Source organism: Neovison vison, chromosome 3 (assembly GCF_020171115.1).
Source record: "Neovison vison isolate M4711 chromosome 3, ASM_NN_V1, whole genome shotgun sequence".
Classification (NCBI taxonomy): domain Eukaryota; kingdom Metazoa; phylum Chordata; class Mammalia; order Carnivora; family Mustelidae; genus Neogale; species Neogale vison.
Window position 1 is genome coordinate 61,549,462 of NC_058093.1, and position 576,716 is coordinate 62,126,177.

A 576,716-nucleotide genomic window follows, 5' to 3' on the forward strand; every position below is an offset into this window, starting at 1 on the left:
TAATTAGCCCTCAGACCACTTATGCATCCAACACATGATTTCCAAAACACTTGTACAATTCTATACATAGTCTTTGCTAGAAAAGGAACCTTATTAGAAAAACAAAAGAACTACAACTAACTTAGAGGGTAAATGTATCCTGATCAAATTTTATTCTTACTTCTTGGCATTTAACCCGATTCCCTTTAATGTCTCCCTTCTTTCTTGGATGCTTTCAAGCTTGTTTTTTTATTAATTACACAAATCATTAGTATTAAAAGACAATATAATGGTTTCAAGAAGTAGCTTCACAGACTATCTGCATATTTAATCAACTGCCTCTAAATTTTTAATCATTTGAGTCCAGGTTCTTGTCTTGAAGCTTAACTTGATAACAAACCTACCAACTGGTAGAACTAATTGGTACAGAATCAGTCAATAATTTATAAGGAAAGGAAAAAAATATCGGATGTTACGAAGGTATAAGACCACCAGCCGCAGTTATTTCTGAGAGGTAACAGCAAAAACCAGACTTGATTCTACAAATCCATGGCGCACTGGTGACATCCACTGGCTATCCTTTGGCATTGTCCAGATTCTTTGGATTTTTAGTCTAAGATTGGAAAAAAAAAATCAGCAGGTTTTACGTAGTTATGTCTTTCTTTAATGTTAACATTAAATGTTACACTGTTATTTGGGCAAATCCACGTATCCATTACATTTACTGCATCATGTTTCTGATTTTTCAAAAGCTTGAAATTCAATAATCCATGAGAATCATGCTGTATATTCTGAGTTGAGAGTGACTGATGAAGCTTCTTCCCACCATGAGTTTGAAAGAAGACAAACTGAAACATAGTAAGAGGAGAAAATATTCCTGCTTCTCATATGATCAGCAAATATCATTTTATACTAAAGAGAATGTGGTAAATTGCCTTGCTGCTGTAATTTTGAAAATAGTGGAACATGTGACAAAGACTAGCACTGGGCAGGAATGGTCACTTGCATAAGTGACTTATGGTCCCTGACCATAAGTCAGTGGCTCTTGTGTTTAATAAGCATCAGAATCACCTGGATTGCTTATTTCAGATGCAGATTTCTGGGCTCCATTGCAGAGGTAACTTAGAATCTTGGAGACGTCTCTAGTGCAGCTTGTTCACAAGCCACACTTGGAGCAACCCTGCACTAAGAGATAGAATCTCTTATCTTGATGCTCCATGGAATTAATGTAATCCCATACAGAATGCAGAACATGAACTACTTTGGACATCCTCTTGGGGGCAACATGGCGAAGAGGCTCAACTTTATCAGTGGAACAAATCCTTTAAATAATTGTTTTCCATTATGTTACTTTCCAAATGCAGTCATCAAATCATCAAAAAATTATTTTCTTAATTTCTTCAAATCTTTAGGCAGTGCATATAAAACAGAAATAATTTATGATTACATATAAATAAAAGTCAGATGCCCAGAAAAAAGGAGTTTAAGTGGATGGAAGATAACTAGTATGAAACACTCAAAGACAACATGTAATTTATCCTCTACATATCAATGTGTTAGCACTATTGTATTGGTACTAACAATATTATAGACAATTTTTCTTTTTATCCCCTCCTACTTTTTTCTAATTTTTCCTCAAGAAAGACATGTTAGGGGCACCTGGGTGGCTCAGTGGGTTGGGTCTCTGCCTTCGGCTCAGGTCATGATCTCGGGGTCCTGGGATCGAGCCCCGCATCGGGCTCTCTGCTCGGCGGGGAGCCTGCTTCCCTTCCTCTCTCTCTGCCTGCCTCTCGGCCTACTTGTGATCTCTCTCTGTCAAATAAATAAATAAAATTTAAAAAAAAAAGAAAGACATGTTATTTATGTGATTTCTTTTAAGTTTAGGCACACATGCACTATAGTTTCTGGGGAAATCAGGAGTCAGGTGTGCTTTCAGCAGTCCCACGATATTTAATCAAGCATCATAATTATTTTCATCATCATTCCCCTAAATCTCACAACTAAGCCTTCAATCAACAGAAGCTTTGTGGATAATTTTAAGAACTGAGTTAGTGCAGGAAGAGTTTGGGTATTTCCTTGGGAGCTATGATTTAATAACTTTAAGTTAATAATTGTGACCTTGAGTAAAGAACAGTTTTGAGAAGACCCAAGAAGGTGAGAGATGTAAGCGCAAGAAAGGCTAAGACTAAGCTATTATCTATGGAGACCAAGGAAAAGGTATTATAGAGATGGGGTTATAAAGTGGTAAGAGCAGGAGAGACAGCATCTAGAACTTAAAGGGGGGAAAACTATTATTTTCCATTTAGGGAAAAGACTGAAAATTAACCCGGGAGCTTGCAATTCCAAGTAAGTTACTTCTCTTTACTGTAGTAAAATGTCACAATGTTAGATGTAACACAATAAAAAAGAAAAAGTAATGTCCTTTCCAAAAACCTGCTCAAACCACCTGCAGGCTCCCAAGGACCAGGGTGGGGTTGCTGCTGGAAGAGGACTAGGCTGTTTGATGCTGAAGCCAACTTGTGATCTTCACTTGTCCTTCAGGATAAAAGCTGAAAGCTAGCCTAGACTTGGAAGATTAAAAACAGGTCCCTTTCAATGAAAATTCTGTAGTACCTTTGAGTTACAAAGAGCACAGCCTGGTGAGAGAGCCTACATGTAGATTTCTCTTCTTTCCTTAAGGGAATGGCAGGCATCTGCCAAGATGTGTGTTTGTTGTCATTGAGAATGAATGGGAAATAACGAACCCACATGTTTGGCAGACAAGGAACATGCTCAGATGGAAACACTAGATAAGACAGACTAGCCCCCTCCCCATTATCCACACGTGTGTCCTACTGACAAGAATGCCAGTTCACATTAAGTGGTGACAAACTATTGAAGTAGGTGAACTTAAAAAAGTAGAGGGTATAAAATGATTTAAATGACTTTCCTCATGTAGAGAAAATTTTTTTTCTCTTAAGTACAAAGAGATTCAGTTTTGCTTTTATGAAAAGTACACCCACTCAATAAAAGCCATAAAGAAAAAAAAAAAAAAGACAAACATAAAGCCACCTAAAAATCTCACTTATTTCACATTCTAGGCAGAACAGGATCAACTACTTATACTATCATTTTGTGAACGTCCTTCCGGCTTGTGCACATGTGTACACACACACACACACACAAAAACACACACAAACACACACATGCATAAACACACACAAGCACGTGTGCTGTTTGTCAAAAACTGTGAAGGTTTGTTTGTTTGTTTTTTCCGGTATCAATAATTACAGATATATGATCATTCATTATGATGATTATGACCAATCCGCTAAGTATTTCTTCTTTACAATTTTTCACAATATAAATGATACTGCAGTAAACAGTTACTCTTTCCCACTTCCAATCCATTCTCCGCACACCCTTAGAACAAAATCCAAATTCCTTTCCTTGGCTTAGAAGGGCCTATGTAGTCTAAATGGTACCTGTCTCAGGGCACCTGTGTGGCTCAGTGGGTTAAGCCTCTGCCTTCAGCTTAGGTCATGATCTCAGAGTCCTGGGATCGAGCCCCATGCCGGGATCCCTGCTCAGCAGGGAGCCTGTTTCCCCCCACCCCCGCCTCTCTGCCTGCCTCTCTGCCTGCTTGTGATCTCTCTCTCTCTGTCAAATAAACAAATAAAAATCTTATAAATAAATAAATAAATGGTACCTGTCTCTCTGCTTTCTGCACTGCTCCCCCCTTACCCATCATGTTCAACCTTCGTGTTCCTTGAACACATCTTGTTATGTTTTGCCTCAGGCTTTCGCCCATTCTCTTTTCACTGCTTGGAAAGCCTTCATCCTCAAGATCCTCACATGGCTACTATTTATTTGTCTCTCTTTTTTTTTTTTTTTAAAGATTTTATTTATTATTTGGCAGAGAGAGATTACAAGTAGGCAGAGAGGCAGGCAGAGAGAGAGAGGAGGAGGAAGCAGGCTCCCTGCTGAGCAGAGAGCCCGATGCGGGGGGACTCGATCCCAGGACCCTGAGATCATGACCTGAGCCGAAGGCAGCGGTTTAACCCACTGAGCCACCCAGGTGCCCCTGTTTGTCTCTCTTTAAATGACACTTCCCTAAGGAGGTCTTCTCTGCCATCTTATCTAATGTACATTCTCTTGTTCTTGTGAATAGTTCCTTACAAGTAACGTGAAACTATTTTTTTTTTATTGGCTTTCTTGGATTTGAACCTAAGCACCTCGAGATCAGTGACCGCTTCTTTCATGTATACCAGTTCATAATCAAGCATATAGTGGGCACTAACAAAATATCTGTGGCGTGAATGAGTAAGTGAAAAGAGGTGCAAATGAATCGAAGTACATGTTGATGAGTTACATGATGAATTTTCTCCTCAGAATGTTTCTAGAAATAGAGTTTCTATAAACTGAGGGTTGCTGGAGGGGAAGGAGGTGGGGTAGCTGGGTGATGGACATTGGGGAGGGTGTGTGCTATGGGGAAGAAAAAAAAAGAAATACAGTTTCTAGCTAAAGGGGAATTCACATTTTTATATTTTCTATAAATATTGCCAAGTATTATTTATCCATAAAGAAGAAAGTATTCCTGACATTTGTCATAGCATGTGTGAACCTTGAGAGCATTATACTAAACAAAATAAGTCAGACAGAGAAAGACAAATATGTATGATCCCTCACTTATATGTAGAATCTTTAAAAAAAAAATGCAAAAATAGAAAAATGAACTCATAGATACAGAGAACAAATTGGTGGTAGCCACAGGTTGGGAGTGAGGGATGCGTGATATGGGTAAAGGTGACCAAAAAGGTACAAACTTTCAGTTATAAAATATATATAATATATAGAAGTACTGATAGTGTAATGTACAGAATGATGCCTGTAGTTAATTCAAAGAGTAGATCTTAAAAGTTCTCATTGTAAGAAAAAAAAAAGTGTAACATATAGTGATGAATGTTAACTAAATTTATCATGGAATTATTTCACAAAATATACATATAACAAATCATGATGCTGTTAGATGCTAACACCTAAAACTAACACAATGTTATATGTCAGTTATATCTCAATTATTTAACTGCAGATATATATAGATAGATATCTATCTATCTATATATATGGCCTAACTCTTCTACCAAAAGTATGGAGCACTTGAAATTCTCACCAGTAACATGATAGGGATGTTTAATTTTCCTCCTCACATCCTTGACAATACTTGATATCAATTAGGAAAAGAAATAACTGTTCAAAACTTAAATTTTAGTTGCTGAATGCTAATGAGCCTGGATGTCTTTTTATGTTTGCTGGCTTTTTAAAAAATTATCAGTTTATTTCTTTCCTTTTTTTTTCCCCCCCACTGGAAGGCGTATTTTGCTTATTGGTATATTAAGACATTTTGCATATTAGAAATAATCTTATTTCTTCTTAACACTGTTATCAATATTTTACCCAATTTTTTTTGTTACTAAGCCTTATTTATGGTGGTATCCTTTTATGTAGATTTTAATTTTGTACATGTCAGTGCTTCTTTTATTTCTGGCTTTAATAACATGATTAAATACAACCATAATTTTACAAAAATATTCCTCCATAATTTCTTGTTCTTTATGATTTCATGTTTTATATTTAGGTTTTTGAACTATCTGAAATTTATTATGGCATAAAGAGTGAAGTAGAGAGCTATGAAATGCTAGCTGTCCCATTAAACCTAAAAAAAATCAACTGTTCCCTCGTTGATTTCTAATTCCATGCACATTCTTGATTCTTTTTCTGGCTTTTCTCTCCTTTTTTCATTTTAAAGAAATATGGATTTGCTCAATCATATTTGAGTACAACAAACTTCATCTTTATAGAAACCCATGGCATGGTTCTAAGCAATGAGGGCCATATCTTGATCTTTCTTTAGTGATTAGTGCCATTTGAACCTTTAGTTAAAAATGTTGCTGTTAGAGGCACCGGGGTGGCTCAGTGGGTTAAACCTCTGTCTTTGGCTCAGGTCATGATCTCAGGGTTCTGGGATGGAGCCCCGCATTGGGCTCTCTGCTCGGCGGGGAGCCTGCTCCCCTCCCCCCAACTCTCTGCCTGCCTCTCTGCCTACTTGTGATCTCTGTCTGTCAAATAAATAAATAAAATCTTAAAAAAAAAAAAAAAAAGAATCTTACTGTCGAATGGATCTTCTGCCGTCGGAAGGCCTTTAGGGCTCCTGAAAGTCTATTTCCAAATACATGATCTGCCACAGAAGCCCTTATCTCTGCTCTCAGAGATAAAATCATTAAGAGTCTAGTGTCCCAGGCCTCCTCCATTCACCCACCCTTCTGTAGAGCTGTAGAGGAACACACATTTCTGCTCCTTGGGAAAACCCCATTCATCTACTTCTCAGTTTAGGTTAACCTCTATCTCTCTCTCCTTTGGTTAGAGCATTTCTACTTCTTGCAATATAGAAATTCCTTTTCTCCTCTTTGGATAATCTAGCTTTATTATCCTTCAATAGTCAAAATGTTAGCACCTTTTTTCCCCCCAGAATTGTAGGATAGAGTGTGTAATTGTAGGCTCAAATGTATACACTCACAATGCTGGTCTCTGCTTCCTGAACTAATAAGAGGAAAAGCAACAGCTTTATCCTTCTTCTCAACGACAAAAACAAGTTGAATTAACTCAATTACACAATGATCACATCCATCTATTTGAAAAATTATTTTAAACACTTTATGTTTTAATATCTGTTGTAATAAAAAAACTCACCATTTTCTAAGTGTTCTTACTATTCTTATATGTTTATACCTCCAGACTAATTTAGATTTTATATATATATATATATATATATATATATATATATATTTTATATCCAAAGGCCCAGAATCCTTTCCTCACAGTGTGTCATAGCAACTCTGGATTTAAAAGTTCCAAAACTGACATCATATTCAATTTCTTATCATGGTACTGATTCATTCAACAAATCTCTGCTGAGCACTTAATATTAGCCTTAGACACTTGGCTAAATTCCAAGGCTACAACCAGAAGGAAGAGAGTCCTTCCTTGCCTGGAAATTACACCAAATAGGAAAAAAAATAATAATAATTCGATAGAGACTGATGAGTATTATAACAGATAGGTTGAAGGAATATACTGTTGGGTAACCTAACCTAATCTATAGTCAAGAAATTGTCCTAAAGAAAGTAGCATTGTTACCTGACCTCTAAAAAGTGAAAATCATTATCTGAAATGGAGAGATGGGTACAAGAACTTGTTGAAGATAAAGGGGAAACCATTTACAAAATCCCAAGTTAAAGAGAACATTTCAGAATAGAGTTTATTCCAGGGGATAGCCTGGTTGGAAAACAGGATGCAAGGCAGAGTGGCTGAAGATTGTGCTAGAAATACAAAGGCAAAAAAGCCTCATCACCATGTTTGGATGCTTTATCCAAGGGCAATAGGAAGCCAATGAAACTTTTATGTAGTAGAGTGTTATGACCAGTAATTCTGAGAGAGCACTCTGACTGTAGGGTGTAGAGTGAACTTGGGGAAGGAGAGTGAGTGTGGAGAAAGATCAGGGGAAGAAAGGCAATTCAAGAGCCTGCTGTGGTAGTCTAGGAAAGAAAGTGGTCTTGATTTGTGTAATGGCAATGGGAATGGAAAGAGGCCCATGGATCCAAGTGACATTTACAACAGCTGGTGTTCTTTGGATCTGGAAAGTGTCAGTCTTCCAATACCTTTCCAGGTTACTGTTTTGGAAACTGAATGGTGATGCCATGTTTACTGAACTGTGAAGTTCTAGTAGGAACCAGGTCTCAGGGGAAGGTAAAGAAACCCATGGAAATGTGGAATTTGATGTAACTGTAAGATGTATAAATGGAGACTTTGAATGGGTAACTGAATACATGATCTAAAGTTCAGAAAGGAGGCACAGGTTTTTTTTTAATTTTATTTATTTATTTGATAGAGAAATCACAAGTAGGCAGAGAGGCAGGCAGAGAGAGAGGGGGAAGCAGGCTCCCTGCTGAGCAGAGAGCCCGATGTGGGACTCAATCCCAGGACCCTGAGATCATGACCTGAGCCGAAGGCAGAGCTTAACCCACTGAGCCACCCAGGTGCCCCAGGAGGCACAGTTTTTAAAGCCATCTAGACAAAGCCATGACATTAAAGGAAAGAGTCTATAGGGATGGGGTAGAGTAAGAAAGCAGGGGAATTAAACCTAGGACCTAGCTAAGCATAGCAACATTTAAGGGATGAAAAAAAGGGAAGTGAGTTGTAAAGAAGACCAAAAGAGGTACTCAGATGGCTAGGAAGAATATAAGGATTCTGCTGATGTGGAAACCAAAAAGAAGGGGAGTGCCTAGAGGAGAGAGTGGTTAACAGCACCAATGGCAGTGAAAGAGCAAGTGCGAAAGGCCTGAACAAATCCCTTTTAAGTGGCCTTCCTGTGTCTGTGAGGTGGGGGCAGGTCCGTGCTTTTGAGTCCCAGCAAGCCAAGAGATGGTGATGTGTGCGAAGGTGAGGCCAGTGAAAGAGTCAGGGTTCATGCTAAAGCAACCAAAGGGTGATTTAAGAAAATGTAATAGAATGTACAAATTGTTAACTGAGGGCAGCCTGCCTCTCGGTCTTTGTAAAACAAACTATGCACTCAAAAGGCCAATGCCCATCTCAAAGTTTCTGTCATGTGACCCTACCATTGGACTCTCCTGTTTCCACTAAGATTTTAGTGGTGGTCCGCCTTCATATGCCACCTGAACCCTGATGTGGAGCACGGTCCTTCCTCTGGACTCCCTAGAGCACTCTTCCAAAGCATGTGTATGTACAGAAACTTCACGTCAGGTTTGGGAAGATGAAAGTGGTTACACTGTAGAAACAGAGAGGAAAATCCTAAAAACTATGTGCTCCGTATCCATGTTCTTGGGTGTCTTTTTGCCACCTGGTCTCTGGACATTCTTGATGGCTGTTTTTCTCCTCAACTTCCAGACTTCCCACTGTCTTGTTGGGTCTCTTCATTGACGCTCTCCCCACCTCCTCTCCTGGCTTTCATGCCTAAATTCTTAACTTCTTACGTCAAACAGAGTGCTTAGTACTTACCTATTTCTTTCAGAATGAAATCTTCAGGCCTCACCATCCTATAAAAAAAATGTTCTAAATAAAGACAAATCTTTCTCTAAGAATTCCGATGCCGTCTATTCATATTGTAACTTTTTTAAAAAAGATTTTTAAATGTTTATTTATGAGAGAGAGGGGGAGAGAGAGAGAGAGAGAGTGTGTGTGTGTATGTGTGTACGAACGGGGAAAAGGGCTAGAGAAGAGAGAGCTGAGCAGAGAGCCTGATGTGGGGCTCGATCCCAGGACCCTGGGATCATGACCTGAGCCAAAGGACTCAATATCAGGACCCTGGGATCATGACTTGATCTTTTACATTCAGGAGTACCAGCTGACTCAGCTGGTAGAGCAGGTAACTCTTAATCTCAGGCTGTGAGTTCAAGCCCACATTAGGTGTAGAGATTACTTAACATCTTAAAACAAAACAAACCAACAAATCTTAAATTCAGTCTGTGCCCTTGTCAAGCTGCCTGGTGTTGCCATTCCCCCTTTGCTGGTTCCACATAGTTCTTGCTCACAGGTTTTGAAAATGTTAATTCCTACACGCCTCAGGCCCCACTGCACCCCTCCCACCTTCCAGAAAATTTAACTAGTGTCTCTCTTCCATTGTACTAACAATATAACACTTACCCAGCACGGCTTCTAAAACGGATACTTGTATATCTATACTCTATTCAATTTTGCATCTCAAAAGTGTCTTTCTTGTAATAGGCACTCAATACATGCTGAAGAGAACTTGAAGAGCACACAAGGTAAGAACACTGTTTTCAGCTCCTAATCAGATGGCTAACATGACAAGAGCTTCCGAGGACAGCAGAAACCTCGGGTATACAAGTAGGGATATGTTCATTCGGTGAAACTCTATTAATTCCTCGGGCATGCACCAGTCACCCAGGAGTCTTTTCATCTTCCTCTGCTCAGCTCTGCATTAGCCCATTTCCTGGGTTGTCCAGGCAGGGTCTCTAAAGAGGGTTTTCAATCTTTTCTATTTCCCATATTCCTGTTTTCTATTTCCCAATTCCTGTTATTTGGGAGGAAAGAGATGAAAAGTGCAAGAACCCCAAATCTCACTTTATATATTTTTTTAAGATTTTATTTATTTATTTGACAGATAGAGATCACAAGTAGGCAGAGAGGCAGGCAGAGAGAGTGGGGAGGCAGGCTCCCTGTCGAGCAGAGAGCCTGATGCGGGGCTCGATCCCAGGACCCTGGAATCATAACCTGAGCCAAAGGCAGAGGCTTTAACCCACAGAGCCACCCAGGCGCCCCTCACTTTCTATTTTTAATCAGCCAAGTTGCAGAAAGCATGGGAGTCGGTAAGTTCTGGTGCAGGTGGGGACAGTTGTTCACAGAGTGCCTATGAATGGGCTGGTCCCCTCCCCCCACCGCTGTACCATAACCATGGCTGCTTCCATTAGTGCAGTCTCATGAGGACTAAAGTCAGGGTAGGCATATACTGTGCATTGTATTCTTCTTCTTTTTTTTTTTTTTAAGATTTTATTTATTTAACAGACAGAGATCACAAGTAGGTGGAGAGGCAGACAGAGGGAGAGAGGAGGAAGCAGGTTCCATGATGAGCAGAAAGCCCGATGTGGGGCTCGATCCCAGGACCCTGGGATCATGACCTGAGCCGAAGGCAGAGGCTTTAGCCCAGTGAGCCACCCAGGCGCCCTGCATTGTATTATTCTTCACAAGAGGGACAAACGAGTGGTGGCAGAGCAAGGCACTCAGTAGTGGAAAGGACAATATTCCAGGGAGACAGAGTACCTAAAATTATAATCATTAATGTGATAAGAAATATATCAGTTAAGATTCTAGACAGAATCAGATAGCGATGCACCTACACAAATGATATAACTTAAGAAGTGATGACGATGACAATGATGATCCTTTCTATAAAAATGAAGAAACAAATTTGACCAAGGCTACAGAGCTACTATGTAATAGACTGGAATTCAAATCCAAAAAGTAGGATTTCATGGCTATGAACTTAACTCTAGTTTCTAATAATCTTTTGTATTATGTGGGATTGAATTAGGAAGTGGTGAATTTTTTATAATTACGAGGAAATTGACACAGCAAAGGGTTTGCCCCCTGGCCTTCCAACCCCAGAAAAAGACTAGTTAGAAATTCACCTGGATATTTTCTCAAGATGCCCAACAATGTAATGAACTGGCTGAGGATAGTTACATGCTCAGCCAAAAGTCTGGGTTTTCTCTGGTTCACATCTATAATTGGTGGCCTGTACTGTATGCAATTAGAGACAACACAGAGAGAGCCTGGGTTACAAGCATCATCCCAGACAGAAAAAATGTGGCAATGTGGCAGCCAGGGCAGGTAGGAGGTGGTCCATCCCACAAGAGGCAGGTGTGACCATTTGGCTAAATGTTCAGGTGTTACAAGAACCATGCATCTCAAGAAAACTATCTTGTACCCCACTTGTGCAGGTAACACAGTCTAAGAATCACCCACTGTGTTCTCTGGAGGATACAAAACAGAAAACTGGAGTCCTTCCATGAGAAGCTGTCACCAGAGCCGGGAGACACAGGAGGTCATAGCACAGCTGCATTTCCAACTGGGGTACAGATAACATTATCATTATATTTCTGTCATTAGTTTGCTTTGAAATTCTACTTATTCTATTCTATGCATTAAAAGGCATTCTGGGAAGGGGGTCCAGAAATCTCATCAGGCTGAGAAACAGATCCAAGGCACAGGAAACTTAACTATGTCTGGCTACAGAAAGGATAGCTTTCTAAACAGAGGAGCCAGCCCGAAGCCCTAAGTTGTAACCACCACTGAGACAAAAATTCCTTTTCAGAGAAGTCACAACCCACGGAATAGTCTAACGCCATTAACATAATACAATTCCCATGAAGAATTGGCGTTGCTGGTAATAAGAAGCTAGAGACCGTGTGGGACACTGATTAACTGACGCTGACCACCCTAAAACAAAGTTAACACAAAAATCTCTGTCTCTTGTGCTCAGATCAGTCAGAGATTACACCATTATACACGTGAAACAAATAATTACTCTGAATTGAAAGACTCCTCAAAATTTTATCTGGTTTGACTGGGTTTCCTGAAGGTTTTCAAAATAATTACTTAATTCTTCCACATAAGGAAAAAACAACATAGACCAGACAGTCTGCAGTTTCTTCCTAGGAGAGTGCAACATACTAATTCCAATATATGAAAAGAAAAAAGAGGGAACAAGATGGCAGAGGAGTAGAAGACTTAAATTTCATCTGGTCCCAGGAATTCAACTAGTTATCAAATGATCCTGAACACCTACAAACTCAACAGGAGATCAAAGAGAAGAAGAGCAGCAATTCTAGAAACAGAAAAACAACCACTGTCCGGACGGTAGGACAGGTGGAGAAGAGAATCCAAAGCAATATATGGGAAGAGAGACTGTGGGAGAAAGAGAGTCTCTGTCAGCCATTTACCAGCAAGTGAGAAAGCAGAGGAGCCCCAAATCAGTACTTTTAGAAGCCTACTTCACAGAGGGACGTCACTCCAGTGGCTAAGCAGGGCGTGGAATCCTCCCTGGGACAGTGTGATCTCAGGACCCTTTAGGTCACAGAAAGACCAGGGGTGCCTGAGTGAGGCAGAGATCCCAGGTATTGGAGGGGGAAACTGGCGGCAAAGATGGAGCCAACGAGGGGCTTGTAGCTTGAGGTTGCCTTAAACCATGATCTGAGGCACAGTCGGGCCACTATTCTTCAAGCAGGGACACCACAAGTGGCAGATCCAAGGAGACCCCCTCGTTCCTCCTTTGGGAGGAGTGGCATAGGAGAACACAGTAGGAATCAGCTGGGTTTGGAAACTCCAAATGGAGCCATACACCAGAGATAGAAATGTTTAGTCACAGGCTGGGTGAGCTTGGAGTGCAGCTATAGACCAGGAAGAGAGGAGAGATTGACAGCTTTTCTCTTAGGGTGCTCTGAGAAGTGGGGCCCTGAGCTCTCAGCTCCTCGGGCCAGAGACTGGGAGGCGCCATTTTCATTCCCATCCTCTAGAGCTCTACAGAAAGCATTCAGGGAAAAAAGCTCCCGAGAGTGAATCTGAGCAAATGACTTAGCCTGGCCCCTGGCAAGGGCAGTGCAATTCCACCTCGGGCAAAGACATTTAAGAGTCATGGCAGCAGGACCCTCCCCCAGAAGATCAGCAAGAACATCCACCCAAAACCAAATTCATCATCAATGAGAACTGTGGAACTCCAGAGCTAGGGGAAATCACATAGAATTCATGGCTTTTCCCCCACAATTCTTTAGTCTTTCAAAGTTAACTTTTTTTAATTTTATTTTTTTGTTCTAATTATTTTTAATTTTTCATATTTCCTATTTTAACCTTTTTTTTTTTAAGAGTTGATTTATTTGACAAAAAAGAGACACAGTGAGAGAGGCGAACACAAGAAGAGGGAGTGGGAGAGGGAGGAGCAGGCTTCCTGCCAAGCAGAGAGCTTAATGCAGGGCTTGATCCCAGTACTCTGGATCAGGACCTGAGCTGAAGGCAGATGCTTAATGACTGAGCCACCCAGGCTCCCCTATTTTAACCTTTTTTAAACTATTTTATCTTATCAAAGCCTTCCTAAAAATCTTTTTAAATTTTTATTGTTATAGTCATATTCTATCCCTTCAAGGCATTGAACCTTATTTTTGGTATACGTATAGGTTTTTCTTTCTTTAAAATTTTGGGATACAGTTTCTTCTAACAGATCAAAATATACCCTAATCTAGTAAACGGCTTTGTTCTAGTCTCCAGCCTGATCACATTCTTTCCTTTTTTTTTTCTTTATTCAACCAAATTCTTGTCTTAACAGTTCCTTTTTCAGGATCTTTTTGAATTTTCATCTTTATAGCCATATTCCATCCCTTCATGGTGTTCACCCTTATTTTGTATATATATAAGTTTTTCTTTCTTTAAAAATTTTGGGAGGCAGTTTCTTCTATACACACACACACACACACACACACACACACACATATATATATATATATATATATATATACTGTCTATGCCAGGAAAAAAAAATATATATATATATATATATATTTTCTCCTTTCTTTCTTTCTTTCTCTCTCTTTCTCCTTTCTTCTCTCCCACCAGTTTTGTGTCTCTTCTGATTTGGTTAGTGTATATTTTTCTGAGGTAGTTGCTACCCTTTTAGTATTTTGTTCTCTCATTAATTTATTCTTTTTTTTTTTTTTTCATTTTCTTTTCCCTTCTTTTCTTTTCTTTTTTTTTTTTTCTTATCTGGATAAAATGACAAGGCAGAAAAACTCACCTAAAAAAAAAAAAAAAAAAAAACACAACAACAAGAGGCAGCACCGATGGCTAGGGACCTAATCAATATGGACATTAGTAAGATATCAGAACTAGAGTTCAGAATGATGATTATCAAGGTGCTAGCTGGGCTCCAAAAAAGCATGGAAGATACTAGAGAATTCCTTTCTGGAGAAGTAAAATCTCTTTCTGGAGAAATTAAAGAACTAAATTCTAACCAAGTTGAAATCAAAAAAGCTATTAATGAGGGGCAATCAAAAATGGAGGGGCGCCTGGGTGGTTCAGTGGGTTAAAGCCTCTGCCTTCAGCTCAGGTCATGATCCCAGGGTCCTGGGATCGAGCCCTGCATTGGGATCTCTGCTCAGTGGGGAGCCTGCTTCCCCTTATTTCTCTGCCACCGACCTGCCTACTTGTGATCTCTGTCAAATAAATAAATAATAAAAATGGAGGCTCTTACTACTAGGATAAATGAGGCAGAAGAGAGAATTAGTGATATAGAAGACCAAATGATAGAGAATAAAAAAGCTGAGGGGAAAAATAAAAAAGATAAACAACTACTGGACCAGAGGGGAGAATTTGAGAGATAAGTGATATCATAAGATGAAGCAATATTAGAATAATTGGGATCCCAGAAGAAGAAGGAGTGAGAAGGGCAGAAGGTGTGTTGGAGCAAGTTATAGCAGGGAATTTCCCTTAATTTGGCAAAGGAACAAGCAGCAAAATCCAGGAGGCACAGAGAACCCCCATCAAAATCAATAAAAATAGGTCAACACTCTGTCATCTAATAGTAAAACTTACAAGTTTCAGTGACAGAGGAAAATCCTGAAAGCAGCTTGGGACAAGAGGTCTATAAACTACAATGGTAGAAATATTAGATTGGCAGCAGACCTATCTGCAGAAATGTGGCAGGCCACAAAGGACAGGCATGATATATTCAGAACACTAAATGAGAAGAATATGCAGCCAAGAATACTATAGCCAGCTAGGCTGTCATTGAAAATAGAAGCAAAGACAAAAAGCTTCCAGGACAAACAAAAATTAAAAGAAATTGCAAACACCAAACAGGCCTACAGGAAATATTGAAAGGAGTCATCTAAGCAAAGAGAGACCTAAAAGTAACAGACCAGAGAGGAACAGAGACAATCTACAGGAAGAGTCATCTTGTAGGCAATACAAGGGCACTACTTCAATATTTTTCAAGTTACCTAAAATGTAAATGGGCTAAATGCCCCAATCAATAGTTACAGGGTATCAGAATGGATTAAAAAAAAAAAAAAAAAACAAGAACCATCAATATGTCGTTCTGTAAGACACTCATTTTAGACCCAAAGACACCTCCAGATTTAAGTGAGGGGATGAGAAATAATTTTCCATGTAACGGATATCAAAAGAAAGCTGGGTGTCAATCCTTATATCAGATAAATTAGATTTTAAGCCAAAAACTATAGTAAGAGAGGAAAAGGACACTATATCACACTTAAAGGGTCTGTCCAAAAAGAAGAACTAACAATTTTAAATATCTATGCCCCAACATGGAAGCAGCCAATTATATAAACCAATTAATAACAAAATCAAAGAAACACATTGACAATAATACAATAATAGTAGGGGACTTTAACACCCCCCTCACTGAAAAGGACTGATAATCTAAGCAAAAGAGCAACAAGGAAATAAAAGCTTTAGATGACACACTGGAACAGATGGACATCACAGATATATTCAGAACATTCCACTCCAAAGCAATAGAATACACACTCTTCTCTAGTACACATGGAACATTCTCTAGAATAGATCACATCTTGGGTCACAAATCAGGTCTCAACCAGTATGAAAAGATTGGGATCATTACCTACATATTTTCAGACCATGATGCTTTGAAACTAGACTCAACCACAAGTGGAAAGTTGGAAAGAACTCAGATACATAGAGGCTAAAGAGCATCCTACTAAAGAATGAATGGGTCAACCAGGAAATTAAAGAATTCAAAAAATTCATGGAAACAAATGAAATGAAAACACAATTGTTCAAAATCTTTGGGACACAGCAAAGGCGGTCCTGAGAGAAAAGTAAATAGCAATACAAGCCTTTCTCAAGACACAAGAAAGCCTTCAAGTACATAACCTAATCCTACACCTAAAGGAGCTGGAAATAGAACAGCAAGGAAAACCTAAACCCAGCAGGAGAAGAGAAATAAAGATCAGAGCAGAAATCAATGAAACAGAAACCAAAAGACCAGTAGAACAAATCAACAAAACTAGGAGCTGATTCTTTGAAAGAATTAATAAGATTGATAAACTCCTGGCCAGACTTATCAAAAAGAAAAGAGAAAGGACCCAAATTAATAAAATCATGAATGAAAGAGGAGAGACCACAGCCAACACCAAAGAAATACAAAAAATTATAAGAACCTATTATGAGCAACTATGCACCAGCAGATTTGACAATCTGGGAAAAATGAATGCATTCCTAGAGACATATAAACTACCAAAACTGAACCAGGAAGAAATAGAAAACCTGAAGAGACCCCTAACCAGTAAGGAGATTGAAGCAATCATCAAAAATCTCCCAACAAACAAGAGCCCACGGCCAGACAGCTTCGCAGAGGAATTCTATCAAACATCTAAAGAGGAATTAATACCTATTCTCTTGAAACTGTTCCAAAAAATAGAAATGGAAGGAAAACTTCCAAATTCATTTTATGAGGCCAGCATCACCTTGATCCCAAAACCAGACAAAGACCCCACCAAAAAGGAGAATTACAGACCAATATCCTTGATGCACACAGATGCAAAAATTCTCACCAAAATACTAGCCAATAGGATCCAATAGTACATTAAAAGGATTATTCACCATGACCAAACGGGATCTACTCAGGGGCTGCAAGGTTGGTTCAACATCCACAAATCAATCAATGTGATATAATACATTAATAAAAGAAAGAACAAGAACCATATGATACTCTCAATAGATGTTGAAAAAGCATTTGACAAAGTACAGCATCCTTGCGTGATCAAAACTCTTCACAATGTAGGGATAGAGGATACATACCTCAATATCATAAAAGCCATCTATGAAAAACCCACAGCAAAATATTATTCTCAATGGGGGAAAAACTGAGAGCTTTTCCCTTAAGGTCAGGAACACAGCAGGGCTGTCCACTATCACCACTGCTATTCAACATAGTACTAGAAGTCCTAGCCTCTGCAATCAGACAACAACAACAACAAAAAATAAATAAAAGGCACCCAAATCAGCAAAGAAGTTCAACACTCACTCTTTCAGATGATGTGATGCATTATGTGTAAAACCCAAAGGGCTCCACTCCAAAACTGCTAGAACTCATACAGGAATTCAGTAAAGCATCAGAATATAAAATCAATGCACAGAAATCAGTTGTATTTCAATATACCAACAGCAAGAAAGAAGAAAGAGAAATTAAGGAGTCGATCCCATTTACAATTCCACCCAAAACCATAAGATACCTAGGAACAAACCTAACTAAAGCAGCAAAGAATCTTCACTCAGAAAACTATAAAGCTCTCGGGAAAGAAATTGAGGAAGACACAAAGAAATGGAAAAATGTTCCTTGCTCATGGATTGGAAGAACAAATACTGTAAAAATGTCTATGCTACCTAGAGCAATCGACAAATTTAATGCAATTCTCAGCAAAATACCATCAACTTTTTTTCCAAAGAAATGGAATAATCCTAAAAGTTATATGAAACCAGAAAAGAACCTGAATAGCCAGAGGAATGTTGAAAAAGAAAACCAAAGTTGGTGGCATCACAATTCCAGACATCAAACTCTACTACAAAGCTGTAATCATCAAGACAGTACGGTACTGGCACAAAAACAGACACACAGATCAAGGAAACAGAATAGAGAGCCCAGAAATCGACCATCAACTCTATGGTCAACTAATCTTTGACAAAGCAGGAAAGAATGTTCAATGAAAAAAAGACAGTCTTTTCAACAGATGGTTTTGGGAAAATTGGACAGCCACATGCACAAGAATGAAACTGGACCATTTCCTTATACCACATACAAAAATAGACTCAAAATGGATGAAAGGCCTCAATGTGAGACAGGAATCCATCAAAATCCTTGAGGAGAACACAGGCAGAAAACTCTTGGATATCAGGTGCAGCAACTTCTTCCTAGAAACATCACCAAAGGCAAGGGAAGCAAGGGCAAAAATGAACTACTGGGACTACATCAATATAAAAAGCTTTTGCACAGCAAAGGAAACAGTCAACAAAACCAAGACAGAATGTGAAAAGATATTTGCAAAAATGAATATCAGATAAAAGGTTAGTATCCAAAATCTATAAAGAACTTATCAAATTCAACTCCCAAAGAACAAATAATCCAACCAAGAAATGGGCAGAGGACATGAACAGATGTTTTTGTAAACAAGACATCCTAATGGCCAACAGACACACAAAAAAGTACTCAACATCACTCGGGAACAGGGAAATACAAATCAAAACCACAATGAGATACCACCTCATACCAGTCAGAATGGCTAAAATCAACAAGTCAGGAAACAACAGATGTTGGTGAGGATTCGGAGAAAGGAGAGCCCTCCTACGCTGTTGGTGGGAATGCAAGCTGGTGCAACCACTCTGGAAAACAGCATGGAGATTCCTCAAAAAACTGAAAATAGTTACCCTACAACCCAGCAATTGCACTACTAGATATACACTCAAAGGATACAAAAATACCAGTTCAAAGGGACACATGCACCCCGATGCCTATAGCAGCATTATCAACAGTAGCCAAATCATGCAAAAAGCCCGAGTGTCCATTGACTGATGAATAGATAAAGAAGATCCAGCAAGGGCATTACTGGGTATTTACCCTAAAGATTCAAATGTAGGGATCTGAAGTGGCAGTGCACCCAAATGTTTATAGCAGCAATGTCCACAATAGCCAAACTATGGAAAGAGCCTACATGTCCATCAACAGATGAATGGATAAAGAAGATGCAGTATATATATACAACGGACTCCTATGCAGCCATCAAAAGAACACAAAATCTTGCCATTTGCAAAACATGGATGGAATTAGAGGGCATTACGCTAAGTGAAATAAGTCAGTCAGAGAAAGACAATTATCATATGATCTCTCTGATATGAAGAATTTGAGAAGCAGAGTGAGGGGTCATGGGGGGAAGGGAGGGAAAAAAACAAGATGGGACCAAGGAGGGAGACAAACCATAAGAGACTCTTAATCTCAGGAAACAAACTGAGGTTTGCTGGAGAGCAGGGGAGGGACAGGGTGGCTGGGTTATGGACACTGGGGAGGGCATGTGGTATGGTGAATGCTGTGAATTATGTAAGACTGGTGATTAATAGACCTGTACCCCTGAAGCTAATAATACGTTATATGTTAATAAAAGGAAAGAAAGAAAAAAGAAGTAAAGAACTCAGATATCCTAATTCTTATCTGAAATGGTACAAGATAGTAGAACTTGACTGTATCAAATGAAAAAATAACCCAAAGATAATTCACATTTTTCTTGGAAATCCACTTTAATGCTGTACTAATGCTGAATATGTCTGATATTTTCAGATTTAATTTTATATCAGATTTACACACATGTACACACAAACACACATTCAAGACCCTATTTATCAGAAGGAATCATGAAGGATAAGGTCTACCTTTCCTCAGCAATTTTGCTTGACTCATGCTTTAAGATCAAAGTAAGCAACTACATACAACATCCAGGCTGCACAATAATAAATTTAGATTGTGAATGAAGCCAGAGACACAAATAACAAAGACAAGCACAGATTGGTCAATTTACAAGTCTAGTATTTAAAATATGACATCCTGTGATATTGTCAATTTAAACTGGGTGCAAAATGAGAAAATTCATTTCAGTTCAAAACACAAACTACTTTTATAAATTGGAAATAAGTCAGAAATACGCAGGGCTATTCTGAAAGGTTGAAAGGGCCAATGTTGTTTACCTCTCACCCTTCCATGTGGATGGAGGTTCTGTGTGTCTTCCGAGCCCTTGTGGACACCAGATGGATATTTTATAACATCAGAGTCATGTTCTAAGTTTCAGTGTTTTAAGAATTGGGTTTGCCTGGGCTGAAAGCAAACTGAATATTTTTTTTACATTCCACCAATATTTTTTCAGTAATAACTGATTTAGTAGCACTTCGTGAAGGTTTTCAGATGCTTTGTTGTCAAAAATGTAAAACCTTTATGTAAAACCAAAGAATGTATTTTTGAGATGTTTTCAAAAAATCATCCTAACTTTCCCACAATGTTGTTATAGGATCAATTAGAGGAGATGAGCATATTTTGAATGGTTTTAATTTGATGTTTTTCTTTTTTTTTTTTTGAACATTGAATAGTTGTCCCACAAAAAGTAGGAAAAAGAGTCACAGAATCCCAACAAAAACTTCCCACATGGTCTTAGAGAGGTGATAAGGGAGGTGAGTGTTTCGAGTTTTTTAAAACTTTTGGTTTCTGTACTGACGTTGCCAAGGTAAGAAATTGAAAAGGGGTTAGGCAGAAAGAATAGCACAAATTTGCCTATTAGGGACATCATAAACTTTGAATCTTTGATCTCACCAATTTTGATCAGGTTCATGATCAAGTAGTGAAAGGATATAAAGAGTTTTCTGAAAGTTACAGCAGGGGGCAAATGTGAAATATAAGGTGACAACTGTCATAGATTATAGGCCACAAGAAGTCATGTGCAAATTATGTAAGGCCCTTCTATATCTTGATCGTTTTCTTTGAAAAGAGAGTTCCGGTTAGTCTTTAAAAAGAGTGAAATAAAATGCAACCAATAATGTACCACTAATAGGTACAGTATAAATATTATAGTATAGTAATAATTTAAGAACCTACTAAAAGTTACCCTGAAAAAAAACCCCACTATATTTCAAAAATAATTTTAAACTGATACTTGAAAATACGATTCGATTTTAAGATTATAATAAACTCAGAAAATAAATAATATTCAAAAATACTTTTTAGTTTTATTAACAAATTGTGGGTAGCTTTTTCAATTGATAGCTTGAGATTTTATCATTCTTCCTAAGTTACAAACAAGCACTGTAATTGAAATCCAGTCTGCAAATAATTCATCCAGAACCTTCAAGTTTTCTTCATATTTTGTGTTTGAGAATTCAAATGCTACTCTAGTAAATGAGGACAGAGAGATGTTTTATATGCATATTTGATGAAAAATACTATAGTTATGTAAAATCACACAAGAACACACCAAATCATTTTTTCCAAGATTTAATTTTAACTAATGAATTTTAGATGATGAATGTAATGTCAATCCAAATCTTTGCTTATCTGCAATGCACAAGCTATTTTTTGTAACTTGTAGGTGAAATAGATTCTTTTCACCACAGCAATATTTTTCTCCCTTGGTTACGGTCTTTCTTTTTCTTTTCTTTCTTTCTTTCTTTTTTTTTCCCCCCCCGTCGTGAGTCCTTTTTCTTCAACAGTTTAACAAGTCACTTCTGGTTTGGCTAAAGAGCAATCCTAGCACAATAATGTTTCAACTTGCAAGGAAGAACGCCCTTATTGAGTTGATAGAACTCCACCAGCTGGATTAGATCCGTAAATCTCGTGTGGCCATCGTCCAGAGTGTGGAACAGGTCCCCATCATCCTCCACCTAGTGGAGGGAAAACAGCAAACTGGTAAGAAGGGTGAAAACCCACAAGGACAGCCATACTCTATTGCATACTGTGTCTTCAGACACTAAAATGAACAGGTGGATAAAACTAAAGATAGTGGGGAAAAAACCCTTATGACGGGTCCACTTTTTTTCTGTAACTTTACTTGTACACAGATGAAATATCATCTGACCCTAGGATGCACGGGGTGGCTCTACTTTCTCCACCTCAAATTCTCCCAACATTCTGTAGTTAGAATAGTGTGACTACTATAAATCAAGAAACGGTGAGAAATCTGCACTATTCAGTATAAAAGTAAACAGAAGATGTTAATGCTCCCACAGACATTAATCTCTGTATCTGAATGTTGTCTAACAGCCTCACTTAGTGTATTAGAAAGAAATAGCCATATAATTTCTATCCGTAAATTGATTCTGAAGCAACCAAACATTATGTTAAGAGGATGACAGCTGCTTCTTCTGCTGCTGCTTTTTTTCCTGGCAGTGAGGCCTGGTGACATTCAACAACTCATACTCACCCAGGGGCATTATTTACATACACAGTGAAGTTGGGAAGATACTTCATACGGACTTTGGATAATTTCAAAAAGAGGCCATTCAAAAGGAAACGCTAGCAAGGTAGCAATCATATGTAAAACTTCCCTGAAAGTAGATGGGATCTCTATTTCACACCACCAGGTTCCGACACACAGATCATGTGCATACACACATGCACACACACACGGAGAACATCAGCAGGAGAGAAGCAAAAATCCCAAAGCCAAGTTGTGCCACTGAGAAACAGAATTATAGATATTTTTGAAATGTGCTCAGAATGGTTTAAATGTTCTCCGGTTCTGCAGCACCTGTGTATCTATCCATCATGATTAAAAACAAAACTAGGAAAACAAAAAAACCTGTTTGAGATAAGAAAGGAGCAAGGGTTTGAAAATAATGGTTTTTAGAGAACCGCTAGTAGAATTCAGAAAGAATCTTTGGTGGCCTTTTAACAATAGGTGGCATGGGGTCTATACAATATTGGTAAATCATATTTCATGGAAAAAGGGAAATTTAATTTTTATAATTCCTGTATATCTTATATGAATTCAGGCTCATAAAATCATTTCTGCCAAACTTAAGTCTAGTCAAAACACAAGCTCCCCAGTTATATTTAATAAAAGATCCAAAGAAAACCAAAGTTTCCAAAAGCTGATGCATTAAGATCATCTCTAATATACGAATGTGAAATCACAAATTACTTACTGGTATAATTTGAAAATGCTTTATTTTTTGTCCGTGACTCATTGACAGTACGAAAGTTTTGGGGTTACTCTGACTATCCCGTACCAAGAAAACTCTAAAGAGAGAGAAGGAATTTTAATATGTTTCTATATTTACTCACATATTTCATAAATATATAGCGTGTAACAAACCCAGGAAATATATTTATAAATGTAGCCAGAGTTTTCCTTTTCTGTGTATTCAAAGATGAGACTATCCAACATGGTAAGCAATATGGTATAACATAATCTTATTCTATAAAACTGTCATCAGTGCTAATTTCATTTTAATAGGATAAATATACAGCCCATTTGTCAGATTGTTCACTCATAATAAGCAACATAATGCTATGCTGACATCAATAATTAGTGCTATGTTCTTCTTCCATTGGAGAATTGGGTATTTACATGTAACAAGTTTGTGCAGAGAATGGGGCATTAGCGTATTATTACTTGAACTACTGCATTATGTTAGTCCCTGAAAAGAGAAAATTGCTTAGAATGAAATCATTTTAAACCCTTCTTCAACACTGATCCCCCTTTTTCTTTTGACTCTGGTTCCTATATTACATATACAACAGAATATGAGAAATGAATATATTCTAAAAATATCAACCCTGAAATCATCTATTCAATGTTTGAGTACAATGTCTTAAGGAAAAGAAACACCCATGCAACATATATTTTAATCTAGAAGAATGCAGCAGAAAAGCCTCTATAACGTCAGGCTAGCAAAATATAACACATGACCTAATGACCTAAGAGGAAAAACGCTGCCAGGCGTGGATTCTAATTTACTGGCAATACGGGGCGAAACCCAGCTTTGTGTTAATTGTTGGCAAACAGATTGTGCAAACAATCCCTGCTGGTAACTCCAATGTTAATCTCACTGTGCCTGGGCACGGAATTTGAGCCATCACAGATGTCGGATGAGATTATCCATTTCATTTGTCCTGTGTGAGATTCCTACATTACATCACTGGGAGATGGGACAAAAGGGAGCTTCACTCATAAAGCACGCTGTAATTCCTTCTTCATCCCCCGAGTGGATCACCACTACCATCTAGTGGACTGCCTGGCATCATCATATCTTTCCAAAGGATTCTGCCCCCCCTCCTCCATTTTTTATTAAAAATAAAAAATAAAGATATTACCATTCTTTATGTAGTTATTTCATTCAACTTATAAAAACTAGGCTTGAAAGTAGGGAAATTATAATCCTCCAAAACATTTTAACAATTCCTTATGATTTATTTCTCTTCTTGGTCTCATCAGATTGTAATTCTGCTGATTGTTCAAATTTATATCTAAAAAGACTGCTCCACATAGAGAAGTATATTAAAATCTTCTCTTATATACAGTCTAGTGAAATGCTGACTTGCTATTAATAATCTCCCATGTGAAGATGCATTTTTATCCAAATGTCAGTATTAAATCACCTTGAAATCTTGTCATCATCTTAAGCCAACCCTTGAAGATAAAAGACCCCATCACCACTTGTTTAAATTGACGCTGGTTTCTCATCCAAACCTCAATACAGCCTCCTTGATTTGCACTGCATTTGAAAAGGGAATTTAGCCAGCATTACAGGAAGTAGTTGAAACACCAAGTCATTTGAGAAAAAGAAAACTCTTCAGATGGTAAATATTTCATAATACAATTTACATTTCTCTTCTATCTCCCATGGTACCCCACTAGAAGATGACATGAGAAACACTCAAGAAGTACTCTTTTCAAAGCTTTATACTACTTAAAGCTGTGAAAATTTAAAGAAAATGGGAATATAAACAGAGAGGAAAAAAATAAAACAAGCAGTCAAAATATATAAAACAGAGTTTTTAAACTGAATACAGTCTGCACCAAACTTAAACCTATATAGAACATGTAAGATTATGTCATGACACGAACCATACTTTGGAATCATATTATATGTTGTTGATACCTCAAAACAAGTTCAGTTTTTTTTTTAAAGATTTTATTTATTTATTTGACAGAGATCACAAGTAGGCAGAGAGGCAGGCAGAGAAAGAGGGGGAAGCAGGCTCCCTGCTGAGCAGAGAGCTGGATGGGGGGCTCGATCCCAGAACCTTGAGATCATGACCTAAGCCGAAGGCAGAAGCTTAACCCACTGAGCCGCCCAGGTGTCCCAACAAGTTCACTTTTAACTGAGATACTAATATTGGCACAGTAGTAGGAGTAGTTACTAGTTAACAGCGGAGGATCCTATTCCGTCATCTGTTCATTTATACACAAGTACTAAGCACACGCAATACAACAGGTATTATCTAGATACTACTAGGATATGATGGTAACCTCCAGAACAAAGTCACTTCTGTTTTATGATAACTTGAAGTCAAAACTGTGTGTATTAACTAAGTAATTACCGATTCTAAGAGAAATCAAAATCACGACCATTCAAAACCCAACTTACCCATCCACAAGTCCCTGCTGAATAATCAACCGCTGAGCTTCATCCCTAGAAATTTTGTGGTGAAACCATGGCTGGGACCGGTGAATGGCTGAAGAAATAAAATGGAAGAATACAGAGCTTTGAAATCCTCCCAGTTTAATTACATATTCTTCCCACCAGAGCTACCCAGTCACCTCCCCCATGTGCCCATCCATCCAGACAGTCCCCGCGAACAGGCACAGACATACCCATGTTTGTGGCAGAGCTCTGGGAAGAGGCAGTTGGGCTGCCGTGGGTGGCCAGGCGTAAACAACCTTTTTTCTGCACAATGAAAGGGGAAACAAATTTCAACTTTTAGGGTCAGACAAACTCAAACCATAAATATTTTCAAGAGTGTGAAGCTATTTGTACCCTCCAAGCAAGTCCTTCTTCAACAGCGACTGAAAGGGCTTCTGTGGGATTTTCTATAACTCTGCTTTTCTGTCCTGAGAAGTCCATTGCTACGAGAGAATTCTCTGATATACTTCTCTGGAGTAAAACAAAACAAAACAAAACAAAACGCACGTTTTTTACCACAAAAATAACTTTGAATGTTATCTCGCAGTGTTTTGCTGACAATATATTTCCCCTCTAGGATGTGATTGTAAAGGTGGCTGGCCGGAAATTTAAAAAGTCAAAAGTGAATATTTAAGATAAAAATAGTGCTATGAAATATTTTGGTTAAATAAGTTACATAGTTATTTGTTAAGGTCACTGAATTAAGTGGTTGAGAAAAGAGATTAAAGGCTTTCAGAGTTAGCTTGTCTTTCTCTTAAAAGAACCCTATCTCTTCATACTGTCTGGTAAAATAGGAAAATACCAGTTTAGAAAGGAGCAACTCTTTCTGTGGCTAAAAGCTGCACCTCTTCTGAACTAATCTCTATTATGATTTGAGATTCATCCTTTATCATTTAAATGTCAACCCTCTCTACCGACAAAGCAGCTGTTTTATAAATTTAGAATAGACAAAAGCTGTAACTTAGATTGACTTCCATCACTTCCTGAGAAAGAAATAGTACTCCTATTTTATAGCAGAACAAATTATACTACGTATTTTAAAACTGTATCACACCAATGTTCATCTTACTTAGAAAATAAAATTTGGTGATGCCTGGGTGGCTCAGTCTATTGAGAAATGACTCTTTTTTTTTTTTCTCCAATTTATTTATTTTCAGAAAAACAGTATTCATTATTTTTTCACTACACCCAGTGCTCCATGCAAGCCGTGCCCTCTATAATACCCACCACCTGGGAGAAATGACTCTTGATTTCAGCTCAGGTCATGATCTCAGGGTCTTGGGATCGAGGCGCATGATGAGCTCCACACTCAGTGGGGAGTCTGCCTGAGGATTCTCTCCCCCTCCCCCAGCTCATGCACACGCACCCATGCATGCTTCCTCTCTCTCCCTTTGTCTCAAATACATACATCTTCAAAGGAAGATAAGACAATTTAGTGAAATAATGACTCCGCTAATTCCATGGCATTAAAATTTTTATGATTTACTATGTGCATATTTTTTTCATCCAGTGAGGATGCCCATGGAAAACTGAGAGCTGCGAAGATAAATTTGACTGACAAAAAAAAGAACCGATACAGAAGGAAGACATCTCCAAACAAACATAATTTAAACAAATAATAGTCTTCCTTTGGCGTTACTTTTCATATTCTCTGATGGTGAATATTGGCGTTACTTTTTGTTTTCATATTCTCTGAAGGTGAATATATCCAAACCTGGACTTCATTTTTACTTTTTGTTTAGGGCTCTACTTTGCAACCATTTTTTTAAAAAGAGTGCCACTCCCAGTCATGCATCCTAAAAAAAAAAAAAGATACTTATCACATTTCCAGTCAAGAGCCTCAGTTTGTAAGAAGAAACATTCTCCCAAAGGGGGAAAAAATATTCAAAAACAGCATGGACAATGTTGAACACTTACTCCCTACCCGTTACTAGAGGAGTGAAACAAAGACTGGGAGTTCTATTGGTAAAGGGAGAGCAGTGTGCCTATGGAGACTCACTGGTCAAGACCATTTTCTATCTCTCCACATGCATTCAGCCCTTCCTAGCTTGGTCTGAGAGTCTGTAGTTAAATGTATGCTTGAAAGAACACCCTGTCCATGCAAGAAAAAAAAAAAAAAAAAAAAGAGGGGGTCACTTATCACTGCGTCATACATCCTACATCGTTAGCATTTGCGAGCTCCTCTTTAAACCCTGCTGTAGTGGCCCACAATCTTATTACGATTCATCTGTATTTCTAGACATCTGTCATGCAATCTTCCATTTGTTACAGGAGCCTTTGTAACTGACAGCTGCTCTTTGCAGACAGACGCTGTCTCTGCAATCTCTATCTGCTGTCACACCTTAGCTCGCCCTTCTTTCCCACACTCCACCCGTGATCTTCTGTGTGGGGCTGTAGACCAGTTGGATACCCTTCTGTTTTTGCCGACATTAATGAAAAGCCTTCACTTGCTCAAACCACAGAGTAACTAATTTCAATCATAATGATAGCTTTATCCTTAGAATATCTCTACTTCACATGCCAAGATGGGAGCCATAATCACAAGATCCTGATAACATAAAAACACTGTTAGGAAAGAAAAATAAACATAACCAGTTGTTTTTGCTTTTGTTTGCCTACAATACAACAGGATAGAATATAAAACAAGGTCCCATGTTCCATAATTACTTGACATTAGAGGGAGTCTACAACACAAATAAATATTTTCATTTGCTACATTAACGACACTAGGGAACACACAGGAATATAGCAAATGTTTCCTACTGAATAGCAGGTGGTGGATGAAAAATTAATAGTTTACCTTTGGTGGACAAAGAAATAGACGTGAAGCAGAATCTGACTTGAACTCAAAAGGTCATTTTCAGCTCAATTTCTTTCACATAAGAAAGCAATGTTGATAACATTCCAAATCAGTGTATTTCTCAAACATCGGTCCCTTTTTCTAGCTCTTTCTTCTGGTGGAATAAACAGGGCAAACCCTGGAAAAGGGTCCATGATTTTAAAGACATCCCTCTTTTTTCGAGAAAGAAAAGACCTGGGTAAACCCTGGATTATCCCAGCCACACCCTGAGCTCAGATCCAGCCACTCCTAGTGTGCTTTGGACATGAAATGTTTTTCAGGCAATCTAGGTCAGTGGCAACTAGTAGTCACACACTCTGCCACCCCGCTTGTAAGACGGAGATACACCTTCAGCACAGTCCTCAGCAAGAGGGCACAGAAGTTCCTGACACCGTTCTGTTTCAGACAGAGCCAGAGGACATCAGAGATGTAATCAATTCCCAAACTTAAGCACCTGTCCCCCTTATTATACACTGCAGGCTACCAGTGACTAAACCAGGGTCGCACAGGCAGCTTATGGTAAAAGCAGTGACAGATACAGACTCTTTCCAGTGTCTTTTATGGACCACAGAGGGGGAGGTACAGGGAGTGCAGTTTTCAACATCTAGCTCAGGGTCAAGAATGAGGAATATAAGGCCTTGAGTAGACCAGTTTTTCCCATCCCGGCTGTCCAGTCAGCACCCCACTAACAGATGCTCCTTTGTGCTGAAAAGGGCCAGATATTTGGCTTCCTGAAATATCTGCTGATGATTCTCATTTCAAAGGCAGATGGGGTGGCTGTGATGTGCTGTAGATAGCTAGGATGTTGCATTATAATATAAGACTTTTTTTTTTTCTTATTTTCCTTCTCAAAATGTATCCCTGGAGAAGTTAAGAATATTGTTCCTTTAAAAATATATAACTGAAGTATCCTCAGTTTTCTATGAGTCTCACTGAAGACAGTGTCTGGAAGAAAACCAGCAGTCGCAGGTTAGGAGCACTGGCACCCGTTATACAGGTCACTGATTCTTCTGTGATGAGCGAGAAATGTGGGATTCTGGACAGACATCAAAGTACATAAATACCTCCCCAAAATCTCAGTTTCCTTCACGTAAGTTAAGAAGAGTGGAGATATAATTCTCAAGTGCTATTCTGTTTGATCTTGACAACGGCCATATAGGACAGCCAGGTCCTCCTCCACAGGCCCCTACAGAATCCCTATCGCCAACTAGATTCATTCAAGACGTGTCCTTTCCTATATCTGGTGTTGATCAGGCAAAGTCACACTATCCAAACTGCCATGTATACAGTGATCAACAGTAGGACCACTTTCTGGGGAAAGTGGCAAGAATAATACCATGCTTATGAGCTAATGACAGTGATGAGACTAGACAGTACTTTGTTGATGACAATTTTCTCCTGTGATTAGGAGGACACTAGGCAACAGCCTCCAAATGTACCGCTGTTATTAACATGTTCATCCTAATACCTTTAGACTCTAAAAGAAATTTAGAAGGATTTAGAAAAGGATTAAGATAAAATCCATTATTCTTTATATACATGTGGATTGAAAGATAAAGATACTGACAAATTATACAAATACTCAACTAAGGCCACTGCTTTTATAAAAATTCATTCCAGTCTTTGGTTTCTTATTTTAGGGCTTAAAAGTAATATGATACAAAGATGAGAAGTTACTCTTCCATAACTTAAAGCAACGTAACTACAGAACTGGAGTTCTTTTTTCCCTATTAATCTATCAGACTTTGTAATCAACATTATTTCATGCCTCATTCCTAGAACTGAGCATTTCATCTGCCACATTACATGCAGGGAAATGCGCCTTCCTTGGTCACAGCCATGAGGGGCATATTTTTAACCCAAGTGGAAATGCAGCGTGTTAGCTGATTTCTAACACAGGCGCATATACCCACATTCCTAATATACTCAATATTAAGAAGCAAGGACAAAAATGGCCAAAAATAAGCTTTAAAGTTCAGAAACAAATCTCTTGTGTTAATGCACAATAAATTAAAATTAGATTCTAAAGAAGGGAAAAGATGTTCTGTGTGTGTCTGCAAATAAATATTCAAGTTGCAGGTAGTATAAATCTGAGAAGTAGCGTTAGACTTAATGTAATGCACAAGCTCTATTCTGGCTTGCAGTTTTTGGGTTTCCTGAAGAGCAGTCTGCTTTTCAAGGACTTAGACCTTAAAACATTTTATTGTTAGAAGCCCAAAATGCAAGAGCTTACCTGTGTTTAGTGCAGCTCTTAAAATCCAAGCCACTGGCATCTTTATATTAGGCTATTACAATTCCAAAATCAATATTAAACAAATAAACCCACAACAAAAATCAGTGGTTAAGGAAACATCCACAATCCCAAGGAAAATATTCTAGAAATTGTATTAAAATGAAATCCTCAAATGTTATAAGAGAATGATTCACATAACTCTTTCAAATATTTACAAATTTTCTTTTACATAGAACATTATCTATTCTAATGTAATATCACATAGGCTGAAATCATGTGAAATCCAAGAATAAATAATTCAGTAACGTTATGTTAGGATGGTGTCCCAAGAGTTACTTTGAAGGAAAGAACATAGATGTACCGTAATGTACGTTGATAATGCAATATTATTGCAAATTGATATAATGTAAATATAAAATACATAGGTTAATAAATAAAGTCCTTACCATGGGTGAGACACTCTGAGAACCGCAGCCACTTCTACCTTGATATGGATGCATGTAATTCTGGTACAGCTGCATGCCATACTGCGGAACAAATAAATAAAAACACATTCCCACCACTTTCACTACACAGGTAATTTGGGGAAAAAAACCAATACTTTAATTAGTTATATATCATAACATAAAAAATAAAAATGATAAGCTTTTCTTAAATCAAATTAGTAAGGCAATCATAATTTTGAAAGGTAAGCTTTTACTGCCCTACAACGATACATTTAAAAAGACAGTGTTTTTTTTTGGATACCTGGGTGGCTCAGTCAATTAAGTGGCTGCCTTTGGCTCAGGTCATGATTCCAGGGTCCTGGGAATGAGCCCCGTGTCAAGCTCCCTGCTCAGAGGGGAATCTGCTTCCCCCTCTGGCTACCACTCTTCCTGCCTGTGTTCTTTCTCTCTCTCTCTCTCTGATAGATAAATAAATAAATAAATAAATAAATAAATCTTAAATAAATAAATAATTAAAGGAAAGGAAGGAGTGAGGGAGAAAGAAAAAAAGAAAGAAAGAAATAAGTGTTTTTTACTTGAACCCACACTTAAGGTCTAGCTCACCAGTATAAAGATCCGTAACTGACATTCCTACTCATTATTCTTAGCACCAATGCCACTTGGAATGGTATATCACCTAATAAAAAAGAGAGCTTATTTGGGAAGGATGTCAGACTTTATGGAACAAAGACTCTGAAAACCTTACAGGCATCTTAAGCAAAACAGGGTAAAATTCACTGTAACTCTTCAATGACTGATTGACGAATTATAGTGTCTCTTCAGCAAATCCATCAACTTGGCCCTATGGTAAAGTGGATGGAACTAGAGCGTATCATGCTTAGCGAAATAAGTCAAGCGGAGAAAGACAACTATCATATGATCTCCCTGATATGAGGAAGTGGTGATGCAACATGGGGGCTTAAGTGGGTAGGAGAAGAATAAATGAAACAAGATGGGATTGGGAGGGAGACAAACCATAAGTGACTCTTAATCTTACAAAACAAACTGAGGGTTTCTGGGGGGAGGGGGGTTGGGAGAAGGGGGATGGGATTATGGACATTGGGGAGGGTATGTGCTTTGGTGAGTGCTGTGAAGTGTGTAAACCAGGCGATTCACAGACCTGTACCCCTGGGGATAAAAATATATTATATGTATATAAAAAATAAAAAATTAAAAAATTAAAAAAAAAGATTCTTGACACTGTAGCATGTTCTACTAACAATACTCTTACTGCATTGTTTAATTTTTAGCTTTAAATTCAGGGAATCAAAATGGTAGGGACCTCACACAAAGGGTCACAAAATACAATGTAAACTGCAGTAGGGAAAAAAAATGCAGCATCTTTATTTTCAGGAAGTAGCATCGCAAGACTCAGCTGCCAGGCTATGATTAGAAAGTGGGTCTGGACTGTGAGTGGATTACTGGGTTTGAGAAAACTAAGAATGCTAACTGCCATGACCAAACTTATTTTGGAAGGCTCACCATCTGAAGCTATAAGGTACTCCCCTTAGATTTGATCCACTTTATTGAAAGAAAGAAAAAAAGAAAGAAAGATAGAAAGAAAAAAAGAAAAAAAAAAAAGAAAACAAAGCAAACCCATAATGGGACAGAGAGGCCTTTACATTTCTTTTCTTTTCTTTTTTCTGGCTATCCTCAACAATTCTATTTCACAGAGCCACAATGAACTTAGAAGTAGGTCCTACATAAAAGAGACTAGGGAGACATCACGGAATCCAATCTCACTGGTAGGATGAATTCCATTTAAACATTCCAACAGAGCTGTTTCTTTACTGAAGACTATTTCCCTAAAAGCAATTCCAGCAAACTGGATCTATCTGGTAATTAGGTAGAAAAATCAGAGGGCGGCATGGAGAGTCTCTTCTTCCAAGATTTGGCTTTTAACACGAATACAAACCCACATTCATTTAAAATTCTTTATGTTGACTTCTTTATCCAATTATTTCCCGTTATAAAAATTGCATTTTTTAATTTACAGTTTGATTGACTTTAATGGGACCTAATGAAATTTACTTTAAAACAACTCTAAACCTACCACAACTATAAAAAGAAGACAGAAGAGTTTAATTCCCAGTCAGGTTCATTTTGGAGAATACACACTAACCTCTAACCAATACATTCACAAGGTGCACGCATGCCATTTGGTCGCCTTTTATTTATCTGCAGTGGAAACCCAGCTACCTGCTATCAAGACTGTTTCCTTCAAAGGTCTATTGTGCCTGGTACCTGCAGTGTTGGGTAGCTGCTTCTATGCTGTTGATGGTTGTTAGTAAGTACTTAACTCTGGTGGACGGGTAGGACATGAGTCAGCTTAACACGTCCCTGTCCTACAAAGGGGCAGGTAAGGGACCAAACTATATAAGAAGCTAGCAGAGTTCTAGTTGAAGGGATGGGGAGAAGACAACAGGGAACCAAGGCACTGTACATAAAAATTCTCAGATTTTCTATGTATCTCAATATAGCTGGAATGCCTCCAAAGAGAACCGGAGACTCTTCCTCTGCTACTACATGAACAGTTCACTTGTGTGTATGAAAAAAAAAAAAAGGAAATAAAAATTAAACAAGACGCCAAATTCTCGAGGCAGGATCTAGTAAGAAGCGTGTGAAGAAAATCCGATGCTCTTTCAGTCTAATCAACATAACAGCCCTCTCTGTCCCTGCACCTCCCACTAAGCTCAGTGATAAGCTGGAAATACAACAGACATCCAGAGTCGAAAATCAAAAGATACATCTAACACCACCTGAGTCCAGGTGCACTAGCCAAGGGGATGAAGCCAGTGCCCAGCTGACGACAAGCTGCAGGGGAACCACCTGCCTCCCCTATTAGAGTCCTTCAAATACGTCATGCTGGCAAGCCCTGGCTTCCCATATCTAGGTATTTTAAAGGGTAAAGCAGGTCATATCACTTTCCCATTTGAAACTGTTCGGTGGTTTATCATTGCCTTCAGGGTAAATGTTCTCCCTCTATGCCTCATCTGGAAAAGCTTTACCACAATTAATAAGGGGGGAGAAAAACAACACAGGGAACATAAACAGGGTAGGCAGAATAATGGACCCCAGAGATGTCCACATCCTAATTCCTGAAGCCTGTGAATATGTATAGATCCAATATAATCACAAGGGCCCTTAATAAGCAGAAGGGGGAGGCAGAGAAGAGAACCAAGTCACAGCATGAAAAGGTCTCAGCTCTTCAGTGCTGGTTTTGAGGGTAGAGAAAGAGACCATGAGCCAAGGAATCTGGGAAGCCTCTGAAGTCTGGAAAGGGCATGAGAAAATGGATTCTTTCCCCAGAGTCTCTAGAAGAGAACTGGGTCCTTGGACACCTTGCATTTATGGCAATAAGACCCATTTCAGACTTCCTGAAGACAACAGTGTAGGATAATAAATTTGCATTGTCTTAGGTCACTGAAGTGGTATAATTTGTTACAGAAGTCATAGAAATAAAACAGAGCATCTTTGAAGTGGACATTTGTGCCTTGGAAAAGGCTTCAAAAAGATCAAATGGAAAAAAAAAAAGTGAGAAGGGGACAATCTTCCAGGAAGCATTCTGGATATGGAAGGATCAAAAGAAAAAGAAAAAAAGAAAAAAAGAAAGCTTTTACTATATTTCATCAATTCTTGGACACGTGCTTCTTTTCAAATTTTAACATTCATAAATTTGCCTTAACTATAGCATCTTACATTCACTGTTGACCAAGTGACTTGTCACTGCCTGAAATGTTTAGTGAGATCAAAAAATCATTCCCATCAAACTTTGCAGAAGGGAGGCCACTGGCTAGAAAGACAAATCCAGAGACCATGGCAAAGCACCTGTCTGAGAAGTTCTGCCTCCTTGAAGCTCTTGACAGCACAGAGTAAGACAGTCTGTATGAAATATGGGTATCCATGGCTCTAAGATAAAAATGATTTCGGAAAGCCAGTCTTAGAATATGAAGTTTTAGAGATGCCTCACATAATTTATTTCGTGTGTGTATGTATGTGTGTACACAAAGCTGATAAATGATGAAAATCTACATCTACAGGCTTAAATAAATCTAAAATAACTAGATAAAAATAAAAATCATAGGGGATACGAAAGCATCATATCATAGTTTTATTGACATAATTCTTTTCTTTCTACTTATACAGAAAGTAATGGTGTATCCTCGTAAAATCAGTGGCACTAAAGGAAGCGTGCTCACCACCTATTTCAGAGTTGGGTGTCTGAACTTGAGATCAAACTAGAAGGGAGGAAGCCTTGACTAACCAGGTTGGAAAGCATCTCCTACCAGCCTCTCCTGATTTCCAGAGTTCTGATGGAAGGAAAGAGAGAACCAGAGACCTCAAGGTATTGTCTCTACTATAACTGTGATAGGTTAAAGTATTCCAAGGAGTGACAGCCTCTTCATCTGTAAACAGAGAGGACTGGATGAGGTCACTGGTTCTTAATCTGGAGTTCACTCACTAAATCAGGATCCCCAGTGATGGGGCTGGACACAAAGAACTTCAGAACATGCCTCAAGTGACTCCAGTGCACATCCCGAGTCAACTAACTATTACATCCCTGATTGGTTGGTTCCCAACACTCTCTAAAGTTCTTTTCTTTTTTTCTTTTTATTTTTTTTACATTTTATGACAATGAGGGCAACATAGAAGCAATTACTTACCATGAGGGTTTCAAAGAATCAAGACTTCTAAGCTTTGTTGAAACCGAAATCATGACAGTCATTTAACAGTAGACTATTTGAAAAACAAACCTCTTGTAAAAAGGTAACTATAGTGACTATCTGCCATGACAGCAAAAGGAAGCAAATTTCAGAGTTAATCCAAAAGCTTCCTTTAAGCCATTTAAAAAATTTTCTGCCAATACCACTTCCCATGCACTAGGAAAATTATTTTTTTAAAAAAGGAAAATAACAAGCATTAGTGAGGATATGGAGAAATTGGAATTCTCACACATTGTAGGTGGGAACATTAAACAGTTTAGCTATGTGGAAAAATTTTGGCAATTCTTCAAAAGGTTAAACACAATTACCATATGACCAGGAATTCTACTCCTAGGTATATACCCTCCAAATTGAAAACAGGTATCCAAATAAATACATGAACACATATGTTCATAGAAGCGCTACTCAGAATAGTCAAAAGATGTCAACAACCCAAATGTCCATTAATGGATAAATGAATAAACAAATTGTCTATCTTACACACACACACACACATATTATTCAGCCATAAAAAAGGAGCCAAGTACTAATATACACTATAAGGTAGATGAACCACAAAACAGTATGCCAAATAAAAGAAGTAAGACACAGAAAATCAGATATTGTATGATTCCATTTCTATGAAATGTCAAAGTAGGGAAATCCTATAGAGACAGACACAGATATGGTTGATTGCCAGGAGCTGGGAGTTTCCATTCGAGGTGATAAAAGTGTTTTGGAGCTAAAAGCTAGAGAGATGGGGGCGGGGCACAACACTCTGAACGAACTAACTGGCACTGTACTGTTCACACAGTTAAAACGAACACAGTTAATATGTTCCTCATATTAGCCCAGTTATTAAAATAGTTAATTCAGTTAATTTTATGATATGTGAATTTCACCTCAATTAAATAAATTAAAAGAAAAAAATAAAACTATCTTCCCAACATGGTATGAGGACTAATAATTCTGATTCTGATTATTCTGCCCTTCTTCAAAAGGAAATGGTTGATTAATTTTTAAAATTATGAAGTTGTGTTAAATTTATTAGAATAGAAGCTTTGAAATTAAATATGTGCTTTCTGTACATTCTGGAAGAAATCGTTCTATGTCTTTCTTCCCCAAATAACTTTTAAAACTCTTATTCCTCTCAAAATGCTTCCCAGTAAACTATGCTTATTTAAGTTGTAACTTCTACTTAACACAAAGGTTGATGTTTTAATAGTATATTATACTAAAATTTCCATTATAATTTGAAGTAAACTGGAAAGCAACTTATACAACACTTAAATGAAGTGTAAAACAATTGCACTAGACATACCTAGGTGGGCACGTTTTATAATACACGTCATGGAGGATTGATGACAATATTTTAAAAATACAGACTGAGTCATTTATAGGAGGTTTTTTAAAAATTTAATTTAATTTTTTTTCAGTGTTCCAAAATTCATTGTTTATGCAGCACCCCCAGTGCTCCATGCAATCCGTGCCCTCCTTAGTACCCACCACCAGGCTCACCCAACCTCCCACCCCCGCCCCTCCAAAACCCTCAGTCTGTTTCTCAGAGTCCACAGTCTCTCATGGTTTGTCTCCCCCTCCAATTTCCCACAACTCACTTCTCCTCTCCCATCAGTTATCCTAGCCGTATATGTAATACCCTTGAGAAAAAAAAAAAAAATCAGAGCATTTCTAAAAATGGAATACTTACTCCACACGTACAAGATAAATGCATTAGGCTATTCCACTCTACTAATGTTTATCTTTTAGATAAAAAAAAAAATACAAACATTTGGGTATACAGACTTATAGTGAGTCTTCGCATTTTGAAATACAGCTATTTTCAAACTTTGATGGCACTCACAGCATTAATAGAAATTCACGCCTGCAGTGAGATTACCTTAAGCAATCTAATCGCAGTCACCCAGCACGTCCTACTCTGCTCTTCTTCTGCACAGAGCATTTTCAGGTCTCGGGGCCCTCCCGCTTTGTTAGGCTAGAAGGCCACAGCACATTGTTTATCGTTAATGCATATCTTGAAGGTAACACCTGTTGAAATAAAAGCCACTAAAATTCTCCTATATATAAGAGAAAGCTGTCTCTTTTTCAAAAGAAATTAAAAGAAACCCAAGCTTACCTAAAAGGCTGAGGCTTGCTTTATTCATCTATCAAAATATTAAGCCTGTACCTTAAAGCAGAATCCATAGTTAGTCGGTGCTCCGTGTTTTTTTTTGCCTGCCAGGGACACATATATATCACTATTGCCAAATTCGCTGAAAAACTGCAAATGCCGTGGTTCCTTTAAAAAGATACAAATGTGAGAGTTGAAATGAATCCATACTTTTGCATGCTCTCTTTTGCATTTCTATTATATTACATAATTTACACCTTGGCAAAACAATTATTCTAAATAATGGCACAGAAATACAAAGGGAAGAAAAATGAAGTTACTGTATCCTTCAAGAACCAGGAACTTAATACAGTATTATTTGAGAAGTGGTGATTCGTTTATCATTTAACGGCCAATATATGCAAAAATCATCTTCCTATTTTAAAATTGTTCTCTTTAACCACCATTTCAGGAATCTCAGGGAGAGAAAGCAGCAAAAATGGCTTTTAAAAATGTTTTCCTTGTCCAGGTTTCAAATAGTGATAGTTCGACAAAGGCAAGAAGGGTGGTTTGAGCCTCCACAGCAGTTAGAGAAAAAAAAGGAAAGAGACAAAGATTCCTGCTTCATTTAGAAAAGATCTCCCTCCCCTCTGGGTACTACCTAGCACCCCATGGCAAGCAATGAGGCAGGGGGCATAACTACCTTCTGTATGAAAAAAAGGTAGCTGGTACAGATGAGGTCCGGGAAATTACCTGGCAGTTGAATGTTTCTGATTTTCAAGGTAAAGTGGAATCATGTACAGCTATTTCTTCTCTGGGAAATCCATGAGATTTAAAGCTGGTCAAGGGAAATCACTGGGTCATTTATGCTGTGACAGGTTAATAACTTGGAGAAGTGCTTAATTCTGGGGTTGGATGTATGATCAAAACTGACCAAAAATGCATTTATTCTTTAAAACCTTGCTACTAGTAGTGTGGTCCCAGACCAGGACCACAGGCATCACCTGGGAGCTTATTAGAAATGCAAAACTCTGTGGCCCCACCATAGACCTACTGAATCAAATTCTGCATTTTAACAAGATCCTGGGTGATTCATAGGCACTGAAAACTAAGAAGCAGTGCTCTAAAACAAAACCAAACCAAAAAGACAGAAAACCCAGAACATTAAGCAATTGGAGCAACCCATTCAAATCCATATCCAAAAAATTTTAGTCCTTTACCAGCAGGCTATTCCATCCCAGATGACTAGTAGAGCGACAGTTTCTGTGTATGTCACTGTCCTCTGTGTGTCACTGTTCTTAGGCATTTTGATCTAATGAATGGCTACAGTTCCCATCTCCATAGGAGAATAAGGCAGAAAAGAAAACTGTTAAAAGAGATCCAGCCTAGGGCCCTTGGAACAAGGGAAGAGGAAGGAGAAAGGTACTCTTACTGTCATGGCCTTTAAAACTATTTTTTGATAGAAACTGATTTGCTAGTAAAAATGTCTGATTCCTATGAAGAAAAGATAAAACCAGCCCTGTCCACTGATACTGTAGAAGTCTGTGAAGCTGAGTCTTCTGAATATAAGAGAAAGGCAGCTTGAGAAAATCTAGAAGGCTGCAGAGGCAGGATGAGGTTCATGTCTTGACTGATTTTTGCTCTATTAGTGCAGATATATCAAGACTTATGATACTGTATGATCAGAAGCCTGAGCTGGCATGGTGAGCAAAGTCTATGCACGCACATGTGTATATATGGCGAGAATTGGGAGAGAGGTGTGGTACTTAGACGTTTCTCTGTAAATAAAAGTCACAGGCACATCTCCAAGGCTTGTAGCAGTGGTTAACTAACTCCCAAGCAGCCCACATCTTCAGAAAGTATAATAAATCAAGACCTTCTCACAGAAAAAGGACAGGAAATGGTCTCTTTCCCAGGCAGAAATGTCATATTAAACATTAGATAACATGCATAATTTATGTCAAGGTCATAATCCTTGAGGTTACCTAATACCTTGTATTTCTTTTTTTTTTTTTTTTGAGGGGAAACTTAAAATCATTTTTATGTATAGATTGTGGAACATGACCTCATTAGACACAGGCTAGAGAGAAGAATATTATGTACTGAAAGTACAGCAAAGTCAGACACCACGTTGAAAAGAGCTAAAATATGGACTGAGAACAGAGGTTGGATGCCTGTAATTCTGCCTGGCCAGGGAGAAGACCAATGCAAGGATAAAAGCATGGATCCAGTAGATGGAATAAGGAGCTGCCTTTTGTGTAATGGGTGGGCAGGGAAAGGAGGTGAAGGCTGAAGTAAAAATATAATGGGCAGTTGATTTTAATGAGAAACCAGTTGAAGAAAAAAGAATTTAGGAATGAAAGAAACCTTATCATATCTTCCAGTGAAGTTTTACTGGAAAGAGTGCAATCAATATGATTACTGATTTAGAAGCCATTTTCTCTGATGTTAAAAATATAAAGATATGCATGTATTTGTTTAAAAAACACCTTCGTATGTAATTTCATACTCAGGAAACAGGGAAACGAATAACCTCATTAAAATTTAGACTAGGGAGACTCTAAAACCTTAATTACAGAAATAGGTAATTATTTATCCCAACATTATTCCTGATAGAAAAATTTGAAAACTAGTTTAAATGTTCAAGAAAAACTGGTTGAATACTAGTAGTCCAATGACGTATAGTTAAAAACAAAACATTTCTGTGAGGGAATGTGATACTAAATTAGTAGAGCCCTGTGCCAGCACTTACACTTCAAGGAGACACACATGTGACGTGCACACAAGTGAACAGCAAAGAAGGAAAACTGTGTATGAGGGAAAGCTGAGGAAAGTCTGGAGGAGTCAACTATCACTGCTTGTGCCTCCCTATCACCCGAAAATCTGGTCACTGTCATTAATTGTTTCCTGGGCATTTCCACTCGGATGCTTCACCCTTAACACAATATATCTAGAACTAAGATCATTATCCTACTTCTAAGATAATGTGATAGCAAACCTCCTTTTCCTGTTTACGCTATTAAATCACCACCTATTTCTTTACTTCTTTCTCTAAGAACATCTAAAACGCTTCCTCTCTTTTTGCATCCATCAGTCAACAAAACCTGACCAGCTACTTCTTAATCTTGTATCCATCCCTTTCTTCCCCCTCCACTGCTTGTCGGAGGTTAGATCTTGTCACCTCTACTCTGGATTACCGAATGACCATCTATTCAGCATCTGTGCCGCTAGTAAATCTCTCTCTCTCTCTGTCCCCCAGCTCCCTGCAACCTTTGATCCCTCCCCCTTGTTCTTTTTTTTTTTTCCCCCTTTCTCACTCTATCTACCAATTTTTAAGCTCCTTATGGCCATAGTAATCTTACAACTTGATCATCTCACTCTCTTGCTCAAAATTTTTCACTGGCTTTCTATAGTGAGTTGAGTGATTATCCCTGCTCCCAAAAGATATATCCATGCCCCATCCCAAGAAACTGTGAATACAGTTCATTTTCATTTGGAAAAAGGCTCTTTGCAGAAGTAATGAAGCTAAGGATCTCAAGATGAGACCATCTCAGGTAATCTATGTGGGTCCTAAACCCAATGACAAGTGTCCTTATAAGAGACAGAAAAGGCCACATAAAAACAGGGAGGCTGGAGGGAGGCTGCCACAAGCAAATGGGTGCCTGGAGCCATGACTACCCAAGACAGAAAAGCCTACAGAAATTTAAAGGATCACATAATGATAGTGACCAATAAATAATGGATGAACATTTCCAGCATAAATATAAACAGAAATTTGCAGATTGAATGCATATGTTGAGAATCGAGTAAGATTTATCAGAATACATTTGAGTGCACCTAGAAATATAGTCAGGGAAATTACTGAACAAATATCATGATTATCATGATATTTGAAAAACAGCCAGAGAAAAATGACAGATTACCCACAAGGAATTAACAATGTTGTCTGACAACAACAGATGCATGAAAACAGAATTAAAATACCACCATGAAAACTCTCAAAATCAGTTTTTTTTTCCAATTTATTTATTTTCAGAAAAACAGTATTCATTATTTTTTCACCACACCCAGTGCTCCATGCAAGCTGTGCCCTCTATAATACCCACCACCTGGTACCCCAACCTCCCACCCCTCAAAATCAGTTTTACTTGGGATGCCTGGGTGGCTCAGTCTGTTAAGCCTCTGCCTTTGGCTCAGGTCATGATCCCAGGGTCCTGGGATCAAGTCCTACATTGGGCTCCCTGCTCAGCAGGGAGCCTGCTTCTCCCTCTGCCTGCTGCTCCCCCTGCTTGTGCTTTGCTCATTCTCTCACAAATAAATAAATAAAGTTTTTAAAAAGTTTTATTTGAAAAGGATCGATGCGTTGCATAAAACGTCAGCACTTATAAAACACGGCGTAGTTGCCACTGACTAGACCACACAGACATAGAGACAACATGGTGCCGAGCATGGTGGGACTGACATGGGCGAGTGGTGGCGTGGGAGCATCTGCACGTGTGCTTGTGCGACTGCATGTACAGCTGTACGCACTCCAGCACACACACGAACACGTGCCTCCACCGCCAGTCATCACACAACCCCCTTTAGGGATCTATAATGTGGCTAAGGAGACAAAACTGTCACACGCGCAAAGGAAATAAAAACAATTACAATTCAGCGGAGCATTACTAACTGCATCAACAAAAACAGAAGTTCAGGAGGAGGCAAGATCAGGAGGGCAACCTGGGTGAAAAGAGGAGACATGGACTGTGCCGGACCTCATAGTCTGTAGCCAAGGGTAAAGAGGAAGGGGGTGAATTTGGTGAGAGAAATGAGCACGGTATGTGGTCACAAAATAAGAGCATCCAGATTCCATCACAGGATATATGTTGAAATTAGTGGGGAACTGAATAGTCCATTTTTAAACTGATTATGGCAAATGTTTGGGATCTAAAATCAATGTACCAACTCTTGATATCCAGTAATAAACTAATAAAAACAAAGGAAAACCCACTTTCACTTACAGTTCATAACACAACCTGGACATTTCAATTACCTTTGATGTCCCTTTAGTAGAAAAATATAAACCAGATCTTCTTAGAAGGAAGTAAATCTTTTTCCAGGACTTCTTTCCCTGCTCTTTTGCATGTAAGAAGCCATGGATTTCAGGGTATGTGCTTGAACTCAGAAACATCTGGAAGAAAAGTTAGACATCCTCATGTTGTTTCTGAATCGGTTACTGTGCCTTCTAGTAACCCAAGATTTCAAATATAAACATGCAAACTCTAACAGTGTCAATATCACTTAAATGTATCATTATAGGCATGGCAATATAAATACAATAGAAAATAAATCAGTCTTTTGATAACCTGAGGCAAATTCCAAATGAAAATCTGTTCACAAAATATACACTCTAAGTGGTCAGGACTTGTCAAACACTAGAATCATAAGTTTTTTCAATGTCTATTTGAAAAGCTAGATTTCATCTAAGAGTTAAGTCCTGATACTTTTCATCCTTTTCTATGATTTTCCCTGAGAACCTATCAGCTTCATTACAGTGCAAGTAAAAGAACACAATCTTGACTTCAATTATTGAATTGTTTAGAAAGTTGAGCCGTGTTCTCCTCCCTGATGAAGTAAAGCAAACAATCTTTTCTCTGTTCTCTATGGGGTTCAGTAGTGAGTGGCTAGAGTACATTGTGTTTTCCAAAGAGAACTGCAACACTATCTCCTGTCCCACATGCTCTTCTACAAAGGGATCTTGCCACCTAACCGAGCAGGGCTGGAGTCTGTGTCTCTACCCTCTGAATCTGGGCAAGGCTCTTATGACTGCTTTGAGCAATGGAATACAGCAGAAGTGACAGTCAGCTAGTTCTAGTTCTAGTTCTAGACCTTAGCTGGCCTGATGGCCTCCACTAGTTAAGTGGAAGCTAGCGGTCACATAAGAAATATGACTACACTGAGACAGCTCTGCTGTGAGAAGCCCTATGTGCTAGTAAAGCCCTTGAGGATGGAGACCCCATGTGCAGAGAAGAGAGGCCAGCGGGTAGAGGGGACACATCATGAAAAGCCATCTTAAGAAGGGGAACCTCAACCCCCAGGGAGACAACATACCTCAAAGATGACCCACCCAGCTAAACCCTCTCCGAATTCCTGACCCACAAAGTTGTTGGCAAAATGTGAGTGGGTACTTAAGCCATTAAGGTCTGGAATAGTTTGTTACAATGTAATAATGAACTGAGACAGTAGGCATGTGCTGGTCAGGGAAATGAGAATGAAAATGAATAGCTCTGTGTGAGTGGTTGTACTCAGCATCCTTAATAGGACGATGGAAATGCATTAGCATCTTATTAAAAGAAGAAAACAGAAATCCCTATGAATAAACAAATGCAAAATGGAAAAATGTAAAGTAAGAGAAATTACTCTCTAAAACGATGTGACATATTTTAAAAGGCTACTCAGGGAAACGCTGAGAACAGATATGTATGTTTTTAAGTAAATTATTAAAAATTTTTTTAATTTAATGAGCCACAGTTATTAATTAATTGACATGCAAAACAGGCGAGTAGGTTTTTTAGTTTGAGTGCTTTCCAAGTTATTAAACCAAACCAATTAAATTTTAAAAAGGGAGTCAGAGAGGTCATACTAGAAAGAGAAGAAACGTTTTAAAAAGTGGAAACATTGCCTCAGTGGAGAGAAAAGGTCAGAGGCACATGCAGGACTATCTGATTCCAAAGCTAAGATTTTTCTTGTTTTTGTAATTTCACATTAAAGTCACATAACTATATTAGAGGAGAATTGGGAAAAGGAGTTGGAATAAAAGCTCCAACGCACCACCCTGTCACAATCCAGTGGTGAAGCACAGAGAGGGCCTGGGAGCTGGGCCCTCGCCCTCGGGCACAGCTGTCAACGCCCCTGCCATTCAGCCTAGTATTCTGATGGGGTGTCTGTGAAACCCGTAGCATAGAAGAAGCTTTTAGGAAAATCTCTTGAGACTCAACATATGTCTAAAATATTATGAAGAGCAAAAATGAAATACAAACTATTAAAAAGCCCATAGAAAAACAGATCTGTAACACCCAATATATTTACCGATATACTTAACTACCAATATATTTCAAGTACTATCTCTATTAGAAATATTAAAAGCTGTCTTCTTTAAAGATCAGAGAATACTGAGTGGGTTTCACAATGCCCGTGGGCTTAGATCAAACAGTAACCATTATAAAGACATTACTGAACATTAACCTGTTAACAACTGCAGAGCTTCTGATGTGAAATCTACTGATCTACGAAAAATAAAATAATGAAAATCATTGTTTGATTGAAATGAAAATACCTTTTAAAAAATGATCACATAAAGCCACAGCCAGTTTGGAAGAAATGAGCCCCAAAGATGCAAAATTAAGGAGATTTTTAATTAAGTAACTAGTATTCTTAATTCAGCTAAGACATTTTAGAACTCTGCTCAAGAATGCAACATAGCTATGACACGTCAGTATACAAAATATATGTTTTTACATCTTTTTTTCTCCTTTCATGTAGTTGCTAAATATTTTGAGATAAATAGGATTGGGAGCATTTGCTATAAAAGTTAATACTAAATATCTGTTAGCAAAATGTCTACAATTTACTGGGGGTTTTGATTTAAAGACTAACATAGTCTTTAAACACATCACAGAACAAAATTCTGCCAAGTTTCCTTTCATGATACACATTTTTTGAACACATTTTTTAAACACTGAAAATCCTTTGACAATTGGCCAAAACTAGAAAGAATAATGGTGTTAGGAGCCTTTCCTGATTCAGGGACTTCTTTTTTCAGGTTTTGTTCTTTTCTTTCCTATTGTTTCTTTTCTTTTCAGGTTCACCTCCAGCAAAAATTCATCCATCAAGGTATAACATTTCAATCTGTGCATGTAAAAATATGGACCTTAAAGTTTCCCTTTATTACACTGTTTCTTACATACTTAATGGAAATATATCTTACCTGCAAAATCTGTGTGGGGGATATTTCACCATTGGTTTCAGTTGCAAAGGACACCATATGCTCTGGAAAAAAATACTGACGAAAAGATATAGGTTACATTATCTCAAAAGCCATGCTAGAAAAGATTTAATTATGACTCTATATTCAGGTATCTTAATGAAAAGGCAGGAGTACGGCCCAAAGATTAGCAGGCACCCTCAGATAATGCAGATAAAGAGAGAACCACCTTCATCAAGTTCAAAACAATGCCTTCAGGATGACAGTGTCTCTGCTCCCGTATCTCTTCTCTGAGTCCTGTGGCCACTCCAGCAGACACTAAAGGGCCATCAATTCCATGTCACAAAGTCAAGACTCATAGAATTAAAGGGTATATCTAAGGTCACAGTCACAGGACTTGTCTTGGAGCCAGGGAACTAGAAGAACCAGGACTTGTCGTAGGGCCAGGGAGCTGTAAGTCAGGTCCTTTCCAACCTTGTTCAATCATAAAATTCATCCAGGCAGTTGTTTAAAATAGGAATTCCCAGGCCTTGTTCCTGGAGTGTCTGATTCAGTAGGTCTGGGTACTCTCTTCTCCCCCTGGGTAATTTTTATGATCAGACACATTTTGAAAATATAGACTACTATAATTCCTCCAAGGACAGGGTTTTACAACTATTCTATTACTATCTGATCTAACTCTGTGGTCAGTATTAGTTACACCATTTCTGATCTCCACCCACTAGCAGCCCCGTCCCTCCACCCCCGAAATGACAAGCAAAAATGACTCCAGACATTGTCAAATCGCCCCCAGCTGATAACTACTGCTCTAGGTCTACAAAATGAGTGTAGAGCCTTGTTCAAATAATAGTAATAATAATAAAATATAACCAAAAGCAAGCACTATAACCATATGCCTTTAACTATACTTTTAAATTCTTGCATTTAATAAAGATTCACAAAAAGAAAATAGTTTCCCTTCAAATTCTATTTAATTTTTATTAGGATGCTTTTATTTTCTTTGTCAAAGATCATCCCATTATGTTTTTATTAATAAGTTCAAATAAAAGAGAACATAAGAGGTCTTCCAGGGTTTGAAAATATTCTATTATAGTGTGTATCATATATTTTTCATAAAGGATCATTTCAATCCAATTATCCAAAACTTCGTGTAGAAATATGTTACAACTGCAGAGACAAAAACAATTTAAAATAATGAGCCCAGAGGCTATTCTGACTTCTCCAGATCCCTAGTCTTCACTAGAATGTGACACACATTTTTTTTTTTTCATTTAAAGAGAACTACCATAAAAGTAGTATTTATTAGCTAATGCTCTGGTCTTTTACCTCATTTCTATTTAGCTCAGTCATTACTGCACTGAAAAAATATTTTGGAACAGCAAGATGCATGTCAATTTGAAATTTTTAGCTAAGCTATAGCATTCCCAACAATCATCTATCTGTTTTTAGGTTAGAAATTTTCTTACTTAAATTTCCAAAATTCGGTGAAAAGTGTTCAGCTATAATACTTTGGAGCTGCTTATGGATATCTAATTATTGATTCCCAAAATTAAATGTATAATACTTTTCTTAGAAAGAAAAAAAAAGAAATAGCTCCCAAAACAGTTCATTGGAACTTCTGTGATAATGTTGACTAATCGTTGTTAGAGTACGAAGAAACGTTAACTGTGATCTTCACAGAACAGAGTTTTTACTTACAATTTACCCAATGGGGAATTGCATTTGATTTATGATGACTCTTTTTTCTTCACATAAAATAAAATAACATTTAACAAATTCATTATTCCCCATAACTATTAATAAGGATTTCACTTACCATTGGGTTTTTAAAGAATTCATATTTGGCATAATTTTTTCTAAAGTACAGTTTATTCTCTTCTTCCATTCCCCAGTTAGATAGCACTTCAATCACCAGCTCATGGTCTTCCATTGTTCTTTCTGTAAGGAATGTTTCAGTGAGTATGTCAACAGATGGATGGATGGACGGATGGATGGACAAATGAATAGACAAACATGTAGGTAGAAAGAAATATATACGGACACACGTAACTGTATAAATTTACAGATTATATTATGTATGTATCTTTATTAAATATAGGAAATTTCAGCTCAATTCTAGAATAGCCAGATTGATACTATTTTAGCAATTTTGAATTAGTAATATTGATTTTTTTATACCAAAGCAGACTGTAACCTGAGGAGAAAAATGACAAGATATCACAATGCACTCTTTGTTAATTCTTAATTCCTTTTATTGCTATGTAAATGATAATTAAGTTTGATAATAAATCTGCATTAATAATGCAGAAGCTATTCTTTTTTCTCCAATTCGTCATGATGTCAAAATTAAAATATTTGCCTCAAGGTTGAACAATTCACTCCATTAGGAGAGAAAAATTTTGACAGGTTCAAAATACATTTAAGATACATAGTCTGGATAGTTGAGAAAAATTAAAGTAAAAGCTATAAAAGAAAAAATTTTAATGCAAGAACATACAATTTTTAAAACACCTAATTTCTTGTGAGACTTTATTATTTCAAAGCTAGTGTTCAAACATTAACATATATACCAAAATATACTTATATATTTATATATAAATACCTATATATAGGAATATATTAATATACCTAAATATATTTCAGGTACGGTGGGAAGGCACTTGGGAGGAAAGGTACTTAAATGAAATAAGCAAAAACAACTTTACAGAGGGGAACAAACCATGCACAATTCCTATTTTAATAAGAAACTTGATTATCATAGTAGTGTTATTCATAATAGCCCCAAACTGGAAACCACCGAAATGCCAATCAACATGAGAATGACTGAATAGTGTAAACAATGTAATAAATAGTGGAATACATATACTAAAACTGTATGGGGGAATTTCACAAACACAGTATTAAATGAAAGAAGTCAGGCACAAAGACTAGGTACTACATGATTACACTTAACATAAAGTTCAATACGGGTAAAATAAATATATAGTGTTAGAAATCAAGATAATGGGGCGAGTAGGTGATGGAGCAGGGGCATGAGGGGAACCTCCCACTGGGTGTGGGAGATACTGTTTTGTTCTGGGTGTTGGATATCCAAGTTGATGCGACATCTGAAGTTCACTGAGTTGTCCACATGTGGCTTATTCACTTTTCTTAAGGTGCATCATATTTCAATAAGAGGTTAAAGAAAAGTGTGAACTTACTAATGCAAAACAGGAAGTGAAGAACAGCCAACTAAAGCGTACAGAAACCCTCTGCTTTTTAGGTGCTTCTAGGACCTTTTTGGAAAGTATCTGTGTCTCAAACATTCAACACTCAGTAGTAATCTGTGATCTACAACACCCGAACCCTGGAAAGTAATGTCATACTTAAATAGAAGATTCTTCATCTGAAAGGAAGTTCTTGTAAGAGTTCTCGATGCAGGGGCGCCTGGGTGGCTCAGTGGGTTAAGCCGCTGCCTTTGGCTCAGGTCATGATCTCAGGGTCCTGGGATCGAGTCCCGCATCGGGCTCTCTGCTCAGCAGGGAGCCTGCTTCCTCCTCTCTCTCTCTGCCTGCCTCTCTGCCTACTTGTAATCTCTCTCTGTCAAATAAATAAATAAAATTTAAAAAAAAAAAAAAAAGAGTTCTCGATGCATATGGATGAGTTTGAGCTAAATGTGCATCAACACTTGGGTTCTGTTCTTAACTCCAATTACTCTTTTTCTGTCTCATTGATGAGCTCCCAGAGCTCCTCCTCCCTCCTAAAATGCAATCCTTGGCTAAAATCTTTTCTTTCGCTTTCTTAAGCTAATTCACTCTCCCTTCTTCAGCCATCCCATCTGTTGAGTTCCTTGAGATGAAATCTCTTGCTACAGTTGCTTTTACTCATGCTCTAGTCCCAACTGTGAGACTTTCCACCACCTCAAACACAGTGTGTCTAAATCCCAAATCAGTATGGTGGTTCCCCCCAAATACTAAAACATTCCAGCAATGCCAATCCTGAGCATCTAATCAAAAGACAGGAAAGCAGAGATTAGAACAGATGTTTGTACACCAATGTTCATAGTAGCATCATTCACTACATGTAGAAACACCCTAATGTTTATGAACAGATGAATGGACAAACAACATACAGGACACACGTACAATGGAATATTCAGCCTTAAAAAGGAATGAAATTCTGACACATGCTACAACATGGATGGACCTTAAAGATATTATATGTAAAGTAAGAAGACATAAGAACAGATACTGTATGACTCCATTTACAGGCGATACCTGGAATAGACAAACTTGTGGAGATGGAAAGTTGAATTGTGGTTGCCGGGACTGGGGAGCAAGGAATTATTGTTTAATGGGCTCAGAGTTTCACTGTGAGAAGATAAAGATGTTCTGGAGATGGATGGGTAAAAGTTGTACAACAGTATGAATGTACATACTGCCAATGAATTGTACCCTTAAAACTGGTAAATTTTATGTTATGTACCTTTTATCAAAATAAAAAATAAACTTGATAACAAAGTCATCTTCCTTTTTCTCTCTCAAACTGCTTTTTCCTAAATTCTCCTATCTCCATTGCATCTTTATATCCACCCCTTTATATTCCGTTTCTGCTATCTCCAAATACGAGAGATTTTCCCACCAAATGTCTCTAAACAACCCCTCACTCATTCCCATTGTCACAATCCCAATTTGGACCTTTGCTTTTTCTTAATGAATCTCCAAACTTCTACTTTCTCCTTCTTCCAGTCCAACCTGGACACTGATACCACAGCAAACCTCACAGAACATGTGTGTCAATGCGACCCTTGCTCAAAAAGCGTGTCTACTCCCTACTTGCTGTGGGATACGTCCATGGAGTCTGGCAGTTATACTATTCATTCATCCACTTGACAAATATTTACTGAAGGCCTACCACATGTCAGACATTCATCTGGGGACCTGGGATTTTGTAGTGCATAAAACAGTCAGAAATCACTGCCTCATGGAGCTTTCATTCTAATGGGAATAAACAGACTACAAATAAAATGTAAATCTTAATAGGCAGTGATACAGACTACAGAGAAAAATAGAGCAGGACATAGGAAGAGAGGAGGCCATAAGGGAAAACAATTCATTTTCAACAGCTTGCCAGGATAAGTCTCGCTGGGAAGGTAATGTTTGAATGAACCCGAAGGAGAAGGGGGCATGAGCCAAGCAGACACCAACAGGAAGAACAAGAACAAAGCCTCTGAGGCAAGAGCAAGGGTCTATGTTTGAAGTACCAGGAGGAGGTTAATGTGGCCGAAGCTGAGTGAGCAAAGGGGAAAGTCCTAGAAGAGGCTAGAGAAGCCGTGTTGATGAGCCAGGAGGACTGGAGAAAGGCCTGCAGTTCAGAGTGAGGTTCTGGCTTTTCCCTGGAGTCAGATGAGAAAACATTTTGAACAGAGAAATAACATGAACTGACTTATATTTTCACTGGATCGCACTGGCTGTGGAGGAGAACTAATTTTAAAGGGCATAAGGGTGGAGGGCACCTGGGTGGCTCCGTCAGTTGAGCAACCGCCCTCAGCTCGAGTCATGATCTCAGGGTCCTGGAATCAAGCCCCGAATGGGGCTCCCTGCTCAGCAAGGAGTCTTCTTCTCCTTCTCCCTTTGCCCTCCTCCCCCTGTTCATGTTATCTCTCCTTCTCTCTCTCTCTCTCTCTCAAATAAATAAATAAAATCTTAAAAAAAAAAAAAGGTATAAGGGTGGAAGCAGGAAGACCATTTGGTAGAATACTGCAATTAATGAGAAGAGAGATGATGTGGCTTGAATTAGAGCAGTAGCAATGGAAATGTAGGAAGCAGTCAGAATCTGGATATACTCTGAAGGTAAAGCCAACAGGATTTGCTTACCAATCAGAGACAAAGGGGAAGGGAGAGGGTAGTTAGGCGAGACACCAAGTTTTCCACCTAACCTGTTGGAAGGGTTGTGCTGCTACTGAGTTTGAAAACCTGTAAGAGAAGTGGTTTGCGGAGAGTCAATGGTTACTGAGATATTCAGTGGCAAGTCACATCCCTAACAATCTCTCTAAGCCCACTTCTGTCTAATTCTCACACAAACCAGGTAGTAAGCAAGATGTTTGCTTGTTTGTTTTACCAACCTGTGTTTCTTTGTACCCATTACTTTCTTTACCAGTAAAGAATCCTATGTTCTTCCCTCAAGATAAACTATGGAGAGAGAGGGAAAAAATATTACAGAAGTGCATTTTATTTACTTTTGAGCTTCACAATAGACCTTATCAATCTTTGACAAATATAAGTGCTTGGGATTGCTAGCCAATCCTTGATTGCCTCATACAGGGACCCACCTTCTGTCTTCTGAGAAAGGAGCTGCAGTTAAGAATAGAGACTGAGCTACACAAAAGTGGACAGTGTGGGTCCCAAGTGATCCTGTATCCTGTCCCCTTCCAGAATGAGAACGCTTTCAGGGTGACAAGTTGATGGTGATTAAACACCAGATAAGTTTAATGATGCTATGTGGCTCAAACCAGAGGGTAACCTTAGGAGACATCTAGCTTCCAACAGACACCCTACTTCTAGCGTGATAGGAAAGCCATAACTGAGGACAATGTCAGGGCAGATGAGTCCACAGCATCCCATTATGGAGAAAGAATGTGGCAACAGTACCACATTCCCCCATCAGGAACATGGAAGAGCTAAGGGAAGAGGAGGAATTTAAGTGGCTTTATGGTACAGTCCATAAACATGAGAGGAACAAGAGTTTCCAGAGCATGAAGAGCTGGACAAGGGTTAGGCAAACACCTGTCCTGGGACTTAAAGTCTCACCAGCATCTTGTGGAAGTGAAAGTAGGTCTGAACCTTCAATTAAGAATATTTAAACCTGTATGTAACTCACTTATAAAACCTGAATTTGTTATTTACTCCAATAAGACTGAGGACACGCCATAAAAAAACAAATAGAAGATCAAACTGCTGTTAAAGACAGGAGACTGAGAATCAAAAAATTATTCAAGTTATTGAAATAAAAGAAGTTACATCTCTGCAAGCCTCCATCTGAGATCTTTTCTCACTGCTATATTTGATTCTTACAATTTTTTAAAGATTTTATTTATTTATTTGAGAGAGAGCAGAGTGAGAGAGAGAGACAGAGAGAGAGCGCAGGCATGTGTGTACGAGCAGGGGAGGGGCAGAAGGAGAGGGAGAAGCAGACTCTCTGCTTAGCAGGGAGCCTGATGCAGGGCTCGATTCCAGGACCCCGAGATCATGACCTGAGCTAAAGGCAGACATTTAACCAACTGAGCCACCCAGGCACCCCTTTAATTCTTATAATATTTTCAGTAGGCTGAATAATACCCCCAAAGACACCTGGAACCTATTAAGTGTTGCCTTATATGGCAAAGTCTTTGCAGATGTCATTAACTTAAAGATACTGAGAGGAAAATATTATCCTGAATTATCCAGGTAGGCTCTGAATCCAATTACAAAGAACTTTACAAGACAGAGACAGAAACAGACGTGACCCAGACAGAAGAGGAAAAGGCAATGTGACCACAGAGGCAGACTCAAGTGATAGGGACATAAGCCAAGGAATGACGGCAACCCCTGGAAGCTGGAAGGAGCAAGCCTTCTTCTAAAGCCCCAGAAAGAGCCGGTCATCATCTTGAATCCAGCCCAGCGACCTTAATTTTGGACTTCTCATCTCCAGAACTGCTACAGACTACATTTCTGTTGTTTGAAGCCACCAGGTCTGTGGTTAAACAATAACATTGTCTACTGAGCAAGTAAGTTATAGTTCCATCCTACAGAAAAGGAACCTGAAGTTCAGAATAGCAACCATCTCAGGATTTGAACAGCAGCCGCATGCCAGATCCCAAGCCGAGGCTCTTCCCCTGCAAGCATTGTCTCTGCCTCCACCTACAGCCCCTGCTGGGGGGACATCCCCTGCTGCCTCTGCCAAGCCTATTTATAGCCTGTTCATTCTTTCCAAATCCACTAAAACCCTCTCTTGTGTGCCGACAGTTCTCATGCTCAACGGCCTCAAATTCTTTCATTTTGAATTGTGTTCAATAAATATTTGCTAATTAAGTGAAAATAAACCACCACATTTTGAGTATAAGGGGAATGAAAATAATGGGCAGTATTTCAAATGATATCAATCTTAATCTCAAATGAAAGTAACATAAGTCATTTGAATTTTGACTGTACCAAAAAAAGAAATAAAATAAAAAGGGCAGAAAAACCAAACTGCATTTGAACAGTTATGACAAATGTGTAACGAAAAGCACTTTGGGCAATATCCGTGATCCCCAACCAAGCAGTAACCGACATGCAAACAAAGCCCAGCATACCAACCTACAAAGGAAAGATAACATACGATGTTCACAGAAAATTTCACTGAACTATAATACCCAATGTCTAAATAACACATAACTAGCATAGGGAAAATATTCTGCTAATCTTAAGGAGAAAAATTTCTTCAAAGAAATCTATACTAACTAGAGTATGTGAGAAAGCAGAAGACATGTTTTTCATTCCTTCAAAGATGATCTCTGGATAGTCTATTGAAAATTCAGATAATGTAAAAGAAAGCAAATAAGTTCCAAAGGATCAGATGTGGTTACAGGTTTTCACCTCATATACTCCTCTGGCAATGGAGCTAAAACTTACTGATCACAGAAACTGGCTTTTCAAAATTACGTTATATTAATAATCTTTGTCACTGTTCACAGTCCTATCCCAATTTGGATGCACTGTCATATATCATCCCCCAATCAAGTCTCATTATATTAAAAGATCAATGTCACAATAATCCAAATAATCCTAAAAGGCATGATTGATTATCCGTTCATCACATCTTAAGAAACTTCGTGATTTCAGGGTGCCTGGGTGGCTCAGGGGGTTAAGCCGCTGCCTTCGGCTCAGGTCATGATCTCAGGGTCCTGGGATTGAGGCCCGCATCGGGCTCTCTGCTCAGCGGGGAGCCTGCTTCCCTCTCTCTCTCTGCCTGCCTCTCCATCTACTTGTGATTTCTCTCTGTCAAATAAATACATAAAATCTTAAAAAAAAAAAAAAGAAAGAAAGAAACTTTGTGATTTCTTTTTCTAAAGGCAGATATCTAACAAAACACAGACCCTTATATGGAGGAGTTCAACATGAAGATACAAGATGCCTAGACAGATAATTTGGAGAGGAAAAGAATGCGTAAAGGGAGATGAAAATTTGTTGAAGACCAGCTCTGTTTTACTTAGCCTAGGCCCTGGGACATCATCCTGGAGACCTGAGAACGGAGGTTGGGGGTTCGGGGGGACAAAACAAATACTGGTCAGATGGCTTCTAATTAACTTTCTAGTGACTCTTCCTCTTTAATGTCATTCTAAAACCAAGTGGACTTTAGCCAACTGAATCATCATACAGTAACTTATAATACATGTTTTAAATACCAAAAAGAGAAAATTAATTCTGTAACCAGGAGCTCTCTACTGCGAACCTCAAAAACAATGATGCTAAGAACTGTCAGCCAGAATGAACTGAGGCACTTTTTGGATTACCATATGATAAATGACCCTAAGTAACCTTCTCATAAATTCATCCTGATTCTTTTAAAGACTTTAATTTTAAAACTTCACAAATCCACCTAAAATACTATATTGAAATATACTATCAAAACTTTATAGATACAGGTCTACTTAGAAAATGTTCTGCAGTATTTGTCAGGCATTGGAAAGTGAATGACCATGACTGAACATCATTTCTATGTAGGTAGAAAAAGAGGAGAGAAGCCCTCCTAAATCACTTCAAAACAGTGTCCAAAAAGGAGAAAAAGGGGGAAAATTCTCTTACGGAGTAAAGAAAAGCTTTCTTAAAACCACGACAAAAGCTTCATGTCAATTTAAGTTTTATCTTTGTATCTGACAGACCAGATAATAACCACATGTAATAAATATAATAACTACATGTAATTATAACTACATGTAAATAACTACAAATAATAACTACATGTAATTCTGTTTTCTATTTAATTTCCAGAAGTCTTTCTTTAAAAAAAAAGAGAAAGAGAGAGAGACAGAAGAAGAAGAAGAAAGGAAAGAAGTTTCTTCTGAAACTGTTGATTTCACTTCAAAGACTTTTAAAAACCCTCAATCCTCCCAGAATGGAAAGTGTTCACCTGTGACCTTCTGCCTGGATTTCTTCGCTGAATCTACTGAAAGTACAGCGTGGGGCTCAAATAGAAACCTGAGTCCCTACTCTTCTCATCACTTGATAAGAGAAGAAACAAAAGTGGCTTTTACCTCTAATTCGCCCAGAAAACAATTCTTTGTACACCTTTGTTACAGGAAACTCCTGGAGACAAATGGTCCTTGTACTTCTCTGGGTGAGGCAGAAACTACATACATTTTGTCAATCTTATTTTCAGATAAAAATGAACAGCCTCTGACCAGGCAAAACAAAAACTGGAGAAGCAAAGAATAAAAATAGGGCTCAATTCTGAAAAAGCTCCCTTAACTTAAGAAAACGAGCTCACCTGGAAAAATTGCTAGCACCAATTCAGCTCCCCAAGTGCAATTAATAGGAAAATCTTGACACTTAAACTTGATGGATATAAAGGGCTTGCAGATCATTCTTCAACAAATTAAGTAATCTTCATATTAACTCACACTCACTAATCACAACTTGTATTCCTAGAAATCCTTAGTCTTCGGCAAAATATTTGCATACACATCACCTCAAGCTGACGGATAAACACCTGAAGAGTTTAGAAACCACTTCCATAAATTCTAAGTTACCTAATGCATCCTTTAAAGACTGAGAACAGGGGCACCTGGGTGGCTCAGTGGGTTAAAGCCTCTGTCTTCAGCTCAGGTCATGATCCCAGGGTCCTGGGATCAAGCCCCGCATCCATCCGGCTCTCTGTTCAGCAGGGAGCCTGCTTCCAGCTCTCTCTCTCTCTCTGCCTGCCTCTCTGCCTACTTGTGATCTCTGTCTGTCAAATAAATAAATAAAATTCAAAAAAAAAAAAAAAAGAGAGAGACTGAGAGCAAATTTCCATCTGGGCACGGCATGGCATGTCTCTGGCTTCTTTTTCCTGTCTCTTCCTTCCTTGTATATTTTTATCCATCCTTTGAACTGCTTGATATAAGTACCTTACAATTTAGTATAGTTCAATTCACAAACTATTTATTTGTCCTAGACCCTGGGTTACAAAGAAGTATACACAGAGTTCTAGCTCTCATGGAATTACTGTCTACTTTTAATAACATGATCAAAATTAAGATAAAGAAAATGTTAACGGCAGCTCAGAAGATGGGTACTTGGTGCAACTTGGAGCTTCAGGAAGATGTCTCAATCTTTAAAAATCTCTTAAGTTTTTGAAATTGTGTTTGTTTCCTTTTTTCTGATTTCTAAAATAGTATGTTTCCATTATTGGAAATTCAAAAACCATGGACAGTAGACAATCACAATCCATCTTTAAACTTATCAATTGGGAATTAGCACTTAACATTTCAGTATATTCCCTTCTTATTTTTTTCTCTGGGCCTATATGAATATATTTGTATATATTTTTCACAAAATTTACACTGAATATATGTTTATAAATATACATTCAATCGATCAATCGTCTTTATAATCTTATATCTGTCCACATCAGTCTACAAAGGAAGAACTCCAAAAACATAACCAAAAGCTACCTAACTTATATCCTATGAATGTACTGTAATTGATTACATCCTCCTATTATTATATCATTAGGGTTTTTCTGATTAATATTATAAACACTCCTGCTTGAAGAGCCTTGTATCTATTTCTTGGCCAAATCTGTTTATTTTCCACACCCCAGTCTAGCATGTACTTGCAGAAATATCCCCTCCCCGGACACAACTCATCACTCACTCCCAGTGCTTCTGTTATTTTCAGGATTTGCAGTTTCCTAAAGGATGTATGAGAAATGGTGGTGCCAGCAAGGATCCTAATTGTCATGAGAAGCAGCTGCTTGGGACGTAGAAGAGGCCGATCTGTCTCCCTACCTGCTCTCTGACGTAGGGGGTGACTCTTCCTCATAAGGCTGAGTGTGGGGTGCCTCCAGTTGCTTTTCTCTCTCTCTCCTCTTAGACTGTAGCCCTAGGTTAGCTGGCTGTCAGCTTCAACAGTTACGAGTTTTCATCTTACTTTGTTTCCATAATATTTTTAGGACATGGTGAGCAGTTATACCTTGCTATCATTTTTGACTAAAATTCCAAGTAAGCTTTGGAAAACGCACAGCCAGGTAAAGATGATGAGAAAGAACTCGCTGAGAATCCTAATGGGATGAGCAAGGAAACCAAGGCATAGACAGTACAGCATATGTGGGCAACTACAGGCACGTCTTTAATGTATAAACTAAGAGGAAAGAGAGGAGAGCATGAGGCTGGCGTGGAGGGGTAGGCAGGTCACAGGTACCTCAAGCACTCCAAGGAATCTTGGACCCTAATGCATGAAGAATCAGGTCTGCATTCCCATGGATAACCTTGGTACGACCAGAGGCGAGAGGACCAGTTACAAGGCTAAAATAATCCCCGAGGAGAGAAATGGTAAGACCTGAACTCAGGCTATGAGATACTGCAAAGGATAAACAAGTGGCACCAGGAGGCAGTTTTAGTTCTAAGCCCTCCTTACATGCTCCTATTTTCTGCCTCCACCTTAGTGTGCCACCAGGTCACGCTGCCTCCTCAAAGCTCAGGTCAGTTTAGGTAGCAAAGGAAGCCCAAGGCCACAGATCCAACAGGCTTCACAATTATTTGTGCTGTTGATAAGGGCGATGGCAACTCTGATGCTGACAGGTTACACACAGCACTGAAAGCACAACTACCTGTCAGCTCCAGACAACAGGAGAAAGACTTGTGCGTCTTTGCGGGGGGGCAGGGGGGCGGAGAGGGGGCAGTTGGACAGAAAAAGTGAAGGGAAGCAGCTTCAAAGCTGCAAAGAAGCCTTTCCTGGCCACAGCCGTACGTGGCTTCTGTCTTAAAGAGATCACGTGGGTATAGCTGCACACATAAAAATGGTTTCATTAAAAGCCTCCAGTCATTCATTTTGCTTATTAAAGCCACTCCACAATGATATTCACAATGGAACTCTCAGCTGTCCCCAGCAATGACACTAAAATACAATTAATTCCTCTTCCCGAGGAGTCTATAGGTATGCGCTTGAGGTATTGTGTTAATTGCCACTGCTTCATACCATGGCTTCAATTAGGAATCAAAATGGGAGCAAGACAAACATGGATCCCATTAAGTTCCAGAGGACTTAAAACTGAAGTTTCTGCCCCCACTCCACTCCCCCCTCAGTCCTCACACTGATTATGAATGCAGAGGGCTCCATCTGGGGAACGACAGTGACATCCAGTGGCCATGAACTAGAACATGCCAGTTATAAAACGTGATTATATGAGAAAAGGACAGGTATTTGTGGCTGTACTGATATTTTAAATTCAGTGTCCATAAAGGTGTGTGCAACTAGAACCTCATCATAACATGATCTCAAATCAGGAAAATCAGAGATTTATAACAAAGTCAGGATGTTTGGGGTTGCCTTTGATGATGTACTCTGCCTATTAAAATTCCCAGCATCATATTACTGATAATTATTTGCCAGAGGAGATGAAATACTGATATTGTATCCAGAGTTCCAAATATCATATACCATTTATGTTGTATACAAATTCAAGGATAAGTCTTTTTTTTTTTTTTAGATTTTATTTATTTATTTGACAGAGAAAGATCACAAGTAGGCAGAGAGGCAGTCACAGAGAGAGGGGAAAGCAGGCTCCCTGCTGAGCAGAGAGCCCGATGCGGGCCTCGATCCCAGGACCCTGAGATCATGACCTGAGCCAAAAGCAGAGGCTTAACCCACTGAGCAACCAGGTGCCCCCAGGATAAGTCACTTCTAACATGATCCCCTTGCTCAGCCAAAAGAAACAGCTGGTTTTGTTATAAAGTGAACTGGGTTCCATCAGTTGGTCCCCAGTAATTTCAATACTACTTTGGTAAGAAAAATTTATTTTTCTTTATTTAAGTTCCGTGGTTAGCTGTCTATAGAAGACCAACCCTGAAGGCCCTCGTTGGCAACCCTGTCAGGACCCCTCTCACTCTTGAGAGCTTTTTTCTGTATCTTTCCTTAACAAACTTCTATTGTTTTACTCATTTAAAAAAAAAAAAAAAAGTTGTCTGGAAATGTTTTTGAGGGCTCAAACTTTTAACTTGTTCTCACAACATGGATTAGAGCTAAAGACAGAGAATAAGAAAGAGACAAACCAACCACGGGATCCTGGGAACATGAGGAGAAACAAACTCACTTTAGTGGAAAATGCAGACTTTGAATTTCAGAATCTGAATTTCAGAATCTGAAAAGACCTACATTTCAGCAATGTTTGACTCTAGGCAAGGAATTTCGTCACTGAGTTTATGTTCCTGTATGTCAAAGGGAGATTAGGAAACACATCTTGCGGGGTTGCTATGAGGCTAAGTGATGAGCGTGTCTATCAAGATTAATGTTAAACCTCTCACTCCGTGCCTTGTACATGTCAGATGCATGGTAATAGTCACTATCACACGTATGCGTTCATGTTGAAACTACTACTAAGACTGAAGTTTCCTTTGCCACAGAAAATGACACTCTAAAAACAGACTTTCAATTCCATAAACCTACCATATTTTGAAAGTCAAGTGCTTCTCCATCTGACTTTAGTAAGTTTGTGATGTGTTTTAAGGGATCAAAAGCAACAATGATAGCACATTTATTAACAACATAAAATGTCTCTGACAGTTTCCTAAGGTTATCTTGGTCATTAAAGTGACCTCAAGTGCAGAAAACCCTTAACTGTCGTCTATCACACAAGTCACAACATTCTGTTGTGAAACCTGTAAGGCTTCAGGGTCTCACAAATACCGCACCTCATACCAGTGTAGACTATCCTGTGAAGTTAGTCCCACAGGGCATGTGCAACTAGGAGAAATGACAGAGAGGCCAGGATTGATCCAGGAAGCCATGCGTAGTGGGATGTAGAAGCAAAACAACGTCGCTCAGCCTCTAAAAGGTTGGATTCTGGCCTTCTAAGCAGTATACAGTTGGCTCTTGAATGATGGGCAGCACAGGGGTACGGACGGACCTCTCCTTGCCGCCAAAAATCTGGATGAAATGTTTGACACCCCCAAAACTTAACTACTGTCAGCTGGAAGGCTTACTGATGACATACACAGCCGACTGATACATATTGTGACATTTTAAGTGCTAGAGACTGTTTTCTTAGAAAAGTACACTAGAGAAAAGAAATGTTATTAGGAAAATCGTAATGAAAAGAAAATAAATTTATAGTACTGGACTGAATTTATCAGAAAAAGAAAAAACCCACATGGAAGTAGTTCAAACCCATGTTATTCAAGGGTGAACTGTACTTTCAAAGAAATCAGGATTATATTGCTCTCTGACTCAAAGACCTCCGTTCGCTTTTTCTCTCACTCAGGGTAAGAGTCAAGCCCTTCCATGACCCATGAGACCCTACACGAGCTGGCTCTGCAGAAGCCCTACTGAAGTCCACTCCATCACTCCCCAGCTTGCTCAGGGAGCGCTGGCCTTGGCTGAGCCCTGAACACCAGCACGCTGCCACCAAGGTTCTCCTGAACTTCGTCCTTCAGGGACACTTTCCCTGATCCCTCTAGTTAAAGGGCATCTCCCTCTCACCCCCAGCATGTTCTTCCCTTTTGCCCTGTCTTCCTTTCTCCCCAGCTCAGGCAACTCCAGCTTTTCGAAAGTTCACCTAATTCTTTGCTTTTACAAAAGATCCACATTCGTACCTGTTTTTGCCAACCAACAGAAATCCAAAGAGGATTTTTGCTTTTACAAAAAAGGTGAAACATGAAAATGCCATTAAGCATTTGCTTTGCAATGAGCCCTTATAAAGGCCGTGGGCACCACGGAGCCACACGAGATAGTCCCACCAAGCTCTCCTTCCAGGGAGCCACGTTCAGCATCTCAACATCAAGCCACCAGAGCTTTGAACTTTGTCTGTGAGCCTCTGCACTTTATCATGATTTATTTTGTGCATCTGTTGCTAAGATATGTCCTAAGATACCAGAAGATGCTGAGAGAGGTTATTTCTGGCATCTGGGAATGCTCAAATAATTTCCAATATAAATTAATGGTAAATGCTTCTTTGGCTTATACCATTTCGGCTTGCAAAAGTTTTCATAGTGTTCTACTTTCAGATAGCAGGAGAAATTCATGCTTATTGTCACCTAAAGGATTACAAGTTTTAGTCATGTGTCTCTTATCTTTCCACTTCCCAGAAGAATGCAAACTCGCAAGGGCAGTGTTTCTTGTCTATTATGTTCATACTTTACCCCTAAGACCCACACACAAAATAGGCATGGTATAAAACAATAAATATCTGTTAAACCATGTGAGGAAGTCAACAGGAATAGGCAGGGAGAGTTCCTAGAGTTTGTGGGATCTGTGAAGTGAAAAGAAAAAAAAAATGGGGTGCCTCGGTGGCTCAGTCATTATTAAGTGGCTGCCTTTGGCTCAGGTCATGATCCCGGTCCTCGAGCCTCACATAGGACTCCCTGCTCAGTGGGAGCCTGCGTCTCCCTCTCCCACTCCCCCTGCTTATGTTCTCTCTCTCATTGTGTCTCTGTAAAATAGATGTGTTTTTAGGTGCACACACACACACACACAGAAAGGTAGTTTATAAAAATAAAAACAGATTATGTTAAAACACAGAAATTAAATAAAAAATAAATGAAAAGAATAGAGGTATTTATTAGTTATCATCATCTAATGTGCTTTAGTATATGGGTAGCATTATGTCAGCAGTCTTCCTACTGTTTAAAGATAGCGTCTGAGGGGCACCTGGGTAGCTCAGTCAGCTAAGTGGCCCTGGGACTGAACGCCACATTGGGCTTCACTCTCAGTGCAGCCTGCTTGTCCCTCCCCTTCTCCTCCCCGCACCCCCACCCCCCGTCCCAAGTGTGCACAGGCTCATGCTCTCTCTCTCTCAAATAAATAAGTAAATAAACTCTCTTAAAAATACATATAATCTGAGTGAAAACAAAGAGAAAGAAAAAGAACACAAGAAAGTTGTGGATCTCAATTTCTTTCTCATAATCTTTGGTCTAATGCATGGCTGATAAAACCAGGAGACAATAGTCTCACATCTTTGGTTTTATTTCTGCATTTCCAGAAAATAGAGTAATGGAGAAATATATTTCTATTTGATGCTTAAAAGTTTAAATTTAGTATGTAACTCAAATTAATTCTCAATGTTCCATTTTAAGCCTCCACATTAAAAGAATCTGTGCATTTTATTCCTTAATATAATTTGCTGTGGTCTCAGTGAAAACTGGTGCTTGATTTACAGAGTAGATTTTTATTATTAAACTTTAAGCTATTTGTTAGAGATAAACTTAGTGACTGTAAAAAAAAAAAAAAAAAAAAAAAGGAAAAGAAAAAAAAGTAAAGTTGCTCCAAAAGAAAAAATTAAGGGTATAAAATACTGTAATTACATATTGTGTTAATTAAGAACTGTATTTTCGGGCTCCTGGGTGGCTCAGTTGGTTGAGCAACTGCCTTCGGCTCAGGTCATGATCCCGGACTTCCATGATCGAGTCCCGCATCCGGCTCCCAGCTCCTTGGGGAGTCTGCTTCTCCCTCTGACCTCCTCTCTCATGCTCTCTCTCCCTCATTCTCCCTCAAATAAGTAAATAAATAAAATCTTAAAAAAAAAAAACAACAAAACAAAACTGTATTTTCACAAGCATATGTAAAACTAGTTTAGAAGACGGCTTTTATCTATTGAGGAGTTAACACTTTACATTTAGGAGAATGGTCACAAATAGAAGTCAGATTGGTAACCAACAGCAATGCAGAAAATAAATGTTGAACTTTTTCTGCCCTAGGAAGGCGAGACAGCACGTCACACTGGCTGGCCTGGCATACCTTCAGAATTCAGGTTTTCTGTGAATGTTACTTGATATGAAGAGGGGGGTGGGGAAGGATTTTTGCAGATATGATTAAGGGATCTTGAAATGAAGAGATGATCCTAGATTACCCAGGTAAGCTCTAACTGGTACCATTTTTATGAAAGAGGCAGAGGGTGACTTGACACAGACAGAAGAAGGATATACAAGGTGACCATAGAGGTAGAGACTGAAGTAAAGCAGCCAGAGCCAAAGGAGGCCCCCGGCCACCAGAAGCTGGAACAGATAAGGAATAGGTTCTTTCCTCGAGCCTCCGGAGGAAGTACGTCCCTGATACCTTGATTTCAACCCAGTGATACTGATTTCAGACTTCTGACCTCCAGAACAGTAACAGAATCAATTCTGGCTGTTGTAAGCCCCCAGGTGTGTGGTCATTTGTTACAGCCTCCACAGGAAACTCATAGGATCAAATGGCATTACCATAACAAACTTCTTTTGTTTTCACTACTTATTATGGTAACATGTTTTTTAACACTAGCATCTGTAAAAATAAGGAAAGGTGAAATAAAATTGGTGCCAAATTCTCTTACTCTACTAGAAGAACGAAAATCACTTATACCTTATTTTAAAAATTTGCAGGAGAAAGCCCTCTACATTTTACAACACAGAGATGCATTTCCAATTTAAAAATATAAGTATTTTTAAAGATTACTCTTTATGGTTATGACTTTAAAATGTAGAAGAGTTACTTAATTCTTTAAGAAAATTTTATAAATTTTTATAAATTTTATATATATTATATATCATATATTTTTATATATTGTATAATATAGAATATCATATATGAATATATGATTTATATATGTTTATATATTATATAATATATGAATTATATATTTATATGTGATATTATATATTTATATATATAAAAATATATATATTTATATATTTTTTATAAAATAAAAAATAAATAAAGAGAACCAGTGTGGATACTTTCCATGTCTACATGACAATCAATTCAAAGATTAGTTCAAATAACAACTTATTGTATTAATTTCTCAAACACTGAGCTACCAAAGATTATTATGAAACTTATCTATCCATTCGGACTCTATGTTTTGGCTCCAAAATTCTCACAGAGCATTAGTTAAACAAAGAAGTGTGGGGAAAGTGCAATATTTGTACCCTTACTTTCATTTTGTGTTACATTCTTGGTCTCCCAAACACCAACACCAAAAATAAAGAAAAGGACTATTCATAATTCTCTTCTATTTTTCTGTCTGAAGAAAATCTTTGCCATATGATTGAAACTATAACAAACAGAAAAGCAATGATGTGGACTATAGTTCTGTATCCTTACCTAGACCTATGTGAGGCAGATGCTCAAAAAGGGTCCAGCTGTGGTCATCAATGTAATGATTCTTCAGGATCAACAGCTGGCAAACATCTCGGGCAGTTATGTCACTGGGTACCTCTAAAGCCCTGCTGGTTTCATCTTCACTGTATACTTTAATTACCTGTGTAGGTAGAAATAAGAAAATGAGCTAACATATCCTATGAGAAATATCATTCTAATAAGTCATACTTATCGGATGAGCTGATTATGAAGTCCTTATATGGATTCTTATACATTTGATTTTCTAAAACACTGAATAAATGTTGCCCATCCAAGACTTGTTTATCACCTGTCAAAATCGCTTTGTCCAATGGCTGCCACTCTCTTCTCTTCAGTGTCTAAACAAGAGGACATTCACTGACCACTCGACATCATTGCTCTACCATTCTGGTCTAGTAAAAAGCTACATATCTCTTAACAATATTTAAGGTGTTCCATTCCATATTTATATCCTGTAAATTATCCAAGTAATATGGTCAATTTATTCCCAGATATATACAGGTAATGAAAACAGTAAGTAGAATCTGCCTTTATGAAAAGATTTCTCTATTTCAGGTTATGGAAATTTTGGCAAAGATTAGTTAGATGTATAACAGATTCTTTTTCTTTTTTTCCTTTGTAATTAGTTGTGTCCGTGGAACTGAGTTTTAGTCAGTAGAATGTAAGCACATTCAATGTAAGCACTTTCAGGCCTAATCCATAAAAACCGCCCACATATTGTTCCCCATTCTCTAATGCCGCCCTCTCACTGAATGAAAATGACAAGGACCCAGAGGGGAGAAAAGCCTTGGGACAGAAGGAGCCTTCATCCCTTCAGGACCACATGAAAGCTGCCCAACTAAGAACACCCATGTGGAACTCTGACATGAGCAAGAAATAAACTTTTATTGTGTTCACTTACTGTGAATTTGTATTTATCTATTACCTCAGCTAATGTAGCTGATGTTACCCTAAATTACACAGAATTAGGGAGAATTTCATACATAGCACTCCCCTCAATATTTACCAAGTTGTATGTGCTAGAATTTTCACTATTAGTCATATAATTATTCCACTATTTAAGTTATATTAATTAATTATAAGAGGATAAATACCTATGATAATAGTATATTAAAAGCAACATATACACATAACACAAGTGGGAAATGGTAAGGAAATTCACTATAAAAAATACACTTGTTACAAAAACATAGATATTTCAACATTTTTAGTAATTCAAACAAATGCAAATTAAAATGACATATTAATTCTGTCCTACCAATTTTTTAATTATACTTAATAACAGGACAATGAAATACTTGCTCTCTTACAGTGATAAAAGTGATATAAATGGGTAAAACTAATTTGTACACCTACTGGAGAGTATTCAAAAACATTAAAGGTCCATTCCTTTGACTCAGTAATAGCACTTGGGTCAACTATCTCAGTAACTCTGTCCTAAATATGGAAAATGGCTTCAGGCATACACCTATCCAGCAAAGCATTACATGTAATTCAATCAATCTAAATACTCAACAATGAAAGAATGGTAAATGGCAGTATTTTCCTAGAAAGGAATATTATACAGTGCTTAGAAATGTTATTCAAGGAAATGACATAGGAACTTCCAAAAATTTATAGGTCACATAAAATCATAACATCAAACTATATTTCGCATGGTCCAGGACAAGTTTCCTCGTGGGACTGGCTACCAGGCGCCTACCTGTCTTCTTCTAACAACATTCTGATTGCCTTTTGGAGCACACTGCCTCCCTCACCATGAGTCTTTGTGATGCCAGCATCTCCCCCACCAGCTCAGCTATGGAGAGCCAGAGCTGTGGGGACCCGCTTGCAAGAGGCGGCTGTTAAACATTCAGGAATCGCAAGCCAGGGATCCATCTTGAAATCAGTCGCAGTAGGACCATGTAAACCAAAGAAATTGGCAAGTGCTACAAAGAGGCCTTTTTAAAAAAAGAAACATTATTTTTAGGGCCAGTTTTCCAGGGCACCACTGCCTCAGACCCAGTTATTATCCAGATTGATCAACCAGCTCCCGGGACCCCTCTGGTGACAACAGTTACTTCACGGAAGGGCACATGACCTAATCAGGGCCAGTCGGAGTCAATCTGGATATCTACTCACATAACCATAAAGTGGACCCTCTTTCCTACTAGGCAGATGGAGGATGAGCTGTTACTGTTCACAGAGAGAAAGACTGTGGGAAAAAGAGATCCATGTGGAATAAGCCACGTTAAGAGACAGTAAGAGTCCTGAGACTACCTCCAAGCTCCTGGATGAACTGAACTTGATTTCTTGTTTTTTTTTATTAACATATAATGTATTATTTGCCCCAGGGGTACAGGTCTGTGAATCATCAGGCTTACACATTTCACAGCACTCACCATAGAACATACCCTCCCCAATGTCCATAATCCAGCCACCCTATCCCTCTAACTCCATCCCCTTCCAGCAACCCTCAGTTTGTTTCCTGAGATTAAGAATATCTTGGGGAGCGCCTGGGTGGCTCAGTGGGTTAAGCCGCTGCCTTCAGCTCAGGTCATGATCTCGGGGTCCTGGGATCGAGTCCCGCATCAGGCTCCCTGCTTGGCGGGGAGCCTGCTTCCTCCTCTCTCTCTCTCTCTGCCTGTCTCTCTGCCTACTTGTGATCTCTGTCTGTCAAATAAATGAATAAAATCTTAAAAAAAAATAAATAAAAAAAAAAAAGAATATCTTGGGGTGCCTGTGTGGCTCAGTGGGTTGAGCCTCTGCCTTGGGCTCAGGTCATGATCTCAGCATCCTGGGATCCAGCCCCGCATCGGGCTCTCTGCTCAGCGGGGAGCCTGTTTCCTCCCCTCTCTCTGCCTGCCTCTCTGCCTACTTGTGATCAAATAAAACTCTGTCAAATAAACAAATAAAATCTTTAAAAAAAAAAAAAAGAATATCTTATGGTTTGACTCCCTCCCGATCCCATCTTGCTTCATTTTTTCCTCCCCTCCCCCAACTGAATTTGATTTGTGTTTTTATCATAGATGTGCTCTGAGGCTCTAAGTGTCTAGTGGTAACACCCACCTACTAATCTCGTGGGCTCTAGCAGTGGACTCCCTCTCCAATTTAGTCTCCATACTGCAGGCAGAATAAACTTGCTAATTGCCAATCCAATCAGGTCATTCTGCTCCTGAAGTTCCTCGACATTTCCTTGTTGTCCTAACTCACACAGCTTGTCATGTCTACTAAGACTGCTTACAAGGTGCCTATCCTTGGCTAAGTGTTTTAAGACAAGGCTGTCACAGAGATTGTTGTTTCCTTCCAAGAGCTTAAAGTCTAGTGGGGAAAGCAATATTTCAAAAATAATTATAACCTAGGGCATAAAAATGCAGCATATTACTAATCATAAAATGGGTTAAGAGAGACCTGGAAGATATCTGTGAAAAAGCAATATCTAAGGGCACCTGGGTGGCTCAGTGGGTTAAGTCTCTGCCTTCAGCTTGAGTCATGATCTCAGGGTCCTGGGATCGAGCCTTGCATCGGGCTCTCTGCTCAGCAGGGAGCCTCTTTCTCTCTCTCTCTCTCTCTCTCTCTCTGCCTGCCTCTCTGCCTACTTGTGATCTCTCTGTCAAATAAATAAATAAAATCATTAAAAAAAAAAAAAAAGTGGTATCTAAGCCAAGACCTGAAGTAGGAGTGGGCAATAGCTAGGCAATGAGAATGTGAAAGCACTTCAGGCTAAGGGAAGAGAAGTCCTTGGGTGCACTAGTAAAGAAGAAATTTGGCAGGTTCTAAGACTGGGAGGAGTCAGGGATGGCAGTTGCAGCAAACAGGGAGTCCAGTCCTAAGGAAACTGAAGTGGTGGGCAGGATGGGGGTAAGAGGGATGTACGGTCCTAAGTTCAGAACTGATTTAAGAACCATCGAGCTTTTAAGTCATAACAAATACATAAACATTGATCTATCTGGTGAGGAAAAAGAGAATCTAGGATGGAACCTTGAGAAATACCAATATTTAATGGTCACTTAGAGGCAATAATGTCTGAAAGATCAAGTGAGGTAAAAAGGGAACCAGGAAAATGGGGACCCATGGAATAAAGCCCAAACACTAGCGTGCATAGGGCATAAACACTCTCCAGGAAACCAGTCTGCCGAACAGGACATTCTGTGATCCTAGCCAAATATGACAGGTACTTGCAACCTGCTCTTTCTTCATTGCATGTGAGTTATCCTCAACTTGGAATCAATGCTTCAAGCTCCAACAACAGGCTTTATTTGGCAAATTCCTAGTTATCATTTGGCCCCAGTTTCCATGGCCCCGCCTTCAAAAAGTCTTCCCTGACTGCCCAAGGCTTTGTAATTTACAGTGCCCTTTTTCCATGCTCTTATTTTGTAACTTTCTATTTGCATGTCTTTCTCCTCAACTGTACTAATAATAAATTCCTTCAAGGAAAAATTTGTTTATTTATCATTCAAGATCGTGTTTCAGCTACCTAGCCCAAGGCAGTGTAAGGATCTTTGGAACAAATGATCTTCGTACCCCTGCAGTGCCAATCAAAGTGTTTTTGACATAAGAAGGACTCAATATATATTTGTAAACTTTAATTGAAAAATATTTTGTCACAAAGTGTGTAATTAAATTGTAATGCTTAGTAAATTAATATTCATTTCAACGATCAACAAATGCACAAGTTTTCTTACAAATATAGCTCTAGGTAAGGATTGACTCAATATTGCTGCTGTGGGCAGTTCTGAGTTGTGAAGTCACTGAGGTTGCTATATGAAGTCATATGAAAAAGGTCATGAAAATACACAGCCCAAATCAGGTCCAACTGTAAGCATTTGTCTTGAGGATGTGTATCTGTGGTAGACAACTGGTGGGCTTCTAAGGGATGCTGTCCTCTGTCTATCCATCTGCTGTGGCTAACACTGACTATATCAGGCCCCGGTGCAGGCTCCTAACCAAAGCAACGAGAAGAAGACCACTCCTGAGAGGAAAAGAGGATCCGAGCCTGTGGCTGTCCATTCAGGAGTCGCAATGATGAACCACTGTTTCACTTCCCTCAGAGGCCACCTGGCAAATCCCATGCCAGGAGATGGAAGGTATGTGGGAATGCCATGGGGGCCTCTGGGAAGGTTCCCAGGAATTCCCAACTACCTATGTTTTCTTCCAGTAAACTTTGATCAACTGGGCGAACAGAAGTATGTCTCTTACTTTTCATGCTCTATCATTTGCATCAGAGGAACTGAGAAATTTAAAAAATAAAACAAAACAAAACAAAATAAGACTTGGAGACATTCTGAAGCCCAAGCCAAATTCAAGAAGTGGACAAGAACTGAACAAGAGGTAAATTTGGGGAAAACGAACAAGGTATCTAACTGATTAGGAAATGCTGTTATTTTCTTCAGACTATGTTGCTGCAAATTTAAAAGACCACAAGTTGCCAAGAATTAAAACACATACATTAAGAAGGGGTAGGCCAACTCAAATGTTTGTACTAGGTGCATGTATTCATTTTAAATTAAATAGTTCGTGCTTGAAGGAAAGCTTGGTATTTTCTTTTGAGCTTCATTTCAAACTCGTATTCTCAAATTCTTACTTAATTCTGACATTTATCCCAAATACACAGCAGTAAATCCCTGTCATCTCTCAAATCTACTCAATAATTGTGAAAAATTCCTTATTCTACAAAGGGGTGCCTGGTTAAAAATCTCATTTATTACTATTTTTTCCTTAAAAATCTATGAAAAGGGGAAAGATCATCTAAGCCTTAACCCTCCAGTAGAGCTGAATATGCCTCTTGCCAAAAGTATTATACAAACTGTCTTATTTAAGAAAAGAAGTCAAGGGGTGCCTGGGTGGCTCAGTGGTTAAGCCTCTGCCCTTGTCTCGGGTCTTGATCTCAGGATCCTGGGATGGAGCCCCGCATCAGGCTTTCTCCTCAGCAGAGAGCCTGCTTCCTCCTCTCTCTCTGCCTGCCTCTCTGCCTACTTGTTATCTCTCTCTGTCGAATATATTAATAAAGTCTTAAAAAAAAAAAGTCAAGTCATCTGAAAAACCTCCATCACTAGTATGGATTAAAACTAAGTTAAAAACATTTGTGATTAGGTAAAACAAAAACAAAAACAAAAAAACAGCAGAGCTATTCTTAATCGTTAGAGCAAAATAGTGGTATCCTGTCTCCTCTACGTACTGAGTGGTAAAAAAGAGTTTTTAAAATCATATAATTATGGGGGTGCCTGGGTGGTTCAGTCATTAAGCGTCTGCCTTCGGCTCAGGTCATGATCCAAGGGTCCTGGGATTAAGTCCCACATCCAGCTCCCTGCTCAGCAGAAAGCCTGCTTCTCCCTCTACCAGTCTCCCTGCTTATGTTCCCCCACCCCGTCTCTGTCAAATAAATAAATAATTTTTTTAAAAATCATATAATTATGATACTTAATAAGGGGATATTTTAATTTCTAATTCAGTGGTCCCAATTCCCAGCTTGTTTTATAAAGTGAAAACAAGGGGGACGAAAATATTATTCCTACCCATTGATCATTTGAAATTATGTCAGTAGGAAGAAATCCTGCCTGACACTAAAGAAGAATAGGAACTTTCTTTGTTTCATCAATGACTAGATACTTGACCAGCAAGAGAGACATGCACTGATAACGGTCTGTCCATAACATCCCCGCAGCATAAACAGAGAGAGTGCCCAAGGACAGCCAGCCGTGTACACACAGGCTGTGTTTAGGCAACCGTTCCATGTCACTGTAATCCTGACAGTCAGGGCAACCTTGGCCTTTGGAGTGGTTTACAGCTGCGCGAACTGCGCGGGGAGGATATGGCATCGAGCAGTGCAAATGTGCTCCACAGACACAGTCCCCCTGCAGGGGATGTGCTTGCAAGCGGGTGGAAAAGATCTCTGTTTTGGCTGACACCCTTATCAAGGTAGGTTATACACTTTGGACTTCAATTCCCCTCGACTGCCCTCCATAAACGTGGAGGCAAGAGATTAAAAACCCATTTTCAAAGCAGTAGACACAACATCGTTCATATAGAGAGAGGTAGCAAGAAATGGTCAACTTTTTAGAAGAAAGCCTGAGGTCCTTAAAGCCTTGAGACTAAAAGAGAGAAAATATTTAAAACATAAGACAACAGCAAAAGCAAAATAAAGAGACTAAATCTGAAAGTCAATTCAATACATATCCCCATGCTCCCCAAAGTGCACATCATATTCATCTGCTACAATCACCAGAAACCCTGATTCACAGAACAGATTATTAAGAAAGCCTTCGAAAACCACTGGGCAAGGGCCAAACTGTCAGCATTCCTCCTCCCTGAAGCCCCCAGGAATGTGACCAGCAAGGGAGAGCGAGTTCCTTCCCAACATGGATTCATTCTGGAATATGCGAAACAAACTCCCGAGTTGTCGTCTGGCCATGGGTCAATGTCATAGAGCAGAAGCGGGCAGTGGACTCCTTGGCAAGTAATTAGCTATAGGGTAGCTTCCCCCCCACACACACTTACCCTTTGTTTTTTCAGAGATTGGAGGAGGGAAGAGGAATCATCATTCAGCAGGTAAAAAATGAGCATGGATTAAGCATATAGGACCAAGAATCCACAGAACTAAGTGAGAAAAATTAAAAGAAAAGAAGGAGGAGGAGTCGGAGTGAAAGAAAGGAAGAGGAAAACAAAAGAAAAAAGAGCACTGGGACATGGTTATCTCCTGTGTCAAGGTTTCTACTTTGGGAAAATTTAAATTTAATTTTTAAATTAACTACATTTAAATACTACACTTAATATTTAATTAAACATTTTTATTCATTACTATTTAATTTAAAATAATTTAAGCAGCACTGTTAAATACTAAGACCTTCCCATGATGAAAAGAATAACTTCTAAAAAGAAACATTAATTTACTTGTTGCATCTATTAATTTTATGTTGTTTATATATGGTTAATAGGAAGTAAGAAATAAGGCCCACAGGGGTGTGATGTCAGCCAAGTCCCAAAGTAAAGCTTATTTCTACAGGTCTTTAAAAGTTTGCCATCCGAGTGCAGTAGGATTATAAAGCAATCTTTAAATATTTCCAGGTCTTTTTCCCCCCTATTATTTTCAACAGATAAACAATGTACCTAAATCATGAGAAATATTTTTATATCAAGGTCAGAGTAGCCCTGGATTTTTACATTCTTCTAAATGAAGAATGCAGTGTCCTAAGATAAAAGAAGACATTCTTAGATATTTTGAATTAGGCGACTCACTGTGTTCCCTTGAAGGAAATGGAAAATAATACATTCATTATTCCTTATTCCAAATCTCTAACAAAATACATTGTTTAGAGATAGCCAGTTGTAGGGTGTCTTAAATTCTCCCCATTAAAAAATATTTCAAAAACACAGTTTACTTGCACATAAAGCATACATGTTCAATTAGTTATAAGATATTAACTCAAAATAGATATTGCCAGCAATTTCAGAACTACAGAAATTAACCAGCACAAACAGGTCTATTCCATACCTTGTGGCTCTTTTCAAATTTATGCCCTGTAATCTTTTCCTTATTCTCTAACTCCAAACATACTATTTTTCCTCAGTTTCTCGAAATAGTCATGCTCCCTTCCGATACAGAGCCTTCGCATACGCTGCTACAACTGCTCTGTATACTGTCTTCCCATCTTCTACTTTCCATCTGTCATATGAACCATTATTTCTGTGGGGAAATTTCAGTGACCCTCCCCGTGTAGTTGCAGGCCCTCTTTTCCCTGGGTGTGTGTCCACAACTATATGATTACTATCCATCAGCCTCCAATGCTCAGAATGCTGCATGACAGCAGGAACGATGTCAAAGTTTGCTTCCCACTGGGGCCCCAGCAGTTGCTACAGTGCCTGGCACACAGCTGATAACCAGAACTATTTTTTTAGTGACGAATGAACCCATCAGTCTCGGGCCTGAAGAACACAACATTAGGGATTCCTAAACAGTAGCTTGGAAACCTCACAGGGTTTGCAAACCCCCAGGGGAGGAAAAAATACATTGAAACCAAAGAGAAAACATAGGGCAAGATTTTAGGAAATCTGTGAACTGAACAAAGGTGGATAAGGTGATTGCTTTGGCCCATTTCAATTCTGGTATTCTGTGAGAAAAGAAAGGAAGGAAGGAAGGAAGGAAGGAAGGAAGGAAGGAAGGAAGGAAGGAAAGAGAGAGAATAGTCGGAGGACATCTGGGCAGGACAAAGACAGCAAGGACTGAAGAAGGAAAACACGTGCATGCAACAACAGACAGACCACTTTGCCAAGGTCAGAGGGACTCAGCTCTGAGGAGCAGATGAGGAAGCACAGGGTTCAGGAGGCCTGCAGAAGGAGGGTCCTCACCCAGCACTGCTGGACCCTGGTTTCCATCAACACAAACCAATGAGGAGGCCACCACAGACGGGATCTTTATTTAGATATGCAAATGACAGGATGCCTTTCTTCAATGGTTGGAAAGAGAATTAAGTTTTAAGTGATAATTCTATAAGAATATGATTACAAAGTGGTAAGAGAATAATGACAAATAACCACATGATGACCTAACCACTGAGGAGCAGGTTCTGTAAGGAACAGAAAGCATACCCTACCATGGCCTCTTGACCAAATGGAGGCTAATTTTTCTCTCACATTCAAAATCAGAGGCAGACAGCTCTGAGTTCGCTGAGGCAGGCCCATCACACCACCAATGACTGAGCCAGGCTCTTTCCATTAGTCTGCAGCCCTCAGGGTCACAAGCTGGGTCCTCCCCTCAGCACCTCTGTAAAAACTCTGACCATATCTACATTTGTATGTCATTTTACCTCAATAGGAAAACCATAGGGCATGCCTAGATACACAGATAAACGAATCCAGAGTTGAAGGACCTGTGTTACTGGAGGCCCATGTAGAACCTTCCAGGGGTCTGGATATAAATTCAAAATGTAAGGATGGAGATTTAAGATGTAGTAATTTGTTTCCCATCCAGCATCGAGCCAAAGGGCCCAAGGGTGGAAAAGCCCCACGGCTGGCATGGCAAGGGACTGAGAACTGTCACACCTGACAGCTTGGAAGAGTGACAATGCCAAGTCGTGGTCTGGCCAGGCTTCCACCCAAGAGAACAAAGCCAGTCTGCAGGCCAAGGGGGATGCAGAAAGTCTCTTTGATGTCCTTCTCCTTTACTTGAGCCTCCAATTCCATTACTGAGCCTTTCTGCTCTCCTTCTCAGGCCAAGAGCCCCCACAGGCTGTTCCTACCTTGGGTTGTCTTTCTTCCTCCAGGGTAGCAAGAAAGACTTAAGTGGGGGTTCAGTTTTGCAAAGGAGAAATTGGAAGCCCTTTCAGTATGCTCTGTTACATAGTAGGGGGGAAAGGGCAAAAGAAACAGCTCCAACTTCATTATAAAAGAAGGCAAACATTAAAAATGGAAGTCTAAACCTAAGCCATGCACACACACCTACGTATGGATACAGACGTGTTATTTTAGGACCTAAATCCAACATGAATAAAGAGGGTCAAATCCCAAACCCCATACTCATGTTTCCAATGACTTCATCAAAGGAGTGCTCTCTGAAGCCTCAGTGTTTTTAAAACTCATGTAATTCCTGTGAAGATAACAGTGCTCACTAATTCATCTTTGAAGTTAAAAAAAAAAAAAACAAGAAAAACTTCACAAGTGCTAATGTTTATTCATATTTAAAGCAGAAAACCCACCGGTTATGCTTATGCTGGACACAATGTTATTCCAGTATCTCATTTCAGGTTTTAAGCAATTGTTTCTCCCCAGAATACCCATAAGACATGTCTAAGTAAAAAAGTTAAAAACGGTGTCACACAGTGGGAAGGACAAGTTGGGGAGGGGTGGAGGAAGGGTTAAGAAGAGAGAGGGGTGAGAGAGGGGTGAACAGGAAGAAAGGAAAGAGAATTATTTATTACTGCCTGGGACACGTTGGACTTTTCAGTGCAATTCTTGGGCTGCTGGCATCAACTGAAGCACTTTCAGGAACTACCTTATTTTACTAATTTTTAAAGGCACACTTCCTCACATTTAACTTTTCTGAAACTTGGATGCAACTTGTCATCAGTGGTATGTCAGATATAATTGGAAACATATAAAATAATGACACTTCTTGTAATTCAAGGTGCCATAGGATCAATGAAATATGCTGTGTTCCATCTTTCTGGGACATCTGGGAGGTATTATAATAGTATATATATAGTATAAAGTTATAATTGCATACAAAATATCACTTTCTAGACCTATCATCCCCACGCTGTGACAGCAGTAGAAGCAAGTGATTTATAACCACTTTTGTCATTTCACCTTTCCTTCCTTTCTTAAAATATTTATTTTACATCAGTACAAAACACGTATAGAACACATTCATGAAAAAGAAATGTAGTCAATACTGTTCAAAACACAAAATAGTAAAGGCCAAAAGGACTCTTGGAGAACATCCACCAAAATCCTCTCATTTTACAAACAAAGAAGCCACTTCTGAGGAGGGTCTGATTAGCAAAGGATGCCCACCTATTCCGTGGCGGAGCCAGCCAGGGAGTCTGTCTCTGGTCTCTCCTATCTGACCCTGTTGTTGCCACTCTGCTCCTCCAACTTTCACGCTTCTGTAAGCTGCTGCTCCTATATGGCATCTCAGATAAAAGTATTAGATAACTAAAAACCACAACATAAAAATGCACATATGTCTCCAAACATCTAGCTTTTTGAACGTCAAGACAGGCTGTTCTTTGGTTTCACTTTTTTGCAGCATTAACTTGCCCGAAAAAGTGCATGATCTGAAACGGCCAGCAGAGGGAGTCTTCACTTCTCAGTGAGCACAAATAGAGAAACTAGGATGTTCTGAAAACTACAACTTTAACATTGTTAACCCTATGGAGGTCCTATTATAATTACAAGCTTTAACAAAAAATTTCAAGCCATTTAAAAATATTCTTAACAATTTGAATGTTTCAGATAAACCATGTGTACATCTTAACTTCAATAAGGATTTTTTTGGGAGATAGATAGATATATTACACATACACTGCATATAAAATCACCTCAGTAACAATCTTTCCTAGAACTCAAGATGGAGGTTTTCCCTAGCATTTTTGAAAGGTGATGTCAAAATATTTCTTTGAGGCGCCTGGGTGGCTCAGTGGGTTAGGCCGCTGCCTTCGGCTCGGGTCGTGATCTCAGAGTCCTGGGATGAAGGCCCGCATCAGGCTCTCTGCTCGGCAGGGAGCCTGCTTCCCTCTCTCTCTCTCTCTGCCTGCCTCTCTGTCTACTTGTGATCTCTCTCTGTCAGATAAATAAATGAAATCTTTAAAAAAAAAATATTTCTTTGAATCTTGATAGAACTACCCAAACGAATCTGACTTCTGAAACTATAAAATAAAATTCCTGATATTTTTACAAACACAACTGAATGTATATGTCCAAACACACACAGCCGATTAGGAAGCATTTATGCTCACTTTCCCACAATGGCATGTGTGCCAAAAATGATTTTCGAATTCTTTTTCAGGAACTGTCTTAAGAACAAGTATTTTTAATACCTCCAGGGGTAGAAAATCTTTACCCTTGCAGAGGGTTTAATACCTGAAATTACCAAAAGTCTTGTCTCTTTCTTCTGCCAAAAAGAAATTCTTATTTTCCAGATTTGACTTGGGTGCTGGCGCATGGCCAGGAGAGCCAGCCCTGACACTGCCCTCAAGCAAGAGTCTGAGACTGTTGATCAGCCTGAGGATTTTTAATCTGCCTTCATTGCCAAATGCAGACCAGGCATTGTGGTTTACAAAACAACATGAGCTGGGGCGCCTGGGCGGCTCAGTCAGTTAAGTGTTTGTTTGCCTTTGGTTCAGGTGGTGACTTCATGGTCCTGGGGTTGATGGAGATGGAGTCTGGAATCTGGCTCCTTGCTCAGCAGGGAGCCTGCATCTCCCTCCACCTGCTTCTCTCTTTCTCTGACAAAAAGTAATAAATAAATAAAATCTTTAAAGAAAACAAAACAACAACACAAGAACAAGAGTTACAGCCCCATTCCCACGGAGGTTCAGCCCAGGTGCTCATGGTGACGGTGGACTTTGAAGTCCGCTCTGTGATCAGATCCTAAACCACCAGGTCCCCAGCGATGAGTCCTAGATTCCTCATTCTATAGAACGGACAAACTCGTAGGACCCGATTACTCTAAGTGATCTTTACTACAAATTTTTGAAAGCAAATAAGGCATTTAGTAAGTCTCAAGAGACTCCTATAGCCCCACTGAGCTCTAAGGAACTCTGACATATGGTTTAGTCACTACATCTTTGAGGCAAGACTGAGTGCGCAGCAAGGAAAAATGACAAGAGGGATAAAGAGATGGAGGAAGGTGGGACCAGTCCCATGAGAGGACTAAGGAGCCGGCAGGGTTTGCTGAGTGGGAAAGGCAGAAGGCTCTGCCTCAGACACACCCATGAGGCTGGGAGAGGCGGCCTCCTGCAGGCACGCTGGCGCTGACCCGGAGCTCAGTCCTGCCTGGTCACCGACCAAACATGTGCCTTGGGCAGGACACTTAACCTACCCCACCATCCTCCTCCCTTCCCCGCCCCGCCGAGCTTCACATTCCTCATCCCAAATGGGGTTTGGGTTCTTATGAGAACTAAAGGGAATGTGTCATCAGTGCTGAACACATTAGAGCTGTTTTGATTTTATAGGTGTGTGTCGAGGACAGTGAGTATACCAAGTCGTCCCCAATGGCAAGCTGGAGCTGGATAAAGGTCATGAAAAGGGAAGGTGGGCAGCTGAGGTGGAACCTGAGTGCAAGGCTTTTCACCACAAGTGTGAGACCAGGGGAGAATGAAGTGAATGCGACAGGGAGACAAATGTATCAACTAACAGCAATTACATACCAACTCTGAAACTTCCCTATGTTGGGCACTTGAGTCCAGCGATGCTCAAATGACACAGCCCCTGCCATCATTAGTTAACATTCCGGTAATGTCACCTTTGTCTACTGAAACAATGCCTTTACATTAGGCACAGTTTTACCTCTTTCAAATACATAACTGTGCCTGATTCTTCCCAGGATGGTGAAAAGAGAAATTAGCTCACCTATCTTATTTTAGTTAAATCTATGTTCCCAGGTTTTTAAAAAAAATTCACCAGCATTTAATACTTGGATTAATGTTTTTAAATTCAGTTAGAGCCCCCCTAGAGTTACCAGCACGCAAAAAGCATACTTTCTCTCCCTGGCTGCATTATATCGAGGATACCTACTTTTTGTTTGATTCATTTGTTACAAGGGAATTTTTATATAATACCTTAATAGGATAGGGCACAAAAATATTTAAATTCGTAGTAGTAGGGAGTTTCAAACTGTTTATGAATCTAGTAAAACATGCCATTTCATAGACGAGGGGGTAGAAAATGAACTGGTGTTTGTTGAGCTCCTACCATATCAGTCAAGTACTTCTAAATACTCATCCTATTTAATCCTCACAAGTGTTCTGTGAGGAAGCATCATTATTCCCAGGCCAGAGAAACTGATTTTCAGAAAAACTTAAAAAAAGAAGGCACCCAAAGTCACACCACTGCTCAGTGACAAATCTGAGCTCAAACTCAGGGGTTCCTGGCTCTAAAACACACAATTTCTAAAGCATCACACTTCCTAAAAACTCACTTCTCAGGAAAAGACACATTTTGTGAAAACACAAAATTCATTTGTCTGTGTGGTACCTTTCCTAGATGGATATGTAGCAAAGTAACCCTGTAAACAAAGAAAAGGACAGAAGAAAGAACAAGGTTTAGCAAGAATGAGAACACCAAGTAAACAACAATAATCACACTCATTACCACATCACAACCAAGCCAGCCAGCCCTCTGTGGGTCTCCCTCCTCAGGATATCTATTCTTTCCCCCCTTACTATACCTTCTACTATCCCCATACAAGTGAAGAGAATACATTTGTCCATAAAGCATAATCATAACGTGTACCTGGAAACAGGATAACACAAATCCAAGGGACAAATATTTACTGAATGTCTAATATGTTGGAGGCACTTGTAATTGGACGGCAAGCTACCCACCAAGAGCCCCTGTTCCCCTCTCCCTTCCTGATGAGTCCAGACTCTGATGAGAAGGGCAGAGTGTGGTGCTCAAGGCCCACATTTCCTGGCTTCCCCGGTCACTAGGGTTGACCACATGACAGAATCCCAGCCAGTAAAATGTAAGCAAAAGTTCCTGGTTACTTCAGGGTGCCATGCTAACATCTGACAGAGCAAGCCAGCACACCCTTGGTGCTTCCCATTTTGTATGCCAGGAATGTGAACAGGAAGACTGGAGATTTGCATTTATCTTTCCATAAAAGGAAAAGAGACCCACACTAAGGAAGATACAACAGAAAGCAAGAAGGAACTTGGTCGCCTCAGGACATTGTCAGGCTGCTATATTAGCTTTGGATGGAGTCTTGTAAAGTGAAAGAAAGATAAATCTTCCTATTTAATGTGCTGTCATTTCAGTTTTCTGGGTACATGAAATAAAATTCAGCTCGTAACTGACAAAACACTTTAGTTAAGGAGTCTCTTCAATATTTAAATTCTGGATGTAAGACAAAAAAACACAGGTTTTTGAAAATGAAATAGTACAAGATTTATAAAAACAAAAACAAAAACAAAAACAAAACAAAACCAGACACACAGAAAAGCATAAAAGGCAAATCTGAGTCGTCAGAAAGCATAATTACGATCCTCAACTATGGAAGACTAGGGAAGCCTTCAGTATCATAAAAGGTAATCAAAGAACTGTTGTCACAAGGCAGTACCTACTGAATTGGGAAATCGGGAACAAAGGCACATCCACGGACACGGAATCAAGATACCACTAAGAAAGATGTGCTGCGAAAGTCTTGAAAGAAAAGCTTCAGAATGGAACCACAGCTTGAGCTGGGGCACAGACAATAGACAGCCTACAGGAAAAGCAGACCGAGTCCTGGAGCTGTCTACAGGCCCCGGAGCATAGAACCGGGGGCAGAAGTACAGAGGGACAAACATCAAACAGTGTTTCGAGCGCCAGGAAGAAAGCCAAGGACTGGGCAGAGGCTCCACGCGGGGCTGGGGAAGCCACGGGGTGCACAGGCCCTGAAGCAGAGGCAATACATCCATTTGGATGGATTTTGTATAAATTTAAAAGTTTCTGGGCAAAATAGTGATATGATAATCTGTATTCTTTCATTCTTTACAAAATTATTTTTAGAAAATCACAGCAATGATTCTAACTGTATGAGGAAGGAAATGAATATAACATAAACTATTCTCTTGTATAGACAGAGCATTGACTCTTCTGATAAATGGCATTGCTCCATATTACACTCATGAATTTCAGATTTTCAAAAGGATTTGAATCTTAAGGAAAATGTATTCAAGAAATTATCCTTTTTCCTCTCTGAGATTTCAGAAGATGCTTCAGGATCGTGTGTGTTCATGAATATCTCTCATAATTGTAGTTTGAATTAAAAAATGCAGAAATGCTTGTAAACATAATTTGCAAAACAATGTAAATCTGATAGAGGCATGAAACATACCTACTCATAGAGTCAGAATATGGACATCTGGCCTTCTGATCTTGAAGGCTTTCTATAAAAAGAATATGAATTTTATATTACATTTAATGTATACTTTACAATCTTTGAATCTTTTGTTAATTCTCTGGGACCTTAAAATAGTTTCTTGATGTAATGTACCAATCTAGACCGCTGGGTATAAATTCTATCTCTCTCTCTCTCTGTCTCTCTACACATACACACACACACACACACACTTTGCTGCTTACAATTGCTTTCTGAATAAAATGTTTTCTACACTAGAACATATGGGAGTTGGTGGAGGTGCAGAGGGAGATGAAAGGATTTGCCTAAGCTAATTCCAGACTAGAAGTTGAATGGCAATTATACACCCCATAAGGCAATTTCATTAACATATTAATTTCAGGAGGTAACACATATCTAGGAGAAACACACTGGAAGTCACAAGACCTAGATTCTATTTCTAGCTTTGCCAATGACCTTCTGGGTGACCTTGCATAAGTCACTCAACACCCAAGAGACTCAGACTTCGCTCATTTAAAAAAAAAAAAAGATCTAATCTAGTAGTTATCCGAGAAAAATGCTATGAGGTAAAAGATTCATTCAGAGCATTTGGTGAGGAAGTACCGTGTCTGAGACAGACGAAATCTTTGCTGGAACCATGATTAACCAGAATCAAGGAAATCAGATTCTAATAGAACTGGAGGAAACCAAAAATTTTTTTCTAAAACTTTACCCGATAGAGAATCTACCAAAAGTCTCTATTCCTCAAAGATCAAAGTGTATTTGATCTTCTACAAAAAAGACCCATACTGTGTTAAGGGGCCATGTTTAAAGTTAAAGTTCCTAGTCACTCTCAGGAGAATCTCATGGTCATTTAGATCAGATATACAAGCTGATAAGAAAATTACTCCCTAGTGCTATTAAGCATTTTTAGAAATGCCCTCAGCCTTTCAAATGATTAGGATTCCAACTGGCAAATTATTTTTCAAGAGCCACTCATTCAAGATGAGCAAACTTTATGCCAAGCTTAAGGAAAAGCACCTGCTGCCTTCTTGGGAAAAGGAGAAGCTGCCCCCAAAATACTCCCAAGAAATGCTTGTACTAATTTGTCAGATCATCTTAAATTATGGTGCGTATAGAAAATGACAAGTTAATTACAAGTATGGAATAATTTTCTATCTTGGAAAAAAAGAGCCATGGTGTGACCAGAGCAGATGGAAGTCTTTTAGTCAGAAACATGCCCAATTCCTAAAATAAGAGATATTAAGATTTTTCAGAATTGTCTCCTAGATAAGGTGTCCTTTGGAAGTTAAAATGCCAGAGAAAGAAACCATCTAAGTACTTTCAGCAAATGGTGATGCCCTAAATTATATGGAAATTTAATATATGTACTCACTGGAAGGCAATAGCATGGACCTGGGTGCAGGGGATTTTGACTTATTAACTATTATAATAAAAACCTGACAAATAGCTTATTATAAAAGACCAAGAGAAATCACAATGATGTGACCATCAGCAGCTCAGACTTAACATCAATTATAATCACAGCTTTCCAGAGTATTCTCATTCTGCTACTTATCAGTCAATGCTGGATTTTCTAGCTGAGTTTCACTCATGCCAGCTGCCCCTGCCCCAGTGCTCCAAGTCCTTGAAAATGATAGCATCTCTTTCTAATGTTTTATACTCTAATAAGAAATGGTCTAGATATCTTAACTATGAAAATACAAAATAAATTAGTTGAGTCACAGAATTGTAGACAATAATAATACTGCAGAAAGCATTTAATGAAAATCTGTCAGTTCTTGTGTTACAGGTAAGGAAGTAATGACTGCGAATTTAAGTTGACTTGCCCAAGGTCACACAGCTAGCAAACAGTCGAGTGCTATGCTTCCTACCAAACCGACATGTCATATCAAAGGACATAATGAAAGCTTCTTGGTTATTCTAAACTGCAATATTAATTGCATAAAGAAGAACTCAGTCCTAAGAACACACATTTGATCTAGATTAGTATACCTTTTCACGTTCCGGTGAGTCAGGGAATCTCTACGGCCATTATTAATGCTTAGTCTAAATCAAAATGAAGATTCAAGCTCAAAGCAAAATATCTGCAATTAAATTTGCCTAAGATGAGAAAAAGGCCTCGAGAAAGATAAAGAACAAATACTGGCAAAATTACCATATACAATTCCAATGCCAAGTAAAAATGTCCCCAGTGAATAAATGGTCAACTGTATAAGGAAATGAACTGAAAACCTAAAAATTAAACACAATAAAAAAAGATACTAATTAAAAAAAAAAAACTCCCTTATTGTTACATTTGTCATTCTCAAACAAATTACACCATGACCTTTGACTTACGGAATACACTAATAGTTAACTAACAGTTAACTATTAAAAGTCATTTACGGAAATAAACATTCCTGTCTCTAGTGTCACCAAAACCATTCAGAAAGCATATTGCCAAAGATGTGTTTTGGTGCCTTCCTTTTCTATACTAGAGAGCTGATTCTTTAAGGATTTCAAGACATTGTTCTTATTTGGAGTATTTATAAGAAAAGTTTAGCATATTCAGTTTTACTTAAATGCTACATTCCATGGTGTATTTATTACCTTATAAAATATGATACTGCAAGTAAGACATAGAAATAAACTTTACAAAAAAAAATAGATACAGTATTTTCATACACAGGATTGACTGCATTAATAATTAACAGAAAGCTCTTTCACAAGGGAATATAATGGAAAGTTTTTCTTAAGCAAATAGGCAGCAACTCAATAGAAATCGGTAGAAACCAGAGAATAAACTGGTGCCATATGTTTAAACAGAAAAACAATAATATAGTCCATTCAACAATGAAGATGGATGTATTATGAATTATAGTGAAACAAAGGAACTGCTTCTCAGTAAACAAATATAAAACATAATAGCTAGCAGATTTCCTATTGAACTGAAGGCAAAGAGGCCTGAAGTTACAGAAAGGAAAAAAAAAAAAAAGCAAAAGATTCAGTATACTCTCTAAATCACAATGCCCTGAAATCGAGACCGAGCTGCTTTTACATGGAGAATTTTTACCAGAGGTATTCTAGCGTGGCATTTCCCCCCTTTGTCTAATTTCACCTAATATACCCTTTAATTGCCTCTAGCCTCAATGAATGACAGCCTCTCTCAGGATATGTAACTAAAGTTTCCAGTGTATTAATAAACACACAGTAACAGGAAGAAAGAAAAACAGCAAGGAAAAGGAAAGAACAAGGCAAAAGAAGTCACATACCCTTTTCTGTAGGACTATTGGCGTTATTGTAGGCAGAGTGACTCTTCTCGCACTCAGACTCATGCCTGCTCTTCGTAGAAGGAACCCCTCTCATAGATCATGGGTGAAATGAAAGAAATCTTTTAGTTACTCCTTGGAAATCTCGGGGCTCAGCGCAAAGAAACTAGGAAAGTAATAAATGTCACTCTGCTTATGTGATTCCAATCTACCCAAAGCCAATTAAGGATGGCTGTGGGACAGGACAAGGCAGTGACCAATCAAAGCCGGGAAAACTCCGCCTTTGACCTTGGAAACACATTCTGATACTTTTGTTTATGATATTTAAAGAACCAGATTAACAGGCATCTAGTTCACTTAACTTTTTTTTTCCAAAACAGTGCAATTTAATGCCATCTTTGTTGACTAAGCAGCTATGTCTTTAGTTTACTAAAACATTTCAACATATGGCAGATAAGAAACTGTTTACATGGATCTATTTAAAGTACATAAATATGCAGATGAGCTAAATTTACTTATGCAACTCATAAATTCAATAAATGGGTCGATTAGAACATATTATATAAGGTGCAAAAAATAATCCTGAGGTTAGAATTGGTCTCAAAGTATTAATTTATGTGTTATAATAAAAGGTTTTTAATATTCACTGACGCATTTCATTTCTTAACCAGCTAAAATTTTTGTATTATGGACTTTTCAGCTATCCTTAAGGTTATACGCTTAAGTATTTCTGTTAATTATTTCCTTAACAGTCAACCTAAAAATAATAATGTTAAATATAAAGGGCGCATTAAAACACAATATGTGAATTTCAAATGTTTATCACTTTTAAAAAAGCACAGAATTCTTTAACTCAGCATCTTTCACTCAATTAAAAGCATTTAGACAATAATCACTGCTCAATGCAAACACAAAATTTTAACAACCATTTTGCCTTTATTCCTATACTAACTGAAAACTGCATTTTAAAAATGTGGGGGGTTTGGAGGAGAGTCACAACTTTTATCATTGATAGCTAACAAGAAAATTTTCAGAATTTCAGTGTTTCTAAATAAAGAATAAAAGAAATACTCAACATGACAAAAAGTATCGTAATATTAAAACTAATCTAAGATATTAGGATGGTAAGATCCCTGCTGGACTGATGACTTCACAAGCATCTACTCTGCTCTTCAGCCACAGCACAGGGAATGAACCACTGCAGTCAGTAGGAGAAAACATCTTGTAATTTCTAGCTTACAAGGCAAGGTTGTTGTAGTAACAAGGCAAAATGGAAGATTCTAGGCAACTCAGACACAAACTTCCCATTTCATTATCTAGACTGGTACTAAGCAGGGTTCACTTAACTGCTTTATAGTTCACGCTTTTGGGGTAGGTTTTATATGCATAATGATCTCATATTCCTCAAAAGGAAAAGACACATAACAACCTCTACAGAGTTCCCTACTTGGAATTTCAAAACCTGCATAGATTCCCAAGAAAGGTAGCGGGGTGGGGGAGTTCACTTAATATAAAAAGTCACAGATGGATCTAGTTGAAAATTAAAAGAAAGAGAAAATTAAAAAAAAAAAAAAAACCAACTTACTAGTACTGGGATGGAAGTTACCATTTGTAAAGTGGAAGATTCTGGTTTAAACTTAAGTCACTTTTTTGGCAGACCAACAATAACAAAGCCCGCAGTAACTACGTCATTTCAAGATTATTATCTGCAGTATTTGGCTTTTTCTTTCTTCTTTTCTCAATTTAGTCTTCGGACATTACAAAGAAGTGCTATCTCTGGTCTCCAAAATGGGGTTCGACCATAATCAAAGCAATTCATTTCACTTAATAACGAGGCAAAGTCCCCACTATGCATGAGGCGGCGTGTTTGGTGGTAGGAACATACTATTGACTAAGATACGGTCACTGGCTCAAAGTAGAATAGAGGGAATTCATTTTTAAATTAAAAAAAAATCATACTCAGGAGTGGGCTAAGTGAGTCTAACAGTGATTAAACTTAAAAATACTAGGGATGGGGGCGCCTGGGTGGCTCAGTGGGTTAAGCCTCTGCCTTCGGCTCAAGTCATGATCTCAGGGTCCTGGGATCGAGCTCGCATCGGGCTCTCTGCTCTGCGGGGAGCCTGCTTCCTCCTCTCTGCCTGCCTCTCTGCCTACTTGTGATCTCTGTCTATCAAATAAATAAATAAATAAAATCTTTAAAAAAAAAAAAATACTAGGGATGTACCAAAGTAGAAGAAACTACACCACTTCAAGGAGGAAATGACATTTTTTTTGACAAGTGATTAGAGGAAAAGACTATTCAGAACTTGATGCCTGATGGGGAGATAAAATGAGGTTCCCAAAGCTGACTCCACATTTTGAGGTCTAGGCAAGTGGGAAGTCAAAGACGCTGTTTTACTTCACACTACAGAGCTTTTTATAACTAAAAACGAATCCTTCAAGTCAAAATGATGTCCAGGCTCTATATTTATTACAGTGCAATATATCTGCCCTATAAGGGCTTTGAAAAACACTTGACAGACAACCAGTGTGATAGGTCATCTCTTCAGAACACTTGAAAATTGAAGTTTATAAATTTTCAGTGAAAACCATGAAGAGCAAAATGTGGCATTTTGTGACTCTGTGTTGCCAAAAAGGTCATTGTCTTTGAAAAATGAGACTTGCATACACTTTTCCTAGTCAATAGGCTGAAAGACTAATGAGATGACATTCACGCTTACGACAGGCAGAGTCTCATTTTTCAGTGATCTTTCCAAGTGTTCATATTGACTGTGCTTTATCTTACCTCCCACTTATTGTAGACACTGATTCAAAATTTAACTTTAGCCTATGCTTTTTCTTACCATTATTATAAATGACTTTCACACTCACTAACCTTGTCACCTGATCCTTAATTTCTTCAGCTTCTGCAAAATGAGGATAAAAAGCCACAGCCAACAATTCTGAACTGCTATGAGGGTCAAGGAAATCAAGTTTGCATAGGGTCTGGAAGGGACCAAGGCAGGGGCTGAAAACCCTACTGCTGAAAGAATGGGGCCTACGATGCATTCTCCTTAGACATGGGTCTCCTTAGACCCATGTCACAGGTCATTATTTCCAAAACCAATATTTGGTAGAACACAGTTGTATGTTATTTTGGTCCTTGCTCAATACTCTGACTGAAGGAGTGCATTTTTGCCACTCAAAACATGTATATCAAGGTTTCAGTGTGAATTAAGAATAACAAAAAATAACCACTATTGTGATTTTTTTTATTTTATTTTTATTTTTATTTTTTTAAGATTTTATTTATTAATTCGACAGACAGAGATCATAAGTAGGCAGAGAGGCAGGCAGAGAGAGAGGGGAGGAAGGGCTCCCTGCAGAGCAGAGAGCCCAATGCAAGGCTCCATCCCAGGACCCTGGGATCCTGACCTGAGCCGAAGGCAGAGGCTTTAACCCACTGAGCCACCCAGGCGCCCCCACTATTAGGATTATTAACAGTAGTTATGTGAACACCCACTATGAGCCAGGCACAGAGCTAGTTTTCACTGAATCCTTACAACAACACTGTGAGGGAGGCACTCGCTCCTCAGTAGATGAGGGAACAAAGGCCAGAAGAACGGTAGCTAAGAAATGGTCTCAGATACAAATACATATTGCAAAAGAACTTGCCCAGGTTCATGAAGTGCATAAGTCAATGAGTCCTGATGAAAACCAGATTCGCCCCTTTCCATGACACCCCACTATTCTACCCTACAATATTCTCTCCCACATTATACTATATAATTTGATATAATGTTAGAATAAAAGGTCATCATACGGGGCTGTTTCTGAGGTACCTAAACATGTGTTAGTTCTCCTAATTCAGTAAGTAGGTGTTGAGGGCCCTACTATGTGTCAAGTCCTATGCTATTTGCTATAGGGAACTCAAAGTTGATAGTTCCTGATTCCTGTTTGCCAAAGGAGCTGACCCATGAAGACATGTAAACAATTAGTCAAAATAGTATACCACGTAGAATCTTGGCAGAAGACAATGTTACATAGGCACCAACCAACCTCTAGGTTCCAAGCCAGACCTTCAAATCTCTTCCCCTACTCAAGGTAAACAGAAGCTTCTTACAGATCCCAAAGGCACATTCCATATGTCCACGTCTTTGTTTCTAATGTTCACTCACCAAACGCCACCAAACTTTTGAGGCCCAAGACAAGGCACAGCTTTTCTGATAGTGACACTGATCACGCTTCCTTCAAACATCTCTCCTTTTCTTGGCAGTAGGGGAGGGGTATGAGTCTACCTTAGAACTGACAGGTGGAGAAGAAGGCATCTTATTCTAGAAGAAGGCATCCATCTAGATTATACCATTCTTTATTTTGCACATTTTTAAAATTTAAACTTTTCTATTGCTCATGTCTTGCTCTGTACATACTAATACACTGTTTGGCAACTAATAAATCTTTCCGTAGGCCCTAGTTTTCTGCCTAATGAAAGTACAGTCCTTAAGGGTGGGACCCAGTCTCTTATTTCCTCTCCTACTCCCAGAACACCTAGCAGAGCACTTTCTGTACACAGTAGGCATTATGCTCACTCACAATCATTGTGGAAAGACTAGTCGCTCCGGTTACATAGCAGACAAGCCTCCTTTCTTGTTTTAACAATTGCTTGCCTTATGATTTATTCTGAACAAAACCACAGTCTTCTTCACAAGAGCATTTGGACATTCTTCTGCTACCTGACATAGTTCTACTAGTAGCAGTAATGTAAACACTAAATTTAACTGTTGTCCTAAGAACACAGATTTCACAGAAACTTAAAATATTTTATTATAGCAAATAACAGGCCAGATCTTCAGACATAAACTCAGTACCTCTAGTTCTACCAGCTCACACTAAAGTGCTTTGCTTCCCTATGTATGTGCCACGGCATCAGGCTTCTCTCTTGGTGAGCCGGAACTGATCTCCCTCTCTCCTATTTTGGCCTCCACTCTGACAGCTATTTCCTTCTGTCAGGAATGGCTATGTTTATTTTCAGGGATTCAAAGTCTAAAAGAAAATTTTCTCTTTCAAAGAAATGACTGAATGACTTATACACCCTAGTGATGATAAATATGACCAATCCACAATTCATTCAAGTATTTTAAAGTGACTATGTATGCCACACCTGACATAGTTTTCTAGAAGCATTACACCTGCCTACCAAGGAACTACTATCTAAAGAGTACCGACGGACACTTAAAAATAATCACAACAAAGTGTTAAGTTCTGTAAATCAGCATAAATCAAGTACTGGAATGGTAAAAGAAGAAGAGCTAACTTCACCATGAGAGAGCGAACAAGTTCCCTAGTAAAAAAAAAAAAAAAAAAAAAGATCAGAATGAAGATAATTCTGGGGCCCCTGGGTGGATCAGTTGGTTATTCATCTCTTTTTTTTTTTTTTTTAAGATTTTATTTATTTATTTGGAAGAGAGAGAGAGAGAGAGAGCATGAGAGGAGAGAGGTCAGAGGGAGAAGCAGACTCCCTGCCGAGCAGGGAGCCTGATGTGGGACTCCATCCTGGGAGTGCAGAATCACAACCTGAGCCGAAGGCAGTTGCTTAACCAACTGAGCCATCCAGGTGCTCCTGCATCTTATTCTTGATTTCAACTTAGAAGCTCGTGTGGATCGTGAGATCAAGCCCCACATCAGGCTCTGCACTCAGCAGGGACTCAGCTTGAGATTCTCTCCCTCTGCCCCCTCGCCCCCATTGCGTACATGCTCTCTCTCTCTCTCTTGCTCACTCTTTCCCTAAAATAAATTAATTAATCAAAAAAAAAAAAAAAAAGAATACAGGTATTTCCAGGTAAAGAAAACATAAAGATGAATCTGGGAAAACATGGAGGGAAGAGCCAGACAAGAATGGTCATTCTATGTCATACTGAGCAGTTTGACTCTCATCCTTAAAGGGAATCATATTTGATAAGAAGTGAATTTTATCTCAGTGTGGAAGATGAAGTGTGTCATTTCTGAGAATGGTAACTAAAACAAGAAAAACAGTCGGAAGGACCTAAATGAGTCCGAGAAAGAAATGGAAATTACCAGATTAGAAAGAAGTCAAGATTTCAAAAGATAACAAGGAAATAGAAACAGCAGGGTCAAGTAGCCAAACACATACAGACGTCATTAATTGTTTCCTAAATATGAGCTTACAACACAAGTTCTAGGAAGTATAGGCTGTAAAAAGATAAACATCTTGCCTACACTCTTCATATTTCATATACTTTAAGGTTTTCTTAGGAAAAATCGTCTCTGAAATTTTGGAGAGATAAGATGAGGAGAACAGACAGAAAACAAGCACCTACCTTTCTTCATGCTCCCATAACCTTAAACTGACAACAAGAAGAGGAGCAGGAGGTGGGGGGAGTAATTTCCTTGGTAAGAAAGAAGAAATCCTTTCTCTTTTTCTAATTGTGCAGGATATAAGGAATATACTTCAGTTGACCATGCACTAAAATAATTTCTAGAAGCTAGAATGTCATTGGGATTAGACTGATAAGAATACATGCAATTATAGCAGGAATTTATGTTAAGAGAAATGATGTAAGTAGATTAAAAGAAAGTAAGATTAGAATACATATATATATATATATATATATATATATATATATATATATATATTTTAAGATTTTATTTATTTATTTGACAGAGAGAGAGACAGCAAGAGCAGGAACACAAGCAGGAGTAGTGGGAGAGGGAGAAGCAGGCTTCCCCGGGGAGCAGGGAATCTGATAGGGGCTCGATCTCAGGACTCTGGGATCATGACCTGAGCTGAAGGCAGACGCTTAATGATTGAGCCACCCAGGTGCCCCTGGAGTATATTTTTTAAAAAAATAGAAGCTCATTATAAATACCATTTCTTAAGAGTAAAGGAATGCCAAAGCTGAGGCAACACAAAATTTCCCCAAAAAGACCAAAAAAAGGGGAAACAAATCTAAATAAGTACTTCCACATAAATAAACAACCAACCAAGGATTATTAAACATTTGAAGAAAACAAACAACAGGACAAAAGATATAAATATGAACAACAACAACAAAAAAAACACTCCCAATATATCAGAGATAATTCAGAAGACAGAATATTAAAATGTCTAATCGGACTCCTGAGATCAGGTGAAGATTCAAGGGCTACAGCACTGATAAAATAGAACACTGTGTAACAGGAGTAATCAAAGAACCACAGACCATTCTTTGATATTATAAATGTTTGGAAATATAATTATTATTATAATAAAACTAAAAGTTAATAAGTGGCATGGAAGATAAAGATGAGAGACGGTCTCCCATAATGTAAAGGTCAAGGAAATGAAGAAAAAAGAAAGGAAAAAAAACCAAAACAACATGGAGGAACAATCCAGAAAGATCAACACATAAAATATGAGTCATGGAAAGAGTAAAAAAATAAAGTAAAAGAAATAAGAAAAGGCAGAAGAAAAGATCCCTGAGCCAATGTAGGTTACAAACCATTAAACTAAAAAGACCCACAGATGGCTAAGTAATTTGAATGAAAAAGAAATCATGGTAGACAAATAGTGGCAAATGGGACAACTTCAAAGAGAAAAGATAAAATTCCTAACACTTCAGAATCAGACTGGTAACAAAATATAATCCCATTTCTCATTAATATCCTCCAAGAATGTAAGCGCAAATATCCTCAAAAAAAGAATAAAACCCAGGGGCACCTGACAGGTTCAGCTGGTAGGGTACAACTCTTGACTAGGGGTCGTGAGTTTGAGCTCCATGTTGGGTATAGAGATCACTTAAAAAACAAATTTTTTTTTTTTTTTTTAAAGGCAGAGAAGGGGTGCCTGGTGGCTCAGTCAGTTATACATCTGCCTTTAGCTCAAGTCAAGATCACAGGGTCCTGGGATCGAGCCCCACATCAGGCTCCCTGCTCAACAGGGAGTCTGCTTCTCCCTCAGACCCTTCCCCCTCTTCTGCTCTCTCCCTCTCAAATAAACAAATAAAATCCTTAAAAAAATAAAAAATTAAATTAAATTAAAAGTCAGAGAAAAAATAAAAACCCAAGGAAGTCAGAAATTCATCTTTGCAGGGAACAGGATACCCCTGTAGCAGTAGGAAGCCATTATATGAAGAAAACTTCACACTTTCCCATTTCCATTAACACAGAAGAATCAAAGATTGAAAAAAAAAAATTCAAACACAAAAATGAAAAGGCTTCTTAATTTAGTACTTGGACCTTGGCTTTCTTCCTCATGAAACTCTCATAAATACATTCGAAGAAACTTCCCCCCCTTGAAGATGAATAATAAAATGGAACCATCAATGAATCCATACAAACATACTAACAATGGACAAAAAGGAATAAAGTAACAGGAGTAACAAATGGCAGGAGATGACTACGTGGAAGAAAAGTTCTCCAAGACTGGATAAAATATAAGACCATACATTAAACTAATAATAAAAGAGAATTAATGAAGCAAAATCATGTATGTTCACCCTGAAAACTTAAAAGCAATATGGAAGAAACAACAAGACAGTAAGAGATGAAACATTAGCGGGCAGAGTTCAAGAGATTTAACTGCTGTATTGAAAACACTTGAAATCAGAGTTAAGGTAAACAAATGACAGATACAAGAAAAGCAGCCAAAGAGAGAAGAAAAACTGTTTTAAATTTAAGCATTAAAAATAGAGACAAAGTTAAGGAGATCTCTACACCTGTAACTGAAATCTCCATAGACAAAAATCAAAATAATGGAAAAGAATACATGTATTAAGATAAAAATATAAGAAAAATTTTGAGAGGCACCTGGGTGGCTTTCAGCTCAGGTCATGATCCCAGAATCCTGGGATCTAGTCCTATGTTGGGCTCCCTGCTCAGTGGGGTCTGCTTCTCCCTCTGCCTCTCCCCCCCAACCCAGCTTGTGCGCTCACTCGCTCTCTCTCTCTCACAAAAAAATAAAATCTTAAAAAAAAAAAAAAGAAGAAAAGAAAAGAAAAGAAAAAATTATGCAATAAAATACCTATTGAAAATGCATGCTTTCAGGGCACCTGGGTAGCTCAGTGGGTTAAGCCTCTGCCTTTGGCTCAGGTCATAATCTCAGGGTCCTGCAATCGAGTCCCGCATCGGGTTCCCTGCTAAGCAGGGAGCCTGCTTCCCTCTCTCCCTCTGCTGCTCCCCCTGCTTGTGCTCTCTCTCCATCTCTCACTCCCTGTCAAATAAATAAATTCTTAAGCAAGCAAGCAAGCAAGGAAAGAGAGAGAGAGAGAGAAAGAAAGAAAGAAAGAAAGAGCGGGCGGGCACACTTTATCAGAAAAATTCCTTTCAGGAGTCAATACCAGATTACCTCAGTTAAGTTAACAGTCTTCAAATTTAAAGGTTTCTTGGGCACTGCGCCCCTGGGTGGTTCAGTTGGTTGAGCCACTATCTTTGGCTCAGGTCATGATCCTGGAGTCCCATGGGGTCCCGCATCAGGCTCCCTGCTCAGCAGGGAGCCTGCTTCCTCTTCTGACCCTCCTCCCATTCACACTCTCTCTCAAAAAAAAAAAAAAAAAGAAAAGAAAAGAAAAAGAAAAGAATTCTTGAGTGTCAAGACAAAAAAGCTCCAGCAGCTTTAAGGAGTGAATCCACCAGCTGCAGTATTTCCCTACAATACCACCCAACCACATGCTTAGGAGGACCTCACTGCCGCTGGTTACAACACTGGGTAGAGTAATGCCCATGAAATTCTTGAGGAAAGAAATATTTTGAGATTTTAAAATGTAGCCAAACTCAATTATAAAGGCAACAGCCAAAGTTCAAAAGTTTAACATATGCAAACACATAAAATCTTGTTCCCATGGGATCCTTTTGAGGCATTTACTAGAAGATAAACTGTAGTCAGCCAATAGATGGCTGAGAAAAATCAGAGTAAAAGGACTATAATGAATACCAACACTACTTATGGGACTAACACACTACATCATTGTGTTGCTATAATAAAATATAAGTAGTATAAGCTTTAACAGTGCATAAATGATAAAACATAACAAAAAAAGATGAAAGTTGAGGAGGAAAAACATGGAACGTTACTCAGATCAAAAGATATTATTCAAAACTGATGAATCGCAAAAGAATTTAAGTAAATTATTTTATAATGCTAAAATCAGCCAGTAGAGGAAGGAGAATCAAGAGGAAAAATATTAATTTTATTATTTCTCCTTAGAGGAGATTAATAAATAATCTTTAAATAAACAAGAGGATTAAGGTTTTTTGTATCATTGCAGTCATGATGACAAAACATAAAACTTTCTAATTAAGAGAACACAATGCTAAAAAGGCAGAACACATTGTGAATTATTTCCAAAACCTATAAGAAATATAAAATAAAATAAAAGAACAGTATTCATACCAAACTTTCATGTTCTCTCAGTATTTAAGAGAACCAAACTTACTTACTGAAAGGGAAAAAAAAAAAAAATCTCCACATTTGAATTATAAAGCAAATGCCAGTTTATTCTGTGGGAAAGAGATCACTATGAGTGAGAAAGTCTGAAAACAAAAGGATGGGTGGTGAGAAGGGGGTAAAAAGGAGGGAAGGAGGGGTGGAGAAAGGACAGAGAAGCAGATAGGGAGGGAAGGAAGGAAAGATGCACTGCTCAAATGAGGGTAAGACTGAACTCAGGGCAGAAGAGCAATAAACAAGCAATGAAGGAAACTTTATAATGCTGAGTGATATAAATCACAATAAAAATGTGTTGACTATTAATATCTAGGTGTCGTATAATACACATGTGTAATGCATATATTATAGGAGATACAGGAAAAATCAGATAGAAACATTATTAACCAACTCTCTCAAACCATGCAGAACAACAAGTTTTTGTTTTGTTTTGTTAAGTAGGCTCCACACCCAGCATGGGGTTTGAACTCATGACCCTGAGACCAAGAATCGCAGGCTCAGCCAACTGAACCAGCCAGGAACCCCAAAGAAGAAGCAGACTAAAAAATACCTATAAATATTAAAAATATAAATAGGCTAATATGATTAATAAAATATTTAACTGTTAGATATTGAATTCTCAGGTTATATCAGAGATTATAACTTCTATTTAAGTAAGTGATTTAACAATAAAAATCTGGTCACATTCTAGGTCACAGATAAAACTGCCCCAAATTCTAATACTGGAAAGAGTAGAAACAACAGTGTGTGATCATAATACAACAAAATGAAAATTCCTACTAACTCTGGGGTTAGGAAGCATCTAAAAATTTTAAGACTCTTCATATAACTCTTCCAACAAAGAAAAAACAGGAGTTGAAATTGCAGACTAATAGTAATAATGAATATGAATAGGAAAACATTATAAATCACATCTTATACTGCTTAAACAGTTCTCATATTATAATTCACCTCCTTAAGCAACTAATCTATTAATCTATTAATAAATAAGAATGGAAACAAATTCATTAGCATCCAAAAATTAGAAAATATCATGAAACTAAACCTGAAGAAAGCAGAAGGAATAAACTAACATAGGCAGAAGTAGAAATTAAAACTTGGAAAAAAGCAAAATGGTAGAACTGATAAATATCTGTTCTCTGGGGACAAAAATAAAATAGATAGTTGGGGAAACAAATCTAGGGGATAATAAAGTACCAATACACAAAAGAAAAAATAATACCAAAGAAATGAAGAAACAATTAAAAGAATATTAAGAAACTACTTCCTCCAATTTTATGCAAATAAAACATGGGTGAAATGGTTTATTCTTTAGGACAATATAATTATATATAGCGAATCAAAACAAAACAAAACAAAACAAAAACCAGAAAATTCAAAGACATCAATTACCAGAGAAGAAAACTGTCAGGGAGCTACCACCCAAAAAGGTGGGCCAGTTCCAGATAGTTCATTTCACAGGTAAATTCTGTGTAACCTTTCATGAACAGATCATTTCTGTGCTATTAACTGTTGCAGAGTAAAGAAAATGTGAAATCATAGCCAAGAAAGTTAGAACAAGATCAGTGAGGAGTGTCTTTCCATACCTGATATACTTAATATAAATCTATAGTCACCCACTTTTTTTTAAAAAGTACTGAAACATCCATGTGTGTATGCAAAAGTTGACACTAAAAAGCAATGGAGAAAGGATGGAGATAATCAAAATACACTGACTGTAGCCATCTAAGTAAACTAAGGATACAGATTCTTTACCTAACATCATATACTTAACTGGACTCTAAAATTTGAACATTAAAGAGAAATTTCTAAAAATTAACTAATTTATAAACAGGTTGGAAGAAATAACCCCCAAAAAAATGGTTTAACAGTCTTGTGGAGGGAAAAGCCTTGCTAAGTAAGCCCTACAAGCCATAAATAAAATCAACACATTTAACTCATAAATATTTGTAATGTCTATAGTATAAAAGACTCCTACCTAAAACTCAAGTGCAAGGCCCAGATTGACAGTAAGAGAGGATGAATATCCAGAATATATAAAGAGTTTCTAAAAGTCAATAGAAAAATGACTCTCCTCAAAATGAACAAAGTGCAGAAATGAGCATACAATTCATAAACACATAAACATATTATACCATGGAATATAAAAACTTGGAAAGATATTCCTAGTAATAAGTGAGACATGCATTAAAAAAAGGCATTTTTTTCAGAATTGGACAAAAATTTAAGATAGATAATGTCAAATGCTGGCACCAGTGTTAGAAAAAGAGTAATACTCTCAAGCAATGATAAAAGTAGAACAAAAGGCAACAAACTTTAAGGAAGGAAATTCAGCAGCATCTATAAAAACCTTAAAAAGCAAGGGGCGCCTGGGTGGCTCAGCCAGTTAGGCATCTGCCTCAGGTTCTGATCATGATCCCAGAGTTCAGGGATCAAGCCCCACGCCGAGCCCCGCACCAAGCCCCTCACTAAGCCCTGAACTGGGCTCCCTGCTCAGCAGGGAGTCTGCTGCTCCTGCTCCCTCTACCCTTCCTCCTGTTCATGCTCTCTCTCTCTCTCAAAAAAAAATAAATAAAATCTCAAAAAAAAAAAAAAAAAGTTCTTAAGAAGCTACACCCTTTGAAGTAAATACTCCTTTCCTTGTTCTCTACCCAAAAAGTAGCATAAATATTTATGTAGGCATCTGGAGAAATGTTCACTGCATTATTGTTTACCAGAAAAAAAATTAGAACTGACATACTGAAAATGGTTGCATATTAAAATATATCACATTCAAACTATGGAATACTAGGTAGCAGTTGATAGCACTAAGGAGTGGATTAACAAAAAAGACTGCAAAACGATACTGTTGAAATTTTTAAATTATGGAACAGAACTTAGTATCACCCCATTTGTGTAAAAACAAAGAAAATGCTTGTACTTTTATATATGCACATTAAGTGTAGGTAAGTGCATTGAAAAAGACCTAGAAAAATTCATACCAAATTTTTAACAATCTAATCTTGAGAGGAAAGTGAAATTGAGGAGAGAGATAATCATGAACTGGTTATTTTCAATGTATTTATTTTTATAATTTTATATTAGTTATTATTCTGTAAAATTAAAATATAAAAAGCTGTAAGACTACTCACTAAAGGGCAAGTACTTAATAAAAATAGTGTGCCATGAGCTCTGACTGCTCAAATATTGACAATGTCTCCTTAAGAATCTTTATTGTGTTCTTCACTTTTGAGCAGTTCTCTCTGATATTGACATTTAATCCGTTTTATGATATATTACCCATTTCTGTAAAATATATTGTTTTAAGGAGTACACCTCACTGACACAATCAGCAAATATTAGAACTGTCTATGAGGCCATCTTGTATAACTTAGTACCCAGGAATTCCTTCTAAACTAACTCCTCTGGCCTGGCCAGATGATCATTCAGCACACCTTGGAAACCTCCAACTACAGAAAAATAATAACCACTGTGTGTTGGTATCTTTGTATCTCTGCGCCCACTGGGTTATTAACTATTAGGTAAATGAAGGAGTGCTCTAGTTTTTAGGGGGTACTTTCTTCTGGTAAAGATCTCCTGCCCTCAAGTAAAAGAAATGAGTGTGATTTTAAAGAGGGAATCGTGAACAGCAGCTATAAAATATATTTTCACTACCAGACATACATACCACCTCTATCTGGAGCATGTTCTACCTTCTATCTTTCTAATTAAATTAGAAACTGTTCCCCTCTGTCTTCTAAAGACCATCATTTTGTCTCCTGTAGTGTGCTGAGTAATGTTCCTTACCATCACCAAAAAATCTCTGGAAGCTGTGTATACGTTATCTCACACAGTAAAAGTTTTGCAGATATGATTAAGTTAAAGATTTTGATTAAGGGAAGCTTATCCTAAGTTATCCAGGTGGCCCCAAAGTATTCATAAGGGTACTTATAAGAGGGGAACAGGAGGATCAGAGTCAGGGAAGGCTATATATCCGTGGAAGCAGAAAGTGAGAGATAAAAATGCAAAAGCAGGGGTCAGAATGAGGCAGAACCAACAGCCAGGGAAAGCAGGTGGCCTCTAGACACTAGAAAAGGCAAGGAAATGGAGCCCTCAGAAAGAATAAGGCCCTGCTGACACCTAGGCTTAGATTTCTGAAATTGTAAGAGAATAAATATGTGGGGTTTTTTTGTTTTGGTTTGGTTTTTAAAGACTTTATTTATTATTTATTTGACAGACAGGGATCACAAGTAGGCAGAGAGGCAGGCAGAGCGAGGAAGGGAAGCAGGTTCCCCACTGAGCACAGAGCCCAAAGTAGGGCTCGATCCCAGGACCCGGAGATCATGACCCGAGCCAAAGGCAGAGGCACACAGGCACCCTAATATGTGTTGTTTTAAACTACTAAATTTGTTGTAATTTGTCACAGCAACAACAGGAAAGTAATATATCCCTCTTTCCCTCCCACCTTCTTAGGAGCCTTACTTTATATTCTCCTTTCTCTTCCAGTATTTAAGCTTTTCTCAACCAAATTCCTCAAATTGGCTTTTAAGCATATTCAAGCCCCTGGAACTGAAAACAAAGAATGCTCAAGTTTCTCTCCACCTAAAACATCTACCTTTTCTTTTACCAACAAACTTCTCCAGATCTAATCTAAGGGCTCTCCTCTGAAGGTCTAAATCCACCCAATGATCCCCTTGATGCTAAGGAACATTCCATTTACACTTCAGTATCATGTGGACAGTTTTGGCTCACCTCTCCCTGTTGACTCTACTTTGGCCAGCTTATTCAAACCTAAGATTTCAATCACCACAACTCTAGGCAGATACTAACTTCCATCTCCTGCTCAGATGGCTCTGTGAAGCAGGACACCCCTATATTTCACTGGCTGTGTGACATCCCCATTTGAGTGACTCAAATGCACCTTGAACTCAAAAAAATCCTAATCAAACTCATGATGTCACTGTCTACCACCCAAACCTGGTGCTCTTCCCGTGTTTTCTTTGGCTCAGTGAATGGCATCACCATCCATCCAGGTGCTTAAGCCAGAAATTAGCAGAAATCCTGCTAATTTTATTTTCTAAATATCTTCAAAATCAATCTATTTACTTTTATCTCTTATAACACACTCTAGGAATGACATGAAAGCTTCTGATCTCCATGACCACTCACCTCTCCTTCCCCATGGGCACTGGAATAGTTAATAGGAGAATACAGAAATTTTAATGCTTATAGAAAGATTTTCCCTCCTTACAGTTTCACCATGATTATCTATCTGAATCCCTCAAAAATAATCTCTTTAGGTTTTTCCCCTGTTCATGTCAGTCACTCCAGGTCCAGAACCCCTAGATCATCCATTCTTGAGTCCCACATTCTCTGCTTAGGATATGTACATCACCTCCTCTCACCTCATCACCCACACTTCCCCAACTACTGAAATCCTTTACTATGCCTCTGGATCTCCCAGTCAATCATGAACAAAATCCTACAAAATTCAACCACTTCTCTCAACTTCTCCTTCCTTTTAACTGAACCCTGATTATCAATGAAGATCACTGTTTCATACTTAATGGCCCTAGACCCACAGGTGGGCAGAAGTCTCCTTGTTCCTCATTGCTCTTTTTTAGACAGATCTCCCTTCTTCTTTTCTAAATTTGCCTACCATGGAATCTTTTATCATTAAACTATACCACCCACTATTCCTCCTCATAGCAGTTATCTCTGGTCATCTGAGCTACTGTCATGAATGCCTTAAGATTATCCATCAGATCAGAGAACAGAGTGAGTGACTATCCTCGGGGAGAATGCAGCTTCATCTAGAATTGCTCCAATTATCCATACACAATGTCCAACATTTGATAAGAAATCCACTGGCATCAGAAGTAACAGAAGTAGGGTAGGGCAGGAGGGAAACAGACCATGGAAAAAGATCTAGATATTGAAGTGAGCAGATATGGACTTCGAAATAATTGCAATTACTGTGTTCAAGAACATAGAAGACAAATGCAGAATTCATAAAAGAGCTCAAATCTATAAAAATGAATGAAATAGATATTTTATAACATTTTAAACATTATTTTGAAGCATGGATATTTTAAAAATATTATTGAAAGGACAAAATGGAATTAAAAACTCAAAATGGCCTTAATAGCAGGCAGGGTATAGCCAAAAAGATTAGTGAACTGGAATATCTCAGTAAAAACATTCAGACTGACATAAGAAGAGCAGAGTAGAAGAGAAAAAAGAACATATGTATATGTAAGATATGCACAAGGCAAGAAAAAAAAAAAGTCACAATGCCAGCTGAGAAAGAACCAGAAAAATAATATTTGAAGAACTTTCTTCACTTATTCAAGACACTCCAAAACTGAGGAAAGCCATCAAGTCAAAGAATTAAGAAGCACTATGCATGTTAAGCAGATAAATATCTGAAAACAATAATTATGCTCAAGAAAAGATAAAGGAAAATCTTAAAAGCAGCCTGGGGCGGGGGGTGGGGGGGACAGAATCTTTGAAAATCCAATGACAAGACTAGCAGTTAATTTCTTAACAAAAATGATAAGAGTCAGAAGACAATGAAAACACATCTATGAAATATTAATAGAAAATAATGGCAGAAGTTAATATGCAATAAAAATACCTTTCAAAATAAAGACATTTCTGGGCAAAGAAAATCAGAGATAATTTGTGACTGGCAGAATACCATTAAAATAAATATTAAAGGGAATTTTTCAGGCAAAAAGAAATTGATTCCAGATTTTTTTAAATTGCACAATATAAGAAAGAGGAATGGAAAAAGTAAATATATTGGTAACTCAAAATGAATTTTGAATGAACATATCCATGAAATATCAACATCTTATGAAGTTTAAAATATGTGTATGATTAAAATATAAGATGACATTCACACAAAGGATGAAAGGACAATAATAGAACTAAGTGATCTGAGTTATGGTGACAGGATCCCTTGGGTAAAGTCAAAAAACCATGTTATAAAGTCAAGGACAGTACCAAGGAATAGTAAAATAGTACAAAACTATAAGATAATAGAGTGAAATAGCTAAATGATTTAAAAATACTTGATTAGTCCAAAAGAAGGAAGAAAAGGAAAAATTAACATAAAATAGGTGGGAAAAGAGTGAAAGGTATACAATAAACGATTTGCAGTTGTAAAACATTGTACTCATTTTTACATTAAAGTTGAAATAATTTCTTCATGGATTTTCTAATCATAAAAACATTCTAGGTAAGCTTGATGAAGTAGTTTTTCTTATTTTAGGGTGTCTCCTTTACTGGTGCTGAAAATCATACTTGTTTTGTCTTCCTGCGAATCTAACAAAATTAGTTGACCTCATTTGCACTTTGGCATTAAATCAAATTCTGTGTTAACATCCAGAGTTTAGAATGGATTATATTTAACTCAATTTATAAACTACAAAAGGTTTAACCCAAATTCAATTTCCATCATCTTTTTATTTTAAATAGGAAATTTTTATTTGGCCCAATAAGGAGTTTTATTCTATCTTTGTGATTGTGACATAGATATGCTCTGCAATGAAATGAAATAACATTTAGGAGACCAACACTAATACTAATGTTGTGATGTCAGGTTTAAAATTAATCCTTATTTTCTTAGAGAATTTTTATCTACTCAAAAGCTTTGTTGAAAGAGTGAAACCAGGGCTGCCTGGGTGGCTCAGTGGGTTAAGCCTCTGCCTTCGGCTCAGGTCATAGTCTCAGGGTCCTGGGATGGAGCCCTGCATGGCATCGGGTTTTCTGCTCAGCAGGGAGTCTGCTTCCCGCCTCTCTCTGCCTGCCTCTCTGCCTACTTGTGATCTCTGTCTGTCAAATAAACAAATAAAATCTTTAAAAAAAAAAAAAAGAAAGAAAGAAAGAAAGAGTGAAACCATCTCTACTTACTAGATGTGATGCTGCCTGATTCATGAACTGTTTAATAAAGCCATTTAGATCTTCAATCAATTAATCAACAATGAAAGGTGAAACCACAGATGACTACATCTTTGGGTTATATTGAGATAACCTGTATCTGAACCCTCTTAATGATGGTGTGAACTGAAGTAAGGCACTTAACTTCCCATGCTCAGTCTCCTTATAGTGATAGTACATGGAAATAATATGAATTATACATATTGGCTGCTAGTATCATTTATATGTTGTTAATATTATTGGTATTATGTTAGAAGACTTGAGTTTTCATCCCTTGTCTTCTACCAACTCAGAGGATCTATCCTTATCTGCAAAATGCATTTTTAAAAATGGACTTCAAGTACTTTTCCATTTATAAGGGGGAAAAAATTAAAACAAACTTGAAAACACTCACTTCCTGAAAGAAACAAAAAGATTTGCCTTTTTAGACAAAGAGATGACAAGGATTAAATCCCTACAATTTAAAAGTTCTTTTCAGGTGACTTAAGTATTTTTCTCTTATCATTACTGCAAAAATACAAAGGAATACATTGTCTTGCCACAAATCAATGTCACCCTGATGACTGAAGACACAAAATTAAAGCTGCTCTCCTCCTAAATATAAATCACACCTAACAAACTGCCATATAATGTCTTTCCTGTTCCTCTTCCTCATATTTATCAAGAAACTGCTAATACCTTTATAAAAGTTACACATTTCCTTACAGTTTATAGGGAAAACTACAACTTAAAGAACAGAATATTCCGCTATCTTCAATTTCATCAGTGGGAAAGAAGCAGAAGAGAGAAGGCATTTTGAAAGAGACCTTAACTCTCCTCAGATTTATTACCCTTGATCCCAAGTAGCAAGTCAGTTTCTTCTCAAACCATTCCCATAGGCAAAAGAAGTTCAGTGGTATAAGAAATGTCATTAAAATGCACAATATTTTCAGTCACAGCTGTATTGTATTTGACTTTCATTTTTCTTCATAGAAACTCTTTAAATACAGGACTAAAAGCTAAGTATGTCCGAAATACCTGACGGTATTCCCGTTCCATTAGCAAAGTGCTTCCAGCTGTTGATAAACATCAAAAAGTTGTCATAGTGATAATATAAAAACTTCTAATCCAGACAGTCAACCAAGCTCAATGTGGTCATTCGTCAGCTCCACGAAGATAAACAAAGCCCTCCACATTTCCTTTGCTGCATGAGGTATGCGATGGGGCACCAGGACAGCAACACCTCCCCATTAGCTCATTCATCCAACCAGACTTATGGAGTCAAACTACGAATGAAGCACTGTTAGAGCTTCGCAGATCACAGGTGAGTATGACACAACCCCCCCAACTCCCCCAAAATCAGTGCAGTGTGTCGGGAATGCACGAATCCCGTGCACTGGGCCACACAGAGAAACAGAGTTACAGAGGTTGGAGGAAGCTCGTAAAGGAAGAGGCTGTGGAGGTGGACCTTAAAGAGAAGGACTTTGCTGGAATGAATAGGTGGCAGGGAGAACCCCACTCAACAGAACAGCATAACAGCATGGGCTAGATCTGGGAAACAGAGAAATAAATTTTGATTAGACTGAAGACATAGAGAATAGCAGGATATACGATTGGAAAGTTTCCCTGGAACCACGCTTCTGGACAACTTGAACATTAAGTGTCAGAGTCTGACGTTAATTTTATAGGCAATAGAATCCAGCGAAGGTTTTTAAGGAGCGTGACATGACCAGAGCTGTTCTTTTGGGAAGACTTAATCTGGCGGCCATTCATCAGATGAACTCATACGGAAACACTGCGGGTCCCCTGTTTTGCTTCTACAGACTTCTACCTTCTAACAGACTCTGTCGCTTTGTATTTAACATTCTAGCTCCCATTCCCATATATACTTTGACTCTTCTCTTTGTGCTGACCTCTGTCTTGGCCATATAACACGTGCTACAGTATTCAAAGAAACCTTCAGAAATGAGCCAGTGCTACCTTGAGGAAGACCAGAGTCATGTTCAATAACCTTCATGCTAAAAACAGCCCAGACATCACTTTTAGAGCCAGAAGTCTATATTTAGATTCAAGTGCCTTGATCAAAACGATAAGCTTAGGGGGAGCAAGCCATCTGAAGGAGAAAGAATAATTACCATATTGGGTACGGGCCTCCTGGGGATTATAATTTCCACTTTATAATAATGCAATTGATGATCAAAGATGTTAGAGGTTAACTCGCTCAAAACCACAAGGCTGACATAATGCTTGGCAAAATTTGGACCCAGAAGGGGAAAACAGAAGAGAGAAAATAATGAAACACATAATGTTCTCTTAGCTGAATAAAGGACTGTAGGCTTGAGATTAAATGAGCCTATCAAGTACAGAGCCAAACAGTGTATTTTTATGAGAATTTTTAACATATTTTAGTGAAATATCATAATCCCAACAGTAAAAGAAAAACTACAAAGCTTCCAGAGAGAAGATTAAAAAATAACAATAATAAACAAAAAGTCTTACTTAACAAATAAACAGGAATCAGTTCAGCAATAAGCTTTTTATCTTCAAAACTAGATGCTGAGTGACAGTGGATTAATATCTTTCAAGCTCTGAGAGCAAAATTATTTTGAACCTAGAGTGCTATATCTGGCCAAATTATTAAAAAAGACTGAAGGTTAAGAGAAGACATCCCTAAAAACGGAGCCTCCTTCTCTAGTTAATTATAGGTGACCATCTTTTCTGTTTCAGGCATGATGCTGGGTATTTGTTCTCTCAGGTGCACTACTCGGTTAAAGGCAGTTTTCTCCATTAAAAAAAAAAGTTGTATTTTAGTGTTAAAAAAAAAATCCATTTCCACTGGAACACTGTATTCCCCAAACATGCTAACTCCAATATTTTTACAGATGAGCTATTTTTAATACTGGAATTGACACAATAATGTAATGTTGTTTATATTACCAACTCTCGTGCCACAGACGAACAGAAAACTTTGCTGACAATAAAAGAAAGGAATGAATGAGGGAGGGAGTCTGTTGGACAGTCAATGAGTTGAAAATCTAATAAATACTTAGAGGCAAAAATCCTGACTCATTTTTATTTTCCTTAATTCAAAGTCTGCTAACATTACCGACCAGAAACTGACATTTGGAATGATCTTCCAAAGTAAATTTTCATTTGAGATATCTGAACCATTATAAAGAAAACTGACCCTGACATAAAAATTTTCTCACACAAGTGAAAGCATGGCATCAGCGGCGAGTGACATGGAACCACTGTAGATAGCATCAGAAGGAGGTGAGCACTCCTTCCTGAACACAGTGTTTGTCACAGCTACTTCTGATGGAAACAACCAGTTCCAAAGACAGTCCCAGCATTTGTGTGGGGCTTCCCTCCTCCTCTTTTTGATGCTCCCACCTTAGAACCACAATGGTTACCAAAATATTTCTTCAGCCAAATGAGATGGTCAGCTTCTCGTCAATTGTGAAGATAAATCTGCTTCCAAACTTCACAAATTCTCTACCAGTAAGACGAGTTAAACCTCAAGCCACTTTAAAAAAAAAAAAAATTATGCCACGTGGAAAAATACTTTTATTATTTAAATGATCCATTTACTGGTTTTATAAAGACAAGAAAACGACTGACAATGCCCAGCCAAGGGCAGGCAAGAAATGCAGAAATGTTGCCAACCTACCTCATCTTAACAGCAGCATCCTTATGTTCTCTCATTAGACTCTCCTGAGCAGATTGAGTATGACTACTGAATTAAATAAAGGCCAAAGAATTTTTCTACTCAAATCAACAGACCATCTGGTCTGCTATGCTGTTTCTGCCAGTGGTCACAGCAGAAACTTTGAGAAAGCAAATGTGGACATCATTACAGAGCTTTATGTAGGTGGGAAGAGAACAGGATTCTTCACTGTGATTGTGGGAGAATATGCATTTTCTGACCACATGTTCAAATATTGATGAGGAGTGACTATGTGATAATGACACAGGTTTAACAAAGACACCAGAAGATACAGATGCAGCAAATGGTGGAGAGCCTTCCAAAGTGACTGTCTCAGAAATTATTCAGGTAAATCTCATCCTGTGGAGCTTCAGTCCCAACTGTTTACCACCAATCTGTGTTTTTATTTTCAGCCACATTTATCCATTTGACAGTTTACTAACAAATGAGAGACCACTGTTTTCTGGCATAAATGGGAGGAGTTGCAAGCTATTTTAGGTAACATGTTTCTAAAGTCAAACCAGGAGTTTTGAATATTCAGCGCACTGCAGGAAAGTGATTTTGAGAAAAAGATGGTTTCTGTTTAAACCTCTCAGACACCTTTATTAAAATTCACGATTCAGAGAAATCACTCCAAAAATTTCTTCTGGGTAGCATTCATTTAAAGATACCTATCAGGGGCGCCTGGGTGGCTCAGTGGGTTAAGCCGCTGCCTTCGGCTCAGGTCATGATCTCGGGGTCCTGGGATCAAGTCCCGCATCGGGCTCTCTGCTCAGCAGGGAGCCTGCTTCCCTCTCTCTCTCTGCCTGCCTCTCCATCTACTTGTGATTTCTCTATGTCAAATAAAAACATAAAATCTTTAAAAAAAAATAAAAAAAAAATAAAGGTACCTATCAGTTGCATGACAAAACTGATGGGGTAAAAGTATGCTCTGTTTGTTGAATGAACACTTCAAAGTACATAGGAGTCCTTCCTGGACCCAATGTGTACATTTACAGACATTTTATAGGAGATGGAATACAAGACCGTACTCAAGTGCTATTTATAATGATTTGTGATTATTGCTGTTTTTGCTTTTGTGAAACTATCCTACTAGGATGTATTTAGTTCAAATTACAACTATAATAATACCGTGCCCTTGGAAAAAATACTATCCCATTTAAAATATTCTACTTTGCAGTTTCACAGAAAATGTCACACAAAGTATTCAGACATCCTATATCCTTATTTTAACAACATTCCTAAATGTCACACAAAGTATTCAGACATCCTATATCCTTATTTTAACAACGTTCCTGTCCACAACTGATTTTATATTCTTCCTAGGGAACACCAGCGTGCTCAAGTCCAGCAAAAAGCTCAGAGACTCATTAACATCAGAGATTTCCTAGTGTGCATGTCATTCTCTAGAACTGGCTTGAAACAACTTTTCACTCTTTCTTAAAATCAGTCACAAGGAATTAAGATCAGTCACCAATGGGAATGCGTAAAAGAGAGTTTTCAATGTCTCAAGAACAAGTTAGTTGTTCCAAAACTATTGAGCGGTAATACCACCACTAGAAACAATGCTACCTCCCAGTGAACTGAATGTGACTGCACTTTTTCAGATCTATCAGTTCTGGAATAAAATAAATAAATTGCATAACCTTAAACCACACTCAAAGGAAGCTAAATCCAATAGTTTTGTGGGGGGGGGGCAAGGAAACTATTATTGAGATCGTAAACTGGTGCAAATGACATTTAACTTACGCTCTATACACAGCACATAGCACCTTGTTGAAGTCCCGCATAGCATGGAATGAAGACTAAACACATGTCTTTTACAGCAGTTTCATCTGAACATATGGCTGAAACTACTTTCTGCTTTATAGAAGTAGTTTCACTTTTTAAAAATTTCACAAACAAGACATTATCACCTTCATCACTACATGAAAAGAAAATATTAACTTCATTATTTGCTATTAAAAGTGCTCTAAATTCACAGCTGCCCTGGTTCTTTTCTAATGCACATTTGCAAAACTGCCCCTTGATTTATTAGGTGAACAGCTCCGTCGTGTATGTAATAACATAGCGATACTTGGCTGTACTCCTATTACCAATTATGCAGTTTTTCAACCTAGTGAAATTATTTGGCCTAATGAATTTCTATCAGCCCTAAAAAACTGCTTTCAGTTCTAATATTAAGCTGATAAGAGATAATACATAGACATTTCTGTGTATTTAATTGAGAATTCCTCTCAAACCCAGTGGTTAACGAGATAAACTGGCACTTAAAAATACTCTTCCCACTAGTCTTCTGCGTAGAATGTAAGCTTTCTATGACTAGGGATGGAGAAAGAGTGCACAGGGAGAGCATTCTGGCATTCGCATCTCAAAATGAGGTGCCTTCCACCCCAGGAAGTAAAGGGTTTTGACTGAAGTATTGCTGACAGTATCTATAGAGTGAAAGACTTGGAAAGCTTCAGGACTAAAACAAACAAATTTCATATTCATATATATGAATATATATGAATGGGGCACCTGGGTAGCCCAGTGGGTTAAGTGTCTGTTGATTTCAGTACAGATCATGATCTCAGGGTTTTGAGATCTGCTCCATGCTGGGCATGGAGCCTGCTTAAGATTCTCTCTCTTGTGCTACCTCTACCCCCTCCCCACCCACCAAAATAATAAATACATACATAAATAAATAAATAGAATAGAATAATTATTGCTCCCCCCATGCCCAACATCAATAATAACCACAAGCAGAGCTCTGGGCCCAGGGTATCTTAATAGTACTTCTTCAATAAAATTCTTCAATAAAAGAAGTTAAGAGAAAAGGCTATTCTACCCAGGTCCAACTGGATCCTATCCAGTGACACCTATCCAGTGATTTTGTTAATTTTCAGAGAATCTGGATATATATGAAAGTCTAGTACCCCCTGATCTTCCCTATTATTGGTCTGAAGGGCAGAGGTTTTCAAAGGCCTCAGGGCACTTTAATTCCCTATCATTCCTCACTAATCCTCAGAAACTACTTCTTGATCCCACTGCTTTCTCCAAAGCAGTATCTATTATTCTGGGCCACTGGGCTACATGCTTGATAAGCTTGGCCCAGAGCCTCTGTTTCAGAGGCTACTGATCTCAGTGAGGCCTTTGGGACCCAATGCTGAACAAGCCAGCTCTCACTTGGAGGTCCTGCCTCTTGGGCACCGCCAACCTGAGATCCAAGCAGGTGGCTGGCAGCAGCTGCTAGGCACACTGTGTTCATTGAACCTTTCGTCTTCACAGTCTGGCATTCGTGTACATAGCAACCTGCTAACAATCTGAGAAATTAAAGAGGGGACCTGCATGCAGTGACATTGTAGAAAGATTAGAAAACATGAGTTCTATTCTCGCCTCTCTTCCACTTGATAAAGAATTATGGCCCCGTGCTGGCAAGTAATTTAATTCCCTTGGGTCTCGGTCTCTACATTTGTAAAGCAAGAAAACAAATAATTAATAGGAACCCTTACTGCTAAAAGTTTATAATTTTAGATCAATGTATAGTATTTGATCAAAAATTTAAGATTCTGTTCAGATGCATTAAAAAGTAAGAAAAAGATGAGGTACCCAAGATATTAACAAGAGCTATTCCTAAGCAATGGGATTGTGCTTTTAGTTTTTGTTTGGTGGTTTTAGCTCTATCTTTTGTTTGTACATAATTTCTAGTTTTCCATAATATTTATTTTTTTAAAGAATATTTTTTAAGATTTTATTTATTTATGCTAGAGAGAGGGAGCCAGAGCAGTGGGAGGGGCAGAGGGAGAGGGAGAAGCAGACTCCTTGCTGGGCAGGGCCAGTGGGCTCCTGAGGGCTTAACTGACTGAGACACCCAGACACCCCACAGTTTTCCATAATATTTAATAGTTCATTTAAACACATTACTTAAATGTAAGTATTTATTCAAAATTTAAAATATAAAATAAAATTGTATTATTTTCCAATTAAAAATATAAGGTCACTCAGGTAGCACTCTTCTAAATCACTGAACTTTTTTGTATTATGTTTTAGTAGAGCTTTCTTATTTACATATACAAAAAGCCTGATGGAACTATTTATTCAACATCATTTTTTTTTTAAGATTTTATTTACTTATTTGACAGGCAGAGAGGCAGGCAGAGAAAGGGAGAAGCAGGCTCCCCGCCGATCAAAGAGCCTGACACGGGGCTTAATCCCAGGACCCTGGGACCATGACCTGAGCCGAAGGCAGAGGCTCAAACCCCTGAGCCACCCAGGTGCCCCAATTTATTCAACATCAATAATTCAAGTTCAACCAGCAAAGTCTTTGTTTAATTGTTTTCATAGTATGTAATTATAGATGCTTGGAAAATTGGGCCCTTGAAGGCATCATCCTCGTTCTGAATCCCTGAATACATATTCTTTGCTGAGTGTACCTAGATAAGGCAAAAGTCACAGAAACCCTCTCAAGTCTATGAAAACTTTTCCAGATGTGTCCAGAGATGTATACTCTTTCGGAAGTGACAGAACTTTCTGAAACAAACTTTGCTAGTTACTGCAGATCTTTGGGGAGGCGTATGGTAAGACTAACTCTCTTCTCTGCTTACTTGGTAAGGGCTTTGTATGTGGCTCAGCACTGTGCTCTCTGACCTGTCTTTTTTCCATCTGTGGAAACCGTCCTCAATTTATGAAAGTCGTCCTAAATTCCAACTGCTCTTTTTCGTTGTCACTGTCAGCAGCATGCTGCTTCTCTCATAGCATCCCAGCGCCGCCTCCACATTCCTCCTTGATTGGTTATTTTCCAGTCATTTGCATTTCCTGGTGATACGTCTTCAGTTCCATAGACGTGTCATTACAACTGTGCAAGAACCAATCCTAAATCATAAACTGATACAAATCACTTTTTGTTATATAGTAGTCTCTTTTTAAAGTACTTTAATGTACTTTAAACATTTAAGCCAAGAGAAACAATGAAGCCAAGAAGCAAAGTAAATAGGACATATGTGTGTATACTTACATACACACAACTATGTATAACTACATATCCAACTATATAGAGTTATTAATATTTACATAAATGAATACAGGGCAATATATAAAAGACATTGATAAAAGTGGATTCCTATAGGGATTGGAGGAAACATCATGAGCCAATGGATTCAAGAATGGGAGCAAGACTTCTCAATGAGCAATTTTAATGTATTTTTATATTGTGAACTACAAGTAATTTCTACTCAAGAGAATAAGATTACAAATTAAGGGGCACCTGGGTGGCTCAGTTGGTTATGCATCTGCCTTCGGTTCAGGTCATGATCCCAGGGTCCTGAGATTGAGTCCTGCATTGGGCTTCTTGCTCAGCAGAGAGGCTGCTTCCCCCTCTTACTCCTAACCACCCCTGCTTGTGCTCTCTCTCTCTCTCAACAAATAAATTAATAAAACATTTTTTAAAATATTATAATTAAATGAATAAATGTACTAATAAATGCATTTCCAATGTATTTAAAGTTTCAAGACTATAGATAACGCATTCTTTCTTCCTTTTCAAATCCCCCCAAACAAGAATAACAAACACAAACACTAAGGCCATCTACAAAGAGACCAGGAAGCAAATTTAACCATGAACTTTAATATATGAAAACATAAAATGGTTGGAAGAGGGGTAGACGACTTAGGAGAATGCAGGGAGGTCAAACCTGAGGGCAAAAACAATGATAAGCAATCCAATATGTACAGCAAATCCTGAAATACTCAGAAATTAGAAATATAAGCCATGTACAGAGGAGGTGTTATTAGATACTTAAACAAACAAACAAAAAATGGTCATGGCCTGTAAGTCTGTATAAACGGACTTTCAATCCCAAGTCCTCCCTCTAAAATATGGAGAGGAGACAGTAGGAAAGGGCAATGCTGTCAGAAGACAGATCACTGAAGGCCTCAAAGCAACAATAAAGAGTGTACCCTCTATTTTGTGAGTAGAGGACAGTCATCCAAGAATTTACATAGAAGAATGTCATGCTTGGATCTAGGCTTTTAGAAAGAGTGCTCTAGCACTAACACAACAAGAAAAGAAGGGTATGACCTGGGAGATCAGCTGATGGCATTTAGAGATGACTACAATAGTACAGAATAAGACCATGAGTCTAAGAAGAATAAGCTGAGGAGAAAATTTTAAACAAAAGCTGTATTCCATATTCGATACCCACATATAAACCTCCAACTGGCAGTGTACTGTAGGTACTCCACTCCATCCACAATGACAAATAAATTTTTCCAAACATGAATGGCTAAACTGTAATAGAAGGAAACAATAACACTTACAATAAATTCTGTAACATTAATAAGTTTTAGTAAAGCAAATAGCATTGTTTCATCCTCAAAACATTGAATTTCTCATGAATTTGTGCCCCAACAAAAGTCTGAAGAATCCTAAACCCAAATATAAAGATGGTAATTAATATCTCTCAAATGAATAAACACCAGCTTTCTTTAAGATGGGGGGTAGAAAGGAAAAGAAGGACTGAGAATTAACCAAGATCCTTAATAAAAAGTTGCCTTGCACATGATTCTAAGTTTCTCTTAAAATTACTATTTGGAATTCTCTCATTGCATATTTTCCTTCTGGATTACTTAAGGAATTATTTAAAGTACATTTGGTCTAAGAAGATAAAAATAGCAAACAGTTTAGAATGGTTAGAGCAAAAAACTGATAAATACACAAAGATAACATTTGGTGGAATAATATGTTCTTCAAGTTGGGACTTTTTGGCATCTTATTTTTACACTTTCAAATCAGGCTCAAGGAAACATAAAACACAAAAATTACCTTGAACTTTACAGCACAATTCATGTCTTATCCTGAGGAAAGCTGGAACTGTCACAGTGCAAATTATTCTGCTTAAGTAAAGAACTAGAGTTCACTCATCATCAAAAACATTGCTGAAAAAAAAAAAAAAATGCTTCCTAGATCTAGTCTTTAATCCTCGAAATACACTCCAAACCTTCATTTACTTAATCTTACTAAGGAACAGAAGTAATGTCAGGTATTTCCATTATTCTTTTTTTTTTTTTCAAAGATTTTATTTATTTATTTGACAGAGAGAGATCACAAGTGGGCAGAGAGGCAGGCAGAGAGAGAGAGGAGGAAGCAGGCTCCCTGCTGAGCAGAGAGCCCGATGCAGGACTCGATCTCAGGACCCTGAGATCATGACCTGAGCCGAAGGCAGCGGCTTAACCCACTGAGCCACCCAGGCGACCCAGGTATTTCCATTATTCTTAATGAGTTAACCACACCACATCTATGGCTTTACACAGCTGCACTATTTGATGGTGTCATTACAAGAAAGCCAAACACTATTGCCAGAAAACATCAGTGAAAGTGAAAAATACAGGTACAAGAGAAAGCCAAAAGCAAAATTTGACGCTAAAATATCACATATTCGTATTAAACACACAGGTTAGAAATGCAGACAGCATGCACACATTCACGGGTTTTTAAAATAATCTCCATCAATGCATGAACCTCCTTCATGGCACTGATACATAATCATAGAAGGAGACCATACTGATACTCAATTTTTTATTCATTTACACAACAAATATTGCTAAGTATTTCAAGATACTAATGAAAAGGGATTATAGAGAAAAAACTGCCTATATTCCCTCCTACCAAGGGTTTACAATCTGGAAGTACCCATACCTTGTTTTAGCTACATAATCAATAAAGGTGCCACTCACTTCCCCTGAATATAAAAATAAACTTAAGGATTTAATTAACTATACTAACAATTGTCGAGGCATAGAAGAACATAGGTTGATTTTAAGAGAAATAAGACAGTGGGTAGAGAGGAAGGACAGAAGGGTGGGTGTCGATAGAGAGAAAGAAGAAAGGACAAAAGGAGGGAAGAAGAAAGGAAGGAAGGAAGGGAGGGAGGGAAGAGTAGGAAAGAGGTTAACAAGAGAAGAGAAAGGAAAAGAAAAGAAAATGAAATAAAAGAAAATTAAATAGGGGCACCCGGGTAGCTCAGTCCGTTGAGCATCTGACTCTTGGTTTTGGCTTGGGTCATGGTCTCAGGGTCGTGGGATCAAGCACCACGTCTGACTCTGCAGTGGTCATGCAGCCTGTTTGGGACTCTCCCTCTCCCTCTCTACCCCACATTCCCCACCCCACCTCATGTGCATGTGTGCTCTCTCTCTCTAAAAAAAATTAATAAAAAGGAAAAGGAAGAAAGAAAATTAGAGAAAAATCACTGTTTCATCTTTAGAAATAGGGATGTATAGAAAAATAGAAAGATTTCATTTTGCTGTCTAGTGAGTTTAAGAATTAATACCTTGAAAGGAGGAAGCTATTGGGAAGGATGAAAATGAAAGCAAGTACATACCAATCTCTAGGATACTTGGAAGAAAGAGGGGAGGGAAAACTACAAGGAGCTGACATCAACTAAAATATTTAACCCACAATAAGTCCTGAACCACACTCTCTTTCTTCTCATCACCAAGCAGAGCACAATCTCCAACTGCATGGAGGCCCCAGAACCTTCTCTCCTTCATCATAGTCATAAGGAGATATGTGCCACCAGTGGGTGCTAAGAGCAAGGTAATTGCTCACTCCCACTGCTCATAGAAAAAGTAGAACCCAGTTCTTCTGCCAGAAACAAATAAAGGGGGTGGTTGGACTGATGGGTTCATAGATACCAAGCTGGTATTTGGAAAGCATTTTCCCATAGAAAACTGATAAATAAGGTAATTATTTAAACATTAGGCACATTATATATTAAAATAAATTTTTAAAATCATTGATCCTATGGAAAAATGCATTAGAAGTTTCTGAGGTTACCAATGAATTTTTGAATTACAAATTGCATGAATGTTGAAACTGCCTGTATAGGAAGTGAGCATTCATCATTTGTGTGCATGTTTATTTTTCTAGTGTTATTTAATGTATTTGATTTTTAAGTAAAACATACACTTATACTGGATACACTTATCTTTTTATTATAGCAGCTATGTAATAAAAAATAGTTGGGCTGAGTATTTCTGGAACAAATACTGTTTTGGGGTCAGGTTCTTTTTTGAGTTTGCAAAAATTCTTTCTGTCATGGTACTAGTTCTTTAGATGACCTCAAGGCTGTAACTACAGGTCTTTACTTACCAGTTCTGAAGTACGAAATTAATGGTCTTAGTCCTCCAGAGGCAAGAGCAACAAAGATTAGAATACTGGCTGTAACCATAACTGTCTGTCTGGATGACCCTGAAGCGAAAATGTCCCTTCCTCTCTCTAGAACGCAGTCTTTCCCTACAATGGGGAATGGTAAATAAGATATTCTCCAAGGTTCCTTCCAGTTGCCACCATCTATTCTCTCAGGAGCTCTGTCTTTGTTCTGGTTATCCTATTGCTGCATCACAAATTGCCCCAAAACACAGTAATTTAAAACAGCAATGCTTTTATTGTTTCTCATGCTCTTGTGGATCAGGAGGGCAGATTAGCTAAGTAATTCTTCAGTTCTAGATGGTGTCAAGGTATTCAGCTGATGGACGGGTGAATCTGGAGGATCCAAGATTGCCTCACTCTTTTGTCCAGCATCTTGGCAGGGATGGCTAAATAAGTGGGCTTAACTGAAACTACTGGTCAGAGACTCCACATGGCCTCTCTGGTGGTCTCAAAAAGTCATACAAGGCTCACATAAGAAAGCTCAGGTTTCCCAAGACAGCATTCCAGGAAACAGGAAATGGAAGCTTCCAGTCCGTTAAAGCCTTGGACCAGGAACTGTCACAGTGTCACCTCCATTATATTATAAGTCAAAGATTTTATCCCTCCAAGATTCTGAAGGACAAGAGAGGAATGTGAGGCATAGCAAAGAATCTACACCCTTCTTTAATCCACCTTAGCCTCTATCTAGGAATTGATACCAGCAGTGACACTCCTTATTTTGTCCAATGTTTCACAGTAGAAACTGCAGAGATAAAAAAGAACAGTCTCTGCCTTCAAAAAACAGGTCACAATTTGACACAAGTAAAGGCAGAGGAGGCATTCCATTTCTGCTTAACCTAATTCAAGTTGATTTATTCTTTTGTTACTCATAGAGCATTAATTGGTAAAAGCAAGTATGGAAAAATGTCATATAAAAAAGAACACCAAATTATAAACAAAAGCATGTATATGTGTACAAAGTCTGGAAAGAAAAACAAACAAACAAAAAAGTTCTAGGATATGGGACTCATTTCCAATTTTTAATGATATAATATGGACTGAATGACATATATCTTCAATTCTCAGGCAAAATATTACCGAACTTTATTCAAAAAACAATCTGCAGGAGACATCTGTCAATTCTAGTTTTACCATCAACTAAATCTTTAGCATATCAGACTCTTATTTCTTACAACTAAAAATAAAAACCCAACCTATAAGAGAAACTATCTAGAGCCACTATTCATATCATAATATGAAAGTGTGAAAAGAAACCAGAATTATTTAAATACATAATTAAAATATTTTTCTACAAATAATTAACTTATAAAAACTTCCAATCATATGGTCCCTTCTAAAACAGATCGCTTGTTTCAACAAATGATACTTCTCTAATAGTCCAAATGAAAATAAATTAACAATGCAATCTAGAATACTGTATACTGAAACAATCAGGTCACGGGTTCTTTGGGTCATCTAAAGCATGCCCCCTCTGCTGTCTGTATTTGGAAGTAGCCACAGACAAAAACATATTTCAAGAGCGCCCCCGACTGTGGTCTACTTCAACAACCACTTTTGCACTCATAGCCCTGACAATTCCCATTGCCATGGACGTTCTTTATTAAATAACAAATAAACCTTTTTTAAAAAAATTTTTTCTTAGTATAGTTGACATAGAATGTTGCATTCGTTCTCAGGTGATAACATAGTGACTTGACATCTTTATACATAAATGCTGTGCATGGCACCCTCTTTTCCTCTGGCAACCATTTGTTCTGTGTTGATAGTTCTTTTTTTTTTTTTTTTTAAGATTTATTATTTATTTGGCAGATCACAAGTAGGCAGAGAGGCAGGCAGAGAGAGAGGAGGAAACAGGCTCCCTGCTGAGCAGAGAGCCCGATGCGGGGCTCAATGCGGGGCTTGATCCCAGGACCCTGGGATCATGACCTGAGCCGAAGGCAGAGGCTTTAACCCACTGAGCCACCCAGGTGCCCCTGTGTTGATAGTTCTGATTCTGCTTTTTGTTTGTTTATTCATTTGTTTTGTTTTTTAGATCCTACATATGAGTAAAATCTCATGGTAATTGTCTTTTGCAGTCTGACTTATTTCACTGAGCATAATACCCTCTAGCTCTATCCATGTGTCACTAATAGTAAGATTTCACCCTCTTTTATAGCCATGTAATTTACTTACAAATTACATGGCTATAACATTTTCTTTTTCTATTCATCTATTGATCAACATTCAGGTTACTTCCATATCTCAGCTATCATAAATAATGTTACAATAAACATAGAGGGCTTTTATCTTTTTGAATTAGAAATATTCTATTTTTAAAATTCACTCAAATTAAAATTCAAGCAAAAGCTAAATCCAGACCCAATCCAGACCTACAGAAACAGACTTCCCAGGGATGAGGCTCAGGAACCTGCACTTAAATCAAAGATTTCTAGGTATGTGTCGTGCCCACTGAAGTCTGAGAATTGCCACCCTAAAGCATTATATATATATATATATATATATATATATATATGTTCTTCTAAGGTTAAAGGGTAATCATATTGCTATGTGAAGGATTACTAACTTCTTTTTATTAAATGGAATTTAATTCAACCTCTAAATACTTGAGTCATTTTTTAAATCCCATACTTTATAAACCAGTAATCTCTGCACTGATATTTATAGCCTTGCAATGACTCCGAAGATGTGTGTCCGACTTGGTAAGGGTGAGTGTGTAGTGGCAGTACAGGTCTGCTTCCCTATCTCCGCAGGTGACCTGGGTTCTGTCCAAGGGGGTAAGAAGATTTGAGAAGATACTTTCCTCTCTACTTCATCTACTTTGTCCAATTGTTCTCTAGGCCACAGGCAGGGTTTTTACTAACTTAAATCTCAATTAAATCCCAGACAAGTGTCTGTCAATGAAAATTAATTTAACACCCCAGAGTACAGCTGAACTCTTTCAGTCAGAATACATCCTGATTTGAGAATGATCCAGTTTCCCTGGTAGTTTCAAAAAAAATCATTCAAAATCCTACAAATTAAAAGGATTTCTGACATTTCCTGAAACAATAATAAAAGGGATTTCTGATATTTCCTGAAAGCAATATACCAATACCACAAGAAAAACAGTAGAGGTAAAGGAAGACCAGAATATATTAAAGTTGGGTTTCTCAAACAGTTGAAAAGACAACTCTTTACTATTCTCACGGACCATGTTTCACTGCACAGCATCTCTCATCATTGAAAACACAAAGGAGGTATTTTATATGCAGTTTTAAAACAGAATGCTACCCATCAATTTTGTGTTAGAGACTCAAGAGCTAGAACTGAAATCTGAAAATCTGGGATCAAGCCCCAGCTCTGTCATGCAATACAGTATGATTTAACTCTTATCTTTGACCCTGAAGAGACCCCTCTTCCCTTCCCCCTACTTGGACAATCCTCCCTTATCCCAGCACAGCCCTGGAGTTGGGGGGGGGGGGCAACGGCATGTTGCGGGGGAAATAGGTACACTTGCTGCGCACGGCCTGTTACGCGCAGATAGTCACGTAGGCAAGGGGGGGATCGCCTAAGTATGTGGACCTAGTCACGTAGGCAGGATGTTTCTCTGCTGAGTAATAAGATCCAACTCCCCCTCCTCACTCCCCCTCCCCACCTTTCTCTTCGCTCGCTGGGGTCCTTCAAAGCCAATCTACAAACACCGAGTATGCCTTATATTCAAACCAGCCAATGAAAACTTTGTAACTATGTTTCTGTTTCTGTACGTATGTTTTCGCTTCCCCGTACCCCATAAAAAGGCCCTGAACAAAGGGCTGGCGCGCGAGAGTCCTCCTAAGACTTGACCGCCCGCAGGTACCTGTGTCTACTCAATAAACCTCGTGCTGTTTGCATCTGATCAGCGGACTCGGCTTGGTTTTTGGGTCCGGGGGTCTCCTCCTAAAACGGGGTCCATTCCGGGGTGCTTGGAGCCCCGGGGGGGGATCTTTCATTGGGGGCTCGTCCGGGATGTGAGACCCCCACCCAGGGACCACCGACCCACTGTCAGGAGGTAAGCTGGCCAGCGCTATATTCGTTGTGTTTGTGGTTATAGTTAGACCTGTTACTTGTGATTTCGCGTTGTGTCTGTAGTGGTGTCTGGATCTGTTACTTGTAATTTCGCGCACGCGTTTGGTTTTGGTTTGGGGTTCGATCGGATCCATTTGTATTTGGTGAGGGCCAGAAGGAGCTGACGGGCTCGGACTTCTCCCTCACAGCCCTGGAAGACGTTCCAGAGGCGTTTGTAGTCCCGCCGGGCGGGACATTTGAGTCCTTCGGGACATCTATGCCCCGGGGCAGCGGGGCATTTGGAGCTCGGCCGATATCGGAGGGATACACGGCCTTAGTTGGAGAGGGGGAATCCGGACCCCCTGAATCTCCGCTTGAGTTTTTGCTTTCGGTTTGGCGCCAAAATCGCGCAGCGCGTTTGTTTGTTCTGTGTCTGAGTCTAGTCTTTGTCTCTGTGATAATAACTCTTTTTTTTCTTGAAATTATGGGACAGACAGTGACTACTCCTTTAAGTCTGACCCTAAGCCACTGGAGCGACGTCCGAGACCGGGCAAACAACCAATCGGTGGAAATACGGAAAAAGAAATGGGTCACCCTTTGTTCCTCCGAGTGGCCCACTTTCAATGTGGGATGGCCACGCGATGGCACTTTTAACCTTGATATTATTTCTCAGGTGGAAGCCAAAGTTTTCAGCCCCGGACCCCATGGGCATCCCGATCAGGTGCCCTACATCGTCACCTGGAGGGCTCTGGTTTCAGACCCCCCACTCTGGGTCCAGCCCTTTGTTCTCCTTCCCAAACCCTGCTCCTCCCCTATCACCCCCACTGCGCCGCCTCCCCTAAAAGAGCAACTGTCCCACCCCCAAACCACGCCCTCCAGGGAGACTGCGCAACCCACCCCTCCCCCACCTACTCCCACTTCCTCTTCTCTTTACCCTGCCCTTACCCCACTCCAGGATAAATCCCCAAAACTTCCCAAGCCTGTTCAGCCTGCTCCCGAGCCTGTTCAGTCTGCTCCCGTTTTGCCTCCAGACACTGAGTCCCCTCTTATCGACCTGTTAACGGAAGAACCCCCTCCCTACCCGGAGGCCACAACAGAAGAGCGAAAGCCTAGTTCCCTGGCGTCACCCATTGCGGGGCGACTCAGGGACCGACGTGCACAGCCACCAAGTCAAGTCTCCCAAGCTTTCCCCTTGAGGGAAGGTCCTAACGGTCGGCCACAGTACTGGCCCTTTACTGCTTCTGATCTCTATAACTGGAAGCAACATAACCCTCCCTTCTCTAAGGACCCCGCCACCCTGACTAACTTGATTGAATCTATTCTAGTTACCCATCAACCCACTTGGGATGATTGTCAACAGCTGTTGCAGACTCTGCTGACCTCGGAGGAAAAGCAGAGAGTTCTTCTGGAAGCCCGAAAGAACGTACCGGGCGATGACGGGCGACCAACCCAGTTGCCTAATGAGATCGACATAGCTTTTCCCTTAACCCGCCCTAACTGGGACTTCGCCACTTCTGCAGGTAGGGAGCACCTTCGTCTCTATCGCCAGTTGCTCATAGCGGGTCTCCGAGCAGCCGCAAGGCGGCCCACTAATTTGGCTCAGGTTAAGCAAGTAATACAGGGAAGGGAAGAGACACCTTCTGCCTTTCTAGAGAGACTTAAGGAGGCTTATAGGATGTACACCCCGTATGACCCTGATGATGAAGGGCAAGCAACTAGTGTATCAATGTCCTTTATCTGGCAGTCAAGCCCTGATATTAGGGGCAAATTACAGAGATTAGAAGGGCTACAGGGGTATACACTTTCTGACTTATTAAAAGAGGCAGAAAAGGTGTTCAATAAAAGAGAAACTCCGGAAGAGAAAGAGGAGAGAATATGGTTAAGAATGAAAGAGGCACAGGATGAAAGAGATAAAAAGCGGAGCAGGGAATTGACTAAGGTATTGGCCACCGTAGTTACTCAGGGACAGGACAGAGAGGGAGTCAGGATGGGAGAGCGAGAACGAAGAAGGACCAAATTAGACAGAGACCAATGTGCCTATTGCAAGGAAAGAGGACACTGGGCCCGAGAGTGTCCCAGGAACCCCAAGAATCTCAGAGGACCCTTGACGCCCAAACCATTGACTTCCCTACTGACGTTGGAAGACTAGGGAAGTCAGGGCCAGGAGCCCCCCCCTGAGCCCAGGATAACTTTAAGCGTCGGGGGGCAGCCAGTTACCTTCCTAGTCGACACCGGGGCCCAGCATTCAGTCCTAACCCAGACTCTAGGACCACTTAGCAACCGAACTGCTTGGGTACAAGGAGCAACTGGAGGAAAGAACTATCGATGGACCACGGAACGCAGGGTCCAGCTGGCTACCGGTAAGGTGACGCATTCATTTCTACACGTACCCGATTGCCCCTACCCGTTACTGGGGAGAGACCTTCTAACCAAACTAAAGGCCCAAATCCACTTCAACCCAGAAGGGGCGGCAATAACAGGCCCCAATGGAGGACCCTTACAGGTCTTGACCCTCCATTTGGAGGAGGAATATAGACTATATGAACCTGAACAGACCCCAGAGGTCCAAAATGAAGCTTGGCTGAGAGAATTCCCTATGGCCTGGGCGGAAACGGGGGGCATGGGGATGGCTCGTCAACAGCCCCCTCTCTTAATCCAACTTAAGGCAACAGCCACCCCAGTGTCAATAAAGCAGTATCCAATGTCACAGGAAGCCCGCCAAGGCATAAGGCCCCATATTAAGAGGCTTCTTGATCAAGGAATCCTAATTCCCTGCCGGTCACCTTGGAATACACCTCTCTTACCAGTAAAAAAACCTGGCACAGGAGATTACCGGCCAGTACAGGATCTAAGAGAAGTCAACAAAAGAGTTGAGGACATACATCCCTCTGTGCCCAACCCATATAATCTACTGAGCACCCTGCCCCCTTCCCATGAATGGTATACGGTGCTAGATTTAAAGGATGCCTTTTTCTGTTTAAGGCTACATCCAGTGAGCCAGCCACTCTTCGCCTTTGAGTGGAGGGACCCAGATCTAGGGCTCTCAGGACAGTTAACTTGGACCCGGCTTCCCCAGGGTTTCAAGAACAGTCCCACTCTGTTTGATGAGGCGCTGCACAGAGACTTAGCTGATTTCCGGGTGCAGCATCCTTCCCTGGTACTTCTTCAGTATGTCGATGACCTCCTCTTGGCTGCTAACTCCAAGGAAAATTGCCTGAACGGCACTAAAGCCCTCTTACAGGCACTGGGACAATTAGGGTATCGGGCCTCAGCCAAAAAGGCCCAAATATGCCAAAAACAAGTCACCTACTTGGGATATCAGCTGAGAGAAGGACAGAGATGGCTCACTGAGGCACGAAAGCAGACTATTCTCCGCATTCCCACACCTACCACCCCACGCCACCTAAGGGAATTCCTGGGAACTGCTGGATTTTGCCGCCTATGGATCCCTGGGTTTGCGGAAATGGCAGCCCCTTTATACTCCCTCACTAAGCAGGGGGCTCAGTTCCACTGGGGCGAAGAGCAGCAACGGGCCTTTTCCGACATCAAAAAGGCCTTATTAGAATCCCCAGCCCTGGGACTCCCAGATGTGACTAAGGCCTTCGAACTGTTCGTAGATGAAAAACAGGGCTATGCCAAGGGAGTACTAACCCAAAGGCTAGGGCCTTGGAAGCGCCCAGTGGCCTACCTGTCAAAAAAGCTAGACCCTGTGGCCACTGGTTGGCCACCCTGTCTGCGGATGGTGGCTGCCATCGCCATCTTAGTCAAAGACGCGGGCAAACTAACTTTGGGCCAATCACTAACCATCTTGGCCCCCCATGCGGTCGAAGCTTTGGTCAAGCAACCCCCAGACAGGTGGCTTTCCAATGCTCGCCTGACTCATTATCAGGCCATGCTTCTGGACACTGATCGTGTACAGTTCGGACCCGTGGTGGCGCTCAACCCTGCCACCCTACTCCCCTTACCCGAGGTTACGGAAACACATGATTGCCTCCAGATCCTAGCTGAGGTCCATGGCACCCGAAAGGATCTGACGGACCAGCCCCTCAAGGGAGCGGACTACACCTGGTATACAGATGGCAGTAGCTTCCTGCACAATGGCGAGCGAAGAGCCGGAGCTGCAATAACTAATGAGACAGAGGTGATCTGGTCCAAGATGCTATCCCCTGGGACATCAGCTCAGCGGGCAGAGCTCATCGCCCTGACTCAGGCTCTACAGATGGCAGAAGGTAAGAAACTGAACGTTTATACCGACAGTCGCTATGCCTTTGCTACGGCCCACGTACATGGTGAAATCTATCGGAGGAGAGGGCTCCTCACCTCCGAAGGAAAAGAAATTAAAAATAAACCTGAAATATTGGCTCTGCTCAAAGCTTTGTTCCTGCCCCAAAAGTTGAGCATTACGCATTGCCCGAGTCACCAAAAGGATGATAGCCCAGTGGCAAGGGGAAACCGACTGGCAGATCAAGCTGCTAAGGAAGCTGCCCTAGGGGAAAAAGAGACCGGGCCCATTCTTACCCTGAGCACATGGCCCCCACAAGAAAATATTAAACCTATGGAATACAGTTCTGAGGATCAGGAGCTGCTAAAGAAAATGGGGGCTACATGGGACCCAAAAGAAGGGGTATATACCATGGACGAAAAAATTGTTATGCCCACTCTGTATTCTCACCATATAGTCCAATCTTTGCACTCACTGACCCATCTGAGCGAAAACAAAATGAAAACCCTCCTAAATAATGAGCATCAACCGTACTTGTTACTAAACCAAGACAAGGCGTTGCGATCCATAATTAAAAATTGCTTAGTCTGTGCACAAGTAAATACCAGAAAAACCTATGCTGCCCCTGGAGTGCGCATTCGAGGACATCGCCCTGGTGTTCACTGGGAAATCGACTTCACGGAAATAAAACCTGGACTCTATGGCTATAGATATTTATTAGTTTTCGTAGACACTTTTTCAGGATGGGTAGAAGCCTTCCCCACCAAGCACGAGACTTCGAATGTGGTCACCAAGAAACTACTTGAAGAAATCTTTCCCAGGTATGGAATGCCCCAGATATTAGGCACCGACAATGGTCCAGCCTTCGTCTCCCAGGTAAGTCAGAAAGTGGCCAAATTATTGGGGATTAATTGGAAATTGCATTGTGCATATAGACCCCAGAGCTCAGGACAAGTAGAAAGAATGAATAGAACAATCAAGGAGACTTTGACTAAATTAACGCTTGCAACTGGCTCTAGAGACTGGGTCCTCCTCCTGCCCCTGGCCCTATATAGGGCCAGGAATACCCCCGGGCCCCTAGGATTAACTCCTTTTGAAATATTGTATGGGGCCCCACCCCCTATTGTAAACCTTTTCAATCCTATTGATTCTTATGTTTCTTCTTTTGCTGATCGTGCTACCCTACAAGCTCACCTCCAGGCACTCCAGATCGTTCAGAAAGAAGTCTGGAAGCCACTGGCTGCAGCTTATAGGGAACAGCTAAAAAATCCTACTGTGCCACATCAATTCCAGATCGGCGACCTCGTCTGGGTCCGCAGGCATCAGATCAAGAGCCTTGAACCCCGATGGAAGGGACCCTACACTGTACTCCTAACCACCCCGACGGCGCTAAAAGTCGACGGCATCGCGGCCTGGATCCACGCCTCTCATGTGAAACCAGCCCATCTGGGACCAGACGACTCGGAAACACCCGATCTCAAGGAGGGATGGCGAGTTCAACGCACCCAAAATCCGCTAAAGATAAGACTCGTGCGATCATAACACTGACTATTCTTGTTATAGGCATTCCGAGTTCCCATGGGTCCCCTCACCATGTAAAACAGCTCACCTGGCAAGTCCTGTCGCAAACAGGACAAATAATTTGGAACACCTCTCAGCAGCATGCCCCATTCACTTGGTGGCCTAACTTATACCCTGACATTTGTAAGTTAGCCATGGGAGCTCCAGCCAACTGGGATATAGAAAATTACTTTGACCTACAGAAGCCGCCTTCACAACCGTCCCCACGGGGACGACTCGGGTTGGATCCTTGGGGAGGCTGTGGGGACTGGAGTCAGCGAAGTATGTTAAGGACACTCACCTTCTATGTATGCCCTGGGTTTCACAGACCCAGAGAGTGGACCTCATGCAGGGGGGCATCCCACTTTTTCTGTCACAATTGGGGCTGCGAAACCACTGGTGACACTTATTGGAAGCCCACCTCAGGTTGGGACTATATCACCGTAAGGGCAAATTATTCTCACGCCAGGAGCAGCCCCAAATGGACACAAAACCCAGCCTGTCACAATCAATGGTGTCACCCACTTGAAATAGCCTTCACCGAAGCAGGAAAGAAACAACTTAATTGGGTGAAGGGATATACCTGGGGCCTCAGACTCTATAAAGAACGTTATGATGACGGCCTAACGTTCACCATAAAACTTCTTATAGAAACCCCAAGGGCCGCCATAGGACCCAATCCAGTTCTCGCCTCACCACCTCAAAGGCCTCCCCAAAGATTAAGGTCAACACCAAGACCAACACCACTTTTAACCTCCGCAACTCCCACAGCTATACAAACCAAAAAGGCCCCGGAAATACTTGGAACAGGAGACAGGCTTATCAACCTAGTGAAAGGGGCCTATCAGGCACTTAATCTTTCCAGTCCTGAAAGAGCAAACAATTGCTGGCTATGTCTTAACCCAAGCCCTCCATACTATGAGGGCATAGCCCTCTCTGCCAACTATACTAACTCCACTGTCCCCAGCGCTATATGCTATGGACAAGATCATAGCCTAACCCTCTCACAAGTTTCAGGAGCGGGACTATGTATAGGCACCCCGCCTCACTATGTTAAAAAAACACTTTGTAATTCGACCCATAAAATATGGGCTGGCTCCTATTATTTGATCCCACCCAATGGAACCTATTGGGCATGTAGCACAGGCTTAACCCCTTGTGTATCTACTGCTGCCTTAAACCAGACTACTGACTATTGTGTGTTAGTTCAACTATGGCCTCGAATAACCTACCATTCAGATGAATTGGTTCTTAGCTATCATGAATGGAGTGATCTTCGCCGAGTAAGGCGTGAACCTGTCACCCTAATCACCCTGGCTACGTTACTGGGAGTAGGAGGCATTGCAGCCGGGGTTGGTACTGGGGCAGCCGCCCTGGTCCGAACAGACCAATACCTACTTCTACATCATGCTATGAATGAAGATCTTAGGGCCTTAGAACAGTCAGTTCGAGCCCTCAAGGAATCCCTAACCTCCCTGTCAGAAGTGGTGCTACAAAACAGAAGAGGCTTAGATCTACTGTTCCTAAAAGAGGGTGGCCTATGTGCTGCTCTTAGAGAAGAATGCTGTTTTTTTGCTGACCAGACTGGAGTAGTAACAGAAACTCTAGACAAATTGAAGGAAAGGCTAGATAAGCGTAAGAGAGACTTTGAATCCCAACAGTCTTGGTATGAAGGAGTTTGGAATCGTTCACCCTGGTTTACTTCCCTAATAACCTCCTTAATAGGACCTATAATACTCTTAATGTTAATTCTAACATTTGGGCCATGCATCATTAACAGGTTAACCCAATTTATAAAAGATAGATTGTCGCTTGTCCAAACCATGGTATTAACCCAACAATATCATGCAGTAGGGCAGCGAGAGACTGGCCCCTAATAAAGTAAAAGGTTTTACTCAGGCCAAAAAGAAAATGGGGGAATGAAGAGACCCCTCTTCCCTTCCCCCTACTTGGACAATCCTCCCTTATCCCAGCACAGCCCTGGAGTTGGGGGGGGGGGCAACGGCATGTTGCGGGGGAAATAGGTACACTTGCTGCGCACGGCCTGTTACGCGCAGATAGTCACGTAGGCAAGGGGGGGATCGCCTAAGTATGTGGACCTAGTCACGTAGGCAGGATGTTTCTCTGCTGAGTAATAAGATCCAACTCCCCCTCCTCACTCCCCCTCCCCACCTTTCTCTTCGCTCGCTGGGGTCCTTCAAAGCCAATCTACAAACACCGAGTATGCCTTATATTCAAACCAGCCAATGAAAACTTTGTAACTATGTTTCTGTTTCTGTACGTATGTTTTCGCTTCCCCGTACCCCATAAAAAGGCCCTGAACAAAGGGCTGGCGCGCGAGAGTCCTCCTAAGACTTGACCGCCCGCAGGTACCTGTGTCTACTCAATAAACCTCGTGCTGTTTGCATCTGATCAGCGGACTCGGCTTGGTTTTTGGGTCCGGGGGTCTCCTCCTAAAACGGGGTCCATTCCGGGGTGCTTGGAGCCCCGGGGGGGATCTTTCAACCCTATCTCTTTCCATCTATAAAACTAACTCATATACTGACAACAGCCATACATTAAAAGGATAAAGATAATAACATGTTTGAAAACACCTTGCAGATTATATCCTTACTCATATAAAGGAAGGATATATGGCACCCTTAGAAACCAGTGTAAGAGAAAAGAAATCAGACTGCTCTACTAGTGCAGACCTCCACAGTCCACAAGACAGTCTGCCTAGTTTTGATGAAGTGCTTTTCTCTAAGAAGGAAAAAACCATTTTTATATTTAAATTGTATGTGATTACTATAATTTTATATAAAATCTAGAAATAAGCTAATCAATGCCAAGCTGGTGTTGACTGAAATGAACCTTTGGAATAACCTAAAATTGGTTCTGTTCCACAAGGCACATTGATTATGCCAGATAAGAAAAATATCTCAGCGGGAAGCCTGGGTGCCTAAGCTTCTGCCTTTGGCTCAGGTCATCATGTCCCACATTGGGCTCCCTGTTCAGCAGGGAGTCTGCTTGCCCCTCTGCCTTCCACCCCACTGCTTATGCTCACTCTCTCTCTCTCTGACAAATAAATAAAATCTTAAAAAAAAGAGTGATGTCTCAGTAAGGTCCACCTCTAGAACTATACTCTTTAATATTATTCATAGTATGGGCCTAATCTATTAAAAACTTTCTTTTTTTTTTGTATTCAAACTGTTTTTGAAAGTCAAAAAAAAAAAAAAGGAAAGAAGGGAGGAAGGAAGAAAGAATGGGTAAATAAGAGTCTATAAATCTTACCAATACAGGGCAGTCTCTGTTTAGATCCTGCCTCTGTCACTTCCCAGCTATGTAATTTTGATTAAAAAAATAAAATACAATATATTTTTTTTAAGATTTTATTTGACAGAGAGAGGGAGATCACAAGTAGGCAGAGAAGCAGGCAGAGAGAGACAGGGAAGCAAGTCCCACGCCGAGCAGAGACCAATGCAGGGCTCAATCCCAGGACCCCAAGACCATGACCCGAGCCTAAGGCGGAGGTCCAACCCACCAAGCCACCTAGGCGCCCCCCAAAATACAATATTTCTCAAACCTAAATGTCTTCCACTTTAAGATGGATGTGATGGTAGTGTCTACCTCATTGGTGTACTGGGAAAAGGGGATCTTATAAAACTTATTATCTTCTTAGCACAGTACCTGGTGCATTGTAAGAACTGAATAACCATTACTGATAATAGTAATAGTCACTAAGGTATTACTATTTACATTAGCCTCTACACCAACAGGTCAGCGGAGTATCTAGAACTGAGATATCTTGATATCTAAAGAATAACCAGAAATGCCTCATAATGCTGCTGATAGGCAAGATGGAGCAAGACCAGTATGATAATGTAATTACACAGTAGACCCTTGAATAATGCAGTGTTAGGGATACCAACACGCCAAACAGTTTAAAATCCATATATGACTTTTGACTCCTCAAAAACTTAATTACTAGTAACCTACTGTTAACCAGAGGACTAACATTAACATTAATAATCAATGAACATTGATAGTAACATTAATAGTCAATGAACACTTATTTTAGATGTTACATGTATTATGTACTGTATTATCATGATAAAGTAAGCTAGAGAAAAGAAGATATTATTAAGAAAATCATTAAGTCAGAGAAAATATGCTTACTGTATTATCGAAAGAAATCCTTGGATAAGTGGACCCACATAGTTCAAATCCACGTTGTTCAAGGGACAAATGTGAACACAATGTCTAGTACAAAAAAGATACTCAATAAATATTGGTTGAATGGATTAGCAACATGTTGAGAAAACTTAGTGTTGACTAATCCACTAGATTCATCCGTGAGGGCAGGCTAACAGGGCAAGTTTTGTCATCCTTTTTTGAATGAAGACATTAATGTCATCTATTCCTATGTGCATATGAAACAAAGTTGAGAGATACAATTACTGTAATAAAAGAATACAATTCAATAATATCCTGACATGCTGAGATAGTGGATCAGAATTAAGATTTAAATAGGGAAAGGTAAAATCCTACCAAAAAAACCAAGCAATTAAATTTTATTCTAACAAATTATACATAATCTTGGTTTTCATGCAGTTCATATGAAGGCATCTATATAGGGATTTTATAGATCACAAGCAAAAAAAAACCTCATTATCACTGAAAATGCTCAAGGAGACTATCTGGATGGTCATCTATCAGATATTTTAGAAATGAATCCTACTTTGGGTAAAAGTGCCACTATCTGAACCATCTGTTCATTAAGCAAGTATTTACAGATGACCTAGGATGTGTATTTACAGAGGACCTACAATGTGCCAGGCACAACGCTAATGTCTGGAAATGCATTAATGCCCAAGGCAGACTTGGTTCGTTGCTACCTCTAGAGAGCTTCCTGGAGAGCAGAACACTGATAAATAAACAGACTGATAACACAACAGAACTGACCTGGTAGATTATCTCAAAGCAGGACACCTAATGCAGAATGTAAGAAGTCAAGGGCTATTTTTCTTTTTTTTCTTATTTTTCTATTTTCAGATGAAGAGAGAGGGGAATAGGAAGGAGACTAAGAAGAACTAAGACTTCTGATTTCTAGTATGGGTAGAGTATATCACTCCCAATGACAGGAAACATAGAAGGAACAAGCTGAAAAGGAAAATTATTAATTCAGTTTGGAATATGTAGAGTTTGAGGTATCAATGAATAGTGTAAATGAAGATATCTAGCAGGCAATCCAGGATAACTAGTCGAGACTTCTGTGTATATTGCTGCTGAGGCCATGGGAGTAGATGAGATCACCCAAGCAATAAAAGGAGACTAATATGAAAACAAAAAGTTCTAGGATAAAACCCTGAGGAAACGAACACTGAGATCCAACAACAGAGACCTGTAAGAGACAGAAGTTAAGAAAGTGTTTTAAGAAGGGAAGAATAGTTAAGAATGACCCAAACTGCTTAGGTTTGATATCAAAATAATCACAGAAAGTCTTCTGAATAAGATGGTCTTCAGAGACTTTGGTGAGAGCCACTTCCTGCTAAGCTGCAGGAAAGCAGAGTGGAAAAAACACATCAAATCGTTAACAACACAATAACCTCAATAGTAAATGATATAGGTATCAACAAAATCAGAAAAGCTTTAGAGAGAAAGAATTTTGGTTAGAGAAAAGTGGGGAAGGAAAAGAGGATTGATAACCAATCCTCCAAGGATTATAAAAAGCCACGTCCCTTAACATGGAAAACAACACTAGTGTTTCTTGAATTTTTCCACCAGAACGAATGAAAATGCAAAAGAAAGTAACTACATAGCTACTGCCATCTCCAGGTTGGCAATGATGTTACGGTATTAAATTTGTTCTTAAAAATCCATGTAGATAGTGCATTCTGGTCATAAAAACAGGAGCGTTTGTTTTAATATAAAAACATGTGCCCTATTTTCAATTAAAATGATTGTTCCAGAAAGGTGTTCCATGTTTACTGTGTGACTTCCATATGGCCCTCCCACCATCCTCACATACCCCGTATGCATACACGCATCATTAACTCCCACTTTGAGAAATATGGAGGAGGTCCTTCATTCTACAAGAGGGACATCCTCTGGCAATCTCTGGAGAAAGCATCTGCCAGAACCTAAGTACCATGAACTGCTACATGACCTGTAAACACTTTTCCTTTCATTCTTCTTAAAAGTATCCCCTTCAACCTTCAAAGTACATTTCAGACATCATGGAATCTGATGACTACAACGATGTTCAAGGGACCTGAATTATACACCCTCTTCATCTTTCTTAACTAACAAGCCATCATTTAATAAGTACTCTGTAAATGGAGGTTGACCCAATGCCTCCAAATATTTAGTCACTTTTCTCTAAAACTTTCCCATATATTTCCCAAGGTGCAGACATGGTTTTGCAAAGAGGCTCTTATGCCTTTGGGACAAAGGCAGGTTCAGCCTAAATGAGGTCATTAAAACAAAACATCAAGTTCTCAGTGCCCTGAGATTCCAAGCCAATGACCTACAGAGTGTTCCAGCTGATCTTAATTTCCCTGGCACAGCACAGTAAGAGTCTGTAATATAATGCAAAATGTCTCTAAAGAGAAACCAGATACTGGCTCAAGTCTTGCCAATACACAGTTAAATAATACCAAAGTACTCCTTTCATCTGAATCCTGGGCTTCACACGTATATGTCACCCTTCCCAAGAATGAAAGTAATCTTCCACTATGAATGTGGGCTTATTGAAAAGCTTTTATTGGACTCAGCCCCATAAAGTATACGTGGATTTTAACTGGCACACACAGGCTGGTAAGACTGAAAACGCCCACAAGGGGACCGAAGAGACAAAGAACAGAACTTATTCCGAGTAAGGGTAATCCAAATTTAGAATGTGCTAATAGTGGTAAATCAATACTCAAACGTTTATCCTGACTCGGATCTTTTTAACGTCTAACAATATCAGATCCCTCCCAGTAACTAAACCAAAGTTCACTTTTCTAAGTTTTCGTGCAAACTCTTTATCTTTTATATTAAATTATCAGTACATTCCCAAATATTCCCTCATTCTTTCACTTAATAATAACTACTTCCTCTGCTCCCCCCCTGCTCATTAATCCATTCATTAATGAAGTTATTTATTTTTCAAAATATTTTATCTATTTTATTTGTCAGAGAGAGAGAGAGAAGCAGGAGGAGCAGCAGGCAGAGGGAGAAGCAGGCTCCCCACTGAGCAAGGAACCCGATGTGGGATTCAATCCCAGGACCTTGGGATCATGACCTGAGCCAAAAGCAGACGTTCAACCAACTGAGCCACCCAGGCATTGCCATTAATTTATTTTTTGATTCAGCAAAATCTACTGAGGGTCTATTAAGTGCCAGGCATTGCTCGATCTGCTGGAGATTGAGTAGTATATAAAACAAACCATCTGAGTTGAAAAAGATTTGTTACCAATCAAGAGTCATTCCCTTCCTCAGTTTCTGGATAGTTTATCAATGAGGCTTTGCCATTAACGACATGTTATTCTCTCACTTAAATACAATTTGTTCAAACTAATACACTCAGAAAAACTGGGGGGTAAAGTGTTAATTTTATCACATCTTGGTCAAACCAACATAAAAGTGAGGCTTTCGCATGACTTCTTCCCAATTTTTTAAATAAAATGCCATTGTCTTATAATGTGCTTTAAATACATTTTCATCAAAAGTTTAGAGCTATAAATTTAGTTTATTCAATCTAAGGAAAATGTCAACCATATAATTAGAAAAGTTAGTCCTCACTCTCAAATCAGTCAGCCAAATTAGACTTATATTCTATCAGATCAAGTCCAACTTTACTTTTCAATTCAATTAAAGGTACGCATTCTGAGAAAAAAACATATTAAAAAACACCGAAAATTAGTTACAGATTATATCTTATAAGACAAATAACTGAAAACAGTCAAATTTAAAATAATATAGAACTAAGAGCTCTGAGGGACACCTGGGTGGCTCATGGGTTAAGCCTCTGCCTTAAGCTCAGGTCATGATCCCAGGGTCCTGGAATTGAGCCCCACATTGGACTCTCGGCTAGGTGGGGAGCCTGCTGCCCACCCCCCGCCCCCCACTCCCGTCTGCCTCTCTGCCTACTTGTGATTTCCATCTGTCAAATAAATAAATAAAATCTTTAAAAAAAAAAAAAAGGAACTAAGAGTTCTGAGGAGGATGATGATGAAGTGGTAGGAAGGACATGGAATCCTTTGGTAATTGTGTAAGTGTAATTCCTGCCTTGATTTTCAGCCTTTGGATGTAATTAAATAAAAACCAAGTATAAAATTAAAAGAAGCTCCATTAATTGCAGTATTCATCAAGATAAAAACTTCTTATGTTTTTAATGAAAGCATATGATGTATATATACTAAAAAAATTAATCTAATCGTTTATTTGTTATTAATAGAAAGTAGAAAATACTGAAGTATTTTATGATAAAATGGGATGGGAATTGATTGGTCTATTAGAATACATACTTCATATGATTTGGTGTGATTTTACAAAATAGGTTTTAAACACACACAAATAACACACACAAAATCTACAAGGAAATCATGTACAAGATATCCTTGAGTTTCTCTAATTCATCTTTAAAACCTTCTAGCCTCAGAAAGGATTTCTGTCACATCTAGAAGGCTCAGAATTATTAACTATTGTAGCTGCTATGGACCCTGCCCAGACCTGCCACTTCGAGGCGAAAGCCCTCATCCTCCCCCGCACTAACAGCAGCCACCGAGCTAAGTCCTCCCTTCCTGCCAGTACGCTCAGCTGAAGAGAGCTGCATGGTCAGGCCTTTCCTGGGGAGTCCAGCTCCTCCGTTCCAATTTTGAAGAATTCTGTAAGGCCCACCCAGCTCCAGAGCACCTATGGGATTGACTGAGACCTCTGCTGTGGCTGCCTTGGAGCCCAGCTTCTCCCTCAGTCCACTCCCATGAGCAGTTTTTCTTTTCTCCTTTCTTTCTTTCTTTCTTTCTTTTAGATTTTATTGATTTATTTGAGAGAGAGAGAGAGCACGCACAAGCAGAGAGCAGGGACAGAGGCAGACGGGGAGAGAGTAGCAGGCTGTCTGCTGAACAGGGAGCCTGATGGGGGCAGGGGGACTCAATCCCAGGAACCCCTGGATCACGACCTGAGCCAAAGGCAGATGCTCAACTGACTGAGCCACACAGATGCCCCCAAGGGGCAGTTTTCAAGAGCTCTCTCCAGGACACTCCCTGCAGGCAAACTTGTGCTCCAATTCTGTTTCCCAGGGAACCTCACCTGCAGCATGAACCTACAGCACACCAGGTATTCACAGGCACATTTTCTTTCAGCTATTGGTTCATCCCAAGTATTGAAAAATAGCAGAAAATACACTTAAATACATGACAAAATACATTTCAGTATTTCACACTAATGAGCTAATTACTTTGTTCTTAGGAAACTTTCCCTCAAAGGTTAGGTATTCTCTGCCAAGAGTCAGGAGAGAGAGAAATTAAAGTCAATAATTAAAAAACTGAAAAAAGCAGAAAGTGAAAATTTTTATCAGTCACATCACACAATCATATATCTGAATTCAGAACATTTCAATACTATCCAAAATTCTCCTTCCTTATCATGTCTCTCCTTAACAGAAACCCCTTCCGATCTGTGGTGCTTTGATTAATCATTAAAGCAAGCTCTCTTGTGTGTGACACCCTGGAGGTTTACATGCCCCAGGGGAATGCACCAGGTGAGAATGTTATTACCAACACAGGTGGGTTCTCAGAAAGAGAAGTCTTAGGAAAAAGTACCTGTGGAACATGAGGATCTGAAAACCGATTCTCTTAAACCTGTGAGTCTGCACATCCATTGGAAAGTTTTATATATTCAAGGGGTCTATGTCTCTTCATTTCTACATCATGAGCACTGGCCCAAGTTATTCCCCAATGATATTAATAGCTAATAATTAAAACATTTGCTAACACCTACTACTCCTTGCTCTGAGAGACTTGTTATTATGAGCCCAGTTGATATTTCCACTTAATTTTTTCTAACATGGGATTTTTAAAATACACATAGTAAGCTGGAAGGAACTATAGAAGTCCACTAAACACTTTTTACTTATAATCTCATTAAATAAGAATAATGTACAGGGGGCACCTGGGTGGCTCAGTGGGTTGGGCCACTGCCTTCGGCTCAGGTCATGATCTCAGCAGGGAGCCTGCTTCCCCCTCTCTCTCTGCCTGCCTCTCTGTCTCTACTTGTGATCTCTGTCTGTCAAATAAATAAATAAAATCTTTAAAAAAAAAAAGAATAGTGTACAGAATCAAAAATATATCCATTAATTTTGTTACCCATAACCAAAATGTCCTATGTGTGTAATAAAAGCAAAAGATATATACTGTTAAAAATCCTATTGGTCTAGGATCCTAGTGTGTAATTTTATTTTTGTTAATAAAAACTGTTGGGGCGCCTGGGTGGCTCAGTCAGTTAAGCGTTTGCCCGGGGTCCTGGAATCGAGCCCTGCATCGGGCTCCTTGCTCAGTGAAGAGCCTGCTTCTCTCTCTCCCTCTGCCTGTTGCTCTGTCTATTTGGGTTCTCTATCTCTCTAATAAATAAAGAAAATCTTTAAAAAAAAAAAAACTGTTAATAGATTTTAAAATATTTTTTAATTTGATCAAGATGATTGATAATGACTAGAATGTCAAAATGCAATTTGTTAAAATTTCTTTGTACTATTTATTATCAATAATCCATTTACCCAATCATTCTTTTCATGAAAGTACCTAAGAACAAAAAACACAAGATACTCTATTTGGAGGGAAAAACAACGAATGATTAGACCAAGTAGATAAATGCCAACAATTCATCTTATGTGAAGTACAGCCAAGGAAATGCATGGAAAAGTTGGAGTGGGGTAACAAGACAAACAGGTGTGGAGGAGTGTGATATACTTTAGGCAATCTAGTCAAAAAGCCTCCTAGAAAAGTCATCTTACACTGAGACCTACCTAAAGAATACAGAGGAGTCAGTTATGTAAAGAGCAAGGAAAAGAGGTTCCAAACAGAGAAAAAAGTCAAGCCAAAGGCTCTGAGGTGGAATAAAAGATGCCAAGTTCACAAATGGGTAGGACTGTCCCTCCACTGTGGCTGGAATATAATCAACAAAAAGTAGAATACAGAAGAAGTTTCTAAGGTAGGCAGAAAGCCAAATCATGCAGAATCCTGTAGGCCAAAGTACGAAGTTGAACTTCATGCTAATCTATCAAAAAGTTTTCAACCAGGCAGTGACATGATATGATCTAACTTTCCAAGAGTTCCCTTCTAACAAGTGTATGGAGAATGGACCAAAATAGGCTAACACAAAAGAAAGCCTTTTATGCCTCTTGTATGGGAGTAGGCAGTGGCTGAAGCCACTGGTAGCAGGGAAAATGGAAAGACATTTATGGATTCCAGAATATTGCCGGGAAAGGTGTGGCAGTACTTGAAAAAAGACCAGAAAGAGCTCTTCTTGAATTTTGGCTTCAGCAACCAAATGGATTATTCAAGGGTGGCGCAAGAGGAATTTGGAGAAGGACTTTAAAGATTATAACCACCTCAAACCTTAAGCCAAGCAGACCCACGTGCATTGGATCTACACCAGCCTCAAATATCTCACACCAAATATCACATCCGTATTTCTAAGCTTAAACAGAACTTTTCTACCTAACCTGGCATATGACTACCTAACCTCTCCATATGACACCTTTTCCGACTCTCTACTATTTGGACCTTGACTCAGATGCGCAATTTCTAGTTTAACTAGCCCCTACTGCCCCTATCATCTCCATGAAGGTGGCTCCTGTGTTCCTTGTCCCAAGACACCCAAATGTGCCTTTATCACAGGAGCTGTGGTGACCATGTGGGAGAATTGGAATCAAGGGTAAGGAGGAAGCTTCTGGGGCCAGTGGGACCAAACAAGTCTCCTAAAGTCCTGTAGCTGCTACATGGGCTCATTAGTACTTCAAAAGCCACCAGAATCGCTCACTCTAAGAATAGAGTGAAATGATAGCACTCTCAGGGCGTAGAAAGTGTGGGCGAAAGGCTCCTATCACACCACTCAGCAGCAGCAGGATTGTATTAAAAACTAGGCTTGCAGATTCCCAGTCCAATATTTTTAATCCCATCACACTGACTCTTATCTCTCCATAGAAACAATATTAAACATGGTGTCCAGGATGTTGTAAATGTACCATTCTTTGGGACTATTACAGATTAGAAAACTTTTACCGACTCCCTAACAACCTAATCACCACATGTGACATTACATCTATGGACAAGGTATGTGAATAAAGAGTCTACTTCTAAATGATCTTTTGGAATTGGTGAAGTAGTTAAGAATATTAATCCTCCTGGAGAACCTGGCTGGCTCAGTTGGTACAGCATGAGACTCTTGATCTTGAGGTTGTGAGTTCAAGCCCCACGTTAGGTGTAGAGATTACTTAAAAATAAAACCTTAAAAAAAATATTTTTTTTATTAATATTAATGCTCTCATTTGTGTTTATTTTCTCTGTGGTTTGAAAAAGGCTAAATGAGTGGAACCAAAGGGAAGGACAAGAAGTAAAGGATGCTCTCCCCATATTGGGTTTCCCATTTCTCTCCTAAATTGATTCTGAAAGGCTCTCTTCAACTCCCTTGCCTTGGCAAAAACTTGTGGCCTTTTCCGAGGTTCTTCATTGAGCTTATCGCTTATCTAGAGTGCCAAAAGGACAATGTCCCAGTCTGCCTATCCCCGCTTAAATACATATCAGTGTATTCTTACAGAATGGAATTTCTTACTATCCTATATAAGTTGACATGTTCAATGCAACATCTACAAGACTACAGAAAGCTTTTTTATATTAATTAAGATCCACATTTATATTGAACCATGAACGGCTTCAATTTTCCTTCTGTTGAAAGAACATAATATATGCCCCTAGGGAAAAACAAGCCAGAAGCTGAGCTTTCAAGACAAGTGAAAAATAAAACCCATATTGCAGATAAAGGTTGGATTGCAAATGTACCCTGCAAATTAACCAAGAATTAGAGACAACCTTCAAACTGGAAATAAAACCTTGACAAGCAGATCTGCTGGGAGATTTAAGTTTTAAAATAGGAAGAGACAGCTGTCTTCTGTTACAAATGGAAGTAACTAGCATGAAGTAGAATCCTGAGCTGGTAGCTCCTATCATCAGAGGCTAAGGGACATCACTAAGTTGCAAACTCAAGACAATGGCCAAGAAAGATACCCATCATTGAAGGGTGGCATTCACTGAAACCACTGTCAAGTAAATATGCTTCATTTGAATTAAGTGAATCAAAGCAAAAGAAGCAGACACTGTGAACTGTCTAGGCCGCTCAGCCAAACTAACTGGTAGATCACCATATATCACAGGTATGCAGTAAGGCTTTGATTTTGTGTCCACTGTTGTTTGTTTGAGATCTTTCTCTCCTAGGGCACTAATCATCCATTGTTTCTTTCTACCGTCATACGCCATACCCATTGAAGCTGGACTTCCTGCTCACAGAATTTGTTCTCACAAACTTGGCTGAGCAGCGGTCCAGGTCCTGTGCCCCTTCGGCTATAGCTGACTGAATAAGAGCTGGACACGCCGAGCTACAAGCTCTCTCCAGATGCAGACTTGAGTCACTTACCAAGTGCTGAACCACCAGTAGGAGGAATGATTTATTCCAATGGGGTGGCCATCAGGGACCAGGTACATGGAGAGGCAATCAAGACAAGCAAGACTGAAGACAAATGTGAGAATGAAATGGACATAGAAGGAGAAGCAGAGGGGTACCTGGGTGGCTCAGTGGGTTAAAGCCTCTGCTTCGGCTCAGGTCATGATCCCAGGGTCCTGGGATCGAGCCTCGCATCGGTCTCTCTGCTCAGCGGGAAGCCTGCTTCCTCCTCTCTCTCTGCCTGCCTCTATGCCTACTTGTGATCTCTGTTGGTCAAATAAATAAATAAATCTTTAAAAAAAAAAAGGAAGGAGAAGCAAGAGATTATGTGCTGTGCTGGTGAAGAATGGAGAAAGTGGCTGCCTTGATCTTGGCTGACTTTCTACTCCCCGATTCCAATCTCTCATGAGATCAGTGAACTCTTGGCCTTCGGATACTATAATATAACCTTTCAGGCTAGTTCATGTGAGGCTCTGTTTCCTCCAAACAATCAATTCCTGGATAAAATACCAACTAAACTCCATTTGTAATATTTCTACCTTTTCTCAACTAAATGATATTGTCCACGATTTTGAAAGGTCAGATTGCCCCAGAAGTCTAAAAGCAACTGGGAATATGAATACCCCTGATTTTCCAAAGAAGTCAAAGAGAAAAAAAATAATAATAATAAGTCTAATTCTTATGCCCTTCATCAGGACACTGTTGTTGAGGGGGTTTTGCAAGAGGCCTGAGTATCAACATTTTTAACAAGCAACCCTGCTGATTCTTAGAAAGATGGTCCAGTGTTTACACTTTAAAAAGTACTCCTCTAAAGCCTGCTTCAATATTGCTACAAAGATCTGTGTACTTTCAAATTCTTCCCAAGAAAAATGATATTCATCAAGTGCCAACATTCAGAAGTAGCAAATTGCGGCTGGAAAGACATATTTGTTTGAAACCCTAATAGGAGCAAGTATTGTTTCTATTTATTTTTTTCTGCATATATAAGATATTTGCATTTCATTCCACATTAAATGGGATTTTGTAAAATGGCCTGGGGAAGCCTAAATGCAACTTATGATGCTGTTTCCATCTGAAAATGAATTTAAATTTCTAAAGAGCTAATTTAAGGACTTTTGAAATATAACCAGTTCATAATTTGAGGATTTCGTGTATCATTCCAACTGAAACAATTTGGTTATGATACCAAGGAATCATTCTTATTTTTGTTAGACAATACTGGCATTTTGGTCATAGAAGAAAATATATTTTTCAGAGATGCATACAAAACTAGGTGGGGATACAATGAGAGGATGTTTAGGATTTATTTTAAAATATTTCAACAGAGACAAAAATTTCAGAGAAAGAATACATGAAGTAAATGAAGCAAAATCTTACTAATTACTGAATCTGGAAAATGGAAATATGAAACTGTAATTTATTGCTTTATACTTCTGTGAATATTGGAGAAATGAGTATAGGAGAGATCAGTTAATGTAGCAGCCCTAGTCCTGTAGATTCCTACAGGACTATGCGAATTGGGTTAATTACTAGCATCACAAAGGAATGACATCAGAGGCCCGTTAATTTGGGAAGAGATGAACTTGTCTTTTGATAGTTCCTGATATGTGAGAGAAAAAAGAAATCAAAGGCAGAGCACATGGAAAAGTAATTTCTTAATTATTTGAAAGATATTTTTGTTTTTCTGAGATGTACAAAAAGGCTTAATTCAATACAGAATACATCAGAAATAGTGTGGTAAGGGGCAAAGCACATTCAGACATGATACTCTTTTTGATGTCCCTTTATTTAAATTGTAAGAGTATGACCAAATCATTTCTGGCTTTTGCCCTTTACCAAAAAATTACAAAATGTGGATCAGAGACCTCTTCTTGGCATTCTTCTAACTGTGGACTATAAACTGCACACAAAAGCTGATTATTAGAAATACTAGTAAATCCTACTTGGTGATAAGTCAATTATTTGATAAATTTTGCATATCAGTTTTAGGGAGAGGATGGAGAAGAAAGCTAGAAGATTAAAAACACAAAGAGATAGCTACAGTTGAAGAAGAAGAAGAAAAATAAAAAAGAAGAATCTAGGTCCTTAAATGAGTATTAACTAATGGTACCATCACCCATGTTCTACCATTATGAGCAGTTGTAACGAACAATACTGGCATGTTTATTCCTTGTGCTGCTCTTAGTTTTCAACTTCTGTAGTAACTGGACCTTCCTTAAAAAGACTCTTTAAAGCCTCAAGAAATGCAGATTCCAGGTCCTCCCTGTGCCATCATCAGCCACATAGCAGTTTTTAGCCTCAGCTTACTCATCTGTAAAGCAGCATTCAGTAGATGACTTCAAAGTTCTCTTCCAGCTCAAATATTCCACAACACAGTTTTTCATGGATATCTTTTTATCTTTAAAATCTTCAGATACTTTATTTTGTATGTTTCACTACCAAGTACTGGGAAGCAATTAACCAGACCTACAGCACAAGCTGAGTCCCAGCACAAAAATTACCTGAGGGTAGACAAACACAAGATAAGAACTGATTCTTTTGCAAAGGCTAAGGATCTTTTATTCTTTCCCTTTCTTCAAATAGTAGGTACTAAGGGATGATTTCCTGATAAATTTCAATCAAAAATAGAAAAGAGAGAGAGATCTAAATTCATATGTCACTTCCAATATAAAGTCTAAATTGCAAGTAATTTTTCTGGACCATGCACATAAAGGAATCTGCTTTAAATCTACTTTATTGGTAAGCATAGGGAAATATGTCTAGGAAATATATCTGGCCAGTACTATAACACGGAGAGAGAATAAAGAATCTATATTCTATATCACTCAGCTCTTTTTTAAAATAAAAACACTGGAAGCCTATAGTAAATATTATATACTTTTAGACACTTTATTTTCAGAAATAAAGTATATCCTATTTGTGGCTTCAGTGCACTTTACCACTCATGCATTATGTAGGTGTCTCAAATTGTTAAAAAAAAAAATGTATGGCCTATAAAATGATTTTTGACTGTGAAAGGCCACATGAAATTTAACATGTCTAGTCTGGATTCTTTCAAACTTTTTGGTCAATTATTTGTAAATAAAAAGTGCAATTCTTCACTTTTTCTACAGGGAGAAAAGAATTGCTAAAATGACTGGAATGGCTAAACAAAACAAATGAAAGAGAGACTATAAAGAAAAGAGACATTAGCTCCTGTAATGTGTCAACCATAAATAATGGTCAATAGAAACCTATCACATCCAGTCATTTACATCATCTCAAGTGAAGGTCAGAGATAATCGGGCCAGAAATACCATCTTGTAAAAGGGTCATCTGTGTCACAAAGATACTGTGCTTGGGAAATCACTGACAGAGTCAGCTGTTCCCAAAGCATCACTCAGTCCAAAGAACTGAGCATATATAAAGGAATAAAAACAAAGGAGCTGTCCTAAATGCAAAGTGTAGGTGGAAACATAAAAGAATGTAAAAAGGAACCTTCCTCTTCCCCAACTTTGGGACATCCTTCTCTTCACAGAAATCCCAACCCTTGGGCAAAGGAAGAGATCAGCGTGAAGGGCCCTTCCCGGGTGGGAACAGTGGGAACAGCCCTCTGGGACTGGTCTCCAGGAGGCTGGCCAGAACTCTCAGCTCAGGAAACAGCACTGCTGTCTGTGTGGGCGTAGTGCTCTCTGAGAAGGTCACTGTGGAAATAGGACACAAGGCCAGAGCAGGAAACCAGCCGGAGTCAAGAGTAACACAGCACCCTTTTCCCATTTTGCCAATTTGCTAAACCTGTGAAGAAATGCTCACTCCCCAATACATGATGTCTTACTCTAGCATGATGACTACACACCCTTAGGGCACACCCTGACTTGAACCTGACCCACACCCATCCTCTCTTTTTTTCTCCCTCTACTAACATATTTTCTCTCTATTCAAAACAAACCTTGCCCCACTGACATCTCTTGGACACAGGCATTTTCCCAGTGTTCAACCTAGAAATTAAAGTGAAAGTAAGCCCAGACCTCTTCTCTTCCACTCCCCTTCCTCTGTTCACCTCCTAACTCATACCCCAACTCTAAATCAAAGCCCCATCAAGGTATGGCATTTTTGCTTAGCTCAGTGCCCCAGAACCTAGGATGGTACAAGGAATACAGCAGGCCCTCCATAAATAGGGAAATAATCTATTACATTCCCCCAGCTAACTATTATACCATCATCAGACCTTTCCTTTTCCCATGCCGGATCCCACGGGCAATCATCAATTTTTCCGCCATCATGATACACAATCAAATCCATCACCCACATTTCCATCTTATATCCTTACCCAAAAGTCAAGCTCTTAAAAGGCCCAGACATTTCAGCAGGGCTGCTTTTTGCTTGGGCTCTGACTTTAAAACTCATCCTGATAATAAAGCTCTCAAGAATCTCCTCCTTGTTCATCTCCTCATCCAAAGTCACAGTCCCGCCCACTTAAGGACTTGCCTCCCCCATCAAAGTCTCTAATTGAGAACATACCTCTGCTCCGGGAATATTTACTCCCACTTTCTCCAGTCCTTTTCCAAAAAGCACATGCACCAATTAAACTTCAAACCGTCCCCCTCAAATTTTATATATATATATATATATATATATACATATATATATATATATATATATAAAATGCCTTGTTATACCAGACTTCTATCAAAACCCAACAGTCCATGGAATGCTTCCCTTCTGTCTTTATTATTGCTTTACGTTATCAAGAACCCATCTATTCCCTAGGGTATTTCCTTCATTCTTAAAACATATATTATTGAACTCATCATAGGCAGAACTCATCAAAGGCAGAAAAAAGGAAAGAGAACAATATGTGTGGGGAAATGATCTATGGTCTTCTCTCCACTTATTACTCCTCTCCTCACTGCAAGTATCTGACTGTTTAAAATCCTTGCTTCCATCCTTGCAAGAACAAGGTACATTTTGCCTAGTGAAACTGCTTCTTGTTTTGCTGATTCAAAATTGGGAGGTTATATACTAAGAGATGGGATTATTCTAGGATACACTTTTTTTTTTTTTTTTTTTCAAAATGTATAACCATGATGGATCTCCCCATAGTTGCTGGGTCCCTGAAATCTAATTTGCCTCCATCAGTCTCAAACTAGAAATGGAGAAAGAACACAAAATCATGAAAGTAAAGTTCATGTTCTAATCATCACTAAGGAGTCATCTGCCTTCTGTTGCCAGAAGCCTCCAAACTAAGGAATTTACTGGTGAAGAAGCCATGTTGCATTCTCAACTCCAATTACCTTTTGCCACAGAATCACTATACCATTTCCTTTAGTAAGTGAGGTTGACGTGGGTTAAAAACGTGGAAGATTAAAGGTATTAAAGAAATCAGCTAATCCCTTTCTCACCCCCAATACCCTCCTCCAATTTCTGACTAACATTGATAATCTATTATCACATATAACTTTCCCACCTACCCTGTAAATAATAATAGCTCCCAGACTCTGTCCTTTATATATATTCTCCCATTTAACCCATCCCAAAAGCCTGGCAGGTAAGTTTTAACATTCCCATTTTACAGCTATGATAACTGGGGGCTCAAAGGGAAATGATGCCAAAAACTTTGTAGGCCAATAGTTATTTAAAATAGGCCATACCACTCCTTTGTTAACATTATAAAGTACGGAATATCTTTAAAAACTGTGTAGATTTAGAACTCCTAAAATTAGAAAATTTTAAAATGCATACCTGCTTTTTCCTTGAATTTGCTTTGGGAAACAGGCCTGCTGACAACACAGATGTAAATGGAGAACAGCATAGCTCAGGAAAAGGGTTTGGAATAGATGGCATTTCCAGAACATCAAGATCTTTCTTTTTTCTCCTACACCAAGAGAACATAGGAGGTAATTTACATAAAGCGGAATGTAAAATATAATTGCTGACAGGATTAAGAAGTTAAGGGCCAACATGTACCACTGTGTGACAACACTAATAATATATAAAGTACACAGCAAAGGTCTGTGATGTACTTTCTGTGGGTCAAAATAAAATTGGTTAATTGATACAAACCAACTTTCCATAGTATTTCAATCTTTTTTCGGGGGGGGAACCTTTAAAAAAATCACTAGGTATAGAAACTCCATTTCCAGCATTTTTTAATAATTTTCCTAAGCTGAAGTACAGACTATATAATTATTGACGCAAAAACCATCCTGAGAAGTTAGACATTTTTATGGATCCATTAAATTGACAAACTCTACAAACATTTAGTGAATTCATCCCTATGCTATTTTACTAATCACTTTTGGAAGTTATGGTTTATTAATTATAGCTGTGGTTCATCTCACTTCAAATTTCATTCACAATGTTGCCCACACACAGTCTGTTGATTTTTCAAGTGCTTATAGATACTAAACCGCAAGGCAGTGTTTTTGAAGAGGTAAGTGAACAGAACTTGCTAGTATAAAATGTACTCTAGTCCACTGCAGAGTAATTTTAACTTCAGTGAAGTTGAAGCACTTTGAAAATCTGGAGGAAAAAAAAGTACCATTTCAATGTATGAATATAAAGGACTACAGATTTTTGTATTGTTGCAGTCTTTTTCTTTCCTAAAGTATGTGCAAAATTGTGAACTCTAAAGGCACTTAGCCCTGAATGCTATGGAGATTGAGAAACCTTTTAAAGCCTCTATTCTTTTCTGCTGAACAGCAAGACTGCTCAAATGTCAATCCTTGCTTTGCCTCTCCAGGGTCGCTGTAAGACTCTATGTGGGAGGTGAACTCATTTATGCTATGATTTTTTAAAACTATATAAAATAAAAAGGATTAGGGTTTTTCTGTTTTGGTGTGGTTTGGGGTTTTTTTTTATAGTGCAGGGCCACGAAGAGAGGAAGGGGCTGATCCGCCTGGCCTCCTAGTTCGCACGGATGGGCAGAGGTGAGAGCGACCAGGAGCTCTCAATGAAACGGTGATGCTATTTATAAGGCGCTGGGAGATCGCAATGTCCTGCTGAGCCGGTAGGAGCCAGCTCAAAGGGAATTGTCTTCAGAGACTTTCACAAACTTGGCCCAGCTCTGGGCACATGGCTCACCCCCTAGGACCGCCTCCTCAGCCCCTCGCCGGCTGCCAACCCAGGACACTCCCCCGCGCCCTCCGAGGGCTGCCTACCTGTCTGCAGCACAGCCGCGGGTCCCATCCGGAGGGGGCAGGAGCGCCCGCGTGTGCAACCAGGGGGCAGGCGCCAGGTCGCGGGCGTCGCCCCTCCCCTGGGCAGCGCCGCACACCTGGGCAGCCAGCGGCGAGTCCTGGGCAGCCGCCCTATCCGCGGCGCTCTGCCCATCTTGCAGGGAAGTGGTCATTGTCGTTGGCCGGGGGGTCTCGGGTGTCACAGGAGACCCGGCGCGGCGGGGAGAGGGAGGCCGGGTGGCGGGAGGCGAAGCGCCTGCTTGGCAGCCCGAGCGCGCTGCAGGTGCGGTGGCCTCGCCGCCTGCGCTCCGGGCCCGGGCGGCTCAGACGCGCGGCCGAGCAGTCGGCGAGGCGGCGGGGGAGGGGAGGGGGCGGAAGAGGAGGGTGGGGAGAGGGGAGGAGCGGCCGGTGGGTGGGGGCCGCGGGCGGCGGGGCGAGGCGCGGAGGGGGCGGGGAGGGCGCGGAGCGCCGGGCGGGCCTCGCACCCCGCCCGGGACGCGCCGGGGCGCTGGCAGAGGTCCGGTGTGGCCGGGGTTCGGCCCTCGGTGGCCGGCACGCGAGGCCCGGTCCGCCACCTACCCAGGTGGGCACCCGAGCGCGAGGGCTGAGCCCAGGGTCAGGGCGGGCCCGCACCGCTGGAGGCGGGGACCCATGTGAGCCGGCGTTCCCGAGGGGTTTGCCTAGCGGAGCGCAGGCGGGGCTGGGGTCTGGGAGGCTCTGACCCCCCAGACCCTTCTTTTCTGGCTCTGAGATCACCTAAGCTGTGGCTGGGCCGCCATGACAGGCCCCACCGTGCCCGGAGGCCAGGGGCCATGGGGCTAGGTTTGCCCCAGTCTTCCCCCACGTGCCTCTTCCTTCCACTCCTGCAGCCTTAGACGGGGCCTTGGGGGGGGGGTGGGGGGGGTAAGGGAGCAGGGAGTGCAATCCATGCAGTATAGGAAACTACTGAGATGTTTCAGAATTCTTAGTAAGGCGTGAATAATCCTGAAGGTGTCTTCGGAGTTCGAGAAAAATATTTTCTTTTAGTAAGAGCAGCCCTCATGTAACGAATCCCCGGTCTGCCTTGTCCTATTCCACCCTCACAACAGCCTCACAAATCTCAATGTTTACCCCATTTTACAGATAAGGAAAATGGGGTTCAATAGCCCGCCTGGCAGAGCCCTAGAAATCAGTGCAGTTACGCATCCAATTCAGAAGATCCTTTCTTAAAAACCCAGACTGTTTGAAGTAGTAGCCCCCTTCTGGGATTTTGCTTTCCTCCATTTCAGTTACCTGTGGTCAACCTCCTTCTGGAATAGATGACCTTCCTTTTGAGATACAGGCAGAAAGTCAGTAGCTTCTTCTCAAGGCACACCTCATTCTCCTCATATCTCATCAGGTAGGCATTTTGTCATCTCACATCGTCACAAGAAGGGTGAGTACAGTTCGATACGATATTTTGAGAGAAGCCACATTTATATAACCTTTAGTGCAATATATTGTTAAAATCGTTCTATTTATTAGTTATGATTGTTAATCTCTTACTGTGCCTAATTTATAAATTAAAATGTATCAGATAGCCATGTAGAGCATAAAACATGGTATATATAATATAGTTTATAAGACAGATACATAATCAGTATAGGTGGTTCAGTCTGGTAATAGATAACGGTTTCAGGTATCCACTGGGGGGTCTTGAAACACATTTCTGCAGTGAAGGGTGGATTACCGTAATTACATTATGCCTACACTCTGAGGTGCAACTACTCTGAAATTCTGGGTGCTACTGTGTTTCTGCTCTTCCCATAAGTTCACTCATCCCAGTGCACTGTAGAGGATTTCCAAATGTTTAACACACCCTTTGTTCTTTGACCAAATTAGGTAAGACGTGTCCCTGGTATCTGTTTCACCAGGTTTTCTTAACCTCCACAATTCCGGCCCAGGGCGAGGCAAACACTTCCACCTGAAGAAGTAGGCAAAACCCTTTATTCCATACACACACACATAACACCACAGCACCAGCCTCCTAACAACCAGGAGTCACTAACTCCCAGCTTCTATGGAAACTGGGAGTATACCACAGTAGGAAAATCTTTGGGTCAAATAGCTTATAGAATCCAAGTTCTCCATTTTACTGATGTCAAAATTGAGACCCAATAAAGAGCAGAATCAGTTCGGGTCACATGGTGGGTGTGGTCTCCGGGAAACTTTCTACAATGCACTAGCCATGGAAGGACAAAATGGTAGTTCTCGGGCCGGATAAAATAATGGTATACTCATCATGGTGAAAGTTAATGTGTTTTGATGCTGTGTGCCAGGCAAAGCCCTCACTCACCTCCAGGTCCCTAAATATGGTCTAAATTCTACATGCGGGTTTTAAGAGAGTTTCATGTAAAAGCATACAGATATATTGAGGCCATTCCAGCAAAATAAAAAGAGGTTATGTATTTACAGATAACTCGAACTAAACATATAAAGAAACAACTCCTCTTCCTTCCCTCCTCTTCCTTTTTCCTCCTCCTCCTCTTTTTCTTTTTCTTCTTCCTCTTTTTTCTTTCTTCTTTATCCCTAGTTCTTCCAAAAGTCTTCGAGGCACCCATTTCTCCTCTAGAATGGTACACTCTGGGGGGACTTGGGTGGCTCCGCCAGTTAAGTGTCTGCCTTCGGCTCAGGTCATGATCCCAGGATCCTGGGATCAAGCCCCACATTGGGCTCCCTGCTCAGCGGGGGATTCTGCTCCCCTTCTCTCCCTGTCCCTGCTCCTGTCTCTTGCTCTCACTCTTGCTCGCTCTCTCTCTCTCAAATAAATAAATAAAATCTTTTCTAAAAATGTGAAAAACTAAAAATAAATAAATAAATAAAATGGAATGATACTCTGAGCATCTAACAAGAGGATGAATCAGTAGTTAAAGTTTATTCCCACCCTGCTCCCAGCAACTCTCTCTCTCTCTCTCTCACACACACACACACACAGAGAGAGAGAACAGGCTTTTTTGTCAGAGAAAAGGATAGGTGAAAAGTGTTTATATCTTCAGAATCACTGGAAGTACTATTTCCCAATAGTGTGTCCTGCTCCACTTCCCAGTATGAATGTTTAACCTCAAGACCGAGTATTCATTTGTTGGAATGAGATCTCAATCTTGTCTCCCCTCTCCAGACATTTTCTTTTAGTGACTATCCAGGGAGTATCCATTTGCAGCCTTTATGCTCCTTTTCTAAACCCCATGGCAAAAATTATAATACCCATAGTCATCAGGGGCAAAAGCAAAAAGAACAAGTCTCTGAGGAATGGGACCTAAATAGTTGTGTCTTGCAGATGGGAGTTAAATATTGAATTTACATCTAGATACCTTGAGGCTCTATACCAAGAATTATTAGAATTAGCTCATTCTCATTTTCGAAGCAAGCCAACAAAAGAACCAGTTTTTCTATCTAAAAGGTTTACAAAAAATGATTCTAAATAAAGAACTATGCAATACAAAAGCAGAATACTATCAGACCTAGTACAGTCTAAAAGAATATAGTGACAGTTTTTCACCAAAAAGGAAGTTATAAAGGGAGATTTTTCCTTCCCATAACTGACTAAGATTTCTGAAACAATGAGCCAGATATGTTGGTCTGAAACACCAAGCAGGTATCTTGGTACCAAAGACTGGATCCTCCCCCGAGTGGCTGTTGTCCTTTTTGACTTGAATCTGTGAAACAGCAAAGGAAGCAGTTTGTCTCTTGCCGCCCCGCCCCCCCAATTTGAGCATTGTCTGCTCCTTTGCACCTCCCTTTCCTGTCTCTTGTCAGGTATCCTAGCCTTTCTACCCTTCAAGGAAGAGGTGTTCTCCCTGCTTTACTCTCTCACTTCCCTTATTCATCAAATCAAATTTCTTAACCCGTTAGGTTGGGAAAGATAACATACATACAGAAAGGAAGTTCACAGACAAAATTGTATGACGACTTATTACAAGGAAGACACCAATGTCAGGTCGTGAATTGCAGTCAGTCCTCTAAAAACTTCTCCCTCCAATCCGGATTTTCATGGTAATCAACTCATAGTTTAACCATAAGTATCCACCCCAAAACACAATAAAGTAGGTTTTCTGGTTTTGACATTTATATAAATGGAATCATACAATATGACCCATTTGTGCTAGACTTGGTTCCCTTAAGGTATTATTTACAATATTCTTTTTCAAGTAGCTGTAGCTAATTCTTCTATTGTATGTAAAAAGCACAGTTTATTTATTCATTCTATGACTGATAAGCATCTGGATGAATTCCAACTTCTGACTATTGTTAATGTTGCTGCAATGAACATTTTGTACATGTCTCTTGATGCACATGTGTATACATTTCTGGATGGTATATATGAGGGGCATTGTGAGGTCATGCTATGTGTATATTCAGCTTCAGTAGATTCTGCCGATTTCTCAGAATTGTACCAATTCACAACCAGCAGCATAAGTTTCCTCAGTTCTTCACATCCTTGAGGATTGGAATAGTATTCAAATTTTCACAATAGACATTCTGGTTGAGTATATAGCCATATCTCGGGGTGGAACTTGACCTTTCTTGATGAATAATGAGGTTGAGAACTTTTTAGGTGATTGTTTGCCAGTTGAACGTCCTCTTTTGATAAGTACCAATTCAAGTATCTGCCCATTTTTATGTCATCTTTTTCTTATTCTTTTATAAGTGTTCTTTGTATATTGTTGTTAGCAGCTCTTTGTTAGTTATGTTTTGAAAGTGTACTCCTCCATTCTGTGTCTTACATCTTATAAATCTTAATGGTATCTTTTGATAAATAGTAGAAGTTCTTAAGTATTAAATAACCAAATTTATTTTTTATGATTGTTTCTAGCTTGTTAGAAAATTTATATATATATATATTTTATATATATATATATATTCCAGAGATTTATTGTTTTGTCTTCCACAATTAAATCTGTGATCCAACATGATGAATATTTTTATCCTAGGGTATGAAAATGTGAAGGCATGAGAGTGTAAAGATTATTTTTTTCCATTATAAACAGGTAATTTTACAACTTCATTCATTAAAAGGATTTTCCTTTCCTCACAATTTTTCAGTGCCTCTTTTGTTACAATTAATTGTACACCTGTCTATGGACTTTTTCTGGGCCCTCTCTTCTATTCTGTTGGTTTATTTATCAGTATTTATACCAAAATCACATTGCCTTGATTATTATGATTTATAAAAAATTCTTAATATTCAGTAAAACAAGGCATTTCATTTTGCTCTTCAATTTATTAATTTTAGAATTAGCTTCAGAAGTTTTAAAAGAGCTGCTGGGATTTTGATTAGATTGCAATAAATCTATACATCAGTTTAGAAAGAAATGGTATTTAAAAAAAATAAGTTCCCAATCCATAAAATTGCTGTGTCTTTCCATTTAGTTATATCTTTAATTTGTTGCAATGATGTTTTATGGTTTTGCACATAGATATTTTGTGCATATTGTTAGACAATATTAGGTAATATTTTTACGACTTTGGATACCTTTTTAAAATTTGATTTTGGGGTGCCTGGTGACTCAGTCGTTAAGCATCCACCTTCAGCTTGAGTCATGACCCCAGCGTGCTGATATTCAGTGCCATACTGGGCTCCCTGCTTGACGGGGAACCTGCTCTGCCCTCTCTAGCTGTCCCATGCTTGTGTTCCCTCTCTTACTCTCTCTGTTATAAATAAATAAAATCTTTTAAAAAAATGTTTGATTTTCTGTGATTTGTTGTGATGAGAAAACAGCTGATTTCTGTGTATTGATCTTTTATCCACATAATTACTGTCATGCATTAATTTTAAAAATTTAACTGAAATGTTTTATGTTCTCAATATAGATGGCCATATATTATTCATGCATAATGACAATTTTATGTTTCTAATTTTCATATCTTTTATGTATTTTTCTAGACTTACCATCCTACTTAGGAATTTGAGTACGATGTTGAATACGAGCGAGGATAGCGCAGATTAGAGTTTTACTTCATCTCAAAGGAGTAGGTATTAAATAAAATAATGTCATACCTTTGTCATAGATATACTTTATCAGATAATCAGATAAGGGAGGAAGGTTCCCTCATACTGCTTTTTGCTAAAAAAAAAAAAAAATTGGGAGTTGGGGAAGGGCAAGAGAGAGGAGGAGGGGAGAGGGAGAGAGAGAATCTCAAGCAGACTTCTGAGTTTGGAGCCCGACTCAGGGCTTGATCTCACAGCCCCAAGATCATAACCTGAATGGAAATCAAGAGGCAGATCCTTAACTGACTGAGCAAGGCACTTCTTGCTAAAAATTTTTTATCAAGAGTGGATATTAAATATTAAACAACTTTTCTCTATCTACTGAGTTGATAATTTTCCTCCTTGGTTCTATTAAACTAATGAATTATGTTTTTTAAATGGTAAACTAATATTCACAGTATAAACCTGACTCATTCTTGCTTATATATTTTTGATGTTTGCTGATATTTTGTTTACAGTTTTTTTTTAATATTTTATTTATTTGTTAGAGAGAGAGAGAGAGACAGAGCACAAGCACAGGCAGACAGAGTGGCAGGCTAGAGGCAGAGGGAGAAACAGGCTCCTTGCCAAGCGAGGAACCTGATGTGGGACTCGATCCCAGGACGCTGGGATCATGACCTGAGCCGAAGGCAGCCGCTTAACCAACTGAGCCACCCAGGCGTTCCTTGTTTACAGTTTTTACAATTATGCTCATGAGTCAGATTGGTCTGTAGTTGTCTTTTCTCAAAAAAAAATTTTTAAGAGTTTATTTATTTGAGAGAAAGAGAGAGCTGAAGCAGGGGGAAGGCCAGAGGGAGAGGGACAAGCAGACTCCCCACTTAGTGTGGTGCCAACTTAGGGCTCGATCCCAGACCCCGAGGTCATGACCTGAACTGATGGCAGATGTTTAACCGTCTGGGCCACCCAGGCACCCCTCTCTCATACATAATGTTCTTATGAGGTATTGGTGTAGAGAGTTATGATCGCCTCAGAGATAGGGAGTGGTTTTTATTTTTCTTTCCTCAAAGATTATATAAATTTTTGACATTGATGTGTATAGCTCATTGATATTTAGCTTTTCATATTTTTTAATATTCTCATTTCCAGACATATATTTCCTCCTAGGTATGACCATAGCTATATCCCTGAAGATTTAATCAGTTGTATTTTCATTATTATTCTTTTCAAAATGTCTGTATTTCTATTGTGGTAGAGATTTTTCTAGCTATCTTTTTATTTTGTTCCTTTTCTAATATATAGCTTAATAATCTTGTCACAGAATATACTCTATATGAATTCAGTCCTTTGAAATTTGTTGAAACTTGCTTTATGGCCCAGATATGGTCAATATTAATATTATTATGTGCATGCTTGAAAAGAAGGTATTTTTTGCAGTCCTTGGATTAACTATTATATATATGTCAGTCAGCTCAAACTTGTCAACCATGTTGTTTAAATTCTCAGTTTTGTACTCATTTTTTGTTTGGTCTGTCATTTTCTGAAAGATGTTATACTACAATCTCCCACTCTGTGAGTTTTTAAATTTATTTTTACTCTGTATGTTCCATTGTTGCTATGTTTTAAGGCTGTATTTTTAGAGGTTAGTTTTAGTATGATATTTTGCAAATTTAGAATGATTAGGTCTTCATGATAAATCAAAGTAATTAATATTTTGAGATGGACTTCTTCACTTCTAGTAACTTTTCTGCCTTCAAGTCTCTGTCTGATGTTAATACAGTTCAGTTGATGTTTTATGGTACCTCTTCTTTCCTTAATTTGTGTAAGTTTTTTTTTCACCTCCATACTTTAGAAGTGTCTTTTGTAAATAACATATGATTAGGGCTTTTTGCTCATTTGGTTTTTATTCAGTCACATGATCACTGCTCTTAATTGAAACATTTAAACATTTTGGGTTACATCTCTGTCCCATTGAGCGCTATCTCCTTATCTATTTCTGTATTCCTTTAACCCTTTTTACTTACCTTCTTTTGGACTATTTCATATTAATTCATCTTTTCCCCTCTGTTTATCCATTTGTCCCACCAGATCCACTTTCCATCCTTTTACACCAGCTCTGGGCTGCAGGAAGGTCAGTTTTATGTGTGACGTAAGCTTCCTTGCTGTCTGAATTTTAGTTGGTCTCGTTCACTGGGAAGGCACCAGCAGGACATTGAACAGTGGGAAGAATATGAAGTTGGGATACTTATTCTCTTTTTCCCCTATCTGCCCACTTGCACAGTTGCTCTCCTGTGTGCCATCCACTGCTTGTATAGGTATTACCTAACCCTCTTCATAGGACTACATGGAAATTTCAAGCTGGCAAAACCAACAAATGCTGATACTCTGGCTACTGCTATTGCAGTGAGTGACAAAATGCCCTTGTCTCTGACCCAGAATCTTGCATCCTTTGTCAGGGTCCTTGAAACTGCGTTAGAATAATTGTTCAATTTGTAATTTAGTCAATAAAACCTTAGACCCTTCATGGTTCTTAACACAGTAGAGTTCTGCACTATCTTCTTTTGTTTGTATTTTGTTTTGTTTAAACTTTATCACACCTTTATAAAGAACTCCTTTATTAAACAGTCTTCAAATTACCCAGCTAGAGTATACCATCTCTTTCCTGCTTTATTAAGTTGGAAGTAATGTACATTTTTACTATTCTTTCAGTGATTATATCAGAGATTACAACACATATCCTTGATTAACCAAAGTATATTTCTTTAATTTCACCAACTTTCCAGGAAATGCAAGGATCTTAAAATACTTATCTCTATTTAACCTCCTGTCAACTTTTATGCCACTGTTTTGTATGTGAATCTCTGCCTATGTTCGTGTGTATTGTGTCTTCATAACATATCATTAGCATCATTTGACAGTTGATACTCATTTGTTTTTTCCATATATTTACCTTATTGTCGGTCTTCATTCTTTCTGAAGTTACTGAACTTTAATCTATTATTTCTTCAACTGATGAGTCTCCTGGTAATTGATTATCTGTTTTGTTTGTCTGAAAAAATTTTTGTTTTACCTTTACTTTTCAACATGTAACAACTATATTGGGATATAGTTCGCATACCATACAATTCACCACTTGAAAGTACAATTTAGTGGCTTTTAAGGTATACACAGGTTTTTGCAATCAACATTATAATCAACTTTAGTATGCTTTTATGATCCCAGAAAGAGACCATCCCATTAGTCACTCTGCATTTTACCCATACAACCCAGGTAATCACTAATTTATTTTCTTTCTCTATAGACCTTCTTATTCTGAACATTTCATATAAATGGAATCATATAAAATGTGGTCTTTCATGACCAGTTGCATTCACTTAGCATAAGTTTTCAAAGTTCATATATGTGGCATGTATTCCGTTCCTTTTTTATTGAGAAATAATGTTCTATCATATGTATGTACATTTTGTTTATTCATTAATCAGTTGATTGATATTTGGATTTTTTTTCATTTTTTTGTGAAAGTGCCACAGTGAACGTTTGCATACAAATTTTTCATTTCTCTTTGTAACTGCAGAGCCATATGATAACTCCATGTTTAATCACCGAAAGAACTGCCAGAATATTTCCCAAAGTGCCTGTACCATTTTACTTTCATACCAGCAATGTATAAGGGTTCCAGTTTCTCCCCATTGTGATTAACATTTGTTATTATCTGTCTTTTCAGTATAACCATTCCAGTGGATGCCATGTAATATCTCATTATGGTTTTGAATTTGCATTTCCCAGAGGGCTAATGATGTTAACCCTTCGTGTGCTTATTGACCATTTGTATATATATCTTCTTTGGAGATATGTCAGATCCTTTCCCCACTCTTGAATTGAATTATTTGTCTTTTTATTACTGACTTTTAAAAAATTCTTTACATACAAGTTTGTTATATTTATGATGTGCAAATATTTTCTTCCATTTTGTGGGTTTTTTTTTTTTACTTTTTTTGATGATATCTTTGGATCACAAAGTTTTTAATTTGATACATGTGCTTTTGGTGTCATATCTAAGAGGACTAAGGTCACAAAGATATACTGTTATACTTTCTAAGAGTTATAGAGTTCTTGCCTTTATATTTAAGTCTATGATACATTTTTATATATGATATGAGAAAAGAGTCCAACTTTTTCTTTTACATTTGTATATCCAGTTGTTTCCAACATCATTTATTGAAAAGACTAATTTTTTTTCATTGAACTGTCTTGAGATCCTTGTCAAAAATTAATTGACCATGAATATGAGAGTTAATTTCTGGACTTTCAGTTTTATTCTGTTGGTCTACATGTTTTTCTTATGCCACTAGTACACTATTTTCATTATGATAGGTTCATAGTAAGTTTTGAAATTAAGAATTGTGAGTCCTCCAGGCTTATTCTTTTTAAGGATTTTTTAAGCTGTTCTGGGTCGCTTGAATTTCTTTTTGAATTTTAAAAACAACTTGTCAGTTTCTGCAAAGGAACCAGCTGAGGTTTTCATAAGGATTACACTGAATCTGTGCTTCAATTTGGGGAGTATTTTCCTCTTAAAAATATCAGGGCTTCCAATCCATGAACATGGGATATCTTTCCATTCATTTAGGTCTTTGGTTTCTTTCAAACATGTTTTATAGTTTTCAGATTATAAATGTTATACTACTTTTCTTGAATTTATTACTAAATACTTTGTCTTTTTGTTGCTAATGTAAATGGAATTATTTTCTTAATTTCATTTTTTGATTGTTCATTCCTAGTTTATATAAATTAATTTTTGTATATTGATCTTATATCCTGCAACCCTATGAAACTCATTTATTCTAATAGTTTTGGGGTTTTTTATTGTTGTTTCAGTGGATTCCTTAGGATTTTATATCATGTTATTTATAAATAGAGACAACTTAACTTTCATTTCCAATCTAGATATCTTTTATTTTGTATTTCTTTTTCTTTCCTTTTCTTTTCTTTTCTTCTTCCTCCTCTTCCTCTTCTTCTCTCCTCCTCCTTCCTCTCCTTTGCTCCTTACCCCCCTTCTCTTCTTCCTTCTTCCCCTCCCTTCTCTTCCGCCTCCTCCTCCTTCTCTTCTTCTCCTTCTTTTGTTTTTCCTTTTACCTAATTGCCCTGACTAGAACCTTTAGTATAATGTTGAATAGAAGTAGTGAGAACAAATATCCATGTCTTCTTTATTATCTTTAGGGGGAAATACTCAGTCTTTTAGCCTTAAGTACTATGTTAGCTGTTGGTTGAAATAGTGTCTTTTATCAATTGAAAAAGTTAACTTCCATTCCTACTTTTTGAGTGCTTTTATTATGAAGAAGCATAGGATTTTGTTTACGGTTCTTTTCTGCTCAATTTCCTATTTAAAGGGTGTCATATTGGCTATAGAATTCTTGGTTGGCACTACTTTCTTACAACACTTTGAATGTATGCGTCCATTGCTCCAGATTTGTTATTTATATTGAGAAACTGACTCAAATTATCATTTACTTTAAAAGTAATTTGACTTCTATCCACCCTTTCCCTTACTCTCAAGGTTTTCTTTTATTCTGGTTTTTTAGCCATTTCACTGTGATGTACTTAGGCAAGGATTTCCTTTTATTTCTCTTACAGTTTGTAAGTGGACTTGAATTTGTTACAATATTTTTTATCAATTTGGAAATGTTTCCAGACATTTTCTGTGTAAATAGTACTTTTCCCTTTTTCTCTTTTCTCCCTTTTTGGGATTCTAATTATACATATATTAAACCTTATCATGGTGCCCTCCTTGTCTTTTAACCTTTTTTATGTATTACCAACTTTTTTTCCCCATGCTTTATTGTAGGTATTTTTTCCCTGATAGCTGAGTCCAAGATATTAATGAACTCATCCATTCATACATAATTTTGGTTATCCTATTTTTTATTTCTGAATATCTGCTACAATACTCAATCTTGTCTCTTATACCTTGAAAATAATAGGCATTATTTGAAATATGCATTTGATAATACCTGTATATGAAGCCCCTGTTTCTCTATAGTGTATTTCTATTATATTTTATTCATGCCTTACTGTCTTTTTGTGCACCTGGTTATTTACTTTTATTGCTTACCTGATACTTATTTGCAAAATAACTTTAGAAATAATTATAGGCCTAGGATGATGCTGTTGTACCCGAGTTTTCGCATCCGAGAGACCACCAAGGAGCCACACTGATGCAATCACATGAGGGTTTATTTGAGAAGCTTAAACTTGGGCCCAAGTATACCTGACACAGTGGAGTAGGGACTTGGACCCCGAGGTGACATGCTTAAGTTTGGGCCCAAGTATACCCAACACAACGGAGTAGGGACTTGGACCCCGAGCTTAGTTAAGGCTGGGCTATTTATGGGTTCCTGTTACTAAAGCAGGGTGGGGCTTCCTGGAACTAAAGCAGGGTGGGGGTCTCTGGAACTAAAGTAGGGTGGGGCTTCCTAGAACTAAAGTAAAGTAGGGGAAAGCTCAGCACTTGGGTACAGGGGTCTGAGAAGGCTGCCAGAACTAAGATGGCTGTACCTATGCTAAGGCTAAACCTGAGGTGGGATGGCCTTGATTTTTCTCGGTCTCCACAATGCTAATAGCTTCATTTATTTTTTTAAAATATTTTTTAAGATTTTATTTATTTATTTGAGAGAAAGAGAGAAATAGAAAGAGCATGAGGAGGAGGGGGGAGAGGAAGAAGCAGGGTCCCCACTGAGCAGGGTGCTGGATGCAGTGGTCCATCCCAGGACCTCAGGATCATGACCTGAGCCGAAGGCAGGCGCTTAACCAACTGAGCCACCCAGGTGCCTTGGTAGATTCCTTTAGAAAAGATTATGTTTGCTTCTGCCTGGTTCCTGAAGGAACTAGTTAAGTATTGTTTTTAGTGGATTCCTTTTATATCATATCGTTTGCAAATAGATTTTATATCATGTCATTTGCAAATAGCAAATAGAAGTAACTTCTGGAGTTACCTCATCTAGAGATGACTCAAAGCTAAGCTTTTGGTCCCTTAAAGACTTATCTACTCTAATTCTCTATCAGTGCTAGAGTACATCTTCTTGGTGAACCATCCCACATCAAAGGGTATTAACCAAGTTTTCGCTGCTGTTACCATGCCTTGTTATTTTAGCTCTCAAGAGAGCATAAAAAGTTGCTCCGCCTTTCTACTATCCTCTAGAATTGACAAAATGCTTCATTTGATCAAGCATCTTCATCAAATCTTAACCTATTAAAATAGGACTTTTGTAATCTCCATGCTCCCCCCACCATGTAACGCTAACAGTGCTAGCAAAGCAATTTTTAAACTGTGGAAAAGACTTAATTACCTATCTGAACTAAGAGCCATACAGTTTTTTCAGTGGCTCTTAGAAGTTTAAGACTACCCTGAGTGTAAGTTCTTCTGAGATAGGGGGTACTGCTGTGGCCTGCTAGTGCTGGACCTACTTCATAGGAACAGAGTCTATTGGAGATCCCATTATCTTCTGGTAAATAGCCTTCTGCCACAAATGGCCATTTTAAATAATCTTTGCACCTAATTAAAAATGAATCTCCTAGGAGCGAAAAAGGAGTTGACATGCAAAGCTACCTGCCCTTCTTATGAATTTATTCACCCATCTCCTACCATGGCCTTCAGATGTTCAATCTGATTTATGTAAAAATTTCGGCATCTTACAAATTCCTATAATGCCCCAATTAAGTCCCATTACTAAAAATATTTTAGCAAATTTGTGATATGTCTGCCTGTCTTGCTCTTGCTTTGTGAGAAGAAATTTGGAATTCCAAAAGTCTGACACTTTTGTGAGCTACTACATTCAGTATAATATCATTTTTTAAAAATTGGAAAAGAAAACCACAACAGTACTCTAGGGAGCATGTTTTATTCTCTAGCCCTGAAAGCATTACCTTTAGTGAGTCCCTATCAGCACACCTGTGCATGCCTGTCTTTATTAGATCAAAAATGTGCAGTTTCCTACTCTCCTGAGTTCCAGATGCCTCATGAGATTCTGCCACCAACTTTTTAAATGAAAGTGCAAAGTGCAGCTATTTTCTATTTCAACTTTCATTACTTTCAGTGCTGGGTATATTTCCTTTCTCATTGTTGTTATTTTTTAATGTAAACAAATTAGGTGTCTCTTATTTATACATCAGTGCCAGTAGAGCCAAAGACTAGCCTTTGAAAGAATGTCTTAAATGAACATCAGGATTAAATAAGAAAGAAAGAGAGAGGGAGAGGGAAAGAGAGAAAAAGGCAGGCAGGCAGGAAGGAAGGAGATAGTAGCAGGATAAAAAGTATGTGAAAATTTACTTAAGGAACATTCTGCATTAATGGAAATCTCAGGTAACAGTTTTTAAACCAGCAAAGCACCACGGATTTTGGCCTGAGGAAATACGACCGAGATACCTAGAGAAATGCTGATCTTACATTATTTCCCTAAGGATTTTCTTTTTGCTCATGGTTCTAAGGAACTTGGATTTTCCAAGAAAATTAGAATATACCTGCAAAGTTCAAATGCTTGTGTAAGAAAGCTCAGTGTCACTATTATAGTCTATTTACAATATTTTGCACTTTGTGTACAAATGCTACACTTGGACTTAGTTTATGTTTCTTTTCTTATACTCAGCAGTAGGTTTGACTTCTTCTTGCATATTTTGGTTGCTGCTGTTGTTTTTAATGTTATCTTGCTGTGTGTATGCAAGCCACCTCAGATGTTTTTGGAATGAACCTCGTGATGGAGAGATGAATATGTAATGACAGTAGTTAATAGTTTATAATGATTACCGTGTAGTCTACTGTTTTGTGAAAGGCTAAATGACCTGCAAAGTGGGTATGGACAAAGCCAGACAAACATTTTGTTAAGGCTATTTTGATTCTGTATTTTCCCTTCTACTTGTGTCTAGCTGCTGTGTCTTAGGTATCTCTCTTTTATTGGATGCTTGAATACCAAAGGAATAGGAGGAAACTAGAGATAAGATTTCAACTTCTCTTCCAACCTAGTCCCACTAAAGATCATCTTAATGTACCTGCTTGATGTGCCTGCTTCACATTTCCTCTTCCAACCCTCAGATGTCTCTCTTATAAGAAAATTTACCCATTGTGAAGATGATGCCTAGATAGGTGTGCTCTTTGTTAATTTAAGATGGGTCATTTGTTCCTTTCTTAATGCAGAATATACTGTCTAATGGGGATGGTGTTCTAATAGTAAGCCAAACCAGATCTTGTCTCAGGCATTAAGAAATTTGGTTAATATATTAGCAAGCAGGGAGTGCCTGGGTGGCTTAGTGGGTTAAACCGCTGCCTTCAGCTCAGGTCATGATCTCAGGGTCCTGGGATTGAGTCCCACATTGGGCTCTTTGCTCAGCAGGGAGCCTGCTTCCCTCTCTCTCTCTCTGCCTGCCTCTCTGCCTACTTGTGATCTCTCTCTGTCAAATAAATAAATAAAATCTTTAAAATATATATATATATATTAGCAAGCACATGATTTTATAGGAGTACAATTGACAGCTTAGAAATAGGTGTGGGAAAAATGACATTCCTTTTGGCTTGATACTGAAATCTAGTCTTTGATCCTGAACTGCTATTTTTCTTAATGGCAGATACTCAATTGAGTTCATTCTTTTTTATCTACTGATTTCTCTTTGCCACATGAGGATTCACAAGTTCTGCTCAAAATTTAGTTCATAATTCTAGCTTTTTCTCTCATTACCCCTGGCTTCACCATAAGACATACCTTGGGCAGAGAACTGTGGCAAGCATTCCATCCTACCTTTAAGATCCACTGGAATATTTGGGAGCCTTGTCTGCAATTCTTCAGGAAGCTGAAGAAAATAGAAGGGTATTGTTCTGGGGTCTCTATTGTACTTGATATCTCAGGTGCCATCTCTCTAGATACATGTATGAAGAAAGAAAGTCTATCTTCCTATTAGAGAGATTGCCCCATCTAGCTATTAGAACCCAAGACCATCAGATGTTGTCTTTCCCCCTTCTCATTCTGATTCCATGTGACTACCCGGTTAAACCATGTCAAGTAGTCAGTTTGCTCGACAGTTATGTCTTTAGTATAAATAAGAAGTTGCTATTCTGATTTTATATATCAGTGTTAGTGATATTTTTTGCAAGAGTCATATTTACTAATCCAGTCAATTTGAGGTCTTTCTGCAAAGTAGAAGACTAGACTTGGAGCTGTGGTAAATTTAGAATCTAGGACTGTTAACTCCAAGGAGGCAGGGACTATATTTATCTTGTTCATCACTCTCTATATTAAAGTGCCTGGTCCTTAGTTCGCTTTTAATATATCTGAATGAATGAAAATTGTATCTTCTTAGGCTACTGAGAAGTAGCCACTCAGCTGGCTTCTCTCTTGGTGGCATCAATCATATCACACAGGATTTCTTTTGAACTTCTTGGTAAGCTGTAGTATTCTCATTTTATAGATGTTAAAATGAAGCTTTAAAGTAGTTAAATAAGTTTCCTATTGTCACAAAGTTAAAGAATGACTTTGGAACCTTGATATAGAGAAGTTCAAAGCCCATACCCCTTCTGTTACATCATGGAGCCCATAGGAGTAACTCAAACTAAATTAATCAGAGATCACAGCTAAGCTGGAGCCATTAGGTAAAGATTCTTGGAAAAGATTTAACTTGAACTAGGATTTAAAAGTTAAACGGGGCATCTGGGTGGCTCAGTGGCTTAAGCTGCCTTCAGCTCAGGTCATGATCTCACGGTCCTGGGATCAAGCCCCGCACTGGGATCTCTACTCAGCAGGAAGCCTGCTTCCCCACCCCACCCCCCGCCGCCTTCTTCTCTGCCTCCTTGTGATCTCCTCTCTCTGTCAAATAAATAAATAAAATCTTTTAAAACAATAAAAATAAATAAAAACTGTTCAGCACTTCAACCCAGGGATAGGATACATGAATACATAGGATACATGATAGGATACATGAGCAAAGGTAGAGGAGCAAGTATTGAACGTTATACTGGGGAAACATAAAGTAATAAAATTCAACTTTAGTGTATAAGCTAAAAGTTTATACACTTTTATGTATAAAAAGTGTATAAGCTTAGATTAGATTATGGGAAATGAATCTAGAGAAGTATGACACTTCATTAAATTCTGGAATAGCAGATTAAGGAATTTGAACATCCTTCTAAAAGTAATCAGAAACAAAGCATTTTAAAGACATGGAACATGATTAAAGCCATGCTTCAGAATCATGATTCAAGATGACCTGTTTCTCGATTGGAAGTAAAGAGAATAATTAAGATGTTATCAAAAATAATGTGTGATAATAGTAAGGATGGGACAGTAAGAGGGGAGACAGAGAATTCAGAGCTGAGTCATAGGTAGGGGAGTTGAGCAAGCATTAAAAGAAACAGAGGAGTTAAGCAGATGATGTAGGAAGACCATGTGTTTGATTTTGTCGACACTATGTTTGTATTGCTTGTAGTGTATGCAAATGTAGGTGATGAGCAGAAAGTTGGAATGTGAGCCTGTTGCTTGAAAAGTCTCAGCTAGAGTCAACTATTTGAGTTCTTCTTCAGGGAGGCAATAATTGAAATCACAGGGTAAATGAGATTATCAGAGGCAAGCGTATGAAAAGTAAAGAAAGACTTGAACTAATCCCAGTCAGGAACATTTTGGATGCAGAAGGAGGAAGAAGAAGAAGCCTCAAAGTAGACAGAGAAGGCGCGGTCGAAGAGGTAGGTAGTTATTACTTCCCTCAGGGGGTTATTTCTGCTGGTTTCAAGACTGAGAACTACTGTCTTAGTTTAATGATAGAAAATGATGAAAATAGCTAGGAGGAAGTAAGTTGGTAAATATGGATTAGGCCAAGGCAAATTTGATGAGCTGAATAGAATTTTTTTTGTGGCTATTTACTAAAAAAAAAAAAAAAAAAAGAAGAAAAGAAAAATTTTTTTTTAACAATGCTACTTCAAAACTGCCTTTTTTCCTAAACTTTCTCCCACTATTTTGAATAAAAGTAATAGGCAGTACTAATGGATAGTGGATTCCTAGTAAATTCTTAAAACATTCAGGAATATTCTTCCACCCCAAGTTTTGATTCCAATGTGAATTGAATTACTAACAATTGATGCTATAGCAGACTTTGAAATGAAAGTAGTCAATTGAATGACTTTATCTCAGCTATTAACATACTCTTTTTCTAATATTTTGACTCTGAAATGCTAATCCCTCTTTGACCTCTGGTTTCCTATCTTCAGTAAGTTAGATAATGCCATTTTACTTTTTAAAATTTCCAATTGGACATAAGTAACATTTGCCTCTTTATCCCTTCATAATGCTAAAGCCACAGAAATACTATTCTACCTTCTGATATTTTTGGTTGATAAGCATACAACATATTTCTACTGTTTCAGTATGCAGTGCTTTTATAGAAGGAAACAAAAAGTGAAAAAATATCTTTATTGTTCAGGATCAAACTTGTTTGCTCAGTCTTAAGGGGATGCATATTTCATAGCTTTCTGAATATTTTTTGCTAATTTAGTCTAGTTCTTTTAGAATAATAAAGGCTTTGGAAAATTGCTTTTTAATTGCAGAAAGAATTTTTCTTCAATTAATCTCTATTATTAATTTCAACTGGTATGAGAAACCAAGAAGAATCTGTATGAGTGCATAAGCCATTTAGAAATTATAATCTCTGTGTTTATTTGTTGTCATTTTTAAAGAACATTCTTATTGGCAAAAAAAAATGAAAAGGAATGGATGTCATAGTAAATATGTTAGGAGAAGACAACTAGAATAAAAAAAAAGATGAGAAACACCCAATAACAATTGAACAGAGTGGTTTCCATAGTCTAATAATTCATTATTGCAAGGTGAAAATGTCAAGCCTCCTATTTGTAACATTTCTTGTCTAAAAAAAATAGAAAATAAGCTGTACTAATCTTTAATATAAATATTTACACTGGCACCCTCACTGCCTCTACATATCAGGGAGGCATGGATCATAGGATATGCATAAGGTATACCAATGGTATATTCTATCATCCAAAGCTCTTTTTTAAGAATTCCTCCATCACTCCTGGGTTTCCTTTCAATATTTTGCAATATGTTACAATTTCCTTGTTCTGTTAAGTGAATTTTAAAATTTATTATTCTAACTAAGTATTATAACCTTTAAGTATTTTATAACAAGGAAGACAATGACCATGATCATTTTGTCATACAAAGAAGTTCACTCATTATCCTGTTGAGGTACTTAAAATGGTTGGGTTACCCATTTTTCTCTTACAAGTTAGGTAAGTGCTCCAAATATGCTGAACTTTGCTGTAGTGGAAAGTGGACTTCAATAGAATGCTACCTTGTAGATACTTTTTCAAAAAACAGAAATATTTTGGGGCGCGTGGGTGGCTCAGTGGTTTAAGCCTCTGCCTTCAGCTCAGGTCATGATCTCCGGGTCCTGGGATCGAGCCCCACATCGGGCTCTCGGCTCAGCAGGGAGCCTGCTTCCCCCTCTCTCTCTGCCTACTTGTGATCTCTCTCTGTCTATCAAATAAATAAATAAAAATCTTTAAAAAAAAAAAAACAGAAATATTTTAATTCATCCTATCAAGATTAAGTTGATGTATTAATAATGAGTGATTCACTGTTTCTCATTATTAATATTCCAAAAGTATTTTAAAAATGAGTCTTCAGAGGTATTTCCATTGTTATGTGATTTATGTGATTTTACTGCATTTTAACAGCAGATGTAAATATGTCTCCTATAAATGCTATCATAATATCTTCTTTTTTTACTTCTTTTTTTTAAGATTTTATTTACTTATTTGGCAGACAGACATCACAAGTAGGCAGAGAGGCAGGCAGAGAGAGAGAGAGAGAGGGAAGCAGGCTCCTTGCTGAGCAGACAGCCAGATGTGGGGCTTGATCCCAGGACCCCGGGACCAGGACCCAAGCCGAAGGCAGAGGCTTTAACCCACTGAGCCACCCAGGTACCTCATAATAGCTTCTTAATTTTAAAAAAATAACTAATATTTTGTAATATTTAAAAATCTTTATGATTTTAATGGATCTTTAATATATTGCTAAAAGTGTAACAGTGCAACAACTTTTTTTTTTTTTTTTTTTTTTTTTTAGTGCAACAACTTCTGATTAGGTTTCAAAAACAAATGCTTGGGACTCAAGAAGATACCAAGTTGCTGAATTTCAACAAAAATGTTTGTATAATTGATATGCAACTGAAAAACAAGTATCTGAGCTTTCCTAAGTGCTTCCCTTCATGTACTCATTCCATTGGAATATATAGATTTTTTTGTGGAGTATCTTTTTCATCTATGTTAGTCCTTAAAACCAGGTTTAAAAAGGTAAAACTTTAATTCTCAGATCGTTAAATGCAAAAATAAGACTTTCATAGAAATTAAGCATATTCACTTATATTGTTTTCATTAAAAACAATTACCAATAACTTTATTAAGAATGAATGTTTTATAGGGACACTTGGGTGGCTCAGTCAGTTAAGCATCTGACTCTTGGTTTTGGCTCAAGTTGTGATCTCAAGGTCATGAGTTTGAGCCCCACATCAGCTCCGAGCTCAGCATAGGGTCTGCGTGAGATTCTTTCCTCCCCTTTCCCCTCTGTTCTTCCCCCTGCTCAATCTCTCTCTCTCTCTCTCAAATAAATAAATAAATAAATAAATAAAATCTATTTTCAAAAGGAATGAATATTGTATATATCATTAATAACTTTAAAAATTATTTAAGCATCATTCCATCTGTAATCTAGCCTTTAACTTATCAATTTCTATAACTATGTTGTATTTCATACAATATAATAGTACATTAGTAGCCATATTTTTTATAAATTAATGTACATCTACAGCATACACAAAATTTTTTCACTATTAAGGGATTACTACGGGGGCTCCTGGGTGACTCAGTCAGTTGAGCATCTGCCTTTAAGTCAAGTCATGATCTCAGGGTCCTGGGACTGAGCCCCACATCTGGCTCTCTGCTCAGTGGACAGTCTGCTTCTCCCCTTCCCTCTGTGCTCTTGCTCTCTCTCAAATAAATAAATAAAATCTTTTTTTAAAAAAGGGTTTACTATTCAAATAGTTTACAGTTCACTAAATCAATAAACTAGACTGAACAAAATAAAGTGTTTTCCTATGAGAATAATAATTATATTGAAGAGAAAGAGTACCTCAGTCCCCGTTACCATGTAAGCACCAGAGCTATATTTCTGCTTTCATGGGCCCTATGCACTTTTGCCTTCACGGGCCTCTTCTTACATTGAAAAAAAAAAAAAAAAAAAAAAATACTTAAAATTTTATAACTGTGTTGGTATAGAGATGAATATATTTATTTTACTCATTTTCTCTAACCTAAAAGTTCATTTGTTCTTCTAATTTTGAGATAAATTAGAACATTTTTATGAGTCCCTAAAAGTACTGATAGCCCTAGGTCCACAATGATAAGTCGGCATTTGTACCAACAGTGTAAGAGAGGAAATAAAGCTTCTCATACTTAGATTTTAGTTTCAGAACTAGGACTCTCTATTAGTTGCAAAATAGACACATATCAGGAACCATTATACTTTTTGAGGAAGGGCTAATATGCCACAAGGTATGTATTTTCTCCACATAATCCCTCAGACATGACATCTTCCTGTTTGAAAGATGGTGGATTCCTCAGAACAGCAGTTAGGAGGAGAGAAAGGAGTGAAGATGGACCTGAAGCTACACCCTTGGAACAGGTAGACAATGCAAACAGATTACGTGCAGTACACCCAGACCTGATCAAGCAGGAAGTGAGGGGTCCAGTCTTCAATCAGATTGAACCCTGAATTCTTTCCCATGCCCTAGAGGTCTGACCCATCTTGTTCTTTCCTGTCGCTTCTTATCCTACATCACTTCTTTGCCATGCTTCCATCATGCTGGCCTTTCTACCGTCCTCAAACACAAGCGTAGTAGCTCACCCCAGCCTAAAGGTCTCTGTTGGCACAGGCTCTCCCTGCATGATTGTAAAGCCACTCCCTTGTGTCATTGAGGCCTCTGCTGCTTGTCACCTCCCCAGTCTTTTCTAGCTGCCCCTTTCCTCACTACTCTGTTAGAGCATCCTGTTGTATTTTCTTCATCGTACTGTCTGAATCTGTCGTTTATTCATTTCTTCATTGTCTACCACCCCAACTGGAATATAAGTTCCGTGATCGCAGAGGACAGGTCAGTCTGGATCACCTGTAGCCCTTCCATGCCTAGAACAATGCCTAGCATTCAAGAAATACTTGCTGGTTGAATCAGTTGAGCTCAATTTAACAGCTACCTCAATCCCTCCCTCGTCTACTCTCGTTCAAGCAGCTCAGTTCATGGCACTGGCTATGATGTGACCTTTCCTTTTTAGGAATGTCACCTTTTCAGAAATTCAACACCTAGTTTGACATAATGTATCTGCAAACAACAATAGCTATAGATAGAGGATAGTGTAGTATACAACTCGGCAGCTGAGAAGAACCTCCCCGATACTTGTATGTGTATTTTAAATCTTAATACTTAAAATCTTAAATTTACTTGATTACTTAAAATCTTAAATACTCGCATAAACTGATGCTAATATACCTCACTTCACATGAATATGTATCACACAATTACTAGCTAATGGAAATTCTGTGTTGTTACATAAGACGTTTTGTGCTATGTCTATAGTGTAGGTGACAATTTGGGTGAGGTGACATAATGCAGACGGTATATCCAATGATCGTGTATCTGTTTCTCACAGCAGAGGCAACAGCAGACAGCGCGATGCTTCTTTCAATGTGATCTAGCATCATTTTTAAGCCCTCTTTCTCCAGCCCTCTAGAGATATTCCCAAGCAGCAAAGGTTTTAAGTGTTTCATTGCCTACTTTATTCCCTGTGGGACAGTTGTTGTAGGCCTGTGAAATGGTCACTAACTGGTAATACTCAGCTTTAGAATTCAACTATTGAAGATGATTTTCAAGTCCCCCACCTCCCATCCCCAAACATTGATTTTGATTTCAGTCATGAGTCCTTCTGGAATCTCTTCAATGTTCTGTTCTTCCTGACCAGAGAGTGTTACCCGTCCATCCCCACACAAACTCACAAACGATCAACCAGGAAGTATTTATTTATTGCTGATGATGTGCTCAGTACTGTGTCAAAGCTTTGTGGATATGGAGGTGAAGTATAAAAAAAAAATTGCTGTTTTTAAAGAACTCAAAGTACAGATAAGAGAGAAAATTACTAGGCATAAGAAAGCACTGGGGGCACCTGGGTGGCTCAGTGGGTTGGGCCTCTGCCTTCGGCTCAGGTCATGATCTCAGGGTCCCAGGATCAAGCCCTGTATCGCCTACTTCCCCCTCTCTCTCTGCCTCCCTCTCTGCCAACTTGTAATCACTCTCTCTCTGTGTCAAATAAATAAATAAAATCTTAAAAAAAAAAAAAAAGAAGGCAAGCATTGATGGATATAAAATGGACTTATTGTGGTGATCATTTCACAATATATACATATATTGAATCATTATGTAGTATACCTAAAACTAATATAATGTTATATATCAATTATGTGTCTCACTCTCTCTATATATATAGTTTATATTATATATATATATATATATATATATATAGTGTGTGTGTGTGTGTGTGTGCGCGTGTGTGTGTGTGTGTGTGTATGGTAAAATAAAGTAAAAGCAACAACAGCAACATAAAGCACTGAATCTTAGAGGAAAAAGTACAACCATAGGAAGTGGACCTAGAGCTAGACCTAGAGCTCGTTCTTCAAGTAAGAGAGAAGGGCATTTCAGGCAAATGGGTAAAAGGCATAAAGAAAGGATGAATATGGCTTGTTTGTGGATTTTGAGGAGACTGATTAAAATGGACTCTATGTTAGAGGGAAAAAAGTGGGAAATGCGGTTAGTAGCAAATGAGAACATATCATCAAGACGTTGAATGCTAGACAGAAGCATTTAGATTTGTTTGAGCAGAAAACTTGGAATTATATTTACTCTCATCTTTCTCTTCGTGTCCCAAATTTGTAGAGAAAATAAAAGACTTCTTTTTGTTGAATGATTCCTTCCTGGAAGTCTTCTATTTGTAGTAATGACAGTCAAAACCCTCTGAAGGGATGTTAAGAATAGTGGCTGAAACCTCAAGCTGGGATTTTTAGCATTTATATGTTTTTTTCATAAGGTCCTTTTGCTATTTTTAAACTTAAATAATTTGGTTTGGAGGAATGAGAGAAATGATCTTTAATGAGAGGTGACTTTTTTCTGACAGCAAATGGATTTCTCATTTCAGCTAGTCTTAGGACACACTTTCTTAACTATCATAAGCTGTTTTTGGTTTATCTCAGGATCTGGAATATGAATATATTAAATTGAGCTACATAATACATGCCCTAAATTTTGATTTTTTTTTAAATATAAGCCTTGTTTCTATCACCCTGTGACATAAATCATTATTAAAAGAAAAGAAAATTAGTGGAGCATATATTATGAATCAGTGCTTTGGTCAGGATGGACTAAGATAAATTGCTGCAAAAAATTTCCTGTCAAGTCCCAGTAGTTTAACAAAACAAAGATTTATTTCTATCATGGGTTGGCAGGGATGCTGTTCTGATAGTTGCTCAGAGACCTGGGCTGACAGAAACTTCATCATTTGCAGTTCCACCAACTGGAACACAGGGTATCCCTGCTCCTAGCATCAGGGGAAGAGAGCATGGAAAATGGCATGCTGGCTCCTATGTACTGTGCCCCACTGGCCAGAACTAGTCACATGGCTCCACCCAGGTGTGAGGAGTCTGGGAAGTATAGTCCTCCAAGTATCCAGGACAGGTAGGAGAACCAGAATCTGGTGGGCACTAGTAAGTTCTGCCATGACCAGGGAGGGGACCGATGTGTTTCAAATGTCTCATTTACTCTTCAGGAAAGCTTGAAGGAGTAATAGTGGCCTCATTTTTGCAGATGAAGAAAACCAAAGTAGTGTGGTGAGGTAAAAAGAGCTTTATTTGGGTCAGAGGTCCTGGGTTGGAACCTCAGCTCTGTTATATATATGCTGAGTTGTAAGATAGATCAGCTAATTTTTCACTCCTTCTGCACAGTTAAATTGCTCACATCACAATCAGATGGTTTTCCTGAACTCTTGCTCTCTTCCTGTGGCAATCTGTACTACTCTCTCATCACAGCTCCTGTATTATAACTACTGTTGTAGTTGTCATTTTCTTCAGGGAAAGGGCTGTTCTTATTTATAGTTTTACTCCTTGTGCCATGTCCTGGTAACTGCTTAATATTTATTGAGGGGTTAAATTTAAATACTTCTGGATGTCTGTTGCATTAGGATGTCAATGAAAATGGCAATGTTACTAATTACACAAAGTAACTTGCTATATTCCAACAAAGTATAGCCAAGTAGAAGTATTTTTTTTCCAAATCCTTGTTTTTTTTTAATCTGAAATAAAATTACTTAATACTGCACAGCAGTAGACTGTATATATAACTCATAGGATGTTTATTTACTATCTTATTAATTTCCTAGGGCTTCTGTAATGAATTGCTACAAACTGTGTGGTTTCCAACAGCAGAAATATACGGTCTCAGGTTCTGGAGGCAAGAACTCAATAAAAATGGGGGAGAATCTGTCCTATGCCTCTCTCCGTGGCATCGGTGACAGCTGGCAATCCTTGCCATTCCTTGGTTTATAGAGGTACCATTGCAACCTCTGCCTCCTTCCCATGACGTTTTCTCTCCCCTCTTCTTGTAAAGATACTCGTCATACCATATCAGGGCCCATCCACCCGGATGATCTCATCTTAACTTGATTACATCTGTAAAGACCCCGTTTTGGGGGCACCTGGTTGGCTCAGTCAGTTAAGCGTCTGCCTTCAATTCAGGTCATGATCCCGCATCAGGCTCTCTGCTCAGTAGGGAGCCTGCTTCTCCTTCTCCCTCTGCCAGCCAGTCTGCCTACTTGTGCTCTCTCTCTCTATCTGTGACAAATGAGTAAATATAAAGTCTTTAAAAAAAAAGACCCTGTTTTAAAATGAGGTCACCTCCAAAGTACTGGGGATTAGGACTTCAACATGTTTTTAGGGGACACATAGCCATAACAACTATGAGGTGTATTTTTTAATTAAAAATCTAGGTTTCTATTTCTCTTGAAAAATCAGATCTTCAAAGAGACCATCTGCCTTCCCCAATGAATCAATTCCCTGTCACTAGCAGTTATCTTTTCTTCCTCTGGGGCCTGTGCTCTCTAGTTTGCCACACTCCCCACTGATTGCTAATGCCTCCATGGCCAAGTTTCATCTTTAGTACTGAACATGAACTATGACAGCATCAGAATGCCAGAATTCTTATACTCAGCCCTCTTTATCTACTACATTATCTCTCTGGCCCTAATGATTTACAACTTTTTAACTCCTGTTATGAAAAAAATTCAGCTCTACTGATAGGGACAAAAGTTTACTAAATTCATTTCATTGTATAGTCTTTCTTTAAGACTCACAATAGTATTTAATACCAAAAATAATTTATTCATCACAAATTGTTTCTGAATGGCTTATTTAAGGAGTTTGGAATATAATCAGGTATAGCCCAGGAGAAATGAAAAGATGGTGTCAAAGGAGAAAATAAGGTCACTAATCACTTTTCAACAAAAGTATCTGAAACGATGCTGGCAATAATTAAAAGGAAGAGACATAGAAAATGAATTATATTATGTGACCCACCCATAGGCAAGATAAAAGATGTGTTCAGAAAAAAAGATTTTAATACGAATTAGAGTCCAAACAGTCAACTTTTAAGAAATACACAAAGAGAATTTATAAGTGAACAGAGAAAAATCCCTGAGGGGACTCATGAAATGAGGGTAAAATGTTAATTCTTTCTCAAAATTGTTGTTTTATTTATTACATAATAGAAAGTAGTAACTATACTCCGTATTCGAGGACAATGGACTTAATTTAAGGGAGTAACAGTAGCTCTTCAGACCTAAATAGACGTGACTCTCTGTTCCTCGGTTGTTACATTTTGTGCTTAAGACTCATTTCATTGTTATTTTTCACTTCTTCCACCAAATCCAAACCTGCTTCTCCTTGTGGATTCCCTGAATTAAAAACAACCCTGCTTTCTGGTCCTCTGAGCCAAAAACATCCCTTCATGCCTCATCCTTTACCCTCAACCACATTCAGTCAGGGATCTGGTCCTGTCATTTTTTTACCTTACAAGTATATTGGGAGAAATCTCTCTCCTTTTCTCTGTCCTCACTGGCCCCACTTTCATGAGGCCCTCTCTACCACATACCTTTTACAAAACTGAACTAGGAATAATCAGGTGACTACATTAAAGTAACATAGGGCCTCATCGTTGTCCACATTGACTATTGTGCTTCCCGGAAATGGGTCTCCCTACCACATGCCTCCCCCAATGTGCTGTCTTTTTTCCACACCCATCCTGTGGCCATTGATACTTCCCTGTCCTATATAAAAATTCCCTCTACTCAAATGCATTTACTACCTCCCTTTTCACCTTCTGGTACTCATCCCTCAACTCCAGCTCACTTGCTCTGTGGGGGTCTTCCTGGTTGAGTTCATGTACTTTCTTCTGTGCTTTTCTTGTGCCTGTTTACTTCAGTGTACTTGCTCCTCCAGCCAGCACCCAGGGGTCAGCTGTCTCCACCACCTGGGAGCTTCTGAGACATGCAAAATCTGGGGCTCCACCCCAGACCTGCTGAGTCACAACCTACGTTTTAAGGGCATCTCCAGCTGATTCTTATGCACACACAAGTCTGAGCTGTGTGGCTACTGGTTTGATTCGAGGTTTGGAGTTCGGGCTTTTATATTGAATTCTTAGCTCCTCTAGATGAGAGCCACACATTTCATTTTTGTATCCGCTAACAAAGTGACACTGTCTGCTGAGCACTTGCAGTATATGAAGGTGGGAAGGAGAAAATGGGAACAGATGGTTTAGTGGTCACCCAAGCAGTAGGGGCAAAACCAGGACTCCCTGGCACTTATGTATCAGATCCTTTCTACCGCCCATGCTGTGCCACTTAAAACATCTTTCTTCTCTATTCTAAACCTAGGAGATGTGGGAGGACACGCTCACAGTCACAAGGCTATTGTAAGTGGCAAAGAGGACTCCGGGACACAAGTTTTTCTCTTGTCACTTAGTTGAGGATCTTTACACTGTGTCATTTGGCCTCTATCTGTCAGAAGAACAAATGTGAAACACATTCATTGAACTTCTGTTCTTACAAGTCAAGTTTCAAAGAGCATCTGCCATAATGAATAAAAATATATCTGTATTTCTCCCGTGTGCTTCGATTCAGGCAGTCCTGGGTTACAGTCCAGTAAGTCAAGTTCAGGGAACATCATGTTTATCTGAGAGTGAAAAGAGAAGCCCGAACTAAAAAACACACAGACAAAAAAAGTAAGAAATAATTATAAACGTGGATATAATTAGTTGAGAATTTGATTTTTTTTTTCTTACCTGGAGCAATAATTTGTAGCTTGTAACATGAAGCATATTTTTACAGTACATTTTAACATGCATATAATGGTTTCAAGCTTCCGTTTTGAATGAGGCATATTTATACTCCAAATGCCACATTTACTTATGTATTTCCAGTGTGTCTGAATATTTTGGGAAGGAAACAAATAGGATGATTATGTAATTGCCACCAATATGTTTTGCGTTGCTTTGTTTCGCTTTTGAAATAACAACCATATTATACCATAAGTGGCCGATTCAGTAAGGAAGGCAACAAATTATTTGTTGCATGTGCTGTATGTGCCAGGCACTGTCACAGGCTCTGCCCTCAGAATTCTGCCTCCATAAATTTTGTGGAGGGGAGCTAGCCAAAGAAATAAGCAGTTGCAATGAGTTTATGAAGGCAAGTGAAAACACAGTTAACTGCAGGGCATCTAGGCAGGAGCACCTGGTCCAAGCTCAGGAAATCAGAAAAGCCTTTGCAGAGGAGATGACCATGAAGCTAAGTCCCAAAGAAGAATGGAATTTCATCAGGCAAATTCTGCGGGCTGGGACTTTGCAGACAGAAGGATAGCTGCGTATGCAACGGCCCTGATCGAAGAGAAAGAATGAAAAAAAGGTTGGAGATAGCTGTAAGTAGTCCAGTATGGCTAAAGCAGAGTGTTACTGGTGCAAGGGAGGGAATGTTTTGTGGAATGATGAGGGCTAATGTCAGACAGGAAAGCAAGGGCAAGATCGTGAGAGGAGCTGAATACCATGCAAGGAATTTGGATGTCATTCTAAATAAGAGTGATATGTAATGCTTTCCTCATGCTTATATGGGTGCCATATTGCTCTAAACTTATCTCACTTAGTATTCACAGCTCGTGACTTTATAGGTAGTGAAACTGAGGCGCAAAGACTAAAAGTACTTTACAAAAGTTGCACAGGTAGACAGTAATAGAGCTAATAAAGACAATGGGATGGGGCATGATGTAATATTTGTTTTGTGAAGATCATTCTGGCTCAAGTATGAAGATGGAAATTGAGAAGACATTTCAGTAACCCACATAAACTAAGCTGAAGACCTGAGCTAAGCTGAGTCAGTTGGGAAGGAAAGAAGTGGATAAGTAGAGAGATGCTCAGGGGCTATGGTAGGACTCAGGGATAGGTCAGTAAGATGTGAGAACAAGTATGTGACCAAATGGGCTTCTCCAGATAGGGCATGAGTACCAGATTTTACGTCATATACAATCAAATATGCATTTCCTATGACCATATTTGTAATTGAAATGACTAAAATAAATATTAATTGATCTCTGGTGACACATAAATTAATTTGAATCATGGCATAATTTAAATGAAGAAATCAAAAGACTTCACTTTATAGGCTTCACTTTATAAAAAATACTCTATCATCTAACTATGGTGTCATTTCATTCTTCTGTTACTTACAGGACAGCTCTCTGTCTCTCCGTCTTTTATTTTCCTGCCAATTCTGATTCCCCAGCTGAAGAACCTCATCTACGACTGTGTTCTCTCGATGTTGACAGAAACTCAAAATTCAAGTAATTTTGCTGCAAGTTTCAGTCCATTCTTGATAACTCAGATTCCAAGGTGTGAATATCCTCTCCGATCTATTTTTCGGATTATCTTGCTTTGTATACTTGGGCTTTGCTCCCTGCAGTGCCTTCCATTCGCGTATCTTTGAACCCTGGCCTCTCAGGCTTAGGATCCCTATTACCAGCTGCCAAACCTATTAGCTCATTAACTAACTCATATTTAATGGTCTCTTCTCTTTTGCAATTTTTTGTAAAATGGTAATTTTGTGATAAAACTAACATCTTTTAAACACCGTGTTGCTTCAAATCTTCCCCGTAATCTGTAATAAATTGCCAACTAATTAGTATTCTTCAGCTGTGTCCAGTGGTCTAGTTCATCTTTGAAAAGACATGTTTGAACTTCTAGAACTTTTGTCACTTGTTTTGGTGATGTGCCTATCCTTTTTTCCTTGCTGTAGAGCCAAGCTTTGAACTCTCGTTCAATATTGTATCTCCACCTCCTTATCTTTATGGCAGTTATCTTTTTGTATTCATATTTCAGGTCTTCACCCAACTTATAGTCCTGCTTGTGCTTTTGGTTCTGATCTTCCAAATTCTGTCCAGTTCCATTAGGGCCAGTGTTCAGAGCCAATGTAATGAACAGCCATTAATCCCCATTTTAGATTCAATTTTTACTGGAACAGCCAAAATTAGGAGAGTACCATAGCCATATTTTAAAGATAATGTGTAAATAAAAGGAAAGGTGAGGGAAGAACATTTTATATTGATTAAAGGACAGAGGAATACAAATTGCATTTATAAAAACTTTAAACATAAAAACAAAATACGATGCCTTCATCGGGGCAAGAATAAAGAAGCAGCTAACCTGTTCTTTGTTTTCATTGATCTCCCTGTATAAATAATATCTGTTATTTATTTCTCTGATGTAAATAAGAAGGATATAGCAAATCAAAGAAAGGTTTGAATAATACAGGATCAGGGCAAAATGGTTGGTTAACCGGAACAAAAGATCCTGGATTGGAATGCATTCTAAGTGCAGGAGTAACAAAAGAAAAGCAAATTATCTGTTGAAGATAAAAATTACCAGGAGAGATTAAAAAGTAGAACTAAATTAGAATGATTAAAATGCTACCATCGGGTGCCTGGGTGGCTCAGTTAGCTGGTCGACTGATTTCGGCTCAGGTCATAATCCCAGAGTCCCAGGATCGAGTCCCACATCGGGCTCCTAGCTCCATGGGGCGTCTGCTTCTCCCTCTAACCTTCTCCCCTCTCATGCTCTCTCACTGTCTCTCTCTCTCAAATAAATAAATAAAATCTTTTTTTAAAATGATGCCATCTTTCTGTCTTTATCATCAACACTTCAGAAATCATTCCATTGGCGGATTTTTGTTGTTTACCCTACATCTGATTTCACAGTTCACTTGAGGGGTCAGCAAACTACAGCCCATGGGCCCATCAGCTAAGAATGCTTTCGTATTTTTGTAGGGTTGAAAAAAATCACAAGAATAACTTTTCATGACACAGAAACATTACATGGAATTTAAGATTCAGGGACCATAAAGTCTTCTTGGAAAATAACCACGTTATCTGTCTCCTGTTGTCTGTGGCAGCTTTTGTGCTCGAACAGCAGGTCTGCGTGATGGCCACAGAGACCGAATGGCTGGGAAAGACTGAAAGACTTCCTCTCTGGCCGTGTACAGCAAAAGTTTGCCGGTCTCTGACTTCATGACTCAAATAAGTCTCTCTTATTTGATAAGAAAATTTTAACCAACATAGTTTGTAAGTATTCATTCCTAAACCAGTGGACATTATATAAGGCCATAATTTGGAAGTGAATAAAATAAGCCATTTCCTATACAGATAATCATGTTACTTAATTACCAGTCATAAAAAATAAAAAAAACAAAAATAGTAATTAAAATAAAAAAAATAAAAAATTACCAGTCATTAAAAAACAAGGTGTTTTTTTTTTTATGGCATATGTAACAGTTGAACAATCTAGAAAAGTTATCTAAAATATTTTATTGCTTGTTTATTGACTCCTATATACTTCTCTGGAAAATTCTTTATAAGGAAAACAGGTTGATTTGGACATATAATGAGAAATAAAAATACTTAGAAATCCCAAAAAAGAACAGAGAGTAGTGACAAGTGGATAAAGGAAACTATGTAAAATGTCATTTTTACAGCATATAAGAATATCCCTCAGCAATTAATAGGACCCAAAAAATGATATGTATTTTTGGAACAAGTTTACCATGTTAAATTGAACTTGACCCATGATATATGAAGGCCACTGAAACAATTCCCTCAACAAATCTATTGTATTTACCTAGATCATCAGTGCTCTCAATAACTTCATTCAGCTTTTTTTAAAAATAAGAGCTTTTAAATAAACAAGAGCTTTAGTTTTTGTTTACATATTCATAAATTTGGGGATTAAGACAATGACAGTATATATATCATAAGTAAACACATGGATAAGAAATTATCAGGAGGCAGGTCATGTCTATATTAACCAACAGATTTTTTCAAGTTTAGGCAGAATAAACTGATAAGCTGATTCAATTTGATAAACTAAATTTGGGACACTAGTAAAATAAATTAATAAAATTAGATAGGAATGAATGAGAGGTTTAAAAACTAATATTCCAAGAAGTTAAATGTTCTATCATTCATGTGTTTAATGCATTTATTTTGGAAAGAATATGTGTTTATTCAGCCTGCATCCATCATAGCCAGTGGTGTGGCTAAGCACGTAGGCTGTGGAAGGTAAAGATTTGAGTTAAAACCTCAACCCCATCTCTGGCCAGATGTACTTAGACAATGTGACTTCCTTGGTTTCTGTCCTCAGTTTCTCTCCCTAGAAAGTAGATACAATAATATGTTCATGTCATAAAGTTGACTAATACGTTATTTCATTGTTATCATTTTATGCTAGGCCCTTTGTGAAGAATTTTTACGTCATACAAGCATGAACATTTACCGTCTTTTTTATTTTTCCTTCCATCAGCTTATTAAGCAGATCCTTATTCCAGGTCTCTTTAGCTGTAATTTTTTTAAAATAATCTTGGTGTATTATGAGAAAACTAAAATGTTTCAAACAACTCTGTCATTTATGAAATCTACCCATCATCCATCCATATTAAGTCTTCAACCAACCAGTAATCTTTAGTTCGTATGTATGTGATAAATGATAAAAATATAACCACCATTGACTGCCATAATATGGGAATTTAGGGTAGCTGGTCAAAAACAACTTCTGGATGCATATTCCTGCTCTGTGAACTTTCCCTGTAACCACAGAGCCAGTCCCACAGCAAGATTGCGGGAGCCAGTCCTACTGTAGGCTTTGCTGAATGAGGTCCTGTTTTGGTCTGGTGTTGGCTTGAGGATATTGGAGCACATCCAGTGGTCACATCCAGGACCTCACTGGGAATTTCCCTTTAACACAGGCATGACTCAGGTTGGGTGAATAAAACCAAACATTCCTAAGAATAGGAATTTTATGTTGCTGGTTGAATTGCCATTTCTGAATGCCTATTCAATTGTCTGACTTCTCTGTCAAACCACTGTTGGGAAGTTTGGATCCATCCTATAGCAAACCACATAGCAAATGATGCAACATTTGGCAAATCATCTCTTTGTTCAAAAGGCATACATGTTTCTTTGAATTTATTAGACCTAGGTTGAAAGTGTCGCGCTGTTCACTAATAGGTGGGCTGGGGGAACCACTGCAAGTGAAATCTTTCTGGAAGATTTGGTCTTGGTTTGGTTTGGTTTGGTTTGGGCTGCCAAAAGATCCATCCAGGGGGACTCCTTATAAGTTTGAGAAACTCCTTAATAGATATACTGTAGAAGAGGAAGCCGGACAACTCTGGAATGCTGTCATCTTTTCCTCAAAAGAATACTTGTGATCTTCCCCCAAAGGGGAGAGAGAAGATTCTGTATTGTCTTGAAAAGGTTGGATCATCCTCAGAGGTGACATTGAGGCCACTGAAGGAATGACTCAGAATGAGGTGAATTAAATGGAAAGTCCCCAAATTTCCTCATAGAGAACCTTGGAACCAAATCCTTCATGAAAAGATTTCTGTACCAAGAACCCATGCTCTCTTGGTGGGAAGGGTGTTTCCTGAGTTTGCCATTCTCCAGGCTATAGGCTATCTCTAGACAGTCAAGCTGTGTTGGGAGTTCAGAACACAAAATGACACTATGTCTAAAAAAAACCCCACATTTCTGCATACGCAATGGAAAATTAGATGTATAACCATTCAATTTAACCAACTTCAGTCAATAATCTTTCATACACACACATGAAAACAATCCATTCTAACTTCAAAAGTTAGCCAGTTTGTTTCACCAAGAGTTTCTTTAATAGTATAAAACTAGTGCAATGGGTACTGCCAAGTCCTAGGCATACGGCTCCACCATGTGGATGAGCCTCTGCAAATAATACTGACAATAGTTTTTTTGAAAAGACGTTAGTTATAATGAAAATTAGCAATCATAGGTCAAACCCTCATATTATGTATGAGGAAGAGAACTAGAGAAGTTAAATTATTTACCCAGTTATGTGCCACTATCAAAGCTAGACTTGGGGACTCTTATTATAAAAGAAATTGCTTGAATTAATTTTACTTTCCTATTAGTTCACCCATCCTTTTTAATTATTAAGTAATTAGATAATCATGTTCAGTGAGTATTTGCTTTATTTTTGACTGCCCACAATCCAAACCCCTTTCCTATTGGGTTAGGAGTTCTGTTTGTAAACATGGTGAGGCAAACCCCCATTTCCCTTGAAGGAACTGGAAGAACATTCATCCCCTCTTCTTACCCCAAGAGTAAGATGCAGGTGAGTCACTTAGGTGTGACTGGCAGGAAGGTCTGTGTAGGAATTTCAGATATGGAGGAAGTAACTGAATCAGAGATAGGTAAGGGCTGTTCTGGAGGTAACAGAGCAGTTAAGTCACAGTGATAGCGGCTGTTCTTATCAACCGGGATGGCACAGATCCAATGGCAGCACTGCTGTAGCACTGTCCCCTCCACGCTGATCATGAGATATGAGCTTCCCTACATTCCGTGCTTCCTAGTGCCTAATTCAGACCCACTTTCTGAGCTTGGTTCTTCAGCCCTCCCATGGACTATCTAAGCCACCGCGTATTCTTCCACTGGAGGTCTTTTCTGCTTCGGTGGACCCAGAGTCAGTTTTTGTTGTGCAACTAGGACCCCAGATTAAAAGAAGTTGTTACCAGTAGTGAGTGGCAGCACAGAACCTCAGTGAAATTGGCAAAACCCAGCTTTCATCTGGCCTGGTTGAGGGTGAAGGAATTTAAGATCCTAGTCATTTTAGGAATGGAATTTTGATCTGCCTGATCCTAATATGCAGAAGTGAAACATCCAATTAAATTATTTTCTGTGATCACTGGGAAAGAAATCCTGCTACCCTGTGCCATCATGCTGTGTGTTCACCAAGAGAGCCCACACGTAAGTGCTCCAGTGGCCAGTCCTAGTCCCTGAGTCAGTCCATTCTAGGCACCAGGTATGGACTCTAGCCCATAGCCGCCAAGTCATCACCAGGCTTTAAGACTCCTCGCTGAGGCAGCAGACATTACAGAACAGGGAAGGGCCATCTCCAATGGCCCACAGAATTACTAATCTGCAGAATTCATGATTATAATGAAATAATTGTTCCAAACTTCTATGTTGGGTGAATATTTTTGTGCCACAAAGATAACCAGAACAGGAATCTACACCCATTTCGATGACTAATGGGCTAGTTGGATGGCAAGGTGGCTGGAAAAGCAGGATTGGAGGGTTGTGGAGGGAGTTTGGGGAAAGGTTACACTGAATGGATCTGATCTCTCAAAATGAGCCTAGAATGTGAGTATATTTTTCGGGAAGTTATATATTCACCAAAAGGGCTGTAGTGTAGATAAGATGACTACTCAGTATATACGTATCAACCTCCTTTCTCAGCAAGCCCAGTGGATTCATGAACCAGGTGTCCATTGTGGAGGGAATGAATATTATGTATAGCAGTGGCCATCTGGCTACAGCCTTGATGAATACTCCATTTTCTGTTATTGGTAACTGATCATGAACTCTTGAAAAGCATGATACCTAGTGGGCCAAAGGAGTATTTGGTGTTAGTTTGTCTGTATGAGATACTTACTACCCTATTATCTTTTGGACAATGCAGAGTAGGGAACAGAAGTTTTTCCTTATTGCAGTTGATTATTTAGTTTGGGCTTATTTTGTTTCCCTGGTCATTTTTCTTTGTCATTACACGAGCCATAGCTTAATTGGTTGCCTTATACAAGGCCATGGTATCCCAAACAAAATGGCTTCAGTTTAAAGGAACAATTTTGTTAAAGAAACAAGGCAAAGGGTTAATGTTCAAGGAATTCATTGGTATTATTGCATGCCCCATTACTCAGAAGGAATGAATCCTTGAAGATTTAGATGTGTTTTATCCAAGAGTCAACACCTCCGGAGTCTGATGTTCTATGGGGTGTGGTTTGTGTTCTGAACAAATGACTGTCACGTGGACTTCTTTTTCCCCTTGGCCAGAATACACAAGTCTGGAATCCTAGGGTTCAAAATTGTGATGGAGGCTCTTAGGATTATACTTACTCTTTTGCCACTTGTTTGCTTTCTGTCCTTTTGATTTTGGATTCTAATAGCACCATGAGTATAGGGGTTCCACTGACCTGGAAGCTAAGGCTCAACCTAATTAATTTGGTTCTTCATGCCCTATGTAAGTAGTAAAAGAAAAAATCAAAAGAGAAAAGATGGTTACTGTTGTCACTGTGTTACTGTTTGCTTATTCCCCTGGAGGGAAAGTAGAGTTACTGCTACTCTTGTGGGTAGGAAGAAAATGCCCCTGTACAGCTGCCTTATTTAAGCAAGGCCACCAAGGGCTCATATCCCTCACCATACTGGGTCAAGAATCATGACCCACTGAGTTTCAAGCTGAAGGCAAAGGAAAGTGTAGCAGAGGAGGGCAGTCATAAAATTCAGTTAACCTCTCAGCTACAACACGAAAGAAACTCACTCAGTCCCCCTGATCCCTTTTTACTGAATCATGTTGCTTTGTTTTTGCTCTTACTTGCAACCAAGAATTCTGACTAGACACAGTCTCCTAATTTGTTGTTGATTCATTTTCTGGAAAATGATACAAAAGGCCATAGATCACTGTAAGTTTGTAACTATTGGAATAATGTAAATTTGTATCTATTTTAATTATATTACTTAGAGGAATTATTGCTCTGAGTAAATAGATATAAAAATTTCAAAATAGAGTTTATTTGACTTAAGTGTTTTATCAGGTAGTTTTTTAGGCCCCAAAGAGTTTCTCGTTTCTGGATTTTACAGTTGTGGAGATTGTACCTGGGAAGTTATTGGTTTTAGATAATATTTTTATGACTAAAAATATTTATTTCTCGATTTCACATAAAATTTTTCCTATGCTCATCATAAGAGTGACATTTCAACTAGTCTCTATCATGAAATTGAACTGCTTTCCAAAATATTCTTGATAATAAAGTAATCGAGTCTAGAAATAGAGCATTATTACTTTAGTATATTAAATTAAGTACCTTACTATTGGGAGGAAGAGTGTCAGATTTTAAGTCTAAGCATTTTTCATATTGGAGAGACTAAAACTCACTGTGATATTTAATATATTAAAATATCAAAATTACTTTGGATTTTAAAAAATGATCACCGACTATGGGATGGAAATAAGCATCTTACAAATGTTAGAATTATTTGCTACAGGACAGTAAAATAAATTCCTGAAGGATGCAAGCTTTCGATCATACAACAAGAATAATATAATATTTGAGATTTTTGGAACCTTTCAAAATAAATTGGTAGTTCTGTCAGAATATTATTTCAGTATTTAAGAATAATTTATCACAGAAAAATATTCAATTAAGATCCCAAAGTGATTTACCACAGACATTTTAAGCAGATCCAAACATTTCCACATAAATTAAACATGATGTAATTTGAGTGTTACATTGAGCAATGCACCACTGTTGATTCATGTGGAAATCACGGAAGTTTCACTGATCACTGTCCTTTCAGTGTGTGCTAACGGAGATGCCATAGCCATTTTCATGAGGGTCATGCTATAAATCAACCTTGATGTATCAACTGAGCTGGAGTTGTCAAAATGTCATAGTCTATTTATGCAGATTTATGTTGTTTAAACTTAATTTATGAACAAGTACTATTAAGACTACTTCAAATAAAGTCATATATTTAAATAAGTCACTTTCCCATGCTAGCTCTTTGTGTTTATCAACACAAGTTACTCTCTGTTAAATAGGGACACTTTTTAATGGTTATTTTCTATATCGGCATAAACAAAATTAAGGCAATGGGCTGTTTCATAATTCTGATCTTTTGTATTTCCCAATAACCACAAAAATTATTGATCCCTATTTATTTATTTATTTACATCCACATACGCACCAAAAACAATTTGGGGAAGGTTACTGAGTTTTTGTTTTTGTTTTTTTTTTATATAGAAAGATTTAGAGAAAAATTAAAAATAAATAAATAAAAAGACTTGGATTAAAAAAAAGATTTAGAAATTTTCTGAATTAGTGTTTTTAAACATGATAAGGGAAAATTAAGAATAGAAAAGTTAAATGGAACCAGGAGCGAGGTTAATGTCTAAAAAACGTACACTTGCTAGTGATGAGCCACAAATTTGGCTCCAAGGTCTCCAGCAGCCAGATATTCCTTAAATAGCTTGGGGCTGTCTTCCTCCAGAAGCCAACAACCAGTCTGAACGACCTTGAGGTTACTCAGTCTTGCTTAGTATGGTATAAGAAGATTGCAAGTAGACTGCGCTTTACAAAATAGGTTTGTTACTGAGAAACTGGACAAAAATGGAAACTTTGCACATGGATCATGTTACAAATGTAATAGTGGAAGGATCCTAAAGAGTTCCTTTTAAAGAAAATCTGCAAATGATTCCTTGTGTACCATGGTACAAATTAACACCTACTTCTCATGCATTTGGAATGTTCAAGATTGGATTTTCTGAAATCAGTGTATGATATTCTAGGACTGTCCTTTTATCTCATTATCATGGTAGTAGAAATATTCAATAGATGTGCTGAATTTTTCTGTGATTTTACCATTATTACAAAACCTCTAACTTTTGTTTTGTCATATTGTGTTGTGTTGGTCATGTTTCATTGCCTTGCTCAAGTTTCTGAGGGCACAGGCAAACCTCCACATTTAAATTTTTGTGTTCAATACACAAATATTTGAAAATATAAATACACATATCTATAGTCGTATTCAGAGATGCCCCTAGTTAGTGTCTACCCTGTTATTGTCTACCAAACTCTAAATACAGAACCAGGCATCACTCAAAATATCTTTATCTTTTAAAAAAGTTTTGTTTGGGGCACCTGGGTGGCTCAGTGGGTTAAGCTGCTGCCTTCGGCTCAGGTCATGATCTCAGGTCCTGGGATCGAGTCCCGCATCGGGCTCTCTGCTCAGCAGGGAGCCTGCTTCCTTCTCTCTCTCTCTCTCTGCCTGCCTCTCTGCCTACTTGTGACCTCTCTCTGTCAAATAAATAAATAAAATCTTTAAAAAAAAAAAAGTTTTGTTTGTACTAAAATGTGTCTCCTGATTCTGGAAATGAAAACAATTAGATTTAGCAGAGACTTAATATTTAAAAGGGGCCTTATAGATAAGTTATATTTCCGATTTAGCAGGTGAAGAGCACAGGATGAAGAGAGGGTTAAGTTTCTTGTCCCATTGTGTCCCAGGACTACGCACTGAGCCCAACACATAGTAGGTTCTCAGTGAGTCCTGTCCAAGAAGGCTGAGTGCTAGTCTTCCATGATGGCACTGCTCCAGGAACCATCCATGATGCTTCAGTTAAGCAACAGAAGTGCATGGACACGTCACATATGAAAGCAGAGAAATCGCCCTATGGTGTTACATTCCCATTTAAGAAGCATAACTTTCTGTACAAATATGTGATGGTTTCACATGCTAAAAGATCTAAGTCAAAAAGTAGAGTCACATTAGTGTCCTTCCCTGTAATCAAGACTCATGACAAATAAAAAGCCCCATTTAAACTTACATTTATGAAGTTGAAAAGTGCTTTAGGGCAATAATCCTCTTGGGGAAAAAAAAAAGTTTCCGGTGTGGATGACTCAGAAAATAAATCACTAGCAACACAAAATGAGGGCATAATCACTGCAGACAGACTAAATCTGTAGATGTCTAGCTAGTTTACTCCAACATGAATGAAAAATAGATATAATAATCAGCCATACAACAAACTATATAACCTAAGTGACAGAAACTATCTTAATAGCAGGTGAAAAAGAGACTTTAATTTCCTCATAAGGCACCTATTTGTACGGAATAAGTATAAAGAAATCAAAAGCATTTCCTCTGTTTGCAACAGAGAATTGAAATAAGAAAATAAGAAATAAAAAAATAATTGGATATTCTTAGTGACAGATCATTATCATTTAGTTCTTCTGACAAATTATTTAACCAAATATAGTGCTATTTAAGACCTAAAGCTGTCCACTACCAACAATGAAAATATAGCCAGTCAGTCAGTGTATCCTTTGAAAGAGACATAAAACAGATTGAGAGTGAATAAAAGAATATTAGAGAATCAACTATGCATAGCAAAGAGAAATGAAAGGTAAAAGAGTCTTATCAAGATAGAAAGCAAAGAAAAAAAATGAAAAGGTACTAAAAAGGGAGACTTAAAGCCACATTGATGATTATGGGGAGCACTCGTATTTATTTTTTGTATTTATTTGTATCTTATTTTTTATTTTTAAATTTATTTATTTGAGAGAGAGTGAGAGAGAGCACAAGCAGGGAGAGTGGCAGAAGGAGGGGGAGAAGCAGGCTCCCCCCTGAGCAGGGAACCTGGCCAACATGGGACCTAGGACCCTGGGATTATGACCTGAGCCAAAAGGCAGACAGTTAACCCACTGAGCCACCCAGGCGCCTATGGGAAGCACCTTTGCAAAAGGAAGGAGGAAAGGAGCCGTATCTATATTTGCTGTAGTTTGCTAAGGTGTGTGTAGGGGCGGGGCGGGGGGGGAGGGAAGGAGGAAGGAAGGAGAAAGAGGAAAGAAGGAAAGATGAATATAATTTTTTGAAGTGAAATCTTACTGCCAATTGAAGACCCTACTCCAGAAGTTCTCAATCTCTTTTCTCTGCTAGACAGGCCATTTCATATATATAATTTCTAAACACAATAGCTCTCTTTGAAGGCAAGAAGTTTAGTTTTTGATGTGTTTGATTATTTGGTTTCAGTCACTGGTTGTGGGAAGACGATTGATTGACCTGCTCTTCTGATGACAAAGAAACCTCTTCATCCATCTCAGCAATCTTATTTGTTAATGATTTTGCGAATCTCAAGCAACACTTAAATTCAGGAAGAAAAATCGGACAGTCCTTATTTCTATTTTTGCATCATTGCCTCCATTATTCACTGCTACCTTCGTGTTTATTTACATCCTATGGTATAATCAAACTATACAGATCGCTTAGTGTTCTGCTTTTCAGCTTTTTGTTTTTCTGTGTTATTATACAGTCCATGTTTATAATTATTTGAGGGAACAAAATATTCCAAGTGGATGTTCCATTTATCTGTTTGTCTGTTATTGAACAATCAGTTTGCTCCTTAGGTTTTATTTATAATTAACACTGCATTTGAATTCTCTCTACTTTTATGTTTTTTTTTTCTTTTTAATTACTGCCTTCGGATAAATTCCCAGGAATAGGAGAAACTGTGCCAAATGGGATGAACATTTTACCGTACATTCCATAAGTGTTGCCAAATTGGTTTTTTTAAACAAATATACTAGTTTCCACTTTCATCAGCAATGTCTGAATGTATCAGTTCATTGACAGGAGTTTTGCTTATCATTTGACCATACTTGTGCTTTGGGTGGTATTTCTTTTCTTTTTGCCCCACTATCTGAAAGGGATGAGTAGAAGAACTTGGAGGGCATGGAGTTTTCACTCAGGTTGGAATGACTGAGGGAACCTGTTTACATCCAATAGACATTGTTACAGCCACTCAATGGAATATTACTCAGGAACAAATAAGGATAAAGAGAAGTGCTACATAGTGACATCAAAAACACATTCTGGAATTCAATTCAAAGGATAAGGAAGACTTAGAGGGTTTGGCTTGTCCACTTATGTTTCCAAATCCACACCATCTGAGAGACAACTGTGTATACTCAGCCTTGTTTTATGCCAAAGACTTTCTTGCAACACAGTCTGTTTCCAAGGGTAATACAAATCTATTTTTCTAAGAACATTGCTCTCTGCCTAACCATTTCTAGCTACCTACAAAGTTCAGAAGAAATGGATCGAATGTGAGGTCCTGTAATTCTGCTGGATGGACATAAGGGGCCAGTTGGGAACATTGCAAAATACTATCTAAAAGAATAGGACATCTAATTCTTTTCTTGGTATTTTTCTATCTGGTCTTTTTCTGATCAATTGCAAAAGTGCTTTTTAGAGTGTTTGACTTAAACTGTAATATTTACAAAAATACCTGCTCAATATTAAACTCTTCTGTATTTGTTTACAAGAGTGACCTCTGGAACTAGATTGATTGCACTCAAATGCTAACTTTGCCACTTAGTTGTGAGACTTTGCATGTTACTTCACCTGTTCTCTGATTCAGTTTGCCCACCTGTAAAATGGGGATAGTAATAGTAATAATAATACTACCACCTGTCTCACAGGACTGTTGTGAGGATTAAATGAGCTATGCTGTCATCGTGTCTGGAACCACATAGTAAAGCATTCAATGAATTGTCTGGTATGTCATTATGTGAGAAACCAGATTTTCTGTACTACACAGACTCCAGAAGCCACATCACAATAGCTTGTTAGTGACCTTCATTTCCTCTTCTCGAAATGCCATTTTTCCATTTAAAATATAATGCATAGCAGAAATCCTAATAACACTAGCTGACATAATTGAAGGATTCTTATGTACCGTGCACATGCTTCATACATATTACCTCACTAATCATCTCAGTTACTCTTTGAAGCTGAAGCTGGTTTTCAGATGCAGTGACAAATGCTTAGAGAAACTAAACAACTTATCCAAAGTCCAACTAATAAGTGGCAGAACTTGAACTTGAAAGCAATCCTGCTCATCAGAATATGTGTAGAAAAGGAGAGAAGATCCAAATATTGCTAGTGGTTTTCTCTGGATCATAAAATTAGGAGTGATGTTATAAAATGTCTCTACATTTATCTCTGTTTTATGTAATAAGGACATATTACTTTGATAATGTTATTTAAATCTCTTTCAAATTGTGTCGATATTAACATTTCTACTTCAAAATGAATAATAGTTACTTTATTGCTCGCTCCTTTGAACTAAAAAGTAGTCTATCTTTGAATCAGTCTTTTTATCCGTTGGACAAAGCAGTTCTATTACAGCTTTCTAAAAATGAATAGAGTGTTTTAGAATTTGAATTTCATCTACTTGTTCTTAGCACAAATGTAACATGCACAGATCCTTTAAAAATTCAAGTTAAAATCCAGCGTTCGTTTTAACTTGGCATCAGAAAGTCTCCTTGCTCTTCCCCTTTATGTCTCTAAGGGAAGTGCCCTCATGAGTTCACATGGGGATCAGCAACAGAGAAGAGAGGCCTAATGGAAGCAGAAACGGTCTAGTGACATTCAGAGGAGGCTGGTTTGTCCCTCAGTCACTTCCTAGAACTTAAACGGAATGGGGAAGAGGAAAGAAAAACAGAGCGTGACAGACCAGATTCATGGTCAGCTAACATTTATCCTAGTGCCTACTAGATCCTAGGTGCTTTTACCAGTGTTATCCCATTCTGTTTCCCAACACGGGAGTGAAGTAAGTATGGTCAGTCCCACCTTACACGTGAGGGCAATAAAGCTCAGAGATCAAGCGGCTTACTTGAACCCATGCAATTGGTAAGTAGTGGACAAGGGATTTGAAACCTGGTCTTGACCCTACTCTCTCCCTCTATATAATGCTGCCAACACATTCATCATTCGTAATGCCCAGAAGTTTTTTTTTTTTAAGGCAGTTAATCTGTTAATTACTATTATATATAAGAAAGTACCCATAAATCAGAATATTGTAACAAAAAAGAATTAGAAAAAAAAAGTATGGGTCTGTGTGCGCATCAGCTCTGTACTTCCTTCGTTTTTGTTGTTGTTGTTTTACATAAGAACCTATTCTTTGATTGCATGTTTCAGTTCAGGATAGTGTTTACTAGACCTATGGTTCTTGCTATAAAGTACAAGGCAAATTTTTATTTAATGACTTATGGTAAGTAGGTCTCATTTATAAAAACAAATAGTTGGGTCCATAATATTACTGCAGCTAGAACCACAATCCACAGACTTGCTAATTATTTTCTCCTCTGAGGTCTCTGGAAAGGTGAGGAAAACCAATCCCGTGACCCATTTCTCTAAGGCTCTCATCATCTTTGACGTTTCTGTCAATTTATTATTCAATATATCTGTCAACATGGAGATTACACAGAGAAGAGTGTGGACTTAGATTGCTTTCAGAACTTTATGAGGATAAGGACGTTTAAACAATGGAATATGTTACTGAAGCATGTTATGAAGATTTTTTTTTTTTTCCAAGAGGCTGAGCTGTCATTTGCCTGGAATGGTTCAGGACAGCTCTGCCTGGAGGCAGGACTATGGACTCATTAACCTCCTAGCCCTGCAACTCTGTCAATCTCAATTCTCTCCACGGTTTCAATCAGATACAGCTGCCTCCAGTTTCATTCTGGTTGGTTTTCGTGGGGCTGTGTGCTCTTGCAATTTTCTGTATTTCAGGGGAGAAAAGCGTCTTCAATATGTGTCTGTAGCTGTGCATGAGGTGATGTGCATGGTGTATCTTTCCTTACCAAAAGGCTCAGCATAAAATGTATTAATAGATGAGTGCACTGGTATATAGAAAAGCGCCGTGTGCCAAATATAGATGACTCTTATTATTTCTCTTTGCATATAGATGAATACACAGCTGTGGTGCTCTCAGGAGGCCTAGGAGTTGACTTGGTCCAAAGGAATGACTGTGCTATTTTTGCTCTTTCCCTCACATTATTTCTCAAGGCTTGAGGGAATTTAAATGTGACTTACTTGGCAATGACAAGTCTCTGTCCCCTCGGTGCCTTCCGAATGAGATCATTTACACAAGTCACTTCACCATAGCTCATTCTATTTCTTCATACAGAAACAATATCACTTAGATAGAACCTAGATTTCAAGAAAGGACAGGTCCCCCCCCCCACCAAAAAAAAAAAAAAAAAAGGCTACTTTGAAACATACTACTGTTAAATTCATAGTACTGGTGTGATAATTCATTAAATTATATGTTTTCTAGAAAAGGCAAGGATCACTCAATAGAACCTCAGTATTACTAATGAAGAAACAGAGGCTCTGAGAAGTTAAGTGGCGTGGTAGACTCTCTCAGTGAAATGATGGCATTTTGGAGACAGGGAACCAGCTTTCTGGTGTTCTGGCCCAGAACACAGACCTCACTGCCTTACTCAGGTTCCTTTGCTCTCCCTAATGAAATCGATTTTAGCAAAAGCAATAAAATCTCTCCTCCTGAAATTTTATGCAGTCTTATCATGAAGTAGAATTTTGAAACAAATACATTTATTAATACACATATCTGTTATGCCTTATGATTCTTCAAGAATTTGATTACTTGTGAAACAGTGAAATTTATCCCTTTGTGGAAACCTATTAAAATGGAGACAAGCAATAGTCAAGCCAAGCTTAAAATACACAGGGAGTACAAATTTGGAGAAAGTGGCCATTCAGTTGTTCTACTCTATAGAAGGAATAATAAAGGCCTTGGAGAGATGTGGGGAAATGGTTAGAAGCAATTGCACTTTACAGAGTAGGCACTTAATGAATGTTTTCAGATTTAATAAGTGAATTCACTTAAAGGAACTTCTAAGTTTGTAAGCCATTTTTACAAGTGCTTTGAGAGATTCTGTGCTTTCTTAATGTACATATGTGTATTTATGGCAGAATATGTTTAAATGGAAATCAGGACAACTTTGAGCAAATTTAATCTGACTAACCAAAATTTCCTTGATGTCTCTTTTGGATTTGAGGAAATTCTGCAATGTTTGTATCAAGATTGAATCTGGCCATTGTCGTGATACAGTGCTGTCAATCCTTTTGGCTACCACTGTTTACATACAACACTTGTAGGGAGATGGATCAATATTTCTAATGAGAGAGTACAAGAAAATATAAAACGATCTATTTCTCACTTAGGCAAACTAAAAAAAAAGTAGTTTACTGAATTTCTCATTCTTCTTTCAATAAATGTTTGTAGCTCATGCTTACTACAATGGGCCATATGGAAGAACGAGGATTCTGCACTCAGAGTACCTAGGTGCGTGTTCTGGTTTTCTATTTATTAGATATGTGATCTTGGAGAATTTGTTCCTTAGTTTCCTCATCTGTAAGATGGATGTAATAAGCAATACATTTTGTTATAGGTGAAGTGACTAATATCGATAAAGCATTTAGAAGAGCATAGGGAAAGGATAAATTAATGGTAGCTGCTGTTGGTAATATTCTGCGTTGTGGGCTACAGAGGAAGAATTTATATAAATAGATTAGCTCTGTCCTCATGGAGAGAAAGGTTAGTAGGAGGGAAATAGTCATTAAATAACTAATTGAACAACTTTATAACTTTACACTTACATTAAGTGCTAAGGACAGTATAGTGTGAATAATAGAACACAGATGTAACATTTCTCTAAACAACATTTATGTTTCATTTTCTTCTATTGCAACCAAGTAAAACCACACTTCACTTTGATATTCCACACCCTGGTGACTGAGTCTCAACATCTTTGATATTTCTAGGGTAAATCATACCCTTTCAAGTTTTTTACATCAGGAACATTGTGTTGAACAGATACCCTTGAAATAATGTATTTTCCCATTATTCTTCTCATTTCTTTATGACCACTTAGAGTTTTAAGAGAGCATTCCTAATTTCATGTTGCAACATTCCTTAAAGCAAAACTCTTCATGATACTCCAGAGACCTTCGTGCTGATCAAGACAAGTACTTCTGGGAAGAAATGAAAAGACCAACTGCCAGTGTTTGTTGAAGAGGAACTTAGTTGTTCCTCACATTCTGCAACAGATGGCATTGACAGCCTGATGGAGGAGGAGGAAACATACATTCCCGTTCACCCAACCACTGCAGGCTCACTCCACGACACCATGACAGAATTACATATTCTTTTCTTCTTCTTCTTCTTCTTCTTCTTCTTCTCATCCCTCTGCTCAGCCTTCTAGAAGTGAGCTGACTTGGATGATCTCCAAAACTATTAGCCAGATATCCCTTAAACGCACATGGCATTTTGGCCCCTACTCAGATATCAAAAGATGTTTGAGGCAGATTTTAAATTCCTATTTAAATGAATGTCAGCTTGTTCCACAGACAGCTCATCTAGACAAGGATTTTAAAAAGAAAAGAAAGCTGTCAAAGCATCTTCAAGAAGTCAAGCTTATTTCTCTGATTTTCTTTTCTTAAAAAATAAAACAACACTATTCTCACTAATTAGGATTCCCCCAAATCAAGACTGGGCAAGGAGTAAGCCCAAAGTCCCAGAGTTATTAAAAATTATTCACGTTACCTTCAACATCTGTATTCATGACCAGTCTTATTTCTGACAAAGATACAGGGATGGTTTGTTCCAAGATAAAGGGGTGGTCAAAATATTTTATTGCCTTTTTTTTTTCCTCCTTCTTGCAACAACATGGATATTCCTTAGGATAGGTGAATAGGAAACTTTGGACTCACCCTCTTAAGTGGAAGACACAGATAACAAAAGTTCAGGCGGCCTACAATGCGGGGAGGTGCAGTCCAGGACGGCCCGGGTTATGGACTGAAGTGTTAAAGCGATTCCGCGGTGTGGTGCTTGACTGCACTAAAAATAGGTAACCCTGAACTATCCTGCAGTTGAAGGACAAGATAAAAATAGGAATTAAACTTGAAAAATAATTGTATAAATAGAGTACTGGGATTAACAACTCAACCCACAGGATCGAATTCACTAATAAGATTTGTTATTTTTATTGAATGCAAAAGATCAGGGGCCATTTAGATATTTAAGGGAAATGTTGGTTATCAAAGTATTCTGAATTTAAAATGACTGACATTCAAACGGTGATAACTTACACTATTATTTGGAATAGGGTTTCTTTAACCTTTTTAGCCAGGATATCTTTTTATGTCATTTAATGATACTTGTCCCACTTTTCTAGAAACAACTATACAAAAAAGGAAACAAAGAAACTCGGATATTCTCTATCAGATGGATAGATGTAACTCGTCTTGCAGAGGGACCTCAAACCGAGCAGCGATTTGGAGTGCCGCAGCTTTGCTCTTGGGCTCCGTTTCCAGTAAATAGAATGGAGAAGAGCCGAACACAGGGAGGAGTTCAGTATTCATTTAGCTACTACAGAGGCAATATCAAACGGTTTAAGATTCTTCATATCTCCTTAAAAGACAATATTTAAAGTTTAAAGATTCTGTTTTAGAAAAATCTATCCTGGGGTGCCTGGGTGGCTCAGTGGGTTAAAGCCTCTGCTTTTGGCTCTGGTCATGATCCCAGGGTCCAGGGATTGAGCCCCCCGCACTGGGCTCTCTGCTCTGCAGGGAGCCTGCTTCCTCCTCTCTCTCTCTGTCTCTCTCTTTCCCTGCCTTTGCCTACTTGTGATCTCTGTCTGTCAAATAAATAAATAAAATCTTTAAAGAAAAAAAAAATGGCCAAGACATTTCTGAGGGAGAAGAAAAAGGAGGGACTTCTTTTCAGTATATGAAGACTCGTTACAAAGCTATGGTAGTGAAGAAAGCCATATTCAGGAATTGGTGCAAGAATACACATCTTGACCCACAGAGGAGAGAAAAGGAGCTCCAAAGGAGACTCATTAATTAAGGGAACTTCAAAAATGGCAAAGATGATGTGTCAGGTCCCCGGAGAAGGGCATGATTATTTAGCAAGTGGAGTTGAAAATATGAACTCTTTATGTAGAAGACAAAAGAGAAAATAGATTGTTGTCTCATACCATATTTTAAAAATTAACTTTAAATGCATGCAGACTTTAGTAACTTTACTGTTTACAGAAAAAAATCCAATGAATACCCTTTTCCGACCTTAAGGTAGGGAAGGATTTCTTAACCATGATACAAAAAAATAAATAAATAAATAAAAATCCTGACCATAAAAAAAAGATAATAATTTACTCAATTACTTTAATAAGATTTTTTTTTTTCATTAAAAACACAACTTAGGGGCATCTGGGTGGTTCAGTGGGTTAAGCCTCTGCCTTTGGCTCAGGTCATAATCTCAGGGTCCTGGGATCAAGCCTGGCATTGAGCTCTCTGCTCAGCGGGGAGCCTGCTTCCCTCTCTCTCTCTGCCTGCCTCTCTGCCTACTTGTGATCTCTCTCTCTGTGTCAAATAAATAAATAAAATCTGGGTGGCTCAGTGGGTTGGGCCACTGCCTTCGGCTCGGGTCGTGGTCTCGGGGTCCTGGGATCGAGTCCTGCGTCGGGCTCTCTGCTCAGTGGGGGGCCTGCTTCCCTTCCTCTCTCTCTGCCTGCCTCTCTGCCTACTTGTGATCTCTCTCTCTGTCAAATAAATAAATTTAAAAAATCTTTAAAATAAAAAGAAAAGAAAAGAAAATCTTTAAACACACACACACACAACTTAAAAAATAGGAAACGGGCTACCTTGGTGGCTCAGTCAGTTAAGGGGCTGACAATTGATTTTGTCACAAGACATGATCTCAGGGTCAGGAAAATGAGCCCCGAGTGAGGCTCCATGCTGGGTGTGGAGCCTGCTTAAGATTCCCTTTCTCCCTCTCCTTCTGCCCCTCTCCACCCTTCTTTTTCCTCTAAGAAGAAGGAGAAGAAGAAAAATAAGAAACAATAAGCTACAAACGTGAAAAAGATATTTGCAATGCATAGCATGAAAAATGGCTAGTGTCAAGAATATGTAAAGAATTCCCCCCCCAAAAAAGGACATATGATCCAGTAGAAAAATAGGCAACATAATTTTCTAGCACCCTTTTCTTGTATGACCATGTTTCATGAACTCTAGCTGATTTATAATTCTTAGAGCACTGTAATTTTGTCTTAGTTATCTTTGTTTCCTTATCACTCTGCTAGCGCCTGATAGAAAACGACCATTCAACAAATGCTCATTGAATAAATGAGCAAACTTGCCACTCTGGAATAATGTAAGTTCCATTAGTAAGACTCACCATATACATAACCACTTTCAGGGTCTCTGCTCACATTTTCAGCTTGGACACTTTTGTTCCTGTATTTACATCACCAACTTCTGTCCATCTTTGGAAGTCTAGATCACCATCCCTCTTTACATAATAAAGCCTTCACTGCCTCTTCTGTCTACCAGATGTTCTTTTGGGACATCTCCTGCACTTGAATTGTATTACTTCATATTTCTATCTCTGGCCACTTCTCTGGAATTCTAAACTCCTTGAGGACAAGGGCCACTCTCTTCCAAAGTATCCCTCACAGTTCTATGAGGTACTCAATTCATATTTAGTGGAGACATGTCACAACATCAAGTAGAAATTTACAGCCATCCTTCATGTATCAAAATGGTGGAAACACTGGTCACTTCATTTTGAGTTTTCCCAGTTTCAGGCATTAGAGATCAGGTTACAAAGGCTAGGGATATACTCTATAAGAAATAGCTTGTTGGAAAGGAAAAACAACAACAGCAACACAAAAACTTGGTGATGATTGATTGTTCAAGCACAAATTTGTGACTGGAGACAGGCACCAGAGCATAGTGGAAAAAAATTAGGGCCTTGGAGTCAGATCTCTGTCTTTAACCTTAGCACCACCCTAGGTGAGGGCATGCCTTAGCTGTTCTAAGCTTGTGAGTAAAATGGGATGACAACACTTACCTCCAAGATCACCCAGCAGATTAGTGGTGCATAGATGATACTTAACACATTTTATTTTCCTTACTTCTCTCCTCCCTCTTACAAATAATGCTATATTCAATCAGATCTTGGAGTGTATGTTTTTTTAGTTAACACTTAACCATCAAACCTTTCAAGAAACTTTGCTAACAGCAAGTTGTTCTTGTCAAATGAATGGTTGCATTACATCATCTCCCCTGACTTGGCTAAAATTCTTAATTAGTGAAAGGGAAACCAATGACCAAAAATTAAATCTCTCCCTCCCCACATTATATAGTACAGCTGGTTGCTATAATAGGAGTATCTCAATAATGCATTTCCCAACTTTATTATTAATAATTTCAAAAATACAGGAAAAGTCAAAATCATCTATAATTATAACGCATATACCACCCACCTAGATTTAACAATTGTCCTAATAATTATCATAATAATAATGCTGAGGTTAATGAGGACATTAGAAGAATTTTTTTTTTTAAAGATTTTATTTATTTATTTGACAGACAGAGATCACAAGTAGGCAGAGAGGCAGGCAGAGAGAGAGATAGAGGGAAGCAGGCTCCCTGCTGAGCAGAGAGCCCGATGCGGGACTCGATCCCAGGACCCTGAGATCATGACCTGAACCGAAGGCAGCGGCTTAACCCACTGAGCCACCCAGGCGCCCTAGAAGAATTTTTTTTAATTTTTTATTAACATACAATGTATTATAAGCCCCAGGGGTACAGGTCTGTGAATCACCAGGTTTATACACTTCACAGCACTCACCATAGCACGTACCCTCCCCAATGTCCATAACCCAACCACTCTCTCCCTACTCCTCCCCCCAACAGCAACCCTCAGTTTGTTTTGTGAGATTTAAAGTCTCTCATTGTCTCCCTCCCGATCCCATCCTGTTTCATTTTTTCCTTCCCTACTCCCCAAATACCCCACATTGCCTCTCCAATTCTTCATATCGGGGAGATCATATGATAATTGTCTTTCTCTGATTGACTTATTTCGCTCAGCATAATACCTTCCAGTTCCATCCATGTCATTGCAAAAGGAAAAGATATTGTTTCTTTTGATGACTGCATATTATTCATATATATATGTATATATACATGCGCCACATCTTCTTTACCCATTCATCTGTTGATGGACATCTAGGTTCTCTCCATAGTTTGGCTACTGTGGACACTGCTGCCATAAACATTCGGGTGCATGTGGCCCTTCGGATCACTACATATTTATCTTTAGGGTAAATACCCAGTAGTGCAATTGCTGGGTCATAGGGTACCTCTATTTTCAACTTTTTGAGAACCTCCATGCTGTTTTCCAGAGTGGCTGCATCAGTTTGCATTCCCACCAACAGTGTAGGAGGGTTCCCCTTTCTCCACATCCTCGCCAGCATCTGTCGTTTTTTAGCCATTCTGACTGGTGTGAGGTGGTATCTCACCGTGGTTTTGATTTGTATTTCCCTGATGCCAAGTGATGTTGAGTACTTTTTCATGTGTCTGTTGGCCATCTGGATGTCTTCTTTGCATAAATGTCTATTCATGTTCTCTGCCCATTTCTTGATTGGATTATTTTTCTTTGGGTGTTGAATTTGGTAAGTTCTTTGTAGATTTTGGATATTAGACCTTTATCTGATATAGAAGAATTTCTTATGTATATTATTTACTGATGATTTGAAGGTATCTAAAACCCACCAGTAAAATTTACCCAAAGGGTTTCTTCACTGTGAACTCTTCAGTGAACCTTTCCCCATTCATCACAGGAGGGTTCTTCAGATGGTGAACTATCAAAGAGAACAAAGTTTGGGCTACTCTTTTCCATAATGCCACTTCCTGGTTTCTTGACTTGCTGGGCCTTGGCCTGCTCTTTCTCTTTTCCCCACAAGTACATACTCCTTCTTGCTTCCATTTACTCCTTCCAAATTTTTATGAAACAGTGGGGTTGCCAGATTTAGTACAGAAACATATAGGACATCCAGTTAAATTTGAATTTCTGGGATGCCTGGGTGGCTTAGCTGGTTAAAGCATCCAACCATTGATTTTGACTCAGGTAATGATATCAGGGTCCTAGGATTAAGCCCCACATCAGGCTCTGTGCTCAACAGGGAGTCTGAGATTCTCTTTCTCTCTTTCTCTGCCCTTTCCTCTTAAAACAGACAAATCTTTAAAAATTTTTGAATTTAATTTTAATATTTTTTTAGTGTAAGTCTAATCCAAATATTGCCTGGGACATACTTATACTGAAAATTAATACATTGTTTATCTGAAATTCAAGTTTCATTTGAAAATCTGTATTTTATCTGACAACTATATTGCACAGACGAGTTCAAAGAGTGTTTGAGGGGGCTGTGATATTTGGACTCTTAGACTCACAAGTCTAAAGATAAAGTGAGAGAGGAAGATAGAGAAACGGAGAAAATATTTCTGCACCACAAATAATAAGGGGATGATTAAGCTAGAATTGTTCTGAGCTAGCTGGGAGTTAGAGTGTCTGAGGTGTTTTTGTGTTGGACCTAGTAAGTAAAATATTCCTTGGGACTCTAGGGAAAATAGGGTATGTGGATCTGAACAGATTGGATTTATGATTAGGGTTAAAGTCATACATGTATGAGTTGGTTTAAGAACATCGCATCTATTGCCACATTAATTCTGCAAACTCAGAGATAGCTAGCAGGTAGCATTTATGGCTTACGCATCGGCGTCAGTGAGGGCATGGCCATGTGGCCCTTTTTTTTTTTTTAATATTTTATTTATTTGACAGAGAGAGAGAGATCACAAGTAGGCAGAGGCAGGCAGAGAGAGAGGGGGAAGCAGGCTCCCTGCCGAACAGAGAGTCTGATATGGGGCTCAATCCCAGGACTCTGGGATCATGACCTGAGCCGAAGGCAGAGGCTTTAACCCACTGAGCCACCCAGGAGCCCCCATGTGGCCCTTCTGATGTTACCTGTAGTTGCTCAGGTCTGGAGTTCTGACTATTGAGAGCTCTAGGCTGGCCGCAGCTAAGAGGTCTGCTCCTTGCATCTCTCATTCTCTTCTGAGGACCATCCAGCTCATTCAGATGTCTTTCTCACAGCAGCATTCCAGGCACAGGGAGAGCATGCAAACACATGCAAAGTTTTGAGGCCTACTGTCCCAATTGGTACAACTTTTACCTTATTTTATTATTCACAAAACCTACTTATACAGGTGGGGAAAGGGCTTTGTCTCTTTACTGAGGGAAAGTGCAAACAGCAAAAGGTGCGGATGCAGGTGAGTAAAGAACTGGGGCCACCACAATGATCTGCCCCAAGGAACAAGGGTAGGTAGGGACATAAAAATCAGTTAGCAAGTAAAGAAGTCACTTGTTTTGAAAACTATAAGTTTGGAATGTAGCACTTCTTTTTCTCCAAGATGAGTAATTTGCAAGACTTCCAAATGAATCTCTCCAGTTTGTGAAGCAGAAATGCCAACAGCTCTACACAAATTACCAGAATGTTTCACAATTCCTCTCGAAATACCTGTCAGGAAAGTTCTTCTGAGGGAGCACATGGTGGCATTTTTCTTGCCATAAACAAAATCTATCCATCCATATGAAGATTTTGAGGTGTTAAAAATGAAAGCTTGCAAGAAAGTGGTAACACTGAAAAGGAAGACCAACTAAGATCCAGAATAAGTAGATCACAGTGTTGTGTCCCTTGAAATCTAGCACCCTTTTCTTCATCATTGGCAAAGTTCGGCAATTGGAAAGAGCATACTGAAAATTAGATGTGGGGCCTCATCTGCCACTTGTTTGCTTGTGTGACCTCTGTAAAGTAGCAATCCCTTTGTCTACTTTTTTGTTCCATAAGTAGGTCAAATAATATGAAAATTATGCATAAACTCTAACACACCAAATAAATGAGCTATTTTTACATCAGAAATAATCTAAGAAAAAAGCATTCTGCCCATGGAAATCTTCCTTGTGACCTCTAATTGCAACCTCTCTTTTCTTTCAAGTCATTTATCAGAATCAATAGATAGTAAAAATGATGAATCTGATTCTCAGCTTTTTACATTTATTGTGTCTACTTGTAGTGGGTACAAAATGAGCTGGCACTAGACAAATAATTGTGTAATTTGGGACTCTTTTGGTTTCAAGTGCAGGCAGCTTCAGGTCTCCATAAAAGACTGGTCTCATTCAAGGACTTGGATCAGACAGCAGAGTATGGATTCTATTGCCAATGCCTGGCGGACAAGCCCAGATCAGGCCTTAAAGTGGGAGGCAGGGTAGCACTCTTCAGAAGGACGGAGAATATATTAGGTAAGTAATACCTGTTCACTAATAGCAGTAGTAAAAATAGATAGCTTTGGGCGCCTGGGTGGCTCAGTGGATTAAGCCTCTGCCTTCAGCTCAGGTTATGGTCTCGGGTCCTGGGATCGAGCCCCACATCGGGTTCTCTGCTCAGTGGGGAGCCTACTTCCCCCTCTCTCTCTGCCTGCCTCTCTGCCTACTTGTGATCTCTCTGTCAAATAAGTAAATAAAATCTTTAAAAAAAAAATAACTTTAGGGGCACCTGGGTGGCTCAGTCTAAGTGTCTGACTTTTGGTTTCCACTCTGGTCATGATCTCATGGGTTGGGAGACTGAACCCACCTGGAACCCCAAGTCAGCGCTGTGCTCAGTGGGGAGTCTGCTTCTCTCCCTCTCTGCCCCTCCCCCCCTTCACATGTTCTCTCTCTAAAATAAATATTTAAGAAATATATATATAGCTTTAAATAATGAATTGTATGCCAAACTCTTAAAATTCATTTAATCCTTACAACCAATTTCACGAGGAAAGTGTATTATATATTTTGAAGATTTACTTATTTATTTAGAGAGAGAGAGTGCACATGTATGTGTGCAAGCAGGGGGAGGGGCGGAAGGAAAGGGAGGGAGAGTGAGAGCTTCAGGCAGACTTCTGGCTGAGTGCGGAGCCAGACACAGGGCTCAATCCCAGGACCCTGAGATCATGACCTGAACTGAAATCAAGAGCTGGCTGCTTTAACCAACCGCGGTGTATTATTAATGCAGTTTTTCAGAAGTTAAAAATGAGGCACAGAAAAGGTAATTTGCTCAAGATCTCAAGTCTTGTAAGTGGCAGACCTGTGATTCAAGCCCAGGTATTCTGCCTTTAGGTATAACTGTGTACTACAGCAAGAAACAAGTAGAATGGGGTGCCTGGGTGGCTCAGTGGGTTAAAGCCTCTGCCTTCGGCTCAGGTCGTGATCCCAGGGTCCTGGGATCGAGCCCCATGTCGGGCTTTCTGCTCTGCTGGGAGCCTGCTTCCTCCTCTCTCTCTGCCTGCCTCTTTGCCTACTAGTGATTTCTGTCAAATAAATAAAATCTTTAAAAAAAAAAAGATATTAGATTTTTAATGTTAAAGGCAGTAATAACAATGACAGGGGAAAAAAACTAAGAAAATGCAAAAATGCAATATAAATACACCTGTATGTATTGGGTACAAATATACTGCATTGGATATAAATAGATTTATGTTGAGATTTATATCAAAACATTAACAGTGCTTGGGGTGCATTGGTGGCTCAGTAGGTTAAGCATCTGACTCTTGGTTTCAGTGCAGGTCATGATCCCAGAGCTGTGGGATCAAGCTCCGAGTTGGGCTCTGCTCTCAGTGTGGAGTCTGCGGCAAGTTCTCTGTCTCCTTTGGCCCCTCTGCTTCTCCCCCACCTGTATGCTCACTCTCTAATAAATACATAAAATCTTAAAAAACAACAACAACAAAAACACTCATAGTGGTTATCTCTGGAGAGGGGAGTGGGATGCTGGAGACAAAAAAGTATTTCATTTCATACCCCATAATTTATATAGAATCCAGATAACTTAAAAAATGTGTATTATAAAGAAATAACCTGATGGAGGAAAGGAAAAGAAAAATGTCTATATGCAAAATATCAAGTATGAAAATGGTAAATTAGTTCTAAATCATTTCTGTATCTTCATTCTGCTATTACTTAAGGATGTGGCTGGTGAAAACTACTTGTCTCAAATTTCTTTCCCAATCGAGTAGAGAGGATAGTGGAAGTTTTTCTCTGGAAACAGTGTGGATAAGGCAATCTTTTCAGAATATATACTTATTAATGGCTCATGTACATATCATACCGTTAAGTACTATACAATCTTCGAAAAATATTTTAAGTGTAAACTACTTCAAGTATGTTAAAATCTGGAGTAATACAAGTACACTTGATCCTTGAACAAACGGGTTTGAACTGCTTGGGTCCACTTGTATGCGGATTTTTATCAGTATAGGAGTGTAAACGTACTCTCCTCCTTATGATTTTCTTAATGTTTTTTCTTTGGTTTTATTGTAAAATCACAGTATATAATAATGTAACATATAAAATATGTATTCATCAACTGTTTACATTTTCAGCAAGGCTTCCAGTCAACAGTAGGCTATTAAGATTTGAGGGAGTCAAAAGTTACTACGTGGATCTTTGCACAGGGGATTGGCACGCCAAATCCCTATTTATTAAGGGTCGAGTGTATTTGTTTTCAAACTGCAGTTTATAAAATAAAATACTGCAAACACAACTGATGACACCTGTCCATCTTCCCCAATCCAGTCTTTATTTCTTGGTACCCACTAGAAAACCTGTGTATTTTTTTTTTTCTATGTATGCAGCCATAATATCCGGTATTGTTTTGCTATTTTATATAACTGGTGTCATAAATCATGCACTGTTGTGCAACTTGCCTTTTTTGCTCATTTTTGTGCTGCATCTGTGTTGACATGCATAAGCTTGGTTTAATCATTTTGACTGTTGTATAGATGTCTATCATATGAAGTTACTAATGCTGAGTGATTAGGACTTCCTTTTGCTGTTGTACACAATGCTGCCATGACCATTTTTTTTTTTTAATGTTTTAATCTCTACACCCAATGCAGGGCTTAAACTCACAAGCTGAAGAGGGATTTGCCTGCCCCACCCACTGAGCCACCAGGACCCCATTGTTAATGTCTCCTTATGCACCTGCAGAAGTACTTGTTTAAGGAAACATGGTAATACATCTTTAATAGATATTGAAAATTTGATCGTTGTGCCAGTATGTTTTCCCATTAACAGTGAAAGCGTTCCACTGCTTTGTTGTCCTTGACAACACTTGCTATTTTGAAACTTAAATTGTTGCTAATTTGATGGGTGTGATGTAGTACTTCCTTGTGTCCTAACCAGTATTTCCTTGATTAGTGAACAGTATTCTTTCATTATTTATTGGCCTTTCAGATTTATTCTTGTAAGAAATCTTTTTTGTTTTTTCAGCGTGCATATTTCTTTTGGGTAGTCTTTCATGACTTCCAGGAATTTTTAATTTTTTTATAGATTATATTAAAAACATTCTTATGGCTTTTCTCACTTCTATAGTACTTAATATACATATAAGTCTCAAATTTTAATATAAATTTATACTTTTATGAATGTCCCTTTGTGTCCTATTTTTTTTCCAAGTTGAGGTCTGAAAAATGTTGAATATATTTGAATATACTCATCTAAGTTACTTTTAAAAAATTGTCGTTAGGGGCATTTGGGTGGCATAGCTGGTTAAGTGTCCAACTCTTGGTTTCAGCTCAAGTCATGATCTCAGGGTGATCAGACTGAGCCCTACGTTAGGCTCTGGCTCAGTACAGAGTCTGCTTGACTGCACCCCGCACCCCTTACTCTCTCACTCAGATAAATAATTCTTTCCAAAAAAATGATAAATGCTTTTAATCCAACTCAAATATATTTGTTTCTGGTTTGAAGTAGAGATCCAGATTTATTTTTTTACCAAGTGGATAGTCAATCATAATTCTACAAAAAGTCACTCTTTTTGCTACAGTTTATAATAATAGAACTTAAGTTTCCATATATAAGGGTCTCTTCACATCTGATTTAAAGAAATCACAACACTTAACATTTAATATGCCCCTGCCATGTATCAGGAACTATACTAAGAATTTTAAATGATTATATCATGCACTCTGGAGTCTGAATGGACCTACATGTACCCTAGAGAGCCCTGATGGATGGTAGACCTTACTGTGACTTTTTTGTTTACTGGCTGACAGAGATAGGTCGTCAGGTGAAATTCCTAAAGATGCTGTGGACACACACAAACCAAATATATAACTTGCTTTTATTAAACGGGGGGGAAGAGAGGGTAGAAATCAACACATTTTCTGAAAAGGCAGATATCCCAAGAGCTTCAGTGAAAACCAACGTAATATCAACTTGTATGACCAAGCTTTTAGAATAAAAGAGTGATTAGATTCTTAAAGTAGGACTAGAACATGAATAAGCCCTAGATCCCAGTACAGTTATACGCCAACAAGTTAGGCATTGTTTTGCTTAACAGTTTTAGCTTTAATGAAAATATATATTATTATTTAGAATATTAGCATCTGAACTACATAAAGACTTTATCATTTTACTTTCATTAAAACCAGGATTTATGGAACCACCAAGTAGCCTTTGAAGTTTTCCAATATGGACATGGACTAACCCCCACCTATTCTTTGCTGCATATCAAAAGTGAAATAATTGTCACAATAGATCAACATTGTCATGAGGTGATTTCTAAGGCTTCTGGCACATAAATGTATAATATCTGTGTGACAACAATGTCATGATTATATAAAAAATATTTAAAATATTCCTTGTGCAACTTAAGTCCTAAAGATTAAAAAAGCAAATGTTCCATATTAATATCAAAATACTATGGGCTTCCCATAAATTTGACATTGATTTTGTAATTACAGGAAGCACACATAAGACTTGCTCATTAAATGATTCATCATTTTAATTAACTGTTGAACCGAATACACTTATTTGGTATTAGTTCTCTATAGTATACTTTCAGCCAAAACAGACTTTAATATAACTTATAAACATTTCCAATTAAACTGTAACATTGAGGCAGCAAAGGTCAGATCTACGTTTGCCTACCTCTTTATGTGTCACACAAATATAAGTCTATGAATCTCAATTTATCCTTTTGTCTAAGTCACCACAGTAGAGAATGTGTAAGTGAAACAACAAAAGGTGACCATTTCTCATTTGAAAGAAAATGAAAGTCATTAACACCTTGTCTTAAAGTTCTAAAGCAGCATATTCAACTTTTAAGGCCATTAAAAAAAAGGGCCAAAAATATCATAACTTATAAATTCTGTAATTCTTCTTGTGGCATTAAAAGCCACAGCACAAATTCTTACACTTTAATAGACAATATATTAGTGTACATCTGAATATACATTTGCCAACATTCTCCATTAGGATAAAGGTGTTCTTGAAATAGAGGTGATGAAGTGCATTATCACAGGCAACATTTAATGGCCATCCTGGGCATCAGGGGACATGGAATGGCTGAGTCTTGACCTTCCATTCACAGATATTGTATTTGATGGAACAGTGACCTAAGAGAAAGAAACACATTTTGCACCCATCAATTTAAAATGGAAAAGCTATCTAATATTCAGTAATTACCACACTTTAACTTCTGCTTAATTGTAAATGAGAATATTTAGCATTTAGTATTCAATAAATCACAAATAATCAAGAAGAAATGTTCACTCTACCATAAAATTAAAAATGAGAGAGTTGTTATTTCCACAACAAACAAGTTAAATAATCCATTAACACATCTTAGTCTTTACAAAATTACCAAATCAACTCAAAGGACAAGAGCACAAACAGACTGCAGGCCAAGCTGTTGAAAAGCATTTTTTGCTAAATCAATTCTGGCTCCCCAAAAGTGCTTTGGAGAATGTAGAAAAATAACGTGAATTCCACAAAGCAAAGAATTTTACAAATTCTAAAATTGTATCGGTGATCTATATTAACATGAAGTTCCCCTTCCAGGTACCCCTTATTTATAACAAAATGCAGCTTTTGTTTTTAATATGTTTTCATATAGGGATGCCTGGGTGGCTAAGTTGGGTAAGTGTTTGCCTGCAGCTTAGGTCATGATCCCAGGGTCCTGCAATGATGGAGCTCTGCACTGGGCTCCCTGCTCAGCAGGAGAGTCCACTTCTCCCTCTACCTCCCTCTGTTTGTGTTTTCTCACTCTCAAAAAATCGGAGGGGGAGACAAACCATGAGAGACTGTGGACTCTGAAAAACAAAGGGTTTTTCGGGGGGGTGGTCAGGTGACCCTGGTGGTGGGTATTATGGAGGACACTACTGCGTGGAGCACTGGGTGTGGTGCATAAACAATGAATTTTGGAACACTTGAAAAGAATCCATGAAACAAGATGGGATAGGGAGGGAGACAAACCATAAGGGACTCTTAATCTCACAAAACAAACTGTGGGTTGCTGGGGGAAGGGGGGTTGGGAGAAGGGGGGTAGGGTTATGGACATTGGGGAGGGTATGTGCTTTTGGGTAAACTGGAAGGGGAGGTGAACCATGAGAGACTATGGACTCTGATAAACAATCTGAGGGGTTTGAAGTGGCGGGGGGGTGGGAGGTTGGGGGTACCAGGTGGTGGGTATTATAGAGGGCACGGCTTGCATGGAGCACTGGGTGTGGTGAAAAAATAATGAATACTGTTTTTCTGAAAATAAATAAATTGGTAAAAAAAAAAAGAAATAAAATAAAAATGAAAAAAATGCTTTCATATAAAGGGCTAAAAGAGTCAAATCTAGGACTGTTATGCCTAAACAATTGCAGAATGAATGAAAAGTAGTTTTTTTCTCCCAATACTCCTAAGTAGCTTGAAATTCCAAATTATTTAGAACATTTTTAAAAAGACAAATGCATTCTGGACCGTAAATAGGTATAATATTTTGAAATATTATACATAAAATAATATTTTAAGAAAAATTGTTAATCTCTATATTACAATGGTTGGCTAGTTTAGATTCTTAAACGAACATTATCATCTTCTCCCAAGAAGAAAACTGAAGTACAAGAGGCCATAGATTCTGCTTAGCAACAGAGTATGTTCGTGAAAAGGAAAATAAAATGGGCAAATTTAGTTTGGATTTGATTTCCTTGTGCTTCATTTTTGCCTTTCATTACACAAAAATTGATCATCTAAACTATCAGCTTTCTTGACTGTCTATGAATCCAGAATGTAGTAGAGTGTTGACACTATCCACCTGAAAAAAAACAAAAAAACACAAAGGAAAAGTTGCCACCAGAAGAAGGAAAGCTCATCTGCATTTTGTGTAGTATTCCTGAGGGATTCCTTTCAATGAACAGCAAACAGGTAATGACTTTTCATTATGTAACTTTGGTCTGAAAAGTTTCAGTGTGTAGGAATTATTTTTGTAATAACTGCCAAAATTGCAGTTCTCATAACTCTTTGTAAAGTAAAAGAAATTTTGTTTTAAACATTTAAAAAACACACTGATGACTCTAATACAAGTTAAGAGATGTTTTTGTAGCACCATTTATAGACTGGAAAAACCAGAATCCGGTTAAATGTAAGGAACAACTAAACCATGGTTCATTCATAGAGTCAAATACTATGTAGTCTTAAAAGAATTGTGTGTGTGTGTGTATAATAAGATGGAAAACTTCAAAGAGGTATTCATGAATGTTTTACAGGATTCTATTTTTGTAGGTATGTAAATGCATTTACATACTACAAAAGTGCTCTGGAAGGTTTCACAGTAATCTATCATGAGCAGTTACTTTGGGGGGATGGTATTTTGTTTGATATTTAAAATTTTGTATACTAAACTTTCAAGCATGAGAAGACATTGTAGACTAGTTCATAAGTTTTGGGAGATCAGAAACCTTGTCTATTTTAATGCCCCATTATACGTGTGTTTATTTTAGTGCCTAGCACAGTGTAGGATCAATGGATATTTCTTGAATGGAATACAGTAATTTTTTATAAACATTATAAAGTAAAAAGGTACTGCTTGAGTTTTTTGAATAATGAACATGATACAATAAAGATATTTTTAAAAGTAACATTAACAAATTTACTGATAAGAGCATCTGCTAGTTGACGGTCTACCCTTTAAAGACTTTTCAGGAATATTCACGTAGCTTTCTTATTCTTGTAAGAAGCATGAACTATGAAACTATCATTTATTTTTAATTTAAAAATATAGGGAAAGAAGTGCCAACCTGAAGCTTTAGATTGTTCAAATTCCAGTCAAGGAAATAAGAATAAAAAGCAGACTAATTAAACAAATAAAACAAGCCAGCAAGATTCTGGGTGTCTTATCCAGTTTTTTTCTTCCTTCCAGATTTCCATGTAGCCAAAGATAAATTTTGTATTCTGAAGGAATGGTTAATACCAAGCACTAAATACCATTTGTCAGTGTATTTTCAGACTTTATTTTTACAAACCTATATTCTACTTGTAATGACCTTTATTAACGGAAGCATCATCAAGAACCGAGAGCAGCCAGAGAAACTCCTTTATCAACACAAGTCGGCGATAATAGGTTCCTTAATCTCTTATTCTCTGAAAACAATTTGCTGATTCACATATAAATCTTAACACCAAACACATATTGTCAAATACTGAACCAGATTTACCGAAACTTTGTAAGAAGATGAGACAGATCACTGTGACTACACTAGGGTCAAATAGGGGTAAGGTGTGGAGAAAATCTGAAGAAATATGAAAAAACGTGGCATGTTCATGACTACATTTATACTAAAGCAGTCAACTAGATAATTGTTCTAATATGAACCAATTATTATAATGAAGGTTAATTACTCGGGTATGAACCAGAGCCATAAGGCAGGTTGGTACCTGGAGTTAAACTGAACATTTGGGAGCCAAAATATAGGCAAACCTGGAGCCAACTTTCTGATGAACAATGTAAACCTCCTGTCAAAATCACTGAAGATTTTCTTTGGCACTCTCACTGTTGTTCTATAAAAGAAATGTTAGAATTTAAAACAAACCAGGAGAAATGTTCAGTACAGGACAGAAATAAGGGACTTAAGCAAAGATCACAAGGAATCAGAGCCTTCCTGTGCCCATTTCTATTTCCTTTTGCAGTATAATGTTTTTTGAAATATAATACACGTACAGAAAAGTGCCCTGAATGTAAACAAACAACCCAATGAAAACAAACACAAACATATATATAATCCAGCACCTAGGCCAAGAAAAGAATAGCTCCAGCTCCCTACTGAGCTTGTCTTTAAAATGTTGACATTTTCTCTATCACTAAATGTCTATCATGTAGACATTTTAAAAATACTGCATTAATATTTATCTTGATTACTTATATTTTTGGTTCCCTCTTAAATTGTGTGCCTGTCTTGCTCCCACGAGCCTCCAGCAACCCCTTTTCTTTCCATGTGGAAGTAGCCCTATCATGATTTCTATAATTACTTCCTCACTTTTAAAAATAATTGCCACCTACGCATGCTGTTGAACTTTACACATATATATTTTTGTAGGTCTTTACACTGTTATGTTTAGCTGCATTTTGCCCAATTAATTGCTGTTTGATAATCCATTCTTTGAATATACTATTTATCCTCTTTTTGGATATTAAGGTTATATTTATTTGAAGCTATTACAAACAACATTTCATGAATATTCTTATATGCGAGTCCCGGCACACAACACACACCTTGTTAGGGTATATAATAAGAAGCGGAAATACTGATCATGGAGTGGGGATATTATTCACTTTACTTGACCTTGTGTCCATTTTCACTGGGATAAAATGGATTATGTAAAGAATTTTCATTAAACAAAATTTAGGAACTGGCACTCTAAGACTCTGAGCTATCGATAATATCCTACTGAAAGAGATAAAATTTAGCCTCGATAGAACCTAAAGTAGTGAGTTAGAAACAGGGTACAATTATAGGATCATCATTTAGGGCCTGCTTTCTATGCTGATTCACATCCAGCTCATTCTGGAAGCAATGAGAGTTTTATAAGTGAAGAGACTGCCAATTCAGAGCCCAGAACACCAAGCACACAGCTGCTTGCCTGTACAGTTCTGTTGGCCGAAAAGACATTCCCAGCTTCATGCACTGTTTTCTGCAACGTAGCCCTTGAAACGGGTTACTGTATCCAGTGACTTTAGTACAAAGGTACTGCAACGATTTTCTGTGTAGTTCCTTGGTTCTCCCCTGGACCCGATATACCACTGCTATTCAGTCTCAGGCTGTCAACACCCAGAAGGCAGAGGCTTCATTTTATTCATCTTCCTCTCCCCAGTATCTAGTACAGTGGGGTTTTTTTTGTTTTGTTTTGTTTTAATTTGGGTAATTTTTTTTTAATTTAATTTTTTTTCAGTGTTCCAAAATTCACTGTTTAGTACTTTTGTGCTTAAAAATGCTTATCAAGGGATGCCTGGGTGGCTCAGTGGGTTAAGCCTCTGCCTTCAGCTCGGGTCATGATCTCAGGGTCCTGGGATCAAGCCCAACATCAGGCTCTCTGCTCGGCAGGGAGCCTGTGTCCCCCCCCTCACCCCCGCCTGCCTCTCTGCCTGCTTGTGATCTCTCTGTCAGATAAATAAATAAAATCTTTATGAAAAAAAAATGCTTATCAAGTGTACTGAACTGAGAAAGCTTTAAATTAGAAGTAATGGATTTGAAACTCAACCTTAATTTAAAAGATTAGAAAGAGAAATATTTCCCTAAGTGAGAATGTATAATTTATTTGCATGGGCCTATTTCCCCATAAAAATATAACTGTTATGACCTGTGAAATACCAGTTTTAGTATTCAAAACCACTTTTTATTTTTTGCTTTTTTGCCACCTGGCATCTAAATTCAGACTCTACAAATACCTGACAAAATTCAAACCTAGTCCCCTGAATTACCCCTTCAGGTTTTCCTCCACTCCTGACAGCAGGCAGTATTTTGCCCTATCTTCCTGTTTGCCCAATTGGGAGTGCCGAGCTCTACGTGAAAACAGCGGTCACTCATGGCTCCGCTGAAACACAGGGAGAAAAGTGGCTAACGCAAGCAGGGCCGGCTGTGGAGATGTGCCCGAGATGCCCTCCCGTTTCTTTCTCTGCAGCATTCCTGTCCCTTCGCAGATTTCATTTCTGTTGAGCTCAGTGTTTTGCTCAACAAATCTCTTACTCTTCTCTAAATAGCTTCTAAAATGATTAGAGAAGGAATTCACAAAACGAAATGCCTAGGGAGTCAGGGGAATAATGAGTACTTTTCTTGTCTTGGGTGTTGAGGAACTTGCAAACAAGACAACTAAGGGGAGAACAAGAAAGACATTTAGGGAGACAACAGTCTCTGCGAAGTCTGGTGATGCCAGGCTCCAGGCTTCACCGCGTGCGTCCTCTCTGAGTGGATGAAAGTGACAGAGGGAGGAAACTCACCTACAAATAATTCACTGTAACTTTTTTTGGCATTTGCTCCAAAGAGAGGTAAACCAGGAGACCTAAGTTCTCCTGCACCTCAGTAAAGAGGAGCGAGCCACTCAGGCAGGCCACTATTAGACCCAGAGTTTCTATATTTGAAGTCATCTAAATTCCTTAGGTTTTCCCTATACTTTTTGTCTAATCTATAAAACAACACCCACCCCCACCCAATCCCCTGCATAGGGCAGTGAACTTTGATCACTGTGGGAGCTAGGACTGAAACCCTGCAGGTTCTTGTATTGCTGGTGCAGTTTTTCTAGATTAAGGAGGGATTTTCTTTCTCAAAGAATTTTTTCTTACTGTGCTGATATAATTTATAAAATAAGAGTCCAGGGTACTTTCTATGTAGAGTCATATAATAAAGAGAAAACCCACGTTCTGCACCTGGCCCATGGTGTGGAAAACAGACCGGACATATTTTTAAGTATGTGTAAGACTCTGGACTCTTTCAGCTTATACTTCAAAAATGACCCTTGCCATCAAAGAGTAACTTCTGGCACCCTCCCTATTCAGATTCAAAAGCCAGAAAACAACTTACCCTAAGTATTAGTTTGACAATGTTGAATAGATCCACTGTCACTCATTTGATAAAGAAAACTTACCCTTTTCAGTTTGGCAGCAGCCTCTCCGGAACGGATTGCAGTCAGCAAACTCTGTCGGATCTGTTCTGGGTCAGAGCTTTGGAATGTTAAAGAACTCTGTCTCTTAAGAATGAATGATGGGCAGTCAGGTGGAGATGGTATTTGGGATTTCTGTTCATTATGTGCAGAGTTATTTCCCTATAAAAATAAATGCAAAATATTTATATGAATACCAAGTGAAGAATGAGTCATTTTTAAAAAAAAAAATGTCATCATCAATATTCTTTAAAAATCACTATTTGCCACACTGGTGTTTCAGACATAGCTTAGTTTCCTTGCCCACTGAATTATCTCTGCTGCCAGAGCTCAGCTAGAAGATGAGGGTATTACTTTCTCTTGTCTTGAACTCATGAGGCTGAGGAAGAAAAGTGGTACATCTCTTTGCCGTAAGAATACATTGGTAATTTTACTATCCTTAAGTCAAATGATGCTGATTTTGCCAGTGAGAATTGGCTAGAAGAGCTAAATAAATAATAATAAAAATCCCACAGACTAAAAAAAAAAAACCACACACTTTTATAGTTACAACATAGTACGTTGTGAAATTATCACTTTTGACAGAACAAAATGGACAAATTGACAATTTTATATTGGCTGAATCTAACATACCTTCTAATAAAAGAATATTAATGACTGTGCTACATGTAATAGCTTATTTTGTGTTTCTGGAAGTCACAGGGGCTAAATGATGACCATGTTTTATTTTTCCCATGAACTAAAAAAATAAGTATTAGGAATCTCCATATTTAAGAATCAGAAATTTAATTAAGCTTCTTAGGAAAGAATATTTAATAACTGATTTAACTTGGAACTATTATCAAATAATCTTAAAAATGTCTTTTTTAAACTGCCAAACATCTTTACGAAAGATGAGCTAAACGGAGTTCAGGCAATGACTCAAAAACTGTATTATCTAAATCAAACTTCTGTTGTTTAGGAATGGCATTCCATCCTAAGAAGAAACACAGGCTTTGTTCCCAAGTAAAGAATTAATCTCTATACCATATATCTCTTCCTGACATTATATCAAAGCGAAGAAACATAAATGTGAAATATACAAAGAAATATCCTTCGAGATGAATATTGCTTTGAGACTATGGAAAAAATCTTTACTTGGCAGTGTGGTTAATGTTCTGTTACTCTAGGAATGTTTGAAAAGTACTGTGAAAAACCTCTGGAACTGTCACACAAATCTGAACGTATTCTTTAAACACTATCAGAGTAAAGGTACACAAAATATTTTTTAACTTGCAAGGGGATTATTGTAATTCATACTGTAAATGTCATCCTTTCCTCTGACTATATTATTTGAATCTACCAAATTATAACACTCAGTTGACCAAATACGAAGTCAACAAATGTCCCTTTTTATGTCAGTTATTAAAGTTAGACAGTGGTTAAATGATATTTTAGTCAATATACCAGTAACTGGTAAAGTTGACACTGAATTAACAAAAATGGGAAATTAAGAAAATTACATATTTAAACTCTGGTTTTAGTTTAAGTTATTTCAATGTATCAATGTTTGGTAACTGAGGTTGAGTGTGTGTGATTGAAAATGTCTAGCTGGGAAATGTTTGGTTATTTTATCTAGTCTATAAATACTGCTTATGTTTCTATATAATTAAAACTATCTATTTTGCCATTGGGTAGAATTCGAGAAGAAAAGAAACCAGAAAATCCAGAAAAGTTGCTAACAAACTGAGAAAAGCAAAAGAGGAAAATAGAATCAGAACTATAAAGCAGTAAGCTATGCAAATGTAGGAGCGAAGAAACTTTAAATTACTGTATTTGCTAATGATACAATTATAGAATGATGACCTTTATAGTACTACCCAATTGTGTTAAATTAATAATAGCTTCGAGAGTAAATAATCAGATTTTATGTATTACTACTCTTTTTACCCCTATGGTAGCTTGCTATTAGATTAATAGGAATTCAGAATTAAGTCACACACAAACACCAACACGCTTGTCGACCCTCATTGAAACCAGGCTGTATTGGAATCCCTTATTTTTAAAACGGTCACCTTACCTCCTCACTCACACACAGCTGTGGGATGCCCACAACCTGATGTTCAGAAGGAGACTTCCCTTCTTCTGCGTCAGGTGGAGGGGGGGCGGCCGCACCCTCGTCGCTCGGCTCTGGGCGCACTTTGCTGAGAGACTGGGATCGTTTCACCACAGCAAGGGCAAAGGGAGACGGAGCAGAGCTCACGTAAGGTCTCGGGGCCCCAAAAGTTTTCAAAGTCTTCAGATTTAGTGCCGCTAATTGACTGGCCAGAAGAGGAGCAGGTTTTGGAGCTCCGGGAGGAGGAAAGGTTTCAGTGGGCTTCTGGCTGCTGCTGTCATCCTGAGGGTTTTTCGTATGGGGCTGTGGAAGGGATGGGGCTGTCTTACTTAAGGGAGAAAGAGTTTGCTCCTCCGGAGGTGGTATCGCATCCCTTTCCCCCTCCTTCTTTAGTAGTTCTTGTGGAGTGGGGTTAGGGGCCACGTGGACACTCCTGGCAGCTGCAGATGTCACATACTGACCTGAAACTCTTTTTTGCATTTGCAGGAAAAAAGAACTTGGTTTGGTCTGGGGATTTGAAACCCGAGATTTAAATTTTGACTCCAAAATATTATTTATATCTTCCAAATTCGGCACAAAAGGAGCTGTACCAGTGTCTTTCGTCGTTCTGGGAGGAGGCTTCAGAGGATTTCCCATGGCGAGGTGGGGTGAACTCTCCATGCTGTGCGCTAGATGCCCTGTTCTTGGGGGAAGCTTCAGCTGAACGTCTGCCTGTGGCACCTTTGGGCTTTCAGAAATAATAAGATCTTCTGTTTGGATTGCAGTTTCTTTCAAACTCTCATGAGTGTGCTTTCTTCCTAAAGTATGTATCTCCTGATCATCTTTATCCCCAGTGGTTTCTGATTCCCAATTTTTCAATATCTCCAGGGATTTGGGAGGCACAATTTTATAAGTAGTCATTCCAATTTTGGGTATGTAGTCTCTCGTGATTTCATTTGAAGGTTTTGGCTTGGGATCATAGTCCTGTCTATACAATGGATAATTCTTCCCATGAGAAATAGCTGAATCCTTATCAATCCCATCTATAGGAGGCAAAAGATCATCATTACTGTGTGAACCAACTGGACCTTTAATGGGGAGTTGATTTTCTGAATGTACATTTAGGGGGCCCTGACTCCTGAATGTTCCTGAGGCATCTACAGCATCCTGGGGACTTGAAGAGGAGGACCGAGTTGATTTATTGTTACTTGGAGTTTGCACACTTTCATTAACTTTGAAATCAGACAAATCATGATCTCGGTGGTTCCCATCAGAGCTGTCAGTGGAAGGGATGGTCTGAATGGCTGCATCCTGCATTTTGGTCTTTTCTTCACTGGATTGATTCAGTTTTGGGTCCTGTACTAATGAAGCAGCCAGGTGATTCTCCTTGTAACTGTCAGCGGTATCAGTTTTATGCGCTTGATAGTCTGATAGTCTGTCAACTTCCATGTCCACATTGTTATTTTTGGCAACGCCTCCTACGTTGATTATTGTTCTCCTCACTCCATTTTTCATATGATCTTCTGTGTTTGGTGGAGTGACAATTCTTTCATTTTGATCCACTGAGAGAAAAAAAAATATTGCCAAGTCAAATATGAACAAAGTAGAAAAACCTCAAGTTTTCAATGCCTGCCTCCCCCAAACTGAAATAGGTTGGTCTGAATTCTACAGATAATTTTCAGCTCACTAATGATATAAAAGCAGGTAAGAGCATCAGGAAAAACAGCTTGGGCTTTGGCATCATAGAAACCTGAGTCCAGAACCCAGCTGGACTTATATGTTACTTAACACCTCTGAGCCAAACCCAGCTTCCTCAGATGTAAAAAGGTGAAAATATGTATTATATTTTATATGTCATTTATGTAGCATGCTAATTAGATAGGATATTCCCCAGAACAAAAAGAAACATGCATGCAAGAGGAAAAAATTATGTTGCCAGGTAAATTTGTATATGAACATACCTTCATCTTTGTACACCCTACCTAACTGCATGGTTTTTTTGGTCATGGTTGTTAAATTTTCTATTATGTTGCAAGTTCTTAAATTAAATATCTAATTTTCAAATGGACTTCATTTTTATTCTTCCTTAAAAAATGCAACTGATTTGCAGAATATTTGTTTTCTATACAAGTGACCTCTCAATGACTCAAATTATTAACTTTTGTGACACATTTGATTTTCATGAAAAAGACACATTTCTGCCTATGCTGTTTTTTACTTGGTTTGTAAGTATTTTTAATATCTATATGAAAAGTACTATTGTCAACACCTCTATAAGCACAAAAGAAATGGTCCCTGGTACCAGGAAATGAATGTAAATGTATTCTCTTCTTTCTTGCCTATTTCTCATTTTCCAGTGAATATAGGTATAGCCCAGTTACACAACAGAAATATTTTCCAAAACAAAGTAAATCAACATATTTTAAATTCATTTTCCTATAAACCCTAACTAATTGCTTTTGGAACTCCAAATGTCTATTTTTCACTATTCACCAATTCTGAATTTCTCATCAAAATTTCACAATTATTCCCAATGACAGGACTGGAAACCTGGAATCACTGCTGGATTTAGTAGCTAATCCATCCCCATACATACCTGATAATGACACCAACCAAATGTCAACAAATGGTTAGGTCATTTTCCAATGATAGCCAGTAGAAGGAAAAGGTAAATTTTGTACTATCTTTTCCTTCCCCTACTCAAAACTGGCAACAACATCTACAAAATGAATCATCTGTCAGAAGAATGATTGAAACAAGTATATAATGTAGATAAAAAAGGAAGAAAACTATAAAACTGTTTTTAAGATAATAGAAATAATTTATTTAAAAAATTGCTTAAATACTTTAATTTTAAAAAACAGAAAAAAACACAACCACCTGGAGTCAACAGAGGTCATTGCAAATCAAATGTAAACCAAAAAAATATTCTTACAGAAATATAACTGTGACCCTAGCACTAACTTGATGCCAAAATCTTAGCAAAAATGATCCATCATTTTTAAAAGAAGGAAGCAGCATGATTTCTCAGTAAAATTCTATTGGCCATCAGAATGTATGTTGTGAAGAACTGAATCAAGAGGAAAAGGATGGGGAAATTATATACTTTTAGAACTTCTCAGTATTTTATCTCAGGATGGTACTGACCATGGGGAAAATGAACCAGAGACCTATTTAAAATAACCAACACATCCTACATAGGTAAAACAACATATATCTACATCAGTCTATCCACTTGTGACACTGGAATAATCCACATTTTATCCAAATATGAATATGTATATGCCTATGTTTTCTAAGAATCTTCACCTAGTTTTGTATATTAATATAACAGACTGGACTATGAGAATTCATAAGCAAATTCCTTCATATTTTCTTATAATACCATTGTGCATTCCTCGCATCTTCTATTTGTGTAGTGTCATTTTTCTGAACTTCAACCTTAAGTACAGATCTTCCTCAACTAATGATAGGGTTACATTGTAACCTATTCCATCATAACTTGAACATATTGTTAAGTCAAATGCATTTAGTACATTTGACTACAGAATATTACAGAATACTATACTATACTACTATATATACTACTACTACTATACTACTTTAAATGTGTTCAAAACACATTAGCCTACAGTTGGGCAAAATCATTCTCTCACAGAGCCTCTTCTATAGTAAAGGGCTGAGTATCTCATGTAACTGATTAACTATTGTACTGAAAGTGAACAGCAGAATGGTGGCAGGTGTGAGGGCTCTTACCATTGGAAGGCCAACTGGGAGCCAGACCTGCTGATGCCCAGCACTGTGCGAAAGTATCACACAGCACATTGCTAGCCCAGGAAAATGCCAAAATTTAGAATTCAAAGTACAGTTTCTATGGAGTGTGTATCACTTGCACACCATTGTAAAGTCAAAAAAAAAAACTTAAGTTGATGACTTGTATAGTTTAACAATAGGTCAGTATTCTACTAGGTGCTATGAGGAATTCAAAGTATTGGATGTAATTTCTCTGATCCAAAAGATTGCCCAATCTGGTTGAGCCGACAAGACCTTTTAGAGAAATACATGGCTTCTAGTAAGCAAGTAACAAAATTAGTGAAGTGACAGGATTTGGTAGATAGTTGAATGAATGGGTGAAATCATATGTCTTGCAAAGAAAAAAAAAATGAGCATAGTCCTAAAAACAGAATGGAGTGAAATATAACAACGCAAAGAAACGTCTTGACTTGGGAGTTGGGGTGTGGAAGATACTGGTAAATAACATCACATAATTAGATGTCAACATTATGCAATTAGATTAAAAACCATGCAGACAAGTTTCACCTAAGTAAAACAGTTTTGGACTTGGGAGTCAGTAAAAAGAAAAAAAAAGGGAAATAGATCACAAATGGATGCACAGAGTATACATTTTAAGATCCAAGATCTAGGTTAAACAACGTCTAAGATTTAACAACAAAAATAGTACACACAGTAGTTAATAGCGCTTGTGACAGTAATATTGCCTGAGTTCAAATCCAGGGTCCGCTACTTACTAATTACGGGAACCCTTGTGAATTACATAGCATCACTGTGGTTCAATGAACCATAAAGTGGAACTGAAAATGGTAAGACCTGTAAATGAGTTAATAGACAAGATTAAATGAGTTAATGTATATAAAGTTTTAAGAATGGCCCTTTGGCATACAGTAAGTGCTCTGAAAACATTGGCTATTAGTGTTTATGGAACTCACCATTCTCCTGGTGTGGGCCCAATGACTTCAAGTTTCTTAAACTGTCAACTCCCCTCTCTCCACGACTTGCATCATATACCATTATGTGTGGCCCTCTGCAAAACAGGATATTATATGTTATATACTGATACTATTTAAACACTCACACACACACACACACACATGCATGCGCCAGATGAGAAAAGAGGCAATAATTTCCAAAGACAGATGGATTGAAATAATCATCTTTCTTCTGCCAAATACTGGAAATTTAATAGCAAAGAAAAAATACAAAAAAACTGAGAGGAAATGCTGCTATGAACCATTAGCTTTCAAAGGAAGGATCTAAGAAGCCTGGTAAAATGGATACTTTTCCAAAAACAGTGTCTTTCTGTTATTATTATTTGTCTTTTAAAGAAAAAGGAAACTGAATGAAATATTTAAGTCTTTCATCTGACAAAGCCAACTTCTGGCAAATCAGGATGTGGGCTGACCTCAAGTGTTTTTTTGTCTTATTTTTAGTGATAGAAGGGTTTAATTTGGTGACACTCCCATGAAAATTATAGTAAAGCTTTGATGAAGATGGTTTACTTTGCTTACTTAATTTCATTTTTACTCGTGAGGTGGCATTTCTAACACAATATAAGCATACTGTAGTATAGACCAATTCCTAGGGCCAAGTGGAAAGTGCTCTCTCAGCATTATAAAGTTGACTATAAAAACTAAATTAGTAACTTAACATCATAATCTAATATGCAGAACTGTTTTATACATCAGTGGAAATTCTTGAGAAGCATTTGGTGAAACTTAAAAATTAAATGTTTCATTTAGATCAAACAGAAAATAGGCAAAACCCATACAATACAAACAGATACTTTTATATTTGAGTCACACAAATTAACTACACGTTATGGTTTGTCTCACACAGGGATACCAGAACTGTTGATTTTGATTTTATTTAAAAACAAAACATGCATATGGATACTTTATTAATAAGCATTCTGGTAATGATGGTGAACAGAGTCTAAAGAGACTACTATATTTGTGTTTATAATATCAGATCTATAATTCAGAGACTAGTACTCATTAAACAAACCATCACTGACACTTCCAGCAAATAGACTACTTACTGTCTATCTGTGTTTCTAGCTTCTTGTTTTTCTTCTTTGGAGTTCTGTGAGGACTCTCCAGTAACATTGCCAACGGCTGAGTCAGGATCATTTTTCAGTGTATTTATTATATGAGTAGATCCAAAAGGAATAGCTTGTGACTTCAGAGAAATATTTTCAGTCTCATCTTTGGGCACTTCACTCAGTTCTTCCTTTTCATCTATCTCTTCAAGGCTATGATCAGAGCTTATTCCAGCTACAAAGAAATGAAGATATAATCCTAAATATTAATTTGCCTCATTCATCCTATGCAATCCCAGCAAGAAAGGAATTTTAAAAATAATAATTAGCTGGACTCTTTTAAATGATCATCCAAAACTAATAAGAAAATAATCCTCTAATGATGAGTAATCACATTAACATATAGTCAAATTATCTTGGACATATACAATTCTAAAAATAATATGCGATCATGCTAGGTTTTATTCATGGTAGAGAAAAAGGTTATTTAAACTCATAATCTTCAAGTTACATGTCTCAGTCTGAGAGATAGCTATGTATCTTTGAATTTAAATGATTTTACATTCATATAATAGCTCTAAATATTAATTAAAAGAACATGAGGTTTTAAAATTTTATATCTATACAAGTATACTTATAAAATCTGACTCAGAAGTTATCAGAACTACAATGGAGAACTACCTGAGCCCCTTTTAAAAATACCAGTGTTTACACCCTCTCCACACCTGTTAAATCAGAATCTCTGAAGGGGAGGCACCTGGGTGGCTCAGTGGGTTAAAGCCTCTGCCTTCAGCTCAGGTCATGATCCCAGGGTCCTGGGATTGAGCCCCACATCGGGCTCTCTGCTCAGCAGGAAGCCTGCTTCCCCCTCTCTCTCTTCCAGCCTCTCTGCCTACTTGTGATCTCTGACTGTCAAATAAATAATAAATAAAATCTTAAAAAAAAAAATCTCTGAAGGGTGGCACCAGGAATTTTTAAGGCTTCTAAGGTGATTCTAATACAAAACCAGAATTAAAAGCCATTTAGACACTTATATACAATGAAAATTATTCCCACTCAGTTTCTCAGAGGCAACTTCCTTTAACAGGTTTTTCCTACATATTATCAGAAAGTATAATGAGCATACAAGCAGATACGCATACTCATGCTTCCTTCTTTTTTATGGGTCCATTTAATATAAATGGAAGCATACTATAGCTGATGTTTTTCACCTTCTGTTTCTCCACTTAACTATGGCTGAAAAAATCATCCCGTATCAGTGTGTGTGTGAGTGTGTGCGTGTGTGTGTGTGTGTGTGTGAAAGAATGATTCTCTTCAAAAACTGCAGTTAATATTTCATTGTATAAGAATGAGTTTTGTCATTGTTCCTTTAGTACCAACAACAAATGTCCAACAGATTAAAAGAGGAGACATCCTAATTGGTATCCACAGTAGCTGTGAAATTTAATTTAAACCAAAGAATGAGTCTCTGAATCTTTGCTTATTTAAGTATAATCTAACACTGCCATTTACACAATAGCAGCTGAACAAAATTTAATTTTACCACAATGGGGGATGGGGATGGTGTAGCATTAGATTATAGTGATCAGCACATCCACAAAATTTAATAAAAACTTCAATGTACTTGAGTATTTAAAGTAATGTATGTCTTTAATTTTATCTCTAGGCAGAAAAGTATGCTATTTATGCTATTTAACATACAAATATGGAGACTTTTATTGACAGTTTCATTGTGAGTAAAAAAAGGAGATTACTCAACAGGAAAAATATTAAAGAATTTGAATTTAAATGAATTTTTAAAAAATATATTTTGGCAAGTCTTATTTTATTATGACATGTGAAAGCATCATTATGATACCAATGTATAATATTATGTGCCTACAATAGTATATCATGTTTGTGCAGTAAGAGTACATTTATATAATTTGAAAACTGTTTGAGAAAATTAACGTCTGTTCCAGTTTAGATGCAAATGTGTTTTATAAATGGCCCCTTAGCATATCTTAAGCTCCTTACAAATTAGTTTAACTGAGGAAACGCTTAGCAAGTTATTGTTATCTCTATTTCTCTCTTGCCCATCAAAGCTATTTCATATAGGCGTCCTGGGTGGCTCAGTTTAGCACCTGACTCTTGATTTCAGCTCAGGTCACGTATCTCTGGGTCCTGGGATGAGCCCTGTCTTGGGATTCACACTCAGCAGGGAGTCTGCTTGAGAGTCTCTCCTTCACCCTCTGCCCCTCCCCCACCATTCCCCACTGGTGGGCACAGGCATGCACATGCTCTCTCACTCTAATAAATCCTAAAAAAAAAAAAAGTACTTCAACTTCTAAGTATAGGACTCCTCACTGAGAAACCAGTCTCAGTTAAAGAATGAGTTATGTATTTCAAAAATCTTTTCAAATTATTTTTCTGAAATTTTATAACTTGGTAGTTATAAGCATCATATAGGCTTGCTTAAAAATATATATATATATTCACACATATTATATATGTGTGTATATATATATTTTATTAGCTTGAAGAGTATTCCTATTCTTAAAAGTCTTAGGAAAGATTGTGATTATTTTTTAAAAATTCTAATAATCCAGAGCGCCTGGGTGGCTCAGTGGGTTAAGCCTCTGCCTCCAGCTCAGGTCATGATCTCAGGGTCCTGGGATTGAACCTCACATTGGGCTCTCTGCTCAGCAGGGAGCCTGCTTCCCCCTCTCTGTCTGTCTACTTGTGATCTCTCTCTGTCAAATAAATAAATAAAGTATTTTAAAAAATAAAATAAAATAAAAAATTAAAAAATAAAAATTCTAATAATCCAAAAAAACTTTCAGAGTTGGTTGGCTGACTAGCATAAATTTCCCCAAGCTTTGAAAAAATAAAAAATCAACTTTGTTTTGTATATGTTATATGATGGCCACATTTTAGGACAATAAAAAAAGACTCAGTGAGGGTTGTAAACAACAAATTCCACAAATAAGGCAGCACAATGATCATATTCCAGCTTCATAAGTTTTAAGGGAAGAACAGTCGCTTTCAAAGAATACAGTGTTCAAAATCTCTGTAAAGTTTTAAGATTTAACAACTTTGAAAGTATAAATGTTTAAAGAATAACAGAAGTCATCTTTTGAAAGTTTAATTATTACAATCAAAATCAAGATATAGAACAAGTCCATCGATCTCCAAAAACCCCAGGTCCTCTGGTGATCATCCCTTCCCCCTAAGTCTAGATCCTGGTTACTCTTTTCTCTATAGATTCACCCTTGCAAGAATGTCATATGAATGAAATCATTCAACATCTAGCCATTTACAACTGGCTTCCCCGTTTAACACAAGGCTTTGGAGATTCAGCCATGTCACCGCATGTAGTATTCATTCCTTTGGATGGGTAGGGGGTAGCATTCCAATGTACAGACTGACCATAGTTCATCCATTCCTCAGTTTAGGGACATTGGGTTGTTTCCCACTTGGGGCAATTATGAATAAAAATCCTAAAATAATTTACATGTTAAGTTTTTGTGTGAACAGAGGTTTTCATTTTTCTTGGAAAATCCCTAGGAGTGGGACTCCTGGGCTATACAGAAAAATGAATGCTTAAATTTTATTTTAAAAAATTTGTCGTGGTGCCTGGGTGGCTCAGTTGTTAAGCATCTGCCTTTGGTTCAAGTGATGATCCCAGGGTCCTGGGATCGAACCCACAGTGGGCTCCCTGTTCCACAGGGTGCCTACTTCTCCCTCCCCGACTCCCCCTGCTTATGTTCCCTCTCTCATTGTCCGTCTCTGTCAAATAAATAAATAAAATCTTTAAAAAAAAATTATCAAACTATTTTCCAAACTGGCTGCACAATTTTGCATTACTATAAACAGTATGTGATATTAATTTTAAATAATTTTAAATAAGGACTCATTTTGAGTTAATAAAAAATTGAATAAAATTATTTATAATGAAATGCAAGTATTACCTAACTATAAATTTTTGCCATCTGGTAACAAAATAATTCCAATAATTTAATATAAAAATCCCAATCAAAAGCAATACTTCAGAAAGTAAGCCAGGACTAGATAACAAAAGAAAGAAAAAAATTATATATATATATATAATATATATATTCTTTAATATTCATAAAATTGAACACTGAAAATACAGAGTTTAGAGTTTTGCCAAAAAAAGCAGAAAGCCTAATAGAAGAAAAGCTGAAATCCTCCAGAACCACTTGCTTTATTCATCTTAGGCCTTGTCATATTCATCTGGTTAGGGAAAACATCATAACCTCCAAACCTATAAGAGAATTTCGAGTGAAAGGAGGAAACTAATATTTCTTTGAGACCTTTTTACACAAAGGGTAGCCAAGTAATGAAATGCTGACCTGGTGATAATCTTAATCTGCATTAAACCAAGCACCAGGCAGGAAAGGCCCAGCCACCTACATGTCAGAGATGTTACGGCCGCCTCGGGCGTTCCAGGGCATTCAGAGAGAGAGGGTTCATCCAACAGTCTGGGCACAGTGCAGTGTTCGTGACTGGGGAGCCCGGGGCCAAGGGAGGAGTCTGCCAAAGAAGTAAAATCTGTGGAAACGGCACTTAGACAACAGAGTTAAGGCAAGCAGAGAACAAGAAGCATTTCGAATAAATCAGATCTATTAGCTCACAATTATCCATGTGTTAAACGAGAAGAGCTAACAAGGGGGGGAGAGAAAGAGATACCAAGCAAAGTCTGAATAGCATTCACACCTCCTTTCTAATACTTCCGAATCTTCTCATTTCACTTATATGGTTTGATATTATATAAATAAAATTCCTTTGTGGAAAAAAATGAATTTTTTTTTTTTACTGTGAAGTTTTATTTGAGAACAACTTCAACATTTGAACATAAATACAAATATTACTTTAGGTTTTTTAATGAGGTTGGCAAATATATATAGATGGTTGAGATCTTTTAAGATTTTGAACAAGAAAAATATACCAGGATTATGGTTAACTGACATGTATTATGCTAACATGTACATTTCAAAGTTGAAAGACCTTATAGTACTTGGTTTAACATTAATTCAATTGACAAAGGATTTCTAAACAGCAAATTTAAACATGTTTTGAACTTTTCCAGAAAGTCAAGGCATGCAAAATGCATTACAAAAGGCAGACAGACAAAACATTAAAGACCATTATCTTTCGCAAATAAATTCTGCATATACAGCAAATGAAGAGACTATAGCATGAAATAGTATTTTCAAAGGTGCTGGAGGTCTAGAAACCTGAGGTATCATTGATATTATTCTGGGTAAGACTTAAGAAATAAGAAAAGTCACGACTAGTTATATAAGGATAATTTTTTAATCACAGAGGACAGGAGAATTCTTATATAAGATGGGTCAAAATCTCAAATTCCTAAAAATCACCTAAGTATTTAAAGATTTAGGAGCATTTGGGCGCTCCTGAGTTTCTCCTGTGCTTATGAACATTAATTATAAAAATTAGATAGGGTTCTATTGAGCAATTTTCATACCTATAAAATTATACCCATGCTAAAGTACTGACAGAGTAATATTCTATTTTTGGTTAGACATTAGTCTTTCATATTCATTTATAGCTAACATTAAGTCTAAGAATTAAGAAATTTTACCATATTTATTCTTATAATAGTTACTATTAGAACATAGGGAAACAGTATGAAGTTAATTTTTACTGGCATTTCATTTATTTAAAGAATCCAAAATGACACCATATAATAGGAAATACTTCAAGATAACAAATTTTTACCGCTTAACTAGGACACTATGTACATCAGATTCATACCTACAACAGTTGTGTAAACAATGGTACCTTACACACTAGTGTAAGTTTCTTCTGAACACACTAAAGTACATTCCTAACTAACATGTGTCATTCCTCTTGGGAAGGACATTAATAATAAGTGGTAACCTGACTTGGCATAAGGAAAGTTCTTATGGTACCATCACAAAACTAAAATTTTGAGTCCTGTCAGTTTCATACTCAACCCAGGGTGGAAATTTTTTCGTTTCAGAATATAAAATTTGGGAAAGAAGAGTCAAAGCATCTGTGTCTCTTTCACAGACAGAGCATTATAACTAGATTCATTCCTCAACGACCTTGAAATGTCTTTTTCCAGGAACTACGTGATGTGGAGTAAAGGTGTCCTACCTGGGCTGGGCAGCCCCTCAGGAGAGTTTGCTTCCAAAACACCGTCCGAAGGAACTGCACGTCCTGCCTGCAAGACTGGGAGACAGAAGCAGCACACCTTACAAACAAGTCACAGATATAGTAATCCCTTAGTAGCTTAATTCATGTGTATGTAATTTGGGAAGAGATAGCCCTAACTTTGTTAGAAGCCATTTCACCATCCAGCTTTGAAGCAACTAAAATCGACTTAGCTCCCCCTTCCTACAGGGAGTCAATCCTGGAACGTGAGTGTCCTGAAGAGATTCACAGATGACCACACACCCAATCTGAGGGTCAGGGAGCCAGGCAATTTTTTTTTTTTTTATGTTGCGGATTTTTAAAAGGTAGTTAAGTGAGAATAATCAGGGGCTATCTAAATATTATTAAAATTAATTAAAAAGCCTTAGTGTAAGTATCGTCTTTTAGTAAGAAGACCTGATTTATAACCTCTATCACTTTACTGTCTGTCTGAAATAAGACCTAATGCACACGTAATGTTAATGGGAAAAGTCACGTTACCAGTGATGGGACTGTTGTCATCACTTTGATGCAGGGGTACTTTGGAGGGTGGGGAAGGTGCTTTTCGCTTTGTCCTCTTCAAAGATGAACTGCCGGCAGATGTGCTGCTGAGCTGCAGAGAGCCGGTCCTCACTATGCCTGTTCCACACGGGCTCTGGGAAACAAAACGACCAGACACGATCTCTGTTTAGAAATGAATAGCGAACTCCGGGAAGATCCTGACCTTTACATCGACTACTTCATATGCCGAGATGCAACGTAAGAGTCATTCCTACAAAACACATTTAGGGAGCATCTGCCGTGTGCCAGGAGCTGAGCTAGGAGATGGAAACACGGCAAAATAAAATAGGGTCCTTCTCAAAAATCTTAGGCCAGGATGGAAGAATGGCATACGAATAACCAATTATCATGTGGAGGACTCATAAGCATAAGAGTGAAAACCTAGCTTTCAGAGAAAAATAGGGAGAAACTATGGATGTAGAGCAAGAGGCGAAAAGGGAAGAATGTCTGTACGTTCGAACAGCTGGCTCGATTAATCTTTCCTTTTTAGTACTAATGTATTAATGACAAACATCTCAAAAATTTATGTCTACCCACGGCAAGGTCACTTGAGGTCACCGGCTCTCTCCAGAGCCAGCGCTCACACGCCTGGCATGTGACTGTCCATGGACCTGAAGACAGGCCTGCCTCAGCGCCACCTGCCGCCCCCTGGCGCACTGCCACGTCGTCTCACTCTCTTTACGACTGACCTGCTTCCAAGAGTTGTTCATAGTGTTTTTTTTTTTTTCTTTTTGTCTCCAACTTCTCATCCTCCACATGAACACTTCCAACCAGTTATTTCCCAACTTTTGATCCAGTAAAATTATTCCTATCAAAGTCATCAATGATCACCACCACAACGAAACTAGTGGTTAATTCTTAGAACTCATTTATTTGATCTGTCTGTAGCACTTGACAGAATGGGCCACCCTCTCACAATTCTCTTTTTCTTACTTCCAGATTACCACATTCCTACTCTGCACAGATCTCAATGCTCCATTTTCTTTTAGGGTTCCTTCTCATCTCAGTCCTTGGGAACACTCTCTTCAGTATCTATGTTCACTCGGTTGGTAATCTCCTTTATTCCCTTGGATTTATGTATTATTCATATGCCAATTAATTCCAAACTTGTGCCTCCATCCTGGACACTTATCTGATCTCCACTTAATATACCCAGACCTAATCCAACAAGGAAAGACTTAAAACCTGCCACCCAAACCCAGATTGATTCAGTCCCTACAGCCAATTCTGATTAAACCTAAGGGCCCTCCCTCTACCCCTACACCCCCTCCCAGAGTGGATGTGGACACAGATCCTTAATTGCCGTTTGGACTTTTGAAACAATCAGAAGAAGGACTCTTGGCAATAAAGGGCTGAGAAAGAAATGCACTATAACATACAGCTGGGTGAGTAGTATTTAAATATCCTTTTGAGTAGAATATAAAGTTTTCTTCTTATTGATTAATGATGTATCCCTGTGCCTGGAAACTTTCATTTGCTATCTCATAAAATTAACAAGTTGAGAAGTCATTGGGAAAAAGGTGAAAAATTCTTCTTAAATAATGCAACACTTCACTTTTCAAAATGATGATGTAACTATCAAAAGCTGTAGAATATGTCATTTTATTTCTCAGGTGAATTTACTCTATAAAGCCCTATCAAGGCACAACTCCTTTCTCTCACAGACCTACTTTACTGGTAAGAACATAGTTAGTGATCAATAAGTAACTGCTGAATGCACAAATTTGGGGCAGCATTTGATTTTCCTCCTACGTCCACGCTGAAAACTTGTTTCCCGTGCTTAGACTGATTGCTTTCATGAGGTTTAGGATGCAAACCTGTGTTCCTCTTTGAGCCAGATTCCCAATCACCGTCATTTATTGGCCTTTTCTATTACCTGATAAAAGCAGTCATGACTTGAATTAGTCATGAATTTTTCAAATGACAGTATCTTTCTACGAGTTAGAGCTCTTAAATTTTGGTCATAATAAAACACACGGTATAGAAACTAGAAGGGTGGAATTTATATGGCAGACTCCAAAGTTTATATGAACCTATCCATAACTCAAAGACAAAATAAAAATAGACTCACATATTTCACTTATGTCCCCAGAGGTCTTAAAATAAGCAAACTTTTATTTTTGTACAGGATATTTATATTTCTATGGATAAAGAATTTAAAATTTGTCAAAATATACAGACTTTAGTTTTACTAAAACATTTTCAATAGCATTTATGAAGACAGCTGAAGGAAAAGCAGAGCAAAGACATGAACTTTTTGAAGGAGGACATCTTTTATAACTTTATCCTACAGAATTTAATTCCCTTGACCCTGTTGTGCAGGTATAACATGAAAACAAATGGACATACACTATAGAGCTGCAACGGAACCACAGAGACCAGGAAGGAAAATGTTAAGACAGCATGACTGTCACTGAGTGGTACCAGAAAGATGCAAGTGACCTGTCATAACTAGACTCCATGCTATAATTAATGGTTAAGACTTACTAAGTTTATAACAAAAATGTAAATTTAACAACTTATGTAGGATAGGCAAAGGACAGAAGTTTTCAGGGAATACGAATGATAGTTTAGATAATCAGCTAAGAAGGAAAGGTAAGGTAAATATAAATCAGACTTGGGAGTTATTTTGTATTAAAATAAAACATCACTATTAAGACCAAAGTAGAGGAGACCCTGGACCATGAGAAAGGGATGTCCTAGGGCGCCCGGGTGGCTCAGTCGGTTAAGCCTCGGCCTTTGGCTCAGGTTGTGATCCCAGGGTCCTGGGATCAAACCCCTCATCGGGCTCCCTGCTCAGCGAGGAGCCTGCTTCTCCCCCTCCCTTTACTTCTCCCTCTACTTTTTGTGCTCCCTCTCCTTTCTCTTTCTCCCTCTGTGTCCAATAAATAAGATCTTTAAAAAAAAAAAAAAGGAGGGAGAGAGAAAGGGATGTTCTATATCTACTGCAAACAGTCTTTTCTTGAGTAAAAGCCCACAGGAAAAGAAGAATCATTCCAGTTAGAAGTTCTAGGTGTTCCTAAATAGACCGTAACCGAGAAAAGTGGTGTATACTGAGGAATGTGGGTGCAGTATATGCAGCCAGCATACAAGAATAGAGCACTTCTAACCCAAGAAGGACAACTTCTAGAAAGCAGATTCACTAAACCACCACAGCTGCTTAAGTAAACACATCATGAATTCCCATACAAAATGCTATGGAAAGAAAAGCAAAAATGAACTATATGGACTTCATCAAGATAAAAGCCTTCTGCACAGCAAAGGAAACAATCAACAAAACCAAAAGGTAACCTACAGAATGGGAGAAGATATTTACAAATGACATATCTGATAAAGGGTTAGTATCCAAAATCTATGTAGAACTTATCAAGCTCAACACCCAAAAAAACAAATAATGCAGTTAAGAAATGGGCAAAGGAATGCCTGGGTGGATCAGTTAAGTGTCTGCCTTTGGTTCGGGTCATGAATCCAGGGTTCTGGGATTGAGACCTGCAACAGTCTCCATGTTCAGTGGGGAGCCTGCCTCTCCCTCTGCCCCTCTCCTTGCTCATGCTTTCTCTCTCTCTCTATATATATATATATCTCTCTGACAAATAATTAAACAAAATATTTGAAAAAAGAAATGGGAAGAAGATATGAATAGACATTTTTCCAAAGAAGGCATACAGATGGCCAACAGACACATGAAAAGATGCTCAGCATCACTCATCATCAAGGAAATGCAAACCAAAACTACAATGAGATGGGTCAGAATGGCTAAAGTCAACAACACGGGAAACTGACATTGGCAAGGATGCGGAAGGGGAATGTTCTTACGCTGTTGGTGAGAATGCAAGCTGGTGCAGCCACTCTGGGAAACAGTATGGATGGTCCTCAAAAAGTTACAAACAGAGCTACCCTACGACCCAGGAATTGCACTACTGGATATATACCCAAAGGATACAAAAATACCAACTCAAAGGGGCACATGCACCCTGATGTCAATAGCATTGTCAACAAAGCCAAATCATGTTAAAAGCCCAAGTATCCATCAACTGAGAGATGGATAAAGAAGATGTGGTGTATGTCAGTGTGTGTGTGTGTATATGTATGTGTGTGTGTATATATATACATATATGTGTGTGTGTGTGTGTGTGTGTGTATAATGGAATTAAATTACTCAGCCATAAAAAAGAATGGAATTTTGCCATTTGCAATGATGTGGATGTGGATGGAGCTAGAGGGTATTCTGCTAAGCAAAATAAGTCAGTCAGAGAAAGACAAATACCATATGATCTCACTCATATGTAGAAGTGAAGAAAAAGAATAGATGAACACAGGGGAAAGAAAAAAGAGAGGGAGGCAAAAAAGACTTTTTAAAAAAAAGATGTTATTTATTTGATAGAGCACAAGCAGGGAGTGGGGTGGGTAGGGGCAGAGGGAGAGGGAGAAGCAGAGAGCCTGACACAGTGCTTGATCCCAAGACCACGGGATCATGCCTGAGCCAATCCTGAGATCATGACCTGAGCCAAAGGCAGACACTTAAGGGACTGAGCCAGCCAGGCTCCTACAGAGAACAAACTGAGGGTTGCTGGAGAGAGGTGGGTGGGGGGTGGGCTAAATGGGGGATGGGGATTAAGGAAGGCAGTTGCTGTGTTGAGCACTGGGTGTTATATGTAGGTGGTGAATCACTAAATTCTGCTCCTGAAACTAATGTAAATACGTTAAATAGAATTTAAATAAAAACTTGGAACATTAAAAACAAATGAAAGGCTAAAAAAATTTTTTTAAAAAAGAAAGAAAATAGGCGAGCAAGGCCATCAGTGTCTAACCAAGCTGCATGCTTAAGCCCTAGTTTTCCTGTGCCCTTCAGGAGTGTGCGCCTAATAGTCTCCTAACCGCCCTATCCCTGCATTAGTCAGGCTTGAGCTACTGGGTATTTTTGAAGGTGAGTTTGTGTCTAACTGGAGAGAGGCTTCTAGAGGGTTTGCAAGTTGGAAGGCGGCCTAGTGTAATGCTTACCAAACAAATGAGCTTTGTTTGGGCTTTGCCAGGGCTTGAACCTAGGAGCATGGCCGTCTAGTGTCTCTGTAGCGTTCAGCCTCCTCATCTATAAGGTGGGGAAAGTAAGAGCACCTACACCTCAGAAGGGTCTGGATGCTTATGGGAAATGGCATGTGTGAAAACTCAGCACAGTGCAGTATACAGAACCTGCTTCGTAAACATTAGCTGATGTTTCATGCAGCTCATCTACTTTTAACTACGTGAACATGATCTGTAAATAAAATAAGCAAATGATAGTTCCTACATAGATTGAAAAGTATGGATAAAAGGAGGTACTTATTCGAAGACTATACTTTGTCCTCAGTGATGGTGGTTAAGAGTCCTGTTAGAGTCCATCTCCATAATAATCAACCTTAAGACCTCAACACAGCGCCCAGTGTTCAGGAACTGGCGTTTAGTCCACTGCAGAAGCCAGATTCATTGTGTGTAATTCACTGTGTGTAAAAACTCCTCCTTGGTTACCTCAGGCAGCTCCATCCTCCCCAAGGGAATTTAATAAAAGCACAATACTTCACACTAATTTGCTAAATCTTGGGGATGGGTATATGAATTTGTGTATAATATGTAAATTTGAATATTTCATAAATTTAATGTAAAGAATTAAGGTTGAAAAACTATTCAGAGTGGTTTTTAGCTTCCGGCACCAAAATACATTTCCTTTGGCCAAATTATGGCTGAAATTTTTAAAAAGAAGTTGAGATTAAACTATATTTAAGTCCAAAGCGTTTACAAAATAAGAACACAGAGAGGTTTCTACTTACTAGGGTAAAACATTTTGGTTAATGATTAGAGATGTTCAATTATTTACTTTAGTTAGAGTCACTAAGTCTGCCTGCCATTAGCAAAAACTGCACCCTTAACAGAAATGCACATCACCGAGCTTTACAGTCTGTGAAAATGAAAATCCTGCACAGAGAAGAGAACACTAGCGAAAGTGACAAGGTCAAGTTGAAAACCATGCCAGATACTTAATCCCTCAGAATTCACACCCAGATCAGGATTTACTGGTTCAAAATGGAACTAAATTTAGCTGAAGAAAATAGAATTGAATGGCATTCAGTAGATTTACTGAGTCCTAGCTCTGTACAAGTTATTAGATCACTTATTAATCACTGTTGAATTATACGAAGTGGGTCACTGAAATCAATAGATTCTGTAGAAAAGAGTAAAGGAAAAACTACAAATAGAAAAATAAGAAAAAAACTTGAACCAAAGGACAGAAATACGGTAGCCCAACTTCAAGGACATTGTTAAATGTTTCTGTTAGAAGCTTTGGGGTTTTATTTCTGTTTATGATTTCTACACGTGGAGAGGAATGGATGGGTTAGAGGAGAAAACCTAGGCCACCCCTTGAAACTCTTAAAACTCACCTTTTTTTCCTTAAATGCCAGAATCACATTATCCTTCTCCAACCTGAATATTCTCTATAAATATTACAACATACTATTTAATTTACTATGAATCATATCCTTATGCATGACCTGTTACCTAACTAACTAAAGGTCAAGTCTGAACTCTTAACTCTCTCTTTTTAAGATTTTATTTATTTATTTGAGAGAGAGAGAGAGAGCACAAGAGAACACAAGCACAGGGGGCTCCAGAGGGGGAGAGAGAGAAGCAGGGAACCGGAAGCAGGGCTTGACCCCGGGACCATGACTTGTGCCAATGGCAGACACTTAACCAACTAAGCCACCCAGACACCCCAGGTCTGAATTCTTAATTCCTGATGGAAGAATTCTTTCTAAAATAAGTTTACAAGTTGGACAACAGGTCAGTTTTCTTAAACTTCAAAACATATAATTATAATAAAGTAAATGTAATATAGAAGTATGAAGTATTATAATGAATTTGCAAAATAAGCAAAGTTGTACCAGCAAGTTTTTTTTTAATCACAATGAATTCAGTTTTACTATTGATTTGATCATAAAATTGGCAAAAATCTCCTATAAGATACAAACAATACATACAATGATGAGGGGAAAAAAGAAAATCCTTATAAACTCCAACCAGTACAGGTTACCTCATAGAAGTTTTGGTGTCCAGCCTTTTATACATATCCTCTATACTTGGTTATACACACACATGCATTTTTTTACTTGAATGAAGGCATATATGCCAGTTTCTCTCTTCATGAAGTCTTTAAAATAAAATGCTATCTTGGTGAGGCTAGGGATGTTTGTATTGCTGCCCTGAATCTCCTTCCACACCCATCCCCTCCCTTAAATGGCACGTGCTCCTAAAATCTAGAACTTCTATATCCTACTTTCATGCTCTTTCAATAAACCTGTTTAAAGATCCTTCATTGACAGAACTGAAAGTCTTCGCCTGTCTAGGTCAACGTAGATGAAGAAAACCCCTATCAGGAACTAGAGGTGATGTGTCCGGTCCCAGACTACTGTATATAGGGGAAAGAGAAACAGGGTAGTAGTATCAGGGCCTGGAGCTCTTAAAGCCACACTATGGAAGCAGTCATCTATTCTGCCAGTTTTAAGGGTGTTCCTATCAACTTGCTGAAATAAATTCTATGACAGCAAGCAATGAGATTAGAGCTGGATTCACTTAGAGGTGTCTAAATACCACCACCACTTGTATCTTTTTTGGTTACTAAAATTATAATCCCTTCAGAGGATTCTTGGTGGCCAAGCTTGTTACTAGATTTCTCTCAAAATGGTCTAGATTCAAATTCCTTATTAGTCAATGATATCACCTGCATCCTCCAATTAACAAATTCATTAATTTGAGCATATCTTCCTCAAACTCTGTATCCTCTACCTCATTTTATTGATGTCCAAAGCACCAGGGTTCACTTTTGTGTTACAGTCAGAGGTTCAGGGAGAAAGATGTCAGTTAATCCATGTTGTTGTTGTTTTTTAAAGATTTTATTTATTTATTTGACAGAGAGAGATCGCAAGTAGACAGAGAGGCAGGCAGAGAGAGAAAGGAGGCAGCAGGCTCCCTGCTGAGCAGAGAGCCTGATGCGGGGCTTGATCCCAGGATCCTGAGATCATGACCTGAGCCAGATGCAGAGGCTTAACCCACTGAGCCACCCAGGCGCCCCAGTTAATCCATGTTTTACTTCATTATTGTACTTTAGAGTTTCAAAAATCCTCAGAGAAGTAATACTAGGACTAGGCATCAATATCTGATTAATACTGATCAAACCAAAGATCCACGTAACAAAGCACTTTTATCTGTTAAAGGCCAATTCTAAAAGATAATGAAAGATAAAATAATTTGGCCACACTAGAGTTGGAAGAGACCTTTGGAAATTTAGTTACAAAATCTTATTGTACAGAGGGAAACCTAAGCCACAAAGAAGTTCAATGGCTTGTTCTTCAAGGTAGAAGACAAAGAAGGCAATGAGAAGAATTATGACAAGAGACCTATTGGTAGACTCAAGACTCTCTCTCAAGCCAGAGTAGGGTTGCTTCTACCATAGTATACTTCCTTTCCAGCCCTTCTCCATGTAGGTCAGAGACAGGCAAACAAACAAAAAACCCACATATTGTTCAACCTGGGTTATATACTCTTGCAAGGTTTTTAAATTTCTCTCCCTAAGGCAACCTGTGCTTTCACTTCATCAACACTATAATACTTTGAGATATCATAAAACCAAGTCTTACTAGTGATAATCCCTTCCTAATGACATTTTTTAAATGTCCAAAGATAAGGGCCTAACTCAGTAATACATCTCAGATGAAAAAAGAGAAGATAAATCAAGAGAAATCAGAGGTCAGGATCAAGTTAAGACGACAGACTACGGTGGTAATTAAGGTTTTCCATGGTCAGTGATCAGAACAAAAAAATGTCCAGGGATAGGGTAGGAGAGTAGGGAACATCTGTAGATTAACTGACTTATGGCCCCCACCAGAGTAAAGCAGCAACCAAAGGAACAAACAGTGACCAACTCAGTTAATCTTGGAAAGGGGGCCAAGGCTATATGGCAGGTGTTACCCAAGTGACCCCAGAGTTTTATCCCCATGGCTCCAGGAAAGAGGCCTGCTTTTCTCTGCCCTGGTCTCTGATATATGCTGGTTACCAAAGAAAGGCATGTTCTCGCCCATGAGGTCCTAAATGTCATAGTGGTAAAAAGCCTAAGTAAGCTTCATTCTATAGGAACTTGTAGAGGAAGATTCCTAAAACTGATTATCTTAAATATTTTATTAATTCAGTATGTACTTCAGAAAGACACAACTTTTGTGTTCTGGTAGTTAAGGGAGAAAAATCGACACTAACTCCATTAATGACCTGTTGTTCTTTGAAGTGTATTATTCTTTAAAGTCTAACAGCTTTATAATGAGCATAGTTCCTTACGTTTGGGTCGGAGGTAAAGCTGGCAGAAACCTAAAAAGTAATGGCTCAGAGGAATTTTCAAGAGCATTAAATTGAGTAATGTGCTTAGTACCCTGGTCTCAAAATATTAGTAACTGCTCCATAAACATTGGTCATTAATTTTGCTCTTGTGATTAAGACTCTTTGAAAATGTGATTAAAACTACCAACACTAAATATATTTATATATATGGGAAAGCCTTAAAAGGGGAAAGCAGATAATATTCTGTTATGCTGCACTGGTGCATTTCCCTACTGAATGAAACAAGTCATATTTTTGGAAATACAGACAGCTGTATCCCGTATATCAAACAAAAAATGCCATGGCAACTACTGTTCCTAGGCAATTGTAGAATTATGTGTGTGGTTTTCTTTCTATATGATAAATGTAAGTGGCGGGGAAAATCAAATGTTGTGTGATAACCTGGAGGAAAAAACCAAAAAGAGAGATTTCTTAAAGATTACAAATACATGCTCTTTTTACAACAACCTTAATGACTCTGCATAAAACATTTAGGATTAAAACTCATTAAGTGAAACAAAGACCAAATAGATTCTTGCACATTTTATAAACATATGACAATCTATCATCTTACCTGCTTATAAACCATGATAAATATTAAAAGGTAACACTGAGCAAAAAATGAATAATGTCAAATATTTCTTAAAAACAATTAAATCAGCTGTTAAAAAATGAACACACTCTAAGTATTAAATTTCATTTGCATAATACTGGATGGCAAAGTATTTCCATTTCTCGCCATCTGAGTATTTGTCTGCACCAGGATGCAAAATGAGACCAAATAAAAAGTTCAAGATATGGCGGGCCTGGGTGGCTCAGTGGGTTCAAGCCTTTGCCTTTGGCTCAGGTCGTGATCCCAGAATCCTGGGACTGAGCCCCACATGGGGCTCTCTGCTCCACAGGGAGCCTCCTTCCCTTCCTCTCTCTCTGCCTGTCTCTCTGCCTACTTGTAATCTTTGTCTGTCAAATAAATAAATAAATAATCTTAAAAATATATATATATTCGAGATAATTCCTTATTGTGTTTCCAGCCAGAAGCCAATATCAAAACAAACAAAACAAAATGGGGTTCTATTCTAGTAGCCCAGGAAAAGCTGCTTTACTGCTGTATACACACATAACTTCAGAGCTAAACTATACCAAATGTGCAAAAATAAAGAATTCTCCAAAAGCTTCTGTAGATTCTGTGGGTCAAAATTATCCCCAACTTGTGTCCAACTCTTTCTCCTCTTCTTCAAATGTAAAATCAGCCTTCATGAAAGGTTCATTTGTTGGGGCACCTGGGTGGCTCAGTGGGTTAAGCTTCTGCCTTCAGCTCAGGTTATGGGGATCAAGCCCCGCATCAAGCTCTCTGCTCAGTGGGGAGCCTGCTTCCCCTTCTCTCTCTGCCTGCCTCTCTGCCTACTTGTGATCTCTCTCTCTGTATCAAATAAATAAAATTAAAAAAAAAAAAAAGAAAGGTTCATTTGTCAATAATCCTAGGACATCCTTTGGCCACAGACTTTATTAAATGTGTTCCTCACGGAAACTTGGTCAGTGAATGTGGTACAGATACTGGATTTCTGAACTTAGCGTCAATCTCCGAATGCTAAGTGATTTTTGATGTAAGCCAATGTCATTGCATTTCTGACTTTTGTCATGTGTGATATAAATGACAATCTACATAAATAACTATATACACATAATCTTATTGTAAATAACTGGATGCATTTATACAGTAATACAGGGAATATGGTTTAGGTAAACAACAGCAGGAGCCAGCCATTACATATGTTGTTGCATAAATGGCATTTCAAATCTTTAGGCAGAATCATATTCACAAAAAGCTCAAAAAGATGGGAGGAAAACTGCCAGAAAATTTCTAACTGGATAGCTGTCTTCTGCAAATAAAGATTTCCACAGAGGACAGCATATTCACCCTTATAAGGAACAGGATACAAGGCTTGAAACGTAAAGGAGTATAAGGAACACGATACAAGGCTTAACATGTAAAAGAGGAGAAAAATGTAGAAATTTAGAGACATGAAAAAACAATACAGTAGCAGTGACAGTAAACTACACGTTCTTCAAAATGTATTCCTTAGGTGGATCAAATAATTTTGATCCACAGTTGCAAAACTGTCCCAAAAAACAGGTTAGGATAAATCAGTTTACTGACTGGTATCTTTATGGACTCCTCTTTAGAAACTGCACAATCAGTTGCCAGAATTAGCTCAGAAAATCAACAGCCTTTTATGTGAAGAGTTTCAGGCTAAGCTTCCAAATCACTATCCAATACTTTAATTTACCAGTATGGAGAAATGCCTTATGAAATGAGGCAAATCATTAAATACTGACAGCCAAAAAGCATAAAATAGGTGTGGTAAACAAAATTTTTGAAAGCTACCGGTAGACTAACCATAAGCCTGTGTAAGGCAAACTGAATATCAATGACTATTTAAGAGAATACTAACATGAAGGGACAGTGCAAAATGAAGAAAACCTCATTAATTAGGTATCACTTTGTCATACATTACTGTTATTTATCTAGCTCTATTTTCTGAAACTTCACACACAAGAGATAAGCATTTGCTATTTCTAATATAATGTAACTATTTCCAGTATTTTCTTTCTGCTTCATTAAAGGATGCTTTGGAGGGGAAAAAAAAAGTAGAAAATCAGACTGTTGTAGGTCTGTTAAACAGCGCACCCTTGTGGTTTATTCTGACTCCTGAACAATAAAAATCTCCAGGATAATCTATCCAAAATGCTTCAGGGATTTGAAAATAGTTTTTTTTTCCAGATACTTTTCCCCCCAGCCTGCTATTACTTTCGATCATCAGAAAAAGGGCCTTTTTAAAGCGTCAAATTCAAAACTAAGTTGTTTAACCTAAAATGTCTATAGTAATAATGACATTTTTAAATTTTAAACATAAAACAAGCAATAAAGGGGCTCTTGCGTGGCTCAGTCAACCAACACTTGACTTCAGCTCAAGTCATGATCTCCAGCCTCACATCAGGCTCCAAGGTGGGCGTGGAGCCTGCTTAAGATCTCTCTCTCCCGCTCCCTCTGTCCCCCGACCCCCTCAGACTTGCATGCACACGCTTGGGTGTGCTCTCTTTCTCTCTCCAAAAAAAAGATAAATATGTGAGGTGATGGATGTGTTAATTAACCAGATGGCAGAAATTCTTTCACAATATATACGTATTTCAAATCACCACAATGTACACTTTAAATATTTTACAGTTTTCTCTCAATTATACCACGACAAAGCTGCAAAGAAAGAAACAGAGGTATAACTGCCCCCTCCATTTTGATCAGTTTGTAGAGGGCCTTGAATGCATCAAACATACCTGCCAGTTATCAAAGTTTCTGCATTGGGAAGACAAGTTAAGTACTGGTCTTATCCTTACTCTGCACCCTGGATTTCTCTAAGGCATGACTTCAGCAGAAGGAAAGAAAGGGACAAGGAAAGATAAGGGAGACTGAAGGGAGGACCCGCCAACCGGATGCAAAAATAAAAAGAAAGCACAACCAAAGAGATCCTGAGCTTTGAAATCTGGGAGAACAAAACTGAGCCTGATTTTCAGTATGCTAATTTCCAGGTAGTGATGAGGGAATAAGCAACCCTGACTTCAGTCTGTGGCTGGAATAAAACACTGGGATTGGAATTACAAAACTGACATCGGTTTCCCAGGGCTGTCGTAACAACTTAGCATGACCGAGTGGCTCAAAACAACAGAAATTTATTCTTTCACAGTTCTGGAAGCCAAAAATCTGAAATCAAGCTTTTGGCAAGGCCATAGCTCTCTGAAAATACGAGGGGAAAATCCTGCCTTGCCTCTTCCAGCATCTGGTGGCTCCTCGAATCCCTTGGCTATGGAGGCATGACTGCAATCTCTGCGTGCATCATCACATGACCTTCTCCTTTCTGTTGTTGTGCATGTGTCTCCCCACTTACAAGAACACCAGTCTTTGGGTCTGGGCCCAGCCTAAAGTCCGCAGTGATCTTACCTCTAGATCCTTGACGTGGACATACCTTCTGGAGGGACACTATTCAAACCATGACAGTTGAAAACTCAACAAAGAACATGTCTTCTCTGAAAAGAGTAGAGTGCGTATAGGCTAGGACCATGGATTCAGTACCTCCAGATTTAGGAGACAAGTAAAGGAAGTGGAGGCAAGGGAAAAAAAGAGAGAGAGAGAGAGATAAGGAGCTGAAATATAAAGAGAATCAGGACCAAGGAAGAGAGAAAAACCAAGGAAAACCAAGACCGAGGGGGTGATTTTGCACATCAAATATAGTGAGGAACTTAAGGAAATAAGTGCTGAGATGCCTAGGGGGGCATGAGTTCACATGAGCATGCACACACTCCAAACCATGGCTTAATTGTTAAGTATTTTTATAATGAATAAATTAAAAAATGGTTTTTCAGCTTCTCTAGGGAGGAACAAGTTATTCTGGGTCCTACTTAACAATACATCAAAGAACTACCCAGATGTCCAGATCAAAAGAAAAAATAATTAGAAAATTGTATAAAGATGTCCAGTTTGCCAAAGGCAACATATAAAAAAATAATAAGATTACTTAACATGGGAGCATCCACTGGTCATAGAGCACAGGGTGAGAATCAAAAGAAATGGCTTTTGGTGAGGCCACTGGAAGCACGGGCTAGAGTTTTAAGAAGCAGACTACTTCTCAGACAATGTCGGCCTCTTCAGGTCTAAACACAGAGGAAGTTTACCAAAACTAAATGCATGAGGTCATCTGGAATAAAGATTTGTGACCAGGAGCAAAGATTTATTTCTACATAAAGAAAAGACATGGGGCGCCTGGGTGGCTCAGTGGGTTAAAGCCTCTGCCTTCAGCTCAGGTCATGATCCCAGGGTCCTGGGATCAAGCCCCCACATCAGGCTCTCCACACAGCGGGAAGCCTGCTTCTCCCCTCTCTGCCTGCCTCTCTGCCTAGTGATCTCTGTCTGTCAAATAAATAAATAAAAATCTTAAAAAAAAAAAAAAAGACTTTGGTAATTAAAAAATAAGTTAAGATTTTATTTATTTCTTTAACAGAGAGACAGAGAGAGAGGGAATATAAGCAGGGTGAGAGGGAGAGGGGGAAGCAGGCTCCCCACTGAGCAGGGAGCCCAATGCAGGAGACTCTATCCCAGGACCCTGGGATCATGACCTGAGCTGAAGGCAGATGATTAAAGACTGAGCCACCCAGGTGCCCCGCTAATTAAAAATTTAAAACAACCCTGAAAGTGTTGCCTTTTAAATGACTTACTATGACGAAATATAAAGTAGTTACAGCCACAAAATGAAGTCTTTGGGGACCCTGACTTGGCCTCTGCTTATCTCACTCAATTTCAATCTCTCCTTCTCATTCGTGCCCAGACATGCCATAGTCTTCACATTCCCACCTCTTTGAACATGCTTCCTGTTGCCTCAGGTACTTCCACATAGATGTTAATACTGAACCCAAGAATCACCTCTTCTGCAACACTTCACCCAACTACCAAGCAGTTACTTTGAAAAACTTTGTAGCAAATGATTCTATCTTTGAAAAAATAACAAATCCTCCTGATTTTTAAGGTGATATTTTAGACCAGGGACATCAGACAAGAAAATCTTAATAGAAATAAGAAGACTGGGCGCCTGGGTGGCTCAGTGGGTTAAGTCTCTGCCTTCGGCTCAGGTCATGATCTCAGGCCCTGGGATCAAATCCCACATCGGGCTCTCTGCTAAGCAGGGAGCCTGCTTCCTCCCTCTCTCTCTCCCTGCCTCTCTGCCTACTTGTGATCTCTGTCTGTCAAAAAAATAAACACAATCTTAAAAAAAAGAAGAAGACAGCTTAGCGGATGATTAGTTATTTTCCAAATAACTACTGAGTTTAAGCTTTTTTGTTGTTGTTGTGTTCATTTCTATCAGGGGTGTGTGTGTGTGTGCGTGTGTGTGTGTGTTTTGGGTTTCTTTTTTAAGATTTTATTTTTTGAGAGAGCGTGTGTGCAAGAGCAAGCAAATGAGAGAGACAGCAATGAGTGCAGGGGATGGGGGGTATGGAGGGGTATGGAGCAGGCAGAGGGAGTGGACTCTGCTGAGCAGGGAGCCTGACACAGGGCTCAATCCTGAGACTCCAGGATCATGACCTGAGCTGAGCCACCCAGCTGCCTTGCTATTTACTTTTTAAAGGCATATATGATAGTTTATAAATTACAACTAAAAACTATATTAAAAACTTCTGAAGTTAAGAAAACACAGAAATGTTTACTGTTGGTTGGGAGGAGTTAGTTTACTTACGCATTTAGTTTACTAAACTTCCAAGGGTAAATAAAACTCTTCAAGTAGATATAAGAAAACTTCTCAGTGTCTCAAATATCTCAAAATAAAATTTGCTCTCAAAGTTACTTGAATCATTTGTCTGATAATAAGCAACAAAATATAGTGTCTCATGTTTAATCACATTTACTTAAAACTTTATTTATAGTCCACATGAATAAAGCAAAGAATGTACACACTATAGGCATAAAAAGTAGTTGGCAAATGAATTTCCACAAAACAGCACACTCCAGGAAAAGGTGGGAGTACAAAGAAGCAATAGTAAGTCAGTATGGGCGAAAGATGTACCCAGAACACTGCTTTGGGCATAAGAGTAGATAAAGGTAACTGCAATATAGTCTATACAAAAAGGCTTTTTTTTTTTTTTTAAACTATGGAGTGTCTATCTACCAACAAGACACACAGATTTCCCTGTGAGCATCTCAGAGTCAGATCAAGAAGATACATCTAGTTAGAAACCCATGAATGCAACATAAAGACTTTGGTGCTATGGAAAAAAAAAAAGTTTAAAATTGAGTATTTGCATTCCCAATACATGCATTAACCAAGACCTCTGGTTGGGCCTTAATAAGCCAAGACTTTAAGGTTTATGGGTGATTTATTTGCTTGAAGATAAAAGCTACTTAAAATTGACACATTGATTCTTTACTGCATCACAGAACTACGCATATGCAATCTCTTCCCAGTGCCAGTGTTATCAGCCACAAGTCATTCATCTTATCACATATTAGTGTCTGTTACTAATCTTATTAGCAGTCTATGTGGAAAAGGACAAGAGGAAAAATAGAATGGTCTCCTGCCCCATTCTAAAAACACAAAATGCAAGACACGTACCTTCTCTGTTTCGTCCATGCTCAAGGACTTCACTACACAAGAAGCTGGCCTCTCCTGGATGTGAGCAAGGTCCTGGGGGGCGCTCTGAGATCCTGGCATTGGAGGCAGCGGAGCCCGCCTCTTCTTGGGGGCATCCGAAGGCAGTGTGCTTGAAATATATGGCTTGGATATGGTATTGGACCTTGTAAAAGTTGGGCGATGCTTACTTACTAGAGGAGTTGCAGGGGCACTCGCCGTCTAGTAAAGGATGAAAAGGCAAAACCTGTAGGTCATTTCAAGATAAAAAGCACAACCAATTAAAAAGAGACAAGAAGAATCTTAAAAAATACTACATAAGAAAATACTTACCTGTTCCCGCTTTTTCCTACTGCGCTGAAAAAAGCTGAAAAACCTTTTATTTTCTTTCTCCTTCATAATGTCTAGGTTTTGTGATATTTGGCAGGACTCTAAAATAGAAGAAAAGCCTTTTAGTTTTGTACATGGGATTGTAGATTTACCTCCAAGTTTTCCCTCAGTTACTTTCCCTTGAAAAATGTACAATGATGAAAGCTACTAGTCATGGTCTACAATGAACCATGCATTCTTCTAGGCATCTTATATCTTATTTAATTCTCAAAGCAACAAAGAAATTTAGTATTGTTTTTCCTATTTCACAGCACAACAATCTGAAGTTTAAAGAAACATAGATACCTACTTGAGGCCAACCATCAAACAATGACAGAGACAGGACATAAACTCGATTCTTTGTGACTCAGAGTCTGTTCTATCCATAATTACCAACATTTCAGAAGTAAAATGGGCATTTTGAATTAAATGAGATAATGAAGCTCTCAACAGTTTGTTCCATTATTTTGAATTTTTTTCTCAGAGCTAAACAATTATGAAATATCTTATTCTCCAAAACATGATTCACTATAATTACTTAGTACTTATTAAGTGTTTCCAAAACACTATTTCTTTAATATGATGGTTTGCAACTAAGGGGCAATCTTGCCCCATCCCCATCCTGGAGAACTATGAACAATGTCTGAGGACTATGAATAATGTCTGGGGACAATTTTGGTTATCACAACTAAGGGTTGGACAGGAGAATGTGCTACCAGCATCTACTGGGTAGAGACCAGTGATGATACCAAACACAATGCAATGTACGAGACAGCCCCCCCAACAACAAGGGATCATCCAAATCCAAATGTCAATTGTGTGAAAATTAAGAAACCACATTTTAATCAGAATGGCAAATGTCAAACCTCACAAGTATATATTAACATTCCATTTTCCGAAAAGTATTTCCTAGTGTCCACTGAAAAGGTCTATACAAACAATGACAGATCCAGTAGAACCCTGGCCCAGATAGTCTAAATACCTTTGACCACTAAAAAGAGACCACAATCAGGTAAGAATGGTTGATTCTCTGTCATATCAAGGGCTGTCTTTACAATGAGTCTGGAATATCTAATTAGAGCAGAGAGGAAAAAAATCAGAGTTCATAGGATCATTTTAAAAGGGCACAGGAATCAATCTGATACGGTTTTTACTGGCCAAGATCAGGATAGTATGGGTATCATGGAACTACTCAATAAATTAAAGCATTTTGCATATGTTTAATTCCATGATTTGTAGTGATGCTGAAACAATAACTGATCCTTACTGTTTACCTCTACGTACTGCTAAGGAAGAGTCTGTTACTTTAAGAACTGATAAAAAGGGACGCCTGGGAGGCTCAATCGGTTAAGCATCTGACTCGTGGTTTTGGCTCAGGTCAGGATCTCAGGGTCCTGAGATCAAGCCCCAAATCAGGCTCCATACTCAGCAGGGAGTCCACTTCAGATGATCTCCCTCCCCGTCTATACCTCCCTCACCCCATCCATATTCACTCCAAAATACATAAATAAAATCTAAAAAAAAAAAAGATTATCTTTATAAATAAATAAATACTGATGAAGGAAACGAACCACACCTTTTTCCTGCCTCTTCTGAATGAATTCTACCTAGGTAGACAAATAGCGGACTGGGGAAATTTGCTGTTTCAGAAATATCTCAATTAAAATTAAAGGAATATTTACAGATTATGATTATTTTCAAACTCCTAATCAAGATTTAAGCAATGACAGGGTACCTGGGTGGCTCAGTGGGTTAAGCCTTTGTCTTTGGCTCAGGTCAAGATCTCAGGGTCCTGGGACTGAACCCCGCAACAGGCTCTCGGCTCAGCAGGGAGCCTACTTCCCCCTCTCTTTCTGCCTGCCTCTCTGCCTACTTTTGACCTCTCTCTCTGTCAAATAAATAAATAAAATCTTCCAAAAAAAAAAAAAGATTTAAGCAATGATTATTGACAGCTAACATGAAAAAAGATAACTTGTGGGGCACATGGCTGGCTCAGTTGGTAGGGTATGCCACTCTAGATCCTGTAGTCATAAATCTGAGCCCCACACTGGGTACAGGGATTATGTACATACATACATAAATGTAACTTATCATTACATGACTGCTATACTAGCATATGCTATGCTATACATGACTGCTATATTCATACTACCTATGAAGTATTCTTGCTGAAAATATCTCACCAAATCTGATCAAGTCTCTAGATTTAACAATCAATTTATAGGAAACAGAGACAATTAAGAAACACGTTAAGTGGCACCACAGGATGCAATCCACACTCTGAATGGGGGAAATTCAGTAAAACAAAAGACCCAGTTTCTTCAACAAATGAATTGCAAAATTTAAGAGACAGAGAAAGAGAGACAAGGAGTGGGGAATATGTCAACTTTGAAGACATTTCTACTAAAGAGCACATATATGTTTTGTGATAACTCACAATATAATTTCAGTGATATTGGAAACAAAGTACAGCACTTAGAGGTAAATGTATGGCCTTAAATACATTTCAGGCTTAAGTATATACACCTTTCTTAGGACTACATGTACAGTCTTTTTGTTTAAAAAAGTTTAAAAAATAAATTATGACAAAACAGGCACTACTCCAGGAAAGCAAAGATAGTCAATGCCAATGAATATATGAATGCAATATGCCTAATAACAAGTTAAAGGAGAATTATATTGCACTAATTAAAACTTCATAAATCTGATGCTTTGAATATTTAAATTATTATTAATAAATTTAAATATTTGAATAAGCAGTACTCATTCTGTGCAATGAGTTTACGGAAAATACCAACTCATGAACATGTGGATAGCACTTTATGGTTACAGAATTTTTTCACATGCCTAATTTCTTTCCTGGAACAGTCCAAAGAGGATTATCAGAAATTATCACAAGTTGTCATTCTGTGTCCTTTTTCTAAGTTAGGGAGTGTAAAGAAATGTTAGCAGATAGTATTGTCTCATTACACATCTGAAGCTCTGGTGACCACAGAGTCTAAATAACTTGCACCAAGACACACAGGCATTAAATGGTAGAATTCAATATAATACCTACTCATTGAGAATGTGTAATACCCTTGACTTTTTTTTCTTTTTCTAGAAATGTTATTTCCTTTTAAGATAGAATCCTCCACTAACTGAATGCAGATATTTCATATGGTGGTATGGGGCAATAAATATAACCAAGGTGTTTCATATAGCTAATTTTGGTAAAGCAATTTCCAGGTACTCTGTCATCCTCCACACTAGTTAGTTAACCTAAGTCTTCACTTAAAGATATATGGCAGAGATCCCCACAAGTCAGAGCTTAAAACTAAGAAACACCAGGGCTTGAGCTTACTTAGAAAAACAACTCAAATTTATAGTTTCCTGTTTCCAGAACAGAGGCTATAAGTAGCTACATACAAAAGCTCCAAGACTTCTGATAATATTAGACAAAATAAGGAGGCAGAGGCTTTTATAGCATTTGGATTGATCTTGTAGACTCTGACACTGGAAAAGGAGCTTGCTTAATTTTCTTATTCCACTCTCGAGGGTCTAGTCACAACAATTAGTACTCTGAATAAAGACCTACTTTCTAAGCTGGAAGGATTATTACAAACCAACACATTCAACACCTTCAAAATGAGCCCAATAAGATTAGGGAATTTGCTTTGGGTTATGAATGGTAAAGGTAGGAACAAAAGCCAAGCACAAGTACCAGGATGTTACTACTAGAAAAAAAGCACAGAGACCACTTTTTACAATCTATTATTATAGAAGTGGAAAGTGAGATCCAGACAGATAAAAATCTATTTGTCCTATCAGCTTGTTAAATGATTTTGACAGCTAATGCGGTTTCAGAATTAAAACATCTTCTTCTGATTATTAGCCAGTATACACTTTACAAACATAACAATTTTCAGCTCCTTTGATTAATCTAGTCATCATGAATCAAGACACTAATAATAATCACACTATTACTTATGTTGTCTTAATCCTTGTAATTGAGAGGTTTACTGTGCCTCAGAAAACTGGAAGTGGTAAAGAAAGATTCTAGTAACACATAATGTGTATAGTTTCTTGTTTCTTCCTTTTTTTTTTTTTGTAGATTGGCATTTATTATAGTATTATTTAGTATTATCTAAGCCTATTATGGCATTTAGTATTATATAAGCCTATCCTTTGTTAATGGAGAAAAAAGGCTTCCAGACTTTATTATTATCGGCTAATTTTTAATAAAGTTTTCTTCTATGAAAGTAATGCATTCTCATTATAAAGTTCTGTAATGTAAAGAAAAACAGGATGAAAAAAATCACCCATAGCCCTCCCACCCAAAGGTAACCAGTATTAAAATTTTTTATGTACTTCCTTTCAGAAATTTTACATAAAAATTTTTTACATACTATATTAAGCACACTTAAGTGGTTTAAAAGCTAATTTTAGTCTAAGCATTTTCCATGTTATTATAAAATATTCACAATTTAATGCTGTAAAAAATTCCTTGATGAATATACCCTGATTACTCTGAATAACTGTTCAAAGTACATAACCTGAGATCTTTCTATGGTACCACCAGACTATCAGCAACTGTACTTAAAGAACCCAGAAAAATAATTTTCTCTTGTCTGCATCAAAAATATGTTTCTTGGATGCCTGGGTTGCTCAGTTGGTTAAGCATCTACCTTGGCTCAAGTCATGATCCCAGGGTCTGGGATCAAGCCCCACACCAGGGTCCCTGTTCTGCAGGGAGCCTGCTTCTCCCTCTCCCTGTGCTCTTCCTTTGCTCTTGCTCTCTCTTCCACAAATAAATAAATCCTTAAAAAAATGTTCTTCACATTCTTAGGATGATACTAATTTTTAATCAATCATTGAAATATTATTATTGTATTAATTTCAGAAATCAAGGGGGAGGGCTTATAAATTATTTTTCAGGAAATAAAAGCCAATGGTTTTCTTACAGAATGAACACATTAGTAATATTAAGAAAACAGGTAAAGTTAGAAGTTTATTTTCAATGTATCTAATAAAGTAGAGATTTCATGTTATAATTTTTTCTACTGATTCATGTCTTACCTTGTAAAGATGATTTATTGAAGGCAGTAACAGAAGTGGCTACAGAAGGAGGGGGTAAAAGAGGGTAAATTGACTGTAAAGATGATGTTTGTTCAAGTATAAAACATCACTGAGTTGAAATAGCAGTCTATGGATTATATAAATCCACAATTTCAGGATAAAGTTTGAAGTGCTCAATGCACAGGGGATATAGGAAGAATTAATCCTTCACTAAACTTTTGTTTCTAATAAAACAAACAAACCAAAAAACCCATCACTTTACCAAGTACAGAGAAGCCGAGCTGAATAAACAAGCTTGCGGTTGTCTACTAGCATAGAAACAAGCACTATCTAAGATCTCCAAATTCAAATACATTCTATTAGTTCTATAGATTAATACCGCAAGCTATTTTTCTTTTTTAAATTTTGGAATCAGATTTATTTTACAAGCTACTTGATTTTGGGTGAACCTAGACAAATATGTGTCAAGAAACTTATAACTCTGAATGATAATTAAGACTCAGACAAAACCATGGTCAGTCTACAGTAATTCACATTTGATTAAAACAACAATGAATTTAAATGGAAGTCTTTATTTTCTGTTTAAATCTTACAGCCACAAAGAGTTAAGTTAAATCCTATCCAAAAAAATATTCGCAGATTGATGGAAAAGTATAAAATGTGAATGACAACTAAGAAAGACAAGTTTTTATTCTAATTTCAAAAACTGAAATCAAGTTGAATTTTATTACATTTCATTTTCTCTTATTCTCAATGACACATATTGACTTCTATTGCTAGGATCCATTCACTCGCCATTATGAACTTCAGAAACCCTATACATAAACACGATACATGCACTTATTTGCACATCCTGTGAAATGAATAAAGCAAAAAGTCTTACTTACCTCTGCTGACATCCATGGCATATAATTCCCTTAGTCCCAGGTCATTAAGAGATTGTGTCAAATCAAGAGGCTCCTGAGATTGATAATCTTTCAACAATAGCGTATGCAGTGGATCAAACTCACATTTGCTGCATATAATGGGGACAAGTTCTTGCAGTGGTGCATGAGGGCTAACTCTCACTATTGTCTTCTGTGTTTTCTTAAAATTGATCACTACTCTCACAGTTTTCTGAAACACAGATTAAAGCCATAGTTATTACCATAATATATTTACCAAAACTTTCTACAATGACATTTACAATAAGAGATGATCTACAAAATACAGTCATACAATAAACAGTATTTTTCTATTTTGGTATCAAATTATTATTTTTCTTTCCTAAAGCATATTCTTAGAAATAATTTAAGTAATCTAGATTAAATCCAGAATCCCTGTAAAGCATTAGATCTGAAATCTAAAAGGAAACAAAGAAGCCTCATATCTGATACTATGAATATTTTTATTTGATCCTTAAAATATTTATTACAAAAAATTATTATTAAATGAGCAGTGTCCATAATAATACAGAGATATACATGTTCTATTTTCTATTTTAGTTGAGGAATATTTATCCAATGGTTTGTCTGTTGTCTCAATGAAAAAAGGAGCATTTTGGTTAAAATATAAAATTTTTGTGCTTCTCTCTATTAAATGGAAGATAAATGATATATCCCACATAAAAAACTTAGCATAGTATCTGGCACATAGTAAACTATTAACAAATAAACATTAGCTATTGTGATTACCTATTGTCTCTATTATTTGACAATAGAGACATATTTGACAATAGAGAATACTTTGGCTCATTTTAATATATTAGTAAAGGCTATTAAGATATTCCTGATTCAGTTATCTAGTACTAATTAGAATTATTAAGAAAATTTTAAACATATCATTTAATGTAATTAAATTAACTCATATACAAAGTGGAACTTAGAAACATGTTACCAAGCTAAGTGAAAACTACAGTTTGCAGATCTTTAAAGTTTAACATGTATTAAATTAAAACACCAAGTATAATCCCATGCTGTAAAATAAATACTATTTCTACCTAGATACATAACATATGTATCTAGATTGGTAATAGCCCAATATCCTAATTAATTCTTAATATCAGTATTTTGTAGAACACAAATGTGTTCCACAGTTAAAAATTCTTAACTTTTTTATAAAAAGTTGCATAACAATATGAAGAAAATATGAGAATATATATATTCTTAAGTCATATGTAAATAAATTATTAATTTAATTTATTGGCCTTCATATATTTCCTGAAGTTAAAAAAGTTGACATTCCTAATGAAAAAATATTTCTTGAAACCCACAAAATTCTACCTCTATAGCTTATAGAAACAGAACCATTTTATAAATAAAAAATTGCTATTAGAACGACAATAGTTAAAAATTTTTGAGAAAAAAAATTTTTGCTTAAAATTCATATATTTACAGAAAACTGAGTCATTATATAGCTTGAATTAACAACTTGGAATAAAACCACCACTTTACCAAGTACAGAGAAGCCAAAAAATATTTTAATAAATTCTTAAATAAATTTTCATTGAAAGATTATAAAACTTTCCTGTAAATATAAAATACTTTTTGGAGTGCCCAAGTGGCTCAGTCGGTTAAGTGTATGATTCTTGATTCTGGCTAGGTCATAACTCAGGATCATAAGATCGAGAGAGCCCCACACAGGGCTCTGTGTTAGTGGAAGGTCTGCTTCTCTCCCTCTACCTCTTTCCCTGCCCCAACTTGTGCACTCATGCTCTCTCTCTCCCTAATAAATAAATAAATCTTGGTTTAAAAAAAAAAAAAAACTTTTTAAAAGAGTAATTTAAAATGCAGATCATTTATAATTGTCAGATTCTGATATGGTCCTATAGATCACTTTAGAGTGTCTAAAACCAAAAGTATTCCCAAAATTCTAGTTAACCCAAAAATTAATAACTAAATGAATCCTAAACAATGCGACCAAGGCAAACAAGACAACCATGTTCACAACAAATTTAACCAGGAAAGTCCATTTTTATTTCATTTGAAATAAATATGAGCTGCAGGTTATAACTGAAAAATCAATTCAGTATTTTTGCCAGAAGACATCAAAATCCTAGTGACATTCATACCTCTGGTATTATAGGCGTAGGTTTTTTCTTATCCAAAATTTTTGGCTTTAAAATGACTTTCTCCACCTCCAACATTCCTATTGGTGTGTTTGGCTTAAATTTAATGGGGTTATTTTCAGCTGACTGCAGATCAATTGTGTAACTGGATGGATTTAAGTGATACTGTGCACAGAGGAATATCAACAAGTCCATCATAGGTTTGCTGTAAAACAAAAGTAATGTTGATCATAAAGTCCATAAAACGATTTCATTAAGAGTTAAAGTTACTGTTCCTAGCATTTTTCTTAAGGCCTTTTTGTTTTCAGCAGATAAAACAAGACTATAAAATAGTATGTGTGAAAGCAACTTAAGAATCTAGCTACAAGATCATTTTTTTTTCCCCACTGCAAAAGGAGATATATATGGTAGCTTGGGCCCTGGACTACAAGTGTCTCCCTAACTACAAGATTTTTAAGTGGACAAATTATAATACATAAAAAGTCCTGATCGGTACTCAAGACAACTTGGATCTTAATGTTAGTTTAATAATTATATTTTTATCTGCCAAGTTGTCATCTTATTATTATAAATTTTAGGAGAAGTCCTTCCCTTACCCAAGAGCAATTAGTTCAGCAAATGCTCTCCTTTATAATATTTTGAATACCAGCAGTCTTTGGCTTATAAACTGGTTATATTTCAAAGATCGCATAAAAATGAAGCATTAACAACCGGCACCCCCTCAGGGCACCTGGCTGCCTCAGTTGGTAGAGCATGTGACTCTTGATCTGTGTCATGAGATCAAGCACTGCTTTGGGTGGGGGGGGAGGGGGGAAAGAATGAATGAACAAACTACCACCACTCTTTGAGCTTTAGAAAGTACAGTGAATATCTATAGGAGGAAGCCCACAAAAGTATAGTATAGATTTCTTAATTCATTCAAATGACATTTAATATTTTCTACAGCCCTGGAGACACAATATAAGTGATATGCCCTCATAGATCTACACAAGTAGATGGACTAGGCCAAGTGTCAGCAAACTACAATTTGCAGGTCAAAGTGGGTCCATGGCCTATTTTTTATAAATAAAGTTTTATTGGAATACAACCATGCTCATTTGTTTTCACAATATCCAGCGCTGCTTCTGTGTTAAAATGGCAGATTTGAGTAGATGTGATGGAAACTGAATGGTCCACAAAGCCTAACTTATTTACTATCTGGTTCTTGACAGTAAAACATTATGGGTACTTGTGCTATAACAACTAAAAAGTAACCAAGTAAATGTATAACCTCAGCTCATGATTAAGTGTTAAATTTCATTCACATCCACAAAAGAACAATATGGTCTCCGAGTCCTTCTTAATTGTCAGCCCTTAAGGAAAGAACACTAAAAAATCTTCTGTAGTATGTGCTTTCCTCGAATGTCTGGTGATCTTAAGCTGTTAGTTCATATTTAAGAGTGAGGCACTAAAACACTCTGTAAAAGTCCTACTTTCATGAATGAAGGTATAAGTTGATGGGCTTCATTTGATGGCAATCAAGTATTTTTCCATGGGGAAATATAAATGTTGGTTAAAAAAATTCTCTAGTTTCTTGACTACATAAATATGAACCTAGCTCCTGGCTTTCAGGAACCTGACAGGGAAATGAGGCTAGGAATCATCACTGAGTCTGACATTTTTAATTTAGTACATTTGTTTTCATATGCACCTCATCCTGGCTCTCTTAAGGGGAGTTCCCTCATCTGTAGCCTGTCTGGTTCAGCTTTTCTACAGAAGCAGTTTCCCCCTGGAAGAGGGTTAGCTGTCTGACATTGTGTGGTCTTGGGATTAAACAACACCTTATATGGATTCTCACACCATCCCCTGTGTTCACCCACCTACCTCACCCTCACCTTCTGTGACTATTGCCCATCCCTTCACATCTCTTCTCCTCTCCAACCTACAAGTAGCACCCCATTATACATATATCAAGTAAAATAATAAAAACCTAAGCCCCATGGGGGTGCCTGGGTGGCTCAGTGGGTTAAGCCACTGCCTTCGGCTCAGGTCATGATCTCAGGGTCCTGGGATCGAACCCCACATCGGGCTCTCTGCTCAGCGGGGAGCCTGCTTCTCCCTCTCTGCCTGCTTGCGATCTCTCTGTCAAATAAATAAAATCTTTTAAAAAAAAAAAAAAACCCAAACCTAAGCCCCTTAGTAAAAAAAAAAAAAAATATATATATATATATATATATATATTTATATATATATATATATATATATATATATATTTATATATTTATATATATACTCTATACACACTTATTCAGCCTTCTTGATATGCCTTAATGAGTATTGTTTTTTATCTGTGACATTAGTTTTCTAATTTTTTTTTAAAAGATTTTATTTATTTATTTGACAGAGAGATCACAAGTAGGCAGAGAGGCAGGCTTCCTGCTGAGCAGAGAGCCCGATGCGGGGCTTGATCCCAGGACCTTGAGATCATGACCTGAGCCAAAGGCAGAGGCTTTAACACACTGAGCTACCCAGGCACCCCTTGTTTTCTAATTTAATAAAAGAAGTGCATAATGGGCCAAAAATATTACAAAAATGGCCTATTCTCTCAGTCAATTTGGTCATCTATAATCTTTGCACAAGGAATCAGACTTCATGGCAAAAAGGTTGCAGGCTGACTGGACCCACATCATGCCTTTTGAATTCAACACTGCCTAAATATTTTCTTATAAAAACGTCTCTTTAAAAGGCAACTAAAGGGGCACCTGGGTGGCTCAGTCAGTTAAGTGTCTGCTTAAGGCTCAGGTCATGATCCTGGGGTCCTGGCACCGAGCCCCACATGGCACTCCCTCAGCTCAGCATAAAGTCTGCTTCTCCTTCTCCCCCTGCCTCTCCTCCTGCTCATGTGTGCTCTTTCTCTCTCTCTCTCAAAACAAATAAGTATCTTTAAAAAATAAAAATCATAGAACTTCCTTATGACTTTATTCTTTCATTCTATAATTCTGCTTAATTCTTTGTTCAATAATTCCAGAAGCCGGGGCGCCTGGGTGGCTCAGTGGGTTAAGCCGCTGCCTTCGGCTCAGGCCATGATCCCAGGGTCCTGGGATCGAGCCCCGCATCGGGCTCTCCGCTCAGCAGGGAGTCTGCTTCCCTCTCTCTCTCTCTGCCTGCCTCTCCGACTACTTGTGATTTCTCTCTGTCAAATAAATAAATAAAATCTTTAAAAAAAAAAAAAAATTCCAGAAGCCAATTTTGTCTTGAAAATATTCCTATTTCCAGACAGACAAATGCAACAGACAAGAAAGTTCTATAACAGACACAAATGCAGATGAGAATTTAATACTGCATATAATAATGGTATTCCAAATTTCTGGGGAAAGATCTGAGTCTTCAGAAAATGATATGGAAGACTGACTTGGCATCTGACAAATAAAACTTATATCTCCATCTTAAGCCTTACACTAAAGTAAATGCCAAGTAGACCACATATAAAAATATGGGGATATGACTTGGGGTGGGGGGAGCAGAATAGAAATCCATCTCTATGTAGTTTATTATGTTCTTTTTTTTTTTTTTAAAGATTTTATTTATTTATTTGACAGAGAGAGATCACAAGTAGGCAGAGAGGCAGGCAGAGAGAGAGAGAGGAGGAAGCAGGCTCCCTGCTGAGCAAGGAGCCCGATGCGGGACTCGATCCCAGGACCCGGAGATCATGACCTGAGCCGAAGGCAGCGGCTTAACCCACTGAGCCACCCAGGCGCCCTGTAGTTTATTATGTTCTAGAGCAGTGCTGTACAACTGGAAATTTTCCATATTTGATACAGTGGCCACTTACCACATGTGGCTATTAGGCACTTGAAAAATACTAACATAGTGGACTAACAAACTAAACATTTCATGTAAACTCAATTTAAATAACCATAGGTAGTGAGTATTGGCCACTGTATTGGCCAGAGGAATTCTGGTACATTGGTTCTTAAAGTGTGACTCATGGACAGCAACATTGGAATCTCTAGGACCTTCTTGAAATACAAATTCTCAAGCCCCAGTTCAGATCACTGAATCAGAAACTCTGGGAGTGGGGCCCAGCAATATGTGCTTTGACCAGCACTCCAGCCAATTCTTATGCACATGCTACAGCTTCCCAACCTGCGATCAAAAGAGGATCAAGAAACAAGTAAAATATGTAGTACGTCAGATATGATAAATGTTGTGATGAAAAATAAGATAACAAGGAAGGTTAGGAACTGTTCTAAGTGGAAAAAAAAAAATAAAGACACTAGAACAAGAGACCTGAATGGAATGAGTTTCAAAGGACCTGAGGCAGTTACAAGGACTTACAAGTTACAAAGGACCTGAGGCAGTCGTAGGCTCTACAAGTTCAAGAAAAAACAGAAAGCAGACTGCTGGGGGAAAGTGGTAGACTGAAACCAGAACGACTTGGGATTTTACCAAGTGAGAGAGAAAACCAGTGGAGTTCTGAGGAGTGATGGGGTCTACTGTACATCTAAAAGGATTATATGCTGATTGTTTTCATTTTTTACTTTGACTTGAAAAAAAGTCATGTTTTATTTTTAAAGTAAAACTAAAAAGCAAATGTAAATAATAGGGGTGATACATGGTTTAAGAAGCCACTATCTTACATGAAAAAATGCTCAACATGACTCGGCATCAGGGAAATACAAATCAAAACCACAGTGAGGTACCACCTCACACCAGTTCGAATTACCAAGTCAGGAAATGACAGATGTTGGCGAGGATGCAGACAAAGGGGAACCCTCTGATACTGTTGGTGGGAATGCAAGCTGGTGCAGTCACTCTGGAAAACAGTGTGGAGGTTCCTCAAAAAGTTGAAAATAGAGCTGCCCTTTGACCCAGCAATAGCACTACTGGGTATTTACCCTAAAGATACAAACGTAGTGATCCGAAGGGGCACGTGAACCCGAATGTTTATAGCAGCAATGTCCACAATAGCCGAACTATGGAAAGAGCCCAGACGTCCATCAACAGATGAATGGATAAAGATGTGGTAAAAATATACACAAGGGAATATTACACAGCCCTCCTAAAATGAAATCATGCCATTTGCAACAACACAAATGGAACTAGAGGGTATTAGGCTAAACATAAAAAGTCAATCAGAGAAAGACAATTATCATATGATCTCACTCATATGTGGAATTTAAAAAACAAAACAGAGGATCAGAGGGTAAGATAGGAAAAAATAAGACAAGGTGAAATTGGAGAGGGAGACAAATCATAAGAAACTCTCAATCATAGAAAACAAACAGGATTGCTGGAGTGGAGGAAATAAAGGGATGGGGTCACTGGGTGATGGACATTAAGGAGAGCATGTAATGTAGTAAGCAGTGGGTGTTATATAAGAGAGGAATCACAGACCTGTACCTCTGAAACCAATAATACATGTTTATTTTTTAAAAAGCCACTGTGTTATTTATTCATTCATTTATACATTTATTTTGTGTGTGTGTGTGTGTGTGTGTGTGTGTCTTAAAAAATAATTTTCTTTTGTTGCTGTTATTGTATTCAGAATAGTTTGGGGGAAAAGTTACAAAGGTATTGCAAAAATTGAGGGGGAGATAAGGACTTAGTCAGATTTCAGATTATTTCATTAAGTGCTGATACAATTAAAGCCAATGCCAGAAGAAAAGAGTGAGAAGACATGAGAAACAGAAAGAGGAGCTAAGCAGTAGGAAGAGGCCAGGACGGCTGACCACCAGAGTGTGGGAAGGCTGCTGAAAGGACCCAACAGGAGGCGTAAAATTCTGAATCAAATGATTTGCTAAGTGATACACTTACTCACCTTTTCCTGGTGACCCACAGACCATCACTAAAGTCTGGTAGCTTCAGGGCGAGGTGTTAAATCAAGAAAAGAAAGGAAATTTCAGGGGTGCCTGGGTGGCTCAGTGGGTTAAGCCTCTGCTTTCAGCTCAGGTCATGATCCCAGGGTCCTGCGATCGAGCCCCGCATCGGGCCCTCTACTTAGCGGGGAGCCTGCTTCCTCCTCTCTCTCTGCCTGCCTCTCTGCCTACTTGTGATCTCTATCAAATAAATAAATAAATAGTCTTTTTTTTTTTTTTAAAGGAAATTTCAAAAGGAAGAGACTAAAAAGTAAGAATCCAAAAATAAGACATAAAGTCAGAGCCAGGACTACAGGTTGGCTCAGTTAAATGCCTGCCTTTGGTTCATATCATGATCCCAGGATCCTGGGATGGAGCCCCTCATTGGGCTCTTTGCTCAGGGGGAGTCCCTCTCCCTCTGCCCACGGCTCCCCCTGCTTGTACTGTCAAAAAATAAATAAAATCTTTAAAAACAAAACAAAAAACAACAACAAAGAAGTCAGAGCCAGAGGAGGCTCTAAGAGCATTAACCTTCAGGCATTTTCAATAATAATATAATTTAATAAAGGGGAGTGAACTTTCCACAAGATCTAGAACAGGGGTTAAGGCCAATCTTATCTAGACCTGAAGGAACAGAGTGGCCACAAGATGTTACCTGAGTTACATTTATACCTGGATATGAACTCTCTTCTTGCAGGACCAGCTCTTAGCAGTGTTTATTCCCAGGACCTGATACAATGTCTGTACTAGTAACGTCAGTATCACTGAATGAGGATATTACAGAAACCAGTGATTATTTCTCTCTTAATCTGGTATCTCAAACACACAGCAGACAATATATAACAGTGTATGTATGTACACACACACAAAAACACACACACATACACACATATAACTCAATATATATAAGTTATCTGCATGGTATTGGATGTATGAAAAAGCAAAGTCACTGAAAAGAGATTCATATGCTTTAAAAAACACACATAGGCATGAAAGCTGTTTTTTCTTAATTTACAAACTGAACTAGTAGCCTTGTAACTAAAGTCAAGACATCTTTACAGAGGTAAGATATAAGCATTAAGTTGGGTTAGACCTTTTCCAAAAATAACCTCAGACCAGTTCAAATAGTTCATTGAAGCCTCAGAATTTGGCACTAGAAGCACAGAAGAGAGGATCCTGACCTAGCTGATTTTTAGAGTGGGAATTACTGTCTTAACTCTCTCATGAAGGAGCCTTAGCACTATAAAAGTAGGACATAACCTTTAAGCAGGTTCCGCATGCAATGGGGCTGCTTTGGGGATTTGCAAGTCACAAACTGCACCACAGAAAACAAAATCATCTCTTGCGTATAGTTGAGAATTTTCCCCCCTGGAAGCCAAATTACTTCCAGCACAAACAACAATTCTGTTGTGAGGAGAACTATCCCAAGTTGATGTACCAAACAGCAATTAGCTAACAGGTTCTACGCCAGGATCACCCCAGAAAGGATGCTTATGTTCCTGCTTGTTAAAGTGGAAGCACATGCCAACAGGCCACCCAAAACTTGAGCCAAATTATTAAAAGTAGGAAAGGATTGGCTGAATTTGGTCATCATCTCCTCAATCAAATAAGAAATAGTATTTTCCTCCTCCATATAACCCCCTCACTTTGAACTATAGTTTATTCTGTTATTTAAGAGACTACTGTGCATTATTATTTTCAGATTTCTCTTGCGAAATAATTTCCTGGAGGGCAGATATTTTTTTAAGACCCTCTAAAATCTCTTTTCTCTTTTTTGAAATGGAGAAATCCCTATGAAATTTCCTACTCCCTTTAGAAGTAAATGACAATCCCTCATATGAATTTTGTATCTATTACCTCATTTGAGCTCACAACCACCACAAAAGCTACTCCCACTTCATGAATTTTAAAAAACTGAGCTTAGAGAAGTTACATGACCAGATAATGAAGAACATATACACAATTAAGGTGCAGTCACAATTAGAATTTCCCGAGTCCTGACAGAGTTACATTTTAGCCCAATAATACCCTAAGTCAGGATTCAGGATGGGATACACGGTTTGTAAGAGGCTAACTGCTATCTACTGCAGTTTTCCTTCAAAGAATGATGACATCACTAAGTAACCCCCTAACTCCTAGGGTGACTCTTTCTGCATTCATGACACCTATTAGGGGTAAACTTGTCCTAGATGTGTTACCTGCTAGATAAGACCTCCATTTTTGTATTTCTAAAGATCCAACTGGGTATCCAAAATGAAGGTCATGGTTCACCAAAGAGCTCAGAGATCAGCAAGAAGTCCAATAACTGTCTCAGTGAATTTCCAACCCCTGGAAGTGTTTAAACAAAGCCACTTACCAACAGGGTGGCTATGTAATTCATCATCCAATCTGGGACATCTGAGAGTGAGAGGAGGGCACTATCAGTAAATAATCTGGGAAAACAGGTATAAACAAGGACTGTCACAGGAAAATGAGGATGCATAATGATAAGGACTTATTATGAATAGATAGATTTCAAGTAACCGATAGGGGCTGAATTCTATGAATAAGATTCTTCCTTATTATGACTCTTTTTTTTTTTTAAAGATTTTATTTATTTATTTGACAGAGAGAAATCACAAGTAGATGGAGAGGCAGGCAGAGAGAGAGAGGGAAGCAGGCTCCCTGCTGAGCAGAGAGCCCAATGCGGGACTCGATCCCAGGACCCTGAGATCATGACCTGAGCCAAAGGCAGCGGCTTAACCCACTGAGCCACCCAGGCGCCCTTATTATGACTCTTTAAATCTGTCTTAGTATCCAGTAAAGCATTATACCATTTTCACTGGATCCTCAAAACTGAGTTGAGTTGAATTAGTTCTCACTGCTCCTTCCAAATGTATACCAACAACCCAATCAGACTTACCAATGATAGTGTGGGAAGTTTTAGAACACTGCCTGCAGGGCTGACATTTGTCCTACGCTAACCAACCTAGTTCAGTAGTGAGTTCACGAATGAACTAATGTTCTCTAACTATTCTTATGTGCATGAAATGAAGGGGATCAGGTACATAAAACAAGTAAACCTAATCTCAAAATTGAGGATGCTTACTGAATGATGCTATAGGAAACACTTTGAAGAAAGTAACAGTTTTAAGATTTGAAGACAATAATATACATCAGTACTAAACAGACAAAAAACATATTTCTAAAAGTAAAAAAAAAATTGAAGTTCACCACTTTAGGCTAAATCTACTTGGTCATGTATCTTGGATGTTACATTCACAGCTAGTCATAAATAATTACCTTCGCAAGAACTGTGATTTAATAACATACCTATTAAACACACATACACATCCCTTATTTAAAAAAGTACTATAAATATATCTCAAAGCAATTGGGACAATTCAAATATAGACAAAGGATAAGATAAATTGTACTGACACAAAACTTAGAAATCATTAACTGAAAAAGGGACAGGTTAACAAGATGGCATGTGCAACATGATAGCGGATAAAAAGAAAAGGGACTATATAGGTATATGTGTACACATACATTTGTGTGTGTCTGCGCATGTGTGTATGAATGAAAGGTTATATACCATAAAGTTAATAGTTGTAATCTGCCTGTTTAAAAATGACATCGTATTTTAACTATTTTTTAGCTTATCCGCATTTTCCTACTTACATAGTGTCCAAGTGTTGCATTTGTAATTATAAAAAATTAAAAAGAAAATTAACAAGGATCATTGTTATAAGGCAGGGAGGCCAGGAAAGGAGAAAAGGGTAGTCCACTAAAAATGACACTCAGAGGACATCTGTGAGTATTCTGTCACATTTTCCCACCAACCAGGAGTGCAATCAGTCTGCAGAGGCTTATGTGCTCCCTGGCTCAGGGGTGTGGAAGGCAGTACTGGAGCCCAGTTAACAGGATTCTTCAGTCTCTCCAATAAAAACTCAAGCAGCTCTGGTATACTGAAATACTTTAGCAGTTACAATTCCAACTGCTATTTTGAACAGTTACAACTGAATCAGTACCTAAACCAAAATTTAAGAATTCTTAGGAAGTTCAACATGATTTGTGCCATGGAATGGATTTTTAACAGTGTGTTCTTCAACTCTATTCACCTATTATATAATGTATTTACTACACATGTGTCATTATTTGACACTTTTCAATAAATGTAAGTATGTTATGAAATTGTGAAGCTCCTCTGGGATCCATACGGTTGTATTATTGATTTTTTTTTAAAACGAAACTGACCCACACTGATCCAATATTGTCATTTTTCATAGTCTACTTTTTCCAACAGGTGGCACTGTAATCCATGTAAACCATTTCTGAGCTAGTTCTCTGACCCACCCAGTGCCAGTCAAAACTTGCTTACTCTCAACTCTGCTATAAACCGGTGCTGTTAGACAGGTAAATCCAGGTCACAAATCATATGTAATGAGTCTCTGGGTAATTTTACAGGCAAAGGCCAGAAAGGTGAGATGACTTGCCTGAGGTGACACAGCAAGTTACGGAATCAACCACAGGGCCCAGGATGTCTAACTTCAAGTTCTATGCTTTCTTTGTTTGTGTTTTCATTCACTTCATTCTCAGATTTGCTCAAATCAAAACAAATTTCTACTTAGGGTAGGAGCATAGAAGAAAAATCTATCTTTGTTTTTTATAAATGGTGTTGATTCCATTCCTCCCTTTTGTGGGAGAGTACTAATATAGCCATACAATGCTCTTTCCACAGGCTAAAAAAAGGGGGATTAATGTCAATCTTTTGCCAAATCTCCCAAATGAGAACTACTTTTAAAGTACCCCAAAGAGAGGAGCCTGGGTGGCTCAGTCATTGGGCATCTATCTTCGGCTCAAGTCATGATCCCAAGGTCCTAGGATCAAGCCCTGCATCAGGTTCCCTGCTTGGCAGGAAGCTTGCTTCTCCCTCTCCTTCTCCCTCCCCCCCTCCCCTGCTTGTGTTCTCTGTCTAGCTGTGTCTCTCTCTGTCAAATAAATAAAATCTTAAAAAAAAAAAAAAAAAGGATCCTTTCAAAATAAATAAATAAATACATACATACATACATAAATACATAAATAAAGTATCCCAAAGAAAACAGAGGAAAAAGGAACACTTATTTCATGAGGAATAATTACATACTGGGCAGACACCTCATGATAAGGTAAGGATCTAGAGTGATAGGCAAACATACCCACATATTTCCTTATTCTCTGTAGTGTTCGGTTCATAAGCTCATTATCATTAAAAATTAACTTTCCCAAGTACTTTGAGACACCACTACTTATGCCGTTGCATACTGCAGCACCTTCTGAGGAGGGCAGCCCCTTGGCACCTTATCTCTAACAGCAGTGTCCTTTAATGCTTACTTTAAGTAAGGCACAGAGCAGCTCTCCTGGTGAAAAAGGTTGGCCCACGCACACACACACAGATATATGTTTATGTGTGTATATATGCATATATGTACACATACAAATATATACATATACACACATAATATACATATTTATACACACACACACTACATACATACAGACACACAGACACGCACTATGGTAAGTATTTTAATTCCATTTCCCTTCAATCCAATCATCCATGACAAGAATACAGAAATGCCCAAGGGTTTGCGGGCTGGCACCGTAGCTACCCTCAACAGTAAGCCAGGATTACAAAAAGGCAAGATGGCAGACTAGAGTGACTTCTGGTCCTTAAAGATGCATTATCATTAAACTCTAGTACCAAAAGACTGGTAAAGAGAGGAAGATTATTGACCTAAATCAGAAGTTTTTACTTTCCCCCTGAGCATGAAGTCTATAACCACTTCTGACCTTACTGTGTTCCCTAATCTGAATAAGCTCTTTGGTGAAAATCAATGTACAAATAAGGGCATTCTTCTGTAGATAATGCTATGTGTTCACATTCCTGCAAACGGAACATTCTAAGCATATCTCTGCGTAAGTTGTATAAGATGACAGAGAGAAACTTGAAAAATCTTCCCGAAGAAGACATTTGGGTGGGGAGCGCTCCTGGGTGGCTCAGTGGGTTCAGCCCCTGCCTTCGGCTCAGGTCATGATCTCAGGGTGCTGGGATCAAGCCTTGCATCGGGCTCTCTGCTCCCCCTCTCTCTCTGCCTACCTCTCTGCCTACTTGTGCTATCTCTCTCTCTCTCTCTCTCTCTGTCAAATAAATAAATGAATAATCTTTAAAAAAAGACTTTTTTGGGGGAATATATATATTTATATATTTTATGTATATTTATATAGAGATACATATCTGAACTTAAATGAAGCATTTAACTTTTCTTAATATTCTAGTCTAATAGTAATATTATTTTTCAAAGGAAATGCATATAAATAATACTATCAAAATAAATATCATACACAAGGAATATTTAGACAAATTAAGAAAAGATGGCCCAATACAATTCTATTAAGGACTGTTCATAGTGACAATATGGAACTCTGAAATATCTAAAAGAACATTATATGGAAACTTATTTAAAATTACTCTTCCTTAATCTCCCACCCAATTCTTCTACTACTTTGCTGAAACTTTCCCTATTCCGTTCATAGTAACAAGTTTAAGTTATCCATGTCATGGGTCTTCACTTTAGGTAGCCAAAATTTGTATTTTGCACAGTTTGTTGTTACAGCTAAACAGTGTTTCATTTTTTAAGCATGGGCCAACATTCAAGATACTCCAAATTATACTTATTTTTTTTAAAGGCTTTACTTACTTATTTGAGAGAGACAGAGAGAGCAAGAGAGAAAGAGAGAGAGAGCATGAGCAGGAAGATGGGCAGAGGGAGAGGGAGAGTCAGTCTCCCCACTGAGCAGGGAGTAGGAAACAGGGGTCAATTCCAGGACACTGGGATCATGACCCGAGCCAAAGGCAGATGCTTAACTGACTGAGCCACCCAGGACCTCCACTCCAAATTACACTCTTAATATATTTCAAATTGCAGCCTAAAATATCTATAACCACTCTTAACAACCACTTTTAATCATAAACACTTAATATTAAAAAACGAGTCAGTGCATCTACATATGATACATACATATCATTCCTGAATGATAAAACTATTAAGAACAAGTCCCCGAACTGAACCCCCTGGTGAAAACACTGATATGAAACAAATTCTGCTCCCAGGAAAATTTTTCAGCCCTAAACAAATTTTATCATATAATCTCTCTGATATGAAGAATTTGAGAGGCAAGGTGAGGGGTTGTGGCAGGTAGGGAAGGAAAAAATGAAACAAAATGGGACTGGGAGGGGAGACAAACCATAAAAGACTCTTAATCTCAGGAAATAAACTAAGGATTGCTGGGGGGTAGGAGGTAGGGATGGGGTGGCTGGATGATGGACCCTGGGGAGGGTATGTGCTATGATAAGTGCTGTGAATTATGTAAGACTCATGATTCATAGGCCTCTACCCCTGAAGCAAATAATATATATGTTAATTAAAAATAAACAAAACAAACAAACCGACAAAAGCAATCAGAATTTGGGACATAACTTCTCTGGTCTCTACGTGGAGAAAGGGTCTTTATTTAAAAGATCCTAGGAAAAGAACCAGGGACTATCCAAGCAAACGTCTCTAAAACATACCTCTGCTCAGCAGGGAGCCTGCTTCCCTCTCTCTCTCTGCCTGCCTCTCTGCCTACTTGTGATTTCTCTCTGTCAAATAAATAAATAAAATCTTAAAAAAAAAAAAAAAATTAAAACATACCATGTAAGTCGTTACCTCCATCTACATCTAAGAGATTAGGGAGACAATATTCATTTTAATGTATCTATTAAATGCCTGCTATATTCCAAGAAACTGTGCTTAGCACAATAAAATAATAAAGCCTGCATGGATCTTGTGGTTTAATAAAGAAGACAAGACATGCATATTAATTAGAGCATAGTACAATATATGGTAACTCAATGGTATAAAGTGTCAGAGAGTTTGGAAGTTGGGAGTAAAGTTCATGCTGGGAAGATTAGGGAGCTTTTATAAATAAAAGTGTCACTTGAGCTACTAACTTTCAAAAAGGTGTGGAAGTGGAAAAGTAGACTATCTAGAACCAAAGAGTCACGTGGCTAAAGCCTGCGATATTCAAAGTCGAAGAGGGAAGGAAAACCTTATCTAAGAAGAAAGTCTGAGAAGTACTGGTGAGGAAACCATTGTTACCTTTCAGCATCAGTAAAAACCTAGGAAAAATACTGACTTTTTTTAAAAAAATGACTTCGACTTCAGGGAGAATCAGAGGAACTGCCTTCATTACCCCTCAACACATCCATTGTCATTATTATTTTTAAACCAGGATAATAGGATTATTTCAATGATTGAAGATGATAGCCAGAGTTTCCAACTCCCAAAATGCCTTCCTTACCTACCAGAAGCACAACCCAGGTGATTACCTGCATCTGAGCTGGAAGCCCACCAAGGACAGACACATGTTTCTCAACCTCCTCAATACAATTCAACGTGTGATCTCCAAAACCACTCGCCATACAAAATCAATGGCAAAATGCAACTTATTTAAATTTGATGAGAATTTAATACCCAATATTATGTATTGTTTGTTAATGCTAAACCTTTCTATGTTCACATACTTTCAAAAATTTGTGAAGTGACACCTAAGCTTGATGCGAAGTCTTAAGATTAAGGTTATCTTGAATGAGTTTCTTCTAGATAAAACCACCCTGTAAGAATGCATTACCCAATACGTTGCTTATTCTTTTGTTCTACACACACTCTCTTTCTCTCTCTCCCCCCAAAGGTCAAATCAGCTTAGATTTCTAAAACAGGACTCCTGATAACAAACGGGCAGTTGAAGGTGAAAGGTAGAACAAGACCAAGCATACAACTCAAGTAACTTTCCACTTCAAAATGAAATGGAAAATTACACTTGGCTTTATTCCATTTTTCCAATTTTTATGCAGGTATTAAAAATATCACTCTCCTAAATCCCATTTTCACTTCTTGCTAGGTTAAAGTTTAATTTTACATTTCTATTAAACTTATCCACATTTTAATACATTAATGAAATCATTCAAAGAACTAAAAAATCCTACTAGTTTTATAGATACATAAGAGAGTATGACATTTTAAGAGTACTTAGTAACTTTTACAAAAGCAAATTCAGAGAAGCAGCTTTAAAAAGGAAGGAATAATTTGAAGAGGAAGGGCAAGAAGTTTCTTATAGGCCATTGGTTTGCTTTGTAAGTTGGACTAAACAAAATTAACCAACAACTGTTCCTCTGGGAAAGGCTTTTTTTTTTTTTTTTTTTTTTTAAGAAAACTTATTAAATAAGTAGCAACAGAAAAAAAAAATCACTCTAAATTTCAAGAGTCACTTGACTGGGATTGTGGAATTCATAGCATTGATACTAAAATATTATTAGATAAAATTTATCACCTTTGGCATATTTAATTGATAATTGAGTGACGAATGAAGTATTTTGTCAAAGAAAAAATCAAGAAGTATATATGCAACAGAGAGTATCAATGACGGAAGAACAAAAGGAACTCCCGCTCTTTCATTTGCTGTGTCGTACCTGCCATGAACAGTAGTCGATTTGATAATATCCCCAGGTAGCACCACTGAGAGTTCAATGTCTTTATCTATTGTGTTTTCTTTCTGTTCCATGATGCAAGCAGAGGATTCTACAGTATCATCAACTGGAGAGGCATCGAGACATCTGGTCTCAGCTGGAGGAAGTGGTGCCTTGGCTTTTGGTTTTCTCCTTAAATAAAACAAAACACAGAAAATAAAATATTTCTATTTTTAAAGTAACTTTCTAATATGATCTAACTTAATAAAAATACAATGTGTGTGTATGTTTTTCACATCTAGTTAAAAAATGCACCAAAATGTTTACTGCTTATTAGAGATGTTGGAATTAAGGGATTTTTGTTTGCTTGTTTGTTTTTGCCCTCTTTAATTGGCATTTTCTTTTGCTTTCAACAATATGACTACATTATCTGGTAATAAAAACATGATAACAAATAACTTTGATACTCACCTCCATTAAGTTCAACTAATGTGTTTTAAATATAGTTTTAAATATAGAAAAAGTGTAATACTTTTTTTGATGAGATAAATCATAAAAATCCTTACTACGTCAGGATAGAGGTCAGCATCTCATTTCCACACCTCATAACAGCTCTTACCTATGTTCCTTTCATTCTGTTTCCAATCTAGTGTGTTCTGCCTCTCTATCCAGACAACCCCTACCTACTCTTTGAGGTCTAGCTGAAACCACCCTCCCCTAACCCCTCAACATTCAGAGTCTCTCCCTATATAGCATATACAACAGATTCCATAAATTTAACATTTTTACCGTTTTTTCCCTGGGTACCAGTTTCATCTCTCTGCCTACATTTATAACTCCCTACAAAAAAGAAGCATGCCATACTTCCCATTGCACTTAGCAATGAACAATGAACTGTGATTGGTTATTTGATGGAATATATTTCTGCTTCAGTGAAAAAAAAATCTATAAATAATTACTCTAATTAATGTTCCAGTGTCACAAGGGCAAACTCTTAACCTATTTATAACAGAAATAGGTAGTAGACACCCTGAAAAATTTCACATGGGCCAATTCACTGACTTGATGGGTTGAAAAAGTAAAACAAAAATAAATATAAAGTAACTACTAGTAATGACATATACCTAAGCTTTGGAAAATGTTGCCTTTATGAAAAACTAATTGCTTTTCAAAGAACAACTACTACTGCTTTCCAGAAAAATATAAACTTTAATTTCTCCCTCTCCCCATTTCCTACACAAAGTAAAAAACCAAACAAGTTAAAAGAGCTTCTTTGTAAGTAAATATGTAACATCCACCCATTTGTCATTTGCAAAATTTAAGGTTTCATTAATCCAAGTACCTCTATGCATCTGATGGCACGGAAAGCAGAAACATGCTTCCTACACTGTACATTAATTTTCTAAAATAATAGGCCTTTCATTTTTAAGATATAATCGCACAAATATAATGCACTTGAGAAAATATTTCTTTTACACTAGTGACAAAAGTGAATTTTTAAAAGTGTTACGATTAATACACTTATAAAATATCTATACAAAGAAAATCTTTATCCAGTTTCAAAACATTTTTAATATGTAGAAATTAACTACTCATGTATTCAACATACAATTACCTAACAGACAATTATGTGGCAGATTCACCTAAACACTGGGGACGTAAAAATGGTAAGACCCAGTTCCTACCCCAAAAGAGTTCGAACCTCCAACGAACTTATAGATACATACAAAATGATGATAAAGTTTGATGACTGCCCTAATGTAGGTACACAGTTGATACAGCTAAAGCTCATGGAAAGAGAAACTTTCTTAGGAACCCAGAAACGTATTACAGATAAGAAACATGAGTGCAGTTTAAGGGAATAAATAGAAACTCACAGGAAAAAACAAGAAATAATTGATATTTCAGGCACAGGACATCATATGGAGACATGAAACTGCTACTTTACAGAATTGAACAATTTGGTAAAAATACACAGAAAATTTAAAGGAGATAAGAAATCAATGAATCAATTTTTTAAAAACATTGATAAATAAGAGAATTCATTAAAGCAGCTCGGTATATAAACACACTAAAGTGAATGGCCTATATAAACAAAAGCAAAACTAGTCAGAAAGTATAATGGAAAAAAAAAAACTTACTTTACAATAGCAACAAAAATGAACCTTAAAAATTGTTTTAATATGTATAAAAAATTTTTGAAAGATCTGTATGAAGAAAATTTTAAACGCCAAATAGTCAGCTTGGAGCTCTCCCTTCAAATCCAGATTTGTAAATCCAATGCCTGCTTGACATCTGGAGTCAGATGATTAACTGCAATCTCCAGCTTAATTTAACTTCCGATTCCTCTCCCCAGCTCCTCCAAACCATACCCCTTTCTCTCCAAGTCTTCCCATCTCTGTAAATCACAATTCTTCCAGTTGCTTAAGCCAAAAAAGTCCCCTCACACACACAGTTGCCATCCAATCCATCGACAACTTCTGCCAGCTCTACATGATAGACCTGGCTTCCACCGACAGCCCCGTTCACCGAACACCTCTCTGTTCAAGCTGCTAAGCAGTCTCCCAGCTCCCAGCATTGCCACTTTACATCCTCTTCTCAACACAGCTGCTGGAATGATCCTCTGAAATTGTTAAGTCAGATCACCACACTTCCTCTCATAGCCGCCACTGACTTCTGACTTCACGGAGAGTAAGACCTAGAGTTTTGTCCTCTTAGCTCTGGTCTCTCCAATTTCCTTTCTACCTGCCCTCATGACCCTGCACTACTATGACTCTTGCCCTTCCCTTGAACACACCTAGAATAATCCACCCTCCCCCTTTTTTCTACTCCTAGAACATTCCCGATGGAAGATCCTCACAGGATCTGTTCCTAACTTTAAGACAGTACCTCTATTTGTTTTACTTTTTGCCTTAGGGCTTATCAGCAACTAACATACTTGTTTATCATGTCTCCTTCCATTAAAGAGTAATTAATTACATGACAGTAGGGACTGCCCTGTGTCACACAAATTTGCAAATGCATAGAACTTCTGGAACAATGTCTGCCTCGTAAGAGACATTCATATTTACTGAATGAATGGATTTTTACACCAGTGAGTATTTCCCACAAAACAAGAGGTACCCTATACATATAACTGGGAAGAAAAAGTTCACCCCACCAAGGAAGAGAATGAATTTTTACATCAGAATTACCTGTTGGACTTTTAGATACTGATTATATTTTAAGACAATGTGTACTGAAAAATATACACTGGATTCATTAGCAAGGAATAATTGGGAAACTTAAGGTGTCAAGAGTTTCATCAGGAAGGCTGAAGAGAAGCCCATTTGCCACAGGCAGGGAGAGAAAGCAGCAGGAACATGTAGTTTGCAGTGGAGTTGGCTTCCAAGAGTGGCAGGACTGAGGTCTAACCGGCACCTTCTGCTGCTGCCATCCTCCTCCCAGCCCCGGCTTTCATCATGCCAGGCACTCTGTCATCTCCAAATGTGGCCCATCCTGGTCTCCATTTGAAAGCCCTCCCCATCCTCTCTACCTTTACCATATTCTTTATCCTTCAAGGTCCAGACTGAGTCACCATTCCTTGGGACATCTTCCCTCTTCACTGCACACCACAGCACACCACAGCAAACTCCGATTAACAGTTTTAATGTTCTATGTATGTGTGACTCTTATTTCTTAAAGTACTTTGAGTCTGTGATGGAAACTCAAATTACTAAAGATAAGACTACTTAAAAAGAAAAACGGAGAGCAGAACAAAGCACTAATTGATATATTATTTTAAATGGAACTTCTATTAAGAACATCCTAATGTACAAATCAAAACCACAATGAGATATCACCAGTCAGAATGGCTAAAATCAACAAGTCAGGACATGACAGATGCTGGCGAGGATGCAGAGAAAGGGGAACCCTCCTACACTGTTGGTGGGAATGCAAGCTGGTGCAACCACTCTGGAAAACAGCATGGAGGTTCCTCAAAATGTTGAAAATAGAACTGCTCTATGACCCAGCAATTGCACTACTGGGTATTTACCCTAAAGATACAAACATAGTGATCCGAAGGGGCACGTGCACCCGAATGTTTATAGCAGCAATGTCCCCAATAGCCGAACTATGGAAAGAACCTAGATGTCCATCAACAGATGAATGGATAAAGAAGATGTGGTATATATACACAATGGAATACTATGCAGCCATCAAAAGAAATGAAATCTTGCCATTTGCGACAACATGGATGGAACTAGAGCGTATCATGCTTAGTGAAATAAGTCAAGCGGAGAAAGACAACTATCATATGATCTCCCTGATACGAGGAAGTGGTGATGCAACATGGGGGCTTAAGTGGGTAGGAGAAGAATAAATGAAACAAGATGGGATTGGGAGGGAGACAAACCATAAGTGACTCTTAATCTCACAAAACAAACTGAGGGTTGCTGGGGGGAGGGGGGTTGGGAGAAGGAGGGTGGGGTTATGGACATTGGGGAGGGTATGTGCTTTGGTGAGTGCTGTGAAGTGTGTAAACCTGGCGATTCACAGACATGTACCCCTGGGGATAAAAATAAATATTTATAAAAAAATAAAAAATTTAAAAAAAAAAGAACATCCTAATGTTCCCTATTATTCAAATAACAGAGTATTTGTCACCTTTGGTGGTGATAATTGGAAAGCATATTGGTCATCAGACCAAGATCTTTCTATGGTGAACTAGAAATCCAACCAGGATAGATACAATGTCTAAGTAATTAAATAATGAATACAAAGGAAAAATTAAGTGTCATAAAACAGATGAGTAACTTAAAAATTCAGAGCAATGAGAGCATCTCGAAGCTAGTTTGGGGGAGTGGGAAGGTATACTTCAAAGAGAAATGTGACTCAGTTCTTGAAAGAAAAGTAGACTTTATGCAGGCAGAACCTGTAGGATCATTTATGTGTTGGTTCTCTATTGTGATCCATTTGCATTAAATTTGGCAATGTGTCTGCAAATTAAAGTTTGCTTACCACACAATGTAGTCTATCCAGAAGAATACTGGGTAGAGGTCTGGATTTGGTGTGAGTCCTGAGAAGCTTTCAGATTTTGTTAACAGCTTTTTACTCACCAGCAAAAAAATAAAAATTTTTAAAGATTTTATTTATTTATTTGACAGAAAGAAATCACAAGCTGGCAGAGGCAGGCAGAAAGAGAAAGGGAAGCAGGCTCTCCACTGAGCAGAGAGTCCGATGCGGGGCTGAATCCCAGGACCCTGACACCATGCATGACCTGAGCTGAAGGTAGAGGCTTAAACCCACTGAGCCACCCAGGCGCCCCCCACCAGCAAAGTTCTTAAAATACCTTTTACCTCCTCACATTTTTTCCAACGTTCTTAATTTTTTGATTGAGATGCTCTGAGGCAGTAACAAAGTTAAATGTCACCCAAAGCCAAAGATAGAGTGAAAATAATCAAAATTTATAGCCTAATCCAGGTGTTGGAAATTCTGATAATACAGAAAAACAAACAAACAATCCACACCACATCAACATGCAATAACAATTATAATTTACTGCTTAAGAATACTAGTTTTCATTAATATTTTAAAATCCCAGTAAATGGCATTGACGTCTCCCCATTCCCTTTATTTTTAAAAAACTTTATGTACTTAAGAGACAGCAGGAGCAGGGCGGGGAGGGGCGGGGTGGGGGGCAGTGCCCATGGAGAAGAAGCAGACTTCCTGCAAGGAATGGATTGACACTCTGGGCTCAATCCATGGACCCTGAGCCTGAAATCATGACTGAGCCCAAGGGAGATGCTTACCCACCTGGGCCACCCCATCCCCTTCCTTTTAAATAAAATATTTGAGCCAGTTTTCCTACCCAGGGGATTTTCACATAAGCTCTTCACCAGTGACCTAGTTTGACTATCAGTTTTCACTCTATAGAGGTGTTACCCATAACAGAAAACAAGAGCAAATTTCACACAAGGATATGGAGGGGAAGTTATACTGAAAAGTTACAGAAAACTCCTCTAGGTCTGGACAAAAATGCACTAATCAAGGCTTAAAAATAACAAGACATAATATCACAAATGAATATGGTGAATTGAGTAGCATTATTTACATTTATACTCTCATTTACAATTGATTTACATATGAATGCATGTTTCTGTTTAAAGCACACAATTGTTTTTCCCCCTCAGCTAGAGGTATAATTGGTATAAAAAAATACTGCACATTATTAACGTATGCGATTTGATAAGCTTGTACATATGCATACAAACATGTTCCCATCACCACAATCAAGGTAATAAACCTATATATCATCCCCTCAAAAATATTGATTTATTCATTAAAATTATCTCAATATTATATTCAATTTTCATAGTGAAAATTAAGGTATAATTTTACACTATGCTATAACATTTTTTAAAATACCAAAACATAATTTTAACACAGAATTCAATCAGTATCCTATTTGTACTGATTGGTTTTTTTTTTTATATAACTTTATTTCCAAAGTACTTCAAAATCATGTGCTCATTTTCCTAAAGATTTATTTATTTGACACACACACAATGAGTGGGGGAGGTGCAAAGGGAGAGGGAGAAAGAGAATCTTAAACAGGCCCCACCCCCAGTGTGGAGCCCCCCATCAGTCTCTGATCCTGAGATCATGACCTGAGCCTAAATCGAGAGTCAGCTGCTCAACCAACTGGGCCACCCAGGCATCCCTCACGTGTGCATTGTACACATTATTCCATCTCTGTCAATATTAAATCCTTAAAATAAATGAAAAGGTGCAATAAATGAGAAGCTTGGCAAAACAACAGAAATCTACTCAAATACCTCTTAGTTTGAAAGAAAAAAAAGCTTTAAATTATATATGAGATATATGTATATCTGTAAGCGGCTACTCAAGTCCAATGGGATCTCATGTGTTTGCTCTATTTATATAGTATTCCTGTATTCACTCAGGGAAGTACTTTACAAAATACAGCTTCAATATTAAAGACAAAAATATAAAAGTGGAATAACAAGTCTTAAAACAATAGGTTTTTTACGTCTTACATTCTAATGACCCAAAAGAAATTGAACAGCCACCCTTCCAATATTATAGTATTATACTATATAGTATTATAATAGTATATAGACCTTTAGTATAGAGGGTCCCCAAACATATGATCTATGATGTTGGTAAGTGTTGGTTAGGCAGCCCTTCAAAATAACTGGCCATGTTTGGTAGCCCCTAAGCCATGCATTTCAGCTATAAATTACAGACCATTTCCCCAAAGCAATTTCTTAGTGTCTCTCTTTGCGTTTAATGAAATAAGAGAAAATTGTAGTCAATAAAAATCTGTTCCAATGGTGGGCATAACATTATGCTACATGCTTGAGGGAAAACAATTAAACACAACAAAAGGTCCCTTTTCTTGATGAGCTTATTTGAAGTACAGTGAACACAGCAAAGTGGCTTTAGAAGATAAACAGCAGATGAAAGGCAACAAAGGGAGGCCCCCAAAATTATATGACTCTTAACATTTCTCTTGTCAAGGTCACCAATCACCTATGTGTGTCCAAATCTAATAGACAATCACCCGAGTCATCTCAGTTACACTTAAGTTCCTAAATTCTAATAAGGACACATTTCATAGCTATGCAGTAACTGTGCTTGGAATTCTTTTCCCTCAGTTTCTTTGTGTGACAACACAATCTCTTATGTTCTTCCTCCTTCACTGCCACTCCTCAATCACCATGCCCTCATCTCCCTGCCCAGGCTCATTCCCTGCCCTTTTCTCTTTCTACAACTCTCATCTGCAGGTGATTTAATCAAACTCCAAGACTTTAACCATCATCTCTAAGTTGATGACTCTCAAATTCACTTCTCCAACCCTGATTTGTTTATTGAACTCTGATTTATATGCCCAATAATCTCATGGTCATCTCCATTTGGATGTCCAATGCGTATCTCATAACCCATACTCTGGATTCTCCTCTCTACCCCTGATCCCTGTTCTTATCCACTCCTCCCCCGCTACTCCCCATGCCTGTAAATGGCACCACACTAAACATTCCATTAACTCAAACAAAAGTCCTAGGTATATTTTTATTAGACTACCTTCTATTTCCAAGCCACTATCAAATCCTGTGAGCTCTTCACTCCAAAACACATCCTGAATCTGTGTAAATGCCACCAGCTTCTCTGTTACCACCCTGGCAATTAAAGCAAAGTCTCTTGTTAGGACTGCTGCAGTAGCCTCCAGACTGGTCTCTCCTGTTTTTCCTCTTGTGCCTTAAAACCTATTCTTTGCAGTAGTCAGGAGTGCTCTCTCTCTCTCTCTCTCTCTCTTTTTTTAAAGATTTTATTTATTTATTTGACAGAGAGGAAGAGATCACAAGTAGACAGAGAGGCAGGCAGTGGGGGGGGGGGAGCAGGCTCCCTGTTGAGCAGAGAGCCTGATGTGGGGCTCGATCCCAGAACCCCAAGACCAGAACCTGAGTGGAAGGCAGAGGCTTAACCAACTGAGCCACCCAGGGGCCCCAGGAGTGCTCTTTTAAATATGTAAATCTGACACCTCGCACCTATGATCCTTCACTGGCCTCCAAGTGCACTGAGAATAAAACCCAAATTCCTACCCTTGGTGTACAAGGCCCTAGATGAGCCATCCGGTGGCTGTCAAGGTGTGATTTCAGAGGAGCAGCAGCAGCGGCACCAGAGACTCTGTTAGAAACGCAGGTTGTCAGCCTCTACTTCAGACCTATACTAACAGAAACACTGTGGGTGGAGTCCTAGCAATTTGCATTTCATAACTCCCAAGTGATTCTGAAGCCTGGGAGTCTCCAAATGCACTGACCTAGCCTCTGCATACCTCTGAGCTCCCCTCAGGTTGCTCTGTTTCAACTTCCTCTGTAATTCACACTGGCATCCTTTTCCTTCCTCAAATAGACCAAATCCCTCATGCCTGAGGACTTAACACAGCTGCTCCCTCTATCCAAAGTGCATTTAACCTTCGAACTTCAAACTGCCTGCCTCCAACCTCATCCAGACTGCAGATCAAATGTTTCTCCCATAGAGGTATTCTCTGACCGTACAAAAGAGTTGCCAATGCCGATCTCCACCCATCTCTCCCTATTCTGCACATACCTGTTTTGTACTCATCACATTTACCACTAACTGCTATCATCGTCTTCATTCTTGTATTCACTTATTATTTGAGGTCAGCCTCTAAAATGAAAATTCCATGACAGCCGGGACCTGGCCTTTCTCATTCTCTACTAGCACCTAGAACGTCAGGTGCCACAAGCGTGGTCGGTAAGTGTTTGCTGGTTTAATTGAGGGAAGAAAAGAGAGGAGGGAGGGTTCTCTCAGTTCCCTGAGTTCACGGGACGATGAGAGCTTGGTGAGTTGCTGAGAATCAAATATTTCTGACCAGTCAGAACTAGAAGAAATTCAAAGAGACCAAAAAAGGTAAAAGTATTCAATCCTCAGGAAGATTTTAAATCTTCTGCCTATTGGAGGGGGTGCCGAGGGGTGGGGTGGGGGGGACAGGATTAAGAATTATATAGGACCAGACTGGATTCTAGCTTGGAAATAAACCACCTCCATTTTGCCCAGATGTTCAGTAAGTTGCTGTGGGTCCAAATTCAGATGTTCCATCTATAGCTTAAGGGGACCAGTGAGGGCTGTGATTAATAGGAGGAAAGAATGACTTAATAGAATGCCTTTCTCAGATACATTTGGCATAATGTACTAGATAAAGAGGCAAAGATATTCTTCACATCAAAGTCAGCACTTACTAAATGCTAGTGCCTGCATGTCCCTAAAATGCCTCCCAATGGACAGAACAGAAAAATAAAATAACTTCATCTTATTTTATGACCACGTCATCAAAACAGAAAATGCTTGAACAATGACTCGCTGGTGGAAACTGCCCAAAGTGACCTACATCTCCTAACTCATTCTCACAACCCTGTATATGGTAAGTGAGCCCAGCATCATGTTCCAGATGAGAAAACTGATGGGCCACATGTTTAAAGAACTTAGCTATCAGGGCTGGGATGGAGGTCTAAGCCCAAGTTATTGGATGCTAAAGCCAGTGCTCTTAACTATTATACTGTATCATCCCTTTGGGAGCTGAAACTTCCATACAAAACAACAACAAAGATGAATGGACAAAAGCCAAGTGGTAGAGGAAACAAAACAAAACAAAACAAAACGAGCCATTACTGAAGAACTACTGCTAAACACTGGGCAGGAGCCTTTGGGTACATTTAATCTCATGAGGCAGTTGTCATTGCCATTTAACTGGGGTCTACAGAGGTTAAGAAACTTGCTCCAAAGCACACAGAGCATGGTACCAAACCCTCACGATAACCTTAACAAGGGCCATCTAAGTAATCCCTGGTATTTAAATAGGAATGCAGATGCTAGATATACAAGTGCCCACTCGTGCCGACAGAGACTGCTACTTCCCCCGCTGGAGTAGTGGACTCAAGTACCAGGAATCAAAAAGCAGGGGAAGGTCCTAAATGGCTACTTACCTCACCATAAGTTCATCATTTCTCTGGTCCTCCATTTGTTTATTTACAAAATAAAGGTATCAAACTAGAAGATCTCAGGTCCCTTTCCTCATCCTCATTTGTGCATTATGCACAAATGCAGAGATTTGTGCATAATAATGTTTACAGGCCGAAAATAGTGGCTCAGATATCTTCCACCTGAGGGCAGGGCACAATAATATTTTGGTGAGCCATCTACCCTGCACACCACAGTAGTATTACTGGTCACCAAAATGGAGAAGGAAAAGAAATTTTCTGTGATAATTTACAAGCAACATTTCATTGAAAGAGTGGCATGGACAGAAACCCCATGCCCGGGGAGCTCTTCCTATCCTGAGAATGCTCTGGTCCTGGTCAGGAAAGGGTCTCTCTTCTCTGAGCTCACAGGAAATGGTTCCATTTCCAAGTGCTTTTCTCTGTCTTGGCATACACACTAGGAAAAAATGATGAACAGAGTGACAAACTCAAAAAACAGTCTGAAAAGCCTCTGGTTTCAGTCTCCCACACTCAGTGGTTTCACATTTCAACACTCAGAATACAAGGTACCTACCACAAGAGCCCTTCATCACTTCAGGGTTTTTGCACCCACTGCACCTCCACTCAAATCTGATCAATAATCCAAACATGTTAACTGTATTCTGGGTTTCCATCACCCTAGATTTCTTTCCTTCTCCCCAGAACACACACACACAAAGGGCATCGATTTCTATTATCTTAATTTCCACTTTCCTGTTCCTTCCAAGTATCATTTTATTTCCCGCCTTCCTTTTGCAGCCAAACTTCCAGAACTCTGCTACCTAATATGGTAGCCATCTGCCTATTGAGCACTTGAAACATGACTAGTGTGACTGAGGGATTACACTTTTAGTTCAATTTAATTTCTATTTTTAAACCGATACTTGATTCAGTTGTTGGAAAATATTTAAGTATATATGGAACAGCTCAAATGTGTAGATCTATTTTTTACTATAAATTTTATACAACTAAATACAGATCAAGTCCTTCGAATGAAAATATACCATCTGGGGCACCTGGGTGGCTTGGGGGTCTGGGCGTCTACCTTCAGGTCATGATCTCAGGGTCCTGGGGTTGAATCTCATGGTCCTTGTTCAGTGGGAAGCCTGCTTCTCCTTCTACCCCTCCCCGCTGTTCACATGCACACACACGTGCACACGTGCTCTCTCTCTCAATAAAATCTTTTAAAAAAATAGAAAAGAAAATACACCATCTGAATGGAGATGTACTATAAGTATAAAACACACACTGCATTTTATAGGCTAAGTACCAAAATATTAAATACCTATTAGTATTATTTTTATATTGATTACATATTAAATAATTTTTTACATACTGTTCAATGAAACCTATTACTGTGATGGAGAGCCTCTAAGATGGCCCCCAGTAACCCTGGCTCCTTGTGAAATCCCCTCTCACTGAAAGTGGGTTAGATTTAGTGACTCATGTTCAGTGAACAGAATGCTGCAAAGAATGTCACTTCTGAGATTCTGAGGTTACCAAAGACTGTGGTGTCAGTTCTAGACACTCTCACTCGCTCCAAGGGAAGCCTGCTACCATGTTCTCAGCTTCCCTTTGTCTCTGGCCGACAGCTAATGAGGACTTGCAGCCTGCCACCAGCCAAGACTGTGAGCTTGAAAGCGGATCCCACCTCAGCTGAGACTTGAGCCCCAGCTGACATCCTGATTACGGCCTCACCTCCCTAACCAACAATCTAGAGAAGTAAGATTCTACATAAATCCTCCGCCTCAGTTCCAGATCAGGTGACCTAGGAGACCCGCTATGCTCAAAAGCACCCACTGCTCAGGCCAGGCACAAAGAGGACATTCTCTCTGCAATCCGTCAGTGAATATCCTCTCTCTGGATGCCTTGTCTTCCAAGAACCTTTCTTGTTCTATACATGGAAGTCCTTCTGCTTTAAAATCTTTTAGTATCTTGTTTATATTTATAGTAGGACATTTGGATAGGTAGATCCTTTTGTTCAATAAGTAGCTATGATGAGCTATCACACCTAACACACTACGTAGATTAAGATTATATCCAAAGAAGGCGCCTGGGTGGCTCAGTGGGTTAAGCCTCTGCCTTGGGCTTAGGTCATGAACTCAGGGTCCTGGGATGGAGCCTGGCATTGGGAACCTCTGCTCAGCAGGAAACCTGCTTCCCCCTCCCCCTCTGCCTACCTTTCTGCCTACATGTAGTCTATCTCTCTCTCTCTGTTAAATAAATAAACAAAATCTTAAAAAAAAAAAGATTATATCCAATTATATCCAAATAAGCTTTCCCTTCTAGCACTGACAGTATGGTAGAAAGAATAAAGAGAGAGCCAAATAACTAATTACAGTAGAGGAATACAATACCCCAGACTGCCCTGTGTCTTACAGCACACTTTGCTGTGCACCCCACCTTATCTGCCAGAAAAAATTTTTAAAGCAAAAATCACAAATATAATTTTTTGTATTTTTGATTAATACATCCCCTTCATCAGAGTATGCTCAATTATTTCTTAAAGAATGAACAATTCAACTATAGTTTTCATTTGGTTTATTCATTTTTTATTATATCCCTCTCTAGTCTTCCTTTTTTACTACTTTTAGGAAATTAGCAATTGTGTAAAGTGAGGTACAGGGACATAACAGAATCTCTTTGTAACACCAGCTCTTTCAGACTGAATCAGCATGAGTAAATGAAGCTTTTGTGGCTTAGTTGTCATATACGCAGAGAGACAGAAGGGGCTCCCTTCTCCTATTTTAATCAGATATCCATTCCAAGAGCAGAAATACAACTTCCAAAAGTTATTTCTAGTGAGGAAACATTTAATATTCACAATGGTAGCCAGCTAATGAAATGCTAAATAACATTATTCACACTCCCCACTCCCATTCTACTTATCACCAGGTGATTTGAGAACTTTCTTCAACATTTAGTAATATCCAATAACATTCTCAATACCAAAAGCCTGATTTTAGACGGCATTTTGTTTATGTATATAAAATAGCTAAAAACCACACAATATATCACATTTTATCGAAGTCAGTAGGACAAAAATTTACTCCTGTTTCTAAGCCAAACTCTTTTTTTTTTTAAGTTTTTTTTTTTTTTAATTTGTCTATTTGACAGACAGACACAGCAAGAGAGGGAACATAAGCAGGGGTAGTGGGAGAGGGAGAAGCAGGCTTCCTGCTGTGCAGGGAGCCCAATGCAGGGCTCGATTCCAGGACCCTGTGATCCTGACCTGAGCCAAAGGTAGACGCTCAACAACTAAGCCACCCAAGCGCACCTCTAAGCCAAACTCTTATTCAAACACACACACACACACACACACACACACACACTCGCAATGCTTGAGATCGTAAGTACATAAATTGGTTTTCAACTTCTTTGGTTGGAGAGGGGATATCAGTGGTGTGGCGGGGGAAAACAAAAATAGCTCACTAGATCAACATACAGTATAATCTTCCTGTGACAACATGAAGATATGACATGTAGAAAAGCACAAGGGGATAGAAAAAGGTATTCATTTGCAACTAAAAAGGAAAAAGAACCAACATATGAATCTTCCAGAGGTACTAATGATAGAGTTCAAGATTTTGAAGTATGTTGGAGATCTTGGTTTGTGGGTGGGGCTGCACTTATTAGTTGGTCATTAATCTCTCTGAAACAATTTCTTCAGTCATGAAACTGGACAATATATCCCATCTCACAGGGTGGCTGAGAGGGCTAAATGGGTAATGCGTATTGTCTAGCCAGTGGTTCTCAAACTTGGCTACATGATAAATCCACCTGAGAAGTTTTGGAAAACACTGAGGCCTAGGTCTCCCTCCCAGAAATTGACTTAATTGGCTTGGGGGATTTTTAAAATCTCCCCAAGTGATTCTAAAGTGCAGCCAAGTTTGAGAACCACTAGTCTAGCATAATGCCTGACATATAATAGGTATTCAATTAGAGTTAACAATATACCTTCATAAGAACTTTGGAAATACTAAAACACTGCCTGAAGATTGCTACTTAGGTCAATTCACTGTGTATAAATTTAGGAAGGTCTCAGAATCACTGAATATAACAAATCTTAAAAGCAGTCTAGGGGCGTGTGGATGACTCAGTGGGTTAAAGCCTCTGCATTTGGCTCAGGTCATGATCCCAGGATCCTTGGATTGAGCCCCGCATCAGGCTCTCTGCTCAGCATGGAGCCTGCTTCCTCCTCTCTCTCTGTCTGCCTCTCTGCCTGCTTGTTATCTCTGTCTGTCAAATAAATAAATAAAATCTTAAAAAAAAAAAAAAAAGCAGTCTAAGAGTTTTGTAATAACTTTTCCAAATCTAAATCTCCATTTGCTTCCTTTCACCAAATAAGGAAATTCCTTATGAATGAAAGGAAGCCTAAATCTTGCTTGATATTTTCACTGAGATATAATACAGAAAAATGTACAGATATAAGTAAATACGTTCCTTTTTTTTTTCTTTAAGATTTTATTTATTTATTTGACAGACAGAGATCACAAGTAGGCAGAGAGGCAGGCAGAGAGAGAAAGGAGGAAGCAGGCTCTCTGCTGAGCAAAGAGTCCAATGTGGGACTCTGATCCCAGTACTCCGGAATCATGACCTAAACTGAAGGCAGAGGCTTAATCCACTGAGCCACCCAGGTGCCCTTAAGTGGATACATTCTTATTCATATAAACACACTCGTGGAACTACCAAAGACATAGATTAGAAAAATGTATCTATAAATTAAATATTAAATACTTAATTTCTCATCTGTTCCATAATAGTTGCTGCAATTTCAGTTTGTCTCTGGGCTTTTCTAAATATCTAATGGGGATGTTTGTTTTATGCAAAGTTAAGAAACTCAAACATCAACAAGTGGTAGGATAAGGAAAGCCTCCGGTAGAAATGCACATTATCAAAGGAGGAGATAAAAAATTCATCAAAACAAATGAGCAAAGTTGAAAAACAGACCTGAAAGCAATATAAACAATGAGTAACAAGACAGTCAACAACATTAATTGGGCACCCACTGCGTGTTCAGTGCTACAGAAAGAAACTGGATAAAGAAATACCAGGAAGTCCTCAGATACCAGAAACTTAAAAACAAAATGAGTCCAACTGAACAATTTCAAAAATAACCTAAAAGGATCCTACAAAAGAAAAACTAAATTAACTGAATGCCCATCTAGCTCTAGGAACTAAATTTATTTAGCAAATAATTTCCCTCAAAAAAACAAACTGAAACTCTAAAACCATGCCCCAGTGCTCACTTGCTGCTCCATTTACTCTGTGCATAGATAGCCCTCTGCCTAGTAAGTAATAAACGTCAGGAGCAATGGAGCTCAGCATCCTCTACTGAAAGCTGCCTCTGAACTTCATTATTATTCCCTTGAAGGCAACGTACAAGAGACAGTCAATGCACTTTATGAAAATTAGTCTGAAAAGGTAATAAAAATGATACTGATGCTACAATCTAAAAATTCAAAAATGATTAACAAAAACATGGGGACAGAGAATTATGTAACACCTCTTGGACCTCTTTTTTCTTAGCCACATAAAAATTAAGTATAAAAACCCTATATATTTCCACTTTCTCAAAAGAGGTTAAATACTTACAAAAACTCAAACTAAGAGTTACTGATTAAATTTAAGTTAAAAACTTATCGACAGATTGTTTCATCTTATTATGTCTCTGAAACAATAAAAGAGAGTAATTTTCATCCCTAAAAGGAAGTTCAAAAGCTCATAGTTGCAACCAAGATGTCCTTCAATAGATGAACAGACAAAATATGGTACATCTGAAATATTATTTGTCACTAAAAAGAAATGAAGGATCAAGGCATGAAAAACTTTGGAAGACCCTTAAATGGGTATTCTAAGTGCAAGAAACCAGTCTGAAAAGGCTAGCTTGTATGTTTCCAACCATACGACATTCTGGCACAAATACGAAGATAATAAAAAGATTAGTGGTTGTCAGGAGTTATGGGGTGAAGTGGGGGAGATGAAGCTGGGGGTGAAGCACAGAGGATGTTTAGAGCACTGGAAATTCTCTATACGATGCTATAATGATGAATACATGTCATTATATATTTGTCTAAACCTACAGAATGTACAAAATCAAGAGTGATTCCCAATATAAATTGTGGATTTGGGGTGATTATGAGGTCTCAATGTAGGTTCATCAGTTGTAACATATGCACCTCTCTGGTGGTGGATGGTGACAGTAGAAGAGGCTGTGCATGTGTGGGGACAGGGTACGTATGGAAACCCTATGTACCTTCTGCTCAATTTTGCTGTGAACCTAAAACTGCTATTTAAAAAAAATTAAGTCTTTAAAAGAAAGTTCTTGGATGGAATAATTTTCCAGTTTTCTAAAACATGCTAGTAAAGAACTAAGAAACATTAAATGTGGATATTATAAAATACATACACCTGTAATTACAGGTATATATGTATACATATATACAATTTTTCAGTGTTCCATGATTCCAAGATACATGTATATGTATGTATATATATGTATATGTATTTCTGTATATGTGTGTACCTATGTATATATGTATATGTATACATGTGTATACATATATATATATACCTAATATACATATAATAATAGATTAACCAATCATGAAATGAAAGCAAAGTTACCTTCAAGTCACAATTTTAATAATCTCTCAAATACAGGCATAACTCAGAGATATTGTGGGTTTGGCGCTAGACCACAATAAAGCAAATATTGCAATAAAGCAAGACAATTTTTTTATTTATCAGGGCATATAAAGTTATACTTAAACTATACAGTAATCAACTAAGTGTGCAATAAATAGCACTATGTCTAAAAAACAATGTATGCACTTAATTTAAAAATACCATATTGCAAGCCTTTCTCAAGAAACAAGAAAAGTCTCAAACACACAATCTAACCTTATACCTAAAGGAGCTGGAGAAAGAACAGTAAATAAAGCCTAAACCTAGCAGGAGAAGAGAAATAATAAAAATTAGAGCAGAAATTAAGGAAATAGAAACCAAAAGAATAGTAGAGCAGATCAATAAAACTAGGAATAAACCCCTAGCTGAACTAAACAAAAAGAAAACAGAAAGGATCCAAATCTAAAACAAAAAAAAATCATGAATGAGAGAGGAGAGATCACAACCAACACTAAAAAAATTATAAGAACATATTACAAGCCATTATATGCCAACAAATTAGGCAACCTAGAAGAAATGGATGTATTTCTAGAGATGTATAAACTGCCAAATCTAAACAGGGAGAAATAGAAAACCTGAACAGATCTATAACCAACAAGGGAATTGAAGCAGTAATCAAAAATCTCCCAAAAGAGTCCAGGGCCAGATAGCTTTCCAGAGGAATTCTACCAAACATTTAAAGCAGAATTAACACCTATTCTTCTAAAGCTGCTTCAAAAAGTAGAAATGGAAGGAAAAGTTCCAAACTCTTTCTATGAGGCCAGCATTACCTGATCCCAAAACCAAAGACCCCACCAAAAAGGAGAATTACGTACCAATAACCCTGATTAACATGGATGCAAAAATTCTTACCAAGATACTAGCCAATAAGATCCAACAGTACATTATAAATATTACTCACCACGACCAAGTAGGATTTATTCCTCAGCTGCAAGAGTGATTCAACATCCATAAATCAATCAAGGTGATATACCACGTTAATAAAAGGAAGGACAAGAACCATATGATCCTCTCAAAAGATGCAGAAAAAGCATTTGAAAAAGTACAGCATCTCTTCTTGATTGAAACTCCCCACAGTCCCATCCATGTTGATACAAAAGTTGGGTATTCATCCTTTCTGACGGAGGCATAATACTCCATTGTATATATGGACCATATCTTCTTTATCTATTCATCTGTTGAAGGGCATCTTGGCTCTTTCCACAGTTTGGCGATTGTGGCCATTGCTGCTATGAACATTGGGGTAGAGATGGCCCTTATTTTCACATCTGTATCTTTGCGGTAAATACCAGTAGTGCAATTGCAGGGTCAAAGGGTAGCTCCATTTTTAATTTCATAAGGAATCTCCACACTGTTTTCCAAAGTAGCTGCACCAACTTGCACTCCCACCAAGAGTGTAAGAGCGTTCCCCTTTCTCCACATCCTCTCCAACATTTGTGAAATAAGTCAAAGAGAGAGTCAATTATCATACGGTTTCACTTACTTGTGGATCATAAGGAATAACATGGATGATTTTAAGAGATGGAGAGGAGATGTGAACTGGGGGAAATCGGAAGGGGAGACAAACCATGAGAGACTGTGGAGTCTGAGAAACAAACTGAGGGTTTCAGAGAGGAGAGGAGTGTGGGGGTTGGGTGAGCCTGGTGAGGGTACTAAGGAGGGCACGTATTGCATGGAGCACTGGGTGTGATGCATAAACAGTGAATCTTGGAACACTGAAAAAAAAAATTTAAAAAAAAAACCCTCTCCACAGTGTAAGGATAGAGGGAATATAACTCAGTATCATAAAAGCCCATAGCAAATATCATTTTCAATGGGGAAAAACTGAGAGCTTTCCCTTAAGGTCAGAAACATGACAGAGATGTCCTGTCTCACAACTGTTGTTCAACATAGTACTAAAATTCCTAGCCTCAGCATACCCCACAGATAGAAATGTAGTGATCTGAAGGGGCACCTATACCCCAATGTTTATACCAGCAATGTCTATAAAAGCCAAACTATGGAAAGAGCCCAGATGTCCATTGACAGATGAATGGATAAAGATGTGGTATATATATGTACAATGGACTATTTATCAACCATCAAAAAAATGAAGTCTTGCCACTTGCATATGGATAGAACTGGAAGGTAGGTATTATACTAAGTGAATTAAGTCAATCAAAGAAAGACAATTACCATATAATCTCACTCATATGTGGAATTTAAGCAACAAAACAGAAGAGCATAGGGGAAGGGAGGGAAAAATAAAACAAGACAAAATCAGAGAGGGAGATAAACTGTAAGAGACTCTTAACCATAGGAAACAAACTGAGTTGCTGGAGGGGAGGGGAATGAGGAGATGGGGTAACTGGTTGATGGGCATTAAGGAAGGCACATGATGTAACGAGCACTGGGTATTATATAAGACTGATAAATCACTGAACTCTACCTCTGAAACCAATAATATACTGTATGTTAATTAATTGAATTTAAAGAAAATTAAGTTTTAAAAAGATACTATATTGCTAAAAAATGCTAAGCCATCATCTGAGCTTTCAGTGAGCTGTAATTACTTATTACAAATCACTGTAACAAATAATAATTTAAAGGTCTGAAATAATGCCAGAAGTACCAAAATGTGACCCAGACACAAAATGAGCAAATGCTGTTAGAAAAATGATAGCAATGACTTGGTCAATACAAGGTTGCCACAAACCTACAATTTGTTTAAAAAAACAAAAAGGAAAGGGGCACCTGGGTGGCTCAGTGGGTTAAGCCACTGCCTTCGGCTCGGGTCATGATCTCAGTGTCCTGGGATCAAGTCCCGCATCGGGCTCTCTGCTCAGCAGGGAGCCTGCTTCCCTCTCGCTCTCTCTGCCTGCCTCTCCGTCTACTTGTGATTTCTCTGTCAAATAAATAAATAAAATCTTTAAAAAAAAAAAAAGGAAAAAGCAGTATCTGTTAAGCACAATAAAGCAAAGCACAATAGAGCAAGGTATGTATGCATGTACTTTGGTAAATATTAAACAGCAGTCTCTGTTGAAGTTTTAAATCTTTGTTGGGGAGTGGTGTGTTAGTTAGAGTAAACCACATTCAAACAAAACCTTAACTTGACAAGGAAAAGTCCTTGGAAGGAATTTTCCCAGCTAGAGGTTTTATCAAATACTGACTAGAAAAACTACTTGGAAATAGTGTCTAAGACTTTGGAAATACTAAAATCTAAAGTAGCACCTTATAAAAAAATTGGCCTAATGCTGATCTAAATATAAAATATAAACTTACGAAGTGTTTAAAATACAAGAGAAAATGACAAGAGAAAATACAAGAGAAAAAACAGAGAAAATACTTGGGACCAACACTTAGACAAAAGGTTCTTAGACATGACACCAACAACACAACCTATAAAAGATTTTTTTTAAATATTGATAACTGGACTTTATTAAAAATTAAATTTTGCTCTGTCGAAGACCTTGTTAGAAGGATGAAAAGGCAGAATGGGGGAAATATCTGCAAGTTATATGCCCAAGTGACTTCTATCCAGAAAATATAGAGAACTCAACAGGAAGAGGGGCGCCTTGGTGCCTCAGCCGGTTAAGGGTCTGCCTTCAGCTCAGGTCATGATCCCAGAATGCTGAGATGGATCCCTGCATCAGGCTCCTTGTTCAGTGGGAAGCCTCCTTCTCCCTCTCTCTCTGCCTGATGCTTCCCATGTGTACTCTCGTGCATGCACATTCCCTATCAAATAATTAAATAAAATCTTTAAAATTAAAAAACTAAAAAATAGGGGTGCCTGGGTGACTCAGTGGGTTAAAGCCTTTGCCTTTGCCTTTGCCTTGGGTCACGATCCCGGAATGCTAGACTCGAGGCCCGCATCCGGCTCTCCGTTCAGCAGGAAGCCTGTTTCCCTTCCTCTCTCTTGGCCTGCCTCTCTGCCTGCTTGTGATCTCTCTCTCTGTCAAATAAACAAACAAAAAAAAAAAATTAAAAAAAATTAAAATTAAACTCAACAGAAAGAAAACAACCCAATTATAAAATGGGCAAAAGTTCTGAACACTACCGAAGTAGTTTAACATTATTCTCCATCAGGGAAATGCAAATGGACACTATGATGAGATATCACAACACACCTAAATTGAAAACTACTGACAACATTAAGTGCAGACAAGAGTGGGCAGAAACTGGATCTCTCACATGTGACTTGTAGAACTCAGAATGGTACAGGCACTTTGGGAAAGATTGGGAGTATAATATGAGGCCAAACATACACATCATATGACCCTGCAATCTACTCTTGGTATCTGCAGAGAGAATGAAAACTTAGGTTCGTCTAAAACCTGCACATCAGTGTTTATGGCAGCTGACTTTGTGACAACCCCAAACTGGAAACAACCCAGATGTGCTCTGGTGTGAGAATGAATAAAACAAACTGTGGACACCCATATAATGAACTCCACAATAAAAAGCAACAAAGCCTTGATACACTCAACATCTCAGATGATCTCAAGGGCATCATGCAGAGTGGGAAAAAACAAACAACAGTCTCACAGGGTTATGTACTATAAGGTTCTATTTATGTAAGAGTCCGAACATGACAAACTTAAGGTCATAGGATCCAGATCACCAGCTGCCTGGGCTGGAAGCAGGGTGTGACTGTTAAGGGCTGAAACAAAGGGGTTCCTGTGCAGTGACAGAACAGTTCTGAATTCTGATTGTGGAATGTCACACAAATCTACATCATGTAGTAAAATGTCATAGAATTATAAATCAAAACAAACAGTAGATAATAATGATAAAAATGCATGTAGGGCATCTGGGTGGCTCAGCTGGTGAAGCCTCTGCCTTTGCAGAGGTCATCATCATTCATCACCTGCCATTACAGGTCATCATTCCTGGGTCCTGGGATCAAGCCCTGCATCGGGCTTTCTGCTCAGCGGGGAGCCTGCTTCCTCCTTTCTCTCTCTCTGCCTGCCTCTCTGCCTACTTGTGATCTCTGTCTGTCAAATAAATAAATAAGATCTTAAAAAAAAAAAATGCATGTAAAAGTTGATGAAATCCAAACAAGGTCTGTACCTGACTTGATAGTATTGCACCAGTGTCACTTCCCTAGGGTTAATAGTGTGTTATAAATATGTATGATACTATTATTGGGAGAAGCTTAGAAGAAGTCATAAGGAAACTGCATTGTTTCTGCAACTTCTGGCAAATCAAACTATTTAAAAACAAAAAGTTACAATAAAACTAGATTTTTCGAAGACAGTGATTTTCAAACTTTTGAAAGGCATTAGAATCACCTAAGGAACCTGTTTCAATTTGATTTGCTTGAGTGGATCCACACTGTACCTATTTAATAGGATCTGTATATTGGGTCCAAGTGATATATACTGGTAATCCAGCATATTACAGTTTGAGAACCACTGGACTAAAATAAAGGCAAAGGTATTGGAAGAATGACTATCCCCATCAATACATATTATTCTATTTAATAGCCAATTACTAAACTAATCGTACTTGCACAGACCCTCATTCATTAGACTACTTAACTGAACTAAGAGGCCCTCACTTACAGACACAGTAAGACATACAAATGAAATTAATTCTAGATCTATTTTAAAAGCACAAATACTATTATTCATAACAAAAATCTGATATATCCATACAGAAGTGAAAATGCTATTAAAAGAAAAAAAATACATGCTATTAAGACAAAGGGATGTAGGGAAAACATATCCACAATAAGAAACAAGGGCCACATTTTTAAATGTCCATTACCTGTACTTCTATGTAAAAACAAAACAAAACAAAAAAACAAAAAAACTATTGTTGGCAAATCATACACAAACACATGATAAGCATCAAGACATTTGATTTAAAAGCTTCTTTTGTTAGAAAAAAAAAAATGAAAAGACCAACCCAGACATTATTCTATATGCAACATAATAAAAATTAAAACACAATCTGTTAAGACATCATTCAAGGCCATTCACAGGGATTGGTAAGAGCAGCACATTTCATACCCTAAACCCATGACTTTGGCATTTACATTGGGTGTTTCTGTCCTTAAGCAGCTTACCTTAGGGAGGAATGATTTAGTTTCCCAATGTCACCCCTTCCATCTTTTTACCAAAAGAAATGCAGCAATGATTTAGTTTTGAAAAACAAACAAACAAACAAAAAACAACAACAAAATGCAGCAATGAAACAGAATAAGTCAAGTCTTGGAATACCATTTCTGAAAGCCTGCTGATCTCGATCTTTAAGAGTTACTACCAATTCTTAAATGCCACCTCAATTGCCCTCAACTCTGGGGAAAAATTGTTTTGGATGAAAAAAAAATTAAGCCATTTTCTGACTTGTGCTCAAATAGTTCCATATAATAGTAATTAGCAAATATAATAATAAGCAAAATCTATATGTGGATAGCCTACAGCTCAGTTTCTCCTACACATTGACAATGTGGAGGGGAAAGGTGGGGAAATGGGATTGGGCAAGAACTGACATAGAATGGGAGATTTTAAATGCTATAACCACCAAAGGAATGTGGGAAATTTAATCTAGCATGGACAAACTGACTGCTAGAGAATTCCGAATAAAAATGGGGTATTAGATGACATTTTAATTTTGCTATATACAATAATACCACAGAAGGTATGTCTAAAAACAAGAGCCCATATCACTCATACATATATAATACAATACTCATGAGTAAAATGGCTATGGGTGGAATTTTCTTCAGAAGATAAAAGGCGAAGAAAACAGAGGCAGGGAAGGAGATAGCTAAAGCAAGATCAAAAGTGATTTCTGAAGCTAGGTGATGAGTAATGAATACTCTGTTTTTTGGGGCACCTGGATGGCTCAGGGGGTTAAAGCCTCTGCCTTCGGCTCAGGTCATGATCCCAGGATCCTGGGATCGAGCTGCACATCTGGCTCTCTGCTCCACAGGGAGCCTGCTTCCTCCTCTCTCTCTTCTGGCCTCTCTGCCTACTTGTGATCTCTGTCAAATAAATAAAATCTTAAAAAAAAAAAAAATACTCTGCTTTTGTGTTTGTGAATTACTAATATAGAACCCCTCCCCCCAAAATCTTATGTCCTATGGTACAGATGAACAAAACAATTAGAAATAAATGAGGGGAAAAAAAGAAATGACTAAGGCTAATCAAAAATGCATATTTAGAATATATATAGATCAAATATATACTGATCTCCTAAATGAAGGTCACTTCTTTTTGTATGCAAAATGGAGAGCTATGCTGAAAACTTTGTGAAGTTTCTTCAACTCTAATGTTCTCAGTAAGTGCTTTAAACAAGCGAAGATCATCATTTTCTTTTTATATCTGTGTCCTAGCCCTAGACTGCCACTAATCTACTTCCTGTCTCTATATACTTGCCTTTTTGGGTAGTTCATATAAATGGAATCATAAAATATGATTTTCTCTTTTTTTCTTTTGGCTTTTCTCCAGCTTCTTCCATTGGACCACAAGAATTTTGAGGTTTATCCATGTTGTAGCTTGTAACTGTATTTTTCTACTTTTTATTACCCAGTATTATTCCATTATATGACTATACTACATTTTATTTATCTGTTCATGAATTGGTGGGCATTTGAGTTGTTTCTGCTTTTTGGCTACTGTAAATTATGCTGCTATAAACAGCAGGCAAGTCTTTGTATATAACCCTTTTTGGTATATTATTCTTGTTAAGACTTCACAACAAAACTAACATAGCATGTTCTTAGTACTCAATGTAATTCCTCCCAGATGCCTCCATGCACACGGAAATAATTTAAAGCCATGATTCCCCAACTACTTGACATCCCTGGCATTTAAAAGTATAACATATTCATTAAAGACCAGCAGATATTAAAGAATTATTAGCCACACAGATTATACAAAACACAGCCTCAGACACAAATTGATTACCCAAGAAACACTTTTATTATTATTCAAACAGTTCAAGAACTGCTTTTCCAGTAAGACAGTCTTCTTTCAACTACAGATCAATGAGTTAGTATAAAAACTAAATGTACTATATATATATATATATATATATATATGTAAATATAATTAGACTAATTTGTTTTAAAGCAAGACACAAAGCAGCAATCCATGAGTAGGCTAACACATCTAACAAAAAAAGAGGTAGCTGGTATAATGAAAACACAGCATAATTGCATTTCCATACTGATTTCACTACCTAAACCCAGAAAAGATGGGATTCCCCTCATAAGTGTTGCTTACCCAATAATGTGTAATTCAAAATTGTACTTTTAAACTCAGACATAGAACTGTAGAAATATTTTTATATTTTTCCTACATATTTAATGAATTCTTTTGGGGAAAAATTTCTCTAGTTTTAATCATATATAGTTAATATATATTATGTTTAATATATATAATAGGTATTGATAAATATTATATATATTTAATATACATATACAGATATTGACAAAGAAAACACTTTGGGAATAATGATTTTGGAAAATGATCAAGAAGGAACACAAATATAAAAAAACCCATCTAATCAGAAATTCATTTAAACCACCACTTAAAATATGAAATCAAAAGTTCAAGTAAATCTTAAACATTTTATTTGGACTTAAAATACACAGATGTAACTCATTCATTGATCTCTAAAGTAGAGTGAAAGCTTATGTTTGCAAATGCACACACTGATTGGATTTTCACTCTTTTGGTCTTGTGTAAGTAGCATGCAATAACTTACTTTCCACTCGTCTTTGAAGTGAGCTCTAAAGATTTCAAGACATGGGCAAGCAATGTAATTTATTTTATTTTATTTTATTTTTATCTTTTTTTTGGATTTTTATCATTTTTATTTTATTCTTTTTATGGTCTCATTCATATAAAATTCAACAGTACATTTTTTGGGGTTTTTAAAATCATTTTATTTTATTTTTTCAAGGATTTTTATCATTTTATTTTATTCTTTTCATGGTCTCATTCATATAAAATTCAACAGTACATTTTTGGTAAAACATAGTAAGAGGTAACGCAGACAATCTAGGGCTCTAGGGGTTCTTCTGTGCCAAGCACAGCCATTTCAGGATGTTCTACCAAGGAGGTAGAAGTCTTATTTGACCCTGTGAGAGAGCTCACTGAAGTTTCTACAGTATTACTAGATACAGGATTGCTAGAGAACTTTGATCCATACGCTGAGAAATCTTTAAGAAATCATGGCCCAAAACTCATTTTTATAGATCATCTAAACACTTGCAGGCTAAGCAAAAAACATATCAGCTACCTCTTCCTCTTGTAAGAAAGGTAGTAAAAATGAGAACACTGGATCAGATCACAGGTCAGGAATTATACTAATAATTCTTTCAATAGGATAGTATTCCAAGCAGTATTAAGATACAAACACATAAAATGTAAAAAAGAAATTAAAAAATAAAAATAAATACATAAAATGTAACTCTCCAGAAACCATCATTTTTATCCTTCTATAGATATAATCCCTTCAATATGGGGAAGGAATAATCTGGAACTACCCTATTTTTATTAACTGCTTTCATAACTTTTCTCAAATCCAAAGTAAATAATTTAATAAAAAGTAGAAACTAGAAACAAAATGTCATATGCATTATCAGAACTGAAAAATCACAATGAAATTGAAAACCAACAAAAAAAAGGTCTCTAGGAAAGAGTTTGCCATCCTATCTCATTTTTTGGTGTCTCTTTATTGCAAGCACAAAATGGCACATTAAGCAAGGAAATCCCTGTTTACATATTATATGCTTTTCACACAGCAACAATGTTCGAAGGGCTTACTGTAAATGTTCACAATTCTGACTAGTCATTAGTTCAGATTAGTGAAACCTGATTAGTGAATGGAAGCTTGCTGAGTCCAGCTACTTAAATGCTCTAGATTAATGCTATATCCTGAAGGAGATAGAATATTTTTTGGCACAAAGAAGATGGTTAATAAAATTTTGGGTTTTTTTTAATATTTTATTTATTTATTTGATAGAAAGAGAGAGAGAGAGAGCATAAGCAGGCAGAACAGCAGGCAGAGGGAGCGGGAGAAGTAGACTCCCTGCTGAGCAAGGAGCCCAACTCAAGGCTAGATTCCGTGGCCCTGGGATCATGACCTGAGCTGAAGGTGGCCACTTAATGGACTGAGCCACTCAAGCGCCCCTAAAATATTGTTGAATAAATGAATGTTGTCTTCGGATACACACAAAGTCAGGTGCTCAAATATTTTCCCAGTCCAAAAATAAATAAATAAATAAATGAATAAATAAATCCTAATTTCTTAACAACATGCTGAAACAAGACAGTTGATATCTTTGGTATGAAATTAAAGTTTCACCATCAGACCCTGATTCTCAGAAAGAAAGGAGAACTTGCACAAAAATACATTATTCTCAATCATATAAAAATCTGGTTGTCTTTAAGCAATGCAGAGAACCAACCAACAAACCAACCACTAGGATTCTTAACATCTCACATTGTTAGTGTGACAACTCCCCCAAAGAAATTATTTTATATATATCCTCAATATCAGCCATATATATTATGTTCTTTTGTGTGAAAAAGGTCAAATTATAGATCAATTAAAATGAGCTCACTTGACAGAGTAAGCATAAAGTTAAAGGTAATGATACTTAGGGGTCCTCTGAGTGGCTCAATTGGTTAAGCATCTGCCTTTGGCTCAGGTCATGATCCCGGGGTGCTAGGATCGAGCCCATGCAGGCTCTCTACTTCTCTCTCTGCCCCTCCCTACCGCCTACACTCTCTCTCTCTCTCTCTCTCTCTTCTCTTGCTCTCTGTCTGAAAGAAATAAATAAAATCTTTAAAAAAAAAAAAAAGGTAATGATACTTAGGAAAGAACTCTGAACCAGGAGGTAAAGCAACATGAGTTTCCCCACACAGACTACCACATGACAGCATTTATAAGCTACCATCATTAACTTTGGGTAGAAAAGGAAAAATGGCTTTTTCTGCACTCAAAAAATTAATAGCTTACTATTTTACTCAATTATGCATGAGAAGTCCCAAATGTTACCTTGTTCACCCTTTCTCTTTAGGAGTCTTCAGTTTAATCAATCAATGAGCACTGGTGAAGCACCCATAATAACATCAGTCGTGAACTCATGAAGCTACAATAGGTGGGAAACTATGTATGCGTTATAGTGAACTCTTACAACCACCTTGCAGAGTTGCTGTTTTCTGTATGTTCTAGCATAAGGAATGAATTCCTAAGAGGAGAATTAATTTGTCCTCAGTCACAGTTAGTCAACTGCAGAGTAGCTGATCTCCACACCCATTTCCTTTCCCCCTGCCATTCCGCTGCTGAATCTCCTACTATGTGTGGCGGGAACTGATAAAACAACAATCTGAGGCTTAAAATTCTATTTGGAAAGACAAGGGAAAAAAAACTGTATGACCTATTCAATAAAGATAATTCATTATTATTTTCTATGGAACAATATCTAGAAGCAGCCCTGGCTCACCAGAAGAAAACCATGGACATGCATGCTAAAGACTAACTCATGCTCATCACGATCTATAAAACTACAGCTAGTCTCTTCAAGCAAAGGAAATAACCCACATTCTGAAAAGTAAATTATGTGTCATCTGCCTGGTTTAAGCAACCTGAAATACTATTTCCAGCCCTCCTAACTACCCTACAGTTCAGCTTCACAGAAAGGTAGCTAATTTAGGGTAGAAATACTGTAAAATCTATTGCAATTTTTCCTCCTAAGAAACAACAGAAGGAAATGACAAAGAAACATACAGTAACCTCATTCATTTATACAAACTTTCCCTGAGGAAATAGGCGGATCTAGAAACAAAGGCATATATAACATGCCAAGTACCGGTGGTCAGTACAGCACAAAATCTTAGCAAAGATTCTGTTCAAAAATAGTCCTCAGAATATCAAAGCCATTAAAACAACTTTAGCACAAGAATTCTGGTATAATAGGTGTGTCCTGTATTATGAATGCCAAGATAAAGGAGCTAAAATAATAACTGACATTCACTTTTTGATCCTAAAATAAAAACCAATCGGATATATTGCAATGCTCTCACAAAAAGATTACATGTTATTCTTCTTGTCCCAAAAATTTCATAAGCATCATTCACATGTTATTCTTACTCTAGTGTCTTAATCTCTTTCTACTACTTAAGGAAAAGTTCAAAAGTAAAAAGTAAAAATTAAAAAATATAAAGAATGTTACTTACATTTTATTACAAAAGCAAAACTAATCTTTTATTTCTTTTTGGTGGACTGTGGCTTATTTTCATGAAATTGATGGGATATTTTATGTCTGCACTTCAAGAAATGATAGCTAACTTTGACCAACCTTTTTCCCAACTATGAAAATCAGAAAATCATCATTCTGTGATTCCACATGAGTAATTAAAAAACAAACAAAACCCCCAGCCAAATATAATCATTCATCAATTAATCTTCAAATTATTTTTTAATTATTTAAACAATAGTTTTAGGGGTGCCTGGGTGGCTCAGTGGGTTAAGCCTCTGCCTTTGGCTCAGGTCATGATCTCAAGGTCCTGGTATTGAGAGTCATGGGGCTCTCTGCTGGGCAGGAAGCCTACTTCCCCCTCCCCCTCTGCCTGCCTCTCTGCCTACTTGTGATCTCTCTCTGTCAAATAATAAATAAATAAGTCTTTTTAAAAAATAAAAAATAAACAATAGTTTTACATTGTTTTCTAGCATTTCTCTTTGGGGGAGGGGGAACTTAGCTACATTGTTACAAAAAGTCAAAACTTTTAACAAACAAGTTACCCCACAAACAGAATCACCAGTGGATTATTCAGACGACTTGAGAGTTCTATGACACAACTGACAATAGACTAAAGTTGAAAAGAAAGGGAGTCAGTACTAAGCACAGCACTGTGGAAAGGTTAAAAACAGTTGGGGTTTAGAAAGAATGAGTTTCTAGTTGTGTATCTCCGTATATACAGCTTTTGGACTAACCACAGCATTTTTTCTTTGTATGAATAAATATCCCCTTTCCTTTGACAAAGTTAAACAGCACTAAGAAGGCATCTAAACATTCCACTTGGAGTTATGACTATATAACTTCAAGTTTATGTAGAAAACACCCAAATTTAACCTTAAAGAGTGATGCATAATCATTCCAAACATGAAAATGCAATATAATTATACACTTAATGTTGAATGTATAATGAGTTTGTGTTAAATAATTCTGTTACTCACCTTAGTTTTTTTCCCTATTCCATCTGTTCGTTAATTTGCTTTCTAAAGAACATATGCTTAGTGGGAGTAAATAAGACACCACAGAGATAGATTCTCCTCTTATTAATGACATCATGAAATCTGCCTGTTTATAGCCTCAACTATCTGACCTCATGGCCTACATGGATAAATGGATTTGTTTAGTTTATAATCCTCACTGTGTGATTAGCAGCAATTAACCAGATAATAACTTGATGCATTTTTTTGATCCTTAAAACAAAATATGGTGAGATTGCATTTTCTGTTATTTTTATATGTGTGAGTCTTTAATGTTTCTTCATGATTAAAACTGAAAAACATAAATCTCATGTATTTATTTCTATAGGAAAACTAAATTTGAATTATGCAAGTCAGATTTCTACAAAGTATTCAGAAACATAGCCCCTGTTTAAAAAATTAACCAGTAACTAGAATTAACTAGTAAGTTCTAGTAACTTACTATTTTCCAGGTTTTAGATACTTTTTATAATAGCAAGTTCATTTATAATTTCAACACTTAGAATCTTGCCTAGGTACAAACAATTGTTACTTCTCCATTCTCTAAGGTTTTTGTAATTTCATAACCTTTGGCAAGGCTTCTTTAAATACCGAGCAGCTATAAGAAATACATTTGCACACTGTTAGTGCAAAGGTAAACTGGTATAGTCACTATGGAAAAGAGTATAGAGCTGCCTCAAAAAATTAAAAATAGAAATACCATATCATCCACGAATCCCACGTCTGAGTACCTGACCAAATGAAATGAAAAGAGGATCTCAAAGAGATAATTTCACTTTATGTGAAATTACACATAATGTGTAATTTATTGAAATTACACATAATGTGTAATTTAATGTGTCCATTACAGCACTATTTCATAATAGCCAGGGCATGGAAACAACTTAATTGCCCATCAATGGATGAATGAATAAAGCAAATCTGGCATATAAATGCAATGAAATCTTATTCAGCCATGAAAAAGGGAAAGAATCCTGCTGTTTATGAGAACATGGATGAACCTTCAGGGTTTTATGCTAAGTGAAATAAGTCACACAGAGAAAGACAAATACTGTATCATATCAGTATACATGGATACATGGAATCTAAAAGTGCTGAACTCAGAAACAGACTAGAGTGGGGGTTTCTAAGGCCAAGGGGTGGGGGAAACTGGGAGTTGCTAGACAAAGGGTATAAACTTCCAATTATAAGATGAATAACTTCTGGGACTCTAAGTACAGCAGAGTGATTACAGTTATTTATACTGTATTATATATTTGAAAGTTGCTCAGAGAGATTTTAACCATAAAAAAGGGGGGGGGTACCTGGGTGGCACGAGAAGTTGAGCATCCAACTCTTGGTTTCAACTCAGGTCATGATCTCAGGGTCATGGGATCGAGCCCAGAATCGGGCTCCAAGCTCAGTGAAGAATCTGATTGGGATTCTCCCTCACTCTCCTCTGCTCCATTCTGTCTCTCAATCTCTCTCTCAAATAAATAAATTAATTTTTAAAAAAGTAATTATGTGATGTGAGCTAAGCTGAAGTTCTGGTGGTAATCATTTCACAATATATATATAAGTGTGTCAAAACAACACACTGTACATCTTAAACTTATACAATGTTTTATGCCAATTATATCTTAATAAAGCTGGGAAAAAATACTTTGTACCACAAGACAATGTTAGTTCACTTTCTTGACCTTATTTCTTTTAAGTCCCCAGACTTCCAGTGGGAGCCATTTGGAGTACATTTAAAGGGAGCATTTTGATTACCACAGATATTCTACCCCAAAATTTTAGTATACACAAAAAGACTTATCTTCACATTCATCTAAGATTACATAACACCAGGCATCTATTTAAAGGATGAGGTTAGTGGGGTCTCTAAAAAGAGGATGAAGTTTTGGCATACACATTTTTACAAAGGAAATACAGTATTATTTATAAGCAAAATGTTGAGTCATGTTGTGTTCTTTGGTTAGTTAAGTAAGCAAAATCATACAATCAAGTACCAGCCAAGTCGTAATTTCGACTCACAGCATTCTTATTCATGGATTATGCTGCAAGAGTTAATATTACACTCAGGGTTGAAGAGTGATGTATTAAGGATTGGTTCTTTGTGTTTGTTTAATTTAGGCAAATTTGAATGCTATGCTATTTGTACTCCCTAAACAGGTGTTAATATAGAAAGAACCCATGCCAGTACAGTATTAAAAAAAGAATACCAATCTGGGGTTCAAAATGCTAATTATAGTTTGAATTTCTTGTTAAGTAACGTAAACTTAATCTCAGCTTACTTATTTACTTATTTACTGACACTGAATGAAGAAAATATTCAAAGTATACTTTATAGGGTTCTTGTATTATAAGAGATAGTGATTAGTACTTGGTAAAGTTGAAAGCTCTAGATAAGTATAATTATCATAGTATTTATTGAAATGTTCATGATAATTTGAAAGGAAAATCATTATGGCTTAAAGCCTGAAAGTATATCAAACATAATAATACATAATAAACAATAGTAATAAATAAAATTTTAAATAAAACAAAATTTAAAAAAATAAAATTTAAACAATAAAACATAATATACAACAGTATTATATGAACACACAGAGTTTAATGGATTAAGTATATTTAAATTTTTCTTCTTCTTCTCCAAAAAGCAAAAATTACACCATCGCATATACATCTAATGTGTCAAGGAGAATAAATGATACAAATTAAAATGTCAATTCCTAAAACCATTAAGTTCTTCAGCTTTTTCTATAAAAATTCTGACAGAGTCCTTAGATATATTAAAGTGTTTAAAAGTAATAAGAGCTCAAAGAAAAACATTAGACCATTTTTAAAAGCAGAGGCTGAGGAATTTTTAAGTTATCATAAGTTTACAAATCATAGGTACTTACAATTCTTTCATAAAACCTCCATGAAATGGTACCGTTCCTTTGGCTATTTACTCGTAGAGAATGCTACACCAACTGTCCTGTTCTGTTACTGACTCTTCTGTTTATCATGTGTTGTCAGTGCCAGGCACTTCTTACCTCTGGCAAATATGCAAAAGAAGGAATTTACTGGTCTTTCAAAATCATTCCGGGAATGATCATGTAACATTTTCACAGCTTTTTCTGAAGGAAATGTGTTTCATATAGAAGTTTTAAAAAGTTGCTTCTTATTTAGCAGCTTAAAAAACAGAGATTCACTGTTTTTATCTGTTTTTATAAAATTATAAACTCTTGCAGATTCTCTACATACATGATTCTTTTAAAGTTTTAAGCAACACCTCACTAGACAATTTAATTAATCAATAGATGTTAGTGCTCAGAAATACATCTGTAGGATATTTAAGAAAAATCTTAAAATTATCTTAAAATCTTAAGGATGATAATTTGAAAAAAGTTGGGTAGATTTAAAAAAAAATCAGAGAAAAGTTCAGGTATCTGATTTTGTAAAAAGGAAAAGGAAACAGGCACATTTCCTGCAGAAGTTTTAAGACTTCTATTTGTTCAAGGCAAACACCATTTCCCGTCATAAAAACCCTAATACAGCCAATGGAAGCTGATACTTGAGTTAAATGGCTCTACCCCTACCAGACCAGAAGACTATGGCCCTGAAGTGAATGGAGTAGCAACTGAAAGGTTAGATTTTATAGTTCTTTTATAAATCAAAGGTTATCTTTGTAACAATTCAGAGTTTTTAAGGATGCTCAAAATCAAATACAGATTATTCAAATAATAGCAACAGAAAATGTGGTCCAAAATTACGTGTCCCATTATTTTCACTCACAAAAGCATTATTTCTTTTTCTACTTGTGCAATATTGCCTTTGATGCAAGCTATAGCCTCAAATAAACCGAGGGCTTCCACTGGGATTTCCTTCCAGTGTTGATGGGAACCAACAGTCTCCAAAAGAGCTCTGTTTTTCACCTACATCTCTCTCCACTACAAAACCTCTTTAAAAGGATGTCTATACTTTTTTTGTCTATTTCCTTATCTCATATCGGCTGATCAGTCCACTCCCATTTGGCTGGCACTCTTTTTTTTTTTTTTTTAATTTATTTATTTGACACAGAGAGATCACAAGCAGGCGGAGAGGCAGGCAGGTGGGGGGCGGGGGGACAGACTCTGTGCTGAGCAGAAAGCCTGATGCAGGGCTGGATCCCAGGACCCTGAGATCATGACCTGAGGCGAAGGCAGAGGCTTAACCCCCTGAGCCACCCAAGCACCCTTTGGCTGTCACTCTTAACCTTACTGATACTGTCCTACAGTTTCATATCACCAAATACCCTTATGTTGCTCTGGATAAGAAGAGACCTTGTCTCTGTTCTTATCTCACTTGACTTCTTAGCACTACTCTAAACATCTGATATTGCCAATCCTGAAATATTTTCCTGGAACTAGATTCCTACATATCATACCTTCTGGTTTGCCAAGAGAGCCACAATTTACCTCTGTTGTCCTTGCTTTAGTATAGTAGTTGAGTTTTAATAAAACCCAAATCCCACCACACCCCTGCTTCCTTCTCCAAGGTGTCCCACATGGCATAATCAATCACATGGTCACCCCATTTTCTTTCTTTCTTCTTCCTTTTTTCTCTTTTTAGATTTTATTTATTTGAGAGAGAGAGCGATGGACCATGATTGGTGGGGAAGAGCAGAGGGAGAGGGAGCAGAAGACTCCCTGCTGAGCTGGGAGCCTAACTTGGAGCTCAATCCCAGGACTCCAAGATCATGACTTAAACCAAAGAAAGAAGCTTAACCAACTGAGCCACTCAAGTGCCCCAAGCCATTTTCTTTATATCTCTTGGCTATCTAATTAGGCATGTCAAATTTGGCAATGCCAAAAACAAAATCTTCACTTCTCCTCCCTTAGTCTTCTCATCTCAATAAACAGCCCCAGGAAAGCCAAAAATCTGAGGGTTAACTTTGATTCTCTTTCCTTCACTGTTCAAAGGTAGTCTAAAATCAATGCTGAATCCATATACTCAATCTCCATTACAACTTCGGGTCAACCTATCCCTTCCACGTATACCACCAGTACAGTCTCTCTGCCTCTCCGTTCTCATGCTGCAATCCAATCTCTGTTAAACACTTCAACAGTGATGGTTTTTATTTTTATGTTTTTTTAAGATTTTATTTATTTACTTCACAGAGAGATAGCAAGAGCAGGAACACAAGCAGGGGGAGTGGGAAAAGGAGAGGCAGGCTTCCTGAGGAGCAGGGAGTCTAATGCAGGGTTCCATCTCAGAACCCTGGGATCATGACCTGAGCCAGCTGAAGGCAGACGCTTAACGATTAAGCCACCCGGGCACCCCTACAGTGATCAGTTTTAAATATACACTCAATCAACTCATTCTCTGTTGTAAATCCTCCAAAGGCTTCCTACGGTTTTAAGAGTAAATCCCAAAAGTTTCATCATTGCATAAAAAATCCAACCAGACTGGCCCTATCTCAGTCTCAGACTCCTTTCATAAGCCTTCTGTACGCTAGCAACACTGACTTTCTTGTAGGTCTGTTATTCATAAGCCTCCCAACCTTAGGGGCTTTGCCTTTGCTGTTCCCCAGACCTAGAATTCTTTTCCCCCTGTGCTTTCCTCTTTCCTCATCACTCATATCAATTTAAATGTTAACTTCTCATAAAGACTTTCATGGATATTGTCTAAAGCAGCAAACCAGTTGCTATGACATCACCCTATTTTAATTCTTCTCAAAGCATTTATCACTGTTATTTTTCTTTTATTTATTTTTTCTGGCTGTTCTCACAAAACCCCGCTTCCACCCTACCCCTCCCCCACTCCCTAGAATCAGAATTCTGGGAAGAAGATACCTCGCTCGTCTTTCCGCTGCAGGATATCTCCCAGCTTCCCACAGGCACTCAGGCCCAGGCAGGACTATCTTGTCAGAACAGGAGGGTCCCTGGGAGCAAATCTAGCAACAATGCCCTTTAGCTCCTGCAGCAGAGACCACATGGAATAGGATTTCCCCCACCAGCCACCGTTCCAATAAATCAGTCTAGAAGGAAAGAAGAGTTAAGGTGGTAGAGCTCCATTAGTATAGATGTGAAATTAAAAGAAGAGTAATGTTAATAAGGAAATACGGGTTAGGCCCCCATCTGTGGGAAGGTTCTTCAGGCTGCACTTTGACCTATTGACAACGGTTTGCTTCATGCACTTCTTATATTTTAATTAAAAGGTAGAAATACAATTATTCTTATTCTGTAGTTCAGATAAGTAGTTGCAACATCACCCCACTATCCTATAGTTCCAGCAAAGTGCTACTTTTGCTTAAAGGCGGAAGCAGTCTAGCAAGATAGTGCTGACTACCTGGGCTGATTCCTAGGTCAAGTGTAGAGCAAGTGACTTATCCTCACTCTATCTTAGATCCTCATCTGTAAAATGGGGTAATAACACCTACTCAGGAGTTTAATATGCTACTATAAAGAAAGTTCTCAGAACAACAGTCTGCAGCATAGAAATAGCTAAAACTTACTGAGTATTCTAATGTCCCAAAAGAGAACATAAGCAGGCCTTTGCAATAAACATTTTTGACAGTGAAATTAATTCTATGCTATCCCTTTAAAAAAAAGTATATCAGTTTAAAAAATGTAAATCTATAATTTATTAGTCAATTTACACTTAAAGATACAAACATAAACACAGATGCATACTTTTTTTTTTTTTTTTAAAGGACTCTGGGTGAATCACATGGAAAATTTTTAAGATTTGTCATGAGGGCTTTTCCTAGATCAACTTTCTTAGTGTGGCTTCCTCTTGGAAAATAATTAATAATTCAACATTAATTCTAAAGCTAAATATGATTATTTTCCTTGGTTCCTAGGATATTGGGTTACAAGCTCTACAAAGACACAGGTATTATGATCACTGCCTAGTATGGACAGAAGCTGCAGTTCTCCTATTCATTCAGGAACCACTCTACTTCTGTGTATTTCCATCTTAGTGCCTTATTTAGAAGCCAAATGATGTTTGCCCTGGGCAGCCCTGCCCATGTCTCTGCCGGGTGAAGTGGAAATCCAAACGGCAGAGTAAGCAACAGACACAGTGGAGAAGCTATGTTTTCATGAAGACACGCGGTCGCCTTGTGAGGTCTCTGGGCAAGAAGTAAATATGATTCTCAGTCAATAATTTGCTCTTCCACTTACTCAAGCTCCAGAATAGACACCCTTTAAGAATACCTTGCCTGTGATGTGCATATTTTCCTCTGGGCGTTTCCTTCGTCTTGAGAGAATTTTAAATAGATACATGCCCCCTTCAGAATTCTACCAGCAGTGAGCAATCTGTTTCCTTCTATAATATTCTGAATTTCATAATGTTGCATTTTAATTGTGAAAGTAACTTTCACTACTTTAAAATCAAAAGCACAAAAATAAGATTCAGCACCTTAAATGTAGATCATAATGAATAACACAGAGAAAAACAGACATTTACCTTCTTTGCAGTGATTAAACTTTTTTTTTTTTTAATCAGAAAGGCTTTTATATTTTAGGTGCCCTATATCTACAGGAAAAAAGAAAAGAAAAGCACAATAATGGTCTATGTCCCAAAAAAAAAGTACATGAATACTAATGGATAAGGCTGGAACAGCTCTGTAAAAAGTCACTAAAAATAAAATTATTATCAACAAACTGTAGCTGTATTGAGCTAACATTTTGCAGAGTGGGTAGGGGCAGAGCAAGAGACAGAGAATCTTAAGCAGACTCCACACCTAACTCATGAGCTGAACATGGGCTTGATCTCATAACCCTGAGATCATGACCTGAGGTGAAATCAAGAGTTGGATACTTAACCTACTGAGCAACTAGAAGCCCCTAACATTTTAATTTTTAGATAAAAGAATGCTTTGGCATCATCATGAGCCCAAATACTGTGCACTTTCTGCAGACCAGGCTTTTGGTAAAGTGCTTCTCAAGAATTCCTTCATCCTTTCTCATAATAAGCCAAGCAGGCATTCTGCTGAGATACCTAAGAATAGGAACAATTTAGAGTTAATGAGGTACCTAGGAGGCAGTATTTGAATCCAGAACCTATACTCTATCCATTAAACTTAGAGTCTAATTTAATTTCAAATGTGTTCCAAATTAAATTTTCCACCCTGATTTTATTTTAAAAGCTTGAACTATGAAATGACTTATCTATAGGTGCTCTGTACTCAAAATATTTAAAAAAAAAAAAAAAAAAAGCATGAAGTAACTACATGCCCAGGGAGAAAAACAGTAAAACTGACTTATTTTCAACAGACATCAAGACCGTAAGAAGGTATTCAAATCCCACTGTTGCTTTTTCAGAAAAAATGTAAAAATCATTTCCTAAATAATTGACATTATCAGTGTGTATATTTTTTAAACTGAACAAAGCCATGCATTATTGTCTTAATAGTGTTTTCTCTTTAACCTCAGAGAAACTATCCAGTAGAAAAAAAGGAATTTTTATCCTTACAATTTTTCATTTTAACAATACTTCTAATTCCCTTGTTACTTTGTATTGCCTTTTATGTTTTATAATTTAAGATTTCCATAGATTACAGAAGTAGGAATACTTCTTTTTTTTTTTTTTTTTTTAAGATTTTACTTACTTATTTGAGAGAGAGAGAATACGTGTGGGGGGAGGAGCATAGGGAGAATGAGAAGCTGAGCAGGGAGCCTGATGTGGGACTCCATCCCAGGACCCTGGAATCATGACCTGAGCCAAAGGCAGATGCTCAACTGACTGAGACACCCAGGCACCCCAAAAGTATGAATAATTTCTCAGTATTAGTATGGTTATGTTTAAATGTTATCAATAATTCAGTAGATTGTCTAGCTTTTCAAGATTTTTTTCTTAAATTATGCAAAGGGAAGATTAAGCCTTCAGCACATGATTACGATGACCGTGTGTGGGGACTGCCACGCAATAATCCAACGAGTGTCAACATGCCACAGGTCTTTCAGAGAGACAGGACAAATGCCTCTTGGGTTGTGGACTGTGGCCTTCAGCAGCAGTGTCAGGAGCACGTGTTCTGGCTGCCTGGGTAGATCCAGACACTAAAAATCCAGACACTAAAATCTCTTCTTCCTTCCCAGACATTCCAAACACACCCAAGATTTAGATCAGCATTTTAATTCGAGAGATACAAAGTTAAAACCGTCAAATACCAGGGGTGCCTGGATGGCTCAGTAGGTTCAGCATCTGTCTTTGGCTCATGTCATGATCCCAGGGTCCTGGGATCGAGCCCCATGTCAGACTCCCTGCTCAGTGAGGACCTGCTTCTCCCTCTCCCTCTGCCCCTCCCTCCCCCCCCACCTCACCCCCACCTTGTGCGTTCTCAAATAAATAGAATCGGGGGTGGGGGGACACCAATCATGGGAGTGGATGTTGTCACACACTCCACAGGTGCTGAGGCAGCCAGAAGAGGGGGTGGCAGCAGCAAGACTAAGATCCAGGGCAAGCCTAGGATCTAGGCAAGAGAAGCAGCAGGTCCAAGTGGGCCACCCTAACCTTCTATGGCTTCCTTTCTCTCCTCAGCTCCTGGTGTTCTCTCTCATTTCACAGCATACACAGCACTTAACTCTTAACTTCATTCATATTAATTTTATAGACTGACTAAAATGCCAAGTTTTCATTTATGCATGCTTTGTATTCACAAATAAGATCTTGAAGAAGGGAGCACTATCACCATAGGCACTGCACATGGAAGCTACTCAAACACTATGCATATAACCCTAGATTGTCTTACTGATCTATTTTTGTGTCTGTATTTTGAATCTCTAATTAAATTTTAGTTCCTTTCTTTAAAGAATTCACAGATAGTTCTTCAGTCCCACAAGTTCCCTACACATTGCTAAAGCATATACACAGTTCTCAATACACATATTTTGCACAGCTCCTTCTGTGAAACCCTTGGTGATATGTGCATATCTGTTGTCCAAAACACTGGTTCTCCAAAAAAGGCCAGTTCTAATGTTAATTCCTCTAGAAGACACCCCTATTTCTCTCCCCCTTCCTCCCATTGAACACCCTAGTTCCCTGTCCTATATTCACTGAACACTTAGAAAAGGACACTCACTTATTACACATCATCTATTTCCCATCCTATGTTATAGATCATTTAAGGCAAAAAATGAGTTATTTTTATTTTTTTTATTCTATCAATATGAGAAGGGTCAATAAGTTATTTTTTTAATAATGAATATAAAGACTAAATTGATATCTAAGGAAAAGCAGTCAGATATACATGAGACTATTTCTAGAGGATCCCACGAAAAACTGAAGTAGTCAAAGATTTAAAGGGTTGGGGCTTTTGTTTGTTTGGTTTGGTTTTTGTTTGTTTTGTTGTTTTTAAAGACAAAGCTCCTCATGATTAACAGGGGACAGAGCCTCAACTTCCAGCAGGGGTCAATACCGAAAGTCACACCAGTTAACATTTTTCATGTGAGCTAGGAGCTCCAAAAGTGAGAGACAATGTAACTGCTGGTAGTTGCTATGGTAGCAAAAATAAACCTTGTACAGATATTCCAGTCATCCTTTAACTATGTTTTCTATTTGCTAGGGGTTTTCAGCATTCTTTGAACCCAAGATGGGGGGGAGGGGGGATCTGTGGCTTATTCTCCAGGAAGAAAATAGGAAGCTGATACATGAATTACAGCTGAAGTCTTCTTTGATTAATAAATAGCTAGAAGAAATCCCCACCCCACCCGCAAGAAAGGGTTTTTTTGTTTTGTTTTTCACCAGACAGGTATATAACAGGCAGCTGAAGATAGAGACGGAAATGAAGCAGTGACATTAAAAAAAATAAGTCTAGCTTTTCAGATGAATATATGTCTTAAGTTCAATTGAGAGTTTTTCTAAGTATACAAATAATTTTTGTTAACAAAGTTGACCATACTACATGGAGAAATGAATTGGTAATATTCCAACACATGGATTAAAACTCTAGGAACCTGGAGGGCTTCTTCTACGCTGGGAGTCCCTTTTGACTGCCATGTTCAGCAAGGTATTTTACATGTACAAAGGGAAAGGATTCAGGCTAGGTAGTACAAGATATGAACTAAAATATGCAGTCCTGCAATAAATACGCACAAAGCATCTCAAGAGTCATGACAAATAAAACAGAATATATGGGGCACCTGGGTGGCTCAGTGGGTTAAAGCCTCTGCCTTCGGCTCAGGTTACAATCTCAAGGTCCTGGGATCGAGCCCCGCATCAGGCTCTCTGCTCAGCCAGGAGCCTGCTTCCCTTCCTCTCTCTCTGCCTGCCTCTCTGCCTACTTGTGATCTTTGTCTGTCAAATGAATAAATAAAATCTTAAAAAAAAAACAACAAACCAGAATATATATCTGGGTAGAAGTATGAAGAAAACATCTCAGAGGAGGTGAGGGTGGACATGGTTTTACAGGAGGTTGATTACAGATGTTGAGACAGAGTGGGAGAGATTACGGGTAGACTAGCAGGAGTGGCTCAAATAGCCGGTGATAACACTAACAGACAACAAAAAATGTCTTAAATCACTCCACAAGGAGCCTCAATGGTCTATTTTGTAAATCCATACCTCTCAGCCTTAGATCCCTAATACCTGTCACCAAGTAGCTTAATGTCACTTTTCCAGGTTCTTTCTCCCCAATCCCTACCCATAGCCCTTTCAACAGGAATTCTAGAATTGCTTTCTGATTCCCAAGAAGCTTACATAGACTGCCTTTTCCTCAGTTATGCCATCTCCAACACAGACCTCAAATGGCAGATCAGGAAAAGAGAGTGGAGTCAGTATCTTCCTAAATCCCTTCTGCATCTTCCACAGGAATGTGTTACTCTAGCTCAATAGCAACACTCTTCTTCCTCCAAAGGTATGGCCATCTAGGTTTATTGCCACTTTATCCATGTTAATCACTTAACGCCAGGTCACCTTCTACAAACACTGAGGAACTTGACGTCTGGTTCATAGTAAACTTACCCTTCCTTTTGCTCTTACTTAAAATTTCAGAGCTCACATTGATGGTCTATCAACACCCTAAGTTCACGGACTTCTTCACACTTGCACTCCACCACCACAGGGCCTTGTAATTAGTTGAAATGTTCCCACATCATATATGTCAAACTTTAATATCCTATTCTGATTGTAACTTCTTATACCTTTCAAATCCTGTACGTACTCCTCAAATAAATACCCTAGCTTCATTTACTTGCCATCCACCATATACTACTTGGCTAATCACCTGAGTTACACTTTCAACTATAATCTCAATTATTTTGCATTCTTTATCCTCTAGCTTATATGGCTCATAAAACCCCAAATTGGAATTACTAAAATAATAATACCTTTCCTACTCCCATACGAATTGTCCCCAGAAAGTAAACCCTATAAAATTATTTCATTGACTTCAGACTGTCTTCTTTTATGATTTAGTCTCCTAAATTTCCATAAGCAAACTGGAAATAAACTATGAGCATTTGAAAATGTTTTTTATATTGGATAAAAGTATCAGCCACCATAATAAACGCTTATCAGTGGCTTCCCCAGCATCAATTTCATACTTCTTGCACAGTCTGGCAGTCCTGGTGACTAGCTGGGACTGATTCCCATTAACTAGCCATGTAAGTGGGCCCTAATTACCCTAAAACAAATAGCAAAATCTCACAACCTTACTACTGAGATTGACAATAACTCAGGACCAAATCAAATAGAGGCTGGCATTACTCTAGCCATGGGCATAGCTATGGAGACAGTCTTCACGCCGCTCCAGAGTGCAGCCCAGGAGTCTGACAATCAGAGTAAGAGACCTTATGAAGAAAGACTGATGTGCGATATGACATCTAGAACTGCTGATCCTTTGTGCTGTCGTGCATCCGAAGGCCTGCGTTCACACCCAACTTTCCTCTTCTTCCTCCTCTCCCGTCTCCTCCCTTCTTTCAATCTAGAAAAAGGTGATAATGATAGCTTTCACGGAAGTTATGAAAATGACAAAAGATATATGCAAACTCTCTACCCCCGGGTTATCTGGGCCCACTTTCTTCCTCCAGTAGCACCCATCAGCTGGAGAACTGAAACGGGAGCAACTACAACTGAGGCTGATTGGTTTTATGGTTGGTGGCATGTTGAACAGAAGTCTCTCTAGGGAAAAGAGAAAGCTTGAAACTGAGCCAGCTAATTGAAGAAATTTAAAACGACTGACCCTAGAATTTAGACAGAAGAGAGAAACAAATGCATGAGAAGCCAGATGACCAGAAAAATAAAATATGTTAAAGAAATATAAAAAGCAGAATAGGTGAAATAGGAAAGAAAAGAGAATAAGAATTTGCAGAGTGGAGTTTCTGAATTTCTCGTATCAGGGATATGCTAATTCCAGTTAGTAACAAGAGATGGTTTATAGGAGTACAGGAGTTCTAATTAAAAACAAAAACATTAAGATAGGTGGCAGATGAGTCAAATACCCTATCTCAATAAGAGATCATGATGACAGGTTAGAGGGGACAGAGGAAAAAACTGTAGGAGATGGGCAGCCATGAATGTGGTCGAGAGTATTTGGCCGATGGTATGAATCTCCAAGGCAGTGAGATTCTTGATTGATTGTGCCCTCGCTTCCAAGAATACAGGATAATACGAAGCAAAAAAGAGGGCATTTGGAAAAACCAATATTAATATTATCTCTATGCCAGGAATATAATTATCTTCCAAAGGAAATGCAATCTTATTTAAGAACAAGAATAATGCGACGAAGTAAAGGGAGATGGGAAGTTGAGGCCATGTCTGTCACAGAGCACAGGCTCAGAAGATAACAGCTATGTATCTTGTAGCCAATCCATTAGTGGTGGTGGCTAACCCACTAATTCTCTAAACTCTATTTTTAGCCTTGTATTATTTCTATTCATACTTGAGAACAGGTGAAAATATAAGATTAATTTAATTACTACTTAAATATCTACCTGAAAACCTATAATCAGCAAGCCTACCTCTCATATCAAAATCTAGATTGTAATTGCAGATATTCTCTCTGCAATTACCCCTTTTATAGGACGTTTTCAAAAATGAGTAATCACTGAGTACAAATGGATAATTCTCTGCTAAGATTATTACTTACTTTCTTATTCTTAAGTTGATGGATGTTTTACACATCCTGGGCTGATTACATAACTATGAACACTTCCAAAACAGCCTACTGGAGTGTGTGTGTGTGTTTTCTTTTAAGCTTACCAGTTGTTTTTTTTTTTTTCCTCCTTATACTCAAACGCTTTGAGAAAAAAACAGATGAAGACAAAAATATAAATATCAAGAAAGAAATATCAAATAAAATATTCTTTGTAACTAAACATGAACAAAGAGACTCCTTCCATTTGTTCCCTTAACCTTCAATAACTGGTATTGTATTTGCTTACTAAATATAAAAACGTTTTTAAAAATGGAGAGACTACACAAGGAACTCAAGAAAAAAATGGTCTACATAATATAGCCTCCATCAGGGAGGGGAAAGTTCTTTGGAGAACTCTCTACTTCTCTCTAGAAACCAGTTAAACTTTTGACAGGTTTAAGCATCTGAAGCAAAAATGCTAAAAGACAGAACACTAGCCTAGAAATTACTTTCTTTCTACACTCTGCGAAATTTGAACTATTACCTTCTAATGTACTCTCCACACGATAACGCTCTTCAGAAATCTCCAGGAAAATGCATATCAAAATTACTTCAAGAAAAAAATGTATGTAATTATATATGTATGTTTATATTGTAAACACTTGATTCTCTGCAGCTTATCTCTGAAACAGTCCTCTGAGAAATATTCTTCCAAAAATATAATAGATTTAGAACTCTCCCAGAGTTATAGGGGCTATTTTCTGGTATTTAGGAATTGAAAACTAGAGAATAGCTCTAGCATCCCCCATTGCACTTGCTATAGGATCTAATTTCTCAAAATTAAAAAAAAAAAAAAATCTTTCACAGGACACATGAGCAGAAAGGCCAAAGGTGATATTCTTCTAAGATGTTAAAAATATAACGGCTTTATTGTGATATAATTCACATACGGTAAAATTTACCCATTTGAAGTATAAAATAGTTTTTTTTAGTATATTCACAGAATTGTGCAACTATCAACATAATCAATTTTAGAACATTTTCATCACCCCAGAAAGAACCAAAGGTGCTATTTTAATAAGGGCTGGGGGCAATGAAAGTCAGGAAATGTGGCCATGTAAAACAAAGTAGGGTCTCATCCATCACTAAGGTCAATGTTAAGGAGCTTACTGCCTGTGTTTTCTTTTAGGAATTTTATGGTTTCAGTTTCATTCATCCAAGTTCTTAGTCCATTTTGGATTAATTTTTGCATATGTTATAAAATAGTGATCCGGTTTCTTTCTTTCTCAGGGGTATAGCTCAGGGGCAGAGCATTTGACTGCAGTTTCTTTCTTTCTTTCTTTCTTTTTTTTTTTTTTTTTTTTGCATATAGCTGTTTTGTTTCCCCATTGTATATTCCTGCCTTTGTCATAGATTAGTTAACAATATATGTGTGAATTATTTCTGGGTGCTCTAATTCTACTCCATTGATCTATGTTTTTTTCTCCCAGGACCATACTTTTTAATTACAATAGCTTTGTAGAATGACTTGAAATCAGGGAGCATGATAACTGCAGCTTTGTTCTTCTTTCTCAAGATTACTTTGGCTATTAGAGGCATTTTGCAGCCCTATACAAATTTTAGGATTATTTGTTATAGTTCTGTGAAAAACACTGTTGATATTTTTATGAGGATTCCACTGAATCTGTAGATTGTTTTGCATGGTATGGGCATTTTATCTCTTTTTTTAAAAATATTTTATTTATTTATTTGACAGAGAGAGAGATCACAAACAGGCAGAAGGGCAGGCAGAAAAACAGGGGAAAGCAGGCTTCCAGCTGAGCAGAGAGCCCCATCCAGGCCTTGATCCCAGGACCCTGAGACCATGACCTGAGCTGAAGGCAGAGGCTTAACCCACTGAGCCACCCAGGTACCCATGGTATGGGTATTTTAACAGAATAAATTATTCTAACCCATGAGCACAATATATCTTTCCATTTATTTGTGTCTTCAATTATTTTCATCAATGTCTTATAGTTTTCCGAGTAAACAAGTCTTTCAGCTTCTTGGTTAAATTTATAACTAGGTACTTTATTATTTTTTAATGTCATTATAAATGGGATTGTTTTCTTAATTTTTCTTTAAGCTAGTTCATTATAAGTATATAGAAACTCAACAGATTTCTATATATTAATTTTGTATCCTGCAATTACTGTTTATTAATTCTAACCATTTTTGGTAGAATCTTTAAGGTTATCTGTATGTGATAGCAATCTGCAAATAGTGGCAGTTTTACTTCTTCTTTTCTAATCTGGATGCCTTTTATTTCTTTTTCTTGCCTAATTGCTTGTCTAGAACTTCCAAAACTATGTTGAAAAAAGGCAGTGAGAATGGACATCCTTGTCTTTTTCCTGATCTTAGAGGAAAGCTTTCAGCTTTTCAATGCTGAGTATCTCAGGTGTAAGTTTGTCACAAATGACCTTTATTACATTGAGGAACATTCCCTTTATGTATACTTTGTTCAGAGTTTTTATCATGTGTTAAATTTTGTCAAATGCTTTTTCTGCATCTACTGAATGATCAATGTGGTTGGTGTATCATGTTGATTGATTTGCAGATTTTGAACTATCCTTGCATCCCTGGAATAAACCCTATGTAATCATGGTGTATGGTCCTTTTAATGTAGTTGAATTTTGTTTGCTAATATCTTGATAAGGATTTTTGTTTGTCATGGATATTGGCCTGTAATTCTCTTTTATTGCACATCTGTCTAGTTTTAGCATTAGGGTAAAGCTGGCCTCGTAATATGTTTGGAAGCATTCCCTTCCCTTTAATTTTCTGGAATAGTCTGAGAAAGACTGGGAGTAAGTCTTTGAGTGTTTGATAGAACTCACCAATGAAGTCATCTGGTCCTGGACTTTTGCTTGTTTAAACTTGTTTTGATTCCTGATTCAATCTCCTTAGTAATCTTGATCTATTAAAAAATTATTTTTTTCTTCACAATTCAGGGTTAGAAAACTGTGTTTCTAGGAATGAATCCATTTCTTCTAGATTGTCCAATTTGTTGGTATAATCATTAACAGAAGTTTTCTTATGATCCTTTGTATTTCAGTGATACCAGTTGTGACTTCTCTTTCATTTCTGCTTTTATTTATTTAGGCCCTCTCCTTTTTTCTTGATGAGTCTGGCTAAAAGTTTGCCAATTACGATTATCTTTTCAAAGAAACAGCTCTTATTATGACTGATCTCCATTTTCTTTTTTTGCATCTATTCCATTTATTTAACTTTGATCTTTATTATTTCCTTTCTTCTACTACTTTTGGGCTTCATGACTTCTTATTCTAGTTCCTTTAGATGTAAAGTTGGACTGTTCATTTGAGATTTTTCTTATTTCTTGAAGTAGGGCTGTATCAATATGAACTCCCTTTGTTGCATCCCATAAATTTTGGAATATTCTGTTTCTATATTCATTTGTCTCGGGATGCTTTATTTCACTTTTGACTTTTTTTTCATCAACCTATTAGTTATTTAGCAGCACATTGTTTAGGCTCCATGTGTTTGTTTTTTTTTTTCCATTTTTTTTTCTTTTGACTCATTTCTAGTTTCATACCACTATGGTTGGAAAAGATGCTAGGTAGGATTTTAATCTTCTTAAATTTATTGAGATCTGTTCTGTGGCCTAACATGATCTATCCTGGAGAATGTTCTGTTTGTACTTGAAAAGAATGTGTACTCTGCTGTTTTTGGATACAACATTCTGTAGATATCTACAAAATCCATCTGGTCTAATATGTCATTTAAAACCAATATTTTTTGTTTATTTTCTGTCAGATTTAACCATTGATGTAAGTGGGGGTATTAAAGTCTCCTACTATTATATTGCTGTCAACTTCTCTCCCTTTATGTCTGTTAATATTTATTTCATATATTTAGTTACTTCTATGTTGGGTAATAAATGTTTACAAATGTTACATTTTGTTGTTGAATTGATCTTTTTATCATTATGTAATGCCCTTCTTCGTCTTTTGCTACAGTCTTTGATCTAAAGTCCATTTTGCTTCATATAAGTCTTGCTGCCCCAGCTTTCTTATCATTTCCATTTGCATGGAATTTCTTCTGTCATTCCTGTCTTTTCAGTCTGTGTGTGCCTTTTAGATTTGAAGTGAGTCTCCTGTAGGAAGCATATAGATGGATCTTGGGTTTGTTTACTTGTTTGTTTGTTTGTTTAATTCATTCACTAACCTTGTATTTTTTATTTGAAAGTTTAGTCCATTTACATTTAAAGAATTTTTTGATAGTAAGTACCTACTGATATTTTGTTAACTGTTTTTGGTTTTTTTGTTTGTTTGTTTGGTTGGTTGGTTCCTTTCTTCATCTCTTGTTCTCTTCCTTTGAGGTTTGACAGCTTTCTTTAGTGGTATGTTTAGATTCATTTCTCAGTATTTGTGTGTATGTGTGTGGTTTTTTGTTTGTTTGTTTGTTTTACATCACTGACATTTATTTATTTATTTATTTATTTTTATAAACATATATTTTTATCCCCAGGGGTACAGGTCTGTGAATCACCAGGTTTACACACTTAAACAGCACTCACCATAGCACATATCCTACAAAATGTCCATAACCCCACCCCCCCAACTCCCCTTCCCCCAGCAACCCTCAGTATGTTTTGTGAGATTAAGAGTCACTTATGGTTTGTCTACCTCCCACTCCCATTTTGTTTCATTTATTCTTCTCCTACCCCCTTAACCCCCCATGTTGCATCTCCACTTCCTCATATCAGGGAGATATGTTAACTGTCTTTCTCCGATTGACTTATTTCACTAAGCATGATACGCTCTAGTTCCAACCACATCATCGCAAGTGGCAAGATTTCATTTCTTTTGATGGCTGCATAGTATTCCATTGTGTATATATACCACATCTTCTTTATCTATTCATCTATTGATGGACACCTAGGTTCTTTCCATAGTTTGGCTATTGGGGACATTGCTGCTATAAACATTCGGGTGCACGTGCCCCTTCAGATCACTACGTTTGTATCTTTAGGGTAAATACCCAGTAGTGCAATTGCTGGGTCATAGGGTAGTTCTATTTTCAACATTTTGAGGAACCTCCATGCTGTTTTCCAGAGTGGTTGCACCAGCTTGCATTCCCACCAACAGTGTAGGAGGGTTCCCCTGTCTCCGCATCCTCGCCAGCATCTGTCATGTCCTGACTTGTTGATTTTAGCCATTCTGACTGGTGTGAGGTGATATCTCATTGTGGTTTTGATTTGTATTTCCCTGATGCCAAGTGATATGGAGCACTTTTTCATGTGTCTTTGGCCATCTGGATGTCTTCTTTCCAGAAATGTCTGTTCATGTCTTCTGCCCATTTCTTGATTGGATTATTTGTTCTTTGGTTGTTGAGTTTGCTAAATTCTTTATAGATTTTGGACACTAGCCCTTTATCTGATATGCCGTCTGCAAATATCTTCTCCCATTCTGTCAGTTGTCTTTTGATTTTGTTAACTGTTTCCTTTGCTGTGCAAAAGCTTTTTGATCTTGATGAAATCCCAATAGTTCATTTTTGTCCTTGCTTCCCTTGCCTTTGGCGATGTTCCTAGGAAGATGTTGCTGAGGCTGAGGTCAAAGAGGTTGCTGCCTGTGTTCTCCTCAAGGATTTTGATGAATTCCTTTCTCACATTGAAGTCCTTCATCTATTTTGAGTCTATTTTCATGTGTGGTGTAAGGAAATGGCCCAATTTCATTTTTCTGCATGTGGCTGTCCAATTTTCCCAACACCATTTATTGAAGAGACTTTTTTCCATTGGACATTCTTTCCTGCTTTGTCAAAGATTATTTGACCATAGAGTTAAGGGTCTATTTCTGGGTTCTCTATTCTGTTCCATTGATCTATGTGTCTGTTTTTGGGCCAGTACCATGCTGTCTTGATGGTGACAGCTTTGTAATAGAGCTTGAAGTCTGGAATTGTGATGCCACCAACTTTGGCTTTCTTTTTCAATATTTTTTTGGCTATTTGAGGTCTTTTCTGGTTCCATATAAATTTTAGGATTATTTGTTCCATTTCTTTGAAAAAAATGGATGGTATTTTGATAGGAATTGCATTAAATGTGTAGATTACTTTAGGTAGCATAGACATTTTCACAATATTTATTCTTCCAATCCAGAAGCATGGAACATTTTTCCATTTCTTTGTGTCTTCCTCAATTTCTTTCATGAGTACTTTATAGTTCTCTGAGTATAGATCCTTAGCCTCTTTGGTTAGGTTTATTCCTAGCTATCTTATAGTTTTGGGTGCAATTGTAAAGGGGATTGACTCCTTAATTTCTCTTTCTTCTGTGTGTGTGTGTTTATCTACTATAGGTTTTTGGTTATTATGAAGTTCATATATAATAACTTATGTGTATGGCAGTCTATTTTAAGTTGATAATCACAAGTTTGACTGCATTCTAAAAACACTACATTTTGGGATGTCTGGGTGGCTCAGTCGGTTGGGCACCTGACTCTTGATTTCTGCTCGGGTCAGATCTTGGGGTTCTGGGACTGAGTACCACATCTGGCTCCATGCTCATCAGGGAGTTTGCTTCGAATTCTTTCCTTTTGTCCCTCACCCTGCTCACGCTCTTTCTAGAATAAATAAATCTTTAAAAAATATAAAAAATAAAAATGCCATATATTTTTAAATACTGTATTTTTACTCTCCCTTGACATTTAATGTTTTTGACATGTTTTACATCTTTGTATTTTGTGTATTACTTCCTGATTGTTAATTTTACTACTTTTGTATTTTAACTTTCATACTCACTTTGTAAGTGGTCGATCCACTACCTTTACTATAATATTTGCCTTTACCAGTGAGGTTTTTTTTTCTTCCACGTTTTCTTATTTCTAGTTATGGCTTTTTCTTTTTTCTTTTTTCTTTTTTTTTTTTAAGATTTTATTTATTTGTTTGACAGCCAGAATCAAAAGTAGGCAGAGAGGCAGGCAGAGAGAGAGAGGAAGGGAAGCAGACTCCCTACTGAGCCGAGAGCCTGATGCGGGGCTTGATCCCAGGACCCTGGAATCATGATCTGAGCCAAAGGCAGAGGCTTTATCCCACTGAGCCACCCAGGTGCCCCATGGCCTTTTCTTTTTAGCATAAACATGTCCATTTAACAATTCTTATAAGGCCAGTTAAGTGGTGATGAACTCCTTTAGCTTTTGCTTCTCTGAAAAACTCTCTCACTCAATTCTGAATGACAGCTTTGCTGGGTAAAGTATTCTTGGAAGTTTTATCCTTTGACTACATCATGCCATTTCCTTTCTTCTGCCCAAGAAACAATCAACTTATTTAGAGTCTTATGGGATTTCTTTCTTTCTTTCTTTCTTTCTTTTTAAGACTTTATTTCTAGATTTGAGAGAGAGAGAGAGAGAGAACACAAGCAGGAGGGAGAGGGAGAAGCAGACTCTCTGTTGAGCAGGGAGCCTGACACAAGACTCAATCCCAGGACTGTGAGATCATGACCTAGCCAAAGGCAGATGATTAATTGACAGAGCCACCCAGGTGCCCCTAGAGTCTTATGGTGTTTCCCTTGCATGGAACTAGCTGCTTTCTCCTGTTGCCTTTAAGGTTTTCTTTTTATCAACTTCTGACATTTTAATTATAATGTGTCTCATTTACATCTCTTCACATTCATCTTCTTTAGACTTCTCTGTACTTTTTGGACCTGGATGTCTATTTCTTTCCCAATGTTAGGGAAGTTTTCTGGCCCTTTTTCTCTCTCTTTTCCTTCTGGGATCTCTATAAATGCAAATATGAGTATACTTGAGGCTATTCCACAGATCCGTTTAGCTATCCACATTTTTTAAATTATTTTTTTTTTTCATTTTGCTTTTGTTTGGGTGATTTTCCCACCCTGCCTTCCAAGTCACTGATCTATCTTCTGTATCATCTAATCTGCTATTGATTCCCTATATATTTTTCAGTTCAATTATTCTATTCTTAAGCTCTGTAAGTTCTGTTTGGCACTTATATTTTCTATCTCTTTGTTGAAGTTCTTGGTGCATTCATCCATTCTTCTCCAGAGTTCAATGACCATCTTTATGACCATTATTTTGAACTCTTTATCAGATAAATTGCTTATATCCATTTCACTAAGGCTTTTTTTCCCCTAAGGTTTTATCCTGCTCCTTCACTTGGAACATGCTCCTGTTTCCTCATTTCGCTTGACTCTGTGTTTGTTTCTGTATATTATGAAACCATGATCTACCTGTTTTGAAAAAGCACCTCTGTGTAGGACATGAACCCTTTCATTTAACCTTACCTTAGTTCTTGGTTATCTATCAGAGCTCTCTCTCGATTTTTTCAGACCCCTTGGGTCCAGAAACACAATCCCCTCTGGTGACCTTAGGTTGATTCTTAAGGGGCATCCCCTGTGTGGCCTACATAGACCTATTGGATCTGGGGCATGCATCAGTGGCACAGAGGGTCAGGACTGCTTGCCCATTGTCTGACTGAGCTATGCAAATAGCACAGATGTCGTGGGCAGGGCTGCTCACCTACTAAAGCTAGTGGTGGTGCACAAGCAGTTCAGAAGACTGTGTCTGGCAATGCTGTTCCAGGGGCTCATAGAGATGGGGCCATTTACTTGCTGCTAAGTGGTTAGAGTGACAGTACAAAATCCACCACCAGCACCGAGGCCAGCAAGGTAGAGGAAGCCTATAAAAATGGTATCTGTTGGCATTTAGTTCCCAGAGTACCCACAGACTTCTGCTCTTCTTGCAGACACTAAGTTTAGCAAATGAATCTTCTTCACCTAAAGTCTAGGCTGTTTTCAAACTGCTGGTTTTTGCAATGGGTCCAGGGACGACTGGGTCTGTGTACAAGCCCTTTAAGAACAGAATCTTCACTGACTATAGCCCTATGTTTCCTCTGAACATAATCACTGTTGGTTTTGAAAGCCAGACATTTTGGGTTTTGTCTCTCCAGTGCAGGACCCAAGTGAGATGCATAATATGGGGTATAAACCCCTTGCTGCTTAGGAAGAAGCTCCCTTTATATTTTGTTTGGTTGCTTCTTTTTTTCTTAAGATGCCTTCCCCCTACACCTACTGAAGGCTGCCTCTCCAGGGGTGGGGTTTTGATGAGTATGTCTCTGCCTCTACTACCTATCTCACTGTGGAATTTTTATCCTTTGTTGTGAAACTGTTCTGCTAGTTCTCAGGTTCTTTTCAGAGGGAATTTTTCCATATGTAGTTGCACATCTGTTGTGTCCATGGGAAAAGGTGAGATCATGATCCTCCTATACTGCCATTTTGAATTACCTGTCCAAACTACCAACATTTTTATAATTATCTTTTGTTTGTTTGTTTGTTTAAAACAGCTAGTTTTCCTGTTATAAAACTAAAAACTGAGAATATATATTTATATTAAGATATCAAAAAGGATCAGATAAGTGCTCATGTTATTTTTTTTAACCCAAATTCAACCTTTGATAAACATAGAACAGATGCTATTTTAAGTAGATACACTCCCTGAGCTAATTGCCATGGCTCCAAAAAGAACAGTTAGTGCTTTAGTTATCTCATAATTGGAAATGGTCAACTTTTCACATAGGATCATGATCATGAAACATATAACCCAAGTTCAAAAAAATCTAAGACCAAATTCCAACTCCATTATGTATTGTGTGACCTTGAGCAAATTATTTAACCTCTGTAAGCCTCAATTTCAATTTTCAATTTGAGTAGTACCAATCACTATAACATTTGAATTAAAACTGCATATGTAAAGTACCTAGACAAATATTAGATATTACGAGGAAAAAATTTTCTTCCCTTTTCAAGTTGCTTAAAAATGTTTTAACTCAGAGACTTCTAGTAATACCTAAATGTTTGAAATATCAATTTTTTACTAATGCTTTGTATAGAGAGAGAACACTTTTGAGCATATACTCTTTCTCTGTGAGGATCTTGCCTCTCAAACACTCCTGCCCTAAAAACCAATATTTAGGAAGATTAAGTGACCTGCTGCTGCTCTAACCCCAGATTAATTCTCTTCCAAGGCCGACCATATCCTGAAATCTCTCCTTGAAGTGAACATTCCATTGGAAGACACACCCTACAGTTCCCACCCAGAAACATTCATACCACAAAACTCTACTAAATTTCCAAACAGGGATGACTACTCAGCTTGGGAGAAAATTACGAGGTTCATCTTCTGCTTCTTACTTCCAAAAAGCAGTCCCCCCATCAAGGAGCAGAAACTCTTAAATTTACCCTTACAGGCCAGACCCAACCTGTAGTAGAATGATTCAGATCTTTGAAATACTTTTATTTCTTCTTCAGTCACTTCTACACCACTTAAATTGTAGAAATAAGTAGGACATCTTTTCCAGGTGGAAGAAACCTCCGCTATGTGATAGTGGTTTATAAATCCATTAAAGAAAGGTTGTAGCTTTTCCTTTAAAAATAAAAAAGAAGAGATTTCATACCATCTTAGTTTTCCAGCCTACCAAAATCAACGTTTTATAAATGTTATATACTTTAGCAAACAAAACTTAATTTCAAGTATTTGTAACATGTAATTTTGACATTTATTTTGCTGGAAAATACTAGAGGAAAACAAATTGGAGACTATTATAATGTTCTGCCATAATTTATCTATGTTTTTGCAAAGATTCTTATAACTGAAATCACTAGTGACGTGGAAGCATGTTGTACTTTGAGAGACTTTTATTTTTATAGCTTCCATGTTAAGTTCTATGTGAAATTCCTTTCCAATTTTAATGGATCTGCATATAGCAAAGAATAAAATTTAAAAATAAATAAATAAATAAAAATATCCCAGTATGTTATATAGTAAGACAGATATTTGTAGGAAGACCCATTCAACAATTCAAAACCAAACATAAGTACCTATTTTATAGCAGGCTCAGGTTAGTATCATTTTGCATATCTAGAATACTAACTAATAACACCGTATTTTCCTTTGTAAACTGTTTCGAAGTATGAAAATCACTAGGGTATTAGAAAAGCACTTTTCAATTATAAAGATTTTTGTGTCTGCAGGTGTCTTAAAATTCATATTATAAAAAGTTTTGCCAGAAGACAAAAATCATTTTTATAGAAGTCAATTATTTAAACATAATTTGGACTCTTCCACCCCAAATCATTTGACTTTCTTTGCTTTACAAGCACCAGGTCCTATACACTTAAAGGAGGAAGAATGAATTTGAGGACATCAACAGCAGAGCTCAGTGTTAAGCTAAAAAACTGTCTGCCTTTTTAATGCGCTAATCTCTTTGAAAAATCCAAAACTCAAAACTGAAGGGGTGGAGGCTGAGCCAGAGATTTCTCATCTGTATCCTGGTGATAGCAGTCCCTGTTCTCACAGCATTATAAGGCTTAAATTATGCATACCATGAAGCATTCCACAGATAGAAGATAAAAAGAAACTGTACTTGTTTAAATGCTACTTTACAAGAGAAGGTCAATTATATGGTTTCACTTATTTGTGGAACATAAGGAGTAGCACGGAGAACATGAGGAGAAGGAAGGGAAAAATGAAGGGGTGGGGGGGAAGCAGAGTGGGAGATAAACCATCAGAGACAGTGGACACCAAGAAACAAACTGAGAGTTTTAGAGAGAAGGGCGTGGGGGAATGAGCTTGCCCAGTGATGGGTATTAAGGAGGGCATGTATTGCATGGAACACTGGGTGTTAAACGCAAATGATGAATCATGGAACACTGCATCAGAAACTAATGATGTACTGCATGGTGACTTAACATATCATAATAAAAATAAAAATAAAAATAAATGTTACCTAAATGTCCTTGAGTTTGGGACATATCTTATACCTGGGGGAGGTCTTGATTAGAACTTTCAAAAATATACAAATAAAAGTTCATTTCAGGTGTTTTGTGAGAGGAGATGGGGCGGGGCAGTTACCAAAGACAAAAATCAGGTGAGGGAAAATGCAGACACACACTAAAGGATTATAAATGCCATGTTTAGAATTCTGACATTTCAGTGACCCTTTACTAGGCACAGTGATGGCCCAGCGAATTTTATTCCACCTGGTAAATTCCACTGTTCAGTCAGGTGCTCAACCCTGGACAATGATAGCAGAGAAGAAGAGAAAGAACAGGGACTTAGTACCTGTTCAGCACAAGTACATGAACTCAGCAGGAACCGCAAAGAAATTTCATCCCCCAACACAAAGCATAATGGTTTAAAGACAAAGACACCTCCCCTTTCCACCATACCCCATTCCCTCCCTGCTCTGGGTTGCTCTAGTGTTTTCTTATTAAGTCAACACCATTTACATATAAGAGCAAAAGACATTGTTAAACTCACAAATACTTTCCCCGCCCAACAAGTACAAGTCTTTAAGATCTAGTATTCTTAAGAAAAGTGGAGAATATGAATTTTTAAGTCTTCTAAATCAATGCCAACAGCAAGAGCCAATACAAACAAAAGTGAATTGTGAGAAATACTTATCACAGTTACCAGTCTTCACTAAGCCCACTTCCTTCTAGGACTCTTCTCATCTTCATCTCTGGGGAAAAGTTGCTTCCACATATCAAGTAATCAAATATATTTATTTTGAAAGGGAAACTACCCTAGATGTTTCTTTTAAAGTTATTCCTTTATAACAGCATTTCTAAAAGGAGAAGCTTTAAAAAAAAATTTTTTTTTAAAGCAATAGTATTTTGAAGCACTAACAAGACTAAAAGGATACAGAAACTAAACAGGAATATGATACGTGTGTGTGTAGAGAGAGAGAGAGAGAGAGGGCAAGAAACAGAATTTGTAATGGAAATATGGTACCTTTTACTTTTGATAAAAACTTTCAGTTCCTCAAAGTTTAAAAAACTAAATGCCACTTAAAATATTTTTCATGGTATTACTACTATTCATTTCCATTTATTCCTGATACTAAAGTTACCATTGCAATTATCTCCTTAAACCTTCCTTGCTTCGAGAATAAACAGGTTGACTGATGGCTACCCCCCAATTACATTCACTCTCCCCAGGACCGTATTCAATATCTTCATCACAGCCTCTTATAGCGTTTATACATTGCCTTGGTAGGCCTTTTTAGAAAATCATACAGAATATGCATCTAAGATATCTAAGACGCCTTCCTATTTTCTTGAGACCAAGGATCCCACATTAAAAAGTCACTGAAATAATATATGCTTCATCTTAGAGAAAGCTTTGAAAAGCAACCCCTGAAAACATTAAAGTGTACATTTTCTTTAAAAATTATTTCAAAGTTTCACTCAGACATTTTAAAACACTTTCAAAGTAACTGCATAAGGTTTTTATCAGTCTGAAAAATGAGGATTTTCGATTTATAGTAATATCAAATACAGAACCAGAAGCTATGTCCAGGAAGCAGCACAGACACGGTGGTCTGAAGAATACGGACAGCACAAGAACAGTGGTCCTGATGTGACATGGTATAAAATATAGGACATTATCTACAATATGTTCTAGTCAAACACCATTTAATTTTAATCCATGTGCTTAGATCAGACTCTTTCAGAAAAAGGAATCTAAGAACACATTCACATCACAAAGGAAGCCACAGAAAAATCCAAAGTACAATACTGTGGAGGGCAAATTGCCTGTTCTCTTCAAAGTCAGGGCCATCACCTGAAGAAGTTTGCAGGACATAATCAGAGGCCAAGCAAAGTCCCTGTTAGCTCCTAATTAGAACAAAGTACCTGCAAATGTTTCTGAGGCAATTGAGCCACTGTGACAATGCACTGAGATTATTACATAATTATTATGTAAGATTACAAACATGGAAAGGCGACAAGCATTAAAAGAAAAAGGCAGTTAACACACCAGCATGACCAAAACAGCATGTCATTTGGGTAAAAACAGATACATGGGGAAATAAACAGGCCCTGAATTCTACGTATTGAAGTGTAAATAGGAATAATCTCTAGGCAAGTGAATGTTACTTTATCTTACTTCTGCTTATCGATGTCTTTAACTTTCCACAATGGGTAGAAAGGCCACATTAACATAAACTGGTTATAATTAATAAAAGCCTCAAAAAGAGGCTGGGTTTCTTTCCAGGCATCCAATTCCTTATTTTATATGCATAATGATAGATGGGAGCTGCTGGCCTCCCAAAAAGAAGGGAAAGGAGTTTAGTTAATAAAGTTGTCGGAAGGGAGACGCCTGGGTGGCTCAGTCATTGGGCGTCTACCTTCGTCATGGTCCCAGGGTCCGGGGATCTGGCCCCACAGCGGGCTCCCTGCTCGGTGGGGGGCCTGCTTCTCCCTCTTCCTCTCCCCTTCCTTGTGCTCCCTCTCTCACTGTGTCTCTGTTAAATAAATAATTTTTTAATTGTCTGAAGGAAAAAATTAACAAATTCTTTCACATCTAGTATTGCCTGTAAAGATTCTAAAAGCCAATGCTATTCATGCGACTAGAAAAAAAAATGAGGCATTATTTCTAGGAATCCTGCTGATGTCATCAGTTACAGGTAAAATAATCATGTAATGGAAAATCCTTTCATGGACGAGCATCACCAAGCTAGGCAATATTGGGTCCCAGCTGGCTGGCATTTGCCAAGCAAGATAGGAGGAGGTGATGGGGCAGCAGAGATGGAAAATCAGGCCTGTGGTTTCTCCTCTTAAATTACTACCCCAAACACCATCTGCCACCAAATGACTATCAATAACTTGAGACCAGTTGCTGCAAACCTAAACATCTCCCAGCAGATTTAAGGAATGTTATGATCAAAGTTCAGCAAGGCTTTCATGTACCACTGGTGTGATTTTAGTTCTCATTAGTTTTATAAATCAGTCCTTCAGGGATGCCTGGGTGGCTCAGTGAGTGTGTCTGCCTTCAGCTCCGGTCATGGTCCCAGGGTCCTGGGATCCTGCTCAGCAGGGAGCCTGCTTCTTCCTCTCCCTATGCACCTCCTCCAGCTTGTACTCTCTCTGTCACTCACTCTCTGTCTCTCAAACAAATAAATAAAATCTTTTCAAATTAAAAAAAAAATCAATCCTTCAGAAGACAGGAAGTATGCAAGGCAAAATAAGTATCAAATTAATATTTACATAGTTTATTGATTCGATATACTGGCATAAACCCTCCCTTCTTCAAAATAAAAGATACTGTATGAGTTATCAGTTTAGTTCATCTCAATTCCCTTGAATAAAACAGACCCTTCAATGCAGGCTCTGTGATAAGCAATGGAATTCCGTTAAGCATTTCTCCTTTAAAGTAGATGATGTTAAGCTTTTGTATAAAAAGCACTGAGAGACACTCTAGATGGGCTTCCTGGAATTCCCTGCCTGGGCTGGAGTTTGGGAATGTGTGTGTGGAGAGAGGTATCTGGTAAAGCCTTCCCAAGACATGGGCATGGAACACCATCCCTCTGTGATCTTGAAGCCTCTCCTCCTGGAAATAACCTGAGCGCCTCTCAACATAGAAACAAGAGCCCCTATACAGACTGAAGGTTCTAAATGTCTCCTACCTTTGCAGAGCCTGTTGGCAGGGCCCCTCACAGCCAGCACATAGTCACTTATGGCCTAGAAGGTCACACCCTGATGAGTGGCTCCTTCTACAACCTCTCTCCAACCTTCACCATCCCAACCCTACCCATCCCCACCAACTCATGCAATGGGAAAAACTTCTGCTCCCCCACCTCCCACCACCACTCAGACTTCCACTGCACGTCAATACCTGCTCCCCACCTGCACTGCAAAGTGTGGCCTATTTGCCTAATAATTCCCGAGCAGCTCCATTATGGCTGAACTAGCAAGATTCTCTGTTTTGGGGGTGCTGAATCATACTTTCTATACAGAAGTCTTGTACCCTCTAAGGGTTTGTCCTTCCTTGGTTATTCTTCCTCAGCTGGTACTATATAGCGTTTCTTTATATATTATAGGTACTCTTTTCTCATAGTGATATTTATATTGAGTTTTTCATCAATCCTACCATGTGGCTTCTAATTCCTTATTGGACTCACATGGCTATAGATTCCAGGTGCCAAATAACATGGTCAGTTTTCTCAGGCACATGCAGTGAGAAATTCCTATCATCACCAGTAAATCCATTACTTTTTACTCTGTCACAGCTTCTCTTAACAGTCTAACATCAACACAAGCTCACCTTAAAGACTGAAACGTCTACACAAATCCTCTGTAGGCCTCAAGTTATACTATCATGTGAGACAGATGAGATGGGATTAAGAAATTTGTGCTTGCTAGATGTACTTGCGAGAACGTATGCGTTTATGTACTCAAAAGAGAAGTTAAAGGAAGATGAAAAGAAAAAAGAGAAAAGAGCCTGCTATCCCACAGATGCAAGGCTACCATCCTGCCCAAACCTTACTCAAAACCCATTACTATCTTATGTCTCAGTCTTTTTTTTTTTTTTTTTATTTGAGAGAGAGAGACAGTGAGAGAGAGCACGAGCAAGGAGAAGGTCAGAGAGCGAAGCAGACTCCCTATGGAGCTGGGAGCCTGATGCGGGACTCCATCCCGGGACTCCAGGATCACGCCCTGAGCCGAAGGCAGTCGTCCAACCAACTGAGCCACCCAGGCGTCCCTTATGTCTCAGTCTTAAGGAATATAAGCAAACTTGGGTACTCAGGCCAAAAACTAGGCACCCTATTAAATAAGCTAATTGTTTTCCATGCTATTCATCAAGGCTGAACATTAGCACATGCTCTTTCAGAGAGTTCTCAGCTATGAAGCTATTTCTTCGTCTGCTCTAGTTATTGTATAATAAAGGCTCTTTTTTTTTTTTGAGAGAGAGAGAGACAGAAAGAGAGAGAGATTGAGAGAATGAGTGGGAGGAGGGGCAGAGGGAGAAGCAGACTCCCTGCTGAGCAGGGAGCCTGAAATGGGACTCCACTGGGCTGAGCCAAAGGCAAACACTTAATCAACTGAGCCACCGAGGCACTCAAGGCTCTATTTAAAATAGAGTATATGAGTATACCACTATCACCAGGCACCGTTTTGGGTCCCTATACAACTATTCCTGTTGAATTCATCAAACAGGTCTACAAATTAAGGAGGTAAAGCAACTGTAATCAAGAGAAGACACTCAGAGGCATTAAGCAATAGATCCACCATTTTAGTGACAAAACTTAGATTAAACGCTGATTTTTTTTTTTTAAGATTTATTTATTTTAGAGAGAGTGAGTGCAAGAGACAGAGAGCAGGGGGAATGGCAGAGGGAGAGAGAATATCCTCAAGCAAACACCCCCTGAGCATGGAGCCCAACACAGGGCTCAATCCCAGGACCCTAAGATCATGACCTGAACCAAAACCATAAGTTGGCTGCTTAACTGAGCCACCCAGGGACCCCTCAAACCCAAAGATCCCCAAGTCTATGCTCTTTCATTTCATCATGACCACATACCCATTTCTCCCCTCTGATTCCTGTCCTTCAGGAGGAGGCACAACAGAAATGCATTTCCAGCTAGTCTTTTCAGACTTTGATAGTATTTTTTTGGACTTTGGTTACATTTTTTTTTTTTTTCCAAGAAAAGCAAGAGGAAATATAGAGCACTCTTAACCCACTTTCTAAAAGCAGGTGAGTTCTTTCTTCCTCTACCACAGAATTGACCTTTAGATTGCTTCCTTTTTCCCCATGCAAGAACATGCCATAAAAGCTACCAATGTTACTAAATATTTTTAGTTTCAGGCACAAGAAGATTGAAACTGAAGCTATACAATTCTAACACTAAATTATGCTGGAATACAGAATTATTACAATTTACATTGAAAGCATCAGTTATTCCTGAAGATGAGGTCAGAAATGCCTGGTTTTACTGACTTGTGCCTGGCATACCTAAAACAAATCTTAAGGTTAAAGTGGCCAAAAAATTGAAAAGAAATTGTATTTGTCATAATTTTAATATGGAAATTGTCAATACTTTCACTGCAGAATTTCTGGCTAAATAAATCAGCATTTTTAAAAAGCAGTGAATAAAAAAGAAATAAAACCTGAGGCTCATGCAAATTTGGGGAATTTATACCTTCTTTAAAATATCTGCCTCTATGCCTTATCACTTAAAATTTTTAAAATGTGTAATATCATATTTTACACAATTTGTTTCACACACACAAATTTGTTTTTAAAATATCAATCCTCCAATCCTTTTTAAAAATTGCCGAGGCTGCCAGCAGAAGCAGTCTGAATTCAAACAATTTTTCAGATATAACCATGGCTTCTCCTCTTTAAGGAAAATCATCACAAATATGTTACTCTGACATTTCATCTTCAATTATAATTTACTCAAGCCAAAATCTATTTTCCCTTAATATTTTAAGACTATAAATAAAAGCTGAGTATTCAGAACTGGGAAAAGAGTTATACTATAAATTTCCTAACAGGGAGTAGACAAGAAAAAAATGTCACCAGATCTCAACAGATAAGTGGATTGCCTGCTACAAGTAAACAAAATTTGAGATGTGATTATAAAGACTTAATTTTAGTCTCTGCAAGAGAGAGCATGGTCTTGGTTCTTGTTTCAGAAAGATAAGCACACACTACCTTGACTCTCCAAGACAATACAGCTATGAAACTCGGAATTCATGAAGAAATGATTTGAGGTCCCTGAAATTAAATTGGGATAGGTGGATTTAAAAAGATCAGAATTCAAAGTACAACTGAATTGGCAGTGAGTTAACAATTTTTTTTCCCTCCACTATACCCTAGCCAGGACTCAAGGCAGCCCAAATTCAGAAGCAGACAATGAATGCAAAGACAGAGTCAAGGAAAAGCCCTGTGGTTCAGAGTCAAGGAGCAGCAAAGGGGTTTCAATACACAGAAAGATGAAAAATGCCTTTTTTATTTCCTTTTGCAAAAACCAAAAGTATTTCTGTATAATAGCAATGAACAATTTTAAAATACCACAAAAATGAACAACTTGAGTGAAACTCCATCAAAATGAATACAGGATCTGTATTCTGAAACCTACATGACACTGATAAAAGAAATCAAAGAGGACTGAATGGAGAGACATACAATGTTCATAGATTAGAAGACTCAACACAGTATTAAGAGGTCAATTCTTCCCAAATTGTTCTATACATTCAACACAATTCCAGTCAAAACCCTAGGAGGACTTTTGTAGATGTAGACAAGCTGATTCTAAAATACACAGTAAAGAAAAGGAATTAGAAAACAATTTTGATAAAGAAGATCAAGCTGGAGAACTCACACTAGATTCCAAGACTATTAAGCTACAGTAATCAAGACAGTATGATATTGACACACACTGATCAATGCAACACAAGAGATTCCAGAAACAGAACTTCGCAAATGTGAAGAACTTATTTTTGACAAAGGTGTTCAAATTCAATAAAGAAAGGAGAGTCTTTTCAACAAATGATTTTGGAATAATTGGACATCTGAATGTTAACCAAAAAAAGGAAACTAGGAACCTAGTCCTAAACTTTATACCTTAAAAATTTTTAACTCAAAATGAATAACAGATCTATATAAAAATGAAAATCAATAAACTAGAAAAAATAGAATATTTTATGATCTAGTATTATCTAGTAAATTCTTAGATAAGACACACAAATTCATAAAAGGAAAATTTGATAAATTAGACTTTATCAAAATTAAAAACTTCTGCTCTATAAAATATGCTGTCAAGAGAATGAAACAACAGGTCACAGTCTGGAGGAAATATTTACAAATCACATTAGACAAAGAACTTATATCCAAAATAAATAAATAAATAAATATTCAAAAAGAAAACAACCAGTCCAATTTAAAATTAGTAAAAGACTAAGTTGGCTAAAGAAGGTCTACAGATGGCCCAAAAGCCCCTGACTGTGGTGGAGTTTTCATGAAACTCTAAATGGGTCTAAATTCCTAGAACTGTACATCCAATAAAAGTCAGTTTTACCTATGTTGATCAAAAATGTTTAAGGAGCTCCTGGGTGGCTCAATCAGTTAAAACAGCAAACTCTTGATCTCAGCTCAGGTCTTGATCTCAGGGTCGTGAGTTCAAGTCCTGCATTGGGCTTCATGCCTGGGTATGGAGCCTACTTAAAAAAAAAAGGGGGGGGGAATTTGACACATAATTTTCTTTTTGTTCAGCCTCCACTTCACTTTAAAGTGAAAATACCTATGACAGGAGAAAGGAATTGCACAAATAAATAACATATTTACTTCCATTATCTATGAACATGCTGTATATTTCTAGCAGAATAATGGGCTGAAAGGAGACAGGATAGTGCAAATTCCTACAAACTCTGCTAGTTATTTGAATCTTATATTTCTTGAGTATTCAAATGGAAAAATAAGCAGAATTCCTTTCTGATTCTTTGTAGTTATACTTGACATAAATGCAGAAGTTCATTTTAGCTTAGAACCTAGAAATACCGTTTAGCAACTAAATCAAAACTTATGCCAAAAAAGACGTAAAATATTTAACATCTTTTATGTTTGTTATTTACAATCAACTCTCAGTTATGTAGACAACAGATTAACATTCACAAATGAATGCTAGTAACAAAAAGAAAAGTCAAGAATCTGAAATACATATATATATGTATATATGTGTATACACACACACACTGTGTGTGTGTGTGTGTGTGTGTGTGTGTAAAAGATCTGTATTTTTGTAAAGCTCACAGCAGAATTCTTGGCATACAGGAGGAACTCATCATAATTCCGAACATGGTATCATCTAATAGTATCAAACAGGTATATCCACCATAAGGCTTACAGATCAAACATTCACCTCTATACCAAAGGTTTAACAACTCACACATGCAAACATTTGTGCACCTGCCAGTAATAAATATGGAATAGATCTAATAATAATAATAAGATCTACTGATAATTCTATGGACTTAGATCTATTTAATAGATATAATAAGTAGGGAATGACCTAAGTGTGAAAAACAAAGTGTACTTGCCCTAGTACAGCAGGAAAAAGCAAGGGCTGGGTGTTACCAAAGTCAAAGTAAGGTTGTGTGCCCAACCTCCATCGCACTATTCATCAGGCAGTGTTAACTGACTTTCCAAGTAAGGTCCGCTGGATGATGTGAGGACGTCAAAACAATTATGTTCTGGGACATAAACTAAAGGAATTTTGCAAAAAATTAAAGTAGAATTCTGAGATCGTTTATTTTAATACAAAGAGGTTTTATTCTTTGAAATACCAGTATTTTGGCATATAACAATTTTTTAAATTTTATACAGTGATATGAGAAACATCCAATTACATTTTCTACCAAGAAGTTGGGAATAATACTTAAAAATCAAGCTCAAAAAAAGGAGGAAGGAAGGAAAAGGAGGGAAGGAGAGAGGCAAAAAGAGAAAATAATTAAGGGAAGACATGACTAGAAGGTGTCCAAAATCAAACAATAATTAGGCAACATAGCAAATGTAAGTACTCCTCTTTCTAAAGAACAGGAAATGCCACTTTAATAAAAGATTAGAGGTTACAGTACAGGGTTTTAATTCAGTTTAAATGACATAAGTATTTCTTTAAATATAAGAAAAAAATTCCCTTTATCTAAAGCCACAGTGATCTTGTCATAGACTGTAAGCCTGGTCATAGAAAAAGAACCAAAACCTCTGAAGGAAGTCAGAAATTAATTTTTAACTATCTTACATTAAGTAACTGCCTACTTCCTTGCCTTTCGATAAACGTATTAATAACAATATGCGATGATGTTCTTAAAAAGTGATAAAACAGTCAGAAAAGATAAAAAAAAAACTTGCCAAACAAAATTACCATTGTTTATAATCCTTCATCTATTATATTTTGGGATTAAAAAATTTATAATATCTTGTATCAAGTAAAACTATACAGGCTCCTTTTCCCATCTCACTTTCCTTCCAAAACATGGTTTTAATCAATTTAATCATAAACATGCATGATTTGGTATGTATGTATGTATGTGTGGTGTGTATGATATGGGTGATCATGGAGGTAAGTCCTAGAGATATTTGCTAAAGTTGGTCACAATGGACACTTTAAGCCATATAGCAAGCTTACGCCAAGCTGACTGGGCAACGGGCTGCATCAGGGCACACCTCACCTGGCTTAGAGGTAGAAAAGCTCTTTTGGGAGAAGTGATAGCTCAGCATATGCAAATGATGAGAAGGATACAGCCCAGTGAAGGGAAAGATGCAAGTCCTCTAGGCACAGGTAAGAGAAAGTCCTTTAGAAACAGAGTTAGGAGGAGGTAAGTCTGGAGAAGAAGGTAGGACCCCTACCAGTGTATCTAACAAAAACGGAATTGGCCCTTAGCAATTAAAAAAAAAAAAAAAGTGTTTTAAGCAAGAACATTACATCAGAGTTGCATTGTAGGTGCATTGCCTGGCTGATACAGAGAATGGACTAGAGGAAAGCTAGACCAGAAGCTGCAAAACCAGGTAGAAAATCCAGACCAGCAATCTCAAACATCAATGAAAGGAAAAAGCTGATGGGCTACACTTATAATCAGATCTGGTGTTTCTTATATGTCTGACAGAAAGCTTATACTAAAACCCTATCTGTCAAGTTTGCTACTTCCTTAGAGTACACTGTATGATTTCTTTGCAGGCATGCATACCTGACCACCATGAAGATTACTTTATAAATAATATGAGGTGTAGAACACTTGGCAGGCATGGATGAACTGCAATATACCAAAAGGTAATCACCACCAGCGGCTAGCAACGTGGCCCAGCACAGCATGCTCACCCTCTTCCCACAAGGTTTCTCCAACATCACACGTAGCCTCTTTAACCCACAACATAAGGGATGTCCTCAGTGCCCACCCTGTGTTAAATACTGATGAAGCCTGGGTGGCTCAGTCGGTTGAGTGGTTGAGTGCCCACTTTGGCTCAGGTCATTGACCTCAGAGTCATGGTATCAAGTCCCAGGATGGACTCCCAACTCAGCAGAGAGTCTGCTTCTCCCTCTCCCTCTTTTACATTACATATTAATAGAAGTTCTAATATTTTCTTTTCTGGACCAGTGAGTCATTTCATATTCCCCTCACGCACCAACTTGTCATATTAGGGTATTATTAATGTTTTATACATACATTTTAATCAACCTTTGTTCTAAGCAGTAACATCAAATCCATGAATTTATATTGTTTTCTAATGGGGAAGAATAAAAATGATCACTAAAAGCAAAAAAAATTGTATCCTCTCAAAAATGGTTTATTGCAATGTTGAGAAGTACTGGTAGACCAGGGGTTTTTCCAGGGTGGAACCACCTCTTATTGACATTTGTCTCCCCACACTCTGACGCAGTGGCTGGTTCTGAGCAGGCACTCAGTAAACACTCTCAGAATGAATGGACAGCGATGAAGTCAAGGACCTAGATTTAGGATAAGTATTTTAATTTGTAAAGAGAAAGAAGAATGACTTCCTAGGACTGGGTAATGACTGGCTAACTTGTGTAATATAACACTGAGTCTGACACATAGTTCTGCCAGTTAAAAACTCTGTAACCTTGAGCATGATTTTTTTCCTTTGACTAATTAAGATGATATATGAATAGTTTCCTACCCTTAAGCCATTTTTTAAAAATTCCTTCAGTAATCCTACTCAGTGACAGAGTAATATACTGATGAACATAATTTTATTTTGCATTTTAAGTTTTGTGTTTTAGAGCCATACTCATATGATAACTTCACTTTGCGCAATTTCTTTATAAAATGGCAATAGCAGTGTGCTAATTTTATAAAATAAACTTCCTAGCTTTTTCTGTGCTCTATAAAACTATAAAGAATGTATTATCTATCCCTTAGAAAATCAAATAATTTTGCCTCCACAACTAACCCCAGAACCTTCCAGAAGATAGCCCTCTGATAACTTCTCATTTTTTTTCTACAATTTATTGATCAAACAGCTCTAATACTTGAATCAAAATTTTAATCTATATAGTTTCTAGATGGTCGATCCATCTGGATGGGCTTCTAACCTATTAACATAAATCATTATCATTCTTATAAAAACTTTTGGAATCCATTATAACATTTTCATTCTCTTTTTCATTAAATTTGTAAGAGATCAGTGTTGCTTTCTGAAATCAGTCATACCTGTCAGGTTAAACATTAAATAAACTCTGAAAAGGTTTGGGTAAGGAAATCTGTTAGTGATCTTTGAGAAAAATGACTGAACTTTATGACATCTGCTTTAGGTACTCTTACCCAGTTTATCTATTTCCTTGCTTTCAGTTCAGTTTTCCAAGGTAGAGTGTAACTTCAGTATTTAATATTAAAAAAATAAAGTACTTAAGTATTTTTTTAAAAAATAAATTTTATTTATTTGAGAGAAAGAGTGCATGAGCGGGTTGGGGTGGGGAGGGGGAGAGAGAGGGAGAAGCAGGCTCCCCACTGAGTGAGGAACGTGACATGGGGCTTGATCCCAGGATGCTGAGATCATGACCTGAGCCAAAGGCAGATGCTTAATCGACTGAGCCACCCAGGAGCCCCATTTTAAAAGATTCGTAAAGTATTTCAGTAACTTGAAAAAATAAAACCAGATTTCTTTAAGTTTAAAATGTTGTCTTAAGTATAGTGCACAGAAGTTCACACTATTTTAAAGTATAGTGTTTTCTATGTCACTGCATTTGAAAGAGACTAAATGAAATTGTTTCAACCAGACTTAGCCAGTTTGTTGCTCTACTCACATTGTGTTACAGTGTAAAAACAATGTTTCTTTTTATAGCTAAATAATGTGGTACCTTCTACAACGATTCCTAAATAGTCTCAATGCACTTGGTCAACAGCATTAGACCATATTTGTCATTTTTTTTTAAAAGATTTTGTTTATTTATTTGACAGAGAGAGAGCACAAGCAGAGGGAGAGGGCAGGGAACCCAATGTGGGCTCCATCCCAGGACCCTGGAATCATGACCTGAGCCAAAGGCGAAGGATTAACCAACTGAGCCAACCAGCCACCCCCACACTTGTAATTCTTTAATCATCAGACTATGTTGTACACAAAAAATACCAATACATTAAGTAGTTTGAATATGTTCAGGCTAATCTAAAACAGTATTTTGTTGACTTAAAGGACAAATCATACCATTTCATTTGGATATAAATAAAATCTATACTTGATGAATTTTAAGAAAAGAATTAGCCTTCAGCAAGAATCTATTGCCACATTTCTGTAGAAACCATGATGCTGAAATTTATATGCTATTATACATTTTAGTATTCTGGTCAGTATGTTGAACAACATTCATAGAAATCATTTTGGTAAAATGGCTGACTATAAGGAATTAAATATTCATTATTAGATAACAAATCTGAGGATTTACTTCTACATTATATAATAATATTTCCCTAGACAGCAAAATCCTTGTTTTTAAAGAAGTCATGCTGGGGGTCTCAATTTTTCATCTGCAAGATTAAAAAATTAATAAAAACATCATTTCATGGTCTTAAATTCTACAAGATTAGTTGCCTAAGGTAAATATAAAATAGATCAAAATTACAGAATTGGTCTTTCAAAAACTGATAAACAAGTCTGAATATTAAGATATCCACAGATGACAATGAGAATACAAAAATTTATCCTCGAAGTAACTGACTTTATCACAGCAAATTTTTTTTTCTCTAAAGAACATAAATGGTGACAACACAAACCTGTAACTCTTATGTTCAGAGACTGGTCACCTATCAATTTTAGACTGAAATGTACTGATGTACTGATAACAGGATACAGCATACTCTTGAACTATTTTTTAATTGAACTTCAATGTTATAAACAAATACCATGTTGTAAATATCTAAACAAATTATCCATTTACACACTATCATCCTCAGTTATTTTCATTAAATAGGTTACAAATTTATTACTTTTGAAATGCTCAGAGTTACCATCTTCTAGTACTGAGTTATTCCAAGCATGGCATATAATCTTTCAAACATAAGTAACTTTACATACTCCAACTCAAAATTTGGGGTCATAAATACATTTGCATGACATTTACATCATATAACTGGAATTTTTGTATTTAAAGTCACAGAATTCTAGTAATATTCATTGATATTTTCCAGTAAACAATTTTAACAAAAAGTCGAGTCTTTAAAATAAATGCCAAATGTTCAGATAATTGTATTCATCTCAGAAAAAAGCAGACTATCAAATTCATATCATTAGATATACTTTTCAAAGAAATAAAATATAAGGATAAAATAAGAAAAAATGATTTACTTTTATAGATCTTAGCCTGAATCTATATCATCTAAAATCCTAATATTTTCTAATGAAAATAAACCTATCTTTGGATGCTTGCCTATGGAATAGTTTCCTTCTCTGGTATTTGAGCTATATCTTACAGATTCAAAAATTTTTTTCTTGAGAGATCTGAAAAATGGATTTGGGGTGGGGTATTATGTCTTTTAAAAAATATGCCTGACATACCATATTTTCAGAATAAATATTTATCAGGAAACTGGTTTTTAAAAGCTTCATTTCTAAAATTCCAAGTTATTAGAAAACGTAAATAAATGAAAATCCAAGTTATTATAAAATGTAAAAGTAACTATATAACGAAGTATGTACCATAATTTTTTTTGTATGTACCATAATTATTTACTAAATGACACATCAATCCAATTGAATACAATATAGATATTAAAAATTTAGGGACGCCTGGGTGGCGCAGTTGGTTGGACGACTGCCTCCGGCTCAGGGCGTGATCCTGGAGTCCCAGGATCGAGTCCCGCATCGGGCTCCCAGCTCCATGGGGAGTCTGCTTCGCTCTCTGACCTTCTCCTCGCTCATGCTCTCTCTCACTGTCTCTCTCTCTCAAAAAATAAATAAAATAAAATCTTTAAAAAAAAAAATTTAATGAAGATTGCAGCAATACAAAAATATTTATAATTGTCATAAAATAAAAATTCAGGGGCTAAAATTTTTAAGTAGTTCAAGGAGGGACACCTGGGTGGCTCAGCTGGTTAAGCATTTGCCTCTGGGTCAGGTCAGGATCCCAGGGTGCTGGGATCAAGTCTTACATCGGACAACCTGCTCTATTGGAAGCCTGCTTCTCCCTCTGTCTCTGCTGCTGCCCCTACTTATGCCCTCCCTCCACCCCTGACAAATGAATAAAAAAAAAATTTAGAAAGTTAAAGGAAACGCCCTAAAGTCAAGATGAGATAAGAGAACATAATTAACTCCCAGAGCCACAAGTTTGTAAGCAAAAACCAGAATGCAATCAACTAGTCTGTCTGACCACCAAGCCAATAGTTTTGCTACCACACCAGCCTCCTGTGAGATCAGAACATCTCTCCCAGGAGTATTATGAAAACAACTTAAAGCTAGCAGACAGATGGGTGCCTGGGTGCTCAGTCAGTTGGGTGTCTGCCTTTGGCCCAGGTCATAATCCCAGGCTCCTGGGATCAAGCCCCACATCAGGCTCCCTGCTCGGCGGGAAGCCTGCTTCTCCTCTCCTACTCCCCTTCTCATATTCCCTCTGTCACTGTGTCTCTGTCAAATAAATGAATTTAAAAATCTTTTTTTAAAAAGCTAGCAGACAAAGCCAGTGTCTAGCCCCAGCTTTGCTCCCAAAGAGTTCTATGACCCTAATGATACCCCCAATCTCCTTACACATAGATATGTGCAGTGGTGGACCTAATACCTTATTTTATCAATTCTAATCCACACTACCTACAGCAAGACTAACATTAAGCCCTCAAGTGTGAATTAGTTGGAAAGTTTCTACTGACTTTAAATAGAAGCTGCTTAACTTCCAGTGGCACGTTACTCCACTGAGGAAAAACTAAAGGGATGTCTGGCTGGCTCAGTCAGTTAAGCAACTGCCTTCAGCTCATGCCTGATCGAGGTTCCTGGGATTGAGTCTCACATGGGGTTCCTTGCTCAGCAGGGAGCTGCTTCTCCCTCTGCCTGCTGCTCCCCCTGCTTATGCATGCTCTAATAAATAAAATCTTAAAAAAAATTTTTTTAGGGGCATCTGGGTGGCTCAGTGGGTTAAGTCTCTGCCTTCAGCTCGGATCATGGTCTCAGGGTCCTGGGATCGAGCCCCGTGTTGGGCTCTCTGCTCAGCAGGGAGCCTGCTTCCCTTCCTCTCTCTCTCTCCCTGCCTGTGATCTCTGTCTGTCAAATAAATAAATAATATCTTTAAAAAAAAATTTTTTAAACTAGACTTAGTCAAATAAGAAATTGGTAGTCCAAACTTGTGTAATGGACATAAACAACTTGAAAGAAAATCCCAGAAGCAACAGTAGAACATATTCCTAGAAGTGCTATATCACCTTCTATGCTTTTCACTGCAGAGGACAAGACTGAAAGAAGTCAATCACTGAAAACCTTGAGTTAAAAGGAAGAATCAGATGCTGAATAAGAAGTTTACAAAAAAAAATTATTTTGTTTATATGTTCCTATTTATGACTATGCAAGGATGATACAATAAAAATGTGTCAAATTAATTTAAAATCCTTTTCAATTTCATTAAATGTAATTTAAAAACTAAGCGATAATAGAATTGTTCTATATCTCAGTTTTGCTGGCGGTAGTGAGGGTGTGTTATGGCTACATGTTATAACCTACAGAGCTTTGTCAAAACTTGCAGAACTACACATGAAACTAGGTAAATATTACCACAAATTATCACTTAATAAAAACTGTTAAGAATACCATACAAGTTTAATTGGCAGTTTTCTTCTTTTTAGCAGTATATAAAATAATGGTAAGTCGAAAATTTGTTGGCATCTTAGATTCAGAGAAATACAAGATGTCTAAACATTGACTCTGGTAGAGGGTTAAGCCATGTATGACCAGTGTTCTATAGTGAGTGAGACTTTCCATACTCAAATGCAAATATGTGCACCAGTTTCTCAATTTTCTTGGCTCTTACACAACTGATCTTTATTCATATTATTTTTTTAAAGATTTATTGATTCATTTTTGGTGAGAGGAGAGGAACAAGTCAGCTCCACTCTGAGCACAGAGTCTGACACAGAACTCGATCTCATGACCCTGAGATCATGACCTGAGCCAAAACCAAAAGTCCGACACTTAACCAACTGAGCCACCCAGGTGCCCCCACAACTGATTTTTAAAAGGTATTCTGACTTCCAGAAAAAAAAAAAAAATTAAGTTACATTTAAAAAAAAAGAAGAAAAAAGAAAAACCCTATCTAAAAAGCATTAAAGATGGAATCAATAAGAGAAGTTTAGAAAATGGCACACCCAAAAAGTACATCCAGGTTTCTGTCACCAAGTTAACAATAAATAAATCAAGAACCTGGCCAATGTTCCACAAAAGTTCAAGGGGAAAAAAATGTTTCATTTATATTCTCCATGTCAAATTCTAAATTACTCTACTCACAACTAATAATCTAAATGCATAATTCTCTCTGGTAGCATTTTTATAAGACATCGCAATTACCTGGAAATATTTTGAGACTTCCTTTTACCAACACTCAGTACCAGAGAGGACAAAGCCATCTTAATTTCTGACACTCATATAGGAAACTAGATCATCAGTCAAGACTACTTGAATGCAGCACCTGGGTAGCTCAGTTGGTTGGGTAACTGCTTTCGGCTCAGGTTGTGATCCTGAAGTTCTGGTATCAAGTCCTGCATTGGGCTCCCAACTCCATGGGGAGTCTGCTTCTCCCTCTGACCTTCTCCCGTCTCTCATGCTCTCTTACTCTCTCTCTCAAATAAATAAATAAAATATTTTTTAAAAAGAACACTTGAAAGCCTTTCAACTGTGACCAAAAGACAAACTCTAAATTTTATATATAGGATTTTTTTCATATCACTATTCTACAAAAATATTTAATTGATTCATTTTTTTATAAATGAATCAACTAGCCTACTGTGCGCTAGGCATTTATGATTTATACAGGGATTTGGTAAGGTATACATTGTCCTGGTCTTCCTCCAGTTTTATAATCAACTTAGTTCACATCTGTTATTTATATTCTACAATAAAGATAAATTTTATTTACACAGGAAAAAAACTTCATAAAAAGGTGAACATTTTTGTAGTTCTAGAGAAGAGATTAGTGGTTAATGAAAGTGAAAGGGTCCACACTGCTATTCCCACCACCTTCCAAATCTCTAACTTTGGAAAGAGCTCACCTTTCTCTACCTGAATTTCTCTAGTTGTAAAAAGAAGCATCTCAGCACCCATCTCAGAATTGCCACGAAAATAAAATTTATATTAAGTTCTTGGTACAATGCCTGGCTTATATTAAACACTTGATCATTGTTAGCTGATTTTCATGTTAAAAAGTAGGGCCAGTGACGACGTGGATGCTTAGCGAAATAAATCCATAGGAGAAAGACAACTATCATATGATCTCCCTGATATGAGGAAGTGGAGATGCAACATAGGGGATTAAGGGGATAGGAGAAAAATGAAAGAAACAAGATGGGATTGGGAGGGAGACAAACCATAAGAGACTCTTAATCTCACAAAACAAACTGAGGGTTGCTGGGGAGAGGGTTGTGGGAGAAGGGGGGTGGGGATATGGACATTGGGGAGTGTGTGTGCTGTGGTGAGTGCTGTGAAGTGTGTAAACCTGGTGATTCACAACCTGTACCCCTGGGGATAAAAATACATTATATGTTTATAAAAAATAAAAATAAATAAAAAATTAAAAAAAAAAAAAGTAGGGCCAAGATTTACTTTAACACAGACTGTATCTTACAAAAAGAAAATTACTAGGATGCCCGGGCGGCTCAGTCAGTTAAGCATCTGCCTTCAGCTCAGGTCAGGATCCCAGGATCCTGGGATCAAGTCCCACACTGGGCTCCCTGCTCAGTGGGGAGCCTGCTTCTCCCTCTGCCTGACATTCCCCCTGCTTGTACTCTCTCTATTTCTCTGACAAATAAATATAATCTTCTAAAAAAATTACTGTTTATTATGTGGTTACAATCCATTGTATCCTGAGATAGAAAGTATTTTCAATGCAAATTTTTATATCATTTGTGTAAATTTGAGCTTGGTTATTCACCTCAACAATTTCAAAATTGGTTCCTTTAAATAATATCTTTCAGTACATAAGACCAAACATCAGATTTCCAAATTTTTAAAAAATTTATGTTTAGGGGCACCTGGACTGGGCACCAGTCTGTAAAATATATGACTCTTGATCTTAGGGTTCTAAGTTCAAGCCCTATGTTGGGTATGGAGATTACTTAAAAATAAAATCTTAAAAAAAAATTTTTTTTTAAACCCTGATTTTTAAATGACTTTTCCAGAATTATATTTTAGAAAGTGACTTTTACTTCTAATTATGATTTATATAGGTATATCAGCAAATGGACTGATGTACATGGAGATGTTAAATACAGTATTACACATCTTCACTGTTGTCAGTTTATCTGCACAGCTAAACAGAACAATACCCTAATGAAAATCCACACTGTTCTATGATATCTTCGTTTAATCAACAACAAAGATTTCATAGTAATTCATTTACTTCAACCACTGGATAAACAACCATGTACCTTCAAAAGACCTCACAGGGGTAACCAAACGTTACAAAATTATAAAGTCAAATTAGGCATTCAAGAAGCTTATCAGTGAGAGGGCCCCTGGGTGGCTCACTTGGTTAAGTCTCTGCGGTCAGCTCAGGTCATGATCCCGGAGTCCTGGGATCAAGTCCCACATCGGACTCCCAGCTCAATGGGAAGTCTGCTTCTCCCTCTGACCTCTCCTCTCATGCTCTCTTACTCTGTCTCTCTCTCTCTCAAATAAATAAATAAAATCTTTAAAAAAAAAAAAAAAGAAGCTTATCAGTGAGGAAATATTTTTATCTAGAATCACAGTTGTCTAGTTCAGCTAAAGAAATGGAAACAGCGTTATTCCCATTCTGTAACAGACTTCCATCTCCCAAATAGCACATGAAAGGTACTGATTATTTCTCTGTCTACAGGATTGGTAGTCTTTTCAAACCAACAAGTAATAACAAGTCATGAGCTTTCATTGAATGAAAGCATTTCCCTCCCTCTTAAAATAAGAAATGGACAATAAAGTCGCAAACTAAACACAGCTTCGATTCCAGTGTGTACTCTCCAACATTACAACTGACATTATTGGTCTGCTGGAACTCCTCAAGCTGTTTACAAGAAAACTGTTGTGGTCAAGCTAAAAAACTCACTAAACTTTTTATAGGATCACATGATTGTTTTGAGTGATTTTATGAAAAAGGAGGAAAACGAATGCAAACTAAAATTTTAGAGCCCTACTACCAAGTGTCTTTCAACACATCCAAAATGTATTTTAATCCCCATTTTATTGGCAAAGGAACCGAGGCTCTGAGAGGTTAACTAGCTTGCCAAAGGTTACCCAATAAGAAAATGGCACATCTTTGATATAGACCCGAGTCTATATGACAAAGTCAGTACAGGCAGAATGTTATATTTTAAAATTTTCTGGAAAACTAATCTCTAAAGAAAGTCTTCCACATGGAACATGCTAAAATCATATGTATTTGAATGGATGAATTACAGCAGCAAGATACCAAGAATAATCTTGGAGAAGTTGATTCATCTCTCATTCTCTCGGTTTTCGTTTTTTATATCTGATAAGGACAAAGAAAGTACTATTTCTCACACAGAGCTCTTATAAAGACAAAATGCTCTAACATATTTAACATAAAACCCAGCATCTAAATAAGAACTTAATAAATATTGGTCAAATTTTATATTATTACTCTCGCTATCGTATGTAAAATTAAAGAGTCTTTAGTGCCTGCTGGGTCATCAACTGAGCATTCTCTGAAAAAGTTATTGGGTCTGTCTTATCCCCTGTCCTAAAAGAGACTCTGAAATATAGTAAGTGCTCAACAAATACTGAAATAAATCATCTAACAATTTTCCATTCATTTTTATCTCAATGTCTAAGTAATGATACACAGTATCCCTTTTGCTGATCTTTCTTTTTCCCACAACAATGCCTTGAATCAAAAGTTCTCAGAAGACAAAAGATCCTTCACAGGAAGGCCTACATGGTTAAACAGAAAGAAATAAAGGCAGTGGAATCCAGAACTTAACATGTATCACAGAAAGGAAAACTAGGCAGACTTGCGTACAAAATATACCTCAATCCATATACCTCAACTTCTCCAATTGAAAGTAAATCCACTCCCAACTCTAGAAAAACGGATAAATTCTCACTGTTCTCGGAAATCTACCACTCTTCAATAGGCCTCTTAATTACCAGTTCAGTCATATAGTGAAGAAAGAAATACCAAAATGAATTAATTCTTTGTGTTTGTCCATTGCTGACTATATATTATATAAATGTTTTGGAGTCAATATTTACATTTTTAACTTCTCTTATTTATAATTCAACTTGATAAGTTAATTTACTTTGTTGACATCTTAAGCGTCTACAGGATGATAATTTGAAGAAAGGTACACATTGAAACCACTTTTTCTACTATGAGCTGATCTTGAAGCTAACCTTGATTTGACCTCTGTACAGGAAGGTGGGGTCAGAAATGCATATTTTCCCATGCTCCTGTAAAGCAGGAGAATACAGTGATGAAGAATGTTGGCTTTGGAATCAGGCAGACCTCCCTGGAAAACCTCTATTCTCTGATTAATCTCAGTTAAGAAAACTGCCTGAGCCTCAGAGTTTCCTCCTATATAAAGAGATAAAACATGAACCCCATGGTGGTGTTACAGAGGCTGAGTTAGTGATAAGGATTATGATTTTCAAATAATTTTTAAACAAAGCATTACAATTACCCTAGTTAAATGTCCATGGGGAGTATTCCTTCCCAAATCATACCTCTTCACACAGCCCCTAGCATTCTTCCAGATTCGTCTATCTGACATATATACCTGAGGGAGAGGAGGAAAAAGAAACGGTGGTTTTCTCCACTGTAATCACTCTATGCCTAAACTAGGTTTCTTAGACCACCAAAATCCTAATATGGACAAAACAATTATGAAAAACCCATTACACAGGACAAAATAACATGAACAAATGATAAAAGGACTCAATAAAGTAGCAAATGCTACCATGGACAAAAAGATGAATATATCTTGCTCTAAGAATCTTACAACTTAGGGGCGCCTGGGTGGCTCAGTGGGTTAAGCCTCTGCCTTCGGCTCAGGTCATGATCTCGGGGTCCTGGAATGAAGCCCCACACTGGGCTCTCTGCTCAGCGGGGAGCCTGCTTCCCCCTCTCTCTGCCTGCCTCTCTGTCCACTTGTGATCTCTCTCTCTTTCTGTCAAATAAATAAATAAAATCTTTAAAAAAAGAAAAAAGAATCTTACAACTTAGTGAGGAAAACAAGCTTATAAACAAAACACAAATAGAAGACAGAAAGGTAATACTTGCTCTGACAGACTTAGAGGTAAAGTACTATGAAAGCAAAAGGGAAGAGGAAATAAATCTGGCTTGAGGATCTGTAAAAGCTTCAAGGAAAAGGTGGAATTTGGAATTGGGCCTTGAAAAATGTGTGGATTCCTTTGGGCAGTGAGTTGGGCCAGTAGAATTCCACACTGAAGAAACTCTAACCAGAAGCAAGAAGGCTGAAACTCCCCAGCATGCAGAAGAGTCACAGTCCACCTCCCAAGTCTGAAAAGAATTAGGTGGAAAGAGACAGTGGGAGATGAGGCCAGAAAGGAAAGTTAGAATGAGGCAACCACGCCTTCCCAATGCCTACTCCAGAGTCTGGCCTTTACTACACAGGCAAAAAGAACTTTATGGAGAGACGGGGGGGGCGCCTGATAGGAACTGACTCATAGTTTGAAAATACTGTAGCATATTAAATCTTAAGAAAATAAAAATTAGGAGCAAGAAGGAACTATCAAAATAGCCCAGGACTAAACCAGAACATCAAGAAATGGAAATTAAAAAGAACACTATATTGTAAGAGCACACAGGATTAAGCAAATTATAATCCTTATAATATACAAATACATTTCTTCTACTCAGGGTAAAAGTGAATAATATGCAGAGTTGGGATTTAGGGATAAAAAGGGCTGACTAGGATGTGTGGCCTGAAGTCAAGATAACGCCCCCAGATCTGCTAAATACAGGTTTGAGCATCCGTATTATAATAAAGGGATACCACCTGGTAGATGAAACACAAGAGCCAAGGTCTCAAGGCACTTGTGCTATGTGTAGAAGTTAGGCTGGGGATGTGGTCAATGTTTGGGGGGCAGGATAGGGGGAACACTGGTCTAATTCATAGCAGGCTCACAGCTGATTACGGAGGCCACAGAAATCCAGGCTCCAGAAGGAAAAAATGAGCTCGCCAGGGAGTCAGGACCCAGCCAAATTGCCTCAAGTTCAGGGCAGGGCTCCAGTGACCCAAAACCTCTATGTGCTCCATGAGGAAGACCTGGTCTCTGGACGCTGAGAATACACTTAACAGTGGAGATTCTTGTAACAAGAATAACTCCAGGCCCTGACACCGGTAGCCGAGGCTTTGTTTAAATCAACCAATTTTTGAACCCATAGCTTGAAAGTCTTCAACACTGAGAAAAGGCTGAATAAGACCCAAAATAAAATTGTGTTATAGGGGTGCCTGGATGGCTCAATGAGTTAAGCATCGGCCTTCAGCTCAGGTCATGATGCCGGGGTCCTGGGATGGAGTCCCACATCAGGTTGCTCGCTCAGTGCAGAGCCTGCTTCTCCCTCTCCCTCTGCATGCCGCTCCCCCTGCTTGTGAGCTCTCTCTCTCTCTCTAATAAATAAAACTTTAAAATAAATAAGTAAAATTGTGTTATGAGCATGAATTTGTATCACAATGTTTTCTAAACTCATCTAAATCCCTTATCTAATGTAAGTGTAACAGCAAACGTTATTTTAAAAAAAAGACCTAGCACCAACTAAGATATAATACTTTTACCTTATCCAAAAATAAGACAAAATGTTAAACAAAAAGTCTTTCAGTCCACCATAATCTTAGGAGAACTTGAACAATCAGGCCCAGTTTCACCTGTAGCCTCACCCATCTCTGCTCAGCCTTATGCTGTACTCACACGGGACTATTCCACATTCTCTAACACTCAGGGTACTCTGGTCTGTTTATGTCTTCATATACAATATCCACCTTCCTTTTCTGGCTTGGTAATGTCCATTCATCTTTCAAGTCACCTATACAGTAAGAACCCTTAGTGCCTTTAAGGAGAACTCATCACTGAGTAAGTTCTTACGGCATTTTCTACATACCTCTTCTGTGGTAGATCTTCAAAATCAGCTCAAGAGTTCCCTCTTCCAAGAAGCTTTGAGGCTCTTGCAGACATCCATGTCTGCCTTTATTCCTAGCCTTGCCATAAACTCTATCACATCACTTGGCTATTTCTACCACCCAATGGTTTATACAGCTCAAGAGCCATAGCTAAAACTTATATTCAGCATTTTACGGCCTCTACTTAGCCCACGCTCTGGAATAAAGTAATTTACTGATGTTGAGTAAATTAACATTCTTCCAGTTTCCCAGTGACTGGTAAGGTTCTATGTATTACTTTTGTGTATTAATCGTTACCATTTGAATGAAAATATTTATACTTATTTCACTTGTGTATTCTAGTTATCCTTCCTCCAAATTCTTAGAAACTTGCTATGACAGAGATTTTAAAACTAGAGAAATAGGTCAGAATTTTATTTTGTTCAATGTAACAGCAGGACTATAATAATTTAATCCCACACATATCGCTAAAATGAAATTCAGGGATTTCAGTAACAGTGGCCTACTGTGTCTGCCCACTTAGAAAGTGCCAGTCTTGAACAAGACAGAGTGTTTATCCTCATCACCCCAGAGCAGGCATTTTTATGCCCTCCTGGGCATCCACCCATTATCTAGAACCCGGCAAAACCAGCAATACCCCTTATTTTCCAGGCTTTCCCTTCTTCCCCTACATACTACCCCTATTACCTAAAACTCATGTGTATACTACTGCAGCCCTCAATAGAAAGCAATCTGATAACAATAGCTACTCATGGTCTATATCTTCTGTTTATGATACAGATAATTCTTACAATAGTCCATATTACAGCTGAGGATATCCAGACTTAAATATACAAGTCACTTACTCAAAACTACACCTGGATTGGGATGCCTGTGTGGCTCAGTTGGTTAAGCGGCTGCCTTCGGCTCAGGTCATGATCCCAGGGTCCTGGGATCGAGACCCACATCAGGCTCCTTGCTGGGCAGGGAGCCTGCTTCTCCCTCTGCCTCTGCCTGTCTCTCTGCCTGTGCTCGCTCGCTCTCTTTCCCTCTGTCTCTGACAAATAAATAAATAAAATCTTTAAAAAAAAAACAACACTACACCTGCATAAAAACCTAAAGTGAGATTGCAGACTATGCAACTACAAAGCTGTTCTCTGTGACTACTCCAGTGGTTCTCAATCCTTCCCATGCATCAGAATTACTTAGAGGGCGTATTAAAACAGATTGCTGGGCTCCATCCTCCCACTTTCCGATTAAGCAGGTCAGGAGGAGGGGTCTGAAAATCTGCATTTCTAACAAGTTCCCAATTGATACTGATCAGGGACCCACTGACTATATTATCATAACAATGTAAATCACCTTATTGAAGACATCTGGATAATTCAGTAGCCCTCAAGATGATTTGCTCTTGACATAGGATATGCCTTCATAGGCTTCAAATAGAAAAATCTTCCTTCCTAATAGTAGATATCTTCCTAATAGTAAAATCTCGTGTTCTGTGAGAGAGGTGAGACAGAAAGGAAAGAAAATAGTACTGGGGACATGTTCTTGAATGAGAAGATTCAAAAAAGGGTAGTTACAATAGCGATTCCCTAGAAATTTATGTGGAAGCTGAATGCAAGTAGTCAATTCTCATTTCCAATTCTAACTTCAATATGAAGAAACAAATGTCAGACAGCAGCCAGGAGAATTTCTAAAAAGAACATTGGCCATTATGACGTACTCTACCAGATCATTAAAACATATTATAGAAACACTACAAGCAAAACATTTTGATAGAAAAGCAGAAAAATCAATGGAATGGAATGCAATGCTCACTAGCACATAAATAAAAATAGTTTTAATATATAAGGATGCCATCTCAAATCAGTGGGGAAAAGACAAACTGTTCAATAGATTATGTTGAGGCAATTCTTTTTTAAATTTAGACTCTACCTCTTATCACAAAAGAATAAACTTCAGTTTATTTCTGTCAAATATTATTCTATCATAAATTTAAGATGAGACTTTTTTTTAAGATTTTATTTATTTATTTGACAGAGAGAGAGCATGAAAGCAGGGAAGTGGGAGAGGGAGAAGCAGGCTTCTTGCAGAGCAGGAAACCCAATGAGAGACTTGATCCCAGAACCCTGGGATCATGACCTGAGCTAAAGGCAGATGCTTAACCGACTGAGTCACCCAGGCACCCCTAAGGTAAGAGAATATTTTAAAGACTTAACATACATGCATTTCTAAACAAAGCAAAGGAAAACACATAGAATTGCCTCTAATATAAAACTAGAAAGCTAAAAATGCTTCCATAAACAAAGCTGCATGACAACTGATAAAACTGGGGGAATATTTAGAATGCAAGACACAAAAGATTTTACATACTTAGTGTTAAAATACATATTAAGAGCTTTTACAAAATAAGAGGAAAATAGAAACATAAAAGCATGAAGTGAATTTTTAAGAGAAAAGCAAATGAAAAGTAAACATTTGAAAAGTTTCTCAAACTCAGTAATGATCTAGAAAAATAAAAATTTAAAATAATCCTAATCATTTTCCTTTATCAGACTGGAAACCATCAAGGTTGACAACATAGAAATTCTTTTTAATCAAACTGGAAAAATGCAATGAATGCTCAGCAGTGTCAGGAAATGTGCCAAAATGTCAAACACAAAGTGCATTTTAAGTAGAGAAGGAAACAAATTGTTCAGACACTTGATATGTTTCTATTGTGTATAATCCTGAGGATACATTTTCATTGACTCTCATTTAAAGTGTGTCCTTCACTTTAAAAAATGGAAGATTTAGAAAGGTTTTTGTTTAGTTATTTCAGAGATTTTCAGAGATAGGTAGGTATGGAGGGGTGGGGGTGGGTAGGAACTGCTAGTTTTGCCCTTAGATTTTTTTTTTTAACTATGAACTCTCTCCCTATTTGGAACAGTCTAGTGCAAAGAACAAGATACTGTTATTTTCATTAAATATACAAGTAATGTCTGGGAACTCAACGATGCTTGACAAATCTTTAAAATTGTCTGCATCTCTGAAATCACAAAATGGTAATGCGTGACAAGTCTTCATACTGTTCAAATAGCAGCCAGTCTCAGTAAGAATGCTTGTATTTATTGGAAAATGCACACCAGTTCAAAATGTGATTATAGTGGGCCACCCTCTTCTTTGATCACAGATTCCTTCTCTATGACCTTGACAGTTCTCACCAATTTTCAATAGTTTATGACCAGTGATAACCTGATGAGAATACCTTAAATAGGAAAAATGCAGCTGTTTACTTCTTTATGACCAAAGTAATAATCTGTGTTTCTTTGGAAATGGCATTAACAATTTTTAGTTGAATGCGTATCCATGTGGAAATGAATCCAGCATGACAAGAATATAGCACCAACAAGCTCCCTGAGAAAGAACACCTTCATGCTGATGTTGCCTCACACTCCACAACCAAGAGAATGTGTGCGGTCAAAAGAACTAACCTCGTCAAGAATTTAGACAGGAGGGGTGCCTGGGTGGCTCAGTGGGTTCAAGCCTCTGCCTTCGGCTCAGGTCATGATCCCAGGGTCCTGGGATGGAGCCCCGCATCGGGCTCTCTGCTCAGCAGGGAGCCTGCTTCCTCCTCTCTCTGACTGCCTCTCTGCCTACTTGTGATCTCTGTCTGTCAAATAAATAAATAAAATCTTTAAAAAAAAAAAGAATTTAGACAGGAAATGCTAACGTATTCAAACAGACTCACTTTGTTTTAAGACATGTATTATCAACAAACAAGGCATAAGCAGGTCTCATCTTAGATATCGTTTTTAATATAAAGGGGCTGATTATGGTTTACAGATCTGGGAAGTATGTGACCAACAGTGGGAGGTTCTAGGCCTGTACTCTGCTGCTTCAGTTTCCTGAAAAAGGAATGGAGTCTGAGCTGTGGATAAGGAAGCTACAAAATAAAAACCTTGTCTTCTTATACATGAGGGGACTGTCTTGTAGGCTCAAAGATAAAGTCTTTTCATTAGGAACCACTGCCCATGATAGACTTAGTTGGTTATTTTTTCTTTTTTTTTTTCCTGGAGGAGAAAGGGATGAAGGTTTACAATAAATACATTGTGTGCTCATTATCTCCACATCTACCAGGTAGAGCCTTTTCTAGTGATTGTAAAGGGCCAGAAAGTCTGCTTAGAAAGAATCACATTCTAAGAACTGATGAGTTACAAAACAGCATTATTCATATTTGGGAAGCAATGATCCTTAATTAAATATTAACCACTACTTTACTGAATAAAAACTGAGAGTGGGCAGCTTAAACCAAACTTATAAACTTTCATATGCTGATATTCAAAAATGTTAATAATTGAGCTATAGACATTTGTGAAATTAATATCATAGGTAAGGAGTTGTATTAGTCAGTATTTCATGGTTTTACTTATAAATACATCCAATTAATCCCAGGCACGAGTCTATGATAGTTATACTCATTTTCAGATGAATGAATGAATGAATGGATGGGCAAGCAAGCAGATATACAGAAGTTAATTTGTCCAAATTTTCCTAACTATTCAATGGGTGAGCCAGGATTGAACACCAGGTCTCCCTGAAATGCCAAGCTTATAGCCCCAAGACACTCTCGGAATGCCTCTGATTTGTCACTTCACACAGACAACTTACTACTTAAGGCAACAAAGGTGACTGCCGGAGTCTGGTCAGAAGAAGAACAAGCTCCATGGTCCCCTGACATCAAACTGGCAGCTCTGTCCCATGCCTGCTGAGCCAGGGGCCTGGGAGCCCCAGCCACGAAAGGAATAGGCCAGAACCACCTCTCGCTGCCATAGCAATGATCTTCAGGCCTCCTCGGTTGTTGGATACTCCCTTTAGGAATTTTCCTTTTGGCATCTCACTGGACCTTGCAATCCACTGCCCTAGTGAAGGCAGCATTCTTCGGTCTCACAATAATAATCCCAGGCTGAGAAAGACAGTTTTGACACTTGGTTTTGGCTAAGTAAAGTCAGTGTTAACAACTTCCCAAAGTTCAATGAGAAGAATTAATCTTAGGGGAAAGTGTTAAGGGGGTAGAGAAAGGGTGCATACATATTTACAACTTCTACATTTGCATAAAGATTCTGAAAAGGTTCATTAAGGCATTTGAGAAACCAAACATGATGTTAACCAAGGGCGAGGGGAGAAAAAAAAAAAAAACTCAAAACTGCATAGTAATTGGCATTTCAGAGATTTGGACTTTCCTTATTTTAAAACAGAGAGAGTATTGTTTACACTGCCTTGGAAGTTGTTCAAAGATGTGTATTTTTAATAAGATTGAATCATGTTTTCAATCCAGACAAAGTGATTTTATTCCATGAATACATTTTCCATGTACCATATAGTAATATTTTCAATACAATTAGCTGCCAGTGCCCAGCCTAGTGGGCACCTGACACATAGTAAGCTTTCAATAAATATCTGCTGAATGAAAACAAAACAAAATTAATGAGCTGTTGATACTTTCTGGATGATGCTTTATTCTTGTTATACTTGGTTACCTATTCAGTAGTTTCAAACCCAATCCTCCACGACTAATTCAAACACCCTCTCTCAAAATCCATACCCGTCCTAAAGCTCAGCTTCTTCATCCTTCAGTGGAGCCCAAGATTTCCAGCCCTCATCCTCCCTGACCACAGCAAAAATTAATAACCAGAACTCTTCGTATCCAAACTTCCCCAGTACTGTTGGCAAAAGACCAAGCCTGGCCCAGGGACCACACAGACTGCATTTGAAAAAAACGTGTACAGTACTTCCAAACCAAGCAGGTAATTACACACACAAACACCCAACCTCCTAGCTTACTCTAATAACTGACTACAAATGGTCCCTGACTTACAGTGGTTTGATTTACAATTTTTCAACTTTATGACGGTACAGAAGCAATATACACTTAGTAGAAACCATATTTTGAATTCTGAATTTGGATCTTCTCCCAGGCTACAGGTTCAAGTATAGACTACACTTGATCTTAGCCAAAAGGCCAAGAAGTGATAACGGTATACAGTATAGAGATACTCTCTAGTGACGTGGGGCAGGGACGACACAGGTCCCAGTGGCCACATGATCACCACTGTAAACGACTGATACACTTAACAACCATCGTGTTGCTCACTTTCAGTACGTAATTCAATATGTTACATGACAGGGGGCCTCGGTTGAGCGTCTGCCTTCAGCTCAGGTCATGATCTCAGGGTCCTGGGATCAAGCCGTCATCGGGCTCCCTGCTAAGCCGGGGGTTTGCTTCTCCCTTTCCCTGTGCTGTGACCCTTGTCGGTGCTCGCTCTCCTCTGTCAAATAAATAAGTACAACCTTTAAAAAATATGTTACATGAGATATTCAATGCTTTATTATAAAATTGGCTTTGTATTAGATGATTCTGCCCAACTGTAGGCTAATGTAAGTCTTCTGAGCACCTTTAAGGTAAGCTAGACTAAGTTATGATATTCACTAAGTCTGCTGTATTAAATGCATTTTTGACATCCTCGATTTTCAATTTATGATGGGTTTATTGGGACATAACTCCATCCTAAGTCTAAAAAAATCTGTATTTCTATCTCCCTCTAAGAATGTCCTTTCTTTGGCATGTCTTTCCCTGATGGCAAGTCACAGGACCTTCCACACAGATTGCTCCGAAGCTTGGAAAAGCTTTCAGTTTCTAACTGTAAAAAACTCTAGGGCTGGTTTCCTCACTGCTGCAGAATTGATAGTCTTTCAGTTCTGGGATTACATTCACCCAAATCTAAAACTTACACCTTCTCATGCACAGTTAATGATTTCACCGGAAATAACCCAAATGTCTAACACTAACAGGTAAATTTTTTTTAAAAAAATGTAAATACACACCCAGGCAAACAAAAGTTTTGTTGCACAACTATTTCAAAAAACAATTTTTTTAAAGATTTTATTTATTTATTTTACAAAGAGAGCACAAGTAGGCAGAGAGGCCGGCAGGGTTGGGGTGGGGGGCAGAGGAGAGCAGGCTCCCCGCTGAGCAGAGAGCTTGATGTAGGGCTTGGATCCCAGGGCCCTGAGATCATGACCTGAGCCGAAGGCAGAGGCTTAACCCGCTGAGGTACCCAGGCACCCCTCAAAAAGCAATTTTTAAAAAGATGAATTTATTTTAGAGAGAGAACATGAGCAAGCATGAGTTGGGGGAAGGGTGCAGGGAGAGGAGAGAAAAATCTCAAGCACACTCCCTGCTGAGGACAAAGCCCAGTGACAAGCCCAAACCAAGAGTCAGATTCTTCACCAACTGAGCCACCCCACAAAAAAGCATTTTTAAATGCATTTCAAATAACTGAAATAACTTATAATCTTGAAGAAAAATATGAAACTGATACACACAGTTAAAAATCTGAACATTGAGAAGTCTAGAAGGATGCATTCTATCCACAGCATTACCTAAACTTTATCTGAAAGAACACTGGTTTTAAGAGATAAGTCACTGTTCTTCTGAAAAACAGATTTGGAAAATGTTACTTTCAATGTTTTCATATTGGAAGTCCATTCTGTATATTCTATTAAAATCCCTGAGAAGACTTTAAAAGAAAACAGACTGTGTTTCACTCATACAATCACAAAATTATTTGACCATGGAAGCTGTTCTTACAGGAAACAAGTTGACTTGTATCTTATTCAGAAGGCAGCTTGGAAGGGCACCCGGGTGGCACAGTAGGTTAAGCCTTGGATTCATAATTTCAACTAAGGTCATGACCTCAAGCCTCCCAGCAGGCTCCAGATGATGGAAGTAGAGCCTACTTGAGTTTCTCTCTCTCCCTCTGCCCCTCCCTGTGTGCAATCATGCCCTCCCTCTCTTAAAAAAAAAAAAAAAAAGAAGAAGAAGAAGAAGAAAGAAGATGACGGAGGCAGCACCTTGGGAAATGCTAAAATTCAAATCATGTTAACAATTGTTATCTCTCCAGGTAGCCTCGATAATGATGATTTTTCTTTATATATTCCTATTGCTGTTAAATATTCTCTAATAAGCATATCAATTTTGTAATCAGAAAAAAAATCAGCAAAAAAAATGTTTAGTCCCCATTTACTGTCACTCCCACTATTATTTATTATATTGCCTTTGCCACCACTGGCCATTCTGGGGGGGGAGGGGGAAGGGGTGGGGAACAGGAGAACAGATGCAAAGTGGTCTAACCAAATGGATTTTATTTTATTCTTTTTTTTAAAGATTTTATTTATTTATTTGACAGAGAGAAATCACAAGTAGACAGAGAGGCAGGCAGAGAGAGAAGGAAGCAGGCTCCCTGCCGAGCAGAGAGCCCGATGCGGGACTCAATCCCAGGACCCTGAGATCATGACCTGAGCCGAAGGCAGCGGCTTAACCCAGTGAGCCACCCAGGCGCCCCAAACCAAATGGATTTTAAATGACATTTGGGTTCCACTCAGATCTGCCTCTGCCTGGCTGTGTGACCCTGGACAAATTACACTGGAAGCCTCAGTTCCTTTTCTACACAATCTGGACAACAACTACATCTACTTTACAGAGTGATTAATGACTACTAAATGCACTAGCACCTGTCATGCACTTGACATAGTACCTGGTGAACAGTCAGTATTCAGTAAGTGCTCATGCTTGTATAACCAGTCCTATAAGCCACTGCCCATTGTTCCTAAACTACTATAATCCTGATCCTTCTAATTAGTGGAAATCTGATTTTTAAAATATTTGTTCAAACCCTTAAGTAACTAAGGTTCCATATTATTTTACATACTGTCTTATAAAACACATTATTTAAAAGAAAATTTACTGGGAATACCTTAATGCTCAAGAAACTTTCCAAGTGCAGAATCTATACATAAGTATAATTCATTCTGCCTAAAATTTTTCATTATACTTACTAAGAAAAGATCTTAATTATGTTAAGAAATTCTGAATAGTCTTGGGGTGCCTGGGTGGCTCAGTGCGTTGAGCCTCTGCCTTGGGCTCGGCTCATGATCTTGAGCCCTGCATTGGGCTCTCTGCTCAGTGGGGAGCTTGCTTCCCCCTCTCTCTCTGACTGCTGCTCTGCCTGCTTATGATCTCTCTCTCTCTCTTTGTCTAATAAACAAATAAAATCTTAAAAAAAAAAAGAAATTCTGAATAGTCTTTTTTGACATCCAAACTTACTTGCAAGAATATGAAAAATACTCTTGTATTACCAAAAAAAAGCAAACCCAGAAAAACATTAATAAGATTACTTAATTGTATTTGTTCTAATAAAGGGTTTTAGACAAGAGCATGCAGGGTTAACTTTCAGACCATGCTAATATGCTGCCACCAGAACCTGAAGAGTTACAGCTTTATACAATCTAGAACAAATGTTGCCCATTAGCCTCCCACCCTAAATGATATAGTCACTGTCATCACTATGTTAAAAGAAAAAAATAATTCTTCAATATGTGAGAGCCTATGTTTAGAATAGCATCTCAAATTCCCATTCCCTCTTTTGAATAATGTTCTTGTATATGACATTACAACAGAAAAATTTCAGTCACTACATATCATTCCTAACAAAATCAAAGAAATACAGTTTGAGTTACTCTCATCTTACAGAGAAAAGTAAAATACTAAAATATGAGGCAATTCCCACAATGGCAAAGAGAAGAAACAATCAGAATCGCAATCACCTTGGTAACATATTCCTAACCTCAGAGGGAACAATTTTCTCCTCTAAAAATTGTGATTTTCATTAAAATTCGTACCCATTTTGTATTCAATGTTCCAAGAATAACTTTCCTGCACCTGGCACAGACACTTTCATGGAGGACTGATGAAGAAAACCAACCCCATCTTCCATTTCCTGGGAGAGAAAAATGAAAGCAGACATGTTCTCTCGCTCCTTGGTTTCCATTTAGTACAGTAACAATGTCAGCCCGACAAGAAGCTGTTTCCTAAAAACAGGTAATGTTTATAATTTAACAAGCAAAAACTGAAAGCCTGATTTGTGCTGGTGTTACTTCCACACTTTCATGCTCTGTATAATTATCTTCTTCCACCACAGAGGAAATGGAGGCCCAAAGAGGGAAAGAAAGTACCCAGACAACAGGTGGCAGAAGAGAGATCAGGCCCTAAACCTTTCATCACCAGGTTCATTCTGCAACAGTGTTATTCTGGCTTCAGCCTGTTATTCTGGCTTCTGGATGGACCAGTTTTATTGAAACCAAAAATAATGCTGGTAAATTCCTGAGAGCCAGGCGCACCGGTTCACCACAGTGGACAACTATAAAGTAGACTGCAGAGTTAAATGGAGAGAAGTAGCCTCGCTTAAAATGCTTTATGCAATGCTGTACATCTGGACATACATTAAACTTTTACTTTTTCAAGGTTTTGGTTTGGTTTTTTTTTTTTCTGATGAGCTCTGGCTTAGAACTTCATTTGAAGACCATGTAAAATGTTGACTTGTTTTCAAAAACATTCTTAGAAAAATAAAAAGAGCAAATTTGTTTTCTACTGTAATATTTGCAGTTTTGTACACATCTTGAATATAATTTTCAAAAATACTGGGGAGAAACAGCACTCATACTGATTTTTCAACAATTTAATTTCTTCCACTCATGATATGTTTAAATTCTCAAACCCTTCTTTCATGAGCTGGCAAAAAAACACCCTTTATTATTTGTTCTTATTCTTTAGCTACTATTGTTCACATCAAAAGGCTAATTGCTTACACCAGTAAAATAAGTGAATCAAAATAACAAGGCTCTTGACACTCTAGACTTTCGATTGTCAAGATTTGAGTCTTGACACAAATTAGTGGAATTCTTATGCACTGATTAATCATGTAATTAATGACTAATTGCTTCATTCTCAAAACCTATATTCTATAAATCAAACATTACTCTATCATTATTTAAATAGGGATATTTAGGCTGTAAATAACCATTGAGTACTTATGTCCTGTTAAACAATCTTCCCCATGATGGCAAAATACTTGGTTTAGTCTAAGTTTGAGATGGAAACATTACTCAGAATTTTCACTTATACTGCTAATGGAATGTATATTTCTCTTATAAACACCACTGCAGGGCATAATGCTAAAAGATACTATCAGACTAACAATGGAATTTTGTAATAGAATCCTAAGAGATTTACAAAAGCTCTTTAAACTGTGTAGCATTTGATGGTGGTTTAACAATTCATTTTGACTAACAGCTGCAAAAACGAACGTTAAATACTCAGTTTGATGCTTTCTGTAACTAAGCTTTTACCTCTCTAGTGAACAAGTAATCCACTGGTCTTCATCCCCAACACTGACCTCTTGCTCAGGTTCACACAAATTTAAATAATACCTATCCGATAACTCATCATTAGGTGTCTGTCTAGGTACATGTAGGAAATTAAATTAAAACCCAGCAGTATACACAAAAGAAGCCAAGAACGTGGCCTCTGCCTTCTAGGTTTTCACAATCTAGTTAGCTTAATTAAACATACCAGGAAAGTGTATTAGCTGAGTAAACTGTAAACTGTGTAAAGAACGCTAAAATGACCACGGAGTACTAGCAAAGAGTGGTGGTGAGAGGAATAAATCCATCAACAGGGGACTAGTTATGTAAGTCATGGTTCATCCCTACAAAGACACAGTACACACCAGGGAGAAAAAATAGAGCCATTTATGTAGTTAAATGGAATAATTACCAAGTTATATGATTAAGTAAAAAAAGCAAGGTACAAAGCAGCACGGTGTATAAGAAACAATATGCACACATGCATTCGTTTGCTCCTGAGTGTAAGGAGATGCCCTCTCCAGTATGGTAGCCAATAATTATATAAGGCTTTTCAGCACTGGATATGTGGCTAGTGTGATTAAGAATTTAAATTTCAATTTTATGTAACTAAATTTCAAAACTGACTCAGTGCAAAATATTTTGTTAAAGACAACATGTGTGTTTTATAGAACCAGAATCATTTTAACTTTGTCTCGTGTAATATACCATTTAAACTGAATTTTTTAATGTAGTGTTTAAAAAAATTTTAAACTATATTTGTGGTTCCCATTATATTTCCATTGGACAGCACTGGTAAACAGTATCCTACCAGGATTCAAAAGAACTAGTGACACAGATTGCCTTAGAAAACCTAGATGCCAGGAACCAAGTCACTAGACAGAGATCTCTCACTACTTGGTCATTTTCTCTTGAATTTTGTGCCATTTGGATATACTGCCTATTAAAAAATAATAAGTAAGTGCTGTGACCTACAAACACCAGTGTAAAGTATGACTGTCATCAGAATAATTATCAATGATATTTTGTATGGACTCTCTCCCCCCAAAAGCATATATGGTACTTTTGAAGAGGTTATACATGGTCTTTGGCAGAAAATGCTCTTTGATAATCTAAGATCACAGAACTGTTTCACAAATTAACAGAACCGGAGTTACCAAATGAGCCCAAGAGATTAAAGACTTCAAGCCTCAAACTGCTTAAACTAGCAAAACCACTGCCTTTTCTTTCACCACCAGAGACTGTTCCATTCTTCATTTTTCCACTCATCAAACATTATTGTCCATTTTCTTGTTCCTTTCTTCATCTATATCCCAAATAAAAACTTAATTATCTCTACATTTCCATTTAGCACTGAGTGTATCTACTTGGCTAAGCAAAGAAGGGGGTAAAAACTAGGAAATAGTCCCCTTCACAACCCAAAAATTTTAATTTTTTTCCATGAAGCAGTAATGTAAAAACATAAGCAGATCACAAAGGGCTCAAGTAAATGAGTACTATATACAACTGAGATACACTTAATATATTTAAATATAAAATGAAAAATGAGATTGCATATATACAGGGTATTATTTCTTTCAAATTTCCCCATCTTATTTTAAAACCCAATACTTGAGAAATTTTTTCTGCTTTGACATAGCTGATTTTTTTTAATATTTTATTTATTTATTTGAGAGAGAGAGAGAGCGCACAAGAGCAGGGTAAGGGGCAAAGGGAGAAGCAGACTCCCTACTGTGCTGGGAGCCTGATGTGGGTTCAATGATGCTTAACCTACTGAGCCACCCCAGCACCCTGACGAGCTCATTTTAGAGCTTAAAATGCATATATCAATGAAAACTGAGTTTTGGGGGGTTGTTTTTTTGTTTGTTTGTTTTTGTCTTTTTTTTTTACACTTTGAATGAAAACTGGTTTTAATTATCAGTGTTAAGTTTAAGGGAGAAAGCCACCATTCTCAATTGCAAAGCACACCCCTTCTTTTCTCACTCCTCAAGTAGGTCTGACATAGGGCTTCATTCATTTTGAGGAAATTCTCCTAAGAGAATGTGTGCAAGAGCATCCACAACTCAGCCCAAGAAAGGCAGGCTCCTCACCAGTCACACATATCACACACCAGAATGACTCATCAGCACAGTAAGTAGAGGTTTTGACTAAGTTCGATTCAGACAGCAAGGCATTCTGGATAGCTTTTAACTATTAAAACAAAATGGCCAAATGCCAGAATTTTTAAAAACTGCTTCTTGACTGGAAATCTTATGAAATTCCCTGTGAAGATCAACAGATGGTAAAAGATGGAATTAAATAGCCATCACGGTACTGCTCCCCTGCCTCCCAAGCTGTGTATACCTTCAGCACAAACCATCATTTCTTAGTATCCCAATGCTGATACCAACAGTGTTTTCGTGTTCAAACCACTCCAATTATCTGTAGGGTTCAGACACCTTGTCTCTACCTTGCTTAAATTTTACTAATCCAAATCCATGATATTCAAATATTCATCACCACCAACTTGATGTGCTTAATATCTGGAAGAATTTTTAAAAAATGGATTTGGTTTACCAAAAATTATAGCAAATATCCCTTGAACACCTTCAGATAACTTTTAGAACTGCCATTAATTTGAACTTATATAATCTGCTTAGTGTCCTAAATCCCTATGATTCACAAAAACATGAAAATCGAAAGTGGTACATCCCCAACATATATATAAAATCCTGAATATGATTATAAAAACTCAAAGGATGCCTGAGTGGCTAACTCAGCTGCCTGTGGCTTAGGTCAATGTCCCAGGGTCCTGGGATGGAGTCTGACATTGGGCTCCCTGATCAGCAGGGACCCTGCTTCTCCCTCTCCCGCTGTGGCTCCCCCTGCTTTGTTGTGTCAAATAAAAAAACAAAATCTAAAAAAAAAAAAAGAAGAAGAAGAAGAAGAAAGAAAGAAAAGAAAAGAGAAAAACCCTAAAAATGCAATTAAGTAAATTCGAGTCTATACCACTTAGAGCTACCAAGTTAATTGAAAACATGTTCCTAGGCTTCACAAGCATACCAACACAAACTTCAGAACTAAATTTTCTTAGCGTCATCTAAGAATGAATTTCCTATGTTCCTTTCTACATACACACAGGATCACAGACAATTAGACATAAGGTAGACATTGCTCCTTTCAGACAAGGTTGCATTTCAAAATGATATATGGTAAGCTGGAGTAAATTACAGGTTGGAATAAGTTCTAGATAAAAATTTGTCCCAATTAAAATGTGAGGTGAAGGGACACCTGAGTAGCTCAGTCATTAAGCATCTGCCTTCCACTCAGGTCACGATCCCAGGGTCCTGGGATGGAGCCCCGCACTGGGTTCCTTGCTCAACAGGAAGACTGTTTCTTCCTCTCCCACCCCCATGCCCCCCCCCACCGCTTGTTTACCCTCTCTCCCAGTGTCTCTCTTTGTCAAATAAATAAAATCTTTTAAAAATATATGACGGGAAAATCAGTCTATTTCTCCTTTCAGATCATTCATGTTTGTCTTTCAAAAGAAGTCATATCTAACTTTCCTGCAGGGGGAAATGTTCACAGATAATAAAACTATCATGGTAAAACCTGCCCTCTTTCAGAGAAAGAGAAAACTGCAGAAGGCTGGTAGCATGGGATCATAACAGAAAATTTTAAAATTAGTTTATTTTCATATGCTAAAATTCTTTTTTCTGCTACCTCCAGCTTCGCTCTCCTAAAGGAGAGCAAAAAGATTTCCATTTGAAATTAAAGCATTTAGCTGCTTTCTGGGAATGGATATCTTAAATAAAAGTTAAAACCTGGAAGAAACTATGCCCATAATCTAGTAGGCACTTAACTTGGGAGTTTTGCTGTCAGCAAAAGATCCAATCGTGGATATCCGAGAATATGGGGGCTGCCTAAGATCATGAGGTCCTTTAAGACATTCACCCTGTCTCTTTCCTAATTCTATTAAAGCAATGATACTTGACTGGCAGGCACAAAAGAACAAGAAACAAAGGGTTGCTCCTCTCTCTGACACTTCCACTTTAGCACAAAGGAAATAATTAATTCAGCAGCTCTTATAATTATCTTGACCACTGTTGACTTAATTTGGCCTAGAAACTACAGCAGGTCCATTAAACATGGGAATGGTAGGGTGGTAGCCATGTTCCGATTTAGCAACTCAATTTCCTGTTTTTCCAGCAGATCTGATACACAACTGTAGCAGCTGTTAAAATTCTGGCTCCTGTCACCACTACTCCCCCCTTGGAGTCATCTCATACTTCCTCACTTCCATTTCTCCAGAAATAATAGCATGTGTGCATGTATGTAAGAGAGATGAAAACCCTCAAGGCCTGGTGATAAATGTCCCATTTGGGTTTCAGCATCTTAACTCTACTTCCTTATAAGTATATCTTGGTATAGGTGCTGAAGCTGTAACTTAGGCTACAAAGTGAAATGGTATATTAAATTTTTAAAAGTATGGTGGAATGCATGCTTTCATGTTAATCCTCCAAATTAATCACATTGAAAAACAATGCACTTTTCCCAATGACACTACCATTTAAAAAATATATTCTGATGTCACTGGCGTTCAACCGTGTTTAAAGTCAGCCTGCACGCTAAAGAGAAAATCAGAATCATTATGGGCACATCATGACCCTAACTGTTATAATTCAGGTGCTTTTTCAACCCCACTTCAAAGGGTTGCCCCTGAACCACTTTGGTTATTTTCAAAAAGTCAGCCCCCCCAACCCCCAGTATGGCATTTCACTCTTAATTCTGCAATTTTCTGCAAGTCTGCAATTTTCTGCAAGTCTGAGGCAATTACAAAAAAAAAAAAAAAAAAAAAAAAAACTCTCTTCTATTAACCAGACAGCAGTAGCCACAGGGCCAGGTGTAGCCACAGGGCCTGCATTACACGGCCTGCATCAAGCACCTCGCTTCACCTCCTCAGGAGGGCACTCTATCATCTCAGGTCATCACCGGAAGGGTGAGTGCAGTCCTGTATTTGGGGAGGGTGGGGCGGGGAATAGTGAGTGCACACGTGAACACACCCAGGAGTGAGAGAGACCAACCACATCCACATAACTTTTATTACATATAATTTGGTGTCTTACTCCATCGGATGGGGGCCCCCAAATGTCGGGGGAAGACCAAGAGGAAGCCAGTGGCATGAGGGTGGTGGAAGAATTCACCTGAAGCAGAACAAAGGAGGGAGCAAGTTTATTGAATAGTCTTGGCCCCAGGACAGCGGAGGAGAGACTGCAAGGAGGCAATGGGCGGGGCCTGCTTTTAAAGAGGGAAAGTGAGGAAGTCTGGGGATGTATGAATTTTCCCTTTTGGGTAACTATGCCAGTTTATAAGTAGCCCACTGGTTAGTTAGGACCTACGGATTTTTTGGGGGGGGGCGGGGGGCGTCACCTGATGGGCCTGTCTGTATTTATCCAAGCGGTCTCTGTGGACCCTCTGTACATTCCATTGCTCCAACCTGTTGCCCAAAAGTGACCTCTACATGTAACTTTAACTTGTTATGGCTATTCTGTTTTATGATCAGTTATGTGGTTAATCTCTTACTGTGCCTACCTTATAAATGAAACTTCATCACAGGTGTGTATGCATGGGGGAAAATGGTGAGTATAGAAGGTTCAGTACTATCCCCAGTTTCAGGCATCCACTGCAGGCTGGCACATATGGAACATGCCCCCCCTGGATAAAGGGGTGGGGGAGGAAGACTACGGTACTTTCTAATCGTGTGCATTATCTCTGAAGCTCTCATTTCAGTGGGCAAAGTGTTTCTAATAAGGAGAGAACGAGAGTAACTAGGGAGAATTAAAATGAGGGATTCTGAGGCAGTTCTTCCCCCCCCCCCCCCTTTCTCTAGCTCCTCTGTTCTCACCGCCTCATAACCACAAACCTGAAAGCCTTAGGAGGGCTCTGTTTTTTCTCTGAAGAGTAGGCAGTTAAGAAACCGACCTGATTCTGTAGTACATATGTTCTCCTCCCACCAAATTTCTGAAGGCTTGTTTCTGAGCAATTTCCCTCAGCTATATAGCATGAAAAACACAAATATAATCAGGATATTGCCCAACACAGCGCACAACACATATTCGAAACCCAAATACCTTAATTTATTGCCAATGAAACCTGGAAATTCTGACCTTAGTAAGGATTTATCATGATGTAAAATGTATTAAAACTTACAGATAGTACCAAGTTTTTAGCTGTCTGGGAGCTGAGCTGAATAGACTTTTTCTCCTGCCATGGCATTCTTTGCTGTCTTAATACTGACATGACCATCCCAATTAAAGTACTTACTCTGTCAAATTACTCCACATTTTCACTCTTCAGCTTTTTTCTTAAGTCTAAACCTATTTAAATAGTTTTAACTTATTTACATTTATGAACACTGTGAACCTAAGCTATATGAAAATAATAACAAATTACCCAAGCTCACTCTAGCATTTTTCTAAAGACTAGTCAGTCTTTGAGAAGCTTTTCCAAGGGATTCATTCCTCAGATATGAAGTTTATATGCAAAACTGAAGACATTTGGCCCTTTATAAATAGTCCTGGGAAACTTCTTTCTCCCATACTTTTAGTTTATTTTTACTGTAACAGATGGGGGAAAAATTTAGTAAAGCAGTCTTAAAAAAAAAAAAAAAAGAGCCTTACAACAACTATCATACTAATGTTAGAACACTGAAAACTTACAGATATGAAATATCTTTAACAACAACAAAAACACTTGGTAGAAGTTATAAAGGCAGTTTGACTTAACTCATAATGTAGGTATGGACTCAAAGACCTAGAAAGCAACTCCTTCAACTTTGCTCCTAAACATCTAACTATGTATTAGTCATTTCTCATGAAAGTGTCTTCAGCACATGAAAGAGAAGTTTAGGACTTCTCTTTAAAATATATTCCAATATCATATGTTAAAATTCTGTAGTGCTTGCCAAAGGACCATGCCTGTCTTCACTTAAAAAAAAAAAATCAATCACTAATCACCATTCTGCAAAATTTCTTACTGTAAGATATATTTTGTTACATGCAAACAGAACATTAATCATTTTCTTCCAATTTAAGTTTAATACTTAGAAGTCCTCCTGCCAGGGGCACCTGAGTGGCTCAGTTGTTAAGTGTCTGCCTCTGGCTGGGTTGTGACCCTGTGTCGAGTCCTACATTGGGCTCTCTCCTCAGCAGGGAGCAATGCTGTTCCCTCACCCTCTCCCCCTGCTTGTGCTATCTGTCTGTCTCTCTCTCTCTCTCTCTCTGTCAAATAAATAAAATCTTAAAAAAAAAAAAGTCCTCCTGCCAGTAAATAAATTTGAATAATCACTACTTCATTTATCAATTTCATAAGTTAGGCCAAGAGGGTCTGCAAACTTTACTAAGACTACAAGGTAAATATTTTTAGCTTTGCAGGCCATATGATCTCTGTCTGGACCATTCCGCTACGACTGGAAAGCAGTCACAGATAATATGTAAATGAGTGGGTATTGCTGTGTGCCAATAAAACTCTACAGAAACAGAGGATAAGAGATTAATATCCAGAATATGTACAAAACTCCAAACATTCAACAACCAAAAAAGCAAACCCAACTAAAAAATAGGCAAAGAACTTAAATAGACATTTCTCAAAAGAAGATATGCAAATAAACAATAAGGACATGAAATGACACTCAGCATCAATAGTCATTAGGAAAATGCAAATCAAAACTACAATGAGATACCACCTCACACTCATTAGGATGGCTACTATTAAAAAGAAAGAAAGAAAGAAAAGAAAAGAAACAGAAACAGAAACGAACAAGGATTGGCAACTCTTGCCCACAGTTGTTGGGAATAGCATCACCAATACGGGAAAGACTACGATCGCCCTCGAAAAATTAAAAATAGAATTACCATTTGATCCAGCAATTCTACCTCAAAAGAATTGAAAGCAGTCTCTTAAAAAGATATTTTGTACTATGGTGAGTGCTGTGAAGTATGTAAACCTGGCAATACACAGACCTGCACCCCTGGGGCTAATAATACATTATATGTTTATAAAAAATAAAATTATGAATAAAATAAATAAACAAAAATTTTAAAAATAGATATTTGTATACCATGTTCCTAGCAGCAATATTCACAATAGCTAAAGTAAGGAAGCAACCCCGTGTCCATCCACAGATAAATGGCTAAGCAACACGTAGGCTATTATTCAGCCCTAAAAAAGGAAATTCTGATATATGATACGATATGGATGAACTCTGAAATCATTATACTAAGTGAAATAGGCCAGTCACAAAAATATATATCCTCTTTGATTCCACTTATACAAGCTACCTAGAGCGGTCAAAATCACAGAGAATGGTGGCCACCAGAGGACATGACGGAGAGGAGAGTGGGAGCTAGGTTCAACGGGCATGAAGTTTCAGTTCTGTAAGATGAAAAGAGTTCTGGAAACGGATGGTGGTGCTGGATGCACAACAATATGCATGTACCACTGACCTGTACATTTTATAATGTTTAAAATAAATCTTATTATATGCGTTTTACCATCAACGACAACAAAATTAGGGTTAAAACCAAATAGGTGGGGTGCCTGGGTGGCTCAGTTGGTTAAGTGACTGCCTTCGGCTCAGGTCATGATCCCAGAGTTCTGGGATCGAGCCCCACATCAAGCTCCCTGCTTAGTAGGGAGCCTTAAAATCTCAAAAAAAAAAAAAAAAAAAATAGGTGAAGGGCCCATTTCAGCCTTCTGGACTTACTTTGCTGGGCCGTAATTTGCTGATCAGAGACAAGCTACTGTATATTAAGCTTGAAGCATAAACAATGTTTTAAAGCTAACATGAAAGTACAATTTCTATGCTAACGTCATGTTCTTTTCCTACATAATTTCTTTGGTAAAGCTCTTAACATCAGGAACCAATTTCCTAGTGATTAAAAAACGTGTTTTACATAAAGTAAGGGCTTGCAAGTTTTCACTAATTAATTAAATGAAAGCAGTTGTCTTAATAACATAAGCATGGCATTTATAAATACACCTGGCATTTCAATATTGTAATAAGGTCATAACGTTATTGAATATCCTCTAACACACTGAGAGGAAGTTAGACTTTGGACTAAAAGTCTAACATTACCTTAACTTCATTTGTCTTATTTGGTAATTGAATATTCCTATTTTTTAAAGTGCACTATAAATTTAATAGCCATCTAATAGCAAAAATAAGCAGCTTGCCATATGACAAAAGAAGGCTATCAGTTAACTATAAATTAAATCATCCCAAACACATGAAAATGTTCAATATTTTGAAGACATAAACCAAACATTTAAGTTCCTTTTAAATCCTAGGCATTGGGGTTTTTCATATGCATTAGAATTTGTAGGAGTTTTTAAAAATATAAAAATGATTTTAGAAGAGTCAAGGCAAGACACTTACAAAGCCACTCTAGATAAAAAATACTCTGGCCATTCAGAGTAATTAATAGGGGCAAACTCCGGGTGCCAACTTGCCTCCTGAGGAAAGCACAGGTATGGGGATCAGATCTTGTTTCTGTTACTCTTTCACCACTTAAAGTTGAGTGACTTTGAGTTTGTTAGTTTAGCTCTTAGAGCCTGGGTTTCCACAACTGCAAAGTGGAGTTAATATACTTCCTCTGAAAGGAGTAGCAAATTTTTAAAAAAATATTACTATAAAGCAACTAAATGGAATCTTTAAAGAAGCAAACTAAAGCTGAAAGTGAGGATCGTGAGTTGCCTGAAAATGATTAATAGCAATCCTCATTCCATCACCTCCATCTCAGATGTTAACACCTACTTAATCATTGGCTCTCAGAACTGATAGCACATTACATCCACTGGAGCAGCATTTAAAACCTCTCCACAGCTTGTCCCAGCATAGGCCAAATAAAACCAGAATAGGTATCAGGTGTGAAAGCATGGTGTTAAAGATCCCTAGGTAATTCTCATGTTGAAACCTCAGCTAAGATACTCAACTTCTAAATAGTCAACAAATGTTAGCTTACAAGAATTCAGTTTATACAATCAGTAAAATTTTAGACCCTGTAATGCACCCAAATAACAGCTTTAAAAAGTAGCCACTAAATCAATTAATTTTTTCTACATCTTCAATGAACTCCATAGCTCCAAAGCTGCAACATTATAAAGCAGGTTTTTTACCCTGGTCCATGCCTAAAAATCTGTTCCGAAATCAAAACATTAACATCACTCAAAGTAAGGCTAACTACACTTTTGACATTTAAATTTCAATGAATTAAAAAAGGAAGGGGGGTATCCGTAGGGGAAGTAACAAACACAAGCAGTAGCTGTTCTAAAGAAAATGTACCCAAACTGACTCTGAAATTTAAATGTATCTTACAGTGGTCAGGAATAGATTTAAAAAAAAATTTTTTTTTAAGGCAACGAACCAGGCAATCAAAGTCCTGGGTTTTCCTTCAGATTTTGCCACTCATTTGTTCTGGGACTTCAGCAAAGTCACTCAGTGTCTCTGGGCTTCAGATTCTCATTTGTATAACATAGAATTGCAGTAGATTTCTTTAAAATGACCTGTTACAACAATGTAAAACTTGGAAAATTACAGAGGGATTCTTCAGAGCAGGGATATCCAAGGAGAACTAAACTAGGCCTCATAGGTTATTAGAGTCATGAGTCATGGTTTAATTAGTTTTGTAGTAAGGAATTTACTTCCCAAACCCAATAATTTATTGTAACATTGAGATTGCTCCCTGCCACCTCCCATAAGCCCCTATCTAGGATACTTTTTTTACCCCACAATTAAATCATTTTTAATGTTTTGGGGGGTTTTGATGAAAGGAAAAAAAGCAATACTGCACTGAATATTCAACAAACATAATAGGAACTTGGGATATGTGAAGGAACAAGATAGAAAAGTGAAATATGACACAATTTTTTTTAATGTTTATACTTTGCAGATATTGATCACTTCTCTAAATAGAATTCAAGATAAAATGATACAACATTTGTATCAGATGTTGAAGCATTTTTGCAGATGTCCCTCCTCAAATTTGGAGAGGGTCAAATTCCTTAAAAGTATTTTCTTCATAGTTGAAGAATTAGATAAAGCAGTTTTGTACATTATTTTCAAGAATGTATCAGTTTAACCTTTAAATTCTCAAAAGTGAAATCTGAAATATCTTAACTGTCGTCATGTTTATCATTAGATAGCTCTTTCCACTCCATTCCTAAGCCATCTCATCTCACCTACTAAAGAAGTATTGATTTCTGAACACCAGTAAGTGTATTTCCTGTACAAGCATATGCAGTCTTTTTTAATTGTTCCTTAACTTAATCCATTTTCAAATCCACCGTTGTTGTTGTTGTTGTTTTCTTAAAAAGATTTTATTTATTTGATAGAGAGAGATCACAACTAGGCAGGGAAGCAGGCTCCCTGCTGAGCAGAGAGCCCAGTGCAGGGCTGGATCCCAGGACCCTGAGATCAGGACCTGGGCTGAAGGCAGAAGCTTAACCCACTGAGCCACCCAGACGCCCCAAATCCACCGGTTTAATACTATCTTACTTTGTGCCCCTTAAAAACATTTCCGTATTCCGGAAAATTGTTTCATCTTCAATTCACGTATCTCTGCAGTTTCATTTAGAGGCTCATGCTTTTATGATTAAGATCTTTCAACCAATGTATTTCTTTACACATCCTGATGTGAGAATAAATGGAAGTATGTATATTACTGAACAATGAAAACAATGGAAAAATAATAGGAACGGAAGTGAGCAGTAACTGGGCTATTTGCGGAGGGGAGAAGACAATTCTAACAAATGAAAGAATTAATTCATACTCTACATGTTTCCTCTATGTAAGCGTTATACAAAATATCTTTTATATTAGTCATGTTGCTTTGAGACTTTTCCATGTTTCCTCTAGACAACTGCCAATGTTCGCATGGTCTCTGATGAATAAACATGCTGTGACTTGCTTCTAAGGAAACGCCTGTCATGTTCCAGGGAAAAATGACTTCTCTACTCTTAAATCAGGGAAACTGCACAACACTCATTCATTAGTTACAAAGTCCATTTTTCCTTAACGTTTCTTTTCTGGAAATCATTCCAGAAAAGGCTCTTTAGAGCATTAGAGCCTTCAGATTAACTATCACAAAAGAAACTGAGTTGGGGGAATATATGTAGGAAAAGTTATATTACATCAAAGGGGTTCCCACTTCAGAAGCTCCAAGAGTGCCCATGTTCAGCCTTCACTGTTTACCAAGACGAAGGTTATTTTCAGGTTCTCCCCATCTCTTGCAGAACTACCTGTTCTCATTACTGTTTACCCAAACGCTTAGCAAGGTGATGATTAGCATATCTGGCAGGAAGACATGCTTCATTTAATATTAACTCACCATGTGACAGCCCCTTCCCCTCCAATCTCTCTTCAAACACGTGAGGACACAAAGAAAAGTATCGTTGTTTGCAGTCTGACTTTGCGCTACGCTTTGGCACCAGCAATTGGCCACAGGCACACACACCCCCCGTCGGAGGCGCTCACCCTGCCGGGGCCCGGAACTGTCATGCGGGCTGACAGCTGGTACACCCTCCCGTGGCCCTCCACCGCTCGCAGAAAAGCCCCTTCCTTACAGTCACTTTGACACTGCTCACCTGCCCGGGCCTAAGCCCTCGGCCAAAGAAACTTTCTTCCCCCTTCCCGAGAGCTCACTTACAGGTATCGTCCGCCGCGCTTCCAGGGCACCAAACAAGGGGCTCTTTGTTACAGTTTCTGCTCCAGGACTCCTCACCCAATTCCTGGCATTCAGCTGCCCTTCAGCAACTCCGAGCAGCCCCGGTAGAAAAGCAATCAAAACTACCATAGCCCTCCGCCCCCGCGCCCGGGCGGCCTCCAAGGAGGCCGGGAGCAAGCAGGCTCCTCCGCCGCCTCTCCCGCAGCCAGTGAGTCAGGCAGCGAGCTGCCAGCCAGGTAAACGCGCTGCGGCCTTGCTGCCCTCGCCCTCCCCGAGAACTTCCGCGCGGCGCTCTGGACTTACCCTGTGGGGGCGGCGGGAGGCGTGGGCGCCGCCAGGGCGTTCTGCGCGCGCGGGGTTCGGCTGTCCATAGCCCTGCGGGGCGCGGCGCGGGCTCCAGCTCCGAGGCGGCGTGTCACTACTAGAGTGGGAGAGGCCGGCTGGTCAGGGCGGGCCGCGCGCCTACCCAAGGCCTGAGCGGGGCGGGCCGCGCGTCAGGAGCCCGCCCGAGCCCCCCAGCCCCGGGCCGGTCCGCCTCCGGGTGCGCTTCCACCTGCGGGCCGAGGCTCCCAGCCCGCGGGCGCCGCCGCCTCAGGTCCTAGCGGCCGCCGGCAGCTTCGGGGGCGGAAGGCGGCGCTGCAGCCCCCGCCCCGTGGGGCTTACTGGGTAGCCATTTGGCGCCTCTCGGGGCGGGAGAGGAGCTCCCCAGGCTGGAAGGAGGAGGAGCGGGGCGAGAAGCTGGGATCCGAGGCACCGCCGCCACGCCGGCAGCGCGTCTCGGGGCTCCCCCGGCCGAGTTTGCACAAACAGAACGCCCTGGGAAAACTTTTCGCGAAGAAAAGTTAGGAGGGCTAGTTCCTCTTTTCCCACCCAGGGCTCCCACTTTCTTTTCAGGAGACAGTGGCTCCCCTGTTCTTTCCCGCGGCTTCCTCTCCCACTCTTCCCTCCCCCGGACCGCGCGCTCCTAGTTGGTCTCTCAAGCCGGGACTTGAAGGAGGGGAGCGCGGCAGCCTCTCCCAGGCTCAGCCCCGCGCGGGCCCGGCGCACGCAGCGCCTCCCCCTGCCCTGCGGGCGGGGTGGCTGGCCCTCTCGGGGCGCCGCAGGGCCTTTCCCAAGGCGGCTTACTCACCCTGCCCCATTTCCCAGCCCAGAGCCTCGGAGCTCGCCGCCACCTCCTCCGGTCGGCCACCCAGAAGTGCCGACGAGCCTCGGCGGCATCGGAGCGAGAGAGGCAGTGAGCCAGAGACAGAAACGGGCGGGGGTGGGCGAGGACCGAGTAGGAATTTCCCTCCCACCCGATTTCGGGTCTTTGGGGTCCGGCTGGGGGAGCCGAACGGAAAGGAAACTCCCATTTAGAGAGTTCCCATTCCCATCGCTAGGGCGTCGCTTCGGAAAGCCGGGCGCGCGGGAGCCCAACAGGTGGGGAGGAAGGGAGGGTACCTGCCCTGCGAGAACCAGCCGGGAGGACCCGGGCTGCCGCGGAAGTGCGGAGGGAAAACTGGCCGAGCGGGGCCTGCAGCTTGCTCTCCACGTGGTTCGACCTTCCACATCCTGGGCGGTTTGTTTTATTTTTCCAACCCCCAACTTGACCTCTAAGGTGGCTGCTATTCGGTTAAAAGCGCACCTGTGACGCTGATTTTTCTAATCTGTGTCAGGTTTAAGCTTGCCTTGTCTTCAGAGGCATATTTCTTTCGTTCTTTTTAAGCATATAACAGCTGTGACATGAGGACTGGAAGATAATATCTGATGATAACCTATTAACTAAGAACAAATGGTAGATTTTATTCACCTCTTGGAAATTTTACAGGAACAAAAGAATCACACAGCTGGGTGCTTGTTCGTCCATTTTGGTTCCCAAGCACATGCTCTGTAGATGGTTCTTTACACCTGACAAACAGGTATATTTGCATATCTCGTATATCATAAATGCCAGCTGAAAGGTGCAAGCCATTTTTGACAGGCCCAAAAGCTTGTCTCAGACCAGCATGTCTTTATTATTATTATTATTATATGGTCTTTATTAGAGTTTATTGATAACAACAGAGAGCTTAAAAAGTCAGGCTTATGGCTTTATTCCGAAGCCTGGACTACATACATAATAGTCTGCTATCATTTTATCTTATAGTGTTCTTAAATAAGAACACTTTCAGAGGGCGCCTGGGTGGCTCAGTGGGTTAAGCCGCTGCCTTCGGCTCAGGTCACGATCTCAGGGTCCTGGGATCGAGTCCGGCATCGGGCTCTCTGCTCAGCAGGGAGCCTGCTTCCCTCTCTCTCTGCCTGCCTCTCTGCCTACTTGTGTGATTTCTGTCAAATAAATAAATAAAATCTTTAAAAAAAAAAAAAGAACACTTTCAGAAAAATAATGTGAAATTAAGAAATTAACCCTAAACTACAGTTTAAGAATAAAAATATTTCAATAAACGTTTGCAGAGACTAGGTGAAAGCATGGTAAAGGAGGCCTCTGCTGTCATATTAGCATCAGGTAACCAATCTGTGTTAATCACTTCACCCTAGTGAGAAGATCACGTTTGACAGGTAGTAAAACTGATATATAAAACCAAGTCTTGACTTAATGCTCCTTAATATTTAAGCACTGTAGCAATCAACTAGCATACTAAATGTCAGCTGAAACTAACATATTGAATACCTAGCAATATGCCATCTGTCTGTTATGGGCAGTCATTACTATGTACTCCTTTCTGTGCATGATACATTCTTTTCAATGTATCTTTACATATGAAAAGGGGGAAAAGTGCCTTATTTTGATATTGAAACCATATCAGAAAAGTTGCGTTTTAATATCTTACCTGCTTTAAATATTAATCAAATCAATTAAATGTATCTGGCTTTTAGTCTCTAAATAACTAAGATTAAACAATTTTATGAGTTAATCTTGCCTCTAAATGACTTACAGTTGCTTGCACAGACAGTAGTACAAGTATTGAGTAACGGTGAAACTAAAGTCTATTGACTTTCAATCACTAACTCAAGATTACATTTTAATTAGTTTCAATCTTAATTTATGACATGCTAATAAATATTGACTACATTAGTCTAAACTGAAACATCAAACATTTTCATAACATTTCATAACTGCTGAAAGCATTTTCAGTTATCACCAGTTTTTCCTGTCCTAGTTTTAGGTATAGGGGAGGATTATACTCTCAACCTCATTGAAAATAGATATAGCGTTGTTTTAGTAAGTAAACGTGAACAGACATGAAACGTTTCATTTCCTGGTGGAATCACTGAAGGGCCAGTGCTTGACTCTATGTTCTCTTTTCTAGCTGCTGCAATCGTGAAGTGAGTATTAAAATGGAAGGGCACAGGACTGAAGTATCCTGTAGGCCAACTATTACTTAGCCTTCCTTAGGTATAATCATGACTGACAACTTTCCAAATCACTAATAGCCTAGACCTGATGTTCTTCTCATATTATACTAACCTATATCTCCTAGAGTCTGCTAGTTACATACATAGTTCATTAGCAAAACAGTAATCACAGTTGCTATAAACTACCTGCTCTCAATCCTTCCCTCTGGTTATGCTGAACTATTGCAAAATTACCCAATTTACAAGATTTGGGTCAATTTCTCTTTGGAAATCTCCCTTCCTTCAGTCCATCCAACCATTTTTAATGCATGTACTTGGGTATTTTCTCTTCTGAAAGACCTTCCTGACTACATAGGTAGTATTAGCCCTTCCCTTTCTTAGCCCCAGCAAATTCTATTGAGTGGGTCCAGGGCCCCATGGGATTTTCAGTTTTCAGTTACATAGTAACGGGGTGTGTGGTGGAGTGAACTTAAGGATCCATGTCTCATCCTTTGTGTCCTGAAAGTCTTGCCCAGAACACTGAATGCTATTTGCAAATGTCTGTGGAATGGATGAAGGAGAGAAGAAACACTTTAAGACTCCATTCCTCGGGGGGATTTTAAGAGGCAAGTGGGACTTTACCTCAGGACAGGCCTTTTCAATTTTAAAGAAGAGGTAGGGGTCCCTGGGTGGCTCAGTCCTTAAGCATCTGTCTTCAGCTCAGTTCATGACTGCTCAGCATGAAGACTGCTTCTCCCTCTTCCACTCCCCCTTTTTGATTCCCTCGCTCTCTGTCAAATAAATAAATAAATAACAACCTTAAAAAACAAAACAAAACTGGTAGACCATTTAAAATGGAGAAGATACTGAATTTGTTCCTTTTGGGAAAAACTTATTCTACATCTACCTGATGGAGTTAGTTTCAAAATCACCAGGTAGAAAGAAGATCCATTTAGCTATATGTCTTTTCAAATGATAGTTTATGTTCTAGATTTCTGCTTGGAGAATATTAAAAGAGAAAAAGGTTTACATACTTAATAAATATGTATGTGCTTATATAAAAAGCAGACACTGTATGAAGTGCACAATGCAAAAGTTATTGGAGAAATAGAATTGGAGTTTGTCTAAATATTTTGTAAATTATTTGGGACAATGAAAAACTTTTTAATATTTATGTTTTTATTCGAGTATAAGTGTCACAGAATAGATCTATTTAAAACAGAAAAAATCAGGGTGCCTGGGTGGCTCAGTTGGTTGAGCGACTGCCTTTTTGACTCAGGTCATGATCCCAGAGACCCGGGATCATGTCCTGCCTTGAGTCCCGCATAGAGTTCCCGGCTCCATGGGGAGTCTGCTTCTCCCTCTGACCCTCTCCCCTCACATGCTCTCCCTCACTGACTCTCTCAAATAAATTTTTAAAATCTTAAAAAAAAAAAAATCATACTTAAGAGGTGATCTATCTTCATATGTATTTCACTTTAGCATAGTATAGCCTAAAGAAGTGCTTATGTCTTCCTAGAGTGTGTATGTGTATGTGTGTGAGAGGTTTTATATAGCAAGATCAGAGATGTTGCAAGGTAGTATTCAATTTTAATGAATCTCTTCAGACTTTGTATTTCATAGAAGCCCCTTAATCTCAGTCAAGTATGTCTTTATTATTATTATTAAGGTCTTTATTAGAGTTTATTGATGACAACAGGAATCTAAAAGTCAGGCTTATGGCTTTATTCCCAAGTCTGGAATATATACATAATAGTTTATTATCATTTTGTCTTCTTATGGTATTCTTATAATTTACAGAATACTCCCACATGATTTAAAACATAGAAAGTGTTGTTAGAAATCAATGTCTTCAATATAAATACTCCATGAAAGAGCTTTATCCTTTATCCTGAAGTACCCAAATCCTTTTTGTCCTCTGGAAGCCAGGATTCTTAGACAGGTTTTCTACTTAGTCACTACTGTCCCTATCTTTATCATTGGCATAACTGTTTTTCCTTCCTCTCTTACTTCTCATCTTATTTTAATGCCTTTCACTTTCAAATTGCCCAGTAATTGTTTCATAGGTGAAAATAAATTTTATATATATATATATATATATTTTTTTTTTTTTAAGATTTTGTTTATTTAGTTGAAAGAGAGAGATTATGGGGTAAGGTGGGGAAGGGGTGCTCTTCGCACCAAAGACAGAAATACATTTGAAGGAATTTGTGAAAAATGATTAAATTTTTAAATGTGTGTTTGTCTAATGTCTAATGTATATAATTATGGTAAAACTTACAGATTAGTTTTGTCCATTGAAATTAGTTCCAGACCAAATGTTAATTACATTTATTTAAAAGCAAAACAGGGACACCTGCCTGGCTCAATCTCTGGAGCATGCAACTCTTCATCTGAGGGCCATGAGTTCAAACCCCACACTGGGTGTAGGGCTTACTTAAAAAAAAGAAAAAGAAAAGAAAAGCAAATGCAACAACTAAAGGTTGTATTATTTACGTAGTTTTTAATAACCATGGTAATTTTAGCCATTTTTATCTGTAAAGAATGTTCATAAAATATATACTATGTGAAATAAGTAACATACTCAAATGAAATGGTAGTATGATTATATTTTTAAGTGTACATATTTCTTCTTTAATTTTTATAGATCACATGTATGAGGGTACTTGAGTGTGGAGGATGTTATATTTTTTATGGTTTTTTAAATACTACTAGAAGAAGTCATATTTGGTTATAATATTTCTAAAATATCAGTAAATCCACTTTTCTTCTATGAAGTTTAACATTTGTATCAGAGTTTGAAGAAAATAGGAACAATACTATTTATAGAATAAAATGTAAATTGTGCTTTTGATAACCTTATGTTTGGAATTAAAATTTTATTATCACATTATAGCATTTATCATTTTTTTAAGATTTTATTTATTTGACAGAGAGAGAAATCACAAGTAGGCAGAGAGGAGGCAGGCAGAGAGAGAGAGAGGGGGAAGCAGGCTCCCTGCTGAGCAGAGAGCCCATGCAATGCGCAGGTTTCGATCCCAGGACCCTGAGATCATGACCTGAGCCAAAGGCAGAGGCTTAACCCACTAAGCCGCCCAGGCGTCCCCCATTTATCTTTTGGGGGGGGTCATTTCTATGTAAGCATTCTAGAGATTAAAAGTACCAAAATAAAAAAATAATAAAAATGTAAAGGAAATGGAAGTACCAAAATAAATATGATTTCTTGCCCATTTCAATGAGCTTTTAACTTATTTTTTATATTTCAAAACTTAGAAAATCCCTGTATATTTTCTTTGCATATATTTATGAATTAAATTTTGAATAAAGGGAGCATTTATTGAATATCTATAATGCCTAACACTGGGTTTGAGAAACAAAGATGGCAAAGATACTGCCTCTGCCCTGGAGGGGCTGATAGACCACTGGGTTTATCAATAATATTTTTGTGAGACTCAATCAAGTGAAAATCTAAAGAAAATTGTTCATTAGTCATTTGAAGGATTCCTACCTCTCTTCTAACTGATAAAATTAAACATTTTTTTCAACCCTAATTATCAAAAGAAGAAATGTCTGAGTTTAGTATGCAATGGCTCTTATAAATGGCACTGTATTTCTATATTATCACATATATTTCTAAGCAATTAGAATGTATGTATTATGTATAATGCATGTATTATTAACATGCATACATTCCAGGATAGAGGTGAGGCCTCTGGAAACATGCATGGGCATGCAGACGTTTAAAATATTAAGTACTATAGGTATGCAGGAGGGCTGAGTTTTCAGTGCCGATCCAAATTCCAAGCTACAGATTCTGATATATAACACCAAATTGTCTAAAGTCCATTTTCTTTTTTTTTTTTTAAGATTTTTTATTTATATATTTGACAGACAGAGATCACAAGTAGGCAGAGAGGCAGGCAGAGAGAGAGAGAGAGAGGAGGGAGCAGGCTCCCTGCTGAGCAGAGAGCCTGATATGGGGCTCGATCCCAGGACCCTGGGACCATGACCTGAGCCGAAGGCAGAGGCTTTAACCCACTGAGCCACCCAGGCGCCCTAAAGTCCATTTTCTTACTCCCACTTTAAGATGTCTTTTTGTCACAATGAATTTTCGTACCTAGATTCTATAAATCTGTTATTGGTTAGAAGTAATTGTCTAACTCATTGGAAAACAGTGAGCCCTTTTATGTCATTGAAGTATCAGCACTGTTCGAAAGACAATTATCATATGGTCTCACTCATATGTGGAATTTAAGAAACAAAACAAGATCATAGGGGAAGAGAGGAAAAAATAAAATAAGAAGAAATCAGAGATGGAGACAAGACCTGAGACTTTTAATCATAGAAAGCAGGCTGAGGACTGCTGTGGGGGAGGGGGGGGGTTGGGTAGCTGGGTCGTGGACATTAAAGGGGCACGTAAGGTAATGAGCACTGGGTATATCATATAAGACTGATGATAAATCACTGACCCCTATCTCAGAAACCAATAATACATTATATGTTAATTAATTGAATTTAAATTTTTAAAATGGAAAAAGAAAAATTTCCAAAAAAGTATCAGCTCTGTTAAAATTAACCTTGTGATTTACAATTTAAACACCATTCTCATATGGGTGTTTTCTCTCTTTTCTTAAAAAATCAAAACAAAAACAGGCTAATGACCAAAAAGTGAACTTAAATTATATCTTAATGCCTATTGAATTGTAACTGTAGATGGGTGCTACTTTTCTCCCTTAAGGAGATTTGTAAGCCCTTAACTACTTGCCAGTGTCCTTATATCTCAAAATGTACAACTTTGACTGAGGCAGCCACGGACTCTGGCATTCCAAACATAAAATGTAACAAGTCTCAGCATATTGCATTGTGCCAGGGCTCCTCATCCAACAACTGCTTTTTCTCTTGGGAGGCTGAGCACGTGTGTGGTTAACTAAGTACCACAGCAGTTAAGAGCTCAGACTTTGGAGCCAGACAGATTTGGGTTCACATCCCTGTCTTGGCTACTCACTATCTGGGAAACATTAGGAGAGTTACTGTTCTGGGAAAGAATAAGCATTCAGTGAAGGCGATATAAGCATCCGATAAGGGTGACAGAAACCCTTTTCTTAAAGAATGGGAGCCACCTATGTCTTGGTTAAGGCCTAGTCTGTAAAGCGGAATGTTCTACTTCACGTTGGGAGAGTCTGCCTCTCTGTGCTTATGATGACCTTGGTCAAGTCATTAAGCTACTGAATCTTCAATCTCCTTATTTCTATAATGAGTTTCAGTTCTTTTTAAAAATTTATTTATGACAGATCACAAGTAGGCAGAGAGAGAGGGAGGAAGCAAGCTTTCCTCTGAGCAGAGAGTCCGACGTGGGGCTCAATCCCATGACCCTGAAATCATGACCTGAGACAAAGGCAGAGGCTTAACCCACTGAGCCACCCAGGTTCCCCATGGGTTCAGTTCTTTTTCCCTCCATCTATGTTGAGTAATCAAGCCCCTTGCATTAAAAGCTATTGAACTTATGTATAACGACTATTAATAACAAAACTTCACACCGTAACACCTTGCAAAGTACTTTCATTCACTGAGTATAGTTTGAGTCCTTTAAGAGTTTGCAGAGATAAACACTCATATCCCTATATTACAGTTCTATAAATTGAAACAAATGACTTGCCTGAGGACTCAAAACTAGGGAAATGGCAAAATGAGAAGGAAAAGTTATTTTTTTTATTTTTTTTTTAGTAACATTACAATTACCTTGCTGCTAGGATAAGAGGTTAGTCCATAGAAAATTAGTATTATTATATAAATATCATGCTGAATTATCATTTCCCATCTCTGAATTCTAGGTCAGAAGTACCGGCTAGAGGCACCTGGGTGGCTCAGTTGGTCAAGCATCTGCCTTTGGCTCAGGTCATGACCCCAGGGTTCTGGGATCTAGAGCCCTGAATCTGGCTCCCTGCCAAGCAGAGAGACCACAAGCAGGGGGAGCAGTAGAAGGAGAAGAGTAGCTTCTCCCTCTCCTACTGCTCCCCCTGCTTGTGTGCTCTCTCACTCACTCTGTCAAATAAATAAATAAAATCTTTAAAAGAAAAAAAACATACTGGCTGCCTAAACCTGCTTGTCCCAAAGGGATCTACTTTAGCTTGGGGAGACTTTGAGACTGTGGATGTTTCCAGTTTCATCCAAGAAATATGAAGGTCAGAAAAACAAAACACAGAAACTTAAAGATGATCAGAAATTCAGATGCATTCTGGAGTGAGCCACCCTTGACCTAAATCAATTACACTGTATATTTCTCTCTACCGACAAGAAAAAAAAAAAAAAATTCACCTGAGAATAAAAAAGGCAGCCAGTCAAGAAAAATAACTCACAAACTATATATTTGGAATATGGATAGTATGATGGAAAGAGTACACTACTAAAAGTCCAGGTAAAGTAATAGAAGTTAATGTATCTAGCACATATTAGGTATAGAGATTGTTTTTTTTTTTTTTCTAATTTCGATCTTTAATTACTGGCTATTTTAACTATTTTGCCCTGGTGAACACGGTAGACGTGGGAAAATGTGATAGGAAAGCAGAAAAGGGTGGAATTATAAACTGTATATATGTGAGTGTATCAACGTGAGTCTTTTTCATATATAAATGGGGAAAATAATACCTATTCATTTTTCTTTTAAAGATTTTATTTATTTATTTGACAGAAATCACAAGTAGCAGAGAGGCAGGCAGAGAGAGGGGGGAAGCAGGCTCCCCACCGAGCAGAGAGCCTAATGAGGGGCTTGATCCCAGGACCCTGGGATCATGACCTGAGCCGAAGGCAGAGGCTCAACCCACTGAGCCACCCAGGCGCCCTAATAATACCTGTTTATTAACAGACTGAACAGAATGTCCAGCACATTGAAGGTACTCAAGCAGCTTTGACCATACAAGTCTAAGTCTGAATTAAAAATGTATTCAGGCATGGGGCACCTGGGTGGCTCAGTGGGTTAAGCCTCTGCCTTTGGCTCAGGTCATGATCTCAGGGTCCTGGGATTGAACCCCGAGAGCACTGGGCTCACTGCTCAGCAGGAAGCCTGCTTCCCCCCTCTCTGCCTGCCTCTCTTGAGTACTTGTGATCTCTCTCTCTGTCAAATAAATAAATAAATCTTAAATTTAAAAAAAAAAAAAAAAAGGTACTCAAGGGTGCCTGGCTGGTTCAGTTGGTTAAGGGACTGCCTTTGGCTTGGGTCATGATCCCAGGGTCCTGGGACTGACCCCCTTATCAGCTTCCTTCTTGGAGGGAGACCTGCTTCTGCTGCTCCCAGTGCTTCTGCTCTCCTGCGATCTCATTCTGTCGAATAAATAAAATTTAAAAAAAAAAAAAGAGTACTCAAAAAAAGAAATGGTAGAAGTTGCTATGCAGATCGCTGTTGACTAATGTATTTTCTTCTGGGTATATTACATTTATCAGGCATCACAAGATACTTTGGTAGAAGATTATTTGCATAAGTAATTTTCCTTGGTTGTTTTTGTATGATTATTTATAGGAGCTACTGTATAAATTCAGTTAGTATATATTTTCTAGTTCTTTACAGTTTTCTATTGTAATATATAAGGTGGATAACTTTGGTCAACAAGAACAAATATTCTCATACAGAGATCTGGGAATGTACTAAGTAAATATATAGTTATCTTTGGAATAAAAAAATAAAAATGGAATTAAGATGTTCTTTCTGGGGCGCCTGGGTGGTTTAGTGGGTTAAAGCCTCTGCCTTCAGCTCAGGTCATGATCTCAGGGTCCTGGGATCGAGGCCCTCCTCGGGTTCTCTGCTCAGCGGGGAACCTGCTTCCCCCTTCTCTCTCTCTGCCTACTGTGATCTCTGTCTGTCAAATAAATAAATAAAATTAAAAAAAAAAAAAAAGATGTTCTTTCTGAGGGTTTGAAATGATATTACAACCATATCATTTTTAACCTCTGCATTTCCTGACTGCATGGGAAATATTTATGACAATCAGTGACCTTTGTGTGGAATGTTACTAAAACACAGTTTTATGTCAGGCAAATATGAGACTACTTTCTATATATTTTGGTTTGGATTAAGAATTGCCTCATAGCCCCAGGCATGATTCTTGTGCATGTTATAAATTTTACTACCTGTCAATGCTATAAAACAAGCTGAGGTATTGCTAGCATTATTTCAACACCCAAGAGCTTCCTTCCAATGCTTTCTGAAAGATCTCACCTTTTCTTTTTTTTTATGATGATAGAGGAAGTTGAGGAATTTTAAAAAGTGAGTTGGTAGAACATACTAACGGTAGTTTCAGAATACTATCCTTCCATTTATGAGTTCTGTGCTTCAAATGACATTGGCTGTAGAAGTCTAACAAAAAAACAATAAATATACCTAGTTATTTCAGCATTAGCATGTCTTTAAACTTGAACATCAAGGCAATCCTTGATGTGTTGGCTAGTCAACTTTACACTTACAGTTTTATTAGTGGGAATTCATAATCCCCATATCTAAAGGAAAGTTTGGAAAATAATTTCATAACTTTTAGTTTCTTCATCAATAAGACAGTGATAAATTGGTATGATATTCTATAGAGTTGGAAGGTTTGAATTATGAATAAGTAACAATTATACGTACAAAAAAGTCTGTCACAGATGGGAATTGTAAAATGTTAAATCTGAGAAAGAACCATCTCTTACATTTATTGGAAAACAGAGACTTCTAAATAGAATTGTCAGTGGGCCTGGGTGGCTCAGTTGTCATTAACCACCTGCCTTTGGCTCAGGTGATGATGCCAGGGATCAAGTCATATTGACCCCCTGCTCAGTGGGAAGCCTGCCTTTCCCTCTCCCTATACCCTTCCCAACCCACTCGTGCTTTCTCTCACTATTTCTCACTCTCAAATAAATAAATAAAATCTTTTAAAAAATAGGGTTGTCAGATTTAGTAAACAAAAATACAGGATGCCCAGGGGCAGAACTTCCCTGGGGAAGGGGTTCGGGATCTTCAGCCTGGGTCGTGCTCCATGCCTGCACTTGTCCCCTGCGGGGATGCTGCCTCTGTGGTGCCCTGTGTCCTGCAGGCTGGGTTTGGCTGAGGCTGGACTGGGTGCCAGATGTACCCCGCCACCCCAACCATGCATGCAGACCTCTGGACTACTCCATGTACACGTGGGCCTGGTGCAGCTGCGAGGCTCTGCACAGCCCAGGAGGATAAAACTTCGGTTGAATCCCTGAATGATGAAATTAAAGTGGAAAAGAAGATACAGAACATTAAGTCCCTTCCCAAGATGTCTGGAGGTTGGTAGCTGGAAATGAATGGAACAGAAGCCAAACTATTGAGGAAAGTTGCTAGAGAAAAGATCACTGACACTTTCAACATTCATAATAGCATCCTGCCAACATTTGATGGGGAGGAGGAGCCCAGAAGATGAGGTTGGGCAAAAAGAGGAGGACAAGAGCGACATTTTCTCCCTCTGCGAAATGAGCTTTCAGTCCATTGGCAAGTCTTTGTGAAAGGACATTGAACACCAATTCCATGACCTGGGCCTTATATGACCCCCTGGTAGATTTCTTGGCAGACCGAGGGGCGGATAACAATTTTGTAGTTGAATTAGTGGATCTCTGCACAGCCCTCGAGCACCAGGAATACATTACTTTTCTCATAGATCTCAAAAGTTTTGTCAAGAGTCAGAAGAGCAGACAAAGACATTGAATATCTTAAATTCAAGGCAGACCTTGCCCAGGGAACCATCCTACTCTGAAGCCAGTCCCAACCATGCTTTGAGATGGTTTTCAGCCTAACATCCTGGGAAATAATCCAAGCATAAACAATTTGCATTGTCCTCTTTCTTACTCTTCATTTATTTCTTCTCTACAAATCTGTTATTCCTAGATGCTTGTATAACGTAATGATGGACAATAAAATTGGTTTATGTCCTCAAAAAAAAAAACAAAAACAAAAACAAAAAAATCAGAATGCCAAGTTAAATTTGAGTTTCAGGTAACAGTGAATAGTTTTTGGCTTAAGTATATCCCATGCAATATTTAATTATGCAAAATAGTTATTTATTGTTTATCTGAAAATCAGCTTGAACTGGCACCCTGTATTTTATCTGGCAATCCTACCCTAAAGGTATCATAATTTTTTTCAAAACACATATAGTTAACTAAATGCTGAGGCAGGAACAGAATCTGAACAATTAAGGAGTTACAGACATTCCTACAAAGGATTGTTATGTAGTAGCATATTTTATTTTAGTTTATTTTATTTTTTGACAGAGAGCTGGAGAGCACAAGCAAGGGGAGTGCTAGAAGGAAAGGGAAAAGTAGGCTTCCTGCTGAGCAAGGAGCTCCATGCTAGGCTCAATCCCTGGTCCCTCAGGGACCACAACAGTTGCCAAAGGCAGATGCTTAACTAACAGTCACCCAGGCACCCCTATAGTAGCATGTTTTAGAAAAGAAAATAACTATATTTCATAACCATAATTTCAGAGAAACTGGAAACAATGTAACTGTTTAAAAAGGAAAGCTTTGAATCTATTGATTCTAGTTACCAAACTCTGAGTTTTTTTTTTCTCAGAATTAAAAAAAAGGGCTTACATTTACAAATCAGAGTTTCTTTTTAAATTTTTGCTAAAACGTAAGAAACTCAATTGGTCACCCCTGTTAACCAGAGATGAATAGTAGCTATTCCTCAAAGCATGTTTCTGGATACTTCTAGTCAGTAACTCAAGTCATTTTTAAGTAGAATCTTGGCTAAGAAAAACTAAAAATTAGATTTAGTATCATCTCATGGCCCAATTCAGACCTAAACTCGGTGTTTTGGATTATGACTTATTTTATAATATATTTTTATTATCACAAGATACCTCTATTCATTTTTGTCAGTAACTTAAATCCAAGACTTCAGCACTAACACATTCAGTTAAAGACAGGGTATATAACTTAGGGGGCTTCCTCAAAACTGAGGCCAGGGGCTCTTGAATTGGCCTTGTCTTGTGAGGTCCCTGTGGCCCAAAGATCTTGAGCTTCTTCATTTCTCCTTGAGAAAATTTATCCTTTTCATACAAATTCCTAATTAAATCATTTTATATAAGTTTTCAAAATTGTTGACATAAAGTTGATAATACCCTATTTGTTCAATCTATAAAATAAAAAAGTTGTAATTATTTATGTGTTTGGAATGTTTGTGAGGTCTGGAACTGATGCTGGGAAAGAATTCTATTAAAGCACAGGGACAGGACCTATGGGCAGAAAGAGCTCCTATCCAAGGATGGTGAGGAGCAACCAATTACATACTTGGGGGTCTGGGGAAGTAAAAAGATAAGGGAAGTTCCAAAAAGGATTTTTTTATGCTAAAGGAGACTCAAAGGACAGTGGAGGGCAGACCCAATATTTAAAATGTAATTTCAGGGGCGCCTGGGTGGCTCAGTGGTTAAGCATCTGCCTTCGGCTCAGGTCATGAACCCAGGGTCCTGGGATCGAGTCTCCCGCATCAGGCTCCCTGCTCAGCGGGAAGCCTGCTTCTTCCTCTCCCACTCCCCCTGCTTTTGTCTCCTCTCCTGCTGTGTCTCTCTCTGTCAAATAAAGTCTTTAAAACGTAAATTCAAAATGTTTAATTAATCGTTGGCCAGTAATTATGTTAACAAAATCTTGCAATAGCAGAGATTAAAAGATAAATATCTTTTAGATAAAGCCATTATTATGGAATTTAATAATTCTGTGACATTTCTAGGATTTGATATTCGTCAGTGATGGAGGATTTCACACCTGGCTAAGCGGCATTGTCACTTGCTGTACATGTTAAAAATATTGATTCCTAGTGTTCCCATCTCCTCTCACCCTGCCCCTCCATGTGTATACCCCAAGTGAAAAGTACTCTCATTTCAAAATATGAGAACCTCTGGGGCGCCTGTGTGGCTCAGTAGGTTAAAGCATCTGCCTTCGGCTCAGGTCATGATCCCAGAGTCCTGGGATCAAGCCCCGCATCGGGTTCTCTGCTCGGCGAGGAGCCTGCTTCCTCCTCTCTCTCTGCCTGCCTCTCTGCCTACTCGTGATCTCTGTCTGTCAAATAAATAGATAAATAAATCTTAAAAAAAAAATATATGAGAACCTCTTAGTTAAGCCATGGTAAATAAATAAATATAAATAAATAAATAAATAAATAAATAAATATGTTACTGCCCCTCGTTTGTCTCTCCTGAGACAGAAATTATGGAATATACCAAATAACTGTGAGATTCCCGACTCTACTTAGAACTCCTTCAGGATGTCAATATCCCCAGTGCTTAACACAGAGTTTAGTGGGCATAAGGTCCAGCATACGTTTATTGAATTGAAAAAGTAAAAACATCAAGAATAAACAAGTGTCTTGTCTTAACAGCAGCTTGCTCCTTTTCCTGGGTGTGATGAGATAATGCCCACAGAAAAGGATGGCCGGGCAATATGTGCTCAGAAAGCAAGCTCTGAAGTTCTGACTAGGAGAGAATCTCTGGAAGGCTTTGTTAAAGACAGAGCTCTTAATAGATGTAAATTTGGATAGATAAAAGGCAGGTGCACAAACATTCCTGACTGTGGAATCTGCAAGACCTAAGCTGTAGTCACTGAAAAGAGTTCTCAGTCTGAAAGACAATATAGACCCCATCTAAAGGGGGCATTTGTGATTACAAAACTGAAGAAAGAAACATGGAAACTCAGGGAGAACTTTGAATTTAAAGGTGGGATGTGTATAACATAAAAAATGCCAAGTTTATTTTATAAATGTTAATTTTAAAAATGTGTAACTGGACAAATACTCAGTACACAGTCTTGAGCGTTCACCACATATACCCAACAGAGAGCAAAAGTAAATTGCTAGCTTGCCAAAGCAGGTTTTTTTGGGAGAGAGTAAAATGCTGTCCTTTTTACCTCCTTCTACTAATGTTCAGAAGTGATTAGACAAGCTCAGGAATATGTCATTCTGATAAATTTTCATTGATATACATATATATTTAGCCCTTCAGCCTTATTTGGCAGGCAGTTAAAGAATTACTTCTAAATAAATGAAAATATCTTTGCTGACTTTTTTTTCCTATTTATGAGTTCAGTCCAAATACTGGGCCCTTATTTTTCAGTTTCATATAAACCTTTTGAGGAAACTCATCTGCTTTTATGATGTCACCTAGCCTCTGTTCTTTTATTTTTTAATATAATAGCCATTTAATCTTTTTTTTTTAAGATTTTATTTATTTATTTGACAGAGAGAGAGATCACAAGTAGGCAGAGAGTCAGGCAGAGAGAGAGGAGGAAGCAGGCTCCTTGCTGAGCAGAGAGCCCCGATGCAGGGCTCGATCCCAGGACACTGAGATCATGATCTGAGCCGAAGGCAGCGGCTTAATCCACTGAGCCACCCAGACACCCCCTAGCCTCTGTTTTTAATAACTCCCAAATCTACACCAATAGTTTATCCAATTTTACATCCACATCTACAATAATTTAAATTACTTAATATATTGGATATTTACATTGTAAAAACTCACAAGTTGAAATACGAGTTCATGATTGTTTTCCTATTTTTCTCATTACTAATAACCTCATTATCTTTTGGATAACATAGACATCTAGCTTTTGAAATCTTTGTCATTATTTTTCCTTCCAATCTCATCAACTTTTACTGACTTCCCAATTCTCAGTAATATTTTAAGCTTTCAACCCTTAAATCTATTACTATTTGGTTCACATCACCTTGCATATTTTGTTGCATGAATGATCATAATTAATATTTAGCAAGCACTTATTATAGTAGTAGTAGTGTGTGCTTCATCAAAATGAATGTAAAAATGGGGCATCTGGGTGGCTCAGTTGGTTAAAGCTGCTGCCTTTGGCTCAGGTCATGATCCCAGAGTCCTGGGATCCAGCCCCATGTCGGGCCCCCTGCTCACAGGGAGCCTGCTTCTCCCACTCCAACCCCACTCATGCTCTATCTCTATCTCTCTCAAATAAATAAATAAAATCTTTTTTAAAAAACTAATAAAAACACTGAGGAAAACATGTGCCAGCCTTTTCACCTGGAAGCAGGAAATTACTTTATATTCATTACAGTGGTCAGGAAAGACATTATAGCATCTTCACTAAGATAAAGATCAACAAATAGTTTTTTAATAGCAGTTTAACTCCACTATAAGGCCCACAGTGTTGCCTATAAGGAAATATAGTAGTATTGCCTTGGAAATCATCTCTACGTGATTCCAATTGTAATGAAGTCCTGAAGATATCATTTTTACCCCTATATGCTGAATAGTATATATTTCCTTGGCTTATAGGAGACCTCCATAAGGGCGAAGGCACTAATTACTTTTTACGCTGCTCTCTCTCCAGCACTTGGAACAGTACCTGGAGAGAACCAGTGGGCCTGTCCCCTGGCTCACACTGAGGAACCACTGTCTTCTATAGCAGAAAGAGCCCAAGCAGAAAGAAGCTACAGGAACACCATTGCTCAAAGCAAACCAAGCATGGACTCTCCTCTAAGTTTCTTGGGTTGCTTAAGTCCCATGTATTCTCCTCCAACTACTAAGTAGGAGATGGTACAGGGGTAACCCACTAATAATGGTAATAGATTTCCTTCTAGGTAAAAAAATTTTTAAATGTAAATTTTCTTGCAGACCATAGGTTTTGAGTATTTGTTAAATGAATGAATAAATGGGAATGAGTGTGATTTTCTATGGTATATAATGATTTTAGGGTTTTCTGTATATAGTATTGTGTCATGTGCAAATAGTATAAAATTTACTTCTTCCTTAAAAATTTGGATGCCTTTTATTTCCTTTTCTTGTCTAATTACTATGGCTGGGATTCCCAGTACTATGTTGAGTAAAGGTGGTGAGAGTGGACATTGTTGTCTTGTTCCTGGTTTTAGAGGAAAAACTCTCAGTTTTTTTTACCTTTGAGTATGGCATTAGTTATGCGTTTTTCATATACGGCCTTTATTATATTAAGGTATGTTCCCTCTAAAACTACTTTGTTGAGAATTTTATATCAATGAATTTTATCCCATGAATGGATATTGTACTTTGTCAAATGCTTTTTCTGTGTGTATTGAGATATCATATTTTTTTCCTTTCTCTTGTTAAAGTAATATATCATGTTGATTGATTTGTAATAAATTCCACTTGATTGTGTTGAATGATTTTTTTTTAATGTATTGTTGGATTCAGTTTGCTAATATTTTGTTGAGGGTTTTTGCATCTGTCTTCATCAGCAATATTGGCCTACAATTTTCTTTTTTCATAGTATCCTTACCTGGTTTTGGTATGAGGATGCCGACCTCAAATACTGAATTTCTTTCTTTCTTTCTTTTTTTTTATTTTTAAGATTTTATGTATTCATTTGACAGAGATCACAGTAGGCAGAAAGGCAGGCAGAGAGAGAGCGCGAGAAGCAGGCTCCCTGCTGAGCAGAGAGCCTGATGCCTAGGGTTCGATCACAGGACCCTGAGGTCATGACCTGAGTCGAAGGCAGAAGCTTAAACCACTGAGCCACCCAAGTGCCCTTAACTCTTCTTTAATTGTTTGATAGAATTCCCCTGTGAAGCGATTTGGTCCTCAGCTTCTGTTTGTTGTGAAATTTTTTTTTTAAGATTTTATTTATTTATTTGACTAACAGAGATCACAGGTAAGCAGAGAGGCAGGCAGAGAGAGAAGGAAGCAGACTCCCCACTGAGCAGAGAGCCCGAGTAGGGGCTGGATCCCAGAACCCTGGGATCATGACTGGAGCCCAAGGCTGAGGCTTTAACCCACTAAGCCACCCAGTGAATTTCTTGATTACTGATTCAATTTAATTGCTAGAAATCAGTCTGTTCAATTTTTCTACTTCTTCCTGATTCAGTTTTAGGAGTTTATATGCTTCTACAAATTTACCCATTCTTCTAGATAGTCTAACTTGTTGACATACAATTTTTCATAATATTCTCTTATGATTATTTGTGTTTCTGTAGTGTTGGTTGTTATTTCCCCTTCTTCATTTCTGATTTTATTTATTTGAGTCCTCTCTCTTTTTTCTTTGTGAGTCTGGTTATAGGTTTGTCAATTTTATTGATCTTTACAAAGAACCAGCTCTTGTTTCATTGCTGTATTATTGTTTTGTTTTTATGTTTGTTTGTTTTGTTTTTGTCTTTATTTCATTTATTTCTGCTCTAATCTCTTATTTCCTTCTTTCTACTGTTTTTCAGCTTTGTTTGTTTTTCTTCTTCTGGTACCTTTAGGTGTGAAGTTAGATTGTTTGCAGTTTTGGGTGTGTTTTTGTTTTTGTTTTTTGCTTTTTGAGATAGGAATGTATTGCCATAATTTTCCTTCTTACTTTTGCTGCATTCTAAGGATTTTGAACCATTCTATTTTCATTTTCATTTGTTTTCATGTATTTTTTTTAATTTCCTTTCTGATTTCTTCGTTGGTCCATCTATTGTTTAATAGCATGTTATTTAACCTCCATGTATTTATGTTCTTTCCATATTTTCTTATGCTTCATTTCTAGTTTCATACCATTGTGATCAGAAACAGGTACGATATGATTTGTCTTTTTGAATGTACTGACACTTGATTTGTGCCCTAACATGTGATCTCTTTGGGAGAATGTTCCATGGGCCCTCAAAAAGAGTATGTATTTTGCTATTTTTTTTTAAGATTTTATTTATTTGTCAGAGATAGAGAGATAGAGAAAGTACAAGCATGGGAATCAACAGGCAGAGGGAGAAGCAGGCTTCCTGCTGAGCAAGGAACCTGATGTGGGTAGGACTTGATTCCAGGACCCTGGGATCATGACCTGAGCCAAAGGCAGCTGCTTAACCAACTGAGCCACACAGATGTCCCTTTTTTTGGATGGGATATTCTGAATATATTTGTTAGATCGATCTGGTCCAATGTGTCATTCAAAGCCACTGTTTTCTTGTTGATCTTCTGTCTGGATGATCTCTCCATTGATGTAAGCAGGGTATTAAAGTCCTCTACTATTATTGTACTACTGCCAATTTCTCCCTTTATGCTTGTTGATAATTGCTTTATGTATTTAGGTGCTCCCAGGTTGGGTACATAAATATTTATAATTGTTGTATCTTCTTATTGGATTATTCCCTTTATGATTATGTTGTATCCTTCTTTGTCTCTTTTTACAATTTTTACTTTAAAGTCTGTTTTGGGGATGCCTGGATGGCTCAGTTGGTTGAGCATCTATCTTCAACACAAGTCATGATCCCAGGGTCCTTGGACTCCTTGCTCAATAGGGAGCCTGCTTCTTGCTCTGCCTGCCGCTCCCGCTGCTTGTGCTCTCTTTCTCTTTCTCAGACAGATAAACAAATAAAATAAAATATTTTTTAAAAAAATAAGTCTATTTGGTCTGATACAAGTATTCCTGTACAATTTGACTCTTTGAGGGACATGTATATATACACAAAAGATTTATATATACAAAGGAAGATATGCACACACACACACATACACACAGTGTGTATATATATATATATATATATATATATATATATATATATATCTTTTGTGTGTGTATACGAAAAAGTTCTCCTTCTCATAATAATCTGTAACCTCATTCGTGATTTAGGAGGAAAAAAAGAATCAACTATATGGTCTCCCCATAAATATTTTCACCCTGCTCTAAAAACAAGTAAGTTCCCAGATGCTGGAAAACTTTAGACATCTGTAATAAAGATACTGCATTTGACATAATGCACCAATGCATTTTTACAGTTAGTTATCCTCAGATCCTCGTGATGCAGCAGCTTGTGTTTTGAACACATGCCTGATAGGCCCAGATCTTACAGTTTCTTCCACTGAGTAGAAAAACACAGCACCTGCCATTAATGCTAAATCAACAGATAAGTGTTCCTTGAAGAAAAAGGCTATGACTAAATTGAAGTGCTAGCAGAGGAAAGGGAAGTAGAAACCAGTTTTTTAGCCTAGGGGAGTGAGTAAGGAAAACTAATAGCAGCAGAGGACGAAGGTCAGATCTGTGTGTCCTCATCTCCCCACTTCAAAGGTGGAAATTCCAGAAGTAGAATGTATTAGAAACACTCAGATAAGTACAAGATAACCTGAGAACACTAAAGATGTGCCGTATATCCTGAGGCCTCTAGTAAGAGCCAGCTTGGTGACATACCAACATGGTACAATGGTGAAAAGGATGGAGAGATGAGTGAGCTCAACACAGTGCTCCTGCCCTCATGCATATTCCTTAGCCAGAAGCTTTTAGAAGATGTTAAGGAAGCTAGGGGCAAATATAGGCTGACTCCGGGTCAAGACAAAGAGCATTAGTGTATGAGGATGACTCAACTGTAGTAAGCATCAGTGGCATCATAGTGGTAACAAATCCAGGGATCCTCCAGGCCCAGCAAGATCCAGAAGATAGTACATGTGGATCTCTGGTGCCACTATCCCTTTCCTCCATGAATTCACATTAAGTCCCCTATATGCCCAGAGGCCACATTATAGAGATAGGAATCTGAAGAACTGAACATGTACTTGAAGGAGATTGAATCATTTAAAAGTGATACAGGGAGCAGTAAGATTACTTCGTCAACCCCCTACCATATCACTCACAGGAGTAGCTCATGAGGATAAGGATGATTCAGCCAAAACTTCAATTAAGCACACAGAGGCATCAAACGTTAACGTGCTTATTTTTCACAGAGCAGAGAGAGAGATGATCAACCATGGCTTGATTGAGTCTTGAGAGGGAAAAGAGAGTGAGGAAGTTGGTACTATATCCTCTGATTCTGCACAACTGTTTCCATCCTCACCCTCTTTCTCTAAGTGTCCTCTTTCAACTGGACAGTTTGGCTGACTGTGGATGGGGAGTGATGTAGCTGAGAACAGAGATGGTTATCTTTGATGTCTTTGATCATAGAAGTTTTTTTTAGCTAAGAAACACTCCAGCAGCTGCCTGTTCTTTACCAAAAAACCAAACCACAAAACCAAAATGCCACTTTTCATCAAGTGTATGAATCATTTTTTCCTTTTTATTCTAAACTCCTTCTTAAAAAAATTAAAAAATAAGAAAAAAACTAGTTCTAAAGTTAGTTATTGTTCTCTTGTATTACCTTTCTTCCATTTATTTATTTATTTATTTATTTTTAACATGGTACCTATAAGAACTTGACTGGAGCAAAAAAAAGGGGGGGGGTGGGGAGATGCATTATATATATATGTATATACAAAATATATATATGTATAATTCTAATTAACTAGGCAAAAAAATAAGTAAAGAAATAGATGATCTGTACAACACAGTAAACCATTAAAACCTAATTAACATTTATAGCCAAATATATCCTAAAACTGCATGATATGTTCACCAGTATAGACCATACATAGAGCTATGTAAAAAACTCAGTATATTTAAAGTACTAAAATCAGGGGCACCTGGGTGGCTCAGTGGGTTAAAGCCTCTTGCCTTCGGCTCAGGGCATGATCCCAGAGTCCTGGGATTGAGCCCTACATCAGGCTCCCTGCTGAGCAGAGACCTCTCTGCCTGCCTCTCTGCCTACTTGTGATCTCTGTCTGTCAAATAAATGGATAAAATCTTAAAAAAAAGAGAGAGAGAGAACTAAAATTATATAGGGTATATTCTCCAACTGAAATGGAATAAAACTAGAAATTAGTAACTAAGATATTTAGAGAAAATCTTAAATACTTTAAAATTAACACATTTCTAAATAGTTCATGGGTGAAAAGAGGAATCACAAGGGCAATTAGGAAATATTTCAGACCTTTATGTTAATGAAAGTACATCATATGAGAAATTATTTGCAGCTAATGCAGTGCTCACAGGAAATTAACATTGTTACTAACAGCTGGATAACTGAGGGTGACTCGTTTTGATTCAAAGGTTAGCTGGCTTCTCTAATTTAGAGAAAATGTAGGTAGAAATGTAAGCAAATCTTGAAAATATGTGTGTAAAGAGGGATTTTTAAAGTAAATGCTAGGATTTTAAAGTAAATGTGTTGTAACAATAATTTAAGATAAATTCTCTTCAGTTTTTAAGTATCTCTGAAATTTTCCTGTAAGTTAGTTAAAAAAAATGTGATATCATACTCCATGGTTTGTTTTTGTGAGTATTTAACAGAATAACACCTAACGCATAAAACAACAGCAAACATACAGCACACAAAAGAGAAAATCTTATCTATTTACACAGCACCTAGCTTGTTGCTGTTGTTTGGTACATACATCTTCATATAGCTAGTACTCTTTACACACTAAGTTCACAGCACAACTTAAAACACTGTATTTTGCACTATTATACAGAGAGACACAAAATGGAAATTCATTGGTTTAGACCCTGGATTGAATTAAATGGAGAGGTAGATGGATTTTTCTGGGTTTAATAATTAGTAAATACCAGTGATTTTTATAAATATACAAAACTTTCAGGGCTTTTATGGTGTCTAAAGTATTTTCCTTTGTGGCTTCTAGTATTTGAGTTCATAGATTATTAGTGCATAAGTATCACTTTTTAAGAAAGAGGTGATTTGGACTTGTGCACAGGGCTTTTAATGTAACTTCATTAGCTAAATTACAATTAGAATGTCCTTTTTCAATATTTAATATTGATATTTGTACCCCTCCTATAAGCCAGATCAAAATTGTACCTCCATCTGATAGCCTTCCTTAAAAAATCCACTCACCCTCCCCAAATATATGAGCTCTTGCCTTCTTGTTAGCTGCATGATCTCTTAGTTTATTATGTCTGGTTTTATCTTTATTTGTTCTTCCCTTATTCTTTTTTGATATATATATATACCCTCAATATCAGGCACCCAACATACCTATCGGAGTAATTTGTACATAGTAGGTGTTAACAATAGTTGGGAGCGAGTGACAAATACAATCCTATCAATTACTAACATATACCAATTTGTCTTGTAAGAAAAGGACCCAAGAAATGGAGATGACAGACTTTCTACAGTTTATTCTTATCAACCCTAAGGAAAGGTTGAGTTTTGTGGCTGTAGTGTTCCATTAGAGCAGCTGCCCCCAGACCCCTAGATACTAGCTTGAGAAATGCTAGAGTTTGCTTAATGTATGATATAATGCAGGGCTTAACAATTGCAAGCTAAGAATGGTTTGTACATTTTATCAAGACTGAAAACTAGCAAAAGTAACATGAGATGTGAAAATTATGTAAAATTAAAAATTTAGTGTTGATAAAAATGTTTTTTTGGAACACTGCGACACTCATTTGTTTGCATATTTTCTGTGGCTGTGTTCACGGGACAACAGAATCAAATAGCTGCTATGATGGAAACTGTATGACTTGAAAGCCTAAAAAATGTCCAATATCTGTCCCTTTACAGAAAAGTTGGTCAATCCCTGATATAGTGAATTATCACATCAATATGAAATATCAAATTTTCTCTTTTAATATTTATATTGTGTAAATCTGGAAAAAAATCTCATGGGTACAATGGTTTAGAATATACTTTTCTGGGAGACACAGTGATCAAATCCAATGCCACACTTGCTTTTACTAGGCTACAGATTCTACATCACATGGACCACTTGGCTTCATGATCTCTAATCTCTAACTTCACAGTGAATTCTTGAGAACAGTCATAAAAATATAGGGTAAAAATCTGGAGGTGGATTTGTAGAATTTTCTCAGCATTGTTTGAGTAATAATTTACTAATGACTGTCCTACTGAGAAGAATAAGTAGCATCATGTTTGAAAACAAAGATGACACCTTTTTTGCGGAACCTCTTATCTTGTGGGCTCTCAATAAATATGGGCGTTTTGAACATTTTAAGAGGCCTAAAAAATAATACAGCAGTATTTGTTCTATTCTAATGTAGGGCATGTTGTGCTCTGTGGATGACGTGGAGAGGTAATACAATTGTGAATTTAAAATGAGAGACACAAAAAGGAAAAGAAGAGAACAAAGGACTACCAAATAGGAGTTCTGAGGGGCATCAGTTCTTTCTTTGAACAAAGAAGCTCTTCCAGAACAGATGTTATTATTACCTGGATGGTTTTTCAAAAGGAAATAATGATTTGGTGTGACAGAATAATAAGAACTCAAAGAAAAAGAAAACGAAGTGTAGCCTTTAACTGCTTTTTCTCTTTTAACATCTTTTGTGGGGGTTGGGGAAGAGGCTGGAGTTCAAACCAGCATCTTCTGTATGTTTGAGAGAAGTTTAAGAATAATGGGCACCTGGGTGACTCGGTGGGTTAAGCCACTGCTTTCGGCTCAGGTCATGATCTCAGGGTCCTGGGATCGAGTCCCGCATCAGGCTCTCTGCTCAGCAGGGAGCCTGCTTCCTCCTCTCTCTCTCTGCCTGCCTCTCTGCCTACTTGTGATCTCTCTCTGTCAAATAAATAAATAAAATCTTTAAAAAAAAAAAAGAATAATGTGAAACATGTAAATATCTCCCATATTAGCATTTTTAATAAAAAGATTTAATTTGACAGAAAGAGATCACAAGTAGACAGAGAGGCAGACAGAGGGAGAGGGAAAAGCAGGTTCCCTGCTGAGCAGAGAGCCCAACGTGGGACTTGATCCGAGGACTCTGGGATCATGGCCTGAGCTGAAGGCAGACACTTAACCACTGAGCCACCCAGGCACCCCTCCCATATTAACATTTTTTAATGACTCCAAGTAATCTGAAAAAGTCATTTGTAGATACTAAATATTGAGTCTGAAATCATGAAGTAGTAATTTATTTATAACACTCAGAATATTTCTGTGTTGAATTGTCAATTCCCACATTGTCCATATGTTCTTTTTCATAAAAGAAACATTGGTCAAATCCATATAAAATAGTTATAAGTGACACCCCAATAGAGGATCTTTTCTATTCTGATATTGTTAGTTATTATAATGAATTAGCTTTAAATATTCAATCATATCATCAACATGCAGCTTCTCCTTTCCTCTTTCTTCTTTGCAGACTCTGCTCTAAACTATAGGCTAGAAAGAACAAATGTCTAAGAGCCTTATAAAAAGGATTACATGGCAGACAGAATTCTAAAATGCTGTTACATCCCTAACTTTTGAGGTGTCGCTCTTAATCCTCAGGACTGTGAACGTGATGAGCCATGTGATTATGTTGTATTACACCACAAATGGGATTTTGCAGAGGTAATTAAGGTTACTAATCAGTTAACCTATAAAATAGAGAGACTATCTAGTTGAACTTAATGGAATCACAGATGCTCTTTAAAAGCAAAAAATTTTTTCTAGCTGGTACTGGAAGGGAAAGCCAGGGATAAAGTATGAGAAGGATTCAATTCATGGTTGCTGTTTCAAGATGGAGGGGGCTAGGTGAGAAGGAATACAGGCATCCTCTAGGAGCAGACAGTGGGCACTGGGTGACAGCCAAAAAGAAGAGCTCAGACAGAGATAATGTTCGTTAGATTACTCCTTTCCACCCATGAACTCTGCCAAGTAAGCATTGTTAAAGTCTTCTCTCCCAACACTGCCATGTATAAGTTAGAGTCTCCCAAAGAGCTTGAACAGCTGTGGAAGCTCTTCAGCAGAGGTTTGAGCTTTGAAACAACTGATGAGAGTCTGAGGAGCCATTTTGAACAATGGGAGAACGCTTACAGACTATGTGGTAATGAGAGATCCAAACCCAAGTGCTCCAGGGCTTTGGGTTTGTCCCATATGCCACTGTGGAGGTGGAGGTAGCCATGAATGCAAGGCCACACAAGGTGGATGGAAGAGTTGTGAAACCAAAGAGGGCTGTCTCAAGAGAAGATTCTCAAAGACCTGGTTCCCACGTAACTGTGAAAAAGATTTCTTTTTTTTAAAGATTTTATTCATTTATTTCACAGACAGAGATTACAAGCAGGCAGAAAGGCAGGCAGAGAGAGAGACAGAGAGGGAGAAGCAGGCTCCCTGCTTCGCAGAGAGCCCGATGTGGGCCTTGATCCCAAGACCCTGGGATCATTACCTGACCCAAAGGCAGAGGCTCAATCCATTGAGATACCCAGGTGCCCCTTAACTATTGGTATTTCTTTTTTTCTTTCTTTCTTTCTTTTTTTTTTAAGATTTTATTTATTTATTTGACAGAGAGAGATCACAAGTAGGCAGAGAGGCAGGCAGAGAGAGAGGAGGAAGCAGGATCCCTGCAGAGCAGAGAGCCCGATGCGGGACTCGATCCCAGGACCCTGAGATCATGACCTGAGGCGAAGGCAGTGGCTTAACCCACTGAGCCACCCAGGCACCCCTTGATATTTCAATATACACACTTACGGATATAAGATACGAATTTTAAAACGTCACTACTTAGACAACTGTCAGATACTAAAAATTGAGTCAGGATTAACAACACTCTTTTTAGTCCTGAAGAGGACATCTCAAGAGAGCAGGACTGTTGAACTAATTTCTAATACTCAAATAGGAGAAAAATCTAATTTTGATAATGTTTTTAGTGCTCTTTTTTTCTGATTATGTAGATAAGGAAACTTTTTTTCTTTTTTCTTGATCTCTACCTAGCCCTCAATTTAGTAGACTCTGCTTTTGTAAATTGATATAAAACATTTTCTTTTTATCTTTTTTTTCTTTTTTGAAATAAAACATTTTCTAAATGGTAATTTGTTCTCCCTGAAGCTTCAGAATTTGGGAACAAATACTTTCCTGAGTCTTTAGCTTTTTTTATGGTGATGATAATTAGCTGTACCAGTTCAGACCAGAATCTGTCCTCCTATTTACCAGGACGGAATTAGATAAATTGCTCATGCAACCAAGACCATACCTGGAAGTATCATTCTGTAGGAGACTAAATCTCGTTTCATCAGTTCTGACAAGCTCGCCATGAAGGAATAAAGGTTGTACTTTATAGGTGAAACCAATGCCCATAAAACAGTCCCAGAAAATTGGTCTGATATGTGTTCCAGAGCTTACCGGCTATAAATAACGTCACTCCTTGGCAGCCCAGAAATCTCATTGTATTTTCGGGACCTTGAGGAGAGAAGAATCTACTCAAATTTATAGATTCTACTGGTAAACTTTGTTGAGATGAATTTCTGAGATTTAGTTTCTGAGATTTAGGTCTCAGAATAAAACAGCTAATATGAACAATTCATAAACTATATCTGGAATAATAGAGGTTATTGAAAATGCAGTCTGAGATTCTTTATGAAATTTACACAGAAGCTAATTTCCTGAGGTGAGTAGTTTTTCAGTTCTCCATGGCTCTGGTTCAGCTCACCTCAGCAAGGAGGTTTTTGTGGTTAATTAACACCTCCTGCTACACCTACCTATCAAGATAAAATGAGACCAGTCTTCTCTTGTCTTCAAGAATAATCTTTGGGGATTATTTGTTTGGTATTTGTTTGTATATTTGTGAGTCCAAGTCAACTGGAAAATATCTTATGTCTGCTGGAGAGAATACTTTTTTTTGACCAGTACTAGTAATTTTGGGTATTCTTGCCACTGGAACCAGATTTAACATCCTGTTTCCCTAATTAATAAACTAAAGTTTTGGCACATGTTGACTCTACATTTATATTAGAGTAATGTTTTCAGCTTTTCAAAATGACACACTATCAAAAATAAAATTAAATCCACTTTAAGTTTCATACCTAACTTTTCATAATTTTATTGTGATTGATAATTTATGACTTCGGAATTTCACCCTGACATAAAGATTGCTTAACTTTTCTTTTTAAACCATTTTTTTTAAAGATTTTATTTATTTATTTGACAGAGAGAGATCACAAGTAGGCAGAGAGGCAGGCAGAGAGAGAGGAGGAAGCAGGCTCCCCGCCGAGCAGAGAGCCCGATGCGGGACTCGATCCCAGGACACTGAGATCATGACCTGAGCCGAAGGCAGCGGCCCAACCCACTGAGCCACCCAGGCGCTTTTAAAATCTTAAAGGCACCACTGTTGTAACTTAATAATTACCTTGCTCTCGATTCTGGAAATTTCTGTGATGTTAAATCAGAGTAAAAGATTATATTTCTCTAAATCAACTGGTTATTTTAGATTAGCACTCTATTTGAACCTAAAAATCATCATCATATCCATTTCTTGGATTATTCCTTGCTTGTCTTAAGTTTGCAATAGTATTTTCTAATCAGTAAATTCACTGATAACTTTGATACTTACATTCACTTATAGTCATTTTTACATTAAAGAAACCTGAGAGATCATGCTTTTATGAAGCTTGATGTACTGCTATTTAAGAGCAACTGTAGTTGGGTAAATAAGAGCTGGCACTAGAGAAAGGGGAGGAGATATCAGTGGTTGAGTATAGAATGTGATCATTAGGAGAACTAGATAGTGATATTAGCGTTAAAAACTTTTCTTTTAATGTTTCACACTATTTTTAGTAATTTTCACATGAAAAAAACAAAATGTGTCTATTTCTTGCTTTATTTTTGATTTTCTTACAGAATGTCTTTCATTTTAATGTACACATTAAAACCAGTAACGATATTTTAAATGACTTGTATACCTAGATTAAATTGTATTCTTTCAAATGATAATGTCATTTGTTCTTACCTGTCTTATCCTGGAGAGAGATTTTATAAGATGAATAGAATAGTTGGTCTTGATTAGTCAGTTAAGTCTTCGTGACCATCAATTTTCCCCAGTAAGTCTTAGACACCAATCTATAATTTAAGAAATTACTATGGCATTAATTTAATTGCCTAAACTCCTTTAGTCAGTTACTAACAAACAAAAACAACAACAGGATATAACTCCTTATTTTTTATTTCAAAAGTAGCAATTAAATTCAGCAAATGACAGGTTAAATTCTTTTGTCACGTGATCAGTGCAAAAACTGAGACCCTCTTATAGATAACATTGAGCTAGTATTTCCCAGATAAACATTTACAGTAAATAAAAAATTTACAATAAATAAAAAAGGTATTTTATATCATTTTAAAGAAAATATTTTCATTCAGAAGTATTACATTTATTAAGGGATATCCTGATTTAAACTTTTTACCTGAAGTCACATGATATATTTGGTTGGTGTTCCATTTGGAAACAGTTCCTACTTTGGATGTTGGTTGACTGTATGATGAATATGGAAGAAAGTATGTCCTGAATTTCCTTGGAATCCCGGGAGAAAATAGTTGACTAAACTATATAGATATCTTTTTTCTACTTACATATTTTTTTAAGAGTTTTTTTTAATTTATTTATTTGACAGAGAGAGGTTACAAGTAGGCAGAGAGGCAGGTAGAGAGAGAAGGAGGAGGAAGCAGGCTCCCTGCTGAGCAGAGAGCCCGATGCGGGACTCGATCCCAGGACCCTGAGATCATGACCTGAGCTGAAGGCAGCGGCTTAACCCGCTGAGCCACCCAGGCGCCCTCTACTTACATATTTTTGTATTTGATGCACTCCTAATTATGTTGAGAGCCAACACTTCCATTGTTGTAAAAGCTTATTTTTCATGTCTACATAAGTTTTCTCAGAAGGGTAGACTAAAAAGCCTGTACAGGGTTGAAATTCTATCCTGTACTATAATGGTCAGTGTGAAGATACAAGTGAAAAATTAATTAGGTTTTTTTTTCAGATTGGCCATAGTATTTTAATTTAGGACTGGTTAGGGAGGTAAGGGGTGATGTATTTGCTGTGGCTGTAAGGTAAAAAAATTCGTTATCATATAGACATGCAAAGAATGTGTGGGGCTTTTTATTTATCCGTAACTGATAAAATTGTCCTGAGCCCTCAGTTCACTCTCGGAAATAACTGGTACAGATCAAAATGTCAGTTTGCCAATTCAGTGTTTATCATTTTCTTTCAGTTTACACAATTCATTTCTAGTTAAAAACAATTTGATGAGGTAAACATTTAGTCAATTAAAAAAAAAACAACAAAACACTTTTGAGACACCTGGGTGGCTCAATGGGTTAAAGCCTCTGCCTTCATCTCAGGTCATGATCCAGGGTCCTGGGATGGAGCCCCGCATCGAGCTCTCTGCTCAGCGGGGAGCCTGCTTCCCTTCCACTTTCTCCGCCTGCCTCTCTGCCTACTTGTGATCTCTGTCAAATAAATAAAATAAAATCTTAAAAAAAAAAACCGCTTTTTTTTGAGGACTATTGTGTCCTATGCCTGCCTACTTCTTTTTTTTTTTTTTAAGATTTTATTTATTTTTTGACAGAGAGAGATCACAAGTAGATGGAGACTACTTGTCCATCTACTTGTCTGCCGATGGAACGCATCTGGGGGCTTGATGTGTTCCATCGGCAGATGAGAGAGAGAGGCAGAGAGAGAGAGAGGAGGAAGCAGGCTCCCTGCTGAGCAGAGAGCCCGATGTGGGACTCGATCCCAGGACCCTGAGATCATGACCTGAGCCGAAGGCAGCGGCTTAACCCACTGAGCCACCCAGGTGTCCCTGCCTGCCTACTTCTTAAGGGAGAATCTAGATGAGGGGAAAGTTTAGGATCCTCACTGGAGGGGTGCAGTGCCTCATGATGGTTTTTGTGTTGGTCTGACTCTTAAATTTACAATGGCTGATACTGATATTCACTAACCTGTGCTCAATCTGGTCCAGCCCATGAATGTCTTGCTAGTGTTCCTCATTGAAATCTATGGCTAAGAAATTATGGTTTATCTTGACTAAGAACCTGATTGTTTCCCCTCAGTTATGTACTGTCTTGATCCAAGATGGCACTACAGATCCCCCATTTATTCTGGGTGTGTCTCCCATACCCATGTGAGAGTCTCCCACATGCTTTCTGATTGGTCTGGTCTGCCTGCACTGAAGTTTTTTATTCTAGGAGTGCTTTGATTTCCTCATTGTAACGACTTTTTAAACCACTTCCCTCCAGTGTCTGAGCACTGTTACAATTCTCCTCTCTCTGCCCCAGTATCAGTGTGAATACAGTCTCAGGGTACCCAGTGGGAAATGGGCAAAAGCTCCTGCTTCTGGCTTTCCTTCCAATCTAATTAATATTCCACCTCCTGTGATGTTAACCCAGAGAAGTGTAGGCAGATAACACACATCCAAGGAATTGTTTTCTCTCTCTTCCTCCCCAATATTACCTTTCCTGAATGGAGAAAGCTTTTCTGCTCCTTCCTTTCTGAAAGAAATTTGTTGATGCCAGATCATAGGATTCCTCTTTCCTGTGGTCTATAATAAAGTCTTGCCAACAAGTTTACACAAACTTGTTCTTAATATATTAATGGGAGTTAAAGAAATTTGGAAAATATTTTGTTTCTTAACAAATTCTGATACTCCAGCCTATTGACTAGCTGAAAAATTACACTTTGGTTTTCAAAAGCTGAACGTTTTCTTGTTTTTGGATTCCTGCTATAATCCTCATAACTATTCTGGAGGTGAATGGATGCCTCCAAAATCATTTGTTTACTCTTTCATACAGCAAAAAAGTTATTAAGCATATGTTATGTGCTCAGCACAGTTTTGGGTGCTTGTATGCTAGTGGCAGAGGTGAACAATAAATGAGAGAGAAGGAAGGTATTAGGAAGTGATAAATGCTATGGAGAAGAATGAAGCAGAGGACAAGTAGAAGCATTGGAGGAGGGGGAAGTTGTGTTATTCTCCATAGTAGGGGTGTGGGGGTGGTGGTCTCATTGAGAAAGTGATTCCTGAGAAAAATCTGAAAGAATTGAAGGAGTTAGTCATCTGATATCTGGGGGAAAAAAGCAAGTTCAAAGACTTAAGAGCAGCTAGTGTATCTGCTTGGACCAAGAAAGTGTTAGGAGATGAGGTCAGAGAGGTAATGGGCAGTTAGAACATACAAGGCCTTGCAAGTCAGAGTTGGACTTTGATTTTTACTCAGGGCGGGTCAGGAAGCCATTGGAGGCTTTTAAGTGAGGAATGACAAGATCTAAAGCAAGTTTTTAACAGTCTGTAGGAGAGGAAGCAAGAAAAGGAGGAGACCATTGGAAGTTATTGCAGTAATGCAGATGAGGGATGACGGTATTTTAAACCAAGCCTCTGGCTGTGAAGAAGTGGCTAAATTCTGGCTATATTTTGAAATTAGAGACATCAGAATTTGATTACAAACCAGATATAGAAAGTAAGAGAAAGAAAAGAATCAAGAATGGCACTATTTGGCACTGAAAGCTTGAAAAATGGAATTTGTAGTCAACTAAAAGTAAAATGAGCACTTTTGAAGTAAGGCAGGGGGATATCCGGAGCTTAATCTTGGACGTGATGTATCTGAAATGTCTATTGGACTCCACGTGAAGATGTTTAGTCATCAGCAGTAGATCTATAGGTCAGGCATCCAAGGGAGAACTTGGTTTGGATACGTACATTCTTTACTTCATTACCATACAGTCTTTTGTACCTAAAAGTGATAAAAGCTTGCCTTACTTGAGAGGAGAGAAACAAAGGCAGTAAATTGAAAGAAATTAATGGAATGCCTGAAAACCAAACCAAAAGTTCTAACTAATCATTAATTTTTTTTTAAGATTTTATTTATTTATTTGACAGATAGAGATCACAAGCAGGCAGAGAGAGAGAGAGAGAGGAGGAAGCAGGCTCCCCGCTGAGCAAAGAGCCCCATGTGGGGCTCTATCCCAGGACCCTGGGATCATGACCTGAGCCAAAAGCAGAGGCTTCAACCCACTGAGCCACCCAGGCGCCCCCAATCGTTGATTTTAACAAACACTTTAAATAGCCCTCTTCAACTAGAGATGTTGAAATAAAAAGAGAAGGAACTTATTCAACAGTTCTTAATAATTGACAGTAGTCAAATTATTTTTAAGTTTCAATTACCTGCGTGACTTGTTCCTTCACTTTCTTCAAGTCATTGCTCAATTATTTCCCTCTTAATGAGGCAAGGCTGACCACTGTATTTAGATTTCAGTCTAATTCTTTTACCATCCTTATTCCAAATCTCCTTAAATTGCTTTTTTTTTTCTTTGTCTTTGTTTGGCAATATCATTTGTCACTTTCTTAATATTATGTGATTTACTTGTGTTTGTTCATTGTTGCATTGTATTTAGCTTGTATTTAGCTTTCAATCCTGCTGGCCTCACTTACGATTCTGGCTTTGGCAGAGGTCACTGGTTCCCTGAGGGTTTCGACCAGCTTCATGCGGTTGCAGCCTGACTCAGGCACGCAGTACCTTACTTCAGACTCACATCTTAAATTCCTGTCTTAGAGCTTCTCTGGCAGTGCAGACTGCCTTTGAGAGATTGCTGGGTACAAAATTGTAACCGGAATGTGAGGGGACTTGATCCTGCATGGCTATTCGTGGCCAAGGGAGGTGGGTATTTTATTCCCTCAGGCAGATATTCCTGGATACATTTTACAAAGTATCCCATGGATTATAGAACAAGACACTGGCTGCCAACTTACTGTGTCCAATAATTGATTCTTCCACCATCCTTCTTTTATTCCCCCTGTCTCTAACTTTTATCCACTGAGATCATACTTCTAAATTATCTACTTATACTTATATCAGTCTTGGTTACAGGCTCTACTTTATGGAGAATTCAGGCACATAATTTTTTTTTTCCTTCTACCACTTCAGCTCCCCAAAGGTAGCTGATATATCCTAAGCATCCAGAAGATCGTCTGGCATCTGACAGGTTCTCAACAGATATGTACCAAACTGAATTGAAAGTAATTTGGTTTTCTAAATACTAATTCAGGTGAGGATTAGGAATTTGTGATTTTTTAAAAAAGATTTTTATTTATCCGTTTATCAGAGACAAAGAGAGAACACAAGGAGCAGGCAGAGGGAGAAGCAGGCTCCCCACTGAGAAAGGAGCCAGACACAGGACTCGATCCCAGGACCCCAGGATCATGACTTGAGCTGAAGGCAGACACCCAACTGACTGAGCCGCCAGGCATCCCAGGAATTTGTGATTTTAATGCCAAAACAAAACTATCAAAATGATATATTACCTAATAGTCATTGAACTAGACCATAGGAGAGTTCAGGTAGGTATGGCAAAAGAGACTGGGTGTTAAAGAACCTGTATTTAGGAGGCATATTGCTAGGGGTATGTGTAAATTTGAAAAACTCTTTAACTTCTCTGTGCTGTAATTGCCTCATCTCTAAAATGCAGATAATAATTATCTCAAGTTCAAAAGATTGTGAAGATTAAATGAGTTAATATAGAGAAGAGGGGTGCCTGGTGGCTTAGTTCGTTTAGTAGTTGAATCTTGATTTCAGTTTCAGTTCAGGTCATGATCTTGGGGTCCTGGAATTGAGCCCCACTTTGGGATCTGTGCTCCACAGGGAGTCTGCTTAAGGATTCTCTCTCCCCTACTCTCTTCTCTTCCCCCCACTTGCACACTTTCTTTCTAAAATAAATAAGTAGATCTTTAAATAAATAAATAAAATATAAATAAATAAATATATAACATATATGTCATACAGTAATGTGTTTGAATATATACAACATGAATGTTTACAATTATTATTGTTGACATTGTTGTTACTGTTTTCTACCATACATAATATGGAGATCCAGCATCAAATGAAAATAGGTGGACATTTCCAGACTTAAAGTAAATCTAACCAAAATTTCTCATCATTTTCTTATATTTTGCTTGTTTGAAGTTACAATTAGTATTTACTCTAATAAACATTTAAGCAATATAGAAATATATAAAGTTCTATAGTATGTTCCACTGCCACAGCCCTACTGAAGTTTCATTTTATTCAAGTATAGCTTCATGTTTGCTAATAGTATCAGCCCAATTTATAAATGAATCAACCAATTCGTGATAAATATTATCATGATATATATTATATACTGATCTATCCTTGAGCTCCATTGCAAGGTTCAGACAGCTTATTTTGCCATTAGTGAAGCTTATGGACAGAACATCAAACTAAATCTCAGAATCCTGAAATTTTTTCATTTGTGAAGTAGAGACACCATGCCTACCCCATCATGTTTGAGAGAGAATTAAATGTCATAATGTTGATGAAGGTGCCAAACAAAGGGTCTGGCATATAGTTGAAGATCAATAGCTCTAACTGAAATCAATGCTAATTGGAATAGCACTAATTAAAATCCCACCCATACCTCATACTTCTCTGAGCTTGTTGCTGTGATTTTCTTTAGAAGATTCAAACACAAGGTTTTAGCCTGACAAATGTCTCATTAGTACTTGCTGAATAGAACTCACTTTCATGAAAATAAATGTTCCAGAGATAGGGAAAACCTTTTCATTAACCATAACAGCACCAGTTACAGAGTTATTTCAGCTGCATTTCAATTTGTAATTTAATTTAGTAAGTCACAATTAGAATTACTAAAAAGCAACCTAATCTGAGTTCTTTAAATTCTTTTAACTTGGCATTATACACTGAGCAAATGGATTTATTAAGAAAGCTGCTTGTAAGGCATGATCCCTGATTCAGATACTAACCTATGATTTACAAAGCTTAAGCATAATACATGCTGAATGTGATTTTTAAGGTAATAAAGATAAAGTAATGAATGGAACACTAGACTTTGTGTTAAAAAATTAATCTCTAACTGGATGACCTTGACTTAATCTTTACTTTTGAAGTCTATAAAATATGTGGTTATGGGGATGGAAAAGGAGATTATTATAGACATCTTCTATTTTCTTGACTGGTGTTTTGCCAAAAAAGCTCTACAAGGAAGGCCTTACATACAAGACATTATTAGCCAAAAAAACTCTACAAGGAATGTCTTACATGTAAGACATTATTACTTAGGAATTGGGAACCTCCAGTGAGAGTCAAACTAGCAGAGTACTTCCATAAATATGAAGGAGGAAAGAGGACTCCTTAGTTTCATTGCAGACAGTTGCCAACTTGAAAAAGTGCTACAAACACAGTCTTTTTCTATGATAAGTTGACTTATGAATATCATTATATACTCAGCTTAGCACTTTTACTGCTTTTAGATTAAGTGCCACAAACTCATGAGATCTGTAACCTCATATGTAATAAAATTCAAGAAAATAAGAAAAAAATGACTTCCAATCATTCAGCCCTCTAATATGAATTTATTTACAATCACATTGGCTCCTAAAACTAGCTAGTCCCAATCACAAGTGAGATAATTTAGCATAATCAAATTGTACCTTTTTATATCTGTGCTGATTAAGTGCCTGAGACCAAGCAGGTACGAAATTAAATGCTGTAGTAGATTCCAGTAACTTCATTTAGGGAGAAATGATTATCTCTAAAGTAAACCAAAATACTGTAAGAAAACACATAACATTTTTCAAAGACCATTCTGAAGTTTGAAACAAACTTCATTTTACTTAAAATAATACTGAATCTAAAGATTTGTGTCTGCACAAAAGCTTTCACTAAAAGCATTTTCAGAATAATTCTTCAAAAATAGGATCTTAGACTCTAATTGTCCCTTTCTGCAAACTTAAGAATGTATTTAGATGATTTAAGGCTACAATGTCAAAATCTAAATGACCCCGAATCCCAGAAGCGGAGATGAAAGTACTGTATTTAGGCTTAACTGTTTGGGATGATCATTTTTCAAAGGTGTTTCCTGCCCAGTTTTAAATGCCAGGTGCCAAAAATGATAAGCAAACAATTCTGTCAATAGGCCACTTATGTTCCTTACTCTGTTCTTCTCAAAGTGACAAAGTGCTTTGATTCCAGCAGCGATTCCCCAGTCTGCTTTCGCCTTGGGTTTCCATTGTGACCATTAACTGCTGAAACTGAGCCCAGAGCCCTTGATCACAAGATCTGAACATTGCAAGGGATCCTAGAGAGGTAAATTAACTTATCCCTCTGCCTCTAGGAAGGGAAAACTGTGCCCAAATACTTCCAGAGGAATAATTTTGCATCCTAATGAGAGTGAAAGACTAAGTAGTGAGAATTTCCTTCAGAAACTTGTTTGCGTACTTTTGGACTATTTCTATGCTAATGCCATTGCAACAGCAATAAATGTTCTAAAGTGTACAGCGGAGGTGCCTCCCCACACTGCCAGATTAGCACATGACTCGGCTTAGGCATCTAGCTGTTACAGATTCATTAATTTGCCTGAGAAAATTCCTTTTATGGATTAAAGAACCCTTTGCAATATAACCATTTTTATACAACTTATATTACATGACTAAATCTCTCTACTCTCAGTATTTTTCCATCTGTACCCTCCCTTCAACTTCCCTCTCCATTCTTTCCTTCCACCTTTTTTTAATGCGGTCCTCTTTCTCCCTGGCCTCCTCTCTACTCTCCACCGTGCGTAACGACACCACTAAGCTTGACATTTTAGCTCATTACCTTGGCCCCATCTTTTCCCTGACCTTTTCTATTCTGTTGGATGCCAAATTCTGTAATTAATGCTTTAAAAAAGACTCCCACATCAGTCCTTCTTTTCTATTCTGTTGTTGCTATCTCACTTCAGGCTCTTATTATGTTTGGCTTGGATATAAATTAATTTCCTTACTCTTCTCCTTGCTTTGGTTTTCTCTCCAGCTCCCAAGTATGTCTTATGCGCTGCTGTCAAAGTGGCCAGCATGAAGCACAGCATGCCCTTGATCCTGCATTGAAACCTTCGCTGCTTCCACATTATCTGCCAAGGCATCCAAACCCTTTGACCTGGCTCTTATGTCCTTGTTCCCCAACCCCACTGCCAACACTCAGCTTATGACCCACTTCCAGCCTAACTTTCAAGCATTACCATTCCCTTTTCCCCTTTCACTTGGTGACCGCCTTCCTGAACTATGTAAAATTTCCTGAACACTCTTCAAACTTTATTTTTTTAAAAGATTTTTTTCATTTATTTGACACAGAAAGAGATCACACAGAAATAAGTAGGCAGAGGGGCAGGCAGAGAGAGAAAGAAGCAGGCTCCCTGCTGAGCAGAGAGCCCTATGTGGGGCTCAATCCCAGGACCCTGGGATCATGACCTGAGCTGAAGGCAGAAGCTTTACCCCACTGAGCCAACCAGGCGCCCCTCTTTAAACTTTCTTAATGTATTCTAGTTGCATGTTTTTGCACTCTTGTTTCCTTCATCTAAAATTTTATTCTTTCAGTATCTACCTTTTGAAAACTGACTTCTCCTTCAATTCCTAATCAACCAACAAACAAACCAATTAACCAAATAATAACAGCACCTACACTTTATCATACTCCCCTAACTTGTCAAGACTATATTGAATATCCTGAATACATAGTCCCTGATCCCCACCCAAACACATACTAGGAAAGTATTATTATAACCATTTCACAGGTACAGGAAACTGCCATACAGAAATGTTAGTGATTTTTATCCTCGGCTGCATAGCTAATGTGTGGGGGGTTGGAACGTCCGGGTAGTTAACAACTTAATATTCTTTCTTCCTTTTTTTCTGTAGCAGAACCCTGACTTATATTTTTCCAGAAGGGGTATTAACAGTGTGATCACCTAAAACAAGAAGAAAACAAAAAGAGCCTTTTTTTTCCTTTTCTTTTCTTTCCTTCTTTCTTTCTTTCTTTTCTTTTTTTTTTTTTTGAAAGAGAGAGAGAGAGTGTGTGTGTGTGAGAGAGAGAGAGACAGAGCAGATATGTGACAGCGGGGTAGGAAGGGGCAGAGGCATAGGAGAGAGACAGTCTTAAGCAAGCTCTGCCCCCTGTGCGGAGCCCAATGTAGAGCTCAGTCTCATGACCCTGAAATCATGACTTGAGCTGAAATCAAGAGTTGGATGCTAAAAAAAAAAAAGAGTTGGATGCTTAACTGAATGAACAACCCAGGTGCTCCAAGGACTGAAGTCTTCCCACATACTTCTAGCCAAAGGGACCTAACTGGTAGTCTGCTCAGGGCGGAGGGGGGTGGTTGGCAACATTTTCTTGTCTCTTCCATGACTCGTTCTTTCTCCTTATCCTTTAGCAAGAGATAGCTGGGAAACCAGAATCATCTTGGAACTACCAGGATGAGAGGTGGAACACTAAGGAACGTAGAACAGAAAGATGAAAGAGCCTGGGATGTTGATGGCTCTGAGAGCCACTGCACTGACATGTGTCCAGAAAATCTTGTTGGGTGAAGAGATGAACGTTTAGTTCAGTTAGCTTACACATTAGGTTTTTGGTTGTTTATACCTGAGCACAATTTCCAACTGGTGCATGAGGGAAATGGGTTTCACGCCTACATTGTGTCTCCTGGACTCTTCTTCGGGTTATGTTATCACTGACCCTGTCATGACACACATTAAACCTTACCCGAATCCCCAGCTCAGAAATAAAATTTTCTTCCTCTGGATGCCTATTAAATTCTGAGTAACTTTTGAGGCCTTTATTATTTCCTCTTTTTATTTGGAATTTTTATTATAGATTGTAAATTTCTCAAAAGCACAGTCTGTATAACTTCCTTACACGTAGAAAGCACTGAATGAATGCTTACTGTGTTGGATTGAAATCCTTAAAACTCACTGTACAGTTTTTTGTTGTCTGAGTTTCCTATGAATTAGTTTTAATCCTCTTTAAATTTGATATAGACACAGTTGCAGCCTACACTGCATGGTTTTGACTCCCATTGATTCTGTCAGGAACCAGCACCCTCAACTCTTCCTCAGTTTCTGTTTATGGCCTCAGGGGTCTGTAGAAACAAGGCCACCTCCCTGTGGCTCTGCTGGGCTTCCTCATTTCCCCTGAGCTGCTGCCTCTGATGCTGCTTATACCGCCACTCTGCCCATTCCAGACTTGGGGGAGGAAATACTGCATTCATACCTTTTCAGTCCAGACTGAGACACAGATCTTTTTCTAATTACTCCTTGCACAACTAAGATCAGGGTATGCCTTTAAAAAAAAAAAAAAAGGCAGCAAAAAAGGAGGGAATGATGCAATGGAAGGAAAACACAGAGAATATTTACAACTATTCTAGGCCCAGGCTCACTGGCTTCTAGCTTTATTTTCTTGGCTGCCCCATGACCCAGGCAGTTCACCCCACAACCAGAATTTCCACAGTTCTCTATGGCTGAGAGTTCACATTGACCACCAGCCCTAGAGCAAGACTAAATATTTGTTTCCTCACCTTATTGTAAGGCATCCTTTCCTCAGGCTACTTTTCCTCATTTGCCATGACTGGTAACAGCAATATTAATTTTTTTAAGGGACCCTCAGGTCTCACCTCTAGTAAGCCTGTAATGCTGACTAGTCTATCATTCAAAGTTGGCTTGATTTGGGTTATTCTGATATCTGCAGAAACTTTGTTATGTGATACAAAGCCTGATTATATTCTAAGTATAGTGTATAGATTACATTTGGGATATGGCACATCATAATTGGTTTCCAACAGCTGATGAATTTTTTCAATGATACTCTAACATTGTCATTGTTGATTTTGTCAATTGATGGTGACAATGGGATAGTGTCAATGACTTTCACAAATAACATTTAAAATTTTTTTTTTAAAGATTTTTTATTTATTTATTTGACACAGAGAGAGAGATCACAAGTAGGCAGAGAGGCAGGCAGAGAGAGAGAGAGGAGGAAGCAGGCTCCCTGCTGAGCAGAGAGCCCGATGCGGGACTCGATTCCAGGACCCTGAGATCATGACCTGAGGCCAAAGGCAGCGGCTTAACCCACTGAGCCACCCAGGCACCCTAACATTTAAAATTTTTAAATGTGGTCTTGAAGTCTTGATTTTAAGTGGTTTAAAGAGCTAGGAAGTAAGTATAGATAAAATTTTGAGACATTTTGTGGAGAAGGAAATAAGTAGGTGTCAGGAAAGGGTTTGGAACCTGAGGGAGTTTTAGGGACCAAGTTTATGCAAAATAAAGAAATAGGAAGGAAGAGGAGGGCAGAAAGAAGGACAAGTGAAATGAAGGGGAGAAAGGAGAAGAGGAGAAAGAGAAGGAAAGAAGAAGCAAGAGATAAAAAGAGAAAGAACTTCCAGTAGAAAATATGATTTATTATGCTGGTTGGTTCATAATTTTGTAATACTTTTTGATCAGTTATTATCAAGATTAAGCTGAGATAACCTTTGATAACATATTCTTTTATTTATTTTTTTAATTTTAATTTTAATTTTTAAAAAGATTTTATTTACTTATTTGAGCGGGAGAGAGCGCCAGCTGGGCAGGGAGGCAGAAGAAGAGGGAGAAGCAGGCTCTCCACTGAGCAGGGAGCCCAATGTGGGGCTAGATCCCAGGACCCTGAGATCATGATCTGACCCAAAGACAGACACTTAACCGACTGAGCCACCCACATACCCCTCCTTTAAAATTTAAATACACTTAGCCAACCTTTAGTAGATCATTAGTTTCAGATGTAGTGTTTAATAATTTATCAGTTTCATATAACACCCAGTGCTCATCACTTCACAAGCGCTCCTTAATGCCCATCACCCAGATATCTCATCCCCTCTAGCTCCCCTCCAGCAACCCTTAGTTTGTTTCCTACAGTTAAATGTTTCATTGTTTTTCTCTCTCTGATGACTTCCCATTTTGTTTTCCCTCCCTTCCCTTATTGTCCTCTGCCCTGTTTCTTATGTTCCACACGTAGTTGAAACTGCATGATAATTGTCTTTCTCTGATTGACTTGATTTGCTCAGCATAATACCCTCAAGTACCATCCATATAAATGTAAATGGTAAGTATTCATCCTTCCTGATGGATGAGTAATACTCCGTTGTATATATGGACCATATCTTCTTTTCCGTTCTCCTGTTGATGGACAGTTCAGCTCTTTCCACAGTTTAGCAATTGTGGACATTCCTTCTATGAACATTGGGGAGCATGTGTCCCTTCTTTTCACTACATCTGTATCTTTGGGGTAAATACCCAGTAGTTCCATTGCTGGGTTGTAGGGTAGCTCTACTTTTAATTTCTTGAGGAACCTCCATACCCTTTTCCAGAGTAGCTATACCAGCTTGCATTCCCACCAACAGTGTAAAAATATTCCCCTTTCTCCAATCCTTACTTTGATAACATATACTGATATTAAACTACTGTAGTACAAAATTGCAAAACATATTATTATTTTAAATCTTTTAAAAAATGGAATACTCCAAGTGGTGCTCCATGGGACTGAGGCTAATGCAACAAGAAGTTGTTGAGCTATTTGGCCTTGGAATTCATTCAGGAAGAGAGAGTTGCCAACTCAGCTCTGCCTTACCAACAAGAGATGAGTTTGCTTTGTTCTTCTCTAACCTCCAGCACAGAAGTCAGGCTGTCTGTAGCCTTTGTAAAATTAAGGAAGTTTTTCCCTTTGAGAACAAGACTCCCCCCGCCATTTGCTATTGATCTCTTGCTGAAATCCTAACGTGACAGAATAACCACTGACAAGAAAGCAAGTAATGAAGAGAAATTAAGGAATGGATTTTAATGATGATTTTTATAGATAAATTCATAATGATTTTTGGTTAGCATATAGACTTTCTTGGTTGACTAAATGATCAATGTGATAAATTCATTACATTCTCTCAAATTCTAGAATATTTTATATTTTTGGAGGTAATTCTTTCAACTTGAGTGATTCTTGAACATTTAATTTATATTTTTTGAGGTCTTTGAAATATATCAATTACCATGAAGAATATAACTGACTTGTAAGATTATCTGAAGTCATGTGAGCAACCTCCTGGTATTGTATGTGATGTACAGTGTTCATGAATAAAAAGAGAAAGCTCAAGAGTATGTCTTTGAAGAGAAATTATTTAGCAATTAAGGTGGAATATGAAGTTGGAAGCCTCCTTCTATGTTTTTTTTGTTCCTTGCTAGAATAAAGCCTCTGATTACGAAGCCTACTTGTTCCTCTGTTGTAACTGTCCCTCCCTCCTGCCAGTCTTTTAGTAGAAGAGGGGGGTCAAATGATTCTTTATTAATAAATTCTCATTCCTCTCCTTCCTACCTCTTTCAAGTTTTAGTATCATAGAATTAATGTTAAATTGGTATCTATGCTATCTTACATACCACCTCAGATCTAATAAGCTGAAATTTTGTTGATTAAATGTAAATACTGCTTCCCCCACCACCCAGATTTCCTGCCTCCAAAAGTTTATGCAATTCTGTGCATAGTGGGGTCTGATCTTTCCCAATGTGTTCTACTTAATCACCTGCATGAATATTCTATCATTCAACATGTAGCCAGGAAAAGAGAAGCCACCCTCAATCTTTCAAATGGAGGGAATTAATACACGGAATTGATCACTCTAATCACTCTTCGTCTGAAAGGACAACAGATGGATATGTGGTCAACAGAAACCAGAAGCTGGACTGAGAGTAGCGCTAGGACCATGATGAGTAGCGATTGCTGGTGACAAGGGCTGGGGGTGCTACCAGCAAGAGGTAGAGCCATTGAGGAGACATACATACGGTCATTCCTTTGGACACCAGAAGAGAAATACCCTCACTTCTCCTTGCAGGAAAATCTTAGGATAACAGAATCCTGCTTGTGTCTTTCAAAGACTTCTTCTGGGTATTGATACTGAGGACAGGAATTAGCCATTAGCTAAACTGAATTTTGTTCAATAGTGACAGTTGGCAAGGTCAGAGTCAGTAAATAGAAAGATTGGTTCATAAGAGAGATCAGATAATATTTGTCCATGTGGTAAAGCAAGGTTGTCTTTTTATCCTTTTTTACATTAAAATGTAAAATGTAATGATTTTGTGCAAATTTTGAAAGACTTTTATTTATGCCCTCCCACTTGCCACTCTGTAATACAGAGAATAGAAAGTTACTAATAGCTGTATTTATTTATACTTTCTAGTGCAAAACTCTGTTCTAAGAGATTTACATGTATTAATGCTCTTAATTTTCAAATAAATCTCATGAGGTAAGTAGATTAACCCATTTTATGGAGAGGAAGTTGAAAGACAGGTTAGCTAAGGGCACACTACTACATATAATGACATAGTTTTATTTTAGGGTACTAGAAGTGGCCTTTGTAATCAACTTTGCTATGCGATTATTTCTACCAAAAAAAGATCCTCTGATTAATTCTGAAATGGAACACTGTTGTTTTTTCTTCCTTGTAGACATTGCCCACATACCAACACCTTAAACCAAGCCACCCTCCTCTCTTACCCATGCCACTACAGTGGATTCTGAAATCATCTTGTCCCTCCCATTCTTGTCCTCCTCAGTCTATATTCAGCAGGGCAGCCAGAATAACCTTTTAAAAATGTGGTTCCTCTTCTCAAAGCTCTCCAGTGGCTGTCCATTGTTAGTTGTTAGTAACATTGCTTAAAAATACTATACAATGGGTTTTATTGGGCAGGCATAACCCAGTGAGTCTGAAGTGCTGCTGTTTTCCTGGCATGACCAGACAGACATTTACCTACCCATCTCCACTTGAAAGGACATTGTCTTTACCTTTTTTTATACTCAGAAGCCATAGACAGGCTCTGTAAATGAGTCAGTAAAGTCATCCTGAAATTATCCTCACCTTCTACCTATGAAAAGAGAATTGATCCCTGGGCAGCAGAGTTTCAGAAAGTCTGGAGACTTGAATGTGAGTCTCAACTCATCCCTAGAGACCCCCTGAGGGCTTGTGAGTCTGCTGCAGCTTCTGGCAAAGTAACAGTCATTTTGTAACGTCTCTCAATGGTGCTATTTGTTTTGGCCTTTCCTGGATAAATTTGGTGCCCAGCCAGGGCAACAAAGGGCACTCCTCAGAATAGAGTTGGAAAAGGCAGCTGGGGTGAATCTCTAAGTAGAAGAGAGGGATGTAGGGCAAAGGAAACTGGCTAAGGACCCAGATGAGCTAAAATTCACAACTTACTCGCTTATATTTGAACAAACAGCAAAAGCCAAAAGAATGCTACAACGGACCTTCACATGGTGGGAGAAATGCTTAGTCCCTGGGGTGCCCTACATTTCATCCCTTTGGCAGTGAACCATGCCAGGATTTCAGCCCAAGTGCTGCTCTTAACTAGCAAAATACCTTTGGTGTTTCATATGTATGATTAATGAATAAGAGACAGTATGAAAAGCTTGACACCATCTTTGGCCTGTCTAGTTGTATTCGTATTTCTGAGAAATAAGAAAGAAATTTAACTGGTATTGAAATATAAGGAATATTTAACTGGATGATAAAGAAAGAGCATGACAAAATATCTTTGGCAAAAATTACGCTCTCATAGACTAGTTGCAGCTGTTCAAAATTACTAGAATAACTCAAAAAAAAGTTTTTGTTTTTGTTTTTCATTGCTTCATGAAGCTGGCAAAGGCGGGCTGTGCATGTTGACTACAACTAGAATAATGTTATTACTAGTTGTCATATTTTAATTTAAATAAGTAGCCATAGTTCTTCCCAAAACTTGATGTATTAAATCCTATGGGTTCTATAAAAGAAATTTGAAACCTCACTCATTGTTTCAGACTTTACACAGCCAAAATAATTACTGAAGACATTTCAGCCTGCATTTTTTTTCAATTCAGAGGTCATTTGCACTGACTTTTCTTGCTCTGACTTCATGCAAGACATCATTAATCACATGTACTATTAAAATGTTAACTCTCCCTTCAAATACTTCATTAATGTACATGTGTACTTAACTATATATTTTTATCTTTATTTATTTATTTATAAAGATTTTATTTATTTGACAGAGAGAGACACACAGTGAGAGAGGGAACACAAGCAGAGGGGTGATAGAGGGAGAAGCAGGCTTCCCGCGGAGCAGGGATTCCAGGACCCTGGGATTGTGACCTAAGCCAAAGGCAGACGCTCAACAGCTGAGCTACCCAGGTGCCCCATAACTATATATTTTTAAACCTGAATCAGTGAAAAGTACCTTGGGTGAAGAAAAACCTCATTTGTTTTATTGCATCTTGCACTGCAAGACATCACAATCTAGTACCTCATAAATATTTTTCCCTCTTAAATCATCACTTGGAACATAAGTTTGTCTCACTTTTTCCATAAAGCTAAAGTTGTAGAGGTCAAATTTTTGTAAATAATACAAAAGAGTTTCCTCCATGAATAATCACAAGCTCATGCAATTGGAAAGGTCTTCAAGAAATGACACAGTTCTGCATGAAGCCAGATGTGTCCCCTACATAGTGACAGTCATTCTATTATTCAGATGCTCTGAGCCAGACTATCTAGACCTTCTTGCTATGGTAGCCTGTATCATATTAAATCATCTTCTTCATTGTTTTTTGTTCTAGGAAATTTTATTTAATGCTGAATTTTTTGGTTTTTCGTTCCAGTTAATTAACCTACAGTGTTATATTAGTTTCAAGTCTACAATATGTTAGTATATGTATTAATTTCAGTTCCATATATCACTTAGTGCTCATCACGACAAGTGCTCCTCAATCTCTATCACCTGTTTAACCCATCCTTCCACCCCTCCCCTCTGGTAACCACCAGATTGTTTCCATAATTAAGAATCTGTTTCTTGCTTTGTCTCTCTCTCTCTCTCTCTCTCTCTCTCTCGTGTGTGTGTGTGTGTGTGTTTTGTTTCTTAAATCCCACACATGTGTGAAATCATACAGTGTTTATCTTACTCTGACTGGCTTATTTTGCTTAGCATTATACTCTCTAGCTGTATCCATGTCATTGCAAATGGTAAGATTTCATTCTCTTTTATGACTGAATAGTACACACACACACACACACACACACACACACTACATTCTGTATCCATTCATCAGTTGACGGAGAGTTGGGCTGCTTCCATATCTTAGCTATTGTAAATAATGCTGCTATAAACACTGGGGTACAGGTATCCCTTTGAATTGGTGGTGTTGTATCCTTTGGGTAATACTCAGTAGTGTGATTGTTGGATCAAAAGGTAGTTCTATTTGTAACTTTTTGAGGATCCTCCATACTATTTTCCACATTGGCTGCACCAGTTTGCATTCCCACTAACAGTGCAAGAGGGTTTCCCTTTCTCTTCATCCTTACCAACACCTGTTGTTTCTTGTGTTGTTGATTTTAGCCATTCAGAGAGGTGAGAGCTCATTGTAGTTTTGACTTGCATTTCCGTGATGATAAGTGATGGTGAGCCTTTTTTCATGTGTCTGTTGACCTTCTGGCCATCTTCATGTCTGTCCAAGTCTTCTGCCCACTTCTTAATTGGAATATTGGAATTTTGGGGGATGTCAGGTTTGATAAGTTCTTTATATATTTTGGATACTACCCCTTTATCAGATATGTCATTCACAAACATCTTCTCCCATTCCATAGGTCTTTTAGTTTTGTTGACTGTTTCTTTCACTGGGTAGAAGCTTTTTTATTTTGATATAGACTCAATAGTTTATTTTTGCTTTTGTTTCCCTTGCCTTGAGAGATATATCTTAAAAGAGGTTGCTATGGCTGATGTCAAAGAAGTTACTCCCTATGTTCTCCTCTAGGATAATTATGGTTTCTGGTCTCACGTTTAGGTCTTTAATCTGTTTGATTTTTTTTTTTCATGTATGATGTAAGAGCGTTGGTGGTATAGTGGTGAGCATAGCTGCCTTCCATGTAAGATGTAAGAAAGTGGTCCAGTTTCACTCTTGTACGTGTTGCTGTCCAGTTTTTCAACACCATTTGTGGAAGAGACTGTCTTTTTCCTGTTGGATGTTCTTTCCTGTTATGTTGAAGACTAATTGACTATATAATTTGGGGTTTATTTCTGAATTTTCTATTCTGTTCCATCAATCTCTGTGTCTATTTTTGTGCCAGTACCATACTGTTTTGATAATTACAGCTTTGTAATAAAATTTGAAGTCTGGAATTGTGATACTTCCAGCTTTGCTTTTCGTTTTTAAGGTAGCTTTGGCTATTTGGGGTCCTTTGTGGTTCCATATAAATTTTAGTATTGTTTGTTTTAGTTCTGTGAAAAATGATGTTGGTATATGATAGGGATTGTACTAAATATGTAGACTGCTTTAGGTAGTATAGACATTTTAACAATATTTGTTCTTCCAATCCATGAGCATGGAATGTCTCTCTGTTTCTTTGTGTCATCTTGAATTTCTTTTATTAGTGTTCTATAGCTTTTAGAGTATAGGTCTTTTGCTACTTTGGCTAGGTTTGTTCTTATATATCTTATTATTTTGGGTGCAGTTTTACATGGGATTGTTTTTGTAATTTCTCTTTCTGCTGTTTCATTATTGGTGTATACAAATGCAGCAGATTTCTATACATTGATTTTGTATCCTGTGACTTTACTGAATTTGCTTATCAGTTCTAGCAGGGTTTTTTGTTTGCTCATTTGTTTTTTGTTTTTGGTGGAGTCTTTAGGGTTTTCTACATACAGTATCATGTCACCTGCAAATAGTGAAAATTTCCTTCTTTCTTACCTATTTGGATTCCTTTTATTTCTTTTTGTTATCTGACTGCTGTGGCTAGGAGTTCTGGTACTATGTTGAATAAAAGCGGGGAGAGTGGACATCCTTGTCTTGTTCCTGACCTTAGGGGCAAAGCTCTCAGTTTTTCCCATTAAGGATGATGTTAGCTGTGGGTTTTTCATAGATGGCCTTTATTATGTTGAGGTACGTTCCCTCTAATCTATTTTGTTGAGTGTTCTTATCCTGAATGGATGTTGTATACTTTGTGAAATGCTTTTTCTGCATCTATTGAAAGGATCATATGGTTCTTATCCTTTCTCCTATTGATGTGATGTATCCTATTGATTGATTTGTGAATATTAAACCACATTTGCAACCCTGGAATAAATTCCACTTGATTGTGGTGAATGATTTTTTAAAATGTATTGTTGAATTTGGTTTCCTATATTTTGTTGAGATTTTTTTTGGCATCCGTGTTTATCAGGGATATTGGCCTATAGTTCTCCTTTTTTGTGGTGTCTTTATCTGGCTTTTGTATCTGGGCAATGCTGTCCTCATAGAATAAATTTGGAAGCTTTCCTTCCTTTTCTATTTTTTGGAGTAGTTTAAGAAGAATAAGTATTAACTCTTCTTTAAATGTTTGGTAGAATTTGCCCGTGAATCCCTCTGGTTCTGGACTTTTGTTGGTTGGAATTTACTGGCTCCGTTTCTTTGCTGGTTATCAGTCTATTCAAATTTTCTATTTCTTCCTGTTTCAGTTTTGGTAGTTTACCTTTCTGGGAATTTACCCATTTCTTCTAGGTTGTCCAATTGGTTGGCCTATAGTTTTTCATAGTAGTCTCTTACGATTGTTTGTATTCTGTGGTGTTGGTTGTCATTTCTCCTCTTATTTGTTATTTTATTTGAATCTTTTCTCTTTTTTTCTTGATAAATCTGGCTAGAGGTTTATCAGTTTTATTGATTTTTTTCAAAGAACCAGTTTCTGGTTCCATTGATCTGTTCTGTTGTTTTCTTTATTTTTTTAGTTTCCTTTTTTTTTTTTTTAAGATTTTATTTCTTTATTTGACAGAGAGAGAGCAATAAGCAGGGGGAGCGACAGGCAGAGAGAAGGGAGAAGCAGGCTCTCTGCTGAGCAAGGAACCCAGTGTAGGGATCCACCCCAGGACCCTGGGATCATGACCTGAGCTGAAGGCAGACACTTAACTGACTGAGCCACCCAGGCACCCCAAGGTTTTTTAGTTTCTATATCATTTATTTCTGCTCTAATCTTTATTGTTTCCTTCCTTCTGCTAGTTTTAGGTTGTGGTCGTTGTTCTTTTTCTAATTCCTTTAAGTGCAAGATTAGGTTGCTTATTTGAGATTTTTCTTGCTTCTTGAGATAGGCCTGTATTGCTATAGACTTCCTTTTTAGAATTGCTTTTACTGTGATGCCTCATTTTTGTTGCTAAGAATTAAATCCATTCTTGCTTTGGTTTTACTCTTGGAAGACAGAAGAGCTGGACCAAAAATATGCTATTACTGAGTGAAAATTCAGGGGGAGCTTCAGTGATATTTTGCTATTACAGATGTTTTAGTGCTTCTTGAATGTTGATATAAAGATGTCACATATTTAATCTATTTGAAAAAAATGTAAGGGAAGAATAATTGTGAAACCTCTCCTGCAAATGACTGAGATTTTTACATCAACACTAACCCATTTTTTAATCTAGTGTTGATATGAGAACACGACTCTATTCCAGTAAAAGTACTCAATTTCTTAAATTAGCTCCATAAGGCTCTACGATGTTTCCAGTGGATTAAGGCAAGTTCACATTTGAAGTATGAGGATCCTGAAACTGAGGTCAAATGTGCTCAATAGTCAATAAAATATTTTCTAAACTAAAGGCTTTCTTTAGAACTGTGATATTAAAAGCAGTGACTCTGTGAAATGATAGCAAGATTATGACAATAAATGTAAACCTCAAATTATTTCCACATTAATGTTTGCATTTAGGGGATCAAATATGAAACTCTTATACTGTATTTCTGTTCCATGTTCAACATGCTCATGTGAGTAGATGTTCCTTTTTTAATTAGGGGTTTTTACATGTGAATATGAATTTTGGATTTCAATACATAATGTAAGCCTGTTGTTACTCATTGTGAAATATCTTGCCTAATCAGTTGATGAACACAAGGTTGAATAAAAGTTACTTTTAACCATAAGGCATCATTTATTTATCAAATATGAACTGTGTTCCAGTATCAGGCCATCTACTAGGTGGAGGAAGCATCTCTTGTCATTTTCAATATAAACAACCATCCTCTAAAATTTTCTTTATGGGCTATAGTAGATGTTTTGGGAAATCAATAAAACTTACATGAGCTTTCATATTTATATATAATATATAATATTTACATATGTATATATAATATAAATAATATATGTATAATATAGAATATATTATATTATCTGCATTATATTTAAAATTTATTTTAAGGACACCTGGGTGGCTCTGTTGATTAAGCATCTGCCTACAGCTCAGGTCATGATTCCAAGGTCCTGGGATAAGTTTGGCCTTGGGCTCCCTGCTCAGCAGGGAGTCTGCTTCTCCCTCTCCCTCGGCCCCTGCCTCTCCTCATGCATTCTCTCTCTCTCCCCCAAATAAAATAAATATATCTTTAAAACAATGTTTTTATGACATGGTTGAGTGATCTCTTAGGTTGAATTCTCCCAAAGGTGACCCTGAGATAAGAATTCATATATAAATGTTGGATTTATTACGGAAGTGCTCCCTGGAGAAGCAAGTAAGGGAGTAGAGGAAGCCGGTCTGAAAAGGGGGAAGGAAATGAGCAAGAGAGAAATTTCAAGTTATTTCGCAGCCTCAGACTGATTCCATGGGTACTCTGGAACATAAGTTACATCTCAGACACGTCCCACTTTAAGGCATAGTCTGGGCTGTCAAACTCCCACACAAATCAGTAATTGGCTATGGGTTTTCCCAGGAATGTAATGCCTGTCAGGCACTTCGAGTTTTCCATAGAAAGAAAAAGGGCAGAAGGGGCAAGGTCAGTTCTCCAAAGAAAGGATCCAAGGGGATGGGTGATTCTCAGGTGTATTTGCTACCCAGGACTGTCACAGATCTTTATTCAAGTTGGGAAATGTGATTCTCCATTTTACTGGGCTAAAGTGTCTATGATAAGGGTTCAACTGTGAGAGAGAGTTTATAAGTCCAAGGATATATTTAGAGCTAGGGCGTTTTCTTGGAAACTGTGATTGGAAGTTGGAGTGGAGAATGGTCGTAGGGAGTCCTTAGGTGTATGTGGTAAGGAATAGAAAAAAGAAGATAATACAAGGTCTTTGAAAATTAGAAGCACAGGAAGGAGAGGAAAAAAATAAAATAATTACAAGATATGCAGAACATATTCATTAAGGGAGGACCCTTAGCTCAGGCAAACTGTCATTGCCCAGACTCCAGAGGAAGATTGGTCACAAAATTCTTAGCACATATCTGGACCTGTCAGAACAGTTTCCATGCGAGTGCAGAGAACTTGACTTGGGCTCTAGGCTGGAAAGTAGCCTGGCTTTCTGGAGTCCTAGGAAACCTGTACAAGTAAAACTCAGAGGAGGCCTGGGGCAATGCTTTGCCTAGCAAGAAAGGACAGTGACCTAAATCAAGGCCATGGACAGGGCCAGCCGCCTTCAAGAAGAATACAGGTGAAGCCATCCAACAACAGACTGTTTAAGGCTTTAAACCAGTGTCAAGTTAATTGAGGAATGTGAGACTCTATACTTGCAAATTACCTCAACACTATATAATTTGTATTCTGAACTTTCTCACACTGTAGCAGAGATTCAGAGCCTTCTCAGATGTTTCGGTCTGTGATGCTGTGTATGTTGATGCATCCTGAGGGCTCTGTGTTTCTGGGGACAATACAAGGCTGGGAAGCAAAGTGAGAAAAGAAAGACCACAATCTCTGTGTGGTCTTGAGGGGAGCTATACTACCTTGTGATTATCCAGAATATTCAAAGCAAGTGTTGGAGGGAACCTACTGAGGAAAGACATCTATTTGTGCCTCAAATCTGAGCACTTGAATGTCTTCTAGTTGAGTCACACACTGGCAAACTGTTTAAAAAAATAAATTCACGACAGATAATAATTTTAAGTCTTCAATATAGAAGATAAACTTGGTTAGTCTGTATTCTAGCAACTATTTTTCCCCAGCAAACTATTTTTAATATTAAAAAAGAAATAATAGAGAGCTAAGAAAGAGAATATTTGATAACTGTATTTTTACTTCTACTTCATTTCTGCACCCAAGAAAGTAAGTATCGTTAATAAGTATCATTTGAGTTCTTAAGAGCTATCTCCATTTTCTTATACAATTTAAGTTGGGCAAACATTTTGGCTCAGGGATAACATTTCTCTCACAAATACCAGAAGATTATGAGCTCACACTTTTTTTTTTTAAATTCTCAAAAAGTAGTTCAAAAAGGTTCAGACTATGCAGTTTCTTCTCCGTGGTTCTGGAAGGATATTTGTGACTACATTCACTCCCTCTTCTTTTCTCATGGGGAATACTCCAAGAGTGTTTTGTTCTTTTAAAGATATTTTTATTGTAGAACATTTCAAACACATACAAAAGGAGAGATTAGTATAATAAAGGCCCATGTCACTGTTACTCAGTTATACAAAAATTATCACCTTTGGACAATCTTGTTTCATTTATACCTTCATCTACTACCATTTTACCTTATGGACTATTTTGAAAGCAAATCTCAGATACCATTTCACCCATAAAGAGTTCAGTGTGTATCTGTAAAAAATGAGGTATATTACATATCTCTGCAGTCTTTTCTCTTCTCTCTCTTTCCCCTCCTCCCTCGTCTTCCCTCCTTCTCTCCCTGTGTTTGTTTTTGTTTGTTTGTTTATTTTACTTTTACAGTTTGTTGAAGAAACTGAGTTATTTGCTCTGATGAATTTTCCCAAGTCTGAATTTTGCCAGTTGCATTCCAATGATATCATTTAATAGGTTCTTCTGTTTTTCTTTTCTAAAAATTAGAAGTTAGATTTAGAGTCTTGATAATTCAGGTTCAATTATTTCATTTATGCTTTTTTGACTACTAGATAGGTGGAGTTGTGGTTTTTCCATTGATGATAAACAATATCAGGTTATCTCTTTTTGTGATGTTACCACTGTTGGTGATCACTGCTTGCATTTATTCATTCATTATAATTTTAATTATATTATCCTCTTTTTCATTTATTATTTGGAATACTTTAATAAAGAGAAATTTTCTCCCACTGATTCTTTGGTTACCCAGTGATATAGCTTGTAAAGGAAAGACTACCCAAATACTTGATTTCTTCCTTGCTTATTAGTTTTCAGATAATACACTCATTCTTTCCAGTCCTCCAAAGATGATAAATGAGTTATTTGTTGTTGTAATTGTTGCTTTTATAAACACATACAGGATTTAGTTTAACCCACTGCTATTATCCTAGTTGGTGCTCATGCTGTCTCATCTTTGACCAATGGAAAAAGCCCTTCAAGTTGACTTCCAAGTTCTTTTGATGGCTTTGCTTGCTAGTTGTCTGTTGTCAAATGATGCTCTATTCTTACCTTGCACATTCCTGTTCCACTTCTGCATTGAGGCATTTTTCCAAGGAGCCCTTGTTCATTTTAGTGGGAAAGGTTTTTGGAGACCACAGTTAGACATTGCTGTGCTAAATATGTTATGTATGGGTACTCACTTCTAGGCCTTTGCCATGGACAAAGCCAGGAAATAAGTTTTTAATTCTTTTAAGATAAAATACTTTCAAACTGAAACATATATTAATATATACACCTCAACTTAATATATATAATACCCTCTTCAGATTATATAACTTACTAGAACAACTCACAGATCTCAAGAAATTTTGTTCGTTCTGACTCGCTTATAATGAAGGGTACAACTTGGGAACAGCTGAATGAAAGTGATGCATAGGCAAAGTATTGCGGGTGGTGGACGATATAGAGCTTCCATACCCTCTCCAGGCATACCAACTTCTCAGCACCTCCACGTGTTAACTAACCATGAAGCACTTCGAATCCTGTTGTTTGGAGTTTTATGAAAGTTCTTTTTTTTTTTTTAATTTTATTTATTTATTTGACAGACAGAGATCACAAGTAGGCAGAGAGGCAGGCAGAGAGAGAGGCAGAGAGCCCGATGCGGGGTTCGATCCCAAGATCCTGGGATCATGACCTGAGCCGAAGGCAGAGGCCTTAACCCACTGAGCCACCAAGGTGCCCCTGGAAGTTCTATAACTTAGGAATAATTGATTAAATCATTAGCCATTGGTGATTAAGTTCACCCTGTTTCCCCTCCCCAGAGGCTGAAAGTAAGGATGATAGTTCAACATTCTACTCATGTCTTTTTGGTGAACAATCCCCAACGTGAAGCTATCTAGGAGCCCCTAGCACCAGTCATCTCATTAGCATACAAGAAGACACTCTTATGACCCCAGAAATTCCAAGGGTCTAAAAACTCCTGTGTCAGGAATCTGGGTCAAAGACCAAATATTAGAAGAGAAGATGCTCTTAGCATCTCTATCACTTAAAAAAATATTATGAGGGTTTTAGGAACTCTGTGTCAGAAATTGGAAACAGAGACCAAATACGTATTTCCCATTATCGCATAACAGTATGATCCTAATTTTGGACAAAATCTACATAGAAAAATGACTAAAAGGAAATAAATCAAAATATTAACCATAATATGGCAAAATATTAGCAAAGCCAAAATATTTTATTTACAATGTGCAGTTTATAATTTTATAATAAAAGTACTTTAAAAGACATGAATAAATTATAATTAATTCAAATCTAGATTATTTGTGTAAAGTATTATCTTCCCTTGAGCTGAAGGATGACTTTTATGAAAATAATTGAAAAGTCTTAAAAATAATTTATTTGGCTGGGGTGCCTGGGTGGCTCAGTGGGTAAAGCCTCTGCCCTTGGCTTGGGTCATGATCTCAGGGTCCTGGGATCAAGCCCCACATTGGGCTATCTGCTTGGCGGGGAGCCTGCTTCCCTCTTTTTCTCTGCCTGCCTCTCTGTCTACTTGTGATCTCTCTCTCTGTCAAATAAATAAATAAAATCTTTTAAAAAAATAATACATTTGGCTATGAAAAATTAGAAACTTGTTAGGTAAAATGATGATTAACAAAATTAAAGGTAAATATCAAATTTTAAAAATTATTTCATGTGTTATTCATAAAGACATGATATCATTTCATCCCCAAAAAGCAAAAACCACAATGAGAGAAAATAAATAAATGTAATATATATACATAGTAATTCACGTTATCAATAAACATGAAAAAACTCTCATAGATACCTAGTATGTAATAATTTCTTCATTTTACGGATGAAAGAAATAAAGATCAAAAAGGTTAAATCACTTGCTTACATGAATAAGGACAAAGTTGAGATTCACTCTTCTAACTTTGGACTCAGACCTCATGACCTTTCACACTGATGACTGAGGAAATCTGAGTGGCTATCATCTAGATAGGAATTTTTTGTGGCTCCCCCTCATAGTCAATAGTTCTTGAAGTTAGAATGAGGAAAGTTCTCCATTTTATGAATACCAGACCCTAACTAAATTTAAATTACATTATATTATTGTTATTTTTTGCTTCAAAATAAAGCATTTTTTCCATTAAACTTTTAATGTTAACAAAATGATTACATGTTCATCTTTATTTTAAAATATGTATTTTAAGCTGTTCTTCAATTGAAGAACATATCTTACGATAGTATTTGCTTTAATCAACTGCTTAATCTAGAAACAACATAAAGAGTATTTTTGGTGCCTTTCATACATTTACATATTAAGTTATATTCTCCATGCATTATAGCAAATATAAATGATATGTTCAGGCTTCAAATATTTAATGCAGTGTAATCCACACCACTCTCCACTCCCCAGATATGATCATAAATTCAAAGCATATTTCCATGCTAAAAACTTTCTGACTTATTCAGTAGGGCTTTTTACACACAAACTAGAAGTCAACAGGATGTCTTAAAATTTTTCCTTTGTAGCATTGTTAAAAAGAAATTGCCATTTTGATCTAAAGAAAAGGTATGACTAGTTTGTTTCAATTTTAGACAATGTTGGGAAAAATACCTCATTTTTGATTGCATGATTATACTGGAAAAAAACACAATAAACAGAAATGGGCTTCAGTGTTATAGCCACAGGTCAATGATTTACAATCATTTCCCCCCTCAAATCCTCAGAAATATGTTATCACAATTCTTATCAGTAACAGAAGTACTAGTGTGGGCACTCCAGGAGGTGCTTTTTCTTTAACCAATTTTCCTAGCTGATTCTGATAAGCTCCCTACCGAAAGGGAAGGCCCTGTATGCTAGTGCTTTTCCATCTTGAACAGGAACCACCTTGGGCTGTTACAGTGCAGATTCTGGTTCAGTCCGTTTGAAGTGGAGTCTGAAATTTTGTCAATTCTAAGGAGCTCCCAGGCACTGCCAATGCTGGTGATCCACAAACCATTCTTTTCAACACAAGGCAGTATAATCACCTCCAAGCTTTCAATCACCAGTAGATGCTGCACATCTGTGAACCCAACTAAGGACTTGATGCACTTGTCTTTATTTTGTCTGTGATTGGGTTCTAGTCTGCTTTTATGGAATTTCCTCCAATCAAATGGGGACAATTAAAGAATGTATGGATATATTTGCCATAATTATTAAACACTTCGTTTAGTGTTTCTTGTGAGCATCTTTAGCATATGTAGAAAATCAGGAATGATGACAAGGAGGAAAAGAATGAGAACTGCTTTTGCATGCTGGTTAGGAGTGGCAGCAATAATTTCTGCATGGACCTAGCAGTAGAATAATTGAAGCTGTTGAAGGATTGCCCTGTGAGCTTGCATCCTTCAGTAGGACCTGATCCCTAGAATGGTAATGCTGTGGTGCTGCCCCATATCTGCTTTACGGTCTCCAGGTTGTCCTCCCTTCCATTTCTTCACCTCCCTTCAAAACCAGTTCTTGTGATTCAATTCATAAATTTTTTTTGTACCAGGTGGTCAGAGCACTGAAAGGGAATGAAGAGATTGCTGGTTCTGAGCTGTTTCATATTTATTTAGAAAAAAATTAAAAGACATGCAAAAATAATGAAGCAGTTGCAGGACAGTGCTATATTTTATTTCATCAGAGGATATAAAGCAGTAACTAGAAACTCAGCATCAGGGGAGACCTTGAAGATCATCAAGTTCAGTTTTTATTCAGCAATAACTGCTTCTGCCACATTATGGACAATCGTCTTTCCGACTTCTAAGTTGTTTCAGGCACAGAAGGCTCACTGATTCCCAGGGTAGCCCATGCCAATATTAGGGAACTCTAATTGTTAGAAAGTTTTTATTTACGCTGGGTTGTTCCTTCTATTAACCATCAGATTATACCCAGTCTTGCAGAAGAAGAAAAGCTATGGTCTGCTGGAGAAGGCTGGGAAGACGTTTCAGAGGAGGAGGAATTGGGGCAAAATTCGAAGTTCTGCTCGAATTTAGGGAGGTGGAGAGGAGCGGGGAGGGCAGCATTCTCATGAGCCACTGCTTGAGCTTAGAATTTAGAGCTACTCTTCCTAATTGTTAATCTGGATCCTCTGATTTATGTCCCAGTGTTAAGGGATGTTTGTGTTCTATGTACTGAAAGGCAATCAACAATATGTCAGATACCTTGGTATCATTCCATAGAAGATACTTGAGAAAATGAGCAGAGAAACTTTTCAGATTTTCCTTACTTATTAAGCAGAGAATTATCCACCCACTGCTGCTAGGCCTGCTCTAATGGAATTCTGAGAGGCCAGTTTTATCCAGAGTGCAAAGGAAGTGGGCAGACACACAGCTGTAGTTTGGAGAATAGTACTGGTGTTGAAGTGAAAAATTACAATGGCTGAAGACACAAAGTAGAGGCCGTCAGGGGGAACAGCTTTAAGCAGTGTGGGTTGGCTGCACTGGGAAACCACAGTGGTCACCCTCTGTCACCCATTCAGATGGAGCAGCTCCTAGTTAAAGCCAGGAGTCCACATTTTAATTTTATGAGAGGCAGACATCTTCTGGGCTTCTCTTTTTGTGGAGAGCACAGTCACCAGAAATACAATTCCGAATATAAATCACAGGGTACATATACATAAGGAAATGGAAAAATATGGGTATATTGACAGTTTCCATCTGGATTTTTCTTTTTTTTTTTTTTTTTTTAAAGATTTTATTTATTTATTTGACAGAGAGAGATCACAAGCAGGCAGAGAGGCAGGCAGAGAGAGAGAGAGGAGGAAGCAGGCTCCCTGCTGAGCAGAGAGCCTGATGTGGGCCTCGATCCCAGGACCCTGATTTTTCTTAGGAAGAGAATGGCAGTTGTATTAGGAAAATACAATCACAAGGTACATGATAAAGTGGGAGAGAGGTCTTCTAGAGGCTGGAAGATGTTGTGACCTCAGCGAGGAAGTCTGAGTTCCCTCAATTGCCTGTTCATCTGGAGAAGGAGATGAAAAATGAGAGGAGTGAAGGAGGCACTTAGACGGTAAAGCCTAAAGATTGTCGAAGGCCATGCTGCAGAATGTGACCACTCTAAATCTTCAAAAGATGCAACAGCAATAAAAACTTTAAACAAAGCATGATATGAGTGGGTTTTTATGGAAACTGATGAAGAGATTGTGTTTTCCGTCTATAGTATCATCAAATTTTACAGAGAAAGAGCAAAAGAACACTGGTTTATGGCAGCCTAGAGAAGCATGAGAAAGTAAGCTAGAAGGATTTGCTGAAATTATGAAGTAGGCCTCTGACTACAGAATGAGGTTTAAGATCAAGTTTAACCAGATCATTTGGAGGCAAGGAACACTCGGGAGCCATTTAGGAAATTTTCCACCTGAAGCTGTTATTTTTAGTTTCTTATTCTTTCATTTAAAAGGTCTACTTTAAGAGGTCAGAGTGTCTTCTAGAATAGGGACCCCCTCCCACTGTGTTTATGCCGTCAAGCAGCCCCTTCTATAAGCCCCTTCGTAAGCCCTGTTTTCCCAAATGTTTAAAGTTAATTTCCTTCCCTTGTCTATTCTTATAGCTTTTTAAATAAATCTAAGTTCATTTTGAAATGCTGTGAGACAGAGCACATAAAACCCAAGGTCATTTTACTCAACTTCCAGCTTATCTACATTCTGTACATGGAGGAACAATAGTTAAAAGTTTTAACTTAGAAATTCTTTTTAAGACTTTACAAGAATGCAAACTTATGCAAGAGAAGTCACCCAAATGGTGACTTTTTTGGTGGATGTTTTACTATTTTTCTCTCTCAGAACATAAAGATTAAAGAACAATGTTGTTTTGCAACGAGACCTGACTCTTAAGAAGGCTGGGCTGGATTTGTTTTTCTGGAACTGGCCTTGTCCTCTGGCAAAACGAAATTTAAAAATGATAAATAAATAGCTGCCACTGTATCGTGGATATAAACATTTCCAAAGCCTTTCAAATTTAAAACTGCAAACTGCTATGTTGCCTGAAGTGTTGTTCTTAAATTTTGCCTGTGTGTTCCTAAATCACCTCTTCTTTTCAGTGCTCTATGAAATTACTGAGCTGTCTGCTGAGATTAGGCAAGGTGATAATTGTACCTAAATCATAAACACATTTGGCTTTGGTGCTTCGTTTTTTAAAGGATCATCTTAAATAAAGTGTTTCATATGAGTTTTCTTGGTGGGTTATAAATTTGAGTTAAATATATATAAATTAGATAAAGTCAAGTCATTCAATGTTTACCAAGCATTATGAATAAGATATGAGCATACACTGGCAAAAAAGAAAGCTAAACATGACATGGTCTTAGGTCTCAGGGAGCTTATAATTGAGAAAGATACAAGCAAATGTTTATATAGCAGTCAAAACAAGTGAAAAAGATACCTGCTGATTGGTATTTACTCCAAGAGTCCTTTTACGAATACCCCAAATAATTTCTCTGAAGGTTCAATGCATAATAAAGCAAAATAAGAAACCCAACTTAATTATGTAAACCAGCTTGTTGGATGATTGACTACATCACATTAAAATGCTATTATACTTTATAATGACAATCATTATAGCTAAAAAAAAATCCAATAAAATAATGTGTATGGTACTGGTACTATTAACCATTTTCCCTTTTACACCATCAGTCTCCCTTCAAATACTTAAATGTTTACTACAAGGCTGCTTGCCGTGAGATTTGAATAAAAAGCAGCACACTGTTGGTCCTCAAGGAACTTTCAGTCTGGTTAGACAGGATTTCTTCATGTACAAGAATTAACAGAATTCCAAAGTGGGAAAACTGACTTGCATGGAGTTTGAGTTGTAGGTATGGGACAGGGAGAAGATCAAAGAACTGATAGAATTTTGATGGAAGGGAGGGGCTGGATATTCAAACAAGAGAATGCCAAGAATTTAGGGGCAAAGTCAAAAGCAGCACAGAGCGGGGTCAGTGTAAAGGAATGCTTTCATTATGTTAGACTTGAGAGTCCATTCCTGGAGTCACAGGAGATAAGGCCAGAATGCCATGTTGAGGCCATATTACGAAAGTTTCCAATACAGGCTACAGTTTGGAGTCTGTACTTTATTTTATAAGAGTTTCATGGGAAGCTTTTGAACAAGCATGTGGTGTTATCAAACATCAGGTTAAAAATGTCAGTTTAATAAGGTGATTCTCAGAATGATGCACAAACAAATCCCTTGAAGGAAGAAGAGACTAGAGGCAGAGTAATTGGGTAAGAGGTTGGGACATAAGTCTAGGAGTGAGTTGGTAAGGGCCAGAAACAGGTGGAAGTTAGAGCTGGACAGACTAAATCTGTGTGTGTGTGTTTTATTTTTATTCTTTAAAAGATTTTATTTATTTATTTGAAAGAGATCACAAGTAGGCAGGGAGGCAGGCAGAGAGAGAGAGGAAGAGAAGCAGGCCTGCTGCTGAGCAGAGAGCCCGATGAGGTGCTCAATCCCAGGACTCTGGGATTGTGACGGAGCTGAAGGCAGAGGCTTAACCCACTGAGCCACCCAGGTGCCCCTGCTCGTGTGTGTTTTAAAAGAGCACTTAGCATATTAATGTAAACGAATAATATAATAAAAACTCCAAAGCTAAATTTATTGATACTCTTCATTGTGGTTAAGCAAACATTAGTGGAATACTTGTTCAAGTGTCCTATATGAGACTGCTACAGGAATTCCTTATCTGCATGATATTATTATGAATCCAGCCCAGTGATTCTCATGTTCCCTATGTAATTTTCCAAGGAAGACTTTCCATTGAGACTTTAGTCCTAGGAAAACTCAGTGTACTTTTGAAAAACTGGAATATTTCCTTTCTTCTTTTCTTCCTATGAAGCTCAGGCAATCTTCCCTGAATGCCCGTAGGCTCCAAACCAGGCTTTCCATTTAACCACGGCAGCTGTGTTGACTTTAGACTGTAATCTCTGTTTTCTTCTTTGTTGTTAACTCTCCTCCCCTCCCCCTCCCATGTCAGTACTTTTCACTAATCTCACAATCTTGGTTTCACCTCTTCCCTCTGTAAGCTTCTCCAAATGGTTTTTCAAAAGAGACAAAGGATAAGGATATTGAATTTGTGCCAACAGCTCTCCCTCCTCTGTACCTAATCTCCATCTTCTTCCTGAGCTCCCGCATGGCGTTTCTACATCTTCCTGGTGTTTTGCCCAGCCTCCAAACCGGTGGCACCATCTAGCAACTGTCTTCTGTTCAACTTCCAGCCTTATTCATATGTGATCTTGGAACCAGCCGTGCCGCCTGGGAACTTTTCAGAAATGCAAGTTTTCAGGCCTCACTCCAGAGTCCTGAACCAGAAACTCTGGAGAGGGCTGCCCAGCAATCTGTCCTTCCAGGGTTTCAGACACATGCTGAAGTTTAAGTTTGAGAACCTCTGCTCCAGAGAATGTGCTCTTTCCTCTAACTCCCAGTCTAGCTCATGGTATTTCTCATCCATTCTGTGTGTTTGCTCTGTTATTAGGGTAAATTCTTTATATAATTTTCAGAATTATTATACATTCTTAAAGGACCTTATCTGACTGCTGCAGCTTATTATTACCCCCACCGCAGTTATGACTGCCCTACCTCATGGTCACTGGCTGGCCCATGCTTGAGCCACTTTTGGAATACCTTGCAATACCAGATCCTGTCAGTGGCCAGGTCTCCCAAACAACAACACAACAACAACAAAACAAAGACTAATACTGCTTTCCTGAGAAGATGGCAGAAGATAGACCAGAAAAAGGCCTACTCCTATCCAGTATGTTTACCTTTAATTAAATTGATGTGTGCCATGTGCCTTCAGCAGAGGACTAGTGGGGATTTTCTTAGTTGGATAACCTGGACTTCCGAGTTCTTATACGAAAGACAAGAGGCTGCTTGACACCATTGGAAACAGGGAGAGGCAAGAAGGTCTATGGGCTCTGATATTTGAAGATAGTTCAAGTTAGGGTTGAAATGAAAGATCCTATCTTAAATTGTTACACAGACAAGGATCCAATTCACAAGTTACACAGGTGTCATCCCATCTGTACATTTAATGGAAATGTATTGCTAGATGTTTACATTCATGTGTAAAGATATTGTTCCCCTCCTTTCTTTTTTTAAATTAAGAAGCGCTTTATAAATCCAAACGTAATGGCAACCTCAGAAATTGGTTTTAAATCCTCAAGTTGCTATGTTAAGGGCAAGAAGTGTCAGGGAGGGAATGAGTTTCATAGAAATCTCTTATTAAATTGAGGCAGAAAATAGATATGGGGTGGTTCTTGAAGTTTTGCATGGTGGCATAATAAAGAGAAGACAAATATTCTTGCAAAAAGGATGTAAGTTTCTAAGATTTATTCTATCATAATTTGAAAGATGTTGGTAATTCATGTAAGGCAGTTTTGTTCTACAGTGGATTAGGATTAAAAAAAAAACACACCCAAATATTTATTAGGCAATAATACAATTCCTACCAGGAGTTGTTTTGTTTTGTTTTTTTAACCTACTTGAAGAGTCAAGGTTAATTTAACTTTTGGTAGCTGAAGCAATACCCAAACTACAAGATTAATAGATGGTTATCCTTGATGTGCTTGTCTTTGTACATTCTTAGAACTCTCATCTCTTGTGATTTTATCTAATAACTATGTAGGTCAATTTTTCTCAGTTTTGAGTAATGTAGGGATAGATGGCTGCAAAAATTTCTTACATTCCCTCAGTATGGAATGAAAGTATTTTTATTATTATTTTATAAGAACATGTGCCAATCTAAAAATAGGCACAAACTACTTAACCTTACGATTCCTAAACTATAAAAAACAAATCTACAAAGTAAATACAGAAAAGTTATACAGCCCATAGAATTTAAACTAACTGAGTCACGTGGATGTTTTATTGAAGCAAAAAAATCACACTCTGAGCCTGAGCATGGTTCTGCCTAACGTGCAGCTTTCTGTGCTTTCTACAGGTCTTTCTCACTATGACTCCCATGATGACTCACCTCTTACCACTTCTTTACTCAAACCACTGTGAAACTACCCTTTATACACTTCCTGTGGGTTTTCTTTTCTTTTGCTGTGATTTGTACAAACACATCATGTGTGTATTAACTCTGCTTGTGACATTTTCTGTTCGGCAACAATTAATATAGTGTGATCGGTTGTCAACTTGAACTACAAATGAAAAGGTGAGAAATTTGGGGTGATTTGGTATAAGGTAGCTGTCCACATGGTCCCAAATATTCTTATTATTTTTGGAAGAGTGTCAGATGTGAAATCCTCACGAAAAGGTGTTTTAAAAATCCTCACTAAAAACGGAGGCCGCTGTGGTGGAAGCAGCTGTGCCTGCCAGTTGCCCTATAAGGAAGCATGTGGTGCCCCAGCCACTAGAAGACACATCCAGTTCTCAGTTCCTTTAGGGTTTGTTCAGCTGCAAAGAGCTGCCAGGGTTTGCCCTCCACAGGTACCCACATTCAAGGACAGATGGAGGCAGTAGTATTAAAACTTGGCTATTTCACCTGAACAGGGACAACTCTTGATGTGGGCCACATATGTTCCAGTTTCCCATGGACGTGACTGATGCTTTGTTGGCCTGCCTTCCAGTTCCATCTTGCCCTCCCAGTCCTGGTTTCCACCTCTCTCCCATTAGTGATGATCCTTAATAAACACCCTGCATGCCAGACTCCATCTCAGTGTCTGCTTCTGGAGAATCCAGCCAACAAGCACTCGAGAATCTCTCGGAGGATCCCAAAGGAGTGAGAATTCCTCTTCTGAGGTCCTGACTCTTCTTGCAAGCTTCTCATCTGTAAGTTCAGCTTCCGGTTGTATACTCCCATCAGTACTTGAAATTCAGCAGATCCAAAGCGGACACATAACCGATCTCTTGGGCTTGTGCCTGAGAAATTGTGGTTTTTCCCTCTGCTTTATAATTTATTTAATGGCAATGCTGTTGTATTCCCATAGGATCAAAACTCGAGAGGTAATTTTGATTTCTCACTTATCTTGCTCTGTACAGTCTATTATTCTTGCTTCTTACCATGGGAAGAACTTTACTCACTTCTCCAGGGATTCACTCCCCTCTAAATAAGGGATCTCCTAAAACTGTAATGGAGACTTTCACTTTGCTCTTGGGATATCTGTTCCCTTTAATAGTTTTCAGTTTCCCTTCTCTCCCGTTCCATAAACTTTAAAAGAAACAATTTTTTTTTTCTCATAAAGGATACATACATAAAATTCCAACCCACAATCACCTACTTATTTTGAAGTGCAGTATGTTGGCTCACCTATTGAATAAAAGAGTAATGCTTTGAGAGGATGGCAGCAAGGGCCACGGGCTTCACTTTTCCTCCTGCAATTGAGATTAAGGCAGCATAGTCATTAAAACATTAACTTTGTTTAAAATAAAGCAATAAAACAAAAAAAATCTTCCATTTTCTTTCCCTCTTTATCTTTTAAACATATATATTTTTAAAGATTTTATTTATTTTATTTGACAGAGAGATCGATCACAAGTAGGAGGAGAGGCAGGCAGAGAGAAAGGAGGAAGCAGGCTCCCTGCTGAGCAGAGAGCCTGATGCTGAGCTAGATCCCAGGACCTTGGGATCATCACCTGAGCTGAAGGTAGAGGCTGTAACCCACTGAGCCACCCAGGCACCCCAATCCTCTTTATCTTTTATATTGGACTAAAGAATAAAGAAAACCAAGTCTTGATAAATGCCGAAATAATAATTTTATAATATACAGACTAAAATGTGTGAATGTGATGAGGTTTAGAAGTTGAAAACATATATACTTTTGAAAGCAGTCAACTCATTGAAAGATACTGCTGTTTAAAACTGAAAGTTGTGTTGTCACTTGAAGATGAGAAACTGAGATGTTTGTGAGGGAGAGATTGTCAGGAAAGCAGTAGAACATTTCCTGCCCATGGGTGCAGTCTTGAGGATTTGTGACGGCCATGAGGAGTCCAGTAACCATCACCATAACACCGACAGGAAGCATGACACAGGACATAATCTTATCTGAGTGTGTCCTTGGTTCTTCAGACAGTTTCAGATAGCATGCTGATGGAAGGATAAAAATTAGTGGAGCGGCACAGAGCACACCCTGCATATTGAAAACAAGAAATAACAATATGTTACCAAATGAGCATTGTTTGGACAGTTTTTGAAATACATTTATAAAATGTGTTTATCTTTGTACATGTTAAAAGTTTAATAGGTTGAATCAACCAAGGGAAAGAAGAATAACCCAAGACAGGAATAGGCTTTCCCCTTTCTGATGATATATTTACAAATGAGAATAAAATAATAGTATATCAGACCTAAGGAAAAAATGATAAAAAAATAATAATTTAGAAAATAAAGCAGAAGGTAAGACCAACTTCTGGCAAACTCTTGAAATTTCCCATATTTTCAGCACATCACATTTTCCTATATTCTTATTTCAAATTGCTGAGTAACTACTATGCTGTTCAAATATGAGTGGTCTATTTGTCATTTATGTACAAGAGGAGACTGACTACTGGGAGGTGTGTAGAGGATATCATCTTTCCTCTTTCTTGAGTTGGTGTAAAAGTAGGTTCCTCTCTGTATGAGAAAAGAAAACTATCACCCCTGGGGCACTTAACATGAAATAGCTTTTCTAAATCCTCTTTCAAGTAAAACTAAACATGTTAATTACCTTAGAAAATTGACAGCAGAACTAAATGACTATGACTCATTCACCCTCCCCCTACATTAGCTTATGGATAAGTCCAACCTGAGGGGGCATGTCAGATTGAAAATTATGGGGAGTAGTGTTGTCTATTATAAAAATTCCAGGAGGGGTGCCTGGTGGCTCAGTTAAGCCTCCACTCTTTATTTAGGCACAGGTTGTGATCTCATAGTCATAAGATGGAGCCCCATGTCAGTCTCTGCACTTAGAGGGAAGAGCGCCTGAGATTCTCCCTTTCCCTCTCTCTCTGCCCCCTCCCTCCACTCACACGGTGTTATGTGTTTGTGCTCTCACTCTCTCTTGCGAATAAATAAATAAATATTTTAAAAAAATACTGAGAGTTATTGACTTCAAGAAAAGATACTTTCCCTTTGAAGAGGCTAAATTTGAGTTACACACTTGGCAAATGAAATAATGTTAAAATTTAATGCATTTTAGGTGACATAGTTTTAAAAGTATATTAAATGTTAATTATACATTAAACAAACTATAACATACTATTAAATATATTAAATATAACTGTATAACAAATGACATTCTCTTAGGCCATAAAACACAAGTTTTTAAAAACAGACAATAGCAAATGTGATATTGGTTTAAAATTAAAAGCAAGCCTTCCATAAAATACATGTTTTGCTATATTTGAAAAAGTTATTATGGAAATATGTAAATATACAGAAAAGTAGAAAGAATAGTATAATGAAACCCTATATACCTATCACCTAAGATTTAAAAGCTTTCTGACACATGAGTTGGTAGATTTCCCCAAGGAAAAATCACAGAAAACTGATTTTGAAGCTGGAGGATGTAAAAAACAGATTATAACTTGAAATAGTTTTAAAATAAATATTTTCTCAATAGCATCATTTACTAAAATTACTGCGTTATACTCAGTACCATCCTCATACCAGAAATATTACAACTATGATTCCAAAAATACAACTTTTGTAGCTTTTACAAAAATAGCAGAAGTCCAGAGAAATCACAGCTGATTGGAATACATTATGAAATGACTATTGAGGCACTAACTAAAAACTTGGGGAAGAATAAGAGGGACCACACTTCATGGAAAATATGCCTACAGCTAGAGATAAGAATGGGAAAAGAGGTGCCTAACTGTATTCTAATTTAAAATATATGGAAAATGTAATTTTTCTATTTCTAATACCTGCATACAAATGAATACCTACAAAGGTGCAAAGATATAAAGCATTAGTTTTCATATGGCAAGAACTGAATGAATTATGGACTCCTTAAGCTGTCTTGAAATACTCGAAACTGACAATGTTCTTTTAGGAAAAATACTGTAGAACTCCCACTGTGTTTATAATAATTATTATCTTCTGATTTCTTTGAAAAAATTTGAAAACAATGAAAAAATGGTTAAGATATAAATATACGTATGTGGGTGTGGGGGTGTGTATATGTATAGAGTCTCTTCTCTTCACAGGAACAAATATGTGAGACTAATGCATCTCAACTTCAGAGTGCTGAAAATGCTATCAGGATGAAAACTGCCACCAGCTGCTGTTAAGAAGCTGTCATCAGTCAGCATTTTGGGACACTTCCAAACCTAACTTGCTGGGCAGTCCAAAGCAATGGGTGTTCTGTTTATGCTATAATTCTTAAGAGTTGAGAAAGTAGTAATTAGTGGGAAAACTATATAGCTGATGTTTGTACTGGAAGAAGTCCAGTTGAGTATCTTGTCTAGATAGTGGTTACTTTCTTAATATTTGAAAGCCCAGTCCTGCTAGAGGTTGTTGTTGGGACCCAAGATCATCAGTAGAATGACACAGCAGTTCCATCTGCTCTTTTTCCTATAAATTCGTCCTGCTTATTTGATCTATTTAATATAGCCTGGTGTGAGACTACACCACTGGCTTTGGAATAATTTTTTGGAATTGCTAGGCAGTATGTAAACATCCCAACTTTCATTAAAGGGACAATAAGATATAGCCTTATTTTAAAGGCAAGCCAGCACAGTCTTTTGATAATAACACTACTGATGCCAGGGCATTCTGCAATTTGCTGTAAGTAGTAGGTGTTGAGAATTTTTACTGGCAATACAAATCGGGTTCTCTTACCAGAATAGAAAACTCTCTAAGGGTACAAGGCAGCTGAAAACTAAACAAAAGAATGCTTATACCTCTTCTAGGTTTCTACTTGGTAATCAGTTTGGATTCTTATACCTTGAAGAGAAACCCGGGCTCACTCAGGAGGTCTTTGGCAGCTTGGACTACGCCTTGCTTACCCTGATGGCTGTATCTCTCTATGTGGGCTCGCGCTGGGTAATTGGCTTGCTTGCTTCCTCCCACTTTAAGCTGTACACAATGCTCATTGGGCTGGTTACTCTGGCCACAGGCCCCAGCTGCTTCGTCTTTTCTCTTTGAACTGCGAGTAAAAAACCCACCGGGCCCAATTACTGTAGATGCCTTTTTTCCCTAATAGCAACATCAGTGCCCAGATACTGGATTCTTAATACCAAGAATGGGACTTCTATTTATTTTATTTGTTTCTAAAATGAATCCTTTAAAAATTGAGAGTGCATTTCTTTGGAAAATATGTCATTGTTGTCTACTGTTATAAAAACAATGAAATAATAAGGAAGCTACGCTCTAAATGGGGTTTTGCTTTTTATTAAGTAACTAATGTAACTCCAAATATTTATCCTATATTATTCTAGTCATAGTAAGTAACAGCATTTCCCCAACTTTGCAAATTGAGAGTCTGATTCTACTACACATCTCGTAAGTGAAGATCATTATTCTACTTAGTGATGATTCAGACACCACAGTAGAAAAGAATTCTTAGAGTACAATTGTTAACTAAGATAAAACTATTAGCTAAAAATTAATTTAGATGAAAAACTTTCAGTTCCATGTTATTTCATCTCCTGGTATTGATTTTAACTCATTATTAAAGTCTAACCATATATATTCTAGATTACTCTTAACCTCACTTATAGGTAAGTTTAATACATAGGCTTTTAACTTAAAAATTGGATAGAGAAATGAACCTACTTATTGTGCATAATTTAAAGCCTTCTATTTAGGAAACCTTAGGCTACCACAATAATTAAAAATGTGGTCTATAGGGGCTGAAAGCCTGTGTTCAAATCTTGATTCTGCCACTTACAGGTAGTGTGAACTATTTAGTCACTCTATTTAATCACTCTGTGCCTCAGTTTCTTCATCTGTAAAACCAATACAGATTAAGGAAGCTAACACATGCAAAACACTTGGCACAGAGTCATCAATACATGTTAGCTCACACTGCCATTCCGAAGTGGAACACAGCATGCTTTAGATCCGGCCAACATTCGTTATTGAGAGAAATGATGCCTCATCTGGCTCTATTATGTGACAAATGTCTACACGAAGAGAGTTGAGTAAAGACCTGAATATGTTGTTGTGCATGCCAAAAGACCTTTGTTGATTGGAAAAACATACGCTCAGGTGATCTGTAAAAGAATGGAGATCCTATACTACATTCTCACAAAATGCCTTCAGTGATTCAGCATTTCCATGCAACACCTGGTGCTTATCACAAGTGCCTCCTTAATCCCCACCACCTGTATAACTCATCCCCCCATCCACCCCCCCTCTGGTAATCACCAGTTCTTTTTTCTTTTTTTTTTTTTAGTTTGTTCTCTTAATCAAGAGTCTGTTTCTTGGCTTGCTTCCCTCTTTTTTTCCCCTTTGCTTTTTTATTTCCTAAACTCCACAAATGAGTGAAATCATATGGTATTTGTCTTTCTCTGACTCATTTCACTTAGCATAATACTCTCTGGCTCCATCCACGTTGTTGCAAATGGCAGGATTTCATTCTTTTTTACGACTGAGTAATAGTCCATTGTGTATATATGCCACATCTTCTTATCCATTCATCACTTGATGGACATTTGGACTTTTTCCATAGTTTATTTATTATAGATAATTCTGCTATAAACATTAGGGTGCATGTATCCCTTTGAATTAGGGTTTTTGTATTCTTTGGGTAAACACCTAGTAGTGCAATTGCTGGGTTGTAAGGTAGTTCTATTTTTAACTTTTTGAGGAACCTCCCTACTGTTCCCCAGAATGACTGCACCAGTTTGCATTCTTACCAATACTGTAAGAGAGTTCCCCTTTCTCCACATTCTTGCCAACATCTATTGTTTCTTGTTTTGTTAATTTAAGCCATTCTGACGGTTGTGAGGTGACATCTCATTGTAACTTTGATCTGTATTTCCCTGATGATGAGTGATGTTTAGTATCTTTTCACGTGCCTGTTGGTCATCTGTATGTCTTCTTCCCATTTTTAAATTGGATTATTCATTTTGGGATTGTCGAGTTTTATAAGGTTTTTATATATTTTGGATACCGACCGCTTACAGGTGCCACTTGCACTCTTCTCTCATTCCATAGGCTGCCCTTTTGTGTTGTTGACTGTTTCCCTCTGTGCAGCTTTTTACTTTGATGTAGTCCCAATAGGTTATTTTTACTTTTGTTTCCTTGTCTCAGGAGACATATGTAGCAGGAAGTTGCTATGGCTGATGTCAAGTGGGTTACTACTGTCTGTGTTCTCCTGTAGGATTTTTACAGTTTCAAGTCTCACATTTAGGTCTGTAATCCATTTTGAGTTTATTTTTGTGTTGATGTAAGAAAGTGGTCCAGTTTTATTCTTTTGCATGTTGCTATCCAGTTTTCCCAACACCATTTGTTGAAGAGACTGTCTTTTCCCGTTTAATATTCCTCCCTGCTTTGCCAGTGTTTAATTGAACATATAGTTAATGGGCTCACTTCTTTAAACCTAGTGTAATTGGGTTATTAGGTCATAAAAGACAACTTAAAACTCTTATTTGTCTTTTTATGAGTATCTATATAACCAGGTTTAAAAAAAAAATCTAAGAATCTTGAATCATGTTTAAAATTTTTAAAAATAGTCTTCCACAACCAGCTCAGATCTTGACTTTGTAATAGACATTCATCCAATATTCTGCCCTTATTACTCTATAATACCAGAATTCTGTCTTAAACACAAAAAAATTTCAACATAAGTACAACAGGGAATATTTAATGTAATTAAGTGCTTACAATTTTGTTGTCAGAGACATAAGCAATTAGCAGAAAGTTACTGCAATATTTACAAAAATATATCATTACTAAAAAATTAGAAATATGTATGAGGTTGCTTAACTTAAAGGGAATAAAAAATTGTTAGGCGATCAACATGTGGTGAGCTCTCAGGTAGTTGATAAACATATTTTTTTAATACCAGAATCCTACAATACTAAAAGAACACACAACCAAAGATGAACTCAAATGAGACATTTACCAAAGTAAGAAATAACAGATCTGGGAATCATTATGTTGATCACACCTCAGCACAGATGAAAGATTACTATCATTGTCAATGCCATTAATTTTTGGTAACACTTCATATACCAGTGCTACTCTAAAGGATGTCTTTTATGTCCAGGAACATTTGTAGAAATAGTTCCTGATCTGTGGTCCCAAGAGGCAATTGCCCATGCAGTAATTTGAGCACTGTGTTCTTAGCACTATGCCATAGACTGTGGAGGATGGAAGAGGCAGCTAAATATCATTCTTGTCTTCAAAGAACTTACTCTCTGGTAGGGAAGGCAAGCTTATGGACAGTCCAAACAGTACACGATAACAATACATAAATCAAGTTAGTGCACTGAGGTCACAGCCATCCACTTACAAAGATCAAGGTTGGAATGTGAAATGATTTTGTATGAACTGTCTAGCCTTTGGCCCATGCAAAACTGAGAAGTAGGTGAAAGTTACCTTTGATATTCATGCATCTTTCTATGAGATTTCTTTCTATTGCTGGTGGAATAGATGTTTCTCCAGGGTCCTGTGGAAGGGACCTACTCCCTACTCTTCGTATAACCTTCTACGAGAACATCCTCAAGAGTCTATTACTGACTGAATCTGTTTTGTCTGTAACTTCAAATTCAGATGGTATCTTGAGGGAATAGTGTCTTGGGCACAGACAATAATACCTTCACCTATCCCTCAACTCTCAATGGAGTGAGGAAATAATGACATGGGATCTCATCTGTAAAAGTCTGCCCTCCCTTTGGTGCACAATTAATAAATGCTGAGTGGTGGGATTCTGAGCAGAAATTCCATAAGGATTGTAGAAGAGGAAAATTAATGACTCTAAAATGGTAGATCCATTTCTATTCATTTCTCACCAGATGGCATCATTGTCTCAGCTCCACAAAGTAGAACCGAGGAGTCATTCTTGATGTGTCCCTCTAGCCCCCTCTGTCACCAAATCCTGTTAATCTTTTCTTATATGTGTCTTTTGGGAATCCATCTCTTTCCTTTCTCTTCTTCTTGATTTATATAGCATTTGAACTTTTCATGTTTATTTGTGAGATTGTAAGCTCCATGAAAGCATGGATCTTTTCTGATTTCCTCCCATCATTGTATCTCAATTATATAAAAATAATATATATTTGATCAACAAATAAATGAGTCAGAAGTTGCACTAGACCTTAAATCTTTGTATATTTGGACCAAAAAAAGAAAGGAAAACAATAATTATAAAAGAATAAACATAAGTCAAAGGATAAAAGAAAGAACTAATATGGCTTACTCATAGGCCCAAAATAAGATTGACTAGAGCTAAAGGTGGATTTGGGAAAGTAAATGGTAAATAACCTTCTATAGAAGGCACAGGGTCAGATTACAGAGGCAACAGAGTTTATGCTTGCTCTCGTAGGAAAGTGGAGATTTTCAAGCATTGTCAAGATAAACTGGAAGGAGAACTTAAATACGTGCTAGTTGAAACGCAAAGCCAGTTTTAATTCAGATGTGATATGACGGGGACTTAGACTTGGGAGAGAGAAGTAGAGATTATGAGGGAAAGGTCTAGAAAAGGAAACAAAATATTTTAAAGAAAAGAACTTGGGCTGTGGTAAGTGAATGTGGGGTATAGATATAAGTCTCTTCATTCACAATTTTTTAATGAATCCCTCTAGACCTATTTTTATGTAGCAACTTCCAGATCCACTTAATATGTAGTTATTTTTAAGAATATTTATGTGTATTATAGAAAATAAAATATGAAAAAGAGCTCCAAACCAGGGTGTCTCAGCCTTAGCACTACTGATGTTTTAGATTGGATAATTCTTTATAATGGGGGCTGTCCTGTGCATTTTGGGGACTTTAGCATCATCCCTGGCCTTTCCCAATAGATGCAGAAGCACCCACCTATCCACCTGTGACAGCCAAAAATGTTCCCTGGTAAGGAGGAGCAAAATCTCCCCATTAGTATATAGTTTTAGAAAGTACACAATATCATCATTGTAATATTTATTATCACATAACAAACACATTTTCATCTCATTTCAGAAACTGATACCTTTGTTAGGGAAAATCCTTCGTTAAATGTAAACATTATTTTTGAAGAGATTTTTAGAATGGAAGGTGTAAATTTTTAAATGTACTTACATTGAGTTCTAAAACTTTTCCAAGACAATCAATCAGCAATGATATAAGCATGGCTACAGTAATGATAACCACTGTTACAATAATGTGGAAGACCAATGAAAGATTCCCACCAAAAAACACATTGGTAATTACCTGCCAAATAAACACATTATTTAGAGAGGGAGTCTCAGAGGCATGCAGGACTTATCAAGAAAGTATATCATATTATAGCACTTAGGACTGTATAAAAAACTACCAGTAAGACAGTCAGTCAAATCTTAAGCCATATGAATGTCCTATCTTTTTCGAAGTACTTACACATAGACAAACACACACTTCAGTAACAAGTATTCTTTGTTGAATTATTAGACAGGCAATAGATTATATTAAAGACCCAAATCATGGTATGTAATGTGTGAAAAAACATATTTCTCAAGTGTTAGAAAGATCTTGGGAAGTTACCTTATAAGGTATTTGAACCCAGCAAGAAACAATGATGCTATTTAGATTATTTGAGTGAGAGGAGATTGAAGAGAATCAACCAATCTAAGAAAACAAATAGTGATCAATTTGTGATTGGATAAAAAAGATCAAATAGAATTTAGAACTAGAAGGACCTTTAGTTACCTAGATCTAACTTTCTTTAATCAGTTTTATAGCAATCCTGAAATGTCCTTGTCCTACTTTGGCTTGAGGTAAGGTTTGAAACATGGGTAGGATTTAGAGCAGAATTAGAGACTGAAGGAACAGTGTGAAAAGAGCAAAAGAGGAAAGAAGAACAGGAAAGATACCTATGAAAGACAAAAAGGGAGACAATCTGAATAGGGTTGACTCTGTGCAAGAGAACCCTGAGACAAGAGTTGGAAATGGTAGAAGGTCAGATGCTGGGGACCTTAATGAAACCAACTCTGCAAGCTGTTACTTACCTAACATTCCTCACAGACTGCACACTGCCATCACCCTGCTAACAATGACCATGAATAGTAATAAATTTTACTCATTTATGGTTTTGCAATGGGTGATATTTTTCAGGTATTTAAAATTCATTCTTATAGAAGCCTCTAATGTATGATTATAATAGTAGAAAATCACTGAGTGTGGCAGACTAGTGAGAGATACTCATTAGTGGTATGGACAGGCTTTTTCGTGTCCTTGTGTGTGGCTGGCTACTTTACCTACAAGTAGAAATGGCTTTGACCATGTTTATGCTAAGTGTGTGTGTGTATGTGTATGGGGGGGGGATAGAAAAGAGAGAAAAAGGAAGTGAATGAGTAAAGTATATTTGAGGTTCCTCTGCCTAGTATTTGCTACCATGGAAGAGATCTTGATTTAGTTCTTCCCGTCACGGCAGCTGGAGAGGAAACAAGTTCCAAGGACTAAAGATATAAGCTGTGCAGGTGGAGTGACTCAGATGGTCACCAGAAACCACATGAGAAGGTACCATCTGTTAACCGCTGATCTACAGATCAGATCTGAACCCCAAGTACTGGGCAGAAGCTAAAATAAAACCATTTCCTGCATCCAACAAGAGCAATAAAATTTCAAGGTTCTTAGATTTGAAAAGTCTTCATAAAGTTTAGTCTACTTCTCCCTTATACTCAAGGTGGAGTACTGGACTGTGAGTTAGACATTTGTAAGTGAGGACAAGTGCTAATTGTAAAAGGATATACATAGTGCTGAACATTTCCTTATTCCATTTCCCTGAGCAGTTCCTTACCCCCAGAACTGGCAAAAGGTAAGTACTGGTCTTTCTCTAGAAGCCCTATGGTTAGTTAGCGTATTTAAAGCTCTGCAGGCGTTTCACTTCACACATTAGACCCATTCACATGGTGCACTGTGTAAACAGCCTCTAGGAATAGATCCTAAAACTAAGCCCTTTTCAGTGTGATTGCTGAAAGAACCACTGTGAAGCAGGATCATGCTTTTTCTGCTGACTGGTACAGTGGATTTTTTGCTGACTGTATAAGGGATTCCCGACAAGCCATGTTCTCCAGCTTTACACAAAAAGAATGAATTCTTTTTCACCTAATCTTCCTTCAAAAATCCATACATATAGTACAAATACATCACAAATACATATATATGAAATATACTATGTCTATTATTTTACATGGTATAAAAATATATTTGTATAAATATATAAATGAAATATATCTGTAAAACTAGTGGTTTAAGTTGAATTTTGGTTTTCCATTGACAATAAGGCATTTTAGTTTTTTCAGAATAACAAAATTGATCAAAATCTGTTCAGAGGATGATTTTGTAAAAAATGTTTTTAATCTTAGTACTTAATTTCTTTGTAAGAGTTTTTTAAGAAAGAACAACTTAGTCTGGCTCTATTAAAGGCTGGCATTCATTATGGAATGCAGTTGTATAAATATTTATACTTATGCTAATATAAACTAAACCACCAAACATCATCTTCAAATCCAACATTTGAAAAAAGTAATTTGTAAACATGTGAATATAAATTTATTTTTAAACTGGTTGAAAAATAAATGTTTAACTTATATGACTTGTCATGCACTTGTGAATATGCAGAATTAAATTATTTACAAATCTTCCTAAATTAAATGTAGTAAGAGGGATTGACTAGGTAAAATGTTAGAAAGGAATTGTGCTTACCTCTCTAGTCACAAAGCATTCAATAGGGTACGTTAAAATGACGGTGACTGCATAACAGAACCTTCCGAATGTTACCAAATCATCATTTCTGCAATAGTTTTCAAATAAGTCTCCTAGAGAATAATATAAAATAGATGAATTTCAACAGAATATTTGAAATAAATATCTAAAAAATCAGATATTGGATATTTATTATATAAGTGGAGCTCCATGAACTCCATTTAATTAATAGAATAGACTGCCAAGTCTAAATACACGTTTTTTGTTTTCAACAACTATACATACTGATAACACTTTCAATAACTTCTCAATATTTTCAATAACTATACATACTGATAATAATATCCTGATATTAAAACTAGTACATATTCCACGTGAAGATGAATTAATCAGTGACAGTTTTTCTCTTATTCTCAGTTTGTTTTTAGTAAATTTGCCTTAAATTTGTATCAACTTCTGGAAAATACTTTCATCCATTGTCTTCTGACACCTGAATCAACTCCCTAAATTCTTGTGCATTAGCTTAATAAACTTGCTTCTGGTCTTTGTTTCTGGCAAATAAGTGACTTCGTTATTAAAAAAAAAAAAAAAGAAGTCTGTTAAAATAAACAAATTTCCTTTTGAAATGTTATTCTTAGATCAAGGGCAATCCTAAAAGGAAGAGTAGACCAGTACATCTGGGGAGCTGAATTTCCTGTAATCATGCTATCGGGTTTAATCCCAGACCCAGGGCCACAGCAAGGATTCACCTTTCATAGTATCTGACATGTACCCGAGTGCAAGTGCACTGATACAAAACTGTAAAAATATGTTTATTTCTGAGGAAAAGCATTATATTTAATTAGTTCCAAATTAAACAATGGACCATGTACATCTTGAATCAATTCTTTTTTTAGAGACTATATTTTCTCAGACACCTATGAAGAAATGGAGGGATCTGATAAGAGCCCAAAAGTCATGTCAGCAAAAAGTTTCCCAATACTGAAACAAACACTATTTGGGCTTATGTATTTCCTAAATATAACACACTTACATTTTAAAATTTGGGTCAGATTTTCCAGTTAGATTGAAGAAAAAGTCAAATCAAAGTCACATAGTACTTCAATGTTTAAGAAGAAAACAAAACTATACTTCTGTTCTTTTTTTTTTTTTTCATTAAAAAGTCAAATGATGCCCTCCGCCAAGACTTACTTTAATGACTCTTCTCCTCTCCCCCTATAAATTGGAGCCAATGTACATTACTTTCTAGGGTCCCTTTGGGGCAGAAAGGGATTAAACCACAAAGCAGTCCTGACAGAGACCTGCTTCAAGGTCGACTGAAAAGATTCTACCACTCAGAGAAGAGGACAGAAGGTCTCTGATCACCAACCTTCACTAAAAAAATGGATCCTACACCTTTTCCAAAGGGGCTGAGAATGTCAAGAATACCCTCAACTTCTTTACTGCCTAAGAAGCTAAAATTTATCTACTAAAAGGGAAAAGAAAAAAAGCATGCAGTTTGCACAGGTAAGACCAGATTTGCCCAAAATGAAATGGCCTGAAGAAACAATGTCAAGTTTATTCCAGCTTGCGTCTAAGTATATCTTTGGGAATTATAGCTAAGTTAAAAAACTCAAAAAAAATAAATAAATAAATAAAAAAAAAAACAAAAAGCCCAAACCAAAGCCAACCTGTCAGCTTTGTTAAATAAAGATTTAATTGTATCTACGCAATTACCTCAGATAATACCACCAGGAAGGTATGAGCAAGAAAGAGGGTTTATGTCTTACAGGGAAGGCATTTAAAAACCAAGGTTTTGTACAGACTGGCCCCTACAGGCCATTCACCTTGGCAAATGATGTAGCAATAGTGATACATGGCAGTATTTTGAAACATAATTTTTACCAAGACTTTCACAGTCACTTCATTGTTGCACTCAAATGGCACATATACAGATTAAATTTTTGATGGCATTGGAATTATGTTAAACACTTTGTTTTGAAGCCGTTTTTACTTTTTTCTTTATTTCTTGAGAAATCTCTGCCTATAATCATAGTCATCTGTAACTATTTGAAACAATACACCCAAGAGTACCTCGTATCATATGAAAACTAAGTGAAGAGGAGCTTGAGAGTAAGAGACAGCTTTTCATGGGTTGCACTTGACCAAAGTAGGTTAGACAGCAAGAGAGAGTGGAACCAAAAATTGAACTGGAAGTCAGGAGACTTGTTTTCTACATTGTCACCAGCCAGCCTGGGCAAGTTTCTTCACCTCTTTGTGTTTTAAGCAGGGGGTAAAACTAGTTATTCCACTTACCTTCATAGGGTTGTTTCAAGGTCAAATGAGATAATAGACGGGCAAAATCTGTGACATGTCTGAATCACAGCATTTAGTGGGCTGGCAGATTACCCTGGGTATTATACTACACAGAGAAGTGAGTGCACAGGTCAAAGGAAGCAGAAGAGATAGCCACTCCGCTGTTGGGCCTGGGTGAACATGGGAAAGAGAAATAAATTCAGTGTGGGGTGGTGTGTTGGAGGAGAGGGGGAGGCGTGGGGCTGGTTTTGTGGGAAAGATGATGTTTTGTGCTTAAAGCAAGAATGGGATCACTCAGTAGGAATGTCCTGCAGGCAAGAGGCTGGAGATGAAAAGAAAGGTCTGGACTAGAGTTTAAAACAATGACAATCTCCAGACAATTTATTGAGAGAAAAGAAGGCAACTTGTCTGAGCCGGTTAATGGAAGGTGGGGGAAGAAGAGGAGAGAAGGTAGGAGAAAGAAAGTATTAACAGAGTGAAAGATGATATGGCAGTGCTCCTTCTCCTATAGGAGGAAAGACAGGACGTTCAGAACTGTCATGTGATTCACAGAGATGCATGAGAATCAGAACCAAGAAGATTATTCACTTTAGAGAGTGATGCTGGCGTTTCTGAAAATGAAGCTGCAATAGAGCAGTGGAGAGGGAAGCCAGATTTCAAGTGCTTTTAAGTGAAAGAATGGAAGAAGAGAGGGAAGGAACTACAGAACCAAGTTTAGCAGTTGAAAGGGAGAAAGCCAGGAAAACAGAAACAGCACAGGTGGGAAGGTAGAGGAGAGAATGGATAAAAGAGATTAGTGATACGTTGAAGTAGAAAACTGGGTATAACTGTGCCCTACATGAGAAGTGACAGAACCACTCCATATGAGTAACAAAATATGATGACAGCTGAATCTCTCATTTTACCTTGGGTGAAGCCAGTAAAGGTCAAGTATCCACAGGTAGCAAAGAGAGTACTGATGAGTACAGAAGCCAAAGTGGACATGTGGATGATGCGGGACCACTTAGCAACTGTGGGGTCTTCCAAAGAACCATAAACTAAGAAGCAGTTATGGTGGCAAATGAATGCTGCAATACAAAAAAAGAAAAAAAAAAAAAGGCACCATTAAAGCAAGTGTTACTGGATTTCCTTCTTCGGGGCCCACGGTGTCACCGGGCTTCGAAGAAAGAAGAGGTAGATCAGAGTGGTGGGCAGCAGCAAAGGGAGGTTTATTGAGCAACAGCAATGTGAGAATACAAAGCTCTGAGGACAGCGGGACCCAAGAGGATTGCTATAGGGGTTTCTAAAGCTATAGGGGTTTTTACGGGCTTGTTGGAGGGCTGTTTTATCTGATTAGCCCTCCCGGCACCTGTCATCCAAGCACATTTTTGTCATCTACCTATCACATGGGAAAGGTTGGAGGGCTCCCTCCAGCGTGCTGTAAAATCCTTTTAAGGGTGGTTTCCTCTTAGAGCAGGGGCCCCTGTCCCTGCTTGCCTGCCTTCCAACTGTCCTTCAACACAAGCACTAAGATTCTCTTTTTTCCTCCAAAAATTCAGAGATGTATGGGACTTTGGAATGCTACTGAACTGAAGTTCAAATACATAAATTTATTTAGCTCTGTCAGAAAATAACTTTTTTAACAACCGTAGGAATGAGAAATTTCACTCATGTTAGACTTATGTGGTCTCTTCCTGTCACTCTTGATACAAACCAATCCTATCCAACTTTCTCTCCCATTTTCCATTTCCTGGTGTCCTTCCAATCTTAAGGGAAATCTAAACAACACTATATTTTCCATCCACGGCTTCCTTTCCAATCTGGGATGTAACAGAGTAGCTTTAGACATCTGGCCAATTTGTAATACCTCGTGTGCAAGGTTTTGAATAAGCATATAACACTTGCTAGATTTTCAAGTTAAAAAACAAGATGACCATAATGAGTTTTCTGCATAAGAAAGAGACTTGTCCAAATTAAATCAAATTTTAATGATGAGTGAGAAAAGTTTGAGCCTAATTTTATGTTGGCACAAACTAGATCATATGCTGTTAATAGGAAGTATAACACTTTGGACATCTGCTCTCCAGACACAAATATGAAGCTTTTTCATTATACCGAAGATTCCATATTGAGACAGGGCCTGGGAAATCATACACTCACCGAATGACATCACGCCAAGAGCCTGAATGGCACTGGGTTTTGCAAATACCCAAGCATCTTCTGTTTTGGGTCTAGAAGATAAATCAGGTAATTTAACAAATGAGCAAACAAATGCAAGCCTAGGCATGTCAGAGAACAAGAAATGGTGTCACAATAAAAACTGAGTATCTTTAAGTCAGAATTAAGAAGGGTCCCCCATTAATTTTCTTTAATTATAAATAATTTCCCAGGAACATGCATGTTATGGTTCCCGCCTGTCCTCTAAAATGCATGCCAAATACTTGGGAAGACTTTATTCTTAGATATTTAAAATATCCACTGACTACTTAATTTTATGACTTTTTTACTCACCGATTTAACAACAAACATTTGTTATGCACTCATCACTGAAGATACTGATTGAGGGAGACACAAAAATTAATAATGCTATGTTCCTCCTCAGCTAATCAATACATCCTTCATTCCCCTTTAACTCATTCTCCAGGCTCATCCTACCTCAGGGAAATTCATAGTTGCCACTACAGTTTACTGAAGAGGGTAGACATGAACTAATATTTTTTTTTTTTAAGATTTATTTATTTATTTGACAGGCAGAGATTACAAGTAGGCTGAGAGGCAGGCAGAGAGAGAGAAGGAGGAAGCAGGCTCCCCGCTGAGCAGAGAGCCCGATGCGGGGCTCGATCCCAGGACCCTGGGATCATGACCTGAGCTGAAGGCAGAGGCTTTAACCCACTGAGCCACCCAGGCACCCCGACATTAACTGAGGATATACTTAACTATATTCTGGGAATTATCCTATGATTTTTCAATCTTCACAGTAACACTCAAGTATTATTGTCACTATTTAATACATTAGGAAAGTTAAGCTCTGGGTTGTGATAAAACTTGTCAAGCTTCCACAGATAATAAGTGAAGCTGAGATTTGCTGTCCGTCCCAGTATCTCTTTCACAGTGAACTTTCAGTGACCTCAAATTCCCACCTGTGGAAATAGTTCTCAAAGACATTTTGGAAATATATGAACTTTAAATTATCTGAACATTCTATTTCTTAGTGGAATTTAAATACTTGCCAACCTGTCTACTGGCAGAGATTGGTCTCCCTCGTTAACATATCCCTGAATAACGGTGAAGAGTCTAGGTTCTGAGATCAGACGGCCTGTGTTAGTCTTCTGGCCCCTTCCACCTATTAGCTGTGTGATCTTAGGCAAGTTATGAAACTTTCTGTGCTTCAGGTTTGATATCTATAAAATGAGGGTAATAATAGTAGTACCTAATCCATTGAGTTATTGTGTGAATTAAATGAGATAGAATATGTAAGATTTCTGAGAGACTTACATATTATAGTCAGTGTTTAATAACTGGACACTAATATTATTAGCTAATTATTATTATTATTCATTGTCATTTAATAAAAGTAGACAAAATGGCTAAAATATGTCCAGCTTCCATGAAAAGGAAAGGCTTGAGTGAAACCCAAAAGAATATATTAAGATAGAAGAGGGGAAAAGGGGAAGAAGGGTCACAGAAAGCATAAAGCAATAGGTGTAAACCCACCTATTTCATAAGTTAGTCATTCTCCAAGTAAAATAGACGCACACAAAAAAGTCTCATTTGCTTTGTCAAAGTTAGTGGGATTTATGCATTGTCTTATTTCCCTCCCTTCCCCGCCCCCCCATATTTGAAATGGCGCAGTTACAGGCACAAAAGAACTAGCTCTCCTGGGAGGGAGGCCTCAGGCTGCTCTAAGACTTGTTGTGATTCCTGGTTTTTTGAGTGGGAGCTGCTGCCACCTGCTGCCTCCACTATTCTTACTGCAGTGAACATGAACCGATAAGAGCACACCTGTCAAATTCCAATGTTACTATGGAAAACCACAGACTTTCTTCACGATCTTTAAAAAAAAAAAAAAAAAAAAGATTCAGAAAAGCAAGCAGCACTAAAAACTACAGAAACTTGGAAGATTGTAAGCTTTTTAATATGTTTTAAAATACCTACTTTCTCTGTTAGGGTATCTGCACATGATTAATACTCATTTTTCCCTTAAGTACAGATTATAGTGGTGTCCTACTTTTTAACTCACTTATTAGTAATGAAAATGTAGGAGTTTGATTTTTATTTTTCTTCCTCCATTCAAGTTTTTAAACTCTTTCCTGTCCATATGTTGCACTGGATATATTCCAAGATGGAGTATGAACTGGTACATAGAGACAATTTTGAATTTTTTGCGTTTGCCTTAATGATGCTGATTTTATGATTTATTTATTCATTTATTTTATTTTTGAGAGAGAGAGAGAGAGCAAGTGACGTGGGGCGGGGGCAAGGGACAGAAGAAGACGGAGAGAAAATCTTAAGCAGGTTCAACGCCCAGCACAGAGCTGTGCATCCAAATCTAGGGCAAGGGACATTGAATATGGCTTTCTGATATTTTATAAAATAGCCTGAAATTAGAATTAGTTGCAGAATCAACTAGCTACACACACACATACACACACACGCACATGTGTGAAAAAGAATGAGAGAGAGAAGAGAGTGTGTGTGTATAAGTTTCTTGACATATTTAGCGGTTTCTGGAAACTTGATACCCACAATGATTGAGAAAATGAAGTTATATACTGTTCTGATTTTAGACTATAGATGCTGAAACACAAAATGAAATATCAAATGCAACAAGCAGTGTGTAAGAGAAAGTCATAACTAGACAGAATTTTTCAAGTAAATACAAAAGTTGTTCAATAACAGAAAAATCTATTAATGTAATTCATCTCATCAACAGATTAACTGAGAAAAAATGCTTATGTGCTTTCAAAATATGTAGAAGAGCCTACAACCTAGTATTTACTTTGAAAAACATGCTAAGCAAGCTATTAATAAAATAGAACTTCTTTAATCTGATAGGAATATCTCAAAAATCCATAGCAAATGATACATTTAAGTGAAAATTTAATGTGCTATGGTGAGTGCTGTGAAGTGTGTAAACCTGGTGATTCACAGACCTGTACCCCTGGGGCTAATAATACATTATATGTTTATAAATAATAAAAAAATTTAATGAATAAAAAATAAAGTAAAATAAAAAAGTGAAAATTTAGAAATATTACAATTAAAGGTGGAAATCAGATAAGGATGTTTATTATCACTGCTTCCAGACTATATTACAGGAATTCCTAGTTAATGCAATAGAATAAGAAGTTCTAAGATACAGAAATCATTGGAAATGGATAAATAATTTGAACACAACAGAATTGTGTACACAGAAAATTCAGGGGAATTTACTGACAAGCTACTGGAATTAATAAGAGTATTTAGCAAGGTTATAGGATATATGAAATATATATATTTGATACATGAAAATCAATAGTTGAGGTACATAAATAATAAACAATTAAAATGTTTTTTAAATGGCAGTGGTAATAAAAACACTACATATTTTAAAAGATATGCAAAATCATAATGGCATGATATAATTGTATAGAAAGACACATATAAATGAAAAGATATACCATATCCATATCTCAATATCATGTAGATGTCCATTCTCCACCAAATTAATATTTAAATTCAAAGAATAAAATATGATATTCAAAGAGAAAATATATGCTTTTTAAAAACCCATAAAATCAACATAAAAGTAAGGATTGATAAATCTGATAATGTTTGTATAATAAAATAATCCATATGCAAAGTTAAAACATAAAGATAAGCTAAAGACTTGGAAATGAAATTTGTCATGCATAGAAGATACTCCAATAAGCAATGAACAAGAGACAATTGACAGAAAAGGAAATGAGAATGGTCAATAATTATGCTATAAGTTGCTCACTTTCCTTTATAATCAGGGAAACTCAAATGAAATCCATAAAGACATTTCACAGTTAATTCAACAATAGCAAAGTTGATAAATTGCTGGGAAAGGACAACTTGCAATTATTATGGAGGGAACTATAAATTGTAAAACAGGAGAAAGGTTTGATAATATCTAGTAAAGCTGAAGGTACTCAGAGTTTGCAAGCAAACAATCACGATTCTACATATATATTCTAGGCTAGGAAAGCACACATGTGCACCCAAAGATATGGATAAGCATGTTCACTAGTGCATTGTTTATACTAGCCAAACTTTGGAAACTACCTCAACTTTAAGCAATAGAATTGATAAATCAATCCATAAGTAAAACATTATATAATCATAAAATTGTGTCTTATGTGCAGTTAAAAAGACACTCAGTGCTAACTGTATCAACATGGAAATATATGGCATACAATACTAAAGGAAAAATGATGAGTTATAGAAGAGAATGTGCATTTTCTTTTGCCAGAGTGGTTATTTATATGTATTTCACCAACATACTAATCAATACTAGATATTGTTGTCAATACATAAATGCATAGTACAAGTATAAGAGCATAAACAGAAATGATTTAAACCAATTTAAGAATAATAATTACCTCTAGGTTAAGAGAAATGGATTGACTTAAATATTATAATCTATTACTGATAAATATTGAAGTAAATATAGAAAATTATTTCAAAAGACCTAGTCCAATTTCCACTTCCTGAACTTTATATGACTACACAATATTTTCTACATAAAACCTTTTTGGATCTGAACCTAATTTTTAGGCTTAAACTTCCATAAATACTCTACAACTGATACTACATTCTTTCTGCTTTCCAATCTCTTGTTCAATTCATTCAATATTCAACAAATATTTGCTGACCAATGTAGCAATCACTGTTATAAATCACTGAGGCTACTGCAGAAAAAAAAGACCAAAGAAAGAAATCAACTATCTTGGAGTATATTCTATATCATAATCTAGAATAGCACCGTATAATAGTGCTTTCTGTGATGATGGAAATGTTCTATACCTTTGCCATCCCATATGGTTACTACTAACCACATGTGGCTCTTGAGCCTTGCCTTTGAAATAATGGCTAGTGTGACTGAGGAATTAATTTTTTTTTAAGATTTTATTTATTTATTTGAGAAAGAGAGAGAACGAGCAGTGGGGAGGGGCAAAGGAAGGGGAAGAGAAAAAGAGAGAGAGAAGGAAGCAGACTTCCTGTTGAGAAGGAAGCTGGATGTGGGGCTGGATTTCAGGACTCTGAGATCATGACCTGGGCCGAAGGCAGATGCTTAACTGACTGAGCCACTTGGGCACCTCTAAGGAATTCACTTTTAATTTTATTTAATTTTATGTAATTTAAATAGTCACATATGACTAGTTACTACTATACTGGGTAATACAGAGCTAGAAGGAATCACATGGATAACTCTTGTTGAGAAACTTAATTCTTTTTTTTTCCTAAATTTTATTTATTTACTTGACAGAGAAAGAGTGAGCAAAAGAGAGAACATGAGTGGGAGGGGAGGGGAAGAGGGAGAGGAGAAACAGGTCCCCTACCAAGCAGGGGCTCAATACCAGGACCCCAGGATCATGACCTGGGCCAAAGGCAGCCACTTAACTACTGAGCCTCCCAGTCACCCTGGGAAACCTAATTATTTTCTAATGGTCTGAAAGAATTAAAGAAATTACCTAAACAGGTTTAATTTTTTCCATTGTGTAGAGGTACGTGGGTGGTTCAGTTGGCTCAGGTCATGATCCTGGGGTCCTGGGACCAAGCCCCATTTGGTTGGAGGGCCTGTTTCTCCCTCTCCCTCTATCCCTCCCCCACCACTGTTGTGCTCTCTCACTCTGTCAAATAAATTAATTAAAGCTTAAAAAACCTTTTTTCCTATAGTATAGCTTATGCTATATATTTCAGTATTGTTTACCACTTGAATTTTCTGAAGGCAAGTAGAAGAATGGTGGAGTTGAGTATAACGGTAAACAGAAAAAATACTTTGTTAACTTATAAAGAACCATGGATATCAGAGCTTCTTCAAAATTTAAAAAAAAAAAAAGCAAAACAACAATAACAACAACAAAAACCCCAACAAACTGGGAGAAACAAACTGAAATTGTTATTATGAATAGAGACCTGGCAGAAAAGACATAGTACATAATAGTCATAACTGAAATACTATAAAATATGAATCAAATAAATGAAATTTAATTTGTATTAAATAATCAGATTATAGGATGAGTGCTTTTTTATTTTTATTTGTTTTTATTTATTTATTTTTAAGATTTTATTTATTTATTTGACAGAGAAATCACAAGTAGACAGAGAGGCAGGCAGAGAGAGCGAGAGGGAAGCAGGCTCCCTGCTGAGCAGAGAGCCCGATGCGGGACTCGATCCCAGGACCCCGAGATCATGACCTGAGCCGAAGGCAGCGGCTTAACCCACTGAGCCACCCAGGCGCCCCTGAGTGCTTTTTTAAAACAAAGTATAATTCACATTAAATTATCCATTAACAGGGAATGGCTTTCAAATGATCATTCAAATTCAAACATACTAATTAACATACAACTCTTCTGGAGTATTTATTTTGTACAAAGTGAGGCAAGTTTTCTTCTGAAAAAAATCCCCAAATAAGAACTACTCTCCAATTCGTCTTTGTTTTAGATTCTTCTATTGCTACTGTTGAAGTTTATTTCCCTGAGGAACTGAAACCAACCGCATTCACTGGTGTGTGTCTAGAGTTTGCAATGGGAGCCAATAATTCTGAAATTAGTCCACTGAGGTCAACAGAATCTCTTCAGCAAGTGTTAATGTTACCTGCTGATGAATGGACTAGCTTTTTACCTCTACGTGGTTTCTACCTGCTTCTTTTATTTACTGTGATTATTTGCTGACCACAGACAGACTGTGGTTAATATCGGTAAAGGACAACGAAAACAATAATGAACTTAATTTCCTCTGTGAAGGACAACCTTTCTCACAACTAAGAAAAACCAAATGGGAAACAGAAAGCTGTAATGGAAAAAAAAAAAAAAAAAAACAAACATACAAAAAAAAAATAGGCTTTGAGGTCAGATAGACTTGGATTTAAATCTTAGCATTATGCCGTATTAGCAGAGTACCTTGGGGCAGCTTACTTAATGACACTGGTCTCAGTTTTCTCTGTTAAATAGAGACAATATTATTCATTCTATTTACATATCTGACATAAGGTTAAATGAGAAAATGAATGAAAGAATGTATTATATAGTGTACAATCAACGTTGGAGATGACTTCCTTCTACTCTTTATCCCTTTCCTTATGTTATCATTAAAGTAACAATACATGTTTTAGTCTAGCTGTAGTACCTGCAAGTACACAAAATGCAAACTTCTTCATGGTATTTATATTCCTCTGGAGAATGAAGGGACCTTGAGGAAGATGAGCTGTTTTACTTAAAATAAATGAATGATTAATTTTGAAAATAGACAGACATGCTACCAATGGGCAATCATTTGGTTGATAATAATGAAAAAGATGAAATGATTCATTTATTCTTGGATATTCACAGTAAATATTCAGTATTCTGTCCAACAGACCAATTTTCTGCACAAGTGGGTCTGTTGAATTGGTGCAAACTCCAGCCTCATAAAGCCATTTTTGACAAAATGGGTATGGGGAGCTGCTCACCTCATTCCAGGGCTTATACCTTAGCTCAGCCCTCAGTCTCCCCCAAACTGTAGCTCTGTGTTGGTAAGATCTGCTAGGTGGTGTGGAGACTACCGCCAAGGGAAGATCATTAAATGTTTCAGTAAAAGAGGGCACTCATTAAACCTGAAGATATTTGACATCTTGCTAGATGATTTAATCACCAGATAATATCTTAGACTAATCACTTAAAAGAAAAAAAGTTTAAAATTACATTTTTACATAAAATTTTACGTAAAATTTTACATTTTAAAGCTTCTATCTATACATACACGCAAGCAGGATCATGTACACAAATCAAGGAGTCTTATTATTTTTTGTTATATCACCTTTAAATTATAGAAAAGGTTTTATTCTGTCAATCTTACTAAGATAAAAGTTAGTTTTGTATTTTGCCACAGATAAAATTATGAAAGAATATATTTTATCAGTGGCATAAGTATAGTGACATTTAATTTCATTTCTTAAACACTTAGCACTACCTTCTTAGAGACAGCCAGAGGCTACCAACCTCATCAGAAAACTCAAGAGTTCTACGTTCATCAGTTACTTGGAAGTTCTGTATTTTGTTTTAATAAGGTGAAAGAGCCAAACACATATAAAATCTTGAGGCAAGCATGTGTGCATACATATGTGTATTTAATAGTCTTTGGAAGCAATAGGAAATATTTTCTCATGATTTTTGCCATATAGAAGACACAGTAACTTTTGCTGAATGCATAAAGGACAAGCAGAAATAATCAATTCCCCGTTTTGGGTGCTGAATAAAGAAATACCCATCAAAAAAAGATAAAGTCTTAGGTTAGTCATGGTTTTTCATAGCTATCTCTTCATGAAGTTTTAAATCAAGTGCCAATACAGATGGTAGTTGTTTTTTCTTTTCTTTCCTAATCTCTCAATCCAGTAATAGCATAATAACAGTTGTAAATTAAGAACTAGAGAAGGGGATTACATAATCCAGTAATTGGATAAATTTTGAGACAGAATTTTCTAATCGTACTCCACCGGGATATATGTATAGTAGGTCTACTTCCATCATGTCATAGTTGCAAGCTCCACACACACATACAAATAAATAATAATAATAATAATAACAACTTCTTTAAGGAGAAGAACATATTTTCAAAAAAATGTCTGAATTTGTACTTAAATCCTCAGGCAAATTAATCCATCAAAAGTTAAATTTGGACATCTAAAGAACATGGTGGATGGGCCACATACATTTACTATCTTTCCTCCTCAGACCTTACTAAAATGATATTAAAGGAATTTAAAATGGAGATACATCCATGGGGGAGGGGATAATGGAGAAGAGCCATTGGTGGAAAAGACCTTTGGGAACAGGAAAGCAGATGCTTACATGGTAACTGCAGAGAATGGAAGAAGTAACAAGCACATAGAGGGAGCTCATGAAGAAAAAGCTGAAACTCTCGTGTGTGCAAGACTCACAGACAACAAAAAGCTATGTTAGAGAGCTGGGGAAAATGGAGAAAATAAAGAAAAATTAAAGTCATGAGATCCAAGGATAAGGCATCTAACACAAAAAAGAGGTAAAAGGAAGCCTAGAATGACATTGGGGCAGGAAATGGAAATCAATCCATTCAGAAAGGAACAAGGAGGTGGAAGGCTCTGGGAGGGAGGTCTCCAGGAGAAATAATAAAATCTGTAGATTACCTTACATGTTGGAGCATTTGGGGAAAGAATAACAAAAATGATCAAAATCAAAAGCTAAACTAGGAGAAAATATTTGCAAAAGACACATCTCATGAAACACTCTTATCTAAAATGTACAAGGAACACTTAAAACTCAACAATAAGAACACAAACAATCCACATAAAAATGGGCCACAGACCTTAACAGACACCTCACCAAAGAATATATACAGGAGGTAAATATATGAAAAGATGAACCATATCATATGTCATCAAGGAAATGCAAATTAAAACAATAATGACATACCACTACATACTTATCAGAATGGTCAAAATCCAGAACACTAACAACACCAAATGTTGATCACAATGGGGAGTAAGAGACTCATTAATTACTAGAGTGAATGCAAAATCACACAGCCACTTGGGAAGACAGTTTGGTGATTTCTTAAAAAACAAACACCCTCTAACCATACAATCCAGCACTTGCATTACTTGTTATTTACCAAAGGATTTGAAAACTTCGGTTCAGGCAAAAACCTGCACACGATGTTTACAGCAGCTTTATTTACAGTAGCCCCATCTTGGAAGCAACCAAGATGTCCTTCAGTAGGTGAGTAGAGAGACTGTGGTACATCCAATCAAAGGAATATTATTTGGTGCTAAAAAAAAAAGTACTTTTAAGCCATGAAAAAACATGAAGAAATCTTAAATGCATATTGCTAATTGAAAGAAGCCACTGTGAAAAGGCTACATGCACACTGTATGATTCCAACTATATTTCATTCTGGAAAGGCAAAACCATGGGGACAGAAAATAGATAAGTAGTTGCTTAGGGTTGGAGGTTGGGAAAAGGGTGTGGATAGACAGAGCACAGAGGATTTTTAGGGCAGTGAAGAAAATAGTCTGCTTGATAATATAATGATGGATACATGACATTATACATTAGTATAAACCCACAGAATGTACAACACAAAAGTGAACTCTGGGGGCGCCTGGGTGGCTCAGTGGGTTAAAGCCTCTGCCTTTGGCTCGGGCCATGGTCTCAGAGTCCTGGGATCGAGCCCTGCATCGGGCTCTCTGCTCGGCAGAGAGCCTGCTTCCTCCTCTCTCTCTGCCTACTTGTGATCTCTCTCTCTGTCAAATAAATAAATAAAATGTTTAAAAAAAAGTGAACTCTGTTATAAACTATAGACCTTGATGATTATGATATACTAATCTGGGTCCATCAATTGCAACCAGTGTACCACTCTGGGGGGGGGAGGATCTGGATAAGGGGGAGGCTATGCATGTGTGTGGATAGTGAATATATAGAAAATCTCTGTGCCTTCCTCTTAAATTGGCTGTGAACCTGAAACTTCTTCAAAAAAACCTCAAAGTCTTTGAAAAAAAAAAAAAAGGAAAAAGAAAAAGCTAAACTGGACATCCAGGTAAACATGGTTAAAAACAGAATCAAAGGGGCACCTGGGTGGCTCAGTTGGTTAAGTATCTGCCTTCAGCTCAGGTCATGATCCCAAGGTCTTGCTTCTCCCTCTCCCTCTGCTGCTCCCCCTGCTTGTGCTCTCCCTTCTCTCTCTCTCTCTCTCTCTCTCAAATACAAAGATAAAATCTTAAAAAAACTAAACCAAAACAAAAAAAACCACTACAATCAAAAGCAAGTATTTATTCTAGGAGAAAAAAAAAATGTTCCAAAAGAGAAATATATAACTACCTTTGAATATGGTATTTATCTCCACATATTAGGGTATGGTCAAAAGGAAAGATAAATTTTTTATTTATTATTATTTTTTTTTTTGGTACACAAAAGGGAATTAAGATTAGTTGGCCATAGCTGTGGACATTCTGTCATTCTGTACTCATCTTTTCTTTGGATATATGTTCTTTTTTTTAATGTTCTATATTATTCATTTATTTAGTTAGTTATTTTAGTTTTTTTTTATTTAAATTCAATTAATTAACATATAATGTATTACTTGCGTCCTGGGTACGGGTCTGTGATTCATCAGTCTTATATAATACCCACTGCTCACTACAACACATACCATCCCCAATGTCCATCACTCAGTTACCCCATCCCCCCACCCACCTCCCCTCTAGCAATCAGTTTGTTTACTAAGATTAAGAGTCTCTTATGGCTTGCCTCCCTCTCTGGTTTCATCTTGTTTCATTTTTAAAAAGCAAGACAATTTAGGAGAGAGAGAAATCTTCATCTAGTATATAAGAAATGCATGAGAATCCAGAAGTAACAGTTAACAAGCATATTATGCAGAAGTGAAGATGTAAATGTCAAAAGACACACTTGAAATAGAAAAGGATTTGGTATGGGGAGTCTCTATTTCATTAAAAGTCATTTATAATATTTGATTTTATAAAAATATGTGAATGTATTCTTTTGGGAAAAAATAAATCCAAATAAAGCACTACCAGGAAGAAGTAGGATCCTATAAAATGTCTTACAAAATTTCAAATAGATCACAGCCACATAACAGAGGTTTACTATAAGGTTTAAATCATTTAAGGCACAATGCTTCAAGTGTTTTGGTGTATTTTACTATTAACAAAAATAGAGATTGGCTTATAGTGCTTTGCATCCTTGTATGGTAAATTATTTTCAAAAGAATGACTGCTTCCCTTACTCCAGAAAATCCAGTCAGATGCTTAGTTATATTCTTTTCAGAAACCTTTTGTGGGTATGGAGGTGGATGGGAGTGGGGAGATTTAGGGGAGATAAATTTACTTTGCAAAATTATTTTAGTTTGGATTCTTGGATTCACATTTCATCCTATATTGAAAGGCAAACTCCACCTTGTCCCCACAACAGCTGAGTAGTAATAAGGCAAAACAGCAGAAAGCAGGTCCCATCAAATATATCTCCAGTCTTCACATACTTATGAAAACAAGCTTCAGGGGGATTGCTTCTGATCCCTAGAATGTCAGACCTCTGATCAGGAGGATCAAACATCCACTTCTGTGTAGTACCTGCCCAAACTCTTTTGGGCTACCCGTAGGCACCTCCTGGATCATATGATCTCAGCAGAGCCTACATTTTTGCTAAGAGATTTACATATTAACCTCTTCAACCATAAACATCCAGGGGTTAAGTGGTCTGGCTGGTTCACAAAGGCTCCCATTTCCTGTCGTACCAGGAATTATACACAAGCTATTAATGACATATGTAGGTCTGTCCACTTCCCCAGCTGGGGCATCAGCTGACAGCTCTCTGCCACCTCTTTGTTTCCAGTTCGGTTTCTTCTGACTCTCTTCTATAAACAATCGTGGTTTATGTGAACATATAAAGCTGTTCAAGAAAGTTCTTGGGAATCACTCGAAATGTCAAAGCTGATTCTTTTTTTAAAAAAACAAATTTTATGTAAAGCTCATCTTGAATTAAAATTTACATAAAACATTATGCTGATTTTGGGGGGCAAAATGTAATTTTGTTTTTTTATATGAATCCTACAAAAAGTTTGCACAACTTGGCACCATAAACATGACAAAGACTTCCTGTTTTCCATCTGGGACACCAATCACTTTTAATTCTTATTCTTTTATCTACTTTTTCCTTTTTTCCCACTATTGGCTCTAATTCCACTGTGAACTATTTAAAAGTTGGTGTTAACTGTTTCTGTGAGTTGGGGTTAAAAGGCAGAGAATGGATGTGAGGGGGTATGCTTCACTTTTTAATGGAATGAAAATTTGTTAGAGTTGTTTTTGGTTCTCTAGTATGTTTATCACAAAATGTTATTAAATTAAAATACAATGTGAATTTCAGATCTGAGTTCCAGATAATTCTTTTTCAGTGGGTTCTCCTTGGGTTACACCATTCTTCACCTTACACATTGTTCCTGTACAATCTTCCAGACTCTCCTTAAACTCAACTTGCATTTCCAAAACACTGAATGACTTCTCCTTTGTTTTCTTCCCCATTCCAAGAGTTATTCAAAATTAAGATATTAAAACATTAAATGTTTATCATCCCAGACCTGCTTCCTCTCCTAGTTAGCAACTAGGAGTTGTTAAAAGAAGCTAGGGTCCTTCCTTCCTCTATGTTTCTATAGCACCATGTTCTTAATTCTATTAAACAGTTTATTGAGGTTATCTTTTATGTGTTTATCTGCCCTACCTCACCCCCAGTGAGTTATAAGGGATCCACAGACAGGGACTGTGTTATATTGGTCTTCATAGCCCCGGATCCTAAAAAAGGTGGCTGACCCAGTAAGCAAATGCTAATTGCCTAAACAGACTCTCCCATTTTCTCCCTTTGATGGTGAGTTTTGGACCATCTAACAGTCTGGTTGTTCAAGCTGGACACCTGGGCATCACCTTTCTCTTCTTCTTCTTCATTTCTACCAGCCTTGTGCTTATACTATGTATAACTATATATGTATACTATGTGTATACTATCCTCACCTCTGTTGTAAGATGAGTCCACTGATATAGAGACTTGCTCCAGTTGCTCTCCTGCTGAAGAAATAATGCCCCATCGGCTAAAGAACAAATTCAAATTTCCTAGCACTACACATGAAGTTTTCCTTCCTGTTGGTCTCTGCCAACCTGTCTACAATCATTTCTTTGCACGGTCTTGCCAAACTTTCAGCTCAGAATCACCAGTCTAGTTAGTTCTTAAACACAGAAGCCACAGAGGTGGTGGTGATGGGAGATTGGGGGTCAGTGGATCAGGAAAGTACCATCTTCAGTAGTTTTTCAAATGAGGCAACATGGGGATACGACTGACGTTAAAACTGTGATAAAATATATATTTGAGGAGTAATGTAAGCAAAATAGAGTTTTTGAGAAAATTCTCAAGGGCAGCACTTTATTTTCATTTGATAGTTCCCCAGCCAATGGCAGTACCCCTCCTCTCCAAATCCCTCCCAATGTTAAAACCTTGAACTGCTTCTCCCAATATACGCATCACATGTCTGGATCTCACACTTCGCCAGCAATAGATTTCAACCTCTCTCCACTTTCCTTTTTGATCCAACTAACACTCGTACATTTTTTCAAGCAGCAGATCACATATTCACTTATGTTGAAATATTATTACCTGCCTACCCAGGTTGAACTAAGGGCCCTTTCTCTGTTTCCAAGGCACTTTCCCATAAGTCCATGAATTATTATATTGAAATTCTCTTCCAAATGTCTATTTTCCCCATCCATAAACTATAGGTATCTAAGGTCAGGGACTGTGTTTTCTTCATCTTCATAGCCTGAATACCTAGATAAGTGACTGGCATCAGCTAGATATTTCATAAATGCTTGCTGACTGAAACAACAGACTGTTCTATTTTTGCTTTTTGGTTATGAATCTATATATCACAGACCAGTCTACTTCTTCCTGGAAATAACAGACAGGTGGCAAAACTCACTATGGCAGCCATTAATAAAAATAATTGATGATGAGTGGAATAAGTTCTTAGCATGGAGTAGCCTAGACTATTCCTCCAGCTCCACTAGCATAGTGACTGGACTAATCTTCTCTTGAGAATATACCATCTTGCAATTGTTTTTTCCTATTTGCTTGTAGGCTTAAGCCAAATGATGGTTCTATTTGTTGCTTCATGTAGGCAGTCTGTCTGGATAATGTACCACTAATTCTAACAGTGTTGCTGAAGCTTGGAGTTGAATGGTATTTTAGCAAATGAGTTAGCTGATTTTGCTAGCGTGGAAGTAGGATTAGGAAAAATTTTTTTGACAGGGAATGCTTTTGCATGAAATTTTTATCATCCCAAGATAATCTTTATTGTCTCATTACTTCAAAAGTATGGTTAGTTAATTTCCAAGTGGAATCAACCAAAAACAGAAGGCTCAAGGGCCCCTTGGTTTATTCAAGAGATCATTTGACAATTTTTTGCTGCAATTCTACTTCTGTGTTAGGCACTGTGCTGAATAATGGATATATGATGCAGAAAAAGCAAATGTGACCTTGTTCTCATGGAGCTTACAATTGTCTGAAAGACATAAAATATGCAAGATAATTTAACATATAGTATGATTATTTTATTCCATTGTGTAGATCCCTTCTCACTTCCTGTGGTGAAACCTCCAAATATAACCAACTAAAATATTCAGGTTCTGAACATACCTCTGTCCACCACCCTCTGAGATAAAAACCTCATCTCTAAAAAACAAAGCCTACTGGCCATGTATATTCAAATGCCCTTCACTGGTCTTCAGAATGTAACCATATTTTACTCTCTATATTTGATCTTATTGTTTCAAGAGGAAGTAGAAGCATCCCAATTCTTCTTTAAGGATTGCTCTTTATTATAAATTCCAACTTTTCAAGATCTCCTGGTAGACATGGGTTCCATCTTTTGGCTTGACTTATAACAAGTAACAAGTTCAGTATCTACCATGGTTAAAAAAAGAAAAAAGTATTTGTTGGAGACCTTACTGTCTCAAGCCACTATTTTATCATGTTATTTTCATTCCTTGATGCTCTTAAAAAACAGAAGGAGATGGGTATTTGTCCAATTCACTTCCCTATCATTCACTTGCATCTTAATTCTTTCTAACCTGATGTCCACCCATATCATTTGATTGCTACTCCTAAAGGTTACCAATAACCTCCTGTCAGCTGAAGTGGACATCTATAGCTTGTACTATGCTGGTGGCTACTTCCTCTTCTGGCATCATTGCCTTGACTTTGGGACCACCTTTTCCTCTACTCTCAGTCCATGTGCTTTAAGGGGGTGGGGAGGTGACCATATCCTTAGCATCAAGGGTAGGCATATAACATAAACCCGAGCAAGTCAGTATAGGCCATGATGTTAGGGTTTGGGATCATAATGGGTCCTCACTGGAGGTAATCAGAACTAACACTGGAAGTAAGGTTGGAGGTAACAAAGGAGAAAGCTCATTGTCTTTTTAAGGACTTGGACTTGAATAGATGGATGAAATGGTTGTGCCACTGTCATCTCATCACAATGAGGGGAGAACCTTTCAGAAACTGGTGACAAAACAGGAATCAAAGCCAAGAAGTGAAAAAAAAAAGAAACCATGTCTGATTTCATTGATTAAACTCTTAAACGCAACCAAATCTAATAACAGGAATATTCATGAACTTTAAAGTTATGAGAGATAATAGATTTTCTTTTTTAAGCAGTTAGTTGCTGTCTTTTGTAACATAAGGGCAATAATTTAATCATAAAAAATCAATGGCTAGTGTATGACAGAACTAATCATTTCCTTTTTCAAATATGCACCATTCCCCTATCTTTACCAATTTTTTTCTGATCTTTTTTTTAATCTTCTCTAGATCTTCATTATGAGAGCATCAAACTGTAGAACTTCATGGCTAGAATGGATAAGGGGTAAAGAAACTAATATGCTTCAAGATCCTTGGAGATGGCACATTTTATGTGCATAAATGCCTGCTGAAAGTACGGATGCATTTTTTGGAATTATATTTGGAATACCACATTAAGGATTAAAATGCTGTAAAAGAGATGTTAGATGAAGAGAAAATAATTGTAAATTTGGACTGCATGCTATCATTTCCATTCTGAATGTAAAGAATGGAATACTAATGAGGCACAGAATGAAGGTTTTCACAGTAATAATGCCCCCAATTGTAGTCTGAAAAAAAGAAAGAACTGTCATTGCATTTTGATACTAGCACACTTTCTAGAAAGCAATTAAATTGCCTTGCCACCTCAGTTTTTAAGAAAGCAAAAGGTTAGAAAATACAATAAAAATGAACATTATTTCCAAAGAGAACTGAAAGTCATTGGACTGGAAGATATTTGAAATCATATCAAAAAGCAGAATTTATAGCCTTATGAGTTATAGAAAAGGAAATTGAATTGTGTTTTATTTTTAAAACACAACTACTAAAAAGATGTTTCCATAGTAACAAGGTCAACACCAGTAGCCATTACAGACCTTCCTCTCTTCTGATAGCGGGTTTAAAGATCTTTTCCAAATACCATTTAAAAAGCCCTATGAAAAAGTGCAGCTTTTCTGATCATTCTTCTGAACCAAAAATGAGGAAAAACACACATGGAGTATTGAATTTCTCATGTTTTATGGATTATAAGCATTCATGATTGTCATATTTCAGAAAGAAGCCTGCCTGACTAGCTATTATGCCAACCCTTGAACATGGGATTTGATTAGCTTGATTGTAAATCTGGACAAACAGAAGTTGTTTGCAGTAGTATTCAAACAGAAATAAAAGGCAGCACATATTAAACACACACAGGCACACACACACATCTTTAACATCTAAATATTGAAAGAGTTAAGTAAATAATCCCTGTTATTAGAAAAATTTCAAAGGCTCAGATGAAGTCTGATATCACTGCTCAAGGAAGGTTAGAAGATACAGACCACATTTTGTTTACAACAGAAATAAATAGTTCTTTGGCCATAAAATCAATTCATTTAGTACCAACAGGAAGTAGCCTCTCCTTCCTCTTTCCTTTGTATCAAGATATGCTAGGCTAAAGGACAGTCATTTGTGCTGCCTTATCTTCCCCACTAAACGGTTAGCCCCCAAGAGCCGAGATATTTTTTCTTTGTATTCACAATAGTATCTCAAGCACATGTTGTATAAAAACAGTAAGTGGAGAATGAATCCTGAAAAATAATGGCACAATAGTGCCTAAAATAACACAAAATCTATAGTCTATTTTTAGAAATGATATGTCAGTTCAAATGTGTACTCATGATTTTAATCTCTTGAAACCAAGAGGCTCTAGATGCGGGCTCACAAACTCACAGCTGCTCAATAATGAGTTAGTTGGTTCCTAGACCAAGTCCCTCAGAATCTCTGCAGGTGGGCCCTGGTATCAGTATTTTTTAGGTAATTCTAATGTGATGTTAGAGTTGAAAAATCATTGTTTTAAACTGCCCCCTTGGAGCTCAGTTAATATTAATTTATTTATCTCCAACTTTTATCTACTTGGGGTTTTCCCCTCAATATTGCCTCACAGTACTATATTTGCCAAATCTATAAGACCTTTTATTATAACCTAATAATTTATTCTCTAGAATCACTTTTCATAATAAAAGTTCCAATTAAAAAAGTTCTGTCTCGTGTGCCTTGGTGGCTTAGTCAGTCAAGTGTCTGCCTTTAGTTCATGTCATGATCCCGGGGTTCTGGGATCCAGCGGTGCACTGGACTCTCTGCTCTGCAGGGAGCCTGCTTCTCCCTCTCCCTATGCAGCTTCCCCTGCTTGTGCTCTCTTGTTCTCTGTCAAATGAATAAATAAAATCTAAAAAAAAAAGTTCTGTCTTACATAATTAAAAACATTAACCAACAATTATTGTATTGTATTCTGTTCAGTATACTTATTGGCTTTTTTTTTTTTTTTTTTAAGAGAGAGGAGAAGGAGGAGGCAGGCTCCCCGATGAGCAGAGAGCCCGATGTGAGGCTCTATCCCAGGACCCTGGGATCATGACCTGAGCAGAAGGCAGAGGCTTTAACCACTGAGCCACCCAGGCGCCCCATTTATTGGCTTTTTGTTGCATAAATTCAGCTTCTGAAAATCAGAGATGAATAGAGTACCATTATAGGAAATACTAAATAAATATCAATAGAATTTAACATAAGCTTTTGGGCTTTTATGCTTTCCTCGGCCTGGAATGCCTTTTACACTTTTATCTATCTGAAACAATTCAGATTCATCTTTCAAAACACCCAGATCCTATTTTTTTTTTTTCCTCCAGGAAGCCCTTCGTGATCCAGACAAACTATTCAGCACTCTCTTCTTTGGCGCTGTTCCTGCTCCTAATGCTTCTATTTTGCACTTCTACTGCACTGCTGTTTCTTTTTTCTTCTTTTTTGTTTTTAAAATGTTCTCTACTTGATTATGAACAACTTGCAACAGGTGCTGACTTTTGTCTCTGCTCTTTCTCTCACCATGCAGCAAAATAGCTAGACACAACAGGTATTCAGTATGCATTCACTAAATGAGAGAATAAATGGCCACAGTGAAGGGAACTAGGAGCGTTTCAAAACTGCTATTGCAGAGGACTGAATTGTGTCCCCTCCAAAAATTCATATATTGAAGCCCCAGCCCCTTTGTGCTGGTATCTGGAGATAATTAGGTTTAGAAGAGGTCTTGAGGACAGGGCATTCTTGATGGGATTAGTGTCCTTCTAAGTAGAGATACCAGAGAGCTTGTCATCTCTCTAGGGATTTGCCCAGAGAAGATACAGCAGGAAGGCAGCTTTCTGCAGCTTGGAAGATAACCTCTCACCAAAACCTGACCATGCTGGCAGCCTCCAGGACTATGAGAAAATAAATTTCTGTTGTTTAAGATCCCTATAGTATTTTCTTCTGGGAGCCTGAGCAAATACAACCATGAACTAGGATTCAGTTATTTGAAACATTAATATAAACACGATAGATATTTATGCTTTTCTCTTTTATTTCAATCTTTTAAAAAATAGGTGTTTTTTCCTAAGGAAAGATTATAGCAAATCCAATTAGACTATGTTTCATAATTTCTTCCAAATAAATTTGAGGCACAATTTTTGGAACCTTCCTGGTAGACTAAGAAACCAGACATAAGCACATGAAGTTGCAAATGAGGTGATCTTGCAGGACAGTTAATCAATGGGAAAAAGGAGTTACCTTGGGAACCACATTATCACGGGTAGTTATTCCACAGGTTTCCTTTTCTTTCCCCCCTCACAGGCAACATTCACAAGCTATCGCCATCAGTTCACAAATGACAAAAGCATTTTAACACAAAATAATCAAAGCATATAACCTCAGTAGAGAATAAAGGGTGGTTTGCCAAGTGATTACATTTCCTCCAATGGAGAAAACTTGCACTATATTCTTTATTCTTCTCACTTCAGCCTATATTGGTGAAACTTCGTTAAGAACAAATCCATCACTGGGATAGATATAAAAATTTCTGCCACTTACCATTTTCCCTCCCAAGTGCTCTACTTCATTCCTACCTCTCACTATTCGAAATCTCTTCCTTATTCTAATTCTTAGGACCGGTCATTAACATACAAAGTAAACTCAGTTTAATTTCATCAGCCTTAGATGGGCCAAATGGAAAATGCCTGTCTGCATAGATGTAATTATCTTCTCTCATTTTGTCCAACACTAAAGATAAATGGTGCTTCTGGTACCATAATTACTTTATACTTCAGCATTTACCGTATGTCATATAAATATCTATGTGAAGGCTATAAATTAAAGACTAACCAATATAGCAACAAAACTTACATATATGGACCCAATGAGACTACCCTTGCCATTACAATTCCAAGAATCAGCGTTGTTAAAACTGTAGAAAGAAAAGAGATCTGCAAAAGAAAATGTAAAGGTATTATCAGTTTGGAAGAGAGATTATTGTATTGAAAATATTAGATGTTTCTCTTTTTACTTGAGTAAACATATATACAGCTTTTGTTTAGACAATCCTGTAGTAGTTTTTTCTTATAGACCGTTGTTGATAATCTCAGGCATGTAACTTTTTATTGGAAGTGGTATTATTTTTCTTCCCCAAATAGGGAGGCAAGTATCATATATGACTAATCTTGCAACATGGCTTTAAATGGTTTTAGTGACCTACTGAATAGAAAACAAAACGTTAAATGAAATTTGTTTCTTTCTCGGTCCTATTTTGGTGTTGACTTGTGCTTTTTTTCCTATCTATACTTGCTTCTTCTGCTTTTGTCTTTACCTTACCTTCCCCCTATCAAGACACACCCTCCCCCAACACACACCCACTCACACATACTTTTGGGGTGCCTCTCTTTTTTCCCTTCTGTTCTCTAGTTCTTTCAGTCTAGTTTTCCTATTTGATTCTGCCCTTTGGTCTGTGTTTCTAAAGTCTTTGCTTTTTTCTTTCTATTCTGTCACTATTTCAACTGGTTAAAATATAAACTGGTCTGGGTGTATATGTGTTCTGTGTACTCGTTATTATATCTATGTTCCTGCCCTTAATTTTTTTAATAAATGAGCACATTTTTTACTTCTTTCTCTAATAAGAAAAACATAATGTAAATTTGCTTTTATTTCATTTGGTTATCATTAACCTTGTTTCCTAGGTTGTTGGTTTTTAACTAGAAAGAATGTTCTGTAATGAGTCCTCTGATCTAATGAGGAAGGGATTTTAAGTAACATTTCCGAGGTCACACAGAATGTGGCAGAAGAATTCAGATGCAAGCACCCGGACTCCAGATCAGGGCTCCTAGCTGCTCTGGGTTTACTCACTGGGATATTTACTTCAATATTCCAAGATAACACTTTTAAGGGACACTTAGGGAAAGATGTTCAGGTATTAGTAATATGATAGAATATTAGCTTTCTTTTCATGAATGCCTGGCCTTCTGCTCTCAGAAGATAACATTTGTGCCTACAACATGGGAAATGGAAAATTGTTGAGCATTTTAAATAATTCACAAAAAAGCTGCTTTTGATGAACTCTTGTTTATTTCTGGAAGTCCATTAGGGAACCAAGGTAGAGTGGTCAGAATACTTTGGAGTATCTTCTCACTCTCAGCTTTACCTGGAAGGACCATGGGTAACAGGACCAATAATAAGATCCTTAAGGAAGGATCTATAACTGTGGATACACATGAAACATCACAGTGAAAAGTAAAATTCATTTAACTTTTCAAATTAGAACATAAAAATATATAAAGAACCCTTTTTAGAAACTTCTCATCAGGATGCTTCACATAATGTAGATATAATGCCAATAATATTCTGCATAAAATACAAACACTCCTTTAGAGTAAGGAAATAAAAATATGGATAGATAAAGGCTAATGATGCCTTATGGTAGTTAAAGAATTATTTTGTTGGTTTCATTAGAAATGCATCATCATTTTTCTTTAGCAATAAGATTCGTATGCACTCATCAAATTCTTGTGAATTGAGCCATGACATATTGATATTTAAAATACACCGTAGTTTACAAAAAAATTTTGAGTCAGTGAAGTGATTCATCCTTACTTCTTATACCTAGTCTAACTTTAAATTGTTTAAACCACTATCTATAAAAAATGATAGAACATTTTTTCAGTAAGTTAGACTTGGTGTAAGTATAGTTCTTTTTATTTTCTAAATTGGAAGTATGGTGTCTGACATCAGAGTATCTACCTTAGAAAGAAAGGTAAGAAAGAAACCAAGATAAATACTATAATTAAGAACTTGGCCACATAGACAGTAGTTTGACAAAATCAGTGCAGGTAACAAAGTGCATTTCTGAGCCTTTTAAAGATATAAGTTACCTTTCCAAGCTTCGCTATATCTCGATACAAGGACAAAGGCAGAGCAAAGGCAGCCGTGGAAAGCACAATAATGAAGTGGCGACCAATAAGCAAGTTTTCAGGGTCAACTAAAACACAATAAATATTATAAAGTCTTTATAGGTATGAGTTAACACACCAGCCATACAAGGAAACAGCCAAATATGTAAGGGCAAAAAGGACTTAAATAACTTTCAATGTTATCTAAATGACAAAGATTTTGAGTAAATAAATCCCACAAAACCATGTAAAAATTGAAATAACTCACAAAAATGTAAATATAATATAACTTAAGGGTGAACCTATAGTTCAAATAATCTTATAATATTTTTCATTCAAATTATTTTGAGCCTCCTAATCAGTCCTCCTCCTTCTACCCTTCCGTTGTCCCCTTAGAATATACTTTTAACCTAGAAGGTACAGAGATCTAAAAACACGATGTCACCCTTTGTCTAAAACCCTCTAATGGCAAATTCCTTTTCTTGGAAGTAAGCTACATGAGAGGAGGGCATGTTCTGAGGCTCTTTTTTTTTAAAATTTAAATTCTGTATCCTAGAGAAACTGAAACAGTAGGACTTGAAACTTCAAGACTGGAGCCTTAGATAAAAATATTCTATTTCTATACTTTTATTGAGAAAGAAGTGGTTTCCCTGAAGAAAAGTAGACAGAAGCAAAATAGGGAAGCCATCGGGAAGCTCTGCTGAAACCAGTATACACTGCAGAGTCTTGGCTGTCAGAATGAGTACATAATTGTGTATTGTTGGGGAGGCGGTTTGTATGTGCACATGCACTTATCATAAAATACAAGCAAAAGTTGTAAACATAAAATAAGACAAACTTCCAAGGATTTATATATTTTTAAGGCTGTGCTAATCACAGTGTTAAGTATATATGGCTATATAGCTATTTCAAGGAAGATACCACTGCTTACATTTTTTAGCTCCTATTGAATTCCTTCAAAGAAGGAATATCATTATGTTTTGGAAATGTCCCCAGTGGTATCAAGTCTTTGTTCATTTATTTCTGCAAAGTCTAAAGTCTACAGAATAAGCAAGTGAATGTGGTTTTAAAAAAAAAAAAGAAAAAAGAAAAGAGGGGCACCTGGGTGGCTCAGTGTGATAAAGCCTCTGCCTTCGGCTCAGGTCATGATCCCAGGGTCCTGGGATCGAGCCCCACATCGGGCTCTCTGCTCAGCAGGGAGCCTGCTTCCCCCCTCTCTCTCTGCCTGCCTCTCTGCCTACTTGTGATCTCTGTCTGTCAAATAAATAATAAATAAAATCTTAAAAAAAAAAAAAGATAAAAAAGAAAGAAACTTATTACTGGGAAAAGTAAGTGAGACTAATTTTCTCATATGATTAATAACCTCACTTACAGGGACGTTTCCAGATACAATTTCAAAGTGGTGTAAATGTGACATGCTTATATATATACTGTAATAAAATAATCATGAATATTTGCTTAACTCAGATATAACTAAACAATCATCATAAAGTTGTGAATCAAAACACTAAAACAGGAAGTTCAAGTTCCAGAAAACTTGAATTCAACTATTTACATATTTCTGGTGAGCATAATTTGAATTAAATTACTTGCCTATTTGTTTCTGTTTACCCTTTCAAATCATTTGCTTTACCAATATGTTTGGTAGAAAATATAGATTTCCTTCACTAAGAAAATTCAAAGTCCTAGAAAAGTACTGAAATAGAATGCTATGAATAGCAGAGAGAAGCCTAGTAACAAAGGATTTCTAGTACCATAAAGGACATTTTTAAATAAGGATCTAATGGTGAGATCTATTATTTATCCTAATCTTCTAACAAAAAATACACCTTAATAAGCATTTAAAATGAAGATAAAGTGATAACAAGATTTTTCTAAATTAATATATGCTCCTTTGAAAGACCAAGACGACAAAGGAAACAAAAATCTCATGAATCCTGTAATTAAAAGATAATCACAGTTTACATGTGAATATATTTTTTTCTTGTTTTTTCCTTAGTTGGTTATGAAAATAGAAAATTTACATAATTAGGTCAAATTTTATATATGACAGTATATTCTTTGCATTTTTCCTTAGTATTCTATCCACTCTCATGATCTCAGTTTATGAAAGCATGATTTGTAGTTGGTGGCTAGAATGGAAGATGTTGCTAAGAGCTAATAGCGTTGGGACAGCCTGCTACATGCCAAGCGCTGTGTGTATTACCTCTGTTGTTTCACACAATAATTCTATGGAGCAGGTGATACTCCATTATTCAGAGATGAAGAAACTAAAACTCGGAGAGGGCACTGACCTTCTTAAGGTCACACAGCAAGCAAGCAGTGGCTCTGTGACTGGATGCTCAAGTTTCCCTGATTTCTGTTTCCACTAAACTCTATGAAAGGAATAAGTACGATTTTTAGTTTTAGGTTTTGTTTTATTTTGGTTTGTCTGTCTCTAGAAGGAGTGATTCAGCACTAAGAGGAAAGGTGTTTTTACATCATTTTCAACTATGATAACAGTTATAGAGTAGGTCACTATGAAATGAGGATTGTGTAGTGTGGTGAGATGCCCTTCAAAACAAAAAGACTCTTGGAATTATTCAAATTGCCATGAATGGTGAAAGGCTAAAGAGGAAATGGGGTTGTGCCACATGTTGAAAAGGTCTGCTTGAAATGTTCAAAATGGTTTTTCAGAATCATACCAAACGAAACAACCCAAATGTCCCTCCACTGGGGGACAGATAAACTATTGTACATTCATATGATGGAATACTTCTCAGCAATTTAAAAAAAAAAAAGAGCAAACTTCTGATACAATGCAAAACTTGGATTAATCTCAAATGCAATATACTAAGTGAAGGACGCCAGACGTGAAAGGCTACATGCTATATGATGCCATTTATTTGTCATTCTGGGAAAAGCAAAACTAGGGAGAGGAATCAGATCAGTGGTTGCCAGGAGCTGTAGATGAGAGAGGGTCTGTACACAGGCAAATAAGGAAAATTTTGGAGGGTAGGTAAAGGAATTGTTCTGTTTTGATTGTAGTTGTGGATATGTGACTATAAGCATTTGTTAAACTATATGTTACAGAACTAAACATTAAAAAGGGCTAATTTTGGGGCACCTGGGTGTTTTAGTGGGTTAAGCCTCTGCCTCCAGCTCAGGTCATGATTTCAGGGTCCCGGAATCGAGCCCCTCAGCTCTCTGCTCAGCAGGGAGCCTGCTTCCTCCTCTCTCTCTGTGCCTGCCTCTCTGCCTACTTGTGATCTCTCTCTGTCAAATAAACAAATAAAATCTTTAAAAAAAAATAAAAAGGGTTAATTTTACTATATTAAATTATATCTTAACACAAATGATGGAGAAAAAAGTCAGCTTGCTTATTTTAGAAGTGGCATAGTAAAAACAGTACATGAAAAATGTTACTACATAGAGTTGGTGATATGTAGCATAACCCGAATTGTAATGATACACTTTAAACAGCTAAATAAGAACTAAACTATCTATAAAAATAAATTAATGCTGAGGGATGCCTGGGTGGCTCAGTTGGTTAAGCCGCTGCCTTCGGCTCAGGTCATGATCCCAGGGTCCTGGGATCAAGTCCCACATCAGGCTCCTTGCTCAATGGGGAGCCTGCTTCTCTCTCTGCCTCTGCCTGCCTCTCTGCCTACTTGTGATCTCCCTCTCTCTCTCTGACAACTACATAAGTATCTAAAATCTTAAAAAAAAATAGATTAATGCATTAGGATCAGAATGGATCATGGATATTGCCAGATACTTGAAGTTATCAACTCTTCCACTTGTAAGTATTTTGGTTGTAAATTATTATGAACCACATTAACTATGAATAACACATAAAATAAGTACATGGACTTACCTCCTGGAATTCTTTGGAAGACTTTGCTCAAAGTATCTCCAGTTATTATGTTGTAACTTATCATAGCTAAAAACAATTAAAACAATAGTTACCAAGAAGTCAGCATATATTTCATCATGAATATTTTGATTTTTTTTTGCATTTAACACTTTATTTTTTTTCCCAAGTTTTAATTTAAATTCCAGTTAGTTAACATACAGTGTAATATTAGTTTCAGGTGTAGAATTTAGTGATTCATCACTTACATACAACACCTGGTGCCCATCATCAGTGCCCTCCTTAATACCCTTAAGCTATTTTGAAAGTAATCAGTTATTCCCAAATATTGGCATAATCCCACCTCTTTCAAATATATATCGTGACTATAAATATGTATAATTTCAAAAATAACTAGTCAACAAATATACGGGAGAATATCACTTTATGTTACAAAAACATCTTCACTTCATGAATTCTTTCCAGAACAACTTAAAGTAACAGTGTGTTTCCGTAGTCATTTAAAATGTGATTTTTGTTATTCAAGTTCATTTTCCACATATGTTTTCAGGAATACAAGCATTGCTCTAAGTGAGAAACAATAATAGAAAATTGTGAAGGCTCCCAAATATTCACTCATTTGAAAAAGTCAGATTTGGGGGAAATACATTCTTAGCCTTCCGTGGAGACATAAGGAGCTAATGGTTTGACCAATAGCTTCTGTATTACTGATTTTAAAAAATGATGTCTATTTGGTCGTTGGTGAATGTTAACATTTTACGTAAGAAGTGCTAGGGGACATGTTCACATTATAGTGCAGATTTAAACTACAAGTTGGCCTTGTACATGCCTTCCACAAATCCTTAGATTTTCAAAACAACATATTTCAGCTTCAGAAGAAATCTATAATTTCACCTGTTCATTTTTATTCTCCTATTAAAACTATCTTCTTCAGAAATAGTTATATGTTTATGAAAGAGTTACACTTTCCATTTTCACATTCAACTTACCAATGAAAGGATAAAAAAACTGAAGAACAGAGAGGAGGATATATCCTGGAAAGCCGAAGGTTTTATTGACCAAAGATTGGTAAGTGTCGGTTCCAGAGAGGGCCCCTCCTTTTATCAGTAAAATAAGGGAAAAGTCTGTGGCAAAAAGAGCCATTAAACAAATGTCAGACTACATTTAATACAAAAGTTTTTTGTGTTTTGACTTAAAGAAAGAAACTTTGAAGAGTTCAGTTTAATGCTACAGTCAGTTGGCTTGGCAAGGCTTACTTTCCTTTCATAAAACATTACCTTTCATGACACAGTAGTGTTTCCAGTTATATATTTTTCAGTTGAGTTGCAAATACACTTAACATATCTGTGCAATGACCTGGACAGAAGAGGGTACGCAGACTAGAGTCAAAGCATCAGGTTTTACTTTCCCAACCCAGCTAGTGTAACGACTATTAACAGGCTGCAGCTCAACTGTCCAAGCAGCAGAATGTAGGTAATCAAATATATCATAAATGTTCAATGTGTGAAAACCGAGAATGAAAAATGATGTAAGCATTCAGAAAAAAAATAGATTGAGGAGAATCAGATCATTTGTTTTATAATGAAATACTACCAGTAGCTCCCTTTTATAGCTATGGTTAAGAGAATGACACTTAAGTTGTACTGGGTACACAGCTATGCACAGGGTGTGGTTCTTGTTTTTTCTTTTTTCTTGCTCATGCTTCCACCACAGTTGATTTTTTTTTATCCTTTAAATAATTTGGAAATCCATTAAAATACAAAGAAGAAAATAGAAATCATTGCAATGTGTTTTCCACCTTGATCCCCTCCCAAATCATTGAACTGTCTTTCAACAAATTTACCAATGAGCTCCAAGTTGATAAATCAAATTGACAACTCTTAAATCTTAATCTAATTTGCTACCTCGGTAGCACTTTTTTTTTTTTTTCCAGTTTACTATTCTCCTCTTTTTCGATCACCTTCCCTTGGCCTTTGTGACATCACTTTCTTTTGGATTTCCTCCTACATTTTCTAACAATCATATAGTTTTTCATCAGTTTCTTTTACTCTGTTTAAAGCTTGGATTCTTGGACTTTTTTCTCACTCTTCAAAATATCCTACTATGATCTTATTCATGCCTGCAGCTTTAATTTTCACACAGATGTTATTAATTCCTAAAACTTCATCTTCAACCCAGACTCCTCCTAAATTCCAAATTTCTCTATCTAGCTATCTAACAAACATTTATCTTGGAGAGCTCATAGATATCGCAAATTCAAATGTCCGAATTCTAATTTATATATTTGTTCTGGAACCTGCTTCTCCATCTTATTTCTCCAAACTGTGAACAGTACCAACAGAAATTTGAGTATCACCCTAGACTTCTCATTACCCATCACCAGCTACCTTCTTTTGGTCACCAAATCCATTAACAATTGCATCATAGATTATTCAATGATATCCCCTCATTTCTAATCTCTACTCTATTTTAGGGTTTTTATCATTTCTCATCTAGATTACTGTGAAAACACCTATTCTCTCATCCTCCAATGTGGCCTCCCTTCAAAACACTTCTAACATTCTCATCCTATCAAGATTTTCTTGACATCCCTCTTCTACCAGATGCATCTGACCACACCATAGATCTGACCTTGTCTTCTGCTTAAAATCCTCCAGGGAAATCCTCTAATACTTTCGGATAAAATAATCCTTCTCATGGGGCAGAGAAAATTATTTATTACTTATGTGATCTTGGGTGAAAAACTTGACTTTCTTGAGTCTCTTCTGTAAAGTAAAACCATACAGCGAAACTTGAAAAGTCTGTGAAGATTATGATGTATCTGTCTACCACAATGCCTGGCAAGTTATGGAGGCTAAATGAATGAGAACTGGTGTTACTTTTGGCTATTTTCTATAGGCTGCATCTGGTGGTGGAGAAAGCACTGTATCTGGAGTCTGATAATAATGATGAGAAGAACCACAAAAATACTAGCAAATACTTTTACAATACTTTTTGCGTGCCAAGCTTTTTTCTAAATGCTTTATACATATTAACTTGTTTAAGCTTCACAACAACTCTAAGTAGGTGCAATTATTAGCTCCCATTCCCCCCTTTAATAGACGGGAAAAGTGAGACACAGAAGGCCAAGCAAATTGCTGAACTTCACAGGGGCTAGAAAGGAAGAGTTAGGACTCAGATCCTGGTAGTCTGGCTCCAAAATCCATGCACTTAATCAAAGTTTCAACTCTGTTGCTAGTAACTGGTGACTCTGGGGAGTAATTTTAACCTGCTAAAGTCTCAGTTTCCTTCTCCACTAAAGTAGAACACGAATACCTAGTTCATGAAGTCAGAAGGATTAGATACAGCGGCTGCATTATGCTCAGCATCAAGCTAGTCCTCAGGAAGTGGTAATGATTATCATTCCATGGGAGCCTTCATAAACGCCTCTGCAAACCTCTAACTTCCTCCCTCTCCACTCACAAACATCCACCCTATGCTTAAGCAGATGGAATCACTCACACAGTTCTCTTACGCATCTCCACATTTCCATCTCCTCAGGGTGCCCTTCCATTTTCTTTGCTCAGTAATAAACAGTCAGTGGAGGTGCCTCCTTGTCCCCAGAACATACTTGCTTTTTTGAGACTGGGTTAAATGCCAATAGCTCTATCATTTTGCACCTATCAGTATGTATGTTTGGACAATAAAAATTATTGCACTCTAACCAACAAATAGGAAAATCATAAATTAAAAGAAACATTTGTTGTAAATAATTTGTTCTTATTCTACAACATTTCACAAACATGAAAATAGGTCTTAGAAAAATTAACTGCTGAGCTGGACATATCTCATTAGAGACTTAACAAGATAAAATAATAATTATAGAGAAAAACCATTGTGTAATTAAAGTGTCAATTTAAAGAAAGATTTAGTATTATACCTTACTTGTAGATTTTCCTCTTAAAAGCATAATTAAGAAATAAAATGAATCACAGTCTATGCATTTTATTGCTTCTGTGTGGTCATCCTTTATTCATCAAAATCATTTAAAGATTTTGATCATGCAACTGAACTAACAAGAGTAACTAATTTTTACTGATTAATAAATTTGCGATATATAACTTTTCAAAGGGCTGCTCACAGTCATCGCTGCAAGTATATGAATAGCATTAGTTGAGAAAGTTATTCACATTATGACTTATTTGTGTATAATGTGACTTAATTCACCCCAAATATTTAATTCTTAGGTGATACACATTTAACATTTTTTTTCCTACAGTTTACAGTGTGCGCAAATGTTTACTATGTACTTAAATAAGCCAGGGTTATTATGCCTGGGTGGAAATTAATTATTTGTCAGTGCTGACTGGGAAACAGGAAATTAAAAATGACAAGGGTAATCCTTGAGTGGGATTTTTTAGTGTGGTGAATGCTCTCGTGAATGGAGTGCAGTTTTTAAACGCCAACAACTAAGCAGTGTTAGGGGTCCCAAGTTTCTATGTTATGGATGGTAAGTGACAAAGTAAGAGCTGTAGAGGCTCAAAGTAGTTTAGGTTTGGGAAGAACAGGAGGTGGGAAGAAAAGAGGGAGGAAGGCAGTCCAGTGCTTTGGCAACTCAGACTTTGGTATCTACAGCATGCTTTATTCCCTTTTCCTCAACCCGAGGGGAAAAAATGGCAGAGATACAGGCTGGCCTTCAAAACCCGAGATTTTATGAGGACATAGCATCTCCATCAGGGTCTCCGGAAGCAGAGCTGAGTCAGAGATTTTGGGATGCGGGACTTTGAGGAGAGCTCTTCAAGAGAATGGGAGTGACTAGTTAGGGCTGGAGAAACAGTTCGGCATGGAGGTTGTCTCTGGGGGAGAGTAGCTGCACCTGCAACACGCATTGGTCTCTCCGGGTGCAGGTGTGCCTGTGTTGTGCGCACGCGGGCATAGCTTTTGTGTTCCTAATAGGCTGTGGGGAAATGGTGGCTGGGGACCGTAACTTCAGAGGAAGGTGGTGCCATCGAGAGCCAGGTCAGCACTGAAAAAACAAGGCTGGGGTGTTTTGCATTCCCCGGTAAAAGGTCACCTAAGTGACCACACATAGTGGCCACCGTAAAAAGAACCACTGCAGTTGGTATCTGTTTGTGATCACTCCCTTTTCTAGTGATTCTAAGGTAGAGGAAGGACTCTGTGGTTGTCATGAGGTGCGCTGGTGGCATGATAGGGCAGGGATGAGAAAAGCAGAAAGAGGAGGTGACTACAAGTTGTACAGCCTGCACTCAGATGGAGGAATGGCAAAACACGAGTGTGAACGGACATGTTACATGGAAAGAGGGAAGCAGAAGTGATACAGAAGCACCTTATTGCTTAAACATAGTGGCAGGCAGGAGCCTGGGCAGGCACAGGAGAGGTGGGGAGTGGGTGGTGAACCCACTGGCTGAACACCAGGCCTTTCAGTTGCACCTGCACCAAAATAGCTAGAAAATGTTGCTCATTCGTGTACACCTGCTTAAGGTTTTTGTGGGAAAGGAAGCCCTGGTTGTCTACAATTTCAAAGCAGTATCTTTCAGCTTTAATCAGCCTTTAAAATGGCTTTCCCATCTACCACTCTATGCATAAAGTGAAAAAAGCACATGAAAAGGGTTTAGGCTTGGTAATATATAATGCTTTTCTAATCTGTTCAGAGGATTAGCAGGAAAAGTAAATCTTCTAAGACGTAAATGTCTGAATTCTTTAGAGTTATGTGATGCACTTCTTAATTAGGAAATTCAATTATTGTGTGTGTGTGTGTGTGTGTGTAATCATCTTTGCATAATTTAAGTTGCAGGAAAAAGCAATTATATAGTATTTTACCTGTAACATATGAAACCCCGAATAAAAGTAGTATTCCCAGAGGAAAGCCAGCTTGCTTCATTGAATAAGGCAACCCTGGAAAAATATAAAACGACCCACCCATCACATTAATAAAACATATAGAAATATAGAAGCTTCCCCCCAATTCCTGTATATACAGGCTAAGTAAATTGACATTTTATAGGTCATGGTTGTAAACAGTGCATATAGCTACTCAAATTAAATGTTAGCACATTAATATTTCCAGAATAAATTGCAAGCTAAGGACAGGTCAAGAGAGCAAGTTCTTAAGGTGATGGAATAAGAGTAAGAAAGCAAATGAAAAACAGATGCCAGTTCACACAAATAATGTTCCCTTCAGGGTCAGGAGGGAATATGACATTGAATATACAGAAAGTAATGAACTAAAGCTTTCCTTACACACTAGCTGGGAAAGCAGAGACGGTAATAAGAACATGAAAGGATTATGGGATATAAAAAAAGACTGACTCCAGAATCAAAGTGGGTAACCACTTTGATGGTTAGAGAGAAAAACGAGAAGGCAAAAGTATTTTTTATTATTTAATAATTTTTAATTTTTTTTAACTACTTATGTATTTTTAAAAAAAGATTTATTCATTTGAGAGAGAGAGAGAGCAAGAACAGGAGCAGGGGTAAGATCAGAGGGAGAGGAAGAAGCAGACTCCCCACTGAGCAGGGTGTCCTACTCCGGACTCCATCCCAGGACCCTGGGAGCAAGACCTGAGCCGAAGGCAGATGTTTAACGGACTGAGCCACCTGGGCACAGCGAAAGTGTTTTTAATAAATCTGAAGGGGTATAAGAAGGTATTTCTTATGAATTTCTTTTGGAAATGGTCAATTTTAGATTATGGGCAATAACATATTTAACATAAAACATATTTAAAATATAACCACCCAGAACTTTTATTCTCTAGAAAATTTTCCCTTAAAAATCTGCTGAACATAATTAAAAGATACTTTTTAATGTTGCTGACATGAATCAGCTTAAACTTCAAGAATTAACTCTGGAATTCTGCCAGGTAGAGCTGTCTACAACTCCCTAGTCCATAGGGGTAGAATTTCAAACAAATCTTTGCCCCTACTTGATTACTGTGTCTCATGTACCTCTATTTTCTGTGCCATTAAAAAGAACGTTTGTATATGGAAGCAGGTAACATCAAGAAACATATCAGCTTGCAAAAGGTGAAAAAAGTAACTCAATTCAGGTGAATGTTAAAACTTTACAGGAAAAAGTAGTGTTCTTAATGCATATTGCAGGATTTTGTTTTGTCCTTGCTTTTTCTTAAATTGGATGTTTTCAAATAAAAGAAAGAATAATTAGGGATGCCTGGGTGGCTCAGTTGGTTAAGTGTCTGCCTTCAGCTCAGGTCATGATCTAGGGGTCCTGGGATGGAGCCCTGCATCAGGCTCCCTGCTCAGAGCAGAGCCTGCTTCTCCCATTCCCGCTGCTCACCCCCGCCCCCACTTGTGCACACTCTCTCTCTCAAATAAATAAATAAAATCTAAAAAAAAGAAAAATCAGCACTGAAAAAATAATTGCCTTAACTACTATAATGCAACACACTTTATTTTGTCAGAATTTTCCTCTTGGTTCAAACTGGGAAAATATGAGCTGCTCATTTCTTTCATGCTCATTGTCTACCATGAATAATCTATTGATTATTTGGCTCCTTTGTTAAAAAAATAATCTATGCATTTTCATTTAACCAATATCTACTTATTGATTAAATGATACTTAAAATTAGTATATCATTATAAGTTTGTACTTTAAAATTAAAACTGTATAGATAGGTAAGAAAATACTGTTCTGTATATAATTTTTCACGAGATTGTTGTTTTCACATTAAACTTATGTACCTTCAATACTTCCAAATATCTGGAGATTTACACTCTAGAAGGTCACATAAAGGTGGTTTAAGTAATGGTAGATATTTCAGGAAAAGGGAAAAAGTGTATTAGGTATTATCAATTAACCATATAGCCCATAAAAATAAATTTGGCATATCCCATATGCAGTTCCACCTTAATCTACCACATACGAAGGATGCTCTCAAATGAAAAAAAAGTCTGAATCACAGTCCCATCTTCAGCATAAAAGACTTTGGTATGATGCACATAGTTACATTGGAAAAAAAGGAAGGTTTTTATGGGGAAAATTACCAGTTTTATTATTTAAGATTTTTTTTCCTTAAAAATAATCAATGCTAGTAACATGGTAAGCATTTTAAATTTCGTCTTTTCACTTAAAATTCAAAACAAAACAAAACAACACTTACCTATTATACCAGATCCTATAATCGAGTTGACAACATTAAAAACAGCCGTGAACTGGTGATAAGTTTTCCCTCTGTGCTTCTGTTCAGAAACGAGGGTTTCTCTGTCATCTAGATTGCTCTATTTTAATATAGAAGATGGCAATTAAATATTCACTAGGTCAAAAAATTATAAAAGTGTCAGACACATATGCAACGCAGGACACCCCCACGACGTTAGTAGTAATAATTAGTAATGTCAGTAACTATAAGAACATAATGACTAAGAGTAACAGGTAATTCAACAGAGCATCGTAGACAAACTCCGTTCTAAAATGTCCCAATTACAGCTGCGCCAAGTTCAAGGACTGCGGCACGGAATCCCAGCACACAGGATCTGTTAGGGAGTCAATGATGCGATTTTGTGAGATTAAAGGGGTTATATTGAAAAGTGCCTGTCAAGAAAAAAAAAAAAAAAAGTCAGATGGAGGCAAAACTTTCTCTCCTGGAGAACTTTCCGCGGTGCTAAACCAAGACCCCGGTGAAGTCCGCGGCTCTCTATTGCAGGCTGAGTGAAACTGGAAAGGACCTGGCTTCAGAAGCTGCCCCACGTCCGGGTTTTACCTGCGGCGGGATGACGGGCCCCTGTGCCTGGTAGCCCATGGCCTCCACAGAGTCCTCAGCACGTGGAAGGCTTGAGGGCCTCGGTAGCCTGGTCAAGCCTGCCCAGCCTCCTCGGCGACCTCCCCCAGCTGGAGTTCGCGCGCACGCGCGCACGCGACGGGAGAAGGGAGCGAGCGGTCCCGCCGTCGCCCCTGGCCCCACCTCCTCGGCTCCCCCGGCGCGCGCGGGCTAGAGCCCAGAGCTCCCTCGGCGCCCGGGGCGCTTTCTTCCGGGAGCTTGGCCGGCCAATGCACCTTCCTTCTACGAGGGGATGCTGCAGGATGTTTCTGATATGGGCAGCCCTCTTTCCCTGCACCCTCCTTCCCCCCCTACCTCCAGTTGGAAGGTACAGTGTGTTCCCCCCCACGCTGCTTTGCCCAGATTGTGAAAAGAGTTACGGTGCCTTCATTTGAGTCCATTCCACAGTGAGCAGCTTTTTGGCTGGAGACTGACGTCCAGGTAAGTACGCAGTAGTACCTCTGCTCCAGTGGAGCATCGTCTCTTACTTAATACCACCTCCTCCTACTCCCTCCACATCTTCTGCGTCAGAGATGCTAGACGAACATGTAGGGCTTTTATTTTAAATATAAAACAACCAATCAAACAAAAACTTTCCTACAGTTTTAGCGAAGTTGATTACTAAGCATGCTTCTGTTAAATGTTTCATGATGACTTTTCAGAAAAGGACACTTAAGTGGAAAAGGAGATGGATCACTAATGGATTCAGACAGTGAATCTTAAAAACAGGTAGGAGGGAACTGTAAGGGGGATGGGAAAAGGAAAACACTTAGAGTATCTGAGGTAGAAAGAATCTTCAGTGATCACCTATACACCCTTATACGACAGATGAGAAAACTGGCCCAGGGAATATTCAGTCACAAAGAGAATACATAGAGAAAGGTTTCAAGGACAGTAAGAGTGTTAATATAATACCCTACTTACCAAATACTTATTAAAGAAGTTCTTTTATTTTAAATTATGAAACATTTTAAAAATATGAAAGAAGCCAAAGAGAATTATAAAATAAGCTCTATATCAAATTAACAAATGTTAACATTAAAAGAAAGATTTTATTTATTTCAGAAAGAGAGAACATGGGGGGTACAGGTAGAAGCAGACTCCCTGCTGAGCACAGAGCCCCCTTCCTGGCTCCATCTTGACCCTGGGATCATGACCTGAGCCCAAGGCAGTCGATTAACCATCTGAATCGCACAGGTGCCCCACAGATGTTAACATTTTAAAACAGATTTATTTAATTATTTATTTATGAGAGAGAGAGAGCTTGAGCAAGGGGAGAGAGAGGGACAGAATCCCCAAGAGACTCCATGTTGAGCAGAGAACCCTTCCCCGGGTTGGATCCCAGGGCCCTAATATCATGACCTGATATGAAATTAAGAGTCATAGCTCAACAGACTGAGCCACCCAGACACCCCAACAAATGTTAACATTTTGTCATATTTTCTTCTATTGAAAAAATAAACATTTAATGTCCCAATGGAAACCCCTTTGTCCATCCCCATTCCTTTCTCTTCATCCCTGAAGTCATCTAATTTATGAAGTTGGTGTATATCTTTTCTATCCATGCTTTATATTTTAACTCATTCAATTGTAGCCATAAATAATATATGTACATGTTATTTTTGTACATATTGTACATGTTATTTTTCCCACTAGCATTAGTGTTTGTTTACCGAATATGTAGTTTTTTTTTTTTTTTAAGATTTTATTTATTTATTTGAGAGAGAGAGACAGTGAGAGAGAGCGTGAGCGAGGAGAAGGTCAGAGAGCGAAGCAGACTCCCCATGGAGCTGGGAGCCCGATGTGGGACTCGATCCCGGGACTCCAGGATCACGCCCTGAGCCGAAGGCAGTCGTCCAACCAACTGAGCCACCCAGGCGTCCCCCGAATATGTAGTTTTCAAGATGTATTATATAGATATAAGCAGGTTTATTCATTTTATCTCTCACAGTTCAGTTAGCCATCCTCCTACTGAAGGAAGGTTGTTAAGGTTCTAATTTTATACTCTGCTGGAGCATATTAAGTGACAGATTCTCTAGCAGTAGAATTGTTAGGAAATAAGTCATGCATATTTAAACTTCACAAAATATTCCCAAATTGCTCTTCAAAATGGTAGTACCAATAACACTTCCACCAGCAGTGATGGAATTCCTGTTTTTTTACATTGTCTACAACACCAGAACTTCCTTTTTTAAAGTTTTGTTATTCTAATGGGTTTTTAAATGGTATATATTTATTGTATAAATTTGTATTGTCCCAATCTATAGTGTGGTTGAGAATCTTTTTATACTATTTCATGAATATAATTAAATATTTAGGTTGTCTTCTTTGTGAATTTCATTTTATGTCTTTTGCCCTTTTGATTTTGGTTGTTAGTCTTTTTCTTATTGATTTATGAAAGTTACTTATATATTTGGGGTGCCAATTTTATGTCTGTTATATATTTTGCACATATATTCTCCCATCTTCTTTCTTTTAAAACTATTTGTGTCATTTTTTATTATGAAAAATATATACTTTTGATAATCAAAATTAGTAATCTTTTTATTTTTTAAAAGATTTTATTTATTTATTTGACAGAGAGAGATCACAAGTAGGCAGAGAGGCAGGCGGAGAGAGAGAAAAGCAGGCTCTCTGCTCAGCAGAGAGCCCGATGCAGGACTTGATCCCAGGACCCTGAGATCATGACCTGAGCTGAAGGCAGCAGCTTAACCCACTAAGCCACCCAGTCGCCCAAAATTAGTAATCTTAATCCTAATACAAATGCATTAAGAGAAAGAAAATTCCAGCATTATTTTACTAAAAATTATAGATTCAAAAATTCCAAATAAATACTAGCGAATTAACTCCAATAGTGTATGAAAAGTTAACAATATCATTAAAAGTTGGGTATAACTCAAGTATGAAAGGGTGGCTTAACTAAAAAATATCTATAAGTGTAACTTCCCACATTTACAGATTATGAGAAAAACCATGTAATTATTTTACTAGAAACAGAAAAAAGTTTGATAATGTTGAATTCACAATTGAAAAATTCCTCTTTGTAAATTAGAAATAGAAGACAACTTTCTTAAACTAATAAGTTATAACAGATATTTTCATTAATGAGGAAATTTTAGGAGCACATTCATTTTATTAAGAAATGAAACAAAAATACCCATTATCATGACTTTTATTTAACATGATGTCAGAGTCTGTAGCTTAAGCAATAAGAAAAGAAAAAGAAATCAGAGATATGAGGATTGGAAAGGTAGAAGTAAAACCATCATTTTCAGATAATAAGATTATTTTTGTAAAAAGATCAGAATAAAATATTAGAAGGGAAAATATTAGAAGTAATAAGAGACTTTAGGGAGTTGCCTAGATACAAGAGTTACCTGCAAATAAATTAATTTTTCTACAGCAACAACAAACAACTAGATATTATAACAAAAATAAACTAATTTTTAATATTGTCAGAGAAAATGAAATATTCAGGAAGAAATTCAACCAAAGATATGCACAGTCTGTTTAGAAAGAATTACAATAATCAAGAGAAATTAAATAAGGTCTAAATAAATGGAAAGAAATAGCAAATTCATGGATAAGTAGGATAAATAAAGATATCAATTCTGTCCATGTTGACTTATTAAGTATAGTGTTTCACTATATTGACCACAAATATCCCTGACTGTAAATTTGTAAAATTTGTAAACTTTTCCTTTTTTAATTACTTTTTTTAAAGATTGTATTTGTTTTTGAGGTCAAGCTCCAGAGAGAGAGCACGAGTAGGGGGAGGGGCAGAGGGAGTAGCAGACTCCCTGCCCATCAGGAAGCCCAGTGCAGGACTCAACCCCAGGACCCTGGAATCATGACCCAAGCTAAAGGAAAATGCCTAACTGACTGAGCTACCTAGGTGCCCTCCTTTTCTGACTATGAAAAAAGTTTAAAATAAAGTAAAAAGGAGAAAGAATTTTAAACGACTGTATTTTTACTTTGAATTATCTTTAAGACTTTTTTCAATATCTTGTATGTGTTTGTGTATGTATGTGCATTTTTTTCTTTTTGTGAATATGGTCTCTATGTAGCTTAAAGTATATCTACAGATTCTCTCACACCCCTTCCTTTAGGAAGTAGAGCTTCTTTCCCCTTCCCTGAATGAGGGCTGGACTCAGTGACTTTCTTGTAATAAACTGGGTATGATGGGAGTTATATGTATAACCTCTGATTCTAAGGCATAGAAGTCCTTGTGATTTCTGTCTTGTTCTTTCTCAGATCATTCACTCTGGTAGAAGCCAGCTGCAATGTCCTGAGTGCATTCAAGGTCCTCATAGCAAGAAACTGAAGCCTCCAGCCAGTGCCATGTGAGTTAGATATAGTGAAAGGGAATCCTTTGGCCCCAGTCAAGCCTTTGGATGACTGCAGCCCCAACCAGTATTCCTACTGCAACCTGAACCAGTGCCAGCCAACCAAACTGCTCCTTCGTGACCCACAAAAATGTGAGATAATTTAATTTTTGCTTGAAACCATTAGTTTTGGGGCTATTTGTTATACAGTGATAGATAACTGAGAGGATATATATTGCTGTTTAAGTCTTTATTTATACTTTAAAAATTGAATGTTTTATTTTTATTTTGAACAGTTTTGGGTTTACAGCAAAATTGAGTGGAAGGTACAGAGATTTCCCTTATACTACTTGACCCCACATAGGCATAGCCTCTCCCATTAACATCCCCCACCAGAGAAGTTCATTTGTTAGAATTGATGAACCTATACTGGCACGTCGTTATCACCTGTACTCCACAGTTTACATTAGTGTTGCTGTTGACATTACACATTCTGTGGATTTCGACAAATGTATAATGACATGTGTGTACCATTGCTGTATCATACAGAGTTGTTTCAGCTGCTCTAAAAATTCTCAGTGCTCTGCTGTTTTATCCCTGTCCCCCTGTCCCCTAATCCCTGGAACAGCTGATATTTTTACTGTCTTATAGTTTTGTCTTTTCCAGAATATATATATATATATATATATATATATATATATATATATGGATTGGAAAGGTAGAAGTAAAACCATTATTTTCAGATATATATATTTCATTTCTCATTATTTTTAATTCATTTTTCATTTATTCATTTTTTTCAGATATATATATTTCATATATATATATATAAAATACACACACACACACACACACACACACACGCTTTGGTGGTATAGTGGTGACCAGATTCACCTTCTAAATGTCATATAGGTGGAATCATACCATATGTAGCCTTTTTAGATCAGCTGCTTGTACTTGGTAATATGCTTTTAAGTTTTGTTCATGTCTTTTTATGGCTTAATGGCTCATTTCTTTTTAGTGTTAAATAATATTTCACAGTCTGTATGTACCACAGTTCATCCATTTGCCTGCTGAAGGACGTCTTCGTTGCTACCAAGTTCTAGAAGTTATGAATAATGCTGCTATAAACGTCTGTGTGTAGGTGTTTTTTAGACAAAGGTTTCTAGCTCTTTTGGGTAAATCTAAGGAGTGGGATTGCTGGGTCCTATGTAAGAGTATGTTTACTTTTGTAAGAAACCATCAGACTGTCTCCCAAAGTGGCTGTATCATTTACATTGCATGGTAAAATCAATGAATGAGATTTCCTGTTGTTTCATATCCCTTGCCTGAATTTGATGTTGTTAAAGTTCTGTATTTTGGCCATTCTAATAGATGTGTACTGGTATTTTATTGTTGTTTTAATTTGCATTTCCCTGATGACATACAATGTGGGGCATCTTTTCATACACTTATTGGCCACCTGTGTATAAATAGTGAGGTGAGGTGTCTATTAAGGTCTTTGTAATTGGGTTGATTTTCATTGTTGAGTTTTAAGAGTTTTTGTATATTTTTGATAGCAGCTCTTTATCAGTTATAGCTTTTGCAAATATATTCTCCCAACCAGTGGGTTTTCTTTTCATTCTCCTGACATTTTTTTTTCCCCAGAGCAGATGTTTGTAATTTTAATAAAGTCCCATTTATCAAGTGTTCCTTTATGGATTGTGCCTTTTGTGTTGTATTTAAAAGTTGTTGCCAAACCCAGGATCATCAGATTTTAGATGCTATCTTCTAAGATTTTTTTTTTAAAAGATTTTATTTATTTATTTGACAGAGAGAAATCACAAGTAGGCAGAGAGGCAGGCAGAGAGAGAGAGGGAAGCAGGCTCCCTGCTGAGCAGAGAGCCTGATGCGGGACTCGATCCCAGGACTCTGAGATCATGACCTGAGCCGAAGGCAGCGGCTTAACCCACTGAGCCACCCAGGCGCCCCTATCTTCTAAGATTTTTATGGTTTTGCATTTTACATTTAGATTTACGATCCATTTTAAATTAATTTTTTAAGGGTGTTAAGTTTTGTGTTAGTTTCCTTTTTTTTTTTTTACAATACATGTCCTATTGTTCTAGCACCATTTGTTGAAAAGACTCCATTGTATTGTCTTTGGTGTCAAAGATAAGTTGACTATATTATGTAGGGTTATTTCTGGGTTCTCTTGTGTCTTCCACTGATCTGTTTATCTTGTCTTTCACCATTTCCTCACTGTATTTATGACTGTAACTTTATAGTGAATTTTGAAGTCAGGTAGTATCAGTCCTAGGTATTTATACCTAAGTATTTAATTTCTTGGGTGCTAATGTATTGTGCTTTTGGATTTTAGGTTACATTTGTTCTTTGCTAACTTATAGGAAAATGACTAGCTTTGCTTATGAACCTTGTAACCTGAAATCTTGCTATAATCATTTATTAGTTCCAGGAATTTTTTTATTCCCAATTCTTTCCAATTTTCTGCATGGATGATCACATCATCTGTGAACAAAGACAGTTTCATTTTTTCCTTCCCAATCTGTACACCTCTTATTTCCTTTTACTGTTTTGCTGGCATTATTTAGGACTTCTAGTATGATGCTAAAAAGCAATGATGAGAAGGGATATCTTTGCCTTGTTACTGATTTTAGTGGGTAAGCTTAGGTTTCTCACTATTAAGCCTGATGTTTGCTGAAGGTTTGTTGTACATACTCTTTATCAAGTTAAGGAACTTACCCCATTCCTGTGGTCTGAGAACTTTTATCATGATAAGTGTTGGATTTTGTCAACTGTGTTTGCTGCATCTATTTTTATCATCATGTGATTCTTTTTTCTTCTTCACCCTGTTGACGTGATCGATTACATTAATTGATTTCTGAATTTTGAACTAGACTGATATACCTGGAATAAACTCCACTTGATTGTGGTGTGTAATTCCTTTTGTACACCACTGGATTCAATTTAATTGAATTTGAATAATACTTAATTGAACAAATTGAATTTCTTCATTATTTTGTTGAGGATTTTTGAATCTATGTTTCTGAGAGATATTGGTTTGTAGTTTTCTTTTCTAGTAATGTCTTTGTTTAGTTTGGTATTAGGTCAATACTGGCTTCATAGAATGACTTAGGAAGTATTTCCTCTGATTCTGTATTTTGAAAGTGATTGTAGAGAACAGGTATAATTCTACCTTAAATCTTTGATAGAATCCACCAGTGAATCCATCTGGGCCTGGTGCATTCTGTTTAGGAAGGTTATTAATTATTGATTTAATATATGTAATAGATACATGCCTATTCACTATTTCTTCCATAAGTTTTGACAGATTCTATTTTTCAAGGAATTGGTCCATCTCATTTAGGTTATTAAACATATGAGCATTGAATTATTCATAATATTCCCTTATTATCCTTTTAATGTCCAAGAGATTTATAGTGATATCCCCTCTCTCATTTCTGAAATTATTAATTTGTGCCATCTCTCTTTTCTTAGCCTACTTATAGGCTTATTGATTTTTTCAGTCTTTTGTGTTATTTAATCTCCAAGTATTTGGGATGTTCTAGCTATTTTTCTGTCATTGATTTCTAGTTTAATTTTGTTTTGGTCCATAAGCAGACCTTGTATGATTTCTATTCTTTTAAATTTGTCAAGGTGTGTTTTATGACCCAAAATGTCATCTATCTTGATAAATGTTCCATGTACACTTGAGAGGAATATGTATTCTGCTATTGTTGGGTGAGGTAGTCTCTAGATGTCAACTATATCCAGTTGATTGACTGTATTTTTGAATTCAGCTTTGCCCTTACTGGTTTTCAGCCTGAGGGACATATCCATCTCTGTTATACCTAAAAATCTCCAGCTATGCTAGTATAGTATATTTATCTGTTTTATCCTTGGAGTTCTATCTTTGTCTCACATGTTTTAATGTTCCATTATTATGAACATACATGTTGAGGATTATTATGATTTCTTGTAGAAGAGACCCTTTTATCATTATGCAATACTCTTCTATCCCTGAGGACTCTCCTTGTTCTGAAGTCTGCTCTGTCTGAAATTAACATAGCTGTTCTTTCTTTTTCTTTTCTTTTCTTTTCTTTTTTTTTTAAAGATTTTATTGATTTACTTGAGAGAGGGAGAGTGAGAGAGAGCATGAGAAAGGAGAGGGTCAGAGGGAGAAGCAGACTCCCGGCTGCACTGGGAGCATAATGTGGGACTAGATCCAAAGCATTCAGGATTATGACCTGAGCTGAAGACAGTTGCTTAACCAACTGAGTCACCCAGGTGCCCCTCTTTCTTTCTTTTGATTAGTGTTAGCATAGTATATATTCATTCATTCACTTTTGTTTCCTGTATACAAAGTATAATTGAGTCTTGTTTTTTGATCCACTCTGGCAATCTCTGTCTCTTCACTGACTTTCAAAGTGATTAGCGATAGAGATGGATTAATATCTATCACATTTCTTTACTGTTTTCTGTTTGTTGCCCCTGTTCTTTGTTCCTATTTTTGTTCCCACACTTTTTCTGTGTTTTATGGTTTTATGTTCGTGTTCTGCATGATTTCATTTTCTCTCCTTTCTTAACCTGTCAGTAGTACTTATTTTTTTTTTACTTTTTTAAGTGTTTGCCATAGAGTTTACAAAGTACTTTTATACCTAATCCAAGTCCACTTTCAAAAACATTATACTGCTATAGAAGTAGTGCAAATACCTTATAATAATATAAATATCCCAATTCCTCTCTCCCATCATTTATATCATTTGTCATTCATTCATTTGTATATTACAGATATAAGCATATTTGATTGAATACATTGTTGCTCTTATTTGAACAAACTGTTATGTGTTAGATCAGTTAAGTATAAGGGAAATAAGTTTTTATTTCCCTTCACTTACTTCTCCAATGTTGTTTTCTTGTTTATATGGATCCAAGTTTCTGACGTATCATTTTCCTCCCTCTAAATAACCCATTTTAATATTTCTTGCAAGGCAGGTCTACTGGTAAGAAATTCCCTCAATTTTGTATTTCTCTTTCACTTTTGGAGGGTAGCTTTGCAGGGTACAGAATTCTAGGTTGGTAAATTGTTTTCTGTCTATACTTTAAAGATTTCATTCTACTTTCTTCTTGCTTGTGTAATTTCTGAGGAGAGGTTGAGTATAGTTCTTATCTTTGTTCCTCGATAGGCCAGGTATTTTTCTCCTTGGCTTTTTTTAAAGACTTTATTTATTTATTTGTCAGAGAGAGAGGAGCTAGAGTGAGCACAGGCAGACAGAGTGGCCGGCAGAGGCAGAGGGAGAAGCAGGCTCCCTGCCAAGCAAGGAGCCTGATGCGGGACTCGATCCCAGGATGCTGGGATCATGACCTGAGCCGAAGGCAGCCGCTTAACCAATTGAGCCACCCAGGCGTCCCTTTTTTTTTTTTTTTTCTTTTTTTAAAGAACTTTTTCCCTATCTTTGAAATTCTATAGTTTGAAAATAATATTCCTAAATTTTTTTTTTCTTTTATCCTGCTTGCTGTTCTCTGAGCTTGCTGGATCTGTGGTTTGATGTTTGATATTATTTTGGGGGTGGAAGTTCTCAGTCGTTCTTGTTTCAGTATTTCCTCTGTTCCTCTTTTTCTTCTCCTCCTGTTATTGCTAATATACGTATGTTACACTTTTCATAGTTGTCCTATAGTTCTTGGATATTCTGTCCTGGGTGTTTTTTTTGTTTTTGTTTTCTGTTTTCTGTTTTTTTTCTGTCTGCTTTTCAATTTTGGATATTTCTATTTTGATATTCTTAAGCTCAGAGATTATGTCCTAAGCCACATCTGGTCCACTAATAAGTCCATAAAAGAAATTCTTCATTTCTGTCATAGTGTCTTTTATCTCTAGCATTTCATTTTGGTTCTTTCTTAGGATTTCATTTCTCTGCTTACATTGCCCATTGGTTCTTGCATACTTTCTACTTGTCCACTGGAACTGTTAGCATTTTAATTATAATTGTTTTAAATTCCTTGTCTGAGAATTCCAACCTCCCTTCTGTAGCAGAGTCTGATTGTGATGCTAGCTAGCACTGTCTCTTCAGATTGTGGTTTTTTGCCTTTTGGTATGTCTTGTAATTTTATCTTGATAGCTGGATGTGATTTAGTGGATAAAAAGTACTGCTATACATGGGCCTTTAGAAATGTGATGATGAAGAGGGTGGAGCAGAAGCATTCTATAATTCAGTGAGTAAGTTTCTGTCTTTTAGTGAGTCTGTACCTCTGGATGGTAAACTCCACATGCGCTTCTCAGTACTCCCTTCCCCCTTAGATGGGATAAGATGGCTAGAGCAGGTTGGCATTATTTGTTTTCTTTCCCTAGGTCAGTTAGGCTCGGATAAAACCACAGCAGTCTACCCTCTGGTCAGATAGCTTTTCCTGAGGGTAGACCTTGTTAAGAGGAACAGAATGTTTTGGAGTATTTAAAGATGATTCCTTTCCTCTCCTCTTACAGTAAATAAGAGGAGATTTTTCTCTAGTATTTATTATAAAAACCTGGAGGTTTTCTGGAGGGAAAACTCACAAAAGCGTAGGGACCCCTGAAGACTGTGTCCTCCTGGACTAACCTCTCAAGCATGTAATGCTAAGCCTCCAGCAATTCGTCCATTATAGTTCAGGTTGCCCTCCTTGGCACTGGGTTCCTGTGGGGGTTAGAAATTCTCCGTATTTGTCTGTTGGTCTAATTTTGCCCTGTGACCTTACTTCTCTTAAGGACCTAAGAAGAGTTGTTGATTTTTCAGTTTTGTCAATCTTTTCCTTGTTTTTAAGATGGAGTGGCATATTCCAGCTTTTTATATGCTGGGCCAGAAACTGGAAGTTCTTTATACATATTTTAATGATAATTCTTAAAGAACTTTTTTTCTAATTTCAAAATTATTATGTCTTTAAATATAATTTCAAAAGTACTATATTCTCAGTGAGAAAACAGGAAGAAGGTAGAACACAGAATTACTGGAAATCCTCCATTTAAAGATAAACACAGTTAATATTTTTGGAACCCTACAGTTTACTCAGATTATACAATATTTGTTGTAAGCATGTTTACATGCACATAAACAACTTTACAGAATCCATCTTGGCCTCAGATATAAGGCCATGGGATCCAGACTTTCAGGAATGTAGAGAGCTATACTTAGAGCTTTTTATCAGATTGTATAATTATATAATAGTATACTATGCTTATTTAAGATTATTACTTTATTATTTGGTTACAGTCCAGACTAGGTGACCTCCAAGAGCACCTAGCTCTCCTAGAAATGATCAGAGAGGGCTCTATCATGGCAGAAGCTTGAATTTATGAGTTTGTTCTGATGGCTAACCTCTTTTCTCTCATTGTTAAGGCTCAAGTTTGGAAGAGACTAGAAATAACAACTTTCAGTCCATATCTCTGGGAATATTCTTTTTTCCATAACCTTGGAAAGGAGTTTGAAAGAGGAGCAAATTTGTTTTTTGTAAAAATGTATGTGTGACATTCTCCACAATATTAGATTATTGGTTTGGTTACTATAATAATTAGAGACTTAATATGCAGAGTCTCAAACAGTTAAGTTCTCTCTTAACTTTCCAGGAATGGGGTTCTTCAGTCTTTAGAGGTCTGGAAGGACTGCTCAGATACTTTCAGCTAAGTAATCAAGATGTATTCTCTCTTTTTATAGGTTAATCATCTTACAAAATCATTCCTGTAACTATCTTTTATGATCTATATATTGCTCATCTTCAAGAAATATTCTTGTGGTTCCATGTTATTATTACAATGTTAGGTATTTTTTATGTTTTCTAACTGTAATTATTAGGATTAGGTAAAGTCCCCATATTGTCATTTCTGGATGGGAGTCTGGGGGAGGGGATGCTGAGGAATGAGTTAAAAGTAGTGTGAGTATAAGCCTTGGTTTCCCCAAGACAGTGCTGTTTTCGGCTTCTTTTTCCAGTGTAATTATGAATAGCATCTTTTTCATTCTCAATAGTGTCCCAGTTTGGAAGACAGGGTACATCATCATACTAAAATGCACCTGGGGGAATAATAAAGACACCTAATATCTGCATAGCACTTCTCAATTTGTTGGACAGAAGACCCAAAAACACAATTTTTAAAAAAGATTTTATTTATTTATTTAACTGAGAGAGAGAGCACAAGTAGGCAGAAAGGCAGGCAGAGAGAGAGAGAGAGAAGCAGGCTCCCTGCTGAGCAGCGAACCCTATGCAGGGCTTGATCCCAGGACCCTGGGATCATGACCTGAGCTGAAGGCAGAGGCAAACCCACTGAGCCACCCAGGTGCCCCCCAAAACACAAATTTTTGTTTATTCTTTGGCTAGTATAGCAGATGTGGAGTTCAGGTTCTGTAAGCAGAAGAACCTGGGTTTGAACCAAAACTCAAAGGATCTTGGTAAGTTGTTTAACTTTTTTAGCCTTAATTTCTTTATTAGTACAAAGTGAAGAAGAAAAACAGTCCTCCTTTCTTAGCAATAGTTGTGGGGATCAAGTGAGATAAGCTATTTTTATTGGTTCCCTACTGCTGCTATAACAAAGTACGGTAAACTGGGTGACTTAAAACAACATAAATTTATTCTTGAAGTTCTGTAAGCTAGCGGTCTGAAATCAAGGTATCAACATGACCACGATTCCTTTGAAAACTATAGGAAGAATCCTTTCTTGCCTCTTCCTAATTCCATGTAGTTTGCCAACAATCTTTAATACGCCTTGGCTTGTAAATGCATCACTCCAATTTTTCATCTTCACATGCATTCTCTCTGTGTCCCTTTGCATACTCTTCCCTCTGTGCATGTCTGTGTCTTTGTCCAAGTTCCCATTTTTTAAGGCCATCAGTCATATTGGATTAGGGCCCCCACTAATGCTTTCATCTTAACTATACCTGCAGAGATCCTACTTTCAAATAAAGTCATATTCTGAGGTACTGAGTCCAGTCACATTCTGAGTCCATAGTGAAATTAGAATTCAACATATCTTATAGGGGGACACAATTCAATCCACAATGATAATTTAAAATACTTTGTTAGAGGGTGACTGCTGGCACAATCGGCCAAGCATCTCATTCTTGGTTTCAGCTCAGATTGTGATCTCAGGGTCTTGAGATTGAGACCCCATGGGGCTCCATGCTGAGTACAGAGTTAGCTTGAGATTCTCTCTCCTTCACCCTCTGCCACTCCCTTTTGCTCTCTCTATCTCTATCATTAAAAATAAATAGATAAATATTTTTTAAAAACAAAAAGCTTTGTTAGGGCAAATTGTATAATGTGGAAGGAGTTTGGGTTACTATAGTAGAGACCATCATTTGGCTCTAAATAGCTGTTCTCCCTTCTTCTACCATGATAGAGCTTCTGATTTTTGTCTGGATCAGGGCCACCTAGAAAGAGGAATAAAATTCACATCTTCATTTGCAGTTGGTTGTGGCTAAGTTCTGACCAGGAGGATAAAGGTAGAATGCATGTCCTTAAAAAGAAGGGTACTAATTTACCTCTCTTTTGCACCTTCCTATTGGATGGAGTGCAGAGATGCGATGGTTGAAGCTGGAGCTTTATTCTAGAACAACCATTCTGTTGGACGTAGTGAAGAGGGCTGAGTAACCAGACAAAGGAGCCTGGGTCCATGGCAGGATTTGTTCTGGATTTGTTCAGGTAGTATGAGAAAGAAAAAACTTTAGTCTTATTTAAACTTCTGTTATTTGGGGTTTTCTGTTATTTATGGAGAAATCTAATCCTTATTAAGTAAGACACCTCCTATGGGTACCAAAACTGTGACTCTCATGGTCAAATGGGATTCATCCAATTCAGATGTGTATGATGTGGGTTCCCTCTGTGTGTCCCATGCTGGGCTTAATTTTAGATATACTTAGTTGTCTGGGCAGCACCGGCCGCCCATGTCTTGCCTTGGGATCTACATCACTTATCACAGAGAGTTACTGCTCTTTGATTATTAACCTGAGGACTGACCCAGAAAAACTGCAGCTCTGACTCTGACTTGAGGCGATTTTCAGTATCTTCTGCCCTACCGCCTGTGTTCTCTGCATATGTGAGACAGAACACACTTGTATGTCTTTATGGAAGACATATCTCTACTGGGAATACAAATTCAAGTTTGATCCTTTGTGTTTGAAGCTTATAATATTTACTTTGTAAGATCAGAACCATTTCCCAGGCTCCAGAAGCCGGAGGTTAGTGTCCAGTACAGCTTAGTCACTTCATGCCCACGGTCCTGTGAACATGATCCAAAATAGTAGGTGAGCAAGCTATGATATATCCTCAGTAGTGCTGTTTTTGTTTCTGTTTTTAAGATTATTTATTTATTTATTTGACAGAGAGAGATCACAAGTAGGCAGAGAGGCAGGCAGAGAGAGAGAGGAGGAAGCAGGCTCCCTGCTGAGCAGAGAGCCGGTTGCAGGGCTCGATCCCAGGACCCTGAGATCATGACCTGAGCTGAAGGCAGAGGCTTAACCCATTGAACCACCCAGGTGCCCCAGTAGCACTGGTTTTTTATCACTCATTAATAAATATTCTCAAGCTCACCTAAGGTGACAGGGCTGAAGAAATGAAATTGAGTGATGTGCACTCTAGTGCTTTTAGTCAAGGTCTTCAGTGGTAGTTACCCTAGAATAAGTAAGAGCTCATTTACCTATTTTGATCTTCCTTTTTTCTTTGATTACAATAAAGTTCCATTTGTCCTGTTGAAGCCCAGTTGAAATAAACTGGGAGAAAGGATATTTTGCACTCCTTGGGCAGGCTGGCTAGGAAGAGCCGAGCCTCGACAAGATACTGCACTGAACCATATCAGCTCAAGAACTTGTAAAACTAGAGCCGAGTAGGGTGGAACCTTGGCAGGGGAAACGTTAGGGACAACTGTGACTGTGTATCCTCTCCTCGCTGGAACGTTGCCTTCTTGTGTGTGATGTGTGCCAGAAATGAGAATGGCAAGTGGGGCTGAAATCAAGAAACGGGAATATAGGGACCAAAAAAACCTCTGTGACTAAAGTCAGGATTGCTCACAGTATAGATGTGAGGGGCTGGCAAATTTTTCCATGTCTCCTAACCTGACCGTCTTTTTCTTTCTGGTCTTTGGTAATTTTGTTTATTCCTAATGTGTGATTCCTATTCTTTTACTTTGTGCCATATATAACTATGGACTTTCTTAGGAGTGGGAAGATACTCGAGGGGAAGGACCACATTTATATCTTCTATTGATGATGTTATTAATTACTTCTTCTCATTAAACATGTCCTAAATAGAAACCACCTCAAGAGGTATCAGCTAGTAAAAAGCCTTGTTAAGTGAGAATAAGTTTAATGTGGCTAGAAATAAGGGCCATCAGGAGAACATTTCAGTAATGAGATTATGATGCCCATTTGCTGCTAGGGCTTCTCAGACTCCAAGAAAGGCCTGGCTCATCTCCATTTATGATTGCAATCAGAATTTTTAAAAAATAATACTGATATTGATATTCAGTGTGAATATTGAATTGATGTTGAAATTACAGAAAATAGTGACATACAGTTGTCACACAGTTTTTTTTTTCCAATTTATTTATTTTCAGAAAAACAGTATTCATTATTTTTTCACCACACCCAGTGCTCCATGCAAGCTGTGCCCTCTAGGTGGTGGGTATTATAGAGGTCACACAGTTTTAAATGTTTTCATTTAACAAATTAATGCTTTGATTTTAATCCCCCAATACAGTATAATACCATTCTGCTATTCATGTGGCAATTATAGGATATATTAAGATATATTTATCCATAACATGTAACAGTGAGGTGGTGTTTTAATGGGACATGAGTTTGAAATTGTTTGAGTGACATGATTTAATCTCTTTAGTGTATCTCTATAACCGTATGTGTAACTTTAATTTGAGTTAAGGTTTAAATCTGAGATTCTTCAAGCATTGAAGACTCAAGCCAAATGACCCTGTCAACCTGGGACAGGTACTGTCTATCTTAAAAAGGTTTATTAGAGGGGTGCCTGGGTGACTCAACCAGTTGAGCATCTGACTCTTGATTTATGCTCAGGTTATGATCTCAGGGTCATGGGATGAAGCCCGATATTGGACCCATGCGCATTGCGGAATCTGATTATCCTTCTCCCTCGGCCCTTCCCCCTGCTCATGCTCTCTCTCCTTCTCTCTTTCTCAGATAAAGGCAGTCTTAAAATACAAATGTTTATTAGAAATATTTTAAAAGATGCCGAGAATATCCGAAATACTGAAAGTTGAAGGTACATATTATCTACTCATGTTTCAAGAGGCTTGTCCACTCATCCTATATAAGCATGGGAAAAACGTACCAGAACGCACTGCCTAGCCCCACTTTGGTCACATAGCCGGAAGCTCATAAGTACTGACTAGCCAAAGAGTGTATGATCCACTGGATATACTCTTTTTTTCTCATTCTTTGATTATTAGTTTTAAGTAAATTTTTTATGTACAGCCTACTATAAGTTGTGAGAACAAAGTATGTTAATGCTGTACTTTGGAGCCAACCTTCATTTAAAGAAGAAAAACTTGATTAGGTAGTATAAGTGATATACCAAATGAGTGAAACAGATATATTTGCTAAAGCAATGCAGAGGATTGAGTGTTCACAAAAGGGTTGTTGGTGAGGGACATTTGATGGAAGACCAGAAACTGAGAAAGTTTAGCCTAGAAAAGATTCAAATTTAAAATATCAACCTAGGGGCACCTGGGTGGCTCAGTCGTAAGCGGCTGCCTTCAGCTCAGGTCATGATCCCATGGTTCTGGGATCCAGCCGCATCAGCCTCCCTGCTCAGCGGGAAGCCTCCTCCTCCCTCTTCCACTCACCCCTGCTTGTGTTCCCTCTCTCGCTGTATCTCTTTCTGTCAAATAAATAAATAAATAAAATCTTAAAATATCAACCTAAATCCTAATGTTAGATCTAAAAAATGAACTACATACATGTAAGGTGGGGACATGTGGGTTGTCTGAAACTAATTTCAAAAGAAGTTAGCTTGGATTAACAATAAATTGAAAATGATTTGACAATGTCTTGAAAAAAGTCTATTGTAGTCTTGGGCAGCAGTACTTGAAATATTTATACACAACAAGGAAAGTAGTAGTTCAGACCCATCTATGGTCATTATATCACCTGACTATTATTTTCAGCTACAGAAGCCACAATTTGGAAAATTTACAGATAAACGATAACATTATCAGGAGGGAGGAATCAGAATGATGGAAGGTTTCATGAAGCTTAAATACTTGGAGAATCTATGTTTCAGGGGATTAAGGGTTTACTCAATATAAGAAATAGCTTTAGGGGCCCCTGGGTGGCCCAGTTAGTTAAGCCTCTGCCTTTGGCTCAGGTCATGATCCCGGGGTCCTGGGATAGAGCCCAGCTTGGGCTCCCTGCTCAGTGGGGAGTCTGTTTCCTCCCTCTTCCTTTGCCCCTCCTCCTGGCTTGTGTTCCCTCTCTTCCTCTGAAATAAATACAATCTTAAAAAAAAAAAAAAGAAAGAAAGAAAGAAAAGAAAAGAAAAAAGAAATAGCTTTAGAATCCCATTACCTGAAAGTATGAAAGTATATTGGGATAACTTGTGTGGTAATTTCTACTGGAAATACTTAAATGTAGGCATGACCAAGGGGCAGGAACGTACTTTGAGTGTTATAGGGATGATGAGGGATAGGAAAGGGGCTGGGTGTCCTTTGTTTATAAGTAACAGAAACTGTACTTGTGCTTCTTTAGAAATGGGGAGGGGTCGTTTTTAAAAAATTTATATACTGGATCTAGAACCAGAAAACTTGGCAGGGTTCCAGATAACCCTGGATATTTGCTCTCTCTGTCATGGCTACTTTTTAATCTTTATCTCACAGAATTTTGGCTTCTCTCTGTGGGTTTATCCATTTTTCTCTGGCAACTGACCAGCATGGCACTCAATTCTCTAAGGGAAATTCTAGAGGAAGTGAATCTGACAAGCTCAGCTAAATGCTTTCAGCTCTTAAGCACAGCCCTTTGATCCATACCTCCTCTTGGGATGCTGCCAGCAGGGGGATGTGATCTCCTTGGGTTAGGTTCCAATCCCTCATCCAGTCAATAGCCAGATCATTGGACCAGCTACTGTGGCTTCCCTCTCAAGCATTGGGGAATAAGGGTGAGGAAAGCAGTTTGAGCTAAGGTGAGCCTGGGGCAGTAGCCTGAACCATGATCAGCGTATATAGAAACACTAAGTAATTTTAAGTTTCTTTTGGAATTTCTAACTCTCTAATTCCATCACCCTATGTAGGACTTGAGTTAGTCCTTGATCATTGAAAGTAAGATGAGGGGAGGTTATGGCAATTTTTAATATGGGCAATAAAGCAGAAACATGTATTATAGAGTTAAATAAAATAAGAAAGAGAAAAGGTTGTTTAGAAATAGATGAGGCTGATTCCACTTAGTTTTATTATTATTTCTCATTACTTTTTGGTTTGTAATATTATCTTGATTACATACTTTCCTCCTGTTAACTGTGGAGTTACTGTGGTGTATTACTAGACAGAGAGTAGAAAAGGTGCTCACTTTGCAAAGATGCAAAATATTTTAAAAATATAAAGCACTGAGAGTGTTTCATGAAATTAAAAATAGTATGTTATAATAAGCAGTTTCCTTCTTGGTGGCTGATTTCTCTATATTGAAAGCTATGTGGGAAAATGAAGTAAAAACAAGAGTGAAGCAAGCATTTTTACTTGATTCATTCCCCCCCCCACTTTGAAAAAAGACATTTGTTTTTAATTTCAGGTCATTTCACTTTCATTTTCCCTTCCCCAGCAGTGGCCTCTTCTCACAGCTTTTTGAACTTATCTCATTCGAGATTCTACATGTAGGATGTTTTCTAGAAAAATGTCAGTGTGAACAAAGTGGCCTCTTGCCACAGAGCCAGTGAGGAACTCAGCCTTATTATAAAAAGTAGTTTTAAAATAGTATGGGCAAGAATGATAAGAATCCATGTGTATTTGTTCTAAATACTACTACCTTCTTCAACCTCATGTCCAAAATGACCTGCATTTCCCTAAGGACTAACGAGCAAAGCAGAGAGCAGCCACATTCTCACGCCCTAGCTTTGCTGGGACCTGACCCAGATGTGGTGGGAAGCACAGGGCAGTGAAGACCTTATTGAGTGTTTGCCTGCATGACGTTGGCCTGACCTCAAATGTCCTTGCTACAAAAGGCAGAAAAAATGGCAATTAAATAATATAAAACATATTTCCTTTAAAAATGTAAATTATCTAAAAGGAGGAAACCATGGACTTAAGAATAGTAGCAACAACTAGAGTCAGTAAACCGTAAGAAGACACATTGTGTGTGTTTGTATGTATGTGCATGTGTTTTAAAATTTAATGATAAAAATCTGATAACTTTCTGGTATGAAGTATATCCTATGTAAAAGCCTGTAGAATTTCCCCTTGGGTAACTGGGAAAAAAATAAGAGTAATCTAATAAGCTTAATACATACCTCCCAAGTCCTCCACCCCCACCCACACACACTCCAAACTCAATGTTCCATGTTGGAGTGGGTGAAACTAGCTCATGTACACTTTTTTCTTTTATCTTAAATACCCAGTGGGTAGCAGGACACCACAACTCCACCAATTCAGCAAAAGGGGAAAAAAAAAAAGCACAATGATTTTTTTTTTATTTGTACATTTTTGGAAAATTTTTCTGTTTTAAGTACCATTTGACTATACATACTTGTTTTATATTTCTATTTTGTTATTCACTCCCCCAAATATTACTGGGGACAGGTAAATTATAAAATCATGCAAAAAATGAAATGGAAACCATAACGAACTCTGAAGTCATTATTATTCCACAATCCTGATAGATTGTCTGTTGGTTCAGGTTTTCTTTGGTCACTTTTCTGGTGTGCTACTGAAATCCTTTTGAGTGTGATATGTCAGCTGGTAAGATTCGAAGACTTCAACTTAACTCCTTTCAGTGATTATAAAAATATTCATAGTCAGGGGCACCTGGGTGGCTCAGTTGGTTAAGCAACTGCCTTTTGGTGCAGGTCATGATCCTGGAGTCACAGGGTCAAGTCCCACATTGGGCTCCCTGCTCCACAGGGAGTCTGCTTCTGCCTCTGACCTCTCCCCTAGCATGTTCTCTCTCCCTTATTCTCTTTCGCTCAAATAAATAAATAAAATCTTTTTTAAAAAATTCACAGTCAGAGAAATGCAGTCCCCTTGTAGTTAAATGATTCATAATTCATTTTGCAAGATCCAATGATCTGGCCCTTTAAGAAGTAGGAAGATCAGGTCCTGGGATCAATACTGTGGGGGAGCTCAGACTTTCTAGGCGGTCACTTTGGCTACACCAGAAGGTGATGCAAACATTTAAAAACTTTTCTCATCATATCACCAGCCAGCCCAAATAAGGTCTATGTCAGATAAAAATCTGTTAATTCCTCCTCCTCCTCCTCCTCTCCCCCTTCTTCTTCTTCATCGTCTTCTTCTTCTTCTTCTTTTAGCATCTTCTCAATGAATTTCATCCATCTTTTCCTTCCTCTTCTTTTCCCAGAGACGAGATTCCATTCTGGAGAGTGGAATTCCATTCTGTGTTGAGTCTACTATTTCTCAGTAGGAAAACTTAGGTCCCTCTCACTGAACACAGTGAAACAAGAAAAAGTCTGACTCGTTTTAAGACTATTGTTTCTAGGTGTGCCTGGGTGGCTCAGTGGGTTAAATCCTCTGCCTTTGGCTCAGGTCATGATCCCAGGATCTTGGGATAGAGCCCCGCATAGGGCTGTCTGCTCAGTGGGGAGACTGCTTCCCTTCCTCTCTCTCTGCCTGCCTCTGTGCCTGCTTGTGATCTCTGTCTGTCAAACAAATAAATTAAAGTCTTTAAAAAAAAAAAAAGTTGAGTTTCTGGGGATGGTTGGTGCTTGTACCTTGTTTGTCTCGAAGTTGCATTGGCATAGCAAGGACACTGCTCCCTTTAACATTTATTCAGTGGAAAATGTTCCCCTGTTGCCAAATGACATTTCCAACAGCTCCCGTAACAATTAGGTAATAGACCTTTAAGAGTCTTGGTTTAGTCATTAAAGCTTTCCATGAAAGTGGTGGGCATCTTTGGACTGGGAGGCAGTGGGAGCGCTGGTGGTCTTTTCCTCTCTTTCCTTGACCTTTCTGCTCTCTTTATTTTGCTGCACCCAGATGTTGGCAACTCTGCACTTTAGAGTCTGGGAAAGGCCTCTTTCAAGCTCATACATGACTGGTGTCATTGCAAGCAAGCTTCTGCTCCCTGGACTTAAAGAGTTCATCAGTTCAACTTCTGATCATTTTACCTCAAAGTTGTTTACTCCCTCCTAAGCTCCTGGCAATCTGGCGGTCCACTTTTGAAGTGTATGCTCTATGAGTTTTTGAAAAAGATATATTTCCTATAACCATCTTGCCAGTTAGGATATAGAATATTCTTATCACCCCAATGAATTCCCTTGTACACCTTTATAGTCAGTCTCCCTTCAGCCCTAAGTCCAAGCAAGCATTAGTCTGCTTTCTGTCACTGTAGATGAAATTTTCCTGTTTTAAAATTTCATGCAAATGAAGCTGTATAGTATGTGATTAGCTGTACCTGGCTTCATGAACTTAGGATATTGATTTTGAGATACATCCATATCAATAAGTGTATTATTCATTCATTCATTCATTTTTATTGTTGAAAGGAAATTGAATTCCATTCAATCGATAGGGCACACTTTGTTTATTAACTTGCTTGTATTACTGGGGCTGTTTCCCATTTTCAGCTATTATAAATATCTGTGAACATTCATAGACAAATCTTTGTATGGATAGTTGTTTATTGTTAGTGAACACTGGTAATTTGGGGTAATACGGTAAAGGTATGTTTAGCCTTATAAAATGCTATAACATTTTACTCTCCCATCAACAATGCAGTCAAATGCTCTACCACTGAGCTATACCCCCACTCCCATCAACAATGCATGAGTGATCAGGTGCTCTACATCCTTTCCAATATTTGATATTGACAGCTTTCCAAATATTAGAAAATCTAGTGGGTATAAACTGATACTTCATTTTAATTTTAATTTATATTTTGTTAATGACTATGATCCTGATTATCATATATCTTCTTCCATGAAGAACCTTTTAAAATATTTTGCCCAACTATAGTACTCACGACACAAAAGATCCAGAATAAAATTAATCGATTAATTAATTAATTACTTTTGGACAACAAGAGAGGGAACAAAAGCCGGGGGAGTGGGAGATGGAGAAGCAGGGTTCCCACTGATGAGGGAACCAGACACAGGGTTCTATCCCAAGACCCTGGGATCATGATCTGAGTTAAAGGTAGATGCTTAACAACTGAGCCATCCAGGCACCCCAAAAGATGGAGAATTTTATTTTTTTAAATGTTTTCTTATCTATTTATTAGAGTGAGAGGAGAAAGGTCAGTGGGAGAAGCAGACTCCCTGCCAGGCAGGAAGCCCGATGTGGGATTCCATCCCTGGACTCCAGGATAATGACCTGAGCTGAAGGCAGTCGCCTAACCAACTGAGCCACCCAGGCACCCAAGATGTAGAATTTTTAAAAAAAGAATTGAAAGGACTATTTCAGTTTAAGTACATAAACTATCCAAGATTATACAAATGTATTAGTTAAACTGGTAGACCCAGATTTGGCTCATTCAGAAGTTCATTCACTGTCCATATACCTTTGCAAAAATTTATAAAATATCTCATGAAGGGAGCAATTGGGAAATCCACAAGAATTTATGATTTGTCAAGAAGTATCAGTAAATATTTGCTAATCTTATACAAATAGATACAGAATATAGCTCATAAAGGATTTAAGTTTAAATAATTCCCTCTTATTTATACGTTACTCAGCAAGCTGTCAAAGAAAGAGCTGGGGCACCTGGGTGGCTCAGTGGGTTAAGTCTCTGCCTTCGGCTCAGGTCATGGTCTCAGGGTCCTGGGATCAAGCCCCGCATGGGGCTCTCCACTTGGCGGTGAGCCTGCTTCCCCCATCTCTGCCTACCTCTCTGCCTACTGTGATCTCTCTCTCTCTGTCAAATAAATAAATAAAATCTTTTAAAAAAAAGAGAGAGAGCTAAAAGCCAATTCTCAAGAATTTCTTTTAAGATTATTTATTTATTTATTTATTTGACAGACAGAGATCACAAGTAGGAGAGAGTCAGGCAGAGAGAGAGGAGGAAGCAGGCTCCCTGCTTGAGCAGAGTGCCCGATGCTGGGATCGGTCCCAGGACTCTGAGATCATGACCTGAGCCAAGGGAGAGGCTTTAACCCATTGAGCCACGCAGGTGCCCCCGAATTCTCAAGAATTTAAAAAGAGAACTTGTTCATTCTCTTGTTTACCAGATATGATTCCAGGCAACTGTTCAAGGTGACATTAGTAGTTAGTGGCAGAACAAAGATTAGAAACCCCATGTTCTTATGCTCAGTTTAAATCTCTTTACATTTATATCTGGGTAAATTTAAAACACTGATTTTTCTATATCATTTTGTAAAATTTATGTTTTATTCAGTTATTGTTTTGTTACAGTTATTTATTTCTTTTTATTATTGCAAACTGTGGCTCTGTGATAAAAGTAACCATTGTTCAACATTTATTTCCCTTCATGAGAAACTTACAGGTAGCTTACTAAAAACAATGAACCTTTAAATGAGTATCTGTTTGGGAGACCTACCTATTGGGTAGTATCTTTGTTTCCTACTTTGTTATTATTTTATAAAGAGTGAAGGGTTAACCGATTCCGAGGTGAATTGCTTAAAAGATAAGTAGTCTGTTTATTAGCTCTGGGTTCCCTAATTGCATTTAGCCCTGACGCAGATGAGCTGTGTGTGTTCAGTGTGCAGCTAACTGATGGGCTGGAACACCCCATTGCACAACCCAGGGCGTCAGTCCCATTTTAGTGCTTTGTTAACATCAAGTAGCCAGTGAGAAACAATTCAATAAGAGTCTGGTTTCTAAACAGAAGTTCAGATAAATAAGTTGCCTGGAGCAAGAATCTATTTAAGCAAGGAAATATAGGAAATAGAGCATTATAATAAGGCTTAGATGTCAAGAACAGGAAACTCCCTTAGACATCATTGATTTAGCCATTTTGATTGAATTGTTTATAAAAAAAAAACCCAAAAGAAAAACAAAAAACAAAAAACAAAAAACCCTCCTCTGTAGTATTTTTAACAGAAAAAAAGAGGGAAGGAAATAGCCCTTGAGGCACATTTTAATTATTATTCATCTCTAATATAGCGTATTACACTAACAGCCTGTTTGAAGTCTGTACTTTTCTTATTCCTAAGTGCTTGTTTTGTTTTGTATTCTATCTTTTCATTGAATTACAGTGTACAAGGAGAAGTGGACTCTCAAATCACCAGATAGAATATGTGATAATCAGTTTAATTTGTAGTCAGTGTTCATTATTTCTCCAAAATTCTTTTTTTTCTTTTAAGATTGTATTTATTTATTTGAGTGAGAGAGACACAGTGATAGAGGGAGCACAAGCAGGGAGAGTGGGAGAGGGAGAAACAGGCTTCCCACTGAGCAGGGAGCCCCCAGGGATCATAACCTGAGCTGAAGGCAGATGTTTAATGACTGAGCCACCCAGGCACCCCTCCTCCAAGATTCTAGACTTGAGTAGTTTAATCACAACTCTTAACAACTGACTTGAAATTCAGAGATAAAAATGATGTCTAGGAGCGCCTGGGTGGCTCATGGGTTAAGCCTCTGTCTTCAGCTCACGTCTTGATCTCAGGGTCCTGGGATCGAGCCCCACATCGGGCTCTCTGCTCAGCAGTGAGCCTGCTTCCCCCTCTCTTTGCCTGCCTCTCTGGCTACTTGTGATCTCTCTCTCTCTCTGTCAAATAAACAAATAAAATCTTAAAAAAACCCCAAAACATACAATGTCTAGTTTTGGTATCCTTAGTCAAGAAAATAATTGTGGGGCAAACTACAGACTAAGATAAATGAGTAAAAATCCTCAAATATTTTATATTAGTTGAAGAAAATTTTCTTCAATGTGCCTGTTTCTCTTTACATTTACTAGAAATTTGGGTTCAAGAAAGGGGAAGTAAGGGTTAATTAACAGGTACTTGATTTTTGGTAGGCACTTTACCTGCTCTCCAATTTAAGTAGATAAATTATCCAGGGTTATCCAATATGTGCTTAGTTAAGCTGGTGTAGGAGACAGAAATGTTTTCCTGGACTCTGCGGTCCCAGGCTGGCTCTGAAAATTAAAATGCCAAGGACTGGTTAACAGGAGAAAACCATACATGGTTTATTGAATTTTTACATGTACATGGGAGTCTTCACAAATGGTAAAGAAGTAATTAGGAAGATAAGGATTAGCTTAACAAAGTTTGTTTGTACAGATTTCTCAGCCCCCAATTATCCATTTCCGGTGATAAGAATTCCTTCTTATCACTGGTACAGGGAGGGTACATTCCACATGGGAGTTTTATGACCCTTTTCAGGGAAGAAAAGTGAAGTGGTGGGGAGATCCAAGTACCTTCCTGGATCTGCCATTTTCTCAGACTCCTTCGGTTTAAGATATTCAGTATGCCAAGATGCCATTTTTGGGGTTGTATGTCCTGAACCCCATCACTGGTAAGCCCAGGCTTGGCTAATTCTGAACCCCATGCTCTATCCAATACAATTTTTTGGTCAAAATTTACAAAATACCTCATGAAATGAAACAATAATTGGGAAGTCCACAATAATTTATGATTTCTTATGAAGACCTCTGAAAATCCATAAGTATAATTGTATACCCTATAGAATTGCATTTTACAAAAAGAGTAATTTTAAAATATTTATCTAGTTTTTGAGGAGTTAAAATTAGGGTGTAAAAATGTATTTGACTAAAGTTAATCACCTTTTATATTTAATTATACTGTAAGGTTAGTGATATTTTTATATTTTAGACCATGTACATAGATATTGGAAAGCTAAAACTATAACAGATATTAAATGTTTTCTACTAGTTGGTAAAAAAGATATCATTAATTCACACATACTCTATAATAATCTAAGATACATACAATCAAATCATAATCCTTATTTTATAGAGATTGATTATTTTATATTTCAGTAAATATAATTATTTTCATATTTAAAACAGGGCATCAGAAAACTTGTCATGTTAGAAGTCAAGCACACACTTACTTCCTCTAATTATGATCTCTTCCTCTTTCTTTGTTGCTATGTTTTCTAAGTATTATTGGATTCCAAAGAAGAGATTTTCACTTCAGTTTGTATAAAATTCTTGAGAGAAAAAATTCTACAATATGCTTAAAACAAGGAATTATAATAGGGGAAATCTCCATAATTCTCATGGGTTTACTAAGGGATTCTTAGTGTGTTAATAAAATAATAATATGGAATCTACTTTAAATCCTTTTTGAAACAAGGTTGGGAGTATAAATAAATAATCCAAATAACATGTTAATTTTGCATTTTAGGTAAAAAGACTACAAGGGTTTGATCCTTCTTTTAGGCCTCGTTGTCCCAAAGTAATCTTTTCCACAAATGAAAAAAATTCAAAGCATTTGGATGTTCTTGGTGGCAACTCTTGGAATAAAGCTCAGCTAATTTATTCGTTAGTCACATGTTGTCCATTAGCTTCCAGATTCTTGGATTCCTTAAGATTAAATTCTAATGAATAATTTATCTTCATTTGATTGGCAAAGGGACTAATACCTTCTACAAAATAGAACCTTTCCTTTTGCTTTTGATATACTATATTCATAAATAGTGTATCTTCTAGTTGCTCAGAACTGATATATTGGAACTAATCAGGAAATAATTTGATAGGGCAGTTACTACCTAGAGAATTACAGGTGGGGAAGACAGAAGACTGGTGGATTTCTCCACAATGAAATATTCTAGTGAGAAATGGCTTGTTATTTCTACTCATCACTGGATTGGCTAGGATTAGCCCCACCCACACGAGAGCCAAGGCAATTCATTCCTACCATATGGATTCAAGGGGGCAGGCCAGGAGTCAGTTTGTCTACTTCTTTTATATTAACAAAGTCTGGGTTATTCCTTTTACAGATAATTCTTAATTTGAATTTGTCAGATTATTTCTTAAATATTACCTTTAGACAAAATATCTTGGGCAAGAAAAGTACAAGGATGATGTAGCATTCTAATATAGAATTCTATAATTTTGAGTTTTAATATTGTCTTTCTTCTAAGAAATGCCATTATCTTTTGGTTAGCATGCAAATAAAATATGAACATGCTTTTTTTTTACTTGAATTTATTCTATTTTATGCAAATTTTGAATGGTCTTTCCTGATTTTTTTAAGCTTATGTACCTGTGTACAGGGTATTAAAGTTATATTCTTATTCATAAGAAAAGAAAGGTAAAGTCTCTGTAGCTGAAATTGCCATAAGTTACTCATTTCCTGTACTGTATCTTTAGGTCTAATATTAATTTCCTTCTGTTTAATCCCATTGTATATATTCTTCTGACACAAATCCACTGACATAAATTACTAAAAACAGACTTACTTATTAACATGTAAACTACTAAAAATTTCATTTTATTTTAGACACCTAGAAAAATAATCTCCAGTTAAAAAAATTTAGTGCTTTTCTTACACATTTCTTTCTTTCTTTTCCACTCACTGCTAAATTAGCAGCCACTGATTGAGTGGCCGATATCTGGGGGTCAAAGCTTCTCTCATCCCTAGAAAGCTTCCTTTAAAATATTCCCCAATAATTGGAAATTTCTAAGGAAACCCTCTCTATTTATTTAGCCATTCTCTCTTCACCTTTCAGGTTCTCTTCACTTCAAATTATTTGATAGTTACTTTTGCCCTAAATTTTGAATTGTAGTTTCTTTGACTTCCATCAGATGTTATTATATTAGCTCAATGCATGTTAAGTTTTTACAGATAGGGAAGTGAGCTAGTGTTCAAATTTTAAATAATGTAGAAGTCTCATTATTTCCACTTACATTGGATTGCTTTTTTTTTTTTTTTAAGATTTTATTTATATATTTGAGAGAGAGCGGAGCGGGGTGAGGGGCAGAAGGAGAAGCAATCTCTCCATCAAGTAGGGAGTCAGATGAGGGGCCAGATCCCGAGATTCCTGGATCATGACCTGAGCCAAAACCAGATGCTTAATCGAGTGAACCATCCAGACAGCCCCATTGGGTTGCCTTCTAAATGAGCTTTTAAACATGTATATTCTGTTTAACAAAGACAAGGCATGGGCTTTTGGCTTGCATTCTCTCTAATGCCTACCTTCCCTGATTTCTTTCTCTCATCTCTCCTTCCTCAACTCCCTCCCTTCCAGCACCAACTTTACAAAGGAGTGGTAACAGAAGAAAACAGAAGATCTCTAGCCAACTTGTGTCTTTTGTTTCCTAACCACTACTAGCAGCAGGATTAGTCATCGCTCCCCCAGCTGCCCACCATGCTATTTAAATATCCCTCTTTGGGTATATTTTTTCCTGTGTTTCCTTTTCTGCTTCATAGTCATGACTGTGAAGGAAACGCTCTAGGCAACGCCTCCCACACATGACCACATAAAATATTTATTATATTGTGTTATATTGCATATCTCTGTTCTATACAACCTGTACAGCTTTGCATTGTTGAAATCCTTGTTTATCAATTGTTTCAAATGAAAGAACAGTCTGATATTTGGAAGAGGATCATATCATTGCTTCAGTTTGAATGGTGGAGAGCGTAACCCATCACAGGCCAATGAGAATGTGTGCTAGCAGTCTCCTTTGTTTAACATGTCCAGTGACCCATATGACTGGAAATTATTTAAAGTTACTTTAAATTCAGTTATGGGCTTTGTTTTCTCTTTCAATTCATATCAGTTTGATATATATTTTCTTGAGTGTTTTCCAGGCACCAAATACTGAATCAATCATACTGAAGTGAATATGAAATGGGCCCAGCTACCATGCACTTCATAATGTGGCTTAAATTAAACAGAGAATGGTTTTGCAATAAACAGTAGATCCTAATAAGAGCACGCTGTGTGCTGGGACCTAAAAGCTTGTTGTGTGTGCATTTAGGTAAATGGTTTCATCTCTCTGGACCTCATCTCCTCTGTGAAAAGGGAAAGGTTGAATTAAATGCTATTACACATTATCTAACACTACAAAATCATTTTATCAGAGGGTGTGCTCCTTCTGGGCCTGATTGACCTCAGATCTGTCCTTGGCTTCTCTCCTGCTATGCTCTGTACTGTGAGGGTGCAGATAATCCTCCGCAGATTGACTTTTCCAGGCTTAGTATCAGCAGGATTAAGTCAGTTTGGGGAGACTGGAGGGCACGGAGAGGGAGAGGGGGAAATCAAGACACTCTCTTTCCCCCTCAGCCTAGGATGGCTTCTCTAGCAGCTTTATCTCCTCTGTGGCTCCAGCCTCCACTATATCCAGATGCACAGCAGTTTCCAGTTTCTATAGGGCTGTTCTGGCCTCTTGGTTCCAGGAATTGCATGTTTTCCCATGGTCCCTCCAGCTACAGGATGATGAGGACTTCCTGCTGTTGCCAACGTCCAAGGTTAGTTTACAGTTCCCTGTGCAACTGTTAGCCTCTTCATTCTCTGTGGACCACCTGTGCTTTCCATTCTTCTGTGAATACTGGAAATGGTTTCTGTTTTCCTAGCTAGACTATGATAGTCCACAGTGTTTCCTTCCTATTTGTTCAAGAGCAGTGAATGGACTTTAAAATTTGAGGAAGAAAAACATAAGCATGGAAGCAGTAACTGAACTGGCCCAATCTAATTCTTACAGTCGACATTGGCCTCAAAAGAAACGTTTAACGTCCCTTCAGGTCAAATATTGAGGGACTTACAGTATCTCCTTTTTTACTGAAGCAGCCATGTTGAATCTCTTGAAAGTTAAGATCTGTGTAAATCAAGGTAGGGGAACTCTTTAAGGAAGAGCTGCATGGTTCTTAGGTTAAATGACTTTATAATAGCCTTTACATTTATCAAATGCATTACTTTTTCACCAAGAGTATTCATTAAAAATAAAATTATGGTGAAAAATATATTAGCAACTTAAAGTTTGGTCAAAGAGATGTACTGAAATCTTTTCAGGACTTGAATTCAGGACCCTGAGATCAAGACCTTAGCTAAGATCAAGAGTCAACTGAACCATCCAGGCACCCCCAGAAATCTTTTTCAAAGACTTGGCTTAGGCATTGTGTTCTTCTGACACTTCTCTTAATCTCCATTGTCTGCAGGTTGCTGAGATACTTTCTTCATTTCCAGCAGCTGGATCAAAAAAGGACAAGAATATAAACTGAGGTAATTTTACTTTAAGATGGTATAGGTTATGTTTCTCTTATAGAGATATTTTTCATTTATTTCCCCAAAAGGGAGATTAGATAAAAATTGACTCTGTTTGCTTCTTCTCCCCGATTTTAGATATAGTTGTAAGAAGGGAAGAAATTCATGGTGATTGGCTGACAAGGAAAATAATGTTAATGTTGCTGATACACTGAGAGTCCCAGAGAGAGAACTAGGTGGGCATACTGAGTACAGTCAGTCTCCTAGTTCCTATGGCAGAGGGTTTAAAACACACACCTGATGGCTTAAAGTGACACAAATTTATTCACTCACAATTCTGAGGGCCAAAAGACTGAAATCATTCACTGGACTGAAATCAAGGTGTCAGCCAGGCCATGCTCCTTCTGGAGGGTCTAGGATGGAGTTTATTCCTTGTCTGTTCTGGCTTCTGGGGCTGTGTCGTTCTTTGGCTCCCGGCCACACCACTTCAATCTCTGCCTCTATGGTGACTTTGCTTTCTCTTCTGTGGTGAAATTTTCTTCTGCATTCCTCCTACAAGAAAACTTGTGATTGCATTTCTGGCCTACCCGGAGAATCCAGCATAATCTCCTCTTGTCAAGATCCTTTTTCCTGGGGCACCAGGTGGGTGCCCTGGTGGCTTTTCCTGGTGGCTCAGTGGGTTAAAGCCTCTGCCTTCAGCTCACGTCATGATCCCAGGGTCCTGGGATCGGGCCCCGCATCTGGCACTCTGCTCAGCGGGGAGCCTGCTTCCCTAGCCTGCCTCTCTCCCTACTTGTGATCTCTGTCTGTCAAATAAATAAGTAAAATCTTAAAAAAAAAAAATCCTTTTCCCTAATTTCACAGTCCTTTCACCATATAGGGTGTTTTATAAGATCAAGAATTAAGATTGGGACCTATTTGGTGGCCTTTACTCAGTCTAGTTGTGGTGAAGTAAAGTGTGTAGAGAGGCTGATGTAGGCTTTATTTGTAAGTCTCTCACACTCTTATCAGACAGTGACTAAATCAGGTATAATGCCTATCTATAGGACAAAGCATTTTTAAGAATTAGAGAATATTAATTACTTCTTAACATCCTGGATTGCTTATTAGATATGGAAAGAATATGCTCTTTGGGGAGGTTGAGTAAAAATGTTATTTTATCAAAACTGATAGAGTCAATATTAATATTTGCTTTGTGGATGTGGTAGGAAATTCTCTATATAATGTAATGTTTAATCCTGACTGTGAATGATATTTTACAATTCTTTAAGTTTTTATAATTCTTTCGAAATTCTGTTTCATCTCCTTCATATACCTATTATAGGGGTATCTCAAATTTTTTTTTAAGATTTATTTATTTATTTTAGAGAGTACATGAGCAGTGGGGAGGGACAGAGCGAGATGGAGAGAATCCTCAAGCAGACTCCCCACTGAGCCCAGTGCCCTACCTAACATTTGATACCAGGACCCTGAGATCATTACCTGAGCTGAAATCAAGAGTCTTATGCTTAACTGAGCCACCCAAGTGCCCCAAGAGTTATGTTAAATTTTAAGAGAATTTTTCCTTTCTTTCTTAATAGTTTATATTCTATATATTTCTTTGCCATATGGCATAATTTTATATTTGCCTTGCACATTGTAACTTTTATAGATGTATAATAATCATTTTATCCCATTTCATTTTTTTTTGTTTTTTGCCACATACATGATTCTTTGATTCTAATTTCTGCCTTTCTGCTCCTCTGACTTTTTTATATCCATTTTGACTGGAGAAACTTTCTGAACCCCTTTATTTCCAACATTTCTTTGTTGATTTGTTTATGTGTATGCTCTCTTAAGAAGCAGTGACTTTAATTTCCCTTATGATCCAATCTGATGGTATTTTCCTTTTAAGTCACTTACATTTATCATAAAAAGTGGTGTTTGATCTTATTTTGCCATTTAATTTTTAATTTATGGTTTATACTTATTGTTTTGTTCTCTGCTATACATTATATATCATTAAAAATTTTTTCCTTTTAGTTATTTTTTTCCTACAAGTATTTGCAGAATGTAGAGTACATTTGTCTCATTTGTGTTCTACAGTGTTTAGCTTTAATATATGCATAGTTATAAATACATATATTGTATACACATTCTGTACATACTATATACATGCATAACTTAATACCTATACAGGGTAATATACAAAGTATGTAATTTTTATTGAAGTACAATTGATACACAGTGTTGAATTAGTTTCCTACATGTATATATACATATATATAATTTCAAATTAATGACAAAAATATGATTATTACTGGTTTTCCTATATCAGATGAGACTCATAATACTTACTTTTCCTTTTCTCCTTCCCAACATGCATTAATTAGTTAAGACTTATTTAAATTCTTTGATATTAAGATCTCCTTTTTTATATTGTATATTTTCCTTCCCAAGAAATATTTCCCAAGATAGTTTAACTGTATAATGTAGCTATGTTAAAAACTACTGATTAAAATCTAATGCTTATTTTAAGGGGTGCATTACACATCACCAATTTTTTAATACCATATCCCCTCTTGAGGGTTTATAATTTTTATGTGTTCTTTTCATCAGCTGTAATATTTTTTCAGCTATAAGTACCTTCTCCAAAAAAGGTCATTGGAGATTTACAATTTCTGATTCCTTCTCACTCTAATAAAAGTTTGGCTAAGTTAAGATTTTTTCACCATAAATCTTTTCTTTTCAAAATTCAGTAGACCAGTCTTACTCAAATAATATGATTCTTGGGCCATCTGCCTCAGAATATATGGAGATAAGGTCCAGGAATATGCATTTTAAACAAGCTTTTGAAGTAATTTCACATTTTCAGAACTATTTGCATAGAAATCACTCTTGTCACCACCAAAATTTAGTATTATAAAAAGAAAGTGTAATTTTAACTCCCAACTACTTTTCCTTTTGCCTATTGGTTGTAGTTTCTGCCTATAGTACTTTTTAATTATCCTTGAAGACCATAAATTTCAAGGATATTTGTAGCTGTGGACTATACACTACATTGATTTTTGCCTGATTGGCCCTTTCAGTATAGAGACAAATATTTCTTTGGCTTAGCGTATTTTTTTCTATTCCTTCTTGATTATTACGTTCTTCCTCTTCTTCCTTCCTTATGTGCATATTGGATCCTTTCCATTTGGTGAACATGTCTTTTTTTTTTTAATACTTTTTATCTGAAATCATTATAGATACACAGTGTATTGCAAAAATAGTACAGAGATGGGGTGCCTGGGTGTCTCAGTTGGTTGAGCTTCTGCTTTTGGCTCAGGTCATGATCCAAGGGTTCTGGGATCCAGCCTTATGTCAGGCTCTCTGATCAGCGGGGAGCCTGCTTCTCCCTCTCCTCATGCCTGCCACCTCCCCTGCTTGCACTCTCACTCTCTCTCTCTGTCAAATAAATAGATAAAATCGTAAAGAAAATAGTACAGAGAAATGTCCTGTGTACTTCATCCATATGTCCCTGATGCTATTCCTTACATAATTGTATTACAGTGTCAAACCAGGAATTTGGTGCAGGATATATGCATAGTTCTGAGCCAATCTGGCACATGCATAGACCACCACTATCAAGATACAGAACGATTCTACCTACACGAAGATCTCCTTCTCTTTATAGTCATGCCCCTGACCCCTTACCATCCCTAGCCCTTGGAAACCCCTAAGCAGTTCTCAACTGATATAATTTTGTAATTTGAGGCTGTTATATAAGTGGAATCACATAGTAGTGGGACTTTTGGAGATTGGTTTATTTCACTTATTGTTATGCCCTTGAAATCCATCTGAATTGTTGCAGGTATTAACAGCTTATTACCTTTCATTACTAAGTAATATTCCCAAGTATGAATGCACCACAGTCTAGCAAGGCTCTTAACTTCTTTATTATCTTCAAGCACATTCTCTATTCTTGTAGTTCTCAAAGAATCTTTCAAGTTGACTTTGCAAATTACCCAATACACTTTCTTTTAAAAGAGTCAAATTTGCTGTTCATTGTTGCTGTTTGCTTTCTAAATTTGACATACACATTTTCAGCCTTATGAAGTTCAATCTTAATGATTCAGATTTTTCTTTAAAAGGGTTTAGTAAGGGGCGCCTGGGTGGCTCACTTGTTAAGTGTCTGCCTTCAGCTCAGGTCATGATCCCAGGGTACTCAGATCAAGCCTGGCATCTGTCTCCCTGCTCAGCAGGAAGCCTGCTTCTCCCTCTCCAACTCCCCCTGCTTGTGTTCCCTCTCTCACTGGGTCTCTCTCTGTCAAATAATAAATTGAAAAAAAAAAAAAGAATCTAAAAAAAAGAATTTAAAAAAATAAAAAGGTTTAGTGATTCTCAAATCTATGTAATAAAACTGTAATTAATATTAATATATTGCTGAGAATATAAATTATATTTTTTAAAGTGTCTTTAAGTTTCCCGTAGAGTGGCTTAAAAGCGTAGGTCTGGACTCCTACTGCTCCATACAAATGCAAACTGCCTTGTTAAAGCTGGGGCACCTTTTGGTGATAGCCGGCTGTGAACATATTTACTGCTAGGTGGATTAACAAGGCTGAGGTTCATTAGACAAAAGACAGATGGCTGGTCAGTGAGGTGAGTAAATATAAACACCAGGTGGGCAAGTGATCACCAGCTAGGTTATTTAGGATTCTGCTGCTTTTCTTTTGTTATCTGAAGGTTTGGTAAGCCATCCTTCAGTCTGTACCAGATGGAATTAACTGCATCTATGCCCACCACTGGAATGATTATATTTGAAATAACCAGGATTATGCAGTGTGAATGGGTGTTTGAGAAGATGAGTACTTTGTAATATTATAAGAAAACATTGCATTGGGAAGGAAAGATACACACTTATGCTAGGATGAGTAGTATGGCACCAGAATAATTTCCCCCCAATTTGTTTTATTGTGGTAAAATACACATAACATAAGATTTAGCATCTGACGTATTTTTAAGTGCACAGGTCAGTGGTATTGTGTACATTCACATTGTTGTATCACCACCATCCATCGCCAGAACTCTTTCCCTTTTGCAAAACTGAGATATATACTTTAAAAAATATCTCTATCTTTTAAAGAATAACTCCCCAGTTCCCCTTTCCTCCAGCCTCTAACAACCATCACTGTTTTCTGGCTTTATGAGTTGAACTACGTAAGGTAACTCATGTAAGTGGAATCATACAATACTTGTCTTTTTGTGACTGGCTTATTTCACTTAGTGTCATGTCCTCAGAATTTATCCATGTTGTAGCATGTGCCAGAATTTCCTTACTTTTTAAGGCTTAGTAATTTCCACTGCAGATATATGCCGTATTTTGTTTATCCATTTATCCATTGATGGACATTTGGGTTGCTGTCAGAAAGATGCAGGAGATAGGCCAGAATTAAAGTGCCCAAAAAAGGGGGGGGAGGTCCAAGGAAAAGGAGGACATTAGCAGGGTCAAATATCGCGAAATGAAGGAAGAGAAAAAGTTGTTGAGCTTGGCACAAATTTCAAATGAACTGTAAGAGTGGAGACCAGGGATTAAGGAAACTGTAGAAATTGAGGAAGGACATGTGAAGTATCAGAATCCTTGCAAAAGTTTGCATGTGATGAGATCAATGAGGATAGCAAGGCAATTTAAGAGAGTGTCAAGATTATCTTAAGCTGGCTGGTGGAGATTTGGGCATGTTTATAGGAATAGGTTCTATTAGGAATAGAAAAAAATAGAAGAGTAAAGAAAAACTTATCTGAGCTGATAATATATAATACAGATGAGAATAAATTTACAAAATTTTCCTGGCAAATGTGAAATTATGTATTATATAATACTATTTTCTCTTTACCAGTTTTCTTCTTACAGGGTAAATCCACCAAAGCTTCCTTCCGATTTGTGATGGAAACTGAGTTACAAATTTGCTAAGGTTAGAATAAAAACAAAACAAAAATTCCTTGATAGAAATTTTGTTAGAAGAGAACACTGTCTTCTGGAAAAATCCAGTCTCTTAACCCTCTCCATAATCATGATAATTCTCTTGGAAAAATGTCTGTGGTCTAAAACTGAAATTTGAGGGGCACCTGGGTGGCTCCGATGGTTAAGTGGTTAAGTGTCATGATTAGGCTCAGGTCATGATTCTGGATCCTGGATCAATCCTCGATCCCCATATTGGGCTCCCTACTCATTGGGGGGTCTGCTTCTTCCTCTACACTTCCCCCATGTTTGTGATATATCTCTCTCATATAAATCAATAAAATCTTTTAAAAAATTAGAGTGAAATTTGATTTCCATTCAGTTCATATTCCTGCAGATTAAATATGTTTAATATAGTAATATATTTGCTTTGTAAACAGAATCAATGCTTTATTTTTTAAAATTCTGTACTATAGGAAGATTTATGTGCAGCATGAAAAGACAGAGAGTTTAAAAATAAATTATCTTTAGTGTTGAAATAGAACATACTAATTTGTCATATATAAGAGGAAGTTCTTCATAATTACATCTTGCTCATACTTAAAGTTTGTTGTGCTTTTAATTATACAGCAACTGATGATGATGACGTAACCCTCCATGGCTATAGAACATCCATCCAGGTGCCCTAGGAAATGCCCAAATTTGGGATGTCTCTTTTCTCTGGCTCAGGTCTGTTTTATTACAATGGAAAAGAAATTCCTGTCCACTGATAGAGACTTTACAAAGAGTTTCAGTTGTCCTTTACCTCCAAAATGCAACACTGTGTCCTACTCAGACATTTTCCGAACTGCTTCCATCTCCTGTGTGAAGATAGGAGTCACCAGTTATCTAAACAGTCCGGATTCTCATCTCATCCGTAGCTTAGCACACTCTGTCTTTTGGGGCAGATTACAAAGAGCATCTACTTCCCACAGCTGGGTTTCTAAGACCGGGTGACTCTTCTAAAATGGGGAAGTTCTGACCACTCTCATTACTTTTCTTAGGATATAAATTGTGGTTCATTGGTGCTGTCTAATCATGATTACCTCACTTCCTTTGGGGTACTCACTAAGACTTTAAGGAGCACATTTTTCTATTAAATACAAACCTCAGAATGCAAGCAATTATAATGTCTAAACTAAGGGAGGGTTTTCACAGGGGAGTTGCCAAACTATCATAATTTGCTTCCTTGTAATATGCATGGCATGTCTTTCATGAGAACATTCAGGTGGCTGTAATAACTTGCTTAAGAAAAGCTATCCACTGGTTAGATCAATGCCATCAATACCATGGATCGATACTAGTTGATTCCATGTTTAGAAGGACAGATTGCCTATGGTGCTGTGGATGATCTTAGAACATAAGGAGATCCCTGACAGATCATTATAATACCAGGACTAAAAATTGCCTACAAAAATCCACAAAGTGAATAATTTATGGAAGAATAAACAAAAGTTAAATGTAACTTAAAGTCATATTTTTCATCTTATTACCGTGATATGCATGTAACTAATGAATAAGACTTAGATCTATGGCATGAAGAAATGTCTAAAATCTTTGAACAACCTTAAAAATTTCCTTTCCACGCATAATGTACACCCCAGTTTCTCTGTAAACCTCAGGGTCTGCCCTTTACTTTCCTGTGCTAGAATGGCATAACAGCTTATTATCCATCACATTATAATTAGCTTTGTTCACCTGCCAAAGGCCTTTGGAATAACCTCAGCATCAGAGCATCATGCCCAGCTTGGAAAGCTCAGCTAGGATGAGCACCTACTCTGCAGCTAGTCTCTATGGAACCCTCAGCTTCTGCTGAAAGGAGATTTAAGACAGGAGAATGAGGAAAGCTAGTTTGCTACCCAGAGAGAGGGTGATGTGTTCAGTTTGCAGATAGGGAGATTTAGATGTGTTGCAGGACACTGGAGGTGTTGGTAGCAGACTTGGAGTAGGTTTGGGAAATCAGGTGGGGAGTTACTAGTATAAGATGACAATCGGCCTTAGGAGGCCAGGTTCAGGAGGCCAAAAGAAAGTAAGTGGAGAGGTATTGGCACTGAAGACTGAATTTTGCAGCAAGAAGAGGAAGCGCAGTTAATGAAAGAGATGTAGAAGCCAGGTGTAGAGGCAGGAAAAGCCTGTCACTCTCCTACCACCGTGGGCCCCCAAAGTCACATGTAACTTCAAGTTTAGATTTTTGACATGCTCTCTATGTGAAATCACATCACTATGTTTTGTGAGTAGGTATTGAAATTTTAATTTAGTAACAGTACACACTTAAAACATACCAAAATGTTTGGATTCTTTAAAAAAAAAAAAAGGAAGTGGCTTGGATTCCCACTAAATAATGATAATCTTAGGAGAAAAATCAGAAGGAATGGGTAATCAAAAATATCAGAAATGTCATAAGTTGAAGAAGGCCAAAGAGAATAAGCACTGAGAAAAAAGGTCCTGGTATTCACTGAGGAGACCACTGGAGTACTTTAAGGAGGAGGCCTGAGCACTATGGTATAAAAAGATCAGTTAAGGGGCGCCTGGGTGGCTCAGTGGGTTAAGCTGCTGCCTTTGGCTTGGGTCATGATCTCAGGGTCCTGGGATCGAGCCCCGCATCGGGCTCTCTGCTCAGCAGGGAGCCTGCTTCCTCCTCTCTCTCTCTCTCTGCCTGCCTCTCTGCCTACTTGTGATCTCTCTCTGTCAAGTAAATAAATTAAAAAAAAAAAAAAAGATCAGTTAATTAGTACATGGATAGAAAATGGCGCCAGTCTCAAACATCCTTAGAGGAGAGTTGGGCAGTTAGAACCCCACTCATGTTTGTGTGTTGCTGGTTTTGTAGGTGTTGTTTGTGTATATCACTTTCCCTTAGTTTTTCTATTTTTGCCTCTTATTTCCTACCCCTTTCACTTCTGTTCTCTAGGGAAACGGAATTTTGGCCAGAAGGCAGGCCTATCATCTAATTGTCAGGGTGCCCATGGCAAGTTTCTTATTTACAGTTGTGGTCCTGGAAGGCAGAAGTAGATACAAATATTTGTCCAAAGTCTGTCCTGTTATGACTGAGTCAAGGCACCTTTAAAAGAGCTCTTGAAAACAAAAGAGTCAAGGTATACCGCTTAGAGGAATAGGAATGAGGAGCAGAGAGCTTCGAGCAGCTCACCTTGAAGGGAAGAAGTGGGAGCTTGTCTGGGGAAGTCTCTCAGCGACTATAAATACCTACTGCATACATTCACACTTCCAAGCGGGGAGCACTGAAAGAGTCTGAACCAAGCGGCATCTAATATCACTGAGTTTTTACATCTCCACTGCCACATCACTGACCGTTCCCAGCCAGCATTCACGGGGCACCTAAACCAGAAAGAGTGACTGAATCAGACTCAAGGATTGATTAACTCTGTGGTACCTATAGGAGCCATTGTTCAGGACGTTTCTACCCAGCTCCAAGGGAGCAGTGACTTGTGTATTTAGTTCTATGGTCCACTGAAGACCATTTCCTGAGGGTAGTGGGGTGAGGAATCTGCTCCAACTTTCTCAAGTTTTCTTCTCTCCTGCTTTTGTGCTCTGGCATCTGTGTAATCCTTACAGGGCCTACACCAGGAGCAGCAGAGCCAAAGTGTCCATTTCTGATGTCAACAGAGTCCAGTAGTGCTCCCTCCCAGGCTTGATTTGGAGCCATTCTTGCCTTCCTGATATATGTGTGTGTGTGTGTGTGTGTATACATATATCTATCTCTATCTATCTATATATATAGATAGATAGAGATAGATATATATCTATATATCTGTAGAAGACAAATATAGATATTTGCATGTTATCTCTGCAATTAGAATGTAATTATATATATATAATATATAATATATGTATATATATTATTAGTTGCGTGCTGTGGTCTCTGAACCAGTGCGGTGAGCATTGAGGGTGTATTTGTATTTGCGCAATGAATAGTATTTTTTCCCCCTCTGCTTTAAGTACGAGTGATTATTTCACCACCTATCACATATCCATCTGTCCATTCATTATTCACTTACCATTTATTCATTCTTGCATGCATTCAAACATTTATCAAACACACTTTAAATACCATGCCCATCCCCGAGGCCACAAAGGGACTAGAAATAATGCTTACCAACAGGAAACAAGAACTGAACAAATGCAAAATAAAGTCTTCTTGGAATTTGGAGCAGGAAAAGAACACATGAGGCCGTGGTCAAGAGGTAGATTCTGATAAACTTCCTACTGAACCGTTAGTCTAAATGAACGTGCTTTTTTAAGATGGTGAGGATTGCACCAGAAATCAAGATTTCTGGGTTTTTAAAATTTTTTTTAATTTATTCACTTGAGAGAAGGCAAATGAGACAGAGCACAAGTGAGGGGAGAGGCAGATTCTGAGCTAGAAGCCCAACATGGGGCTCAATTCCAGGACCTGGATCATGACCTAAGCCAAATGCAGACACTTTTTTTTTTTGAAAGGCTTTTTTTTTTTTAAAGATTTTATTTATTTGTCAGAGAGAGAGAGAGAGGGAGAGAGAGCGAGCACAGGCAGACAGAATGGCAGGCAGAGGCAGAGGGAGAAGCAGGCTCCCTGCCAATCAAGGCCCGATGTGGGACTCGATCCCAGAAGGCTGGGATCATGACCTGAGCCGAAGGCAGCCGCTTAACCAACTGAGCCACCCAGGCGTCCCCCAAATGCAGACACTTAAACATCTGAGCAACCAAGGTGCCCTAAGACTTCTGGATTTTTAAGTCATAGGTTGAATGCCTTAGAGGAAAAATTTGCATATATGCAGAGTCATGGTGGTAATTAGAGTATTAGGCCCCATTTTGAAACACTGTAATCTGGTCTGATTCTGAATTTGATTTCTTGAAGGATTTACTTGTATCATATCAAGCTGCTCTAGTCCTTTTAATTGCAAACCCACTTAAAACCCGAATACTGGATACTGCGCTGGGCCTAGGCCACGGCTGCTCTCGAATAACACGAAGGGGAGTGCTTAATTTTCAGTTTTCAACATTGGACACTAGAGGGCAGTGTTTTACTTCTTTTAAGATTCCAGGTGTAGCCGTACAAAATGCTGAGCTGTAGCTAGAGGGCTTTGTGGGTGTGGAAAATCTTCAGATATTTGCAGTGAAACCCACCATTCCCTGACTGATTTCCAAAGAGCAGAAGAAATGATTCCATGTGACTCATCAGTCCTTAGGCAGAGAATTTGACCAAGCTGTTTGTCTTCATGGTTGAGAAGTTTTCAGGATACATAAAATTTAAGTGTCTTACTTACAAAGCCCCTCACAAGATACGATTTTTTTTTTTTTTTTTTTTTTTTGAGAGAGAGACAGAGAGCAGGGGAGGAGCAGAGTGAAAGAGAGAATCTTAAGTAGGCTCTGTGCTCAACATGGGGCTCGATCTCATGACCCTGAAATCATGACCTAAGCCAAAATCAAGAACTGACACTTAACCGATCGAGTCACCCAGGTGCCCCAGATTTGCTTTTAAGTACATTTTATATGCACTTTGTTCTGGCCTATATTATCACCTTCTGGGGTGGGGCCCACTTCTAACATGCTACACACACCAATGTGTGTATATCACAAAATCTTTTGGCCACAATAGACCCTATTTCACCTTCACCTGGACTTGCCTGTGGACCCTGCCTACTCTAGCCTCTTCTCTGTCCATCTTACTGCACTTGCCTACTTCCTGTTACCATTTATATTTACAGCTTCTCATTTAGTATATTTTCATGGATGGATGTTCGCATGTGTTATCTCCACAATTAGAATGTAAGCCCCTGAGGACATGGGGTTATATTCTCTTTCATACCCTCCAGTGCTCACGATAGGACATAGAAGTGATGTTCAATGGAAATTTCCTGAATGAAATGATGTGGGAGGTGATACCAGTAGGACAAACACAGAGTTTTTGGTAAATTATCTGAAGGGTGTCTTTGGGAAAAATGCTGTATCTGGGTGTGTAGAACCCTGATTTCCATTCCTAGAGAATGGAAATTATTCTTACCACTCTTTATCACTATTCCAATTTTCCTGTTTTGTGTCTCATTTTTATCAGAACCTAAATTAGGGCTCTAGTGGGGAAACTAGTCCTGAAACATACTTGTATAATTTCCTATAAATCACTAGATATGCTATCCTTTTCTCTACTTTGTTTGCCCTTACAAATAGGCAATTCCAATGATGGGAATTTCTTGGCTAAAATTTCTGGAGAGTTCTCAAGGGAGATATTTCAGGTGACATTGTTTCTTAGAAACCTAAGGCTTTCAGAGGGAGTCCATGGGAAGGAAAATGGATATATTTTTCTCTTTCCTGAATTTCTTAACCTCTTACTATTGTCATTAAACACCACATTTAACTTGATGCTGTACTTTGATATTCTAATACAGCTGCTTTGAGGGAACTATGGAGAGTACATTGAATGATTTGTGGAGAGAGTGAAAGGGAAGGCAGAGACTAGTTAAATAATTGCTATTGAATTTCTCCATGCCAGATCTAAGAGCCTCACCAAGGAAAGAAAGAGAAGAATGGAGGAATATTAAGAGGGCAAAACTGTTGGGATCTATTGATCAATTAGATATGGAAGGTGAAAATGAGAGAAGAGACTAGGATCACTTTCAGACTCTTGAATGGTTTAAGGAGTCATTGTGAGTACAGGAAATGGAAGAAGAAGAATTCCAGGGCCATTTGAGAGTCTGGTTTTATCATGAGTCATCCATATCATGTCGAGGGTGTAGGAGATCAGAATGTGGACTATGCAGAGAGATCTGGAGCAGAAATATGGAATTGATGGAGCTTGATGGTAGCAATTCCAAGTGGGTTTGAGATGGCCCCATTAAATGACCAATTATGAAACTTTTGGGAAAGCTATTTATGGGGTGAGGAAAGGAAGATAAGGCAGAAAAGCAAAGAGTCCAGGACTTTGGTTAAGGGAGAAAATAGATTTAAGAGGAAGGCATGTTCAAAACATGCCTCAGTTAACAGCAGGTCTGAGAGGAAAGGTAAGATGTGGAATTACACAACTAGAAGGCCAGGTTCCAAAGAGCCACAGAACATGGCTTGTAGTGAGCTGAGAATAAACATGCTTTGAGATTCCCCCACAGAGCTGGGTACAGGATTAAGCATGTAGAATGTACACAATGAATGCTCTACTTATTGAACTGAGTTACCTGATAGTGATCATAAAACACCTTATTTATTCTTAAATAGAGAGGGGGAGGAAGGCTATGCTCCCTCAAACTGGGGAATACTTTTCAAACAAACTTCAGATCCTCACTCTTTCTGATTCAGACTCCTATGAATCCTCACAACTCCTTCTTTCAGATAGGACTCATGGAATGAATTATGGAATGATAGGGAGGGTTGGGGTTTGAACTGTGGACTATTATGGACATGGAGAAAGAAGAGATGGGAGCCACAAAGACATGACTATATAAAGGGTTAATTGTATATTTATGTAATTATGTCAATTTTTATGCACATGCCTTAGGCCTTTTATAATCAAATGGCAAACAAATACGTGGTACTCACTTTCAAAATATTTTAGTGTTTCTTATGCGCCCCTTATACCATAATTCAACACATAACCCTTTGCCAAGAGGGATGGAATAGCATGCGTCCATGGTTGGATTCAGTAAGTAAATATTAAGCACTAATGAAGTACCAATGAGACATGGTGATTCATTTAAAAAAATAAGCCAGACTCATAAATAAATCACAGACTACTTGACTTGCCTGGAGGACTTGTTCCCTACTCTTATAAGGCTGACTTCTCAACCCTAATAGATGAAATGCCATATTCCCAGAGAGGCCATTACTGACTACCTAATCTATAGAATGAAACTCCTCCTCATTATTCTATTTCATAGCATCCAGTCCACAATTTCTAATTGTGAACACACTTACCTGTTTATTTATTTGATTGATGTTGGTCTTGCTCGCGATCATGAACTCCTTGAAAGCCAGCATCAAATCTATTTTGCAACATGCTCAGAAGATAGCAGAGTACCTACCTGAAAAGTAGGAGGCACTTAGTAAATATCTGTGGAGTAGTGGTATATATTTTTTGTTCTATATGTAAAAATATTTTGTTTTGTAAATCAGCTTAATTCTACTATTAGTATTATTTTTGTCAAATAAATATTATGATGCCATATCCATTAGCAGCTAGGCTCTTCGTGACAACAAATCATTTGTCAAAAGTGATTCATTAAAAAAAAAGTGATTTATTAGTAGGATATTGGATTTAGTGGGTTGTAAGATTTTCAGGTAAAATATTTGAATGCTTTTTTTTTTTTAAGATTTTATTTATTTATTTGAGAGAGACAGAAAGAGAGTGAGAAAGCACGATGGTGGGGGAAGGGAGAAGCAGGCTCCCCGCTGAGCAGGGAGCTTGCTGTGGGACTTGATCCCAGGATGCTGGGATCATGACCTGAGCCAAAGGCAAACGCCTAATGACTGAGCCACCAAAAATGTTTGAATTCTTTTAAAGATATAATGTGCCAGCATATTTAAGCTTTAGAAAGTGCTGGTATTTCTCAGTTTCCAACAGATGTTTACAGATGGGGGCAGGGGGCTGTTCTGACTTGGGTGGTGTTAGAGGGTTGATTGTTCAGTTTTCATTTGTATCACTATAAACACCACCACAATAAACATCATTATAGAAATACCACTACAATGATGCTTTTTTTCGGTCATCTGCTTTAAAAATAGGATTTCTGGTTCAAAAGTATATGAAATTTTAATTTTAATAGATAATTTATTATTTCTTCCTAAAATGTTTGTGGTAATTTAAACTCTCAGCTTTGATGTAAATAATATCTATTTCCCTTCATCCTTGCCAGCACTGGGGTTATTTATTTATTTTTTTTAGTTATTGCTAATCTGAAAGTCATATGCTTTTTTGCTTATATTGGTTTATGTGCTGTTACATAATCCAATTCCGAACAATACTTTTATTTCTTTTTTTTTTAATACTTTTATTTCTAATAGAAATTCTACTTTACCATATTAGTCTTTTTTTTTTTTTAAATTTTATTTATTTATTTGACAGAGAGAAATCACAAGTAGATGGAGAGGCAGGCAGAGAGAGAGGGAAGCAGGCTCCCTGCTGAGCAGAGAGCCCGATGCAGGACTCGATCCCAGGACCCTGAGATCATGTCCTGAGCCGAAGGCAGTGGCTTAACCCACTGAGCCACCCAGGCGCTCCTACCATATTAGTCTTTTAACATACTGCTGAGTTGACTCATTATTGCTTCATTTAAAATTTTGCATCCATACTTATGAGACATTGATCTACACATTTGAAAAGTATTTTATCAGAATTTTAAAATTTGGATTACCATATCTTCATAAAATAATTTGGAGGAACTTTCTATCTTTTTCTGTTGTATGGAATAGTTTGAATAATAAGCAGATTATCTGATTTTAAGATTTTGAAGTGCAATTTACTTTAATATAATTGTGTTAATGTGCTAAAAAGAATGTGAAGAGATAGGACATTTGCTAGAATTAATTTTTTTTCAAATTTCATTCTGCCTCAAAAAAACAAATAGGGCACAATTGAAAAGAGGCATGTTTATTTTCCCTCAGAAAGTGCTAAGCCTCAGGTAATTTTCACAAGGCAATTTTTTACGAATCATGAATAAGAATCAACCAAATAAATATGATTGCCACCATAATTTTCTTTACAGAAACAAAAATCTTTAAAATGAACCAAGGAAATTAAACTTAAAGGGGAAGTTTTAGGTTGCTTGAATATGGGAGTACATCCACACACATTTCATGATAAGCACAGAGTTGTAGAGATTAATACTTCGTTTGGGATAAGAGAGAGCGTGACAATGGCTCCTGTTTAGATCAATTCCATTGAGATTGATGAAGTTATTTATTTATGAAATATCTATATCACTGACCATAAAAAATAACCCACTCATAATTGGCTCATTCTCTAAAATCATAGCATACATCAGCATAAATGCACACTTTGAATATTTTCCCCTATTCACCCAACTGGATTTCAAAAACATTTCTTTTGCTTTCTGTTTAATTGAAAATTAATTACCCTACAGGCAATTCCCTGGACTCCCATCCAGAATATGTTGCCTCACTTATCTTTTTCTTTGCCTTGACCAATTAAAACTTCTGGAATCCACTGAGATTTTTAAATGACAAAGTTAATTATTTTGCATAATTTAGGAGCAAAGTCTATTCTGGTAACAACCGTTTAACTGTAATTTCAAAATCCTCTCCTATATAGTCACAATCATTCTGTAAGAGTATTGCAGTTCTAATAACAAATGTTTGAATGGATAGTGTCTATCTCTTTAATATCTTATAGCAAAGAATTTTGTAAAGGAAAGACATTAACATAGTCCAAAAGCAATGTTAAGTCTGAGCAATCAATGTAAGGGAAAGTGAGCTAGTCCATGTAGAGTCCTCATAATTGCTCTTTTTTTTTTTTTTTTTTTTTTTGACAGAGAGAAATCACAAGTAGATGGAGAGGCAGGCAGAGAGAGAGAGAGGGAAGCAGGCTCCCTGCTGAGCAGAGAGCCCGATGCGGGACTCGATCCCAGGACCCTGAGATCATGACCTGAGCCGAAGGCAGCGGCTTAACCCACTGAGCCACCCAGGCTCATAATTGCTCTTAAGCAGTATATCCCAACAGAAAGTGCACATGTATGCTTCTGAGAAAAATTCATTAATAAGGGATAAAGAAGGAGTTTGTGCCCATCAGTTTCTCAGGGAGAAATGATCATGTATCCTCATATATAGACAAGTGACAAAATTAATTAGGTAGAAGAATTACAGAGACTGACAGAGTTTTTGAACTCTCTCTATGCACTTATTTTTGAGTTTTTTTGAAACTAGAAATATTGGCAATTAAGTTTTTAATCAGAGAGATAAATGAAAATTTATTTGTTGTAGGTCATGAATGCGAAATGAGAAAAAAAAAGAGGTGCAGATATGGGAGGCTTAAGGGGAATATGGAAGTGATAGTGAGTTTCAGAGAAAAAAACAGACATTTTATGTAGACACTAGTATACTCATAGAAAAAAATTCTGGAAGAATACATAAGAAGATTTTAATTGTGGTTTTGGTTTTAGGGAAGAAATCACCTTTCATAGCTTTCTACACTGAATTAAAAAAAAGGATAGACATTTTAAGAGCAAGACTAAGATTCCAAAGGAAGAGAATATGTAATTATTATAACATAAAGATTATTAGGTTGCAAGAATTTTTTCTTTCTTCTGAAGGGCATTAAAAATACTGAGATACTTCTAAAAACTGTTTTTTTCTATTATTCATTTTATAATCTTATATTTAATTATTAAACATGTCTGTAGGTAAGTTTTCTGTTGCTGCTGAGAGTGAACCAGGATGTTGTGAGGTCAACCTAATTTTCTTCATTTTAACTTTAGCATGGAGGTAAACATTCTGAGGGTGAATTTGTGTTACACAGAGGGACTCAGCTTTCATTGTGATTATTATTTCTATTTCTATATTGTTATTTCTGTATTATTTATATCATATAAACCAAATCGACAGCATTCTGTATTAATGAGTTTTTTCAGCTCTTGAATGTATAAGATGCTTTCACATCTCAGTAATTCTATTATGATATTTATAAAACTGCATGCATATTCAGTAAGAAATTATAGAAACCATATAAACCAACACCCTTAATTGCACACTATTGAACTTAGCTCCTTTTGAAGGTTTTGTGTTTTGATCAGGACTGTGGAGGTGCTTAAAAAAAGGCGATGTTTTTTAAAAAAACTCTACAAATAGGGAAAGATTGAAGCTTGCTAATATGGAACCCAGTTCTAGTTGCTTAAAAAAGAAAAGTATGTAGGAAGAGCCTATAATTTTCACTACTATCTTTGGGCTTGGAAAAATGCCCAGGTTAGTGACAAAGGGAACTTTGGGGGAAGACTCTAAATCTACCAGAATGTAAGAGAGAAAATGGAAAATCAGATGGATGGCTTCATTAAAAACACAAGCCATGTAAAATCTTCGAGAGTTAAAGGAATAATAGCAGGATTTCTATTGATTTTTTTTTCCAAATTGAAATATTACTATGATTTAACAGTTTCAGTTATTTTGGAAAGAAGCAGCGATGCAGCTGTGAGCCATTCACTACAGTCAAAGTCATGATGAATCTGCACGTGGGGCTAGGATTCACATACTCCACTTGACCCAATCTTGAAACCCGATTGTCTTCTCTGATCTTAACCATTTTTCTGAGGTTCAATTTCTCTTGCACCTACGCTTTTCTTTTCTCATACTTTAACGTACACATAAATTTCTTGAAGATTTTATGAAAACGCAGATTCCGATCCATATGTCTGGGAGTTTGCATTGTAGCAAGTTCCCCGAGACGTGGATGCTATTGGCTTGAAGCCTGTACTTAAGACTAGGAAGGGACTCTAGAACTGTGACATTCGTCTAAATGATTATCATTAGATTGATCTTCCTATCACACGATATTAATGAAAGCCTTCCTTTGCTGGAAAACCTTCAGGGATCTAACAAATCTAGTTTAAACCCCAAATCAAGTCATTGACCACCTTCCTCATTTTGAAAAAAACTTTCTAACTTTACATTCCACCACTCCTTTCAAGAACTCTGAGTTTTAGTCGAACTAGTCAAATCTCCTTTCTCTGCTGAAGTTCTGTTTCTACCCAAGAGGTGGACCTAGTAGGACTACTGGCTTTTCCCCTCCTGTTTCCCATATCTGCACACCCTGCCCCCCTGCCCCTTCCACTCCCCAGCCAAGAACAAGGGAGAGAAAAACAGAGGAAACAGTGAGCAAACCCTGAGTTGAGGGATGGGGAAAGGGAACTGTTTAGAGCTCACGTTGGGTGGTAGATCTGGCCTGGGACAGGAGGCAGCTCAGCCTGGTTGTAGAAGGCTAAAATAAAAACATTTCCCTTCATTTCCTTTCGGAGTTGCAATGCCAGGCCCTGTGCCTGCAGCAACTGAAAGCTGCCTCAGGTCTCCCCCCAGAAGGACAAACAAGGGCAGTGTAGATACCTGGTGCTTGTGGACAGCTGACCTCAGAGCTCTCCATACTTTTCCTTCCCTGAGCTGGGCTGGGAAAGTACAATCTCGTGTTCGAGGCTGTGAGGGATTTAACTGTTCTTTTCTGGTATCATCTTCATTAGGTTTAATTAGCAATGTTCTACTTGCTTTATAAAAAAAAAAAAAAAGTTGGGAAGTATGCTTTCTTTTTCTGTGTTCTGGAATAATTTAAGCATAATTAGAATCATCTGGTGTTTGAAGGTTTGGTGGAATTCTCTTGTGAAGCCATCTGGGCCTGTTGCCTTTTTAAGGGGGTAGGATTTGGATAATTTTTCTTTTTTCTTTTTCCTATGGAAATTAGTCTACTTAAGCCACCTCTATTTAATGGTCTCAGTTTTGATCAATTAAACTTACTGGGAAATTATGATTTCATCTTTGTATTATTTGCATAGAGTTGTATAAAATAGTCTCTTCAGTGTTTTAATTCCTTTTCTTTTAGCGATTCTTTCTTATTATGTATAGTTATGCTTTTCCTTAATCCTTTTCATCCCTGAATAAGTTACCAAGTGATTTCTACCCCCAAGAACAAGCATTTTAACTTAGTAATTCTAATATCTTGCTAATAATTAATTTCTGCTTTATTTTACCATTTCCTTTCTTGTGCTTTACAATGTTGGGTGTTTGTTTTTCCTAGGATTTCAGGTTGGGATTTTTATTCATTTATTTTTACTGTTTCATTTTAATTGATGTTAAGTGTCTAAGGTTATGTCATTTTATGAATTACAGTTTTAATTATATCCCATACATTCTGTTTTTATTATCATTATTTTTTTTAAAAATTCTGAAATTTAATTTAGTATTTTTCTTTTACTAAAAGAGTTGTTCAGTAGAAAGTTTTGCATTAAACCTGGAAGAGACACTTTGGATATTTTCTTGTTCATTTCTATTAATATCATGTTCTGATCAGAAAATACTATTTGAATTATTTCTCTATTATGAAAATGAGGATTTCTATATGATATAATATATACTCAATTTATGTGAATATTCCATATGCCCATGAGAAGAAGGTATGTAAATTATTATTGGTGGTAAAATTCAATATAGATTCATAAGATCAACTCTATTTGTGATGTAAGAAGTGTCCTATATCCTTCCTTGTTTTTTGTCCACTTGAGTTTCTTGATCTGGGAAGATACATTAAAGTTTTATAATATTATTTTGTTTTTGACTGTTTCTCCTGGTATTTCCTGGAGTTTCTGTTTTATAAATGTGGTGGCTATATTCATGGCTATTTAAGAATATTATCTTTGTTATGAATTATGACCTTTGTTATTTCAACATGTCTTTCCTTGTTTCATTTAATGCTTTTTGTGATGATTTATAAGATGTCAACTCTGCTTTTATGTATGTATATATGTATTTCAAGTAACAAATGCACATTTTCTTCTTTTTTAATTTTTTTTATACCAGAAAGCAATACTCAAATAATGGAGACATCTGGAAAAGACAGAGAAACCAGCTTGAAGGGGTGGCCAGTGGTGCAATCTTAGACAGTTTGCACATCAAAATAAACAATAATAATCACAGCTTACAGATCACTAAACAACAAATGCACTTTTGATCTACAGATAAAAACCACTCAGCAAAGGCCAGCAACCATTTCAGTTCCTACTCTGTTAGAGATTTATCCTTTACCGTCTTCAGGACCTTGGCTAACAGGTTATTTTCATTATTTCATGTCATCCACAGTATCAGAAAACAAGGCATTATAGCAGTTTAGATGAAATGAACTGCTAGCAGCCAAATCCAGTCCCTTATATTCCATACTCTCCCTTTCTTTCTTTTTTAAAAAAGATTTTATTTATTTATTTGACAGAGAGAGAGAGATCACAAGCAGGCAGAGAGGCCTGCGGGGGTTGGGGGGAGCAGGCTCCCTGCTGAGCACAGAGCCTGATGCGATGCGGGACTCTATTCCAGGACCCCAAGATCATGACCTGAGTGGAAGGCAGAGACTTAACTCCAGATTAAATGGACAGAGTATTTAATTTGATTTAAACCACCCAGGCGCCTGCCTGCCTGCCTGCCTTCCTTTCTTCCTCCCTTCCTTTCCTCTTTCCTTCTTTTCTTCTTTCCCTCTTCCTTCCTTCCTTTCTCTTTCTTTCATTCTTTTAAAGATTTTATTTTTTCATTTGAAAGCACGCGTGCACATGCACGCTATAGGGAGCATGAACATGGGGAGAGGGAGCAGACTCCCAGTTGAGCAGGGAGCCTGCTGCGAGGCTCAATCCCAGGACCTGGAGATCAGACCTGAGCCACCCCTGTGCCCCCATACTTTTTCCCCATACTTTTTCTTCAGATCTTCTACTTTGTTGATGCAAGCTTTCAAAGATTCTTCCCTGAAAGCCCCTTTCAGCTGATTGCAGGCATCCTGCTTGGTCTGACTTTGAGATCCAGCAGCCCAGGCTGCTCTGTGTTTGTGTCACCCACAGTGGATTGCTCTTAGTGGCTGTAGGTGAAGGGCATCTCATCATCTGTTGGCTCAGTCCTGAGGTTTCAGCATCCTCAGCAGCTTTGTCAGACTCAGCCTGAGCCATGCTTGCAGGGTTACAAGGATTGCAGGGAACCCTGCCTTTTTATTATTTATATTTGCCCAATAAAACTTTGTCTGTCTCTTTATTTTTAATGTTCCTTAAACCCCTTAAGGATGTTGATAGTATGTAGCATACAGTTGGGTTTCACTTTGTGAATCAATCTGAAAATCTGTTTAGTAAGTAAATTAACCTCATTTACATATATACATTTAAAGATTTTATTCATTTATTTGACAGAGATAGCACAAGCAGGGGGAGCAGCAGGCAGAGGGAGAGGGAGAAGTAGGCTCACCGAGCAGGGAGGCCTACATGGGGCTTGATCCCAGGACCCTGGGCTCATGACCCGAGCTGATCATGACCACCCAGGTGCCCCACCCTCATTTACATATATTGATATGACTCATGACTAATATGTTTGGTCACATCAGTAATCAACTCTGTTATTTTTTTTTTATATTTACTGTATATTTTGTTGTAGTTACTATGCTTCACCATGTGGTCTGCTTCCTTGCTCTTTTTTTTAGGGGTCTGGAATGGACAGAGTATTTACTTTGGCTTAAGAAAATTTGTACTTTTTCTAAAGATTACCTTTATTAACTCAGTCCCTTTATTCCTTATTTAGGTTTCTACTATTTGATCTGTCAGCTTAAGATGATATCACTATACAGTATTCAGAAAATGTTTCATTTTTCCCCTTCCTTTCCCTGTTTTTCCTCTCCTTTGCTTAGCTATATTTTTAAATTCTGTCAGAATATTTAACAGAATATTTAACAATTCTTTCCTCTTTTGCCCCACCTTTATTATAGTCTTAAATCTGTACTTAAATGTTAAGTACCTTCAGTGCTCACCAAAGGTTCTTTTCTGAAGTTTTTCAATTCATATCCAGCTGGCTGAAGGTCTCCCTCTAGTAGATTCCTCGGGGAAGGCTCAATAGGACTGTGTTCTCTGGATTGTTACATGTTTAAAGCTATTTTCCATCACCTTGATTCCTCATGCAAAGGCGAGGTATTTGAGAGGCTTATTGAGATTTCTGTTTGAGAACGCGTTATTCTATCGGATAGAGAAATACAGTTTCCTCTTTGTGGAGAAGCAAGGTGGTATATCCTTTGGTTCTGATTCTCTTTGGTTTCTTTGTTTTCCTTAATTTCAACACTTCCTGCTCCCTTTACCACCTAGTCTCCGAGGGATGTGCCTACCCAGAGCCCTCCCTTTCCCTCAGAGGTCATACCTTCTCCACGACTGCTGTGCACTTTTCTGCCCCATCCTTTCAGTTCTCCACGGCCCAGTGCTCTGATCTAGCAGGTCTTATCTTTGTTCCCAACATTTCTCCAGACCAGACCACATGGAACTTTCTTCTCCTGGGAGTGATGTTATATCTTTGTGGGTTCTGTGGTTGCTGTACCCCACTATCTTCTGGTTTTTGATCTGGCCTATGCCAGATTGGATGCTTATACCCTACTTACATGTAAGTTGAAATCTGTCACAATCTCTGTCTCCCAGTCATATAGTAGGCATGGTTTATGGATGGTTTTATCTGCTTCCTTTTTGGATCTGTGAGGTTTTAGAGAAGATGAGCAGAGATTTGAATTTAAGCAGTCACCATCATTCGATGGGAACTACTATAATATTTATGGTAAAATAATCATGTTTAAATTTTATTACTTGCTAACTCAGTGGCTTAATTGTTGCCAGTCTACCAGTGATATATTATGGAGATTAAATACAGAAATTGTTTCATGCATTTGGGTACAATTCTGAGAGATAGAGTGAGGTGAGCATGTATCAAGATAGGCAACATGGTAGAGGTAATTTTTCCCCTAATAATGCATGAGGCTAGATGAAACTTTTAGGTAAAGAAAACAATAAGCCATGCATTGTATTTTCTTTGATTAAAAAATTACATATACTAAGCTTTCTAATTCTAGCTACTTGGAAGGATGTCTTGTAAGAAAAAAAAAAAAAACTTTAAAAATCCATGGAATCTTGCCAATGATTTTGATCAGAGAATGTTGGCAGACTAAACAAAGTAGCTGATAAAGTAAATGTTGCCAAATATTTTCAGTGTTTATAGTAGATGGTTTCTTAAACTTAGTTGTGTAGTTCTGTAAGGACACAAAAATAAGGTAAATCAGAAAAGAGAAATCACTACACTTTCAGGGATGGGACGGAGAGTGGCTCCCATCTTTCTCTAAAGCAGAGTCTTTATGGAAGGACACGTAACTGTGCCGTCCAGTGATGGCTACCAGCCACATGTGGTGAATGGACTGAGGAACTTTATTTTTACTTGCCTATTTTAATCACTTCATGTAGCCACTTATGGTTCATGGTTCTTATACTAGACACTGCAGGTGTCCAAAGAGACATTCATGAGGTCAGGCTTGAAGTTATCTTATCTGGGGGAGAGAGAAAGAACAGAAGAGAAATTTGGGTGGCATGAAGAAGTAAGGATTATCTGTCTGTTATCTATCTATCTGTTTATCTATCTATCTCATCTATCTATTTATCTATGTATTTATCTATCTATCCATCCATCTGTCTGAGAAAGAGCAAGTGACTACTTCTTCATGAGGAAAAAAAGAGGAAATGCTCTTTTCTACTCATAGGTGAGCTCAAGACCACTTGTAAAGTTTTGAGTCTTTTCAGTTGTTGCCTCTGCTGCTTTGTATCAGATTATGAAATCCACATTTATGTTTAACTCTTTGCACTCTTTCATATTAATAAAATCCATACATAGACTACCACTTGATGAGTTGACTATTTTGAACCTAAGGAACACATATATACTCACATTAAACACACTCCAAACCCATCCCCCATACTTGTCCCACTGTTAAGCCAAGAGCTAAATAGAAATTTATTAACCAGACCTGTAGTTTACTGGTTCATTGGACTGCTTAAGGCCTAGGTTTCTTGGATTCAGGACTCAGGCTGCCTGAGTTTCAATTCTGGATCTCCCATTTATTACACGTGTGACTCTTGGAGATATATTTAACTTTTGCGTTGGTTTTTCCATGGGGCTGTTATGAAGGTTAAATGAACTCATAATTGTAAAAAATATATAATAATGCTTTACACTTCTTATTGGACAAGTTAAATTAAAATTTAAGTAAAGATTAGATGTTACCAGTATTAATGACATTTTCTCATTTAATTTACTCATTCATCAGAGCTCGTTCAAATAGCTGTCACATGGTCGATACCAGAATCTCCATCAGGTGACTGGCCAGGTTGGTACTGATTTAGTAGGTTTCATATCTGATGGGTTCCACGTTCAGGGTCTCAAGGTGGTAGCACAAGCTCACTGTTCTCTACTGCCAGGCAAAGAGAGAGTGGAAGAAATGTTGAGGCTTTTAGTGAGACGAGTTTGAAATAACTGCAAATAGGAAAAAACATGTGGTCTGATTTTGCCACAAAATACCTAATAGTTTAGCAATTCTGGGACAGATCTGTTTGCAAAATGTGAGTAGGTACCTAGGGTAGGCTGATAGCATACTCAATATTCTGTTGCTAAGGTTCTAAGCCTATTCGTGGTATTCTATTTTTAGAGTGTACAAGAATGAATCAGAGGCCTATGATTAATTATTAATGATTGTGAAATAACACTGTTGGATGAAAGAATGTAGAAAGTTTTAATAACAGCTGCTTTGAGGATTACTTTTAACAAATACATAAAAGGATTTTTGAAGTTATATTTTACCTCCTTGGAACATTGCTTGTTTTGAAGTAATTTTCTCTTTAAATGTCTATGGTATAATCCCATCTTAAAATGAAAAGACCATGGCAATGAGAGGCTCCAAAAGGATTAATTATAGCTCTTTATTTATTAGCATGCAAACTAAATTTATAAAATTTGTGAATGTCTAACAGCATGTCGTATTGAGAAAAAAAACTTTTTTTTTTTCAGTGTGGTATCTCTTTTAGGGTCTATAATAATTAACAATATTGATCGGGTCCCTGGCTCAGTCATTAAACATCAAGCGTCTGCTTTCCACTTGGGTCGTGATCCCGGAATCCTGGGATCGAGCCCCACATTGGGCTTGCTGCTCATTGGGGAGCCTGCTTCTCCCTCTCCCACTCCCCCTTCTTGTGTTCCCTCTCTCGCTCTCTCGCTCTCTCTGTCATAAACAGAATCTTAAAAAATAATAATAATTAATGATAGTGATCATTTACTGCTTCCAGGCTCTGTTCTCAATGGGTACATAGGTAAGAAATCTCAAGGGTAGAAAAGTTAAATACCTGGTCAAGGTCACACAGGTAGGAAAGATGATATTGATCCTGAGCCATCTGACTCAAGAGCCTGCACTCTTTGCACTGATTTCTTTTCTAGTTCACATAAGGGACCCACCATACATCACTGAAAAAGGCCATGGGAAGATTTTTTCTTGTATGGATTTCATTCTTCTATATCTTACTGCAACCACTCGTTTGTTTATCAGACACTGAACGCATACTAAGCTAGTGATGGGTACGCTTTGTGGAGCATTTATTGGCTAATGGTTTGAATGTATCATCTTATTTAGCCCCCATAGCTACCCCATGACATAGCTTAGAGCCCTTAAAAATGGGAGTGTGTTGCAGGGAGCACAGAGGCAGGGGTCAAGTGCAGGTCCTCCGACTCCAGGGCTAATGCTCTTCTGCACATTACAGGCAGTAGACTGTGCTCAGTGCTGTAGAATATGAATGGTGCATAATCACAAACCCTTCCTTGGAGGAACTGGCAATGCAGTTTTGCTGGTAAGATAGGCATGCAAATAACTATGGGTGAGTTATGAAGGATGCAGATACTCTCCTCTGAAGCTCATCAGACACAGCAATCACTTGTGACAAAACAGGAAAGACTACATAGAAAAGGTATCTGAGCTGATTAAATAAGGAAAGTGAAATGTGGAAAGGGAGAGATTTAGGAGATCAAGTTCAGATAGAGACAACTAGCAGTAGGCTTTTGTAGTGATGCTGAAACAAGAACAACAGTTTTGGTATTAATAGGCCCGTTTCCATTTTTAAAACACAGCACAAGGATTTGCTTTCCAAAGTTGATTCACACTCTCCTTCACTTATTTAATAAGTATATATTGAGTATCTACTGGGTACAGGACATTGCTGGTGCCAGCATGGAAGAGGGCCATTGGTCTAAGAGACAAAGTATCTCCTGCTGTCTTGGGGCTTATGGGTTAGTGGGGGAAAGGCTGACAATAGGAAAAAAAAAATTAGCCAGGAGAGGTGCAAAGCCTGTATAATGGTGATAGTGCTCCCATTGGACTCCAAGCAGGGGAATGGGGACTCAGAGGCAGGGGTATACCAGGCAGATTTGCTACTTCAAATAGGGTGATGAGAGAAGGTCTCACCGAAGAGAAGGTGTATGATAAGAATTTGAAGGAGGTGAAAAAGTGGATGTAAAGACCACATTTTAGGACATGTCACTTTAAGAACCCCAGGACAGGTGCCAAATAGCTTGCTTTTACTTACCAGGCCTCCCCCTCTTTCCTCCTCCCTATAGAGATCTACTCTCTACATGCATCTCCGTATATAGATGTGCAAGGATAGGCTGTGAGGAGGGATCTCCAAGCAACGTTACACTTTGGCTTACAGTTAAGTTCAGCTCCTCAGAGCTCTGGCATGAGGTCAGGGTGAGAAGAGAGTGAGGCCCAGATATTTTCTCCCTCCATCTGTATCCCAGTGGAGCCCTAAGTAATATGGGGCTGAAGGGAATCAGCTTTAGACTGTTTTAGGAAGGAAAAATGTGAAGCAATCAAAGATTCAATGATTTGACCATGGTATAACAGGAGTAGTGTTAAGTGGGCTAAGAATGGAAACTGCAAGTATCTAACCTTTTGCCTGTTGAAGTTAGCCCGTGGAGAGGCAGTATTTCTCTTTATAGACCCCTTTAAGCACTGATGACATTTATTGACCCTATAATTGAAAGAATACAGGTGCACACGTGTGCATAGGGACACACACACACACTCCATTGCTTGCAGTTTCCAGGGGTTAACAAATTCTTTGAAGCTCTTTTACAGATTCCTAGATTCCATAAGACCCTTGGCTCCATGGAAATGAGAGAGACCTGCTATCTTTTGGTGATCTGGTACATAGTATCTCTTGGCAGCTAACATTCATTTTGTGGTTTTAATGAAAAAAGTGAAGTAAATATTTTCCACTGTACATTTGGAGACTAAATGAGGCTTTAACAATGAGTTCCATAAGCAGTCATGCAAGAAAGTCATGCACTGTCAAGAAGCATTTTCAATGGGTGCCTGGGTGGCTCAGTCGTTGAGCATCTGCCATCGGCTCAGGTCATGATCCCAGGGTCCTGGGATCGAGCCCCGCATCGGGTTCCCTGCTGGGCAGGAAGCCCGTTTCTCCCTCTCCCACTACCCCTGCTTATGTTCCCTCTCTTGCTGTGTCCTTTCTGTCAAATAAACAAAATCTTAAAAAAAAAAAAGCTTTTTCAAAATTAATGCTCTATTAAGATTATATCTTTATTAGGAGCTATAATCTTTTATTCAAAGATACAGTGTGTCTCTAAATAAAATAGTCCACGTGGACCTATAATGGCACATAGGAAATTTTGAGGCAGATAAATTGTTACCTGTTGTAGGATAGAAATAGCTTGAGATATTACCCTGATACACTAGCTTGATAAAAAATTACAAAACAATTGAAATCGCCCCCTCCTGTAGGATGACCTGAGTTCCTTGAGACTAGCAGTGCCTTCATCCTTGACTCTGAATTCCTAGTGCTGTGTACAGCACCAACCACAACGTGGGATCCCATCAGAAATTGACAGCTGTGAATTATTTCTATTCAGAAGAAAATTGCGTATTATTTATTGGTGATAAGTGGATGTGAATGGCTGATTTTTCTCTATTTAACAACATCTAGAGGAGGCTTTAATTCAGGATATTATAAGAATGATGAAAGAATTTGTTGAGATGGACTGAACCACACTTGTGTGAGAACTTCAGGTATTTTCTGCACACACATGCACACGGTAAAAAACACTCTGACTCTTTCTATAAAAATCTTAAGCAGTATTTATAATCCACTAAGTGTGTGGCAACTTGTGATAGCAACAAGAGGAAACTAATATGTTTACCTAGAAGTAACCATGAGAAGACTTATCAGAGCCATTTAAAAAGTAATACAAATATATTCACGTAATTTTTCATTTGTTCCTTGACCTCTTTTAAAAGCTGTGTGTAGAATTGATACAGAAGAAGGGAGATAAAACAGTTTGTGGCAAATAATTGTCTCATGTGCCCACATCTCTCTGACCTCTGGTTCTGCTGGCCCATCACTTTCCCTGATTCTGCCCCTCCTGCCTTGTTCTTATAAGGGTCCTTTTGAATATGTTGAAACCACCAGAATAATCTCTTCATTAAAAAAAATTTTTTTTAAGATTTTATTTATTTATCAGAGGGAGATCAGCACAGGCAGGAGGAGTACCAGAGGGAAAGGAGAAGTAGGCTCCCTACTGAGCAAAGAGCCACCATTATGCCTATGACACTAGAAGAATGACCTCCCTCCTTCAGGTGCTATCGTTCTTTGAGTCAGGACCTTAATTTCTAACCACCTAATTACTAATCTTAGTTTTTGTTTACATATTTATTAGTGAATAGGTGAGTAGGGTTTAGTTCTGTGTATTTATTCAAGAGTCCATTCCTCATGTAATCAATAAACTGAGTCTTCTGTGTATGTTTTATTTTAAAGTGTTGCTTCTTTTCAAGGAATTCAGCAAAATATGAACTGATTATTTAACACAGAAATTGCTCTAAGTTGCAAGGGTGAAATAATTGTTATTGTCACTAGAGTCATTATTTGCTGTTTAACCATAAGGATGTTGAATTGTTTTTCTTTATGGGAATAGTTTGATGCTTAGAGTCTGATCTAAACGCAGATTTTTCATCTTAGGTGGTACCATGAGGCTATCTATGTAATCATTCGTCATCAAACATTGCCTCAAATTGCAAGCAGTTGAAGAATATTATAGTTAAATCACTTCATATTCTAAATGTGGTAGTCGGCTTTCCCTAGGAAGGACGATGTGGCTCAGAGAGAATGAAATCACCACTCAGCACTTTTTTCCTTCCATAATAAATGCAAAAAAAGGACTATGAATTGTAAGATCATCACTCTGTGGTAGCTATCTCTGTAATCTTAAAATGCCTATTCACCCATAATCAGCCTCATTCTCAAAAAAAGGATTTATAGAATGTTATACCAGAGGAAAAATGGGAGATTATTTTATCTATTTCCTTTTTTGTACATGTGAGGACCCTGTGACCCAAAGGAGAAATTACTTGCTCAAAGTTATGCAATTAGTTAAGGCACAGGATTCAGCTTATTGTTCTGACTTTCTGAAGTGGCTTCTTTTGACTGTATTTCCATTGAGAATATGCTTTGAACATTTGTGTGCAAATGGGACTATGAGTTTAAGCATGATGCTGTAACAGAAGAGATTTCTTGAAGACCTTTTGTCTTGTTTCCTGTTTTATTTTCTGTATGTCTGCTGCAAAATATTACATATATCTGTAATGTGTGAGTGTGTGCATGTGCACGTGCATGTGTGTGTGTGTGTGTGTGTGTAATGCAAAAGCTACTCTGCTAATTTCTCTTGGATATAACCACCGACGGTGCCTGTCTGAAGGCTTGGGTAAACTGTGCTGAAAGTTGTGGGACAGAAAGTGGTCCAACACAAGGTGACTGGTTTGGAGGTTAACAAAAGAGTTTAAACCCAGGCTGTGGGTATTTCCAACCACAGACTCTGTGAGACCGATACCATCTGTATCCCTCCTCTCCTAGGCAACAGTAGAACCCTTCCTTCTCTGATCAAAGACCAACCTCTCCTGTATTCTCAATGCCACACATTCTCACTTCCTCAAGAATCTTACATTTTGGATCTTTTCTCTATCCTCTGTCATTGCTTCCTTCCATTTTTGGCACCTTCCTCTCAATATTCTCAAATTATCCCATCTTAAAAAGAAAATTTCCTCTCACCTCTAGCCCTGCCTCTTTTTTTCTTTACTACTAAAGTGCTTCAAAGAAATATCTAGGCTGACTTAGGCTAACTGCTTATATCTCCTCAACCATATAAAATTAAACACATCGGGGCACCTGGGTGGCTCAGTGGGTTAGGCCTCTGCCTTCGGCTCAGGTCGTGGTCCCGGGGTCCTGGGATCGAGCCCCGCATTGGGCTCTCTGCTGAGCAGGGAGCCTGCTTCCCCCTCTCTCTCTGCCTGCCTCTCCGCCTACTTGTGATCTCTCTCTGTTAAATTAAAAAAAAAAATTAAAATTAAACACATCATTTTTCATTTTAAAATTCTTAATAGATTAGCAAATAACTCTGGGCTGGTTTTCATTCTGTCATCTTCCACACAACTCTTCTTGCTAAGGTCACCCTGCTCTCCAAATCGATGGGTCAGATCGTTTTCTGTCTGGATTTGCTTGACCTCAGAACAACTTCCAGCATGGTTTCCTATTCATCTCATCTTGGGAAGTTTTCTCCTTCTGGCTTCTATAACACCATATTCTCCCTACTTTTCTCATTCTTGAGTCCTAGTCCTTTTTTTTTTTTTTAAATCTACCTTGTTTTGCTATGCAGTCATATTCTTTCCAATCACTTCAACTGCCCTCTCCACAGCAATAGGTCTCAAATTTTTACCTCTCGTCAGACCCGTTTGCTTGAGATCTAGACATGCAGAGCCATTTGCATGTCAAGTGGATCAACAGATCCACTTGAGCGTCTCAGGGGACTTCAAACATATGTTCAAAACAGAACTCATGACCTCTTCCTGAAAATGTTTCCTCCCAAGTATATCTGTATGCTAAGCCACCATCTGCCCATATTTTCAGGGTAGAAACCTGGGTGATTGCAGGTCTTTCTTGACACTTTACTCCTCTACCCCCTGACATCCAGCCAGTCACTGAGCCAGCCAATTCTGCTTCCTAAATACCTCAAATGTTCCACCTTACTCCATTTCTGCAGCTGCCCCTTTAGTTTAAGAAACGTTCATCTCTCAGGGCGCCTGACTGAGTCAGTAGGTAGAGTATGCAATTCTTGATCTGAGAGTCATGAGTTCAAGCCCATATTAGGCATAGAGATAACTTAAAAAAAAAAAAAAAAAGAAAGGTAAGGAAAAGGAAACCTTCATCTCTCATTTGAGCTCTTGCACTTGCCTCCTGCTGATCTGCTAACTAAACCACCCGTCTTAGACCTATAATCCAGTTTCCATAGAACAGTTGGAATGTTACCATAAAAGTCCACGACAAGCACCAGTAATTCAGAGAAATTGGATCTAATGCACTTTCTGCTTGGTTGCTATTCTCTATCCTTCCCCAACTCCCAAACAGGAGGCTGAAGTTCTCATGTTTTGGTGGAGGGACCCAAAGAAAGGAAGGTGATGCCCATTGAGGAAATATCAGGAGCTCATGTCTTGGGAATAGATTGGGAATAGATTGTCTTGGGATGAGAACTTCCACTCCTCCAGTTTTCTTCCAGTTCAGCCGTCCCTATGTGGTGTCAGTAAAACATGAGATTCTTGACATAACAGCTACTGTCTTGCAAATCCCAGCTGTAGCACTCAGCAGAATCATTCCAACCGATATTTAACCTAGACTTAACAGTTGCCACAAGGTGGTGCTGAATGAGGCTGGGACCCAGGCCCCAACTTGGAGAAATTTGGACAGCACTTCCAGACTCCCACTACTGTCCTAGTAGGCACAACCAGTTCACTTCATTGACCTAATTGTAACAAAACAACACATTTTTGTGGCAATGAAAAATCTGGACCACATTTACGGTGTTATGGAATGGTTTTAGTGTACTTTATAAGCTCAAATCAGAATGTGTCACTTCCCTGGTTAAACCTCTTTCACAGCTTTCTTTGCTCTTAGGATAAAATCTAATCACATGTGCTGTAAGACCCAATTTCAATCTCAGATTTCAAATCTCAAATGAGGAACAGGCAGTTGGCATGAATGTATGATTCACCTGCTAAAAAAAGCTACCAATATGCCAAAGGGGGATTAAAAAAACCTTCAACCAGCTCTCCACTTTGGATACTTGATCGTCTTGCCCTCCTCTCTCCCCTGCACATGTTGCAATTATGTGAAGATGTCAAGCTCCTTCCTACCTCAGAGATTAAGAACAGACCGTTCAGGCTGGAATCCTTTCCTCCTTCTTTCTACTTGATTCACAATTTCTTATCTTACAAAGATTAGCTTAAAAATCACATCATGATAACCAATCCCTTTTGTATCTTGAATTAGATTCCATCTCCCTGTTATAGCATACCCATCCTTTTAGCCTTTTTTCTCTTCCAAAATTTTGATGGTCTATTATCTTTTTCTCCCAATATGTTTATCAGTCCATCCATCCATCAAAAATCCATCTAAAAATCTTTACTAAGCATCTACTTTTCATCAGGAATCTCCAGTCAGTGCTAAGCAGGCTTGTGGCAGGGTTCCTAGCATTGACAGGTTGAAAAGGAACACAGAGGAAAGGGGAGAGGGATTCAAAAATAGCTTTTGAGTGTTAACACTGGAAAGATAAGGAAACCCTAAGTATAGGAAAATCAGTATGGAAGAAAGTTTGGGGGCAGAAGAAATTATTTTAATTTAAGATGGGTGAAACATTGAAAGGTTAGTTTCTAGTATATAAGAGAAGCTAGGGAACCATTTGCAAACCATCTGCCAAGGAATGATTATGTGAAGGGTTAGGAATACTTGTAATCTCTAAGGCACAGGATAGAAATAAAGATGAGAGGATTGGCATATTTGAAGGGCACTCTAGAAAAGTCAGCCCCAAAATAGAACTTTTCTTTCACATTTTGTATGGAATACAACTTACCAAATATAGCTTATTTTAGAAGGAAATACAGATAGTTCGCTTTAGTAAGATAAGAAAGCTAGATGAAGTCCTTGATGTATACCATTCCATTAGCAAGGAATGGTGTAGCATTCCTAAGGTGGAAAAAAAAAAAAGCAGTGAAGTTTAGTTCTTGGCTGTGCACTAACTGTTCTGTAATTGTGTAAGTTGGAGCTTTAATTAGCCAATTAAATCCTTCCTTCTTTGTATTATTTAAATATATATCTTGAGCTGTCTTTAGATATTGGAAAAATTCTCCTCTCTTTGAAACGATCCCTGAAAATATTAGTCAATAGAAACCCATCTGTACAGTGATTGAGTCACAACAAAATCCAGATTCCTGGAATCTGCGAGAAAGGCTTGTGTTTGTCACGTGATCCCTCCTTTCTTGAAGTTCTATGGCTTGGCAGGTTTGTTCTGAGGCAAGGTTTGCTGTGCTGCTGTGTTCTGTCAACTCACATGGGGGCAGCAGAGAGGCAGATTAGACGCCCGGCTCCAAAGAGCCCGTGAGAGAAGCCTGCAGCTCTAATTTTGGGCGTAGTGTTTTCAGAAACACTCCTTCAGAAATTAAACGTTTTATCTATTGAAACAATCATAGCCAATTGGCATGCCTATTTTCCTCCTTTTGAAAGTAAAACAAGACCCGCGTCTAGGAGCAGGTAAGTACACGTGAATACAGACATTTGCAAGGGTAGTGCCTGAATGGCTCAGAATCCATTTCCTGATTTTTCTTGGGTGTTTACAATTTGACAAAAGATTTACGAGTGAATACTTTGTTCTACTGTCCTGTAGCCTTAAGAATAATTACGTTGAGTGCATTCCAAGCCCTGTCCCCTGTTTGGAAACATGTGGGTGTACATTTTGATGAAATGTAATTTGAATAAGAGACTGGTGAAATATGACAGCTTTTGTACTAGATTTGTGAGCTGTTTTTGGTTGTAGGCTAGGATGCAATAAGAAGATTTTAAGTCAATCTGACTTGTTAACTAAAAATTTACAAATACTGAGCTATCAGGAGAGAGGGTAACGTACCTCCCTGGCTTCGGGATCCATATCTCCTGATGCCTTTGTTCTGTCTGCCTGATTTCTTCCCCATCTCCATTCCACCTCACTTTCCAGCCCCTCTCACCTTTTTGCCCCACTAGCTTCTGCAGGCTTTTTAGGTCTCACAGTGAAGGTATCATCTCCAGGCACCCTGCCCACTGCTTCTCCTGTTTCCTCCCGTGGAGTCCTAGAAGCTCCCACGGGAACTATGTCTTGTTCCTAATTTTATCTGCAACATCCAGCTCTGTGTGCTTATTAGGGCCCAATTAAAAAAAAATACTTAAAATCTTTATCAAGGAGGTGGGAGTGAAGGGTTTAAGGAGCAGAGGACTAGTCACACTGCGAATAAGGGGTTAAAAGAAGCTTGGCTACCCAGTGTCTGGTAGGGTGGGGCTGGTGGGTGTAACACTGAGGCCAGCGCAAAGATTAAATCGAGTTCATTCAGTTCTTTTCAGCAAACATCTGGCAGTGAGGTAAGACCAGCTAGACCTGAGGCCTGTAGTTAGTCATTTGCCTCAATCCCGACAAGAGCCAGGGGCTTACGTGGAGTAAAAGCGTGTCTGCGAAAATGCTTTGTGTAGAGCTAAGCACAGAAGCATGAGCACTGTGTGACCTGCTTACAAACAAAAGAAGCCGCTGAGACCTTGTAGTGATCTTAGCAAAACTCTTCTCCGTAGCTTTCTGGCTGTTAAGGTGGTTCTCTCAAGGGCACCAGTCTGTGCTAGAGGTCATTGCAGTGCAGTGAGGAGAGAGAGGGAGCTCTTTCTGGAGAGGACTCAGCTCGCCTTCTCAGCATCTTGTTGCTAGGCAATGGCTCCTTCAGTGAAAGCTCATCTCCCTCTTGAAAGATGGAGTAGGTCTTGTTGAGGGAAAGGCAGTTTGTATAAACTGGACCGTATGCAAACAGTATTTTGCTCTAATCTTCAAAATTGCCTCATTCTATAAGGAAGACAAATAATTCCTACTTGAAATCCTGTTACTTGGCAACCGGATACTATACCTCCTCTCTCTTTGTTACAAAGCAATCCACTTCCTCTTTAATCTTGTTGATTTATTTTTACCTTTCCACCCATATGCCTTTCCAAATTGATTTAATGAGATTCAGTAAGGCATTGTTTTGTGGTAGTATTTCCCTAGATTGCTGAATTAATTTCCATTTGAAAAATTACTTTGGATCGGCAGCTCCTGCATCATCTAGCTTAGTTAGTGCTCTTAGTGCATATTCCATAAAGATAAAATACAATGGGTTGTCAACTTGACGGGTTAATATGGAAAGAACATATATTTTTTAGAGGAAGTGTAGACAGGTTGGTGCTGTTTGTATATATCTGAAAATCCTACACGTCATTTGCTAGACTCTAAAATTAAAAAAAAAAGGAATATAGAATAATTATCTATTTCAAAGCTTGCAAAGTATCCATCAGACTCTAAAAGCCTTTTATATTAACCTTTCAATATTTTCAATTGTTGGTCAATTTAGAGAGCAAAATTTGCAGTTTGCTTTAATCTTCTCTCATAATAATGTCAAAAACTTTTAGAAATTAGTGGCGAGATTAACATAACCACATAATGTTAGTCTTTTTTTTTTTTTATTTCTGGAAGATTTCTGAATTTATTAATAGGGAAGCTTTAACTTAAAACCATGGAGTGTTAAAAGTCTCTTCTGATTGTTATTTTATCATTTGGATAGTAGATTCTTGTGTTTATTACAAAGATTTTTATATCTCACCCTGGAGATTTGACACATGATTGCCACCCAACACTAATAATTCTGATGAGAAGTTTGGAAAACTTGCATACTGAGTGAGTTGAGTGAAGTTGAAAGGATTTCCTGTGACATCTGACTTTTTAATTTTCTTTCTCTCTCTCCTTCATCTGTCAGCTCTCTCACATTTGTTGATTTTCTTTCTCTGTTAGTTAGCATTTTGGGGTCATGATAAAACTCCAGTTGAACTAATTTAAGCAAAAAAAAAAAAAAAAAAAAGTTTGTTCATGGTAGACCCAAATAACCCCAAACCAAGGTCTGCAGTGCACCAGGACTCTTTTTCTCCCTCTCATTTCTGCTTCTGTGATCATGCTTCATCCTCTTGAACTATCTTTAGGTCTGTGTCTTGTACCTATGACTCTCAGTATTTTCCTGGACCATCTCTTCCTAGTTTACACAGAAAGGAAAGTCTTCTAATTTACTAATATTTCTATCCCAGGAGAGGTAATGTTAAGCCACATACATACTCAAAAACCAAATCCTGTGGCCATGAAAACAAAGAAATGAAAGAAAGCAGTTCTGGAACAGTGGAGGAATGCGGTGGTGCAGTTGATTTCAAGGAGGGGAGTAGGAAGCAAATAAAACTAAATGTAACCACTAGTTGGTACATTTGCTATGTAGTTTGAGAAAAAGTGGGTTAGACATATTCCGATCTTATAAAGAGCTGAATATCTCATAACACAGAAGGTTTATAAACTGACACCTTTAATACAGTGTACTTGTGCAACAGTAGAAGTTTCCATGTAGTTATCTGGGATCTTAGAGAAGATGAACCAACTTTCCTAGGAATTGGGAGAAAGGAAGTGAGAGGAGTGCACATGGAGGGAAGGACAGGAGTTGCCAAGAAGCCTTGGTAGTGATACTTCTGTTTACACTGAATCTTTTTTTTTTTTTTAAATAAATGTTATGTTTACATGGAATCTTGAAAAATATAGGAAAATGCCAGGTCAACAGAGGAGCAGAACATTTAGGCAAATGGAGCAGCAAAGACAAAAAGAGCAAGCATGGTATGTTTGTGAAATTTTAGGGGTTCAGTCAGGCAAAGAGTAAATGCTGGGGCTTGCTGGGAAGTGTTTGCAAAGAGAAACGGGTGGTGCCATGAAAGGCCTTTTGGGCCATGTAAAGAGTTACAATTTATCTTGCATGTGGAAAGATCCTAAGAGATTTTAAGTCTAATGCAAAAAATCTGGTTGGGCATTGGCATTGGTGTTGCTAAGAAAACATTATTGTAGATCAATATTTAAAATGAAAATGGAAAATACACTGGAGTCTACCTTTTTTTTTTTTAAGATTTTATTTACTTATTTGACAGAGATCACAAGTAGGCAGAGAAGCAGTGAGAGAGAGAGAGGAAGAGGAGGAAGCAGGCTCCCTGCTCAGCAGAGAGCCTGATGTGGGACTTGATCCCAGGACCCTGGGATCATGACCTGAAGGCAGAGGCTTTAACCCACTGAGCCACCCAGGCACCCCTGGAGTCTACCTTTTAAATCTGCCTGGGGAATCACCTGGAAGTGGACCCCACAGTCCGAACTCCTTACTGATTATTAGTTTAAAGTAGTACTATCAATTTTTTCAAGATGCTACACACAGAGAAAATACTAATATTTATATAGCAAACGGGGAGAGCCTGGGCCGGGTATTGATAGCCAGAGTTCACCAGGAGTCCTGGCTTCTCAGGGCCCCGTCTGGAGTCATGAGGGGTAAACAGATGGATCTCTTCCCAGACTATAACCCATTTGCTTCACACTAGTTGAGAAACTCTAGTGTACAGATCTGAATTAGAGTAAGGACATGCTGTCTACAGAGTAACAATCATCCGTTTTCATACGGAGTACAAATAATTTTAAGAGTTGTTGACGGAGTACAAATAATTTTAAGAGTTGTTGATGGTGGGGTGCCTGGGTGGCTCAGGGGGTTAAAGCCTCTGCCTTCAGCTCAGGTTATGATCTCAGGGTCCTGGAATCAAGCCCCCATCAGTCTCTCTGCTCAGTGGGGAGCCTGCTTCCTCTTCTCACTCTCTCTGCCATCCTCTCTGTCTACTTGTGATCTCTGTCAAATAAATAAATAAAATCTTTAAAAAATGTTTTAAAGAAAAAGAGTTGTTGATGGCAGTGAATTAAGATGGGGAATGTTTCAGCCCTTGAAGATCCTTCAAGATTTCACATTATGAGCTTCTTAACAAATAGAAAATTTTTATAAACAAAAAACTGACATGTAGGTGAAATGTGTTTTAAAATGTGCATGTTTTATGACTACTCAGGTATGACCAGGCCAATAGTTCAGGAGACTATTGTCATTGAAAGGATAATTGCTGGGTTTCCAAGAGGAGAGGGCACAGGGGGAAGTCCCGGGGTCAGTCAAGAGGCAGAGGGACAGGGGAAAATGTGGTCATGAGCCATTCTTCGGTTCTGTGGGGAGGGATAGGTGAGACAGGGTAAGCCAGCTTAGGATGGGTTAGTTTGAATGATTTCAGCAGGCTCTGATGTAGTGGATGTCCCTGCGTTGGGGGTGGGTGTGGTAGTGGCCCAGAATGGGAAAGCCAACAGAGGAGGTAGTTGGCGGATTGTCAGGGAAGGATGGACTGTAAATGTGTTAGTTTGCATATGGAAGGCTTGTCCCAGGCAAATTATTTGCTATCTCTAGGAATTAGCTAACCCTCAAAGATCAGTTCCTTCAGTGTCAGCAAGATGTGTCAAAGCATTAAAAATTCAGAAAATAAAGATCCAGAGAATAAGACAAAATAATACAAAAATATAATACTCTTGTGCTATCTTCAACATTTTTACATTCTACATTTTGCTAAAATTTCTTAGTAAAATGAAGGCAACAAATTAAAATTCAGTCATATTCTAGAAGCAGATGTTGAAAATGAAGTATGGATAAGATTTTGATAGAATATGTGTTTATACGGTAATGATAAAAACTGTAAAAACCATAAAATACCTTCTTTTTTTAATTGATGGTGAAAATAATTTTGATTTTCTGATGAAATGAGCCAAACTCAAAGTAGTATGTGAAATTAATGTTTGACATCTCCATAGCTGTCAGTTGTCTTAAAATAGAAACATTACCAATTAAGAGAGAAATATATAATTTGAAATAGTAGTTGAGTAACGCAAAACTTCTTTGGACATACTTTATGAATTTGCTGGCAGATCTCCTTTTCCAATAATGCTCTGCCTAGGTAAATTTTAAAATTAACTTTTATTTCCCAAATACCCACCAGCTGGACTCTTGGTGAGGGTAGTTAAGCAAGGAGTGGGAAGCTTGTCTGAAACTTATAAATGCCCAGGAGTCATTTATTTCACCTCCATGTAAATTGCTGGTGCATCATATAAAGAACTTTTAAACAATGCAAAATATTTAGAAGATTTAAAAACCTTATGCAGATCCATATATGAGATATATTTATGTAACCGATGTGTATGAATAAAATACATGACTAATAGAAGTGCTTTATTATAATGGAACTTTTTGTATTTCTAAATGGTACACTTATCTCACATATCAAATAGGGATATAGTCAGAAAATGTGTACCATTTAGAAAATCTGAGAAATAATGACAAAATAAAAAATAAAATCACTGCAGGGAGATAATTATGGTACATACTTAAACTATGAATTATAATAGGTAATACTACAAAAAGTTCCATTATTTTTTTAAACTAAATCCAGACATTTGCATCATATATGCTGCTTAAAATTTATTTCTCCAATCTCCTAGGTTGTTTAGTGTAGTGCTACATATGATATTTGTCAATTTTCTAAAGTGTAGCTAGGAAAATGCCAAATTTATGGTGTTCATAATATTTTTACTGGCAGTAGATATGCATCAGTAAGCATATTATAAAAACCACTTGAATTTTTGTTCCATTTATTATTAGAATATTGTAGCTCTACTGACCACAACTAACCTATGAGTTTTTCTCTATGCTCCTTTTCTTAAAAACAAAAACAAAATCGTATTTATTTAATTTAATTAAAAGAAAATAGAATTAAAGCCTTTATCATAGACTTAATATCATGATTTGTCTGGTATTTGTGGTTGAGGTACTGGGATCTCAATTCACGGAAACTTCACATTAGTGAAATGAGAAGCTGGAGAAAATGTTTGGTCTCAAGAGAAAGGTACTACATAAGAATGGTATTACAATGTAAACATTTTTAAATAATGCACGTTGATTCTAGGAATTTGATGTTTAAACATATTCTCAAGAAGAGAAGATTTCATCAGAGGACCATTAGGATGGCAGTGATGCAGGTACAGCTGAATCAGGGAAAAGTACAATATTTTAGAAGTAGTATTTAGGCTGAATCATAGAGAATTTACAGGAAACTACAGTAGCTAATAACACAGTGTCTCTAATTATGATGAATCTTTAAGCTGAATTTGTTTCAGAATCCGCATGTATAATGTTGCTAATGCAAATATTTTATTTGTAATGGCAGAGATGGAAATGTCCTTTCACATCATCTCCTGCCAATGCAAAGTAGGCCCCTGAAGTCTGCTTAGGATGGCTCTGTCCATGCAGTACTGCTTTCACATTGTTGGGTGAAATTCAATAGTGCTGGGGGGGAAAAAACACTTTACTTGTAGAAGTTAGTTATTCTGATGTGACTGTCCTAATAAACACAGCAGTAGGGTCATGTGTCACCACAGCCATTTTCAGGTGACACAATTACATCTTAGGTGACTCAGCAGAGGTGTCAAAACCACATAAACTTTCTGTACAACACTCAAAAATGCTTCACAAATCTTTGATGATATTTAGGTTGATATGTAAATTATCTAGCCCAGAGTGTTCAAAGAGTCACTGTACAGCCACATCAGAGATCAAAAGCGTTGTGAGTTGTTACTCTACTGAACTTCAAAGACTAAGAAAAATCATGAAAAAATTTAAATGAAAATTATTTTATACCTAATACCAGGAACTCTTGAAAAATAAAAGGTACAAAGTCTTGGCTGAACTAAAGCTGTTCTTGTTTAAAAGCCCTCTAGCTTGTCCTCCCTGCAGATGCTCCTGACTCTCAGTCCCTGTAAAGGCACAGATGAAGAGGAATTCTCACAACGCAACCATGGCATGAAACCAAAACTTCACCTATTGCCAAAATCTGAGAGGAAGTTTCGGTAACTGGAAGAGCGGTGAGAAGGGATTTTAAAGTGTGGGAAATAGACTCACAATTTTATCATTTTTACTGATTTTATCTCCTTGAAAGGGGTAGAGAAATGATTTTTTTTTCTTCTTCAGGTCACCTTATCACTTCTTTCCTCCAGGTGCACTCACTCCAGAGGGTCTGAACCACAAAAACCTGGACAGAACTACACTGTTCTTCTTGTCACCCCCAAGTCCCACATACATGGTAAAGGCAGTCGAAGGGATACTAGGCAGGAAGAGGGTGGTTGTATACAGTGTTTACTGGAGATTTCATGTTGCATTCTAGCAACCATGCTCCATACAAGTCAAGTCCTGCAAAAAGGATGCCCGGAGACCTGCTATCACTCCTTTCTGTGACCTATAGTGTCTTGACTCCACTGTGAAGAGGATGGGAGAGCTAGTGAATGTGACAGGTAGTGGAAAGTCCCACTTCAATGCAGAGGGACCTCACTAGATTAAAAGCTACTAGTATACTGAGAGTGGGCCCAAGAACATGTTTATTTACTTGCCATAACATTATAGATCATAGAGAGAGATTGTATTGGGACAGAGCTGGGGCGGGGGCAAGGGTTAATTTGCTCATATGCAATAACTAAATGTTTTCTATCAATACATGTTGAGAATCTAGACAGACATGAATTACTCAGTGTTGAGTATCTGAAGATAAAAGGAAATCCATCTTAGAAATTATGAAAAATTACCTGGGAAAGAAAGACCTTGCAGAGAGGTCTGCATGGGTGGCTCCATCAGTTATGTGTCTGCCTTTGGCTCAGGTCATGATCTCAGGGACTTGGGATGGAGCCCCGCATCTGGCTCCCTGCATATATATATATATATATATATATGCCAGCTGAGATGATAATTCATTATCTGGATTAAAATTCACACTGGAGACAGTAAAAGACAGATTTGACACTGCAGAAAATTGAATTAGTAATGTGAACAATGAGTGACTCTCTCCCAATGTACAGAAAAAGGCAAAATAGTAAAAAAGATGAGGAAGGCAATAATAGATCTGACAACCCAAAAATGGAAAGTCAATCTCAAGATTATACATGTTCTAGAGACTAGAATAATTGGATCAGAAACACCCATAAAAGGTAATTGTTGAAAAATGTCCTGGGTTGATAATGGCAGAAAAAATCATCTGTAGGGAGGACAAGCTAGAGGACTTTTAAACAAGAACAGCTTTAGTTCAGCCAAGACTTTGTACCTTTTATTTTTCAAGAGTTCCTGATATTAAGTATAAAATAATTTTCATTTAAATTTTTTCATGATTTTTCTTAAAACTCTTAAAAGGATTCTCCATGTTCCAGACAAAAATCAATACAGAGAAATCTATAGATAGGCACATTTTGGCAATACTTTAAAAAAATTCCAGTAAATTTACAAAATACTTCAAAAGCGTTTGAGGGCATAAAAAGTAGCTCCTCTGTAACAATGAAAATCGTGAAAGATAAATATCATACGATTTCACTCATATGTGGAATTTAAGAAACAAAACAGGTGAACATAGGGGAAGGGATGGAAGAATAAAATAAGACAAAATCAGAGAGGGAGACAAACCATAAGAAACTCTTAACTCTAGGAAACAAACTGAGGGTTGACTGAGGGGAGGGGTTGAGGGATAGGATAATTGGGTGATGGACATGAAGGCAGGCACTCGATACAATGAGCACTAGATGTTCATTGCAACTAATGAATCACTAAACTCTACCCCTGCAACTAATAATACACTATATGTTAATTAACTGATTTTAAATTTTAAAAAATCGCGATGACATCAGATGATTCCTCTGTTATGTATATATTGGGAGGAAGAGAATGAAACAACCAACTTAGTACTAATTTTCTATAAAACTCAGAGGGAAAAAGATTTAATGCAAAAATTTTTATAGAAAACCAATTCTTTGTGAATAAAGACAGCAAAATTTATTTTCACATAAACAAATTCTCAAAAAAGATATCATCCATGTATTTTAAAAAGTAACAGAAAAATATACATCCGTGAACCAAAAGACAAATCAAAATTAATTTTAAAAAAGCCTGGGATGCCTGGGTGGCTCAGTTGGTTAAGCGTCTGCCTTTGGCTCAGGTCATGATCCCAGTGTCCTTGGATCAAGTCCTGAGTTGGGCTCCCTGCTCCATGGGGTGTCTGCTTCTCTCTCTGCCTGCCCCTCTTCCTGCTTGTGCACACTCACACTGACTCCTCTCTCTCTCTCTCTCTGACAAACAAATAAATAAAATCTTAAAAAAGAAAAAAAGAAAGAAAAAAATGACAATGTTACATGAGAAGTGTTTAGAGCTTGGCCCTTATTCTTTGTGGACCCCGAATATATGAATCCTATGGGATGTAGTGTTTACAGGTGGATTTGGAGTCCAGGTTAGCATGATACTTCTCCATGCTCCCCCCAGCTCTTCCAGTCCCTTTGCAGGACTGGAGATCGGCAGCACTGCTATATTCACTGACAAGCAGTTCGGAAGGGCCATCTTAACAACACCACTGAACACCGCTGAAGCCAGACTATCTCGGTTGAGTCCAGTTGCTGGAAATCTCGTTATATGAGGAAGTTGTTTAACCTCTCTGTGCCTTAGTTTCCTTGTCTATAAAATGGGAGTAATAGCAATATCCCTCTCATAGAGTTAATAAGAAGTTAATAAATCAACAGACCCTGACATTAGCTATTGTTATTTCAGATTTTGACATAACACTTCACATTATGTATTTTACATGTGTAAACTGGAGAAATGAATAAAAAACAACGCAGCAATCTTCTCTGATGGGAAGAGAGTATAATACATATATAATACAGTATACAGTATATTATATATATATAATATATAATACATATATAATACAGTATAATGCAGACCAGGCACAACAGGAATCCCTTATCTGCCACTTTTTAGTAGTGTGAATTTGCACAAATCACTGAAACTCTCAGAACCTCAATTGTTGTCATCTGTAGAGTGGGGTAAATTATATTTAATGAATGGGTAGGTTGACCAGCTCATCCTGTTTTGCTCTGGATGTTTTTAGTTTTTTTTTCTTTTGCACCTGAACTTTCACATGCTAAAACCCCTCAGTGCAGGGGGTGTGTGGGTGGCTCCGTTGGTTAAGTGACTGCCTGTGGCTCAGGTCATAATCCTGGAGTCCCAGGATCCAGTCTGCATTGAGCTCCCTGCTCAGTGGGGAGTCTACTTCTCCCTCTGACCCTTCTCCCCTCATGCTCTCTCTCTCTCTGTCAAGTAAATAAATAATATTAAAAAAAAAAAACCCTCAGTGCAGATACACTGGGACCATTGGTCACTCTATTACGGGGGTTGTTAAGATCTGACAAGTATGTAGCATATGATCTTAAAGTCTAAGTGTTCAATAAGTGTTTTGCATTATTTATATATTTTTTTAATAAGGTTTCAAAATCCAGTGTGTATCTTTTGTGTCTAATATGTAATTTGTACTCACCATATTTTAAGAACTCAGTCACCGCAAACGGCTTGTGGCTACCATGTTGGACAGCCCAGCATTATACTGGTGCTGGAATAAGTTAAAGAAGATATAGGTACCTCCGAAAATTGTTTTTTTTCTCTGTCAAGAAGATAATGATAGTTTTTCATCTTTCTTATTTCACATACTCATTCAAAATTTCCAAATCCATGAGTTCTTTGATGAAGTAAAAGGATATTAGTGTATATCATATTTGATCAACATCGATCAACAACTTGGTGTATATGTAAGGTTTTATTCAAGCACTTTGCTGAGGGAAACCAAGCCAAAATGTAGGCAGCTAGAAAAGCCTGGGGCTTTTTTTTACTGCTCACTTGTTTGTAAGTGGTTTATATGTAGGGGCGCCTGGGTGGCTCAGTCAGATAAGTGGCTGGCTCTTGATTTCAGCTCAGGTTATGATCTCAGGGTCCTGGGACTGAGCCCTGTGTTGGGCTCCCTGCTCAGAGGGGAGTATGCTTGAGATTTCTCTTCCTCTCCCTCTGCCCCTTCCCCACTCATTCTCTTTCTCTCTCCAAAAAAATTAAAAAAAAAATTTTTTAACATATAATGTATTATTTGCTTCATGGGTACATGTCTGTAAATCATCAGTCTTACACAATTCATGGCATTCACCATAGCATATACCCTCTCCAATGTCCATAGCCCAGCCACCCTATACCTCCCTTCCCCACCCCCTAGCAACCCTCAGTTTGTTTCCTGAGATTTTTCTCCCTCCCCAGTCCCATCTTGTTTCATTTTTTCCCTTTCTTCCCCTGACAACCCTCCACCTTGCCTCTCAAATTCCTCATATCAGAGAGGTCATATGATAATTGTCTTTGTCTGGTTAACTTATTTCGCTTAGCATAATGCCCTCTAGTTCCATCCACATCGTTGCAAATGGCAAGATTTCAGGTTTTTTGATGGCTGCATTGTATTCCATTGTATATATATGCCACATCTTCTTTATCCATTCATCTGTTGATGGACATCTGGGCTCTTAACATAGTTTGGCTATTGTGGACATTGCTGCTATAAACATTTGGGCACATGTACCCATTTGGATCACTACATTTGTATCTTGAGAGTACATACTCAGGAATATGATTGCTGGGTCATAGGATAGTTCTATTTTCAACTTTTTTGAGGAACCTCCATACTGCTAAAAAATAAATAAATCTTTTAAAAAATGGTTTATATGTAGTCTATAGTCTGTATATATGGTTTATATGTAGCCCAAATTATTCTGGGCTAGAGAGCAACCTTTATTTTTTAGTCACCCTTTTTTTTTGGTCTGAAAAGTGTTTGCCTGAGAGGTTATTAGTCACAAGAAATACAACATGGTGGTAGCTTAAGTTTAATGCTTTCGAATCTTTGTTTCAGTTGTCTATATCCCAGGTGACTAGGATTAGGTCATAGAGATGTTTGTTTTGTGATCCTAATGGATATCAGAAACTTGCCTAAATTTTCCATAGCTGTTGCTAAATTTTAGACATTCTGCACTAGACCTATGGACTCAGGCAGTTATATAGTCAATAATAGTATCATTAAGGAAGGAAATGAAGGCAATTGGATCTTATCTTCCTCCAATACTGAGTCCGTGTTATAAAATGAAAAGAAGATAGCCCTTTTAAAAATTTCTTAATATCCTATAGCCTCTAATTATACACATTTAATGAAACCAGGAGAACCAGCTCAAATTAGGCTTAGTTTTTTCAACATATTTCTGAACTTGTTCAGTGATTTCAGAATAGATTCTAAAATCTATTCTCCAGTTATTTTGGATTAAAGGTTGGAGGTAGATGTTGAAACCATCTGGCCTACAGTGGCAAGTTCCATCGTGGATTCCAACCCTAACTGATTATTAGTGGCTCTATGTAAGGCTCTGCTAAGGAGAACTGTGAAGTCTGGTATAGTTCTCTGTAAAAGATCGACTAAAGATGTCGGCCTCAGCTGTGGGAAGTGGGAGCGCATACGCACATCGTTACCTCTCATTAACAGCAACCCTCACAGAGAGGGAGCTCCTCGCTTAGTAGGGGAAAGGTGATAGAGGTACAATCATTATTTCAGCAGACTGGAGCTGCAGGCAGTATTATGTGGAAAACTGGGTCAGCAAGATGGTAAGCCGGAAGGAAAATTTGCTGTTGGAATTCTTCAAAAAGAGTGGCACAAATGTGCACAGAGGCCATTCCTACTGAAACAGCTTGCCTGTAAGTGTCAGCATTTTTGTTTATGTTACAACCAGTGGGCATTAGCAGAATGTGGAATGATGACGCCAAAGAGGGTCAATTTTCAAAAGGGGTAGTGTCTTACAATATCGTACGTATGTGTAAGACAATATCAAAATATTCTGTGGTCAGTTTTATCAGCATTTTAATGGAAAGTAGTTTATATTTGAGTCTTACAAAAATACTGTCTTTGAGATGTACAGTCATAGGCTATATAAGAACTACAAGTAATCTGTCTTTATTACTTAGCAAATAGACAATTGGTCTGAGAAAGATGGGTGAACTCCAAGATCCAGGAATTTATATGTATCAGAACTGTGTCCAGAATAAGGTCTCCTGGTTCTGACAATATTTGAATTCTCCCCCTCCCCTCCAAGATTTATTTATTTCAGTGAGCGGGGGAGGGAGAGAATGAGCAGGAGGGCAATAGGTGGGAAGGTGCAGAGGGAGAGGAGAAGATTCCCTGCTGAGTGGGGAGCCCAAACAGGGGTCTCATCATGGGGCTCGACATGGAGCTTGATCCTGTGATCCTGAGATCATGACCTGAGCCAAAATCAAGAGTCAGATGCTTAACCTACTGAGCCACTCAGGCACCCCAGTATTTGATTTCTGTAAGGGATCACAATCTAAGTATCAGAGGCCTGCTAGGACCCCTTAAAGATTATTTATTTCATTTTACCTCCCATTGGTAGAAGTTTCCTAAGATTATTTTGGATAGGTAGCTTTTATTGTCTTTAAAGATCCCCAGGATATTCTGTTGTTTCTGTCACTTAAATATGAAAGGGAAATGATTTTATCTCTTACCTATCTTCTGCTTCACTACTTTTCTTCAACCACTTATTTTAGAGAAAGAGATTCATTAACATTTTTCATATATTATCTCATAGTTTTAAATATATAAATAGTTTCAATGTAGTCACATAGTTTAGGTAAGAAAAATCTATAACTAGCAAAAATTATGTATCTGTAATATATAATTTAGAGCTCTCTTTATTCTTATTACGTCTTAATGTTTAGTGACTGGATGACTCAGTGGAAAAAAGGCCATTAATCATGATTATATATAAAACTCAGTTTGGGAATGCATAAAAAGTCTTGGTTTTAGCCAAAAGATGTCTGTATTCATTCATTAAGCATTTTGAATACTATGGACTTGTTACTAGGTACAGGAAAAATCAACATGAAATAAACATACAAAACTCATAGTTTGAGGGTAGAATATGCAAATAAACTTAAAATGCTGTATTTCATATAAAAACATGGATAAAATGCTATTGGAGTACAGAAAATATAGTCTGGAAGACCTCATGGATGAGATGCCATCTGATCCTTGCAGATAACTTCCAAGGTTGACAAGACATACAAGAGAAAGGGCATAAGCAAAAGTGAGGAGATATAATGCCATCTTTACGTAACAATGAATAGCCTGGTATGACTAAAGCACAGTGTGTAGGGGATGAAGTGGTAGAAGATGATTCTAGAAAACTGTATTGTATACTGGGACTATATCCTTAAGACATGGACAGTCATCATACTTTTTAAACAGGGAAATGGTGGAAGATGTGTATTTATAGGGATATTTGGGTAACTCAGACAGTTAAACATCTGCCTTCGGCTCAGGTCATGATCCCAGCGTTCTGAAATCGAGTTGCCTATCAGGTCCTGGCTCCTCAGGGATCCTGCTTCTCCCTCTCCCACTCCCCCCGCTTGTGCGCTCTCTCTCTCTCTCTCTCTCTCTCTCTCGCTGTCAAATGACTAAATAAAATCTTAAAAGAAAAAGGTGTGTATTAACAAAGATCACAGTAGTGGTAGCGTGGAGAGTAGATTGAAGAGGAGAGGTTATAGAGAACTGAAGGTGGGCATGGCTCAGGGACTTCATGGTCTCTTATACTTGCTTCATTCTTCCTTGTTATTTTTCTACTGATTCATTTTTTTATACATTGTTGCAGTTCCTTAAGACAGCTTATAAGGTTGGTCTTGATCTGGCCCCTGCCTGCCTTCAAGGCTTGGTCTGCCGTACTCCTCCCATTCCTCACCAGGGTCCAGCCTGATGAAATGGTTTTCCATTTTACTCATGTTACAAACTCCTTCCTATCTCAGAGCTTCTACACATCTGGTGCCTCCTTCCTAAACTGTTCATTCCCTCCCCCTTTGCATGGGCAACTATGATTTTTTAAGTTGAAGCTTGGAGTTACTGCTTTGAGGGATCTTTTCTCTATAGTTTCTTCCCTCAAAGCACATAGGCGTGAATGCAAAACGTATCCCAGGTCCAGTCATTTTTATATCCCTTCTTAGTCTTCTCCTTTGTGCAAGGTCATCTAGATCTGGAAATAATTCCTCACACAGTTGTTTGCTTATGATCACTCTCCTTCATCAGGAAAGTTTTTGGATGGCTCATGTGCTCAGTAAATATTTTTGAATAAATGAACATGGTTGCCAGTCTAGGCGTTACACACAATTGTTGCCCAGCACCAACTGGCTGTGGTCTTTGTATATGTGAGACAGAAGGGGAGAGAAGAGAAAGGTTCTGATTTGGTTAATCTTGCATCATGTTTTCATCTCTGCGGATGGAGGTATCAGGGTTACTGGGTATGAAGCTAACTCAGCAGGAGTGACCGTCATTTAGGAGACTTAGTGACATTGGGAATGGCATGGCAGTTACTCTAAAGTATACTTAACATTTTGGTGACCAGATAGGAAGAGCTGAGAAGTTCACAGACAGATAACATAGCAGACATTTAAGAACAAAATCAAACTATACAAATGGAGACTGACCATGCAAAAATAAGGGCTCAAAATTATTTGGATTCTATTTGATGACTAGCTGTGAGCCAATGGCATAATGTTGCCATTTGAAATTTCAATGACTGAAATATGTGAATGGGAGGATATTATGTAACTACTTCCCTTGGTTATCATTTACCATATTGTTCTAGGCTCCTTTCCTTATCATCAAATGGTAAAAGAGAAAAAGACTGGTATAGAGATGAACAACAGAAATTAATACTGTGAAAACAGTACTTAGAATAATACAAAGAAGAGTATTTAGAAAGATGTAATCCTTAAAGTTGATTTGATTTTTTAAAAAGTTTTTAAGCATGGACTATCAACCCAGCAGTTAGAAATTATTACTAAGGAACAAGAGGAAAACAGCATAGAGTATTACATTTGTTAACAAGATTGTAAGCATGTGGGTAAGGACCATACCATGTGTTCACTGTTTTGCCTCAATGCCCAAGATAGTTCTTGGTAATAGGAAATGTTGAATAATGTAAGTTGAGTAAAATGAAAATAAGTGCTGGCTATTTAATGTCTATATGCATGTACTGCTATAGAAATAAGACCGGGCAAAATAGTTGATATTTGAGTGTTTATAATGTGAGGCACTGTCCTAAGATGTTTATATGCAATGACTATAATATATAATTGAATATTTTTTAAAAAGATTTTATTTATATATTTGACAGACAGAGATCACGAGTAGGCAGGGAGGCAGAGAGAGAGGGAGAAGCAGGCTCCCTGCCGAGCAGAGAGCCCGATGTGGGGCTCAATCCCAGGACCCTGAGCTCATGACCTGAGCTGAAGGCAGAGTCTTAACCCACTGAGCCACCCAGGTGTCCCTTGAATATTTTTAATAACTTACTTAAAATGTGGGTTTTATTTTTATTCAGGTATTGTGAAGCCAACAGATCAGATGAGTGTCATTGATGGGATAACTGGTTACCCACAGTTTCCAGAGGGAAGGGGTACACAGTGCCACTCAGGGCCATATGAGAGAGTACAGAGGCCAGTCAGGAGGCAGAGAGGTGAGGGGAAAGCACGGACAACAGCCTTTATCATGGTTTTTATAGGAAGAATGGGCAAGGCAAGGTAAAGCAGACTGAGCAGGTTTAGGATTGGAGAATTTGAGTGATTTCTATAGGCTCTGAGTTCTAAGGGTGATTCCTAGTTGTTCAGGATCTCGCCCTGTGGTGTTTTAAGGCTGGCAGATAGTGTCCTGGATGGCAGGAGCCTGATCAAAGGATGTGGGTGGAGGTATGGATGGATTTGTGATTTGCTGGTTTGCATATCAAAGCTGTGCTCACAGGGAAGTTGTTTGCTCTCTCAGAGAATTAGCTAACCTTAGGAGAGTCAGCCCCGTCTTTGGCGCACTAGGTCCCAAGATGTCCAAGTATCCTAAAATATGGAAATTATTTTCTAAAACACAGTTAACACACAACCTCATGAGGTAGGAATTGCTATTATACAAACTTTCAGATGAGCTTGGAGGCATGGACAGACTAAGTCATTTTCCTAAGGGAACACAATTAGTAAATGGTTAAGCTGGGTTTCAAAGCAGAGAGGAAAACTTCAGAGACTCAGTTTTTAACTGTCATGCTATATATTTGCCATACGCACAGTGAGCAAATATGAGATAAGACCAAAGACCCTACATAGTTAAAATATACACAGAACCATGAATATCAATGGGTTTAGTTTAGTGATTAAAATCTCGGTGAGAGGTGGATGGGTCATTAGATCGGGGAGATCTTTTATTTTCCTTTTTCTTTCATGAGGAAGACTTTATAGATGATGTTAGTTTTTTTTTGTTTTGTTTTGATTTGTTTTGATTTGTTTTTCTAGGATGAGAAGAAAAATGGATACCTTTGGAACACAGTAAAGACTATGTTTAAATCTTGTAAAGTATCGTGACTTTTTTTTACATCAGTTTTCCACATTAGACACTGACCATGTATGGCAGAGACTATCTTATTTACCTTAGTATCTACGTAATACCTGCCTGTCTATATAGGGACAATGTAGGCATTGTCCCAGAATGTATCAAATATTGGAACTCTGGTGGTAGAGTAGTTGTATAGATGGAGAGATGATGACATAAGATAGAAATACATATGGGCAAATAGATATGAAGTTCAGGGTTTTTGAAGACAGTGTCCTGGCCTGGATTCCTTTGAACTCATGTTCTAAACCTAAATTTCTTCCTTATATAATAGTCCAGAAAGTACTATGGAAAGGAAATAGGTACCTAGAGAGCTCGAGCCTATTTTCTTTATTCAGCAGACCAACATATTCCCGAGAGCATTGCTCCCATAGTCTTTACTCATTAGTTATACAACTGGGAGCTCTTAGAGTGGCCCAGCTGCACTGAGGCTAAGCTCAAAGAACTTGGAGAGATCATGACAGTAGACAGTTAAATATTTAAAGATAATAAAAGGAGGAAGGATTAGTACTGCAATAAAATGCCATTAAACTTTAAAAAAAAATCAAATCAGCATATTTCTGTGTAAGGTTGGTGGTTCATTTTACATCCCTTAATCTGTAGGATGATATTTGTTCCGCTTGGGAAAACACTTCACCAAACATATTAAAGTTAATTGCATTTAGCTATTTTAGATTGTGAAATGAATGCGCATTGAATATTAGACTGTTCATACCACAGTGTTTTGCAGAAAATGAAAAGCAAAAGGACATATTTCACATTAAAAAAATTTTAATTGCATTTTGAAGAAAGTCAGAAGCTTGTAGGTGAGATTTGCACATCTGAGAATCTGGGTCATCATAGTGCACAAATGCTATTATACATCAGTATTTATGAGAAATGATTTAAATACTTTTTCTTATTGCTTAGCAAGTAAAAAATGGTTCAGAGAATTATTATGCTAGATAAAATGGATCAATCCTGTTTATCACGTTTTATGGATTATTTTTTGGTGCCTGCTTTGGTTCAGGTGGTTCAGAGCTCAGGTTTAATGAATAATTGCTAGAGCTATTAATTGAAAATGTAGACTTTGAACTCATTTCCTTATATGACCCTGCAGAAGGCCATAGCTTTCAGCCCCCTGCTTTATACCAAGCCAACCCAGTTTGATCAACCATCTTTTCTTTTATTATTATCTATGGGGCAAGAAGAGAGCAAAATCAAAGAAATTTCTTTCTTTTTGTGATCAATGTCAGACCAAACTGGACATGGCCTATTATGTTTATCATTTATTAGTTTTTAGTATTTCTTTGCCTGTTTTTATTTATTCTTATGTGAGTGCCATGGCAATGGCAGGAGGATGTGAATTTGCCTGAGTCCCCTGTTAACTAGATAATTTTTAGCAGGTGGACAAACAAAGTTATACTATTAGTTATTATGTGTTTAGATTATTTGAACTTTTTTTTTTTAGATTTTATTTACTTATTAGACAGAAAGAGAGATCACAAGTAGGCAGGGAGGCAGGCGGGGGTGGGTGGCAGGAAGCAAGCACGCTGCTGAGCAGAGAGCTTGATGTGGGGCTCAATCCCAGGACCCTGAGATCATGACATGAGCCAAAGACAGAGTTTTAACTCACTGAGCCACCTAAGCACCCCAATTATTTGAACTTCTATACCTTTAAGACAAAATTTCCATAAGAAGCAGGGCATAACAAATTAGCTAGCTAGATATACTTTTTAAAGGCCTTTTCAAAAATATTTCTGTAGTAATAATTCAAAAACAATTTTTTGAGCACCCACTATGTGATAGCTATGTGCCAACACTAGAATAACTAATATGAATAACACATAAACCTTGCTTCCAAGAAAAGATTGACTGATCATTCATTTTATTTCTCATCATTGAATTTTATAAATGTGAAATAGAATCTCAGTACAAACTAATGATTATAAACGTTTGAAAATTTTAGTTGAGCCACATTCCTAGATCTTATATTTGAATGTTTATGCTTAACTGCTTAATACTCCTATTTCTAGAATATAATAGAAATATCATGTGAGGTTTAAAAGCTTTATAAAAATAACTTCATCATTTCTAGAGTTTCTTTTTCTGGTCACACCTTCTGACCTGCTAAGCTTTTCATTGTCCTTGAAGATGGATCTAACTTAAGGTAAAAGAGAAAGCATTTTTGAGCTGTATGCTGGGGCCAGATTTTAAAGGAAGTCCCATCATGCCCTTTGTTGATCAAAGTCATCAAAAGCTGGCTTTGAGCAGTGGACACACAATCTTGATATTTTTGGTGAAGATTTACAGCCTCCCACTCTTAAGATCAATGGCAGCAAACTTTCAATAAGTAATTCCTTAACTCTATACTAAGTCCTTTATAACTGTTAACACAGGGACGCCTGGGTGGCTCAGTTGGTTGGACGACTGCCTTCGGCTCAGGGCGTGATCCCGGAGTCCCGGGCTCGAGTCCCACATCAGGCTCCCAGCTCCATGGGGAGTCTGCTTTGCTCTCTGACCTTCTCCTTGCTCATGCTCTCTCTCACTGTCTCTCTCTCTCAAATAAATAAATAAAATCTTTAAAAAAAAACAAAAAAACTGTTAACACATTTAACGCTCACAACATCCCTAGAAATTAAACTGCACAGTTTAGGGGCTATAAGCACACCCTCTGGAACCAGTTGGTCTGGCTTTGAATCTGCTAGGCTGTCCCTGTCATATGTGGGATGTCATATGCCATCCCACATATGACATTTCCTAAATGAGACCTATTGCTTTCCCCATCAACATGCCCCCTTACTTATATTTGCTACCTTAAACATTGTTACTGTCATTTTTATCCCCTCACCAACTCCGAAATCTGCATTTCTTTACCTCTTAAGTTCTAATATGATTTACTCACAATTCACCATTCTCGATTGCATTCATTGTAGCTCACAGCATTTTTATGCAGGCTCTTCCACTAACCTCTTCTTTTGTCTTCAGTCTTACCCTGCTCTAATCTATGACCACATAACTTCAAGCAAATTGGAGTCTGTCAGACCCATCTCATAATCCTTTGATTTCCCCTTTGTCTTCAGTTGATTTATAGAAAATTTTAGGTGAATACCTCTGTATACAAGAAATTAAGTTATATGCTGGGCCATTCACACATCCATAGTTTACTCTGATAGGTGTATAAACAGAATTATAACAGTAAAACATGATAAGTGCAATAAAAGGTATGAATGAAAAGTATATATAGGTAGCACATGGCTTATCTGTGAAGCCAGTACACAGTGTGGGGATTCCAGCTGGGTTTCAAAGATTAGCTTAAGTTTGCCAAGAGGATGGGTACGAGGATTCTTTCAAGTATATTCTGGGCAAATGCTCTAGGATGTGCAAATATATTTTAGACTTTCTTCATAGCATTCAGAATCCTTCCATCCTAATTGCGTCATCCTAACAATCCCCCAACTTATTCAACAAGTACTCTTCATGTACTTAGAACAATGAACCAAGTGTTCTCAGAAGTGCTATATTTTTCATTTTCTCAATGCCTTTTTTTTTTTAAATATCATGAACCATCTAGCAAACTACTACTCAGCCAGTGGTGTTTCTAAACTCAGTTGTTTTTACTAACCAGTTCCTCTGCCCCAAGCCCCTACTCCCAGGCTGCGT

General features: G+C 37.9%; 4 protein-coding genes, 1 long non-coding RNA gene and 2 pseudogenes across 17 annotated transcripts; 3 read left to right on the plus strand and 4 right to left on the minus strand.

The window, feature by feature from the left end:
• Positions 1 to 21,594: 21,594 nt before the first annotated feature.
• GRB14 (growth factor receptor bound protein 14) lies at positions 21,595 to 147,195 on the minus strand. Of its 2 annotated transcripts, XM_044242224.1 has the most exons (14): positions 147,005 to 147,195; positions 145,587 to 145,719; positions 65,345 to 65,501; positions 47,893 to 48,014; positions 46,080 to 46,154; positions 43,146 to 43,283; positions 38,189 to 38,299; positions 37,901 to 37,996; positions 31,262 to 31,342; positions 26,098 to 26,214; positions 25,935 to 26,007; positions 25,708 to 25,795; positions 23,260 to 23,353; positions 21,595 to 21,996 (listed from the first exon to the last, which is right to left on the minus strand). In XM_044242224.1, the coding sequence occupies exons 1-14, from the start codon at positions 147,193 to 147,195 to the stop codon at positions 21,850 to 21,852; spliced, it is 1,623 nt and encodes a 540-aa protein (XP_044098159.1). In that variant the 3' UTR covers positions 21,595 to 21,849. The 2 variants fall into 2 exon arrangements, with proteins under 2 accessions (XP_044098159.1, XP_044098160.1); XM_044242225.1 differs by lacking the exons at positions 145,587 to 145,719; positions 147,005 to 147,195 and adding an exon at positions 85,172 to 85,377.
• LOC122902542 lies at positions 120,693 to 126,767 on the plus strand. The gene is given in 1 exon segment (XM_044242222.1): positions 120,693 to 126,767. A coding segment is annotated over 1 exon segment (5,280 nt). The 5' UTR covers positions 120,693 to 120,887; the 3' UTR covers positions 126,168 to 126,767.
• A 69-nt stretch (positions 147,196 to 147,264) lies between the features above and the next one.
• On the plus strand, positions 147,265 to 205,028 carry LOC122901825. 3 transcript variants are annotated; one of them, XR_006383683.1, is made up of 6 exons: positions 147,265 to 147,305; positions 148,291 to 148,400; positions 152,925 to 153,010; positions 193,365 to 193,424; positions 202,122 to 202,283; positions 204,914 to 205,028. It is a non-coding gene; the product is annotated as an uncharacterized LOC122901825 (long non-coding RNA). The 3 variants fall into 3 exon arrangements; XR_006383682.1 differs by lacking the exon at positions 147,265 to 147,305 and adding an exon at positions 147,550 to 147,605; XR_006383681.1 differs by lacking the exon at positions 147,265 to 147,305 and having other exon boundaries at positions 147,949 to 148,400.
• Positions 205,029 to 206,120: 1,092 nt separating this feature from the next.
• COBLL1 (cordon-bleu WH2 repeat protein like 1) lies at positions 206,121 to 374,666 on the minus strand. Of its 8 annotated transcripts, none has more exons than XM_044242227.1 (16): positions 374,634 to 374,666; positions 373,808 to 373,925; positions 268,994 to 269,182; positions 253,628 to 253,829; positions 251,466 to 251,694; positions 250,579 to 250,617; positions 245,485 to 245,582; positions 245,137 to 245,373; positions 228,530 to 228,683; positions 227,993 to 228,067; positions 226,262 to 226,381; positions 221,846 to 222,080; positions 220,737 to 220,831; positions 215,995 to 217,571; positions 213,921 to 214,097; positions 206,121 to 207,415 (listed from the first exon to the last, which is right to left on the minus strand). In XM_044242227.1, exons 1-16 carry the CDS (start codon positions 374,641 to 374,643, stop codon positions 207,329 to 207,331), a joined length of 3,642 nt encoding a protein of 1,213 aa, XP_044098162.1. In that variant the 5' UTR covers positions 374,644 to 374,666; the 3' UTR covers positions 206,121 to 207,328. The 8 variants fall into 8 exon arrangements, with proteins under 8 accessions (XP_044098162.1, XP_044098161.1, XP_044098164.1 ...); XM_044242226.1 differs by having other exon boundaries at positions 226,262 to 226,399; XM_044242229.1 differs by lacking the exon at positions 250,579 to 250,617.
• An 11,263-nt stretch (positions 374,667 to 385,929) lies between these two features.
• LOC122903508 lies at positions 385,930 to 386,507 on the plus strand (annotated as a pseudogene).
• Positions 386,508 to 440,077: 53,570 nt separating this feature from the next.
• SLC38A11 (solute carrier family 38 member 11) lies at positions 440,078 to 490,717 on the minus strand. 3 transcript variants are annotated; one of them, XM_044242236.1, is made up of 12 exons: positions 490,599 to 490,717; positions 489,999 to 490,116; positions 487,702 to 487,776; positions 482,871 to 483,005; positions 481,885 to 481,950; positions 478,011 to 478,117; positions 475,996 to 476,075; positions 455,612 to 455,682; positions 454,378 to 454,539; positions 451,178 to 451,290; positions 448,574 to 448,705; positions 440,078 to 440,495 (listed from the first exon to the last, which is right to left on the minus strand). In XM_044242236.1, the coding sequence occupies exons 1-12, from the start codon at positions 490,635 to 490,637 to the stop codon at positions 440,202 to 440,204; spliced, it is 1,392 nt and encodes a 463-aa protein (XP_044098171.1). In that variant the 5' UTR covers positions 490,638 to 490,717; the 3' UTR covers positions 440,078 to 440,201. The 3 variants fall into 3 exon arrangements, with proteins under 3 accessions (XP_044098171.1, XP_044098170.1, XP_044098169.1); XM_044242235.1 differs by lacking the exon at positions 454,378 to 454,539 and having other exon boundaries at positions 490,599 to 490,700; XM_044242234.1 differs by lacking the exon at positions 448,574 to 448,705 and having other exon boundaries at positions 490,599 to 490,700.
• Positions 490,718 to 521,180: 30,463 nt separating this feature from the next.
• Positions 521,181 to 542,813, minus strand: LOC122903509 (annotated as a pseudogene).
• Between the last annotated feature and the right edge of the window lie 33,903 nt (positions 542,814 to 576,716).

Bases quoted from the DNA above. Each gene is read 5' to 3' on its own strand.
- GRB14 (XM_044242224.1), bottom strand. From the start codon at position 147,195: ATGACCACTTCCCTGCAAGATGGGCAGAGCGCCGCGGATAGGGCGGCT. The intron at 48,015-65,344 runs GTAAGGATACAG...CATTCCTTACAG, and splicing joins TCTGCCTCACATAGGTCTAG to AAAGAACAATGGAAGACCAT. The intron at 25,796-25,934 runs GTATGTCTGTGC...TTATTTCTTCAG, and splicing joins GAGCTCTGCCACAAACATGG to CCATTCACCGGTCCCAGCCA.
- SLC38A11 (XM_044242236.1), bottom strand. From the start codon at position 490,637: ATGGGCTACCAGGCACAGGGGCCCGTCATCCCGCCGCAG. The intron at 478,118-481,884 runs GTAAGTCCATGT...ATTGTGTTTTAG, and splicing joins CTTCCAAAGAATTCCAGGAG to TTGACCCTGAAAACTTGCTT. The intron at 454,540-455,611 runs GTGAGTGTATGA...TTTGTATTGCAG, and splicing joins TCTTGGCGTGATGTCATTCG to CATTCATTTGCCACCATAAC.
- COBLL1 (XM_044242226.1), bottom strand. The intron at 228,684-245,136 runs GTACGTGTCTTG...TTTGTTTCCCAG, and splicing joins GCATGGACGAAACAGAGAAG to AGCCCGTGTGGAACAGGCAT. The intron at 207,416-213,920 runs GTAAGTTTTCTT...TCTTTCTCTTAG, and splicing joins CTGCTGCCAAACTGAAAAGG to GTCACTGTTCCATCAAATAC.